The sequence below is a fragment of the Chelon labrosus genome, assembly GCF_963514085.1.
Source record: "Chelon labrosus genome assembly, chromosome: 5".
In the NCBI taxonomy this organism is placed as follows: domain Eukaryota; kingdom Metazoa; phylum Chordata; class Actinopteri; order Mugiliformes; family Mugilidae; genus Chelon; species Chelon labrosus.
In genome coordinates, this window is record NC_140341.1 from 16268815 (window position 1) to 16817917 (window position 549103).

A 549103-nucleotide genomic window follows, 5' to 3' on the forward strand; every position below is an offset into this window, starting at 1 on the left:
ACCCGACACAAAGTAATCACAGATCACAGCGTTTAATCACTGAAACAAGCACTCCAGAGGACCCCACTGTCAATATCCCACTCTCTCATTATCTGTTTGGATTGCACATCCACACTGTCAGATAAACAGAGTGGAAAATTAAGATTAAAAATATGGTAATTTCATTTCAGGCAGCAGGCTCCTCTCACTGGCCCATTATGCTATTGATTACCTCTGAATTCAATTTTTCTTTTCAATGTAAACTTTAATCTATTCGGCAGCCAACAATTCAACTCCCAAGGGGCTATTTGAGAGTAAGTAACCATTTAATATGACGCTGGCTGAAGATTCATTGGCTTTAATGAATTGTGTAAATCACTCAGCTTTTAAAGGAACTGATGTCCCGCAGTTCACGACCCAAATTGGGGCCCGGTTAAATACTGCCTTTTAGACCAGGCTAAGTGTTTACTGACAAGAATCTCTGAATGTGTAATCACCGGCTCTGCCCTCATCTGCATGGAGCCAAATTAAACAGCTATTCTCTTATTGAGCTGGTGATGACAAAATTACGTTTTAGGATTTAATTGTCACATATACTGACGCGTTAGAATAACAGAGGATAGTCGCACCAGTTTACCACCGAAACTGAATTTTAAAATCACCTCGACTCCCCACAATAAGCTGTTTTCTTGAACCACTTACCAATTTGTAGCATCATGTTCAAGACCAGCTGAAACCACAAACCTGAACCTAATAACTGAACACAGGATGAGCAACAGAGAGAGGACACATAAGTAAGTTGGTGTAACATTAAAGCAAAATGAAGACAGTACTGAAAAATTCAAGCAATACTCTTTATTATATGGAATTTAGTCTTTTGTGAATTATTCATGACTAAACTACTACAATGTGCAAACTTTCAATAAAACTCACGTTGTGTTATGAACCATACAAATAAATAGAACTCGGAGTGAGAATAAACACTGAGCTATAAATAGTCATATTAAATTCTTCCAGTATTATCACCACAGTAAAGTGCTACATTTTCAAAGCAACAACGGCACGTTTAGCAGAAGTGTAAAGACAGGAAGGTAATATTACACTTCAGAGGCATTAAAGGTCTGTCCCACGTTCCTTGGTGTCGCATTGTCACATTTAAACTTTGGTGTTCTTTGCTGACAAGAGCTGAGGTAGACATAAAACCACTAAACTCAACGTGGAGGAAGACCATGCAATTAAAACAGTGCAATTACTAAGAATCAATAGTCTGATCAAGGCACAATAATTACTGAAAACAGTGGTGTCTCTCCTTGTCTTGTCATGCACTTTCCAAATAATGAAAAGTCCTTAGTCCTACAAAACAATGTTCACCTAAAAAGAAGGATTTAAGCCGCAAATAATTTATTGCACCAGAATAATTACATCCAATACCTGCACTCTTCTGAGCACCAGTGCAAAATTGAAGACACCCAGGAGGCCCAAACACGCATACATTAACATCGTAGTGTGTAATCAATAAACAGCCATGCAGTAATACACCGATCAGGCATAACATTATGACCACCTTCCTAATATTGTGTAGGTCTCTCTTGTGCCTCCAAAACAGTTGTGACTCATCAGAGAATGGACATGGTCCTTCAGAGGGTGTCCTGTGGTGTCTGGGAGCAGAATGTTGTTAGTGGGGGACTTTGGGTTCTAAGGGTTGAGGGGAGGGGCCTCTGTGATTCAGGCTTGTTCCAGTGCATCCCACAGATACTTGATCAGTTTGGGATCCAGTGAACTTGGAGGCCGGGTCAACACCTTGTGCTGTTTTGACTGTTTTTTTTTTTTAGTTGTTCCTAAACCGTTTTTGTGTGTGTGTCTGTTTCAGGCTGCATCCTGCTGGGGATGGCTGCTGCCATCAAGGAGTGTCATTGCTATGGGGTGGGGGTGCCTGGTCTGGTCTAGGTGGGTGCTACATGTCTAAGTAACATTCACACAAATGCCAGGTCTAAAGGTTTCCCAGCAGAACATTGTATAGTCACAAGATGGTCAATGTTATTTACTTCTCCTGTCAGTGGTTTTTAATGTTGTGCCTGATCGGTGCATGCCGTCAATGAAAGGCACAGCCTGCCTCAGATACTTGCATCTTTTCTGTTCCAGACCAAAGGTCTCTGCCAATCAAATGCAGCACACACACTACACTAGGCCTTCTAGGAGAAGATTTGGTCATTGACGACTAACACAAGGACCACAGCAACTCTCCGACCTGTCAAAGAGACGTCTCAAAGATGACGTGGATGTCCTTGGCACGGCACACGTCAGTCACCCGCTTTTTGCTCATGTAAACCTGAAAGCGGATCAGGGAAGCGGTGTCACAGAATACAAGCACACTGTCCAATCTAAGCTACGATCTGTTAAGGTGTGATTTATGACAGATCCAGTCAGAGCACAGCGAGGGGATTTAGCATCCGCCGAAGCATGCAAAAGTGGCTTATTTAGCCTAATAAACAACTGTGAAATCCAAGGCAGAAAATGTCGGAGATAATCACGGGAATTATTTGTGGAGTTAATTTTCTCTAACAGTGGCTTCTAAGCTGCACAGTGAGCCACCATTTGAAAAACAGGATTGCAGTGCTTGCGCAAAGAGTCTGTAAAATGATTTCTTTATACAAAGAGGCTCTGACAGACGAACAATTTAAATAAAGAAAGTTTGTGAAAAAGAGCCAAAAGAGGTGAAAGCTTGGCCACGGCTTGAGATATACTGTCTACGCCGGGATTCCCTTTAAACACGGACAAAGGAGCTAGAGGTTGATATCAGATTATTGAATTTAAACTTTGACTGACAACTATAGAAACTTGACACACAACATGTGGACCATCTCAGTATTTAATAAGTGGTGCTAGACAGTTATGGATGCTGCAGTAATCTGATCTAAGGAGAGCACCCTACAATAAAGAAAGGGAAACGTAAGGGCTTGAACAATGTCACTCCCAATCCGCCACTGTGCAGGGTAAGACGATACCAAATAATACCACAGTGTGCTGAGTCTTTGAAATCAGTATTTTACTCATTTCACTCCTCTGGCTGAAAAGATACAGTTCCGCTGATAAATTTGTGCGAGGGACAGAGAGAAAATGAAATGATGCCTACTTTTTCTTATTTCACAAAGACCTGTTTGAAGTTGCAATATGGTATCTGTAGTCCCAGACAGATGCACATAAAATGGAATTGAACAATGAATAGCCGGCCCTTATCTGCTCGGTGTCTGAAGGGGAAATACATCACAAATGAATTTCACAGGGAAAAAAATATGGACATTCTCTATTACTGTAATCCCCATAGAAAGTTTATCCCAAATCGCGATGAAGTTAAACCCAATATTTCAAAAATAGATATAGCGCAAAGAAAGCTGCTTTTCTAGAATCATCGCTAAAATGATCTCGAAATTACATTATGAGGAAAAAAAGATTATACGGAGAGTTTCTCCGATAATATCAGAGGATGTAAATCTACAAAGGGACAATTTTTTCTCCTGAAATTAATGTTATGGTGTCGCGATGCTCCAAGTAGACACTTTAAATTAAAATGGTAATCAAGTGTCTTTGCATTGTCAGGGTTATGCACGTCTTCTGTATTATTTTGGAGGTGCGCAATGAAGTCTGGCGTTAAAGGGAGACTCTGGGATTAGTGTGCCACGGCTGAACTCTTATTTAGTGATAGCTCTGTCCTGGGACAAAGGTGGATGTGGTTACCTGTTTGGCTGTATGCAGCAGTGAGACAGCCTCGGCTCTGCCTGTCTGTTGGACCATCTGGTAGAAGAGCCCATCCTGGTTCTGGAGCAGCACATATGGCTCATCATACTCCTGGATCCTGCCAGCATCCAGAACCTGCAATCACACATACAATAGTGGGTGTGTGTATATGTTTGCCATTGCCTGTATACTTTACTTTGGGGAAAACTGACATTTCAGCTGTTTCGCTGCTGAGTGATGCATGCAGACAGTGCAAGTTGAATGGGGAAACAGTAGTTCGGTGCACATAGGAACCATCCATTTTATGTGACTCATGCAACAGCAAACACAGTGCCTGGTTTTGCTCTGAAGCGGCCATGAACAATAAGAGTAACCTGTTAGCAGCGTAAAAGTCAAGTACGCTGACTCTGACAAACAGGAGATCAGTGATTTAACCATGTATTTATCCTGGCATCGCAGTGGCCAGGGGTGGTCCTCAGTCAAATCCAACAATCACACCTTTAAGACACTCTGGAAAATTACCATCATTTCTATCCCATCACATGCCATGTAAACCACACAAAGAATAGTGCCAGTTCAAGCAGTTTGGAAAAGACTACAATTATATCACAGACAAATTTTAACAAACTCGATCCCCTTACAGCAGTAATGAGCAGTTAGTCTTCAGTAAAGTCCAGTTCCAGGCAGTGTTTAGTATGAAAGGGAGACCTCTGCAGCTGATGTCATTATCAAAAGTTTAAGAGCAGGTAGCCAGGAGATGGAGTTTGTATTTTGGAAAATATGGCACAGCTCAAGATGTGGACAAGGCAATACACGGGGGTCCCGATTTAGCATTCCTGACGTGTGTGGCAGTCTGGGGGCATTTAACACAAGTGGAGGTGTGAAACAGTCCCCACTGTGCGATATTTGGCTTTTCTCAGCAGCCCTCTCAGTGACCGGGCAGCCACCAGGTCGCGCCCTGTCCTCCATAGACGCTTAACAAATGCTGCCACAAATGGCACTAATTGGCACCTCTGCAGGCAGTAGCAGGGAAGGGCCAAAGATCAAGTGGCACGAGTGAGGGTTCAATGAAAGGGAATGCTGTGAGTGAGGAATCAGGCCAGCTGCTGCGAAATAACGCAAGCGAATTAAATCTGGAGACTGTGAAGTAGTACCATCAGACTAAAGAAAATACGTGTTTGCGAGCGCTGAATGTCACAAGTGTTTGACAGACAATGGGAATGACAGTAGTGTGAGTGAATGAGGTGCATGTTTTTCACATTGCACTACAATGTCTGAACACAATGAGGGCTCCATTTATTGCAGTTGATGATAGTAGACAGGTTTGTCAACGTTTGAGATGGGGGAAAAAGTCTAATATGTCTTAAATGTTTATACCATGTCAGAGCCAAAAGCACTGGAATTATTTTTTTTGTAACTGCTGTCATCTGTTATTGTTTTCCAATGAGAAGAGTCTCATTTTAAATGTAGGACAATGGAAATGTACTGCATCCTTACTTACCAGTATTCTGTCAGAGTCAATGATAGTGTTGAGCCTGTGAGCAATGGTGAGGACTGTGCACGCTTGAAACTTGTCCCGAATAGTCTGCTGGATGAGGCTGTCAGTTCTAAAGAGGAAGGGAACACAACACCTGAGAACAAAAATCTCTCTTCCTACAGAGCCTTGGGCAGGGATTTTACGCAACACAGAACAATGGTTCATCAGGAGCGAAATATGCGCAGTGGAGGACGTACAAAATAAGGGATATCAGGGCCTAGGTTTATATAACTTTACAAAGATAGGCTTATTTTATGTTGAGGCATATTTTTCTCTCAGTACTGTAACTATATTTTGATTTAATTACACATTTTCTCATGCCAATAGCATTAACCACTGATCAACCTCCTACCTGAATGAACAATTCTCCAACCTGCCTATGATTCCTCTTACATTTCCAAACTGTCATGTAACACCATCAGTTTGTATCATAAGATTCCACATGTACACTTTAGTCAGATATGTGTCTCTATGACAGATGTATGTTTATCTTGCTGTTCTCTTCTCTCTTTCTTCTGTCTGTACCCGGCTGGCCTTAGGCAGATGGGTCCCTCCATATGAGCTGGGTTCTGCTTAAGGTTTCTTCCTGTTAAAAGGGAGTTTTTCCCTTGCCACCGTCGCCTTCAGGCTTGCTCAGGGGGTTTCAGGCCGGGTTTTTGTAAAGCATCTTGAGACGATTTGTATTGTTATTGACGCTATATAAATAAAATTGAATTGAACTGAATCAATCTGTCCCTGAAAAGTAGATGATCTGATCAGAAGACTGACATTGGACTGCTCTGATAATCCAAATACATGATGTTGGAAGCTTATGTCTTTAATCACAAATGTAATTTGTGGTACATTTGATACATTTCTGCATTTTGTTCCAAAGTGTTTCCAAGGATTTATTTCACTTTTCTTGTGTTACTGAAATATTTGCACGCTTAAATGCAAGTGCTATTTTGAGAATAGTTTCTGACTTACTCTTACTCTCAGCCCTTTCTCTAATTCAGCTCAAATTACCCACGCTGAGAAGCACTAGTTTACAGTAAACAAGCTGCATGTGGAATAGACTGTTCCCGCATTGATGTAAAATAATTTGAAGGGTGTGAAGTGTCCCCTGACCTTGGGTCCACATTGGCTGTGGCTTCATCAATAATGAGGATGCGGTTCTTCCGGAGGATGGCCCTGGCGAGACACACCAGCTGCCTCTGGCCCATACTGAAGTTAGAGCCCGACTCGGTCAGCACCGTCTCCAGCTTACTGGGCAGCTCTTCCACCACAGCCTTCATCTGCACCTGCGGAGAGGGAGAGCACAGCCCCAACCCTTCATTACTCCTTCATAAAGGCGTCCTGTGGGGATGTCTTTAAAGAGCCATCCAAACACACCCATTAACTGGCTGGCACAATGCAGGGCCAGGTCCACTGATGACCTTGGCCAGTGCTCTCTTGTGGCCAGCCTCTAGCTTTAATCCAGGCCACCAAACCCATTCAGAGGCAGGACCAGGAGCTGAAGCCCTTCGCTGTGGGGGGAGCCTTCATCCTGGTTGGCCTGACTGCCCAAACACATCTCCCCCAGCACTTTCAATGCTTCCCAGTTACAAGCCGCACATTGAGCTGGGCCCCATGGCCCTAATGGGATTTCCCCCCATGACTTGTGGCGAGCAGGGAGGCTGAATGGCTGCATTGTACAGGGGGACAGAGGGATCCCCCCCTGGGCCGGCGAGGGGGAATCATTCAGAGCCACGCTGGAGTACCTCTTGGAGTGCATTCCACAGGTCCTCATCTGTGTGCTGCCTGAAAGGGTCCAGATTCTTCCTCATGGTGCCCGAGAAGAGAACTGGGTCCTGTGGATAGATGGATATAGAAAGAGAAGGCCGTGGCCAGTTAAGATAATGACAAGGGGGAAGATGTATGAAAGGGTTAAGACAGGCTTTATAGAGGACCGCCAGGCAATGTGTGAGGGGAAGATGTTCACAAAGGGCTTGCTCCACTCAGGAGCTCTATTCAATGCTGTAGCCAACTATGCTTCAATAAGTTGATCTTTTTACTTGGAAAACCAGAGCTTGTGCACTGGTGCTGGCGGAGAATAGCTGTGCAAGGTTGTCCAAATATATGACACAGAAGTGCCACCAGGTCAACAGGAGACTGGAAAAAAAATGTACCTGTAGTAGAACAATAATATCAAATGTCAGCCAAAATGAGCAAACATCTCTTGCAAACACTTATGAAAGGACAGCTTCAGATCTGAGACAGCAAGGATGTCAACGGTATGCATTTATGGTAAGCCACGCACCTGTATCAAGGTACAGTCACACAGCCGTATTTAAGAGAGCAAATAAAGCTCTTTATTACAGAGTAAAGAAAAAAGCCCACAAGTTCACAGGGTCTGTCCCAACACGCTACTTGGTTTGTGGTAAACTTGATAAACAGGAGCAACCTTGATGCCAGTTTAGATACGTATTCATAAATCCTGCTCTGTCACTTTAGTGATTGACTGAACAATTACTAGAGGACTCTCCCTAGTTGGCATTAAATGACCCTCTTACCTCTCGTGGTACACAGCTGCGCTAGATAAGATGTTTGTATGGCATCCTACCCGCAATATTTTATCAGTGAACAAACACAGCTGGGATTTCCTATGAAACATAACACTGAATTTATGACACTTAAGTGGCTCTAATGACCATTTGAAAAACACTTTAATGAGATGTGACTGTCACAGTAATAGAGATGAAGCAGAGCAGCCAACTATCCGTAACCAAATCTGATGCTTCCACTGTATCCACATCACGGTGAAGGCAACGTGATAACTCCAGCTTACTCAAGATATGGATCTGACCTCAGATCAAGATATGCCATGTTCACCTGGCAACTGGGAGATTAGACCGGGAGCAAAAGTAAAGTACACAATGGGCCTAAAGGGCTGAGTGTCCTGCATTAATGTTACAAAAGTACTAGTCTAAATGTGAGTCATTGTCCACACCTTCATGTACAACAGGTTATAATCAGGACAATACTGAAACAACACAGCATGCACTTACACGTGGGAGTACACAGACTTAAGAGTGTAAAGCACTTCCAATATAAAAATCACGTGTCGACAAACCATCATGTCCTAGAAGACTCAGAACCAACTGCTCATTTTTCCATCCAGGACTTCATCCCTTGCGCACACGCCTTGCAAAATGTTCCACCTTTTTACTTCCAATTAGCTTTTCCCTCCGTCACAAAAATACCACCTTGTCATTAAGCCAGCTGAAGTCCCAATTCAAACTAGTTTTGTGACACAATTTAATTGAGGATTCAATGTAAGTTCAGAAAAAAAAACTGCTTTGAAGCACAGCTTTCCATGGACCGATTATGTGCTCCACCAATTCTAAGCCCTCTGTTTGCCACAGAAATCATATATTTTTTTTACCCGGTCATTCCTGAGGATTCAATAGAAACTGAAACGGATCCTTTTTTTAATGCCGTATGCTAATACAAGCTTATCGTAATCAGATCTGTAGGTGGCAAATAATGAAACTCCTCACTGGCAATGTACAGTACACATATCGCACTCACAACGCCACGTGAAAAATAAGGCAACCTAGAAATTTATATCAAGACTTTTTTTCCTCGCGTGAAAGGTTGCCTGAATATCACCTCATCTCTAGCAGATAAAAAAAAAGCTTTCATGTGGATTTGTGTAAATCCAAGAGACCTCTTTCCATATATAAGTTTGTAAAACTAAGAGCAGAGTACAGAGAAACTCTCCTCTTCAGATCGCTGCCTACATAATGAAACTGCCATCCAGTATGTGATTCAGATGGGCGTGCAGTTAAAAGTTCTGACTCCTAACCTGCCACTTCGTACAAGTCTCTCCCTCTAGGAGAGACAGGAGGAGTAAACAAAATCACATCAAACATGCATCATATCTATCTCAAAGTAGTTTAGACTAGGAAACAGAACTTTATCTCAAGTGGTAGCAATGCCAGGAACCTATCAAATCCACAGAAAAGCATTAATGTAACTGTTTTTGGGCATCTTGGCTGCAGCCTGGAAATGTTTGAGACTTGGGCTAAGTGACGGTGTACAAGGGGACTCTGACTGTGAGGATGGGGGAGACTTCTTCTAAGCTGCTTTCCCATGTTTGGGGGGTAGAGGACTAATCCTCTGTCAGGGATGGGGAACTGCTCTCTTCACAGTACAGGCCGTGGGAGTCTTCTCCCCTCCCTCCACTCTGCTGACACTCACCCGCAGGCTGGCATTTTCTTAATGCCGTATCAGTTTCAACAAGCGGAAATAAAGTTAAACTGTCTCAAGGCATCCGTTTGTCTCACTTTCAGAAATCCCCTAAGTGACGACTGTTAATTCTCCTCACTTGTTTTAGCTTTTTAAAAGCCAGGCGTACATATATATATATAAAAAAAGGACCAAAGCATGAAGGTTTCTGTTACCTTCGTTCATCTGACATTTCTCAATCATGAGGACTCACAGAACCTTTACAGACGCTTTCAAAGCAAAGGTTAAGCAGGTTTAGAAAAGGAAAGAGAAATAAAGCTGAATGTAATTTCATATATAATATCCTATTTTAAGGAAATACCATTCAAATGTAGCCACTGGTTACTGTATGTAGTTTACAAAAGATAAAACAGCAATTTAAAAAAAGGCACCTGTGGGATGATCGACATTTTCTGGCGCAGCGTGTGCAGACCAATCTCAGAGGTCAGAAATCCGTCAATCAATATTCTTCCCTCAGGTTCTGCCAGCCGGAACAAGGCAGAGATCAGGGAGCTTTTACCAGCACCGGTGCGTCCAACGATGCCAACCTACAGAGGAGGAAAACTACTGTTATGTCTGCACATATCATTGTTGTGCACCTTCAGATTATTAATCACAGCAGTGCTCATTGTGTTGTATCGCAGCATTACAACCCAGCCGCTTTCTATGCTACAGCACTTCTGCAGATAACGGAGAAAATAAGCCTGCGCTAAACATTGATCACATTTCAGAACTATGAATATTGTTGTGTCTTGCTTATTTGTATATCAATATGCTCATTTACTTAAGCTTAACTTCTCAATATTTAACCTGTATCATTTCTGTTTGGCATGGTTGTGTCTCACTGTAGCCATTTTTAAGTATGGCATAGTTCATAACACAGCTTATCTCAGCTTGCCTACAGTTTCACACGTGCCAATGCCAGTAGGTCAAAAAAGTGTAGTTACTAATTATAAGTCAAGTAAAAGGTGAAGCCATAAACCAAGGCTCTATAATCTTTGCAGGTTTAACCACATATCTTTATTTTTATATAAGTGGATTTAAAATTAGGATGTTCTGTAAGTCACCCCATTAGGTCAATATATGCATGCCATGTAACTATAACAGGCGAGTGCCAAAGCTGGTCTTTACTCAGTTTTTATTATGTGCTGAAATCAAACCTGATACTAATTTGTTGTGAATGATCCAATCACAAGTATCTAAGTATGAGTTCACATTCACCATTCAAAATAGTGGCCAATGTGGCCAGGATGCATTGTGTGTTTGCGCCAAATGTGCACCACCTCCAAATGCGGTCTATGTGATCCCATCTCAAATGGTTCCTCAATGCATCTTGGGCGTCTTCACACCTGTACTTTAAGCTGGACACTTGCAACTGCATAACTCGGGACACATGTTAATACCAGGTCTGAACAGGAACGTCATCACCTGCAGGTGTAGCCACTACCTGTCACTGTGTCACTTTTGGGAACCCAAATCTATCTGCTAATGGTGTGTATGCTTTTCACAAAAATGAGCAAAGGCCATAAAATAATGCACTATGCAGAACACATGCTCCACTGAACTGTGCTGACGATGCCCTAATTTGAGCTGACGGGGCCCCCTTTGTTTACACAGGGGTTCACTGCAGAGTTACAACACTGGTCTATGTCAGACGTTTTTCCTAACTGGCTAACTCTGGCATCTTAGTGTGTGTGGATACAGAAAGAACAATGGTTAGACGGACAGATATTACAAAAGCCTAATTATACTCTGTGAGCTTGTGTAAATAATAATGTTAGACACATACCCACAATGCCACTTTTCAAAGGACACGCCAAACTCCAATTAGCAAAGCATATTGTGAAATTAATAAAATACAGGACTAATGACTGTGTGTTGATTTTGGTTCTAAAATGTAAACCCTACCCTTTCTGATCCATTTCTCGATGTTATTTGTGGTGTGTTTCTTTACGATTATGTACAGTATATGAATATAATGTGGCACAGAGTGAAAGGGTCTTACAGTAGGTGGTAGATGCAGGTGAAAGAGTGTCAAGGGAATCTTTCAGGATGCACAAAGCCTTTTACCCCCATGGCATGCAGCAGAGATCCCTCCCATGGGCTGTCAGAGTCAGGGCCCCTACACTTATCAACCCATCCATTGTGAAATCAGCCGCCCTGGCCAACCATAGCCATGCAAAATACACCCCCTGCATTAAACACAATTTCAATCATCCTCAACCATCTCCCTGCCTTCCCCTCTCTCTTCCTTTGCCCCTCTCCCTTTGCCTCTCCTCTCTCTTATAGTGAATAAACAGTTGTCACCGTCAGGTAGCTCAAAATGCAAATTGGAGACAAATGGATCCACTTGAACAGTCTTAATTACATGATATGTATTCCATGAATCACAAATGGTATAGTGCTGAAGATTCAGCAGCACAATACGGTGTCCCTTTAATAATTGATTTGAATATAATGCCACATAAAAAAGAATCACACCACACCTTCTACACTAGCTGCATATCAACCCAGGTCATGGGGCTGTGCACACCAGTAAGCATGCGCAAGTGGCAATAAAGACAAGAACCTTTTCTCTGGGTGTGAAGACAACAGTCAGGTCCTTCAGGACCAAAGGCCCACTGGCACTGTAAGAGAAGTTGACTCTGTCAAAGGTGATGGAGCCTGTACTGGGCCAGTCACTCGGAAGCTCTTTGTCCATGTCCCAAGGAGCTTCACTCTCCAGATCTGCATATTCAACTACTCTTTCCACCGATGTCATCTATCAAAAAAAAAAGGAAAAGAAATGAATAGACACATTTTTTATTTTTTATTTTTTCAAGGAATTTTCATGGAATGTTTTGTGCTTTTAACATTTTTAAAATAAATGAAAAGTTCAAACCCCCAGCTTTAGTTTACTTTACCTAATTAAGTTATTATTGCTAAATAAACAATGATCTATCTCTCCAACAGAATCATATTATCAGGTTGAATAATTCACCACAGACCGATTTGAATAGCAATATAAAAAAGCTGAATAAATGTTCTGACTTGTATTCTTGTATATGGCCCAAGTAATGCAGTTATTCTGTTACAAATGATTGATTGCCCATTTAGTTAGCCATCAATAACACCGATGTAGGGCTGCAAAGACACGTCAACGTAACCAATTGTGATAATTATGTAGATTTGCATGGAATACTTGGATACGTCGTAGTGTTTATGTTCATGCCCAATTGCAGCATCTCCTGATGCCAAGCATGCTGAAAAAAGCCCAAACTCATTTGTAGAAAATGTGTGGGAATTCTTTAAATAGAAATACATAAGTTGCACGCTTCATAAAAATTAAACTGCATACAAACGCTATGTGCAAACCTCTCAACAGAGAAGACCTGCATGCTCTCCGAGTGTCAAGTGACATACAGTGAGTTTTGTCTGCTTCCCGGTATGTCGCCAGCGTCTGGGAGTCGTTGATGTGTCCTCGTTAGTTGTTTTTCAGACCAGAGGTCAACAAAGAATCTCTAGGCTAGAGCAAACGCTAAAGGCTAGTATGGCATTGCAGATTTATACACCCATAAAACTAAGTATATTTCCTTTAATGTTATGTTCTAAGTGGTTGTATGCAAATATTTATGCTGGTATGTCGCCAGCATACAATAATTAGTTATTATGAGAAACCATTTAAGTAAAAGGTTGAAAGATTAATGGTAGAAGTCATCTTTTTAATTTGGTGATAAGTTGATGCCAAATGATTAATTGGCTAGAAAATCAAATCATCAATAGACTGAAAAAATTAATTGTTTGGAGCAGCCCTACACCATCAATTTGGAGTTACATGTATTTTTTGTTTTTTTTCCACCCACCACATAACTGATGTCAAACTACAGTAAAGTGTTCAAATGTAAATGTTCTCACCATGTTCTCGATCTCAGCACTCTGTCGGACGCCCCACTGGAACATGCCTGTGAGTGTGATAGCATATGACAGAGCCAGACCCACTGCACCTGGTTCCAGTCCTGTAATCAGACAGAGAGACAGTAAAACATGAAGTCAGACGTTCATGATTTCTTTAAGAACGTCTCAAAGGTCAATAATGTTCTGCAAGTGTTGCGTTTTAAACAAATCTCATACGGTACCATCCCTGAAGTAAAGGCAGCCAAAAGTAGTAACGGTGACAAAAACTGAACAGATTCCATCGAGGCGCACGGCGAACCAGCGGGAGGTAGTCAGGAACAAGAACCAGGCCTCTGTTAACAAATATAAACACACAGATTAGATCTTCTAATAATAATAATACAAGTCTTACATTTGTACGGAAATATTTTTATTCTCACCCGAGTGAAGATCTTGACACTCATCAAACATCTGTTGAAACCTCTGCTGAACCCTGAAAGCCCGGATGGTGCTCAAGCCTTGGAGAGAGGACGAAAGGTGGGAGAAGACAGGACTTCGAGCTACAAGAAACATAAACAAACCATTGTTAGGAAGTGGGGGAAAAAGCAACTGAAAAGCACCTTTAGTGAGAAGTTAATTCAATAAGCTTTTTAATCTAATGTCCTAATTTACTCTTCGGAAATTTTTGACCATACATTTTAATTATGGATGTGGCTTAAAAACATATTTGGTTCCATGTTGTAGTGCATTCAATTTCAGTAATGATCCGATGAGTTTTGAGGAGTTGTATTTAATATATTGTATATTAGAAAACAGAAATTGGTCATAAAGAAACTTGATTCCTAACTGTTCTGATTTAGTGAAAGGCTGCAATTCAGTGGTCTTTTGTTTCCATTAAATAGACTCAAAGTCGCTGACAAAACCTAAAATGTTTCCTTTGAGCCATTTAACAGAACCTTTGTTATGATGAAACCTGTTGGTCAATGCACATTTCGGGCTCTAAGCTCAGAATAAAATAGATGAACTGAAGCCTGCTACGGCCTAGTCATGCCCACTTGGCATTTTTCTTATTGTATGTGATGTCACGAACTCCCATCTCTTGAGGAAACTGCGTGTGGCCGAGCCATAGGCCACCGCCACCTTTAGCCTTTATGCTAATGACCGTGGCGTTCTTCAATGGTTTATTAGCATTCCTGTGGTCTGCTTTTGTCTCCTGCCACGAATGGACATGCCTACCCCCACCCAAAAGGAAAAATAAATAAATACTGGTAGACTCCAGGCGCTTGATGTCCCTGGAGGTTCGCAGGAAGTAGCATCGCAGAAACAGGAAGACAACAAGAAGAGGAACAACGGGAATCAGAATCCATGGGATGACGAGGGCAGCTACCGCAATCACTCCAACCACTTGGAGAAACACCTGGGAGAGAAGGAAGGAGAGGTGTGAGCACAAATTAACAGTAAAAGACTCAAAAGCTCTGCTATTCCTGTGTGGGCTACCACCGGCCAGGTCCATTTCATTTCTTGAAGTTGAACAAGAGAAAATCTTTCAGCTACATTTGTGAGAGGCCATCGCAGGTGTACAGTAAGGTAACAGCAGGTTGTGGGACTGAGCTTATGTGACTCACAGTGTGAAAGGAAAGCGATCGCAGCGCTAATTCTCACTTAGTAGCAGGTGAGAATTTACCACTTGGCCACTGCAGCTCGTATCCCTCGCTCTCTTGGGCTTTCCCTTCAACACTTCTGGCCTGTAAGCCGCCCTGGCAGAGCAGCCGGCCAACAGGCATGGCCACAGTGACTGGCAGAGAGCTCTGGGAACCACACTGTGGGTGTCTGATACATCACACACTCAAACCACACAGGCCTCAACAACACATGACTCATCACCCGTGTTAATGGCCCTGTGACACATCTATACCAGGATAACAGAGCTGCCTTAACAGGAGCGGACACAGTGACACACTCTGTTTAGAAAACGATACAAGCGTCTGATAAACTATCATTGTGACTTTTAATATTGAAGATAAAACGCTTTTAGTTTGGCCTATCTGTTGTGGTAGTTATCAGCTACTCAATTACATTAAAGTAAGTAAGGGTTTGAGGTAATTTAGTATTTCCACAGTAAAATTGTACACAGAAAGCTGCTGAATATATGACATAATAACTGCTTTAACTTTAACATACTTTAAGTATTAATATTGTAAGTTTTATTTTATATTTGCAAATTACACTTAGATTGGATACAAGAATAGTAGCTGCATTAAAATGAATAAAAGGTAAAAATAAAGGTGTAGCTGTTAAAATAATTGAAGCCACTTCAGTCAAGTCATGTACTGATATATCAGAACTGTACTACAATTACAACACACTTTGAGCATTTCCACTATATTTTCGATGGAAATATTGTGTTTTAAATATCTACTACTGTACATTTATCTTGACAACTGTGGTTAAGTGTGGCTATTCTCCAAAAAATTAAAAAGTTATATTTCATATTTGATTGATGTATGAATTTATAAAACATGATATACTGCTAAAGATTTAAAGTAGGGATGCACCGAATATTCGGCCACTGAAGATTTTCGGCCGAAAGACTTTTCTCACCGAAACAACACGGCCGAAACAGGATGTTGTAATGACGTGAGCAAAAAACCGCGGCCAGCATGGGCTTGCCTGGAAGGGCCAACATGTCTGCGGTGTGGACGTATTTCAATATATCTGAGAAAGACTCACGGATGGCGATTTTCAAAATGTGTAATGCTGACATTTCAAGAGGGGGTGCATCTGCAAAGAATTTCTCCATGTCGGGTTTAATTTATCACCTGAAATCCAAACATCCAGATCGTGGATTTTCAAGAGCAGCACAGGTGGCTCAACTAGGTGCACATGAACTGTACGTAGAAGAAGATAACTTCTTCTTCGGCATTAAATATTTCATCTCACGCGCCCCCTAGAGGCAGCTCGCACACCCCCACCACACTTGGGGAATCCCTGCCTGTTGTAGAAGATGTGGGACTTCGTTGGTGTAATAATTTCTTTCTGTGTTTCGGCACTGGTTTCCTCATTTTCGGTTCCGGCCAAAATTTTTCATTTCAGTGCATCCCTAATTTAAAGCACACAAAAATCTTTTCTGGTTTGTGACCACTTGCAAAAACAGTGTCTAATTATGTCATATTTTAATGGTCTGTAAGTTGTAAAGAGGTAGATAAACCCTCTCTCAACTTCTCAATTGACTTCATTTAAATTTCAGTTTGAGCAGTTTTGTTGCTTTAAATAATTTTTTTCTAACACTTCTTGAATGATGATGCATGTTTTTTTTATTTGAATGCATGTGTGGTATTCATACTCTTCCATTTTTTAATACTTCTTCCACCTCTGAACTTGTGTGAGACCATGTCTTCTTAACTGAAAGGTGTACCATGTTACTTTTTTTTTTTATATATATATTCGATTGATACACGATAAAAGTGAAACCTCACACCCTGAAATTAGATGCATCCTAAGACACGAATGCTAAAACGTGGAGATTAGGATCGTGCCGCTACCTTCAGTGGTCTCACACTAGCCCACAGAGATGAAAATTTAATTTAGAACCTTAATTACGGATGTTATCTGCCACTTAAGCACACATTTAAGCATGATCACTTTCAGTGTAGCTTTATGATGAAAAGCCACTCAATTCCATTTGCAGTTCAGATAAGAGGGAATTACTAGTCTAACCATTGCTGTAGTGGAGCCCACACAATCAAACAGTGAGTCGAAAGCTACTGAGCACAACTGATCCCAAGCATTTCACAGTACATAAGTTTCAATCTTAGCCCTGATGGAAGGCTACCAGACTGCAAAGTAAGATGATGGCACACAGGCCATTACTGCGTGTTATCCAGCCTTCCCTTGAGGGGATCAAATATGAACTGAACAAATGTCTTATCGTGTATACCGTTTTTCTTTCACTCCCCAGCTGACGACTGGTGACACCGACACTGCTCAGTCACGTTTGCTTAATTTGAATTCTAATTGGGCCCATTTCAGCGGCGGCCACGAAGGTCTGAGTCAGGTCGCCTTATCTGACAGTGGGGTCATCTGAGGGGACAGAGGAGGAACAGGAACCGTTAGATAGAAGTCTTGCCTCCTCCTGCTCCCCAGGGCCCGTTGTCGCCAAGGCCCTGTTTGATGTGATCCATTTGCGTGGTTGGCCGCTTATCGTGTCAGCATCGGGTACACCGTGGCCCCCACCCACACTACACACAGATGACTCCGATAAGTGAGCCTACAAGCGTATACACCTCACCCCCTCAGACCACATCCATATCTGCTATGAAACCACACAGGAACAGAAAACTCCCAAAGCCACATCCCGCTGCACATAAAAGTGGATAAAAGGATGAAAGGTTTTGTATACAAACAGTTTAAATAAAGAATTACTGCTAATAGCTCTTTAGCAAGAAAAGAAAGCTACCGCACGCATGCGATTCAGTCATTCAAGCAGACTGGGCACGCTGCTGTGTCCAAAGACCATTCAGATCTCTGCTGACCCTAATTGCTTTATTTTCTCAATGATTCTATCAGCTCTTTGATGTCCACATAAATGTAGAAAATTGAAGTTAATTGCTATATTTGTGTTCAGCAATGATAGCGACTGTTGTTCCACAGCACAAAATAAACACTTTGCTTTAATTAAACATCCCTCCGGACACAAGGAATCATTATGCTTTTTACAACCTCTTTTTCATCCTCCCTTTATTTACTGACAGTGTGCGATATTTGCTACTGGGAAAAAAAAGTGCAAACAAAACAGGAAATGAGGGGAGAGCACGGTAAAGGAACAATTCTCAAAAGAAGTCCTCTGTCGTTGCTGGAATCTTTTTTTTTTTTTTTTTTACCCCACACTTTCCGTGACAGAGCGGCACAATAAGTTGCAAGGGTCAGTGGTACTGAAACAAAACAGGGCTGTTCCACTTGGGCTCAGGAACAATGGAAGTGACCCGGTCCATTCTACTCTATGTTTGGGCTTTATTTTTGCATTAAATGCCCAGATGCTGCGGCTTTTCTTTGGGAGAAATGACTGTGGACACCTCCTTCACATTTTCCCTTTCTGGGCTATTTTCACTTCATAAAGCTGCAGTCAATGTGTTTTGTGTGCGGTGAGGAGGGTCTGACACATACTGTGGTGGTCTCAGTCGCTGTCTACATTGGTGGCTCAAGTAGTCCTAGGATTAGGCCTTTGTGTGCTGTGAAAAGGTAAAAGAAAGTCACTTATTTGGGCTCAGTCAAGCTGCTGATTTCCAACCCCATTTTGGAAATAAGAGAAAGGCTTTGAAATGCGGTCTCTCACTCTCTCGCCCTCTACTATAAATCACTAGTGTCCGGCAAATTCATTCATTCAGCGACTGCTTCTCTCTCTCTCGCGCTCTCTCTGAAACAAAACATTTTCAAATGCACACAAAAAAAAAACAATTCACACACACAAAAGTCACATTATCTTCATCATACTGACATGAGAAGAGATTCTAGATTAGTTTAAGACTTTGTTATGTAAGTTCCCATACTGAAAGGACCCTGGCCTGTATGTGTGAGTCAGAGCAACTGAGGTGCTCGACCGCAGCATCGCGGGAGACCACACATACACACACTGGAAGCTTTTGCTGGCCAGTGCTCGCCATCAAATGACCATGTGTGGTATTGCTGAGTGGCCAGTTAAGTACACCCATGAGCATGGCCACATAATGATGTTTTCTTGTGTTCTGGTTTATTTTTACACCGATTCATCAAGCGAGTGAATGAAACAAACAGGACAGTTCATCTTGGGGCTTCTCAAATTTCCGTGTCACTTCTATTTTTCACCTTGTGCAAGAAGACAATGGCGCTGTCATAAAACAATGCTCAACGAGGATGTATGGGGCAGCCTATATATTTCCACGCGGGGCCATCTTCTGCGTTTCTCAGGATAACCTTTGTGATGCCTGGAGCCAGTGCATTCTTCGCTTCTTCTGTCACCGGCGTGGTAAAGAAGCAGAGAAAGCCGGTGAAATCCCATCCTGCAGCACTCACGGTTACGTCAGCAGTTCTCATATCCCACAAAGCCACTGAAGAGGCCTGACACACAATGTGCCACAATATACAGACTCACACAACGATCCACCCGCCAGTGTTTTTAAACAATAGCCAACTTCGCTCCGTGTTTGTGTGCAACTTCACTCCTTCTGTGCTGGGTATGCATCAGTTTTTCTTACCCATTATCTCTCTCTAATGACTGTAGGATTTATTGCTGTAATTTATCAATTCTGAGGTGACATTTGTGAATCTTAATACCCCAATAACTTTGGTGGAAGCAGTTAAATGAAGGCAATTGTCATAAATATACTGACAAATTGAATTTGTGAGGACAAGAAGGGCTATATATGCAGTGCAGGACCCCACAGTTAGTGGTGTGACTTGGTCAAGAGCCTTCGCGCAAAATCCACTGAAAGACCCCTGTACTCACCCCTTATTGTTTTGCTGTCCTCCTCTGCCCCCTCTGTGAAAACAGAGGCAACCCAGGATTTAAAGGTCAAGTCCACACAAAGGCCGACAGCCCCCAAAGCTTGAGGTGTTTTTAATTGACATTTCTGCCTTTGTGTCCTGACCATAAAGAGGGAGGAGAAAGAGCCTTTTCCCCAATATACTAAATTACTACTAAATGAGACCTGTGAAAAAATAGGGCTCTGGGGTGGATCCAGGTTAGCCCGGCTTGAGGGAATCCCCTTGTTAGGCGGGTAGGGGGGCAGTGCTGAAGGGCTGTGAAGTGCTTACTCCACCATAAAGGGGGAGGCTCAGGCACAAATCCCAGCACAGAGACGGCCTCTCTCCATAGAAAGAGATAAACCAGTTAGGGCATTGTTTATGAAGTTTCACTTTATTCCCCCATGACAACCATTTAGACAATGACTATGGGGAAGTGTCCCTCTGCGAATGAGCAACAATAGTGAAGATCAGCAGCTTTTCTGAGCAGCTAATACTCTGATAAAAAAAAAAAAAAAAGAGTGAAAACTTCTTCCTGAAAGCATTAAAGACTGCTCCATGAAAGACACCTGCCAACGAGAGCAGAAAGCAGCACAAACGAAAGTGCTTTGTCCAGAGGATGCCACCTTTGTCTGCTATCACAATCACCTCTAGTTTCTGCTGCAGCTGAACACCGCCTGAAACAATGTGCACATTACAAATCTAGTGTTATTTTGACACAGTCTGCTCTTCGTTTATTAAGCGCCACTATTTACTGCAGTGATGTACCGGTGAACGGTGTTGTTTAGACAGATAAGTTACAAAAGTAAAGCTATACTTTACTTTATATACATGTGTTTTCAGTCATGACGCAGTTTACTTTCACTGTTTTCACTTGGACCTATGGGCCCTCGACAAAGTTATTTTTTTACTTTAACCATTATTCACCTTATTATCAAAATGAGGGGAACTATAGCAGACAAAAAGCTTTTGTGCGTATGATCTTTTGTGCTTTCAGCATTTAAGATGGCTTTTGTCTACTGTGAGATGGGTATCTGCCACAAACATCACTCAGGCATTGTGGAGGGGGGATTCATTTTCAGCGCGTCTTTGTTCTATTCTTTGGCCCGAACCAAGGAGCCACGCCTGCTCCTCTACCTCGAATTGTGCAGCTAACATTCCCTTCTTTGTGGCGCTAGGTGCATGAGCTGGCTCATCTCCGCAGGCTTTCGTGGGAGATGGCTGTCACGGTGGCAGGGTGGCATTCGGTAACCTTACCTGGTTATGCACCAGGGTGGCCCTTGGCTACCAGGCCAATAAGACAGTAGAGCATTAGGTGAATTCTGGTGAAAAGAGAAAAGTCCTGCTCTGAATGTGTTCCAACTGACCTGTGCCCTTCCCCCACTTCCAAGTCCACCGCTGCAAACACATCATATGCCTGCACTTTTTCTTTTTTTGCCAGTCAACATCCTTGTTACACACCTCCCGGCTGCCCCACTGTCTTCCCCCCCAACATCTGACCCATTATCAGGTGGCTTTCTTTCCTCTTTGGTGCCTTTCTCTCTCCCAATCACTTGCTTAGCCTTCGTACACATTCTCTGAAGATGCCTCTTCTGTTGTGTCACACTCTGTGCCACGCCCTCAGCCTATGTGCACACTTTTATTAAATCTGTGCAGGCGCTGGGCCGCGCTGGCGGGTAATCCTACAGTAATTGTTTCCAGATTAGGGGACCCGGACCACAAAGCAGGTTTAGCCAGGCATGAAATGGCCTCCCCATGCTGCAGAGCCAGCGACCAAACCTGCCGAGGTGAGACTCACCTGGATAAAGTCCACAAACGTCCATGGAAGCAGGGAGTCCAGGTAACCAATGTCCTTTGAAAACCTGTTGAGGATTCTTCCTGAGAAACAACACAAAAGAAAAACAGATTAGACAAGACCAGAGTAAATATCTTTATAATAGAATAACAGAATTTTCATATATTGGTTATGAAGATGTGCATTCGAAATTAATGCACTCAAGTGGGCTGAAAAATACTTTGTGTATTTATCAAGTAATGTAATTTACAGTTAAACTAATCCTGTATGACATGTGGAACAATGACTCCAAGTCAAATACAGATATACTTTATCCATTAGCTTCTCTGCACCCATAAAAACCAATATTTTGTTTCAATTTCCATCAGTCACACTACACTATTGAGCAACGGTTACCAAAGTCCCGTCCAGTTTCACAAAACGGAGCTTATACATCGAGTGCGATATCAGATAGAAAACACAGGCCTATCTAGATTAAACAATGAGTCATTATTTGTCTAGCGTTTCATAAAGACTGCCCTACTCTTGGCTGAATACGTGAGGGAACCTTTTGTTTGGAAACAAAAGGGCAACAGAAGCTGCGTACCTGCCTTTATCCTCTGACTGGCAGTGTCAGTGACGTTAATTGAGTTGCCTCCAATCTGCTCAGGTGTTCATTATTTTGGCTGGTGCTCTGCAGGTGCTGTGGCAGCCCTTTATTGTCACTCCCTCAGTAACTTTGCTCCCCTATTCTGATCCCACAGAACATAAGATTACACTCCAGCTGCTTTCACACACTGTTTACTGCAGGGTCAGTGATAGCCAACCCCCACAGTACACTTCCTAAAGGCAAGCAAGACAGAAAGGCTTTTTTACTATCTCTGTCCCTGAAGGAAGTCCTCTCAGAGGCAGAAAACAAATACCAGAGCAGTGCCAGCATCGCCGCACAAGAACTGGGCTTACATTGAGTGACACAAACAAGTTGTGAACGTGCGCTGCCTGTTGTCAAGTGTGTATTTTCCCTGTCAAATGTAATGTTTCAAAATGAGACATTGCTGAGCAAACAATAAAATCTGTCTGAGGAGAATGTAAATAAAACAGTACACGGTAATTTAGAGCCAAAGTCTTGATAAAGGGAAACTAACCATATGAGAATGCAGATGGGTTTATCTAGGCTTTCAGAATGGGGCATGAAACGGGGTGGGACAGAAAGAGGAACAGCTAAGCGGCATATTGGCAGAATGCGGTGGTATGGAGCTCTTCAGGCGAGTTGGAGCCGTGGCACCGCTGACCTAAAAGTTGCCTCCCAGCCTCAGAGTCAGTGCTACAGAGGTGGGCCCTGTAATCACCTCTCTCCACGGCCGTAAGCAGCTTACAGCTTTATCCAAAATGCCGCACCCGCCTAAAAACATGCATGCAGACGAGGCCGGGCTCCCCATAACAGCCATTGCATAAACCCAGCCAGAGCATTATTCCCCGCAACAACCCAGCAATGCTCCAAATCAGCACTGATTCAAAGTCAAGTGGCGTAAGCATGTTGTACACTTGGAGGCAGACTAATCTTATTCACAGTGTGAGTGCCCCTTTAGCATACAGACATCCCGAGGGGAGGGTTCAAGCAAAAGGGTAGAGCTGCAACTATACCACTGTAAAATACCGGCGCTTTAGACTGAGAATGGGGGGGGGCTGGCACTTGTCAAACTGTGTTTGTGAAAGATTCAATAATATTTTATGTAATTTTACTGTCTAAGCCATAGATGACCCAAATTCATGCATATCTGACAAACAATGCTGGTAAGAAAAGGATAGGTTTCTGCGGGTTACATCATACCATGGTTGGAGGGTGTTAGAGCAGGGAACATCACTCAGCTATCAGCTGTTTGACAAGCGGCTCAGTTAACAGTTTCAGAGGGAATGAAGTAAAGACCCTTCTCCATCCTGCACAGACTATAGAGGGGATACATTACAGTGATGCAGTTACACAAAGACATTCACTGCATGGAAATGCCTATGAGGTAAGATCGGCATGGGACAATGGCTTCAATCACTCTGGGTGGTTGTCAACAATATCACCTATTGTGTACAGAGGGGTATAGACGTTTCAGGATATCAGCAGCATTAGTATCAAACAATTTCTCATGCTTTAAGACTCCAGGGGTGATTTGCACCACTTTTCAGGCTCAGGAAATATCAAGCCCTCCCAACTCAGATGGCCTCTTAGGTGGAGATATTAGGTGAGCAGGGCCCCCAATAACTCTTAAAGAAGTGGAACAGTGGGGTCCGACTAGAGCAGGGCGTGTGGCAAATCGCTGTTCCCTGTAAACATCAAGATAAGGGGACGACTCAGAGCCGCTCCATGTGTGGGCCCCAGTGCAGTTGGAAGAGCCTTTCAGTGAGGCAAGTGCGATAATGAAGGAATACTGGGGAGGGGGCTGCCAAGGCTGGAGGTGGCACAGCTCACCTGCACTTCCATGAAGGGCCCAGAGGCCTGGGGCAGCCTCCCACCGCCGGCGCCTTGCTGCCAATACTAATACATTCTAAATCCATTCTCTTCGCTCACACCGCCAGGCTCCTGCAATCTCCTCTCCTTCCCTTTCATGCAATTAAATAGTGGAAGTGCCGAGCGAGGGGGAGCCCTATCAGCCATACTGCACACACACACTAGGCTCCATCTCCACATTCAATTTACACACTTCGATATCATCATCCTCTCTGCAGTACTTCGTTCCCTTCACTCTTAACACTCTTGCATTCCAGCCCTGAAATACAGACATTAAAAACATTGCCTCTGTAGACACAATTAGAATCTCACATCAGTGACTACAGAAGATCTAATGTTCCCTGCGTCAACGTAAACTGAGTGGCACCTAGCTCTGAGATGGCCCACTATGCTGATGTGAAAAGAGGACGGTAGATGGGTGTGTGTGTGGCTGAGTGTGTGTGTGTGTGTGTGTGTGTGTGTGCGCGTGTGTTGACTGAAACTCCACTCCTTGACTGTGCTGATGAGCTGAAGCCCTGGCCTGCAGTCTCTGAGGGGATTAGCCCACTCAATGACACTAAATTACAGGGATCAACATCAGCTCAACACATCCACCGCTGTCTCTGCTGCTCTAACTGGATCACATTTGGATGAACAGCTGTTAAATGTCTACACACATTATCAAAATCGTGCAACATGAATATTTAAAGCTAAATAAATTTATATAAGAAATAGCTCCTCACATTTTTTTTTTTTTTTTTTTAATCAGCTTCATCGGGCTATCGCAAAACATATCAAACAGCATTGTTACAATATGTAAAGGTTTTAATCACCAAAAGCGACAACTTGGAAATCATCTATCTCCACACGGCGCAACAGATAACACAGATTCAAATAGCGCAGAGGCATTCAGTGGCAGATACAGGAGAGCTTCAATACCTCTCCATCAATCATAATTCACCACAGCTGTACTCTATTGTTATAAACCACATTCACAGCATAACAAATAAGACCTTTGTGCAGTGACGCTTGAAATGGTAACCTTTAGCTCTGAGGACGGCTATCAAACACTGGGCCTGTTCAACAGCAGTGGCACACCTATCACTTACACATGTAAACAGTTGTCAAATCCTTAACAGCACACGGGCACACGGTTACAAATTACTCACACTAATGGCAAGACAGCAGCGGATGCGGAAGCTGTGATGGAAGTGGCTGTTGTTGTGTAAAGGGAAAAAAAATGTTTAGACAGAAGAAAAGCTTTAAAGACGGTGGTGATGAGAACTGACAACAGATGCCTTTGTGCCGTTGTTTTCTATTAGACTTTACTCAAAGGGATGAATGGATTGAGAAATACGGAACAGAAGAATAAGAAAAGAAAAAACAATGAAAATGTGTGAAATTTATTTATAGATTATATGGTCCTATTCATGCTTAATCTACCGGTGAATGCACAAATGTCAAAAGAAACACGGACTCTGGGACAGTTGTCTATAAATCCAGTCAAACACAACGCTGTTTGCCAGCTCGGAGGCCAAGCTGTAATGACTGGACTGGTCACACAATGGTTACCGATAGCAGCACAACAGCAATCAGATAGCAGTGTCTGTTAAGCCTCTCCTTTGCTGCACTATTAAACAGATTATTACATTATTCAAAGTGTTTGTTCTCCTCCTGAGCATAGATTACCAAGCACGGCACACCCAGATAAGCTGCCAGGTAGTCCCAGTGCATAACACAGCGGCAGCAGTAAAAACAAAAGTCAAAGATTAAGACATGTGGTGTTTGCTCCAAACACAGCTTTGCAAAGGAAAGCTTTATCGCTACACCCACTTCTAATGCCAGCAGAAACCGCAAGCTCCTGAACACCCTCAAATCATATTTAGACTTGTGTTACCAGCTTATTATGACTCATTATACTGATACAAGTTTCCTTCTTGTTGAGAATTCCCACCCGAGCTGATTGTGTTGTACACGCATGTCACTATGAAGAGATTAGGCTGAGTAATTATCTGCTGACAGGTGAACAATGCTCCAGAAAAATTTAAGTTATCAAAGTGGGGCACTTGACAGTTGACTTTGGATATGAATGACAGATTGTAGCGACATTATTTCACCTAATTAAAAAAGGTGTTTAATTAATACAAGAAAATTGTAGGGATTAGATATTAAGAAGAGGAAAAAACACGTCTGGCAATAAATTAAATCTTGCTCCTTCTTCTCCCAGATTTATTGGTTTCTGTTTTAAACGGCGAGGTAAGCGTATGCCGCAGAAAAGAAAAAAAACAAACAAAACAGCAGCACTCCCCGAGTAAAGTCAGACGTATCTGAAGTGTTTGCTCACTTTTAAAATCATGTCCATCTGCTCACTCCATTGACCCAGCAGCTACAGCCTACACAGCTAATGAAATAATCGGAATTTCTGATACAGCGCGCAAGACAAATATGTCTGTATTTACACAGCTCTATAGTCCAAACACAACATTGTCCAAGATCTACTGCAAACAGTACTTATTCAATCTGACTGTTTGCTTCTTCTTTTTTGAATGGGCTTATAGCAAAAAAATAAATAAATAAAAATGTCTCTTTGCTCATTTTAAATGCATTGTGGCAAAATATTAAGTCACATTACAAGCTGTTTTACCGAACTGGTATCTTGGTTGCAGTGAATTTATTTACCAGTGTTGACTTTAATGATGTCAGTTGATTCACTGTCAAATTTTAAACCCAATAAACTTAATTTCTTCATTATTATAGATTTTAGATTCATGGATTCGTATCAGTTATGATTTACTCTCAATGAAGGGACATTTCAATATTTAAAAGCAGGGCAGAAGTAAAATATCTTTATATATTTTTTATTTTAAATGTAAATTAATTTATCACGTTAAACTCGATAGCCATGACAAGCTAAGGGGAAAGCATTTGGATGTTTGTGAGGGGGATCAAAACATGTCACGAAGTAAGTAACAGTCTGCTCTCTAGTGGTGACACAATAACTCCTGCAGCAACTCCTTCACCTGGATGTTAACGTCTCATATTCATTTCATCATTCTCGTATAACATGATATGAATACGTTCTTAGTTATTTAAACTAGAGCTTGATAAGCTCGTGAGCCTCTTACCAATCGGGTTGACATCGAAGAAGTGTATGGAGGTCCGGAGGATGGCGTTAAACATGTTGTTGTGCAGCGTTTGGGCCGAGCTCACCAGGACGTTGAAGAAGACCAAGCTGCGGATGAAGCCAAATACAACTGAAGAGGCTGTTAAACCTGACAAAAACACAGAAAAGCATGACCGTGAACAACGCTATGCTTGTACCTTTTACAAATGGTGAGATTATTATGTATATTGTGTGACAAAACAGCAGATCTAGTCCACTTTATTTTTTCCTCTTGGGTGCTGATTTATTACTGCGAATACAAAGAGTGAAAGAGTGGAGAGGCTAAGAGTCACAAGGAGACTCAGTAGAGAACAAGAAAGGCACTACTATCTCCCTGTACAGCTGAGGCCCATGTACACATACACTGGGCCTTGAAGGCCTTGGGCCACAGCCAAAGAACTGTGGATCTGTTCATTGAATGGCTGCCGTATTCAGAGCCTCAACAGTACACAAGATGCAATGCGCGCTCAGTGAGCTTCACCTGCGTAAACACCTAGGTACAGGTCAAGGTCCAGCTGCCCAGGGAAGCTGCCATTGAGGTGCTCTGTCACACTGATGTGCTTCTGTTCAGAGGCCCTGCAAGTCAGTCACAAAAGACACAAAAATCCACAAGGACAAATAAACACAACGAACAAAGGAAGCTGCAACGTGATGGCACAATACAATACACCTTCCTCCTATCCTGAAGTACAAGGTCAATTTCAACAAGTGACAGATAATGTCAAGAAAAACAGTTTGATTCACTCGTCTTGTATGAAATCATCAACCATTTTCAGTCTGAGAAAATATGCCAGTTTGGCTCACAAAAACTATTACTTGATTTATTTTATATTTTCTTTTTGCAAGGATTCCTGTTTTTCGCAGGGAGAAAGAAAACCAAATCTCACCAACACGCAAGCCACCAGTCCTGAAGAACATATGTGACCTAAACAAGACACACAAATATTATTTGTAAAATCAAACATTAACGTAAGGGAAAAAAAACTGACTAGGTCATTTAATTTTACACTAATTGCACATGGTTTTATGCCAAGAAATCACACACCATATGAATTGAAAAGAATTAACTCACATGTGCGAGTATATTGAGTAAAAGGAGGACCGAGAGCACCAGGAAGTTAGCGCCTGCCAAGAAATATTTCACGTATATACGCAGGCCGACGTTTCCTTCTAAGCGGCTTTCCTCCTCTGTTGGTTGCACTACCTACAGACAGACACTCGTGTCAATGCCAGTCATCAAATCAGGCTGTGATGAACAGCAGGGAAAAAGGTGAGTATCTTCTGCTCTCTAGTGGTTGAAAGGCAGCACAACGAACATTTATCACCAGACATTTTATACTCATTTTTTTACAAATTAATTAAATAATCTGCTTTTAGCAATTATATTTAAGTTTTTACAAATAATAATTGAAACATACCTCTGCATGTGGCTGATTTCCCTCGATCAAAGAGTATCGAGAGGAGGCAAGGGAGGACATGGAGGACATTGTGGATACAGTGCCAGGGATGGGGGTAGTGGTATGCCTCTCCTCTTCCTGGTCGTCGTCCTCCTTAAGCAGGGTAGTGAAGTCTAGTCCGGAGTCCTGCAACTCACTGTAGGTCCCCCGTGTCACCATCTGGCCCTGACAAAGAGAAGGACATATAATAGTCAGCATCTGCAGGTGACATACTGCTTAAACAATGTAACATAAGTTATAGTCTCTGCATTTGTTTTCTCTACACAAGTACAATTCTAACTAATACAGAAAGTCAAATCCTGATGTTCAGCAAAGAACAGGAAGCTAAGGCTACACTAAACACAGGCCTACTCAAAAATGAACAATAGGAGATTAGGAAGAACTAGCTGTCTGGTCTATTTCTGCACCGACACTCCCTTTTATTAACGTTTTCTCCTTGGGATGTTGGTATTATCAGTATTATGAGTTAACTCTACTCAAACAGCCTCCACAGTCACCACATCTCTCAATCGTATATAGAGCTTTTGGGATATGGAGACACGGGAGACTCGAATCATAAAGGTGCTGACAGGATGCCAGGAATTATTCCAGCACCTTGGAGAATCAATGCCACAAAGGATTAACGCAGTTTCGAAGGGTCTGCTGCCGGATACTAATAAACTGTACCTAATAATGTGGACAGTAGGTCTGTGTTGTACGCTTATGCCCAGCAACAAATGAGAAAAGTTAGTGACAAGCAGGTGCAAGTGATAAGGTGAGGATTCAAGCTAACTATGGCAGCTAACGACGAACCTTAACTGTCGACACCAAGTCTCAAAAGGGAGGGGGAGTGTTTTGTTTTTTTGATAAAAACAATTGCTGGGACATCTTGAACCGAGAAATATAAGGGAACCGGACGTAAGAGATGCATGAAAATCTTTTTTTTCTCACCACATTTATTATACTATGACTACCAAACACACATCCACTTACCTCCTTTAAGACAATAATCTGATCTGCAGCCTTGAGATACTGTAGTTGATGAGTCACCAGGATGCGAGGCTTCTTCTTCAGCAGTCCACAAATGCACCTGGTGAGAAATTATATTTGTGTAGAAAAACTACTACTAATAATAATAAATGACATGCTTGTAACATGACTTACTCTTCAAAGAGGTGCCGGCCCACCTCAGCATCCACAGCACTGAGTGGGTCATCCAGCAAGTAGATATCTGCATCGTGGTACACTGCTCTAAAAATACACATATGTTAAGGTTTTCTCGGTCTCTGGTTACAAAGGAGAAGGTGCATTACTGAATTATTATTCACACGCACCTCGCTAAGCTGACCCTCGCCTTCTGTCCTCCACTGAGATTCGCCCCTCTGTCTCCAACCATCGCCAAGTCACCACCCGGCAACAAATCCAAGTCCTGGGCAGCATCCAAATAAAACTTTACGAGATATTCACATTTACACTGGAATCACCAGATGAGCTAACAACTCAACTACACAGAAGGAAAAGCTGGCACATGATAAATATTCAAATTCTCACTCTCTTAAGGGCGCAGGCTCTCAGAACTCGATCATACTTCTTTGGGTTGAGCTCTTTGCCAAAAAGGATGTTGCTTCGAATTGTCCCATGCAATATCCAGGGCTGCTGAGTTGTGTATGTCAGCTCTCCTTTGACTTTGACCACGCCGCTTTCGTGACTCAGCTCTCCCAGTATGGCACTGAGGAGAGAGGACTGACACAGACAAACAAAACTATACAGTACTGTGCAAAAGTTTTAGGCAGGTGTGAAAAAATGCTGTAAACTAAGAATGCTTTCAAAAACATAAATAGTGATTGTTTATTTTTATCAATTTACACAATGCAAAGTGAGCGAACAAAGGAAAAACCTAAATCACATCAATATTTGGTGTGACCACCCTTTGCCTTCAAGACAGCATCAATTCTTCTAGGTACACTTGCACACAGTTTTTGAAGGAACTCAGCTGGTAGGTTGTTCCAAACATCTTGGAGAACTAACCACAGATCTTCTGTGGATGTAGGCTTCCTCACATCCTTCTGTCTCTTCATGTAATCCCAGACACACTCAATGATGTTGAGATCAGGGCTCTGTGGGGGCCATGCCATCACTTCCAGGACTTCTTGTTCTTCTTTACGCTGAAGATAGTTCTTAATGACCCTGGCTGTATGTTTGGGGTCGTTGTCCTGCTGCAGAATAAATTTGGGGCCAATCATACGCCTCCCTGATGGTATTGCATGATGGATAAGTATCTGCCTGTATTTCTCAGCATTGAGGGTACCATTAATCCTCACCAAATCTCCAACTCCATTTGCAGAAATGCAGCCCCAAACTTGCAAGGAACCTCCACCATGCTTCACTGTTGCATGCAGACACTCATTAATGTACCGCTCTCCAGCCCTTCGGCGAACAAACTGCCTTCTGCTACAGCCAAATATTTCAAATTTTGACTCATCAGTCCAGAGCACCTGTTGCCATTTTTCTGCACCCCAGTTCCTATGTTTTTTTGCATAGTTGAGTCGCTTGGCCTTGTTACCATGTCGGAGGTATGGCTTTTTGGCTGCAACTCTTCCATGAAGACCACTTCTGGCCAGACTTCTCCGGACAGTAGATGGGTGTACCTGGGTCCCACTGGTTCCTGCCAGTTCTGAGCTGATGCCACTGCTGGACATCTTCCGATTTCGAAGGGAAATAAGCTTGATGTGTTTTTCATCTGCTGCACTAAGTTTCCTTGGCCGGCCACTGCGTCTACGATCCTCAACGTTGCCCGTATCTTTGTGCTTCTTCAAAAGAGCTTGAACAGCACATCTGGAAACACCTGTCTGCTTTGAAATATTTGTCTGGTAGAGGCCTTGCTGATGCAGTATAACTACCTTGTGTCTCATTGCTGTGCTCAGTCTTGCCATAGTGTATGACCTGTGACATTAAACTGTCTTCCACAACCACACCTTGGTAGCAGAATTTGGCTGTTCCTCACCCAGTTCTGAGCCTCCTACACAGCTGTTTCTATTTCGGTTAATGACTGTGTTTCAATCTACATGTGACATTGATGAGCATTAGCACCTGTCTGGTATAATTGGTTGATCATACACCGACTACAATCCTACAAAATCCCTGACTTTTTTCAAGTGTACCTATAAGAATTGATGCTGGTTTGAAGGGAAAGGGTAGTAACACCAAATATTGATGTAATTTAGGTTTTTCCTTTGTTCGCTCACTTTGCATTGTGTAAATTGATAAGAATAAACAATCACTATTTATATTTTTGAAAGCATTCTTAGTTTACAGCATTTTTTCACACCTGCCTAAAACTTTTGCACAGTACTGTATATATATATAAACGACCACTTTGACTTGTTGATCATCAAAACCACTGAAGGCATTTAGCTTAGCACAAGCATGGCGGCTATATAAAACCTCACGCCCAGTATAAATCACAAACTATCATCTGTGTTTCTGTCCAAAGTAAGCTTCAGAGGGGGAGACTGGCAAGCTACTTTGAAACTGGTGTTAAATACAATTAATGTTCAGTATGCAGAGTACTTAAAGTGCGTGACTAAACCTGAGACTAGAGAACAGACCTGACCTTTCCAGCTCCAACAGGTCCAATTACTGCCAGGAGCTGCTCAGGTCCCACTGTGAAAGACACGTTCTGTAAAGTTGGAACTTCAAAACGCTGTAAGACAAAGTAAATTAACTGGAACACAGTCATGTAAACACGTATGTACTTCAACCTCACAGAATTGTCCCAGAGCCTTCACAGACCCTCCAGCATAGGGGTACAAAGATTGACGCATATTTAAGAAAATATGATAAATACAAATATGTTGAAGTTTTCTCAGTTTTGTTTCTCACCTTATCCCAGTAGCATATTAAATCCTGAACTTTCACTATACAGTCCTTCTTCTCTGCCACAGGAAGTCCAAGATGATGAGGAGCAACTTCATCCAGCAGAAGAAATTTCTGAGAGTAGAACACATGTAAAGTTCTTTGTATATAACTCAACACACACATATTTACGGTAAATAAAGCCTCAGTCTGGCATAATAACCTTTATCCTTCGGATGCTGATGAGGCCCTCTGATATCTTCTCTATGGCATAAGGAAAAAAGAGCGTGATGGTGAGTCTGACCGCCCTGTAGAGGGAAACGGCCACGAACACTCTGCTGGCAGACAGCTCGTTTCCCGTCAGTACGTAAACGCAGATGGTTATGAAGATGATGATCTTGCTGGCCATGAAAAACGACGCCATGTTGAGGCCACGCAGGTAAGAACTTTTCATGATCTTGGAGATTTCCATTCTGTACAAAACAAAACATCTAGTTTTACATTTATAATAATCAAATTCTATTTTTGACTGATTACAGCAACATTTTGGCAGAAAGGAAGACTTGAGTTTGAGCAATGAGCAATGTTTTTCTAGTTTCTTACTGTCCTTTATTAAAAAAAAAAAATGCTGCATCTATGCAAAACTACATCTACCTACCTTCTGACCTCATCCACCAGCGCACCGAAAGGCTTCTCCCACCCGTACATCTTTATAACTCGGATCCCAGATATGACTTCATTCATTGTGCGAATTCTCTCGTCTGTTAAAACTGCTGTTTGATCCCTACAACAGAAGACCCAAAATGCAGCAACTGGAGCAAGGCCAACAAATACGGGAAACAATACTGTAACATCCACATTTGATGAAGCAGACAGAAGACGACGAACCTGAGACTTGAGAACAAGCGTCCAAACATGGTCTGCACTGGCATCAGGATGAAGAAGACAGCCATCCCAGCGAGACATGACGGGCCGATCGCGTACATCAACAATAATGTGACAGATACTGCTTGGAGAGGGCCGACCCACAAAAAGTGCAAGTATAAGGTTACCTGTCAGAAAATGATGCAGAAAAATATTGTACAGGTGACGTATGTGTGATATTACAGAATATATGTTTAAGTCAATCATAAATCATTTTTACAATGAGAGGGTTTGCAGTTTAGTAGGTACACCTGGTTGTAAAATAATAATGCAGTCTTGTGCAATAAATCCTGCCCGTATTCCCAGGGGTTATAAATGTTGTTTCTTGTTTCACATCACTGCTTTAAAAATGATCATGAAATCACCTCATCAAATTTGTTGACATCATTGGATAAGAGGTTCACAATCTGCCCTGTGGTCGTTTTGGCCAGCGCTGCGTTGTTAAGACAGAGAGCCTTTGCAGACCAACATAAAGTTAACATGTTAAAGAATGACATACTTAACACAGGACTGTGACAGATGATGACATTTCAGCATGGATGCATCATAATAACCGACCTTCTGGTAGATCATGTGGCACATGGCCACGCGAATCTTCATGCCTGCTCGTTGGACAAGGTAGAAATAGAGGTGATGAAGAATAGACAGGCTGACGGTGGACAGCGCGATGCCTACAGCGTAGCCGTAAGCCTCATTAACCGAGGCTGCGTTATCGGTGTCCTGACTCTCAAAGTACTCAATCAGCTTCCCAACCAGCACAGGCTGAACGACTTTGATAATTTCCTAACAGAAAAGGGAACGTAAAGCAGATTTGAACTTTTTTATATGTGACATTGCTCGCTGTAGATGTGTAGGTTTATTTGTGTGACTCTACCTGTATAAAGATGTATATCCCTATCAGTGAGTATGATTTCCAATAGCACTGGATGAGGGCTCTGGTAAGCTTGGGTGGCCGCAGATCTTTGGCTGCCTGTTGAACTTCTTGATTCCAGTACCTTTGATAGAAAGCATAAAGAACAAAAAGACTAAAAAACTATCAATGTCAGGAAGTTTTCGGTAACTAATGTGTCTTACAGTAATGCACTGTTGATTGTTCCAACATAACAAAGGAATAAAAACTTTTTTGGATACCAAGTGTTATCCTACTGGATATTTGTGTGCACTTTTGTCATAATGAGAATATGAATTCCTGAGTTGTGACCAAAAACATGTTTAGTGAGTTCACAGTGATGTTTAACCTCTCAAAGTATGAATGAGTGAGGGCCACTTCTGTCACCGACACAGAGGCATAAATCTTCAGCTCTACATGTTGTATTATAAGCAGAATGGTCCATTATAGTAAAACATAGTTTATATGGACGTCAACCAACTAGTTAGGAGTTGTACAGTTACAAAATTGAATAGGTTGTCATCACTATACAATTTCCTCCACAACAGAGTTGCTGAGTTAGTCCACCGTTTCATAATGAGATAATTATAGACTCTCTTTGGACTGCAGTGCATATTCATTCCCTGCCCATGAAAATTACAAAGCTGGAGTGGACTTAAGAGTTATCAGCAAGGAAGGGCAAGCTAGCAGTTTAGTCAAGTGCTCAGTCTGAACAAGCTTGCCTTTATGCCAAGCCAAGCTTTCAAGTCAAATGGCTCCTGAGGGGACGCTACTACAAGAGTTAGTGTTAGGGAGAAGCCTGCTCTCATGTGAGAGTTTGAACGTCTAAATATAGATGGGCACACCTCCAAGGATAATGTCAACTCTGATGCCAAACTCCCTCGAAGGAAGGAGCCTCTCCCAAAAATAGGAGATGTTGACGCTGAAAGGTGCCTGGCAGTGGTTAACTACACACTTGGATTCCCTCCCAGTGGAGAAGAGGGTCATTTCAACATGACTGTGGCTAGCTGTGAGAGTGAAGCTCTGGCTACAGTATATTGTAGTTTAAGGTGAAGTGGTGAGTGGAAGCTTGAATTCAGGGGTACACCAAAGCTCGACCTGGCAATGACTTTACACCCTGATGTGGCATGGATTGTCAAGAATGAAAGAACAGCATCTGAGACACATGGTGTTAGTCAATATTTCTGCTGGTCATGCACTGAGAACATACACTGATCAGGCATAACATTATGACCAGGAAACTTTTGGACCTGGCATTCATGTGGATGTTACTTAGACACCACCTACCTAGACCAGACCAGGCACCCCCGATCCCGTAACCCCCATTTATATTTTTGTGAACTGAACGCATCGTTTTTCACGTTTTATGACAGCTGTCAGCCAACGTGCGATTTACAGCATACAGCATGGCTGGTGCAGCTGAAAGAGAAGCTGCCTCCAGCACCACAGAAGCAATTGATCCACACAAACATTTGAGGTATTTCCTAGTATATACAGTCAATGGTTATTCAGAAAAGCAGCAAAGATCCTGGCGTAAATAATATCACGGGCTGGGGATGGATGGGCAGGTCAGTCAGAGATTCTACCGAACAAGAATAGCTCAAAGACGCTCATTTAAAAAAATAAAAAAAAGCGGAAAAAATTAACGCAAACTGTTCATTTTGGAGTCTCTGAACTGATTTCAAAAATAAAAAATGTGAACTATGAACTTGGACTAGTTCTTGTTTAGTATGAACTTGCACAAAACTGGCAATAACACTTCTTGATGGCAGCAGCCATCTCCAGCAGGATGCAGCCTGACACAGACACATGCACACAAAAACGGTTTAAGAACAACTACAAAGCATGAAAATAAAAATAAAAAACAGCACAAGGCGTTGACCTGGCCTCCAAATTAGCTAGATCCCAAACTGAACAAGTATCTGTGGGATACAAAGGCCCCTCCCTTCAACCCATAGGACCCAAAGGCCCCCACTAACAACATTCTGGTGCCAGACTCCACAGGACACCCTCAGAAGGACTATTTCCATTCTCTGATGAGTCACAACTGTTTTGGAGGCACAAGGGAGACCTACACAATATTAGGTGGTCATAATGTTACGCCTGATTGGTGTATGGTTAGCAACTAAGAGGTGTCATTTCAAAGTGGGCAGTTTTCCAAAACCATTATCATGGAAGAAGATTCCAAGAATGGCCAGAACGTGGTTCGCATTTGTTCTCTTGAAAACATCTGAAATGAAAGTGAACAACAGCGGGGAAGTAAGCCTGTCAAGGTAAAGAGGATTTAAGGGTCTGGTTGGCAAAGACAGGCTGCATTCGCAACTTCTGCAAAACCCACCAAGTGTGAGTTCAGAGAGGACAAGCATAGCAGAGCAAGCTTTTGTGCATAAAACATGAAGAGACACAATGACGGTGAATAAACACCCAGTTGTGGTGAATGTGAATCTGAGCTGCACTGTACTGTGCGAGACACTGCTGCTCAGACTGAAGGCTGAATGTCTGTAAAAGAATAAAAAGATTAATATAGTGTATCTATTCAGTCAATACTTTGTGAACATTGGTGGAAATCACTGTAAAGGAACAAAGTTACAAAACTGGAGATACGGGCAGCCGTGGCCTACTGGTTAGCGCTTTGGGCTTGTGACCGGAGGGTTGCCAGTTCGAACCCCCGACCGGTAGAAAGCGGCTGAAGTGCCCTTGAGCAAGGCACCTAACCCCTCACTGCTCCCCGAGCGCCGCTGTAGCATGGCAGCTCACTGCTCCAGGTTAGTGTGTGCTTCACCTCACTGTGTGCTTTGTGTGTTCACTAATTCACGGATGGGATAAATGCAGAGACCAAATTCCTTGTATACACAAGTATACTTGGCCGAGAGACCTTAATCTTAGAGAAACTGGTAGTTTGATTTATCTTTAAAAAAACTGAATGAAAAGCCTCACCACTGTAGTTCCTCTCCAAGTCTGTCAGATGCATCCTCCGGGAGAACTTTGTACATGTCATCTTCTTCCAACTTCCTCTTGTACCCAACTCGAAACAAGGGGTTCAGCCAACTAGAGATAACAGTGGTTACTGAAACAAACCTACTCTTAGAAAGATATAAGTAACAAAGTACATTCATTCATTCTTCTTCTGTAACAGCTTATTCCTGTGAAGGGTCGCGGTGTCTGCTGGAGTCTATCCCAGCTGTCACTGGGCGAGAGGCGGGGTACACCCTGGACAGGTCTCCAGTCTATCGCAGGGCTAACACAGACAGACAGACAACCATTCACACTCACATGCACACCTACGGCCAATTTAGAATCACCAATTAACCTAACAAGCATGTCTTTGGACGGTGGGAGGAAGCCGGAGTACCCAGAGAGAACCCACGCAGACACAGGGAGAACATGCAAACTCCACACAGAAAGGCCCAGTCGGCCCATGGATTTGAACCCGGGACCTTCTCGCTGTGAGGCATCAGTGCTAACCACCTCTCCACTGTTCCGCCCACAAAGTACATTTACTAATGTATATATATGTTGTTTAAATACTGCAGTATAGAGGTACTTTAACTCCATTACGTTATATAATTTACACCACAATGATCTGAGGTCTTGTAGTTAACAGAAACATGTGCACTAAAATGTCCGTGATAATTAAATGTTTAACAGAAACAAGCATGTCCGCAGCAATCTGTGATAATATATATAAAATATTTTAATGTGATAATCTGAAATCATAAAAATCAGACATCATCCAATGTATGTAAATGGTAGCCTACTTTTTAAATGTTAAATGTATTGGACACGTACTTATACTTTATTTTACAAAATTAAGAAGTATATTTACTCTCTGCTTATTGCCAACTTTACTTTTCTGCACTACACATCTAAAATAATGACTTTTTTTTATTATTATAATATCAAACTACTGTGAATTTATTCCAAAGAGCCTGTGGTTTCTCCTTCATGTGGCAGCAGTGAGTGTCTGGTCGGACGCTCAGCAGCTACCTGCCATCACACCCAGGGACAGGCCCTCTCTGAGTGGACAAACTGTCACACAGGAGAGCTCTCCATTCAGTTAATGTCACACAAAGCTGTCAGTGTGAGGCCGCTTTCCTTACCAGAAGAAAATCTTGGAGAGCAGATTAGCCGAAGCCGACGGATTATCCTTCGCCTCCTTCCGCAGAGGTTCCATGCCCCCCCAGCAGCTAAAGAGAGACCTGCCGAGTTTCTTTGCTTGGCTGTGTGGGATATCGATAAACTCTCAGGGGAGGACAGCAGAGAGGGGGAACAGCTGCTGTGAACTCTCGGCGTCTGTCAATATTACACCTACCGTCATCCAGCGCAGGATTACCACGGGGGAGATATCAACCGGCTTGGCTGTAAAGTGAGCGCCGTGCTGCGTAACCCCGCCCACCGCGGAGGGATTGGCTGACACAAGTCTCCATGACACCCCAAACTTCTTCATGTGCTTTTAAGTGGCGTCCATCCAGGCACAGGGTTGCGTAGTCGGACAGTGTATATTATAAGGTTTAATGTTCTGCTGAATTATTTTCAACAGTATACAAGATTTAAATAATAATGCGCGAAATGAAGAGCATTCATAATCATTTAAATAATCCATAATGCCCAACTGTTCCCAAAATCATATTTAAAGTAATTCTTTGTACAGTTCTGCCAGTTTATAAGGCATGTCCACTACATTTTAGATGAGAAAAAAATAAATTCACATTTAAATTAAATTCCAAAACAAATTTCCAATCACCCAAGTTCAGAGAAAGTAAATAAATGAAGTGGGACACGGTGCCAGAAGGATGGCTTAATAGATTGTTATGAGTTTCATTTAAACGGCTGTATCAATATTCAAAATGAAAACCAATGATTAGGCAAAGCATTTAAAATATTCATACATTTGAGCAAGTCTTGTCTTTTTTTTTTTTTTTTTTTGAACACCCCATCTGATAATTTCACAAACTCAGATTTACAGGACGACCACTGAAGGCGTCATCCTCCCCATAGGTATTGGTATTTGCCACCTGTAGGCCTACAAGTTGGTGCAACTTTAAAGTATAGACTAAATATTTAAACAAGCACCAACCCAAATCAGTGCAGAATCTCTGATGCACATATATAAAGTCTTTTAGGTGTACTTGTCAGCATACCATTAGGAATACAAGTAGGACAGGTTTCTTCCAAAACCAGAAAACCATTTCAAGAACTGGGTTTTTAGAGGGGGAAACGTGCTTCATCCAGAATATAAATTAAATTATTTTAAAATAAACGAGCTTATTCTAGAAACTTCGGCTTCTATTTAAATTTTAAACAGAATATTCCACTTGGTGGCACATCTTGGTACTGGCACACACAAAACTTCGTTAGATTAGGATTTGTTTTGCGTGTGCCGGAGCACAGGAAAGAGGACCCAAACGCAACACGCACAAAGCAGGTAATAGTTAAAAACGTTCAAACTTTTTACTTGAAAGCCCGGTGGTCGCACACAAGAAGTCAGGTCGGCGTATCAAACTGCCCAGGTGAGGCACAAACAGAAGGAAAACACGAGGAGCGCACAATCACAACCAGGTGAGGAGACAATCTATCAACCAAACGGACGGCAATAGGTTTACAGCGAATAAATACGCGAAGGACTGATTGGATAATGAGGCACAGGTGGTACAGGAAACTGGCGGGAAAAGAAGAAGAAAAAAATACAGAAACAGGAAGTAAAACTACACAAGGATACATGAAAAAATGGATTTCAAAATAAAACAGGAAATTACTAACAAATATTATAATTATATAGAAACAACAAAACCAAAACAGCAAAATAACGAGTAAATCTGCCTGTAAATGTATCAGAGTAACACTTTCTGTAATAGAAATGCTTTAGTAAAACACTACAATTACCATTCCTATCTAATCTTAATTTATAACAAGAAAATATGTTTTGTATAACACTGGTTTCTGTTGCAATGAAAGCACACAACTATTTTCTTTTAAAATGTAACTCAGTTCACAGCTCACAGTCCCTTTCCTCCAAATTTTGTCATGATGATATCAATGTGTAACGGCTGTAACCGACACAGCAGAGAAACAATCTTGGCGACGATAAAGGCTTTAACTTGTTGATAACGCGGATAATAAAGCTTGTACCCGCTCTGGATTTGATTTCCTCGAGACAATCCTGTTTAATTTTATCATGAAACCTCTTCCTTCGGTCGTCTAGTTTAAATGTCACTTGTTACACAGACGCTTGTTAATATTCAACCGAATTAAGGTCACAGAAGAAAGGGTAATATGTGTCTGTTTTATTTTTAAAAAGAGAGAACAGACAGGCTAAAGTATAGGGATTTAAAAATTCTGCACAGTTTCTATTCCTATTTTGAAATTACGATTAAATATTACAACCTGTTCCAGCCTCGTTGGTGTAAAATATACAGAAACCCACTTCTGCTGATTTACCAGTCACAATGTTACTGTTTAAATCCACATAAAAAATCATCCACAAGAGTCTTTCTGTGTTACCTGGTTGTTTATTACTATTCTGCAGTTTTAAAAATTACTTTAAGAAGAATACAAAAAGGTCAACACTTGCATTCAGTCCCGCAGGCCAATGTTTGATGGGGTTTCACACTGATGAGGTTATAGTTTCTGAAATGACTCCACATATATACCATAACTTTGAAAAAAGATGGGGGATTAAAACTGATAAAGGGTGATCAGTAGATAAAACTGTGTGATAAACACTCCTATATCTCTCCTCGCTTCACAGAGGAGAGATCAGGGAGCATGAAAAACAACATACATGTTCACATATGAGCTGGCAATCATTAGTCATTGAGTTGCGTTCAGAAATAGATGAACCAGTAACTGGACTTTGTCACATTGTCTCCTGTTTTTAGGATTACTGATTACTTCTTTATTATTTTTATGTTAATGTGATACCTGTCATTATTTTTGGACTAAAACGTGAACACACAAAACGAGCACTTCCCCTGCTCCCTTTCAGAAACTAATACCTAACTGCCAGCTCATGCTTCCTTCACTAGTTCACATTCAGACCCCTGTGTCCATCCCTCGCCACTAGATACGGGGGCAAGATGTCTCGTCTGTTAATCATCTCAGTGAAACACATGTCCACAGTGTAATTCGCCTGCCCGAGGACATTTTATTTCTTTTCATTTCTTCAATTTGCCAAAAGACTGTAAACTTAAACCGCCAAATGTCAGGCTTGCAGATTCTGGCGTTTGTCAGTGGTCTGGCCGGGCTGGGGGCCACGATCGGCGCCACAGTGTCCAATGAATGGAGGGCCACCAGCCGGGCATCCTCAGTCATCACAGCGACCTGGGTGCTCCAGGGTCTGTGGAACAACTGTGCTGGAAATGCCATTGGAGCTCTGCACTGCAGACCACATCACACTATCTTTCAGCTGGAAGGTAAGCTGCCACACGCAGAATCTCTAAAAGGTCACTCGTCTACATGGTGCGCATGCATATTTATATTTTAATACTGACTAAATTGTCTTTGTAACACATTAAATATACTTAAAATTTAAGGGATGGTAGGTAAGGTGCTTTATGAAATGCTGTAATATTAACTGCAACGGAATCAAATGCATCACCTTGGTCTCAGCACTAATGAGTTGTTGCTCAATTTCTTTCAAAAGTCAAGCTTCTGCAAGGGAAATTTAGTTCAACGGTGGTCCAATAATTGGAGGTTATTGGAAACGAATTGTTACAAAATAAGCTATTTTAATTGATGCAAAGAATATTATAGGACATGACGCGCGACAGCACATTTTCAGAATAAAAGATTTTCTTTGCTTTTAAAAATGTGCACGATTGGTCATCTTATCAAGTGTTATATCTTTAAGCTTTTTGTCGCTCTTACTTGGTGTGCATCTACTTTTATCTATTTAACTTATGAGTAAAATTATAATTGGATAGCAGTCATTTTTTCAGGTTATATTGTTATAGGTTATGGCTGATGTGTTAACTGTGGCAAATGTGTAATCTTTTGTTGGAAATCTCCAACTGAGATCGTTTCTATGGCGTTCAGGTAGACAGCACGTTAGACGTGTGTGCAGTGTGTTTCAATACCGATAGAATATGGTTACTATTGTCAGTAATAATACCATAACAATTCCCTTTTGCTGAAAGCACTACAGCTCAATGAGGTGTTAAATTACAACGAGAGGATAAAAGACACATGCAGTAAATTATGCTTAAAATTGATCGCTCTCTCTAAATTTACAGCTCACTTTCAATCTTCTCAGCGAAACAGATGTTAACGTGGCAGTTGCATGCAAAACTTTGATGGAACCAATTCCTCCCCCATTTCATGCAGTATCCTTAGCACAGGCTGCCACATGACCTACAGCAGCATATTTCCACACTCGTGCTTGGCATATTGGCCGTATTGGTTCCATCGTAGTCGTAAGTTTCACAAAACTTACATCATCAGTCAAAGTTTGGACTAAGCTACTAATTCAGGAAGACTACTACTAAGCTAACACATTGGCAAATATGTGTGGAAAACTTCCATCAAGGCAAGAGGTGAATCCCACATGTTCTATTTCATGTTTTTTTTTTTTTTTTTTTTTTTGGTATTTGATTAGTTCTACTGTGGAAATAAATAAAAGCCATGGAATAGGCGAGTCTTAACCACGGACTGATATTGCACCTTTGGTCATTTTGATTTCAGTAACTTAATCTGTCTGCAATAGTAATTTCCAAAATACTCTCCATATGCTGCTTTGCATTCTTTAACCACCCTTGTATCAGCTACTCTAAACCTCCTTGCAGATCCTTTCCGCTCATACAGTGGCTTTGCTTTTCTTTTATTACCTAGCAGACGTGCAGGTTAATCTGAAGGTTGCCTTGGTCTTTCAAATCTCTGTAAAATACTATTTTTTAATGAAATTTTGGATGTTGGAAATTGAGAGCTGGGAGCACTCTGATAACACTTTATAGCGTTCTCCCTGTTTTGTCAGAATCACTTAGGTTCATTTTCAGATCCTCGGGCAGTTCTCAGAGGAGCCCATCATCGTTGAGATTTTCAGTTTCTATCTGCGATCATATATTATATATTTCACAGTCTGTTTGTACATAAAAAATCAACAGAAGGGTTAATTGTTGCACATACTATTGTCCTAAATATTCAAACAGCTGGGTGTCAGTGCTTTTCAAATTCTTGTAAGCTGTACCTTCAGCTTGCGGCCACCAGGTGGGGCTCTAATTCACAATATAAACTTCAGTTAACTCGTCAGTGGGAGTGAATTCCCTCTGTTTTGCCTCTGACAGTTACATCCTGACCATGTTTTTATTCAGCCTTCTCTAAACACAGTTCCCTAGACCGAAAGTCGGCTTCTCCTGGTCGGTCAGTGACGAGAGCAGGTTGTTAATAAGTCATCTGGACGCTGTTATTTTAAGCCCATGAGGAAGTTGAAGCCCTTCTGTTGTGTATTAATCATAGGTGCCGGCACAAGGTGACGGATAGAAGGTGACATTTATACTCAAATGGCTGTATTGTGGCAGGACTCCACAGAAAGGATTTAAACAGGAATATGAATATGAAAGTGCCATGGCTACGTTTAGTGAAATTTGTCAGATCAAGTTTTAACTCATAGCAGGCCCATACCCCCAGAAAATACCACATTACAAATTGTTAGTTTAGCAACAAAGTCTCACATATGTTTGAATGAGTGCCAAAATCCTGCTTTTACTCATAAATTAAAAAGGCCGCCCTTCTTTTTACTAATTTACAAAATCATTTCAACACTGGACCCATCACAGTCCATATAAAACACCCACACACAGCTACTCATACACAGTCTGTGTGTGTACTTGCTAAGCGTTAATTTTAAACGTCTTCAGTGACATAAAGACCTACAGTCCACTCTGTCCCCATCACAGTGACGTGTATGACGTGACGGGCTGGAAAAACGCCATAATACACGGCTGCCCAAACTCCTCCCTACAGAATATAACAGTCCACAACACATTAACTATCAATCACAGCCTATCCATTGAACCTACTTGTGCAGAGCTTGGCTACGTTTTTAAAAAGCCGCACCGGCCGGGGAACCGTTAATCAATTTCAGGTGCCACCGATTTAATTACCAGCGTGGAGGAGTCCTTCCCTGCAGTATGAGCGGCATGTTTCAGGAGATTTTGGCCTTCGTTTTAACTACCTCGGGGTGGGTGCTGGTGTCTTCCACCTTGCCGACGGACTATTGGAAGGTGTCCTCACTTGATGGGACAGTCATTACCACAGCTACCTACTGGTCCAATCTGTGGAAAACCTGTGTCACTGATTCAACGGGGGTCTCCAACTGCAAGGACTTTCCCTCGATGCTGGCTCTGGATGGTCAGCCTCTTTTTGTCAAGTGCTCTGAATTTGTCTTTGAAGCTCTTGTTCAATCTTGTTTGCTTGATTTGTGTCTGTGTGTGTGCGTTCAATTCCCTGTCTATTAGTATATGAACATGTGAAAGGGAAGTAAATGTTCTTTTAACCCACTTTTCTATTGATTCACCTTCACTATCCTGGTGTCTCAAGGCATTTCAATCACAGCTCCTTTTTAAATTCAAGTGGAAGCTCATGGCTACTTAAGACTAATAAATATCTTTAAGTCTAATGCAAGTCTCCAAGAAACAACTCATTTACCTCCAACTTTAGTCAATGTTTAGCCTCAGCTCTCGGAGCTTGAAAGCTATAAAGGAGATTTACTGGGAACCTCGGGCGGTTTTGGCCATGGCTGACTAGTTCCTGGGGTTAACTTCCAAGGTAATATTTGCCTCAAAAATCACATCTCAATGGCACGACACCGGCGCAGTCACCACTCTACCACGAAGTGCCCAAAAGCAATTACGGTCTCTCGTGACAAATTGTATTTCGTGCTTTTTGGTGTAAATTGGCCACAAGGTCAGTAAGTCATTGACCTTGCGGTGTGCAGATGAGAAGCGAAACAGAGGGAAAGGGGAGAGAAACACAGGAAAACGCCTCTCTTTGCATGAACCTGTGTTTTATGTTTGCAGGTTACATCCAAGCTTGCAGAGGATTGATGATAGCGGCCGTCTGTCTGGGATTCATCGGTTCTGTGTTTGCCCTCGTGGGAATGAAATGCACCAAAATTGGAGGAAGTGACAAAAACAAAGCCAGGATTGCCTGCTTTGCTGGCATAGATTTCATCCTTAGTGGTAAGTATGGATGAGCAATCTGCATGAAAAACATTTTACTGGTTTAATTAATTGCTTCATTCTTGTTTTTCCTCAGGCCTCTGCTCACTTTCATCATGCTCCCTGTATGCACACCGGATAACATCAGAGTTTTTTGACCCAATGTTTGTGGCACAAAAGTGAGGAACTTTTTTTTTTTATGTACCTAAACCTGAATTTAAACACACTATCTTTAAGTATTGTTATTTGTCTCTAGGTACGAGCTGGGAGCTGCTCTCTTTATCGGCTGGGCTGGTTCTATTCTTTGTATTCTGGGAGGCAGCATGCTCTGCTGCTCAATTGCGGATTCTTTAACCAAAAGGTTAGCGTGAGTAACACATGCAGGCCATTTTAAAGGCCAACCCTCTGAGTGAATCACTTCTGCTGATTCACATATGTGTTGGACCAACAAAGATGAACCTGTGTTCTTTCTCCTTGCAGCAGCAATCAGGTAAACTATATCTACAAAGGTGCTGCCTCACAGTCTCATATCTCCTCCCACCCGAGAGGCCAGGCGAAGTCTGTGAACCAGAGGCCACCTCCAGACTACAGCAACTCCTCCAGGATTCAGCACTTTGATAAGAATGTGTATGTGTGAGGGATGTGAACATGAAACGCTATTAGTCAAAGCCACTGGTGAGTCTTAAAAGATACACAGAGCTGTATAGTGAGGGGATTTCTGTCTAACAACTGCAGCATTTGCTAATATTGGTTTGTAGCTCGACAGGAATTAGACCATAATATTTACATGTCTCTTCCTGGAGTACGAATTTAAATATTTCTGGTGTGGTTTACTCTCTGAACTTGTATGGGCAGACAATTTCTGATTTAATTACTCTGCATTGAATCTTCAAAAATGCTCTCTTCTAATCATATGTTTGCATTGTTTTCTATTTTTTTGTCGCCATACACACATACAATAGAGCATGTTATATTTTGTAGGACGTTGGTTTTGTCGGTTGTATGTTTAACTGTATGTAACCGGAGCATGTTGTTAATCTGTTATGACAATATTTAAAACTGTGTCAGACACCCGTTTTATGTTGTTTAACATGACATAACCATTAACTACTTTTGTAATGTGCAAACTTGAAGAAGGAAAAAAAAAAAATGTGTAGTAGGTGACGAGCAGCCTTGGTTTAACAATGTTGACGGAGTTAAAACTGTAATAAACACTGTAGATGAATAAAGTGAAGCTGGAGCAGATCCTGTTTGGTGTTTTCTTGTTTTATCAGGCGATGATGGTGCACCGATCAGGCGTAACATTATGAACACCTTCCTAATATTGTGTAGGTCTCCCTTGTGCCTCCAAAACAGTTTAGAGAATGGACATGGGCCTTCTGAGGGTGTCCTGTGGTGTCTGGCAACAGGATGTTGTTAGTGGGGGGGGGGGGGGGGCTTTGGGTCCTGTGGGTTGAGGGGAGGGGCCTCTGTGGATCATCCCACAGATACTTGATCAGTTTGGAATCTAGTGAATTTGGAGGCCAGGTCAACACCTTGTGCTGTTTTTCATGTTTTTTTGAGTTGTTCCTAAACTGTTTTTGTGTTGCCATTAAAGGGGTGTCATTGCTATCGGGTGGGGGTACCTGGTCTGGTCTCGGTGGGTGGTACATGTCAAAGTAACATCCACATGAATCCCTGGTCCAAAAGTTTCCCAGCAGAACACTGAGTTGTCACAAGATGGTCAATGTTATTTACTCCACCTGTCAGTGGTCCAGCAGATCAGCAGAGGGCAGCATTTTTACAATTTGTACTATGTTCCTTTAAGAAGACAAGTGAAAGTTGTCCTTTGCACATTATTGACCTTTTATTCTGATAATAAAAGGTCAATAGGGTGTAATAATAATAAGTAATAATAAGTTCTCATAGTTGAGAAAAAAAATAAAAAGAGACGTTCCTGTCTGTGTTCGCCTTGGATTCTGGCCCTTCTTATTTGTTTTCCACATATTGATCCCCTTCTTTTCACAAAACTTCGTTACACTAAATACATACTGAATGTGTTATATAAGAGAGGCAGCAACCTGAGAAAGTAGCGAGAAGCAGTGCGACATGTCCAAAGCGGGAGGCACACTGCAGAGAGTTTACAGTAAACACCTCACACAATGGTACACATCCCTGATCAACACTGCCGGCACAGACACACTGTCACTCTGGTCACCACTAAGTAGAGGTTGAGCTGAAGAGTGAATCTTGAACTCGGCTGACGCTACATTAGCCAGACTTCTCGAATCCTGGCAATGAGGAAACGCCTGATCCAAATATTCGGCTTCTTGATCTCGTCGCTGGGATGGCTGTTTGTGCTGTGCACCATGGCGATGGACTATTGGAGGATCACCCAGCTAGGAGGACAAGGAGGCTCCTTCATCATCAGGGTGGCCTGGTACTGGTCCAACCTGTGGAAGGACTGTTTCACCGATTCCACCGCTGTCACCAACTGCAGGGACTTCCCAGTGCTCTGGGCTGTCACTCGTACGTCGTACACGCCTCAGAATATAACACGCTTTAAACAATACTAATAGTACTTCAGTTAGTCTTTCAGCCTGGAAGAAAGGTTTGCATTTCTGTTTCTGTTTAGTCAGACCTCTGCTTAATCTGAGTGACAGTCCTTTTTGCCTTGGAAATTAACAAGTTTAATGTACAAGCTGTAAAACTCACATGCTGCTTGTTTCAGTGTTCTCAAGGCTTTTGCAGCAATGGCTTCACTTGGCCTGGTGTGACCATTAGCTTGTGGTTGCTAACTTTTGGATTTATGTTTCTATGTAAATAACAACTACATCAGTCAGCTGACTTTATTAATTTGTTTTAGCATTTAACATTACCCAGTTATTGCCACTTGCTGCTACTGTGGCCAGTGCACTGAAAGCAGACACACTTTAACATCACCTTATTATTGTGTCTCAACCAGAAGGCTGTCATTTATCTTACGTTGTTAGATAAATATGGAGTATGTACCCTGGTATTCAAGGAAACCTTCAGTTATTCAACCTCGTCACTATATTTAAAGCAGTGCATCTATTATGTTGTCATCCAAGCAGCAAAAATTACAATACTGCTGGATAAAAACATTGCAAAGATTCAGTGCCTGGCTGTTTAATACGACTGATTTGGTTGTAAATAGAAATAAATTCAACAATGTTCTGGAAAATTAAATTTTTTTGTTGACTCATTTCTCAATTTCTCACTCCTGAACTCCTTCTGTCTCTTCCAGGTTACGTCCAGGGGGTGAGGGGCCTGCTGATGTGCGGGCTGACCCTCGGATTCTTCGGCGTAGTGCTTGCCTTTGTCGGGATGGAGTGCACTTACATCGGTGGAGCCGACAGAACCAAGGACAAGCTGCTCTTTAGCGGAGCGGTGTTTCACTTCGCTGGTGGTGAGTTCAGAACCCGAGCCGTGTTTGTGTCTGTAAATGACAGAAATGTTTTGCCCTCATTTATATCTCGGTTTCAACGAAACCTCTGCACACAGGTGTGTCAGATATTTCTGCCTACTGCTTATACATCAACAGGATTGCCAGAACAGCCTTTGATCAGAATGTGGGGCCAGGAGTCTTACGGTACAGTTAGATTAATTATTGAATTTCACTGTAAAATCCAGAACAAACCATTTCTGTTTACTGTATTTACACTCGTTAATGATTTTTTTTTCTTTTGCTCCAGGTATGACTTAGGCCCTCCCATATTTCTAGGATTGGTGGGAAGCTTTCTCATCATGTTGGGAGCTCTGCTTTATGCTGTGACAGTCTTCCGAGTAGTGTGGCCTGAAAGGTATTTAAATCAATCATCTTTACCCTTTTTATCTTTGTTTTGTTGAGGTCACGCTGCAAAACTAACACTGTCAATGTTTTGGCCTTACAGTAAAGTGGTGGAAGTCTATGGAGGAGGCACGTACAGGGCCCCCGCCTCCAGAACCCTTTACACCGGATACTACAGACCCTCCAGGGTGTACGGCTCTTATTTTTCAGGACGATCCAGCAGCTCCAAGATCTCAAAGCTCTCCCAGACAACGCCGACAAAGATCTCAGAAAGAGACGCGTTTGTGTAGAACCTCAAACCTCTTTTCTTTGTAATATTTTAACACAGCCGGAAATAATGTATCATAATCTGAACAATCAGCATAGCTCACACAGTAGATGTAATGAAAATGGAAGAAAATTTTTGTTTTTTTGTTGCCTTTGTCATGTTTTTGTTTTTTTCTTTTGTACAACATGTTACACTTTGTCTTGTGTTTACTCCTAATACATGTATGTTGCGTGATTTAACCGAAGCATGTGTCGCTGGAATATCTATGATAATGACTTGTAAATTCATAAATAATTAAAAGAAAAACTTTTTACCTTTCAATGTGAATTGTGTATTTGTCAGCACTTCAGTGAATCCAGAGACTGTAGTACCAGTACACATCTTTAAACACAAATACATAGGTCTTACTTTTGTCGATATCATAATTGTGTAAAGTGTGAGTGCCACATCACACCTGACTTCAGCACCCTGTGTAAATAGTACACAAAACTGAATCCACTCTGGCTCGTGGCGCCTCCACCGACAACAAACAACCAGAGTGAACTTTACAAAACACAGGAAACGCAGCCCGAGGCAAAACATGTGATGATGTACACAAACCTGCTTTGTCCTCGTGTCGAAGTTTGGTTTTTCCACCTGTATGCAGCACCTGAGGACGGAGTTCAGAGCGGACAGCGTTGGGCACACTCCCTTCGCATTTAGGAGCTCAGATTTGTCCTCTTGTGTATTTGCGGCGGGCCCCCGAGGCAATCATGGGTTACAGGACTGTGGTGATGTACATGGAGATCGGCTGCTTTGTGGTCTGCGTGTCTGGATGGATCCTCGTCTGTTCCACGATGCCAACAGAGATCTGGACCTGGTCTGAAGTCGACAGCATAGTCCTGACGACGTCAAACTACTTCTCCAACCTGTGGAAAGATTGTATATCTGATTCAACGGGAGTCTCTGACTGCAAGGGAATTCCATCAATGCTTGCACTGAACTGTAAGTTACATTCATATCGGTACAGGGCATGCTATAACGGTTAAAACCCAGTGAATTAATTCCTTTACCTATATCTTTTAGTGATTCTTTTGTGTTTTACTGCTTTTGGACAGGGGACATTCACATGTGCCGGGCTCTCATCATCATCGCTATCATCCTTTCTTTCTTTGGATCGATTCTGGTCTTAGTGGGAATGAAGTGCACTAAGATTGGGGGGTCTGAGATTGCTAATGCGAGAGTGACTTTTGCTGGAGGGATGAACTACCTTATAGGAGGTAAGGATTTGTTTGAAAAAAAAAATCCAAATTGCATTACGATTAATCTTTAAATATATGTATACGCGTGTGTTCTTTCAGGCATGTGTGCTATGGTTGCTTTCTCCTATTATGGAAACAAAATCAGAGCAGAATTTCAAGACCCTAACTTCAGAGCTCAGAAGTACGTACAGTGAACGTGTGTTTTTTTTTTAAACGCATAAATGTTTATCTCATTATTCTGTGAACAAAGAACTGCACTTTGATGAATTATTCTTCTATTTGTTGGCAGGTTTGAAATAGGCGTTGGTGTCTTTATCGGCTGGGGAGGCTCCACCTTACTGGTGGTTGGAGGCCTTATTTACAGTATCTTTGCAGGGAGGGAGGGCTGCCACTCAAGGTAAAATGCTGCAGCTGTATCGTTGACTTTTTCAGTGATTTAACCGGCGGCCAACGACAGAAAAAAAAAATAACTGTCTCGATTTGAAAATCCTCACAGCTCAAAGAAGCGCTATCCCCGCCGGTTCCCCGATGCCTACACGGTTGTTCCAACACAGCGGAGCGTTGCGTCTTTGGCTCGCACAGAGATCAGCGGGAGCGGAAAATCGAGGGCCTCCAGTGGCAGCCAAGCCAGCAGCATCTCTGCCATCACCAGCACCACCAAGACGACAGCCAGTAAAGGATACGTGTGACTCATCTTCAGAGCTGGAAAAGAGTTGTTTTCTGTGTTTGAGCATTTTTATCATAATCAAGTCCATACTGGAGTTTTAAATCTGTCTTTACAAAGACTTTCTGACTTGTTGTGGCATGTGCTGCAGCGCTTATCAATGTAACAATATCATGGAGCAAATAGGCAAAGTGCAATTCACAAAAATTCTACTTCAAACTACTTCTGAGAGTTGAGTGACACGTTGAAACGTCCTTAACATGCCTTTTTTCCAATGTATGTGCAGACTTATGTGGATTTATTTCTCTTCGTGGTATAGAAATTAAAATACATTACGCTTTAATTATGACATGATAATAACAATGTCTATGATTTGTCCATCAAATTAGATTTCTTAACTGTCTACAGCGGTAATTGTGCAGCAATGTTACCTGAACGTACAGTCGTTTTAAATGCTACCACGTAGATTGTGCAAAACATAGTGTTCAAATGTTCCATGAGATGGAAATTAACTCACGAGCTCATTTGAGATGAAAATGTGATATCAATCCTTAAGAATATCAACGTTTTATGCCGTCAGAAAATGAGTCCAGCTACCTGGAAGCCAGTAACTTTGTGTACTGAAACTTTACAGCCTGTTCTTGTCTTTGAGACCTATCTCTAAAGTTAGTTTGACCAAGGAGGCTTCTTCCATTCAGGATGCTGCTAAACTTTCTCTTCATGTTCAGCTTATTAAATAATTCTGGGTTATTTTTTTTTCAACCAAAACCCTGAGTTGTGTCTTTAGCGGTCATTTTTCTGGGTTCTTTCCATTTCAGTAACCCAGCTGCTGGGTCAAGGCCCTGGGTCAGACCTACTGACAGCTGACACATCACCTCCCCCCACTGATCACTTGCCTACCCAGCCGCTGGGGACACAGTTGTGCATTTAAGGAAAAATACGGTGAAACACAATGTCTGTAGACACATTTGCTCTTACTTAAGTCACACTGGACTGAAAATGATCGCAGCCTATAGAAGGTTTAACTACATTACTGTAATACTCAAAATTATAGGTGTAGCTAGCAAAAGAAAAACTAATAAAGGAACTGTTAAAATGTCTGAGCATTATAGTTTATTGAAACCTAGTTAAAAACAATGCATATCAGTATGTTATAATGAAAGCAGTGCTGGTTGATTTTAACCTGATGGGACAATGGCATTATTATTAGATTACTGTATTTTTGCTTTGGCTATTAGGTGCTTAAGTTTCATTTTTACCTGCTTTTGTGTTTTTGAAAAATGAACTTTTTTTTTTCTCAGTAGTGGGCTGTTTATTTCAGACATGGCTTGCAAAATTTGGATGCTTTTGTCATAGACCAATATATCAAAGTAACTGTGGTAACTGTGGTAAGTAGCTTTTACATATTTACTATGAAGTATCATGAAAACAGTGACGTAGAATTTAGCCCACATTTCAGTTAAGATAATAAATAAATAAAACCAATTCATGGCGTAGAATTAAATAAACAACTAATTTCGCTGGGCCAGAATGACCCAGCAAGTAGTTGGTCCAATATATTTTTTTGTGTGTGACATTCATATCAGAAAGCAGAGATGCATCTTTTATAATAAAATCTCAGACCTGAAAATAACAAAAAAGATCATTTTTTGATATGCCATATTTTCCCATAACTTGACTGAAAGTCATGAGGGTAGGGTCCTCAAAAAGATCATCTAGGGAAGAGATTAGTTTAGCTGTCCAGCATTTAAAAGCCAAGGTTCCAGGGTTATCAACGATTGGGGTGAAAACCTACGTAAGCCCTGATCCGCCTTCCATATGCTGTGTGACCCTCCATGCTCTAACAGTATTAATTATAACTGGGTTGTTGCAAAGCTTTTTAATACATTTAAAGTTGTGTAAAAAGTAGATTTTTTTAGAGGACAATTGGATAAGGACTTCTCGATATCAAGCCAGACTGAGGAAGCATCATCTTTAATCCAGTCAGCTATACTGGCTGCCTCATCTCGTGCTTTTTCAGTGCGGTTTAATGTCAGATCAGCAAGACTAAATATGTTACACTCATACATGAAATACATTAACTATGGAAAATTAGGACACATGATAAAAATGTGCACAACCAGTATATTGATGACATACAGAGACAAGCACGCGCCAGGACACGAGCCTAACTCAGTCTGTGAGACATTGCGCAACTCGAGGTGAGGTGAGGCTCTCTGCTGCCTCAGCTCGCGTCGATCTCCACACGCATTTACAGAAGTCACGTGTAAGAACACATCCAATGGAGAGGCCAAATATTTACAGATGACAAATTTACAGATTTGTCTACGCATACAGATCGATGTACGCATTTGCGGATTTTTTTTTTTTACACATTTGCAAATCTAGTTACACACACACGGATTGAAATACACATTTTCAATTTGTTTTTTCTTTTTAAGAATCAGAAAATACTTTATTGCCAAGCATGTTTGTGCATACAAGGAATTTGCTTTGGTGTTGGTACGCATAAAATAAAATATAGAAACTATATATAAAATACAATACAATGTTATTTTTCTGTTATGTTTATGTTGCTATGGTGACACCTGGTGCTAGAATTCGGTACTACCACATGTATCCCTTTGTAACATAGCCGTTGCCTGTCAGTTACTCGTCAGTTTGATGAGATGCGTGGAACAGTAAATACGTCTGTAAGTGTTACTATGAAAAAGTTACATGTTACAGCGTAACATTTCTAAGATAATAAGTAACAAAATGTTTGTTTTAATGTATGAATACTTGTGTGTTGGCATGACATGTCTGGCCATTCTGTATATTGCTACCTAGTAACCTAGCAACCAAATAGCCAGGCCAGCAGAAAAAAAAACGCCGGTCACCTAGCATAAGCAGTAGCCCTAATGTTTAACTAGCCTGGAAAAACGACCCCTACGACATAACGTCGCCTATTTTAGGTTCCTCTATATCATTTATTCAAAATGAATAAACAAGTGTAACAGCAAAACATTGCAGTCCATCCTTTCCTGAACCGCATTTTAGGCTAACGCTAACCGTTAGCCACATAGCTAAACGTCAGCGCCCCTTGTTAACATTCAGGCTAGACTCTAGACAGGAATTGTCTTTGTATGCCAACTGCCAAAGCATTGTCTCAAAAACAAACGTTATCGTAAACATAAAACTGATGCGATTCACTCACCACATCTTTATTGTCGGTCTCACCGGAGTGCATGGGCACCAATCAGCGCTTCATAGAGTGGGGAACGAATGTACATCGGTAAAGCAGGATCAACACCCCCACCTACTGGAATATGTTTTGGGTGGCGGGGTGGACTCTTGCATGGGTTCAGACCTTTGCGTATTGATCGGATTGGAAAAAGGCAAAAGGAATGTCTCAAAATTACGCAAGCGGAAGCAGGGATGAATGTGCGTGTTGGATGATCTGCAAATGCAGATTCAACACCACGTAAGAGTCGCAAAAGAAATTTCAAGACAGATGCACATGCGAGAAGTGATATATTTTTACAAATGGATATAATTTAATTTGTAAGTTTCCAAACGTTTGAATAAATCATTACACCTTTGTGCAAATACCAATTTACAAGTCACAAATTTTGACTCTGCGTTTGCAAATTATATCATACGCGTGGATTGCGGTGTTTATACGAATAATATTGAGACATATCTACAGCGTATCCTCACATAGACCTCAAGTGTAGTGCTGCAAGCTGTAGCGACCGCACAAATGTCACTACAGCTTGCAGTGTTCTCTACAAAAGTCCATTGTTGTCATGAGGAAAAACATTTTTGTAAAATTCTGCAATACGCTGATGGAAATGTGGAAAATTAACTGAAAAACGGTTGAAACTCTTTATTTTATACTAAATAAATGATGGAACCTCTGTAGTTTGATTGATTGTTTAGGGCCACAGGATGGACAGGTCCATGTTACCATGGTAACAGTAAGAGTCCAGTTGTGACGTCAGAGATGTGTGACCTCACTGGTGAGGTCAAACTCTCATCTCATAAGCCCCGCCCACAAGATCAAAGACACGCTGCCTTTGATCTCAGATAGTTTAAATAGGACCAGATTCATCAGAGATTCACTTGATCTTCGCTGAACTGACGACATTCAGGTAATTTGACAGGTTAGATTTTATCTTTACGACACAGATTCATCAAAGATTCACTTGATCTTCGCTGAACCGACGACATTCAGGTAGTTGATAGACTAAACCAACGCATCCAAAGTAATGTATCGCAACACATCACCAACAACAGTTCCAATGGACAGAAGGAGTCCTTCCCAGACAGAGGAGGTCCCACAGATCACAGCGGACATGGTTCGTCCACTGATCGAATCCTTTGTTAACACGATCACACCGGACCAGTGGGCATGTTTGAGTTCCGGTAAACCAGACGATGATACCAAATCTTCGCTGGCACAGCTGATCAGAGACTTGATAGTGCTCATTTCTAAATCCCTCCTGGAGAAAATCAAACAGGCACGTCTTATTTCTCAGGAGGTTGTCTTGTCCAGCATGGGCAACACACTTTCTCAAAGCTTTGCTCAAGTCCTGGACGTTGAAGAAGTGGTCTGCTCTGAGAGCTCAGATGTGTTGACCAGCTTAATTGCCCTAGACGTGGTTGAGAGTGTCAACTCTGTCCTCTCTGCTGGCGAGGACACTTCAGAGCCTGAAGTTAAAGAGCACGTCCCTCCCCAAAAAAGAATTAAAGCTATGGTCCGTTATATCAGCGAGATGCTGAAAGAATTCCTTGGGAAGATGAAGTGCAAACCTCGGACACGTAGGAGGAAAAAACGCGTGGTCACCCCCCCGGAAGACGTAGACGCTGACAAAACGTCAGAAGATGCGGTGTCTACAAAAACTGAAAGCTGCATTCAGTCGTTAGACACAGACACCCGGGAAACAGCCTCCACAGGAAGCAGGGAGAGCTGTAAGACTACCAAAACAGAAGCTGACACAGAGAGAGAGGAGATCCAAGAACAAGCAACCCCAAAGTCCTCCTCTCTCAAGAATAAAGTAGTTGAGGATGACGCTGCTAAGTCTGAAGATGAGGAGGACAAGAGCCCTGAGTGCAGGACGTGCAAACTGTCCCTGAAGAGAATGGGAGGCATGATTAAAGGGTTCTTTGTGAAACCTTCATTCAAAGAGCCTCCTGCTGGAGACACAGTGTCATCAACACAGTCAACAGACGTCCCACGGGTGACCACTGTGGAGGTCATTGTACCTGAGCAGCAGTTTCCAGATATTGCTGCTGTGGTGCTCATTGTACCTGAGCAGCAGTTTCAGGCAGGCAACTCTGTGGAGGTGGTTGTACCTGAGCATCACTTACCAGGCGACAAACCAGCCCAAGACTCTGAGCAGATGGAAGCCTCCTCTCTGGAGATCATAGTAGTGGAGGATGAAAGTGCTCAGTCTGACAAAGAGACCAAGAGCTTGGCAGAGAGCAAGGCTTCAATTGTTCGCCCAAAGTCCAAGAAGAAACTGTCTCTGAAAATCAAAACTAAGGGCTTTTTTGCTAAAAGGATTTTCAAGGTGCAACCTGCTGTAGTCAGATCAGCATCAATAAAGTCATCAGAAGTTGGTGCTACAGAGAGCATTGGGCCTCAGCAGCAGGTCACTACTTTGCTGGTCACTGTTCCTGATGAGCAATTTCCAGAGCCCACCGCTGTGGTGCTCATAGACCCGGAAGACAAACCAGCCCAAGACTTGGAAACCTTCTCTCTGGACAGCACTGCTCAGCGTGAGGTTGAAGAAGTCCAGGGTCTGGAAGAAAGACCTGCTCCAGTCACACGTCCAAAGTCTAAGAAGAAATTGGCTCTGAAAGGAGTAAGTACTGCATTTGGTGGCTTCTTTGGGAAACCACCTGCAGTTACCCCTGCCCGCATCTCACCAGAGGCTACCAACATGGAGATCCTTGTGCCTCAGCACCAGTTACCAGAAGACAAACCAGTCCAAGACTCTGAGGAGCTTGAACAGACAGAGGAGATCCCACAGATCACAGTGGACACGGTTCGTCCACTGATCAAATCCTTTGTTAGCACGATCTCACCGGACCAGTGGGCATGTTTGAGTTCCGGTAAACCAGACGATGATACCAAATCTTCGCTGGCACAGCTGATCAGAGACTTGATAGAGCGCATTTCCAAATCCCTCCTGGGGAAAATCAAACAGAGACGTCTTATTTCTCAGGAGGTTGTCTTGTCCAGCATGGGCGACACACTTTCGCAAAGCTTTGCTCAAGTCCTGGACGTTGAAGAAGTGGTCTGCTCTGAGAGCTCAGAGGTGTTGACCAGCTTAATTGCCCTAGACGTGGTTGAGAGTGTCAACTCTGTCCTCTCTGCTGGCGAGGACACTTCAGAGCCTGAAGTTAAAGAGCACGTCCCTCCCCAAAAAAGAATTAAAGCTATGGTCCGTTATATCAGCGAGATGCTGAAAGAATTCATTGGGAAGATGAAGTGCAAACCTCGGACACATAGGAGGAAAAAACGCGTGGTCACCCCCCCGGAAGACGTAGACGCTGACAAAACATCAGAAGATGCGGTGTCTACAACAGCTGAAAGCTACATTCAGTCGTTAGACACAGACACCCGGGAAACAGCCTCCATAGGAAGCAGGGAGAGCTGTAAGACTACCAAAACAGAAGCTGACACAGAGAGAGAGGAGATCCAAGAACAAGCAACCCCAAAGTCCTCCTCTCTCAAGGATAAAGTAGTTGAGGATGACACTGCTAAATCTGAAGATGAAGAGGACAAGAGCCCTGAGTGCAGGACGTGCAAACTGTCCCTGAAGAGAATGGGAGGCATGATTAAAGGGTTCTTTGTGAAACCTTCATTCAAAGAGCCTCCTGCTGGAGACACAGTGTCATCAACACAGTCAACAGACGTCCCACGGGTGACCACTGTGGAGGTCATTGTACCTGAGCAGCAGTTTCCAGATGTTGCTGCTGTGGTGCTCATTGTACCTGAGCAGCAGTTTCAGGCAGGCAACTCTGTGGAGGTGGTTGTACCTGAGCATCACTTACCAGGCGACAAACCAGCCCAAGACTCTGAGCAGATGGAAGCCTCCTCTCTGGAGATCATAGTAGTGGAGGATGAAAGTGCTCAGTCTGACAAAGAGACCAAGAGCTTGGCAGAGAGCAAGGCTTCAATTGTTCGCCCAAAGTCCAAGAAGAAACTGTCTCTGAAAATCAAAACTAAGGGCTTTTTTGCTAAAAGGATTTTCAAGGTGCAACCTGCTGTAGTCAGATCAGCATCAATAAAGTCATCAGAAGTTGGTGCTACAGAGAGCATTGGGCCTCAGCAGCAGGTCACTACTTTGCTGGTCACTGTTCCTGATGAGCAATTTCCAGAGCCCACCGCTGTGGTGCTCATAGACCCTGAAGACAAACCAGCCCAAGACTTGGAAACCTTCTCCCTGGACAGCACTGCTCAGCGTGAGGTTGAAGAAGTCCAGGGTCTGGAAGAAAGACCTGCTCCAGTCACACGTCCAAAGTCTAAGAAGAAATTGGCTCTGAAAGGAGTAAGTACTGCATTTGGTGGCTTCTTTGGGAAACCACCTGCAGTTACCCCTGCCCGCATCTCACCAGAGGCTACCACCATGGAGATCCTTGTGCCTCAGCACCAGTTATCAGAAGACAAACCAGTCCAAGACTCTGAGGAGCTTGAACAGACAGAGGAGATCCCACAGATCACAGTGGACACGGTTCGTCCACTGATCAAATCCTTTGTTAGCACGATCTCACCGGACCAGTGGGCATGTTTGAGTTCCGGTAAACCAGACGATGATACCAAATCTTCGCTGGCACAGCTGATCAGAGACTTGATAGCGGTCATTTCCAAATCCTTCCTGGACAATACCAAACAGAGATGTCTTATCTCTCAGGAGGTTGTCTTGTCCAGCATGGGTGACACACTTTCTCAAACCTTTGCTCAAGTCCTGGACGTTGAAGAAGTGGTCTGCTCTGAGAGCTCAGAGGTGTTGACCAGCTTAATTGCCCTAGATGTGGCTGAGAGCATCAACTCTGTCCTCTCTACTGGCGAGGACGATTCAGACAGTGAATTTGAAGAGCACGTCCCTCCCAAAAAAAGAATTAAAGCTATGGTCCGTTATATCAGCGAGATGCTGAAAGAATTCATTGGGAAGATGAAGTGCAAACCTCGGACACATAGGAGGAAAAAACGCGTGGTCACCCCCCTGGACGATGTAGACGCTGACAGAACGTCTGTTACCCCTGTCCACATCTCACCAGAGGTCACCCCCGTGGAGATCCTTGTGCCTCAACACCAGTTACAAGAAGACAAACCAGCCCAAGACTTTGAGCAGATGGAAGGCTCCTCTCTGGACAGAGTAGTTGAGGACAGCACTGCTCAGTGTGAGGTTGAAGAAGTCCTGGATCTGGAGGAGACACCTGCTCCTCGAAAGAGATTTTCGTTTCTGAAAAGATTGAGGGACGCATTTAGAGGCTTGTTTAGGAAACGATGCGTTGGAGTGGCATCAACTCAATCACCAGACGTTACCCCTGCCCGTATCTCACCAGAGACCTCTTCCGTGGATGTCACTGAACGTCACCAGTCATCCAACGACAAACCAGCCCGAGGCATTGAGCAGGTGGAAGCGTCCTCTCTGGAGATTTTGGTAGTGGAGGATGAAAATCTGAGTCTGACAAGAAGTGGAGAAGAAGAAAAACTTGATGAGGCCTCAAAAGATGATCAAGAAAGGTGCAAACTGTGTGTCAGCGTTTTTGTTGAGAGCCTAATTTCACGGGCCTACGCAAAAGCAAAGATAACATACGATATGGAGGAGTTTGAGGCCATCCGCTACAGGCTGTTCATCAAAATCTGGGATGAATTCAAGCGAGACAATGTTAACATACCCCCAGAAAGGTTCTGGAACCTCCACAAGGCTGTCTTCAAGGACCTCTGCAAAAAGTGGAAATCTGAAGACAATGTCGTGTTTTTCATGGATCTTGACCGACCAGTGATTGACAGAGTGATCGTGGCTTCTTTCAAAGAACATCTGATGAAATCTACATGCAAACCCACCAGGAATTTCTTCCGCCGTTCAGTTAAGGTCGGTCCCATGTAAATCATGGGGATACCTTCTGCTCTAGCGGTTTCTGCAAGACACAGACCAGTGGAGCAGGGGTTCCCCTAATGTAGGTAAGTATTAGAGTTCTAAAACTCATCTCATGGACAGTAGTACAACCTGACAGCTACAAGACAAAGGTCTGATTCCCTGTCCTCAGCTTTTGTCAGCTTGTGCTGCTGTCTACTTTTCATTTTATTTCCTTTTATTCTGTTTTATTTCCTTTTATTCCGTTAAAAAAACAACATCACAAAAATAACATTTGAATTCCTCCTCAAGGAGGAACTCAAATGTTATTTATGTGCTGCTGTCTACTTTGGTGCGGAGGGTTTTCTCCGGGTGATCCGGTTTGTTCCCTCATTTTTCATTTTATTTCCTTTTATTCCGTTAAAAAAACAACATCACAAAAATAGCATTTGAATTCCTCCTCAAGGAGGAACTCAAATGTTATTTATGTGCTGCTGTCTACTTTGGTGCGGAGGGTTTTCTCCGGGTGATCCGGTTTGTTCCCTCATTTTTCATTTTATTTCCTTTTATTCCGTTAAAAAAACAACATCACAAAAATAGCATTTGAATTCCTCCTCAAGGAGGAACTCAAATGTTATTTATGTGCTGCTGTCTACTTTGGTGCGGAGGGTTTTCTCCGGGTGATCCGGTTTGTTCCCTCATTTTTCATTGTATTTCCTTTAATTCAATTTAGAAATAAAACATAAAAATAAAAAAAAAATAACATTTGAGTTCCTCCTTGTCTCTCCTTTTTTTTTTTTTTTTTTGTCAAATCAACAGTTCAACTAAATTTCTACTTTTTCTGGTAGACTGTGTTGTTTTTGGGGTTTAGTTTAGTTTTTCTTTCTATCAAATTAAAAATCTTTGCACAGACACTAAAAATGGTTGCATGGCTCAGTTGTATTACACAATATGCTCTTTTATGTCCTACGTCACGGCTACGTCACGGTGGTTAGCTGGAGGCATGAACCATAGAACCACAGAGCAGAATATGAGGCTACAGTTATCAACATGTCATCTTGATGTGTTGTCAGGAGCCAGAATCAGAGGAGTAAGGTTAATAGCTCCAAACTGAATTTTATTTTATACCAGCGGCCGGTCCGAGTCAAGAAGAGAAACCTGTGGTTAAATATAATAAAACCAAAGGATTGGACCGAGGCCTTTGTCAAGAATGCTCATGTGTGCAGTGACAATAAATAAAGTTTTGTCTTTTGTAGGTTTGTTTTTTCCTCTAAAGATAGGTCATTAGATTAGATAACTTCTAGTTGTATGTCTGCGTTCACTAAATAGCATTAGCTAGCTCCCCTGGGTAAGTCCAGAATTCACTGGAGGGATTGACTGGCCTGTGACCCCTCATGAGGAAGTAGAGTTTGTGGCTCGGGACAAACACGTCTGGAATACCACGCTAAGGCTGTTGCCACTGCAGCTCAACTTCATATCAGTGGATGTAAATGTTTAGATGTTGTTTAGAGACGTTTAGATTTATTAACAGGTTTTATCAGTGGTCCAATATCAATAATGTCACAGCCACTAAAATTCATCAGGTCAAATCTGGTCCAGTTTGAGCTCATTCAGCAGAACTCATGGTTGAATATCGTGGGAGTAGAGAGTAGCCATGGCGACGAATATAAAGAAAGATATTTTAGCAGTAAAAAGCATCAACAATAATCTAAAAATAATTCTGGGTCAAAATTAAAATAAAGTATTTGTAAAGTAAATCAGTGCTGGGTCTGTTTTTAACTCTGTGGGGTTTAGTGTGTAATCTCATTTTAAAAAACAAGTCTGTGATGACTAGACAGCTGGGTCAGAAGAAGAACCAGAGACAGGGTCATGGATCATTGATGCAGGTGTGGTGCTAAGGCTGGCCAGTGTGGTGTGAAGAAGAACAGCCGGTGGAGTCAGTGTGATGTTTGGTCCATGTTCTGCTGGGAGACCTTGGGTTCTTTCATTCATGTTCCTTTGACTCTCGCTGCAGACCATGTCCACCCTTTCATGGAGACAGGATTCCCTGATGGCCTCTTTCAGCAGGATTATGCTCCCTGCTTCAGGAATGAGTTCAAGGTATTGACTCCAGATTCAACCAGATCTCAATTCAGTCTGGCATCTGTGGGACATCCTGGACAAACTAGTCTGACCCATGGAGTAAGACTTAAAGGATTTGGAACACCTTCAGAGGTCTAGAGAAGTCAGGACATAATGTTATGGCAGAAATGTGACAGCTACTAGATCAAGGGTGGATCTTTAAATCAAGACAGATATAAAACACATCCGATAGAAACAAGATATCACTCTCTTTAACAGGAGCCTCCAGGATGAAGAGGGAAACCTCCACTCTCTCCTCTTCCTCACGGAGTCTCCTCTTCTTCCTCCTGCAAACAACACCGACCGATATATTCGACACTTCAAATAATTATTTCCAGTTCATGATTAGTGCAAAACTAACTATAATATTTCTATTTCTCTGTAAAGATGATGAATCTTGATTCTGCATTTGCAGATCATCCAACACACACATTCATCCCTGCTTCCGCTTGTGCAATTTTGAGACATTCCTTTCGCCTTTTTGCAATTCGATCCATACTCGAAGGTCTCAACCCATGCAAGAGTCCACCCCGCCCCCAAACAATATTCTAGTAGGTGGCGGTGTTGATCCTGCTTTACCGATGTACATTAATTCCCCACTCTGAAATCCAACAAGAACGAAATATGGAAGCTGAAATAATTGCTAGCAAGCTGCAAATGATCTATTTTCACCAATTTCCATTGATTCTCATGCCAAGACCTATGCTATCGGTCATTCCCCCATAGCAAAACTGGTCTGGCCCAATGGTGGGCCACACAACCCACTTGCACTTGGCCCACATGCATGAATGAATTGCAGCCCTTATGTGGCCCACATCCGGCATCCAACATGTGTGCCACCATGAAGATTGAATTGACTGCACTTTATAAAATAATATGTTCATTGTTAATAAAGTATTTCAAGCTTTAAGTATTACTAATTGCTTTCTTGATCATCCCTTTACTAAAAACACCAGCGCAAAATAAAACATACCACTGTTTGCGGGCGCCCTACCCCACAGGAGTCGGGTCTGTAGTGGTCATGGCCCGGAGGAGCCGTGGTGGGCATCCCTTATTTTTATTTCTGAAAGGTGGCAACCCTAGTCGTGACACTAATTAGCTAACTGGGGACTAGCGGAGAGACCAAAGCTAGCAGCTACCGCCAAGTGGCCGCGCCCATACGTCACCTGTCACTCAAGGCGGGGACGCCCTCAATTATGCATAATTTTAAACCTTAATAAAAAATAAACGAACGCGTTAGAAAAAAATTCACCCCCCCGTACAGTTGTCATGAATAGTGATTGAGACTAAAACCATTTTTTGTACCAGGCTGTAAACATGTTTAATATTGCTGTAAAGTTGAGCATTTTAACATGGGGGTCTATGGGGATATGCTCCCTTTTGGAGCCAGCCTCAAGCGGTCACTCGATGAACTGCAGTTTTTTGCACTTCCACATTGGCTTCAATTTTCAGACCTGGAGGTTGCCGCCTGGTCGCTCCCTATGGTGGCTCATTGTATTTACACAGGACATACGTAAATTCAGCGACTTTGACTATAAAAATGATCAAAATGACGGGAATCGTACAGAAATTGCATTTATGTCACAGACCAATGAATGGACAAACAGTATGATTTATTTTATCAACAGTATAATTTAATTTTATCGTCATTTCTTTACATGATGCCAGTGAGGCACTGCCTCACCTGCCTCCCCTGACTGCACATCCCTGATATATACCTATATGAAACCTGCAGAGGAGCACTTGAATGGGAAAGGATTGGTTGGTCCAATATTTATGCAGGACCTGGGTGAAAAACCCAAATTGCTTTTTTTTTTTTTTAGAGAGAGAGTATGGTTCCAAATCTGCTTCTCTACTTTAATCACTAGGCCACATCTAATTACCCCCCCCCCCCCCCCCAAAGTAATTAGCAGAGGATCGTTCATTCAATCTCTGGGTTGTCTGGTTGGTAACAAAAAACGTCCAAAGGCATGTGGACTTTACTTGTACACATGGGCGTGGTAGTGGGGGGAAAAGAGGACCTGACTACCCAGGTCCCGAGTAGGGAGAGGGCCCATGAAAATCCTGATTTTTTATTTTTTTTTTGGAATGAATTGGGCCCTCCAATTAATTGGAGCTTTAGCAAGGCTTTATTTCTTTTTCTACAAGCTGAAGAACAATTTTATTGAAAAATGAGATAGTTTATTTGATTTGATTCTCTGTGTAGAGTTGTTGGCTCCTGTTCAAGAATAAATGTTTTTAAATCAAAATGTATCATGGATCAAAACATTAGTACACAAACCAGATGTAGCCTAATGTTTATAGGTGTTTTTTAGCACAAGTAGGCCAAATGCATCAATTCAGGTGGTGAATGAAAGAACCAGTCATCAGTATAATCTGATCTGATTTTAGCTTAAAACCCTATTTATGCTTGTTTATTTATAAATAAATACCCCAATTTTTTTTTACTTGCGCGCTTCGTGCACTGGCATAGATAGGGGCCCACTGACATTAAGAGTGTACAGGGCCCAGAATTTGGTGCTACGCCCCTGCTTGTACATTCAATTGTACAATGCTGTACATGGAAGCAGAACTACTAATGCTGGCGATTCATGTTGACTTTACCCATAGTTATAAATAGAATGTGTCGTAGGCTATATAAAGCACCTCCTTCTCAAGCAGCTGCAACATTATGGCCTAGACACCTAAAACTCTCTGCTTTTAATCAAGGTAAAAGGGCCTTTACTTGAATATAAAGTTCTGGCTCTTCTTCCACCAGTGCTGGGATGTCCGCTCCATACATAGCACCCATTTCCAGTTTCAGTTTTCACGATTAACACAGCAGGGAATTGCTCCTTGTCTCCAAATGTGAGGTGACAGTTTCATGCGTCCACTGGAGAAGCGCCACATGTTCGCGCGCACAGACACAGACACAGACACGCGCGCACACTAAAACTCCTGTTGTGCTGCCGTGGCTGCTCTCCGTTGAACCAGTGGATGTGGGCGGGGCTTTCCACACGATCCGGCCAATCGCGGTCACCCACGACCGGTTCGGGGGTTTCGTGGCGCTGCTCCGCTGTGGCCGTGAAAAGAGAGAAGCGATATGCGGGACTTGTGTCAACACACGGGACAGTCGAAAATTAAGGGGGACATCATTTAAAACGGCCTCAGCTGACGCGCGTGGGACACAGCGAGAGAAGACTTGTGAGACTGAAATTCAACCATGGTGTCAACTGAGCATGTAGCTCACAAAATACTGACTTACATCCCGTATGTCCTTGTTTTGATTGACATGAAATATGAAGGTAAGAAGCTGGCTAGCTGTACTTTACTCTTTAAGCAAACCGTAGTAACTTCTGTAGTTTCTTACCGTTGTCACAACTCGGACTTTGATCTAACTGACGTATCCAGGGGAAACGTTAGCTTGCTAAATCGCTAACGGTTCGTGCTAACGTTAAGCTAGCTGAACAGTTCGAAAGAGGCGAACTTTTATTAGTTTTACTTAATATCTAAAGCGAGTTAGCCACTTTGTTTGAGCCTACAGTCGGGTAAAAACTGAACGGAACTGCTTTGGTGACATTAGCTGGTCAACGTTTCCAGCTAACATAACTTGGGACAGACGTTTATTAGCTACTTGTCAGTCTCCTAATCGCTGGAGCCAGTTACCTGCTACTCGGTTGCTTGGTTACCGTTGAATAAGTTAACGTGAACTCTCTGTTGTACTGTCATGGGTTGTATTGTGCAGGAATATGTCAGTGCTGTGTGTGTTTTGCAGGAGTGAAATGTGGAAAAGATGGGAGTGTGGACAATCACATGGAGATGGGGAAGAAGCTGCTAGCTGCTGGTCAGCTAGCCGATGCCCTCTCTCATTTTCATGCTGCTGTAGGTGAGTAACATAAACAAGGGAAGAAAAAAAAACTGTTAACTGGGTGTTAACACCATAATGTGCAATTCAAAATAGGTTTGGTCATGTTTCCTTTGTCGTTCTCTCAGATGGGGATCCCAAGAACTACATGGCATACTACAGGAGAGCCACAGTGTTTCTGGCCATGGGAAAGTCAAAGTCTGCTCTGCCAGACCTGAGCAGAGTCATTGAACTCAAACCAGACTTCACATCCGTGAGTTGTAGTTTTTTATGGTTGGCGTAAAATCACATGGTGTCACAGATCGGCGAGCAGATTTGGTTGAATTGTGAGACGCAACTACACACAAATAACTGGAATAAGCTGCTGTGTGCGAGTACACCAAAAACACTAGGTGCACCAGTGAAATGCGTTCTCATATAACATTCCTGCGCTGAAACTGAAACCCTCATTGTGACTGTCATGCTGTTCAGTTTATGTCGAAACACCGTGAGAAAGGAGGTAATTTAACTGGTTTGTGGTGCCGTGAAATTGTATTGAATTAAACTCTAAAGTGTTTCTGTTTAGCTTAGCCTAATGACTAAAACAGGATGGTCAAAATAATAGAAACAACATGCACTGGTACAACGCAATGCAATTCTATTGCACTACAAACTGTGCCCTACCAGACAAAAACACAGTTGAATCAACAACTCTTCCAGTTAATTCAAACACATGCTGAATATGCATAACCTTTACGAGGCTAAGTTTTATTACAGAGCTGTTTGAATGCATTTGTTTTCACTCGTCTACCTAATGAACTAGGCAGGTCAGTGTGTATGCATGGCGTACAGTTTGTCTCAGCTGCACAACTGTTCCTCTCTGTCAACAGGCACGTCTGCAGAGAGGAAATCTCCTTCTAAAGCAGGGGAAGCTGGATGAAGCCGAGAGCGACTTCAAGAAGGTGGTAAGTATATTTCAGCAATCACAGATTTATACCCTTGTTGACGCTGGGAGCTGAGTTCACCAGGAGGTGTCAGTGTTGATCTGTGGTCTGGTGTTTCGGTGAAACTAAATAAGAAGTAAGAGAGCAAGGCCTTTATTTCATATGATTTTAAAATGAAGACAATCATTTAAGTTAACAGCTTAATTGTTTCATTATATCATAATAAAACTATATATTATTAAATTGTTAATTTCTTTTTATTAAATGTTCAATCTCGATCTATTTTATCATCGGGGAGGAAGGATGTTGCAAGTGTGTTTTGAGAGATTTCTGTCACTGAATGAAACTGTATCCTCTTTCGCAAACTGTGATCCAATAGAAACATACAAGAGAGGGCTATTTGTGTTTTCTATAGGACTGCAATTATACTGTAAGATTAATGAGAGGTTTAAAAAAAAATAAAAATGCAAGGAAATTAAAGCCATATACCAAAAAAGCTCCATAAGACCTTAGAGAACAACAAAACACACGCATCTATAAGCCATCTTATAAGATGTAGATGACAACTGAGGCATTCAGGCATCATTTTTAGGCGCTTCTTAAGGATTAGCACCGGAACTCGCTAATGCGTTTTCCATTAGAATTGCCGTTTTTACACTCTAGTTTTCCACCGCCCTCAGAAGACATAAACGCCCTTGTCGTATCTACAAATAGATCTTAGATGATGGGGACTGGATGCACGTCACATGGTGTCATTGCACTGAGAGCATGTGCCTGGCTCACGGCTCATAGATCTGTTTTGATCATGCGTTATTAAACACCCAGAAAATGGTAAACTTTAGATTTTATTCTGCCTAGATAGATGCCCCGTGATTAGGCCTGTATTCCTGTTTGGCAGCCTGTAATGGTGAAACTGCAGGTGGCTAATCTCCAAGAGGGTAATGTGCTATAGGACGCTAACGTGTTTAGAGCTTTTAAATACAGGTTAAGGACCCACTATTTGTGACTGTGTAAGGCACTAAAAAAAAGTCTTTAAGTAACTGAGATGTGGTCTCCTTCAAGAGGACAAGGAACCACTTTCCCTCTAGAGGCCAGTAGGCATCTGGACTTGTGCAGTTTTATGTGGCCAACATTTTACCGGTATAATGTCAAGGGATCCGGCCAGGGGTACACGCTGTCCTGCTGCTTCAGCAGTCCAACAACTTTGGTCTAGAGAGTAATGCATCACATTTATTCCCTAAGCTGAGCTAGCAGGAACCACTTTAAGGGTAGCCGGGTCTGTTCGTAAAGGACATGTCATTAGCTGAGATTGCTCTTGTGAATATGATGACCTCTATGATTAGGATGATTATAATGTAATGGGTTTAGGGGATAGCGAGCGCTGCTGTGATAGGTACTGCTTCCAGGAGGCAGAAGTTGGCACAGAAATCTCGTCACATATATAAGAGATCATATTGGAATACGCGCATATATCCGCACAGTATCACATTTCCTTTAGCTCGCCGAGATCCTGGACTACCAGCTGCTGTATATATCCTATTTCATATTATATTCAATCTTTTTCAAGCTTTCCCCCAGGTAGGCTGATTTAATGCAAACTGTAAGTACTTGCCTTGAATTTTCCCAGCTGAAGTCCAAACCCAGCGAGAAAGAAGAGAAGGAAGCCCACGGTCAGCTGACAAAGTCTGATGAAATTCAGCGGCTGGTGGCTCAGTCACGTAGCAGCTTCAGCAGGAAGGATTATTTGACAGCTGCCGCACTGCTTGACACGATCATTGAGGTAAGAGATATACATTGTCAGCAGTGCCTAATTTTCCTGCAAGGAATGACATTGTTCACGTTATCACCGCTGCACACTGCATTTGTATAATGGCTGTCCACCTGTTGCAGACTTGCATTTGGGATGTGTCCTCCCGCGAGATGAGGGCGGAGTGTTTCATTCAAATGGGGGAGATGGGGAAGGCCATCAGCGACCTCAAAGCTGCATCCAAGTTAAAGAGTGACAATACCCAGGCCTTCTACAAGCTCAGCACCATCTACTATAATCTTGGAGACCACGAGATGTCCCTCAAGTAAGATCCACAGACTCCTTTCTTTCAGAAAAGTCAAATTACTTTTCTAATTTGACTTTACCAATCTAAGTAAATATATATGACACTCTGCTTCTTATCACTCATTTCCAGAGTGTAGTTTTGTGACGTTTAGTTTTAGATACGAGGGGACAAAATGTGTAGGTCACGACGAAGACGTTTCTACCCTCCAAATTATAAAGACTTGCAGTAAGATGTATTGTTTGCTAGTGGAGTCTAGCCTTCCCTTTTTCTCTCTGTAGGTTTTTTGCTGCCTTTAAATGGCACCTATTAAAATAATACTTTTCCAGATATGAACACTACTAGTTAAAAATGTAATGCACAATAATATCTGGAGGAAAAGCACATTTGGAACAATGATCACAGGTAGACCGTTGACTCATAACACGATGTTTGTTTACAAGAATACAAACCACAGCTTCAGACGTGGCCACGGAGTCGAACTAAATAGCTTGCACTTAATGAAATGTGCTTTTATACTGCGGCTCTGCCTTGTGTTTTTCAAAGTGTTCTTGTTTTCGTCTATTTTCACGTTAGCCCCGGAGGCTAACGTGAAAACCCACCAGTAGAGAAGCATCATTTTCACCTTTACCGTCTCCCTCCTCTCCCTGTGGTCTGCAGCGAGGTGCGTGAGTGCCTGAAGCTGGATCCTGATCACAAGCAGTGTTACAGCCATTACAAGCAGGTCAAGAAGCTTAACAAACAGATCCAGTCTGCGGAGGAACTCATCCAAAAGCAGAGGTGTGTGTGTGTGTGTGTGTGTGTACATGTATGGCTGTCTGTGTGAAGACTGTGTTGAGATTTAAACCCTGGGAAAGTGAGTCCTTGCTCACTGAACCACCTTCAGAGGGCTTTGTGAGAGTTAAGACTAAGGGTTGGGGTTGAGCTCAGGCAGTTGGCTGTTAGGGAAAGGTATCTTCACAAAGATAGAAGTACAAACGTGTGTATGTGTTCAGGCAATTTTATATCCCCATAGATGTAAAATAATATCTACCAGGGGTTACATCAGCGGAAGAAGGACCGTGGTCTTATCCTCAAGGCCTCCCACTTCCTGGATTTACAAATAGGCACGCCAGCCTTAGTGTGAATGCATGTCACATCGTATTTGACATACATAAGGTGTCATATTCACAGGACTGAAGGGAGAAAATAAAAGAGTGGCGTGATGTCGGTGGGTGCACTGATCCACGTCTCATTCCGCTCTTTCATTATCACTGATACCCCGTCCTCCTTCCTGCTCTTTTAGCTACGAAGAAGCTGTGAGCAAATACGAGGCGGTGATGAAGACCGAGCCCAACGTGCACCACTTCTCGCTGCTTGCCAAGGAGCGCATCTGCCACGCGCTAACACAGGTAAGACCCTTTACTGCTGCCACATTAAATCACGCTGAGCTTTTATTTAAAAAAAAATACATCTGACTGTTACGTTTCTGCGACCAGAGCCAGCAGGCGAGAAGAGCTATCTCGGTGTGCAGCGAAGTCCTCCAGTCCCAGCCGGAAAACTTGAACGTGCTGAAGGACAGAGCGGAGGCCTACCTCCAAGAGGAAGAGTATGAGGAAGGTAAGTCTGTCGGATGATGATCTGAAACTTAGAATTGGAGAATCTCAAAATACAATCGATCAGCCTTCACTTGGAGCTCGTTCATCGCAGCTGAGAAAGTCTTTTTGTGGAAAACGGAGTAATTTAGAAACTAGATGTACTGCTGTATCTCACATATTTTTTTAAGTAGCTCTGCTGTTTGCTTTAACCTTTCTCATTTTGCCTGTTTTACTGGGATATATAAGATTTACGCAGCAGTCTTAATCATTAGTTTTAAAACTTTCCCCGATTCAGTCCAGCCAGCGTAACAGAGTCTGAACTTAGTGGTGAATTTATACCAAGTGGTATTTTTAATCATTTTCTCTCTTTTATATTTATAAATGTTTTGGGGAAAACCATTTGTCTCGGCTCTTAATATAATTCTGTTCAACCTCACTGCAAACTATAACGTCATTAATAAAAATAAAGATAAATGACTACATTAAAAAAAAAAAAGAACATAATTAAGTTTATGTAGAATTTAATGTAGGGTTGTTTTCTTTTATTAGATTAAATTTTCAAGTGGTTTTCTAATAAAACAGTCTCCGAGTCGTTCACTTGCCCGAACCTTTAACTATTAACTTGGTGTCATGGCAGGAGTCAAACACTAGGGGTCCTTGTAGCACTTCACCAGAATAAATACAGAAATAAAAGTTGTGATTTTGATCTCCAAGAAATATATTTATTTTTTTATTTTTTTAGGAAGAGAGGTGCTTAAATCCAATTCAGTTCTGCCTTTTCTGTTCAGTGTGGTTATTAATTTAAATAAGCATGGCTTAATTTGATTAAAGCATAAAAACTAGCACATCTTAAACCAAAATAAGAGCGCGCGTGATGGCACATATCTCGTATAGTATCATTAGAATTAGACAAGGAGCAGAGTGTGTTAGAGGTAAATATAGCCCGGCGAGATGCTGGCTGAGCAAGTATGCAGAATTTGTTGTTTCTTCAAATATGAAACCATTCATTCTTCGATGGCTGTGCCAAAACTTACACACACACATATATGTACGTGCTATCTTCTCAAAGCCTTTGCTGGCAGAGGGGTGGGGGGTGGGGATTAGGCTGAAACAACGATCTCCACTATCTGTTGTCAAATTGCAGAAATGATGGCAGATGGTGAAATCCCCAGGAATAGTCTGTCTCCCACTCATCACTGTACCTGTCACCTGGTGTTCTGCTACCACGGTGCAAACAGCCAATGGATATTTTTGTCCAAATCCCTGCCTACATTTTATGTTTATCTGTCAATTAAGTTTGAAATATAATGTAAACCATCCCACCCGTGCTGGCGCGTTTGTGCACAGATTACCGATGCAGGATCCAAAACCGCGGCTTCTAAAGAAACGGTTTCACTCCAGCTGCTCGGCGTATTACAATTTGAAACTTATCAGTAGCGGGTTACAAAAAAATAAATAAAAAATACCGCAAAGCACGCCTGTGAAGTCTGAACCACCGTTTACTACTGCGAAATTTAAATAATACTAGAAGAAGCGTCATGCAGAGGGAGTCGTGAACAAAATAAGAAAAAAACACTTTCTCTACACACTGGCTTTAAGAAAAGAAAGGCGTACATGATGACTGTCAATATTATGAGAACAAGGAGCGTCTGAGTTTCCCAATATTCATGAAACTATGAACCATTTCATGTAAATGAGTCAGGCTCTGTGTGTCCTAGTAATTTGCATTGCACTCACAATAAAGTAATGACAAACTAAAGTCCTATACACAAGAGCAGAGATTTCTGCTGCTTTCCAAAGCTTTAACTTCTGATTGTTATTAAGAGCTAGGAGGACGGACTCGTAGAGCGTAGGTCAGCTGTTGTGGATGAAAATTCTGTTAAATGTTTGTTCTGGAGAAATTTGAACCACTGACGATGACGATTAATTGCAGGAATTACAAGTTCTGCTGCTGTAATGAAAGTGAAACAGACACAGAAAACTTGAATTAAATTGGTTTGTTTGTTGACAAAATGGAGAACACGGAGGAGCTGGTGTAACATGTAAAATGTGGTTGATGTGCTGCTGGATTGCCAGTGACACTTCTATTTTATTTATTTATTTATTTATTTTTTCACAAAAATACGAAGTTAAGAAGCTTCAGAAAAAGAAGCCACATCACTAGGACGGCAACAAGTCATCAAACGCAGACCCAATGTCAAATGTATTTGTTTTTTCAAGACGCATCAAATTGAAGTTTAAGAACTACTGGCAGGAGGAAGACAGGAAATAAGTCTCCATACCAGCAGGTGGCAGTAGTCTGCATTCGTTGACCAAAAGGGGAAATGGGAAGTGCGCTACAGATCTGGCCTCTCATAAATCACGCTGTTCACTCTAGATGATCATGTCGTTATAACAAAAAAAAATATTTGCGTATTTGAATATTTAGATTAAATAAATATGTAAAACGTGACAGTTAATCTCTTCCTGATCTCGTGCACTGGCTTACTGAACTGAACAGCCAATCAGAGCTCTGCCCTCTCACCGACACGTTCTGCGGTAGATTGAACTTGCTGAATCATCTGAAAATCCAGCAAGAGGGTCCGACTGGTGCTAACTCTGGCCACAGAGGCTCTTTGACAATCCGACGCCGTCAGCTTGGTGTGTCACATATATAAATGTCAACACGCATAAAGAAAATAGCAGCTGTAGGGAAAAAGAAAAGGAAGAAAAGCTTCACGCTAATTATTTTTCAGTCCAGATCAGAAGAAAAGGAACAATCTGATACACTAGCAGAATATTTTTTACAATGATTAACTCATATCTAACCTCTTATTAGTTGCGTATGAAAAAAAAAAAAAACATAATAAACACCAGTATCAGTCCAGACAGGTCGTCCCCAGTAGTGATAACATTCCTCACTAAGATGCCATCAGCTCTGCCGCTGCGGTTACACGCTGGCCGAGCCCGGTCTGTGTATGCTGTCATTAACATGGCATGAACACACCGGCAGGTGGGGACGGCAGACGTCGTGTGGGCTTTTAAACTGTCAGAAGACATGGGTGTTAAATTCACCTCAGTGCACCTCACAGGGTAAACAAGCCTCAAAGCACCCAAACAGCCTGGAGCTGCTGCTGCTGCTGCTGCTGCTGCTGCCGCCGCCGTATGATCTGAAGGTGATGGGAATCACTAAATAAGTGGTTTACCACAGGAGCAAAGCTTCAGATCGGGAATCTTCACAGATAAAATTAGGACGCCAGTGAAGGAAAATTATGTAGGTTGTAATTTTTGTTGTGGTGACGGAGATGTGAAAACATCAATAGGAAACAAATTCTGTCTTTAATGGGGATGCTGATTTTTCATGTGTGAATTTTAAACATCACATCCTGTACTTTACTACGAATTATGTTTCCTACAGTCTCATAGGCGGTTTAGGCTTCTGCGTCAATTTGATGGTATATCTACGAGCTTATCTAGTGCCGTAGCTCATGTGCATCTCCCCAGAAATCTAACAATGCGCCTCAGCGTCGTAGAACATAAGAGCTGTGAATGGTCCACTTGGTAGTAGCCTGATTCCGCTTTAGTTTTTCCGGCTGCTTCTCCATCTCTGCGATTTTTGAATTGATTGTTTTGGATCAATTAAGACAGAACACATCGAGGAAAGGTTTACTGATGAGGTTCGGGGATACAAACATTTGTTTGACGCAGTCAGCGAAAGTTGATTGACACAGCATGGACTAGTGTTTGGGTGGCGTATTTACAGAGCGAGCCAGACTGACAAGTGCACAAGTATAAATGACTTACACCAGCGTCGGCTACGTGTGTAGGGTACGGGGTCAACGTCCTGCAGGACCTTAAAATGAGCCTTCAGAAAGCCCCCAACAGTGGATTCAAATTCCATACTCCTTTTCTAGTACAGTTATTTATCTTTAGAGTCATGTGACGTTTCAGACATAGTAGCCTAATTCTAGTTTTAGCTAAGCATGCAGCATTGGTGATCACATATAAATTTTAAACGCTGCACCCTTCGTGACAACGAAGCGGCCCACCACAAAAGCACAAACTCTTTGAGCAGGCAGCTCAACACAAGGCCTCCAACCTCAAAACAACAAGACAACAAGGTTGTCTGATTTTCCGTCGGTGCTCAGTGTCCTCCTCTCTTGTGTCCCAGACAAGAACTCAACAAAGACTCTCTCCAGCAGATGCCAAACAACCTTTTACAGACGATTTCCATTTACATTCAGCACAAAGTTTGTACTTAACTGAAGGTTTCAGAATAAACCAAAAATATATTAAATAGTAATAAATTCAATGGATATGTTTACAGCCTTAACTTTGCTCGTGTGTTTTAATTTGCCAAATGCAAAACTAATAGCTGCTAAACATCAGCATGTTGCGACTTTGTTATCATCCAGTTGCGGCCACTGTGCAGTGGAATTGCACATGAAGGTTAATTCAAATAAAGCAGCATAAAGTAAGCCTTTTTTCCTGAATGTATCTCCACCTTGGTGCTGAAAATAGACGCCTTGGAACCAAAACTCCTTTCAGGCACGGAGTCGTTTTACCATCTTCGCTGCCACTAGAATGAACTTAAACTATAACCATTTTAATTAATCACTTCCCAGGCGGCGTATGCATTTAAATCAGCGCCTTCATGCCACTCTGCTCCGTCCAGGCTGTAATACAATTTCCCAGAGAAGCCCATTTCCATTTGCAGGGCTGCCGTCGTCATGCATCACTGTGATTGGCAGAGTGATGAGACCAGCGACGTGACCAGCGGAGAGCCGGGTTTATTAATCAGACCCCGCTGCACTTATGCGATGGTCAGGACGGAGCCCTGAGGCTTTCACACAGCAGCAGATCTCCTGCATCGAGGTCACTTAAGACAAAACAAGAAATCAGGCTTTGATTGAGTCGTCAGAATATTTCAGCGTTAAGTCGAAGTCATTATCTCGATGCCGGCATCCAGAATCATTTGCATAATAATCCAAACTCGGCCTCAAACTTCGGCAAACACTTCCTTATTTATTTCTTTCTTCCCCCCCCCCCCCCCCCCCCCCCAATGACTGATCGCATTAGTGAAGATGGAGGGCGGTGGAGACTCGGGAAGCTGGAAACAGACCTTTCCCACAACAATGCCGGTGTCACAGCGGCTAAATTGAGGCTATTACGGCACAGATTGAAAAATAATGCAATTATTGTTAGCGGATTGCTCGGTTTTATCATCCGAGTGGAGGCTTTGATGCATAACATGACCCTGTGACAAAGAAGGGCTCGGTGCCTTGCTCTGAGACACTTGCTCGTCACAACGGGGTCTTTAAAAACCTTAAGTGCCGCTACTTTCGCTACTGTACTTCACTTCCCATTATCAGCTTTCAGCCATTAAGCAATACCGACTCTGTCCTGCTTTCTTGTTTTCCAGCTATTAAGGACTACGAGACTGCTGCGAAACACAGCGAGAACGACCGGCAGATCAAAGAAGGCCTGGAAAGAGCACAGCGACTCCTCAAACAGTCTCAGAAGAGGGATTATTATAAGATCTTGGGAGTGAAGAGGTGAGGACTGATCACCGGATTTTTAGAAAGGCAGCAAATTTCCTACATTGTCTGAGAGAAATTGGGGAGAACTGGGATATTTTATTATTGGGTTGCTCTTAAAGTGCATCTCTTTTAAGCATTTCTGAGTTAAAAATCACTTCTGATAATGTATTTACGACACGAGCAGCAGACTTCTTAACCCCGACGCTTAAACAAGTATTTGTAGTTTCCGGCTTATGTCGAAATAAGGAGAAAGCAGCTGTTCTTATCTCCAACGAATGCGCTGATGGTGCTCTCCCCATGGTCACAGAACTGCCCAGAAAAAGGAGATTATCAAAGCCTACAGGAAGCTGGCACAACAGTGGCACCCGGACAACTTCCAAGATCCAGAGGAAAAGAAGAAGGCGGAGAAGAAGTTCATCGACATCGCTCAGGCTAAAGAGGTTCTCACTGATCCAGGTGAAGTGTGTGTGTGTGTGTGTGTGTGTGTGTGTTCTGTGGAAAGGGCTTCGCAGTAAATGTTGTGTTCTGAGGAGCTGCTGTACGCGGCTCGCTGCTTATTCTCTTCAAGTCAGAATTATTTTGTCGCCTATTATTTCAGAACCAATTTTCCTAGTTATGACTTTACTGTTAAAGACGGGCCAGGCAGAACAGGTTGTACGTTTTATAATCCCCACACTTCTCGTCTTAACCTAATTGGTTTCAGCTACTGTTGAAACGGTCTCCCTAAACCATCCTATTTCTGCTTTTTTTTTTAATATGATATCCATAATAACATAAAGAAAACTAAGACAAATCAGCCCGACATAGCTAGACTCAAAAAATCCCTCTGCATGTTAACTGGATAGTTCTACAACCAACCAACTCAAAGGCTCTCAGATGACGTGTTTCACGACATCACCGACTGCGTTTACATGGTCTTTAGTATCCCGATTTTGATCGGGTTTTTGAAGTATCCCGTTTTTGTGTTTGTCCATGTAAACACCATACACCGATTTCAAGAAACCCGGCTTTGCTACCTGGAGTACTCCGATAGAAGCCGGGATACTGCAGCATGTATACGCCTTATCCCGATCTCTGACGGCTGCCCACTGTCTGCGCAGGCGCGAGTGACGCCAAGTGACGCACTAGCTGTACAAACAACATGGCGGCAACGAGAACTTCTCACTTTTGCAGCGACGAAGAGACAGAATTTTCCCTTAAAGTAATGAAAGAACTGAACATAACGACGTGTTTAGACGGCAGAAAACACCGACATACTGATGTATTCAAATCTGTTGCGGAAAAGCTACGTGACGCTGGTTTTCCACCTCGCTCCGTTGAACAAGTTAGTGTTCAACGTTGGAAAACATTGAAAAAGACGTAAAACACGCATGCGCAGATAGGATGCACGGATCGGAAAACGGGATACTGTTATTTATCATGTATACGGGGATATGAATAACCGGGTTTCTCTGTGTTCCATGTAAACACCATATCCCGGATATGCTCAAAGCCGGGATAAGCCTCAAAATCGGGATACTAAAGACCATGTAAACGCAGTCAATGTTACTCTTCAAGTTCCGACTGACTTCCAGGCTAAATATAAATGAAAGTTCCTTGTGAAGTTGTTCTTCACCCACATTAATCTGGATATTTATTATTATTTTTTTCTCCTAGAGATGAGAACCAAGTTTGACCACGGAGAAGACCCCTTAGACCCAGAGAGCCAGCAGGGCCACCATCATCACAACTTCCACGGAGGGTTCCACGGCTTCCAGGGCTTCAACCGTTCGGCTCTGGGCCCTTTAACTTTAAGTTCAACTTCAACTGAGGAGGCTTATTCTCCAGCACACCTGGAGTGGAGTTTTTCTACTTTCCTCCCTATTTAAGAGGGAGATCAGTTCACAAAACAAAAATCCGACTTTAATTCAGTGACTTTAACTAAAGATGCATCCTTGTTGTTGAATAAAACAACTTTGAATTCCGACTGGGGAAAATCTGTTGCTATGCTAACAAATACCTGCCTTGTGTGAAGCAGCTTTTATCTGTCAAATGTTAAGTTGTTCATTCCGACACTCTTTCCTTGTATTGAACACTCTGCAAGTCACGTCCATTCGTAAGATTCAGTTTGTACAGAGGTACATTACTATTTTTGTATGAATGGAGTTTTTTTTTTTTTTTTTAAGTGTAAATAAAGAGTTATTTATGTACATTAAATTAAACGGGGAGTTTTAATGTATAGATGTGTGAAATTGTTTATGGTGAAAAACGAATGACAATCCCTTTAAATGCTTCAGAGCCTGTAATCAATCACCCAATGACTTTTTTTTTTTTGTTATGACAGTTTTGTAGCAAAGATTTATTTTTCCCACCAAATGGTAATATAAACATTTCTATTTGACATGACACAGTGAAAGATGGGTGCCCTGAGAGCAGCCTCCCAGCAGCACCCATGTTTTGTTTTTTTTTTCTTTTTAATTGACTTTTAAGACAGAATAAAACTACTGTTCAGTTGAGCAGCAACGCCATCTTATTCCTGAGACAAAAACACCGGTTCATTGAGGAATTAATTCAAACGGAAAAATGAAGCTGAATGCAAATACAATAAAATGTAAACATAATAAATAAAAATCATATATACCATCCATAAACCATGAACGGCGCAACTGAGGATTTTTAATCCGTGGTAGTAAAGTGTAGCCCGGCCTGCTGACTGGCTCTCATAGTAACACCTTGGAAGAACAGATGACCATTTGTCAAGCCCCGCCCCTTAGGTATGGCTGTTTGACCTGTTAAGCTTTCTGAATGTACACAGATGCACAATTTTATTCAAAAACATTCTTGACCATTGAATGATAAAGATCTTTGACACGTTCCAAGTCGTGGCCGTTGACGTGTTTTAAATAAAACCTTTTTAATTTATCCGTGATCCGTGATGTCACTAGTTTGTGCCATTTCCTGCGACTTGGAACTTGATCTAAGATCCTAAAGAATGTCCTAATTTCTAAGATGGACGGATGAACACGTGTATCCTTATGAACTGGATTAGGCTGCATAAATTGTCATGGACGACGGTATCCTCATTCAGCAGAAATTTATAAAATCCAGCTTCAGGCTCTAACAAATGGACGGACAGATTATGCAGCTGTGCCACAGGCCATGTTTAAATGACATCACTTTAAAGTGGAAGCTCCGGAGCAACAACAACAATGTGTGGTTTTGTTAAATGCCTGTTGCCTGGGCTGCTACGCCGCTTCCTCGCTTCCTCGCCTCCTCCACTTGCATCTCAAGTTTCGGGACAAGGAGGCGAGGAAAGGAATATGGGACGAAAGAGTGAGAAAAAGAGAAGAAGAGCAACTTGGAAAACTAATAAAAACACCTTTACTGGCCCACTACCAATTTAGCAGACTGTGAAATAAAGAGTTTGTGTATTGCACGGTAAAGTAATTTAGATTATTGTAACAAAATGTCCAAATTATGTAAAGAAGGTAACGAGCAAAGCTATGACCCCTACCTTTAGTGACTTAATGACTTAGTTAGCTGAGAGTGCTAATGTTAAAGTGGAAATCTAAATGATTTTTATTTAGTCACTATCTACTTCTCAGTGGCCCACAGATTAAGGTATTACAGTATTTATCTATTTGCATTATGGCGAACTGAGTGTACCTTTGTGCTCAGACTGGACAATCATCATTTAGCGGCGGGGTTCAGCAAATGGTCAACTGTCTTATGTGCCTTACAGCTGATCTGGATGTAACAATTTCGAAGCGTTTTGTGAAAATTAAAAAATAAAAAAGTAAATTGTCAGTCACAACTTTGGTTTGGCATTTCAGTCAGAGGCATCGAACTCTTCATGTCGTTTCTAACGTCAAATTAAGAACCTAAACGTGTCAGCATTTTGATAGAGTTCTTAGAAATGTGCCGTCTCCTTTGCATTACATTATCAGTGCAACATATGCCAACTACTCATCCTAATAGAGTGCTTTGACCGATCTCTCGTTTTTTTTTTTTTTTTATTATTATTCTCTTTTGGTGTTTACTTCATTTTCCAGTAACTTTATACTGTACTTACCAAGATCAGGCTCTAGAGCTCAAAGCACACCACGAGTTCACAGTCGGCCGTTAACAATTACATCACGTGCTGATTTTTGTTAAGATCTGAAAATATCACATCCTCCGCCGGCTGGGGATGTAACACTCCACGGCTATGTTTAGATGGAATCGTCTGTCTTCAAGCTTCACAGGTGGCCCGCGCACAAAAGGTGCTGCCTCCTTCCTCTTCAGCGTGGTGCTGGCAGACACTAAAGTTCATCTCGCCGGTTGTCTGCTGTGCGGGGGGGGGAGGGAGGAGGGAGGGAGGAGGGGGGGGTGTTGGAAAGAATGATGAATACGAGCACGGCGGTAAGACAGAAAGCAATTTGGCCAAAACAAAAGGTTAATCATGCAGAAGAACAGATGCTGTTCCCTAAAACATTGCAGACGGAGAATAAATTGTTTTTTCTTTGTTAACCTTTTTCATGTTGTGAGGGGGCCTGTTTTTTTCGCGGCGTCGTTTCTTCCTGCTCCTGGACCCGTCTCAGCAGCTGTTTTATCTCATTGTCATATTCGACCCACTCGGGCACGATCCTCGCCGCGGCCGTTAGCTTGGGCTCCTTGGTCTTCGGGTTGTTGCACTGCAGGAGAAAAAAACAGACGAAACGCATCACTCGCGCCACCAGTGACACTTTCTCCTAACAAGTCTGATCATCATTCCCAGCACTGTCTGTGATGGGCATCTGAACCTAATTTGATTTCCAATTCTGTTAAAAGGACATTAGGCCATGTCTTGTGTCTGAATTACCAAGTGGTGACCTATACCACAATGAGACAATACTTCCTATTGCAGTCCACTGGAGCCCGTCCAGTAATACTCTAAATTAGTTTAGGACACTAAAGGATTGCTCCTCAGTTGTCTCCTAAATGCCAAGTGCCTCGTGGACATTAAAGGCTGGAAATATGCTCTTGTGTTTTACTCTACAGCAGCTGCAGTTCATTGTAACAACCAATAACACTAGAATAATGTTTTTTTTCCAATTATCAACACACAAACTGATTAACATTAATAAAACACAGGTGGTTTATGGATTCAAATATCTAAATAAAATGAATGCATTCATCTGATGCTGAATTATTTATCAGTTCACAGGTATTCCAATTAGCGTCCCGTGTTACTAATTACCATTACACAGTCAAGTCTAACCGCTCCGCGACTCACCAGGTCTATAGTCTTAGCTGTGACTTTGGAGGTGTCATCACACCACGTTTCACACCACAGCCACTCCTGAGGGAGAGACTTGATGGCCACCTGGTGAATCATGTTGTTAGGCAGGTCCTAAAAAATATCACAAAACAAAATATTTGTATTAATTCCATTACACCGCATATATTAAATAGTATATAACACAGTGGCGGGATGTCTGAGCTGTGTACCTGGTCCAGGTTAGACAGACTGTTTGGGTCTTGGCTCAGGGCTTGGTACTGGCCTCGTAATCTGTCCCCGGCTGCAATCTTACGGAACTTCTTTAAATCTACTACATACAGAGCGCTGGGTGAAATATGAGAAAAGAGAGAGGAGATGGAAAAAGCAGGTGTGAGTAAATCATTTCCCCAAAAATGAAAAGCTCATAGGAACGGCTTTATAAAAATAAAAAATAATAGCTCCTCGAAGATAAAAAAAAACCCCAGGCACATTCACTTAATTGTACCCAACATGGCATGTTAATAAACCCAAAGGTGGAGACTGTGTCGTTTCGCTTATCACTTATTAGATTTAATGTAACCCTCCCAGAGGATGTTCACTGCCTTATGTTTTCCCTGGTCTCGCCGATGCAGATCATCTCTTTTGTCCTGCTCCGCGGCGCTAAGCAGCATCCTGGAATCCAATCAAATCACTCCGACTTGTGTTTTTCATCAGGCAGCGGTGGAGTGGATAGTTCTGCTCTCGTCCACTGACTGCCAGCTGATTAGCCTTCACGTTGAACTTAATGCCACATGGAGCCCAGAAGGGGGGATGAACACTTCATTTATGATGGTATTAATGAGTATCATAGCTTAGCATTTAGCCAGACTCAGTTCTTATCAGAATAGGAGCCTGGTAACACGCCATTTGGATTTCATTATGGGCCGTGTTTCAGTCGATACGGAGAAAAAGACTCTTCACGCATTTGGATAGTACTACAATCACACAGAGATGTTTTGTTGAAAACAAATTCAACTCCACGGCACTCAGATGACTTGTGGGCAGGGAAAGTTTGGGCTGGATTTCAGGCTATGAGTATCAAGGCTGAATACAAATATCAGATACTAAAAGTCCACCTATATAATGCCTTGAAAATTCATGATGTAACAAAATGATGTATAATGTAAAGATCTGAATGCCCTACGACATAAGTAAAATATCAGACATTAAAGTATTAGCGCTGCTATAATCCATTTAGTAGCTTTCAAGGAGGTATACCTGATGTGATACTTCCTGTGAGCAAGATGTGAGGCCCAGTATCCGGTCTTCCAGAAGCGATAGCCTTCCATCTCCCTGCGGCTATCACAAAACGGCGTGTAGCCATAAGGAGCACCCTCCAAGTCTAAATCCCTCAATTCTTTCAAATCAGCCCGAACTATCTGCGAGAGGGAACAAAGACTTTGGTTAAGCACAGAAAGGATTGATGGCACTTCAGCGGGGTTTCAAAATCACATTCAATCTTCACACCGGCACGGACAAGCCTGATTTGATCAGTCTCACGCTGCCATGAAGCTCTTTCCCGTGTCACTACAGGACGATCCTTTACCTGGTCGGCATCGACGAAGATGATCTTATCCACGGCTAAGGGGAACAGAACATCCAGGAAGAGGATCTTGTACCCCCAGATAATCCGCTGCTTCTCAGTCTGCTGGTGGAGCCAGCGAGGCCACTTGTACTGCACCAATTCATACTGAAAGCCGTACGACTCTGCCATGTAAGAGATGGTCTCCTGCACCAGAAATAAGCAGCAAATGTTAAATAAATCAAACAAAAGAACACATTTTTTTTTAACAGCAAAACATCTATATAATGTGTTGATCATTTACCTTGAAAGAAGGAGACAGGTAATTCTTGAGGAACCAGAACTTGACAGGAGTTTTCGTATGCCGAAGGACAGACAGCATCATTATTCTGCAACATGGACAGAAGACAGAGACAGGGCTAAGTTTCTGGATTAGGGGATGAAAGGAATGCAACGTGCCGGTGTGTTTTGTGAAAGTGACTGACCTCAGAAAACGCTCGTACAGATGGCCGGAGGCGACGGAAAATATGTTTAGAACATCTTCTTTTTTCTTCTCGCCGCTATCCTTCTTTGAGCCGCCGCCTGTGATGCTGTAAATGAGACCGTAACGCATGAGTCTGCTGCGCTCTGATTGATGCATGCTTTTGTTCCATGTAGTGACAATAAATCAAAAAAAAAACCAAGGCAGTAGCCACCATGCTTTGGTAAAGCCAGGGGGGAGCAGCAGTTATAATAGTCAGCTGAAAACATTTTCAAACAAACCATGCAACACTGTGTTTTATTTCAATAAAATGGGAATGAGAATGGAAATGCTGTGAATATCAACAAATGTAACGTGGTTTTGACAGTTCAGCTCCTGCTGGCACTGAAATAAAATATCAGAACAGACACAGAAAAAATGTAAACAGCTCCTTGAGTTTATATTTTCGCATATAGAGTCCATAAGATAAGATATGCACAGAGTTGGATCCATTTTTGGTAAATATTAGAAATGACATAAATACATCAAGCAGCTTTTTGTGAATGAAGCTGCAGAGCACTAAGCAGAGTCAGGAGCACTATTCACAGTGTGCATTTTGTGCAGCTGGGCGCGCTGGCCACACCAGGAGAAAATGGAATATAAGCTGCACAAGTGCATTATCATACATTACAGCTAATTGTGTTAGGGGCTGGTAAAAAAATCACGGCAATCACGTCGGCTCCTCTCATCCTCTTTAAAAGCAGGGCTCTCCTCACCACGGCGTACTGTCAGTTCGGTAATGGCGCAGATCAGAAAGTCCGGAACAGCTTCTCCCGAGGAGAGACTAATATTCTCCTTTGAGACACGCACAGAGGTAAATGTGCAGCGGCCCATTCCTTTTTAATTCTTATTCAGTACTGCTGTCTTGGGGGGTCACCATGTTTTAAGCATATTTCACTGGATTGCTGCCAAATTATTTTGGAATTAAGTCCTCCCACCACTAGCTACTTACAATACAATACAAATACTACTAGAAAAAATAAAGGTTCAAATAAAAACGCAGTACAGGAAATCACTGCATGGTTAAGCCATGTGTTGGCTGCACAATTTATTTATTTTTAAAGTGCTATTTAGCCAGACCTTTAGAGAAGAATTAGACAGACATGGCTGTTGCCCTGGTAACCTGGTGTGGCTGGATGAGGATACAGAAAAAGAAGTGGAGAGAAAAGCTGGCCCTGAAGGAGTTAAGTGATTAAGTCATTTTTTTGACAAGAGAAATTGTGTCATTGTTGGGAAACTAAATGAACTGTGTACGAGTCCAATACTGCGACGGGCGACCAACTACATACATACAGTAGCTGTTCATCAGAAAACGTTTCAACAATTATTATAATGAAATGTTTGAATAATTTATTGCGCAACACTTGACTACCTGCAGTTTCTCAAATGTGAAGACTGACTGAGAGCAGAATGCTTTTGGAGAGTAATATGGGTTTGACGTCACTTGTTACAGCAAGTGGAAATAGTAGAGAAAATGGTTTCTGAAATGTGATCAGTCACAAAGCCTCAGCTCCCACTGTGGGGTACACTGAGCAAAATAAATTCAAGGAAAGAAATAAGACTCCCTGGGACTTCAGAAAAAAAATAAAAATGGCACAAAACCACACTTTATCGTGTCCCATTAAGAAAGTGCACATCAGCTCGCTTCATTACCTTACAGACTGACTTAACCCATTAATAAGTTAAAAGCTTAAAAACTAGTTAACAAACTGATTAGCTCAAATGTTCACATGTTGAGATGACAGCATTAATGAAAGAAAAATCCAAAGGACACTCTCTGTACTTGTGAACGCATCAACATACCCTAGTTGCCATCATAGCGCAGTGGCTCATGATGCAAGGCACATTTAGTGGACAGAAATCAGGACTTGCTCCGGGGTAGATGTGTCTGCAGTCAAACTGCGTGTCCTTGTCCGTAACAGACTGCTGATGAGGGAAGGAGTGCCTCTCCCACACTCAATCACAACCACAGCCTCGGCCTCGAGGCTCCAGGAAGACACTAGTGTGTGAGAGGGAGGTGTGAAGGGAGGGGAGGGAGAATACTGTTCGTCTCCGAATGTCCTCCAAAGCCAACTCTCTGACACACACAAAGAGTCTAACTAGTAAGTCACATCACATCCACACAACACAAACTCAACGATGACTCAATTTTGTAGTTTTTGAAAGTGTTAAGGGTGTGTTTCTACTTTTAACAATGAATGATGCCTCCCTGTATTTCAGCAGTTGGCTTCTGCGTAGTCACCACACGGCGGTGGGGTCTGGGGATGCCGACTGCTTGCCATGACTAAGCCAGCCATTATGAAGGGCCTCCAGCACGACAATGGGGTCCCCCAGATAAGCAGCTTTACAGGGTCAGGTGAGAGTCCGTTTGGCTGACTCACCCTAGATAATCTGGACCTCTGGAAGGGTTCACAGAGCTCTGGATAAATCCAGATGACACCGGCTGGACCAAACTCTGCTTCTGTTCGCCCTCCAACTCAGCAGATTGAGCAGGATCATTCTCTAATATTCATTCATTCATTTATCCGTACACTATAACTACCAAAAAACACTCGAAAACAACTTACTACACTCTGCCATACAGAACATCTTCTGTGCTATGTGGTTGGTAACAACACTGATAGCACAGCATGTATACAGATGACTTTAATCACTGGACGAATCTCAGTAGGTATATAACAAATACTTAATGTAAAGCTGTTCTCCAAACTTAAACACACAAACAATGACGGGCAAGGTCCAATCCAAGACTCTGGTTCCCTCCACTTAACAAAGTTTCGGATTCCAGCGTCTATTCATTCATTCAGAAAACAAAGATAAGAGAAAGCATAGAAATAAAGAAATTACAAAACAAAAAAGAGCATGTAGGAAAGAAAAAACAGGTAAAGAATTCTATTGTTCCAAGTTGTCTTTAAACATTAGCTAAGGTGTAACAACTCTGTCACATTGACTTAGCGATGCTTGCCGACGCATTCAGCCGCCTCGCTAATTCTTCCGAAGTGTTAATTAAAGACAGTCCTGATCTTTAAATTGAATCCCTTAAAGCAATCTGACGATACAGATGAAGTAATGAGTTTAAGGTCACCTTTACTTTTACACCAGTGTTGTTCTGTAAGATCCTAGTTAAGATCTCTAGTGAGGATCTGTCATTGCTGAGATATTCAGACCCTGTACTTCTCCAATTCTTATGCTATTATTGTGCTTACTTAATATCATCAATTATTCAGACTAAATTGTATTTGGTAGATGTCTTTTAATTAATTAAGCTGAGACCCACTGCCTTCACTGGAAGGAAATAGAACTGAGTGGGATACTATGTTTAAACTCTACAGAGCACCTTTCTGGTTGAGAAGATGCTGGACCACATTCTCAACCAGAATATTTAAGTACTGCATACATGATTCAATTTTATTTTATTTTTATTTTTTTGCTGAACGTGACGAAAGGGAAAGCACTCTTCCAGTTAAAAGCAGCTGAATTTAGGTTAAATTTATAAGGAGCAATTATGACTACTGAAATCTTACATCACCTTTTTGGTAATGTTGAATATTATTAGTATTTTATTACTCAAGTGCAATCATACCATGGGAAATTAAAGGCAAGCACACAACGGGAAATAGCCTTAAGATTCCATACAGTTGCTAATCTTTCAGTTTATCTGGTCCTGGTGAAGGAGAAGCAGGCAATAAAGGCTCGGTAGCCCGATATTTGTTCTTATTCTAGAGCTACTAACAGAAAATACAAAGACCAGGAGGCATGTGGGATCTCTTCGGCACTTCAATTAGCTCCTTTTGAGGCAGTGAACCCACCGAAGAAAGGCTTTATCTGTATCCAGGGATAAAAACCACAGCTCAGACTGCAGACTCACAAATTCCCTAAACCCACCGCAAAGAACCTCCACGATTTCTCGCAATGGGTTTAGCCCAAGACCGGTCCAAGACGGAGACTGCATCGCTCTGACTGAACGCAAGAAGCTGCTGATCTGCTTGTCACTTCATTGCAGTAAATATAGTAGGTGTTGTTAACTTCACTAAAAAATAAATAATCCATCCTTGGTCCATTGATACCAGTGGTTATGTCTAATGGCTAATGCCGAGCTTAAAAGCACAAAAACAAAACAACACTTCGGGTCACACCGGGCAGCAGCCTGTCTGGTGCTCCCAATCATGTCCTGATGGAGGTCCCCCAGCAGAACATTAGTCCTTAGATGGCACACTCACTGTGGCTCTAACCAAATACTCGAAGGTCAAGTACTCTAAACTGCTGTTGGCAATTTGCTAAACTGCTAATTGGCACTACTCTTCCTTTGACCCCACCACATAAGACAGGTGACAATCCATATTCCAAGGACCAGGTTGTGTATCCAGGGAAATCACAGTAAGTCCCCAACTTTCCTTTACGTTACCGTCTGATCAGAATTCACATTAGAGATTAAAACACAGCATGTGCATGATTATGTGAGTATACACTGTGTTTGTGAGCATGTATGCATGAACACAAACACACGGGCAGATCACAACACCACCTGTGATAACCACAACAATGTTAAATTTAATAAAACTATTATCATATTCAAACACCTCTCTACTGTATTGCCATTAATGTTAGAAAATAATACAGAGTCTAATTTTCATTCATTGCAATACTTAAGAGAGTAGCGCAACAACGGAAAGCAACCAATAAACACTGCATGCTAATGAGTATGACAAAGAAGTTTCAGGTGTTAAATGGGTTCCAGCAAAACTGCCTACCTTTTCTCAAAAGTGCTCCAAACACTTCACACAGCAAGCATTAAGTGAGGAGACAGGGTCACACGGTTAGGAAGCGTTGGGGTAAACACACAAATGCACACACATACCTACAGAAGCACATATTTTTTGCAAGACTAGATCTTACAGCATAATATTGCAGCCTGGATCCAGGGGAGGAGTAAGATCTCCTGAAACCGCAAGGTATAATTGACAAACGGAAGGCACATCAACACAACCATCAATCAGTGAGCTCACAGTTGTAGCCGCTTGTCAGCTGGAGAAGGGCTTTAAACCTGCTAAAGACAACAAAAGTTTTTATTTGAGAAAGGAATACACACCTTGCTATGGAGTCCCATATGCCTTTGCTTTCACTATTTTCACTTAAAAGATCTTCATTGATCTTCTCTGCCTTTTTCTGCACCTACAATGATAAAGCAGACAGAAAACAGTTATGTCCAAACTGATTGTATTATGGGCCGTGTGAAAATGTTTTAAACCCAACTGTGAATGCCAAGGATATTGTAGAAAACTGCAGAAGACCATTTTACTCACCGTTCAATAATGCTCAGCACCAGAAAGCATTTAATATTCAGTACATACAGTATGACTGAAAAACACACTCACCCTGACTTTGATGATTTTACTGTGGAAACTGTTCAGCACAACAATGACATCACCGGCATCAGCAGGAGATTCGGTTCCATCGTGCCTGAGGACGTGGGCAAAGAGTGAGAAAATAATTACCATCACTCAGAGAACAGATCAAGGGACCGATTAATACACCGAGACATATTCATCAATCGTCCAAATTCTGTTAAATGTACATTTAATGTATAAAATAACACATTGTGTTGAATGATTAATTATTTTCATTCCCAAATTTCATTATTCATGACCTTTTTAACATGCTAGAAAAATATTACTGTCAAGACAAAAGGATTATTCAACCTTAAATAGTATACAGCCCATCTTTATATTTGGCTTTGAAGTTACAGACGTTTTCATTTCTAGTTGACCTTTGCAGATATTTTAATTGGCAATCTAATAGAAATAACTAGAATAACACACTTTTTACATTTCTACAACACTTTTAATTATATTTTATATTCTATTTTATACTTATACTTTATTTTAACTTAGTTTAACTTACTTAATTACTTATTATTGTACTGTATTATACTGTGTCCAAGCTGTTTCGTCTCGTTTTGTTTTGTTTTGTCTTCTGTTTTTTAAGTGCCACCAAAATTTCGTTGTAGAAATACAATGACAATAAAAATCTTGAATCTTGAATAATAATAATAATAATAAAATTGTTTATTAAGTTGGCCGTACAGCTATATGTCACAAAACTTTACTGCTTACTGTAATAAAACCGCAAACTTTACTCCTTGTTAAAATATCCTGTCACTTGCCAGTTTATTGGGTGCACTAGTGAAAACAGTCTGGCACTAAAACGAAGTTGTCAAAATAATAGGAACATTTTAGTATAACACAATACGAACCAGAACCTCCAAAATGAGAACACAATTGAATCAGCAGCACTCTCAGTTGTTTTAAATAATTTCATGAAACTAAGAATTGGAAAATGAGTGTAGAAATATACACGGAAATATATAAAATGCCTTCATATAAAACCTCTACAAACAATTCAAGGACTACTCAACCAATCAGCCTGACCAAGACTTACTTTTAATACTACCCTTGAACTGAAGCATTTAACTGAAACAGATTTTTTGATGGTTGATTCACGTGCTCTACGCTTGGCCAGAAATATATACTGTACTAGGGGGCTCCACTAATGAAGGAGTGAAACTGCCACTAATGGACAGAGCACTGACAAACAGTTGAGAGCACACACTTAAAAGTGGATACTGGGACTGCTGCCAGGGTCACACTCCGACCATATTCATTACCCTCCATCATCATTAAGAATCACCTTACCATTATTTTACCCATCGCTACTTCCCAGCCATGCTGTATATACTGGTAGATTTAATGAGAAAGTCTGTACAGTATTGATTGCGTAACACAGCCTTTCAGTGTAATTGTTTTATACTGATTTGCCCGGTGCAGAATGTGTTTTGGCAGGCAAGGTCTGCAGGGTCTGATGGTGAAACACCAAAGAGCTAACTTCAGACTGAGATGAGCAATAGGCTTTGATGCACAGCAAGCCATTACAACCCCAATGCTTAGTAAAGGCAAAACTCTAACCTTATCACTATGATAAATGCCCCTTCCTCGCTGGACCCAGACCACACTCCCCTTATTATGCTCAAGTGCTGCTTGTGTTTTGCCCCCTCCGCTGTCACCGGTGCAAATCAGTCTTTAGGGCTCGTGTTAGAAAGCAGCAGAGATCAATCTGTATCCCTGCTCTGAGGAGAGGGGAGCTGGCCATCTCATTCATCGCTGTCAGGCCAAGGCGCTGTGGCAGCACAGGGAGCAAGAGGAAAATGCACAGTCTGGGACCGGAGAGCACAGACACTCCCACTAAGCGCTGATCGGCCACCTAACCAGAGCAGAGTGCCGCTAACCACAAGAATAATGACACTGCCAAGGTGAAAAATGACATCACCTCTTAGCTTCACCTGGAGGATTGGGGGATAAATCTTGGTTGTCTGATATGATTCCAGAAGAACCGAGGGCTGTATGTGTCCTAAATCTTATGTGAGGACGGCCAGAGAGGACAGTGTATGTGATTGGGGGGACGCCTCGTATGGTGCACAACAGCAGTCTCACACCCATGGTTGTGATTATCACCACTTGAGGCACAATAAGCGACACACACACTTGAAAAACTCACATTTTTGAAAGTTATAAAAGTGACAACTACATTTTAATTGAAGTAAAAATGCAGAAAAGTAAAGTTGTATTCTTCTGGAAAAGTATGAAACCAACCAAAGCTATTTATCCAGAGAAATCAGACAGCGCCAGCACAGCTCAATCTAGTATGTACCGCATATGCAGCCTTTGACACCTACGCCATGCTAACTAAACCACATTCTGCTGGTGATATTCTACAGTCTGAGGTGGATGGCATGGCAGGTGACCAGTTGAATCATCGCTCCACTCTGTCTTCTCTTTAATAGCAACCCTCACCTCCTACCCGTCTCTCTCCCCTCTACGCCGAGCAGAACTCCCTGCACTCATCAAAACCTTGCGTTGCCACAGTGTCAGCAGCTCTCCATGTTACCATAGTGATGGGTTTCATTGCCACCGGTATGGACAGGTAGCTGAAAACAACCTTGATGCTGAACTCTGGATGAAACTGCCTAATTAGTGTCGCTTTTGTTTCGAAATGTGCTAATAGCTATAGGGGATAAGATCAGAAAGACAACAATACTCACGTAAGAATTTGATAGATTTCTTCTGATCTGCCTTTACGTAATCTCAGGATCCAAGCGCCAGGGTTGGCTTTCAGCTGGAAATATCCCTGTTGTGATGGAAACGGTGAAAGTCTGAGTAATTGCAATAGGAATACAATTCACACTTTTTTTCTCCAAGTCTAGGAATTTGTAGTTTCAGTTTCAAACCTACTCATGTGGTTACCGACGATGATTTCTATACCATCTATGCAACACAATGCAAAATAACAGTAACTCTAGGACTGAATAAAAAAATGAAAGCTGCTGACCAGGTTAGCCATGACAATAGTGTCATACATGAGCAGATCCTGACTCATGCCCAAGGTAAACTGCAGTCCTCGAGGAGGTTGACCGGTGGACAGATCAAAGCAGTGACCTTCCAGCAAGAGGTGCTCCAGTTCAAATTCTGCTGCCACAACCCCGTTCACCTGGAGAGAAATTACAGAGAAAACCAGCGGGGAGGGGGTTAAGCACTTATGGCAATACTTAAGTGTGAGAATGATAGGAATGCTGATTAGTAATGACTACACTATACCTCCTGCAAGTGGATGTTATCCAAGTCATGGGGGCTGCGCACTGCCTGCACCATCCAGCTCTCTGGTGTGATCATATTAAGGGTGAGGAGTGGAGATTCTGGGAGCTCCATGAAACGGGCAACTGGCCCTGGAGACACCGTCTCGTTGGCCAAGAAAGTTACATCAGACTCCAAGACAAAGCGGTAAAAACTGTGAAGACAGCCAAACACTTGATGAAGAATTACTGTAAGTGTTGCCAATTAAGAGCAAGTCACTGTAACATAGTATTTCGTAGCAGAGGAGAGAATTTAAACGGTGAACAGAGACTACTCTGCCCTTTTTGTCACTGGACCGAGACAACAATTACACCCAAGAAACGCATCGTCTTCTTCAGCAAGCACTGAAATGATGACATGTTGTGCAACGGTCTTCTTTCTGGGACAGGAGAGATGGGCTCTGTTGTGACAGATGGTTATATACAATTTCTTTAAAGTGAGGAATCTAATACCATTACTGCCAGTGTTCCTGCTCAGCTACTAACAGGAACACATGCAGCAGTCTGTGCACTAGAAGAGTGCCCTTCCTCTGATATTACAGTTGTCGCGAATGCTAGCTGGGGGCTAATCTTTATGCTAATTGCTTTTCGTCACCGCGCCCTCTGACACGGAGGAGTCATAATGAGCGTAGATAACGTGGCAGATGATAAACATTGCCAGCGCTAATTCTTTTAATTCAGAATGCCTTCTCACCCTCAAAGGTATGGCAACACATTTCTTATTCTCAGGGAGATTTCACAAAAGTTAATTCCCTCCCCACTAGCAGAATGAGGCAGGAGCTAATACCACAGCGCATGAAGGTGTTGAAGAGAGGGTTGTACAAAACAGTACAAGCAGTACAGGCAGTACACCACTGGAAACACACTGCCTTCGTTTGATTGGTCCCAATTTGTGAGATGACCGATTGTCCCGGAGAATAAAAGAGAGGGAGAGAAAAGATGAGCCACCCTGCGGTCTTTGCTGCGGCCTTACAACAATGAGAAGTATAGCAGTGAATGAAATGAACCCACTGACGCAGAACAGGACTCAAGACAGTGTTCACTGACAGCAGCATTTCCTGTGGCGCGCTATAAAGATTACCAGGGTTGTGAAGCAGGATGGATGCAACTTTGTAAAATTAACTCCTAAATCCTGAAAATAAAACACTGTATCTCTCAACAAATAGCGGATTGTTGATCATTTTTCTGTCTTTTAGGAGTCTGTCCTCCACCCATGAGCTCACACAGTGTATTACTTAAAGAAAGCAACAAAGAACTACCAAAACATTTATAACAAAGGCTAATAATAAATGAATGAACCGCCGGACTGGACTGCTTTAGGATTGTATAATAGACTACTGGGGGATTTCTGCTGCAGCTCCATTGGAGACGAGCAGCTTATTTATCTCACACAACTGTAGCCATTTGTGTCAATTACAGGCAGATGTCACTCGGGGGGACAGAAAGTGGGTGACTTTGGGAGGGTGGAAGTGTGAGTGATTTACGGGGAAAGACATGTCAAAACAGGTCATTGTAAACTGTCCTTCTAAAGTGAGGGTACGCTTCCCGGAGGATTTGAGCCTTTTAGCAATGAGAACATGTACTATATAGGTTTAGGTATACAGTGATCTGATCAGGCATAACATTATGACAACCTTCCTAATATTGTGTAGGTCTCCCTTGTGCTTCCAAAAACAGTTGTGACTCATCAGAGAATGGACATGGGCCTTCTGAGGGTGTCCTGTGGTGTCTGGCAACAGAATGTTGTTAGTGGGGGTCTTTGGGTCCTATGGGTTGAGGGGAGGGGCCTCTGTGGATCAGCCCTGTTCCAGTGCATCCCAGAGATACTTGATCAGTTTTGGGATCTAGTGAATTTGGAGGCCAGGTCAACACGTTCTCTGAGTCGTTCCTATGTCAGGTTGCATCCTGCTGGGCATCACAGGTGCCATAAAGGAGCGTCATTGCTCTGTGCTGGGGGGGGGGGGGCTGGTTTGTATACAGACATTACAACTGGCACGCCGGCCCATCACGGAACAAATTAAAAAGAAAACTAATTAAGTAATAGACAACGTTCACCCAACCTTTCATTCGCTACAGTTTTTTCATCGCTGTTGTTATTACTGTTTTTACTGCATGACTTGAACTGCAGCAGTGAAAGTTGTAAGCAATTTGCCCAGAGATGCAAGTGGAGGCCCAGAGCAATAAAGGGGGTGTTATTAAGCAGATTGCATCTGTGCTGTATAATCTTACAAAGGGACGGAGCAAGGCAGAGATGCGTAGTCCGCAGCAGTAAGAGGATACACAAACAAGCCAAACAGGAAAATTTAATTACTGTTGGAGCTAGAGCTTACCTCTTCAGGGGCATCTCGGACAACTTGGCCCTGCAATTCATAAACACCTGCAATCTCACATTGACCACTTGACTGAGCACCTGCAAGATTCACAAAAAAAAACAGAGGCTCGGTTAGAAATTAGGAGAAAAGTAGAGCTTTTTGCTGAACAAAAGGCCAAGCTTTAGTTTATGCCTCCTCACTTAATCATAGCACAGAAGGTCCCCAGACGACAAAGCACGGATGCCTTTACATAACATCTTTCATGACGTAACTGTCAAGAATAATTCATCATTCCCCAAGACAAATTCTTCACCAATATATTTATAATATGTGGAAATATTTCAAACAACGAATGCTTTTATCGGCCTCTGAAGAATGTCATACTTGCAATGGATAAGTACATTTTACTGACTCAAAACTCTGAAGATAAGAAGGACACATTTTTCAGAAAAAACAAAACTCCATAAAAACTATAAAGATAAGCTTGGATTAGTGCGCGTCTCCATCTTTCCCTTCAGTGATTTTACAGCCTTTGCTATTATAAGGAACTGATGGAGAAGATAAGTGAATAATAGGGGAGAAGAATCCATTTTTTTACAACTTACAATCAGCAGGGGGGAAATCTTCTGTGCCTCTCTAGTGAGGGGGTCAACGATGGCCACGACATCATAGAACACCTCGTTCTCACGTGGAGAGAGACGGAGCACACTGAGGAGGAGAACAGCACACCAAAGCGAATTCAACAACACAAGGGTGAACAGTCCTTATTCAGCAGAACTGCAAATCAAAAGACTCGCATTTCTGCACGGCTTGAAATGATGGCATAGCAATTTTCAGATCCATTATAACAAAAGTAGAGCCAATATTGCCCTGTGAGACTGCACGGCCGATAGGAGAGTAAACATTAAAAAAAGCCAACCTGTGACTGTCCTTGATAAAGTGGACATCCCTTCTGATCTCTCCTTTAGGAGCTGCAGTTAGGAGGGCATCAACTTTCATGACTAAGTCACTGGCACTAAAGGGAAAAGAGGTGAGTTTATCAGTTCTTAAGGAAATGTCAACGAGTTTAGAGATAGAAACACAAAGGAAAAAGGTTAAAACGATGCGCGAATCCCAGACATTAAAAGGCAAAAGCAAGCCACATTTTGTTTCAGATACAAACATACTGCTTTGGTTTCATCCCCATCTCTTTAACTTTGGCTTTGACTTTCTCTGCAGAGCCACTCAGTGTAATCTTCTCCAGCAAGTGGAAATCCTCCACAGTGAATTCCTCCTGCTCCTCAAATGGGCCAAGGACCTAGAGTGAAGAAAATAAAGCAGTCAGAACATGACTTTTCCAGTTCTTATCTTAGGATGTATTATTTACCACTTGCCCAGGGGACATTAAATGTAATGTGATTGTGACACAGAGTTTTATCCACTTAAAGCCGTGGTATTCAGTGATGCTGTCTGGTTCTCACTGCTTTCTATTTCGGGAACAGGGCACTACCACCGCCGCAGAGGAATGTAAGATAATATTAATTGTTGCTGCCATCTCGGAGGCTGGCCCCTTCATCCGTCGCTGTCAGCACCGCCGCTGCTGAGACATCAGTCATCAGTTCTGTACACACATACACACTCACCCGCAGCGCCGTGTGGGCCACCTGTGACCTTTGAGAAGCAGACGTCATGCTGATTTGACAGTGCTAAGAAAGCACTCTGAAAAGCACTGGAGGGAAAAATGTTCCAAAAGTGCAGCCGCATAGAGGATCCTACTGCACCGTAGCAAACGATACCAGCAACATTTAACCAATACTTTGTCTTGCTGACAGTGTGTGGTCTATTCAATAGAGGTAGCTGTTGCAGAGATGGAAAAGAGTTGTTGTTTTGCAAGTTGCAAGTAAGTATGAAGTATGAACTTTTAAGTCCCAAGTTAAATCGTGAGTCCCAAACAAGTCATAAGGCACCACTCACCAAATTACTGCCATTTTGTATTTTAAAAAAGGCAACAATAACAGAAATGTAGAAAAATTTGGAACCAACTAATGCTTTTTTAATTTAAATTTTGATGAATTACATTCAAATTACAAATGCAATTGTCAGGTTTTAATTGCGTGACCAAGATTGGGCTTTTATACCATTTTAAAATATCTGGTTGTCACCAACAATAACAATTTATTGTTGTTGGTGCGCAGCTCAAAACTGAAATTAAAAGATTTAACTGAGATCTCTCCCAAGAAAATACATAAATAGATACATATAAAAACATGTATTTGACACAAAACAACCTAAACATAAGCTACAGATCCAAGTATTAATTTACAGTATAATTAAATAGGGTTCACATACGTTTACCGACCGCATTTAAAGGCAAAATATTAACATGGAAAGCTGCAACCTTTCTCTGACACTGATGTTAGGAGATCTCTAATGGGACTTGTAAGCTTTCACAGTACTCCGTAGCAGTCCAAAACCTTCCTAAACTTTTACAAAGAGCCTTTAAGGGTATATCTGATTTTCTCAACTTTAAGAAAGTGCATAGTGTCTCCAATCTATCTTGTAAAGCCAGGGGGTGTTTGGTCCTACCAGGAGAGAAGAATGAGATGTCTGGCAACTAAATGAGATTTGCCTTTTAGAGTCCAAGTTTCAGGGGCGTAGCCAACTAAGAGACATATGGGACAGGGATTTTTTTTTTTTAACCCTTTAGTATAGACACTAAAGATACCAGCCTAAAAAACACCAGTTTGCAGCAGGACCAGAACGTGTATAATAGTCTATTTTCTGGTTGGTATTTCCCATTGTTATACATATTAGTAAATTGCTTCTGCCCTCGCCTCACCTGTGCACTAAGTGCAGAGACACTTCCAGGTACAGCTGTGTTTCGGCATAATACAAAACCTCACTAATGTTTTAGCAGTTGGAGATTTTTCAGCCATCTGGTGAGGTTTTCGCAGTTTTGAATGAGGTGCTGATTACGTTTAGACACCGGCTGTGCTTTTAGTTGTTATCTGTTTTTCTCCCAACAAGGCAAGGCGAAACTGCTGTTAGTCTTTGAATTTATTTTTCGATTTACAGTTTTTTTTTCTTCCTCATCCATCACTCTTGATGATGGAGGGGGTGTTTTATCTGCAAGGAGAGATCTGGAGACTTTACGGCCATGTCCAGACTGCAAGCAAATGTGTCTCTTAAATAAGATTTTTTAGGATAGACTGTCTGCGTTATTTTCAAGTGATCAAATCAGATTTTACCAGCCTATCTATATGGGTTGCTGCGGGAACAAAGTAGCCATGAGTAACTATGCAGCTAGCTTTAAATTGTGTTGCTTTGATAGTTTCCTTCCAGCTTTGCCTGCACAGAAACTTCCCAAAATGGAGTAAGACAATTTATTTCAGCATTTGCCCAAGTAATGTTGTTCACCGAGTTCTCTATAGTGCTCGGCTAGTTTCAGTGTTGATTCTTCCCGGCACTTCCCTCAGTTTTGATCTGACTTTGTTGTTTTGTGTCATGTTGTGAGTTACACAAGAGACATTCCCTACTGCGGTTTGGATCCTGTTTGCAATTTCATGTTTTTATTTGTTCAAGACTTTCTTAAATAAGTCTGGATATGCCAAAAACAGATTTGAGCTAGCTGTCTGAACTAGCTTATGGACCCACTGTGTTTCCATTCATAGGTTACGTGTTTGCATTTTGATTGTGCTGGATGTGTTGGTTCAGACAGGATAGGTTTAAATATATGGTCTGTGTGTGTCTCACCCTGAGGGAAAGAAATGAGAGAGGCTTTGAGTAAAAATGTATCTTGACTGACTCGGAGTTTCTGTGCGGGCAGTTGTACCTTTATAATTTACTTTTATGATTAGTAGATGTAGTTGTTTGTGTCCAGACAATAAAACATTATTATACCTAAGTCGTAATTCAATGTTTTCCCTGAAAGCTGGGACTGAGAGGCCCAGTCAAGGCTGGGTGCATGAGTTCTTGTTCTCTGCTTTCTTTAAGGATGATGTTACCAACCACCTGAGAAGTATCTCATTCAGACTGGCAAAAGTTTTCTTCTGTTTACCTGGATGTCTTAATGCACCAGTGCAACATTCACTGTATCCACTGTCAGTTGATTCGTTCCTCACTTTTTATAACAAGGGCACAGGGAGGAAGTCATGAGTCACTGGTGTCCAAACAGAGTTTTTTTTTGTGATTTAATCAACTTAAAATGTCATCAAATTAGATCCCAAGTCATGTCACTTCAGTCCACACCTCCAGCTTTTGATACAGACTTGTTGAACTCACCCTGCCATTGCTGATCACTGCCTGTTGTCCAGCACCGAGGTTCAGCACGTCTCGACAGAACTGCTGCTGACTGCGGATAAAATCCACTTCCAGCGTGTTGAATTTTTTCTCAAACGCATCAACATCCATGCCCTAGAGCAGAAAAACAAAAGTTTGTTTAGGACATTAGATAAACTGATTGCACTGTTGGCTCACACGTTTGTGAATTTGTGATGTGATTAATGATTTAGTGATTAACTGAAAAATCCAATAGAGTAGCTGAAGGATATTTTTCCACTCCAGTCTGTCCAAAATGTAAAATACAAAAAAAAAACGGAGTGATGCATTGGCGTAAGGAATGATGTATGTGAGGCAAACAATTATTCACAATATCATTGATGCCTTGCGTCAGCGCTATTCACTGCAGTATTCAAACATAAAATATTTCAGCCAGGCCTGTCAGAAATGCACATGAGTCAAATTGAGATTAATCAATTTGTAATTAATATAACAAACTCTTAATTAAACCCCAGTCATTTTTGTCTATAGCAAATTAGGTGTGGGAGTGTGAAGGCTTTGTGGAGTCAGGTTATTAGTTTTCCCAACAATTCTCTCCTCAGGAGAACAGGTGAAATACCAATAATGTCAGCACAATCCAGTCAGCAAGTCTGTCTGGCAGCCAATAATAAACTCATATCCCTTGGCTTTGGGTCTCAAGTCACATAGCTACCTATCTTTGCATTGCTATTTCCAGGCCATTCTCTCCCTATTGTTTATTGGTGGTATAATTGAAGGGCAGTTTGTTATGGTAAGTCCCAAATGGAACATGTACTTTACGACTTACTCCTGATGGGAGACAGGAGCTCTCCTGCTGATTGCTGATTAGTGACTGAGAATTTGTTTGCTTATGCACAATTCTCTGTGGATAGATACTGCACACACACACAGAGCATGGAGAACGCCGGTGGTTGTGGCTTACAGCAGCACAGCGATAGTCAGAGTTGGCTGACCACATGTGGCAAACACAACCATGAGCAGAGAGCTTGCCGATCGGCTATTCATCAGCTCCAGGAGACCAGGTACACAACGGCACTTTTTAGTTAAAGATACGTCGCGTGGAGCCCACCTCGTGATGGCCCCTGTGACTCTTCAAGAGGAACTGACAGTGAGCACGCTGCATGCCTTGGCATCCGCAGCCTGTGGAGCATCATGTGTGCTCTAAATGTATTCTGAAGAACGAGAAGATGGGCTCATCAATCACCATTTTCTCTGACTGTGCACTTAAATGATGAAGGCAGGGTCCCACTGCACATGGTTAAACCCAACCTTTTGCTTTCCTGGTTTTAACTGTTGTGCTCAACAACCCTGCGTAAATGAAATCAAATCAAATACTTTTTAATTATATCATCGCAGACGTAACGTTCCTCCCATGTCACGGTAACACACGTTCCACTGACACAATAATAATAGTCTAGCACTATAACCTTCGTGTCATTCAGGGTTGAGCATAAGATTTCAATCTATCAGCTGTCGGAGCTTTTTACAGTATTTATACCTAGGTATGAATAATAATCTCCAGTAGTTTTGGCTGAATTAGGTCCCAACAGACCTTGTTGCAAAACAATGAGCTGGCCTGTTATTTGGCAGTATTGAATTTCAAGCATTTTCTGTCAAAGGAATGAAGTTGATTTGGTTGGCTTGTCAGCTACTACATACACTAGAGTAGCCTAAAATAAAAACATCCCCTTGTTTTTACTTTATATATGAACTGCATATCAGATAAACCGTAACAGATTATAGATCGGTTACTCATGACATATGCCAAGACAGAAGATTTAACCCATATCGCATAGCCATAGCATACTATATACACATAACTGAGAGGGTTCTTTTCTCTTTTTATTATTTTGCGCTTCACACAAACAATACTTTCTTTGTTCTGGTGCATCCTTGTTTACTTTTCTGGCTGTGGATCAAAGGTAGTCACGTTTTAAAAACAGCAGACAATACATTTAAACATTCCTAATCAGCTCCAACTGCTGGCATCAGATTATTTCTGTGTTTACTGCTCGTGTTGACACACTTCACCAACTTGAGAACAGGAGGTATCCAATTCTCACATATCTCACTTGTAATGATATTCATGAAAATCGTTATTTTCTTTCTGTCAGGAGGCAGATCACACACGCTAGGAAACAAATGTAACATGAATGTAATATATTGGCTGCAGCGTTACGAAATTATATGGTAGTTTCAGTACCAATACCAAAGCAACAACAAGTAAAGCTCTCAAATATTAAATACTGTCAAAAAACAAACAGCGATATGAGAACTTTGCATTAGAATTAACTGATCATATCAAGATTACGCATGCAGACCGAAAATCAATTCATTATTTGTTTTTTTTCTTGACTCTTTTAATATTCTGAGCTGTGGACACAAGCAAAAATGTGCGGCATGACAACAACAAGACTGTATTCTTTAACTCGTTCTTTACCTGCATCAGTAAGTCCTTCATCTTGGTCCCCTGCTGTAGGAGCAGGCTGCTCTCCTCTTTCAGGAGCTTCTGCACAAACTCTGCTGCAGCCTTATTCTTCTGGGTGAGAAGAGCGGCCCATATAGCCCTGTACACCACGGTGTTATCTTCTGAGGGCTTTTTGCTGGGATTATCTATCACCCCCACGCGCACTCCACGACTCGCCTTCTGCTTGCACACAAACATGACAGTGACACAATTCATGCTAATATCACACATTCTCATGTATTCATGAGAACATAGATATCATTGAGGAAAGAGTACCAGTAACAGGGTGTGATTGCTTAAACATATCAGTAAAGGTTCCTACCCTATTCATCTTTTTTTTTTCATGACAAACAGAATGCCAGGTGTCTAACGTATAATTTATCTGTGTATCAGCAGGAAATAGATCATTTTAAAAGCATTTGTATTCATGTTTTTGTTGAGAATCTCTTTCAGTGGGCTATTTGCTTCTACTTTTTGGTCACTGATATTCAGTAGCCAAACCACCTCAGTCATATTCATCTCTTCCACTTGTATGTTAAGTACTGCTTTTCAGCACTCAGGTGTTGTAGCTGCTTTTGTGTCAGCATAATGCTTTCGAAAATTGCCACTGACTGAACGTTCCTTTTTTAAAGCTAGAGATATGTTACAGTCGTAGTGGTGGATCTGGAGATTGCATCTTCCGAGATGTATCCTTACACAACCTAAAAGAAATGGGAGTAAACAAGAGAGCGTTGCACTCACCAAATGCTTCATAGCATTGAGCAGTAGCTTTCTTCCTGAAACCTTCTCAAAATCTCCTGCTATCCACATGGTCACGGCACTGATCCCGTCGTCATCTAGGATAAAAGACCAATACGTCTTTAGGATTCTAAATAATAGTGCATCTATATTGCATCCAATCATGTTATATTTAATTTTAAATAGTGAGAGGAAGAATAAATAGTTATAGTGAACAGCCACACACTCTTGTCCCGAAACAGACTATTTTTTTGTGTCATGGATTCAATACATTCCTGAGAGATTTTTCTATTTTAAATTCGGTGCTTATCCCATTCCATCAGATCTCAAAAGTGTTGCATTAGTTTTATGTGTGTAACGCACTATATATTAGAATGAGATCTAGTGGGTGGAGGCCATAGAGAGCCGAAGTCCCGCCCCCTCTACTTCCGGGCCATGGGACCTATCTTTCGAAAAAATATGAACGGCAGTCTATGGCGAAAGATAAATTATTTTCTGGTCCCGATCGACTTGTGCCTTGGATTAAACATATGTTGTTTTTCAGAATAAAAAATGATTTTACATGTCAAGAATGTCACAGTTTGTCGCAAGATAGTTAAGTAAAACACTATGGAAAATACGTAATTAAACGAACTACAAGTCCAAGTCGCTTACCTTACGTCACCACATTTTCCTTCCACTCTTCGGTTATGTCTGCCCTTCTGTTAAGTACAGTAAAAGATACAGCTAACGATGCCGGTGTGTTTTGTGCCGGCATGGGAAGACGACGGTAAAGCTCAACAAGGAGACAGCCATAGTTCTCTAGTGACGTACATTGTTCGAGACGAGAGATGTAGTTCACTAAGCGATCTCATACAAAACCTAATGTTGTTCAGCTTATTTACGTCAAATAATTTATCTCTTGACGTGAAAAATTATCTTTTAAATTCACACACATCATATGTGAAATTCATGCCACAATTCGAGCGGGACCAAAAAATAATTATGATCTCTCCATAGACTGCCGTTCATATTTTTTCGAAAGATAGGTCCCATGACCCGGAAGTAGAAGGGCGGGACTTCGGCTCTCTATTGGTATCGCTGTCATGTTAATGGGACCAGCCCAAAATGGCATGCTCTGTGACACGGTGCACCCTCCTGGTAGCGGTTATTAGAATTGGCCATAAAAGGCTGCACACAGTTCACTGTGCTGCCACAGTTGGCTGCATTAATTAGACGGTGTACAGGTGTGCCTAATAAGTTGGCCACCAACTATATGTTTAAAGAACAAGAGGTGGACGATGCTATTTTTGAGCAACTCTGTTTCTTAATGTCACCCTTTGAAGAGTCTCATTCTGTTTATACACTGAAAATCTGATGAAAGTGAGAAGGAAATATGAGTCAATACAGTGAATCTGCAGAGGTGACGGAGACTGACACATTTGGGAGAGCTGAGCATACGACGGAGAACACAGTTACATTCCCCAGTCAGTCAGAAAAGAAGGCAGTCGGCCGGTCAGCTGGTCCACAGAGGGAAGATGGCAATCAGCCTCCTCAGACTCACTGCAGCTACACTCTCAGCCTGAGCAGCCAAACGCAGCTCTAATGGCCATTTAGACTGTTGGCTGACAGCCAAACAGAAGAACCAGCGATGATCTTGCTGGAGGCACAGCCTGTCTGCCTTAGCAAAGGTCAATTTCAAATTTTCATAGATCAGTAAAGCACCATAAGTTTCATTTTTAGATACTGCTTGTTTAACAGATAGTCAACCAATAAATGTAAAACAGTTGTTTCACTTTGAATGACAAGCAAATGCTCGTGTGAGTTATTCATAGTGTTGCAAGTCACCGTGTTTCTGAAAAGAAGACGGTGTGAAATTGTGTTTTGTGTGAAAGCTAAAAAAAAATGATAAAAGATCACTTCTTACTACTATTTGTGAAGTACTTTAGTCTCTTAGCCATCACTGCTGTTTTGTCTCTGGAGTCCAAGTATGAAAACATAGTTGTGTCCTCCCAGTCATCCACAACTGCAATGCAAGAAAGTATAACATGAGAGGAATATAGACAGTAAATCAATACTGGACGGTGTAAAATGAGTTGCACTGGTCACCTGGGGTGGCTGTGAAGTCCAGGTACTTTCGTTCAGTGCCTAAAATCAGAGGGTTCATCCTGGGAACCACGTTGGCCTGTTCCATTAGATAGTCCACAACATCTGAGCCTTCAGATAACTGACCCTGTTATCAAAAAGTATGAGTGAAAAGCTCAATCCATACATATAGAGTGGATCTGGTCTACGCCCTACATCTGAACTGCTTACATGCACAGAAATACAATAATGTGGAGGAATATCACTGAAACTACAGTGTTCTGCGATGTAGTAAAACTAGTATAAAATAATCTAGATAGTGATCATTTAGTTATGTTTGTAATTATTTAACTCACTATTAATGTTAATACATTGCACATTATTCAGGTTGAATACCAACCCCAAGCTAGTAAACAAAATATTTCTTGTAAACATATGAACTAACCACAGTTGGGGCTGTTCCCCCTTGTTGGTTTATTTCAGTTCACTCACATTAATCTATAATTCTTCTTCATACTACAAAAATGAGATAGGTTTGGTAGGTTGAATGGACGGACTGAGTCTCTTCCAATGCAGATGTGTCATACCATAAAGACTGCCCTCTGAAAGGCATTGGTTGTGTCCATTATGCGCTGCAGGATGACGGTCTCCAGCTCCTCAGGGTCCATCTCATCTGGACTCAAAGGGACTCCATTAAATAAAGCCAGAGGCAGAGCACCCAGGCCACTCTTTTTGTAGAAGAGAGCACCGTCCTGGAGAAAACAAAACGTGCATTGAATAGTAAGATGTTGCAGTCCATCAATAATTGATCAAGTAATTATCCTTACACCCAATTAAGTTAAAGAATGAAGTGTGAATTGTTTCATCTTACCTTCCTTTTATCGTCATATTCAGATTCTAATCCTAAAATCCTTTCGGAATTGGCTTTCGGGAATTTTCTCTTCAGGTAAGCAGAGACTTTATCAGCAGACAGCATCTCCCCCACATCTACTGTGTTGTACAACTGCAAGAGAGTGGCACAGTAGTTCAGACTACGCTGTCTTCTGTTCTCTGCCACTGTCAATAATTTCCAACTCTGTTTGAAAAAGCTGATGGGAGAGACAACACCCCACTAACTCATCTAGTGTCGAACTGTAGGATAATCCAAGACGCAATATAGCAACTGACTTCTGAGGCACGAAGAGATATGAGCTGGCAAGAAACACTTGCTAAAACAACCAAGATTTATATATGTGATACTTACCGAGACCATAGACAACAGAGCCTGGGATAAATCGTACTCGTCTGCAATGTAATTCAGCAGTCGGTAAAATCCAACCCCTGCATCTGAGAAGCCATCAATCTCATCTTTGGTGTTGACAACAAACACAAATCCAATTCTATAGAAACGGGACCAAACAAGTATTCAATTTGCAGTTGAAATGAGAATCACTACTTGGTAAAGATTATAAATGCCAACGGTGGACCACATAAATAGCTGCGGAGGAGTGAGAAATGACAGGACAAACCTCAGGGGGATCTTGTGCTTGTAGAAAAGCTCTGCAAGTTTCACCAGCTCGACGCTTTCTTCCTGCAGTGGGTCTAGGAACAGCACCTAAAAACATGCGCATCATTATTAATCCTGTCTCATAAAGCTTTGGCTGACGAAATACACAGAAACCTGAGTGCAAGGCAATGTTAAGTATAATTTTATTTCTTTTTGAGCATTACGTTAACTGAAATGTTCTTAAACACACAAAATCTGACAAAACCTATTCAACTGGAATGATATTTTTAGGATTTTTTTTGCCTATATTTGGATATTGTATTAAATATGGAGAAAGAGAGGAACAGCGTGACAGGCAGCATCCCCTGCTGGGAAGTACTCAGCTGCTGAGGGTATTTTGGCCCATGTGGTACGAGCCCCCAAGCAGCCGTACAGCAGACCAACCCTCATTTCAGCTGTTCTGATAAACTCACCAGGTTAAAGAAATTGCGTCTGATCTGCCGGATGACTCCAGGAAAGGTGGCTCTGAGGAGTTCCTGTACCCCTGTTGGCCAGCTGCGGTACATGGGGTCATTTTCAATGTCATTCATCCACTGAAACATACGTGACAGAAAGAAGGCTCGTGAGACAGATATTCACTAGTTAACTATTAGCAACCAGAGCAACCACCCTGGAACAGATATTATTACTGTAAGTGCTTTACACAAGGACAATTCAGACTTGTAGACTCTTATTCTACCTTATATTCTAATTATAATCCTTAAGTGGTTTTGGTAGTTATACTGCTATGAAATAAATTCCAAATCTTTGTTGGGTTTAGTTATTTTTTTAGAGAAGTATACTGTCTACTGTGGTTTTGTTTTGGTACATTATGAGACAAGCACTTCCACCCATACGACTCTTTTGAAATGTGTATTTTTCTGGTTTTTGTCTTTTTACACAATGCATCTGTAAGTCTTGACATTTCACAGATGTTAAATATCCATCCAATTCTGGCATCACGGAAATCCTGGTTTGGATGGTAACTACACATCCTATGTCACATTATCAATAACAGGAACAATTTCAGAACCGCTTGGCAGAGTCTCTCTCTCTCTCTCTCTCTGTCTGTCTCTCTGTCTCTCTCTCTCCTCTGAAGAAACATGCAGTCACTACAAGGGGAAATGCAAGTTGAAATGACAAAACAATTCGGGGATGGGGGCAGGCGTAATATCTTCACATCTCTGGCATTTTTATAGTATTTAAATTATTAAAATGACCAGAGGCGCCAAAATGAAAACTTTTTAATTTGATAACTTTTCTTGGCAAACTTCCCAGTTAATAATTGAGCTTTCCGGCGGGCTTGAGATTGTTGCAATAGTCTGATGACCGATCTACTAATTCCTAGGCTTCCTTGTGTGAGTACAGTACACAAAGACAAAAAGCATGTGCAGTGTGATCTGGGCCAAGATAATAATGCTTCTGGACAGGACTCACCATTATAGCTGGATGTCTGATATCTAAGGCGTAGCTGTCACCCACAGCGTTAACAGGTAACCTCAGCAGTTTTCCCTGATGTTCTCCTTTTATGCCTAGGTTATGAAGCCCCTCCAAGACCCTGGCCTCTTCTCTGAGGATGTCTAGAATGCTGCAAGTACAAAACCGCTGGTTAGTTATTTTTTACGTTACCAGTTGTGTGGCAGTGGATTTGCATCGCAGCAAACACTGATCTTGCTGCAACTGGATTACTGAGCTGAAACATAGGTCTGTGGCTTCCTGGGGAGACAACAGACAGACCACTGCGTCCTCCTGCTGGGCTCCTACCTGAAAGGGTTGTGAATGTCCAGATCAATGTGCAGCCCGTTGATAAAGAGCTCCCCGTCTCCTGGTTGAACACCAATGGTCTCGCTGAGATGCTGAAAGAACGAGATTGAAGAGTTAGTTGACTGCCAAAACCCCTAAATGAGTGATTCTACGATTAAAGTGAGAAGTGTTGACGGAGATTAGGAGAAAAATAAGAACAAAATGTAAAATCTTATGTTGTTAAGGAAGTCAGATCAGATACAGATTAGAAACTCATACTCATACAAAATAAAACTTGCACAATGGCTCCAGATGTTATCAGAGATACCCCACAGACTATCATGCAGGAACGCTGCTCGTGATATCTCACCTTTTGGTTCTCTTCAATTTCTTTTCTCATTTCCTGCTTTACAGCCACTCTTGTCAGTGATCTGTGGGAACAGTAAAACATGTACAGTCACCATCAGCTTTTACCACATCCCCAGCCGGCAGTAAAATGCCAGTTTTAATCTCCAAAAACCTGTGGGCCCTCAAGATGGTGTGTTTGCAGTCAATTCCCTGTAAACAACCAACTCTTACTCAGCACTTTTTGATGTTATTACAATCTGCCTGAGCCAAAGCAAGCAAACATCAAAGAAGCTGATTAGATCTCTGTATAACAGACTTATACTGATATATATTCATTGTGCAGGTGCTGTGAGTCACGAGAAGGAGTAATAACGCTCAAATAAAAGGAATATTTCATGTGCACTTTGATTTCAACAACATCTGTTGTGCCTAGATTCACACATTGTAGCATGGAGTAGGACTCTGATATGGGTTTTGGAACCGTATCAAATGCGTTAGGCAGGCAATCAGAAAGAGAAAATGAGATAAATTTCCTTACCTGGCTTTGCTTGGAAAGTCTTGACTGAGGTCTCGCATGAGCTTCAAAGCATCAAACTTTGGCACGGACATAATTCTGGCAGCTGCCTGGAAACTCAGATCTGTAAAGATCACATAATGAAATCATCAACATTTTCACGTTTGTTAATACACATTATTTTAGAATAATTAAATCCTTGCTAAGAAAACTAATACGAGTTTACATTACATAATATAATCCATATTATTAAATGATTAACTTGATCAGTCATCCTCACTCACCAGTATATCACACTAGTGAAAGCAGTACATTTTAATATAGCTTCAAGACTTTTATAATCATCTGTTTATGTTGAAATATCATAAGAAATGTGGCAATTCAACTGTATGATCATTAAGATCTAGTTTAAACTGAATTGAATTAAACAAATGCTGAATACTATAACCTCCATGAAGCTAAGATTTAGTGCAGAATGCCTCCGTTGTACATCTGTGAAGGTTCTCAGTTTTACACACGGTCTAATCAGATATTGTATTTACTATAGTCCCTTCATGTCATCATGTCTGTTTACTCACCATGTTTGGTGTGGCTTTCACATAACTTTGGTGTTAAGTTGAAAATTATGTTTTCAAGTTAGTTTTAAACTGTTAAAGTTTATCTAATAAGATAATAATTTTTTGTGGGAATTTTTATCATTAATAAAAACGTAGCTCTGTAAAATATGTTCATTCATCATTTTAGTTAATTCTCTGGTATCAGAAAATCTTTTCAGATTAATGCATTAGTTCAATAGGTCATGAGTATGTTAATAATTACTAAAAATGAATAGCATGTATTGTGTGAACTATCATGTACAGTCACACCCTGCTGTTGTAATCTATTGTTACGCATTTATCTCTACTAGTGATCGTACAAAGCACACACCTTACTGTAGGTTCCTAACTAGCTAAAAAAAAATGTATCAAGTGTGGGATTAGTTGTAATAAACGCATCCTTCTACCTTGCATTTCCCACACTTTGAGAGGGGCCATGTCATTATTACTGTCCAGAAGATGTTTGCGAAGTTCAACAAGTTGCTCCTGGAGTTCGGGGTGAGATTTCCTTAAGAGGAGTGAAAGGAAAAGAAGGATTTATTTTTATAAGTTAGGTAAAACACAAGTGCCCATCAGCAATAACCGGAAATACTAGAGACTTCTCATGACAGTTAATGTTTTAAAGTTCAGCTACTTACTTTAAAGTTCCAAAAAAGAATCCTTGGACTTCGTCATTATCATCATCCTCAGCGTTTATAACAGTCTTTGAATCTACAAAGAAAAAAGATTTCCATTTAATTGCCCGGACACAGCAAGGTTTAACACACAATGTGTTATAATTCTCCAACTGACCTTTTACTTTGGTGTCATCCACGGCTTTATATTCTGTGCTTTTGATAGCCAACTCAACACCATACCCAGATAAAAGCATCTTTCGCGGCTTCGAATCCTGCAGCAATTAGAAGCAGAGTAATGACTTAATGTAAATGCAGAACTACGCGTATGCACATTACTGTTAAAAGTCCCAGTTTAATAAATTTTAGTATTGTATAGGTTATAGGACACTACATTGCACTATATGTGACTTGTATGTAGGTTTCTGACCCAACAAATTGTTTGGGCGGGCTTAACACGGTGATGGACAGAAGAGCATGACTCATTGTGCATTCATAGGCATGTACTAAACAAAACAACGTAGTGGATCAGCCACACCCAAGTGTCTAAAAGTCCAGTGGATATTCAGTTTATAGGAACACGTATCTAAAACAGAATGGGACATACTCCAGCACTTGGTGGCTTTCAACTGGGGACTGCCACAGGATGCCATCTTTGCAATAAATCAGATTTCTTCCCAGGTCGGCTGTAACTGCTTTTATGAAGTTGAAATGCCTAGAAGCAACATCAGCAACAAAGAAAACCTCATTTGGACTCTGGCAGCGTGATGAAGAACTCTGAGGACGGTGGATGTCAGGAGAACTATGCCTAATTAAATGCAAAGTGCAAGTGTACTTTTTGGCAAAGAAAAGTCTTTCACTGCTTCAGCTAGGCTATTCATCCCCTACCCCCCTTTTAATCGCTTTGGCTATTTGAAGCCACATCTTTAAGTCCAAATATATCTGCACTCCTTTAACCAGTGTGTGACGATCTGTACAGCTCCCTGCGTATGATCTGTAAAAGTAAGCTGTCTCTTAGCAGAAGGGATTCTTCCAATACTACTGTCAGTGAAAGTTAAAAACTATAAAATGTTTCACCAGTGGGACCAAAAGCCATAGGTACTGCCACGTACAGCAGCAGCAGCATTCAGTGACATTCAACCTTGACACGAATCTCACTCAGATTCAAAGCACTGCTTCAGTCTTATGCAAGCACAATCAGAAGACTTTCACACCCACACTCTGCCTTTCTTCAGCATGTCTTAAAGAAAACCACCTTTCGTGCTTTCAAAGATATCGGTGTCTCAGGTACATCTTCTCTCTCACTGGTCAGTAATTCCTTCTCCGCAGCAGTTTGAGTTTCGTCAATACAAACTATGACAAAAACTAAACTTTATCTAAATTGAAAGTAAAATTTCAAGAACTACTACGAAATGTTTGACATTTTTTGTCCACTGTCATCAGTAACATCATCAGGTATAATGTCACTGGTTTGAACTAATCTCATCTACAAATTACAATCAGAAGAAGTGGAAAGGTAAGACAAACTATAAACTAATATGGCTAATGCAACATGACGGAGCATGTAACGTTACTTTGGATCTGATATCTTTCCAAGGGCCCGTCCACACGGAGACGCTTTTTGGTCTAAACGTAGATGTTTTGCATCGTTTTGGCCGAGCGTCCACACGTATCCTGTAAACGCATTGCCCTAAAACGCACTTTTCTGAAACCTGGTCCCATATGGAATGAATTTACTATCATAATGCAAGAGCATTTTAAATTGATTCGAGGGCAGAATTTATCGATTTCATTCTCAGATTTTGTGATATTATCTCTCAAAACTCTGCTCTCGCTCTCAAATTTGCTCTGCGCTCTCAAATTTGCTCTGCGCGTGCTCAAACTGTGTCCACGCACTCGGTTACGATGCTGCTCGCGCAGATTTCCTGCGCTCAATCTCCAGCTCTCTCTCTTGCTCTCACGGAACATGTGCGCTCACGGATCTCTGCTCTGCTCACGGATCTTTGGTGTATCAACGCTGTCAACCAATAGAAGGCCGGCTGGTAGTGACCAATCAGATGATCCCTGTTTGTATACGGTGCGTTGGCTGTTTTTCGAGGAGCGTCGCATACGGGCGGGCACTCTTTTAACAGGTTTTATCCACTCCCTACCCCCGGGGCAGTAATAAATGTGATTTCTTGTATTTGTTGGACCACTGTTCGAATAAAATATCATTCAACACATACAAGAGCGTCCGAGCTTCTCATTAAAATGGCTATATTGTATAATAACAGCCGCATCGAACACTGCTCTTTGCGGTGTGCTGGTGCAGAAAACAATATTCACCATCCTGAAGCTAGCGGGACGGGCGAAATGGAGCGGCAACGCCAAAGTGCTCAGGCAAGTTATTTTTAGACTCATTTTAATGTCACGAGCTCGTGGTAACTTTCGTGAACGCTTTAAAATCAAGGTAAAATGTTTACGATGAGGCATTTTTATGGCCTGCTAACATTAGGAAGAAAAATAATAACCACCAATGTCCCATGTAAATATTTGTTGCACATCTAGAATATAGCTCATTAGCTAGGTCTGGAACAGAGACCAAGAGCCTCAGCAGCTCACTGCCTCATCGTAAACATTTTACCTTGATTTTAAAGCGTTCACGAAAGTTACCACGAGCGCGTGACATTAAAATGAGTCTAAAAATAACTTGCCTGAGCACTTTGGCTTTGCCGCCGATCCATTTTGTCCGTCCCGCTAGCTTCAGGATGGTGACATTGTTTTCTGCACCAGCACACCGCAAAGAGCAGTGTTCGATGCGGCTGTTATTATACAATATAGCCATTTTAATGAGAAGCTCGGACGCTCTTGTATGTGTTGAATGATATTTTATTCGAACAGTGGTCCAACAAATACAAGAAATCACATTTATTACTGCCCCGGGGGTAGGGAGTGGATAAAACCTGTTGAAAGAGTGCCCGCCCGTATGCGACGCTCCTCGAAAAACAGCCAACGCACCGTAGGCCTATACAAACAGGGATCATCTGATTGGTCACTACCAGCCGGCCTTCTATTGGTTGACAGCGTTGATACACCAAAGATCCGTGAGCAGAGCAGAGATCCGTGAGCGCACATGTTCCGTGAGAGCAAGAGAGAGAGCTGGAGATTGAGCGCAGGAAATCTGCGCGAGCAGCATCGTAACCGAGTGCGTGGACACAGTTTGAGCACGCGCAGAGCAAATTTGAGAGCGCAGAGCAAATTTGAGAGCGAGAGCAGAGTTTTGAGAGATAATATCACAAAATCTGAGAATGAAATCGATAAATTCTGCCCTCGAATCAATTTAAAATGCTCTTGCATTATGATAGTAAATTCATTCCATAGTCCCAGGGTGGAAAAATTCGCAAACGCAGCTCTTGCGTTTTCGTGTTGACGGGGAAAAACGCATACGTGCATTTCGATGATGTCATCGCCACACCCCTCGAGCTTAGCCTTCCACCTCTTATGAGACGTCTCATAACATCATCAACAACAACGGCGGACTACATGCTAGTTTTCCTGCTGGAGAAGATATTGAGCCTATTAGGGTTACCAGGGCAAAATATCATTTCTCCTTGAGTTTGGTTTCTTCTAAAGCCGATTTGTAAACAGCGCTCAAGCTTTATGCGCATGCTCCGCCTCTTCCTCTCTGTTTTTGGTGAATTTATGAAACTGAAACAGCGCCACCTATAGGCCTGGAATATGAAGTAGCGTTTTCAGTCGCGTTGAAACGGATCCGTGTGGACGCAGATATTCTTGAAACGATGCCAGGGAACACGGAGGGGGAAAAGATCGTTTTGGTACGTGTGGATGTAGCCTAAGTTCCAAGATGACACTTCGTCTGTATTTATTTAGAAGCCATCTTCTAAACACTTGCAAAGGAATTAGCTGTTAGAAAAATGCATTAATGTTGGCAAACTAGTTAGCATTGGTTAACTATCCAGTAGCATTTAGAGGTGGTACATTCTCTGTATCAGTTGAAAGACGCCTCATAATGAAATTCCAATTGCATGTTACCAGACACATATTCAGATAAGAATGAGTCTAGCTATAGCGGGCTAACTCTTTATATACAAAAGACTAAACCTCAAATAAATATATAACAGATCTTTAAAATTACCATCACTTTGATGTTTACATTTTTGTTAATATTTCACTTTAAAGAACGATTGGTGAAGCCATATTAAACAGCAAAGGTCTATGCCACAGAGGAATTTAAGCTATATTAGAAAATGGTTTCACTTGCAATACTAGAAAGTTATGTAAACTCAAAAGACGGAAAAGCAAAAGATATGAGCAGCAGTTTGATTAAAAAAAGACTGCTTATCAACCGAGAGGTACAGCACGACACATGATTCAATAAAGTCAGAGGGGAGGGTGGACGCACAACTGCTGCTACTCACCGCTACAAAATGACGCAGCACATACGTCAGTGTTCCCTCTCTGGCCTTCTCCGACAGCACCTTATGGAAAGAGGTGAACTTCTTGGTTCCGATCTCGGCGTACAGGATCACAACTGGCACGTCTGTTCTATTCACCCCAGGATATGTGTGGTCGTTCTTGTATAAATACGGTTTCGGCCTGCAAACATTTGCAAATGTTGGTGGGGAAAGTTCCTGAACTAAAATGTGGAAGCAAAATAATCAATATTTCATCACAAATAACTTTTCATTCTGTTCTACTCTAACGCATTCACTTTATCCGCAGAGGGGAAATATGATGCCATTCCATGTTACCTGCCTGCAGCTGCCTTCAGGAGCTTCTTGATGTCCTTGGTACTGCAGGTCTGTTGACCATGGACGGAGACAAAGGCAGGGCAAGCCTCAGGCGGAGGCTCATCACTGGCTATCTGTTAAGAATAGAAGAGAGAAAGTTCATTAGCACACTGGCTGCAACAGCCCTCGTAATACCGGCCTGATCTGCCGGTTTTGTCCCCACATGGATTACTCACATTAAAATGGATCACAGCAATATGATGCAATTTTGTTCAAAGAAATCTGCATGTCAAGTGTATAATTACTAAGTCCAGCATCGCCCTCCGTACACTTCAACACAGACATGCTTCATTTGATTAGTTTGTTCTCAATAGCTTCCAGACTCCAGTTGACGTTTCTAATACTATTTGAGCATATTTTTTTTGTAACGCATAGTCTCACACCGCAAGTCTAAAAGCCAAGCTTAATCACCACACCAATTTACACTGTGTGGCACAGCGCTTAATTTCGCCTGCAAAAGGCCATTACTCACTCAACTGTTTAACACTTTCTTAAATGAGAGCAATTCATCAACCAGTGCATCACCGTCATGAAACTGAAATTTCTCCTTATAACTGCAGAAATCGAGACAATCTAAAAGCTAAGGACTCACTGAGGTTTCTTTTTTTTTTTTTATTACTCTGACTTGCATACAATAATACAATTGCCTAAGGGTAAAGTTGGTTCTTTTAAAAAGCACAACAGAAAAAAACACTATGAACTTAAGAAAAATACATAAAGCCTCTCAAAGTGTCCTTTTAATGTTAGCCCCCTATTTACAATCCAAAATGTAACTTGTCATAGCGTTGTACAATAAGACAATCTGTGTAAAATAGTAAATATAATGAAAAATAACTCCACAGTACACACACAAACATTAACTCAATTCAGGCCAGAGCGCTGAACTCTAAATCTAAATGGTAATATATTGCCACATTTATTGCAGGTCTTATGCCATAAACAAACTTTGTGCCAAAAAGTACACTGCGGTATAAATGTGTATAAAAAAAAAAAATCATACTTTGTGAGTTGTGCCTGTAATCTACTGTACATTTCACAACACGTGTGGTAAAATTACGATCCGATGATTCATCTTTTGTTCAACTTTTCTGGCATTATGACAATGGCCTGATTTAAGATTTATTTATTAACATTTTAGTCAAATTTTGATTGCCATCATGAACTCTGTATATCCGTAAATGAAGAAAAGTGGAGAAACAGCTACAAGTGCAGAAAAGTTATTTGAGAATTGCTATAATTTGAACACTGTGCCAAAGCAACTGATGCAGAGTTTCCTGTGATTAGATTAAAGACACAAAATAAGTTCAAACAAGAAAAAAAAATCTTGCTTGTTGGCTGAGAGAGTTCAACAAACAGCAACTTAATAAAACATACAACAACAGCAAATTAAGAAACACAATGCGAGTACTGCAAACAGCAATGAAAATAGAATTTTTCCAGGGAGAACCATAAAGAGTGATGAAAAAGGTTACTTAATAATGATTAAAAGGCTTCTAAGGAAATGTTTATAATGTTAAATTAGAATGTTATATTTGATCACAACTTACCTGCTGTGATGCATGAACAGCTGGTGAGTAGGAGCGCAGGGACAGAGCAAATTTGAGGAGATTAACTTGGAGATCTGTGAGGAACTGGCCAGCCTTCTTAATAACCAAGTTGTAGTACGAACGCACCGACTCTGAAAGATCAACATTAGTAATAAAGAGGTTTATAAAAGTCAAGTTGAACAATTCAAAAATATGTTGGCTACAGCAATGGCTTGGTTTAAAAAAAAAAAAACATACCTCCTTGCTTATACACAGTAAGTTCTTTCACAGTGTCAACAAACTGCCAGAATTTCTCATTTCCATCTTCTCCTATAAACTCGCTGCACATGAGGAAACAACAACATAAGTCAGCATTAGTCAGCAACCACAATAAGCAACCATCTGACAGTACAACAGTTAGAGCTACAAACTACATAATGACATTAGGTTTTCTGTAAATAATTGTCCCAAACTTTTCTCAATAATGGAAAAACTGGAAAAAAAAAAATGATATAGCCACACACAGAGCTTATGAGCATGCAGTAAGTTGTAACAACAATCAAAAATACAGACATATTAGGTTCTTAGTGGTGTTGTAATTGAAAAAAAACAGCATTTTGCATTTTAGCTGTTGTGTACTTAAAGTCCATTGTGGACTTGGGGGCATTTACTTACCAAATCATTGGCTCTTTTTGAATTCTTTTACGTGTTGAAAGTCAATGTAAGACTAATTTTTCAAAGTGGATGTACAATTTTACAAAGTCAGATCCTTCCCATCCAATAAAATATATCATTATGAGAAGTGCCAAGAAAAAAACAAACTAACTAAGCGGGTTATTCCTATATTCATTAACTGCCAGGACTATAGATCAGAGGGTAGAGGACACTGAAGTCATGTCCTGTGCTATTTGTTGGATGTTTGAACGTTTTAGGGAGCATTATAGATTCTTTTAGACTCAATGTATTCAGAAGAAACCAAAAAAAAGTATTGATTTGGTATCCTGGCAGTGTTCATAGAAATGTCCAACAAGATCTGAAAATGATTTAGACTTTTACGCTGTGAAATAACATTCGGAGAGAACACAACTGAAAAAAATAAAACTAGTGATTGATTATTTTCATTATAAATAAGTCTACAGACAATATTTGTGTTGGATCTTTTTGTCTACACAAGACCAGAAACTGATGAAAACAGTCCAAAATAATATTTCTACTGTCCAACTCTAGTTTAATTTCGTAGACTACAGTTTATTGTACTATTGAATTGTACCGTTTTTTTTTTTTTACATGTTTCTATTATTTTGAAGGTCACATTTTTGACAATGGGCTAGGGTAAATAACAAACAGTTTTGTGTTTAATTCAGTACAGTTTAACTGCACCATAAACAGCAGCCTCCAACATGATCACACAACTGAATTGCCACCTTTCTCAAGCTGTTTCAACATGAACTGAACATTATAACAGTCACGGAGGAGGAGTTAGTGCAGGTATGTTATGTTAGGACATATTAGTTTTTACTAGTGTACCTGATTAGCTGGCAAGTGAGTGCAAATACAGTCTGTTGTTGCGAGTGCCCTGTACTTTGCTGTGGTTTGTTGGGGGAGCAACACCAGCAAAAAGGACATAAGCAGGATCGACAAATTGATCCGAAAGGCTGGTCATGTGATTGGCAGTAAGTTGGAGACGTTTGTCTCAGCGAGGGACAGGAGGACACTGGACAAACTGCTCTCCATGATGGACAATCCGTCACATCCACTACACCAGACTATAGAGGGGCAGCGGAGCTCATTCTCCAACAGGCTGATCCAGCTCCGCTCCCACACTGAACGCTACAGGACTACTTTCATACCATTCTCTGTCCAGCTGTACAACAACTCACCTTTCTGTGACAGATAACTCAATGTTATTAATGTTAATGGACACTACTGCACCTTACACCTTACCCTGTGTATATAATATATATTCTTCCTTCTCTATTTCTTGTACATTTGTTCATATGCTAATACTAGATTTTATTCTACTCATTTTTTATTTCTATTTTATTTAATCTTTTCTTTTTATCTGAGGTTCTTAAGAGTGTGTTTTTTTATGTACAACTAAGCTACTGTGACCAAGCAATTTCCCTTGTGGATCAATAAAGTTTATCTAAGTCTAAGTCTAATCAGAATTATTATTAGGCGATTAATTGGCCAACAAACATAATCAGCAGCATCTAGTTTGACATACAATGATTTGCTTTAATTAGTTAAAAAAAAAAAAAAGTATATCTTTGGGGGTTGGACTTATGGCTAATCGAAATAAAGTCAGCAGGTGATGCAGATATTAGCAGCCTTCTTAGATGTTGCATTTGAGTGCATGGACTCATGACCTCAACCAGCCTTAAGGCCCTACACTGCGGATTCACTTGAACGCAACACACGCACCCCCCCCAGAGAGAGTACTACTATACCTTGTCTCCAGGAGAAAAGGCGTCATGTCCCACTTAGCTTTGAGACTGGCAGTGACGCCTTTGGGTGCTGATATAACGTGATGTATGTTCAGCAGCAGCAGTGACAGCACAATAACCTTCCTCATGGTAGCGACGGAACATCAACCTGCAGTGGCAAAAGAGCAAACACTGCTCCGTCACTCCAGCTCCTTGTTTGCCTTATGAGAGGTGCAAGTCAGTGCCACGTAGTAACTGTAAGTTATTATCTCAACCGCGCACACACATACATAAGCACGCGCGCACACACACACACACACACACACGTTTACAAAACTTTGGCAAAGTCTGGGTTAAGAAAGATGCTAGCAACCTGAGAGCCGCCTGTTAGCTAGCTAGACCTACAAATAAAACTAACGGCTGTTCGAACGGGTCAGTTAACTTAACCGTAGACTTAAAGTCAACCGCCGCACTGTGAACTATAACTGTACAAGCAGCGTGATTTAACTTCAAGAGGCTTCAAAAGCAGTTTGCCACAGACATATAACCGTAGACTTTATAATTGCGTAACTCCTGTTAAATGTGTCACCACTGATATAGCCCTCACCCCGTTGATGATGCTGACCGCTTCCATACAAAGCAAAAAAGGCTTCAGGTAGGTATTTTGGGCAGCTAGCAAGCAGCACGTACGGCTAGCAAGTTACCGGGGTTGCGGCGTCCTGAGGGGTGGCTCTGGTGGACCGTTATTCGCGTATGAAACAACCGTAAATGAAAAAAAATAATAAAATCATACCTAATTATTTTAACCACTGTTATCTCATTATTTACACAGACAGGCCAATGTACGGTTGAAGTAAATGTATATAAAACGCTGACAATTTGGGAATATTATTCTGGCACAGCGGCAGGCAGCTAAAGGGGGCAGAAGCTTTTAGCCTAAACACTTTCCCACCAAACACTAGTGCATGCTGTTGCTGTACCAGTGTGTAGTGAGTGATTGTGTCTACGTGTAAAAACGGTGTGTAGCTAAAAACGTCCTGCCAATGCTGCTCCGTGCCAAAAAAAAAAAACATTAAAACTAATTCCAATGTTCCAAATTATTATTATTATTATTGTCATTTTGTTTTTAATTTATATTATATTATGTTTACAATACTTTGGTCAATCACCACAAAATTAAAAGGGCAGTAATTAGACTTCCATAAAGCTATATATTGAAAAAGTCTGGTTCAATGCAGCAGATCCTCACTTCCTTATAATATATATATATATATACTTCAAAATAAATAAACAAATAAATAAATCAAAAGCCAACCTCGTGGTATCTCACACAATGCTCACACTATTTTGTAGTTCAGACTTTACCAAAATTACTCTGAAATGCTATATCATGAGAGTCATGTTATTGATTTTTCACTTTTTGTCCACATTTTAACCTATTTCGGACATATACCTTATTTTATGGCGTTTTTTTGTTTGTTTTTATGGATGGAGTGCCACCACTAATCCTTTTCACTTTAATTTTGGTGTCACTTTACAAAGCTGTCGCAATTTAATGTCAGTTTAACTTGGATACATAGATAGATGGGGTTAAAACTTCATGTTGTTACTGTCCGGTGTTCTGGTTTTGCACTGTGTTAAACAAGATTATGGGATGGACGAGATGGGATGTAGAGCTCTCCCAGCCCAACCACGGCGAGAGCATAACGCACAGGCTATTTGTCGGCTCGGATGCAGCAGCATCCCCTCAGAAGCACAGCTTCAGCTCACTCAGTCAGACTCCCTCAGACCGATCGGGATGCTCTAGCACGCCGTCGGGGGATCACGCAGTCCGAGCCGTGCGAAATTCCTCCTGAAATAATAAATCTGCCAACGAAATCAACAGCAACATGATTTAGACTGCGCGGGAGCAAAGCCTGGCATAAAGACGGAGTTAAAAAAAAAAAACTGCAAACTCTCTTCGATTCAACTTGAAACCGGGGCATGGGAGACGTCTGCACGGATGCAGCTCCGCACCGGCTTCAGAAGTTGGACAGCCAGAGATTTAAAGGGCATGACTCTTGAATTTGGACACGCTTTCCAACGCTGTGCAGACGTCGCGCAATATTTTAGAAGCCCGAAGGCGGACCTGACCTGTTGTCCATGGTATGTGTCTTTGGAGGGTGTTATGTGATCAACATGTGGCGCTTGAATGTCAGTCACATTTAATTTGTCTGAGGCATGGAGGAATATTGATCTCCAAAGAGCCCGTGGGTGCTACTTATTATTCACGGTAATGGAATGAAGACACTATCCTGAGATGATGGATGAAAGATCCAGTAAGCTCATTTTGGTTCCTATTTTAGCTGTCCTTTTTGTTATGATAGGTTACCAGTACATATGTCCTGCAGGCAGCAATTCGTGCCACTTTAAGACTGAGGAGAAATTGAGCCTAATTTCAGCTCCGTACCAGGACAGCGATGATTTCTACCTGGAGGATGACAGCCCTCCGAAGCTGCCCTCCAAATTCAACTTCACCGAGAGAGACCTCGACAGACACGTGGAGTTCAACATGAAAGGGGACGACGTGATAGTGTTTCTGCACATCCAGAAGACCGGAGGAACCACTTTCGGGAGGCACTTGGTGAGGAATATTCGCTTGGAGCAGCCGTGCGACTGCAAGCCGGGACAGAAGAAATGCACATGCCACCGACCGGGGAAAGAGGAGTCCTGGCTCTTCTCCCGGTTCTCTACTGGCTGGAGCTGCGGACTGCATGCGGACTGGACCGAGCTAACGAACTGTGTTCCTGTCATCATGGATAAGAAGGAGGCCCAGAGGAATAAAAGGTGAGCCATGTGTCTCTTTACAGAAATATGCTCCAGACCCAAGAAGGCTGCAGAGGTAAAATAATGTTCAAATAAACTTGCAGAATCCCTTTGTGGCCCTAAAATCTCTGGGGACTCTTGATGTATTCATAATGCAACTTGTCTTTATACACATTTGCATAGCCCGCTGTCTTGAATAAGAAAGTGAGCAGTGATGGAATGGACCCAGGATATGTGGGTGTACTCACTATCTACCCCCTGGGTCAGTCGTTCCTGCAACCACCCTCTACAAAACCATATGACACTGATTGTTAAAAGGCAAATAATTGCAACCAATCACCCGCTCAGTCTGTGGTAGGTGTACATGTTGAGAGAGTTATAACAACATGTTAAATAGGCTCTTACTCTGCTTGACCTTCTGGCGTTTAAATTGCCTGCTATTGTATCTTGTGTTCACATCAGCCCTTCACAATGAACTTGTTCCCATCCAGCTGTGCCATTAACCAATTGTACTGAGCCGTTTGCAGAGCTCCCTTTTCACGGCAGAAACGATGTCGTTTGTAAGCGCAGAATCCAAACTTTTGAATGCACTGCTGTGATTGCGCTGGATCAAAGATATAAAGATATACTCTGAATCCGTAAAGACTAATTAAAAGGTTAGTGACCACTTTTCGTAGCTGAATTTCCACCCTTGGGATGTCAATAGAGATGTGAAATCTGTGTGCAACGTACTCAAACGCAACCTAATCTCCAGTACACATATTTCTCTTTCTCCACATCCTTGGCCTTTGAGTCTTGGTTTGATGTGTCTGAGTCCCTTTGAGGTGTCTTCGCTGGCCTGTAGAAGCATTTCACTCCTTCCGTACCACACACAAAAAAAAAAAAATCCTCACAACAAATTATCCCATGAAGTTTGGTTCATGGTGCTGTCTGACAGGAAAAGCAAAAGAAGAAGAGGTGCTTAATTTGACATGCATTATCTCTCAGTTTTTCTGTGGTAACTGCAGTGAAAAAGACATTGGTAATAGCTTGTACTAAAGCTGTGCTGTAACTAAAGGGGGCGCAGTGCAAAAAACTATTACGTGTTTTCATGCAGCAAAGCAGAGTCACTGACTTTTTTTTATTTTTTAAATGCAGGCCGTTCATTAAAACACGCCCATTACAGTATTTGCCCTCAAATTGCACAAGTACACATCAGTTAAGAAGAGCGCCGGCCAAATATCCGGTCACATAAACTGGATTTCTGAACTGCGGACGATTTCCTTCTGTGGTTTGAAAAATGCAATCATACACAGAAGTACACGAGCGCATGATTTATTTCTGCTGTGCCAAGTGTTTTCTTTACTCAGGGAAGTGCTCGCTGGATGCGACAGCTCTTCATTTCACAGCTGCAGCATCTATTCTGCACTTACAGTCCTCTCATCCCTTGTTCTTCAGTGTGCTCCCGCAGCATCTATTCTGAGATTATTCTGCCTTGACTGAGACTGTTGGCAGACACATTATGCTGGACCCCCTCTCTAACCAGCCACTGCACAAGGCGCATTTGCTAAAGTGCGATGACTAATAGCATTATGTAAATTTCATCCTCATAATCATTTTGTGTGTGAGCAATGCCTTAATTAAAGTATCTTAAATGGTATAGGGTTAAAGTAAAAAAGCTCCCTTGCGCAGCAAACCACGTCATTTGTAATAAAGATGCAATAATCCACTTTGGTAGTGTGCATTGGGGGAATACCGATAGATCACTGCCAAATTCAGATGGCATGCCCTTGTTTAGTGGACGAGAGCCTTTCAGACTGAGTGGCTGTCTGTCTCCAGTCCCATGCACATAACTTGCCAGCTCTTGGGTTGGCAGCGAGGGGAGGCTGAGGAGGGCTGTGGCCTGCATGGCACTGCGTGGCCTTTTCAACCAGGCAGGGCGTGCTGCACGGTGAGCCAGGCGTGCGGGCCAGGAAAGGTCAGGCGTGTCAGACTGGATCAGTGTGCGTGTCCCGCGGTGTGGCTCCTCCGGAGTGGGCTGTCAGTCAGAGGAGAAGTGGAGCAGGCAGGCCGGCTCTCTTAGGGGGGGCTTTTTGGGCAAACATACCTCTAAGTGCTATCCTCTTAAGTTGCTTTGTGGAGAGCATCATGGTATTTCCTTGTCTGCTGCATGGAGACGGCTTGCTGAGCAGGTTGTTTTCCTCCCGGGCGATTTCAGAGTCCTGGGCTGTTGGAATTATTTCTGATTGTTACGTGTTCATTACTTACTCGTGTAGATATATTCAGCGTGACACTAGGGCACAAAACAAGGAGCTTATTTTCAAAATGTACTTTATACCGATGCACGAAGCAAAGTGTTTAGAAGCTTGTTTAGTAAGAGTTGCGGGTTAGTGTCAGAGGAATATTTGATATTGCTCTCCATTTAAACTCTAAACAAGCTTATTCAATTTCTCGCTGCTTTATTTCTCAATCAGTTTCCATCCTTGTGCAGTCAAACAGCTGTCTCTGGAATAAATAAACAATAACAGCGCCTCGCTTTATTGTTGGTCTGAGGTGAGGAAATTTGATGATCAAACATACAGCCTGCAGTCCGTACAGTGAAACGTACAGTCTATGAATATATCCACGTGTCAGCCAGGGTTGCACAATTATTAATGTATAAATGTATGTCCTCATCTTGTCAGTTGCGGATTCAAAGAATTGCAGATGAGCTGCAAACCGCCTCCCATCTGATAAGACACATTTACCATATTACTTTACGTGCTTGTCATTAATAACAGAGCAGAAGAGCCGCGTCAGAGAAAAGTGAGAAGAAGCATCCTCCACGGGAGACGAGGCTTGTAAGTCCAAGGTCGCTCAGGCAGAACAACCACGAATGCACATGACACAAAGAAGAGAGAGAGAGAGAGAGAGTTCTCCCACAGTTCAGGTTAAATTTTTATCAGAGAAATAAAATGTGGGGGTGGTAGCTTCTTAATTATTCACAGCTCATTTACAGCTGTTATATAATGGCAAATATGAACGCCTATATTTCACAGGTGATGCACAAGAACACTGAAATAAAAAACAGATGTTTGTTTTGATATATATATAAAGGAACATAATTAATCAGGCGCATCCATCTCGTTGCCTGACGCGATGCTGCTGTTGACAGCGTCAGCCTCTCTCGCAGTGTCTGTCCACACAGGAGACGAGCCTTGTCAGCTGGATTAGGAGTTTGTTTTGGCGCATGTGGTATCTTTGTGACATTTGGTGGTCAGACTCTGAATTATCGCTGAACTAATTCGAACTCTGGTCCTATTGCTCCTTGTCCTTTCGTTGCAGCAAAGCAATGTATCACATTTGCGATGCTGGGCTTTGATGAGTCCAAGCACGGCCCGCGGCCAACTCATTAATCTTGAATTAGTGTTTGTTACAGAGATTCATATTTAGTTTTACTGCCATGGAGGTGAGTTTTTTTTTTATTTCTCCCCACTTTCTGTTTGGACAAGTTTCGGTTCAGAAAAGGCTAACATAGTGCTTCTGTTGTTATTCTTTAATTTATTTCATCATCAGTTAAATTTAGTTTGCCTCCACCAGTATCATGATGGCTGAAATATTTGACAATACCATAACCGCATATAATTTCTAATTCTATCCAATCTGTGTTAAATATGCAGTTTATTTGAATGCAAAGCTAAATCAGTAAAACTTTACATGCGATTGATGAGCTGATAATTATAATATTACAGTAAACCAATCTAAAACTTTTTGAAAAGTGTATGTGTATGTGTCTTTTTAAAGACACATAGAACCAATGAAATATCGTTATTGTACCATTTTATTTTCTTAGTTTTGACAATTTTATTACTCCAACCTACGTACATGCAAGTGTCTCCACTGTTTAGCTCAATATATCTTTAATACTTTAATACCTAGATTTCAATGTACTGCTGAATTACGTCTGAAGGGAACCTCCTTTCCACAAACTGCAATTACTACTCCAAATTGAGGCCCAAATCCTCTAGAACTCACTACCTGCCCCGTTTAAAGCGGATTTTCTCAGCAACAACTAAGTCCTTGTTGAAGTGTGGCCAGAACCACACACATAACATCAGGTAGTCATTGCTTACATATACTATACATTAAATATGCTTTCTATTATTTGTTCCTTTGTTTGCTGCAGGCGGCTGTCATTGCTTTTATTGTACATACGCAGCATTGACTCTAAATAGTTATACGCATTTTGATGAGTGTTTGCTGATGCCCATCATGGACTGATGCTGGAAATTAGCTTTGGCTATATGCACGTATACAGTACATCAAGAATTGTTTCTGCTGCTGTCAGTGTTTTTCCGTAGTTGTCAACATCTTTTTCTTTCTCTTGTTTACTTGATAGTTACCGTTATCATTCCTAGCATGAAGATTTTCTCCAAAATCTGACTGTCTGTATTATTAACTATTCTATATTCCTCTGGCAAAGCCATCACATCCTGAAAATGTCCAACTGTGAGTCCAACTTGGGTCCCTGTATCGTATCGACAACCTGCCGGTACCCCACAGAAACATAAGAAATATTCTAGAGATCGGAAAACAAATGTAGTGAACACTGTGCTCCATTTTTTTTTTTTTTTAGTTGCAAACAAGTAAATCAGTTTTGAGTCCGTGCCCACAGCTGCAGTCACAAACAGACCTTATGTGTTGTTAGAAATATAAGTTAGATTTGAAAGTGCGAGCAAAAGAGGCTTAAATGAATGTAGCTGAGGCAATCAACACCCAGTCTACAGTGTCTTTTTCTTGTCTCTTCCTTTTTCTAGATGTTGCAGATATATGATTTTATAACTGTAATGTTTCTAAAGGCCATAAACATCCACATGTAGATGTAACATCCACAGAAATTAAGTAAAAACGAACTAGCTTTAAGCATCAGCCATCTTCGGACAGTGTCTACAGATTTTCCCCCCTGCTTCCTTTTTTTTTTTTTTTTAACGTTCCTTCCCTTTTAACTGTGGCCTCATGATATTTTTATGCATATGCTGATGCTGCAGTTTCTTTTTTTTTTTTTTTTAGCAATTATACAATCTTCATTAGCAGCTTTCTTGTTGCTTATGCATAATGAATACTCAGTCCAGAAGTACAAAGAGACCATCATGCAGCACAGACCCTCTGTGATGTGTCTATATATACGTATGTGTCCTCTGTTGTGATTCTGGAAATGGACATTTAGGATCAGAGTGTCCTCGAAGTTTTTATTTTGTCTAGACTACATGCAAAGTTGTGTATGCTGTGTGTCGGCATAACAAGAAAGAAGAAGTGGTCACTGTAGTATAATACAAATGATTTTAGTTTGCTTTATTTTTCTTAATGATATTGAGGTTTAGTGGCTTGGTGACTGTAGCTGACAGCCAGTCTTCTGGAAGGGGAAGGAAAAAGTCCTATGTGTTATGAGGTCGCTGGTATTACTATTAATGATTACTCTAGCTTGGAGTTTGAATAGCAGCCAATGAATGATGGGTAGCACTACTTTATGGGAATTATCTGCTTGGCTGGAATCATTCTTTATTCATTCGTTACTTCATGCAAACTTATTAGCAGGTATAGCTTTATAGGTATTTCACTTGCTAATTCAGGGCAAACCTATTCCTGCCTACAATCTTTGTTTTTTTGTCCCACTAGCCCTTAAAATAACGTATTCACATTCCCTTCATTTCTGAAACAATCCGTCAGGAGCTGTAATAGACTGCCCCAATCCTTGGCTGAATAACACCCCACATCATATTTTATTCATAATAAGTGATGCAGAGAGGGCTGCAATTACTGCGTTGTCGTTACCACTTACAGCTCTGATCAGTGAACCGTGCACGCCTGACTCCGTCTACTACCTGCGCATGTACCAGTGTTGGGCATCTTCCTGAATCAGCATGTGGGAGGGATTCATTAACAGCCTGACCCAAATGAATTTGAATGCAGGGAGATGTTGTAGTTTACATCTCTCTGACAATGATCTGCATTCTTGTTTGTTTTTTTTTTTTTTGCATATGCAAAAATATCTCGGCAGCTGGATTTCATGCAGTTCATACTTGGGCCAAAGTTCATTCTTGACATTGGAAACTGAAAGCTGAGAAGGCACATTGCTCTTCTGTTGTATGATTGCGTGATTGTCATCAGAGGGAGTTTGCCCAATTGTTACACTTCTGCTTCTGAAATCTGTAATTAAATGCGGTCATACCAAGCCTAGCGCAGACGAGTAGAGAGTCTGGTAACACACCCTTTGGATTTCAGAAATAATACCACTGCACGGAATTGGATGGGCTTACAACCAATCAGAACACAACAAAGTGTGCACACTGCCTTTAGTTATTTTGCTAAACATCTTGCCTCTTCAACAGCAGCTATTTTGCTGTGAACAAAATAAACTCAGTGGTGCTGTGTATGACTACGCCGCTGTTAGTCTTCTGTCCATCACCACATAAAGCCTGTCCAAATGATTTGATTTATGTGGCATACCTTCTCTGGGTCATAATAAATCCGAATGAAGTGACTCCGGACCAAAGAAACCGCTAAAATGTTGTGGCTAGATTGAACTTCGGGCTGGCTTCCAGGTTAAGTCATACCAACAAATGGATTTAGCTATGTACTCTTGCTGGGTGAAGGAATGAAAGTGCAGGACCTCAACGAGACATCATTGAGCAGGGTAGTGGCTGCCCACCGCACACAGATGATCCTGAATGAGAAAAGTTGAGCAGATTTACAGCTCAGGTTGTATCTTAAGACGCAGGGGTGGAAAAGCGGTCATCAAAATGATGGGATGTTTGTAATGTGCCGAGCTGTGGGCGCCCTTGCAGGCCTTGGACTTCCACTGAGCGGAGATCGCTTTTTTATGTGTCATTAATTCAAGTCGTCATTGCTGGCAGGCCTGAGCAGTAATGCGGTTGGTTGATAATTAAGTGTTACCTCCACAGAGAGTGCAGCGGCATATGTCAAGTACTTGTTCACCGTCATGAAAACTAAAATTCAAATAAAATGGTATGGAAGGAAATGTGGAGTATTGTGTTTCAGAAGATGAAATACACACAAAATTATGCATTTTTAATTGTAATCATTGCATTTTTGAACAATTAATATTATCTGTATAAGATCTAAAATCTGAAATAAGGACACGACAGTCAATAGATCACACCTTCATGAAAGTTGTAGTAGATTCGAGATTCAAGTTGTGTTTATTGTCACTTCCACAGTATGTTAATGAAAACATACAGAGGTGTGAAATACTGTTTCTCCTTGTCCCAATGTGCTACATACATGCTGACAAGACGCAGACAATAATAATTGCTACTACTGCAACTACTGCCGCACCACTTACTTACTCAAACTACTTTGACTACAATATATATTACAACAGAGAAAAGGAGTATATAGACAGAAGGTATTCAGGTGGAATCTACAAGTGGAACCATGAGCATACAGTGAATGTACACTGTTATTGATATCTGCCGCTACACAGGAGAACTTTAAGTACAAAAGCTAAATATAGACAATTGCATGGGCTAACTGTAGTTAGTCAGGTGTGGATACTGTATATGTTATTATAATATATTATTATATATGATAGCTGCTGAAGACGTCACTAATAAAAACACAGTAGAACGTAATGCTTTGCAACAATAAAATCTAAATTCTTGACCTGAATACTTAAGCTAAGAACAGACAGCTCATGTGCTACACACTGTGTGCTGCAGATATGTATAGCCTGTATAAAAACAGACTGCAACTCAGCAACATCAATTACATTTGACAGTACTCCACAGTGTGTTGTAAGATGGGATAGTGTAGCCGTTGAAAGCATTGATTTGCAGCCTCCTTCCCTCTGTTACCGCAGGACATTTGGTGAAGTCGTTAAAGCTGTTAGCATTAGCAGATGCCTTTTCAGATGAGTCTGCAGTCAGGACTGACTTACATATTTTGCATATCACAGTAGAATGGGCTTCATCTTTAGTGAAGTATTTCCATACGTGCTGCTTCTCACCTGTACTTTCGGAGGCGTCCGTGTTGTTATTGTCACGTGATCAATGATTAGTCAACATGATGCTTAAAGCGTCTTGGCGCACCGACGCCACGTCGACAAACCGACTTTTGAAGTGGCTTCCAAAACCTTATCACTTTTAACGGGTTCATGCTATCGATGAAAGCCTTAAACCCACCACTTGCTCAGCCCCAAAATGGCAGCCGAGTGAACAGTTAACTGGGTAACACAAAAGAACAGCTAAAGAGAGGATGTTTACTGGTAATTCAACAGGTGACCAGAAACATGACTCCGTATTAATTATGATGTTATTACTGCATATATAAATATAAATGTGCTTTTTGATGATGCTCTATCAGCATTGCACTGGCCAAACCCAACTGGTCGTACATTTAGAAGAAGAAGCTACATTTTTAGGATTTATTTGGTCTGAAAAAGATTAAGATTATGTTACGTGACAAATCTTCGTCAACTAGAAATCCACGAGTCTCCTCTGTGATTCTGTCTTTGGAGAACGTGTACCCAGTTTTCAGAAGCGTTTAATCACTTTTAGGGAGATTATATATTTTTTGCTCTGTGTGAGGTTTCTTCCGTTGCAAAGGAGATTAGTGTCATAGTTCTATGCGGAAATATGTTGCGTGATACATTATCCACTAAACATAGAAGCTTGACTTGTCCACACATCTTATTGTTCAGTGCACACTGATCGAAGAACAATGGCCCTTGTGGACCTTTGCAGTATTTGCATTTGGGAAGAATGTTATGGATATTTGTCATTGTCCATTTGGCTGAACGTTCGAGATATGGCTTAATGTCTTCCTCTAAAAGCCACTCTAGGTAATGAAAGCTGTGCAGCTTGCCAGAGTGGGCTTGCAGATTTCCTGGTGCTGCTGTCAAATACTTGCTGGTCTGGCAAATATGAATGTCCAATTGTCTGATTCAGCTCTTACAGTGTTATTAAAATGCGGCATTTGGTCAAGGGGCTGGATAGGGCCCTCTTGTTCTAGTCACAGTCTCCTGAAATCCGGTTTGAAAGACTTGGATTGATTTAGATCCTTGTGTGGTACAAAACTGCCCTGTTGTACGAGCTGCTGCAATGTAGCACGGTTGCTTTATTTTAATACCGAGCTTTCATGACCTGATACGCCAGATGTTTTGTTTTAGAACCATCGGAGAAGATGTTCCGGAAGTAGTATGAGGAGCTTCTGGTTACAACATGGGAATGTCGAAAAGTATGAGGCTCGGAATACCATTGTAGACTCATGTCTCATTATGTACTCCTCTTAGTATACTTCGATATTGTGCACTGTGTACTTACTTTTGTTGTGTGTTCATTTTGACTAGGTAGTGTTGTTGGTAACGTTGGAGTACTGAATCATAACAGACTAAATTAACCCAATAAAAATACAAATGGTTTCTATCTGACAACATTAATGTTTAGTGACTAGTGAATAAACTCGTCGAGTAGCCGTTCTTAACTTGTATGTTGCGGTGTTAAGTTCAAACTACAACACCTTCTTCCTCGATGCCATTTTCACAAGTTTGAAAGTGAATTGGAGGATTTCTATCCCTTAGCAAAGATGGTGACCCTTGAGCATTTCACACTCAACATCCAGACGAATTCGACATCCAGGTACATCCAGTGCAATATGTGTTGACGTGTCATTTTGAACCTACTGAAACACTCACAATAGCAAGTGTAAGAACAACACAGAGTAAACCTATGTAGCTGGCCAATCGGTAAAGAATTCTTGCCATTCTTTTATTCCCTCGCGGGACTGGTCCACACCACTGTGGATCAGCCTCAAGTGCATAGCTGAAAGCAAAATAGATTGCTGTGAGATCTTGTGATCTTATACATCCCATTAGAATCCAGCTGCCTCACGAGGTAAACATTTCAACAGATGCCTCGCTGAAAGATCCTGTGAAGATTCAGCGCTTTCCCTAATTTGATCCACGCCGTCACATCTGATAAATAATCTGCTCTCAAGTTTGTGCCATTACGAACTCTCACATCCAGACATGCTGTCACGCAGCTGAATTGCCAATCCCCAGTCAGGTTGCGATCAGAGCCAGATCACCTGCTGCCGGACGGAAGTATAAAGAAGAGAAGCGAAGCACCTCATACGGATCTGGTTAAATGTAGTCATCAGTGTGATGAGGATGAGTCAGCTGGTGCGGTGATTCAGAGATCCTGTGTTTAATGTCCCCACGAGGCCTATTTCAAGGCTGAGCCGCTCAAACGCTTCTATTATCAGAGGGGCAATTAACTTTGGCTCTGTTTTCCCTCTAATTGAGAAAAGAACATTCTAGTTCTGTACTATAAACACATAAAAAAAACGTAATTGTGCAAAAGTTGAAGATTTTTGCCATAAATTCTTTAGTATTTGCTGATCGGGAACAGCCTGATCAGCAAGTTCATGAATATTGCTTTGAAGACACTGGTTGTTACTTTACGCCACTGCCACGGCTTTTTGTGCCGTCTTGCAGAAATATCTGGCTTTAGACAGTTAAACCACTTGGAATAAAGTGTCACCGGTTTTTAAGTGCAAACCCCAGTTTAACTGAGTGTATGAAGATATTTGCCTTACGTTATAAATAAAGCTTTTTTTATTTATATACCTATCCAGTAGCAACAGCCTGGCCGTGGGCATTACATTTTTGTTGGTTGACACATGTGTCCGTTCCTCCTTCGGGTTACAGCTCAGGGCCGCCTTGAGATAATTTATTCAGATTTGTCACAACTAACAACTAGATTTTGGTGGTCAAAGGTCAATGTCACCTCACAAAACAAACATGTTTTTGGCCCCAACTTGAGAACTTTTTTGCACTAATTATGAAAGACTTTCACCCAAATGTCTGATAGGAACCAAACCTTCTTCCTCTCCCTGCATGATAACCAGGACAGCGTGCCTTCTGTTTCTCTGGTAGTCCACCAGAAGCTCATTGGTTTTGCTGATACTGAGCACTGCACCATGTGCTCTCTCTACCAGCTCTCCCCTTTGCTCCTCTGTATAAATACTCTCCAGGTCACTTATAAATCATTTACTGGAATCAAACAAGTCACTATATAGATAGCTTCCCTTTCACTACATGTGTCACCCGAGTTTGGATTGACATAGCTGCAGACTGCAACTTGAGTAGTTGGTGGAAGTATACAACTACGAGGTTGTAATTCTAGTTCATTACATGGAAACAGAAAGAGAGCAAAGAGAATCCTTTACAATCGTCTAAGCCTGGTTTCCTTTGCTTTATGTGTGTAGGTTGTCCATGCTTATGTTGTTACTTGACAGAGTGACATATCAGACAGTGACATGGAAAATGCCGACAGAGGTGCCTGCCTGCGCTACTTCTCAATTGATACCTGTACGCCCTGATGGGAAGTCTGTGCCAGGAATAACCGCCTCTGGAGTTGATTTATTATAACAACCTGGAGAAAGGTCATCTGTCCTTATCTGGGGCGAGCTGGTGACAGGTAAGTTATACTGTGGGGAGGCTAGCTAAAGCAGGCTGCCTCGCGCAGCTCCCCAATTTGGATTCAGAGGCTGACGGAGCACCTGGCACACTTAAAGTGTAAGTGCAGGTGGAGTCACCTTCACAGACTAATCTCCGAGAGCGCGCCACCCACTAGCATGATAGCGTTCTCGATGTTTTGATGCTGTAATAGCTTGTGCCGGCTGGCGATGAGGTGAAAATGAGCAAAACCTGCGAGCACGGCACTTCAGAGGGGCTTCACAACGGGGCGAAGGTAAGTCGAGGCGCTCTTATAAGAGGTGCTGTGGCGAAAATCAGACGCGCCGCGCTTGCATGTAATGAAACGGCAATCCATAAAATGTGTTCAATCAACAAACTCTTTACTGCCGGTCCCCTCTGCATCGTCCTCATCAGTTATGAGAGACATCTGAATAATCTCACAGAACAGATTGCAGTCCAGACTGCCTCTTAAATTCGTGCATTTATAAATAGGCCTGCTCCTGTTTTATTCTGCATCATAGACACTTGATCAGCAGCGCATAGAATGACATATAGACTCTTAAAACGTTTTCATAAAAGGAACCTCCGTATTCATACGCAAGAGAACCATACTCAAAAAATGTCGAGCAGATATTTTTTATGGGTATAAAGGCAGGAATCGTATGAGTTGATGGTCTTTTGTTGTATGTCACGTTGACTGAACAATAGTTTATTTCCCACCGGAAAAGAATTTCCTCCTTTAGATCAATTTCTATTCACGCCCACCCACAATATTGCAGTATAAATTGGTTCCCAGGCCACAGTGTAATAAGTATGCATTGAAAATCTGTCCTAACAACAGCGCAGAACCAGAGAGTGGAGTAACATCTTGCAGCATCGCAGAGTGCTGGAGTGGAACAAATAGCATTATGTCTCAGCACGTGTTGTGATACAGCACATCAACCTCATCATAGGAATCCGATGTCCCCCAGTTTGAGTCGGTCCTCCTCGAGGTGCCAGACGAATGGCTACAAAACAGAGCCTTAAATCCCACCCACAAATCCCGGGATCAGTTAACTTCTCATCAATCCCCGTTCTGCAGCGGAGAGTGGACTTCTCTTCATTCATCATGCCGCGTGTGAGCCTCCCCTCTCGTGTTTGGAATCTGAGCTGTGAATTTGTTTACCTCGAGTGTGGTGAGAGGAAACTGTTCTAACACTGGTGGCATTTGCTTCTCTTGTAATAGCAGACATGTCTGTGAATCATAAGGAGTTGCGGAGGGAGCGGCAGTATCGAGTGTCTTTGAGTGCCTCCTTTTGAACACATGAATTATCCGTAAATGGCTTTTTCCTCTCAGTGTCGTCAAGAAGCACATTATGCCTTTGTTAATATTTCAAGACTGGATATAAACCCATATATATTACCGCCATGCTGCAGAAATTAGAATTCAGTTTTCACTTACCGGTTAAAGCCAGTATATTGAAAAAGCCAATTCGGAGATCTGGAGAGCTTTCAGCGACGGCGTTCAGTGCAGTTGCAGGGTCGTTTCAGGCCTGGCAATGCAGTGCAGGGTGCCAACATGACTAATGGGCCTAACCTGGATCCTCTATCGACTTGCACAAAAATACTCAGGGATTGATCTGACTGCTTACACCACAGCCATAATCTCCCCTCCAATGATATGGTTTCACGGCTATTTGTAAAAGTGCTGCTGCAGCCTTTTTTTTTAATTTTTTTTTTAATGTCACTCGTAATATCAAATCAGATGATGAGCTCTGCTCGGTGCGGAGCCATATGTCGAGTCTTTTAAATCCATTTTAGCTCGTAACCTCTGCATAACAAGAATGGACAGAGGAGTTCATCCTGTGGGTGATGTGCGTGCGTGTGTGTGCGTTCAAGAATTTAACTGTTAAAAAGTAACTTGCATTTAAAACATATATTGATTTGAGATTTGAGAGTGAAGCACACAAATAGAATTTGGAGACAGGAATAAATATCACAGCCAAAGAAAAATAGGCATGCACTTTCCTAAGCTGACCAACATCCTCTGTGACATATCAGATAGGACTTTTTGACCAACAAACAAGTGGTTTGGTTCATGCACCACTTTTGTTCAAGAGCCACAGAGCCAGCCATCCTGTGGTGAACATTTTCACAGCAGCAGTTCCACATTCCAGTCTGGTTAAGTAGCAAAACCCCAGCTAAACATGGCATTTACCAACTCTACAGCAAGTTCTGCATACACCTTTTCCCAGTAGAGTTTCTCGCATTTTTTGAATCTCTGGAAAATGTCTATATTATGATTGTATTCACAGGTTTTGTACTTGCTTACAGATGACGACGCTGTCATCATGATTCCCGTTCAGACCCAACTTGCATCGGCTCTCAGTGGGAACCAGTATTTTGTTCATAATGCATTGACAAACCACAAAGACCAAACTGGTTCTCTTTAGGCCGAATATCAAGCGCTTGTCTTGGGTAGTGTAGGTATAGGCGAATTATGTGCTTATAACATGACACCACTTAGCTACACACGTTTTTTTGTGATTGTCGTGGACTATGTCGATTGAACTACTCTTGCAGACCCGGCTCGTATTTAATGTGCCTCAGAATGATTCCCAAGCCCATCTCTGCTCTACTAAAAGAAAAAGAAAAAAAGGAGCGAGCTGAGCTCTAGGCGCAAGACTGTGGCCTTTCCATGTAGATGATTGATTCAGGTACAGCAAGGGGGGAGAGGAGGGATCAGGCTTTGGGCTGTGTCCGTTAATCACACTGTATTACCACACAGGAGGCATTTATCACCAAACACCAAAGGCTTTAGTCCGTGGGGAACACTGAAACCAATCTCAGCGCTTACATGCGATCCATCCAGGTCCATAAAAAGCAGCATTGCTGAGTGCTACCACATCCATTTTTCCTGGAAGAGGGGAATATTCCCGAGAAAAAAGTACGGGGCAAAGAACAGAAAGGAAAATAGGGGTTTCTTGAGAGATCTTTCTCTATTTTTTACCTCTTACAGTGTCACAGCTTGGTGGTGTTGTCACTGCAGGATGTGAGTACAGAACAAAAGTGGCTACAGTGGTATTGAGGTGTTGAGATGATTAAATGTGACTCTGGAAAGTTTTATCTTTTGTCACGATGATCACTCGTTAAATGCAATCATTTTTTTAAACCAGGAACTAACGGTGCTGCGCATTAAGACGTGTATTGATTGACCAGGCGATGTTGTTGCAAAAAAACTGAACCTTCCACAAACTACAGTCTTGAATTTTAACGATGGCACAGAGAGAGGCTTTTTTTTTTATTATTATTTCCTTGGTGCTGATGTTTGTCTAAACCTTGAGTGAATGGGACCCATGGGTGTCACAGCCCAAGCATAGTCTTATCCCACTGGCCACCGGTCAAAATGTGCCCTTTCAGCTCATTTTAGATTCCCAAGATCAACAAAATATAGCAGTGCTGGTAGTCCTGTTTCTCTGTGGCTGCATCATAGATGTGCAAGTGTAGCAACTACTTCGTGACAGAGGACACAGAGCTATCTGCGTTTTCCCTCAACTCTCTCTGTCAGCTCTGTTATCATTAAGTGCTTCGGTTTGCAGATGCATTCAACAATGTTAGAGTAGAAAAAAAATGAATATGATTGAGCGGAGTAAGAAAAGTACACTGGCTGGTTTTTGGTCCAAACAAATGAGTGTGCAATTTATCCCATAATGTAAATAAATCATCGTTTACGACTGGCAGGACTGTCAGGATAAACCTTAATCTATAGTTTCTGGTAAACAGACTCTTAAATGTTGTTATCCGTGGATGATATAAAAAAGAAATGATTTAATTAGAAATGAAGCGATCAAATGAGTTTGCTCCTGCAGTGACTGGGTAATTACCCATGTTTCTAGCAGAGTAACTGAAGTATTTTTCTTTGTGTTTTTTTTATCCGGATGTAGCAGTGTTTTATTGTATTAAAACAGAAAACTAGTGAGGTTTTAATCCTATCTGAGGGTCCCAAAAGCAGTAGATGCTGCTAAAGTGTTGGTTGGAAACCTTGAAACAGAACGATGGTTACAGATTGTAACTCTAGATCTATGAGCCTCTAACCGCTCACTCTCTCAGTCGCTTATTTAGTGTTCACCAGGTTAGAGTACAGTGGTTATTGATTGGTATCCCTCTGTCCTGCTTGGCTGAACCAGTGCATGTGTGCACAACTGTGAAGGGAACTCCAGGCGTTTTTGAAAAGCTTTGTTGTCATCCTGGTGAAAGCGTTCTGCTCCGGTATTTATTCACACACTCAGTTTGGCCAAATATTGTGGAACAAAAATGAAACCGTGGCTTGAACCGCCACAGTGCAAGATGATATTCTCCTTAATCTGCAGGCCTGCAGGATCCTCATGCACAGGCTGCACTCACACTCTGTAACATCTAACATAAGCCATGTTCGTGACATAATGTGTGTCTGTACAACAGGACTCTCCCGCTGTCCTGAGTGGAACCTAAAGTAAAAGCTCAACATACACTAAAGACTATAATTACTTACGAGACGTTAAGCTTTCATTTGAGACATTGTCAGTGTTTGTTACACTCTCTTCTGAGCCTTTTGCACCTGTACAGATTGATTCTAACTTACCGTGCAGCTTCAGCTTCTGACCAGACATTTGCATGATTTAGGCTGCCGGTTCCTCTGAGATACAAGAAGTTTAATATATTTTCTCCATAACCTGTCACCTTGTCGTGCAATCTGTTGCTGCTGTTGCATGTGCTATTGCAATCATCTGAAGATGCTCTATGGAAATGAAATCCAAGGGGAGACTTGCCACGAAGATGTCAGTGTGACATTTATGTTAAAAGTGACTAAGTGAGGTTTGACTTTGGATGTAATTATTCAGAAGCAACATGCCCACATTCCCTGAGGACCTTTGCACCAGCGCTTAATAGTTTAGAGCAAACAGGCGGGTGTTTATACACACCTTTGATGAGCAGCTGCGTTCTACCACGTTAAGAAGACAAACAAAGTCGAAGTGAGGGCAGCCATGCTGTTTTTAATTAACTCACCGTGCTTGCAATCACAGCAATAGATTTGTCTGCTGTGTTGTCTGGTGAAAGCAGATCAAAGTCAAAAGTGTGTCAGCGGCGTGCGTTTGAGGTGAGGTATTTGCTGTTTTTCTTTTTTTTTTTTTATGTGAGAGCTAAACAGTGCAGCCTTTTAATGTCATCCAACGATGGCTGCAGCTCATTGGAACGGTAGAACAATCAAATTCACATCATCTTTACAAGAGTGACAGATCTTTCAGAAATTTATATTCATGGCTGGAAAAGGAGATGGAAAAACCTAGAGGGGCGTCCTGCTGTGCCAACGCCAGTCACTGATGTGCACTGGAGGAGAGAGAGTGACATTTAACAGTGTCAGGATGAGGAGATTCTGACTTGCAGCAGATGCCCTGGTACATATAGAAACGGTGCATCTGGTCTTTTAAAGTGAACCAAGAAGGGGAGCTGAGAGGAATGAGCTACAGAGCTGAGGGAGTTATTTCATCCAGCTTCCACCTTGCCGCAGTCAAGGGAGACAAACAGGAAAATCAATACTCCCACTCAGGACAGTTCACTACAAGGGCCTCCCTCAGCACGCCTGTCTGTCAGAATCAGTCCCTCAGGCAGGGCAGGATGGGAACTGCTGACAAGGTGGGTGTCAGAGCACACTGATCACACTGTTAGAGCACGACTGAAGTCTTGTTCAGCACCGCGGACAGCTCCAGCAAGACAGTGACAAACTCCTGCAAAGCGGTCACACGCTCATCTGCTCTGGTTCCTCACACTTCCAAGAGATTCTCATAAAAATTCCAGGAGCATAAAATTAATGAGTCTACAGCAGGCCCTTTCTTATATTAAAATCCCAGATAAAAAAAAATAAACTGTCAGTTTTTATAGCCCTGTTTTTTTTACACGTCGTCTTTGCGGCACAAATGCTGCACGTTCTCAAGCAGTCAGAACCACAAGGTTCCTGTACATTTGAAAAGTACTCATCCCAGATCAGAGACCCTTTTGTGGGTGAAATAACTTCATTTGGATCCTGTTTCTTATGGAGGAAAACACACTATGTACCTCCAAAGGTTCCGAGTCCTTTGGGGAATTTTTGCACCCGTGGTTTCTTGGTTCCTGGAACAAAAATTTCTCAATTTGTTAGTTTTGTTGAAATGCACTTTTAGCCTGTAGGCTCATGTTTTGCTAGAGCGACACCAAAGCTTAAGTAATTCAGACTCGACCAAACTAAATACTGCTGTTGCAACCAAACACAGAACCAGCACAGTAGCTAGCTTAACTAAAACAAAACTAGCTTTTATTTAGCAAAAGCTAGCTGGTTTAATAGTCTTGATTCTAAGGGTGTTCCTCTGTGACACGCCCAAAGACGGATCACTCTTGCCGACAGAGGCTAGCTAACAATGCGGCTATAAAATTAGCTCTTTACATTGATGCTAAAGTGGGAACACTAGCCTAGCTAGTTAGCTAGCTAGTTAGCAGGTTCATTTATTGCCTAATGCAAATGTTACCACTTGGTTCTCAATAATTCTTCCCTTTTCTGTTTAATAAATGTTGAATACTTTGGGATGTAATTTTGGTAAATAATTATTTGGTAATTTGTGCCCTGGTGGTCAGTAGGATTATAATTAGAGTGAGTCTTTCTCACCAGAGTTCATTGGGGGAAGCCAACCTTTTAAATCCATTTACTTGCAACTGCCTAATTCCAGTGTTTTAAGCTTTATTTTTATCCATGTTTACTTATTAACAGTCTTCTCAGCCTTTGCGAGAACATTGCAGCACAATTTACCTGTTTATTGACTCAACAGAGTAAATCTACTGTCACCGCAAGCTCACACATTGCATGCACACTGCTTGTGCATGAGACAAACAAAATGAGATTCCCACTCATAAAAGAGAGGCTCTTTAACACTACTAAAGGTCAAACGCTCCACGGGGAACATTTATGCTCCAGACGATAAACCAGAATCTTTCGAGTCATTTCCTGCCATCTCACAATAGTCAGCTAAAATATAAAAGACACGTAATAATACCCCAAAACATAAGAGAAGCACAATTGCGGTTAAAAACTTTGAGCCAATATGAAATGCGGCCATTGGCAGCAGAAGAAACTTGATGGATCTAATCCCTTTCATAATTTGCCGGGCACACTTTTTTTGATACCCTCATCCATTCCGGTAATAGTCCTGTAAATGGGGAGTGGGGGCGGGACACAGACCAACAGTCACGTTTATCCTCGGTATTTGCTGTGTGTGTGTGTTTGAGAACGAGTGGGGCCATCAGCGAGCGCTGCCAATGGTAATGAAGCCACCACTATAAATGGGCCAGTCATTCATGATTAACTGGTGTGTCATGCCTGAAGTAATTGCCTTAATTAGCTATTGAACAGGTTTCAGGGTTAATGGGACAACAGGTTGGCAGTGAACCTGATTTACCGCTGAAAGTTAATGATTTTACTCTCATCTTCCCCTCATTCCCTGAAATGATTTGATTAACAGTATGGGAGAACCTGATCCCCTTGTTTGTTAATACAAAATCAATTTCATGGCTGGCTGAGCTATCTCTGACGGTGTTTTTGTTGGGCGAGCAAGGTCTTCAGTCAGCCACTGGAGACAGGACAAACACAGACAGGCCCGTAGACGAGCGCAGACAGTAAATCTGAGTGCAGTACTGTCCTGGTGGCTGGGAGCTGGCAGCTTTCCCACCCTGCCCACAAATTTACCTCCACTAAGCTTTTCTGTCGTGACAAGCAGCCAATCCAGTGGGTTTTCCCCGAGACTGTGTCAGAGGAATAAGACTGTGCGAGTAATTGGGAAGCAGGTACCGTAAAGTCTCCCCAGCGAGGCGAGATCAATGTGTTTAGACACGCGTTTTGTGTGAAATGCCAGAGAGGGGACCGTAAAAAGATATTGTCCCCCAATCCTCATATGCCATACCCACTTAATTGGCAAAAAGCTGGACAGGGGTCAGAATATCACAGCCTTTTTACCATTAACCCCCATTTTTCTCACCGAAAACAGCTTAGACAAACAATTTGGCTCCGCTTCTTCGTGGCATATTATGCCTACAGCAGGGCTTGAGCTCGAAAAAAACGTTTTCAGAGACGTTTCACCATCAGTTTAGAATTATTACGGCGATTGATTTTTTATTTTTTTTCCTTTTCCCCCCGTTTCCTTTCTCTCTCGCACATTGCTTTCTTTTATAAATGCCCATGATTGGAATAGGCTGGTAGCTGTAGTATGCATCCCAGACATCTGTGTCTAGACATTGAGGTAGCATCACTTTGGCTCAACATTATAAAGTTCCCAGTGAAAAAACATAAAGTACATAGAAAAACAGCTGTTTGTGGCAGCTGTGCTGTATACCTCGTCTTCTGCGGGCTGTTAAATTATGACTACTATTAGTTTTTCATCTTTTTGTGCTACATCTAATGATATTTTCTTATTAAGAGCTGCAAGGATTAGTTGATAAACAAATTAGTCAATCAGCAGAGAAATACCTTCTCAGATCTTGATTTGTTGCCTTTCTTTGAGAGACTATTCAAAGACTAATAGGTTAATCAGTTAACAGAGAAAATATTTAAATTGGATTTGAATAACTTGATGTGGTAAATAAACTAAACTGATATCCTCATGCTGAGCCAGCTGATGCAGGTGCTGGTACCTATAGATTAAAGACGTATAGCAGAGCTGTAAAATGCTGCTGTGAAGCAAAAATCAACTTTGTCCTACCCCATAGGAGTCATAAAGGGGCAGACACAGTGGAGTAAATGAAGTGTGAGTGTATTCCACAGCTTTACTTTGGATGGAAGCTGAGGTTAAATCGACCTTTGAAATAAACTTGTCTCTATAGGAGAGATAAACAAGGGAGGAATGTGGAGGATGCTGACTTTTCATTCTCAAAGCAACTCGGCCACAGAGCCAATTCTGTGATCCGCAGTGCCATGAGAAGAGCAACAAAGATTATTTCAGGCCCCTTTCACCTTTTTATATGTATCAGCCCGCCTGTCGGTTCAGCACTCTCCGAATGTTATGACGAGTCTGCGAGCAGCAGAGTAGTTTTCGCTTCACAACAACTGAAGGAGCAGTTTGTACAGGTGAACTGTGCAGTATCATCGAGGCAGCAGTATGACGGAAAGGCCCGGTTATCCTCACGGGGGAACACATACAACCAGACTGTCAGCGTTCCTCTTGGAGCTGCTACGAAGATGCCAAGTCCTGCGCTACTTATGACGAGCGCAGTGACGAAGTTTCATCATCTGCAGAGCGGCAGTGAGTGGATCAAAGGAAAGTAAGCAACAAAGATGTTATACTGACATGCCGGTCCCCTTCTTTCTGTGTTTCCTTCTCTCTGTGTCTTTTCCTGTGTTTTTCTTCTCCCCTCAGCCCCCTGATCAGCCTGTCAGCTCCGCAGACGCCTTTGTTCATTGAGCAAGTCGTTCTGCTCACATTGTCAATGAAACTTTGTGTCTGTGAGCCAACTATAACACTCAAAGTCCCACTCATCTGTCAGGTACAGCAGTTACGCTCTGCCTTCTGATAATAGCATAGCTGAAGGGGATCCTCTATTGCGGCGGTCTTCTCAACTATTCAGGTGTAATTCACTGGGAAATATCTGATGTGCGCTGAGGAGCAGGTCTGAACCGCAATAGAAGCAGCCGTGTTGATAATATATGCTCACAAATCAAACTGAACCTTGTTCAATACTTGGGTTATTGAACAGTGGATGTGGCGGGAGGTTTTGTTATGAACTGATATTGATGTAGCTGGCAGGAAGATATATTAAATTGCACACCTTTGGGAACATGCAATAGTGAGACACAATTTAATGATCTGAGTGTAGGTGTTCTCAAATCCTGAAACCAAAGCAGCAAAATACTCTAAAGGTTTTATGTTCTGTATAGCTGTATTTAATAATTGATATGTGTAATGCTTTGTTAATAATCGTTTAGTGTGCTTGTGGCTTTTATATGGGACACAATAGCAACGGTTGATGACATTTTTGGTTGAGCTTACACCTTTGGTTACAACAGAAACTCACCATATACTAAACTGGTTGACATTCATGATTCCCAGAGGACCTCTCATATCAACTGGTTCCTTGCCTTTTCCTGTAGCATCACCATGAGGTTGTAATTTGTGCTTTAGAGTGAATTCCAAATTTAAAAAGGAAACTTTGGCTCCCTTTAATTTTCTTCTAGCCCCGTCATCCAGTCAAAGTTTTTAAATGCTCATTAATGTGGTTTAAGACATTCCCTTAAACCTCAGCTGACGCTACATAGTGATGTTTATGAGCGAAAAAAGGTGGACGACACAGTAGACATCGTGCGACATGCAGGATGTAACAAAGTGTTCGATTATTAGTGCTTTTTGCTCAGACATATTTTAATATGAGCTATAGGTTGCTGATGTCACCCTGCACCGGCAATCACAACACCGCCATATTGGCAGGAAAGCGCGCTTTTCAAACTACTATTCGGTTGACGACTACGAGCAACTAACTAACTTGTCCTTTTACCGGTTACATCCAAAAATGGTCGACAGCTGTTGTGCCCCATGATGCCAGAATAGTCGGGGACAAGCAAAGGGGAACTCGTTTTATAGGATTTCCAAAGATCCCGCAAGACGGCAGATGTGGATTACTGCAATAAAACGAGCAAGAAGCAGGTACGAGAAAACGGAGTGGTGGGATCCCTCGAGAAACGGATTTGGCTTGTGTAGCAATTGTTTATTTAGCATGTTTTTAACATGATGTCCAACAGATTTCTTTTCATAAAGGCAAGTTAGGCTAATGTTTATAACATGGACTAAAACTAGAAAGAAATTTGGGATTAAACAGTTATTTGTTGTTGTAGTTACGTTAGTGTCACGAACCTCCTCAGAAAAATTAAGTTAATGAGGTAGTTATATGTATATATATCTGGATACTGCAAGTCAGGAACATTGTCCGCGCCGGCTGTTTCAGTGCTCGAAAAAAAGCAACTGGGACACCAGTTTTGCCTTGTACTGGTCAAATTCTATCTGTTTAAAGTGCGTAGTAAACTCTGACGCCCTGAAATCAGCGCTGGCTCCATTCATTTTTCCTGCCAATATGGCGCTGTCAACAAAAAAAAATGTCACGTGATGCCCGGAGCTCTATTGAGGTTCCCCTACACCCAAAAAGCCGGGTCTCATCTGATTGGTCAGCTCCAGTAGCCTGAGCAGACTCTCCCCTATCGTAACGAGAGCCAAAACCTGCAGTGCGTCTGGAAAATGAGAGAGCCAGGGGGGAGAGAGGGGGATGCAAATTTGAGAAAGCGTTGGACGCTACAAAACACCTTTTTGTCATTGTTGATATAGATACTGTTGTATGGGGGGTGTATTTAATGTAAGACCTATCATATAAAAACACTTAAATGTGGATTTAATGAGGATTTTAAGACACTATAAGTAAGAGAATGTTTTTATTCATCTATACCACACACCAGCTTACTGGCCCCTTTTATAAACTTTAAATAATTATTGACAGTTTTCCTTTTTGTTTGCGTGGTGCAACGGTTCAGTCAGAAAACAAAAAGAAAAGAAAAGAGAATAAGTGCCAACTCATGGCCCCTCTATGCTCTCCTACTTTTTGACGGTTAAGTTTCGTATCTGGCGTGCTCTTTGATGCTCATCCTGTATTCTGAGCTGATCGGGTTGCAACAAAAAGCCAAAGGAGCAGTGGGGCTGTCAGCTCTGAGCCCTGCTGCTGTCTCCCACCGGACTATATTATAACAGCACGACACGAAGAGGATGAATCATGGATTTTTATCAGGTTAAGAACCGAGGCCACACTGGCGCTCCTTTGCTCTGTAGGTGATCAGGGAAGTTCAAACAATTCTGCTCTTAAGAGATGACCCCGGCTGATAGCAGTAAATGCTACAGAGAGCCCGGCAAAAGGAGCTATCAAATTCCGCAACGCGAGACTAAGCCCCGGCTACATTTGTCCGATAATGACGGTCAGAAAATCCAATCTCTCCAGTCATTCTTAGCGGATGCCAACTGTCCGCATCAGAGCAGGAGGCAGGAGGGGGATCTGACACCAGCATCACTCCAAATAGTGAGAGCTGCGTGAGAGAGAGAGAGATTCGCCTGACCCTGTCGGAGGCCCCCCGACATACTCCACAGATCCACCACACTAACAAGCATCTGAAGCATAGCCCTCAAAACAAAATGGGATCCATTTGTGGCCGTTGGGGGCTGGGCATGAGTTCCCAGACATCTGCTGAGCATCACAGCACACTCGGTCTCTTTCGTTTTTATTGTTCGTCATATGTGGGATGAGCGTGGATCTGTGATTTACAGGCAAATAAAAATCTAATTTGGGGATTTGGACCAGGAGATCCGATAGACTGAGGCATGACGTGCTGGCTGCCGACTGAGCCGATGGTCTAATAGAACGTGGCTGTGTCCATCTGTGTGTCCATCTGGTGTGACGAGAAGGGAAAGTGGAGCTAAGAGCAGCCTTCTAATTGAGGACGCGGCACCCAAAAATGAAGATTATTCACGCACCATTTCCTAACATGAGATGGCAGAGAAAAGAATGGCCAAGATTGGAAAAAAAAAAATGCTGAGACGCAAATAATTTCAGGGCAGTTGAGAAAGTTAGTCTCTGTGAAATGAACAAAAGGAAGGACTGCATTTGTCTTTGCGATCGTGCAGGCTTCGGATTTGTTTCTGGGTGTTTTCTTATGTGTATTCCCATTTGTCCAGGCAAAGGTTAAATTTCCGGCTAACTAGCTGCAGGACAGAAACCCCAAATTTCCCAACTCAGATACAATGCCAGTATTGATTGCACGGTTGAGGAGCGGCCCCACTGTTTGTGAGGTCTAACCTTTCTTATAGCGCTGCATGATGAGATCGATTATAGCGATGCACATTATATTCGTAAAGCACAGGGTTTATTTTCCTCCTTCGGTATTGATCTTGTATCAGAGTAGTGAAATCAACCAGTATCAGGATTTTTATCTGCGAGACATTGCATGGATCAATAAGGAATAGCTTACAATATTATATTTCATTTGAGCCAGACATTTTAGAATACATTTTTTTTTTTTTCTTGGGGTGGGGGCAACCTATCAGCGCAAAAGAGTTGTGTTTGCTTCAGTTAATAACAATAAAAACTGCCAATTAGAAGAGTCCCTGTTAGTCCCGGGAAAAGGTCATTTTGACAGTCTCATATTTTCACTGAATGCCCTTCGCACGGTGCGGAGCGCACGCTGGAGACCGGGTCTTCTCACAGCAAGGGCAAAACATAATGAAATACGAGCTCAGTCCGAAGCCACGAACTGATGGTTGTCAGTGTCGGCCGACCTGCGGTGGTAACAGCACGGGCTGTTATCGGCGGCAGATTATGTCCGTCAGATTTGTGGGGACGCGCACCAAATGAACAATGTTGCTGAAGGTTAGTTCACTACTGACACAGACACAACATCATAACAAGACGACGGGCGCGCACGGAGCTGTGGATAATGAGACTTCATTGCGCCAGGAAATGAACTCTAGTTTCTGCATCTTTCACAGTGAATAAAGTAGGGATATTGATATGCAACTCTGTCATAGTTATACAATAAACAAGCAAGAAATTACCTGTGCAGAAATATCCCAGATGCCGTTTGTCTCATATATATTTCAAGTGTTGCACAAGATGTGTACCTCAGTATGCAGACATAGCCACGGCCATGGGTATTATGTTTTAGGGTTGTTTCTGTATACCTACTGTACGTTGCATTCTTGTTAATATATCTCTGATGTTTACTTCAGGAAAAAAACTGATTAGAATTTGTTGGTCAAAGGTCGGGCGACACAGTGGCGAGGTGGTTAGCACTGATGCCTCACAGCAAGAAGGTCCCAGGTTGAATCCTTGGGCCGACTGGGCCTTTCTGTGTGGAGTTTGTATGTTCTCCCTGTGCCTGCGTGGGTTCTCTCCGGGTACTCCGGCTTCCTCCCACCGTCCAAAGACATGCTGGTTAGGTTAATTGGTGATTCTAAATTGGCCGTAGGTGTGTATATGAGTGTGAATGGTTGTCTGTCTCTCTGTGTTAGCCCTGCGATAGACTGGCGACCTGTCCAGGGTGTACCCCACCTTTCGCCTGATGACAGCTGGGATAGGCTCCAGTACCCCCCGCAACCCTTCACAGGAACAAGCGGTTACAGAAGATGAATGAATGAATGGTCAAAGGTCAAGGGTTGTCATTATTGTATTCAACCCCAGAAGTTTGTAATAATTGTGGCTTTCATCAGTCTTAATTCCAAAAGCAAATTACCTATCACATTTCTCCAAACAGTATTTATAATATTCCCACGCTAATCCTTTGAAATTAACCCTACATTGTAGCAAAAAAAAAAAATCACACGAATGTTTGATAGGATAAAAAAATCCATTGATATTTAACAGCTTCACTGTGGCATCTTGTGATCTGCAAATTCATACAGTGCATGAGTCTGGATGGACACGGATGTAAGCTGCAGCTTGGCTGTTTATTAGAGGCATACAACCACAAGGCTGTAACTGGAGCTATATATTTTTTTACCAATATAAAGTTTTGTATTTTTTTTTTTTAACCCCTGTTCATTATAAGTATTATCGCTTTTCCACCGTGCAGTATTATACGGGCTGTATTTCATAACACTGCTGTCCAGCAAAGGCCGTAAAATGGAGATAAACTGGAGGATTTAGTGTTTCCTTATAGCCTGAGAAATGTCTGCATTTAAAACTGCCGGTTTCTCCGAACAATGCATTCTCACACAAAAATATGGTTGATGAAGATGCATTTCGGACAAACGTGAATTTCACAGGACAGCAGCAGCAATATGTACTTTATATTGAGAACAATATGCCTGAATGTACAGGAGTAAGGAGACTTCTTTGTGCACGAAAGCTGAGCCTCTCTGTCTGAACGGTGACGGCAGGAACCCTGTTCACATGTGTACAATCAACCACACAGTGCCACTAGGAAATGATTTTTTCTATTCATCAGTGTGTTTCATTTAGCCTATTCTATCACATTTCATTTTCTCCCCTTTGTGTTTTTTATTAAGCCTTTCATTCATTGAACTCGTGGAGGAAAAATATCGAATTTGCATAGAGGGAAAAAAAAAGGCAGATAGTTCAAAGTGATTTCGCACCAAATCAAAAGCTTCATAAATAAAAGAGAGTCCAGCCCGTTATTGGCCAGTCACAAAGTAATTTATGCTCCTGACTGGGCACTGAAACATCGACTCGCACCTAAAATCACACAAAATTCAGATGTGTCACAATACTCCTGCAACACGTATTACCTTTGGTTCAAAGTATATTCAAGCTGAACTGGCTTTAATTGGAGAAGCAGAATCCGTGAAGACGTTTAGAGGCATCCAGTGAGTAGATAATGATAGAGCTGAAAATCAATTATTGAGCAAGGCACAAAGAATAAACATAGCACTTTTGATTAAGTCTGTATCTCTTCTGTCTTCATAATATGATATTTTATCACATGAATCATAAACATGGTTAGACTTTATATAGTTAAGTACCCCAGTTTCCCATAAGTCTACTCATTTAACATATAAAGTCAAAAGGATTTATATAAGTAATTGTGCTTTGTGTTTTGTGCTAATATAATGAACTTCCTTGCCGTAGCACATTCAGCGCAGCTCAGTGATTCCCTTTAGTGAAGTATCCAGTGAACGCAATGTAGCGCTCAGACAAAGCACCATTACAGTTTGTTCTCCCCACCTTTAAAATCCCTCAGAGGGCACGGCACAGGAAGACCGAGCAACTCTGCCCTGTTGGAAGAAAGTCTCTAATTAACTGAGTGGGAATATCCGCCTCAGCAAGAGCCAGACACAACATATTAGCTTCTGTAACGGCGCTACGTAATGCCAAGAACAACCGCGCTTATGTAAGGGCCGCAGCGATTAATTCCATTTGTAAAAGGTCAGAAAATAGTGAAAAATGCGTGTTGCGTTTTCCCAGAGCGCAAGTTTACATCATATTGCTTGTTTTGTCCATACGGCCGTCCAAACCCCAGAGGTACTTAAATTCTATTGCATTATGCAGAGAATGTAAGAAAAGCAGCAAATATTCAATGACAAACGAGAAGCTGGCACCAAAGAGGATTTCTCAAAAGTAACTTAATGTAAAAATATAAATTAGTTGCAATTAACCTCTGATTAAATGTTGTTTCAGCTCATAAAGCATCACCTCACACAGGGCTTGTAAAGCACAGTATTATGATCATATTGGTAAAATCTTACGGGTGCGCTTTACAGCAGCATAAAACATTATAGGGACTCATACTCTGTTAGTGTTTCATTAAAAACATTTTGGGGTTTCAGAAAAAAGTGTAAATGTCCAACACTTACTAACAGAAACAATTAAAATCCACTGTCGTTTAAATCTTGTGGTTTATGAATCCTTTGGGGACCGTATAAAACTGATTAAGTCAAAACAGAAAGGCACTCTCCAGGTTCTTAAAAATATTTCCTTTGAACAATCCTCCTGCTTTAGGTTAAACGTGGGTTCTACACCCCCTCCCCCACAGAGTGACAGCGTTTAAATAATGCAACTTGTTTAAAGTAGATGAAATCCATAATTTGTCATCAGCAAACTGCAGCTGTTTAAACCCGACTCATGGGAAAGTTGTTTTTTAAGCATCGATTGATGTAGATTTTATTATATAATTGCCTGGATTGAAAAGATAAAAATATAAATTCAAATAAAATTCTAAATATACATTATAATATTATATATGAGTCAAGAGAACCATTCCAGTAGCTTCCCTATTTTCAAGTCCCAAAAATGTTTCCATTCAAATAATGAGCCCTCTAGTGGCCTAATCGATTATTACAGGAGCAAATATACAGTGATAAAGAGGGAGGAGGTTGGGGCAGATGGATGGGTCCACATAACGTTGGACTTCAACCAGGGAGACAGCTGTGTGCTTCCTGTTTTTATTCACGTATTTGGTTCTAATCCAACACAATGACTGTCGGTTATACACGTGTTTAGTACTGTCGCCGTGATGTCACTGTCTTTATTACTGCCAGCATGTTGACTAAAGACGCCCACACAGAGCAAACTAAGTAAGTAATTTAAAACCAAAATGTCATCTTTAAAGGGAAACTACTGTTTTTTACAACCTGAACCTTATTTCTGGCATTAAATACAATCGTTTACATCCGCGTATATCCATATAGTGGGAGTGACTCCGGACTCAACAGGGAATAGAACTAGCATATCATAACAAAATATTGGTGAAATTAACAAGTTTCGCGGCAGATAGGTTGCGTTTCGGTGCCCCAGTCACTCCAACTATATAGATATACGCGGATGTAAATATTGTCCAAATGACAAAAAATGACACCAACGTTATATGGGTGAGTAAACGATCGTATTTTATGCCAGAAATAAAGTCCAGGTTGTAAAAGTAGTTCCCCTTTAAATCTGCTTTCATGTGTCAGCTTAATTGAATCTTAACCATAGTGTTGTCCCATGCTAAAATACATTTTTTTCCAGTAATGATGTGTAAAGGTTTCCTTCGACCCCCACAAACCAAACACACAGTTTACAGTGTTTGATGAGAAGCTGCCCACAGACATGCCTGTGGTTCTGGAAAAAGATCAATCCCGTGTAGAAATTATTGAGTCATAAAATACAAACGCAAATATGGGCACAAATCTCCAGCGCTGCGATTATCCTGGCCATTAATCTGCCTTTTGTTTGCATTGTATTTTTGTGCTTAGTTTGCGCCGCGGTTCGCTCTGTTCCCATGCAGAGCGCATTGAGCTTTGCAGCGGGACCAGCGGACCACATCCAGCCCGTCGAACACAGACGGGGGTTATTTTCCTGCAACAAGCTCAGCTCCGTCCCAGCAAGCTGTGAAAGGGCCCGTGCAGGTCAAAAGAAACCAAAACTCGTTTTTTTTTTTTTTTCTCATTTTCACAAACAGGGAGCCAACAAACCAGGACGTTTTGGGTTAGCTCTGTCAATAAATAATCATAATGCAAGAGATTAGAAATAGTGAACTGGCAGAGAAGCGGGACGTTCAGCTATAACACACAATGATCTCTTTGTGCTGAATTTAGTGAATATATTTCATTTTGTTCAGAGTCCTGACTCTAAAGCCCGGTCTTTTACTATACTGCGTTGTAAAGCTTGTCGGCCAAGCTGGTGAAATCCTCTACACAGAGCTCCCAATCGGCACAGATCTCCTCCGCAGGGGAGGGGGTTCATGGCAGTAGCATATCAGCGATGGGCATTTGATATTGCCACTGCAGAACAGGGTCCCATAATCCAGTTTGTGGCCAAAAAAAGAATAAAAAATGTTAATTCAACAGCGGCCAAATAATCCCCTGAAATAACAAGCTTAAAAGCTAAAACCCCTCCATAATTTTATCTGGAATCTTCCATACACTGACACCACAATGACATCAAAGCAGGACAGGAAATGCATGGCTAACAAATCAATAGACAGAAGAGTCGTATTAAGGCTTAATTCGTGGCAAAGTGGAGCTTTAGGAAAGCTGGTGGGGTTCAGATGATGCGGGGAGAGACTGAAATCAGAGATATCCAGCCTGCTGTGCCTCTCGTCCCATTGTGGCGCGGGGCTTGAGGCTGTGCGTCACGGGCAGAACTACTTTGACACTTCTTTCCTGTCACGCAGCAGTTGTTAGGATTTGAACAGTATATTTAACAACAACAAAAAAAATGTGCAGATGATTGGGTGATTTCTTCCAGTGATTGTACAGTGGTACCAGTACTGTATTTATTTATTTTTGTCTTGGCACATTGTGAGAAGCTGCTTGACGTGAATATCACACAAACTGCCTGTGAGCTGGTGGGAGCTACAAAAGAACTCTGGTTATGTTTTGGAAATTCTGTTTATTCCCTTTCTTGCCAAGAGTTAGATGAGAAGATTATTACTACGTTCTTATCTGCTCACAGCCAGCAGCCACTTAGTTTAGCTTAGCATGCAGACTGAAAATAGAACAGAGGGGGAAAAAAGAGAGGAAGTGTGTACATTTTAAGTTTTATTAAATCTGTAGAGAGCCAGGCTAACTGGTCGTCCTTTCGGTCTTTAGGTTAAGCTAAGTAAACAAGCTGCTTGCTGTAGCCTTATATTTACTGAACAGATATATATATATTTGTATCTATCCTTTGGCAATATGGTTCTGTACATAACCCAAACTGGCCAGTCTGGTCTGTGTTTCCACATCATGGTTGTATTTATTGTCCAAAATTGCACTTAAAATGACTTTGCACATAAACCTTCCTGGAACGTGCTAGATTTTTCTGTGCTTTTTTTTTTTTTTTGCGTCCAACCTTTTTGACCACCATAGGTGCAAGCGTCGTCAGCCTCCAAAATGTCAAACCGTGAGCGCCGCTACGTGTGCTAAGTGTAGCAAACTAGACCGCCGGCATCCTGTCATACTGTAGATCTGGAACAAATCAGGTTAACTTGCAGCTCTATTAAATTTTCCTTGCTCTCGTTGTCTTCTCAGGATTGGATGGATACAATTATCGTCTTTTCCTTTTATAATTTTATAAAAGTGAGTGTATTATTCGTGTGACTTGGATGACGTAATTTTCACAACAAACGGAGCAACAAATCGTACTGGACCCAGCGTGCACTGTTTCTGTGCAAAACATATTTTCCCATTCCCCTAGTTTTCCCGCTTATTATAATAGAGAAATAGCCTTATTTATTTAGTATTTAGTGTTGAATTTTTAATGAACATATGAGTGTTAAACTATATGCATATAATTTGGTCATAAGACTTCACTGCTGAAATGAAAATGGACGCTGTCAGTTTCACCTATATGACTCGTTTCGCAGGTCTTTCTGATGATAGCGGTATTTTTACCTTTTTATCGTGTCAGTGCTCGTGTTGAGATCCCAGCACTTTGCAGAGAGAGGTGTCAAACAGAGCCGCGTGGTCTCAATGTGGTAATTAGATATGGAGGGCTGTAACCCTGACTGACTCAAGGACACCGCGCTGACAGTGCAGCCTCCTCTCCACCTTTACAAACGCCTCCATTGCTCTCCCTGAATATTGCCTAGGGGACGTTTTTATGAAACTGAGCCGCATTCTTAGATTTTTTTATCAGTAGTGATACATTACAGTAGGTCATTTCATCCTGCTTAACAATCCTTCCTCTGGTCTCATTATGCTGCTTTAAGCACATATTCAAAGCACACGCTAAAACTGATTAAGAAGCTGGGAATAGGAAAAAAACAGAGCAAGATAGTATGAGATTAATGTGAGGAAATGCATTGTCATGAATCCACTGACAACTGCTCCCTCCAGAGAAGATGCGGTGAGATACAGCGTGCAGCACATACATCAGAAGGAGATCCATCTGAATTTGTCTCATTTTGCATCACTCCTGAACGCCTCTAATAGGAGCACGCATTCATCTCTCTGAGCTCCGTGTAGTCTGAGGAGAAGATGAGGCACGAGGAGATGGATTAGCCGGGTGTAGTTACACAAGAAAGCCTTGTCATCCTGCTGCTGAGCCGCAGCGGGCAGGGACCTCACATCCTCCCAGAGACTGCAGTGGTGCACAGTACAAGGAGTAATTGGCTGAGGAGCCCAGATGCTGGATGGCAAAGCGAGGTGAAAAGAGAGAAGCTCCCTGTAATAAGTCAAAGCTATTATTCCACTCTCATTAATCCCTTACCTCCAGTCCTGTGGAGTCATCGTGTGCAAAGAGTCAAACTGAGTGTCAACAGCGTTATGGTGAAAAATAGAAATACTCCCGACTGGAAATGGCACACTGTTTATTTAAAAATAGCTTTGCTCAGCACGCATTGAATTTTTTTGCAGAGCTTTTCTTTTTAAACTGGAATATATTTTGTCAAAGAAAGAAAGAAAAATATTCTCTGACAAAAGTTGAGAGTTGAACTAAACTGAGAAACACAAGACCCAGTGCGACTAACACCTCTCTCACCAAATTTTGGGTCATACCTTCAAATATTTAGAAGGTTTGAAAGAGAAAGCTTGTGAGATTAGATCATTTTGTCAAAAAGTGAAACTTTCACTCAACTTTTACTGCAACTATTAAAAAAAAAGTACAAACGAAGGGAGGGAGCGCAGATTCCTTCTTCTCCTCGCAATCGACTCCTTCTCGTTCCTAATGAAGAGAAATACACCCACTGGCCGTGTGAGCACATGCAGAGGGACAAAACCCTTGACTCGATAATGAGGTTGAAGTCACATGTGGGCAAAAACAACGGGCTGCTCACTTGCATTATCAGAAAGAGAAAATGCAGCTTTGAATCTTTGACCGTGTGCAACGTTTTAAGCTTTGCTACGGCCTATGTTGAACTCTTATTTCAGAAAATATGAGGTTTCGTCATAATATCTACTGTCCAGAATCCTCCATTTATATATTGGTGAAAACAATAGCAAATCATAGCACACTGTTGTTCGTTTTTTCAGATCTGCCATTTACTAATGTATTGTCAATTCCGGCACGACGCTGTTCAGTAACACTCTCCTGCTATTGTTCAGACTCGGAATAGCTTTTTTTTTCACGGAAGACATTTTGACTCGTTGCAGCTCAGAGTACGTTTCTTCACACCTGCCGTCAGAACGTGTCTCCACATGCGTCTCGGGCGAACGCTGCTGCCAATGGCCCGCTGTGACATCGTGAAAAAGAATGATCTCAGTAACCAAAAAAAAAACTCAACAGTTGCCATTAGATCATCTAATGTCAAACCTGTTACCATGTTGGGGATAATAACAATAGATCCTGCTGGAAGTAGGCTTCAGCCATTCATGAGTCTCGTTAAGCTGACCAGATGCAGACTCTGTAGTCATCGCAGTAACATTGTATTTTTATATATTTTGATTTGCAATAGTGGAAAATTGCGGGGATGTGCACAACATCACGTCTAAGTCACTGATAGGATGTGACAGAAGAAAGAGGCAGCTGGTGGAGTTGGGAAGTGTACGGGGTTATGCTGTCTGCATGCGTTCTAACGAGCATGCATTTCACCTGATGAAGACAAAAGGCGGAAAGACCCGCAAGCAAACAACAACTGAAGACAGCTGCAGTAAAGGCCTGACAAAGCATCACAAAGGAGGGGGCCCATTCTTTGGTTGATGTCTGTGTGCTGCAGACTTCAAGCAGTTGTTGTCTGTAAAGGATCCTCGACAAAGGATATCAACATGTGAGCTCCTGAAAAATGGGAAACTGTGCGTAAAAATGTCTGTAATTACTTTTTCTCCATTCCCGAATGTGAATACGCTCAAATTAAAGCCCGAACTTTAAGCCCATGTTCATTATATAACTGCATGCTTCGGTAAACAGCTGCAGAACTAAAGTTGTAAAATTGTCCAAACATATATAAACCTGGTCCAAACAACTTTCATATGTGTTCTACTCGATCTGATCTCAGTGTTTTGGGTTCGTTCACACCTGCCCCACAAGCTATGTTATCAGACCGCCCATGCCCGTTAATGCCAGGCAAGAACATGGTCTTAATTACGCCTGCATTCCAGATATGGAAGATCCCGCGCAGCCGACAGGGGCACTTAATGGAACTGAGCCTTCATTAAAAGGGGAATTACCGTTTTTTACAACCTGGACCTTATTTCTCACATAAAATACGATAGTTTACTCACCCATATAACTTTGGTGTCATTTGGAGTCGTTCGGAAGAAATTTAGATCCAGCGTGTATCCATATCTTTGGAGTGACTGGGGCACCGAAACGCAGCCTCCAATAACGCATTATCTGCCGCAAAACTCTTTCAAAACCCTGGATGATGATAACAGGTAGCTCCGGACTCAATGGGGAATAGCACTAGCGTATCATAACAAAATATTGGTGAAATTAACGTGTTTCGCGGTAGATAATGCGTTATTTAGAGGCTGCGTTTCGGTGCCCCAGTCACTCCCACTATATGGATATACGCGGCGCTCTGCTGGATCTAAATATCTTTCGAATGACTCCAAATGACACCAAAGTCATATGGGTGAGTAAACGATCGTGTTTTATGCCAGAAATAAGGTCCAGGTTGTAAAAAACGGTAATTCCCCTCTAACAGACCTGTGCCTTCCCAGCTGTGACAAAATGTCCAAATGCCAGCTTATTAATTAAAACATCCTTAAAGCATTTTCCAAAGTCATCCATCGCACCACTGCGGTTTATGCCTTCGTAGGTGATTTAAGGACCTCAAACAATGTGACCTGGACGTGAGATTTGTGTTTCTAAATTTAACAGCAGCACTTTTTTATTTATTTTTTTAATAGTATGAAAAAGATAAATCTCTGTTAGTCTGAACCCGCAGCACTACTGTACTATATGATGTAACATCACATTGTAATGCAGCTGGGTGGGTTGTTGCCTTCATAGATTATCCCACTTCACACACCTTTATATCACAGCTGCAAACATTTTGTGCCTCTGCATATTTTCAGACAGGGACCGAGCTGACACAGCAGGCACGGAGCAGGAACCGGGGGTATTGTCTGAAAACGGCTCCATTTAAAGAATTTAATTCAGTGTCTGCACTCGCGTTAAATGCTCTGCAGACTCCACGACTTACTTTGTGGTACAGCAGTTTTGTTTAAAAGCAGAGAGTGAAGTGTGAAAATGATCAGAGGCTCGGTGAGTCATTCTCAAGTCCCGATCACTTCGTTAATGCATGTGCAGTTTAAGGTTCGCACTATCTTGGCTGAAGTGCATCACATATATGGAGATTTGCATGAAACACTTTCCTCCTTGTACGGCACGCAGAGATATTCAGTCATTCAGTCAGTCGCCCTGAAGTAACTTTCTTAATGGTTTGGCCTCCATCATGTCTAAATAATCTACTCTCTAGTAAATAAGTACACAGCTGGATTAGAGCCTCCTGCTGTGAGTTTGAGGATTAAGCCAGCCGCGATGTGTGAGCCACCAAACTAGTGCTGGTTAATTTACAGTAGCTGAACTCTACATACTGCCAACTGGAGGAGAACACTGGTGCCCTGAAATAACTTTCTATTTCCTGGAGCAATCATCACAACTGAGAAGCTGTTTGTTTTGTTGTATTTATTCAATAACAACTTAGCAGAGGGAACAATTCAAACCCTGTCTCGTTGAAATTACATTTATATATTATTAAACTGGCTTCATAATTATGTTACGGTGGCGAACACAACTGTTGTCTGGATTGTGTTCAGAGGTAAAGACAGTTTTACAACGAGTGGGGCTACAACAGGATTTCTGGGAGGTGGTCAGGGTAGATGCTGTGTGTACGAGACCACCCACCACGTACATGTGTAATCCACAAGTGTAAGGCCATACTTCAGTTGTCAGATCCTGAGTTCTCTAGTTCATCAGTCACAGTTCGGAAGGGATTACGGTTTTCCTGAAGTGGCAGTCTCAAAGATTTCCATCTAAATAAATGTTTGTTCTATAAATATCTATCACCGAATGAGGTAACTCAGTGGTGACTGAGCCTGTGGCCCACTGATTAAATCTGATGAAATACTGAAATGAAAGTACTGCAGTATTTTACAGTGTGGTTTCCTGGAAAAGCTCCTACTTACTAATAATGTAACCTCTGTAAACAGATATGTGCATATACACATATACAGTGAAAAGTTTGGACACACCCTCTCATTTAATGGTTTTTCTTTATTTTCATGATTGTTTACATTGTAGATTCTCACTGTAGACATCAACAGTATGAATGAACACACATGGAATAATGTAGTAAACAAAGAAAGTGTGAAATAACTTTCAAATATGACTAATAATTTGGAGTCCTCAAAGTGGCCACCCTTTGCTTTGTGGACGGCGCTGTAAACCCTTGGACTTCTCTCAAGGAGGTTCATGATGTAGTCACCTGAAATGGTTTTCACTTCACAGGTGTGCCTTGTCAGGGTTCATTTGTGGAATTTCTTGCCTTCTTAATGGGGTTGGGACCATCAGTTGTGTTGTGCAGAAACCAGGTTGGTACACAGCCGACAGCCCTATTTGACAGCTGTTAGGTTCTTGCCATAATGTGAATTCTATCAGCTACGTAAAGAAAAACGACAGTCCATCATTACTTTAAGAACAGAAGGTCAGTCAGTCTGGATGTGTTTTGCCAATGAACTTTGCAATGGTTAGGGTTAGTTTGCAGTGACAGTGAGCTGTTACATGAAGAGCTGCCAAGTGACTGGTGCAGACCACAGACTGTATAAATATGGACAACGTGTCTCCACTTCCTTGCACTGGCCAAACTGACGCTATTTTCCCGGGGATATGGGCAGTGCCATCTTGCGCGTTCTCACACTCACGGGATCGCTTTACGGAGCCGTTGGCAAGGCAACTGGTGATCATCATTATGTCACATCCTGTTTCTCTAGCGTCAAATAACTAACTAAAGCGAAACTTATCCAAAAAAAAAAAACAGTTGAATATTAATCAACGTTAGATTTACCTAAAATGACAGAAAACATCCTTGAAAAAAATGTATTTGATATCTACTTTAGTGTTTTAGTTTGGCCCAAGTCCCATCCACTAACATGGAGGAGGCGGAGCTCATGACCTATACTGCAGCCAGTCACCAGGGGGAGCTCTACTTGCTTTGGCTTCACTTTTGAGGAGCAGTTCTGTCGTCCACCTTTATACGGTACACACCTCTAACTTCTCTGCGAAATAACCACCACTCCCTGCGTGTCAGGTTCATGTCATTTGCAGTATAAAATCAAATCACAGATGCTCACAGAATGATGAAAAATAGCTGGTCATTCACTTCTTTATTAAAGTAGTTTGCTTTGCTGCCCCCATAATTCTGTAACCTTTGGTATTAAACCGGATTTGGGGTTCAGTTCTGCCTTTGCCAAAACCAAAACAAAAGTTCAGTGACGCTGTTGAATCAATAAGAAGATATTGTTTTATATTTTAGTGGCAATAAATGGAAATATGCTGGTAAGAATTGCATCCATCTGCCATTACAGCACACATTGAAAATAAGTTGCATATAGACGCAGCTTCTGGGAGACAGTGTGGCCTTGAACACAGCGTAAGAGCTATAAAAGAAAGCGTTATATTCCTGCATTAAATATGTATTCTGTCATTCATCCCAGATCATCAGTCTCACTGCAGCGCAATAAAGACAGAACAATCTTCATTTCACCATGATGAGCCTGAATAATTGAAACAGCGGTTATTTGTAGCTATCTGGCCTCCACTTTCTGATTTCAAGCCAAGGCAATGTGCTGTGACAGATAGCTCACATCTCTTGTTAACTGACAGGACGGCAGAGCTACATTTCGGCGTCAATAACACAGGTCTTCAAAGCCTCATTGGACTCATTAACTCTGATATTGGAATGTAATGGAAAATCTTGTAGCTAGTTCGCTCTCTCGTTCTTGTTTTTCAGTTCCTGATGTAATACAGTTGGATGGTGTGAAAGTTTCTACAGTTACAAAGTTGTCTTGTTTGTACATTTTATTTAGACGATGGTTGTAGTCGCTGTGTTGTAGTTGTTTAATCATGAAGCAGCTCAGCATGTCTTTATGGACTGCAGCCAACACCTAATAGTTTTTGTGAGTGCTTCCACCCGGACATATAGCACACTATATATAAGACCAGTAGGTTCAATACACTGCCGAAGCAGTCTGATGGGATTTCCACCCCTGCGGCATTCGACCAGGCCGTGGCCATGTCTTCCTGTACCCCGACCTGAGCTGACAGCCCAGAAACAACAAGCAACAGCAGGACCAAGAGGTCGTAACTTTGCCTTGAGTTTGTTGTTGTGACACCCCTAGGAGATCGACCTGATGCCTGGTCTACTGCACTGGTTTAATAGACGGAAAACAACCACAATAAAATATGGGAATGCTTTGTAACAGAGCAACTAAAAAACAATGATTTGATCAAACTGTATAAGTTGTTCCTGCATAACTCAGAATAAAGAGATAGAGTAGAGTAGAGAGGGAACACACTATGGTATTCAATCATTCAATATTCAGTAATGGTTTGTTCAGAACTATGAGAAACATTGATTAATATTTAAACATATGGCAGCTAATCCCTCATCGCTAAATTATTTTCATTATATGACAATTACTTATCTCTCAAGCAATGTAAAGCATTATGATATGAAACAAATACTGAGCAATTTACTGTTAGTTTTTCTACAATAATCACACTAATCAAGGCACATTAATATTCACCTCCATATGTTACGTAGACATAGACTGGATGCTAAGCTAGCTGATGATGTTCAATTGTTATGCATTTTTTATTTAAGAAGACTTCATGAACATTTGATAAGGCTTATTTTCCCCCATGGACACGATAGATAAGATTCGAGGCGTTATTTAGTTCACATAGCCACATAGTATATTAATGAGCGTGGCAGTTGGTTAGCCAGCATCTACTGAATAAACTGATCACAGGAGTAAATGCGTCAGCATTTGCATGGCCAAGCAAAGTCCCTGAGGAAAACCCCTTTGAGATTCGGTTTCTGATGTTTTGCAGTTTTTATGACAAATAACGACATTAATGGGAACACTGAAGATGATTTTTTAGATTATTATTTTTTCGTCGGTTTTGATATTTTTTGGTCAAAACAAAACAATGCACATTTTATTTGAGTATATAGTAGACACCAATGACAAACAATGGAATTTCATAGCTGAGGCTGTTTTATTCATTTATTATAAATTACCACTTCAGAAACTCTTACATACACCAAACTTTACAATGTTATTTCTGGTTATTTCCTTTTTTTACACAGGAGGTTGTTCATATATCATTCATATCCTGAATTATGTTATTTTTTATTCCTAAGAAACAAATATGAAATATTATTTTTCTATTTTCTGAAATATAATTTTTCTGCAATAAAAACAGATGTCCTCTTTAAAACAGAAACACTGACTTTCAGAGTTCAACAAACAAACAAGAATTCTGGCCGTAACTTTATCAAAGATAATGAAAATGTAAATTAGTACATTTAAAAAAAAAAAAGATATTACACAATTTCCATACTATATGTGTGTATATATATATACTCATTCATCTTCTGTAACCGCTTGTTCCTGTTAAGGGTCGCGGGGTCTGCTGGAGCCTATCCCAGCTGTCATCTGGCGAGAGGCGGGGTACACCCTGGTCAGGTCGCCAGTCTATCGCAGGGCTAACACAGAGAGACAGACAACCATTCACATTCACACTCACACCTACGGCCAATTTAGAATCACCAATGAACCTAACAAGCATGTCTTTGGACTGTGGGAGGAAGCCGGAGTGTGTGTATATATATATATATATATATATATATCAAAAAAATTATTTTCTTAATGTAAGAAATAAACTGGGGAATCTTCAGATGTATTCCTTTGCCTCATAGGTTGTGCATCTTACCAACCTATATATGCACATAAATATATATATATATATATATATATGGAAAAACTAAGCAATTTTAATGAAAGAAACAATTGTCGATTAGTCGACTTCAGGAGTCACCATGGCAACTGGAAGCCACAGCCGTGCTCATCACATTTTTCTGCCTTTTTAATTTGACAGTCGTCAGTGGAGAGAGACGGGAAGTAATGGGGTGAGACAGAGGGGAGGTCCAGCAGTGAACCTCTCTGCTAGGGTCATGGCTGTTTGTGCTACTTGCAGCGGCTTTGGTGTTGTTTCCTGTGTCTTGTAGCCTTTTCTGTTTAAGCAGCTTGTTTCTGTATTTTCACTTTCTGCACCTTTTTGCTAGTGTTTAGTCTGTTTGCCTACATTTTCTAAAGCTTTGGTACGTTCAGCATGTCTTTGCACCGGCAAAATACTTTTTTTTTTAATGATTAAAACTTCCAATTTGTGGTGAGAAATCACATTTTAAAAGTGGAGAGGAACTTTCTGGACTGCGTTTGGCTTCACTAATGTGACAGACTGATATTAATTCCTCTCATTTCCCCTCATATTCAAAGAGATCTTCTGTGTTAATCACGACATTTAGTTGAACACAGCTACAATGTGCTGCTGGGCTATTTGTTGATGGAGGCATTTTCCCGCTATTGGCTCCTAATAACGCCCAGGCTCTCTTGATGATAATGAGTAAAAATTGACTTTGGCACGTATTGATTTTAGAGGCTTCATTTCACAATTGCAGAGTGTTGAGGACAAGCTGCGGGAGTGAGAAACAGATAGAGAAGCCTTTTGTGCCCTGCTAGGCGTTTCTTGAAATCAATTGAATTCCATTTTACAAAACAAGAGATCGGTGGGGCCGATCTCATCATGAAAATAATCACGACAAATTTTTCCCGTGTGGGGAAAACACCTCAAAAAGATTATATGAGCTTTATTAATAGGGATGTATGGCTATAATCCCCCCCAAAAATTAAGTTCTTCAGTCAGTTTTGCAAGTTAGAACAGTCACAGGTGCACCTTTATTCCTTTAATATTATTAAATCCCAAAACCAGTAAGCAGAAGGCAGGTGGAATACAGATTAACCATCTAAATCCTTAAACATTAGTGTGTGGAACAAAGTCACAAATTACTTCTAGCAGGGAACTAAAGCCGTTATTTATGCAAGAGACGTTTTAAGTGTCTAAAACTGGTCTTTTTTTCTGTCCTAATGATACACTCTTCCCAACATAAATGAACCAAGCAGTGCTGCGGGGGACGAGGTTCATTAAATATGCAGTAAAGTCCCCAAGCTAAACTATTTCTCTCTTTGCTTGGGCTTTAAGACGAGCGCAAACCCACATTATAATTACTAGAAAAGACAGTGTCTATGAAAAGTATGTTGATATACTGTTCATTTTGCCCAAACAGAAAATACCCATACTAACCCTTAAACAAAAATCGAATCAAACGCTCCATCGCTCTTCTTCTGAAAGATACATATTTGAAGTTTATGATCGGTTTGTGAGAACTGGTCTCAGAGTTACTGAGCCAAACTTACAGAAGCACAAATAGTGATGTTTATTTCACGTTCACAACATACTGCAGTGCTTTGAGCTCAAAGCTAATGCTAATGCTCACAACGCTGCTCGAGTATCTTCACAAATCTTCACTCGTGTGGGGTTTTGTGGTTATAAAGCAGAGCATCGCACAAATGAAAAAATTTGACCCGACAGTGGAAAAGTCAAAGCATCACCAAAGCCATTACAATTCATCCTGGGGGCGAACAAATTTCACAGGAATCCAATCATTGTTGAGACATTTCACTTAAAACCACAAATGTCAACCTCAGAGTGGCGATAGAGGGGAAGTCAGGAGATCGCCACATTCATCAGGATTCATCCTCCAGGCGCCTGCTCTGAATTTCATGACAGTCCATGTAAGAGTTGTTGAGATATTTCAGTGTGGACAGAATAACAGTGGATTCCCTAGCGCCATGTCTATCTCTTGTTATATTTGTTACAAAATCATCAACTTGTTTTTGCTAGAAAAATAACATTTTGTGACCATTCTGTTTTTGTCCTCTTAAAAAGAAATCTGTAAAAGTTTTCTATATTGGATGTGATATTTAGCTCTTAAAGTGGCAAATGCGACGATTCAGGTCCTGGTTGATTTGATTGCATGTGGTAAAAGGAAACGTGATTTACTACTACACATCACAGAATTCAGAGGTAAGCATAATAAAGTTTTGTTTTAAAAAAGACATCAGGAGTTTAGTGGTATTTGTCTGTCATTCTGTGAGCAATTATGAGCTGATTTTATGCTGTACGGGGCGAGTCTCCAGACAGCTGGTTGGTTACCTGGCTAATAAGCTGGAGGTGAGCTGAGCCAGTCGCCTGCAGCTCTTCATCTAACAGATCACTATGGCTGCTCGTTCTTTTTATATGACCTCCTACAATATTACACACTGATCTACTAACGAAAACAACGAAAAATTAAAATGATCCTGTTTCTAAGCAACTACAGTAGCTACACCCATTGCATTGCTTGTGACTATAGTAGCAGTCAGCTCGTGTTTTGCCTGTTAAAGGGGAACTACTGTTTTTTACAACCTGGATCTTATTTCTGGCATAAAATACGGTCGTTTACTTACCCATATAACTTTTGTGTAATTCGTAGTCCTTCGGGAGATATTTAGATCAGCGTATATCCATGCAGTGGGAGTGACTGGGGCACCAAAGCGCAGCCTCTAAATAACGCATTATCTGCTGCGAAACTTGTTCATTTCACCAATATTTTGTTATCGTACACTAGTGCTATTCCCCCTTGAGTCCGGAGTTACCTGTTATCATCATCATGATGTCTTCTAACCTGGATGATGTCGTCTCTGAGCGCCGACGGTCGGCTTGTTGACCTGTAATTTGCTACTGCTAGATTTTTTGCAACACGGCTGGTCAGAAGACATCATCCAGGGTCTGTAGGTCAATCTACGGACCCCAGATGATGATAACAGCTAACTCCAGACACAACAGGGAATAGCACTAGCGTACGATAACAAAATATTGGTGAAATGAACGAGTTTTGCGGCAGATAATGCGTTATTTAGAGGCTGCGTTTTGGTGCCCCAGTCACTCGGCTGCGTTTCTGTGCCCCAGTCACTCCCACTACATGGATATACACTGATCTAAATCTCTCCCGAAGGAATACGAATTACACAAAAGTTATATGGGTGAGTAAACGACCGTATTTTATGCAAGAAATAAGGTCCAGGTTGTAAAAAACAGTAGTTCCCTTTAAGTGCTTTATGTTGCAGCAGTAGGTTTGCATTAGCAGCAATCACTCAACCCATCGGCTATTGTCCGACAATTCCCTGATTTAGCATTCAGCATTTATATCAGATATCTGCTTTTAGAGATTACATTATCAATTATGTACTGCAGAATTTTTGGGTAGTGTGATATGTAAATACTAGTACACTTTCATCAGTGGGTCATAGCCTCTGTTACCATTGTTTTACCACTCCAGATTTCAAATAACGTAGCTATTGTGTGTAAAAATTGAGAGGATTCAACAGGATTTTATTCAAGCCGATGCTTATTAAGTGCTTTTTAATTTATCTTAGCATTAAAACATGTAGGCTATGTGTTTTTTTTTTATTTTTCATGTATGTGTACATCTATATTAGACAGTGACTAACATCCAGAAGCTCCACCAACTCATCACTCCCCCCCCCCCCCCCCCCCCCCCGTCTCAACCTGATCCATCTACTGCACAATTTTCTCAGTGACAGACGGCGAGCTGTTCGGGTAGGCACAACAACATCCACTGTGCTCACCATGAACACATGACTGCACCAGCCTCTCGCCCACCACTGCTTACCTCAAATATCCTAACGGCGCTGCCGTTCTCGCTCTTCTCACGGATTAACCACTCTGTTCTGGACTATCACTACACCATCGCGCTTTTCACCCAGTGCTGTAAGTGTAACCACCCTCATCTCAATGTCAGGAAAACAAAAGAAATAGTAATAGATACCTTGTCACCCAAGCGCCACATTCTCATCAATAAATAAACAGCTGAAATGGATGACTGCTTCAGATTGCTCGGACTCACGCTGGACAATAAACTTATCTTCCGCCGGTATTCATGCTGCCAAGATAATAGGTTTCCCCCTCACTGAACCCCTCAGAGCTCAGTTATAAGGCCGTCACTCGCGTTCAAAAGAGAATTACACAGGACATCACTCACCCTCACTGTACTGATCAATGGGTGCAACAACAGGACCCCGAGGTGTTTGAGGACTTGCTTTGGCACTAAACAGGCTGACATGTTGAGGCAACAATACAATTTGATCACATGCCGTTCTGTCTGTCACTGTTGTGTGCAACTGTGTTGTACATAAGTTTTTTTTATTTGTCATTCTGTGTATGTTTAAAGGTACCTGTGGATCAGTTTTACCATATTTGCATGCACAAAGAATTCGAACTTTATCAAAAAAGATATATTTCTACCAAGCATTGCTAATGAATATGAATATTCCCCATATATTCCCATTTACATGTACCTGTGAACACTAATTCAGCCGTCTGCCGGAAAAGGTTTGGCTTCGCAATATCTGTGCATATCCTTAAAATTGTTTAAATCCAGGCCTGTCGTAAAATTGAAATACTGCTGTGTTTCTCCTTCCGACCAAAAAATGTGGTCAGTTTTCCAGATTTTTGGGCTAGTTGGTTTGTGGATAACGCACAGAGCTGACTTTAAACAAGAGAAAGGCCGCAAGCATAGACTGTATATAAATATGGACAATGCATCCGCACTTCCTTGCACTGGCCAAACTGACGCTAGTTTCGCGGGGATATAGGCAGAGCCATCTTGCGTGCTTGGACTATGGTTTGGAGCCAGAGTCTGTGCAGTACTGCTCATCATGATGTCAAATCCTGTTTCTCTAGTGTCAAATAACTAACTAAAAACAAAACCTAAATCAGAAAAAACACTTGAACATGCATCACCATTATATTAACTACTTAAAATGACACAAATGATTGTTGAAAAAAATGAAATTTGATGTGTATTTTAGTGTTTTATATTGGCCCGAGTCCCATCCACTAACATGGAGGGGGCAAAGCTTATGACCTATACTGCAGCCAGCCACCAGGGGGCACTCTACTCGCTTTGGCGTCACTTTTGAGGAGCTGTTTCGTCGTCTAACTTTATGTACAGTCTATGGTCGCAAGGTATTGTAAAAACCTCAACTGAGGACACAGATCCAATAGTAGAAAATTTGTGTGCATGAAGGACTATTATAATAATTTCAATAATGATTTCTTCAAATGGAAAAGCTACATTCGTCCCAACAGTCTCCCAGATGACACAGTACACAGTACATCGAAGCATTAGAGTTCTATAAGTGGAGCATTACTCTGCATGTTATCTGGAGGACTGACAGTAAGGTGGGCTGTGAACTTATGCACAGCTATGGTCCACTGAACCTCAGAGCTTTTTTGGTTGATGGAGTCAGTGGAGCAAAGAGGAGCTTTGAGGCTGCCGGGCGGCCGTCAGCCTGACACACAGCACATCAAAGGCAGTATGAATAATTGCCTAATGTTGGAGAACCCCACTCCTGACAGACAAACACGCTGTCTTCCAGACAAGATCAAGTGTTTTCTGACTTCACTTCATAATGAACAAATCGTATGACAAGGAAAAGGAAAAAGAATCCACCTGCTTCATTCACAGCTTTAAAGAGTGGGTTTTCTCTTTGGATAATGCTGATATGGTGATTTATTTTAGTAAACCTTTATGGATTTAACTGAATATTTCATTAGATGACAGACCAGCATTGAGATCCTCGTTCATTGTGTTCATTACTTTGCATATACTAAGGGTCAGGCAGTCTTCTCGGTTCTTCTCTAGTTTTATTGCTGTCTAACAATAGGCTGTTATAAAGGTTCAAGAAATCTTCAGATTGTAATTTGGTTATGACTGAAAAAGGAAGGTATTCATCATTGAGAGTTACCTTGTCTATTTTTTTAATCATTGGGCTTTTTAATCATTGGGCTTGAGCGTGGTACAAAACATGAAAGACCAAGTGAATATTAAAATTGCCCGATTCTGCCCCAAAACATGTCTAGCTGTAGAGACACACGGGAACTTATAGGCAGGCCTCAATCCCCTTCACTGGCAACCCTCTTCAAAAAGTCTGTCGCAGTTGTGAATAATTTATTCTTTTCTATGGCAGGTCCAAATAACTGTCTGTCGTTTGATTAACCCGCTGATCTGATGGACTGAAGAGTAGTTCTCTGGCTGCTGTGTGTAAATACAGCCCGCGGGTCGCAGCATGGGAGTCTCAGCTTTGCACATCCGGCTCGAACGGTGCCAGAAACAACTCAGAGGGCAGCTGGGCGCGATGCCACAGCAAAGCTTTTGTAGAGTTTATGTTTTCTTCTTCTAAGCCTGTTTCCTATTCAGATGATTGTATTATTAACACCATGCTGTTTCAATTAATTCGTGAGTAGCATTAAGAAAAAGCTAAAAAAATAAAAAATAAAAATAAAACGCCTTCAGCACAGAGACTTTGTAACATGGATTTGGCAAAACTATGAAGTTGCTGAAATCCAGAATTTTAATCAGAAATATATTTGATAATTCATAGGAACTAATCTTGTAGACTACATCTGGGTAGTAATGCACTACTTAGTAACACACTGCTGTAATGTAATTGCTTTTTATTTAAAATGTATAGTATAAGGAATTACATTTTTAATTGAGTAAGCATGTTACAGTTACTAATCCCAGTAGCCTTTGACATTATGAGGTACAAGATGTGATTTATTGATTTATTCAAGTATTGTCTTGAATACAGTTCTGAATATCTTTATAAACTCAGCTTTATTATTTATGTAGACATTGTAGGAATTAATTCATTCATCTTCTGTAACCACTTGTTCCTGTTAAGGGTTGCGGGGTCTGCTGGAGCCTATCCCAGCTGTCATCGGGCGAGAGACGGGGTACACCCTGGACAGGTCGCCAGTCTATCGCAGGGCTAACACAGAGAGATAGGCATCCATTCACACTCTCACTCACACCTACAGCCAATTTAGAATCACCAATTAACCTAACAAGCGTGTCTTTGGATGGTGGGAGGAAGCCAGAGTACCCGGAGAGAACCCACGCAGACACAGGGAGAACATGCAAACTCCACACAGAAAGGCCCAGTCGGCCCATGGATTGGAAACCCCATTGTAGGAACCCCATTGTAGGAATTGGTTCTCTGAATTTAAACCATCCATTTGTACATGCAAGGAGTAGTGAGCACACCTGAGGCGTTTAAGTGCTCAAGGCACCTCAGCCATTGATAAGACGGAGATTCAAACCAGTGACCTTATGGTTCCATAGCTGCTTCTCTCACCTGAACTACTTTCTACACTTCCACATACAGTATATTTGACATATGTAGTTAATTTAGATTTCAGATTAGGACTCTGATTGCATGATTGCATTCTTATATTGTAAACTAAACCACTTCATGATATATAAAGCACATGCATTCCACCTCAACCAGCTACAATATTTCAAGGCTGTTTGCCCTTTAAAGCATCAATAATAAAAAACTAGAACACAGATGTAATAAATACTTTTATTTCTACACTTTAAGTACATTTGGTTCACAATACAATGTAAAACGTATGCCTGTAATTAAGAAATGTAATTTATAGGCAAAGATCTGGGTGCTTCTTTCACCGTACATCAGCATTTGAGGGAAGAGGTAAGCTAGCTCGTAGCCTCATTCAGGACCCTCCTGGTGTGAGAAGCCTGCAGCTTCTCTGTGATGATGGTTACTCCTGAAAAGCTCTGTGCAGTTGCAGCTAAGCTAATTAGAGATGGTCAGTTGAAGCCTGCACATTTTACTGTGGGTTGGCTGCGCACTAAATGTGTTACTGGAAGCTGTGTTAATAAGTGGTAAGCATAATATAGCAGTGCAATGTTTACTACAATTTATCTTCTTTAACAAGCATTTTTTGCACCTTCCACCTCCTTGAGTGTGTTGTTAGGGATGCTCCACCGTGAAAGATGTGTTTTGCACTGATTTCACCTCCATGCAAAGCGGAGGAGGACCTGCACACTTCCAACAGTTCATTGCGAAAGCCATCTCATTACTGTTTCCAGTTTTTATGCCACACAAGGATCAGGCTTTGTATGGAACAAATGTGTTTACATGAGTGGGCTTTGATCCTTCGTCATGGACAGGCTTTTACGAGGACGGCTCACAGAAACCATCGCTCTCTGATCAAAGCCGGTTCCTTAAACATGAGAGCAGCGATCCCTTTATGAATAATTTACTCCGTAGTTATCATATCAGTAATAAAAGCCAACCGAGATATGAACCATAAAGCGAAACCCTGAGAGTCTGCGTTCGAATTGCAGCGTTATAGTGGCGAGTATGCAGCTGAGAAGTTTGTAATAGCCCCACTATATCATCACACATGGTGCTCATTAGACTAATAAGTAGCTGTATTGATGTGTGCTGAGGAAGGCAGGCAAAACTGGCTTGATGCTCCACTTACAGACCTCAACCATTCACTTTTTCTTTTTCTTTTTTTTGGCACTGTCCAGGCATCCATCCATATATTTATCCATCCATCCATTCATCCAGTGATACAACTGCTGATTAGTGTTATCGCTGATTGATCGGTAGCACTTCATGTATTAATTAAGGCATTAATAACATATTGCATGTTGTAAACCGATTACTAAATGTATATATACTCTTATGAATGCTGAATATAGAGATTTTAAGAAAAGGTTTGTTTTTTAAGCTAGTGTTTAGAACAGTTGTTTGGTCTATAAATTTGAGAAAACTGTGGAAAAAGAGGCGACGTGTCCAAATAATAGTCTAAAGCTTCAAAAAATATCACAGTCTTAAAAACAGTCTCAAGGTTATTATTATAGACAAAGAAAATGGCACATTTGTAAAGTTGGATTGAAAGAATTGTTTTTATGTATTACCCCTTTGGGTCTTTCGCAGCAGCTACACTCAATATATTTCTAATAACGGTGCATTCAATGACAAACTGAAAACAATGTGACATTGTAAAAGGGGTCACTCACAGCGCTGAAAGTATAAAGGATTATAAACTGAAGCAGCCCGACTCAGCTTTATAGCTGCGGCTCATTGTTCATCTGTAAAGTCAGCAACTTTATTGTTTGCATTCACTCTGTTATTGAATTGTTTTCAGCAAAAACTCCACTGTGCGCTTTGTGTTTAGGGCAACAACCAGAAACCCGACTGAAGTTAAAGTCTGTGTTAATGAAGTGAGAGGCCAGAAACAAGTTAGTTCAGGTTTAAAGGTCCAGTTAACTGGCGCTGAAGCTGAGTATGAACCTCTGTGGACGGGGTCAGCAGAAAAACATATTTATATTTAACACCTTGTGCTGTTTTTCATGTTTTTTTACTACTGCTGGGGATGGCTGGTAACATAAAGGAGTGTCATTGCTATGGCGTGAGGGATCCCTGGTCTGGTCTAGGTGGGTGGTGCAGGTCTAAGTAACATCCACATGAATGCCAGGTCCAAAAGTTTCCCAGCAGAACATTGTTACAAGATGGTCAATGTTATTCACTTCTCCTGTCCCTGGTTGGTGTATATATATCAATATTGCAGTCAGAGAGCCTTTTTTTGAAAGCCATCCGAAACCCTTCGATCTCAATTTGAGCTCTCTTCAGTGCCACCAGACTCCATTGACAAACACAGTAATTTTACCTGGAAGAACATTGGAGCTGCTGGTCTCCCACCAACACGGTCAGTTAGTTTGTTTGTTGTTCTTGTGACTTCTAAATCATACAGCGGTAGACCAGCAGCTCTCCTGCGGGAGATAAAATTACTGTTTTTCTTGGTGGAGTTTGGTGACTTTGAAGAGAGTGATATAAGGGTTTCATTTCCCTGTTAGAAAAGGCTGCGTGACGGCGATGGAAAGCGGTGATTTTATTCAAAAATATAGCGCACAATTGAAATGACTCCACAATATATCTTTTATTGCCGACCCTGTGCTCTTGCTCTTTACTGATTGGCTCTGGTGCAGTTATTCATATCTGCTTCTTACAACCTGAGGAGTGCTGACAACAAAACAACAATTTAAAATCGCAGTTGTATATTGCACTGCTGCCTACTTCATGATTTTTCCTATCAAATGAAATTGCAGATGGCATTTAATTTTTAATCTAACTAATTAATTAATTATCCACTGGTTTCAGTTCTATAGCTAGTTATGTTGAACTGAACTAGAAGTATTTACTGCATTTCTCATCACCTATTATCTTTGCCTTCTTGTTTTCCTCTCAAACAGCCTTCCCTCTCTAGCCCTACCCTTTCCTCAGTCCTGCATCAACACACTCCTTTACACTTCTGCTGACTCTCAGCAGGGCAGGGATTAGAGCCACGGTTAAAGCCTTTCCAGTGCTGCTGGCTTGATCCTCTGTGCCAGGCGGAGACTAAAATGAGCTTCAGAAACTTAGATAATCGGCCTCATCTACACGACCCGCTCTCAGCACCACTAATATTTAAGAGGAACTGACTTCATAACGCTGTAAAACCGCCGGTCCCACCTGGCTGGATGTCTCTATGGAGACCTAATTTCCAGTTCAGACACTGAAAAGCAGCATTTATAAGTAAAACCTATTGGGATCTTTAAATATCTACTGCAGCAGAGCTCGGAAGAAGAACCAAGGAAGAATTGAGCCAATAAAGTATTAGGCCTCTTAGTGCTGGAAAATGTTTTCAATTTTCCATCAGTCTGCTCAGCGTGGCCATCAGCTAAATTGATGGAAGAGTCTGTCCATTAGAAATGTACATTAAAGGACATAAAACCATTTACGTATCATTGTTTCAGCCACTGTACAATTTGGAAGAGCTAGCTAACATTAATTATTGAAAGGACAGCTTTTATTTTACATAAAATAATAGCATTTGCAAGAAAAACATAAAAATAGGTCGTATCAGTGTCAGGTACACATGGATAGACCCAAAGTTTCTGTATTAAATGAATAAAATTACTGACGGGATAATGGCCTCTGTGAAAAGAGCAACGCATGACTCAAATGTCCATTTGTTCTGCACTTAAAGACAATTTATTTAATAGTTGCTGAGTGGCTAAAAACTAAAAACAAAGGAGCAGTCACTCTATGTATTATCTCAACGTTGCTGAAACCATTAATAATTTCCCATTCCTCCATTTTTCACACACCTCCCAGAGGAAGATTAATTCGTTAGCATTTACTGTGCTGCTTCAACACTAATGATGATGATGATGATGATGATGGTTACAGTCATGGTCATGAAGATGAAGCATTAAACAATGGATAAAAACTATTACTTGTGTCAGTGCATGTAGGTGCATACAGAGAGGAACCGTAACAGAAAGTAATATTGAAGTAGTGTGTGTGTCGCTCAACATTGCAAGTCCCCTCTTTGCTTATTCTTCAAAAAAGATTAATAAGCACATTTGAAGTAATAATATGGTAAAAGGCCTTTAAAGTAAATTTTCTATGCTATTGTTTTTATTCAAAAATGACCAGAAACCCAAGGCCCCTGTTAGTCAATAAAGTATGATAGTCCACTGTTAGCCTGGTTCACGTGTATGTGTGTGTGTGTGTGTGTGTGTGAAAGCGAAGAGACCCTCATGTAGAGACTCGTGTAAGGCTCATGGCAGCATGCGAAGCTCGAACTGTCTTCAGTTGCGTGTTATGTGATGTGACACGTACTGTGGTCTCCACTGCCAGCCTGTGTACATGCATCCCTCCCCTGGCTGTATTATTAATTCAGAAACCATGTGAGTACACGCCTTGTCTCCTCCTCCGCTGTCTCTTGGAAAGATCTTTCAAAGGAGGAAGATTAAACGCAGAGAGCGTAATTAGACGGGAGGATTTCCACTATCGCGGTAATTGAGGCTGTGCTGTCATATTACAATGTCTAATTGGTCTCAAATTACATGAGAACCGTTGGATCAGCGGGGAGTTGCTTGCCAATGTAAAGGGACATTCGGACTGCCTGTCCGATCTATACTTTTCATCTCAGCCAGATATTGTATTGTTGCATGGGTGTGAATTGTCGCCCCATAGAACCACTTATATGTAAACACCCCACATACTACAGCATATGGGATTTTTAATTGTTATACAGTTGTGCAGCCGCTTAAACAACAATTAACTGCCACTTGAATCTCTGTTTTCAGCTGCCTGACAAACAGAGGAGGTCAAACGGAGGCTGGAATGAGATGACAGATCTCATTAAAGTGGTACAGCCATTCAAAGGGAATAGTGCCATACCTGAGCTTGTTGAAGCTTGTATTTTAGGTCTTGCACCATGGTAAAGATTTTCCTATACCGCTGCTTATTGAGCCAAGGTTACATTTTGTGTTTGTGAATCAGGCACTTTTATGTCAGACGGTGGGGTGCAAGAACATCACATAAAGTATGGAGTGCACAGGAGGCCTCTGATGACCCAGCTCGTGCTGTACTTCATATTCAATAGCGTGTGCTGATTACACCTTTCAGTGATATTAAATTTTCTTAAAGATGAGACTTCACTCCAGGGTCATTGTGTTCAGGTATTGCAAGGCTCTGCCCACGTATCACTGCCATCCATGAAGTGGTTTCTTCTGTGTCAGCTGACTGAGATTGTTCTGTGAGCAAACATGTACATGAATGGATGGTGAATGAGTGCTCCACTGATACAGCCAAGTGTTTTAATGGAATTTTTTATTTTTATTTTGCTGAAGTCAGAGTGTTATGTCAGTGGCAGACTCGACTGTCACATTCTCAAAATAAATCCAGTTCAACTAAATCATGCAAACAATTTGTTCTAATTTATTTGAATGCATTCCGTGTAGTGCAACGAAAGATAATAAGCTGTACAGCTAATATTGCTCCATTTGATTATTTTGATTGTTATAGTCAGATTGTAAAGTGTTCCTTTTATTTATAGTCCAGAAACCGCCTTATTCTTTTTTTTTTTTTATCATGTTATTTTCACCTCCTGCGCCATTCAACTCCAACTCTTTCTTTCTCTCAGATGGTTCATTGTGGTGATTATCTGATCAGCTCCGGTTCTCCTCCATTAGCATTTACTAACTTCGTTTACAGATAATTTTCATGGCACATGCACTGTTTGAATTTAAATGGATTCAAATGATCTGATGAATTTATAGTATGTAAATTTTTGAGGTTCAAATATTTAACTTTCTGCCACTTTCAAATTAAAGTTTTGAATTCACCGATCAGGCATAACATTATGACCTGCCTAATATTGTGTAGATCTCCCTGGTGCCTCCAAAACAGTTGTGACTCGTTAGAGAATGCACATGGGCCTTAGTTGGGGCCTATGGGTTGAGGGGAGTGGCCTCTGTGGATCAGGCTTGTTCCAGTGCATCCCACAGACACTTGATCAGTTTGGGATCTAGTGAATTTGGAGGCCACGTCAACACCTTGTGCTGTTTTTCATGTTTTTCTGAGTTGTTCCTAAACCGTTTTTGTTTGTGTGCCTGTGTCAGGCTGCATCTTGCTGGGGATGGCTCCTATGATCAAGGAGTGTGTTGCTATCCGGTTGGGGTGCTTGGTCTGGTCTAGGTGGGTGGTACATGTCTAAGTAACATCCACACAAATACCAGGTCCAAAAGTTTCCCAGGAGAACATTGTATTATCACTAAATGGTCAATGTTATTTACTTCTCCATGCTGCGACTGATTGGTGTATTCGGCTGACATATGACATTGATGCTTACCACAAAGAAACACTGTCCACATCTTTGGTTCCTACCACCAAATTGTGTATGGTGGACCTGAAGCGTGGGGTGAATCCATATTGAGCTGATACATATATTACGGCATTGCGGAGTAGTGACGGCAAGAAGAGCTATTTCTGGTGATCCATAATGCACGGTTTTATTATAAATAACAGAAGAAAACTGCACTAAGTGGGTGAATTAAATGAGCTGTAGGCTAGTGCAGTCCTTATACCAGCAATATTTGTATTTTCTGCTTGTTTCACTTAGAAACATTTGAAGTGGGGGAAAAAAATATAAGCTGGTAACCAAGGCAACCAGAGCTGGGAATGTCAAATGGTGACCAACCGTCACAAGGAGATGAGCGACAAGCGAATCTCATTATATGCGGCGCGAAGCAGAAGAGGTCTAATTCATTTCCTTCTGACACGAGACCTCCAGATTTCTTAACTAGTAAACAATTAGTTTATTACCAAACTTGGAGCTACTGAAGTCTTTTTATTCAACTTTTTTCCCCCATATGTAATAGTATTCCCCAAGACCTATAAACAGACTTTGATGTGTAAGATCACAGCAGTTCCCCTTAAAATAAGGGTCTTCCATGATTATTGGTGTCAAATGTTTACATGAGTCTTCCCTCAGACATGTGACGTTTTCCTTTTATCATTCGTCGGCATACTATAAAAGAAAGGATGCAGTGTTTTTCTACTGAAGGACACTTTTCCCCTCGTCGTATCTGCCACTCCTCGTACAAGCACTCACTGCATGCACGCCGTGTCAAGTGCGAGCAGTGCCAGCTTCCTGACAACTAAATGAAAGGTCCCATCGTTCTTCTTGTTTCTTCCCAGGTGACACCCAGTGTCCCCATTCCGTCACCATCAAAAAGCTGAACAAGATGCAGAGATCCTCAAAAACGGTCCATTATGGGCCGCCGTGGGGAGCGCAGACACCATTAAGGAACGGTATCGGTTACAAATAATGCATGTCCCCAGTCTTCATTCTCATCGTGTGTGAGAGAAACGGGACAGAATAGAGATGTACAGATGCACTGCCGAGACCTTGCATGCTGAATAACGCCCTCACTCTTACAGACCAAGGACATCTGCTCACCAGAGAGATGGTAAAGGCGAGAGCTTGACATATAATCCCACTCCGGTGCCATTAAACAACTGTACGAACAACTGAAACATGACTACAGCATTGAAGCTGGGAGCACAACACATTTGTGTGCTCCTTCTTATTATACCATACTGTGACTGTTCTCTATCATAGAGGGCATACGTAATATCACAGTTCATAAAGTGGAGTGATATGAGGGAGACCTCATCAGTCGGCGTCACCTTACCGCCTGTAATATCAAACCTTTCATGGCTGCTGAAAGCCATTACCTAAAGAAGTAATTTCCTTTTAAGCATCTGTGCTCGCTCTGTTCACTGCAGCTCACTGGGTTTTTCTCACAAGGTTAAGCACATAACACAGTCACATCTCTGAAAGATGGACTAATCAAGATGAATTATAATCAGATTCATGTGTTAACGCTTCTTGTGCACGGTGAAAACCCGGCGTGACCACAGAATTCAATCCACAAAGCCTGCCCCTGCACCACATTATCTTCCTCTAATAGATCTGATAGGGGGTGGTGCAGATAACAAAACGTAACATGCTGGTTTGTTGTTAATTAAGATCACAATCACTGATGGGTTAACCTCTTAGTTCTCATTGCTCTCTCTATAGAAACTATTGTTGAAACAAACTTCTTGCGCGTGTCCTGTGATATAAGCGCAGATAATACAAACATGCCGCTATTAAAATAATGAACAAAGTCTGAGCGACTCAGAACTTCACAGATAAATGTCTGGATGACAGCATATTTGCACCGTTGACCATTTTCATTCGAACTGTGATGAAAGTCAACACTGAGCCAAAGCCAGCCCTTGCAGTTTCTATGCGCGTGACAATCTCAAGACGTAATCTCAAAACTATAAAGCCTCACTCTTTTAATGTGAGATGCCATTAAGTTCTGAGGCGTTTATGTCTTTTTAATGAGCGAGCTAAATTGACTTCATACGCAGTGATTTTTGTGCAAATGAAAGCCTTGCAGACTATGAATGTCAAGTAGACTACTAAATGTTCCTTGGCACATTCTCGGGCCACGGGCTGTAGCATTAAGATTCACGCTGATGACCATGTGATGAGGCCGAGCGGTACTCTCTACTGGAAAATGTTTAAAATGTAATGAACAAAATGCAAATGTATACCGGCAACAAAACGGCACCATTACTGTACGAGCCACAAAAACACAATTAGCTTCAGCGCAATGGGAATGTCCTCGCTGCTATATCCGTTTGATCAAAAGAGTCTAGACATTCATATCCTGCGGAAGATTGTTCCTATGGTGCAAGCAATATTGGAAACATCACAGCCAGGATTGTGACAGTTACAGCACAGGATATCAGTTATTTAACACTGGCTAACTCGTTTCTAGGAGCAAATATTCCCAAATCACCTCCTTCCGGCTGACAGCTACATCAGTACTGAGATTAGAAACATCTATATTCATCAGATAGCACAAAATGTTCCTACCTTGTGGTGGGTAATAGCGATAATCTGGGCAAAAGTGTCTATTAATCTTGATTCACTTACCAATAGTGACTGTGTATGTGTTGAAGCTATGTGACATGATAACATGGGGTTGCACGGAGGGAACTCGGACTGTACTGACCGCTAAAATGTGGACAAAACATCCTGGACGTCACCTATAGGTAGCTCAGTATGACGGCTCAAGCCATCTTGCATCTTGTTTGACTCCACCTAACTCCTGGCAGTTTCAAAAACAGGCAAAAATGTGTAGCACGAATCGAACTTAGCTAGCTGACACTTACGCAGATAGCTAGCAACATGTTGTGGCAGCCACCCGTCACTTGAAGCGGCCGCGCACTTAATCAGGCATAACTTTAGGACTAATTAGAATTTGAACTGATGAGATATTTAAAAATATCTCCGCCATTACGCTAGTCATAAATGTAAAAGTCATAAAAGTTTCAGGACAGGGTGCTACGGGGTTTAACCAGCTTTTGGAGCCAGCCTCAATTTGAGCCATTTTAGGAACGGAACATTCTGGCACTTCGGCTTCATTTTTCAGCGCCCTGCTTCAGAGAGGTACCTGTCTTAGGATATGAATGTCCTCTTAGATCTTTCTCTGGCTGTCCACTGACTTCGGGTGGATGACATTTGGCCAGTTTGCCGTCAGATACAAAGCGATGGGTTTTGGTCAGGTGTTGTCTGTTTCCGATTCCACCCGTCATTCAACTGGAAGCTCTGGGGAAAAAACAGAAAGTGGTTCTTAAACAAAACTGATGTTTCTAACTAATTGAAATGACCTTCTGCTAATATGGTTTAAATTATACGTTTTAAATGTGGGGGAAAAAAACAAACAGTGTGAATGTTGCTAGACCTCCAGTTGTGGATTATAATAGGATTTCATTAGCCTTGCTGTGTTGCTGCACATCAGGATCATCCTCAAGCATCCCCAACAATGTAAGCAGCACAACATTTTAATTGGTTTGAGGATATTCAATCTTATTCATTCACGAGGCGTCATGAGACGGTGTGTGACTCTTCTCAGCTCAATGCAGAATGAAAAGCAGCACAATTTAAATGTAGTTTTTGATTTCAATTGTAATTCATGATCTCCAGCCCAGGCATCTTGTTTCCTTTCTTCCTTTGCTGAGACCCTTTTTGTGATGTCTTCCCAGCCAGTACGCGCATGATTTATCACCTCCATCACGAGTTCAAAAATTCTTGTCGAGTCAGTCTGAATTCATAACTGAATGTGTCATCACACACAGCGAACCTAACCCACACCTCGCATATGCACTCGGCCCGTTTTACTCTTGCTAATGCTTCTTTACTTACTGATCCCACACAACCCATGGGAGCGCTGTCTTTATACAAACGGTTTTATCCATGGACGTGTTGATGGTCTGAACTGATTTCAGATCAACTTAAGCCAATCTTCACACTCATATAAGAGAGCATAGGAGAAGAGATCTTCAGACACTTTCCCCTTTCCGCACAAAAGAAAGGCTTCATAATTTAAAAAGGCTTTGAATTGTTTTTCTTTGGATTGTATGTGTAATATCAATGAGGTGCTCCTGTCAGTGTCGATGAAAGTGTCAGTTTGCTGTTGCTCTTTGTCAGAGCTCGCAATTACCATTAGGTGTCTTTTATTTATTTACATGATAAATTATATGTAGTGCAGTAAAAATAAATGTCTTGCTTAGTTTACTGTGGTCTAGTTTAGTTTGCGTGCAGGTGCAGGTGAGCTCCAAGGGAAGGTTTTGTTTTTTTTGTTTTTTTTACACATTCCCCAAAGAAAAAAAAAGATAAGCATCGAAGTCTGACATAATTTGTCCTTGGTACTACTTTCGACAGGCTGATAAAGAACATACTATAAGGAGTTGCAGCTTCTGGTGGGTAACAGATTACTATAAAGGTTCTTTCTTTTTTTTTCTTCCTTCTAGAGACTGTAAATTCAAACATCTTCTCTGAGAGCTATGATTTGATTGTTTTCTTTAGTCTGACACAGTACCAAGAGTACACTGAATCTGGAAATTTAGGGGTGGGCATGCAAGATTTTGGAAAGTTTTTCTGTGGTTTCATGTCAGAGTTGATGAAAAGTGTCAAAACCACTAGTTGTGTCAAAAATATTGTTACCAGTAGTATTGCACAGTTTCCTGTCCTGAAGAGAAAAGTATATATTATCTGCTCTGTACTCATCTCAAAACTATACCATAAGATCTTATCCTTCAGTACTCAGGAGACTTCTTGCAGAGAAGCAAAGCTCCACCACCGCGTTCTCAATCTTTTCCAGGTATTATGTTCTTGTATCATCGAGCTCTACTGTGGAGCAAATTTCTCCCTCGTGATTCAACCTGTGTTTAAGACTAAAACAGTTTGTCTTTGTGCTTAAAGCACCTCTGCTTGAAGTCAAGCCTTCGACAACTTCTCAGCGCAGTTACTGTAATTTAATACCTGCTGAATAAAGGGTGCTCACAGTATATATATCTGTGTGTGTGAGTACTGGGGTCAGCTCACTGAGAGACAAAGTGGTTTAGCTGAGGGCAGTGCCACTGGCATATAAATATTCTCATTGAGCTGGCTGCTGACTACTGAGAGCTGACATGGCCTTTGATCAAATGTACGTCTCAGAGGCCAGTAACCAGCTGTCCCTTTGGACTAGCCACGTTAGACGCAGATTCTTGAGAATTATGCGCCTGTCTCTATATGGATCACAAGAAAAGTTTCAGTTTAAAAAAAAAGAAAAGAAAAAGAAATCCGTCAGAAATCAGTGAATTAAACCTTTTTGTACTAAACCAGATCGGGGAAGGTTCCCACAAATATAGACTCTGACACTGGCTTAGATGTAGCTAATAGTTTAGTTAAACCTATAAAAGTATGTTTTGTAGAAGCAATGAACTCTGGGTAAATTGAGGCAGAATTCAACAACAACAAAAAAAAATGGCTGACCAAATTGGCTGACTCTAGCAACTAATGTCTGCTTGAAGAATTTCACCATAACCAGGATATTTTAGTGAAGAATCTATTTTCATCCACTGACTCTACCAAACCCCTTACAGGCAAGTCTTTCCCCTCGGCAGCCATCTTGAAAATGCTACCTGGAAGTTATTGTGGGTAAACAGTTTTCAGTTTCCTATAGAAATGAATGGGGGTGGAGCCACACTGGCAATTCCAGTTGTAACCGGGACGACACCAGTCAAATCTAATTCACTTGAAAGTTTTAATTTCTATTACAAAAACAAAATAAACAGTGACAGCATGGACAACATAATATTTCTGTGACCTCAGTTACAGTGTTTTGTAATGCTCTCCATTGTCACCATGGTTTTTATTAAAACCTGATAATCTCAGCAGCAGCTTCCAATATGCTCCACTCTTTGAAAACAAAAACAGAAACGATATCAGCCTGAAATTGTTTGTTGAGACAGAATCTGGCTATGACAACGCTGCCTTCAACTCTCATCAACTTTTATCATTACCTCAATGAGGAGTCTCCTGGAAAAGGCTATAAAATAAAGGAAACAGGGTGATGGTTGTTTGTATGCAGCGCTTCAAGTGGCGGGCAGCCAAGTGAGACAATGCACGGCATAACGAGAGACAAACACCAGAGATACGGGGGGAGATTGACAAATGAAATCAGCAGCGTGATTAATGTGACAACCTTTAAGAAAAGGTTATGGATCCGTAGGGAACACTAATGTCTGTAGGACATGGAGGAGAAGCAGAGTAGAGAAAAGGGCAGGAGTCAAGTGAGGTGCAAAATTACAGGAACACTCCATTCATGCAGTGTACTGTATGTCTTCGACAGACTACTCCTAGAAACATTCACCTAGAAACACATGGTATATTGTGCCTTTTGAGTGACAATGCTAAATGTTGAGGGAGTTTTACACACTTCTTCCATGCTATACGAACTACTATAATCAATACTACAATACTAATACTATAATATACTACAATCGTAGCAGCAACTAGTATGATAGTGGAGAAGCAAGAGTTACTAATGTAACCTGGTGTCTATGAATTCATCATCTCTACACAAACACCATTTCCGTGGCTTTTCCTTGTTGAAGAGTGCTGAAAGAAAGGTAGACACTAACGGGCCGTAGACTGTAGGCATACATCATACAACACTGTTTGTGTAATGATGGTCTCTACCAGCAGGGGGAGATAAAATTAAGCACTGCAGCTTTAATTTATTTCAAATTGCAAAATATGAACAGCAAAGATGGGTGTCCCCATTATTATGCTGTCTATAAAGTGCTGCTTGTTAGACAGTTTTGCTGGTTTGTTACGTCACAACACCTTTTTACAACTGAACAATGCTCGCTTTGAAGTGTTATTGAGATGAGCGCAGACAACGCAGCACCAATCTTTTGTGAAATGACCCCAACTGTCCTAACTTTAGCTGAAAATAGTATGTTAATGTAGGATCCCACCTTTATACTGAATGACTAGTAGGATCTGTGGTTGTCATTATAACCTAGTGGCCTCCCATGTAACCACAACCATCCTGATTTGAGGAACCTTGGGAACTTCTGATCGGGCATTTTATCAACTCTATCACTCTTTCTCTGTGCCCACAATGCTGAGAGCCTCAAAAGGCCACCAGGGATATAAGCAACATAGAGAGCATAGTAGGGAAAGCAGCAATAAATACAGAATTAATCTAAAAAATTACAAAACAATTATGCACTTGTTAGTAGGGGACAAACTTGTTTATACATATAAAACTTCCCAAGAGTGATCATGTGTACACAAGCCATGTGTTAATTTTAATTATACCTCAAAAACCCCATCCACACGTTAACCATACACAACCATACATGATTATAATTATGGTCGTAATTAATATCAACACACTGAAACACAACATCAGTGTCTGCTGGAATCATGACTCCAGTTATTTTGTTGCAGATCGTGTTTGCTATCAAAGTCTTGATTCCTTCTGCTGACTGCTGTGTGAAGGGGGGGAAAAAAGGAAACACTGGCAAAAAGATCTTTTAAAATGTTTTTCTTAATGCTCCCGGACCACAGAGGAGTAATGGCGAGATAGATCAAGGCTGTTACATTGTGAGGATAATTTCAACAGACAGTAAACAGGCAGAGGTTTGCTTCAGACGCCACATACACACACACACACCGTCTACCTCCCAACATTAGTCAGTCCCATTGTTGTACTGGGACCTTGTCTGTCTTTACTTATTTACTTCTCACTATGTTAGCCTTTGCTCTGAACAACTTTTTGCCCAGCTCACCCAGATATATGGTTTTGCTTTTTCCCTGTTGTGTAGCCTACCCTCAAGCACCTGCAACAATATTCAACTCCCACACACACAAATGTCTTGGGTGAGTTTAGTCTATCCACTTCCAAACGCCATGAGCTGGGGCTTCAAGTACAATGTCCCTTTTAGCAGCCTGCAATCAGGGAGCGAGCTGAAATCATGTCATTGAGGGTAATTACAGGCAATTAAAAGCCGGTTGTCTGTTGCGGCAAGATTGGCCGAGGATAAAATGTCCTCTGTTCTTTCATGTTGGGTTTTGGAGGTGTTTTAAAGGCAAAAAATCAAAGGTAGCTGGCATTTTTTAAATCTGGTTTTATACAGACATTCCTTCAACATCAGTGCAGATGACTTGATTCCCCAAATTTTCTGTTGCCACTATGAGGTTATCACTTTTGGTTTGTTGGAAAACATCGTATCTCAGGTTAACTTTTGTACGAATTGCCTGCAGCATCGGTTCACGCACATTCAGTTCCCTCTCAAAACTCTCCACCTTGTTTGTGGAACACCATCATCATACCATTTCTTAGGTTTCTCAACACATACCTGCAAAACTAACCCACTAGTCTGTATTTTGTGTTTAATGCAACCTGACAAGTTTTAGCACACTAACATGCCAAACTAAGATGCTGAAAATGGTTTATGTTATACCTAATTAGCAGAATGTGTGCATGCTATTGAGGTGACGTTAGCATAAGGGTCACAGTTCTGGACTACATTAACAAACATTACATATTACATACTGTAACTTCATTATTAAGTATAGTATATATACATGTAAGAGCTTTACTGTGCACAGTTTCTGTCATCAGTATCGTGGCTGTCAACGTACTAAACTGCTCAGCGAACTCGCTCAACTTATGTCACCAAAACTTGCTGGAACAAGAGGAAAAGTATCAAAAGAGGTGTACGTCATTACTCTCTATCTATTATACTATTTATCTGGCTCTTCAGTGGCTGTGGGGAGCTTCTGTTGAGTGAAAGCTGTGATGACACTTTTTTTTTTTTTTTGGGTTGTGTAGTCTTTCTAATTATGTGCCCTCACAGCCCTGTACACTCGGGGTGTGATTTACAACAAAATGTGAAATTACTGACTTATCTGACGTATGTGCGATTCATGGCACAATATATTCCCACCTTTGCCTAATGCACATATGTACATTCATTTCATTTTATCATGATTTTTCTTGCGGGGTATTTATAAAACTGCTTTTTATTATCATTCACATTTCATCCTGATGTGTTCCAATCAAACAGCTTAAATTTACATTTAGTGTTACTCATCTGTGAGACCTCAACGACGCACAACGGACACACAAAAAATTATATTTTTTGATTTGATATGTTGTGTGTTTTTAATTCAGCATTATTGTTTATATCCTTGCTTAACTTGGTGCATTACTGCCACCTGTTGACCGGTAGGATTGTAGACCTACTACGAACCTTTAATTATTTTAACTCCAGCAGGGTTAACAGCAGTCTTTTTCATCTCTCTCTCTCTCTCTTTATATATATATATATATATATTATTAGTTTTTTGTGTGTTACTGCTACTTCATCACTGGAACAGATCAGCAGAATAGTGCCATGTTATTAACTGTGTGTCACCTCACTTTCTCAAAGCACTAAAAAACTCTGCCGGGCCCCTTTAACGTTTTTTATTTTAGTATTCATAAGGCCCATTTTGAGTATACATTTTTTAACATGAATGGACCTGCTTAGAATTAATAATGGATGACGGATACAGACGATGTTGCATTTTCCTAATGCTCAACTATCCCTTTAATAATTTGTAAAGAGCACGGAGCTCATAATCAAAAGAAAAAAAAAAAAACTTGACGGTTTAAATGCTCATCAGATCCTTTCTCAGCAGTTGTCAAATGTACGTCAGTCAAACATACTGTTCATGCGTGTATTTAGCAGACCCTTCCCACATCCATTAAACACATCGATTTAAATTACACTGAGCTTTAGTATTCCTGTCAGCGGCTGCTTCTCCCTCAGCTCCACTCTTCGTTCCCTGCTTCAGTTTCCATTTTTATCCATTCTCTCAAATGCCTCTTCCTTCTCTGTGTAATGGCCCCTGTTTAGTTTGTTTTCCGGTGAAGTCATGCTGCTGGTGCTGCGGCTTTAAAGAGGAGTACTCTGGGGCAGAATAAGGTGCAGTATGCCTCCTATCCATTATTGATCCATGATTAACTGGAGTTCAGATGAGGCTCTCGACTTCAACACGTTAAAGTAGGCTGGGAAGTCTTGGCAAAATGATGCGGCTTTGCCACAACACTGCCAAAAGTGCTTTTGATAGTGAAATGACTGAAGGGGTGGTATTGATGATAACACAGGCCAGAGGTAAGTGAATCCTGTCAGTGTCACCCCCTCCCCGCTCCCTTCGACAGCCATCTGTATCACTCAGGGAAAGCCTCCTGGAGACAGCTCTGCAGACCCGCTGATCCTGATGTATTTTGACACTGATGGTGCACACAAGTGACCTTTGGGCTGTCGAGTGCACTCAAACAACACTTGCTGCATGTGTTTATGTCCCCTGTCTAATGAGGATGTTCCTGCTGCATCCAGCTCCAGCAGCAAGTGCCAGGATGCAGCTGCCGCTACCGGGGCTGTAATCACAGCTTCTTGCCTGACTCATGTTGGGTAACATTTTTATTTGGCATCGCTGTGGCACTGTTGAAAGAAATCTTCGGCACATATATTTGGCCGTCTTGTGATTTATTCAGGTAAAAAAAAAAAAAAAAAACGCATTACCTGTATGTGTGTATCAAAACCATGTTTACTAGATATCATAGAAAGTATTTGATTCATACCATTCTTATACGTGACCAAACTGGTGGAGTTGATCATGGTTAAACAACAAAAACCAAAACGCTCAGGGCTGAAAACAGGTTTACTGAAATGTAAAAAGTAAAAGTACTTTCCCGTCGATAGTCCACACTGAATCCAACCTTGAACAACAAGCACAGGAGTTGTTTGTGTAACTTCTTTTTTTTAAATTTCCACTCCCGGGTGAGTCTGTGTGAATGCTGCGCTGGGCTGAAAGAACTGAAGCGGCACTGAGAGCAGCTTTGGACCCGGGGTGAAATCTCAGCGCAGCACTCCACTCACCGCTCCCTAGGGAGGCTTGCATCATCAAATATTCACCTGACACTCACTGGACATCATCTTAGGAGAGGCTTACCTGGCCAACACCTGTTGAGTCTTTGTTTTTCCATCAGAATGTGCTTTGACATACCCCCAGTTCAGCAGAGTAGACCTCCTTGGAGGTCAACACTGGTATGAAGGGCGGCGTTAACTTTGTCTGTGTGATTTGTCATTCCAAACCAAAACATCAATATGTAGTTATATTTGAACTCAACATTTATGTATGTACGTTTTTTATAATGCTGCTATTCATTTTAGTATAGAAACACAGTCTTTTCTTTTTGTATTTTTCTTTGTTGACACTGAAGAATGTCATACTTCCTTGTTTCTTTTCCATCGCCTGAAACTATGGTGCTCGATGTGTGTGTTGAGGGGGTGTTTACCAGTTGCTCACCACCAAAAAGCCGAACATGTGTGTATTGCCCCATAAAGCCTGCAGTGGTGACAGTGTGCACAGTTAAAAGTGCTACAGAAGCTGAAACCTCATTATTCCTGGTACAATGACATGTTTGGGACTCAGCTACTTTCTGTATGTCTGTGGGTTACCACCATGTCTTGATTGCCAATTATCCACTGTGCTGGCGGGTGGTGGTAATACATGGAATGGAAACAGGTCTAGCTCAATTTTGTAAATATGTTGCTCTGGCGCAAAGGCTCAATTTCCAAGGGTAATATATAGAAAGTAGCTGTAATAATGTCATTAGTGAGACTTTCTGTTTTCCAGTTAGCGTTCAACCTTGAAGTTTCATGCACAGATAAAAGTCACCATCTGTCAGCACAATGCAGGGCAGCCCTCTGTGATGGCGATGCGCTCACAGCTTTCTAACTGTGTTTGTTTTGGCTGCAGGAACTTCTACTACATCACCATGCTGCGCGACCCAGTCTCCCGCTACCTGAGCGAGTGGAAACACGTCCAGAGAGGAGCCACATGGAAGACTGCCCTCCACATGTGTGATGGACGCTCGCCCACCCAGGACGAGCTGCCCACCTGCTACAGCGGGGATGACTGGTCCGGTGTCACCCTGACAGAGTTCATGAACTGCCCGTCAAACCTTGCCAACAACCGCCAGGTCCGCATGCTGTCTGACCTGAGTCTGGTGGGCTGCTACAACCTGTCGTCTATGAACGAGAGCCAGCGTAACCACATCCTTCTGAGCAGCGCCATGAGCAACTTGAAGAACATGGCGTTCTACGGCCTGACTGAGTTTCAACGCAAGACGCAGTACCTCTTTGAGCGGACGTTCAGCCTGCGCTTCATCTCCGCTTTCACGCAGCTCAACAGCACGAGAGCCGCCAACGTGGACCTGAGCGAGCTTGTGCGCAGGCGGATCGAGGAGCTCAACTTCTTGGATGTGCAGCTGTATGAGTACGCGAAGGACCTGTTCCTCCAGCGCTTCCAGTTCACTCGGCAGAGGGAGCACCAGGAGGTGCGCTTGAAGAGGCGCGAGGAGCGGCGTTGGCTACGAGAGCAAAGGGAACAGGGAAGGCCCTGGTCGCCCAGACACAGAGGGGGCGGGAACGTGGACGGGAGTGGGGGAGGAGGTTTGGAGAAGCAAACTGACAATGACTTCCCCACCACCACTGAGGACTACACAAGCCAAGTGGCTCGCTGGTGAAGCTTTGGTCCCATTAAGAGAGCTGAGCGAGAGAGAGCCGTTGATGGAGATTCCTCACGGACTAGTTCAAACTCTTCATGTGACTCTCTCCTGTCTTTAATCCGTCTCCTGCATCCACCTGTTTCGTCAGCTTCAGTGTGATCCGAGTGCTCCGCTATTTCTTTACAAAAAACTGCCAAGTCTGTGAGCTTCACAGCAGCTCCGTCTCGGAGCTCCCTTTGGTGTCTTAATTCTTTAAATGCTGTTTATATATTTTCTGTCATTTAATTATGGCCTTGGTTATTTAGGATTTGTTGAATAAGAAAAAGAAACTGCTATAGGCTACTTTGATTTAATGTGACATTCACTGCAAAAAGGAATGAATGTCAGTGAAGTCTATATGTTGCAGTAGATAGAAAACATATTGCATCTGAAAGTTGCAGCAGCAGAACTGATGGTTGCATGTCACACATCTTATACTTACAATTGGGAAGAGTGAATTCCAAAAGACGCAAAGTTAAAGTGAATAGTGAAGACAATGTTTTATTTGAATCAAAAGCCAATGAAACCCTGTCTTAAAACCACATCGTATGCATGCAGTAACCATCTTTTAAATCAAATTATAAGACTCAAAAGACTCTTTCTGATGCTAACATTATTATTTGATTTTTTTTTTACTGTGCAATATATTTTATTTAAGTGCAATAACTATCCAAAAAAATCAACACAGTGGTGGTGCGATGGCATCCAGCCGAACAAAACAACTCCAGTCGTTCCCTGCACTTTTGGTAGACCGTTATGTTTGTGGTTGTGGGGGAATAAAGCATATCTCTTGTGAGAAATTCCTTTTTGAAGAGGCGAGTTAAAAGTTGGTAAATAGTACAGGTGATGAAACGTGTCAGTGTGGCTGGTATGTGGCTTGACTGTGAATGAGATGATCAGCATTCAGCTCTCACGGCCCTCCCCGTCACACTGGCTGCTTTTACATATTTGTAGAGCTGGCGGAAACTGCACTGTGGGCAGCGAGAGCCAGCAGAGTGCCAGGACACAAAGAGGAGCCTCAAAAGCAGATAGAAGGGACATAAAACATCCCTGTCATTCCCTCTTCCTGATAGTTCCCACACCCTCCAAACCAGCTTGTTTTTATCTGCTTAAATAGGCTTCACTCCACCGTGATGCTTTTTCATGTCTCTTATCTCATTTTCACTCACGAGCCTTGCTTATCAAGTTCCCACTAAATGTCAACACTGCTGCTGCTATTGTAACAGTGATTTCTCATGTTTCCTCTCTGATTGCAGTTAAAATACCTCATGTGGCACAGTCTCGCTTCGTTTTGTTCCGTCTTGTTTGGGTGATTCATCCAGCTGCTGCAGTGAATGGGGCTGAATGAATGCCGGTTTTGAGCTGCTGCTGCTGCTGCTGACGCTGGAAGGTGTACGGCTGCACCTGTCTGTATGTCCGTTCAGTCGGCGAGTTCAGTCAGTGTTGGCACGGACGTGGCAGAAGAAAGAAATGCGAGGTGTGCGGCACATTGATAACTCGCAGCGAGTGTTTCAAGTGTAGCTAGCCGCGTTACAGCTCTGAATATTGAAATGTTCCGTGTATAATTTTAAAATGGTGCCGTTTGTGGTGCAGCAGAGGGATAATACGATATGAACGAGCCCTTTCGTGTCAAATGATTGATAATGGCCAATCCAGGATGCTTTGCTATACTCACTCATAATGGTATACGCGAACTGTTAAAGGCCCCCCTCTCAAACATATTAGTATTTCCATTTAAATTAACATAAAAGGAACATTTTCATTTTACATTTGTGAGGTACTTAGGTACAAAAACAAAACAAAACAGTTTCAACTTCAGTGGAATATTGTGTGTTCATTTAGAGCGGAATATTTGCCTTTTTTTCACAGACATCTTGACAAATGGAAAGCACATGTCTAAATAATAAGAGTAATTATAGCTGTATTCCATTTAGCTGCTTTGGTAATGTCATTAGCAAAACCTGTGATTTTTCTTGCTATGACAGTGGAAAAATGTCTGCTGCTGCTGCAAAAAAAAAAAAAAAAAAAAAAGCCTACTGCAATATTGCTCTCTTGAGGAGTTCCTCTTCAAACCGCGAGTAAAGTGAATGCATTTAGAGCTAATACTATTGCTACTGGACCGCGAGAAGATTCCTATTTAAAACAGCCACTGCCAGACAGACGTATTATTTCTTTGCTAACACTGCAATTTACGCGCCGCTGTGATTGTACAGTACAAATACAAATACAGCGGGAGCAAATAAGACAGTGGGGGAAGAAGGGAACATTTATAGGGCGTCTTTTAATAAAATGAAATGCTGCGCTCCTCTATGACAGCAGAATTACAGTGTTCCCCAGTGACAGATGGCATGAGCTGTAGAAATGCCACGTAGCTATTAATGAAACACTAATGAAACACTTGGAAATGTGCTGCTGGCCCAAGTTTTACATACATATATGTGTGTGTGAGTGTGTGTGTGTGTATGTTCTCATTGTATTAATGTGTATTCAGTAGCATATATGAACTGTGCATTCATTTCCTTGGCGTAATCAGCAAAGTATAGATAATTCTGACTTTTAAAGGTTGAGTTCTCATCAGTTCATGAACAAATATTTTACAGAGTTAAGGTTTGCACCGTCTATACCACCATGAAAACGTGAAATTTAGGCTCCTCCTTATCTCTGTGGTTTCTATTTATATGCTTCACTGAACTGAACCTTGTCCTGCAGGACTTTCCACCAGTACAAGAGGTCTCAGGCTGCGGTGTAAATAAAAAAAAAAAAAAAGCAAACACAGATGTTCACCCTAAATTATACTGCCATTCCCAGAAATGTGTGACATGCCACTTTGTAAAAGGAGAAGTTTGATGAACTTGCGCCGCCACTGGGTGAAGAGGTGTCTGAGGAGGTGATTTATCTGTTTATCTGTTTAAACAAGAATTGCTTCGCCTGATGGCAATCAGTCGTATCGGAAGAGAGCTTTCTTGGTGTAAAAATTTCGGTGTACATAGTCGAAGTCTTGTGATGAAAAGAACAATCTAAAAGCCTTTTGGCCTGTTATATATTTAATCTGCCAGTTTTCTTGTCAGACCTTAAAAAAAAGAAAAAAGAAAAAAGAGTGAGTTCTGCTTAACACATCAGAAATAAATGCATCGAATGGCCATGACATTATTGTGTGGGTTGTTTTTATATTAATGACTTTGGTGACAACACTGATTAATATGATCTGTCCATAAACTGATGCATCCACCTGCTACATCAACTTATTAGCGACAAGAGGCTGTCATTTGTTCCATCATACAGCGGGGAAGTATGGAGGATAAAAAGAGGACATCAGCATATACAAGCATATTAATAAATAGAGGGTAAGAACATATGCTTTGGTGCAAGAGAAGGTCGTAATTAATCAGCGTGTTGAATATAATGCTACCTTTTCCTATATCAATAATTCACAATCAATCAATTTATTGATTTATTGCATTTATTTATTTATTGAATTCTATATGTATTCAGTTAAACATCTATTTATTTATTCATTATCCCCCATAAGAAAGGGCCACAGAAAGACAACAATATGTCATTAAACCTGATATAATGCACACACAGATTTAATCGTTGCTCCTTGATGTCTGCTGTAACTTAAATCACTTTGCATCTGTCTACAAATTAAAAGAAAGAAACTGAAGTTGCCGTCTTACAGTTAGTTGGCAGAACTATCTGAAACTGATACTTTTTCATCTTGCGAAATGTCAGCAAGGAATTACACAGAGCAAATGTTCAGACTCAGAAATAGACAGAGCAACGCAGTTCATCTGAATATGTCAGTGTTTTTTTCTCTTTCTCACAAAGAACAAACAAGGTCAGCTTATATCTGGATCTTCTGAAGGTCCTAATGAGAGATAAACACGTCCTGTGTTTGTCTCATCACACTGTCTCGATAAGTTTTATTTTAAGTAATGTCAACTAGATCAATCAAGCAGAAGACATTCACTCCTAATAAGCCATATAACAACTTATTAGTTATGGCGGCAGATACAACTCAACTGATTGTTTTCTGCTTTTTACTGATTTAATGCTAATTGCTGCAATATTTCCCAAAGCCTACATTTACTAACTTTCACATTAAAACCAAAGCACATCTGTTCTTAGACTGAGTGGTGTAATCTGAGACACGTTGCACATTACAGCTCTGTCTCTGCTAACATGAACAAACTTCTGCTTCCCCTCAGGTCGTACAGTATAGATGGCTAACTCCGCATTTCAGTCAGAGGCTGCAGCACGTCATTTCCACCCAGATGGTATGATTGTATTATCTTCAGTGTTTAACCGTAGGAAGTGTGTAATGACTTGTAATGTTGCTTTGCTTCCTGAGCTTTTATGGTCAGCAGAAAATCTGTTGCCTGATGGCAAACACCAGTGCACAGAAAGCAAACGAGCATCATTATAAACAGTGTTTACATATGTTTAACACCTATAATTTATTTAGATGGACAAGAATTCTCTGCGTTTTAAACCCTCCGATCAAATGAGAAAAGAAAATGAAACGTGTAAGAATAAATACATCCAGTATTCCTCTGAGATTGGTGCTGTAAAACATCCATTGAGTCAGAGAGGTTGGAAAACAAAGACATTTTTGGAAAAATAAATAAAAATTAACGACAGTAATAGTTTTTAGTTTGGTCCAAGTTCACTGAAAAATAAGTGGTGCCCCTGAATTAAGCTGAGCAACTCCAATTAAAATAGTTTTCCATTCATTTCCATAACTGGCATATATTGATCTGAATATTATCATGCAGGGCACTGATTTACTCACTGACTCACTAAGTGACAACACTGTGATACAGCTCACCTCTTAAAGTTGTTAGAAATTATATTTTAGAGAAGACTGACATCTACTGGTCACACTATGTAATTGCTACTTAATCCTGTCTCCCTTGACTGTTAACATGTTAACTTCTGTCAGACACATCAGACACACAACAGTGGGCTGCTCTTCAAGTACATGAGCAAAAACACAAGTATTGAAATAATTGAAAGATGTGCAGTTAATGTCAATGTGCAATGTCTTAATTAAAGTTGAGAAATGTTAATGTGCAAGTGGCTGCAGAAAGCTTCAGCCCCACATCTTATTTGATTTAGAAAGAGACGACCTTTGAGACTGACGTGAGAATCTGAGAAATTTGTTTTATTTGTATTAGTACTGGACACTTAAGGTTATTGTTTTTTTCTGTACTTGTGTCATGACAACAAGCTCAAAAAACAAAATAACTCAAAACTCAAAGCACAGTTTTCACCTATAAAACCCCTTTAGACAATAACTTTAGTATTTTACCAAGCAAATACCTTTTCAAATGAATCAGGTTGATTGAGTGACGTACTGTCACAAAGTATGCGCTTAATAATTAACAGTCCTCTGCTACATTTGAGTAAATATTCTAGGAAGGGCATGTCACATCTAAACTTAAAATGTGACACCGTTAAAGGCCACAATAAGGAAGCAATGCCATCTTATACTAAATGGAATGTAAATGACCAAACCTATGAACAACCGATAGTGTTAAGGTCAAATGATTGAAAGTACCGGCTGCTGCATAGTCTTTGTTTTTATGTCTGATTCCCTTTGACAGTGACATTTCCCCCAAAGAGAGCAATATGGTGACCTTTCCTCGTGGCACTCAGTGCCACATCCTCAGCCTGAGATCTGTCAGTGCAGATCAGATAAAGCTTTGAGAAGCTCGGAGAAACAGAAAAAGGGGGAAATCAATCAATTTGTCATGGCCGTTTCATTTCTTTACGAGTAATGAAAGGAATCAGAGGCTGCACCAGACACCGAGTAGGCGCCAGAGTTTTGTATTTCTAAAAGTGAATTACTGTTATATACTATTTGGATTTTATGCTGACTGCTGTGAAATCCAAAGGTCACAAAATCTTTATTATTATTATTATTATTATTTGATCTTAAAAATTGCTAATACATTCATTATTTGTTCCAGAAGAAGTTTCACAGCATTGGCACGTGAACTCAGATTTTTCTAGTAAAAAGCAAGACAGAGGTGCACACAGAGATTGTGGCGTGCAGTATTTGTGTTATTTGAGGGCATGAAAAGATGCAGATCTATTTATATGTACTGGTGTGATTATTCTATGCCACTTTTTGTGGTGTTTCCAATAAATAAATACCTTTGTTTTACAGAAAATAAATGACAGGCAGAAAACATCTATGGCACGAACTATAGCATAAACCAGAATGTAAGGGGTTTTAATAGAAATGTATTTTTATCTTTAAAGGAGAAGTGTGTCGTTAAACTTCATGGCAAAATATTGGTCCCTTTTTCTTTCTTCCTGCATTTCCTCCCTGTCCGATGGTATCTGGGTTAGCATCTATCTGATGTGACCTTGAGCAGACCTATGCTGCTGCTAGAGCATCTGCTTCATATTCTGATTATACAATTCAAAGGTTTGTCATCACAACTCTTACAAAGACCGCAATTTCAATAATTTCTTACACAAATTGATGGACACAGGTGTCTCTTGTTACACTTATATACTTGTAATAGAAATTATTTGGCAGAATTTCCACTTGACGGATTTTTTGTCGGATTTATATTGAAATACTATGTCATTAACAATTTATGTGCTTGAAAGCATGCTCTCATAAAACTAATCGAAAATAAAAAATAAAAAAAAATAGTGGTTTTATTGCTGTTCCCTTGGTAACAAGCAAACCCCTTGCCCTTTTAGCCTACTGGTATTCGTGTGGATCATACCACTTTGCCTTTGTAGGGGAGGGTGTTAGGAAATAGAAGTGCTAGAATTACCCAATTTTACGAATAAGTGACCATTTTAAAATAAACGTAAAGTATATAATATTGTCACAACACATAACGATTGCGTGTCGTGTTTTTAAACGTTGCATATGCAATTGTTGAATATCTCAAGGCTTCGCAGCGCACCCCGCAGTGGCTCTTCATCACATTAAACTGGCGATCGCACAGTAAGCTGTCAAAAGCTTGTTGCTTAAATCTGTGCACTGCTACAAAGTAAAGAAGAAATGAGGTCGGCAACGCTTTGATTCTTCGAACAGAGCGAGAATAAAAACGGGTCGCTACGCGGGCATTTCGGCAACACTTGACATCTTGTTTTCGTTAGTTCAGTTGCCGTGTCGTCTTGTCCTAGCTGGTGCGTGATTGCCGTATCCTCTGGGAAGCTGTTCCTTCGTGATGATGAGGTAAGCAGGACCTCTCCTCAGCTAACAGTGCGGCTAAGCTAATAACGTTAACGGTGATGCACTGCATACTGTTAGCGCGTGACAGCGCTGCCTTTAGCCTAGCTAGCTAAGTGTCTGTGATTAGCTAGTAGGAGTAGCTCAGGATGAGTATACAAATCAGTGCTAACCTCCAAGTGTTTAACTGTGCTGGTAAGACGGTTTAGGGCGACATAGTGTCAGGTACTCGACTGTCATTTTGCTGGGAAACAAATTAAAGTGTTTTATAGCAACTTTGAACAAAATTAGTATCACATAAGATGCTTTAGCTATGTATATATGTGTGAATATTCACCTACATGTTCATCTAACCTGACTACAGCTTGTCAGACATACAAATCCACCTATATAATAAACAAATGATCACCACAATTAAACTTAAGCTCTGTAATAAGTAAGAGTAGTTTATTTGCTCCTTTCACAGATACTAAATCAAGATGTGCTTTACATCAGTAGGAAATACATGATAAAAAAAATAATAAAGATAAATTAACATCAGTATTTAAAAATAGGTCAGATAAGTTGGGGTACAACAATTCAACACATTAGACAAGTTTAATACCAAGTACTGTCATCATTAACATGAGAAAATGCAGATGTGTAAAATAAAATCCAGCCAAGTTTAATACCGATTATTAAGAGGTTGTAATAGCACACATTTTTAATATTAATATGCTGAGACATTTGAAACTATTATAATCAAGTACAAGCAAGATTATGACATTTAAAATAGCTGTCTGTACAACTGGGCCAGAAGCTTCCTGGAGACATGGATCAAATGTTGAATACAATCTTCTCCAAATAATCAAATTGTATTCATAGATCACTGGTCAACAGGAAGCTTTCACATGGTGCATGTGCTCCTGGCTTCCTATTGGCTAGATTCTGACTGGGAGGGTGTTCCCAGAGGCCAGCGGCCAGACAGGAAGGGGGTGGCTGGAAATGTTTTAGTCAGAGCCTGGCAGACAGTCTGTTTTTACTGTTGTGAAGAAAAAAACCTTCGGCCACTGAATCCATGGGACAGAAAGAGCGGTAAGACCCTTTTCTCAGTGTCACTATCTGTACAAGGAAGCTACTCAAACGCCTCTAGCCTAGATTCCAGAGACACACAGAAGTTCCCTAGTGTCGTATGAAGTGAGAGAGATTGGTTTCCTTGCTCCGTTTCCTGACTTGCGCCTAAAGGAATTTGCTGCAGTATGCTGTGTGGTAGCATGGGCTGTAAAAGAAGAACACCTTAGTTTATCTTAAATCTTAAAGCCTTTTGAGTCTTTCACTTATAGAACATAATACTTGCTCTCAGTGGGGAAAAAAACCCAAAAACTTTTCAACAGATTTATTCAGCTCACCTTTTCTGTGTGCTCAGCAACTTCCTGTGTAGCTGCAGGTCTAGCATACAGGTCTGTCACACTTTGTCCCGTGTGTGTGTGTGTGTGTTTTTTTTTGGTTTGTGCTCTGGGTGGCCTAAAGTTAGCATAACTTAACATAACTATTAAGCATGTTATGTTTATGACTTTCTCGTAACATATAACGTATTTAAAATAGACTACAAAAAAAGTATGATTAGCTTTAGATAGAATTTAGTTTGTGGATACTGAAAAACAAAACAAACAACAATCTTTGGAACCAGTGTACCACAACCTACTTCTTACAGTTTTATGGTTTTGATCTTGTTCCTATACTGTTATTGATTAATCGATTTCCATTATGCCACCCAGCTATACATCCCAAACAGCACAACAGCCGTGGCTCTGTGTACATCATGTTTGTAACACGTTAATGTTTTACAGAGGAATCAGGGTCTGGAGAAACTTGTGAGAAATGTTAGGATTTTAATAATGAAATGAAGAAATATATATAAAACTGACTCTTTCTGATTGGTCTGTTGACCACCAACAACAGGGATCCTGCATCTTTGTAGAGACAAATAATAGCAATGTGTGCGCACGTACATTCCCACAGAAAAACCATGAAAATCTGAAGTTAGCATCAAAACTCACAATTGTGATTCTTCAAAAACACAAAAAACATACAGTCAACAAGTGTGGGTACGGCCGTGGACATGACCATACGTGAAAACTGAAAACTGGTGAAAAGACAAATATTGTTTTCAATGTCTGCCAACGTTACTACGGTCGTTAGTTGTCTTGCCTCCATGTTACCTCCAGACTATTATCAGAGGTTTTTTAAAGATCCCCTGTGGAAATGGAACCCCACATTGCTATTGTTTGTTTAACCTAGCAACAGCAACACGGTCGGGACTTGACAATTGCTAGGAGCACTCTGGTTGGTGGTCAGCAGACCAATCAGAAGGTCAACAAAGGTTCAGTTATGGCTTCTGTAATGAGATGTGTTTATTTGTATGTATGAGCCATACAGCCATAGTTTTGTCAGTTTTACTGCATTGTGACATCTACTGTTTCAGTCAAATTCAGAAAATACAGAAGGGGATACACTAATATTGTGATTATTATATGATATTAGTAAGAAACCATGAACGTTTAAACTGACTATGTATAAGGAGGTGAGTGGTTTACAAAAAAGAACTGAGTTTCTTTTTCCTGTTCCCCTGCAGCTAGATTTTGTCCACATAATATACCAAGCAGGAATCTAACATTATGAATTGTCTACATTATCTTCAGGGCAGCACTGTGGCCCAGTGGTTAGCACTGCCCCCTCACAGCAAGGTTCCACAATTGACAATGCCTTGCATGTTGTCCCTGCTCATGCGTGGGTTTTCTCTGGAGACTCTGACTGTCTCCCACCATGCAGAAATGCAGTTAGTGACGATACATAGGGATGAATTGTTGTCTTGTGATTGACTGGCAGCCCATGTTGCTGAGAGAGACTCCACCTCAACCAACCCCACCCTGTGTGACCACTACAGGATAAGTGGTCACAGATAGCCGATTGTGTAATCTGCCACTAAGTATAACCAAAAGTACTAAACCTCGGTCGATTTTAGTTTAGAATGGCATTAGAAAAAAAAAAAAAAGCAAAAGCAGCAAATCGGCCCATTTTAGAGGCCGCAACTAGAAAATGAAAGTGGGTTTCTAATTCAAAAATTACTTTAGCTATTCGTTTAAGTTGTGTATTAATATTCTGTCAACTCTTTTTTGCATCTCTGATCTAATGTGCTCCCATTGTTGTGGATTTGTTTTGGCCACTTTCAACAAGGGACTGGGATTGTCTCTTTAGGAATCCGACACAACTATATGTACCTCGACTAACTACTTTAGTTTGGCCCAATCAGCTTTGGGCTGTAAACCGTTAAAAAATTGTTGATGAATGAATGGTTTACAGAGAACAGCAGAAATTACACAAGAATAGCTTAAGTCGCTCTAAATATGCCAACTGGAGACTAGTGATGCCGTCATTGTAATAAAGTTTAACTGGATACAATTTCACTAATACTCATGTTTTTTCTTCTTTCAGATCATCAACAGAAAGTGCCTTTGAGAAGATATCCCCGACCTGAAGTTGCACATGGTTGGCCTATGCTTTCTTTAAGGTCACACTTAACACCAACACAGGATACCTCAGCTGCAAGCCATTTGCCACCAGTTTGCACAACGTCAGCGCCTAAAAGAATGCTAAATTCAAGCCATAAGAGAAGAGGATAAGAGGACGGAGAAAAATAAGAATGTATGACTGAAGTGCAGGGTTTGAGGAATATACACTCGAACGTGTTGCAGAAAAGAAAAACACATCTGCAGTTGTGTTTTTGTTTGTTGTTTTAATGAAAGTTTTCTCAGTGATTGACTGGCCTTTCGATTTTTATGCTCCAGCCGATGTGGGAGTCGTCAGTTTGTTTTAAAAGCGGACAGGAGAGTGCTTACAACTGAACGCTTTGATTGAAATACAGATTTTGGTGTATGAGCCTTTTAGATAGTAAGATTGAATTTTAAAACCCGTTGTCCGATCCAAACCTTTGGAGATGGCGTTAAATATGTCCTCAATGAGAGACACGAAATGGCTAACTCTGGAAGTGTGCCGCCAGTTTCAGAGAGGAAACTGTTCACGTAGCGATGAGGAATGCAAATTCGCTCATCCTCCGAAGAGCTGCCAAATTGAGAATGGGAGAGTGATTGCCTGCTTCGACTCACTGAAGGTAAGACATGTTATTCCCGTTGCTATATATCAGGAAGTATTGCTTGATTGTAACATTGAAACCATTTGGCAAATGGTTTCTTTATTGTGTTGTGTAGAGCAGTTCTGCAGTCAAGTAATCGATTGCAACTGTACATGACGCATGTTTTGTAACTTATAATAGTAAAGAAATCTCTTGGGGTTTTCAGTGTCAAGTATATTGTTGACAATTTGGGCTCTTGGCAACTATTATCTGAATTATTCACTATTTTATAACATTTTATGAACTAAAGCTAAGCAAGTTGAAATCTCAAAAATTGATTACGGTAATGAAAATAATTGTCAGTTCCTGCTCTAGTATTATGTCAAATGTATTTTATATTTGTATAGTAGATTTCGCAACCCTTTTCCTCTTTTTAAAAAGTTTTTTTTAAATTTTGATAATTATTTCAACATCTTTTAGGTAGGCTGGCTCTCTGCAATAGCATATAATAGTATGGTTTAATACATTTTAGCTATCCGGTAGCTGCGGATTTTCCGAGCTACCTTGCAGTAGTAGCAGACTGATAATGTGCTGGTGTTAGCTTGGCATTGCATGTGTCCTCTGGAAGTCTCACCCTGCATTAAGCTGCCTCAGCATCCAGTATCATGCCGACACATGTTAAGCAACTGAGCAAAACTGCAGTCTCAAAGCTTTACGTTCAATTATATATACAGCCCTGTGAAATCCTAGGTAATACCACCATTTACCCAAAATAGAAAAAAAATATTTGTCAAATGCTGCTCCGTCTAAAACAGACAAAAAAAAAAGAAAAAAACAATCTGGCAACCATCTGGATTGCAGCCAGTTTATACTCTTGCTTGCTCAGATGCCCTGCATGAGGCCAGGGCTGCCTTAATCCACTCTCACACATTCACTATCGCACCACAATACAGCTTAGCCCCCGGGATTATACTCATGGTGAGTCATCGTCTTATCTCCTCACTGTAGGTTTTATGCACAGCCAGTCTGTGCCCTAGTGGTCAAGAGCCCGAGAGCATTAGCACAAAATAGCTACTTTATTCCATTATCTTAAAGCAACAGTTATTGTTCAATTTAAACAATGTTAAATAGGTTGTCATGGAGCGGCACTTCAGTTCATGATCCACTAGTCGGCTGCAGTTGTTATAACTAGTTTAGATAGAGGTAGATAAAGCTCTAGTTTGTTCTTTTGAGATACTGCATCTATCCTGTTGCTAATGCTAATGTCAAGGACCTTGAGGACTGATGTACAGGCATTATTAGTTCATCCATTTGCATTGTGTTTCCACTTACAGGTACTTTCTTGCACTTTTAGTTTTAAAACTGAGAAAAAAAACAGATCATTAATGTGAAAGTGATCATCTTGATTAATCAGTTACTCGTTCTGTCGATACAAGGCCAGAAGATGGTGAAAATGTATCACTTGCAATGTCTTTTGCTTGCTTGTTTTATTTATTTGTAAGAGTTTATTACAATATTAAAAATGCAGAATTTACTGACACATGAGACAAAGGAAAGGTTTACGCTAAAATTGACCTAAAATTATGAATCGGTTATAAAAAAATACCGATAGTAATGATTCTTTGTCAATTAATCGTGTTTTGAGGAACTGTGATCAGAATTACGATCTGCTGCGAGAATGGAAATAAGAGATCAGCCAGGGAATGCAGTCATGTAATTATGTCACAGCTCTTCTTTATGAATAGACGTTTGTCTTGAGTTAATGAATGTTTCTGACTCAGTCACTCTTGCTCGTCCCCTGCATTTATTTGTTAGACTCGAATAGAGCTAGCCATCTTAATATTTCTACTCTACAACATGTTTTTCTCAGTTTTGGCCTGTCCACTGATGATCACCATCATGTGAGCTGGTAAATTGGGGTTAGTGCAGATCAAAACAATTGCTGTCCAAGTTCCCATTCACCAATTACTTTATTGTGCTGAAGAATGTGCACATGCTTCAGTATTGTAACTGGTATCTCATGACTTCCACTAAAGCAGCTCAGAGTCTTTGTGATGCACAGACAAGTACATTTAACCATTTGTCTTGGTGTTCGGTGTATAACAGTAGCAGTAAACATAGTAATAGAAAATAAGTAAAAGCAAGTGCTGAAGCATAAATATGAAATAGAAACATTCTGATAACGAAAGAAACAAATGGTTAACTATATAAAGCATCTGTTAGATGTCTGGTTTTAAATTAGGGAGCTGTACAGTGCAAGGATGTGTAAAATTCAATATAGATTATGGGATGTGCTCTGGTCTCGGTATGTAAATATAAGAAAATGTATAATGCTAATCTCAGAGATAGGAAATTGCAAATGAATCACTGTTTAACCTTAATCAGGAAACACACAGAAGATAAAATAAGTCTCTGGGGAGAAATGCAGATGACTGAAACTAGTTAACTTGATTGCAGAATTTTAATATGTAGGAGAAAGGAAGTTGACCGCCAATAAAAATGATTGACAGAAACAACTTTGGTTGGCTCATTTTAAAGTCTAAAAGGAGGAGTAGTGCTCAAGATTAAAGGTCTGTTGTATAGGAGGTCTGTTGGCTGTAAATAATTTCCATTATTATGTTTCCATTAGTTTATAATCACCTGAAACAGTTGTGTTTTCGTCCCTTAGTATAAACCCGTTGGTGCACTTCCTGTACTCTGCCATGTTGTGCTGCCACATTTGCTTAGTAGCACATAAACAAACCCAACACCGACTCTGCAGATGGCTTTTTGCACTTCCTGTGTGTCAGCAGCAATTGCTAAGGCATATTAATTTGGTCACTGTCTGCAACCTCACCAGTAGATGTCCCTAAACCCTGCTCAGTGAATCTTTAACGATTAAAGAGCTAAAATATAGAGCAAGTCTGGACTGGATTCTCACAAGTGGCGAGCTCAGGAACGTCTCCTGAAAATCATTCAAAGCTGTTGTTCAAAGCAAATGCAGTAAATGGTGTGTCTTTATGGAGCAAAGTGAGTTGGAGCACAGTTGTGTAGGAGGTATTGTAGGTAAGGTCAGGTAGGATAGATAGTTGTATTTTCAAATCAAGCTTCATGGGAATTCTCTTTTATTTATTTTTTTTTTACCTCATTTAACATTTCTTACCTCCAACTGTGACTGAGGGATACTGTAAATGAAGGGTTTAAGGCAACCTTACCGTAACTGGCTGTCACATCATGCATATTAACACCCTGACAATGTAGATAGGTAGCCTGAGTGGGAGAGTAATGAAGAGAAGAGACCATGATGGCTTTGTTGAGCCTCGTAGCTTTTAGAGTGAAAAACGATTGCCCATTATTTGTTCTCATAATAACATTCTTTTGAACAGTGTGGTAGGATTTTGCTAAAACTAGCTTTACTACAGTTTTTGTGTTTTAAGGAGAAGTAAAATGTTACGATAAGGAACAGAGTCATGTAAGGATCATCAACCTGCCATTTTCATTTTCTCCGAATGCAGGGCAGATGCTCAAGAGAAAACTGCAAGTATCTCCATCCACCTTCACACTTAAAAACCCAGTTAGAGATAAATGGGCGCAACAATCTCATCCATCAGAAGACGGCAGCGGCTGTGATCGCCCAGCAGATGCAGCTCATGATCCCTGGACACGGCCTGCAGCATGTGGTAAGGTTCTCAAAGTGACTTCTCTTGTGTTTTTTTTGCTCGTGCTTGCCTTGTAATATGTACCCTCTTCTCTCATAGCCAACCTTTCCTGTTACGCAGGGGCTTGGCACAAACACTGGTCTCGGCTATGGCTCATACATGACACCACTGAGCCATGGAATGAGCCTCATTCCTTCAGAAATCCTCCAAAGCTCTCCTGTTCTCGTTCCTGGGAGCTCACCTGTCACAGTCCAGTGCTCCTCCTCTTCTTCTTCTTCTTCATCCTCCTCATCTCCATCACAGAAGCTGCAGCGCACTGACAAACTAGAGGTGTGCATGTGATTTAACATACACTAACACGGTTCCGTTGTTTTGACATAATCTGGCCGCACGCTAAAAGCTGAGCTCCTCTCACTGTCTCTGTAATTGCTGCTCTCAGGTGTGCCGCGAGTTTCAGCGGGGAAACTGTGCGAGAGGGGAGACAGATTGCCGCTTTGCTCACCCCAGTGACAGCCCGATGATTGACACCACCGACAACACCGTCACTGTTTGCATGGACTACATCAAGAGCCGCTGTTCCAGAGAGAAGTGCAAGTATTTTCACCCGCCTGCGCACTTGCAGGCCAAAATCAAATCCAGTCAGCAGCAAGTCAATCAGACAGCTGTGGCAGCCCAGGCTACAGCTGCAGCCATGGTAAGACACTCTACTAGTTTTATCCACCACACTGTCCTGACAGTAATGTGGTGGTGTCCTTGTGTTTGCCGTGATATTTCCAATATATTCGCCCTTGAAATTATACGACTTGTAACGAGTTCAACAGAGCAAGTCAGCAATTAGATTAATAATTTTAATCCCTCTTTGTACACTCATTGTCACAGATTCATTGAGATATAGCACAGCATGCTCTGCAGGTTTAATGCAAGGCCTTTTTGTTTTTACATTTAGGCAAATAATATTTAAAAGACATGTCAGTCACATAGAGAGCAGGTTTCAATCTTGAATTTAGTGGTTTTGTATTAGAACTGTGCTGTGGAACAATATCAGTTTCCTAATTTGGCACTTGCACCAGAACCATCACATATATATTACGGAGACTATATTGCAGTTGACTGGGAAGTGTTATGCATAAACCGTTTTATTCTGTGCTACACAGTATAAAACATCGTAATGGGTATGTTTCATGACGAGGGACAAGGACAGGGAAGTGATCTATCGTGTAGTCTGAGCCAACTTAACCTTTTCCTTTCATAAATTGTCCCATTTCTTTGTCAAGTCATCTGAAGTGTTTCTATTGCATCATTGGCTCACTTTAAGCTACATTTAACATAACTCAAGTTTCACTTCCCACAATTTTTAAATATGCCGTAAAATGTTTTAACTCTGCTGTAATAACATAGTACAGCCATGTTGCTCCATTCTGCAGACAGACCATCGCAACACTTTGCATGTACATCATCTTTTACGGTTACTTACAGTTGCATTATATCTTTGCTGCGTGAGGTTTACGTTGTATATAAAACTCAAAAAAGCAATCATATTTTAATGTACAGCGCAAGCTGAGGAGACATCTGTCATCCCCACCAAAAGCTTTAGTGTGAATGCAGTAAATGTAGCTCCTCATTCTGTGCTTTATGACATTGTTTGCATGGTTGATTTGCGATATTGCTTTTGGCTAGCTCTCATTCAACCAAACCATCTCTCATTTTACAGTTAAAATCATCAGTGCTTGCTGTGCATTACATTAATATCCCTTCCTTATAGCCGTAAAATCAGTGTATGCATTCTACAATCATATTGTGTATAAACAGTGGTCGCACTGGTTGCATTGTGGTAATGTTAGTGTTTTGATTATAATTAACCCACTCTATTCTCATCTGAAGTAATATTATACACAATTTAAGGGTGTACAGGTTCGTACCTTGTCATTGTAAATCTGTGTTGCCAAAACTATTGATTAACTGTACTACTAATTAAGGAGGCTTAGTGTGTCCTTTAATCAGTTATTTTGGTTACTGTGCATGTATATTGTGTTTTATGTGGTATACTACATTCAGATTCTTTTGTTTTGTTTTCCCCTTCTCACCTATCCACAATGCTGTCCCCCATGATGCACCTCTGCTTGCTGTTACCTGTATGTTAATACGCTTGAATCCCATTGGCCCACTGCCATCATGTGCTCGCTGCCTGCTATTAAAAGACTCAGTCGACTGCCAAAGCAATGAAGCGACCCCTCGAGGCAACTGTAGACCTGGTATTTTCACCTTTTGCTTTGCATGTAGCTATTAATTGTATTGTAATAACTTTTTAATTTTGGCCATTGTGGTTTACAGCTTCTCCAAGTCTCATATAGTCCATGTGTACACAGTCACAAATTGTCAAATATGTTGTAGATTTTATTTATTACATTTTTCCAGTCATTTGTATCCAACAACCTTTGTTGTTTAGTCATGTCTGCCATTTTTTTAGAATAAATACTAACATATTTAAGAGTGTGCTAATTGTATTTGAACGCAGACGCAGAAATCTTGGAAGTTTCATATCTCCTCTGGTCACTTTTCAGGGCTTTCCCCACAGCATCTTGCAACCCCTACCAAAGAGACAAGCTCTTGAGAAGAGCACTTGGGCCAGCTCTCTGCTCAGCCCCAGTTTATTGCACTACCAACAGGCTCTGGCCAACACACAACTGCAACAGCCCACTACAGCATTTTATCCCACAGGTAAGCCTCTTAAAATTAACCTTTTTTTAGGACATTTTGACTTGCAAGAAAACCAAGAGCACATTTAATACCACTGACAATGGCTGTATACCACCAATTGCAAAGCTGTTTTAATTGCAGATGTCGTATTAGGACAGGCACAGGTGTTATGAATAACATTAACAATGGCTCTGTTCTAGTCAGGTGTACCAGTTAACTTAACACTTGATGCATTTACATTGACAACAGTATTCTATTAATAATTAGGATAATAGCCCAATCAGAATGAAAATGCCTTTCAGTTGGGAGAGACTCAAATCGGATTGAGACGAGTGGCATGAACCTTTTGAATATCTGTTTAGTAGGAAAATGTTACCGCCTAATAACCTTTTTTATTAAAAAAATAAATAAATACATTCATTGTGTGCATGTTTGCCCCACATGGGATGTGATGAGTTTCTGGGAGGTAGAGAACCATGGTGATAGCAAAAGATGGAGATGAACAAAGCCAAAATTGACGTGGGCGGCACTGTTGAAAACGTGGGTCTGTCTTGGCTATCATCTTTGATTGAATTCAGTGTTGACAGTAAATGTGGGGGAAAGAAAAAAAATAAAAATCTTTCCTGCAGATTTGATACTCCATAGCAGGCGTAACCGCTTTACTGATTGATGTTTCAAGGCAAGTAAACACATATATTGTATTAGATCATTTTAATTAGCATCCATGTAAAAAGTCTCTTAAACTGAATTCAAGAAACACTCTCCATGTAAATGTAGTCAGTCTCAAGCAGCGGTCGTATATCTCACTATTGACACACTGCACCTTTAAACACACCTGCGCTTTACCTGGTATTGCAACTGTACATGTCTTCTATGAAATGGTCTATTGGCGTACTGAAATATTCGACAAATTAAAGTAATCAGTTAAATTGTTACGTCCTGTTGCTTCTGTGATTAAATGTATTGTGTATTTTTAGCCCTTAAGCCACACTTTGCTCCTCTGAGCACAGCAGACGTAGTGCATTAACTGTATCCATCAGAAAACTGTACTATCTAAATGTTAGTGTTTTTTTTTGTGCCACTCTAAAATACCCTCTCTCTTTTCATTTCATAATCACAGGTTCTATCTTCTGCATGACTCCCACTAACAGCGTCGGTAGGTCTCACATGTTTGGTTTGTATTCCACAGAGTAAGAATAGGATAGCGTATTCTTGTTATTCCATCTTAGGAAAACACCACTTTGAAACAGGAAACCAAATTAAAACCACATCTTAAAATGATCAGTCAGGATCATTTTACTTTTTGTCTGCTTTCCTGGTCACAAAGCCTTTTGTTTATATTTGCTTGTAGCTTTTATTCCAAATAGTCGAAAGCATAGTGTAGATATGTAAGCATTTTGGGTGGATCATGTTTTTGTAGATTTGCTGTGCACCATTAGGAAGGATTAGGAAATTTGATCAGCATCCCCTTGATTCGCCTCATTGCTTTTCTAAATATTTTACATAATTAAAACTCTATAAACACTTTGATCACGTCTGGTGGCGTTGCTGTGCATGCCATCTCTTGTGGGATGTCAAATCATGGACAGATTTCCTAATTTGATCTCTTATCAGCCCTCCTTTTATGTTCTCCCCTGCTGTCTCGCTTTGCTGTGTGATCACATGCCATCTGCTGGTCTAACCCAATGATGGCTTGCTGCTAATGTCATTTTATATTTGCCTGGCAAGAGAGAGAGAGAGAAAGAGAGAGAGAAAGAGAGAAACATTGCTATGGTTACCATAATGCTCCACCTCCCTTTTCATTGCTTTCATGGTTCCCTTCCTGAAAAAGTCCCCATGATGTACAGTGCTACGCCTGCTACTGTCTCTGCAGCAACTACTCCCGCCACAAGTGTCCCCTACGCAGCAACAGCACCAACCAATCAGGTTTGCTCCTTTTTAAAGCTTTCTGTCATAAATCCTTGAGCTCTGAATGAGTGCTTCATCTTTAAATCAGGGGAGCTGCTTCGTCAGCGTAGAGGTGCCCTGCTTGCATTGCTGTCATTAAGCTTCATCTACCTGTAGACCTTCAGCAGAACCACTAGGCTGAGTTTCATCCCTTTCCCTTATGACAGAGAGCACTTATACGTAGAGGTCTTCCATCTGCAAAAAGTGGTGTTGCATATGTCCTTTACTGCATGTTTTATGCTTTGTTCGATGTCACTGTCTTTTTCAAACACCATTAGCTTAGCATCCCACCATATAGGTCATGTAATATTGATGATACAATAATATCGTGCCTGTGTGGGTGTGTGTTTGTATATGTGTGTCACATTTTACTGATTTGTCTTATTTATATTTCAATTTCTCCTACTAAAACATTTGATAATTCGATGTGTGGAATCAATATGAAAAATATTTTAAATATTCAAATTTTTATTTTGCAAATGTGCAGTCGGCTCCATGTGTGTTTGGACACAATTTCTGTTATTTTAGCTGCAAAACGTATTAAAGCTATATATTATGAATACAGCCTTAAACTGCAGACTTTCAGCTTTAATTTGAGGGGATTCAAATCAAAATAATTTTTATAACCATCCCCCTAATTTCAATGGCTCAAAATCATTCGCACATATTCATCAATAAAGTTTTGATTTCAATTCTTGTAATGACTGCATGAAAGAATGGGATTCCCCCTTTGTAGTGTTTTGCCAGGTCTTTACTGCAGCTGTTGTTTTTCCCATGGGTCTTTCTGTCTTTAGTTGTGTCATCAGATGCTTGAAAAATTAGCTGAGTCTGCTCTTCACATATTCATTATATAACTGTAATTTGATTCTGTTTAGATAAACAGCTAAAATAACGTGTCAGCGTCCAAACATACATGGACCATGAACTGTACGCCATGCAGCTGAGCGTTATTTAAGAGTTTAAATTGCAGAGGACATGTTTTTTTAAAGAATAGTAGTGTATATTTGAGACAAAAAGAAAAGGAAAATAATGATAATAGTGGCATTAGTGTTTAACTATGAAAAATCTGGGAATGTATTAGTTTTTCTTTTTATTTAAAGGTACTTAAAATTGAAATTAATGCCAAGAGTTCATTTAATCTTCTGATTTTCTAATCCGTTATGACAGTTAATCCTGATACGTACGTCTGTTGTGTGAAACTACTCAGTGATTGTCTTTTGCCTCCGAAACAGATCATCCTCAAGTAACCTCCAGAAACAGAAGTCAGTGCCATGTTGCTGCTGTTAACGGCCCCCAGCAGCCTCTGTGTAAATATCCTGTTAACGCCACACACAACCTACAACAAGCTGCATGCTGATAACATGACTGGTTTAAGAGAAACAGACCATGTAGACGTTTATTTGATCTATGATGATAAATCACTACGATTAAACTGTGTTAGATAGGTGTGACAGATGATTGTTGTATGTGCACGCCTTTGCACCTTGCATTAACGTGCATCCTCAGTAACGTGTGTAATATGTTGGGTTTCTTTCGATGTTGTGAGGGGCGCACTCAGCCTCTTGTCACATCTTAACATAAACAAGCCTCATGTATGGTAGGGCACTTCTGAATACATTCAACCAGGACACAAGTGGAAATCAGATACAGTAGAAACTGGTGAATAATACATCAGACGCTAAACATTTTAACTAATGTAAATATTGTCTAATCTGAAATCGGTTTTCAGCGTGTAGACAGTACATGTTAATGCACCTATATATAACGACAAACATTTTTCTTTCCTTCTTGAATGTGTTATTTAAGAAAGTTTTTTTTTTGTTTTTGTTTCACGTTAATGATTGTTCATTGAGTGCATTGTTCATTGAATATTTTAACCAAACGGTCGAAAAGCACTTATTTGAACTCCTCGTTGTGAAAGTGTAATTTGATAGCAGGATTATGACGTCCCTTTAAAACGCTCTGAGAGGAGTCCGTCTCTGTACTTTGCCCTGTTATCCCCTGAGAACTGGATCAGTGCTCCACCTCCTGGTGTGCCTTTGCATTGCATAAACCGGCTGTTTGCTGAGAGAAAATACTGTAATCCACAACATGCAGATGTCTTTTGTTTTTCTTTTTTTAGTTATTGAAAAAAAATGTTTGGATTATTGGTCATGATAATAGCTTCTAGGAGCCTCCACGGCCATATGAGTCAACAAAAGGATGTGGACTTACTACTACTGCTCATATTCAACCTAACTCTCTCGTGATCCCGTAAGGGTTGCGTGTCGTGTGAACTGTTAGTTATAATGTCACAGTCACTTGACAGTACTGTATATTTGAATGTTACAAGTGCCTAAAGACTTGTGCATGCAACAACATCTAAGCATATTTGTTTTTGAGAAAAAAAAAAAATAAATCACTTGATTAAATCTAATATACAGGAGTCACAGACATTAGAATTTAATGTACATGTTTTGCAATGCCACGTCAGTGCATTAGTATGTTGTTATTCAGATTTAGTCTTAAGAGTTTCACTGATGCTCAAATGTGTGTACTGTTTGTACTGCAACGTGTGTGACGGTTAATATTCCGTTTCTTTTTTTTTTTTTTTTAAGTTTAATTTTTGAAACTATAAAGTAGTTTACAGAAAGTACTTTTTGTAGTAAAGTAGAATTTAAGGAGGTAGACATCCTGGTGAGGTGCAGTTCTGTATGATTGATGCCACATTATGCAATTACCCGTCTTTGTTTGAAACTCACAGTAGGCAGAGTGGGCATTGTGTCTGGCTAAGAGAATAGCTGTCTCGCATATACTGTATGTTATATTAAAGCTCTTTTGTTTGAATTTATTATTTTTCAAACAGCGCGTGCAAATATAAACCCTCATCGCTTTCAGTGAGTTTTCAAGAGATTTGTTCACTTTTTATGTATTTTCCTCGTAAAACATGTTATAAATAGAATATACAAGTACAGTTGCATATTTTACTAGTTTAACATTAGTTAAGAACACTTTTAAAATGTATTCTCCTCTGTATATGATGAATGTAATTTATTAAACTGACTTTAGCTCTGCTGGATGTTCCTCTAAGGATCTGTTGCATTAGCCTACGAAAAGCCGTTTTGTGTCCAGGGATTGAATGCCGGAGAAAAGAGAAGCTTAAAGCATTTCAACCTTGTCGCTGCCTTGTCACCTGTAAGGGACAACAAAACATTTGTACGAGCAAGGCCATAGAATTGTGTACAAAAGTGCATTGTACAGGCCACATTTTAAGAAAAAAAAAAAAAAGTCTTTTTCTTTTTATGATTGTTTGATTTGTTGCTGAGGCAATCTGAAGTTGCAGTGATCAAAAACTGTATTTTTGTGTGATGATGTCTCTACTCACATTACAGTTGGATACTTTATTATGCTATGGTGAAACACTTTAGGTGATACAGTGCATAAAAAAAAATAATAATTTTTTTGAAATGTTATTTTTGTGTTTTATATGGTTTCCACTGCATGTTAACACGGTGCAGCATAAATATCTAGCCTGTTAATCAACTAACTCAGACGGTCGGCTGTTAAAAAAAAAAATATATATTAATTTGATTGTTTTAAAAGTTTAGATATTCCTCTATTTATTTTACCTGCAAAGTAAAGGCATATTTCTGAATGTTTGTGTTACCTTTTTTTGGCAAAAAGCTTGAATGCCGCAGAGGTTGTTGGAGATTTCTGATCACCCAGTCAATAAGATGTAGACAGTAAGAATGTTTGGTCTGACTGACTGATAGAAACATTTCTCTTAAGCACTTTCTCAACAGTCGGACGACAGAGAAGACATGCTTTGTGTGAACTTTGCCTTATCTCTGATGTATCCCCAAGTTTGTACTCATTCAGTGATTATTGTCGACTAAATAAAACCCCAAAAAAAACAAAACCTAACTTCACTGAGCTCTTAAATTATACCGCTACATCAGTTTTCAGTTTGAGGCCGTGATTGGGGATTATGAAACGCACCATACCCTGACGGGCTCGATGTCATTGTATGTGATTGAATTTGGTTCCGTTCTGGCCTGAATACAAACTTTTCCCCACTTCTTTTAAATATTTGTGAGAATTATTTGTGCATAAATAAACATTTCATGTGCATAGTTTTGTTCCTGTAAAATTCTAAATTGTGTAAAATCTGATATTGCAAATAAAGAATTAAATGTCACGTAAATACTGTCCTGTGAACTTTGTTTTTAATTTCGTAATGTTTGAATTTTTAAAGTGAGCACACCCGACTCCAAACTCAGTGTGGTTCATCAGTTCACAATTAAAATATTAGTTTTTTTGTTTTGTTTTTTTAGTGAAGAAAGATAGATGCCGTTTTATATTTAGTATTGCCCATAAATTATTAACTGTGAGTAAATTCGGTAATTTCCCATAATCAATATATGGCCTGCTTTCTATTTATTGGTAGCTGAATAACTGAGATTATCGTGTTCATAGGGTTAAGCAGCTTCAAAAATTTGGACAGCGGCAACAAAATGCAGCGTTACCATAGCAACAGCATCCGGTGCATTTTTTTATTTATTTTTTTCCTCCTCTTGGATACACATCCTCGAGCCGCCCCTGCGATTGGACGAGCTCTCTTTGGATGTCACTGGGGCAACCGAATGATGGGAATTTTAACACATGAACGGAAATGTCAGCGCTGAATTTCACTGGCTCCCTCCGTGCGGCTCCCATTCAAGGAACGAGTGAGGTTTACAGAGAGCGCAGGCAGCCATTGGCCCGTCCGCACATCCGTCTGAGGAAAGGGGGCGGGAGGATACGCTTTTTTTTTTTTTTTTTTTTTTTTTTTTTCCTCTTTTGCCTCGGTACGGGAGCCGAGCGGGGACCGGCTGGTTACGCAGCGGCCGTGGGTCTCCACCCGAGAGTATGGCGGCTGGAATCGCGCAGGAGAGCGGGGGAGAAGCGGAGACGTGCCAGAGATGGTGAAAAAGAAACAAAGAGGCGCAACTTCTGCAACTGAGTGTCGACATAGTTTTAGTTTGTGTTGTTTTTTCCCGAGGCGACCCGCAGCTTAAAACAAATTTGCGGCTGCAGTTCATTCCTGGGTTAAGCCAGCGTTTTTCCACTGTCCTCGATGGAGCAAGTTTGTGTGTTTTTTTTTTGATGATGCACAGAGACGGGTGAGCTAAGCAGATGAAAACCCGCACGGTCCACATCGCCGGCCGATATTTCCTCCCTCCCTGTGCACGTTTTGGACATTTGCGGTCCTCGGATGCTCGTGTAGCTGTCAGTGTCTGGCCTGCACGGGGGGGAACATTTCTACAATGAAATCCATCTTGGGGCACCGAGTCTTCTTTGTGCTCTGCCATAGCTGAGCAGCGGCGAGCAAGACCGTGTTATTGACAGCCCGTTCAAAAATGGGACACGAGTGGTGAATGTGATTTCGTGCGGGAGCGCTTTTTTGAGTTCATGTCAATGACGCGCGGGGACTTGACTTACCTTACGACTTGATTTAATCCACGATGCGCGAGTATAAAGTGGTGGTCCTGGGCAGCGGCGGGGTCGGGAAATCCGCCCTCACTGTGCAGTTTGTCACCGGGACGTTCATTGAGAAGTACGACCCCACCATAGAGGATTTTTACCGCAAAGAGATCGAGGTGGACTCCTCGCCCTCGGTGCTGGAGATCCTTGACACCGCCGGTACCGAGCAGTTCGCCTCCATGCGGGACCTGTACATCAAAAACGGCCAAGGGTTCATACTGGTCTACAGCCTTGTCAACCAGCAAAGCTTCCAGGACATAAAGCCGATGAGGGATCAGATCATTAGAGTGAAAAGGTTGGTGAAAATGTGGAGTGTGGATGTTGGAGATTATTTTTCACACATTGTGTGTTAATATGGGCTTCAGGACGGGCCTAGGCAGGTCTGAGGACTGTGCTTGAGTGGAGATGCTGGGCATCTTCAGAGCAGACTACAGCACATGTCTATTGTAGTTTGATGTACCAGGTCTCAACCAAATAGTTGAGTCAGGATTGCAAATTCCCTCACTGCTGTCAACACATCTAAAAGTATCTACAGACTTTTCAATGTTTCACTTCAGAGTCCAACAGTGCTGATCCGTCCTGTCATCAGTCAGTCTCCCAGTCATAGCATATACTGTCTGTGATCTGCCAAGCCAAAAAAAAATCTGTGGCTCTGAACGTCCACCGTTGCCGGATGCTGCAACCTCTGCGAAACACCCAGCCGGGAATACCCAGGATTCAGTGCAACACAGGCTCTGCAGAGAGCTTCAAGGAAGCACCGCTCAGAATACTGTAGGGCTCGGGGGGGGAGAGCACACTAACGTGAGCTCAGTCCTGCAGAGGAGAGACCGTGTTTTTAATTAACGGGCTGCACGAGCTCATCAGGAAGTTTTCCTGATGATCCAGATATGAGGTCACCGGAGCTGTGAGCCGCTGATTGATACAACGGGAGAGGTTAGCTGAGGCTGCGTGGCGTGTTATTGGCTTTGCTCTAGGGCGAATGCACTGTGCGGACATGCCGAGCTGCATGATCATGCCAACGAGAGCTCCGATGTGCAATGTCATAGGTGGCAGCTGCTTAAATAATCGTTGCCGACTGTCCCCCTTGTTTGGGAGCTCAGTCCCTGCGTGCGGGAAGCGTGCATCGAGCTGCGAGGGTTCATCAGTCAGTGTAGCAGTCTGCGGATGTGTTACAGTCAGTTGAGGGAGTCCAATAGGCTCCAGAGAGAGAAGGCTGTCTAATGAAGAAGCAAATTAAAATCAGCTTACAGCTCTTACTGTTTACTGATATAGCTAATTACTTTAGATAATGCCCAGCATAAGGGGAGTGCAGTCATATATTACATAGTTGCGTTTTAATCTTTAATGTGACTTTGACAATTTCTGTTCCATGTTGATTTTTTTATTGTTTTTTTAATTGGATTTAGACAAATTCCCCTTTCTAAGGAGTGGTATAAATACGTGACTCCGGATGAAAGAATGAGGTCAACATGTTTCCCCCTGTATGAGTTGAGAATGGTAAGAGGTATGTTCAGTCTGCAGCGTGTGCGTGAGGGTTTCTATGTAAATGTGCACGCTCACACGGCAGACGAAGCCAGGCCGTTACGTGATTTCCTACCTAACGCTGAGTCTGGTGCCATCTCCTAATATTGCAGCGGAATTTATTTTCTGTTGCAGAAACATCGCACTCCCACACAATGGTTAATTTCAGATTCGCGCACTTCACGAGGACGCGGTCAAAACTTTCCTTCAAAAAATGTCCGGTCATGATGTCCCTATAATTAAGTTATTAAGCCGTGACCCTTATTCCGTATGCGGTCCTTCTTTAACAGAGTTTGCGACAGAGTTGAGAATTTGCAAGTTAGAGACTTTGACATCTTGACATAAACACAGCTGACCTGGCCATGTAGCACAAATGTTTCAGTGAAGGTTTTTATTTAAGATTTGCACTCGAACACACCACAAAGACTACAGCCAACGTCCAGCTGGCAACCTAGAAGAGCTACTATTAGCTGGGAGGATAGGAAGCTAGGAAAAGCTACAAGCCTCCACATAGAACTGGCCTCCTGAATCATGATGCTGATTGGATGGTCTACAGTCTCGTCGAATGTTCATATGAGATGAAATCACTCTGTGTGGTTTCCTTCTGGTTCTTCAAACCGATCCGCCAATCAAAGTGATCTTTCTCACTGAGTCATTCCGCCGCTGATCCAACTTGCTGAATTAGCGATAGCGCTCCAACTAAAGCCAGTGGCGCGACACACCGGAAAAACTAGTTCGACAGATGCTCGCCAGAACATGATACGAGTGTCGTATCATGTTCCTTAAGATGTGAAAAGAAGCGCCTTTGAAAAAGGTAACAAAAAGTGAAAGACCGTTATCAGCACAACACACTCCACATTCAATTCTGTGTTCCTCCACAGGAAGCACATTTGTATTTCTAAACACATCTGACAACCCTGAACTGTGAGGCGGTCACAGTTTCTTTGTCGCTAAATGCAAGAAACCGATACGTAAATCAGTGTATCTTGTGATTATATTTCTGAAATTTAAGATTTAGTTTGCTTTTAATACTGCCATGGTAGAGCTGGGCCTCTCAGTTCTGTTTGAGTTCCAACAGAGTTAAATCCACTAGTATTGTAGCAATAACTGCAAAGTAGACACTAAATCTTTGATCACAATCTTTGATATTAGCCGATTCAAATCCTCATTTTGACATGTATACAGTATTTTAAAGACCGTGATCGATGGTTGCTGGTGAAGTCATTGTTGGTACATTTCAGAAGTCTGTTCAAATCATGCACAGGCAAATTTCAGCTTGTAACCTTCTTGAGAACTGCTCATCAAGACATCCATACATGATGAGCTACATTCATTGAGCAGCGTCTTTCTGAGAAAGTTCTCTACTTCCTAAAAATAGTCCAGTACCCCGTGAATTGAGTTGATTGCAGCTTTATTTGAGGAAATTCGTCAGTGCCGTTGATGACGAAGGCCGGAGTTAAAGCTTGAGAGATAACACATTTTTTAGCCAAAAATGTAGTGACCGCTCACACTCCCATCGATACACCTCTCAAATGTGATCAGATGAATGCTCAGGAATAAATGGAACAGAAAAAAAGAGATTCCGTTCTTTATGAAAACGATTCCTGCATACATGGCCATTTATGCAGGACTTGTGGACTTTTTGACCACTGTTTGCCTCGGAGCGATTTTTAAATGTCCTCATTATGTTTGCCCTCGTAGGTGCACACGAGAGAGTGCACATGCATGCGGGTGAAGCTATACGCACTGCAGCCAATGCTCTGTTCAAATGACATTCAGATATCAGCAACATAACAAGAAACACAACTGCTCGAAAAAAGGACCACCAGCTAGTATGTGAAAAGAGCGTAGGTTTCAAACTTTAATGCATTAATAATTCTTGTTAGACCGTAACACCCACAGCGTATCCTGGTGAGTAACAGCGAGTGTAAACAGAATCTTCCTGTTTCCACAGCCCACACTATAAACACTTTTACATCTGCATCGGTGCTAATATTGTTTAAATGATGCCCAAACCCAGAATCATGTTACGTTCTGGATCCTCGGTTATTTGTGAGGGTAGAACACAGAGAACTCTAAATGATTCACTAATTTGCAGAACAATTACACTGTGAGAAATCCTTGATAGAAGGCGAAGGGTCGGCCGCTTGTGTACAGACAGTTGCTCATAATGTGAAGCAGTGTCGAGGATGTTTATCTTTTGCTAGCAGCTTTCTTTCTTCCCAGTCTGTAAGGAGAAAGGCTGTTGCTGTCACTCTCTGAAGACCCACAACTGAAAGGCAACATGTCCAGGCATGTTCTGTTGGCTGGTTGAAGGCCATTGTAGGGAAATTGAAAAGACTACCTGTAATAGGATAAGACAAAAAAGAAGAAAAAGCATCAAAAAGACTAACAACAACTGGGGCAACATTAGAAAAAAGGGTGGAATGTTCCTTTGACAGCCCTGAGAAAGAGACAGATGTAATCGCTACAGGTGTCTGTGTCACATATTGGTCGGCATCTATATGAGAAGTGATTTTGCGTTGGCCTCAGCTGTCAGATTGTCCCTGTGGTTTTGCCTCTGTGTCCCTCCTCGCTGCCAAAACAGAGATGACCCGTCACGGCCGTATTGGCATTCGCTCAGGTCAGAGGCTCTGCTGTGCGTTGTGCTCACCCTGAACCCTGTCAGCATCTATCAGTGGCCGCTGATAGCGGCGCAGACAGGTTTTAGCATGGAGGCCGTGGGTGCACACGATTACGCCCCGGCCCGCCTGTGTCGACTGGGAACCTCATCGCTCCTCGCTTCAGCTGCAGTTAACTGTACACCAGGGCTGTGTTGTGATTTGTCCCTTCGCAGAGCATTTAAATAGAAGGAGAGTGAAGAAGAAGGAGGTGGATCAGACCATAATGACGCTGCTAGCACTGCTGCCCTGCAGTTATGTTGTTGTTGCTGCTACATCGGCACATTTCAGTCAAAGAAAAACCCTAGCTCTGATCCATATGCTTGACATTATAAATTTTTGTGCATGAGTATTTACTCACCTGAACGTTGCGTTAAAGGGGAACTACTGTTTTTTACAACCTGGACCTTATTTCTGAAATAAAATACGATCGTACTCACCCATATAACTTTTGTGTCATTTGTAGTCCTTCGGGAGATATTTAGATCTGCATATATCCATATAGTGGGAGTGACTGGGGCACCAAAACGCAGCCTCTAAATAACAAATTATCTGCCGCGAAAGTCGTTCATTTCACCAATATTTTGTTATGATACGCTAGTGCTATTCCCCGTTGAGTCCCGGAGTTACCTGTTATCATCATCCGGGGTCTGTAGGTCAATCTACAGACCTGGATGATGTCATTACTGAGCACCATGCGCATCCGCGACGGTTGGCTTGTTTACCTGTAAGTTGCTACTGCTATTTTTTTTGCATCATGGCTGAATATTTTTCCGATTCTGAGGTTGTGGACAAACCATAGCAGTAGCAAATCACAGGTATAATGCGTTATTTAGAGGCTGTGTTTCAGTGCCCCAGTCACTCCCACTATATGAATATACGCAGATCTAAATATCTCCCGAAGGACTACAAATTACACAAAAGTTATATGGGTGAGCAAACGATCGTATTTTATGCCAGAAATAAGGTCCAGGCTGTAAAAAACAGTAGTTCCCCTTTAAGGCTTACAGAGTGTAAAATGATCATTTCAAGACTTCATGTGCCAACCAGTTAAAAGGCTACGGCGGGCTCCCCTCTGACATCAGTGTCTTTATCTATTGTGAAAACTGAACTGGGCTTAAAGTCACTGAGGATTACTTAACAGTTTACTCAACATTCAGAATTATGTGTCAAAGGTTCTACGCAGAGGGCTGTTTTTATGACAGACCAACAAGTTGTTTCTGCACCTTTTTGAGAGTCACAGCTTGAAGTTAGTGACATGTTAACTTTCCCCAAAAAGGTCTTGGTATGACGGTGTCAGTCACTTGATTGATCAATCCACTGGTTCATTCTGGACTGAAATGTGTCAACAACTATTGGATGGTTGGTTTTAAGAACTGGTCCAGACATTCATGGTTTCCAGATAATGTATTCTACTGATGACTTTTTCTTTAGTGCAATGAAGGAGGTTTACATTTTCTGTGGCGATTCTCTCGAAAATTGGACGTCCACTTCCCTGTCTGGACGGATGGTAACCACTTTGGCAATCCACTGACTTTTTCATCCGGCTCCATACTTTGGTAAAATTTCTCATTATTTTTAACAAAACACCAACCATACACCTGCAAAATAGCCAGATGTCTCCACTGCCTTTCTGAGCAAGTTGCCACGATAGCTTTCGCATTGCGTTGGAAGCACCATTGTACCTACCAAGGTTAGGGTTAAGGTTGCTTTGCACATATTGTCAAGGAATCAACGAAAGGAACTTAAAATAGTGTTACTAGTACGATGTCCAAATGCATATATTTCATTTTTGACATGGTATTAGTTTATTGAGGTTGGTGAATTGAGATGCACAAATAAGACAGCTGGGGAGTGAGTTTATCATCCAGTTGCACACAATTGAGCCATCCCCAGTAAACACATCAAAGACCTTTTTGATAAAGAACTCCCTCAGCTGCCACAGAAGCTTCAACGCGGCAGGAGATGAACAGCCAGGACGGCAGCTCAGCTGGCAGGTTCTCCAGCGCTGCTGACTGTACGTATTATATTATACAGTTTACACTTACATTACAGCTCGAGCCTCCACCTCCACCACATGGTCTCGGCAGCTTCAAAGGAGAATACGAACCTCTAGGGAGCCATGATGTTTCTCTGTGCTTTATGAACAGTTATGCATTTCAACACTTAAGCCATTTCTGAGTAAAACAATAGTGGAACTAATGTAGCAACTATAGGGTTCATTGTATTAGGTTGGTGTTTGCAAGCTTTTCCAGCAGTTTATTACACTTTAGCCCTGGTAAGCCCCCCCCCCCCCCCCCTTTAAACATGGAACTCTATGCCATTGAAGTGTATCTTTACATGTACAAAGCGTATGCATTCTGTGACTTGTACCATTTCTAGACCCTCATTAATGTTACATCCGCATGAAGTGAAGTCCAGTACTGTGGCACAATGCCACTCACAAGGGTCAAGCATGACTGCACTGCAGTTAAGTAACAACAAACATGTCAGCGAACTACTCTTATAGAAACCCATTATGAACTGAAGTGGACTTTTAAGCTGTTGCCACGGATAATGACAAGCAAGAAGAAAACAACAAGCAATTAAGAAAAAGACCAGCCGACAAGATGTCTAAGCATAAACGGTTGATAGCTGGTTTCTTAAAGTCAGTGCTAATGTTAAAAAAATACTCAGTATTGTTGTGTACGGTGGTCCAGTGAGATTTTCAAAGCTACACCATTAATAGTTTCAGTGCTGGAATATCTATTTAACACAAGGTAAGGTCAGAGGATGAGGTGATTGTGCCACTTACTGTAGATCATGTTCAATGGTTATAATACTTCTGTCTGTGAAGCCACTACCACTCAATCAATCTGAACACATTTCCAGTAAGATGGTACTTTGCGTATCCGATTTTTGCTCCCGTCCTTCGCAAGAGGAGGAATCTGTGTCAGACAGCATAATTACCCCCAAGGAGATAGTACATCAAACTCAAGGATGACTGTACACTCTGTCAAGTTCAGTTCTCATTTATCTGCTCCATTTTGACATTTCTTGGCCAGTCCCTCCATCACATGGCTAGCACCAGATTTTAAAAGAAATGTCAAGCACAGACTTTCATTATATCAGGGAATTCCGAAGAGATTATATTTTCCCCTCTAAACTGAAGTCCCCGTTTCCTTCCTCATCCTCACGGCGTTGGCCAGAGTCAAATACAGAAGCTCTCTGGCCGCCGGGTTCCACCGTCCGTTAGCCAGGCCTGTGCAAGTTGATCTGCATCATGCATTATTGATAAGATGTGTCTGGCCGAGCTTGAATGGATGTTTGCAGTCAGAGTGTTCCATTGCCTTTGGCGTTGGGCTCACAAGCTGATGGCTAAAACGTGACACATTGTTTGCGCTGTTTGTGACGCAACAGAAACTGGACTCAGTTGTCTTTTGGTGCTTGCGTGTTTTGCGTGTCGGACGAGAATCGCTTGCCGCCATGCGCCACTCGCTGTTCGGTCCAGACGCAGAGTGGCCGACACCCTTTATGCTGAGGCCCTGAGAGCGTTGGTATCCGTGGCAGCCGCCGTCTCACACCTCCTGGGACTGACGATTTTCTCCTCTGTTATTATCACTATATATAGACCCCCTCCTTTGCTTCCAGATGTCTTTGTGCTGTTATGAGCTACATAACTTGCATACATCTGACCAAACCTCCAGGGTTTAGTACGACTTCAAAGTTTACTCGGATTCTTCCTGGGATTCAGGACATCCATGATAATTATAGTTTTTCTCTTTCTTTTTATGTGATGTTTTATATGCAGGCAGCTCTGACACGTGCGCAGGGAAGATTTCTGTGGACTAGGCATCTGTATCCATTGAATCAGCTGAATGGTCTTGTAAAGAACAACTCATCATTTGTTTAATTGGTTAGTCAATAGAAAATGAATCAGCATCATTGGTTCCAGCCTCTCAAACATTTTCCGGTTTTATTCTGTTACATTGAACTGAGTATGTTTGGACCATGACTAGAGTTCTTCTATAGTTGCACCCCTTGTATATTATTATTGTTATTATCATTTTAAATAATGTTTCTAAGCTATAAAGCTATAAAAGCAAAGGTTCTGCCTTTCAATCGCATCTATGTTTAGGGTATTTTTCAGTAAAGGTTGGTAGGTAAAGGGAATTTTAGGTGGAAGACAAAAATAACCTGACTCTATGTGGTTCAGAGAACTTATCCGGAAAATCACCACCTTGCTGTTTTTATTGACACCAGGACCGCAGTGAATGAGAGCCGAGCGCTGTAATGTTGGGATGCACAAGTTGTAGTTTTTCATTGAAGTTGCCTCCGAGCTCAAAGAGGAACGCTATCATACTTTTGGTCACACACCCACCGACCTCTAAGATCTCTTAAATTCTGGTAGTTCCTCTCGGCTGGTGAGCTGATACTGTGAACAGAACAGGATGGCTGAGATTAAAGTTCACCGGATAATGTATTCATGAAGAGATCAAAGCCGGCAAGTTTAAGCTCATTTAACGCCGAAACCTGCAGCCTGTAACCTCTAGAGACGCTCAGGCTGCTCAACCTGGGAATGTACGACAGCTGCTGCTTCCGCAGTCTCCCCCAGTTTTAGCCATTCCCCTATTTACCAGTTACTATAGCAAACGAGGATGAGGATATTTTATGTGTGTTAATAATTTAGCAGCATGTATATTTCATCGAGCGAGGGCATCATTTGAAAAACCCTAATGGTGTTTGCGGGTGCCCGGGTTAGATTTGACAATGATGCTCGGTGTCGTGAACACAGACATTTAAACTCAGTTCAAACGACGGGTCCAACAGATGGAAAGTGCTGCCGCGCTTAGCTTCGCATGCAGATAAGGATGAAAGAAATAACAACCTGTTGTTTGAAGGATGTGAATACGCATGGTCCGCTGAGTCTCTGATGTTTCTGAACTTTATCTCCTCTGATGTGTACGAACCGCCTCAGACGCCCACCCTTTTCCCCAATATCAAAACTGATGTAGTGATTATATTGATGAAACTCTGCCTCAGCTGCTCCTTTTAATAACTGTAGTGCAGCAAGGCTGTTTAATTTGACTGAGCGTCTCCTCTGGCTGTCCTCAAAGTAGTCCAGTTCCTTAGTGACTTGTTGTGCTTCAGCAGCATGGCAGGGCGTTCAGAGCTCAAAGGATTATGGCCACTTCCTACCCTCAGGGGTCACAGCTCTAGTACCCATTTCCTGTCCTCTACTGGGTCAGGCTTTAGAGTCGGTGCTTAGGCTGGGTGGGCGGCGTGGAAGTTCAGTGGTTAGCACTTCACAGCAAGAGGATGCCGTCCTGGTCCTCGATGTGAAAGCTTCCTCCCGCAGTCAAAGACCAAGTGTACACTAAAGTAGAAGCACTTTCAAGAACGCATCATTTTCTTTCCACTTTGGGCATGCTGAGCTTGTTTAAAATACTCACAGTGTGCATGGTTTTGGGGAAAAAAAAGGCCAGGCTTATATTGACGTTCAGATGGCAAAACTACTTGTACATGATTTTTATGTTCAAACTTTGCAGAGGATGTTAAGAAACCAAGTCATTTGAAATCTGCTCTTTGCTTTTTTCCGTTTTGATTCCTGGATTCTTTTAAGGAAACCTTTACTGTCTAGATCATGTTCTGTCCTGCTGCAAAAAGCAGTAATGGTAACAGTCAACCAAGTTATATTAAATGCTTGTATTTTCATCCAGATTGCAGGTTATAAAGTGGTTATATAGGGTTGGCTATTTCGTGTGACTATTCACAGTCCCCAGGGGATGAATGCTAATCGCGGTGGTGATCCTCATCGTGGTCATTTGTCTTTGCACCACAATGAGCCCGACATTTTCTGATTTTGTCGGCAAAACTTTTGAATGGATTGCAGTAACATTTATAAATGCGTTTACCTCAGTTCGAACCTGACCACACCAACCTGAGATGGTGATCATTGTAAGCGTTATACCCGCCGTAAATAAGCTTCTTGCCATAGTCACTTTGAGCTTGTTAGCGCGCTGCCATCAGCGTTTAGCTCAAAGCACTGCTGTGTAAGTACAGCATCACTTAGCTGCTGAAATGCTAACTTGGCGATGGACCCTTTGGCTTGCTAATCTGATAGCTCGAAATTTTAAGCAGTCGATTTTAAGCGGTGCGATGACGGAATGGTGCCTTGAGCTGTAAATATATGTGCCACTTAATGATGATGCCAGCCTTTTCATTCTGCTACACTCTTTACCAGGTTTTGGATTTAATGCACCGTTCTGATTGTCAAAAGTGTCATGTCATGTCATGTCATGTCATGTCAAAAGTTCTTTTCAGTGGTTCAGTTTCCAGCTGAAGTACGTGCTAATGCATAAAGTTCTGTTTCTCAAAACGTATTGCTTTGATACACAAGGCCTGACGTGGATCTGTGTGTGTGTCCTTAGGTACGAGAAGGTTCCCGTGATCCTGGTGGGGAACAAGGTGGACCTGGAAAGCGAGCGGGAGGTATCGTCCAGCGAAGGCCAAGCCCTGGCCGAGGAGTGGGGCTGCCCGTTCATGGAGACCTCGGCCAAGAGCAAAACAATGGTAGACGAACTGTTCGCTGAGATCGTTCGGCAGATGGACTACGCCGCCCAGCCAGACAAGGATGACCCCTGCTGCTCCTCTTGCAATATACAATAGCCCCGGGGGCCTCCGAGAACAGGCCAGGGGGAAAAAAAAGTCCGCTCAGAGGACGGCCCCGTCGACTCGCAGCAGACACACTTAGACACACACATGCACATGCCAATTAAAACGGACGATAGATTTGTGGTTGGACGTGATGGATTTTAACTCTGTGGAGCATTTACAGTGACATGATTATTAATAATGACATGTGAGTAATGCGTACGTTTTGAATGAGGAATTTGCCGCAAGAGAATTTGACAGAAAGGACCATGCCCTCGCCTTATGTTACTTTCTTTTGTTGTTTGTTTTTATCACAAGAAAAACAGTGAATCATCAGCAAAGAATCACAGATCGGGATCTTTACTCTTTAGGTTGTTACACAATCTGCTATAAGGGAGTAAAAAAAAAACAGAAATACGTTCTCTTCTGATTTCGTTTGTATTACTGTTTTCGCACAGAACACCGAGATGCATTTCTTGTTACCATGACTCAGTTGCAAGTAGCTACTGTGCACAAACCTAATGACAGATTTCTGGTATCCAGTTGTTTTAAGGAGTATTTGATTTAGGGTATGTACAATTTTTAGTTTGTGTAGTTGTTGGTGGGAGGTTTTTCTACTCATCACAGGGCTGAACCAAAGAGGTGACCTTAAAGCACCTCCATATTCTTATTTTTTTTTTTTTTCCGTCTTTCAAAAAGGAATGCAGAGGAAACGGATAAGTCAGTGTCCTTCTTGAAACATTGGTGCAGTCACCTCTTTCCTATTTTCTCACTTTGAGATATAATAGTAAGCATAGCAGAGCCTCTCGCATATCGTGTGATGTTTTGTTTTCCTCTCTGGGAGACTCTGACAGCAGATTGCTGAGTAGTAATATAACTAACTGCTTCGCCCTGACGGGACAAAGAGTGTTTTCTGTGTTTGAATATCTCCACAGACGATCTCTCCAAATCTCTTTTCAGGAATGGGTGACATTTAAAGTGAAGATGCCAACATTTTGTCATACTCTTTGTTTTTTTCTCCTCCTCCGGTGTCAATATGGAAATGTGGCGCCCAGCATCCTGATGCCATTCTTTATGTGCTCAGAGTATTCAAATTCATAGTAACAAATAGTAACGACGAAGGCAATGACGATAATAATAATAAGAATTATAAACGGTAGTGTAAATATTTTGTATTCAAAGTGCCAGCTCCTATGAAGACACTGACTCAACACGTGGAATTGTCAACTGTATGCATGGCTAGTAAACAAACAAACAAAAAAAAAGAGGACTCTTATCGTTTGAGACGAATATAGGCTGTGGAAAAAAAAAAAAAAATGCAAATCAAACACAAACACATCTGGATCTGGACACTGTCTCAGCTGTACATCTATGTTGCCACGGGAACCAGACTTTTTCCCCCCGTGTGACCATTTTCATTGTTGATTTTATATTTTTTTATGTGACCATTTACTCTTTATCCCTCTCTGAATGGTGACACTGTTACATTTGACACCTAAACAATAAAAGTGCGTTCAACACTAGACTTCAGTGAAACGAAGTGATTGGGGAGATCAAAGAAACGCTGTTTTGTTTGCAGCGACTAACATGGGTTTATATTTCATCACTATTTCAAGTCAAGGGGTTTTCAGAGTCTCCGTCAGACACGACTCCTTTGCCTTGATCATGTCATTAGAAAAATGATATACCATGTCTTACACTAATTTGGAAGGTAACAATGGTCTGCATATATATATATATGGCTACCTTAGCGGTACTCAAAATGCTTTATGGTATCCACATGCCAGTGGTGGAAGCTACCATGCCATTGGGAGCAACTTTGGGTTCTCCTTGGCCCGTTGACATTTTATTTGGCCGAGGAGTGAACCGCCAACCCCGCAATTAGTGGACAGCCCCTCAATTTTGTAGTCTTGAACTACAACTTCACATAATTTTGGTGTATTTTGCGACGTAAACAGTGAGTAAGATGTTGCCATGAAGCCAGTCAGTTATATTCATGTACATTTTTGTAAATAAATCTGTCCCCATTCCCTAGTCACACTGATGCACAGTTAGTCATCACTGAATTAGTAGCAGTTTCCTATAATTTGTAAGGAGGATATCTGGACCTTTACTCATGCTAGACATCAGAAATAATGATATCCTTGGGGAGCGTTGTCCTTTTAAATTTAAACAATTTGAAATTGTTAATCTGCCTGGTGTAAATGTTCCCCAAACACTATGACACGCATTCGAGTAACCTGAAGAACAACACGCTATTGAGAGAACGGCTGCTGCATACAAGGATGACCTTGCATTCACCTACTTCTGCTTAATGCTTGTGTCGCATCCATTCTGTTTAATCTGCTTGGGAGCCCAGCATGCTGCTGCAGGTGCTCAAGCCTGAAGGGTGTTTCTTACAATTTTTAGTATGTTTTTTTTTTTTTTTTGTGCAGGAAGTTTTGCATTATTTCAAATTTAAAATTGCATAAGTTCCCCTTTTGCTGTCCTTGTTTCAACCTTTCAGCCACTTAATTCAAAAAAAGGCATGGTGTTGTGCCAATTGCTGGCCGATTCCCCCGGTGGTTTGACCAATCACAGCTTTGTAGGCAAGGGATGGAGGGATTAATGATGCCGACGACTGCTGTCCCTGAAATTGGTCTCTCTCTCACTCGTTCAGCACTCCACACTGTGAGTTGGTGCAGTAGCGAGAGAGTAGTAAATTAAGATTTTGGACACTAATCATTATTTTGAGTCATGCTGATGTATAACGAAGCGGTAAAGCGTAAAAAAGAGAAAGCACAACCATCGCGGATGCAAAGTAACCATAACCATAAAGAAAACCGCCACGTAGACTGAGATAAACAAACACAAAGGCATGTTAACTGCTACAAATACGGTCATAACATGTTGAAATACTATTAAAATGGCTACCCACAACTATTATAAAGGGATGTGTAACTGCCGCAAAGAGATCCAAATGGTTGCAAAGTGACCCAAGACACCACAAAGAAAGAGCAAAAACCACTTAGAAATGATGAAAGGCTCTTATGTATGAGAAGCGAAGTCTTTTAAATGTCTGTCCAAGGGCCAAATGTCTCTCTTTCTCTCTCTTGCTTTCTCTCCCCCTGCGTTGAATCAGGGAGACTGTAAGGAGAAGCCATTTGGCTTCACAGAGAGTATCGGGACTGTCGTGTCATGCTGCTCAAATGGGGTTTCTGTTCTTGAAGATAACTGAGAAGGGCTACCTCTTGAGCCAGGTCGCCCAGCAGCTTCTTCCCAGCTGGCTCTGTAACTGACAGACAGTCTTTTTGTGGCATTCAGGGAAGTCAGAGCAAACACACAGTCACTGCTGCCGCCGCCGCTGCTGCTGCTTGTGCATTTCTCCTGCTAGGCTTAGCATACTGTTTTTTTTTTTTTTTTGTTTTCACTGAGTCAGCCGGGGTTTCTTAAGGGCCTAGCCTGTTCTGAATATGTCACTGCGTTACATGGTTACGCACAGTGCCGACGACCTTCTTGCCCTTTTTGTTCTCTTCCTTTATACTTTGACAAGGAAAATTACACACTTTGTGCTCTCAACATCCACTACACGGCACATATTTGGGTTTTGCACATTTTTAATTTGCTCTTGTATTGGTTTTATTCTGTTGTTTTTCTCCAGCATCTCACCCAGAGGGTTTCAATGATCTGTTGGTAAAGCGTGTACTAAAGATAGATCAGTAATTCTGTTAGCGTCCGGCGAGCTCGCCTCTACTTTGACTCGTGGGAGATTTAACAGTGGTTTTATTTCCATTAAAATGACAATCTGCCGAAACTGCACTCCTCACTACAGCAGCAGATAGTGATTTAGCTTAGAGTACAGATAAAGCCCGGGCTCATTTCTTCAGAACGAGGAGAGAAATTGAGAAAAGAAATTGAAGGGCAGAGGCGAGAGAAACAGATGGCAGCAAAGGGTGGAAAAGGGTGATAGGACAACTTTGACACAGTAGCTTGGCATTAATATGAATTGCATCAGCCTTGCAGTGTCAGTTGTTTATACACCAATCAACCACAACATTAAAACCACCAATAGGAGAAGTAAATAACTTTGACCATCTTGTGACAATTCAGTGTTCTGCTGGGAAACTTTTATTTGACCTGGGATTCATGTGGATGTTACTTAGACATGTACCAACCACCTAGACCAGACCAGGCACTCCATAGTAATGACACTCCTTGATGGCAGCAGCGATCCCCAGCAGGATGCAGCCTGACACAGACACACACACAAAAACGGTTTAGGAACAACTCAAAAAAACATGAAGAACAGCACAAGGTGTTGACCTGGCCTCCAAATTCACTAGCTCTCAACCTGATCAAGTATCTGTCTGTCTATTTACATCCAGGAGACCCTCTTTGCTAATCAGAAACGCTTGAAGACTGTGAAGATAGACAATATTATTTGGTAAGTGGAAGTGCTTACTTAAATCATGTGAATGATTTTGTGCGAGAGTGTTTCAATGATCTACAATCTTTTTAAAATTCAGACGTCCTTGCTACAGCAGTGTAATGTAGGCGAAGAGTTTTCTGAGAGTGGAGTGAAAAATCCCAGCTGCAAATAACTCATATGAACCCAGAGAGTATATAACTTTAGTATTTATGAAGTATAGCTGTAAAATGTGTTTCCAAATAAATCCTTCAGTTTTGGGTAAGATGGATTTGGAGTTAATCCTGCATGTCAGAGGGCAACGAACCAAAAATTGAATTTGGAGATAAAATGGTTTTGGGAGATTATTTAAAAAAAATAATCTCAGCTCTTTTTCTCCTTAGTTTGCCTTTACGAACAATTTTGTTTTGAATCAATGGTGCAGGGTGGAAATGGCAGCGGGGGAAACACTAGTTAATAGGTCGGGGAAAGCGCGCGCCGGCTTTTCCTCTTGAGACGCTTGTCGACATCCACCTTCAGCCACCTGATGTAAGGGAGCCAGGAAAGAGCACGTCTGCTTGGTCTGTTTGTGCCGTCTCTGAGCTGAGGTGCTTTATCCACCCTGATGAGACAGGGGCCGAGGACTGAAGGACCTGATGGTGAGAGGTCTCTGTGGGGTTCATTAGGGAGCAGAATCCCTCTGGCATCACTCACACCTCAGCAGCATTGTTTGTGTTAGTGGAAACATATAGTCAAATTGAACAATATCCTTGCTGTCCAGTGCGGGAGGTTTAATGAGAATGGATTGCCAAATGACTCCCAGCACCCAGCCTAATAGGGGCTGTGCACCTCTATCACTTGGAACTGGTGTTTTTAACCGTGATCACTTTTGCCCTGCAGTCTGTTTCCTCAAGCAACAGCAAAGTTGAAGCAAGAATGACTTTCAAGAAATGTGAGGCGGCTTTATGAGAAGCTGAATTCTCAGTGGGGGAGCAGACTGGAAAATAAAAATAAAATCAGCTTGAAAACAACCCCCTGAGTTTCACAGAGTAGGTGTACGAATTAAATAGGCGCTGACTCACTGTTACCTGTTGTCAGCTCTGTAAGCCAGAAGCTCAGAGACACGGGCGTTGCAGCTGTGACGCAGCACACCGCGTTTGTTCCAGCTGAGATCCTCTGCATCAGTATGTCAAATGTCAAGACGAAGCGGGGGGGTGCTGCATGAGTCACCACGCCGCCGCCAACTCCCTCCCCCCAAGCTGCTGCGCAGTCCCTGGGATATCTGCGTGGGATGCGGCATGCAGACCATGACCAGACTGCCCCCGTCCTCTTTGACTCCAGGGCATGCAAGTTCAAGAGGCTGTTATTCTGAGGAGTGGAGGAACACCCTGCCAGCTCAGCAGTTTTGAGGATAAAGGAAATTCCAATGCACAGACCAAACAAAAGAGCCTTTAAATTGCTTTAATCCCCTCATTGATCAGTGGAGCATTAAAGTCTCAATGTAGTTCAGGCAGGGCTGAAGTGGTTGGAAATGAGGCTTTTGTGCCTGTGCAGCACGGAGGAATTGCAAAAATCAATAGGTGCTGATGTAAAAAGAAGAAATTATACATTTAGAGGTTGTTTTTTGAGTCTTGTTGCACAACTGCACACCATATGCCCTCGTGTTATGTATCCTCCTCTGCCTGCTTTGTTTCCTAGGACCTTGGACCGCGCTCATGACTGAACATGCTTGTACTGCACCTTAGCTGCAAGTCACCACCGCCAAACAGAGCCAAGCTGTTATCAACCCACACATTCGAGCTCCCCCTCCTCCGATGTTGCGTGCTTTTTTATACTGAAAACAATGCAGATGTGCAGGAGGGGGAAGATGGAACAAACAAGCCCGGGTAGGACTGTCAGAAGGCCTAATAAGTAGGTGTCATGGCAACCGGATGGCGACACGAGTTGTCAATTTCACAGTCTAATTTGCTGCTGTAACAGAGGAGTGTGGGGCGATCGGTGCAAACCAGGAAGAGTCCCTGTACTTCATGTTTAATGTACATAATCCACACAGTTCTTTGTGTGCTTTTGTCATCAGGTATTTCTGATCTCTCACTCACAGCTGCAGAAGTTAAATAGTCAAGCCTAGAGTGTTTTTACTTTACAAAATATTCCTAATTACTTTGTGCCCTGTCTCCACTACTAATTAGGAAAAAAAAATGGTCGGCACAGTGATGTGGTGGTTAACACTGATACCTCACAGCGAGAAGGTTCTAGGTGCACCCCGCCTCTCGCCCAGCAACAGCTGGGATAGGCGCCAGCCCCTCCGGAGGACAAGCGGTTACAGAAAATGAATGAATGAGTCTGGCTGTATTGGCGTACATTGCTATCTGCAATTATGAATGACTCTTGAACTCCCCATTATTGTGTAACATTATGACCACCTTCCTAATATTATGTAGGTTTCCCTTGTGCCTCCGAAACAGTTGTGACTCATCAGAGAATGGACATGGGCCTTCTGAGGGTGTCCTGTGGTGTCTGGAAACATGATGCTGTTAGTGGGGGCCTTTGGGTTGAGGGGAGGAGCCGCTGTGGATCAGGCTCGACCCAGTGCATCCCGCAGATTCTTGATCTGGAGGCCAGGTAAACACCTTGTGCTGTTTTTCATGTTTGTTTTAGTTGTTTCTAAACCGTTTTTGTGTGTGCCTGTGTGGCTGCTGCCATCAAGTAGTGTCATTGCTATGGGGTGGAGGTGTGAACGCCAGGACCAAAAGTTTCCCAGCAGAACATTGTGTTGTCACAAGATGGTATATTGGTATTTACTTCTCCTGTCAGTGGTTTTAATCTTGTGGCTGATCGGTATATATAGATATATATATATAATATAAAGTCAGATAAACACTTCATTCATAGCTATTTGTTGTGTCATTTTCAAAACTAGCTCCAAAGGCAGCGGTCCCTCGAGTGACTGATTCGGTAACATCAAACCAGGTCTTCTGTAATGCCCCTTTTGTAACCTTTGAGCTTTTTCTGTAATTTTACAGAGTCAAAGCTATTCCCTCGGAGTTACTGCAACAAAGCTGCCTACTCGATTTTCCCCCCATCTCTGGATCCGCTTGCATTTTAAAGGAAATCCTTCAGGGATGGAGAAAAGCTCACAGTTTCATGGAAAATGTCTCTGATGCACTTTTCTGTTTGCTGAACTTATCTCTTGACAGTCATGGTGAAAATTGTTCTCTCCGACTCCAAAGCCCAAATCTATGCCATCTGTCGCTATTACATGTCTGAAGTTATACGTTTAAATTCTCATTACAAGGATTTTACAGAAGGATTTTGTGTGCTGGTTATGTGACAAGACAAAATGCTCCCAAATGGATGCTTTCCTTTCAACACAACCACAGAAAAAAATGACAACTTGATGAGGCAATGCGGCTCCACCTATGATGAGATGTAAATACAATCAAACGAAAGCTAAACACCACCATATATAGCGTGTAAATCTGACAAGATCCTTTTAGGGGCATGTGTTTTAGTCAGGTGCTAAATCTCAAGTGTTTATTTCCAAGCAGGAAATCATTTCGAGCCTGATTTACTCAAACAGAAATGTAGCAGTAATGAAATCGGTGTAATCCTGCTGCTCTTGCACATTCAGTGGCGACAGGGGAGAGCTGTTTGTCTTTTTCTATTCTCCGTTATAGCGCATGTGATGAGGCTCCCCCCTGCCGGTCGTCTGCTCTTGTGTGGAGGTTGAGGGCCCCACAGGAGCGTCACAATGCTCACGTCGAGGGGAAGGGGGCCTCATTCCTCGGCCTCGGATAGTCAGAACAGCTCGCTGCTGTTGCCAAAAACTGTCAAGTACCTTTTCTGGAACGACACCAGCATGTGAAATGTCTCACGATAGTCATTATTACTGCACCTGCTGACAGAAATCCACAATCTGAAATCTCATAAAAATTATGCTCTAGGTAGGAAGTAAATGTCTCAGATGAAGATCCGTTGTTTAGGAGGAAATTACACAGAATGACAAATTATAAAAGCGACTGTACTATGCAAGTCAGTTTCGTTTTTATGAGACTAAAGAACAAAATAAATGTAACACTCTGTGCTGCTGTTTTGGGGATTGAGTGTTTTGATGCATTACTCTCATTTAAGACTTTTAAATTCTGCAACTATCTTTCCTCTTCTTCTTTTGCGAAGTGCGAAGGGAAATTGGGCTTATGGGAGCTGCAGAGGCCAAATGAGTTGCTCTTCTATCGTCGAATATTAAAGAATAATCAGGGATAATTCAGCCCACAATAAAGTTACCGCAAATGTTGCTGATTTGTGAAGCTTCCTGCCGTAATGGTGATATATGCGGAAATAATTGTTTCCCATTTTACCAAAGCAGAAATAAAATATAAGCAACTGAGACGTTTGCTGAAGTTCGTGCCAAGCAGAGCCTTACTTTAAGCAATTAGAGTGCAGTTAGTGCACTACACACAGCGCCGCGTGTGTGTGTGTGTGTGTCTGCGCGGATACATCCAGACTGACTGGAACAGTGGGGACTGGAGAAAATGTGAAAGTGTAGCTCCAGCTCTAATGACCTGGTATTCAAAGTTGGTGGGAAACGGTGACAGGGCAGGAGACGCTGCAGCTGAGACTAAAATAGAAACGGAATCTCATTTCCATCCTCCATCGTTTCTTAAGGAAGGTGAAAACTTCAGGGAAGGATATTTTCTGGAAAATAAATAAATAAAGAATTCAGGAGGCTGGGCTGGATCTCAACTTCTCAAAGTTAATCAAAATGTTTATTGTACATTACTTTCCAATAGGTAAGTTTATTCTTAACACTGACAGCAATAGTCAACAAAGGTGCTCAAAAAACACAAATTTTAAGGTCACTAATTTAAAATGATGTTCCCAAAATGTGCCGCGGATGAAATTATAACAGCTTCTGAGCTTCTGAGCAGAAAGACACTCAAACAGAGGATCATTTCGTAAAAGGTCATGGTATTCAGCATTTGTTTAAAATAACTGAGATAGCTGTGGATTCAGCTGTTTTCATTTCGGAGGCTGTGGTTTGTCGTGCTAGTGAATTATATTGACAACATCGTTTCAGTCAGTGGGCTAGGCGAAATAACAGAATGATCATTCAGTTCATTTACCACCTCTCTTGCACTGTTTCAACATCCATCAAACCACACAAACATAAGTGTACCTAATGTTTTGGCCAGATTATGTGAAAAGCTGAATATCATATATAGTTGAGCTATTCTTGTCAAACAGAGTTTCCTGTCTGCAAAGTGACACTTAGCTGCTGCTTCTGTCAGACGCCTGTTGCCGGTGTAGTTTACTGCAGGGCCTATGTTGCATGCACGCCGCGCTGCACCGCCTTTTAATATAAAGCTAATAGTCAATGATCGTGTGCTGAGGAATCTGCTGAGACCAAACGGCGGGTTTTAAATAATTTATTTCAGACGGCGCCTGCTGGTTTGGACTTTGTTGTGAAGATTGTTGAGGATGTTGAAGGTGTTTCAGATGTGTGTGTAACAGTGGGTGGGAGGCTGCATGCGGTGAAGTTTTATTTGGTGGATATTTATATCCAAACGACCTCCAAGGAACTCCAGAGGCCCCGGGAGCTCTAGGATTACTTTGTGTTGAAGGGTTTTACCGGCTGAAATCTTCTGTTTGGAGAATGTGCATGCAGCAGTAAATATGCATTATCTCCCATAGTCAGGGCCTTGAGGTGAGCTAAGCACCTGATTTGTTTTTTGTTTGTTTGTTTGAAGATTTAAGTTGCATCATTTGGTGTTTAAAGGGCCTCATGAGCTCATTTTTGCTGTCTAACATAATCAGTATAGTTTATGCGAGCACAAAACACATGGAATTAAATACAACACACTCTTAAGATGGACTCTTTCACTACCTCTGCACGTTTCAAGACGATAACTTCACATCATGTCATCTCAGTGTGCCCTTTTTTACATTTCTCTGTGTCTCAAAGTCATTGCAAATGAGGGAAGCCACAGAAATCTAAAAGTAAGCCGAATGAAAGTCCTCTCAAAAAGATATACTGCTACTATAAATGAACAGTGGCTACTCTTTGGATTTAATTAGTGTCCCCCAACCCTCCCCCGTGGCAGTCATCAGTGTGAGGTTGACACGATGATTTAATTCGCCGTTACATAACTGGATAAAAGATCACCAAGAACATGGCGCCAAATCTTGAATGCTTACATAACTAATCCAAAGCAGCATTGTCTCTGGTCTGTTTTCTCATTCTCTGTGCAGCTCTCACTCATTTTCACGCTCTTGCTGAAGTGTTCATCTTTGCCTCAGTTCCAACACAGAGCCTCCAGAGGGCCTCTGACGCTGCCAAGACGCCGAGCGTGATTTCTCTGTCTTCAGTCCCACACCGCTAAAGCGTAGGAGACTTCCCTTCCTGCCAGTGAGAAGGTGGGCGAAAGGCAGACATGAAACAGAGACCAAGAAAAAAGAACCCTCTTTTGGTCTTCTAATGCACTGCTTGTCTTTTATCCATGTCCCTGCACGCAGCCGAGTACACGCAGGAGTGGGCGATGTGGAGGCACCGGTCCAAGTCCAAGCCCCAGGCCACACTTCATGAAAAAAAAGGAGAGGAGAAGCTGGGAATACAAAGCACTGAACACTTAGCAATGATTGCATAATCTAAATAATCAGCTGTTCACAAATTGATTTATTAATCCGGAAACTCCCAGGAATCTAACCGGCCCCTCTTGGTGCCTCACTATCAGGGAAAAATTATTATGGCTGGAAACTTTCACTCTTTGATAAGACTGGGTATCAGCTGAGGGAACCCATGACCAGAACTACTGTATGAAGTCACTGAAAAACCAACACGAGGAAAAGCAAAAGTCCCACTAAGCTACGGAAAGAGCCCATAAAAGAGACCAGACATTTTATAAAGGGAATGCAAAATTACTGAAAAGGAACAAAATAAAGACAATGATCAAAAAGAGATGCAAAGTGACTACAAACTGACGGACAACAAACTCAAAGCTTTGAACGATAGTTACAAAGAAATGCAAAACTATCATGGAGCTACACAAAGAAAAAAAACAAACAAAAAAAGAAAACAAAGAGGTTCCACAAAGGGATGCAAAACTACTGCAGAGAATCAAAAACAGAGATGCAAAATAATCACAAAGAAGTGCCCGGGGTGCCCCGCATTAGCTCACATGGTCGAGTAGGTGCATCATGAATGGAAGCTACAGTCCTCAAAAAATAAATAAATAAAAAAGGTATTTGTGTTCAAACCGGACTAGTTTATTCACAATACGTGTCTCCAATTATTTGGAGTCACAAACTATGGCTGTAGTTATTGGTCTTTTTGAACTTATTTAGTGCTCATTTATCACACTGACCAAACAGTCTGACTATTATTACAGTATGGGTTATTAGTCCCGGAAACAGAGTTTTAAATATGAATCCTGACACATTTCTACTCATTTTACAAATGTGCGGCCCTTTTTCAAAGCCCTGTTCCAGTCTGGTGCTCTGGGATGTTGATACAGTGTGGTTTCAAACAGCCTGAGGCTAAGATGTGCCTTCAGTTCTGATTAGCACTACAGATACTGAATAAATTCAGCACCTGGACACTGTGTGTCTTTTGAACACTGGATTCAGAGCATTAATGTCACCAGCTCAACTTTGGCTGGTGACAAGACTGCAGCTTTAACTTTTTTCTTTAGCTTTTTATAGTTAGTTTTTTTTTGTAGAGTCCTGTTGTTTAGCAAGACATAAAGGGTTTTCACAGCAGAGCGTAACACACGTTTGAACTTCTCAAGGCCCGCAGAGTTTGTGATGCTGCTGCCTGTCACCTATGATTCATGGCAAACCAAAGCACCCTCCAGTGGTCCCTGTTTAAAGTGCAAGGTCTCCGGTAGCACTGCTTTATTTAGCGAGCAAAGCGCTGGGTGTCTTTCAGAAGCATCCTCGAGCAAAACAAAGAATCTCCAGAGCAACTCCAGAGGACGGTGTCCCTTCTTGGTGGATCAGTCCCTGCTCTGTTTACTAAAATAATGTGAATGCTGAAATTCTTTTTACAGTACTTCAGTGGAACAGACCACACACATGGCGCGCACAGCCAGGAGGGAACAGAGTGCAGGACACTCACCACTCCCTCTCCTTAATATAAATAAAGGAATATCTGCTCCAGACATTTGTTTAATACATTCCTGTTTTTACTTGGCATGGCTGTTTAGCTCTACTTCTGTTTATACATATAGGGAAGAGACACGTGGCTAGCCTGTATGTTAAACCACACCATGGGCCCTGTCACTGTCACACTGATGTGGAACAGAGACAACTAAAGGAAAAGCTGCAGAAAAACAACTAAATTACAACAAGAAATGGATGGAACACGATCAGAAGGAGATGCAAAGGGACACAAAACAGCATTCAAAGTGTCCCCAAAATGTACGAATAACAACCACAAAGAGATTCAAGACTATCATAAGAAAGCGTATATACTCCCTGACTCACAGATGACTAAAGAAATTAAAAGCCAAAAATATATCCATATAAATAGGTATAAATTGCTCCATTATATTTTCAAATTGGTTTCATTTGTGAAATATTGGACGCTCTTCTTCATTCTGAGGAACCTTGAGCAGGTTAGAGAAGCTTATTTTGCTGTTGGTTGTATATTAATGTGGCTTTCTCATTCCTAAGTTATTGCTTTTTATGGATTTACGGCAGAAAAATAATTAAAACCCTTATTTTTCTCTCGTCCTTCCAGTCTAGCTTGCTTATCTAATATATTTTCAGACTGCATTTTACCCTTCATTCTCTCTAAGTATTGATTTCTGTCTGTATTTACTCTTTTAGTAGACAGTTTCATCACTTGCCCTTCACTTTGCTGCATTGTGTAAAGTTGGCATTATTGGAAAGACTTGATGCTCCTCAAATCTTCACAAAACCACCCAATTTAAACAATTTGAAATGTTTAAACGTCTAATAACCCACACCTATTGTGTTATGCGGGGTTATAATAAGACAAGTCTTACATTTTAATGAGGCATAAACTTTCAAAACAAGTATTTAGTTTGTGAATGGTGTTGCTCCCGATGTCGCCACTAGGTGGTGCTGTTGCTCCTCGGTGTTCCACCGCTGCTAAGAAGGTGGAGGTGCTGCACCTCCTTCATTGTCTGTGTAAAGGCACCGGGAGTGGATACGCCGCTCGCCTCACTGTAATCCCGTCTCTCCAAGGCTCACTCGCTCAGTCGTCCGCCATGGCGACCGCAGGAAGCCTCCTCTCCGGTGCGAGCCGCATCTGAAACTCAAGCGGGGATTCATTTTGTTCCACTGCGGCTGGACGTGGATGTAAAGAAATCTCCCCCTTCAGCTGGGAAATACTTGCGTGTGGACAAGCCCGCATTTCGAGAGAAGGGGGTAAGAATCGTGCAAGTCCGCTCTCACTGTGCTCTTAAGGGGAAGTGATTCAACTTGTTAGAGGAGATTAGGGTTAAGTCTTGGGAGTATCTTTCCCGTGTTGTTTTGTGATCCTGTGGATTTCCAGGGAAAGGGGATGACTAACACTTCTCGTGAAAATGCTCATATGCGGCCAGTGAGTGTGTCCTGTGTGTCCTGCAGTGTGGCTTGCGTTGCACAGATATACCTTAGGTGTATGGATGTGTGCAGACGCCGCAGTCTCTGAGGTTTTCGCAGCTGCAAAAAGATCCGTGCATCTCTGTGACATTTAAAGGATCAATAATGTCGACAGGAAGAGAGCATGTAATATCTGCCACTTAGTTTCCACAGCGTGTCCAGGTGAGTCCAGGCATGTCACATATACAGTACTGGCTGATAATGTCCTGAGGATTACAGCAGCCTGCTCTATTAACCTACATTACATTTGTGTGTGCTGCCAAACGTGTGAGGTGAGTCTTACATGCAGGGAAAGACCTCAGCCAGTGCAGGATTTCACCATTTTCTGCTTTATCTTTTCAGTCATTCAGAGGATCTGGTTGCAGCACGCCTGCACCCTGTTGGTTGTCATTCCTTTCACTTTATGAACACATGTCACGTTGCCAATAATACAGTGGGAACTCGGTGTGGTTCACGCAATGCCAGCCACACCCAGGTATCGGTGTCTGTTGCAGAACACATAGGAAATCGAGCTCCTCTCAGGTAGACAGCTGGCTTTATCGGCCACAGCCTCCGGCCATTCAGCTGTCGCTAAAGGATTCCAGCTGTGCAGTGGTGGACTCCAATGAGGGGCCCCTGTGTGTGCCCCCGCGCACAGAGGAGCCACTGTTACAACCCTGGAGACTCTGTAAGCCAGCAGTCACCGCTCCACATTACACACTTGTGGGGAATTTCAAGCAAACAAGTTCAAAAGCAGAGTGGTTTACCCTGAGAAACAGCCAGGAGTCTGTAAACGTCCTGCTGGCATTGTATACAAGGCGACTGTGCTTTATGTCACACTCTGGCCTTAGGAACAAGATGCCATCTGTACAACCGGTGGCTGTTTTGTGTGTTTGACTAGGCCCGGGTTACCTATTCAGAGGAACACGCAGACCTACACTCAGGACTCATTGATTCATCATTCAGGGGAGGGTATGCGTTGGCTGAAATAATCACTGTCTACTCTTTCACTGGCCTCTGTGTCACTGCTGCTTTGTTTGAGGAGTGTCTGGTTACGTGGCATGCAAGTGTGGGTCACGCAATCCATGAATTTACAGACTCGACGTGAGACACTTGCCAATAATCAAGGCAAGGGAGCCACCGAGTGATGACGGTATGAGATCAAATGTCAAAAGCGACTGGGCTTTAGTTGAAAAGTATGTTTATTTCCATTTGCGACCCCAGTGACAGCATTAGGTCTGGTTTTCATCAGCCCGGGGGAGTGTTAGTCCGCACTTCAGCTGGAAAACACCAACATCTCTCAGCCACGGCTCTGTGGGGATGGTGTAAAGACAGGCGCTAATGATACATGCTCTGATACATGATACTTACTAGCGTTTTATAGTTTGAGCATGATCACTTTCTTTTTGTAAGTCTGATCTTCAACTATAGAACACATGTCCTAATTGGCTGAATTACTAATTGCTCTTTATTTTTGTTAGCCTTTGAAACATGAAACATTTGGAAAGGATAAAACTAAATTCAAAATGAAACCAGCTGTTGAGCTGAAGAATTTCTGCTTTGGGCTCTTGGCACTTTAATGGTTGATTGATTAATCAATCAACTATCGATCATTAGTCTCCACACTATAGCTTGGATTGGAAACTTTTTATATGCCTGTCTGCAGCATCAGGCAGACCGTCATCAGACAGAATTTAGTGCATCCTCCGTCCTTGGCCTATTTTCCTCCACATACTCTGCTGGATTACATTATCCACTCCTTTTAAAATGCCTTATTCAGCTTTCAGTTTAAACTTGGCAGCAGTCATTCACCTCTGCGGCGGCTGAACCACTGCCCACTGGCCTCAGTACTCTGCCGAACCACTTGGTGAGGTCTCAGGATGACATCAGCCTACTGGAATGTGCAATGAAGAGAGAATTAAGCAGGACAGCAGGCCCTTGGGGGATCTGGCTGTGGAGCCATTGAGGGGGGTGGGTAGTGGCCTGCCCACGTACCAACCCAAAATGAATGAGTCCACGACTTTATCCAAACACCGTCCTCCACCTGGGAGTAGTACAGACTGAGTGACACCGCAGATTATTCCAGATTTTGCTACTTGAATTTGAATATCACATGACCCTCCATACATGGGACGTGGCAGGGCAGTGGTTCCCAACATTTTTTGTCAGCTATACCCTTACAGCTCTGTCGGATGAACTCGCTGACACTGGCAGTTATTTTACTCCCTTTATCCATTACTTCAAACCAAGTAGTAGTTTTATCTACCATTTATTGGTTGGGCTATGCTAGTTAGTTTGTGCTAACTGTTTAACCCATCTATCTATACCTTATCTGTATGCATTACTTTTTCACCACTTTATCCATCTCTTTTAACTACTATTACATTACAGTTCAAATTAATTGCTTATAATACTTTTATAGCTAGCTAACCATTTCTCCATTATGCAGTGTTTAGCATTAGCATTTCAAGAACTGTCTCAGCGGTTTATCTTTTACTTAAGGGATTTTAAATATTATGTTTAGTTAACTCTTTCATTATAATTTATGAATGACCCTTTTCAGCTTCTTTTCCAGTTTCTTTTCACGGTCTATTTATTACTTTATCACTTAATGAATCACCTAAATTATAATAATAATATAATTTAATAGTTTATCCATAGCCATTTGAACTGTTTATCCATTTAGTTATACCAGTGGCTTACTATTATATCACCATTTGTTCACTACTATTTGCTGTATTTATATATTTCAGGCTAGCTAAATAATTTATGTAATGTCTTGGCTGTCTAGCTAGCTCCATTGTGTTTAGCTAACAGTGTTTTAGCTGTCCTTTTAAACCATTTATCACTTACCGTCACACTTAGCAGCTATTTTAGCAGTTTATCCACTACATTTAGCTGTTTATTTCAACTTCACCGTTTGTTTGCAAAGGATTTGTTTTGGATATTTGTATCTTTTGAAGATATTTGTATACTAAGAGAGCTACCAAGCTGGGAATGTAATTATTTATTAGCCGTAATGTTTAGCTATCTAAAATTCAGCTAACTGTTTAATTACGTTGCTTTTAGCTAACTAATGTCAATGTGACCTTCTGTTATTCAACATCGGCTGTAAAAGATGGACACAGCTCCCAACTCTGACTTGATAAGTGAAGCCTTCTACAAAACCGCTAAAAAACTGGAGTTAATATGTTTGGATATCTTTAGCTACATCTACTTCTTCTGTATCTCATCAGTATGTTTGGTGTCATACCTGACTTGATTGACAAGCCACCCTCAGGTTCACTGTCAGATTTCCCCCTTGCTAATCCCCAGCTCCTCCCTCTTGCCAGAAAATGGCAGAAGAAGAAGATGAAGACGGCAACGACAGTATACTCTTTACTCTTGCATGATATTCACAGTACACTGAGTTCCCATCTCCTGCAGCGTCTATATGTTTGCCTTGCTGCCCTTGAGGCCAATTTAAGTCCAAGTATGCGTACGCCTCTGTGTCTTAGGCCATAATGTTTTGCTTTTTACGACTACCCCAATCAATTGTCATTGTTGTGGCTCTTTGATTTTAAACTCTAGCCTCGTGATTCATTTGTCAAATCAAATTAGGGCTGCCTGATTTGTTCTTTGAAATCAAGAACATGCTTGGATCTTTTTGTTCTTTTTTTTAACACTAATTTGGTCTCCCACAGGCAACAATTATCAGCCATTAGCAGCGAGTGCAAATAATGCATTTGCAATTACTCTGTTAGTGTCACATGGAAGGTTGTGCAGCCTGTCCTCTGGGCCCTGATGCAGTCATTGTACTGTATCGTACGGGCACCTGATGCTGTCTGTGAGGAGATTTAACTGCTGCATATTTTGGGTTTGTGTTAGAGTTAATGATTGTGTGAATGTGATTTTCTGTCCCTGACTTGTCTGTCTTGTCTCTGGTTCAGGTTAGGCAGTGAGCAGTGCAGCGCACCATGGCAGAGCCAGATCTAGAACCAATGTCCTCTGGAGCAGGGCAACGCCTTGGAGCCCCAGAGACTCTTGGCATCAGTACGTTGGACCCCGGGCACAAACCCCCAGCTATGCCCCCTGGCCGACATGTCACCGTCAGGGTTCGTATGTTGGACAACACAGAGGAGCTCTTTGACATCTCGGTGAGTCGCTGTTGCTGCCTTATCCAGTTTCTTGCGTTTCTTGGTGGGAATGCTAATATCGGAATGGGACTCTTCATACTGCACAGTAGCCAAGAAGCATTTCCCGTTTTCATCATAGCAGCAGCAGTCTGGTAACAGGTTGGCATGGCAACTGCATGTTGAATGCATGGATGAAACTGGAGGGATCTTTTTTAGTAATGTCAGTGTTCCTCCATTTTATTGTGGTGGTGTTTAATTCCTGTTCACCGCTTTCTAATCTCCCAAACTGTCACAAATCTGCTCTGCCGCTGTCGCCTATTACAGCACAAATATTCTAACGCTGTGACCTCCTGACTACCTCACAGATATTCTTTAGAAAACGTACATACTGAAATACGTTACAGCTGTTTTCCTACATTAGCGTGAGGATGACGTGCAGGAACAACTGGTTCTATTTAATGTAGGCTAGAATATGTTTTTTTTTGTTTTTAAATATTTGAATGAAAAGAGCTGCCATTTGAATTCCATTCATGATTTCAGGATTTAAAGGATTAGCATTCTCATCACACAGATCCAAATTTGGACTCTGCGGGCTAAGCTGTTTGTCCAGATTACGTGAAAGGGGAGCTAAAATTAGATACTGATACTCAATTACGTCTTTTTATATGCCCAGAATACTTACAGCATCTTGCATTAAAACATGTATTCATCACTTTATTATGATGAACACGAAGTGTGTAGTTAATTTCAAGTCAGTCACACATAGACTACTTCCTATAAACTGTGTTCAACCAGTTAATCTGCAGTTAAAAATAGTTACTAGCAAATCTACTGATTACTCATGTTTAAATATTTGCATAAGTGTAACATAAACATTTATGCAAATGTCAATCAATTGCATCAAATTTCAGAAAATGCATTTTTAAGATTGTGACAAAAATTTCCATCTTCTTTAGGAATGAATAGGCTTGGAAATAATGCCATAGAGGAGGTAAAATGAAAGAGTGACGGACTAATGCTTTGTTGGATTTTGTGTCTTCTTTGGGATTCACTGACTGGTGGACTGTATAGTGTATAGAATATCACCAACCACATACTTTATTAGACCATAGAATGACTTCCCTTAACGTAACTGGTGTTGTGTAAAGGTTTTCTCAGACCTTGATTTTATTTGCAGAAACATAGGGTAGCTACATAAAATGAAAAGATGAAGAGGAAGTCATTTGTCTTGGGATTGAATAGAAGAACTAGCTATGGTATTTTCTGCGACCAGAATCTTCCCTGCATCACCAAGTGGAAAGTGATGGAGGGAAACAGATACAGCAGTAGCCACAGAGGACCTGCTTAATGTGTATGAATGGGGCTCGGCTCGGTTGCTGAGCTTTACTGACATTTGGAGAGTATGCAGTGCAGCTTGGATGTGTCCTTGTGGCAGTTTCCCAAGGCAGTATGAGTATTCCTTAAGCGGGTCGTCTCTCCTTGTGCATGAATTCAAATTTTTCTGGTGGTATCATGTGTTGTACTTAAGGCACAATAGATACTCAAAATGCAAAAGGCTTCTGCTCCATATCTTCATTTGGCTTTGTCTTTTTCCACATCGAAACAGTCTGTGGCCCTGTTCAGACCTGGTATTAACATGCATCCCGACTGATCAGATCACAAGTGGCCACCTTAAAGAACAGGTGTGACCAAACCCCAAGATGCAACGATGATTCATTTGATAACTCCGACCACATTTGGAGGTTGTCTGGGCGGCTTGGGAGCATATTCCCTTAATAGTGTGGTCACGTTGATGGAGCGCCTACTCAACTGACATCTTCTAGCAAGATGTGTGGTGAAGTGACATATTTCCCCAATAAAGACCTTTGTCTTTATTTATTATTACAGGAAATGTTCTGCAAACAGCACAGTAGTGACATTACTGTGCATATGGGCGCTTCGAGGGTGCAAATTATAATCTGAACTTTATGCAGGTCTCTAAAATAACTAACATCAGGGCACAGATAAATAATAACTTAACATTCATGCTTTCAGTGAGCAAGAGGCTTCAAAGCTCATTACGTTCCATAATGTGAACCCTATCACCATGCTGGGACATTTGTGCTTCTCAAATGGCGGCATGTAGTGATCTCTAAGAGGCAGCAGCTGTGTGCGCAATATTCTGCCGAGCCCCAAATGATGTAGGTGTTTACTGTCATACGAAGCACGAAATTGAGATCATATCTCATGTGGTGGCTCGAGACACACGTGGAGATACATTTTAAAGCTAGGTGTGATGTACTTAAAGCTGGTCAGTTGTGAACGGATCATCAAGGGCTCATGGTAATACCAGGTCTGAACAGGGCCTGTTTGCCTTTTCTGGCATTTCGAAAATTGAATATTGTCCATCCAATGATGCCTGCATCTGATATGAGGTAGAGCTGGAGAGGAAATGATTTTATTCAGCCTGCTTCTGTAAAAACCTGCAGTGCAGCCCTGCTCTCTGCAGGTTATGGCTCTCTAAGGTGATATCACCCTCAGAGTTTAGTCAGCACACATTAAGTTTTACTGTCCCCAGAGTAGCGTTTAACATTGTTCTGCTCTCCAGGGTACACAAACACTGACACTTTTCCTGTTACAGGAAAAATCTGAATCAGAATGTTTTTATTGTCCTTGCATGTAGTACAACGAGGGTTTAAAGTCATCTCCTGTGTGGTTTTGTGTAAGAGCAAAGGCAGACACTATTAAAAAAAAACCCACTATGAAATAAAACTGTTTAAAAATACAATGAGGTGCAGATAAGAGAACACATTATATATTAAAAAAAACATTCAACAACAACTTGACAGTAATAAATAGGTCAAAGCAGCAGGAATAAATATATATGAGTAAGTAGAGTAGATTTATTTTTATGGACATATATTCCACAGTACTTGACTCTACTGTGTCAAGTATTTTATCAGATATTGCACACTGAAATTGCACCGTGGGATGCACAGTATATGTCACATTAAATGGCTGCTTTGCTTGAGTACCAGTCTGATTTGTCTTCCTGTTCCCACTTCTGCTAGCGGGATGCACATATCGAGGTTACAAAACACCAATACTGTCCCTGGGTCAGAGAGGTGCCACAGTGAGATATTGCGCTGTGTGCTTGAACTAATAGCTGGAGTCATGCATACACAATCTGGCTCTTTCAGCCTCCGTGAGGACCTAGGATTGCCATTATGGTGAAGCTGAGTGGTGGCGATGATGAGATGGAAACACCTCTATTCGCCAGGCAGGTTGGGCTGAAACGAGCAGAAGATGCGGCTCGGGAGAGGGTAACAAAAGGCCCCCTCTAACGGAAAGCTTCATTCATGCTCAATTTAACACACATTATGTCCTCTATCTCAAGTCAGCACTTGAGATAAAAATCTCACTGGGCTTGGTATTGTTTTTGCCCGCCGGTGTCACAGGAGTACATTTTCCTCAGCCGTTGGCTCACGTTTGGAGTGGAAAGATCTTAAAAACAATCTCGTTCAGTGTCACAAGTACCGTTTTATGTTTTAGGTGCTCCAAGTTTGTAAAGATTAAAGGGGTTATATTAGCTTCTTGGCTTAAAAAGCTGATTAAGTTAAATCCTTTTTGAAGGTTTAAAGGTGGTGCTATAGGAAAGTTATAGCTATAATTTGAATCAGCCAGTCCCTTCCTAAAAATCTTTCTTGGCCGAGCCTACACGTAAGATACAGAAGACATACGCCAACTTAGTTCGCATCCTGCTGATGTTAATCTCTTCCCCTCAGCAGTGATGTGAGATAACTGCATGGTCCACAAAACACGTTTGTCAAGCAATTACCCAGTTTTGTATTTCACAACGGGAACATGCAGTATTGTTCAAGAAGTGGCAGCTCGGATGATTTTATAGTCAAAGCGACTGGAGGCAGGGCATTTTTATGCATCTCTTTAAGAAAACATAAAACGGCTAACCTCACCCTGTTACTGATACCGTAGGCTTCAGTTCCTTTTTCTGAGTTCGAGAGGGGTAAGTTTCCACCTCAGCGGGCAGAGTATCAGATGGTTGAGAAACAAAAAGGGGCCATGGAGCCATCTCGTGGGTCACATGCCATGCTGTGGCCTACTTAGCACTCTGGCTGTGAACACACTTTATTTGATGCAGATGATGTCTGCCTGCAAAAAACCTGGACAAAGGTAGACTGATGCTGATCAGAAAATACATGACTCAAAATAATATTCATTTTTATGGAACCGGTTTCGAGTCGGTTCGCTTCTTTGTGACACAGAGATCAGTAGAGCAGGAAATCCAGACGGCAGCCCTCCGTCTGTCCTATGTTCCTCAGGCTAAGACACTCTAACAGTGTCTGTGCTGATGTTTTGATGCCTATGTTTGGTGATAGCTGGTGGAAGGTCCGCAGAAGTTCTGTGTGAAGAGAGAGATTGCAGCAAGCATTTAGGGGTTAGGAGGTGGGGGATGGGATCATGACGGCAGAGTGGAGGGAGGAGAGTCATTTTCATTCCTGTGAATGAATGAAACAGTCATGCTCCATTAGCCAAACCTCACTGCTAGAAAGCTATCAGGTACAATCTGACATTTAAATTTCATTTTAATACCAACTCTAGCAACTCAGACTTTCACCATTAGAAATAGAAAGACACATTCTCTCTTTCTCTCTCATATTGCTGTACTACTTCTTCCTCCCCTTAAACTACCACCTATTCACTAAGGATAGCAGTCTGTCCTCTCCATCCATTCACTTTGTCCATTACAGTCATGGTGCAGCCCGTTTTTGAAAAGGGCCACCATGCAGAGAAAAATCCTGAATTAATTAATTACAAACCCCCTTCAGCTCTTAGCGTTTCCATTTGCTGTACAGATGAGCTTTTTAGCCGGCGCAGTCTCATTAGATCACAATATATTACCTTTTGTTTCCTAATTACTTTCCAAACTCAAATTTAAATCACAGTTTTTTTCGCCACATTCAGTTGTTCCAATACTTCCAAACTAAAATCTCAACGGCTACTGAAAAGATTGCCATGACACCTTTTAACATTCATGATCCCCAGAGGATGAATTCCTTTGAGGTTTGGTGATGCCTTTCTATTCCTGAAGCACCACTTACAGTGTAAAAATTTCTCTTATCCGTTTATATATCTGAGCATTTACTATATTGGTTGGTATTTCTACAGACATCCATGATCCCCAGTGGATGAATCCTATTAATCTTGGGTTCTCCCTCTGGGTTTTCCTCAATCACCAACAACAGTTAAAAGGTTAACTTATCCAGTGAAATATCTCAGCCTCAACTGTGTGTACTGGCATCATAGTTTGTACTGAAATTCATTGTCCCCACTGGTTGAATTCCTGTAAGTTGAGTGATACCCCAACATCTTCTGAAACACCGCATCCAGCTTCCATTTTTCTCTTATCCAGTGAAATATCTTGGCATCACCTAGATGGATTAACATTATAATGCAAAGGTACTCACGGTCCCCAGAGGATGAATCTTACTATTTTTGCGATTGAGTTTTCCTTCACTAACAGCAGTTCGAAATGTTCACTTTTCCACTAAAAGCTCAACATCAGCTGTGTGGAAGGTTTTGAACTTGCTCATTTAGTTCCTGTGCTTGGGCTCAACCTCAGAGAGACACCAGTGTGGCTGTAGAGTCTGCGTCTTGTTTCAGATTCTCTGCAAAGCCACGAGCTAACATATATTATCAACAAAGAGTGTAAAGCTGTGTTTTCTTTGTTGTTTTCTGAACACAGTGTATAGGAGGCGGGGAGCTTCGGAGCTTCAACCTGGGGGCGTTGATGTTCTCGGCGTTGGCTTTTGATCAGTCAGGCCAGATTATAAATTAGTGGATAAAGATAAATATGTTGCTGAGCACCCTTTCTAGCTGTTGATGTTACAGTCTGATTACAACTCTGATTTGTCTAAAGGTACAAGAACATTTCTCAGTTGGTGCTTCTTGAATACATGCAGTATATGCAGCATAAAACTCTCCTCATCTTGACACAAAGTGTGTCAGAGGTTAAACCATTGAGTCACACTGATATTAGCTACAGAGTTCATGTGACAGGCTGTAATTAATCTCTTACCCAGAAGCTTACTTGATCCAGTGGGTATCGTCATTTCATATAAGTTTAAATCACCAATAATCTGCCTAGATTTTAGTTTTCCTGTGCATGTACCCATCTGTATTTTACCTATTCTGGGACCCATCTGGCGCTTGAAGTGATTTTTTTTTCTCCTCCATTCCCATAACTAAAGCATGTTTACAGCGCAGAAAAACCAGGGCAGCAGGGGCCACCCGGGCTAAAGGGGCTCTCTGTCACAAAAGGAAGGACCTTAGAGCAAGACTCTCACACCAGTCCAGAGGGCTTACTATCATCCCTCCACTCATCACTCTTTTCCCCATATGCTGTCACCCATTCATTGTGATGGGAAGCAATTAGAGCAGCTCCAGTGTGCCTTGTTGTCATCTGAATGGCAATGAGGTCCTGACTTAATGAGTAGAAACACGATGAAGGGCTTCTTTCAGCTGTGTCTTCAACAGCTTCACTGTGGTAGTTCAATGACTGACTGACCGACCAGCCAGCAGTGAGTTTCAATCTGTTGATCAAAGCTTAGACGCATATGGCGAGTAAGGTGTTAGAGGTGCATAGGAGGCTAGATTTTATTTCAGATTCAGTTGGAATAAGATGGGTTTGGATTGGAGTAATACGAAACTGATCATAAAATTAAAGGATTGTCTTAAGTACTGATCAGTGTACTTACCAAATGTAGCTTCTATACCGTTCTCCTAATACATGAACCTTTAGTTAAGTGGTTTAATGTACATTATTTGAAATTATGTATTTTCATGCCTCTAAATGTTAATCTAACTTTTTTTGACATGTGCAAAGGGGTTGGAATATCAGGGATTTATACCATTAGTCTTACTCTGATTGAGAAGTTCTTCTGTTCAGATTGAACTGGTTACATGAGGCGTTTTTATTCACATTTGGCTATTATTCTGATTATCAGTGAAGCACTACTGTCCATGTAAACTCATCGGTCGAGGTAATTTAAATAGACATAATTTGACACAAAATAGCTCTAAAAGCCAGTAATGATTTGAAACAAAATTCATGCACAACTGTAAATGTTAAATCAATCATTTAGGTCATAAATATACAAAAACGTATGTAATTATAGCATCCTAATTGTGAGAATTTAAGCTGGTAAAACATGCCTGGTTAAGCTTTACTTCAGGACATTGGTACTGGTGATGGTCACTGTTTTTTTGACACTTTATTGACTAAATGACTCATGAATCAGTGAAATGAGAACAGCAGTGACACATTAGTCAATAATGGAAATAATTGTTTATGGGTACCCTTTTGGTGCAATGCTAAATATGAGAACATCAGGCCTACAAGTATTTCTACTCATATTTTGGTAGATTCACATCTGAACCACGTGCTTTAGTCTTCTTGTTTGTTAAATTAACACTGACTGTAGCTTTTTGGATATTTTTGCTGACTGTTTGATTACAAAGCAGGAGGATAACCCTCATGATTAGCATGCATTTCCGTTCCGATGCGTTTTTGCATCTATTAGGGAAATATTAATCCTGTAATAATATGCATAAATAGTGACTGGCAGCAAACCAATCTGCATAGTATATGTAGAAACTCTCAAGAGGAAATTCATCTTCTGTAACACAGAGTCTGTGCAAAAGAGGCCGACATAATTGAAATTCCACCTGCATATTATTCGCGCACATTACAGACCACAGAAAGTATCTCATGTTTCAGTTTGTGCTTTTTCAAATATAACATGTCGGCTGTAAAGGCAGGCAGAGCTCAGAAGGAGGAAGGCAGTCTAGTCTAGAAGCAGTGCGCTGAATCCTGTTAAACTCAGAGCTGTTGTGGGGACACGGTCTGCTTCCCCCAGCCTCATAGCGCTTTAGGGGAAAAACTGACAGAGGAGAGGTGGTGGTTTCATGATTTGGGCACAGAGGGTGAGTTGGCACCAATATTTCTCGATGGCCGAATAGTGAATACAAATGGGATTTGATTGGCTGTCGGGGCATTCAGGAGAATGGGGCAGCAGCCATGCTACCTTTTACACCATGTCAATGAGTTTTCTAAACCCATTACTGTCACTCTCCTTTCATGAATACGAGTCATGCATGAGCAAGAGGAGATCTAGTTAGATTAATGTGCTGTGCAGTGACTGTAGCATTTCTTAATATGCATGGTCATTTTTAGGTTTCTACAGTGTTCCCCCCGCTGCGGAGAGTGAATTTTAGAAGGAGCCCGTGGTGAAAACTGCTAGAGAGATGGATGGTGGCCATAGCAATCAATCCCTCCCCCGTTAGAGGAAGCTCTTCTTAAGAGTTGTGAATAGAAGGATTGTTAGAGACAGCGTACACATAAATAGAACCGCTCTGATTTTACCTTCCATGTCACTAGAGAAAATGTTTGCAGCCTGGCTGGGGCTGGCAATCAGACAGAGGCCTTGATGCAGCAAAGGGACTGGGGATTACAAGCATCCAGGCATCTGATATTTGTCACTGCTGTCTGTTCTGCTAACATATTACATTTGTTCACTTTCGGGAGGCCTTAAAATAGAAACATTTCTCGTTCTTGTTCCTAAACTCTGCTGTCCCAATCGCATTGCTACAGCCAGCTTTAATTTATTCGCTCTTAGAAAACACATGCAGCTTCTCCGTGCGGCCACCTGCCATGGAAAGGAATTATTTGTCGTTTATCATCTCTCCCTCTGCTGCTAAAAAGCATCTTGTTGACACGACTGCAGCGACCTTTGAGCTGCAGGATGTGCCTCCTCTGAGGCGGTTGGTTTGGCTCCTAGGCTCCGTTTGTGAACGCACACCGTTATGAATTTCAACGCTATACGAGGTCTCCTTCGAAAAGGCCACATGTAATCGCACTGGTCTGTGAGTGTGGGTTGCCATGGCTACGCATAGGGGTGGATGAGGAGCGTCTGAGCTTGTTGCCGTGGCGCAGAGTTCTGTCTTCCGCTGATATCTGCCGGGGAGGAGCGGAGGGTGGGAGGCGGTGGGGGAGTCTCCATGCGGAGCATTAATGTGAGTGTGGTGCGTTAGCATGGGGATACGCTTCTGCACATCATTTATGACTAACATATTCAGGAGACACATCCTCCGCGCTATGTGCTGGGAGTGCATGTGCAACTTCCTTTTTTTTCCATTCTATTCAAATCCCTTGACTTAACATATGACTCGCAATAAGTTTTAGGGCATTATTAGCTCTTCTTGGTTTCACTGCTGATTGACCCAGTTTCCCTGAAAGATGGCATTGTGTTTGGGGTGGCAAGGATTTGAGGGGGAGGGGGGTCATATGCTTAGTGTCACTATAAAAACAGACATGGAAGACGTGTGTGCCGAGACGGCGCTGCGTTGAACGGCTCAGACTTGCAGTACGAAGATGAAAGCCTCTTTGAGGATTTCCACTTGCGAATGATACGCACCGAAGCTGGAAAATATTAAAAGTGTACCGTAACGTTAACACGACGTTCACGTGCCTTGCATCATCCCTCCTTAGACTGACCGTCTCCTGCCAGGAAACATTCTCATATTTTTCCTCACATGAACTCTGAACCCTCGGTTGCCTTTTTCTCATGGCATGAAATTGAAATCCCACAGCGGGATGTGGTGGGGGGCGGAGGGTACGGTGTGGGGGGTGGTGGGGTTGTTTTCCCACATACAGCCATCTTCCTCCCTCACATCCTGAAATGTAATTGGGTCGTGAAGGATGAGAGCCACTGGAGAAGAGCAACAGTGGGAATTATATGGCAACTGATGGCTAAGAATACTAACATGTTAGAGCCACACACTTCCATGGGATCACTATAAGGAGTACGTGGAAAGATTGTGGAGAAGCTGAGCTAATTAAAGTGACAGCGGGTTTTAACTTATCAAATTCTGACTGCACAGTGTAATAGGAAATATCTCGGTAAAAGAAGGCTCGAATCATGTGTATCTATCCGTAGCTTTACCTAGAAAGATGGAACAAATTCTACTTTTGACTTTGTTGGCACCAGAGACGGCTTAATATGCAATATTTTCTGTACACTGATTTTCATATGAAAGAGAATCCCCTGTCACTGTTTCTGCTGCACAGTTTGTTCCATTTTGTTAAAACTTCACTTTTCTCAACGCATACTAAAGATTTAAGTCAGCTCACCCCTATAGACGCCAACACCTGCTGTGGTTCAATGGTTTACTCTGTTACTGTGTTAATGCTCCATTTAAAATGATGACAGTTCCAATGAACCTGCTTCTTTCTGCTTGATTGTGTTGTGTCTTGTGTCGTTTGTAGGCTTAGAGGACAACTCAAAGCAGTGTTTTCGCCAGAGCATCACAAACAGTACCACTTGAAAACTGTGATAATATGATCTAGTATAAAATATAGTCATATTTGTTTATAGGGACAGTACCTTTCACTTTCTTTAATTATTAAGGAACTTAATCTGCACGTTGCCTTCAGCAATGAAAATAGTAATTCTCTCAGAAATGTTTGATATTCTCCTTGTAAGACACACCGCAACTGAAAGAAAATCCTGTTTTTGCCGAGAGCACAAGAGATTTCTGGCGTATTACTCAGAGCCTTCGACTGTTGTTTGAATGGCAAATATTTTCATCATACACTATGTCACCTCTCCACTTTCCATAAAGCGCAAGCAAACATGCACAGCTGTGGGGGTACAATTCATTTACCCTTCATCATTCGCACCATTTCCTGGAAGGACAGAGTGAAACAGCACAGGGCTGCTGAAGGAGGCTGTCAGTAATGCTGCCAGTAATACTGCCATGTTATGTCTGACAGCATTATGCTGCACCGCTGTCTATACTGTGCACAGGTGCTTTGGGAAAACTGATGCCTTTATAATAAGTCTTGTTCCTATGGTAACCAAGATGGATGTCTCTTTGTGGGAGACCCTCGCGTTTGTTCGGTTCAGACAGCAGTGAAGTCGACTCGATGTGACCGCTTGCGTGTTGTCGGTCTATAAAAAAAGAATGAGGCGAATGCAAACATAACCTGTGGTTTCTTTCATTTCGTGAAACCTATGAAGGTGAATTCTCTGACTTGCCCATGCCCATGCTCTTTTTCATTGAACGCTGTCCTTTGATGACAGCTTTCTGATCCTTTCATTAAGGTCTTGGTGCTGTATCCCACTGTCTGAGCAGCAGCAGTATAGGTAGACATCATAGCACGTAATGGGTGTGGTGGCTGTGCTGCTCATAGCTAGCCTGCTCTTTCTCTGTGATGTCCTCCTGGTCTCAAATAAAGGGTGAAACCCTCAAGGGAGTTGGTTTGCCTCAGCTGCACAGCAGCTTCACAGCAGCACTGCCCCTCTTCAATGAATTATGAATTTCACATTGAGATTCAGGGGGCTAATTAACATGTCGGAACCGACTAGCAGTGTGATATCATGGGATTATCCTTATCCTACCGTGCCTCATTTTACCCTGAGTGCTCTGGCTTCACCTTTGCTGCTCTCCTCTCCTGAAATGTTCTTATCAGTTGGAAAGGCTTGCTGCTGCTGCACCGCATAAGCTGCTTCTTTCCCCATGTTATTTTCTGTCATGCTTGATGGGCAATTAAAACAGGAATCGGTGCATTTCGCCGCGGCTCTGTATTCGGTCAGCGCTGCAGCTTTGCCTACATCGTTCCCATGACGCGTTTGGCTGACATGTTGTGTATCAGAATTCCTTTCAGCTGTACCTGTGCAGCTGAGTCTGCCTCCCACTGCACACTGGCAGTAATTGAATTTGGGGTCTCTTGGGCAGATAGAGAGGAGATGTGTGGGAGGGAGAGTCGAGGTGAATGAAGCAGAGATTGAGGGAGGGTCATCAGAGCGTGTGTGTGCGAGAGATAGAGGAAGAGAGTAAAAGCTCAGACTGGCATCCCTGGCTGTTCGTATGCCTGCCGGAGAGGTACCGACTTGACAGCAATGCCCTCCTCTACCCCTCGTTATTAAAGTGGAAACTGTTGCATAATCTACCGTGGAGAATAGCAAACCAGAAGACTTCCTCTGTCCTGAAGCAACAGCAGAGCCAAACTCACATAGCTCCACTCTATTTTTGTTTTCTCTTCTTTTTAAGAGTGTTTGAACTTTAGTCCACTCATCCCTACTGCTGAGTTTTCCTGTGGCTGTGTCTATTGATATGTGATGAGCGGAAGTCCAGTGTAAAAAGTATCCAAGCTTCATCAATGGTGGCCAGTGAAGAAATGCCCCTCTATGGATATCAAAGGATTTGTCCCAGGGGACGTCTGCTTTCAGGCAACCAGTGGGGGTTGGTCTGTTCAGGGAATTCAAGGTCTGCGTTTCAACAACAGCAAGCGACCGCTTCAGGTCGCCTGTCATGGCAAAGGCTCTCAGAATAACTATTTCAATCAGACTGATGTCCAATCATGCAGAATCCAAAAATCTGAGAGGGTTGATGATGTGCTGATACATGCTTAATTCACCTTACACCTTGCATTTCTTCTTTATGGGATGCATAGTCTGCAGATCACCTATAGTTAAACTGAATTGTGCATTGATTGGCTAATCTTGTTGCTTACGTTTCTGCTGAAGACACAGGTCTTGTAGTTTTGTTGTGACTCCCTTGCCTTATCTCATTTAAAGCCATTACATAGTAATGTTGTGTGGATGCTCACTCACATAGGCTCAGTTGACCTCCTTTAAACATAGAGGCAGCATGGAAGCATTTAACCTAATATAGATATATTCGGTTAGTGAAATTACGCTTAAATGGCCGTGATGTAAGTGAAGTGATTACACTGCACACCCAAATGCAAACCATGAGGTTTGAATAAGGCCAGTATTAGTATAAAATTTAAGTGTGATGCCGAGTAAAGTCATCTTCTTTTACTGGGTTTTTGTTGATGATTACAAGTATGGTGCTTCGGTGGGCACCATTCACTAGATGTTTATGATTGAAAACAACACTGATTCATAAAATGGATCTGTTTGAAGTGGGAAAATGGATCATTACAGCAGCAAAATGCTGATACACAAAAAAAAACTGCTGGTTTGCCAAGTTATGGAACTGTTTTCCTTTTCATTTAACCAGTCAAAATATTTGTTTCGCCTTTGTCTGCAGAGAGCTACATTTGCTTTTGTGTTATCACAAGCAACTGTTGATGAGCAGAATATGCTCAAACCACCATTAAGTTTGTGTTTCACTACATTCCTATGTGTGTGCATATGGATCCCCGGGCATGTTCATACTAAATGGTAAATGGTAAAGGGTCTTGCTTTTATATAGTGCTTTTCTACCTATTGGTACTCAAAGCACACACACATTCACACACCAGTGCCACGCACTGGAAGCAACTAGGGGTTCGGTGTCTTGCTCAAGACATTTCGTGGCACATTCCGGGGATCGAACCGCTAACCCTCTGGTTTGTGGACAACCCGCTTTACCTACTCTACTCTAAGGAATGTTCAATAACACTGAGTGTATATAAAGACGGATAAACCCTTTGTGACATCAGCAGTAGGATTCCTAGGGCCGCTTTTGAAGCGCCGTATAGGTATCTAAGTATCCCCATCTTGGCCAAGCCAGAATCTGTCAAACTCCCGGGTAAGGGTTAAAACCTGCAAAGAGGTGGAGCGTGAGTGGAGCTCAGGGGCATGATTGATGCCAAGGCAATGAGTTGAGAAAACGCCAAGACTTTTGTATTGGCCATCCAGTAGTGGCTGTATTATATCTGCCCCGGAGGTTGATGTTTGCTCACTGGTGCAACAGTTGATTCATAGGCGAGGTCAAGAACTCCACACAATATGTTGTAAAATTTGATCAAACTGTGCCAAGAACACAGTCAAAGAGGCCTATAACGGCCAACAAACAAATGATTATTTGTCAAATCATGTTGGTCCGTCACAGCACACGTTCCATGTTCTCAAATCTGTTCTCAATCCAAAGGGAGAATTTCTGTCGTCTTAAATGTGGAGGCAGTGCTTTCATCCCTGTCAGGTTCCTAGAAGAATAATTTCACCAAAGGTTAAAGCATTTTTGAGCCTCCCCCAGATCAGGGTAGCCATGCTTGCATGCATGAGGTTACCATGGTGATCTTCCCCGGGTTAAAGAAGTCAGCCAGCGCTGTGTGCCTGGAAATCTTGGTTGCGTCCAGCGTTGGCTTGCTAACCTCTCTTGAAAGAGACAAATCCCAGGCTTGCATTTAAGCCTAACACGGCAAAAAGAGTTTGCGTTTCAAACCTCTTACTCACAGAAACACTCACGCTAACCTCTCATCTATTGTTTATGAATAGCTAAATTAGTCAGAGTTGGTTGTTTCAGTCTCTGAAAACCATTAAACTCCAGCACTCTAAAGCATGAGCACATTTCCAGTGTGTGTGTGTGTAGTCAAAGCACCAGTTGTTTTAAGCCACAGTAACTGCACAGCAAATGGTTTTTGGATGTGCTTGAAAAGCCATGAACAGGGTGTGGTGTTTCCCCCCCATGCATTTTAATGTCCAAAAACCTCGGTTATGGTCACAGTAATTATAACATTATCACATGGAGAATTAAAACTCAACCATGCCTCTAAAAGTAGAGCACACATTACGCCATAGGAAGATTAACATGTTATCATTTTATGTGAAGGTAATTAGTGTTTAACCTTAACCATATACTTCCCTTCAGATGTGTGTTTTTTCTCGGATTATAGGAATTAAGATTTTCTTACCATGGTTACTGGTGTGGTCTGTCTTCCAGTGTAGAGATGGATTAGTATTCTGAAGTCCCAGAGGCTAAAATTCCTGTTGGACCCAGTGGCGTGCAGACACACAGCAACAGCTGCCTTCACTGAGGCTTGTGTGTGTCTGCTCTCATATTTGTTCTCTGGCTTGTGTTTGTGCCTTGTCTTTCTCCACGGACAACCTTAAATGTGAGATTTCACCTTAGGGCAGCGTCCGCATTTGTCACACCGTGGAGATTGAGTGCCAATGCCCTCGCCGCTGGTTGGTGCGCAACGGAGCGCTTGAGGTTTACACTGTGCTGCATTAAAACTGGGCTTTGTAATGCAGCAGCGAATGCCATGTGTCAAAATAAGATGAACTGGTCCAGGTTAGTGCCACAGAATGTTTCTGAATCTAATGCAGACACGTGCATTGTCAGTTCTTCCATCCCTGTCAGTCAAACCCAAACAGGGGGGAAAGACACTACAGCAACACATGCAGTGAAACATTGTTTATCCCACCAGCAGTGTGTAACTAATTTAGCAGCTGCTGGGTTTGTCTGGTAGGTTTCTGACAGAATATAAAGGGAGGCCCTCCGAAGGAACACCGACCAACAATGATGCCGTGTCCCCCCCTCTCCATGCTGCATACAAAATGGATTTGAGTCTTTGTTTCTCTGAAACATACAAGAAGGATCTCCACCATTATCTGGGACCATTCAGAGATAATGGTCCCAGATTATGAATTCTAAAGATATTGGTGGTCCCTTGACATTTCTCCTATCACCACCATGAAGCTGACATTTGCGTCTTTGAGGGAAAGTTGGAATTGAGTCAGGACATGAGTGGAACGTCGATACCTGCTTATCATCATTATCATGTTGGCACCGTTATCATGCCAATGGGTCTGTCATGTAGATAAAAGACACTGCTTTAAAATCAGTTTCTGTCTCATGTAACTACCACTGAGACATGACCACACGCTTTATATTCAATAGACATCTTACCGTGCTCTGGTTGTACCTGCGACATCATCAGTGATTCTTCAAACTGAGAGTGATTCCTCGGCCGCTGACCTTAATCCTTGTCTGCAGGAAGCGCAGCCCTGGACTGAGGCTCTCGTCTCTACACCTTCGTGTCCTAAGGTCAACTATATTCTGACAAGGGAAATCCCAGCTGACTAGCCAAGTGATAATAAGAGATTTAATGTGAATGTTAAAATGCTTAGATATGATCTTTGACTTATTGATTGTGGTGGGACTCTGGGCAGTCTTGTTTTTTTTGCAGTAATTGACTAAATCATTCCGCATATGTTTAGTTGATTTAGTTGCTTCTAGTTTATTATATTGTACAAAATGAAACTGTTAATTGATCCTGGGGTATCAGCAAATCAAATCCACAGAGTGGTTGGATAAAGCAGCTGAAGGAACCGTCTGAAGTTACTCCATTTTTTTAGTGTCCAGAAATTCTGCCTTTTTTACGGCAAAGTTTGGGATATCAGGTCGCAGCGGCTATCATCAATACCCTTACCTGACTGCATCACAAGGCAGAGGACCTCTGGATTTGCTGGGCTGAGGGCTAAGTAGTTTAAGGCTAATCTGCAGAAGGCCAATTGATTGGCCTCGCCAGTAAAGCGGCATGTGCAGCTGTCGTTATTTATTACTGGTGGAGATTATAGGTAAAGGCAGGAGCATGCAGCAGGACAGTACCAACAAATTCCCCAGAGACCTGCCTCCTCCAGCCGTGGAAAGAATCTCTTAAACACCTCCCAAGTCTCATCTTCCTCACAGTGTGTCCCACTCCCAAAAAATCAGCGGTGGTCCGGATTGAGGTGGCGAGGCAGAAAGCTGCCATCTCACCCTTTGATTCAAAGTCAGTTGCCGCCACACTCCACGTAGCAGTTTGCTCCTACAGTGTGGAGTCATGAGCAGCATGATGTTCTCTGTCTGTTAAAGGCTTTTTTTGTGGCACTGTGGCATTCTCTTCTCTACACATTTAGTCTCGTTTTACATCGGCAATTGTGCCTGATTGATTTGAGAAAATTAAATTCTGGAAAAATCAATAGAGAAAGAGTTTAAGGTTAAAATAACCAGTCAGGATTGCCTTTATTTGGCTCATTTAGTCTCCTTAATAGGCACAGTTCCCTTCTGATGGACACCTTTACAGTTGTCAGTGTAAAAGGTCATTTCAAAAGTGACGAAAGTGAAAGTTTGTTGTAAAAGTACAGCTTATTTTTTTGTCTATCCAGTATGTGGAACTACACCTCGTGTCTCGCACAGTATTGGTCGCAAATGGCTGCCACCTTGACACATTTCACAGAGAAAAAGGGTCAAGTTTAAAAAGAGGTGAAAATCCATATCCATCCAACCACCCATCCACAATTTCTTTTTCTTTCTTTTTTTTTTCAGTCTGGAGTCGCTCCGTTTTGCGTTCATTACGACGACCAATCAAACTGTTTGGGTGGGTTTTATCTGGGCATGGACACAGTTACAGTTATACACGTCATCTAAGCTGCTCTGAGTTGAATTAGTTTTCATCTGATTGGCTCTGGTTGGTTGTTAGAGTATCCAGTCGCTTGGAGAGGTATATTTTTGTACAAGTTGAAACACGCCCCTTAATTAAATCCCAATGGCGTGTTTCCTGACTCATATTGCGGTAACACTGACACTTATGTGAATTTTCACATTTCAACAGTTTCACAACAAACTTTCTTGACGTGTAAAACGTCTTTAAAATTGTGTATTGCGTGGCACAATTCAAATAGGAAGGAAAAATGATTTACCTTATGCCACTGACTACCATATTTTCCGAGTTAAGGTCCCATGATGATCCCCTGGAAGGTCCGGGACTTCTTTTACAACCTGAAGTTGATCATAAAAATCCTACATTATCATGCATCTTTCCTGGTCATTAACCCTTTATCACCTAAGCCTCAAAATGTCCACCTGGGCTTTTTATTACTTATGTTGACTATGAAAAGGTCAGCAAATGTCCTGTGAGTAAGAATACCTGGAACTTTGAATATCTGGCAGTTAATTACAATTTACTGCATGTTATAAAAGCGTATTAACCATCTGGTGGAGGTGCAAGTAAACTCTGCTTTCATAAACCCTTGGAATTTTTCCAATAGCGCAAACCGGGATGTAATTATAGTAATCCAAAGTGCAAACGTGCCGCCGGGTTATTTTGCAGCAATCCTCACAATGGCCCAGCCAAAGTAAAAGCATTTGCATGTGTTTCATTAATGTTTTTGCGTTTGTCAAACTATTTCCTACTCTTAGTTGTGTTCCTTATGCACCTTGCATCGCACATTATTGCTTTGCTCTTTTCTCCTTAATCTCTCCAACACGTACAGTGCTGAAATGCCTAAATTATGTAGATCAGTGTGTCTGCTCCAGTATTAGCAAGCTGCTGTTTATACCGGCAGTGTGGCACATTTACTTTTAATAATTTAACATAGCCTGGATATGCATTTTTTCCGTAAGAATGTGTCCCATCTGTGAGGCATCGTAAAGTATACCTGGCCCGTCTCTGATCCGTCTGATCCAGTGCCCATGTCGCTAAGTCAGCAGCTGTTTGTTCGCCTTAATTTAAGATTTCTGGTGCTGTTTTATTGTCCCAGCAGGGCCCGTGCTTAAGCTAAATATTGAAACAGTTGGTTTAGACACATGAATCCAATACGCTCAGTTACAGACGTGCACATTTCTGCTGATTGTCCCACAACTCATGTAAAATTTAGATCTGAAGGGAAGTGTCCCAGTCAGTGTAAATGATCCTGGTGTGTAGTGGTTGAGTTAACGGGGAATTGGTGCATGAAACTAGATGGTAAACCCCTGCTTTTGGTTCACGCCTGGTAGACTGTGGCAGATTATGGATGTGATATGACTTTCTGTTGGGGTTCCAGTTGTTCCAGTTATTTTCTTGGATTTGTGCCTCAAACATTTTCTGTTTCAGACTCATTTAGACCGTCGTTCTCTTTTATTTATAGAGACTCATTTCTGATCTCTTGACACACTTCTAGCTCTCCAAAGCATCTCAGGTAATCACATTCAGCCCAGTATACTGTCATATCTGATATTACCTTAAGCTCTCTAGTTCACTAAATAATCTCTTCCCTCAGCTCTCTGGTGTCTTCTATAATAAGACCACCTGACGTAAAGGTCAGGCAAGACACAGAAGGAGCCAAATCATTAAGAATTACCTCTTTGACATGTTTTTGTATTGAGATTATACATAAAAAGACTTGTCTCTTTCCCGGCCTGACCTCGCGGGAGCTGTCTCTCACAGTTACACTTAATTAATCTTCTAATTAACCTATTGATTGACTGTGCACACCTAGAGCGCTCTACAGTGTTCACAGCAACGCGAGAGATCTCTCCGCCTCCTAATTGTGTAGGTGGTGATAATTACTTTTGCACAAAAACGACACGTGGATGAAAACGGTAGTTACAGCAGCTTGCTTCGCCTCTAAGATAATAGATATTAAAGCTGCAGCTAAAGATTTTTATGGTTAAGCGATGGGATGAAATATTCAAAATCCAGAGAGATAACAAAAAATGTAACAATAATATAATATGTGACCACAAAAAATAACCAGACAAATTCTAATTAATGAAGCTGGATCGCGTAAGTGTTTTCCATGTTAACTTAAATTAATTATTCAGCAAAATTGATTATTTTTCTCTGATGAACTGCCTCATCATTTCAGCTCTAATGCAATTAAATTTAGTTTTTTTTTTCTACATGCAGATGATAAAGTTGGTACCTGAAAATATGGACAACTTAAAATAACTAATATTTCTGTCACTGCAAACATTTTTATCTGAAACAGAAGTCGTCATTCTTGAATATTTGTTGTGGTAATAATGAAACGGCAGTTAAAAAATGCATTATTCAGTTCTTCATTCTGCCTTTATCTTGCTTAGCTAAATGTGGAGTTTCTGCCTAAATGTGAAGTGACGCATCCTCCCCCTGAGTGACAGTAATCCTCGGCTCTGCGAAGAGGTGGTAGCGGAGAATAACCAGCATGTGTCCAGAATTTGAAGGCACTCTGAAAGAGATTTAAGCAGATGAAGAAGAAAAAAAGAGGCCAATCTTTTTGGTAATTCCAGCTGCCTTAACCCCCTCCCCTGCACTCTTGCTTATTTTAATGATGCTCCGCGTTAAGCGCTGAGACTTGACAGAATTTCGTGCTGCGTTTGCGTCAGTGTGTGTTTAACATATTAGCGCCGCTTTGTATTTGCAAACATAGCAAAGCGCGCTGGCATGCTCGGTTGAGTCTCTGCTGCTGCTTGTTTACCGTCTCCGCTAACGATGCACACCCACAACTGTTAGATCTGTCCTCTGATTTATGGAGCTCTGACTAGCAGTGGGAGGTCTTTGCACAAATGCATGGGGCTCTGCGCTGTCAGATATTCAGTGGTGCAGCGGTCACAACAAGACACTTAATTATTCTTTATGCAAAATCAATATGTTTCTAGCCGCCGCGACTCCTTGGAGGGCAGGCAGGGAAAGTAATGGGTGGGGTGTCCGTGAAAGAAGAAGAAGTAGGAGGAGGAGGAGGAGGAGGAGATGGTGGTGGCTGTTGAGGGTTGCCTCCCCCCTCTCAACCTCAACCTCTATTGAAGCCGGGGGACATTATTTTCATGGTTGTCCTCTCTGGGCCCGGAGGCCGGTGTGCTCTGACAGAATGGATCTGACAGCTGTGGCAGCCCAATCATCATTTTTCTTTTCATTTTTGTTGATATTTTTACTCTGAAGCTCTTTGGAAATAAAAAGAAAAACCAAAGGAGGGTAAAAACAGGACGGTATCTTCACACTTAAATAATTTTATGATTGAATATTTCCTGTTACTGCGACGCGGCCGTTAGAAGTTGCGTCACGTTTCAGTTTAGATATAATGAGATTAAAACTGTTCTAGCTCTGAGCACACTCCGCTTCAAACATATGCACGGTCACACATCTGTGCAGGTAATTTGACAGGATTATCAGTAGGTTTGCCTCCCTCCCCTCGTCCCTCTTTGTCAGTCTCCCGCCGTAGTCGAGTCACCCTGGGAACCTCCGCAGTGCATGACCTGAATCTCAATGAGCTTCAACAGCCGCTGACCTCTCCGTCCTACGCTTCCTTTACGGTGCATATACCTGCTCATGCGCGCGCACACACACGCGTGCATGGACGCCCGTTTAAAGCACTTCAGATAGCTGTGTTTTTGCTTCGTTGCGACAGAACCCATGGGAATATGGGATGGGCAGTTTAGCGGAGTCTTCACATATGTTTTTAATAACAGCACAAGAGGGATTCAGTGTGGGAATGTGTCTTCCTGCTACTGTAAACAGCTCTGTAATCTGAGCCCTGCTCTTTGCAGCGTTATCAGAAGAGGCACGGATCATTTAAAGGCACCCAACATACTTCCAGGGGTTTTCCACAGTCATGTCTGTGACGTGACTAGTAAAGTCAGTTTTTACTCCCAAAAGTATGCAAGTCAAGAATGTTTTCGGTGTCACTTAAAAAATCACAACCTTTAGATTTTCCTAAGCCCATATGCTGCCTTAACAGATGAGCACTGCGGACAGTTTGATTCCCAGAAACTTTCTATGTACTTATTCGCTCCTTTGAATCACGCAGTCGCTTTCATCTGTGACCTCAATCAGCTTCCTGCGATGTCGCTGAATGTCACAGTTGAAAACCTCCTGCTCCATTATCTATAACTGAACCAGCAGGGGTTACAGCACCAGCAGCAAGAAAAGGGAAAATAAAAATCCCTCCCCAGGAATGACTGGCCCCTTTGCTCTAATGGCAGCACCACCTCCTCCGGTGCACCTCAACCTAAATATTCAGCCAGACGCAATTCCCTTTGTTCTTTTCATCAAATCTGGAGCCTAAAGGCATTGGCAGTCTGTTTACCACTCATGGCACCCACCCCCACACAACCCCCTAGAGAAGTTTGGCGACCACTCCCTGGCCTGGCTTATTGTGGGTGAAGTGGACCATACCAGCAACTCCTTGAGGGGAGCATTTCAGAGCATACAAAGCTGCTTTACACCTGACCTTTATGTTTTTTTCTGCTGACAGGAGCTTACTAACTAGGGGTGGGGGGTGGGCGGGGGGGTTCTTTGGTCCACCCTGAAGTGGAAACCCAAGCGGACGTGTGTGCACACATCGCTGTCATCTTTATTTAGCCTTCTTCTGTCAGCCGGAGCATGTGGAGGTCAGTGTAGCGATGCAGGCATGCTAGCGCTCATACACATGTAAACAGTAGTAGCATCCTATGAGCCCGTTTCCCAGCCTAATGAGGCCAGACAGACTCTCCCTGCACGTCTGGCCTGGGACTGAGACCGCTGATTCAGGACGCACCGTCTCACCCTGGAATTGACTGCTCCTATGTAAACTAGCTCTGGTGCTTTTATAGATAGAGGTCATAAAAAGAGAGATTTGTGGTATTTGGCATAGCAGACGATAAAAGAAATGCCAGCTGCTGAGCGTGATGTTTCCCTAAGACCTTTCTGCTGGTGCAGAGGCTGCGCGACGTGTTTGGAGAGTGTTGTGTCAGCTGCATGCGAGAGGAGAGAAGTCACGGCTCCTCCTTTGTGTGACTGTCACGCTCTCGGTCATCATCTTTCTACGGTATCAGCATTTCTGCAGTTTTCCATGGAGACTATTTCATTAAAAAAAATAAAAAGTTCAAATTTATCATATGGGTGTATTTTACAGTCTAGATGAAGAGAGGAGATAAAAATGAAAGACAGGCTTGCTGCAAGTGCACTTATATTAAGTGAAAATGAATGGTTCAGTAAATTCTAATTAACACATTAAATTATGTTTAGCCCTTACAGCTTGAATGATCTAAAACAATTTCAATTGCTAATCGGTCACGGTGGCAGCTTTGTTCTTAGGGATGGCGGTGTTGCCCGATTCAGACTCTATTCCAGGGCAGAAATATCTCCACAACTAATTACTGGATTAGTATGACATTCACAAGAAACATACAGGAAGACAAATCCTCAGAAAGCAGACATTGCCTTCTTTTCTTCATCTATTGCTACAACATGGTGAGTGAAGATGTGATGGATTCCCATGCAATCCTGGTACAGACATTCCTCTCCCAATTATTTTTTGCCTAGTGCCATCATCTAGGCAAAATTTCAGTTTATCCAGTCTTTTATTCCCTCAGCTGTATGTAGTGTCATTATATGCTACTTTAACATGCTAATTACGACGGACCACGGCAATCATTGTAGCTGCCGCCGAATGTGTTAGCATGCCGTCATTAGCGTGCATCTGAGGTTTTGTGTTTGACACCATTTGGCAGTCATGTTTGGCACTCATTACCAGCTATGAATAAAGCGTGATGTTGTTGTTATAGGTTAACACTCGACTGAAGGCGCAAACATTGTGAGTACATAGCTAACTGCCAAGTTTCTCAATGGTATGCCCCAGTGCACAGAGCCAGGTTCGTGAAGAACTGGTTTCCTCAGTTTGGTGTCAAAGAATTGGCCGACCACCACAGAACCCCGTCCTCCCCGTCCAAGACCTACTCCCGGATCAATCATAAAACTAAATTTGAGCCACGTCTTACTGTTTAACATTAGTGCCAAACATAATTCTTGTGTGACTGAATGAGAGCAAATCACTGTTGACACGTTCCAGAATCAGAAAAATGGAAGGTGTACACAGATCAGGCATAACATTATGACCACTTGCCTAATATTGTGTAGGTCTCCCTTGTGCCTCCAGAACAGTTGTGCATCATCAATGGACATGGGCCTTCTGAGGGTGTCCTGTGGTGTCTGGCAACAGAATGTTGTTAGTGGGGACCTTTGTGGATCAGGCTTGTTCAGGCTCCCACAGATTATTGATGGCCAGGTGAACACCTTGTGCTGTTTTCCTAAACCGTTTTTGTGTGTGTGTGCCTGTGTCAGGCTGCATCCTGCTGGGGATGGCTGCTGCCATCAAGGAGTGTCATTGCTATGTTGTGGTGGCGCCTGGTCTGGTCTAGGTGGGTGGTATAAGTAACATCCACATGAATGCCGGGTCCAAAAGTTTCCCAGCAGAACATTGGATTGTCACAAGATGGTCAGTGTTATTTACTTCTCCTGTCAGTGGTTTTAATGTTGTGGCTGATTGGTGTATAGCTGCAGAGTATTAACTGTGTTTTTGAAGGGGGATGTTTAACGACCACATAATGGTCCAGTGTCCGCAAACTTTCTTTGGGAGGTCATATACTTTTTTCCATTGTAAAGTGCCAAACTGTCATTAGGTACCTGTAGCTAAAGGCCTGCACTTCATTTTGGAGGATACTGTTTGCGGTGCAAGGGCTGCAAATATTGGAAAGTCCTTTTAGTATAACAAATTATAGTTACTATAGTAACAATACCACAAACATCAGTGTCCAAACTTATCGTGGATTAGGGATAGAATTCATGTTCAGTTCATGTTCATTCAAGTTGAATGGATCTCCTCTCTAATACAAAAACCGAACATTACAACCTATTAGTCCCTATCGCATTGCAGAGCCTTCGTATTCAATTCGACTTTAAAGACTTTAGGATAAAGACTGCACTACCAAGTGTCCATTGAGTGCCTGCACCATGACAACCGTCAATCTTAGTGACTTGTGCACCATTAACGACTGTCGTCTTATTGTGCCGGCTGCAGCGACGTCAAATGGCAGCACCATAACTCCGGTCTGCAACAGCAGACATTTAATCAGGCGCTGCCCGGCTGTAATCAGCCTCTGCCTTACCCATCTCTGCTTGGCTCGTGGTCATTTCATCCGTGACAGCAGATTTATAAGGCTGGATATGAGAGTGCTCCGGCAAGAACACTCCTCAGCCTTCACTGTGTCCTGCTCGTTTTTTTCTCTGCTGCTTTGCCTCAACAGAGCGCGCATTTGTTCGGAAAACATGACACAGAATTCATTCAGGGGTTTATATGCTTGCTGCAAATCAGGAAGTAATGTGTGTGTGCGTCTCTGTGTGTGTGAAAACAGCTGATGGGTTCTTCCCTCCAGCCTCCCTCCTCAGCTCTGTCACCATATTGAAACAGCTGGTCCTCATTGGTAGGACGCCCTCTGCACTGCATGAAAACAGCCTGCAGAGAGATAGTAGTGCTACACATGACAGACACACACACACAGGGAAGGAGCGGTTGGTGCATGCTTGCTTGATTTGAATTTGTTTGTGGACGTACAAACTCGTTTCACTAATCTGGCAGAGCTTAAGTTTTCTATTCTTTAACCATCAATAGTAACACAGCGTCTTTCTTTGCCTGTGAAACATTAGACAGATTTAAAGGCGGGCAAACCCCTTTCACGAAGGGAATTCTTGTAGTAGCTTGTGTCCCAGCAATACACAGTCCTTTTGTGTAAAAGTAAAAGGGAAAATGCTTCCTTGAAACAGTCTCTGACACAGCCCTTACTCATTATCCAAGCCAGAGGGGGAACTGCTGCCACAGACGCTCATATTCGCAGCTGTGGGACGCTTTGCACTGGTGCAAAGCAATCACGAGTATTCAGGCAGAAATTTGCCCGTTGTGTTCCTGACAGAGCTCCGTCTTCTCAGTAACAGAAACGTTCCTGCGGAAACCCCCGACATTTATTTGACCTTACATGGGAACGTTTCTCCCTCTCCAAAGATGTGGTGGATTTTTGAGGTTTTGTGTGTTGCCAGTGTATGTCAGAACGAGGCCGGTTAAGTCTTCAAAGTGTTGGTGTGTGCTGCACGTAGGGCATGTGAGGACAGAGAGGGGCCAGGGAGAGTCTTTATCCCATCCTGATACTGTATCAACCTCAAAGGCTAGCTGGGCCGTCATCGGTGACGGCGATGACACTGGAGGCACAGATCAGAGATGGGGTCCACCCCCTCCCAGCTCCAGCAGGGAGTATGGGGGCTTCTCAGTGGCGAGCTGATCCTTTGAATGTCAGGGTGGAAGGGGGAAGGCTAGCAGAGGTATTTAGACAGAGACCATGTATCTGGGTAACGTTTACTCCCATGGGCTTTGACAGGTCCACAAAGCAGGCCTCTTAAGTGCCTGTCTACTCTTTCGTCTGTCATTGGGTTGTCCTGAAGTGAGTGTCATTTGACTGGAACACCGAGAGCAGATTAAAAATAGAAATGGTTTCTGTTACAGTCTTGTGTTAACCACATTTCTTCTTGCTTTTCTTTCTCGCCCTTTGTTCACAGCAAAAAGCCTCCGGCAAGGTGCTGTTTGACCTGGTGTGCTCCCACATGAACCTCATCGAGGGCGACTACTTCGGTTTGGAGTTTCAGAACCATCAAAAGATGATGGTGAGGAAAATAACACTAAAATGGAGCCCCCACAGTTTAGTTTCACTTTAAAAACAGCCCTTCCCTGATGTTTTCTTTTTCCTCACAGGTTTGGTTAGACCATATCAAGCCCATTATCAAGCAACTCAGACGTAAGTGTTTCAAAATGTTTTTCCCTTCTTTTAAGGAGTCTCTTTCTTGGATGTTTCAGTGGTTCATCTGAAGAAAATATCCATGATATCATATAAGAACAGCATCTACACTGTGATCCATGTGAATCCCACTTCAAATAGCAAATGCTATATGTATTAAAGCACAACTGGAGATGCTTTGTGTGTGTTCTTTTTGCTAAACTCCATCTATCCCACGCAGGGCCGAAACACACAACCTTGAGGTTTACTGTGAAGTTCTTTCCCCCAGACCATGCTCAGCTGCTGGAGGAGCTGACGAGGTGAGCTCCTTTCCGGACGCTTCCTTTTATCTCTACGCCATGCTTATCTCCTTTTTGAAATGTGCATCTGCATGTAACGTGCCACCGTGAATAACTGAGAGCGATTGTAGGAGCGCGAATGAAACATGTGCCCCGGTTCCCAGAAGATTTATGCTGCTCAGCTATGCAGTTCACATGTCATGGCTGCCATGTTTCTGATTTAGCCCCGCCGGAGATTAGCGTGGAGCTAATGATTTTCTGGTTTCTTGCTCTGGAGCTGGCTCACGGTTCGCATGTTTGGAGTGGAGTAATATGTCAGTAATAATAATAAAAATATCAGCGAACATAAAATATAGAGACCTCACATACTGTGTACATTTTTCAAAGGTGGTTAAAGGTGTTTTGTTTACAGTAATAAGATGGTCTTTACATTCATATATATATAGTACAATGATAATAAAATAATAAAATAAAATAAAAATAATACATTTTTGAATATGTGCATTATCCAGCAGACATCAGATAGAAATTCTTATTGTCCCAGGTCTCCCTTGTGCCTCCAAAACAGTTGTGACTGAATGGACATGGGCCTTCTGAGGGTGTCCTGTGGTGACTAAATGTTGTTAGTGGGGGCCTTTGGGTCCTATGGGTTGAGAGGAGGGGCCTCTGTTGATCAGTCTTGTTCCAGTGCATCCCACAGATACTAGTGAATTTGGTGCTAGCTGGGGCTGGGGATGGCTGCTGCCATCAAGGAGTGTCATTGCTATGGGGTGGGGGTGCCTGGTCTGGTCTTGGTGGGTGGTACATGTCTAAGTAACATCCACATGAATGCCAGGTCCAAAAGTTTCTCAGCAGAACATTGAATTGTCACAAGATGGTCAACATTATTTACTTCTCCTGTCAGTGGTTTTAATTGTGTATATAGTTATGCACAAAACACACAAGGAGCATGAGGTTTCAGTTGCAGCTGAAATAAATAATCAATCAACAGGAATTTTTTGATTGTAGAGTCAGTTCTAGTTTAAGTTGCTTATTAATCAAAAGCTCTAAATATTAACTGGTTCCTGCTTCTTTGATGTAAATGATTTGCAGCATTTCTCTTTTCTTTGTCATCATAAAGTGAACATACTTCAAGAGCAAACTATCAGGAAAAAAACAAAACTCTGAAGATGTCGTCTCTGGTTCTGGAGAACTGTGAAAGGCGTTCTTCATAGTTTTCTGACTTTTTAGAGACTAAAGCTTGGTTTGTACTCCTGCAAGCAATCTATGCAGAGTCTACACCTTAGCAGGCTATGCCGGTGTAAGCAGTTACACTAGCACGACTGTGTTTCTGCATCGTTCTGTAATTATATATATATATTCTTCAGTGTTGTTTTAGTTAGGTCTGACACAAGGGACAAATAGTGGCAGTGCACTAATATGAAGTCACATAGCAGAACTAATCATCTGGCATCAAAGTGCCATTAATAAAATTCTCAGCGTTTCTCATCCTAAGGCCTCAAATGTCTCAGTGAGCACTGGGCCATTGATATTTTAAACTATAATTCATTTTTTATTAATCAATCTAATTATTATAACTTAAAGACTGTGTTTGTCAGGCAGCCAGGAGAAGCAGCACCGTAAGACACTCAGTAAATCTTCTGTAAATAACTTCGGTCAGCTTTTTAATTTATTAATCCGAAATGTGCAGTTAGGCCAGCTGATTTCGCTTCAATTGCAGTCTTGTGTAAAATAAGAATTTTAGTTATCCTCTTAGAGGTTGTCTTTAAATCGGAGGTAGAGTTGGTTTTAAGTGGACCCAGAGGTCCAGTGCTGGAAAGCAACCTCCACAACTACCCTGGTTATTATAATGTGAAGGCTGTTTGTGTTTCTGGCCAGGTACCTGTTCGCCCTGCAGGTCAAACAGGATCTTTCCTGCGGACGTCTGACCTGCAACGACAGCAGTGCCGCGCTGATGGTCTCCCACATTATCCAGTGTAAGTCTAACACGGCCGTTTCCTCATTTAGCTCCGAGCGCTGACAGATCAGATAAGGGTCTTTTAAAACACATTTTTCACACTGAGCTTATCATCAAACATTGTCATGTAGCACACTGCACACCATTGCAAATTGATTATCTGTGCGTTGCCATGGATACCTTTCAGTTGGATGCTTGAGCGTAATCTTGCCAAGCTGCTTCAGAGCAACGATGCGTCATAGTGCCATGCCAGGAAACATGAGCTTTTTCATTAACAGATATTTCTGAACCTCTGTGATCAAAGTGTATTTTTGTATCAGTAAAACACCAAAAGAGGAAATAATGAGCTCGGAGGCTTCTCTGCCGAGTAGCATTTCTTTTGTAGACCTACTATTTTAATGTTACATATCCTTATTTTGTTTAACGTGAGCTCTTTTTCTTCTCACTTCTAAGCTGAGATTGGGGACTTCGAGGAGAGCCAGTGCCGGTCACACCTCCTCAACAACAACTACATCCCAGATCAGATGCCCCTGATTGACAAGATCATGGACTTTCACTCAAAGAACATGTGAGTTTCTGGGTTGGAGATGTAGAACTCCTGATTAAAAGGCCGCGTGGCTTCGAGTTTAAAAAATAAGTTTCTGTTTAGAAAAGGTCTCTGGATGAAGTCATGGTTGAACCCAAATGATTCTACTCAGCTGTGAACAGGAAATGTTGTTTCAGACCTTGTGCATGTCCCACTGGGATGTTTTATCATACAGGTGACACATTCAGGAAGGCGGCCACTGAATGAATGGGCTCTTTCTCATAGGGCTGTGTGCAGTTTTTTTTATTTTTTTATCATACATCGACTTCGAGAAAAGTCTTTGTTAAGTTGTTTCACAGCTTCTGGCCAGAAATTGAAATGTGTTTGTCTTTTACTTCACTAACAAGAGGCTACTTTGCTACAAACAGAGATCTGCAATCCTCATTCAACCCCACACTAGCTGTTGCCAGCTGAGTTAGTGGGTCAAAAACCCAAATTGTCGGCCTTTCCTCAAATATTTAATGCAAGAGTTTGTAAGAAGATTGTGTTTTACCTAGTGCTTTCCCTTGTATGTGCCTTTAGTGTGAGAGTGGTATTCCATTATAAATGAATTACTTAACCTTCCAGATCTGCTCATATCGTCGTGCTTTAAAATGCTCTCATCAATACGTTTAAATATTAGCCAAGTCTCCTTTACTGTGTGTCACAGACATACAGTGGGCGGCAGCTGCAACATTACAGAAGCGCTATTATATTCTCCGCTCTCTTTGACTTTTTTCCCACACCAAGTCCTTCTTCGCTGATAGCTGCAGCTCTTCTGGCAGGGTGCCATGTTGAGTTAAATCTCTTATTAGGAACCACACACAGGAAACAGGAAGGCTTATCAACTGATAAGAATTAGGAAAGTTAGTTAATGTTTGCAGCCACTCCCCAACCTCCCACCGCTGCTCCAGAGACTCAGATAAACAGGAGCAACGTGGATCCACTCTGTCCTGGTCTTTCACCTCAATTAGCGAGACACGAAGCAGGATGATAAACCAGGTTTATCTGTCTGAAAGATAAGTTGAAAATAGAGAATGGATGCCACAGTTTGCTCTTGTTAAGTGAAAGTGTGCCCTTTGAATTTGTCTTAATTTACCATCCCTAAAATATCTTTTCTACAATACTACCGTGAGAGTAAAAGCACATTGGACAAAAAAAACAAATCAGTGTGATGTTTTAAAACAGAATTTGGTTCTGACCATTTTCAGTCTGTGATTAAATCTTGTCCGAGAGTCTGGCGACAGCCTGAATAACAGGATGGAGGATCAAAAACAAACAGGTCCCTTCATTGAATGAATACCGATGATACTGTATTTGTATCAACATGCCCCAAAACATCTTCTGACATGTGCGAAGTGGTTCTGCCGGAATTACAGCAGAAGGTCTTTCCCCAACCCTCACTGACAACACTGAATTCAATCAATAAAAAACACGGAACCACATATTCGACAGCGCTGCTCACACTGATTCTGGCTTCATTCATCTCTCCAAACGAGTTGTTCAAACATGTGCCATTGTTTTGTCACCGTGTTTCTGCCCCTCTCACCATGTCATGGTCAGAAAGAATGAATTCATTCAACCCAGAGAGAAACAAATCAGATTTTTTTATATTTAACCAATTATAAAGGTTTACACTATCCTTCTCGATGTGACTGAAGATTCCCTTAGATTGGGCCAGTCATGAGGCATTAATCTGATTATTAGTGGAATAGCAGTGTTCCCGGTTTCAGTTGTTCTTAGACAACAGTGGAGGTTGATAGTTAAGAGAGAAATATATCACTAGGATCATGTAAATAATGTAACTTTTAATGTGTGACTGTCTGTTTTGCGTTGCAGGGGTCAAACACCAGCAGAATCAGACTATCAGCTGCTAGAAGTGGCTCGCAGGCTGGAGATGTACGGGATCCGGCTCCACCCTGCCAAGGACCGCGAGGGCACGAGGCTAAGCCTGGCTGTGGCGCACACAGGTGTCCTGGTCTTCCAGGTAGGTCGTAAACCAGACAAAGGACGACAACGTGAAAAGCCTTTTGTCTTTTCCTGGTTCACTTCAGCGGATGCGTTTGGGTGATGAAGGTTTTTCATCTCCTCAGGGAAACACGAAGATCAACGCCTTCAACTGGTCTAAAGTCCGTAAGCTGAGCTTCAAGAGAAAACGTTTCCTCATTAAGCTGAGGCCAGATCTAAATGTGAGTCACATTGCTGTATCTGTAAAACCCCTTCAACTCAGCTGGTGGTTGGTGTTGTAAGCTGTACCTTCATCTATCCCCCAGAATTCATATCAGGACACCCTGGAGTTTCTAATGGCCAGCAGGGACTGCTGTAAAGTCTTCTGGAAGATCTGTGTTGAATATCACGCCTTCTTCCGCCTCTTCGAAGAACCCAAACCCAAGCCGAAGCCTGTGCTTTTCACACGGGGCTCCTCCTTCAGATTCAGGTAGAGAAGAGAGCTCTCCTCCATTTATCAGGACTGCAGGCACACAGCTGTTTCTACCCATCACTTAACAGCCTACTAGCAAAATTGCTCATTATTATCTCCCCTTGTACTTATCTCTGCAGCGGTCGCACACAGAAGCAGGTGATGGATTATGTGAGGGAGTCTGAATTTAAAAAGATCCCGTTTGAAAGGTAAAGGCTGCAGACATGTGTGTGTGTGTGTGTGTGACATATTTGGTAAAAGCGAGGGTGCTCAGAGTGAATAGCTCTGACCTTCTACATCCTGTCTGCCAGGAAACACAGTCGGGTCCAGTATAGCAGTCGGGTCCAACACAACAGTCGCCTGTCGCCATTGCCTTCCCCACGTCACCATGAAGTGCCAACAGAAGTGAGTCTTTTCAGTGGTACCTTAACTGCATTTGGCCTGTGTCACATCAGGAGTTTTATTATAGTCTTTCATTTGCATTTCTCATTACGAATGCTTCATTGAGTCAAATCTTTCAGGAGAACAATATAGGCCTTTTATGTTTCTCGTGCGTAGCAGGGAAATTTAGCCAAAGTAGAGGAGCATTCAACACCTCTGAGTGGGATGTAAAAATTATTCATTGTGAAATGTTTCGAGGCAGGTACACACTCTACAGCCTCTGTTGTCCAGGGCTAGGTCATATCCTGCCAATGGGCAATGCATACAAATGCATGTGTTAAGTCACCTTTCAACCCTGGTATACCTTTGTGCACGTCTAGTTTACATCCATATTTATATTGGCTAGCGTCTTTCTTCTTTCCTTTTGATAACCACCGCTAACTGTCGATTACCAAAAATGTGTGTGGTGCCAAGATACAAACCTGCTTATTAAAACCGAGCCACAGGGTTCTCTAAAGTTCTCCAAAACCTTCGCAGTGTAACATCCAGCGGGGCAGAATTCATTTAAAATCCCAGCTTTGAGTTATTATTAATGATGCATAAAACGTACTCTCTGAATTTTTTAAAGTTCTGCATTTGTCTCCTGCTGTCAGAGTGGTGTTCCCACGGCCAGAGTCGACTCTCCTCCTCGGCGTCACTGGAAGGAGTCGGTGCTGGTGAGCGCAGAGGACCCGTCAGCTTCGCGGACAGCGAGGGCGAGCCCTTCCCACTACAGAAATGGCCATGATGACAGAACGGGGTCCAGGACGGAAGAGACGAGGGGCTCCCCGCGGCAGACCCACCCAGAACATCTGAGTACAGGTCCAGCATCTCGGTCTGCTAAAGTCGGCAGCTCCTGCATCCCCTATATTGACTGCAGTGATATATATAGGGAATATAACATGGGCTGGGATCATGCTAGTAGGTCGCATTACATCTTAAGTGAGCAGGCCTTGCTCCACAGGGGGTCTGGCTCAGGGGGGATGAATGGGGCACTGCAGCCCCAACAGGAGCACGTTCTTGGTAAGCTGCGGTACAGGGAGTCCCCTTCCTCTTCTAGAGCCTCCCCAAGCATGAGCCATGTGTTAGACCAGTCACCCAGGCGGTCACGTCATAAGGCTGACAAAAGTCCTGTTCTTGACACTATGGGGGACAACAGAGAGAGGCAGAGCGGCAGCCCCCTCACAGTGCAACATACGTATGGTTTAAAGAGTGTCGTCGCCAGCCCTGTCATTGACTCCCTCCGCCAAGCTCCATCCTTCAGTCATGCTGAGCAAAACGGCTACGGCCCCACTCCTCCCCACTTTAATGATGGTAGGTGCTCCCCAATGCCGAGCCGATCTCCTCACCTACAGAAACTCCACAAAGTGCATCACCGCTCTGACGCAGACTCAAACCAGGGAACCCCCTCGCCGGGGCAAGAACCGCACCCTGTCCTGTCTCGCGCTGAACGCATGGCTGCGCTTGAGCGCCGCATGATGGCCAATGGCCTCACTGCACCAGGCAGGTCCCGTTCCAGCCTGGGACGGAGACGATTAAGACAGAGTAGCTCCACTCATGTGGGAGCAGTTCAGATGAACGAAGGCTCCACCACGAGTGGTTCGGAGTCCAGTGAATCTGAGGTGGAAAGCCACAGGGGCAACTGCAACAGCCCGTTGGTGTCTACTAATCCAGTGGAGGCTAATTCCCCTATACCCAGGAACAAGTTTTCCTTTGGCAGCCTCCAGCTAGGTGAGGAGACGGATGAGGATGGTTGCCATGCCTTCAGTGATGAGGAAGGGGGACAGGTTTTCAGCTGTTAGTGCGAAGAAAGCTTCAAACCGTCTCTGGGAAAGAGTTTGAAGGGTTTGGTGTGGGTCCAGATGGTATAATGGCAGCGGTGTCCACTGGGTGACAGATTGTTTCTGTCAGGAGACTACTCAAATCTCCATACTCCATTTCCCCAGTCCTCTTCTCAGGCACAGCATCACCACCAACTAGAAGCACTTTTTGAGCACTAAATAAGCTTTCTTGTTTGTTGCATGGAGGCACTTTGACGTTCATCCTCCCTGTTCTATAATTATGTTGATATGTCTGTGCAGACATGCATGGGTGCCTTGTTAGGAGTCCACACAGAATAGCTGCTAATTAAAAACTACAGAGAAGCTGTGGCTCTCTTTATGTCAGTTTGAAACTTGAGCAAACGTCGTAGGCTTTAGAGTTGTGCCCGGTTCAGGTTCTTTATCTCAGATGCCTTATGACTTCCTTTAGGGAATATTATTCTGTAATTGTTCATCAGATTCTGTCTTGTTGATGTATAATTCTGAAAATAATTGTTAAGTTTCTAGGCATTTATCGACCTTGTTGTCGTGTTGGGTTATTAATGCTGCATCTGGTGTGTGAGAAGTTCTGTCTGCAGTGTTTTATGAAAGTTAGTTTTTATGGAAACTAATCCATATTCTGCAAATAGCAATATTAGAGTCTCTTTGCTGATTCATTAACGTACTGTATACGTTTACCCTAACCTCCATTCTTTACGAACTTGAAGCAAACTTTACAATTAAACATATCTTGTTTAAAGGAGTATTATCTAACAGCAGTGTCTTGGTCAGAGTGGGGTAAAGGTATATGTGTGCTGCAGTGGTAGTTCAGTTACTTACGTCCACTATTGACATACCCCATCTGCACTTGACTTATGCTCGACTTTCCTGGCGGCAGTTTGCTATCACAGAGCTAAGTCCTCCACCAGCTATGTCCTCCTCAAAGATTATGTTTTACAGAACGGCACTGCACTTTGATTCCCAGTCTCCTTTTCACTTTTCTTTTGCACGTCTGTCTTCATTTTTGTTCTTTCTGTTTAAGAAATTGTCGATCCCTGTGATGCTTTTCTGTTCTTTCTTTTTCTCTGTCCAATGTTTGCATGAAACTGTCACGTCTGTTTTTCCTCCCAGCTGCGACTGCATGTACTGTAAACCTTTTCCTGACAGTCACTGTATGTGTGGTGGGAGGAGAGAAATCAAGACTTACCAGCTTGTGGCTTCGCCTCTCTGCAAGGATCCAGCTAGCTGTTAATTATTCCAGAGCAGAGAGAACATCCCGTTATGGGTGACGGGATCTTGGGAATGTGCAGGAAAAATAGTCAGTATCTGTACTCGTGAAAGGCAGTTTAAGGGCAACACCTCAAAGCACCGTGTCTCGTGGCTCCTCTATCATAGCTTTGTCAGCGCTCCAAGAAATTTTTAGTGTTGACATCAGGAAGCATATCCAAAATGTCACACAGGGGTTTTATTTGTACGTGTAAGTCAGACACGTTGATCAATATCTATTTAAGTCTACCTGTTTATGGTAAATCTGCAAGGCTAAAGTCACATGAATTAGCCAACATCAGCACTATTACATTTAGAGTTAGGATCAGGTTACTTTTTAGTGCGATTTGCTGGATCACTGCAGAATCAGGGAGCCCCCTCTGGTGCACAAAGCTCTCTGGCAGACTTGGGATAATTGTCAAGCATAGCAAAATAAAAAACTAGCACCCATCTAATCTAAAACTCTGTTGTAGCAACTCAAAATCCCAAGCCTGTTGGAAAGACTTTGGTGTTTTTCTCAACCACCGCGTGTCCTTCAGGGTCTGTTTCCAATGCATGTGCAATGCTTTCCTGCTGTCTGCATGTACTCTATGTGCTCTATGTACTGTAACACACAGGCGTGCACAGATTGTTAAAGTAGATTGTAAGCCTAGGAAATATATGTGTGTTTGAAAATACGGTATTTTTTATAATTTAGCCTATCACTAAGAATATTCAATATGAAATTAATTTGTATTAATTTATTGAATAATAATGTATATGTCCTAATTAAAAATGTGTCATTATGACATTTTTAATGTCAGTAATAACAGAATTGGAACAAAAATCTATTTTTATATAATAATAATAATTATACTGGGCTTAGAAGATAAGTGACACTAATTTTCTTTCCTTCTTTTGTTCTGTCTCATTCATTCACTCACTAACTCACAGTGCTCCTTCTTGTTATGCTGCTTTTATCCTGATTTATAACCATTTAACACTGTATATATGTACACTAGTGTCAATAAAGACAGTAATATTAATAACATTTTCCAAATCTTGTTTCTGAGACCTCTGCGGTGAGTCTCATTGCAGAATTTCCCCTCACGCATCCTCCATAGTTTTGTGTTTGCATGTGTAGTTTTTACCACACTCATTCGTAGCGCCCCTGCATGTTTTTGTGTCACCCCTTCCCTCGGTAGTGTTCAGACTAAACCTCGTGCCGGTGATTGCAACCACTTGCCGCGCCGTTGTGTTTGTGCAAAGCGCGCCGGGAGACGGAGCGAGGTGAGCTCGTTGCAGCTAAAGCCCAGTAAGTAAGTCGAGCGAACGTTGTCGGCGTAGATGACACTAAGTGAGCTGCTCCTCTTGATCACGCTGCAGCATGTGTCTCGGCTTGTGTATTGATTGACGTGGTTCAAAGGCTGTCAGAGCTGTCTGGACTGTAGAGTGAGTCACTGCCGTCTTTTCACTTTCTGCGGGCGGGCAGATCCCCCGGCTACACCTCAGCGGGTTTTATTGTGTGGCAGAAAAAGACTGTGTGGGTCGATCTGCTTCTGGAAAGGATTGAATTAGTTTGGTATAGCTTGGATATTTTGGATGTTTGTTATGTTAGATTATGAACCAAAATGTCACTACATCGTGTTTGAAATTTGGCCGCAAACAGTGATTATTTTTCTGAACAGATTCTGCCATATCAGCTATTTACTGATTAAATGTTTATTCTACAAATTTCAGAAGATAGATGACATCATATTTTAAGGTGTCTCAATCAGCAGCATGACAGCAGGAGACAAAATCCAACAGAGATTATGCAAAACTTAACCTAGACAGTAATTTGATTATAAAGCTGTTTGTATACTCTCATTTATATTCTCATATATCCTGAATTTTGAAGTAGATCAATGCTGAGAACCTTCTCCCCCAATCTGACACTTCTTCTTCTCTCGTTGCGCTCCCCTACGTGACTCCGTGCAGAAGTGGTTTCCACCAGCCCTCGCGCGTCGGCCTCCCCTGGACACAGGATGGTCAACGGCCAGAAGTCCCTGGATCTGTGCAGCCACAGTCCCGACGGCCAGCAACCTTCCCCGCTCACCAGCCCGCTGCTCAACGACGCCTGCAGCGTTCGCACGGACGATGAAGACGAGGTCCGGAGGAAGGTTTGTCGCTCCGTGGTGTCAGTTGTTGAATAACTTTTTTTCTGGAGTTGTGCTCCAAAGCCGCTGTCACATACTGGAAATATCACCAGACCTAGATTACTTGTCCTAAATGAATCTCTGCCGGGACCAAAGTTGAGTATTTTAATGGGTTAGATGCTGAATACAGCAGATGAGACACTAACCACTATTGGGCTTTTTCTCCTGTTTCTCATATGATTCATTTGGCAGAGGTTTCCAACAGACCGAGCCTACTTCATCGCCAAGGAGCTGCTGACCACGGAGAGGACGTATCTGAAGGACCTGGAGGTGGTGACTGTGGTAAGACGAGCCATGTCACTTGCCAACACGCTGCTCCACAGTTTGTTCTCTGCCGTGCCTGTCCTCTGGGGAGAAAACATTGATTATTCCGGTTAGCTGCTCCGTTGCAGAGAAGCTAAACACAGAGCCGTGCGGTGAGACAGGACTATTTTGGCAGATGCAATTTCATTTTTTATTCATTCCCCAAGCTCGTGCCCCGAAATGCATTCATCTCTCTCATTCAAGGCCGTGAATACTAAACTGTGTTTGTGTTTAAAGAGATAGATGGATTTAGCTGCATGTTCTCTCTCTCTCTGCACGTCACTCCCTGTTTCAGTCTCCTCCTTTATATTTCGCTGGCTGGGTGCAAGAACAGGGACACAATTTCTTCTGATAATATCTCAAAGCTAATGCAGGAGAAAACAGGATATTAAATGTGCGCAAATAAGGAGGATGTCCTTAAGAGGCCGGACTGAAGCCGTGCGCGTGGAGAAAATGCATCACTCCTTTTCCCTGGCAGCTTTTAAAGGCGCAGCTTTTCTCTACTCGCAAATTTCAGAGAGGCCTTTCACACATCTCATAAATATTTGGGTTGGCTTGTGTCCTTGTTCTTTTTTTTTTTTTTTTTTCAGCTGTGCGTGCTCCCTCTCTCTTCTTCCCATGTGCTGGTTGGTGCTTCTGCTGCTGTCGAGAGTGAAGTCATCTGAACACCAGCTGCTGCTTCATCTCGAGCCCTTCTAGAAACGCTCGCTTTTTACTAAAAACCCTCTTCCCTTTCCCGTTGCGTCGGCTGAATAAAGCCGTTTTCTGTCGTCGGAGCGTAAACGCACAACGCGCGACGTTCGGCGTTCGGCTCTAATCTGACTTAATGAAACAATGGTGTTAAGAACGACCGACTATTGATTCCTCTATTCATCCTCAGCCGGTTAAGGGATTTATGAGACGTTACAAGGCTGCAACAGCAGAAACACGGATGAGGGGATTCTGGGAAAATGTACTCTAACACAAGATCTTGTGATCTTGAACAGGCCAGTCTGTGTTTTGTGAGAAAGAATAACTTTTCGCTTATGAACTTTTCAAGACTGAGACCATAAAATCTGAACTTGGCCCGAAAACACAACATCTCTCCCTCCCAGTTCTCCAGCAGACTACCAGATATAAACACCCACCCCAATAAAATAGAGTTATCAGGCGATAATCGAGATAACAGTTGTGCAGTCGAGTACTCAATGTCAAGTTTATATGCCTGTCATGTCTATATGACGCTGCTCCTAATTCACACATTGCAGATTCGCCTTGAGGAAGTTAAAAATCTGCACAGCATGTGACAGCCTCGTTCCATGTATCCAGATAAGAACAGTTTTATCAAGTACTTGACATATGATCATGGATTATATGTCCTTGTTAAAACGTCTGAGATTTACGACCTTGTGCCTTGTGTCTCAGTCTTTCCAGAGTGCTGTGGGACAAGATGAGGCGACTCCAGACTCCCTGAAGAACACCATCCTCTCCACCTTCGAGCCTCTGCACAAGTTCCACACAGGATTTCTCAGGGAGGTGGAGCAGAGGCTGGCTCTGTGGTGAGTTCCACTTTCCGACTTCATCCAGATATTCCCTACAGGCTTAAGCCAACTGATGGTGTTGCTTTGGTTTTATCACAACTTCTGCCTAGTTTTTTTTTTTTTTTAAAAAAAGGGTTTTATTGGCATGTAGCCCGAGAGGGCAACCCGGTCTCTTCAGATGACCCAGGGAGCTAAGCATCTCCATGGCAACAGTCATGCTGCACCACGGCCGTCGTCTTCTTGCCTGTGGGTTTCTGCTGTCTGATCTCCTTAATGATGTTGTGCCTTATCTACAACACACTGAATCTCTCTCTCTTTCTCATTCGCGCACACACAAACAGGGAGACGGTGACGCATGAAACCCGTCAAGCTGTTAAAATTTACGGCCATTAACTGCAGACAGTTATTTTTATTTCCAAGTCTATGGCGGATGGTCACAGTCTCTGAAAATTAAAACCGAAAGCAATATTGTACTTTACTGTGCTGATAAGAACAACATTCAAATGTGCATGGAAATGATCCAGCGCAACGTGGTCCCTTTTTTGTGGCTTTGCATACTCAAATGTTATGATAGATATCGACCTTTTTATTGTAAATATGATCAGAAGGCTGTCTTTAAGGGATGAGGCAGGAGGTGTTTTACAGACTGAGACGTGTTCCCCTAAAGCTGCTGCTAAAAGATTACACCAAATTAATAAATATTCTGAATAAGTCCAGTAATGGCAGCTCATCACTCACTGCACACAGTGTGGCTATGCCATGCTCGAGGGAGACACCTGCTGGTGGGTCCCTTTAGTAAAGTTTAAAGCCTCCTTTCCAACTTCATTGGAATTTTTCCTGGCTCACAGTTAAAGTCCTCTGAATAATCAATGATCTTAAAGTGCTTTTGTGTAGCTTAGTAGATTAATTCACTGTCCACATTGATAAGAAATAACGTCTATTTATGCAGCTCGAAGCACGGGGGAAGATTACAAAGTGCTTTACAGGCACAGCATTTAAAATACAGCATGTTACATGTGCGGTTTAAAAGTAAGCCGTACAGACAAATATATGCACATTTTTCACTGAAAATGCATTATCTGAATAAATATGAAAAATAAAATTTACAAGATTTTTTTTTTATTTAAGATAAAAATGTGTTTACAGAAGTGATTTTAATGTCGAGCAAGTTGTTCCAAAGCAAGGGAAAAATAACATTTCAGAGATAAAAATTGCTCATAATTCTCTCTCTTTTTGTTTTTAGGGAAGGACGCTCCAATGCACACATTAAAGGAGACTACCAGCGCATTGGAGATGTCATGTTGAAGAACCTTCAAGGTCTTAAGGTGAGGTATAAAACGCCTTTATACGCCTTTGATTACAGCAATGTATGGCTGCTCACGTTTAACAACTCCGTGTGTAGCCCCTGACAGTAAACCTGAACAAGCAGTCGGAGGTTCTGCTGGAGCTGGAGAAGGCGTGCAAGGGGTCCCGCAGGTTGGAGAGTCTGTGCAGGGACTTCGAGCTGCAGAAGGTCTGCTACATCCCCCTCAACGTCTTCATTCTGCGCCCTCTGCACCGCCTCATCCACTACAAGCAGATACTGGAGCGCCTGTGCAAACACTACCCAGCCACTCATGTGGACTTCAGGGACTGCAGAGGTGCGACGCTCGGGCCACCAGTTCACAGAAGGACAATAAGATTTTCTGGTGCAGCAGAATAATCAGCTAATGATGTCCTACCTGTTGTCGCTCTGCAGCCGCTCTAGCGGATGTGTCCGAGGTGGTGGACCAGCTCCAGGGAAGCCTAATCAAGATGGAGAACTTCCAGAAGCTTCTGGAGCTTAAGAAGGATTTGATTGGCGTCGACAATCTTGTTGTTCCTGGTCGGGTGAGTCTGAGATAGACAAGGAAACCATTCTGAAACCTACTTTATATTACATGTTAAGTCAAACGGGCGCCCTGCACAGTTCAGCGTCTAAACAAATGTTTTTTCTTTTCTTCTCTTCTCAGGAGTTCATCAGGTTAGGCTGCCTCAGCAAACTTTCCGGAAAGGGTCTGCAGCAGCGAATGTTTTTCTTGGTAACAGCCCACGTTCCTCAATTCTTGTCGCTAATCTAATTATTTAGTGATCTCAGCAGAGAAAATAACCATCGCGCTTTGATCCGTTCCAGCTATGCGTTACTCACATGGTGTCGAAAGATGTAGCGCAACTGGAAAAGTTCTTGTAGGGAAAAATAACACATTAATTTGCTTTAAACTCTGATGTGTTTAAAATGCATGTTTAGCTTAACTGATGTTATAAATGTGGCAATAAAGACAGAAGTATGTATATGCGGGGGAGCATTGTGTAAAAGAATATTTTACGTCAGTGTTGATGTCTTTGTGTGATGTATTTCTGCAAATAATTTACCAGGGTTACGGTTACCTCCTTGGAACTATTTATTACATTATATACACTGGGTTTTTAATTATAAACAACAACCGGACTCGCTGTCATCCGTCACGAGGGTTGTTCATTTACATTTTCTCTCCCCGCGACAGTTTAACGACGTGATTTTGTACACGAGTCGAGGGATGACGGCGACCAATCAGTTCAAAGTGCACGGGCAGCTGCCGCTCCATGGCATGACAGTAAGTGCTGTGTCTCTCTGATGAGCACAAAGTGTTCAGGCGGCTGTCACCAGTTTGTCATTACTGGAAATAAGCTGCTTCAAACAGCTGAACTGCAGCCCTTTCAACATCTGCTCCCACACACACACACACACGCGCTCACACTCGCACACATTTTCAGGACAGCTACACATATCTTTCTCTCTCGCTTCCTTTTCGCTCCCTCCTTCTCTCCCTTTCTGTCTATTTTGGTCCTTTCTGGCCTAGATAGCTGCTCTCTAATGTCTTTTCTGTGTCTCTGTGTTCTTCATCCAGATCAGAGAGAGTGAGGATGAGTGGGGGGTGCCTCACGCCTTCACGCTGGTTGGGCAGCGGCAGTCGGTGGTGGTAGCAGCAAGGTAAAAACCTATCGATGTGGTGCAAAGTTTTCATCCGTTCGAGCAGCAGCTGAGATATCATGGCTGAAGGCAGAAGTATTTACAACGTTGGCAAAGTCTTAACTTTGATGGAGGGGTTACTTCTCCCTCACTCTTACGGTTTCAGTTCAAGTACTCATTAAAATATCTGGAAGCAAAGTTGTTTTGCCCAGTTGTCACTCTCCAGTGGAGAGAAAAGAGTTGTTTAAAGTGATTAAATGCTCATCTATGTCACAGCGATTAAGCTGTATGGGCAGAGTTTCTTCATTTTGGACTTTTTGCCCTGGACTTTGCCTCATAGGCAGCACTGAGTCAACTGCCGTACTCTACTGGAGGTTATTCTGAAGCAGTTCTGCAAAATGTTCTGCACACTTTGGGGGAGTTATCTTTATTTACAGCCAAAAAAGATGCTACCACTGAAGGACAGCTCGGAGGAGATGCAATATTATCAGCTATGAAATATGCACCGATCAGCTGGATTAAACCACTGACAAGAGAAGTAAATAACATTCATCATCTTGTGACAATCACAATCTGCTGGGAAACTTTTAGACCTGGCATTCATGTGGATGTTAACTTAGACATGTAGCACCCACCTAGACCAGACCAGGCACCCCCACCCCATAGCAATGACACTCCTTGATGACACAAAAACAGTTTAGGAACAACTCAAAAAACATGAAGAACAGCACAAGGTGTTGACCTGTCCTCCAAATTCACTAGATCCCAAACTGATCAAGTGTCTGTGGGATGATCCACAGAGGCCCTTCCCCTCTACCTATAGGACCCAAAGGCCCCCACTAACAACATCCGGTTACCAGACACCACAGGACACCCTCAGAAGGCCCATGTCCATTCTCTGATGAGTCACAACTGTTTTGGAGGCACAAGGGAGACCTGCACAATATTAGGAAGGTGGTCTTAATGTTATGCCTGATCGGAGTCAGCAAGGATTAATGCAGTTTTAAACAGTCTCCTGCATGTTCTGCCTTTGCCGATTCCATCAATGAGCAGATGGTGGCTATTTAAAGGAAATTTGGCAGGACACCTGGACTAACCAAGATCAGACTTGTGATATTCTTGTTAGCGGGACTATTTCTGACAATGAGGCCACCCTGCTGTGACTTGTGCCTGTTTAGCTCGGCACTTTTAACTGTTTGTGTGCTTTTCGCTCCAGTTCTTTGACAGAGATGGAGAAGTGGATGGATGATATAAAGATGGCGATAGAAATGGCAAAAACCAGCAACGGGCCTTCGTGTGACCTGCTGACCAGCATCCTCACAGACAATAGTAAGTTACTACATAAACACGGAGCTGGATGCGAAAGGTTTACTCATGTTTGTCCAGCAAAATGTGAAAAAAGAAACAGCGGATAAACGGTAACTGTCAGAAAATACATGAGTAAAAACCCCATCTGACTGAAATCCCAGATACACGTTGATTTGTGAGTGATCTGACACTGTCTGTGTTTTAGCGCCTTTCTCCCCTCACCAACCCGCTCGTTGTCTAGCAGTAACAACCTCCTGACTTTCCCAGAATGCCCGGAGGACTCCTCGGTGGAGGCGGAGTCCGAGGACGACCTGACAGCTTCGCACACCTCGCTGGAGAGGCCCGCCCCTCACCGTGGTAACACCATGGTGCACGTGTGCTGGCACAGGAACACCAGTGTGTCCATGGTGGACTTTAGCATAGCCGTGGAGGTATCATCAGCCAAACCTCAGATCTGCCCTCCCCTCCTGCCTCGCTGTTTTCTCTGTTTCCGAGTGTGTGCTGTTTCTGAATTTGACGATCTCTCAGTGGGAACAGTATCCTCGTGCTGGTTTGAATCCTTAACAAGGGATTAATTAGTATTTAACAGCTGATACTTTTGAAAATTAAAAGGCCCACCCTTTAATTATTCATTTTTCAAAATTAGAATAGAAAATCTGCATGTTTTTAAAACAATTATTTTATGTTTATAGTGATTTGAAGCCTTGGATAAAATCTGTTTAAGGTGCACTGTGAAGTTTTCTTCTAAACAGACAAAATTACATCCACATTTGTCTCATTAGTTACTCATTAAAATGCATTGTGTGTTCTTTAAACTTCACAAATACAACAAATGAACGTGCTTTCGTCCACGTAAAAGATGTGCAAAGTCGAATCTGCTTTTAAAACCTGCAATATATTTTTGGCCACTGTGGGGCAGCAGAAACAAGAACACGCCAGACTTCCATTAAGCTGATGCAGCAAACCTGTCAGCTAACAGTTACTTATTTACACATCAGGCAACAACATCATTATTCGTTTGGATCAGGGGTGTCAAACTCATTTTTGTTCAGGGGCCACATGCAGCCCAATTTGATCTCAAGCGGGCCGGACCAGTAAGATAACACCATAATAACCTATAAGTAATGACAACTCCAGATTTTGTCCATTTGTTTTAGTGCAAAAAAGAACAAGTAAATTATTAGAATGTTTTTATTTCATAAATTATCCTTGAAAAAAATTAAATTAAAACAAAAGTAAGTGAAATTTGAGTACATTGCTGTCTGCTGTTTAGACCTGGGTCTCAGTGTTAGTGTTCTGTCCACTTCTCTTACTAAAACAGTGGACAAATTAGGGATATCAGATATTTTCATTGAAAAATTACAGTCTGTGTGATATTTGCACTTTGCAAATTCATGCTGCGGCCCAGATTAGACCCTCTGACGGCTCGGTTTTGGCCCGCGGGCCATATGTTTGACACCTGTGGTTTGGATTCATGTTTGTGTCTACTTGATGAAAGTGCAGTAGTCACTCCTATTTTAGCAATACTTTTGTTTCTACCTGAGAAATGCCTTTAATGCTAAATGCTAAACTTTGTGCACCAGCACAGCAGTCTTGGCGTTGAGCAGGTAGTGTGCAGTGCTTTTTGTTTTGTTTTTTTGGCAGAATTATTTACAAAAAAAAAACGTTGCGAATGATAAAATCGCAGCTTAGCAATTAGCTAAACCCACCATGAAGCACCCTCAAGCCGAGGGGAGCTCGTTTCATCAGTGTAAGGAAGTTTAATTTAATTCATTGCTATCTTGATCGAAGGCACTTTACATTTCTAAGTTGTACATGTTTACATTCATGTTTACTAGCTAGCATTTTTCCACACTGGCTTTGTTGGTCCGTTGCTAAGTTGGTGCCACTGACTTTGGATCAGTGGAGTAGCGTGAATCAAATCACAGGTTGTGACGCTACCTATGTAAATCTGATTTCCCATGCGTGAGAACATGCAGTAAAGTTTGTGAAAAAGGCATAAGGCATAGTAAAAACATGGCAAAATCTTCGCAGGGTACATTTAAATGGATGTTTTCCTTTAACAAAATACAGTTTTTCATTGAAAAAAAACAACCTTCAAAAAAAAAAATGAAAATGGGCATTTGGAAATATGCCCCATTTTTTATATATATGTATAGTTTACTGCCTCAGTGAGGTTACTGTTCCCACCCTTCCCTCTTTTGGCTGACAGTCGCCACCGTGATGTCCTAACCTGAACTCAAACCTGTGGCTTTCCTGTGTGGTTCTGTCCTTTCTCTCCCTTCCTGGCACTTCAACTCGTCTATAAATAGAGAGAGAGAGCAGTACGTAGATGTGCTAAACGTCCTCAGCTCGCATTAACACAACGGATCCTGTTTTGGGATGTAGCCTCCGTAGGACCCGGCTGTGTCCTGATCTAGTCCTGCTCTTCCTCTGTAGCTGTAACAATGTCCTCTTCACAGCCTTGCCTGGACACACTGCCAGCCTTAACCCCTTTCACTGCATGCCTGTGTTTCACCTACTCAGTCTCTGTGTTTCTGTCCCTCCTTCCCTCCCTGTCTGTTTTTTTCTCTCCCTGTCTCTCTCTCTCTTTTCCCCATACGTCTGTGCATTCCTCCGTGGTAGAGGAGCCTAGTCCAGTCAGTGAGAATAAGGCCCCCATGGTGGGGCAACCGAGTGGCCAGGGACCAGTGCCTCTGTCTGTTATCTGCTGGTACCGTGTTCAGAGCTTCTCCTTTAGTGAATCCTGCAGGAGTCTAGAGGTAAAGGAGCCAGGGAGACAGGAGAGGCCCCCCTATATGTGTTTATTTAAACTGCACCACAAGAAGCACATTTTATAGAAAAAAGAAATGGAACTGAAGTCGCCTCATCCTGACATGTTGATTGGTTTTATACTGACTGACTGTCAGTTGAAGTTCTTAAATTAACTTTATGGCACTGCAATAATTTAAAATAATGTAGCACAGGAGGGCCATAAACTGTTTCAAGTTGTCAGTTCAGCCTCATAATTATTCTTTTAATCATCAATCCGAGGTTGTAAAGTAGCTTTAAAAAATAACAATTATTAAAAATATATACTCACAAATTTGTGCTGAGGCGAAAGTATACATGCAAATACACCTTTAATGCATTATATTTATTTTCAAAATGGCCAACCAACTAAAAGTCAGTTGCAGCATTTCAGCGTTGCATTCAGTGTCGGAGCATCCAGCAGTGTTTAAAATTCAGATGCTTAAAAAAAAGACACTGCACTTACATATTAACAATTATTGCTTTGTCTTTAACTAGCTCCACTCATATCCAGGTGCACACAAAATCAAAAGTTGAATTGTTTTAGGCTTCTCTAATCATTCCTCCTGTTCATACTACATGCTGTGATTTTAAAGTACTGAATGCACAGCTCTCAGTCTGTGCAAAAACATCTTCCAGAGTTCAGGTGAAGCTAAAAAAATATTTATTTTTGGTAGACGCCCACTTAATTTGAGTATGTCAGTGTGTTAAAGTCTCATATAAGTGTCACATAAACTTGGAAATTCATTTTTGCACTGAATCCTGACACAGGATTTTTGTCCTCCATCATTTAAGGATCAGATCTCTTAATGTCCAACATGAACTGGAGGAATGATTACAGCAGGCTAAACGTGTTCGGATGTTAATTTTAATCTGTTTTAAGATGGCTAGAAAAAAGAAACTGCCCGTCCTTTAAATGGATATAATAAATTCAAGTGAACACATTTGAACAGGATAAATATGTCGGACAAATAAAGTTTTGAAATTGTAGAAAATAAAACATAACCAGAAAGGACCAATGATTAGCAACAGTAGAGTTACTTCTTATTTTAAAAGTACAAAATAAGCTATAAATACTATAGTTATAGTTCAATGTGCATGATTTTGTGCAGTTTCAGAGTCAAACTTTTTTTTTGTTTTTTTCTTTGCAGAATCAGCTCTCAGGAAACCTACTGAGGAAGTTCAAGAACAGCAACGGCTGGCAGAAGCTCTGGGTGGTCTTCACCAACTTCAGCCTGTTTTTCTACAAGTCTCATCAGGTGATGAATAAACGCTCTCACACACCTGTTGTTTGTCCAGCGAACACATACCGCCTCCCTCGCGCAGCGCCAGCCTAAAGTGTTTATTTTCCTCCTCGGAGCTTGAAAGCATCACATCTCGGTGCGGAATATCAAATCCGCGTGCTATATTAAAGGCAGACACACTTTCCCATGCTGTATTTCGTCTCGCTTCCTACCCAGCGAAATGCTTGTTAGCTGCGTTTTACATTTTAATATGAAAATTTAAAGAATCGTAAACATATAAATGTCAAACTTTGCGCTCCCACCATAAATTAGATGCTTTTAAGTTAAGCACAAGTCATGTGTGAAGTCAAATAACTTTTTAAATTATCCCCTTAATATACAGTATGCCAAGGGAAACGGATATTCATCCAGTTAAACACACTTTCAATTAAGATAAAGATGGGATGCGGTAAACATGACTTAGATCCAAAAGTATCGGTAGGTTATTTCAGACATATGAAAATCTGATTCTCAAAAGACTTATGACAATAAACTGGACATTATTAAAGAATAAACGGTGAACACAGAACAAACTAAACCCATTGCAAACCTCCCTGCAGTACACAGCTCTACAAAATATCCAAGTACGTGCAGAAAAGTTACAAAGAAAGATTTGAATTATCACAGCTATCAGTGCAAGGCCTAAGTCAGTCACATGCACAGGGCCATAATACACTCTCAACATGTAAGAGAACCAGGTTACAGACTTTTACATATTCAGTTGTTATGCTTTTCAAATTGCATCACATTTAATTGAAAATATTATTTTTAATTACGTTTTAATTTATGATATTTCATCAACAGGCCGCAGACCAGTAAAATAGGACTCAGACCAGTAAGCTTCTATGCACTAAAACAAGCATTGAGTTGGTGGAAACTGGGTACAGTGATCAACGGTCTCTCAGTGGATCATTATTATAATCTGTTTTTTGTATTTTTCTTCATTTCTCATGCAGCTAAGCATCTAATTGGCCTTTTTATATTTAGTCCATGAATATAAGGCAATGAAACAGGCTCACAAAAAGCCGTCTCAGTGAAGCATTAAGTGACCAAGCACCAGCACCTTCTCCATCTCTTGGAGTAGACTACACAAGCCTGAGGAGCACCAGGTTTTGACTCTGCATCTAGTCTTGGCAGGTTGTCCTAAAGTCAGTAGGCAGGAATTGGTCAATGAGCCAAAGTATTGGATTAAAAAAATACATTTATTTAATAAATTTTTTTAACTTTTGTTGTCATGTGGGAAAGAGCCAAAAGGAACTTGATTAGTGTAAGTGAATTATGTTAAAAGCATCTGTATAGGAACGGTTCTGTCTCAATATTTTTGATGTATGCACTATATGAGCGGTTGATCACTGCATTACGCCAGGCCAAGATGGACTCAATGCCAAGTTTTATGAAGGTTTTCTAGACAATTTGGCACGGCCTCTATGTGAAAAGATTCTATTTAAAGCTATTACAGCTCCCTCCGTCCTTCCTTTAGCCCAGTATTTCCTTAGTTTTACCGGAAGAGTGACCCCCGGGGGGATTACACGTGGGCATTAATATGGAAAGAAACGGGAGTAGTGTCATATTTTTTTTTCTTCTGGTGCTAATTGATTATTTTTCTATTCTTTCCTCAGGATGATTATCCACTGGCTAGCCTTCCACTGCTGGGTTACTCAGTCACCGTCCCCTCCGAGTCTGAAAACATCCACAAGGACTACGTCTTCAAACTGCATTTCAAATCCCACATCTATTATTTCCGATCAGAGAGCGAATACACGTTTGAAAGGTACGGCTTCACCTTTGAACCCATTTTGTTCGCTTCTCAGATTGTCAGTTCGGGGTCTAATAAAAAAACACTTCTCTTCCAACAGGTGGATGGAGGTCATCCGCAGCGCTACGGTGCCCTTAAGTCGCGCTCGCGTCCTCAACAGCAAAGAGACCCATCCTCACTGATTCGACTCACCTTGTTCCCACACGCTGTCTCCTCCGGGTGGCATCCGCCCGTCCTGTCCCCCCTCCTGGACTCTTTGCTTTTATTTTCTACGCATATCTGGGACATTTGTACATGTGTCCATGCACATTTGGTGCTTTTTAATGCTTTAATGGTGACATGTCCGCTGGTTTAGACTGCATCAGAGACTGCATTTTTGGCATTTTTACTCTCAACTCGGAAACCTCTTTTTAAGGATGTCATTTTATACTGTTTTTCTAACGGTCTGAACCACTTCCTATCTTTCTGATTTTACATTTTGTCATTGGTTGTTTTTACAGCAGAAAACATGTTGATATAGATACCCAGCATCCTTTCTTAGATGGTTAAACTGTCACATGCATTGTCATAAACTTTTTTGTCTACGTTTTACTGAAAACAGCTGCTTTGAAAATGTCCTGCAATTTCAGTGCCAAACTGGTTTATATCGACATTGTGGACTTTTTAAAATGCTATTTTTATCATAAAAAAAAATTAAATCATCTGAAACAGGCCACCCTTTAACGTCAATACTCCAGCCCAGCACAAAATGTCCCCGTTAAAAAAGAAGGAGGTGAAAATATGAAATTATTTTGTTGTATTATCGACATAATCCTTGGATGGATCACAGCGTGGCCAGGGGTAGCTGTCATCACCACTAATGCCATTTCAAGTAAATATCTTATTAGCTGATGTTTGTTATATGAATACTCTCAGAGAGTTTTTTTTTTTTTTTAAATTAACTCTGAAGTTCCTGTGCAGTTGTGTGAGAAAATGTGTTCATAATCACTGTATTATGACAGTAAGTGTTATTGAAAGCTTTAAAGATAACGTGTGAAACAGAAACTTTCAGTTCCAAACGCCGTTGCCCTCACTGATCTAGGCTGCCTCCCGTATACAGATCGTTTTTTGTTATTTTTTCTGGGGTCTGAATGAGTGGAAATATGCATTTGACAGGGTTTTTGCAGTGAAGTATATGAGATGGGAAAACCTCAGTTCTGATGAGAATTGCAGTGCTTTTTTTCCAGACAACAGAGAGCTCTTTGGAAATGAAAGCAATAAAAAAACTTCCTCAGTCTTTGACTTTGGCTTGATGTGTTTTTGTTGCAGCCAAGAAGGCCAGGGTGATTTTTTTTTTTTTTTTCAAGGCAGCTCTGGCTGTGACCTACAGGTGGCATCATTGATCTAGAAAGTTGGTTCAGTCAAACCATAACTAGTGTGGATTACCAACGAAAAAAACAATGTTCAAAAGCTTAGATTTCTGCCTCATCTCGCCAAGATGTTAATTGCATTTAATATTTATTATTATGCAGGACTGGTGGCTGTAAAGCAGCATTCAAAATCTAATATTTAAAATAATGATGTCAGCTTAAAAAGTGATTGCATTAAGGAACTGTCAGCACCAATCTGCACACTTTTATATCTCTCTCTTTGATTTAGAAAGACTGAAAGTCATTTATCCTCATCTAAAGGATGACAAGTGAGAAAAATAAAGAGAAATGTGAAATGATTGTGGGCTTAACCACAACTTTAAACTACTTGCTGCTCACTGCTACTTAAGACAGGCTTCATGATGTTTTACCAAAGTAAAGGAAACCATTATAAGTCATTATTGCAGTTAAAGTCACGAGATTATCCTAACAATATCATGGTGAATCTGCCTGACAACATTTTCTGTGATTTCTATTTAAAAATGTGCTCCAGTGTGAGTTTCAAACTGTTTGATTTCTCATATTTCAGAAGGGAGAACACGTGTGTCACTCCTGAGGCTTGTTCTCCAGAACTGTGATATGTGTGCTAGCGGGACACACTGATTCAGTCATTCATAGTGAAACCGCTTTCAGTCCAAAGTCCAGGCCACAGCAGCTCACACACACACTTCCAGCCAGTGGGCAGGCCTTTAAGCCGGTGAGGGGCGGAGTGCGCAGAGGAGAAAACAGATTATACACCTCCTGTCTGGCGCTGGACGGCCAATGAAACACTACTCAAGAGGACACTTTATTGTGACAACAATACACCCGATGGGAAAACGCAGAGGGCTTCGGGATCATGCCGCACACGCTGGTTTTTAAAAGCGAAAGCGGACTGGAGGTGAATCAGCGGCCACTCAGCGCGGCATGACACAACTTCAAACTCGTGGTGCGCACTAGCGGGGATCGGAGACGCGGGTAAAAACCCATGATGGTTTTCCTCTGAACTTCCTTCATATAACGCGTGGATTGGTTATAGAAGTGGCGCGCAATGATGGTCACTCCACTGCATCCGGAGACCAGGAAATTTACGCGGAGCCTGGGGAAACCCGGCACCGCGGCTGAACTCAGGCAAAGTGTCTCAGAGGTGGTGAGGACGTCCGTGCTGATTGTAAGTACACACCTTAACTCCCCCTCCTCCTCTTTCCCCCCTCCTTACAACTCCTCTTCTCGGTTTAAATCTTTGTTGGAGCAGAGAGCCACCTGCTTCTTTACGCACGGTCCCAGCTGACTTGAGATTAGCTGCTCCAAGTGTCCTTTCAGGGTGAAAGCTGTTATTATGAGTGCGTGACCCCGACCTGAAAATGTGTGTGAGAGTAGTAGAGCAAGGTGACTTGGATGAATGAATGGAGGGAGAAGAGTGTGTGTGAGTTTAGGGTAAATTGCTGCATATGGCACAATAATTGCTGTTTATACAGAAAGCATTTTGTCTTCTTGAAATCCTTCACTTTCATTCTCAGCTGATGTGCAAAGACGCAGAATCATTTTCAGTGAATAGAGGTGTGTGTAACAGAAAAATCTTTTGCATGTAGTTTATGCAAAACAGTTATGAACTTTGGGCATTGTTGACATACCACAGCATCCTAGACTTTAAGGCTAATGATCAATATGCTGACTGCCTTATTTCCTAGAGAGTCTCTAAAGAATCAGTGCTCGCTCAAAGTCAAGGAGAGCATCACTTTTCACGGGGATGCACTGAGATGACATAATACCTCATCACAAACGAAAGCAAGAAGCTTCAGTTTCACGCTTCAGACACATGCAAAGTATCCAGTGACAACGACATAATGCCGAATTTGACCGTCCACTTTGGTCGACAACATCTGGGTGACGAGGACCTGTAGGGCCGCTCGGTGTCAGTTTTCCTCAGAGCTCGGAGAGGGGGCAGCCCTTTTGTTGCGTCCGAGTGTGCTGGGTGTTCGGTGCTCCGTCTGATTGTTCCTGCTTTCCTGGAAAATGTTGCCAGGCAACAGAAACGGACACCGTCCAGGCCCTCTGTCAGGGAAATGGAATCCTGAGTCAGGATCCCAGACATCCAACCACACCTTCATATTATTTATTCATTCTTACTCTGGTGAACTGCCAGAACCGCCGGAGGGAGGAGAGCAGAAGTGGATACAAGTATGCATGTTGGGAAATCAACAAGAGGGATGAAGAAACTTGTAGAATATCTGGATGGGTATTTGTTTTGCTGCAGCCTGAGAAGGCATCCTGGAGCTCGTTTATTGATAAGCGTATGTGCAGATACTCCCTGAATGGGAGGGTGAATGCATTTGTATAATCAGTAAAGATGTTTTGAGACATGCATTTAAAGCCCTGGTGCTTAGATTACTTATTCACACCAAAAAAGCAACTATAAATACTCTATGTCAATAGATTGCCTCCAACCGGCCCTCAGGCAACATCCTCTTAAATGTGAGCTGAAGTAGTGGATGTATAGCTGGAAAACTGAGTTCAAGTGTTTGCTGAAGCCTCTCAGTGGGACAAAGAATGTGCCTGCACACAAGACTGCTGTCCACGCAGCTTGTAATTAATTCCTCCATGAAACATGTAAATACCACAGCAGGAATAGAGGGATCTGTTCCAGGGACATAAAGGAGAGATTGTGGCTGTTGTCACCCGTTGTGGCTCAAACCGTGACCGTGGTGAAACACAAATGTTGTTGTACTTTTAAACACCTGGCGATACATTACTTAATCTAGGTTATAATTTACAGTGTGGCACTCGCGTAGCCAGTGGTTACGCAGCGATTCCTCAACTGTTTTTAGGAGTCAAGTGCGCTGTGCTGCTGCTGCCTTCTAACAATTTGTGCATTTTCGTGAAGGCGCGCTCCGCTTACAGCCTCTTTGTTTATTGTTTGAGTGGAGAGCACAGAGGCTTGTAATAGGCCGGAGCCCTCAGCTGAGCCATCCCTCTGTCTCTTCACACTTCAGGCATGCTGAGAACACTATTAGCTCCGTGACGGCTTGTCATCAGCTTTGAGTTTGTTTTCCTGGTGATGCCCATCGATGCTGCGTGGATACTGCCTCTCCACTTCTTTTTTTCGGAATTAGAGCAGAAATTTCCCAGAGTTGCTCGTGAGCTCTTTAAGTGTCTGCACCTTAAATGTCATTAATGTATCGGCTGATGGGTATATAACAAATCAATGGCAATTGGAAATGTTTAGTTACTGTATGGAGCGTATGAACCTGCTGGGGGACGGTTGTGTAACTGTGATCAATAGTCCTAACGGCCTGCCACCTAATGGTGATACACTCATATCCACTGTGTTTCAGCTATGTGCCTGACCCGAGGGAGCTGTACAACAGATGGGTGTCATTATGTGGGAGTGATGCCATTAGCTGCGCATGGCCACTATATACACAACTCCCTGTGTCTGCATCCGCAGGGGAAAGTGGGGCTTTTACCTTAAGTAAAAGTAGCAGTGCTGTGCAACTGAAAAGTCAGCAGTTTAGCTCTTAATCCGTTTGGCAGGTGGACATCTTCCCTGTTTTGTGTGGCTCATGCGTTACCACAAGTGAAACACTGTCAATAGTGAGACATTGCTGCAATGCAAAGATGATGCATGAGCAAAAATCTTAGCCTGTCCTCCTCAGTGTAATGCTCTACTGAGAACTGTACGTCAGCCCTCTTAATCAAAACAGTCACGCCTGCACACCTCTGCTGTTTTGTTTTTCCTAGATACGTATGTTTTATCGAGACGTGGGAATTCCAGCAATGCCTTAGGTGGGTGTGTTGTCTTTTCAAATATTGCAAGCCTGTCAGGGAAGTCGTGTTCTCTCATGCAGTGAGGTCAGATTTGTTGGTTGAGCCGCTCACCAAAAGCATGTGCTACTTTCACCTCGCAGACCCGTGGACTGGTTAGACGAGTCGGGTTAAAGGATAAAGCTTGATGAGCATGAGTCATTTATCTACAAAATTCCAAGAAAACAAGGCAATCCCTACGCTGCTTCTCTCGTGTTCGGAGCAGACGCTGGTTGTCACAGAGGCCACAGGACTGAGCCGGTCATAAGATTACAGGCCTGTCGGTGTTGTGCGAGGCCTAAGGAGATTGACCTCTGTGTTCTGTGTGTGTCTCTATAAAACCTGCTGGTATCAGAGTAAATGTATGCATAAGCTGGCTTTGTTACTCTGAAGGTAAAAAGTACTCTGCTAAAAACAAAACCGGGGGGGGGGGGGGGGGGGGGGGTGTAGAGGCAGGAGAGCAGAGGGGTCAATAATACATGAGCCTGCGTTAGTAACTAGTGCACCCATTAAGAGACTCACTCTCTCCTCTTTGGATTCCACAAGCGGGATACCATGATACCGTTTGGTCAACAATCCCCATCCAACTTTCCAACACGTCAGTTTATATTTCGCGTGTGTTAACCAGAACATAGTGACGCAAAATGCCAAGGTGATATCAATGCAGCAGCAAAGCATGACTGTTAAAATAAGGGTTATGAGGTTCTGTTTGTGTTCAAACCGTTTCAGATGTTTTTGATTCAACCGGTCAGTTTGGAGGTCAATTTGTGACGTTGGGTGAATTGTGCTGAACAATGCTGACAGGTTGATTTGCCCACACACATTGTTGTATATTAATGAGACACGGCTGAATAACAGTCAGTCGTTTTCTGTTCCGTAACTCGGCGCCTTCACAGAGAAGAACCAAAATATTTAGTCGATAAATCACTCTGAAAAAGTGTTTAACTGGAAAAACCCGAAGCTTCAATTGTTCGGCTTCTCCAAATAAATTTGCATCTATTCGATCAAATTAGTTGCTTTCATTTAAAACATTTGATGGCTCCTTATTCTTTTTTATTATTTGAGCACAGCAAATACACTTTGTTCTCTTTTTTTTTTTTAGATGAAAATTGTTGGCAATTTTTGCTGTTGTACTTTCTTCTTCTCATTTCCTTATCTTCGGTCCCGCCTCCTTCTTTTTTTCGTCCCTCCACACAGCCAGCCTCAACCTCCACATAAGCTGAGTTAGTCCTGTTAAAAGGAAGTCATTCTTTTGCCACCATCACCTTAGTGCTTGCACTGCTGGTTTTTAGGCTCTGCGTCCTGTGCATGTGCATTGTAAGTGACGCTATATAAAGAAAATTGAATTGTTATCATGCTATTGTGTGACTTGGCTCACTCTACCGCGCATCTAAAGAGACAGGAAAACCAAGCAGAAATGATTCTCCACCTGTCTGCTGTTATATAGTTTAAGCTGAGATGCTCTATTGTCTCACATCCTCAAGCAAATGGTCTGAATGAGTGCAAATTCAATTTACTGTACTGGAGTGGAAAGAAAACCCCACAAGACCCAGATATAAGCAGTGATACATGGCTGTGGAATGAAGGCTTCAAGGAAAGTGAGAATTAAAACACACCCATCAAACTCACTATAAAATTTGTCTGCTCGGGTTTGGGCATGCCTCTTGGCAGCTGTGGTTAAAATGCAAACCAGATTTGCCACTCAGGGCTTTTGGAGTTAAGAGTGGGAAGCTTGAAAATTCCTCAACTCAACGCAAGAGTTCTGTTGTAATATAAAGCACATAGTCAAAAAACTGAAAGGATTTCCTCCATCCAGCCCGCAGGGATCCCGGGTTACTTGACAGAAATACTGCAGTAGCAAAGCCAACTCAAATCATCCACTCGCCAGACAGACAGATTTTGTTCCTGTCCAAATGAAAACTGATTAAATGTTACAGACGTGACTTGAGAGTTTGTTTTAACCACATGTCAAAATAAGTGTTAGATATTAACTTTGAGCCAGAAATGAATCCCAGGATATGCGTTATGGTCAGATCATGAGATTATTTAATAATTTCTTGAGTCAATGTGGGAAATGAGGAAAAATGTAACTACATTTAAATATCCATGTACTACATATGCACTCAGTAATCTACAGATTTTTCCTCCAGTGGTCGCACATACACCGACCAGGCATAACTTTATGACCACTGACAGGAGAAGTAAATAACATTGACCATCTTGTGACAATTCAGCGTTTTGCTGGGAAACTTTTGGGCGTGGCATTCATGTGGATGTTACTTAGACATGTAGCAACCACCTAGACCAGACCAGACACCCCCACCCCATAACAATGACACTCCTTGATGGCAGCAGCCATCTCCAGCAGGATGCAGCACACACATCCAAATGGTTTAGGAACAACTAAAAAAAAAAAAATAACATGGAAAACAGCACAAGGTGTTGACCTGGCCTCTAAATTCACTAGATCCCAAACTGATCAAGTATCTGAGGGATGATCCACAGAGGATCCTCCCCTCAACCAGACACCCCAGGACACCCTCAGAAGGCCCATGTCCATTCTCTGATGAGTCAGAACTGTTCTAGAGGCACAAGGGAAACAATATTAGGAAGGTGGTCATAATGTTATGCCTGATTAGTGTATGCAGCTGCAGATCAGACTTGATTTGATTGTTTTCTCACAAAACGGAATAACAATCGTTGCCACCGTGCGCTCCAAAATGGTTCTATCCTGCCTGAACAGGAAGTGCCCGTGACTTCCTGTCCTTCATCTTCTTGTGGGAGAGCAGAGCCTGTCTTTTCCTAGATAGAGCAAACTTCCTGTGTCAGTATTTGCCCCGACGGAAGTGTTGGGCAGGCCTCGGCTTTAAACCACCCACTCCATGGTAGTGTTCTGCCTGATAGAGCAGAGATATTTTGGAGCACATAAAGAGGTCACCAAAACAGAGAGAGCCTGCCGAGGAGAAAAATACTCCTCACTTGGCAGGACTTTACTTGCCTCTTTACCCCCTGTTCCAGTTTTCCTAATGCATGAGGAAGTGATGAAGATGTTTCTGCTCTGTAGTTACTTGTCTTGAACATTTGTCCAGTCAAGGCTTGTTGCAGATGTGGGGTATGTATTCATGAAGACTGGAATCCTAACTCAGTGACAGTTTGTTTAATTTTAGCTCTCTTTTCTTTTTCCAAATGGAGATTAGTGTTGATGAATAGAGCTGCTGGGTGGTCGCTGTTATAGAAGCCTGTGGCATTTATCTAAATGCTGCCTTTATGCGTACATTTACAGCACATATGAATCAAACTTCCTCTCACATCCCGCTGTTGAGACATACTTCCTGCTTTGGAGCCACGATTGTTGCACATCATCATCACCAGCTTAGCAATCGAGCTGAGTACGGCTTCGATTCCATCCTCCAGGCCATTAAGGATGCTATTTTTGAGTCAGCAGTGCACACACCTTAGAGCAGCTGGTGGAGACGGACTGAGTCACGGCCCCTCTGGTTTTTTTCCTCAGTGATTATTTTGTGGCTAATCCAGTTTGCCTTCCTGTGTAAACTGATAACAGCTCTTGCACCATCGTCTATGATCTAATAGGGAACATTTGAAAGGGTGGAACAGAGGTTGCAGTTTATGTGTCATACAAACATACAAAGACTGTTTTTTATCCCATGTAAATACATATGAAAACAAGTTTTTGCTATGATGTGCTCCAATTACAGCCACTGTGCCCTTAGTCTGTTGGTCAGTCAGCTGCTTTGGTCCGTCCTGAAATTTCTCAAACTGTCAGGTAGATTTTCATTTCGATTTTATGATCTTGACATTTCTCCTAGGGCCTTCATGACGTGACATTTGTCACGCTCCCCTTTCTTTGGAAAACAGTCCCTTGTAGTGCACAGATGGGAGAGAGACTGAGAGAGGGAGGGAGGGAGTATGCACTTTAAACAAACCAGTTTAAATTATTAATCCTTTGCTGAAAAGTTTCTGTGTAGATGGTTGCATCAATGGTAAATCCACAAATGCTGACCCTTCGTCTTTGGACACAGTTGGGATGGAATTATTGACAGGAAGGCAGAGAGCAGCACACTAATGACAGGTCTTTTTGCCACTGAGGTGCCACTGCTGCAGTGTCGCTCATTTGCCAGCATGAGAAACAAGTCGTGTAACATCACTCTATAAGCAGAATTTAACTTATAGGACAAACCATCTTTACTTCCACAAATATGGATTTAAAGTATTTATTATTTTATTATAAAAAAATTCACAGGCTATAAAGAATAGGTTGGACTGGGGCCCTGGGGTTCTTTGTAGGATACTAACACTGTACTTGCTGGGTTTCTGGATAGACTGACAAGGCTAATGTAGAGGCTATAGCCTACGTTACCTAGGTCGGAGAGCAGTGCCGTTGCTCGCTAGCGTGTTGTTTGTAGTAGCATGCTAGCTAACACTGCGACTGAAAATTAGAATATTTTACTGGTAAATTGTTTACTTGGAAACTAAAAACAAACTTTGGGTAGGACACCTCAGGTCATAGAGCGGGCTTCTCGTACTAGCTTGGTGCTAGGAGACTGAAAGGCCAAGCTTAATTCTGTTTGTTTTGTTTTTCTTCAAGTCCGTGGCTGCTGTCATTGGGTTTCCCTTCAAAATCGGATGCTGTGTTGCTAGCCCAAGTTCCCTTATGTGCCGGTCTGATGTGTTCTACCATATCCAGTTTCAATTTGTCTATTAATTACCAAATATTATACTCATGAGTTAGCATGCTCTGATGCTAAACGTCCAAACTTTAGCATATTGATGTTTTCTTGTAGTATATCATGTTTGGCTGCATAACCTCAACTGTCTTGCAAATATCTTCTTTTGAGAATAGCCTTTGATTTCCAGGCACGGTTTAATGGTCTAATGGCACATGCTTTGTCTGGTTGTTTAGTATCCCCTCCACTAAGAGCCTTGCAAGGGAGTGCAAGGGAGTCACCATTAGCCTCCAGTCTTTTTAACAGGCAAATGAATGGCGCCACTACAAGCTGGTCTTTATGTGCCCCAGCCCACACGAGAGTAAGTGAATGAGAGAAATATATCTAGTGTAGGTGGATGCTGCTATGCCTACTACCACTGATTCATTAGTTTTGTGAGAGGCCAGCCAGAGTATCAGCCAAGAGGTGAAACTGGTCAAGCCCAAAGCCCCTAAGCCTAAATTGGGGCCCTGCACACGTGCACAGGCCTGCAGATTAAGCTCATCAGATTAAGCCCTGAAAAACACAAGAACCCATGACTGGAGACTGAACAAGACATCCAAGTGGGTTGATGAAGAAAAGTTTAGCAGGCTAATCACTAGCACATTTTCCTTTTAAGACCCTGTGTGTTTTTGTGAGGTGCATTTACTCTCGCAGCCTCCTTGATTTGTCTATAAAAGTAATGTTCCTCCCATCCTTCACTGCAACTGACCATTAACTTGTAATTGTGGGAACGCGGCTGTTACCGTGACAGAAGAGATTGGAGGGTACCCTGTAAGCTAACACTCCTAACCTTGTCATTATGTTTTCCACCCTATGGATGCTATATTCTGTGTTTTTGAATCACTGCCAACTGACATAGAGGTTGATTTAGTTTTTTTAATGTATACTAGGTCTTTGAACCTTTCCATCTCAACCTTGACAAATGTAAGGTCTATATAAGCTCGTAGTATTTTTAGCAGTGCTTGCTGTGTAATCTGGATGGGAAAATGTTTCTTGGTCTGACGGCCTATCCTTTTCTAGACTGTGTTGACAATAACTAATGGATGCTATGAAATTGTATAAAGACATTAATAACTTCCCCCTCTTTTCCTCATTTAACATTTGGGTTTTTTTCACAAAAAGTCACAGCCCCTATTGGATAAATTGTAATCATCCATAGTTCTTAAGTTTGTGTGTAGTATCTCAAATCAAGATGTATAACAGGGTAAACATGATACCCTTTGTTAGCAACATGTTAGCATGCTGGTGTTAGCATACGGCGGCATACTTAGCTTATTTATACTTGCAACAGTAATGATAGTTCCTTCTTCCTCCCTTGACCAATTGTATTTTTTTTAATTGTTGTGTCGTGGGGGCTGCAGAAACATCTTGTGACACTCCATGAACTGAATTGCACTTAAAGTGAGCATTTGTTTGGAGACATGTCTGTGTCTACCTGGTGAACGCTGAGTTAAAAATTCGATGTGTTTTGGCTCCATTTTTGTTCTCCACCAACTTCTGAGGGAAGCATCTGGCCCTTTGGCTGCTAAATGCGCCGCTATGTTCCCCAGTCAGTTGCTAACTGTCTGCCATTTAGGCCTAGCAGGCACTACACAGTTGTTTACTTACACATCCAGCAATTAAAACACATTATGCCTCCACCTGGTGAATGACAAGCCCAATATTTGGTGTGTTTTGGCTCAGTTGTTAGTCTCTACCACGCTTGAGAAAAGTGTCTGGGTCTTTAGCTGTTAAAGGCTCCATTAAATTCACTAGCTAGTAGAGAGTGAGTTTTTAGTGTGTTTCTGTGGCTGAAAAAAATATGGGAGCTGTCAGAATGAACCCAAACTGTAAAATTGTGGGCTAGATGGTTAAACAAAAAGCTCGCTACGAAGCTCTGTGCCTTCGTTTTCACATTGTCATTTGATACACTGTTATTATAAAGAACTGTCATACACTGTATGCTCTTTAGAGTATAATTACACATACAGTAATTATAACAGAAACACTGACTAACTGCTTTCATTTTGCACCTGTTTTATATCCCTCAATCTTCTGTGTGACTTTAGTGTCAAGCCAACAGCACACACTCAGCAGAGTAATCTTCTCTGAACACCGTATCTTTCCCACCGGCCCCTCTAACATTGGTGGTTAGAGGAGCTGACCTGCCATTCACACTTGTTCAAACCAGGATCAGCTGCTGTCGGATGAGGCGTATTACCAAACGATGGATTAGCAGACAATTAGCCAATACAAAAGCCAGTTTCCTGTATTGACATGTAGAGCTTTAACCCATATATAGAATTTACAAACAGAGAATAGGTTCAACATTTACAATTTAAGCACCTCTTGAGTCAGAGTCAGGGCGCGTCTGGAAAAATATGATGTGCTTTTCACTGGAAATGATCGTCAAGCATTTGTTTGTTCTGGGTGGAGGATGGATGTGGCTGTGAAGTGTGTGGGGAACTACTTAACATTCCTGCTCTGCGCTGCTGTCTGACTGCTATCAGGCTGCAGAGATGAAAGTGAAACTTGCAAGTGATGTTGTTATCGTTCATCTGGGATTTCCCTGGAAGTTTTCTGGCACTTATATGAAAGACACCCAAAGCACCATAAAGCACTTGTGGGTAAAAGCATCATTACTTAGGTAAATAGATAAAACTCAGGGGCTGCTCCATGTGAGGGTAACCCTTACCGATGACGTTGCCCTCTTTCCCACAGTTCATGCTGTCAGCTTAATTAAATCGGGTCTAAAATCTCTGCACCTCTCAGCCTTCAATCTAACGCTGTGTGGATGGGACCTGCCACAGCCAGAGGGGATAAACTATAATGACTTTTCACCAAGCTAGCTGCATAGCCGGCATTCCTCACTCTGACACACTGTAGGCCAGAGAGTGGAGCAGGGGGAGGGGCTGAGGACAGTGTGGTGTCAGGGCTGGGTTTGCGTCTAACCTTTGGATTTTTAAACGAATTTGAGAAAAGACAGACACTAAAGACTTACAAGACTTTAGAAAATGGATTAAATTTCCTGTAGAATGCAGAGATGCAAAAGGGTAGCACTTCCCGAACCCCTACTTCAAAACTACATTATCTATTACCACTTGTCCTGTTGAGGCTTGTGAGGGTCTGGAGCCTTCCCCAGCTGGCATTTGACTATAGACAGGTTACACCCTGGTCAAGTCACATCCACACGCATGGACAGTTTATAATGTAGCGAGGTGCTGGAGAAAACCTATACAAGCACAGAGAAATCATGCAACTTCTATACAGAGGCCCGAACCCAGAACCTTCTTGCTGCAGGCATAGTTTGCTCTACATTATCATACATTACGTTGTTGGTTTGTTTATATTGATACATTAATGTGTCAGTGTCAGCATTTGGGTTTAAGTGAAGACTATTTGTAATGTTTTATATTCAGTCTTCTGTCCAGTGGTTCCCAGCCGAGGGATTTGGCCCCCACTGGTAGGTCACAAGATAAATCTGCGGGGTCAAGAAGTGATTAATGAGGCAGTAAGAAAAAAACAAGGCTTTGCTGTATAAATTTGTTTTCTCTACTCTTTGCCTTATTTGCTAAAATAAACCCCTCTTTGAACCGGAATCAGTCATTTAAGTAAAAAGGGTTTTGAGAAGTTTACAAGGTCACAAATAGACGCAACTGAGTCAATATACAGTGGCACTTATTCTACCCAAAGATAAACACTTTGAGTACAAAGTTTTGTCAAGCTGTCAGACGCAAAATGAATTTTAATGAGTGTCTGCCCATTCAAGAAAATCCACATGAAACAGTGAGCTCTTTTTTTTCCTTTTAAAGCTGAATCAAGCTCATTGTGAGGACCCCTGCCCACAATAAGCACATGAGTTCTGTTTTAAGTGAGAAATTCACTGACATTTGGTTCCATTCCTAAAAATCAGCTGACCTTCAGGAAAGTGAGAGGGAGGAAAACACATTAGTGTGAAGGCATAAATGCACGTCTCCCGCAGGAGGAAATCATGTGACCCCGGTAATCGTTTGGTTTTTCTTGTCAAAGCTTGTGCATACAGTAGAGACGGGGCTCTCCTTGAGGCTTTGTTTTTGTTTGCTCCCTGTTTGTTGTGCAGGGTCTTAGCAGCGTGCAGCGCCGTGTCCCTCGCCTGGATGGATAAATAAAGTTAGCTGGGTGGTGTTTATGGAGGAGCAGCGGTGTGGCTGTGTGCCTGAAGGCCTGCTCCTAATCACACTTGTTTGTGATGGAGGGGTACAAAGTGATCTTGGACCCTGGTCACTGCTCTGTTGACATTGAGACAAGTGTAACGCTGTGTGATGTGAATTAAAACAGACATCGTACGCGGTGAGAATCATGAACATGCAGCATCACATCCCCGTTCTTCACTGTAAACACCGCTGTGCAGATAAACAGCTCAGGGTCCCTGACTCGACTTTAATCTCACGTTAAGAGTTTCCGCTCAGTCTTTTAAAGGCAAGCGAGCCCCACACTCATAGCGGTGCGTTAAATTTTCCACACCCGTCTGTGTTTCTCAAAATAAGTCTTACACGACTTTAACAAAGCTCCGCTTGGATGACGAGCTCCGGTTTAATCGTAGCTCGCAGCAATTATCCATTTTTCCATTTCTCGACGAACGCTTTCTTTCCCAAGTGAATTGCTTGAGACTCGCAAAAATGTCAAATCCATCTTAGTTGCCATAGCAGCCAAACTGCTCATTGTGCTATTAACCTGATCCACGAGGGAGGTTAAATCTCACAAAATGCTAATAGCGGAGAAATAACCAGGAGCAAATAATGAGGTTTTTCCTTTCATGAGAGCGTCCTGCTGCGCTGTGTGGGTTACCATGTGATGAGAGACTGAGGGGGTAGTAGACTGTAGAGAGTGGCCTATTCAAGAAGCACATACAGGCCTTGAGACAAAGCGCATGGCAGTGTTGGCTGTCCCAGTCCAGCCATTGTAAAGCAGGCGTGTATCCCATAACATGTGTTTCCTCTTTCAGGAAGGGTGGGGGCCTCTGAGTGGGAGTGTCGGGGCAAAGCTTGGCTCAGGTGGCACCAGCAAACTGTGGATACGACGGGAAAAAGGCAGCGTGCCATTCCTGGGTTTTCAAAATCATTTCCAAGCTAAATGTGTGAAACAGTCTGATATAACCACGTGGCTGATAACGCAGTGATTGCACATATTTACGCTTTTCGTGGCTTGCATTAGTTGCAAAGACAGAGTTGAACTAAATGACCTTTCTGCCATGTTTGTGTAGGTCATAGTTGCTAAAGCAAGAATAAAATACACAGATTTAATCTTTTATTTCCTAATTTTATACTCCGATATCACTGTATCGGGAAGATTAAATAACCTCACTAGAGAACTACTACGGGCACGCCTTTGATTGTTGACCCCCTGTGGCATACATATCTAAGTTTGACGCAGTTTGGATAGATAATATTTTCCCTTAACTGCAGATAAGTTATCTTCCAGCCGTGCAGCCGTCATGTGCCAGCTTCTTGGAGCAGCTGCTTGTGGCTTCCCCCCAGGGAGTTGTGGGCTACAGTATTACTGCTAAATCCACTGCCACTTTAGTGGTGCAGGTGCACGGACATGCATTCATCTCCTCCTCCTCCATCCTCCGTTTCCCTTGATTGTCAGCAGCGCTCATTGAACCAGGCTCAAGAGGATTTCCACTGATTACAAACAAAGAGCCAACCGAGATTAGCTGATCCTTAAAGGTTCCCAAAACTCCCTCATTATCCCAGCCGCATCTCCCCGCAGCACGCCGTCCTCGAGGCGTTACCAGACCAGATTTTCTCGAAGTGGCATATATTGGAGGCTCTGTTCATCTTCTGTTTACATGACCGGTAGTGTGCTCTTTATTGTGCTCCTGTCATGCTCCATGTTGCCTGTCTTTGATTCCACTTTCACATTGAATCCTGCCTCCTGCTGTCTTGCAGCCTTAAGGCTCTAAAGATTAACCAGACACCTCGCTGCATTTTTCAGGCTGTTTTACACCTCTCTCCGATAATACAATGTGTTTATCTCACCTGAGACCTTCTGCAGACTGAACTGCATGTCCACGTAGTATCATGCTTGCAGTATGTGTGGTTAACCCACTGCTAAAAGAGAGCAAGCTGCTATTTAATCTGCTCAGTCTAACTGGCTTTCATTGTGGGATATTTCAGTAAATCTTGCTACGGACCATCTGTTGGACAACGAGACTTTTTCACTGAAGGTTGTGTGAGAATGTTATCCATTAGCCGGTCCAAGCAAAAAGCACAGCAAATGGATTAATGATTAATTGTGGTTTGTTGCCATTTTTTTCATTAATATCACACCATACTTAATGTGTAAACCACCTGTTAATGAATATAACCAGGATAATATAAGATGAGATACGATAAGATAAGAAAAAAATATTCTCACAAGTGTATAAATCAAATATCCTTAATACAACTGTGTGTATATATGGATGTTTTATGATGATCCGAATACTTTAAGACATGCATGAAGCGTATCTCATTCATTCATTCATCTTCTGTAACCGCTTGTTCCTGTCTGCTGGAGCCTATCCCAGCTGTCATCGGGCGGGAGGCAGGGTACGCCCTGGACAGGTCTCCAGTCTATCGCAGGGCTAACACAGAGAGACAGACAACCATTCACACTCACACTCACACCTACGGCCAATTTAGAATCCAAGCTTATGTCACTAACTCGAATTAAATAGTGTTACATGATCTCTCAAAGTTTAAAATATTCTTATGTTAATGCAAGAACATTTTGTCTTCGTGTCATTATATGTCTTTAAGGTGACTGAAAAACAGTGTGACTCACTGACAGAATTTTAATCTGAGCTTTTACCCCTAAACGATGCCAAATTCATCAAGTTTTGCTTCAGTAAAATGGTCGGTATGTGATCAGACACTGAATGCGGTCTAGTTACAAGTTTCAAACAGTACCGGACCAGCAGTTGAGGCAGAGCGTAGCTGTTTCTTCTAGTGATGGCCTCAGGTCAGGCCAGTAGAGGCTTGTTTCGTGATCAGTCAGCGCTCAGCTTCCAACCTTCATGTCAGAGCCTGTAATGACAGCACTCCCTGCTACATTTTACTTCACCTGGGCCTGGGCACTGACCTGGAGACGGGTGTTTAGTCTAAATCATAGTCACTACATACATTTCAAGAATTCACAGCTACGTCAAAGTAATGTTTTTTAGTTGTACAAAACATAATACCTGGTTTCCTACCTTGCACTGAATGAAGTGCTATCACTAAGCCTCCAGTTGTCCCGCCTCATGTTTCCCCTAACTCTTCTTCTATACAAGCAGTCACTTCTGTCACCTCTTCTTCCTGTGCAGAAACTCTAGTGTTGGAAAAGATTGTTTTCACACTGAGCTGCTGGAAATGACACTCGTGTAGCAAACAATGGCTTCATTATAGTGGTGCTCAGTCTGAGTGCATGCTGTTTCCACAAAGCACTGCATAACACTGCAGCACCATAAAAGCTCTGCTTCTTCAATGAATGTTGGTTTTGTCATTACTCATAAATAACCCAGTCAGTGTCATTAAGTTGTATGACATACTTTATGGCATGCAATAAATGTGGTAGATATTATTGTTGTATTTTTAAGTGCATTGTAATCTTTTGCCTGTAGGGGGCAGTAACATCATTCATACTCTGATATTTTTTTGTTCCAGTCCTTCCAATCCTCCATGGGTGAGCATTTTTATTGGCTACTTCCTGCCTTCAGTGGAAATTTAATACAAAGTTTAAAAAAAAAAAAAAATCCTCTTTAATTGACCTATGACTGTTTTCTTGTATGCTGTGCAGTTGTTCATGAGTCACGTTGCTGTAAAAACAAAAATACACTGAAGGCAGCAGCATTCCTTTTCACCACAGGTAATTTTAAATATGCAATGTGATCAGTTTTGTGGCGCGCTGATAGCATGAGTAGCAAGTATTTGTAATGAGATAAATCAATGTTGTATTTTCCGAAGCCAGAAGCCACAGAGGGGTGAGCGCAGGCCCTGCAGGGCTTGGCACTGCTTCAGACCGTCTCCACTGGTGCTGCAGCAAAGCATGTGGAGAGGCACTGCTTGATTAGAAGCACGTATTAATGACAAACTGAACCAACTGCAGCAGTCTCACTGCAGGCCGAACAGAGCTGCATGGCACTTAGGAACATAGATGAATGGTGTGTGTGTGGTTGCAACATATACTTATTCTGCGCCTGGTAGCTCCACTACAAAGCAGAGGAAGCGGTACCCCTCAGGAAAAATGGGTCATTTTCTTCTCCAGGGATAAATAAACCATCCCAAAATACCAAGAGGAAGGGGATGTGGCCCCGTTGTATTTGTCTTGTACCATTTTAAGTGGGTGAAGGTAGCCTGGATGTCAGCTGCAGGTCAAAGAGAGACCTCAGTCGTAGTTACATGAAAATAGTTCTTCTAATTACTGGAAGGAACACATGCGATACACTATCCAGACAATGAGCTGAGTCTGCTGTGTCAAGTATTTTGGGGGCTGTAATGTAAACTTGGCATCTAAAATGTGAAGCATTTGTGTTATTGAAATTCCAGGCCTATCTTTGTAGCCCACCCACATGTGTAACTGTAGGGGAGTATCCAAACCCTTGAGAAACTGATTCTTTTTTTTTTTTTTAATAAATATATTCAAGGGTTAATGGCACTCTTGACTTTGTGTTCCTTCCATAAAATTTTATATCTTCCATTTGTTGTTGAACATTCGAAGAGGTCAACATCACGTCGTCAAACATTTCCACCAAACGCGCAGTGTTCGGGAGTTTTGATTGAGTTTGAAGGACAAGCGAGCAGCGAGAGGCGTCTTTGTTATGACAGGGTTTACACACACACACATCAGCAGGAAACAGCCACTTCCTTTTTGGAGTCCCCGGAGGATTCCAGCTGGGAGCCACTCTGCTTTATCTGCCCTGTCCTGCTGGATGCGTAGGTGATGTCACCATAGTCCACCACACTGTGACCCCTCTCTCTGGGCAAGCGCACGCACTTCTCCCCACCGAGCCCCCACGGCAGACCCAGGCCATGGAAACACGACCAACTGTGGACTTGACCTTCACCCTGGAGAGGCTCCTTAGATGAGATGCCAGCTCCTCTTGAACTCCCATCTACTTCTCAGAGCCATGCAGGGACATCTCTGTCTTTGTTGTGTGTCGGATTGTCCACTCTTTAGTGTGAAAGGGGAAACTTAACTTGACCCTTCTCTGTCCACATGTGCTGGCTTTGAAGTTTTGGATTGGGCTCCACCCAGCACTTGCTGCTAACAGCTTGAAATTGCTGTATTAGTACAAGTGGTGTTATTTTGGGGGGTTACAGCAGGCCAGTCGTAGTGCTCATGCAGCAGATGTTGCGATGGTGGTTGCTAAATGCAGCTGGAGAAGAGAAGCAGTCTCTTAATTTGTTGTCAGAGAAGTGTCGACTGAAACACTGGAGATGAAATCAAACCACGGCAACAGATGTTCCCTAAAGATGCCACCTTGGGTTTTGGATAACCTTTAGTTAAAAGTCAGTATGATTTAAGCACATTTACGGTTATCGCACATTTGCAAAGACTTTGAGCATTAGTAACTCTTTAACCACAAAATAACAGATTTATGGAAAATAATAATCATTTTCTGACATCCAGTAAACATTCTGCTGAATTATCATTATCCGTCATGTTGTAGTCATAAGGCCGGGCCAAGTTGTAACGACAGCAGCAGTAATCCACGGAGCTCTTATCTCCTCTGCAGCTGCTGCAGATTTGTGCAGGCCATGGTTGCAGAGCCTTGTGGATGTTCACATTTGAACATACACAGATAGTACCGCACTCTAAACCCCCACCGAGCCGCCTCGCTGGAACGCCAACTCATGATTTAGTATGGCTGACACAGTCCAACTGTGTACTGCTGGAGGCTATAGCACCACACCATTTGTCAGCTGCAGACATACACACCGTAGATGTCATAAAACCGTGAAGGGACTCTGAAATGTACTGCAAGCCAGGCAGTAATGCGTGTTAAAGTATTGATCATTCTGAGGCAGCGTAGGTGTGTGTGTGTCACGTTCAACTGTTTCTGAATTGAGGATACTTTTACTTTCCGTGCAGCGTTTGTTTGTGAGGACTGTTGCGGTCTGATCTACTTGACACAAGGGCTCTAGAAAGAAACACCTAATGACTCAGCAATCCCCTCTCTGACCTTAATAATTCATCACCCCTTAGAGTGCATCGTAAATCTGTTGCAAAATGTGACATGTGCATCTATCTAATCAAACTTTCTATTGGCGCTGACGATACCCATTATTCTTTAGTTTTTTTTTTAATGAAGATCAAGGGTAAACAAGGGGCACCACTGCTAGATTCACACCTAAGACTTGCTGATTACATGTTTTTTTTCCCAGCGCCGCAGTGCTGCTCCTGCCACTGCATAATTTCATTAGCAGCCAGCCCCACACTCTTGACGACTTTTAATCCCGCCCTCGCGATTGACTAATGAATAGGCATCCCCATAATGCAAATAACCTCGCGGATATTCCTTTGACATATATCGTGCCGGTTTAATTCATAAGTCTCGAAGCCGTGAGTTGCAACTTTGCTGTGGTGGCATTAATTGTTTTGGATTAACAGGAACAAACACTTGAGCTCAGTGTGAATCTAGCTTGTGTTCATCTGATCTGGTTCTTTCTTCAAAGCATTTATAAAATAATGCATATATTTAGTCCCTCTAAACTGGAATGCATGTACATAGGAAGTCACTGGTTTGCTTGCAGGCCTTGTGGTTGGGTGCCTATCAGCGTCATTTGATTCCGGCTGCTTGTCTCTCTCTCCATATTTCAAATATTTCTTTTGCGTGGTGTCATGGAAGCATTGTGAGCAACTCGATATATTGTTGCGGACATGTTCTTACATGCACAAGAAGAATCTGTGTCCTCAGGGCCAAAGATTTACAACGACCAGCTGTGAGACTTCAAACATCGACCGCTTGTTGCTTGAGCAATGTCTTACTCATATTTATGTTGGTGCTCAGCAGTCAGTGGTGCCCAGTAATAACTGGCAGCAATAACCGACACATTAATAAACATCATTAAGTTAAAAAAAAATCCCCCCCCAAAAAAGCTGCTCGCCTGCAGAAATTCAAAAAAAGGAGCTTTGTGACTTTGCAGTTTTGCCAGTTTTACACCAGATTGCTTCTTGTTAGTCTATACAGTAAGCCTAAAATCCCTCCTTACAGCGACAGGATGACGGAGGCTGGATGAGAAGTGTGAGAAAGGGGATAAACCGCAAGAGGAGATGTGTTTCCCAACAGATAAATGGGCATAATGAAACTCTCCTCCCTCTTTCCCTCTCTTTGGTATCTCAACCTCTTTTTCTGTCTGAATCCCCTCGTCTACGGGCTCAGCTGCTTTCCTCAGCAGCGCGTCTTGTTCTGCCCTCGAATGTAGTTCAGTGTGTCAAGCACTACTGAAATATTAACACAGCACGAAGCAGGAATGCTTGCGAGCGTTTATGTCTTAGTGCACCATCATGATGTAAGGGAACACTTCACTTTCTCCAGACTTTCATGTTGGTGATAATTTCTTTGTGTGGGGGTGAACTTAATCAACGGTGTATCTAAAGAGATGCCACCATGTTTTATTTAATATAAAACAAAGCATTAACAATGTAGTGTAACTGTTGCCAGGCAGACTTCCCGTATTCCAGTAGTGCTGCGTGCCACACTGACAACTGTGATTGTTTTTGACAAATGTCACTGAGGTCTTAAGGGGTCTTTGAGTGTGTGACTTGCAGCTGCAGGAAGGGAACAGACGGGGACAAATAAACCAAGATGAACACTGCCCTGCTTCATTGTCTTCCGCCCTGTTCCTTATAATCAGGATGTGAAACGCGGGCAACCACAGGAGACTGACACCATGTGTTTCTCTGGGTTTGACCATTTGTCCTAACAGGGAGGCAGCAATGCTTTAACAATAACCTCCAGAAACCCAGAAAGTGATATTTCAGCTGTTATATTCACTGCCTTTCCGCGTTTATCTTCTATCTTCTGAATCACAGTCCGGAGACACTTTAATCAAAGGGCGCTCTAGCGGGTGAATCATTCCCTGGCATTTCAAAAAGCCTGTGTATGATCAAATTTTTGGTCGTTCCACTCCCAGTATATCTGTGTACTTGGCAGAGAGGGCAGCTTGTGATCAAGTGCAGCTAATCTTTTGTAGAAAAACTCTCCCTACTTGATGTCTTGGCCTAAAAGGTTGAAATCCTCCCATGTCCAAGTCTGTTGTATAAACAGAGATTTCTCTAAGGCTTGAGTCAGGTCACTGAGTTGTTTTTTTTGTTTGTTTGTTTTTTAACCAGAACTAGACATTTCTTAGTTTTTTCTTCAGTGAATGTATTTAATAATTTAATGGGCTTTATTTCTACTCATATTTTTATTCACATTGTATTTTTCTATGCAGCATCAGCTGCCGGCTGCTGCATATAACATGCCACACATTCACTGTGATTCTTACACTCGTTTTACCGATGGCTTGAGCTGTTCAGCTGAACTAAATAAGCATTCAGCCATATTGCTGTTTGCCTGACCGTGGAATCAGACTCTCCCCCTGGATATGAGGGATTGCAGTGTAGTGTTCACAATTACTCATCTGACTACCTAAAGGAGTCCCATTTTATGTAGTAAACATGTTGGCAATAAAGAAATAGGTTAAAACATTTTATGATGCAAATATAGAAATGAAAATAATCGAGACAAGAATGTGGAAATTCACAGTGGCTCAGAGGTGAGCAGGCAAGTGACTGAGTAAGTGAGACAGATGCACATACGAGCCTGCGTTGCGCCGAAGCTCAGCATTGGCTGAAGCTGCAGCACAGCATCCTTCATCCCCCCCCATCCCTCGTCCTCTGCTCTACCTCACTCACTCACTGTATCTCGTCTGCTGACTGAGGTTTTCCTACATCAGACTGGAGCAGCTTGGAATTACAGTGGGACTCCTATTCTGCGCGTGCATAAATTCCTCCTCCTCTCTGGATCTATTTGCCTGGACGCTGTCTCTGACACTTTCCCTGTGGCTTTGCGGGTCAGAGTAAGATCATGGACATGGGAAGAGCAGGGGACAATCAAGAAAACTGGGTCACTTGCAGGCTCTCCTGACTGATGCCTGTGTGGACCTGGAGGAATGGGGTGCACCACCAGCACTGTTGTGTTTGACGGGCTGCGTACTGTCTTAGAGAGGAACTGTAGTGGCTACATCTGTAAGGAGGCAGCTGAGCCCACTGGGCCATCTGAGGCTGAGCGAGCGCTGAGTCGGAGAGAGTCGCGTGTATTGCCAACACCAAGAGTACTTAAGGTGTGTGTGTGTGTGTGTGTGTGTGTGTGTGTGTGCAGCCAAATTGATAAAACTATGTATGATTAATGAATGATTAATCTGGGCTTTTTGTTTTGACTTTAAAATATCAAGTAAAGCTCACAATACCATCTTCATACTTTATTTATCTTTCTGTATATCAGCCTAAAATGAAAAGATGTTAAGCTTACTTTGGTATCAGACAGAAAATGTCAGCACATCATCTTATTTTGAAAACTGACTTGAACAAACCTCTATAATAGCAATATTGTGCAGATTGTGGCCAATGTGACCGAAGACTCCTTAAAAAGTAGTTTTTCTGCTCAGTCAGACAATTCATTATGCTCCGGTTAGTGATGAAATGTATTAGTAGCGAATTGCAAATAATATTAAGCCAAGAATCGCAGTAAATTCTCACATTTGGGAAACAAATGATTGCCATTTTTGCTTCATAAATGAGCTACAATACATTATTCCTCTGACGGACGCTGCAATCCTTCTCTCATTTGTTCTTTCAAGATTGCAAAATGCAGGGCACGAATCTGATAAATGATTTAGATTGTAGTAGTATTAGAATATGTGTGTGCAGCTTCCCCGAGTGCAGCATCTTCCTCTGTTAATGAATCATCCCCATATTGACATATAGTACAACTGCTGGTCTGAATACAACAGCAGTTACCATCATTGCTGTTTCAGCCATGTGAACATGACCGTTAGCTTTAACAGTATAAAAAGTAGGGCAGCAGGAGGGCTGGATGTTGCCTCTTGCTAAGCGCTGCACGGGTTAAAGCCTCTGAGCGTGGGGATGGGGGTGAGGAGGGTAAGGGGGGACAGTAAGCTCTGTGTCTGCTGGAAATCAATCACCGCTCTTCATCTGTGAACCAGCGGGCTTGGCAGGGCTTCTGCTGCTCCGTACCAGCTTGTCTTCCCCTTCTTGTTTGTGTTTACTTACTGCAGCGAGTGTGATGTCTCCTTCCCATCACTGGTTCATCAGCTTCTCGGCAGAGAGCTGAGTGACAGTGGCCTGGCTAAGAGCGGGGAATTAGGTCAAGGGCACGGTTGCATCCCTTGGCTTGGGGATGGTCTTATCATGCAGACGGGGTCACTTAATCATCTGTCAGCGTTTATGGTTTTATAAAGCAGTTTCACTAATTGTGTCAGAGGCCAATGGAAGTTTGATAACTTGCTGGCTAAAATGCTTCACCGAGTTGTTTTAGTTTTATTTATTGTTATTGTTTGTTTCTTTGTGTTCTAGTCTGAAGCTATTAACAGAGCCAAGGGCTAGCTAGCTTAACTAGCAGCTAAAACACATTGAACTAACTATCTAGTTACCTACATGAAGCTAATTTTATAAAACTATATCAGCCAGTACAGAAATGTTAGCTACACTTGCAATGAAGCTACACTTATTATCACTATAATTAACAGTTAACAGTAGGGGAAGTATTTTGGCTGTTAAGATGCTAAAAATACGTTTCTGACTCTTAACCTCATGGCTAATGCATGCTAAAGACTTGAAACATAAAATAAGCCACTGAAAGATCAATAGAATAATCTTTGACTTTGTTTTACATGTGCATTTGATACATTGGGAGAAAATTGAGAGCTTGTCTACCTAGAAAACAACCTTTTATTTGAATGGTTTACATTATCATACATTCAGTTACTTTAAAGGGCCTGTGCGTAGGATTTAGTCGAATCTAGATGTGAGGTTACAGATTGCAAACGACTGACTACTTCCATTTCTAAAAGCCTGTGGTGACTATAATTTCACTGTCAAACTGCAAAAGGCCCCATCTAGAGGCTGTGATTTCTTTGTCCACTGTGCGCTACTGTACATCTGGGCTACTCTGGAAACATGTCAGGCTCCATGGACGATGACTTGCTCCTCATGTTAATATGAAGAATTTATTCTAAGCTAACACAGGCACGGTGATTCATAGTTGCAGGTGATTATACGCAAAACCACAATTATGAATGAATGCTATATTCACTTTCTGCTGATAGATCCTGGCCCTTTATCTACTAATGTTTCACATCCTCTGTAATTCTTCATCTTTCATCACCAACCCCATCTTTGTTCAAATATGTCTGAACTGAGTAGGATGTGTGCTGCTTTGGGCACTGTTTGCACCTGTTTAATCCATTAAGCTTGGTTATAAAAAGACACAAGCCATTATGTTTGCCCTTTTAAATCCATCTGATTGCAGGAGTTATTTATTTCTGGGAATTTAAAACAGAGATGACGGGGGTTAAGCCAGTCAGACAATCACAGTAGATGGGTATTAAATTACTATGCTCACTTATTCCCCGTACTTTTCCTTTCTCGTAAAGACTTGCACTTGACTTTAAAAATACAAGTCACTGATTCAGGTTAACGCACCATTGTTTGCTTTGGATATTCAGTAATGCCACTTTTCATTGTTGTGAGAAAACCTACTTCAAGTCGGTGTCGCCGTGCTTGGCTTTCCTTCCTTTATTTCCATGAACAGTTGCGTATTACTGTAGCAGAAGTGCCTGACTGTTGGTTTTATCAGAGGAATGTTGTTGCGAGGAAAGAAAGAAAAAGTGGTGATGTCAGCTTGGGGAAAGATGAAAGCACTTTTGTCCAATTATGCTTTGGGAGTACAGGTCTAACTTAGACCTGTGATGGTTAGTTTCCAATGAACCGTTCCAAATGAGTATAAGTTTATACGTTCCTCATGTGGTGTGGGGGTGGGGTTGATGAAATACAGAGCCTGCATGACATCAACCAGAAATTATTTACAGATTAAATCCTTTTTAAAGACCCAGTAACAGTATTTGACTAATGCCATCCTGTCCTCACTGACAATTGATTTAAGCATGTGTGTTTCAATGTGGGACATGACAGACAACATGAAGAGCAGTCTTACAGTCTTAGACTTATCCTTATTGCTGTATCTATTTATGTACAATTGTTTCTTGTATACGGTAGTCCATATCGCTACGTAAACAATTAGTCTTCTATGTTGATGTTCTCTCTGTGGTTTGACCTATCTCATCTGGACACTAGACAGCCAATAACATCAGGCTCCGTGTAGCTCCCATGTTTGCCCTAATCCATGTTACAGCAAAACAACAGCATACTTTCCAGGTCTGTTTTTGTTGGTGATTGCTTCCTACTTTTGAGTCGGGTGTTTGGACGTCACAACACTGCGAGACTATGTCTGTGTTTATGTCGTTCACTTGCTCACTGATACACGGGGACATTATCTGCAGCACTCAGGCTCTTGTAGTTAAAAGACATTCTGGCAACAGCAGTTTGATTTTCCCACAGGTCTGTGAGCGGCGTTCAATACGTTTAGTTACATTCAAGGCTCGCCGATCAATAAAGACGTCTTGAAATTTTGCTCTTTGCTTATGAAAGCCTTAAATATTGTAACAATGATACGGCTTATTATTACTGATCACTTTATAGCGAGTCGAGAGTTTTTTATTGTCTAGCTCTGCTGCGTGAGATGACCGCCGTTGCTTCATGATTGCATCCTGTTATTTTTGATCCCATTGTGCTCTGCATCCTACTACACTGATGTTATTAACAGAGAGTGGTGCTGCGCCTTTATTACCTCCATGGTCGAATCTCATTCTAAGTACAGAGTTCAGTACTTTTTTGGAGGATGGACTGAAAGCAAAGCGCAGGATGGTGGGTCCCGGAGCTGCCTCTGCGGTGGGGCGGTGTGTTTTGTTACATTCCAGGCTACACCCTGTTTTGCTTTGGCTGATGCAGTGGTTGCATCAATCCCTTGTTATGTAACTGAGAAGCCCAGTCATAGCTGTGTCCAGGCTGCTGGATCACAACTTGATATATGGGTAATTAAATATGTTTTAAGTTATATTTCTGTTGAGCAAGCATAGCTATTGACTTCACAGTCATGTGTTGGTCATTTCCTGTGATTTGTTTTCAATATACCCAGAATGAGATAAAAACTGCAATAAAATTAAGGCAAATTAAGCAAGAGAAAAAAAAAGGAAAGAAATCCACCCAAAGCTGCCACCCCTATGGTGAGTCAGGCCATGCAAATACGCTGAAATAAAGCATAATTTATATCCTGTATGATCATATATAAATGGATTCTGTCATCTGACTCTTGTGCAAGATGATGTGGCATAGTGAATTTAATTTCTTTCTTAGTCTCTCCTCCCAGTTCTGTCATAAAATGGTGCAGCGATGACGCAAAACCAAAGCCAGCGAAATTCCTAAATGGCTCCAGAGGACAAGAGCAAAACCTTTTAATGAATTATATCTAAAAAGAAAAATAAATACATTTCGACTCGTTGTTTTTCAGCCACTTCCAGACGTCTGAATCACTGCCTGCATCTCTGATTCGTTTAGCATTTCGTACGAATGAGGTGAAATGGCAGTCCAGTCCGACTCTCGAGTTACATCATCAGTTTTTATCTGCGTGTGTTCATTTTCCTAGGCACAGGCACAAGGATACAACTGTTATTCATACATATGTGCTTTCAATTCATTTGCGTTGAGTGGAGAGGTTAGTAGAAGTGCATTTGGTCTGAGTATAGTTTATCCAAAACACCCTGCCCATCTGCTTCTGGCAACTTGAGTGTTTGTTTCTACCACTAAAAAGAGCTCAGCGGGCCTTCCTGCTCAGACCTGAGTGCCAGCTAGTCTCAAAAGAAATATGCTTGTATTCACTTCCATGGAATTTGATTGAAGCCAAAAAAAATGTGAGTTCTGTGCCACATGCCTTCACTATGTTACCTCTCATTGCTGCGGCTATGAGATGCAGAAGGACTCAATGTCAGTATCAATGTCAGGCACTTAATACTTGTAACATGGCATAAGGCTGTGCACAGCTTCTCTGCTACTCCTACTATTCCTGTAGTGTGGATGGTCACAGTGCAAAATGACTCAGTGGATTGAATTGTGTATGAGCCTAGCTGTAGATAAACTTAGCATAAATCAGAGAGTGCGATAAAGTAAACAAGCTCATCTGATAAACCTGGCCTTGAGATTGCGGTTAGAGGAAGCAGAGGAGTGCACCGCGCTATCTCCGTCGAGCATCTAAATTGGACCTCTGGTTACGATAAACACCCAATGAAACATAGTTCAGGGAAAAGCTGTAATAACAAATGCAAACCCTTCATGTTTAATTCCAGGCGGTTTTCTGGAAAGTACCTGCCACCTATGCACAATATTTACTTTTTAAACAATACTGCTCGACGGGGATGTGTGCACTAGTGAAGTGAGTCGGTAGGCCGCAGCTATCTGAGACAGGAAGCGCGTGATGATTCACCCTGCTGCTCTTCAAACCCCTCCCCTTCAGCCGAGCTGATATGGCCCCTAGATGAGACCTGTAACACCTGCTTTCACGTGATGCTGAGATTAGCTAATACCCCTTTAGACACAGACAGGCAGTTCCGGCACGCATCGGGGTATGCTGATCTGGCCGCATGCCAGACGGCAGCAAGTCTTACACTATCAACTGATAATGCCGCCCAAATATGTCATGGGTGAAAGGTGGAGAGCAAAACAGGTGCGATAATGTCAAAGTAGGTTTTACCCTTATAAGTGTTAGACCATAGAGCTGCCCTCAGTGTTTGAGGTAAAAGTCTTTCCTTTTTAGATGTGCCGGTGGCACCATTGTTTGCTTTGGATATTTACTTTTCTTTTTAAATGTACACACCAACACATGTTATCGTTCCATTTTTCATGTTTTACCTTCTTATTGCTCCTTATGTCACCATTGATTATTCATTTATTCACAAACAGCTTCACTTTTCCTGCATTAAGTACTATAAGTAATAATTTCTAGAGGCAGGAGGAGCGTTACCTAAACTAACAATTTCTTGGAAGCTGTTTTAACTAACTTTAACTTTAACTAAGTCTTCCAGCCAAGCTATGCAAGGCTGATGTTAAAAACATACTGGACTAGTCAGCTATTGATCATTTGATCTATTTCAAATGTTCTCCGCCCACTTTATTAGGTACACCTTGCTAGTGCCAGGATAGACCTGCTTTTGCCTTAAGAGTTGAACTTCATGGCATAGATTCAGAGAGGTTCTGGAAACATTCCTTAGATATATTGGTCAATATTGACATTATATCATAGCACAGTTGCTGTGTATTCATATGCACCACCTTTATGATGCGAATCTCCTGTTTGGACTGTGACCTGATGACTGTGGAGGCCATTTGAATACTTAGATAGACTTAGATAAACTTTATTGATCCACAGGGGAAATTGCTACAGTGAACTCATTGTCATAGTGTTACATCTTACTGTATTCTGTTGATTCTGACAGCTCATATGAGGAAAAATGATAGACTCCTGATATTAATTTTGATCATATTACCAGTCTTTGTGTTTGACCTGTATGGGCATGTGACCATGGGTGGGGAGCAGCTGCCCTCCCCCTCTCCTTAAGCTGAGACACAGGCGTGAAAAGATAACATCCTCCCCTGCGGTGGCCCACCAGAGGAATCTGTAGGTCGGGCCCGCTGCTAGGTGGTTTGAGTTGGGGGGCTGCGTTGTGTTGGAATGCCCCTCCAGCAGTTGCATCAACACGGAGCAAGACGGAAACTGGACCTAATCTCAGCGATACAGCTACTATCACTGAGGCTAGCAATAAAATCTTCAGTGACTGAAAGGATTGCGTGTCGCACTTTACGATGACTATGTTGAATAATGTGCTCGTTACGCCTTTAGCTATTAATATGGGTCCAGATTTTTGTGCATACAGTATGTGTTCCTCTTATGTGGTTTCTTTGAATATAGCTGCATACATGCCCCATTGTTGTCTCCTCAAGCTTGTTCCCCTTGATACATTTTAAACCGGCTCTTATTTCAGCTGTCCCACACAAGGCGTGGACAGTCCCTGACCAGACTGTAATACTTGAGGAATGTGTACCTTTTGTTTTCTTTTGTCAACCCTGTGTCACTGTGCAGGTGGATTGTGTGGGGTCAGATAGCCTCATTGTGTGTGTGTGTGTGTGTGTGTGTGTGGGTGAGAGGCTGTTTAACTCCCCCAGGCAGCACAGCTGAGCGTAGGAGGGGCCATCTCTCCTCAGCCTGGGTGTGAGTCCGCTGCTTTCAGTCAGAGCAGTCTGAGCTCGAGTCTGAGAGAGAGAGAAATACAAACTTTTTCCAGCTCAAGGATTTTTTATTTATTTTCAATTTTTTTTTTGCCTGATATGTTGGCTGCCTGCTTCTTTTTGGGATCTAGCTCGGAGATATCGCAACACAGATTTTGACAATGCAAGGAAGGGCTAGTAAAGCTCCAAAGAAGGAGTTGGTAATTGAGAGTCCACAGCAATACAAGAAGTTGGCTGCAGCTGAGGCTGAGGTAGATTCAGTGCCACAGGTGGTGGTAAGTCATTCAAGGACTTCATATAGAGACTTGTAGTTCTATGTTTAAAAAAATTAATAAATCAGTTTTGACATGTCAGAAATGTTCTGATCTATAAGAACATCTCATAGTAAAGGTTAACTACAATCATAAACTCCTGAGGCAGGTGTCATGTGAGCTGCGCTGGTTCACTTTTCTCATCTCTTTCATAAAGTACAATGCTGCCAACTCATATTAAAATATGCAGCGTAAGCACCAGATCAGAGGAATGCTGAATTTTACCATCACTGTACTACCTGGACCAATATAGCACTCGGTCGCTTCAGGTTAACTCTTGCAGATTACCTTGGTAGCATTGTAAAACATTTTATTTGGTTCAAAAGTCGACGCTGAGGATCAGCTCCTGTCCTGCTACTAAGCAGTCCAGTGGCTGGGTCCCGACAGAGTCATCTGAACAGTCAGTGGCAAAAGATTGAATGTATCGGTTAGCAGAGTAGGCACTACACAGCACCATTGTTTCAGGCTGAGTGAGGGTGCAGTGAAGGGAGGAGTGGGAGCTGCAGCATAACAGCTGCTAGATCACTGTAGAGAGGGAGTGGAATGGATGGTTTCACAAGTTTGCTTTATGCTCTCTACAGTGATGGCTGTCTGCTTGATGACTTATGTATACAGATGTTAAACCTGCAGCCTTGTGGTCTGGTGTCAAACCATTCAAACTCAACAGAAACATTGTTTGAAGAAATTTATAATATTTTCTGCTTGACAATGGAATTGGACTAGCAAGACAACATAAGCTTTGGCCCAGGTCCATGGACTCGGGTCAGCACATTGGTTTGAGAGGATGACGGAGCTCTTGCTTACAGTACGACGGTTCACTTTCTTACTCAGCGCTGAGTGCACTGTGTGGTTGACCACTTTGAGCCACTAGCAAAGCCAGGGTTCACACAGGGGTTTGGAGAGAAACAAATCAAAACTGAGCAGGAATCCATCACTGGTGAGAAAAGGGCACCGCCATAGAAATGGGGTCAGATCTTTCAGCAGATTCTTTTGTTTAAATAACCAGTACTGTAAAGTAAATAATTGTTTGGTTTTGGGTTCTGCAGCTTGTATTTTAATGTGCTGAGGTTGTTAAACACCCCCCAGTGTATCTGTTGCTATAGGTGTTTGGTAATTCTCCTGGTTTAGTCACTTCTGAGTCATTGGCAGAGTTTTTCTTTCCTGGGCATTGCTTAATGATGACCTTATACCTGCGTGTACCGGATGCTCTTAAAGCCTCAGTGTCTGGTACAGACTGTCTGATGGAGATTTTAAGTATCGCTGTATACACACACGCATCTTATCAAGAGGTCTTCATGAATTCCTTCCAGGCTTACCTGTCCTACGTGCAGAAATCTCGTCATCCATCTTTTTACCTTTTCCCTCATGTGGGTGAACATTGTGTCGAGGCATGACCGTGACTGCTGTTGTCACAACCTCCTTTAGGTGGCAGACATGGTGGCACCAACTCTGCTCTGCTATCCCCTTCATGTCCTTGAAACTGATACAAGGTCCTGCCCCCCCATAATCCGTCCTCAGTGTGCTCTACTATTAACAAAGGTTGCTAACAACATGCATTTAAGCAGGTCAACATCCACGGCTCTCCCCCTCTGAGATCATGCTATTATCAGTCCCAGATGTGGAGTGAGCTGCGCTGTCACTCAGCCCAGAGGTTTGGTGATGTTTAACTGTCCATTTCTCATTCTGCTGTCTCCTTAGCTGTTAGATTTATCCTCCCATCCCATCCCATCAGCTACAAGTGTTGACAGCTTAGCTTCCATCAGATGGCCACTGTATCTTTTGCAGCTTACAAACGTCCTCCACTCTCGGCCACGGGTCAGTGGGTCAGTACTTTAACATTGTGCAGATGATGCACCATAAATCCATAATCACTTTCTAATGTGACGTGGCCACATCTGCTCTGAAGAGTTGGGTATGAAGAAAACACACACATTTTTATCTTGTACACTCAGGTTCAGTGTACAGTAGTGGAGTGGAGAAGAGTGTGATTCCTGGCAGGCTTGTTATGCATATTTGCTCTCACATAGGTATTAGCTCATCAAGACCCTCCCACAGCTGAAGCAGATGTGTTTTCTTTGGGCAGATGGAGCGCAGAGTTGTTGCAGTGTATCTAACTGCATCTGCTGTATCTGTAGTGTATCTAACAGATAACAGCATGTCTTGATATAGCCAATGTGACAGCACAGCTGGATTAATCAGAGTCACTGTAGAGTCGGTGCGGTTCGCCGTATGATCTTTTCTCCCGCGGATGGTTATATATAGTACTTCAGTATTCGTTGTGGCTTGTCAGTTTTGTGGGCTTGCGGGCAAAAATATAGACACAACACTGTCCTGGTTCTTCAGTCCTTAATAGTCAGAAAGATCATTATGTGATAAGAGTTTATGCTTCATTAGACAGGTAGACTAAAGAGACCACACAGCACATTGACAGTATTTAGAAGTCTTCTTCTTTGCTTTCATTAAATGTAGAATTTGACATTCATGCTAGTCTTAGTCACTTCTGATAAAGGCTTTTTCTCTTAAATCAGCTCTAATTACACTTTCCTAATGTGAAGGTTATGTAATGAATGTCTGAAATCTGAAAGACGGAAAGATTAAGTAGTAATCTTTCAATACTACTAACTCCCTACCAAAGGTCCATTGGATCTACTAAAGGGATAAAATGCTAATGATATATACTTCATAAACTTGTGTCTTTACCTGCTTAGAATCTGAGCTAACAGTACTGTTTGTGTTCTCTAGGTGAAACCGAAGGTGATCGAGCCGCTGGACTATGAAACTGTGCTGGTGCAGAGGAAGACACAGATCCTTAGTGATGTCCTCAGAGACATGCTGCAGTTTCCCCATGAGGACTTTGAGGTGAGTTTCATACCATATTTTTGGGAGGAGTGGGGGTACAGTCACATCCACACTTGGAAGGAGTCAGCCGCCGGTCATGGGGTCGTATTGGTGATGAGTAAAATCCTAACTATGAGCGTGATCCATGAGTAGCTTGGGGAGCAGCCATAGCACTGACAGCTTTGGGCTTTATCTCGTTAATGAATGTGTGTTAAAGTTACACAAAGAAATCACACTGCTCAGCTGTGTGCACTTCAAGTCAAGTTTTTTTTTTTTTTTCTGAGAATGTGCTCCATTAACCATACGGTCAAACCATAGTGTTATCTATCCAATATCATTATTTCCTCACGTACTCACCGCGTGTTTTCTCTAATGTGTTTGTTTGGGTTTTGCAGTCTTTCCCTTTGGCCCAGGCGTGGCCGCTGTTGTGAGTCCTGGGCGGGGTTGTTCACTGCGGCTTTCCTTTTGTTTATATCGTTCTGTGCCTTAGCGAGAGAGGGGTCAGGGGGCCGTCGGTTTAATTGGCTCGTTCCTCGTCCTATGTTGTGACAGAGCAAGTGTTATCTCCAGCCACACTATCCAGGGCGTACGCTCCCTCATAATTTCCACGCTGCGTGTGGAAAATGGAAAATGGAAATCTGGCCCAGTGCTGGTACTTCGGGAAATGGAACTGCTTTGAGGGGCGTCCTTACCGAGAGAAGCAATACAGTACAGGCTCGAATCTGACCGTAGCTCTCTGTCTCACAGTGCATTCAGAATTTTATAGAGTCTGGGCTTTTATTGTTGTTGCACTCTTTCCAGTGAGACAAGTCTTTATTTGATAATGACTTTAGCAGCTTTTGTCTGAACGTCTGAGAGTGACATGGCACTAACAAAAGTGGTTCAGACGATGTGGTATAACATCATTTGGGGGTGTGATGGTAATCAGTCAGAACTATTCAGGATCTGAGCATCCTGTCATCCGAGAAATTACAGTCAGAAGTCTATTTATGTCTACGTACTCGCATGTCATTTTTTTGGCATTGCAGTAGTCCATCCACTGCAACAAGGTAGAAGGCTTAATATATTTTTTTTCTTGTTGACAGTATGCCAGCATCTGTGTGCTTTCAAGTGGCAGTCTCAAATATATCAGTCCAATGAGGACAGCAAAACAAACTATTGTCATTTCAATCAAAAAGTCAAGCAATGCTTTTCTGTCATTCTGTGAGCAGCCACGATCAGATTTTCTATCGCACGCTGCATGAGTCCACGAGAAGCCGGACGCGGTAGATTTTTCACTGATAGCTGTAAGCGCCAAGGAAACGCATTGCATTTCCTGTGACTGCTTTATAACAAAAATTCAGCTTGTGTGTTTCCAGTGACAAGCGTTTAATGTGAAGCCGCAGCAGTCCAAAATGTCTGGTTTGGATGTGCGGCAACACCGTCTTCGTCTGATGATGATTTGTCTGTTTGGAGAGATTAGATTAGCAGTCACTTGAAACGTGTACACATGTAAATGGAAATACTGCAGTATGTATGTAAAAGTTCTCGGCTTCTTGCTTTTTGGGAAATACTTCAGTACTTTCATCCGCGAGCCATGGGCTCAGTTACTGTTTCCTACTTTGGTGGTAGAAAACATTAATTAATTATTAATTTATTTAAGTTAAATCTTGGAGTTTGCTGCTGTAAACTGTTGCGGTTAGACATACAGCTAATGAGATTCTGTTCTGAAGTGTTTTTATTCTTTGTTTATCTATCTATCTATCTGAGACCTATAAAGATGTAGCTGTCTACTTTCATCTTTCAGCTTTGGTCACTAAAATGTTCCTGGAATGACATTGGCAAATGGTAATACACTTTTATTTTAAACTAAAAACACTGCCATCATACTCAGGGATTGGAGGGAAACACCTTTGTGGTCCACCAACACTTTAACTTGGCACAAACGCTCTCTCTTCAAGGAAATGTAAAATCCCCATCTTACCCACAACGCTAACACTGGCAGAGCTGCTGGTTTTATGTGTAACTGGGAACTTGGTTTATTTAAAGAAAATTATCTTTAGAGAATTCCCTGTCACTCCACGGTACTGAGACGAACAGACTTGCTAAGTGTTTCTAACTTCAGGTTTGGGCTCGAATAAAGTGGTGGTTGTTGCCGTTTGAAAGGCCTGGCAGCTGGGTGCCCAGTGACAGCAGGGCAGCCTTGACTTTGTCTTCTCTTGTATCATGCTGCTATGAACACTACATACCAGCTTTACACACAAACAGTACGTTGTCAGGGGCTGACAGGTGATTCTGACCGAGGAGAAAAAACACTCACAAAAGGCACAGTGATTGAACTTAACATCTGTTTCTGCCTCCACTGACTCAGGCAAGGTTGTAATCAGTTTTTAGTGTTTTAGTGAGAGGAGGTAAAGACGGTGTGTGTTCACGCTGAGACCTAAATATGCATATGGACGCTGCTAAATATTTGGAGGCAGGTGATGAGTCAAGGCCACGACAGGCAGAAAAAGCTCCTCTGTCTGAAAGTTATTTTTGTAAAAATAATTTTTCCTAGTGTAAGAAACTTTTGTCAGGTTTCTACCTTATCTTATCCCCTCTGGCTCATCACAGTCTTGTGCTTTTTGTGAGCCAGTGTTTAGATAATTTCCATCTGCTTTGTATCTGGTGCTGTTGGCATTGTGGACTTGATTTCTGTGTAAAAGGTTTCTGAACCTTGCCTCAGTTACTCTACATTACCAGGGGTGTGGGCCTTCCTTCTTCTTCCCTTCAATTTGAGATCCAGTCTATCTGCATTTCTTAGTATCCATTCTTGTCTGCACTTGAGTTCTTGGGTAGTTCACTAGGTAACTAATGTGAACCAGGTATCCAGGTATCCCAGAATGCATTTTTCGGGCGTCATCAAGTAGTCAGCTGTTCAAAAATTACCAGATGACAGCCCTCTGCTCTGTCCTGTCCTCCTGTACCCCAGAATCTGTGCTTCAGAGTCGAACTTGTCAAGTTTGAACTACGAAGTAGGCAAGTTTGCATACTTGGTGTTGAGGAACGCCTTACGTTTACTTGTGAAGACCACTGATGAGAGCATTATTCTTTCTTCATTATCCTTTACTTTAAGCACTTAACAGTTCCCAAAACATTTTGTTAACACCAAAATCATACATTATTTCACTGTCTCAATAGATAGTCATCTTCCCTGGTTCTGACTCAAGTACTCTATATAAACGGCTCCCATCGACTTTATATATAGAGATGGACAAACCCTCTGTGACGTCACACTTTGTTGAAGGGTGGTTCTCGAGCTCGGTGTGGCGTGCCCGGCCGTAGATGCCATCACCGTTTTGGCAAAGCTGAGGCAGGCGGGTGACATCTGTGCAGACAGCTAGTGACCTGTGAAGGCCCCTACCTGTCACTCAAAGCAGCCACGCCCATAGTTAGGGCAAAACTTTTATATAAGTAAATAATGAATTTGTTGTAATGAATGGGGATATTAGACAAAACTAGTTTTCGTACTAGGCTGTAAACAGGATTATTTGGGCATTTTAACATTGAGGTCTATGCAGATTGCCTTGATTTTGGAGTCAGCTACAAGCGGCCATTAGAAGAACTAGCAGTTCCACGATGGCTTCGTCTTTTAGCCCCAGAGAAAGGTGCATGGTAATCCTCTGACGTTATCTTACATTATTACATTAAGATAAACATTAACATTCTTCAAATTCTTTGGTTTATGGCGTGTAGTTCTCTTCAGCCTTGGCTGTATTTTGAATTTAGATCTAAGTAGGAAGTGTTAGCATGCTAACATGCTCAACTAAGGTCATCAACTTGGTAAATATTGCACCTTCCAAACATCAGCAGCTCGTATTAGTCCTTGGCCTGTCTACAGTCCCTCGGAGCTGCTCGCACGGCGATCGACTCCTTGTCTCCAAAGGCCACGAAACACTCAGCTTTACTCTTGCGAAGGGAGAACGATATTCTTAATGAAATGTTGACGCGGGCCTGCTGAGCGCCGCCGTCACAACCCGTGCTCGAGCTGAGGCTCGTTAAACCGACAGAATCCTAAAGTTCTCAGTGGCGACTTGTAGCCCAATTAAATGCTTCCTGCTGCCCTCTTCCTGGCTCCCTCTTACCTCCATGCCTGTTTATTTCTGCTGCTTGGATTGTAAAGATGATAATCTCCCCCTGCAGGAAACCTGACTGGGAGACAGGAAGGGGAGGTTTAAGCTTGGTATGGAATTTGTTGTAGTTGACACAGCCAGTGCTCATTCTAACACCAAGTGCACAATTAGTGGCGGCAAGAAGGTGGCAAAGACAAAGACTGCAATTTTGCGTGTTTGTCTTTCTGGATATCAAGAAAGTCACACTAAAGTCACGTTATTTAAACAAACAGCAAGATGATGCATAGTCAGCAGTTGTTAAACAGAAGAACCACTTATTTGAACTGAAATTACAATGTAATGACAATCACTTGTACAAAATGTGCTGTGGTGAAATGAAACATTTTATTTACTACACGTCCATATTATGGTTGTATTTTAGAATAAACACATTTGGCTTGATTCTTTAATATTTACACATATTATGTGGCCAAAATAGTTTTTGTTGGACCGCAAAACATATTTCTGCCCGAAGCACTTTTTATACCAGTGAAAGAAAAGAGGTATTTTCTGCATCCCTAACACTCACAGCTGATGAGCATTTGACTTGAACGAAGCCAGAATTCACTTATTTCCTTTTAACCAAGTCAGCTGAACTGCTCTCTCAATGGTTGTATTTGTGTTTCCCTCTTGCTCCCAGGCGATAGAATGCGCTTTATTTTTACAGTCAGGATGAATCGTCCTGACCTCGTAGTGCCGTTGTAGTAGTTTACTGAGGGAAAGTTCAAATTGATCTGCAGCTTTAACAATGCTGATATGATCCGTTCAGCTGTCTTAAAAAGCTTTTCCATTTTCATTTTCTTCGCTCGAAGTTGACAAGATAACACAACGCCGCCTGCTTCGGTCTCACAGGAGGAGTGCTGGTGGAGGGAATGTGAAGTTTGTGAACTGTAGCAGTTATTCTTGCGGTTGATGTTAACTGTTTAGAGTTTCGCTATCATGTGCGACCTCAGTCTAAATGACGTGTTTATATTGTACAAATATCAGCCGGTTACATAATTGCTCAAAGTGTTAGGATGTTCTCACAGTGTTACGTTGTCAAGGAAAACAAAACTAAAGGAGTACTTGTGTATATCCTGACTGGATTTACACAGTACTTCTGTGAAGTAGTATTCACTTTATGACCAATGAACTTCTTCTCATTCTGAAAAGCTGAGATATACACGAATCGGGCATAACATTATGACCACTTTCCTAATATTGTGTAGGTCTCCCTCGTGCCTCCAAAAAAGTTGTGACTCATCAGAGAATGGACATGGGCCTTCTGAGGGTGTCCTGTGGTGTCTGGTAACAGAATGTTGTTAGTGGGGGCCTTTTGGTCCTATGGGTTGAGGGGAGGGGCCTCTGTGGATCATCCCATAGAGACTTGATCAGTTTGGGATCTAGTGAATTTGGAGGCCAGGTCAACACCTTGTGCTGTTCTTCATGTTTTTTGAGTTGTTCCTAAACCGTTTTTGTGTGTGTGCCTGTGTCAGGCTGCATCCTGCTGGGGATGGCTGCTGCCATCAAGGAGTGTCATTGCTATGGGGTGGGGGTGCCTGCTCTGGTCTAGGTGGGTGGTACAAGTAACATCCACATGAATGCCAGGTCCAAAAGTTTCCCTGCAGAACATTGAATCGTCACAAGAATGTTATTCACTTCCCCTATCAGTGGTCATAATGTTGTGGTTGACCTGTGTATATCTAACACTTGCTAATAAGGAAGGCCTTTGATGTAATTAAACGTACATTTAATGAACATGTGGTCTTGAGATGTCAGGGGAACGTCTCCGGCTTTAACACATTTGCGGGTTCTGAAGCTGAACAGTATGGACAAGCATCCTTCCTCCATCTCATGCTGCTTTCTCCCTCATCATGCTTTGAACCCTGCGATAGACAAACATAGAATAATATTTAAAAGAACACCCAGAGCCACTGTGTCCAGCTGAGACCACACGTCGCAACGCGAGGAAATGAGGTGTCCCCCTTGAGAAACGTCTCCCACACTCTGTTTCGATTTCAGTTTTACTACGCTGGTTGTGTTTTGCGGTGAGCTGTAATTCCCCTATTATGTTTCTTTCGCTGAAAAAAAAAATAAATCTCTGCTTTGTTTCACAGATTTCAACTCTGAGGCGTCAAGGGAGAACTCTGTACCCCACAGTGCCTGAAAATGCTGAGAGGGAGGCCCAGAGTCTGTTTGTCCAAGAGGTAGGCTGATTATAAATGCCCTGAAAACACATTGTCTCAATCAGGCTGTTAGTATGAGCATAAAATGACACGCATGAATGAATACAGGATCTAGCGTTACAACTGATTTAAAAATGTAGGCTGTCTACTTAATTAAAACAAGTTGCGGAAACTCTGATACAAGAGATTAGGAAGTAATGATCAACCTGCTCATAAATCACACAAACGAACTGCTGCACTACGGTGACACTAATTTGAGACATTACCCAGTTTATGATCTAATATTAGCAGTAGTGCCCATAGAACATCAGGAAACCTCTTTATTTCCTGCATCCATCTAAACGGTCCAGCTCCATCTATATTTGTGTAGACAATAGGAATGATACCATTAGAGATCATTGCTGGAGGTATAAGGACTGCGTTTTCTCAGAAAATATCTAAAATATGTATGTGTGCCAGAAAGTTCAGTTCATTTCCACATGATTATCAAACTTCTGGCTATTTTCTGTCAGTGTTGGTTTATATCCTCTATCAAATGGTACAGCTGTAGTTTTTCTCAACAGCTATTTAGTGATGATGTGTGAATCAATTCCAGTTGAAAAACTTGAGACTTATCCAGCCCAGGCACACTGCCTTTACTGTCTCTTTAAGCCAGACACCAGCTGCCTGCTTGCAGTTTACCTTCCAGGTCAGAGGTCAGCGTTTAGAGCGCTTTGTCTGAAGTCTGAAGTCATAAAGATACCAAGGCGCCCGGTCAAGTGGTGTGTGACATCAACAGGACAGCTGTGGAGATCAACCCCGCGAGAGGCGCTCTGTTTCCGATTCACCTCCCGATCGGGTTGCGCCTCCCTACAGGAGCGATTCTTGTAAACGGAATATATTTCTGTAGAACAGATACCAGTGAGATGCTCCTATCACTTACTCTAACAATGAACAGATGTCTCCTTTCCAAGTAAAGGAGGAAAGCGATACACTCCCTTCTGAGCGGCGCCGGTGGACGGTCAGGCCAGGGTGGAGTCACCACGCGCTCGATTTTTTTATTTTTTTTTCTCAAGAGTGTGGAGGCTTTAATTGTTGCTAAAAAAAAAAAAAAAAGCAAACTCATTGTGGTTCAGAAATGCAGGACAATCTTTTGGCAGCCCGCGGTATCTTATTCATCACACGAAAACACCACAATCTTCAATGAGGTTTATTTTTCGGACAATCGGCTGCGTGCTAACATTTCAAGACTGTATATGTGAGGGAGGTTACACTAGAAAAGGTCAGGTACTGTTTACGTCCCCTAATCCAACACTGATGTTTGACCATCTCACAAGCAGTTCTGAGAAAGCATACTGGTAGCTTTAAGTAAGACTGCCCCAAGCTGGGCTCAGACTATAGGAGTTCCAGACCAATTTATTATGATGTTCAAGATTTAAAATCTGGATGATTACGACAAAACCTCCACAGTAACCACTCGGAGATATAAGTCTACAGAGACATTGAGCAGCTGAGGGGTTGTTGGGTAAACATTCTTGCCCTTCAGGCTAATGTTATCTAGATAAAATATCACCTTTGGTTCCAAATGAAGAAAAGATATCCCTGTAGACTGAATCTCACAGATCATTTTCTCCATTTTTTTACTCAAGTCGTTGCGCCACAATGTCAGTGTTTCCATTTCCAACCATTATACGTGGAGCATCCAAAGCTCTCTGATCTGAAATGGTGTGATCTAAATAATACCCTGCAGTGTAGTGTGAAAATGATTATTTTCTAATTCTGAAGCATGGGCAAGTTTCCGATTAGAGGGATCATCAGTGAAGTGTGTGATGCAACCTGATTTCAAAGTCGGGCATTTTAAAAACCTCCTAGTCCGAGCTCAGCATTAGAGGATAGAACTCTCTATTAGATTTGCCTGTGTGTCTTTAACTGACAATTCAACATATCCAAAAAGGGTTAAAAAAAAGGCAACTGAGTTTTTCGAGAAGACGTTTCACCACGCATCCGAGTAGCTTCTTCAGTTCTAAGGGACTGGTGGGAAGTTTGAGGTTTAAATCTGAGTATGAGGTTTAAATAGGAACTCCTACTGTCAACCGTTAATAGAAATTAGCTGCACCGGTTTCTGGTTGTTAATACAACAAGCAAGTTTCAGTAGGATGTTCCGATTTAAACCTCAGACTTCCCACCAGTCCCCTAGAACTGAAGAAGCTACTCGGAGGAGTGGTGAAACATCTTCTCAAAAAAACTCTACAAGTCCAGTTGCCTTTTTTGAACCCTGGATGACTGAGAAGAACCTTCACAGACATACTGACAATTCAACAGTTATACCCAATTTAAGCATCAGTGGCCCTCGTGTGTAGAGGTGAAAAAATTAAATTTAAGGTCATTCTGATTAACCCTGATTTTTGTGTGTGCACGTAAGAACAAAATGGCAACTGCAACACGGAAAGCTTCTCTGGAAATTTAAGCCATTAGTTCATTTCAGTCATACTGACACTTTAACTCTGCTGCTGTACCGTGACGACTCAACGTCACAGTGGTCTGTAATCTACTTCCATTGTCTCCTCAGTGCATTAAGACGTACAAGTCCGACTGGCATGTCGTCAACTACAAATACGAGGACTACTCCGGTGATTTTCGACAGCTTCCAAAGTAAGTCTATAGTTAAAACCCTCAGCTCTGCCGCACACTGTATTCACAGAGGTGATTTGGTAGCGTGCCAACACATTGTTATGATGTACCAGTAACAACAGCTGTTTTGTATAATACAAGGATTCAAGAGATTACATACTAATGCACACTACACACAGGTCATACAGGTTTTTTTTGTTTTCAGGTCAGACAAGCTGTCACCTGTTTTGTTTCCCGCTTCCGACACATACTTGCCATGACTTAAGTCACACAAATAATTTTCGTTTCCGCGTAAAAGAGCATTTCCTTCTTTATGGTGAGCTGGATAATTCCCGAATGCGACCAGTGTGGAAACCACCGCTCATTGTCCAGAGATTGTGTCATCAGCTCCAAACTCTTCCCCGAAGAATATCTGCCCCACCGCCAAAGTGTTAGAATATGAGCTGACAGTGACCTTGGCGGTGCTACCGCTGCCAAGTGTTCTGCCACGATCTGGGGGAAGTTAAAACAATGCAGCGTGACGCGGATCGCCTGTTAAAGGCTTCACACTGCTTTCACTTAAAGGATTTCTCACCTTTGGCGCATGGTCATTTTCCAGCAGGCTGTATTCACCTTAACACGTTTTCATGAGTGCGGAAAGTGAAGAAACTTTTCATCACTTGACTGGAAATTGCGTTTGCCATGTATTTTTTTTTTCTGGCTCTCTGGGGGAGGCTGCAGAATGCAAAATTACTTATAAGAAAAGGTCAAAAACATAAGGAAAAAATCACATGATCTCACTCAAACTACTTCGAGACACATGTGCTAGAATGATCTGCAAACTGAACTCAGATGAAGGCAAATAAGCAAAAAGTATCATGGAAGATCTGAACAGAGAGTGGTGATTACTGTGAATAAAATATGCTAAAGAATGAAATTTAAATATATTTATTGATATTGTGTTGTTAGTAGCATGAGCTGGGAGAAAATACATTTCTTTTCAAATGTAATGGATAAAAACGATAAAACATCTGAGAAATACGGATACTGAAGCAAAGTTACATATCTCAAGCAAAGTTACCTCAACTCATTTAAATGCTGCAATGCTACGCTGTGATGTTAGCAGTCGTTTTATATCTCTTAATGTGCTCTGTTTACAGTAAAGTGTCCAGGCCTGATAAACTGGCTGTCCATGTATTTGAAGTGGATGAAGATGTCGACAAAGATGAGGTCAGTTCACGTCCTACTTCTGTGTCGAATGACTTTTTTCAAATCGCATCAGCTTCACCCACAGAACACTACGTGCTGTGTAGTGTTTCTTATTCCAGTCCTCACTTTTTTCCCCTCTTTCACTGCAGCAGTTAAGGAGATAAAAGGCATTTTTTGTGTCAAATAGCTGCTTTTAATGAAAATAATTAAGTGTGATTAGACTTTTGCTGGCGCGCCGTATCTTGAAAGATCTGTTTTTTTTATTTTTTTTTCCGCAAGGCTCCAGTGCAACATTTGGATCTTTTCATCCTCTGCTAATTCATGCGTGACGGAGTGGGTGTGTGTGGACTTGCGCAGATTAAATGAGTATTTTGTTGTCTTTGGAATGGCTCGTAGGAGTGCACAACAAGGAGGCTCATAAGTCACATTCGATGGGAGGCTTCAAAGCGGCGAAGATACCGCAGGGCTGTTGCTGACACAAACGTTATCTGAAGCACCACGAGGTCGCGCCGGCGATGGCGTTCCCTCCACGCATCATGTGTCAAATTGCACCCCCTATAGACAAAGTAGCTGCTCAACATACGTGGGTTGGTTGATGGAGCCGTGATGCATGGAGGTGTATTCCTTGGAGTGTGAAGCTATGCATGCTAGGTCTTCACGGGTCGCCGTCTGTCATGGTCTACCTCTGACTGAACAGAAAGAGAAAGAGAGAGAGGCAGAACTTTAACACAGCCGATGACACGATCCAAATCCCCTCCGTTCAACTCCCTCAACAACAGGATTTTTTTAAATCAGGGAGGTTTCCTATTCAAATCCCCAGTATGAATCTTTTTATGTCTTTGTCGTTGCTATAATTGTGCATTTTGGATGACGTTCAAGGTTGGTTATGTGACTTCTTAGACTAGTTTTCTTTTTCTTTGTCTGTCCTTGACAAAGTTTTCTATAGTCCAGAGATACCCGACTGAACCCAGTGGCTTTTCGGCCTCTCTGGAAAACGGTGAATGTTGTCTAGACACTGACTAGTATAAATGGGCTCTGAACCTTTCCAGGTGCTTTTCAGCTCGCTCCACAATCCTCCACATTGAAAATATTATAATTCCTGCCAGCGCTTTTAAAATTTCCCCTTTATTAGGCTGAGAGAAGAAGAAGAAGAAGTAATGCTGGAATGGGATGAGGACATCTTGAAAGCCCATTCGCTCTTCACTTTCCCACTGCAGTCCTTCATAGCTGAGAAATCTAACTGTAAATGACACGCCTTCTGTTCATGCAGCGCTGATCCAAACCAGGGCCGGGCGGCAGAGTTTGTCCCGGTGTCCTCTTCCTTCATTGTTCCCCTAATTGGTTTATTTTTACAGATCACAAGAGCGAGTGGTAGCGTTGTGTTTGCTCATGTGTGAGGGTCCGGATCTCATGCTATCCCACCTCAGGAGTGTGAGATAACCAGGACCGTGTGTCATGGATCTGCCGCGAGGGTGGAGATGTTTATTTGGTTTCACAGTCGTAGTTTGTTTTATGTTCTTCTGCCTGCTTGTTTTGACTGAGGCGGCCCTGCATAGCGTCGGGCTCTGTGTTATCTCAAACTGCGACATCAAAAGGCTTTTGCGCGGCAAGGCGAGGCTTCGTGTAGGGTGTGACATGACTTTACTATATGACGCTCCGCTGCAAAAATGTCCAAATGAAGTTGAGTCTTCCTTAAACAAAATATCTGTAATGCCTTTGAATATATTCATCAGTCAGGCAACCTATTATGACCATTGTTTAGTTGTTCATAAACCATTTTTGTGTGTGTGCCTGTGTCAGGCTGGGGATGGCTGCTGCCATCAAGGAGTGTCATTGCTATGGTGTGGGGGTGCCTGGTCTGGTCTAGGTGGGTGCTACATGTCTAAGTAACACCCATATGAATGCCAAGTCCAAGTTTCCCAGCAGGACATTGAATTGTCATAAGTTGGTCAATGGTTTTAATGTTGTGGCTGATCGGTGTATATGTGGTTGTTGCGTGCCCATATCTGTGACTATATCTTAGAAACAAGAGACAAGTTTTTCTGATATGTGGAGCTGTTTTGCCACTTTTTAAATCTTGCAACTTGTTTCAGCTTGAACAATATGACATAATAGGTACATTTGTGAATACAGCACGTTCTGTGATAATACAAAAAAAACACCCTTTTGCCGAGATGTATCCTTCCCCCTTGCAGTGTGTATTGGATTGTCTGACCTTGTCTGTTTGTCTCCTGCAGGACACGGCCTCCTTAGGGTCTCAGAAAGGCGGGATCACCAAGCATGGCTGGCTGTACAAAGGCAACATGAACAGTGCCATCAGCGTCACCATGAGGGTGAATATCCATTTAATGGATTATTCTCCAAACGTGTGCTGGTTTCAGTTTCTTAAAACATCTAAATTAGCTACTTTTATTTATCTCCTATGATAACAAAAAACTAACTATATTAAGTGATGAATCATAAAACCAGCAACATTTTGTTAATCCAAATCCAAATAAACAAAACTAAATAATATAGTAGTAGAGCATATATTGTATACTGTGTTGCAATGATTAAGTTAGTCTGTTGTCCAGTATGAAACACACATGTCTATTTTGTCCTTAATGCTAATACAGATCAAAACACAATAGCATCTTTACTGCTTGCTTCTCTTCCCTGGAAATGTTCCCACATGTTGTGGCAATGCAGGCTGCAACAGCTGTGATAGGTTCATTTCCTCCTTCAAGTCTCCTGAAATACTATATATCTACTCTGATGTCTTTTCTCATTTATTAGCTCCAAATCCAAGAACAAGTGTCTGGTTCCACTAGCCATTGTTTCAACATAAAAGACTAGTCACGGACTAGAGTTTTAGCACCATATCTACAGAACAATGCCGTCACACTAGCGCACAAGAAATCTGCGTAGATTCGTTGCAGAAGTATAAATTAAGCCTTAGTCTTCACTGAAAGCCAGTTTTTCCGTTTCATATTATCCCCTTACTACAACCAAGTTCAATTCAAATCTTCGAAAGTTCAGTTTCATGTCTTGTTATTATAGGCAGGATTCATATGACTAGAGACTAATTTTATACTGTAAAACAAAAAGAGTGTGGGCACCGTACTACTTAATTACTACTTTTTACTTGACTGAAACTTGAATGTCATTTCTCGTCATCGTTTCAGTCGTTCAAGAGGAGGTATTTCCACCTAACTCAGCTCGGGGACGGCTCCTACAATTTAAACTTCTACAAGGATGAGAAGATCTCCAAAGAGCCAAAAGGAACCATCTTCTTGGACTCCTGTATGGGTGTGGTTCAGGTAAAAAAAAAAAAAAATGACTCAAGTCTTCTTTGTTTTTCAAAACCAGTGACTGTCAGTCCTTGTTGACCCTGGATGACACTGCTTTACCAAACGGGATATCCCTTCTGGCGTCGCGTCGGCACATGGCGGCCCCAGATGGGAATTGAAATGCAATTTACCAAGAATAAACTCACGATACGGATATAGCAACTTCCTCCTAACAGTTCTGACCTCTGTAAAAAATATTAGGGGGTAAAAGGTGACCTGTGACAGACCAAATTTCCACAGAATTCGCCTTAACAATGATGGTTGCTGCTGAAAAGTATCCGCAAGACCCTCTCTTCTCCGTTTCCGTGAAACCTGAGCTCTCTCCTCCCCAAGGTCGGGCTTTTCTGCTGACTGTCAGCTGGCGAAACAAGGTGAATGCTGAGGCCTCACTTCCGAGCACTTTCCTCCGGCCCCTCAATCAATTCCACGTGCTCACATCTGAATGTAGGCCAGCGCTCACCGGGCGCATTATCGTCCGTCTATCATCTCGGTACATGGAAAGAACCTGGTTTCGCCTAAGAGGCATCCAGCTGGCATTAATCAGGAAGATTAGGATGCTATCATGTGCAGGAGGGGAGGGGTGGACTTGATATTCGAGCGCTTTAAGATGTTTGAAAGGTTTGTCGGTGCAGGTTAGGACGTCTGTGCCTTTTACTGAAGTTTGCTTAACCTCCAAATCACCCAGTTTCAACCGCAGACCTCGTCTGCCCATTCCTCAGAATTTAAACAAGAACGCAGCTCCTGGTTCGGTTCAGTCAGATTAAAGACGAGCAGATTACACCGCCTGCCTTCTTTGCCCGAATAAACATTTTTAGTTCTTCTCTTCCTTGCATCGACAAGCCATTATTCATCATTTTTTTTGCGCATAATATTCAGTTTTCTTAAAGCTGGCGTAGGCAGCTTTCTTTTCCCCCCATCCATCCCAAGCCTGTCCCATCCAGTGAGCACAGACTTATGCACAAGTTTAATACCCTATCATCCACATTGTGACTGTAAACCTGGTGCTATTATATAGTGCCAATATGAGAATTACTGTACTGTACAAGCAGAATTACTCTACTGTGCGAGTGTACAAACATTACTGTGCTTGCACACTCATGGGTCTACCAGCCAGACCTAACCGCCACGACAGCACATTTAGACATGACAGGAAAGGAATACGCCAAGTTTGGAATTCAACCCGAGGCTCTTGGACTTGAGTTTTCTCTCTCTCTCTCTCTGTAAACGCCTCATCAGTACTGGCAAGTTAAACTCTGTTGGACTATAATTTTTCATAATTCAGTCCTCTTTGTTTCGGGTGTCTTTGCATTGTTTGCCAGTGCTGGAATATCAACTTTTCCATCAGTATGTTTTCTCGCTGAATCAGGCTTTTTTAACAACAATTATAAACGATGTCCACAGAGATGTGTAATTGTACGACGGCCAATAATAGGAAAACCGTCCCTCCAAAAAAGGACTATTGATTCGCTCAAAATCTGTCATCGTGGCCTAGATATTCTCAAGCTTAAAAACAGAACTGAGAGGACGACCAAAACTGTAGTTTTCTCTCCAACCACCTGAATTAGTTTGCAGAAAGGTCTTAAGGACATTTTTGCTCAGTGACGCTGACGTCAAAAAAGGATCTGCTTCTGCAGCTTTAAATGACAAAAGACAAGGTGTATTTACCAAATGGAAAAGAAAGAAAAGGAAATTTAATGCGAGAAGCACCTATTGTGAAAATTGTTCTACAGCTAGAGACTGAAACTGTTCTCCTTAGAACTGGGACCAAGTTAGGACTTAGTCAACTATACATTAATGACACAAAACTTTTACTTTTGGAAATAACCCTTTGTGTATTTGCGATAAGACTGCTCACTGGGGTTAAAGTCATTCCACAGAGGTGCACAGCCCCTCACCCCCTTTGTAACTGTTTTGTTTTTTTTCCCCCTGTGACTTAATCTCCGCCAGAAGGAACTGCTCTATGAGTAGATCTGCAGATGTTTAAGGCTGCAGCTGGGATGGCACGTGGAGTGACGTCATACAGAGCCCCGGGCTGCTCCTCCACTTTGTTAAGATGCCAGCATGTGCTCATAGTCACAAGGCATTTATCGCATGAGGAATAAGGGACCAGCAGCAGACCCTGGAGATTAACGAAGGGCCTAAAAATGTAAATTGTTCTATGATCCAATCTCCCAGAGGTTTTCACTCTTTATACGTATACAGTGTTGTAAAAACAATTAGAATGGTTGCCTGTTTAGTTTCCCCGAGGATGTGTGTCGTCTAGAAAACTGAGACATGTCCTCCCACCTATCACAACAGTGATGATTAAGTTTATTTATCAAGACTCCCGTTTTATTTCTGTCCTAAACACCCCTCTCCGTGTTTACTTAGCCAGCCTGCAGATACCGACTCTCCCCTCCCAGTCACTCCCACTCTGCTCTTTCTACAGTGCAGGTTACAGAGATAACCAGTGCACAACAATCCACGGACAATGCTGACATTGTACTGCACTATGCCCTGAAAAAAGAAATACAGCTTGAATCATACAATGCAAAAATAAGCATCACAACGCAGCAGAGTTGCTGTGTCATAAACCCAATGCAGCTGAATCATCCCTGATTGTTTCTGATTAGACTGTGATAGAGCAACACGAGAGCCCAAACCGGGGAAGTGACGTCACTCCTCGCGGTTGTAGAGTTCAGCCCCGCAGATGCAGCTCATTTTCTGGTGACTGCTGAAGTCCTGGCGAGGAGACGGAGGTTAGATACACAGATGGAAATATGTTTTTACTCCCCTTCTCGCTTTGTTTCCATTTTCTCCGTGTTAATAAATTCGGCCTTTGTGTTTTCAGGCTTAAAAAACAGTAGAAAACGGTGAAGCCAGGAATCAAAAGGTGGAATCAAAATGAAGCGAGCCGCGATTTAAATCATAACTAAATATCGACTGCCTTCTGGTGAGAGGGCATTGGTTCAGTGTTAGCTTTGGAGAGAGGGATAAAACATTCCTTCGGCCCTGCCATGTTCACAGTTGGAGAGTTGATTTTAAATGTGAAAAACTAAACCTAATCAATAAATCTTTCAGTACCAGACGCCAACAAATTCTTTCTTTTCAGTAACAGAAAGTCTTTGTTCTTACTTCTTCTTTTTTTTTTGTACCGTTAAATTATTGTTATTGTTTTATCTGCACTGTCTGTCCCATTTCAGACAGCTCTTTCTGATCCTTTCTCTTGTGCTACCAACTCAGAACACCAAGGTTCGGAGGTTCGCTTTCGAGCTGAAGATGCAGGACAAGAGCACCTACCTGCTGGCGGCAGAATGCGAAGGGGAGATGGAGGACTGGATCAACACGCTCAACAAGATCCTGCACAGCAGCTTTGAGCTCGCCATGCAGGAAAAGAGAAATGGAGACGTTCATGATGGTGTGTGTCCGTCCGTCCGCAATCTCCCGTATGAAAAGAGAGTACTATTTTGTGTCGGTCCTCTCAAAACATTATCCAGAGTCAGGAAAAGAAATAATATTTCTTCTTCAAACATTCACCGGCTTTGATTGTGTGTATCACACAGGCCAAAGTATGTGAATAATGGATGTTTTTTTGGCTTTGACAGTTAATCAGTTGTCAATTCATATTTCCAATTTATAATTTTGAGATATTTTTTAAGAAAGAAGTGGTCGGGTTTGTAATGGTCGGGCAAAAGAGTATTTTTTTTTTTCATTCTTGTGCAGCATTACATAGACCAAATGATGAATTGCGTAATAGCTGGCAGATATTCACTTAATTGCATCCCTAAAGATTGTATAAACCTTTAATAAACCAGTAAATTACTTTAAGTTTACTATCCGTGACACTTGTATGAATCTAGTTGATCACAGAAACTACAATGGTGCTTTTATATAAGCAAAGTTCTGAAGATGAATAATGCGCCTACTCATAGTTGTATATCCTGTAAATCCACTTATTATTACCAGTTTATTTACTTTTAAATGAGACTTTGCTCATTCACACCGTCATTCGCTCATCCTGGCTCACATCCCCTCCTCTTCTTCTTCCTCCTGGCTGTGCACACGTAGTCCGTGGAGAAGTGATAGCCGACCACCCAGGCTTTTAATACTCACCTCCTGTCTCATGGGGGGCTTAGCCGTGGAGGAGCGAGGCTGAATGCCTCTGCTGTAAACGCTCCGCTAATCTTACAGCTTTTATTAATCATCCTGCGCATGAGTATTGAGGGAAAAAAGAGTGTTTTGCTTTAGAAGATCTCTGAGCTTTCTTGAAATATGCCACTGAGATCTGCAGCACCTCCATCTCAGTCCTGACTGGTTCCAGCACGATTACTGTTTACTGAGCTTTTGTATGTCAGCGAGTGATTAAGGAGGTTTTACAGCATCCATTGTGTCTCTTTATTCTTTCATAGATGATGATCTTGGAAAGTCAGACAGTTCCTCTGGCAGTATGGACAGCTTTCAGGTAGGTCCTGCTTCCTCAGTTGGATGCACAGACATTCAGTGCATCATCACATGGCGGTAAACCTCCGCTCCTTGTTGAATTATGGAGGAAGAACGCCTCTTTTGCCACAAACGAGATCTGATCTGACATTAAACACAGACCTCTTGCTCATCTCAGATATAATCTGGGATTATATCTGAGATGTCTTTTCCTTTGAGTGTGTCATTTGAGATTCACCCAAAAGCCAACATTTGAAATCAAACACCGGGTCTATAAACGTGCAGCCACCAATGTGCAACATAAGATATACATTTGTGGGAAAAGCTGACAGTTCAACTTAATGTCGTTAAAGATTTTTTGAGGATAAAATCATCAAGTGATTTACTGGCTCCTGACGTGCAGATTGCAAAAGTATTTCCAGTGTTGATATTTAGTGTTTTATCACGCTGTTATTGCACAGACTGGTGTGTGGAAATGAAGTACATGTGTGTGCACGGAAACTGGTGGTAACAGTTGGGTGGACAAGAGTTTGACGAGTTACAGAGTGCTCCACAGAAATGTATACTGGTACCACCTGATTTTCACCGCTGCGCCTGTCTGTCCAACACATCACTTCCAGATGTGAATGACAAAAATAAAAATGACAAAGCCAGCTGACTGCAGATCTCTCAGGCTGTGCTCCAGTGTTTCCGACCCTTTTGTGGTTGAGCTTAGGAAATGCCTTTCTTCTCTTCAGAGCACGAGAGATATAGAGTCGAGGATGAGGAACGAAACCAGATTGAAGCTGTTCACCTTGGACCCGGACACGCAGGTAAAATAAACATAAAGCACAAAGGAGCGCTTGTATTCCCACGTCGTAAAAAGATCCAAGCTAACACTTAGTGATGAAATGTAACACCTACCATTGTTCTGTCTTCAGAAACTAGATTTCTCAGGAATTGAACCGGACGTGAAGCAGTTCGAGGAGAAGTTTGGCAAGCGCATTCTGGTGAACTGCAATGACCTCTCATTTAATCTGCAAAGCTGTGTGGCAGAGAACGAGGAAGGACCAACGACAAACGTGAGGCTAATCTTCTCCTGGCCACAATAGGTCTTAAATAACAGAAATATCATTATCCGCCCGGCTAAAGACGGACGAGATGGTTTGTTAAAAGCAGCCGGATGGACTCCTCTCATTATGTGAGCTGCTGAACGACTACTGTTGGCATAGCAACCAGGCTACAGACTCTGGAATTGCAAAGAGTCTTGTGTAATGAAGTCTGATGTCCTGCCGTCCCTCCCAGCAGAAAACGTCTATTAAAGACAACAGGCTCCGTCTCCAGATAGACGCAGAGCAGATAATTCAAAGTGTGTTCACCCGGCTCCCTCCGATGAAATTTTACGGGAATAGCTACTAGCTTGGCATCAGATATGCATCCACCGGTGCAGCTTTCTCTCTGCTGATGGCGATCCTGACACCTCAGCAGTGTACCTCACTGTGTGGAAATCACATGGCTCGAGCATTGCCAACATTATGATTATAATCATTATTTATACTGTAAGATGTAAGATTTCACTTTTTATTCTACATTTGATCTACATTTTATTTAGATGGTGGGTACATGAAACTGCGCACATGGTCTGTAGTGGTAACATGCTGTCAGAGGAGTTAAAGTAGAAGTATAGTCCGAGTAAATATCAGGGTAATCTGTCTAACACAGAGCTGCTCTTTCTCCAGGTGGAGCCATTCTACATCACCCTGTCGCTTTTCGATATCCAGAATGGCAGAAAAATCTCCTCTGATTTCCTCGTCGACTTAAACCACCCGTCTGTCAGGGGCATGGTGCCCAGTAACAACAGTCAGTACATGAACGGGGGAGGTGACGCCCGTCCCGAGGGGCAGCGGTTGATCCATGGCGTTCCAGAGGCATCCATGCAGTATCCCAAGCAGGTGAATAAGTAATAGAAACAATATTATTTTTTTTTTTTTTCTAAAATCAAAAACTGCATAAATATGGCTGTTGAAATCTACTGATACATATTTTAATCGGTTGCAACATTTCGATTGTATCTGCAGGGAGTGTTTTCCGTGACCTGCCCCCACCCAGATATCTTCCTGGTGGCTCGCATTGAAAAGGTGCTTCAGGGGGGAATCAACCACTGTGCAGAGCCATACATGAAGAGTTCAGACTCCACCAAGGTACTGAAAGATCCCTCATTACCAGCCTCCTCACGAAGGCAGCGTGTTCCCCGAAGCTCAGCAGGTTCATCCAGATTATTCCACATTATGCACAGATAATAACCCCTGTTTGCAATTGCTGGCCCGTTGCACGGACCCTGGACGCGAGCGTTGACTTTGGCCGCACAAATGCGGCCGTGCACCCTGAAGGGAGCGTTGTGGGTAGTAATGCGATTCACTAGTGGAAGGGTGTGTGTGTTGAGACTGGCAGCGGGCTGAATACTGTTAATAATGTGATGAGGCATTGGTTGTTTGTGCTGAAGCTCAAATCACAATGTGTATGTTTTCCACTAGGTGGCACAGAAGGTCCTGAAAAATGCCAAGCTGGCATGCAGCCGATTAGGCCAGTACAGGATGCCTTTTGCCTGGGCAGCGAGGTACTTTAAATCTTGTTTACGACGACTGTGTTTTGTCTGTATACAACCAGGTGCAGTTATGTACAATTAAACTGACAAGGAGAGAATGAACAGCGACTGAAGCAATCTTTATGTTCCATATAGAAATTACAGTTTTCATTATGCCTTTCTGCTTCTTTTAAAATGTCTATATTATTACTTGATTATAATACATGAACCCGTATTAGAATACATTAGTCCCCATGTTTTAATTTGTGCATCAACCATCAACACAAAAAACTTTGGGAAAATGTGACACGTGCTTTTCTTTTGGGTTTCTTGCAGACCTTTGTTCAGAGATGCTTCAGGGACGCTTGACAAAAGTGCTCGATTCTCGGCTCTGTACAGACAGGACAGCAACAAACTGTCCAATGACGACATGCTCAAACTGCTGGCTGATTTCAGAAAGTTAGTAACCTTTTATTGAGTTCTCTCTGTTACGCACAGTCTGAGTAGTCTTGCAGATGTTCTGGATGTTGCACTCTGGAAAAGTCTCTGCTGGTCAGTTTGAGACAATGTGTTTGCCCACATGTGTGAATGTGATCATATACCGTTTGTCTCCAGCTGCCAGCCTGTTTTTTTTCTTATTTTGCAGATAATAGACAAGGCTTAATTTAGTTTATTTTCCTTTCCTCAGACCAGAGAAGATGGCCAAGCTTCCTGTTATCCTCGGAAACCTTGATGTTACCATTGACAGTGTAGCACCTGACTTGATAAGTAAGCCCTCCATGAAGCCAACATCCGTCAGACCAGACTATTGCTTTGTCCGCAGGCTGCTAATTTGCTCTTCCTCTCTCTCTTCCGTATATATAGATTGTGTTACCTCATCCTACATTCCTGTGAAGCAGTTTGACGTTAGCGAGAAGGCCAGCATCTTCTTTGAAGTGGAGGAGTTTGTGCCAGGCATTGCCAAATGTTCTCAGCCTTTCACCATCTACAACAATCACCTCTACGTCTACCCGAAGCACTTGAAATACGACAGCCAGAAGTCGTTTGCAAAGGTGCCACCGAGTTATTTAGCTGAAAAATTTCTTTCACCCGAGACGCTACAGAACTTTTCTCTCGTAGTGTTGCTAACTGGGTCATCTCTGCTCACTGTGTTTGTCCTCAGGCTAGAAACATAGCCGTCTGCATTGAGTTCAAGGACTCAGATGAGGAGGACGCTGTTTCACTTAAGGTAAGCTTAAATAAGCTCTGGACGTGCCTAGGAAATCCTTAAAGGTTAGGATCTCCAGTCACAGGAACTAATTAGCTATTGTTGTCATTCCCCAGTGCATCTATGGCCGACCCGGAGGACCCTTGTTTACCAAATATGCCTTTGCCTCAGTATTACATCACCAGCACAACCCTGAATTCTACGATGAGGTACGGCACCCTTAGCCTGACCTTTAAAAAATGTCACGGCTGTCATACGTGTAAGGCTGTATCATCAGTATCAGTTCACGATGATGAAAGATTGTTTATTTGTGCCCTTAGTTTAAGATTGAGTTGCCAACCCAGCTTCACGAGAAACATCACCTGCTCTTCACCTTCTACCACGTCAGCTGTGAGAGCAACAGCAAGGGCAGCACCAAAAAGAGAGACCAGGTTGAGATGCAAGGTGAAACACGGCAAAAATTCAAATTCATATCAGTAAAAAAGGATCAGAGCTCCTGTCTGGACTGCACACTTTAATTCTCTTACTGTGGTTACCGGCATGTAGTGCAGGAATGACTCTGTGTCACCTCTGTCTCCGCTGTCAGTGGGTTACGCCTGGCTGCCGTTGCTGAAGGACGGACGAGTGGTCATGAATGAGAGTCAGATCCCTGTGGCTGCCAACCTACCCGCTGGATACCTAAGCTGTCAGGAGGGTGCCAGCAAGGTACAATAAAGGGCATCTTCAAGTTGTGAAGTCGCGACTGTTTGGTCTCGTCTACTCAGACTTCAAGTGCTGCCTTTCTTTCATTGTTGGAGAACTGCTTGAGATTATATTCGTCAATATGTTTAGGAGGTGAATTGAGGTAATACACCAAACTGCATGTCGGATAGTCACATCATTCAACATTTGCACTCACTCCATGTCGTCATTGGACATCTGTCTAGGGCTGCAAAATGAGTGAGGCATTATACTTGTGTGCGACCCTGCTTTACTCATTTATTTGCAGCACTTTTAAACTCAATGCAACACTATTCTGCATCTCCCTAGAGAGATTCACTGAAAATGTACTGTTATATCTTTGATTGATTGTTCATGGTCCGGCAGCACGTTTTAAAAACTATCTTTGACGGATGAGAGATAATAGGACAGGGAAATGTGCATGTATGCTGAGATAATGGCATGAATGTGAGGTATTGAGCAGACATTTGTTGCTTGTCATTTTACAGCATTTGAATCCTGAAGTCAAATGGGTGGATGGCGGGAAGCCTTTATTCAAGGTGTCCACACACCTTGTGTCCACTGTCTACACTCAGGTTAGTTGTAGAAGGCCGTCAACCATTAATATTGCTGTTTCATCTGCATGCTATCAGTCCTTTTTCTAATCTTGATGCGTTTGTGGAATAAACCCATGGGCCTCTTTCTCTTTCAGGATCAACATTTACATAATTTCTTTCATCACTGTCAGAGCGCTGCATCAGCTGGACAGGCGTCGGGAGGAGAACTGGTGAAATACCTGAAGGTAAAGACATCAGTGAAAGATATGTATGTAGCGTAGCGCTGGTTCAGGCAGGCCACTGAGTCAAGCTCAGCTCACAGGCCCGTCTGCATCAGCTGGTAGTTAATCTGCAAACCAGCCCCTATCAGCTGACTGCTCAGCTGAAGCATCCATTGGCAAATCTCATTTAAGGCGCTTATTTAAAGATACTTTAGCCTGCCTTACCTTCCTGTTTCCCAGCAAGCCACTTTGCAACCCACTTCCACCCTGACTCCTCCTTTTATGCTGTGTCTCTCTATTAATGTCAGTAGTTCTGTGTTACTGAGGCTTGCTCTGCTCTGTATATTTGCTGCTTCTGCTGCTCTCCCTGCCTTAGACGTTCCATGTAGGTGCATGAAGGTCCCGTAGCAAAGGCATACTGCCAAAAATAATTTACCAAAAATGCAATACATTTCTCAAACCTGAACTAAGGAACCGGGGGTTAAGACCATCAACTAGAATTCTTTATTATGTTGTGATTTTCTGTGATCATTCATGAATGGTTCGTCTTATTAATGCAATGTATGGCCGTGGCTTTGCTACAGACTTGCTGCTCTCCTGAAGGTTAATCAATAGTCTAGCAATAACAGTGCACATAGGATCATCTTTAAAGAGGCTGTTAATGCTACACTGAGTCATATTTAAACCACAATCCACTAACAATGCTGACGTGCAGGCTGCGCTTCAGTGCGTGCATACATTGTGTAACCGAGTCTACGTGCCTGGCAAGGATGCGTGAAATGTGGACCGGGAATTATATCCCTCAAGACTTGTCACATAACTACAGAGAACGATCAAGCATACCTTCGAACTTGCGTCACTTGTTTATTAAATTGGAAGCTAACTGTAGCTCATTTTCACCTTGAAACCACATGAAGCCGTCTCACTTCGCTGGTGGTGAATCACACAGACGTAAAAGTTTTGCCAACAGCGCAGTCTCCTGGACTGTTTGCGCAGAGCATTTATGCAGAATTTATTTACCTGCAGAGGTTGGACTGATCCCAGTTAATTTGTCAGAGGAATCAGCTGGCATGAGGTAGCTTGGTTGTCACGTTTTCCATCCACCCCTCGCTCTCGGTCCGTGAGAATCTCAGTTTACCGTTCCCTGGTGAACACTGACACGGCGAGCAACATTTGGTCCGATGCATCTCTCGGGTTCTAATGTAAACACAGCGGTGAACATGAACAATAGCCAGAGGGTCAAACAGCAGGTCAGCCGTGCTGACTGGCTGCTCGCCAAATGACTTGGCAGGCTTGTGGTAGTTTCCTGTACACAGGCACTGATGCACCAGTATCTCTGTCTGCGTTGTTCCAGGCACTGGAGCATACAGTGTGGGTGATTAGCAGCACTGTTCACTCATGTCCTCCTGTTGTTCTTATTAGATTAGGCCCCTGGGCATTTTCTGCCTTTATTCTTGTCCTTTTAAATGAACGGTTGTGTGATTGAACTCTTTATTAACATACAGTGTTTCTGGGATGTTTTAGAGTCTGCATGCCATGGAGAGTCATGTGATGATCAAGTTCCTGCCCACCACCCTCAATCAGCTGTTCAGGGTCCTAACCAGTGCCACACAAGAAGACGTGGCAGTCAACGTCACCAGGCAAGCATCACTCAAATGTTCCCTAACATTACAACATCGTCAAGTAATCCCATGTCACTTACACGAAAAAAACTATATCCTGCTCCCATTGTTTCCTATTAGAGTTATGATTCACATTGTAGCCCAGTGCCACGAGGAAGGGTTGGAGCACTACCTTAGGTCTTATGTGAAGGTAAATTTGACATGCCACGTATCACATTTTATATTGTAATTTTAACCATATTTTTACAGTCTATTGTGCACGTCTGTCTTTTCCATGTGTCTTGATACAGTTTGTGTTCAAGACTGAGCCGTACACGTCCTCCACCACCCGCACGGTGCACGAGGAGCTGGCCAAAGCCATGACTGCAATCCTGAAACCGTCCACCGACTTCCTCACGAGCAACAAGCTGCTCAAGGTAACGTGTTTGTACAGATATAAAGGTTTACATAGTGTGCGATTACATCTGACATGAGTTTTCTCTTTATTGTCTGCCCTGCAGTACTCCTGGTATTTCTTTGAAGCCTTAGTCAAGTCCATGGCTCAGTACTTGATAGAGAGCTCTAAAGTGAGGGTAAGTTTGCCACAGCGTGTGTGTGTGTTTGACTCAGAGGTGTCTCTTATGTCTTCTTTTTAGAGTTTAGGTTCTTCACTGTAGTTTACAGCGTGCCTTGCGGTCAGCAACTGCACCACAGTCGAGTGATTATGCGTCCAGAGTCTGCTGTGCAGTTTAACTGGCAGCGACCACATCCCTGTGTTTAACCTCCTCTTGAACAATGCGGAGGCCAGAGTGGAAGCAAGTAAATGCTCAACAAGAGAAATTCATAAAAGACTGGTGTCTGTGAAAACAAATTACTTAAAGCATGGGGCAGGCAGTGTTCTGTGTGTTTGTTATAGTGGAAAATGCAATAAAATGTGTGACATTTCAATCCTACTGAAAACAAACACAGGAGTTACAAATATATGTTCTAATTTTCAAAAAATACAAAATAATTTTACTCCAATAGCTGGGTTCTGTACCAGCATATACCAATCAGCCACAACATTAAAACCACTGACAGGAGAAATAAATAACATTCACCATCTTGTGACAATTCAATGTTCTGCTGGGAAACTTTTGGACCTGGCATTCATGTGGCTGTTACTTAGACATGCACCACCCACCTAGACCAGACCAGGCACCCCCACCCCATAGCAATGACACTCCTTGATGGCAGCAGCCATCCCCAGCAGGATGCAGCCTGACACAGGAACACACAAAAATCCTTAAGGAACAACTCAAAAAAACATGAATTAACAGCACAAGGTGTTGACCTGGCCTCCAAATTTACTAGATCCCAAACTGATCAAGTATCTGTGGGATGCACTGGAACAAGCCTGACCTAAAGCCCCCCTCAGACACCACAGGACACCCTCACAAGGCCCATGTCTATTCTCTGATGAGTCACAACCATTTTGGAGGCACAAGGGAGACCAACACATGATTCGGCAGGTGGTCATAATGTTATGCCTGGTTGGTGTATATCAGGACTTGACTGCAGAAACAGTGTTATTAGAAGGATCATGACATGGCAGATTTTTTTTCAACAGTATGAAAATCATCACCAAACATATCTTTTATACTAGTGTGTATTATATTTGTACTAATATCTGTCCTGTATCTTTCAGCTGTCCAGGAACCAGCGCTTCTCAGCGTCCTTCCATCACACTGTGGAGACTCTGGTCAACATGATGATGCCGCACATCACTCAGAAATACAAGGACAACCTGGATGCTGCACGGAACGCCAACCACAGCCTGGCGGTCTTCATTAAGGTCAAGATCCACAGTTAATTTGAAAGCGGCATGTGTTTAGTAAATACTAGCCGATACTCATTTAGTACTTTTTTGGCAATAAATAATGACTGAACGTCTTTTTCTCTTCATTCTGTAGCGCTGTTTCAACCTGATGGACAGAGGCTTTGTGTTGAAGCAGATCAACCACTACATCAACTGTTTTATGCCAGGAGACCCAAAGGTACGCCGACGATACAAACAAATTCAATGACGGCTTGTAGGTAGAAATGGGATTTACAAAGACTTGTGATCAGTTATCTCAAAGATTAAAAGACATCAAGGTGTTTATGTTTTATTAAGGTTATCTTTCCGGTTTCTGTCGTTTCTAAATGCAGACGCTGTTTGAGTTCAAGTTTGAGTTCCTGCGTGTCGTGTGCAACCACGAGCACTATGTCCCCTTAAACCTGCCCATGCCTTTTGGGAAGGGGAGGATAACGAGATTTCAAGGTGAGAAGAGCATTATTTAATGTGTCTTTCATATGTTTGAGAAGAATAATGAAGTCAAATAAATGTCTTTATTGGGAAATCCCATTTGTGCCAATTTAATGAATGTCCATTGTGCTCTGTTAGTATTACAGATCTTTTTTCACAGAGTCCACATTCTTTCTTTTTTTGTTTTGTTTTTCCCAATTAGCTTTTTTATCTCCTTCTGAAACAGAGGAGTTATATGATGTAGGTAGGTGCAAGGTGTGCCGCTTTCGTCGCCAAAAACAGCAGATTTCAATCTGACTGGTGTCCGTAAAATTCCCTCCAAAATCTTTCAGCTTTGCTACGAACTTGTTTATGCGGGTAATGTGCAGTATTTATCCGCTTTCGGATATCATACTGTCACATTATACTGCTTATCACGTGTGATCAGAAATCTGTACAAGCCGCCTCTTTGTGCAGGTGTGAATGGTAAAGTGTGGCAGTAGCCTCTTCCTGTCTTGAAGTGGTTTGGGGTTCATGGCTAGTGATGATAGAGGCACTTGATTTTCTGCCATTCCTAAGGAACCAGGTGTCTTTTTACCACTTGCATAATTGAAATTGAGGTGCAAGTTTTAAAAAGATAAACTTGCGGGTTTGATTGCAGCTGTTTTGGGGATTTGTGTGTGTGATTTGGGATTGCTTTATTTGCCTTGGAAATCACCTGTGAACAGCTGCTGATGTTCAGCCACCAGTTTTAAATCTGTTTGCCTTTTCACAACAATCACGGTCGATGCAGAACAGTGTGAATGTGTCAAAAATGGCAGTCTTGGTTTGTCTGAATCTGGTTTTGCATTTAGAATATTTTATGATTTAGATTTTGATGTCAGCTTCTTTCTCTATACTGTTATATTTTCTTATTTACTCTCGTCGTTTGGGGCTGTTTGGGGCTTCACCTCCTTTCTCATGACTCGTTTAGTTACTCTCGTCGGTTGGTCTTAATCTCCTCACTGTCCTCTAACTCCCATCCAGACCTCCAGCTGGATTACTCCCTGACCGACGACTTCTGTAAGAACCACTTCCTGGTCGGGCTGCTGCTTAGGGAGGTCAGTGCAGCTCTGCAGGAGTTCAGGGAGGTCCGACAGTTTTCCATCCAGGTGCTGAAGAACCTCATGATGAAGCACACATTCGACGACCGCTACACCTCCAAAGTAAGCGGCGCCTTCACACACCCCGTCTCTTTAATGTTCACTCGTGTGCATTGTAAGATTTTTAGACTCTCTTTTGAGTGATTGATTTGTTTTTCAGAGCCAGCAGGCCAGGTTGGCCACCCTCTACTTGCCCTTGTTTGGTCTGCTCCAAGAGAACGTCAACAGGCTGAACGTGAAGGAGGTGTCCCCCTTCACTGCCAACCACTCCAACAATGTAAGGGAGACACCTAGTGGCTTCTTTGGAGCACATGACACGAAGCTCTGCAAGCCAACATTATACTCAGACCCACAATTACAACAACAGAAAAACAGTAGTTATTCCAAAAGACAGGTATTTTTCGTGCTGCAGCAGTCTTAAATATGGTATAAAATTAGTTAGTTTCAATTCATAGCTTGATTTAACACGTGCATTTATTGCCTTGTCTGTGAAATATCCCAACAGAAGAAATTTATATAACATAATTCTGTGGATAAACATGGCCTCACACGTCCAGGGAGAAATTGGGATCAGTGAGCAATAATAGATGTTTACGGCATCCAGGAAAAATATAATATACACCTATATAGAGATACATTTGGTGCGGCAGACTAACCTAAAATAACACATTTCCCCTAATTGGGCATTGTGATGTGTACAGTTTACACAACATCCCGTATCCTCTATAATATAGAAAAGGGAAAAACAACTTAAGAAGAACAATAATGAAGCGGAGCAGGGGTGACTCTTCCAGGATGGATGATATGTAACACACAAAAACTAACTAAATTGTAAATTTACACAGTAGAAGAATAAGATGGGTTTGTGGGTTTGTTTCCATTCAAGTGTTCCTCTGTTTATCTAGCAGAACGGAAGAGAAGAGACACTCCTCACCAACGCTTTGATGACCCCGCCCAGGTCCAGCACCTTTCTGGACACCAGTTTGCACAAAGATGTTTTTGGAGCCATCTCTGGCACCGGTGAGTTGAAGATGCGCTGAAGCAGACATTTTATCCTTACAATAATATATAACTACTTTTTTTCTGTTTTTTTTTTTTTTACAGCTACGCCTCACGCAGCGTCCACCCCCAACATTAACTCCGTGCGCCATGCTGACTCCCGTGGCTCACTCATCAGCACTGACTCTGCTAACAGCCTGCTGGACAGGAGCAATGACAAGGGCAATTCTCTCGACAAGGTATACGTCAGAAGGAGCGGCGTGATTTCTGCACAGTGATTCCATATGGCATTAATTAGAAATCTAATTTAGGCTTTCTGTGACGTTCGTATTTAGCATCCATTTCACTGTGGTGCTCCAGGCACATCACAGGTCCCCTGATTGTGACAAAAGTGCCACCAGAAAGTCCCTCTTTGTTAACTTGTACCATTGACTCCCCGCCCCTCGGTGTACTGCTGGCCGTGGCAGACGGAGAAGTTCGTACGGAGACAGTCCGTCAATGTCCTGCGCTTCTTTGCGGAGGCCGAGGAGCCCGTGCCCTCCGTGCGCACCAAGCGTGTCACAGTGGACTTCTCCCTGCTCACTGTCCCCTGTGTGCCAGAGAGTCCAGCCACCCTCCAGTCCAGCATTTCACTTCAAGTACAAAACACCTACTTCCTTCACACAGCCCCGCCTAAGAGTGTCCCATCTGGGAATGATTGTGTGAGAGAGAGTGTCCTAGCACCCTAAACTCTGAGCCTTTTCTTTGCCAGACGATTCCCAGGCTTTGTCGTGTTTGTTCTCTGGTGCTGTAAACCAGACCTGTAGTGCCCTAAGGGCCTCACAGGTTTTATCTCTGCTCTTTTTCTAGATGTTGATAAGCCTGCACGATATAATGGATTTCACACTTTTAAGTTCCTATCGTGTGTGCTGTGTGATTTCTTCCCTCAGTCTGATAAACAAGCGAGAAGAGGTCATTGAACACACAAACTAGATTTAAACGTATCTGTTGTTGGAGCTGTTTTTTTGTTTGTGATGTGTGACAGCTTCTATAAAATTGTGAAATTGTGTACCAATATAAGGGGACAAGAGGACACCAAAGTTGTAGGAACTCTGCATTAATATGAATAAGCTAAAACTCTTAGTAAAAAGTAATTGCACCATAGCTCCAAGGTTTTTATCCACATCCACAGGAAATCTAATTTTAGCCTAAAAGTTCTCCTCCCTTAAAAAAAAAAAGAAAAAAGAAAAGCAGTTGCCTCATGTTTTCCATGAAGTCACCCACAGCCAGTTTCATGGTCTAGACTAACTGCTGGCAAAGGAACGTGCTTGGTACATTTCCAAACCTCTCGCTGTGGTAGAGCCGCTGCTCCACTGCTTTGGCGCTTTTCTCCCGGCCCTCTGATTCAGCTGGGAGGAAAATGGTGTTTGTTGTTCAGTGTCACATTTTCCAGCACGCATAGAGCCGAGTGAATGACTCCACTAGCGTAGCTTGACTGCTGTATCGAAAAACTCATGTTAACTATATCATAAGTACAGCACGATGTCCACTTTATGTCCGCAAAACTTGCAATGTCACTACTGTGGTAAATTCTCTTTTTGGTTCAAAAATAAACCGACCGTACTCTGGTTTATCTTAAAATAAGCAGAGCCGTGGTGGGATTTGATGTGTTTGTCTGTCTGTGCTTGACCGACATGTTTATCCCTCAGAACCAGCCCGCCTCGGCCCTGGGAAGTACCCTGCTGCGTTGTGATAAACTGGACCAGGCAGAGATCAAGAGCCTCCTCATGTGTTTCTTGCATGTGCTCAAAAGCATGTCTGAAGGTAAAACCCCATCTTTCTCCCTCGCCTGTTATTTCTGCCCAATATTAAAACCCTTCCAAAGTCCACCTATGTATATATATATATATATATATATATATATACTATATCTCCAAAAATCTACTTTCTTCTCTTTTTTGTGTGCCTCCTCCAGATGCTCTATTCACATACTGGAGCAAGGCTTCATCTACTGAACTGATGGACTTCTTCACTTTAGTCGAGTGAGATTCCTCCCACAGAACACCCTCACGTCACGAGTACTGTCATAAAAAGCTATGGTAACTGACTTCTCTGTGGCTTTTTTTCAGAGTGTGCCTCCATCAGTTCAGATACATGGGGAAGAGATACATCGCCAGGTAATGTTGTTGGCATTGATCCAGACATATAATGAGTAGACAAAATGTTTTTGCTGCACATTAATTGCACTGTACGGTTTATAAGAATGGTGCAGCTACTTAATGTTGAAATTTCAAGGCATCCGGGGTAAAATTTGCTAATGCTTATAACTTCTTGAAGGTGTGACTGTGCCGTATGTTCAAATTTCTCAAAAAACACGCACATACTGTACTCTCACGACTGTTTTGGAGTTCTGGCCTCGACTCCCAGAGGGCTGAGTGTTCACTCTCTCTAACCTCCCACCACTGTTTCTATCTCTGTTCACTCAAATGCTGGCAAGTTTAACATAATGAAATAAAACCTGGCTCCTGCCCTCTCCTGCCTGGGTAAGCCTATAGGTGGAACCAACTTTTCTAACAGACTAATTGCATGAGAGATCTTTTCACCTCAGAAAACCTGCAGTGCTGTGACGCTTCTCTCAATTCACTGCCTCTCTCAGTCTTTCATGCATGGCTTTGACTCCTTAACACTGACAATACTGCTCTGATAATTATCACCTTTAACTGCGTGCCTGTCATGCACTCACACCCAGACATTTTTCTTCAACGTCTCATAAGCTAATCTCTGCATTTCCTTCGGCTCTGAGGACCTTTGAGTGCTAGTTGCTTCATTCTGGCATCATTCACCCTAACCTGCTTCACTAACTCTGGCTCTGCTGGTCATCAGCAGCAGTCTGACATTGTCCTGTTTCCTCATCAGGAACCAGGATGGGGCAGGACCCGTAGCACATGAGCGGAAGTCTCAGACTCTGCCTGTGTCCCGTAACAGGGCGGGAATGATGCATGCCCGCTTACAGCAGCTCAGCAGCCTGGATAACTCATACACTTTTAACCACAGTAAGTGCCCCATACTCTACCCTTCATCACACATGCTCTACCACAGGACCCTTGCCCTCCTCCGCCTCACTCTGTGCTAGTCTGACTCCTCATACTTTTCAACATCATCATCATCATCTTCCTCATCCTCTGTTTAAACCCAGCCGGCCCTCCCCGAAGCAGAGAATGCTCCAGAAATCATCAGAGAAATAAATAAAATTGAGGCCTGGAAGCTTGTTTGTTAAACTAGGTGGTCCTTTGGTCAAATGGCATCATTCAACGAAGTTTCTTTGTGTTTCAGTGTAAGAAAGATTTCAAGTATTCTTGGAATATCTGTAGACCATGGTAAGAGTGTATCAGGTTGCGGCAGGAAGATTTTTAACGGCTCTGTTCCTTTGGTTCATTTAAGAGCATGCTCATTTTAACTTTTTAAAACCGTCTCCTCCCTCTGCACAGCTCACTTCTTTTTTTTTTCTTTTTTTTTACATCTCACTCTGTGAAAGCAATCCATGGAAAATATAAACACGAAGAGTTTCATTCCAAAACTCCGTCTGTGACTACGTTAGGAATATAAAATAATTGACAGTCTGTAAACTAAATTTGTACCTCACCATTTATTTGGTTAAACTGTAAAACTTTTGGCCTCTGTTTGGAATGAAACGTCATCTTTTTCATCATCATAAAGTTTTCCATCTTTCAAGCTGCGACTTTGCTCTTAACGCTAAGATCTCCCATTTTGACATTAAATTATTAAACTGTCACGTTACAGGGAGCTTTCACGCTCTGCTGGGTGTAGTTGTAGTAGAGGTGAAAGAGCTACAGCTTTGTCTTGTGTCTTTCTAGCCTACAGCCACTCGGATGCAGATGTGTTAAATCAGTCCCTGCTAGAGGCCAACATTGCCACTGAAGTGTGCCTGACAGTCCTGGACACGCTCAGTATCTTCATCATGAGTTTCAAGGTACGAGACATAACTGCTGCTCGTCGGATGTTAGCTGATCTAGTTAATTCTCTGTCGGAGCCACGATTTATGATTTTGTCTTTCTCCACAGACACAGCTGTGCTCGGACCACGGTCACAGTCCACTCATGAAGAAGGTGTTTGATGTCCACCTCTGCTTCCTGCGCATCAACCAGTCAGAAACAGCCCTCAAGCAGGTCTTTACTTCGCTGCGCACATTCATCTACAAGGTATGGAGGATTTTTATTTGCCACGACCTGATCTGACCGCAGGACCAGCTGATGACCAGTCCTGTCTCACTTCACTCTCTAGTTCCCTTGCACGTTTTTCGAAGGGCGGGCAGACATGTGCGCTTCGTTCTGCTACGAGATCTTGAAGTGCTGCAACTCCAAGCTGAGCTCCATTCGCAGCGACGCAGCCCATCTGTTGTATTTCCTCATGAAGAGTAACTTCGACTACACAGGTCGCAAGTCCTTTGTCAGGACACACCTACAGGTGAGATATGTAGTTTACAACAGACAGTTGTCAGGTTGTCTTTTAACAGCTCAAATCTTTGTTTTATTAGCTTAATAATTAGTACTTGAGATTATTTGCGACATAAATATGATTAGCACATGGGATAAAATATGCATTAAGATTGTATACACTATATACATATATGTGTAAAATGATTTATATATTTGTTCCATTGATTTTTTTCTATTTTTCTTTTATTTATTTATATTTTATTTATTTTTTTGTTTTTGTTTTTCTTTTTACTAGTTGTTTTCAAGAGTGTTTTTTATGTGCAACTGTGCTACTGTGACCAAGCAATTTCCCTTATGGATCAATGAAGTCTCTCTAAATCTAAGTCTAAGTAATACCTCCCAAAAATGGGGATGTAAAGTTGGTGTTAACAAAAAACACAAGGCTTAAACTGTTGATCTTTTCATTCCTTTAGGTCGTGATTGCGGTCAGTCAGTTAATAGCTGATGTAATTGGTATCGGAAGTACCCGCTTCCAGCAGTCTTTGTCAATAATCAACAACTGTGCCAACAGTGATAAAACTATCAAGGTGAGGAATTAATTTATGTTATGATCCCACTTATGTAAACTGTGTTAAAAAATAAATCGTAATAATAATAAAAAGCGCTTTAGCTAAACTAGAAGTAACGCAGCTGATAACTTCATCCTCCTCAACAGAACACAGCTTTCCCGTCAGATGTGAAGGACCTGACCAAACGCATCAGAACAGTGTTGATGGCCACGGCTCAGATGAAGGAGCACGAGAGAGACCCGGAGATGCTGGTGGACCTGCAGTACAGCCTCGCCAAGTCTTACGCCAGCACGCCTGAGCTACGCAAGACCTGGCTGGACAGCATGGCCCGGATCCATGTGAAGAACGGAGACCTGTCAGAGGTCTGTGATAAAACCGGACTATGACATGAACAATAAATTAAATACATCATACTGACATTCTTCCAGTGAATCCTACTGTCTTGAACCCTGTGTCTTCTGTCAGTGTTGTCCTCTGACCTGAGTTGTTCCTGTTGTTCACAGGCGGCCATGTGCTACGTGCACGTTGCAGCACTTGTTGCAGAGTACCTGCGGAGAAAAGGTGCTTCAGTAATCTCAGATCAAAATCTGTTCTTATAATTCTGTAGCCACCAGACAGCAGCTGTGGTTTTATTTCTGACAGCTGAAATAAAGTCTCATCTCTCTCTGTGTGCAGGCATGATCAAGCAGGGCTGCTCAGCGTTCCGCGTCGTGACGCCAAACATCGATGAAGAAGGAGCAATGATGGAGGACGTCGGGATGCAGGACGTCCATTTCAATGAAGTACTTACATCATTTATACACTTATCCAGAACCAAAACACAACATCACTGTTTACGATTCAAATTTTAGTCGGTTTTTGGACAAATGTATCATCATCTTAAGTCCCCATGTGAAATCAAATGAGATCTTTATATGATGTGCACTACACGTCTGGTCCAGTAATGACAAAAAAGTCACCTTGTTGGTTTCTTCTTTATGATATTTTAGTTTGTAATTTGGTGGAAAACTGTTTAAAACTGTCTCATCCTGCAGTACGGGGCGTGTGCTAATTTCGAGTCCAATTAAATGTATTCTCAAATTTTCCTGCCCCCACCTTCCTCTTCTTCTCTCTACTTCACTCATACACACATGCACGGTGCCTGCTCAGGCTGTTGGAGCCGGCCGGTGTGGCTGGTTACGCAGGAAACACGTACAATATGTGGAATCAAATCGCTCTCTGTTAGCTGATACTGTACATGGGGACTTTCTGACAGCCGACTTCCAATATATCAAATCAAATGTGCAGTTCACATGAGCATAAAATGCGTTTTTTGTATCATTAATGCGTATCTTTTGAAGTAATAATCCTTTTCAGAGGGGCAGCATGAAAAATTTAGTTGTGTATGAGTATATAATTCTCTATGTCCTTATATTCAGCACATCTTGGCCGTGATAAAAGGAGCGAAAACACTTTTAAGTGTCGGCTATATTTCTTATGTAATGCCCATCAACAGTTTCCCCCCTTTCTGTTTCTCCCTCAGGACGTCTTAATGGAGCTTTTGGAGGAGTGTGCAGGTGGACTGTGGAAAGCCGAGCGTTACGAGCTCATCTCTGACATCTACAAGCTCATAATCCCTATTTATGAGAAGCGCAGGGACTTTGAGGTATCAACCCAGACAACAATCCCCACTAATTGGAGGTAGTTCATGATCCTTTAAAGCATTAAAATTCTAATTCACATGCATTGCTTTGCACAGAAACTGGCCCACCTGTATGACACACTGCATCGCGCATACAGCAAAGTGACAGAAGTCATGCATTCAGGCAAGAGACTGCTGGGCACCTACTTCAGAGTGGCTTTCTTCGGCCAGGTGAGTTCATCTCTCAAACAGTGGCCTTTTCCATTCAACGGAGTAGTTTCCCATTTTCCAAACTGATATCAAAGCTTGGTTTCACAAAAGAGCACAAGTAACATGGAGCATGGGAGTTGCCGGGAGGTTTTTTGAATTGTTTGTAAGAGCATGAGGTGGCATTTTCTGACCCACTCTAATACACTTTTCTGCTCTCTCGTCCTCTGCGAAGGCAGCGGTAAGTTGCGCAGTAGACCCTGCTAGCCTGTTGTTCAGCAGCCTGAGTCTTTGTGTGGTGTTGGTGCTGCCGTAATCCATTGCACTTCTCAGTCACTCGTTGCTGCTTCAAGTTACAGTAACAGTCAACACTGCTGCTTTCTGTTTTGGAGACTGTGTTGCATGGCTGCTCACTCATTTCAGTGTTTCTGTGTTACAGATGTAGTGTGTGAGGTTTTAGTGCTGAGACTCAAATTTTGTAAAGTATCCCTTGGGTGTGGTTGCATCTAACTGTTATATTTAATAGCTAATATATGCTGTCTGTCTGCAGATCCATGTTTACTGAAAAGTTTGAGTTCTTACATTTGTTCATAGTATTTAGGTAGTTATGGAATAATGATGACTTTATTTCTTGTGTTGTCCACACCCCTGTAGCAGTACCAGTTTACTGACTCAGAGGCTGAGGTAAATCCATACAAAGGCCAACGTTTCAGTTGGGAGTGCAGTGATGTTTTAGGCTGTGTTGTGCTCCTTCTCTAATGCAGTAGGTGCTATGTCACTTGCATTGCTTATCTTTTAGCCCTTTAACTCCTCCTCTACTACAGTGTTGTGCTAATAGCAGTAGGAAAACATTGAAGGGGAAACAGCAGGATTAATTTCTCAATAGATAAATGCATGTCTTCAGCCATTAATTCATGGGATTTATTTATTTTTTTTTACCCATTTACATACAAGATAAATGACTAATCTAAATGCTCCCACTGATAGTGTGAAGCCTGTGTGTCCACCTCTGTCCTTTACTCACATCAGTGAACTAACACTATTTTCGTGAGTTTGGACATAGTTAGAGGGTTGTGAATCGTGTAGTCAGCAAATCGGTTCAGCTCGAAGCTGAGTCTTTAAAAACAAACACGGATCAGGCATAACATTATGACCACCTTCCTAATATTGTGTAGGTTCTTCCTTGTGCCTCCAAAACAGTTGTGACTCATCAAAGAATGGACATGATGGCCTTCTGAAGGTGTCTGTGGTGTCTGGCTACAGAATGTTTTTAGTGGGGGCCTTTGGGTCCTCTGGGTTGAAGGGAGGGGATCAGGCTTGTTCCACTGCATCCCACAGATATTTGATCAGTTTGGGATCTAGTGAATTTGGAGGCCAGGTCAACACCTTGTGCTGTTTGTGTATGTGCCTGTGTCAGGCTGCATCCTGCTGGGGATGGCTGCTGTCATCAAGGAGTGTCATTGCTCTGGGGTGGGGGTGCCTGGTCTGGTCTAGGTGGGTGGTACATGTCTAAGTAACATCCACATGAATGCCAGGTCTAAAAGTTTCCCAGCAGAGCATTGTATTGTCACAAGACAGTCAATGTTATTGACTTCTCCTGTCAGTGGTCATAATGTTTTGACTGATCTGTGCATTTTATTTTATTATTAGGAATGACTCCCACTCACAACTCCTGTGTGGTTTGATGTGGATTTGTTTGGTTCTTGGTGTCCTACTAGATGATGTCTTTCATATTTATTCCAACCCTTGAGACTATTTTATCTTCTTTAGGGCTTCTTTGAAGATGAAGATGGTAAGGAGTACATCTACAAAGAACCCAAGTTCACCCCCCTGTCAGAGATATCTCAGAGGCTCCTTAAGCTGTACTCTGACAAGTTCGGCCAAGAGAACGTGAAGATGATTCAGGACTCAGGACGGGTGAGATTTTTTAAAATCTTTTTAATTGGTGTGTGGTTTCTGTTATTTTTTCCCCCCTAGAAACATGGTTCTTGATGTCTCATTTGCATTGTCTGCAGATCAACCCCAAAGACCTGGACTCTAAGTACGCGTACATCCAAGTGACACACGTGACTCCATACCTGGATGAGAAGGAGCTGGCCGACAGGAAGACGGACTTTGAAAAGAGCCACAACATCCGTCGATTTGTGTTTGAGATGCCTTTCACCATATCAGGAAAGAAGCAAGGCGGTGTGGAGGAGCAGTGCAAACGCAAGACTATATTAACCAGTAAATATATTAACCCTATTTTTACTATACATTTAGGTAGTGGTCTCAGATAAGATAAACTAAGGGAGTCTATTGGGTGTGCTGTAAGGCCCTACTCGTCTTTTAAACATCTTTCAAGCTCTAAACACCTGAGACATATCTGTTGCCAAATATCTTGCCCTTATCTGTTTCCGTGAAAGATATTATGCAACACATAATATATTATTTGTTTTCCACATGGCTAATCAGCAGATATGGAATAAGTGTGGTTTCTCTTTGAAGTACTGCCGTGTAATAAAACCTAGCTGTACATAAAAACACGTTTTATCCTCTCATCCCTGCTGCCTCTTCCTAATGTCACCTTCTCCTAAGATGAGATCAGTCTTGAGCTACGCACTAAGAAGAAGACTGTCACATTAGATGTTTGCTTGTTACATTGCTCAGCACAAAGCTTCTGTGAACAAATGTCAGATCTTGATTAGATTTCGAACATGTCAGCTGTTTGTCAGGGTCCTTTCCTTGTCCTAATCATAGTTATATTGTTTTACAGTGCGAGAGATCCAAACGTTTGATTTTATCTTTATTATATGGGGGCTTTTACAGGATGTGCTGTCCACATACGATTGTCTCCGGAGCTGCAAAACTGCAAAAAAGCGCATGTGTTCATCTCTGTCTTTGTTGTGCTTGTCTCCCCTCAGCTACGCATTGTTTTCCCTACGTAAAGAAGCGCATTGCGGTGATGTATCAGCACCACACTGATCTGAGCCCCATCGAAGTGGCCATCGATGAGATGAGCAAGAAGGTGGCAGAGATCAAACAGCTCTGCTCCTCCAGCGAGGTGGACATGATCCGCCTGCAGCTCAAACTCCAGGGCAGCATCAGTGTCCAGGTGCCTGCTTTAGATTTCATATATATATAGTATATATAAACACACATCTGCACACACCTGATAGTAACATTACAATGTCAAAAATGACCTCCTCCTTCAGGTTAACGCAGGACCACTTGCATATGCCCGAGCTTTTCTAGACGATGCGTGCGCCAAGAAGTACCCGGATAACAAGGTCAAACAGCTGAAGGAGGTCTTCAGGTGAGGATACGAGATGTCGGCTTGGTCGGACTTTACTACTTTAACCGTTTAACACGTCTGAAAACTGTTTTTCGTGACAGGCTTTTTGTGGAGGCGTGTGGCCACGGCTTAGGCATCAATGAGCGGCTGATAAAGGAGGATCAACAGGAGTACCACGACGAGATGAAAGCCAACTATAGAGACTTAGCCAGAGAGCTGTCCATCATCATGCACGAGCAAGTGAGTACATTATTGCCGCGACTGCTGTTACTCAATCAGTGTAATTGCTTTCAGGATAACTAATTTTACACCTGTAATCTCCCTCAGGTTGTGGCAAGTGAACTGAGTGCTGTTCATTATATGATTGATAACGTGATAATGCACTCTGTGATAACACGATTCTCTGTTTTTCCTTTGTGCTGACATGAGCAGATTTGATGGTAATGCAATAAGCACCAGCACACAATAAAGACAGACCTGTTAATTGTTGGTCCAGCCGGACAGACTCGTCTGTAAGGCTGTAAGAAGGTTCCTCGTCAGACAGTTAGAAATCCTGATGTTGCTGTAACTCTTGATCCGTGTTTATCTTGTGATTGACACACAGAGGACGTTTTACTGTAATGATAAGGTCCATCCTTTGTCCTTAAAAACACAGAGCAAAGATTAGCAAATGTATCAGATCAGATCAGATCACAGACTGGCCTATCTTTACATCCCTGCAATAAATAAGAGATCAGCTGCACATAAAAGATTGTCACTCGTGAAACACATGTCCACTATCCTTCAGAATAATCTTCCAGATTTGTTTTAAAAAGTACCGGTTGTTTTCAGTTTTGATTAATCTGCTAATTCAATTAATAGTTGTTTTTTTTCAGCCACTGGACAATAGAGAAAAAACAAAAAAAACATATTATCATATTAATCAATTATCAAAACAGTTACCAATTTATTCCTCAACTATGATTTCAACTCCCATACAGCTCTTTCCAAATTCAGAACTCAAAGCCCACCTAGTCTGCCCCAACTAAAAACACAGCTGGCTAGACCAACACTTGCTGCTTTGTCTCTTTCGGCTTGCCGACATGTTTATTTTTGCATGTGTAAACAGAATGTATATATGCATGTACGTATACAGTATTTACATATGCATTTGTATATGTATGAATGGTATGTACATGCATCTGAATGTGTGTGCTTTCTGTTGCTGTTATGTGGATTGGTTGTTTTGGCTGACCTTGTTTTCTGTTTTATTCATGTTAGTTTTCCTGAAGTACGGCAGACATTGCATTTTGAAGAAATGCATCCTGGGAAATATTCTACCTTGCTGAGAAAAATCTGTAATGTTCATGTACAGTAAATATATAGCTACAACATGCCAGAAGCCGGTTAGCTTAGCTTAGCTTAGCACAGAGACTAGCAGCTGGGGAAAAACAGTAAGGCCGGGTCGGTCCAAATGTAAAATCGCGCCTCTAAGGTGAATTTCACAGCACTATTTCTAGGCCAAGAGCAATTTACTGATCTCATCAAACTAATGGTCTGACACATAATCAATGTTAATCATCTATAGAGGTGCTGGTCAGCAGACTTCGTTACCTTTGGACAAAGCTGTTTACCCCTGTTCTTAATCTTTATACCAAGCTTCTGGCTGTAGCGTCATATTTAAGGTACTAACACAAGAGTGGTATCAATCTCCTCATCTCAGCAAAAAAGTTAAATAGTGTGCTTTTAGTAATTAACGTCTGAAATACTGCCCTGACTTTCTCCCTTGCACTCTCTTCCCTCCAGATCAGTCCCGTGGAAGATGGCATGAAGAGCGCTCTTCCGGACTCAATTCACATTTTTAACGCCATTAGCGGCACACCGACCAGTGCCACCATCCAGGGCATCCCCAGCTCATCCTCCGTGGTATGATGCACGATGCTAACCTGGGTTAGCCCTGACCTCAGAGCCAGCTGTACTCCCCAGCCGGGCACGCCAGCGATACCACCACTGCGACAAACCTAAACCTAAACCTAATCCCGCATCTCGTCAGTCGGCTTAAAGGGAAACAAATGGAAGCACAGACAACTCTCAACTTCTGTTTGCTGACTGCCCCCCCGCACAGATGACCGTGAGCAAGGCACTGGACCTATTAAATATACACGCAGGACTGTGTTGGGGTGGCCAGTTTAATTATTTATGACAGCACTGGGGAGAGGAGCAGGAGAGGGAAAACGTGCAGCGGAGACACAGACTTTGTCCCGGCTTCAGCGAGAGACATAATGTTTGTCTGTTTTTACCTGATAAGACTGAGCAGTGTTTTACATGGAGACCTTCCTGTTGGGACTTTTAATATGCATGTCACCACATTACACACAACACCCTCCCAACAGCTCCTTTTTCTTTATTTTGATAAAGTTTCACGTTGTGTTTTTTTTATGTACAGTATTCCACTTTTATAAGCCACTGTATGTTGATGTCTTGATGAACAATATATGCTGCGTACATTGACGCTCATCTCCCTGTACATGAAGTTATATTTCTACTTTTTTGCAAAAGGGCCTCCCATGACTTTACATTCAACCTTAAATCACTACAATGTCTTAGAACAAGGGGGGGTGGGTGAGTTTTTAACTATTTAAAGCCATTGCATACAAAAAGTATATTCCAAGTTGTTTATTAATGTATATAAAAAAAGGAGTGTGTGCAATATTTGCAAAGTATCTTGCTGTGTGGGGCTCATACACTGTAAAGATTATGTTCACCTTTTTTGCCAAAGCGATGAGGTGTGGAAAACGACACTACGCCTACTGTGGAAGTCACATGAAGCTTTTACCATTTTGTGTTCATTGAAATGTTCAATATTGAAATTGTCTTATATTCAGGCAGCAATGTGTTTTTTTTTTTTTATCTTTATTTAACACAAAAGTCACTGTTCTGCTGTAAACAGAGATGTTCCCTAATGCTTATCTTTTAAATAAAATACACTCATTCCTCTGCAGTTCTGTGTTTTTCTCATTCAGAGTTTGCACTTTTTTTTTTTTACTTTTTTCAGTCAGGGACTGAGCATACCTGACTCCCTATCTCCTATATCTCGTGGCTCCGCCCGTCATAAAGAGGCGCACAGTCAGCATTGTCAAAGGCTGATCAAGTGCTAATAAGAAGCAATATTACGCGAAACATTCCCACTCTCACTTGTGAACAGACAAGGATATATTATCAACTGCTCCCTGTGGGATACTCAAAGAAATATCAGACTACAGTAGAAGGCAGGCAGCAGCTTCAGTAGGACATCATGACAGGTGAGTCTTGTTTTGGGTGCATTCATTCAAAGTTACAGAAATTAAATAAGATGCGGGCACCTATTGAAGAAGTAAAGATAAACAAAAGCTAGATAGTTATTAGATAGTAGCTTCAGGTTTTGTCTCTCTCTCTGTTTTGTGGACTCATTTAAATGAGTTTAATCTTGCATGCAGATAACGAGGATCCCAAAAAGAAGAAGGAGAGCAGAGGAACGGTAAAGAATCAGCTTTTCTTTTTAATTGCAAAGTCGATTATAAGCGACAAATCTCAATATACCATTCTATCGCTCTATATATGTATATGTATATTTATAGTAAACCTACATGTTGTACTTTTAATGCCTTTAAATGTTACTTTATACCTAAATTCAATTATATTGCAATGGGAAATATTCTACTTTTCCCCCCACTACAATTATTGTACAGGTAGTTAACATTAAAATTGAATTCTAAACACAAAAAATCTGATAATTTAATAGAATATGATAGATAATGCATAAAAACAGTGATATTAATCAATAATATTCATGCATTTGATAAAATTATTAACATAAGTAGTTTTTTCTTTGTATTTATTTAGTAAAAAAAAAAAAAATGTGCAAGTCTTTAACCTTATATTAAATGTTGAAACCCTTATCACCACCACATGAAGACCACATGTTGCTGTTTTATCTCCAGAGCAAAGAGGTGTGCGGCTACCCGCTCAGCATTTTCTTCATTGTTGTGAATGAGTTCTGCGAGAGGTTCTCCTACTATGGAATGCGAGGTGAGAACAGTCGAGCAGCATGGCGATGAACGAAAGTCGGCATTTAGCTCATCTGTGAACTTCATTCATTCAAGTCTTTCTTTTTTCTGCCAAACCAAACTATTTATGTTTCTTGTTTGATTTGGACGGCAGTGTTGCTTAAAGCACAGAATCCAAATCCAAAACGTCACTTAAAACCACTAATAGGTTAGAGTCACATCTGTTGGTGGTGGAGTCCGTGTGGAATAAGAAGTTGTTCTCTACCTGTCCACAGCTGTGCTGGTTCTGTACTTCAAGTACTTCTTACGCTGGGATGATGACTTGGCCACCTCCATCTACCACACCTTTGTGGCTCTCTGCTACCTGACCCCCATCCTCGGGGCCATTGTGGCTGACTCCTGGCTTGGAAAGTTTAAGTAAGTTTCTTCTTCAAGTTTAACTGATTATATGCATGGATTATTTTGTTATTTAATTTTAGATGTTACCGCTTCACTAGCATTTACTGTACGCCGTTCATCACTACCATGTCTTCTAATCTTTCTCCCTCAGGACCATCATCTACTTGTCCATTGTCTATGCGGTTGGCCAGGTTGCCATGGCAGTCAGTGCGATCCATGACATCACTGACTCGGACAGAGACGGGTCGCCAAACGACATGACCTTTCATGTGTAGGTTTCCGTTCTGCCGCCGAAATAAAAACTAGAGCCACGATTCAGGATGCTGCAGTCAGAGTCACATATTCATTCTCGTTCACTTTGTTCCTCCTCACATTCAGTGTCTTATCCATGGTGGGTCTCTTCCTCATCGCTCTGGGAACCGGCGGCATCAAACCATGTGTGGCTGCCTTTGGTGGAGACCAGTTTAGTGACCACCAGGTTAGGAAAATTACCTCTCTCCTCCTCCTGTCTTGGCTCCTATCTTGAGCCTAATCTTCTCTTCTAATGTTTGACGGTAGACTGAACACGCATCTGTCAGATCCATAGTTCAAGTAGTTTTATTGCACGTGATATCTTGCATTCAGAGCGACTGTACTTAGACACAACAGTCTATTGAGGTAAATGCTGATGTCGACAATGTCTGATGCTGAACGGTTGTAATGTCAAATATCTTCACAAGCTGTGTCAGCATGCTAATACTTTTCCTGAAGGGACTGTCATTAGCTTCACAGGTGTTTTATCATGACTCATAGTACTAGCTTAAGTAAAAGCTAGGGTTTTAGGGTTGTATTGCTGCATCTCTGAAACAAAACTGTATAAAGCCTCCAGGAAGATTTGCAATTTCTGATAAATCATTGTGGACTAGGCCTAAAAACACAATCAGCATAAAACGCACAAATCTTTGAATCACTGTTAGTTGCATTATGGGTAATACAGGAGGCACATATCTTTTTATTGCTTGAGAACTAGCTTTTGAGTAGGAGCAGGAGTGCAAATCCAAACTGGAGGCCATAAATGTGTGCGCAAATTTCACGACAATTCTTCCAGTTGCTGTCGAGACATTTCCCTCAAGCATGAGAGTCTGAAGGGACTAGAGGAAATTTCAGAGGATCACCTCAATCATTGAGATTCATCCTCTGAGAATCATGAATGTCAGTTCATCCACTAGTTATTGTTTCACTCTGGACCAAAATGGTGGGCTGACCAGTTGCTGGCTTGTCTTTCTGTGCAGGAAAAGCAAAGGAGAACTTTCTTCTCCGTATTCTACCTATGTATCAATGGGGGGAGTCTCCTGTCTACTATAATCACACCAGTCCTCAGAGGTACTTATGGCCTAAATATTTATGATGAACAAAAACATGTAATAATAATCATTCATGACAGCCCTTGAGTTTTAAATTTAAATAGCAGCTAAATGAAATGTTTGTTTCTATCTACAGCTCAGGAGTGTGGCATTTACAGTAAGCAGAAGTGTTATTCTCTGGCCTTCGGCGTCCCTGCAGCGCTAATGGTGGTTGCACTCGGTAAGTCCAAACAATTCAGAGACTTAGTCTATAGATGCTGCAGAAATGTAAAGGTCTGGTACATAAACTTTGTACTGAAACTATGATGTTTCCTAACAGTGGTGTTTATCGTTGGGAGTGGTATGTACTACAAAGCTGAACCACAGGGCAACATCATGCTGGATGTGTGTAAATGTATTGGGGTAAGTCATTCATATCAGCTTCTTCCTTATTAATGTGCACCAAATATCAACCATGAGGTACCAGTAGTGACTAAACTTGAAATCTAATTTTCTTTTTTGTTTTACTCTAGTTTGCGATCAAAAACCGCTACAGGCACAAAAGCAAACAGTACCCAAAGAGGCAACACTGGATGGACTGGGCAGAGGAAAAATACGACGTGAGTTTTACTTTATTTGAATGTCTCATTTAAGTCTAAATAACATGATATCTCCTCTGTGGATTAACACCTGTTTGTGCTCTGTCTGCCCGTGCTGTAGAAACTCCTCATTGCTCAAATCAAAATGGTGCTGAAGGTCCTGTTTTTGTACATCCCGTTGCCGATGTTCTGGACTCTATTTGACCAAAAGGTGCCTAAAAGTTAGTCTCACATTTAAAAGGCAGCATCACCTGCAAGTGGAAATTATGCTAAATTGTGCTTTTCCATCAAAGGGTTCGAGATGGACTCTGCAAGCCACCAAAATGGATGGAAACTTTGTAGGTTTGGTGATAAAACCAACTGTAAATATGTTTTAAATCACCAAAGCAGTATGTTAAGGTTTTAATTATTTATTTATTTTTATGTCTACAGGGCCTTCTTGTTATACAGCCTGATCAGATGCAAGTAAGTTAAAAAAATCTTTATTACATTAGCTTGAACTGATGCACTGCAGTTTATTTGAAGGATTTACATGAGTGTATATATTTTTTTTTTTTTTGACAGACTGTCAACCCTATCCTGATCCTGACTCTGGTGCCTATCATGGACAGCGTTATATACCCTCTGATCAAAAAATGCGGCCTGAATTTCACGTAAGTGAGACGTCCACGAGGCTCATATAGTAACTAGCAGTGCTTTATATGGCTAATGAATAACTTAATAGGGCTATTTGGAGACTTTTACAGTTGTTGATTTAACACTTTCAGAGTTGAACATTACAGATAAATACGGTTTAGCTGTAAAACAGAATGCCTGTTCCATTTCAGTTAAATATAACATAACACATCTGTTTATTTAATCCTTACAAAAACCAAAATTGCATAAGGTTTTAAAGAACTACATTATTTCTTGTTATAAAAACCGAGTGAATGAAAAAACAAGTCACATATCCAGTTCAATGGCTTTCTTAATATGTAAAGCCTCCATATATTCAAAATGTATAACACAGAGAAGAGTAAGAGAACTTTTGACAGGACCTGTCTCTTTCGTGAAGATAGTAGGTAAATTATTTTTAGCATCAGAAATCAACTTTCAGCAAGAAAGAAAACAGCATCATAAGAAAAGTCTCCTTTAAAGGCTTTTTTTCTCAAGATAAAATTCTCCAAAGGAAGACCTCAAACTTGCTGACCCCAGCAGAGAACCTGTATATTTCCACACAGTCTGAATCATAACAGCTACGTTACGGTTAAAAATGCTGATTTGATTGTGATATAAAAAGCTATTTTATTAATTATATATAAACCAGTAACAGAACTTGATGTCAATTCAACAGACCACTGAAAAGAATGACGGTGGGGATGCTTCTAGCGGCCATAGCCTTCGTCTGTGCTGCTTTGGTCCAGATTCAAATTGATGTAAGTAGAAAAAAAATAATGTTTTTATCTCCATGTATATACTGAAATACTAAAAAGTTCAGAAATTCGTGTATTTTAAACTTACAATTAAAAACAAACTACATATGCTCAGAGAAGTAAAGAAAATACCCTTGGAGTAAAAACAAACAATGACTCATTTCTACTTTCAATTCATTTTCAGAATACATTGCCCGTCTTCCCATCCGCCTCCCAGAGTCAGTTGAAACTGCTTAACATGGGCAACAGTGCAGTTACAGTTAAGCTGCCTGACAATGAGCCACTGAGTCTTCCTGAAGCTCAGGTATGTCATCTCCTATCACTTTTGAGCAAGACTGGCTTTAAAATTATTTGCAAATCAATCCAACACCAGACTCTGTTGTACAGTAGTATATGTACTAAACTCAGTGTTTGCTCTTTGCTTTACAGGCCAGTAATGAATTCTTCACATTTGAAGCAGAACAAATCCAAGTCACAATAGGCACACCTGGAGAGACAAGATCTATTTTGTTGACAAAGGGAAAGCGACATACGCTTCTTATTCCCTCACCCATCCAGGGCAATTGGTTGCTGGTGAGTTAGATGCACAAAATAAAAATAAGGATTGACAATAAGACAGGAATATGTTTAATGGTTAAATTACTGAACATCCGTTGTCTTATTTTCTCAGACTGATGATTTGATTTCCAAACCACAAGAAGGGAAGAATGCAATCCGGTAAGCTGAATTACAAGTGGTTAAACTATAACTGCAACAACTAATCAATGCACCGTCATAAAATCAACTATTTTCAAGTAAAAATTACTAAATATTACACAGTTGATGCCATAATCTCTATGTGCAGAGGAAATTGCTGAATATAAAGTCATTATGTACACTGGTTTAACTGTTCATTTTCTTAATGTTTTTTCTCAACATGTAACAGATTTGTGAATGGAATGAATGCAGCAGTGAATGTTTCCATTCATGGAGCTGAAAGTTCACTAATTGAGCCGTTTTATTATTCCAACTACTCCGAGATAACACATGGAAAGTAAGGATTGTTTTTCATCTCGACTAATGCACTGTTTGTTTGTTTTTTAACTAAAATAAATAATATTGTTTCTTAACAAGATTTTTTTTCTCTCTTAACCAGGGCCATATTCACCCTGCAGAGTGGCTCACAGTTGTGCGAATACAGCAGGGACTTTGGCTTCGGAAGTTCGTACACTTTCTTCATCCCCAGCACTTTAACCTTTGGACCCAATGTAAGTTTCACGTGTGATTGCTCATGTCATCAATTTTGATCTGTGCAATATTTGATCTTATAAATCACTTTCTGTATGATCTGGTTGAGTGATTCTCATCACATCATTGTTTATTCTTTGTCTTATTTCAGTGTCATGAGGATATCACCTCAGCAGAAGACATAAAGCCCAACTCGGTTCACATGGCCCTCCAGATCCCGCAGTATTTCTTCATAACTGCTGGGGAAGTGATGTTTTCTGTTACTGGCCTGGAGTTCTCTTACTCACAGGTAAATCTGTCAGAATAATCTCCACGCTGAATAGTGAACTAGCTCTTAATCAACCCCGGCAGAGTCTGGATTATGTCATAGCTCTGTATGATGTTATTCCTCTGTGCTTTTGTTCATTTTGCTCCCTGCATTTGTTTCTTCCAGGCACCTAGTAATATGAAAGCAGTTCTGCAGGCAGGCTGGCTGTTTACAGTTGCTATAGGCAACTTTATCGTCCTGATTGTCGCCGAGCTCGCAAAGCTCCCCAAACAGGTAACAAAAAGTCAAACGTGCTCCTATTCCACGCAAAAATCATGACGGTAAAAACAAAACGTATCGAAATATTAATGTTTGTCCCTGTGTCTCCCTCCCCTGTTCTAAAAGTGGGCAGAGTATGTCCTCTTCGCCTCTCTCTTGGTCGCGGTGTGCTTCATCTTCTCCATTATGGCACATTTCTACACCTACATCGACCCAGCCGAAATCGAGGCCCAGTTCAGGAAGAAGGTTGATGACGAAGACGAGGATGATAAAAGGAAGCATCAGTTGACGGACGTTGAGATGGTCAAGAGAGCTTCATTTGGAAGTCATGATGAAGACAATAAATCCCTACAAACCAGAATATGAACAGTATTTAAAAAAAAAAAAAACGCAAAGTAGATATGCGTAATGCACTTCCATCCAAAGTTTGTCCAACTGAGAATGTACAAGGATGAATGTGTGTGTGTGTTTTTGTGTGCACGCATGTGTGTGTGTTAGATGATATGTATATGCATATGATATGTGTTAGATTAATGACAAAATGACTAATGTTATATTGAATTTAACAAATGAAGATAATGTTACCAATTGTATTGTAAGGAATCCTCTCGCTTTCTCACGTTTGTATATCACCGGATGTAATTGCTCTTTTATATTTATGTATAAGTTATGTTCAAATGTGCAATAAAAAAAATAAAAAATAAAATCCTTTCTGTTTTTCTCATTCTTCATTCTTGTCTTGTGATCTTGTACCCAAAATCACTGAGCAATAGTGGAGGAAGTATTCTGATCTTTTAGCCATGAACACATTCATCAAAATACAACATTAATGTGCAACACTATTAAGAAGCTGGTTGAGAAAGAAGACTAATTATTATATTACGTTATAGATTATCTGCTCAATATGTTTTTTAATTGACTGACCAGTTGATTGAAAACAAGAGCCAACATTAGTGGCAACCAATATCGGGACATATAACCATATAATCTGAAATTATTCTGAATGCTTATGGTGGATAAAAACAATAAATCCTCACATTTGCCATACAGGAACCATTAAATATCACAAGACTGTCAACATATGCAGTTCCTAGTTAAGTTCCTTCACTAAACTAATAAATTATTGAATATTGTTGTATGATGTTGTATGTTGAGAAGATGTGGTGGCTAATGATATACACTACTCATGGATGGTTCTGTGTATTATGCAGTTGTTCCCACTCAAACTGACAGATATAAATGTTCACATGTTCCATGTAAAACTATTAGCTTAACTGGCATGTAACTGCTTCAGTTTATTAATATTATTATCGTCATTGTGTGTCAAGAAACACTCCCTGAAGAAGTACAAAAATGAAGAAATATTATACATAAAATCATAATAGCAAGTACTGACGTAGAAATAACTCCAAACTTTGCAGTACTGCTGTAAGTGAAAACCACAAATGTGCAAACATCATTCCTTTAATCCTTATTTAAGCTTCATTCCATTTTATTCAATAAGATGCACATATTACAACGTCAGCATCACATACAAACACATACAACACAATATATTACCCTATAGCAACAAAAACTAGCATATGAATATTATTATAAAAAGTGTTCAAAACAAAGTGTTTTTTCTTAAAAGAAAAAATAAATAAATGAAATAATAAATTAGAATTGAGGGTAATTATATAACCCTGTTGCTGTTTATTGCTTAAAAGAGCAGCAGAATAAAGCATCGAGTTAAATCAATTTAAAAAATAATAATAAAAACTCCTGTTAAAGAATAAAGAAATTTCCTCGAAAAATTACAAAATATTTTACTTGTTACTTCCTCTTCTGACGTTGTTTGCTTACGAATGACGGCGTGCGCGCTTGTCTTCTCTTCCTCGCCCTGATTGGTCCACCAGGAAATGAAAATGACATTAACCAAGATGGCGCCGGGCGACGGAGAAAAGTGATGAGAGAATAGAACAACAAGCGACACAACTACACAACAGTGTGCATTTATCTACGCCGTGCGGTTGCTTCGAAACAGACTTTTATCTTATCGCTGGTAAACTGCCAAGCACTTGCCGACCGACCCCCGGGATAGAATTATTCAGCTAATTGTTTGCTACCTAGCCGCTAAAGTAGCTAGCGTAGCTAACGTTAGCTAGCGTTAACTACTGCGGAAGGCGAGTGAGGAGAAAGCGGACTGGCAGCACGAAGTAGAAGCCGACAAGTGAAGCGGTTTTTTTTTTCTTTTAAGCATCAAGCTACATCTTCGTTGGTACTTCTGCGGAGTTTCTAGCACCATCGACCACAGCAAGGCTCTGACGGGAAAGTAACGTTATACCGCTGATAAGGGAAGCTGAAAAGACGAGGAAAGGCGTCATCTTTGCTGATCTGACGCCATGGCTCACTCTCCTATTCAGAGTGGACTGCCGGGGATTCAGGTAAAGGAAACACATTGATGTATTATCAGCCAACTTTCAGTGGCAAGTGCATGTGCTTTCAGAGTCGTTCGACATTTTACTTCGTTTCCTCTTATCTTCTAGTCGGAAGTTTGCTTGATGACTACATAACTTTTTTTTTTTTTTTTTTTTTTTCTGCACCAGTGTTACATCGTGCACTGTAACCTTTGCTTTCTAATGATACATACACCTATCTGTCAAAGTCCAGTGATGTGAGGTACGATAGTTGATATCAACGTTTAACTTTTTGTTACTGTCCTCGTCAAATCATTAACATTCACTTACCAAAATATATAAAGTACTCTAGTGAAAATGAACGTGATATAAGAATCCTGCACAATCTTAGCGTCATGTTCAGCTTATGTTGAAATAGTAATAAGAAATGTGGTAATTCAGCTTAAGGATCATCTTGGAGGACCACTTATATTTGATATGCATTCATCTTTCACTAGTTTACCTAATGAACTGGCAAGTGAGTGTGTATGATATTTATTCTGGCTGAACTCGCTCTTAAATATACAGCATTTGTTGTAGCCTTAATTTCCAACACTAATTAGAGAACTAACTCATCCATGCTCCTGTTTTGTTTGTTTGACCATAATATGTTAAGACAAGCTAAAGCAGACGCTGTTCAAGTTAAGAAAAACTGGAAACGTCAGATATTTGTTGGATTTCGCCTTAAAAAACAGTTTATTAGTGCAGTAGAGTGCCATTTCTAAGAGTCCAATTGGGGTTTATTTGGGCTTGATTTTATTATGAAATGGTATATGTTTAATTAAATGAATCACGCCCAAGGTTGTGTTGTTTTCAGGTTATTTAATATGGCAGTTCTATAGGTCTGTATATTTTAGAAAACTGAAAAATGCCAATCAAATACTTCACTTAACCTACGGTCCCAATATCAGGTTGTTCATTTTAACCAGCCAACGATCCAAACCCAAAGATAATTCATTTCAAATACACATAGATTATAAAAGCTGGAACGGGATAATGACTGGACTCCTGTCAAGACAGAAAATAAGATAATTCATTTATGAAAATAACTGTCCTTGTCTCAACAGTAATGACATCCTATCCAGTTTCCTCGATTTAACACTTAAGAAGAAGTGGTCTTCAGTTTCCAGGAATCACAAGACAATACTTGATACTGTAATCAATTAATTGATTAATCGTTGGAACTGTAGTTTTTCACATCACATTCGTTTTGACATTTGACAATTCAAGAATGTTTCTAGTAGTGCAATGCTATTTTTAAATTTGGCAATCAATCATTTTCGATTGGTATTATTTTGGACCAACCACTGCCTGACTTTCACTCTATGTCCCGGTTAAACAATTGGCATAAAAGAGGCGACAATACAGTACATGTAAAAGTGACTATCTCCAGGAGGGACATACTAATTCTACACAAAATACTGCACAGTCCCTTGACTTGTGCACAGGTTTAGAAAGGAAGCAGCAGGTCTTTGCTCAAAGGTTACTACGCAGAGAGGTGCTAGAGGTTGGAGTGCTGGCAGTAAGCCTTTTGACCCTGAGGGTGTGGTGTTGTGGTGTGTGGATGACACTAGACTACACAGTATGGTGCAGATGGGAGACCATCAAGCACATGCTTTTAGAGCGCGGTTCAGGCAGCTTTAGTAGTCGCGCTAAACCTGCTGACTGTGGATATGGCAAGTACATTCCCATCATGTGTAGTCTGTGGTGGCAGTGCTCCTGTTGTTTTTCCCTTTGTTTTTACAGAGGTCAGCCTCATCATTATAATTTTCACCTGGATGACTGACCACACCAGTGTTATGACAGTATTTTGGTGTGTTGTTTCTACTCCGCTTTGTTCTGCACTGCGCTGTCTTTTTGTCTTTGTTGAAAAGATCCTTTGCTATCAAATTCAGCAGCCCCCTCTTTGCCAGTTTTTCAAAGTGCAGCTGCTCATCTCCCCTTCCATATAGGTTTGACCACCATGCATTAGCACTTTTACGGGAAACTATTCCCTAAAGGGAAACACTATAATGTGTGAGCCAATTGATCATCATATGCTAGGTTACCTGGTGAAATAAGCATCAAGCTTAATTGCTTGGGTTCTCTTTTAATAAAGCTAAAGCAAATATATAATTTCTTGCGCTTTTAAATGGTTATACTTTAGTGGATTTTCCCATATTTTGAAATGGTTTTGAAGGCACTTCAAGCACTACTCAGGCCTTTTGGGTTAATGATTGCCGTGCATGGAGGGAAATTGAACTGGCCAACTTGAAGACCATTATTCCCTCCCTGGTTCTCCACTGGGAAATAAACCATTACGTTCAGTCAATAATTTAGGGTGTAGTGCTTCAGATTCAGTTTAGCCTTTGTGGTGGAGGTCATTAAGCCTCAGTCAGGTCTGTGTTATTCTGTATTATGAGCGAAGGGTGAAGCCATAAATTCAACCTGAAAAGTTTATAAGGTTGCTCTGCAAGCAGAGATGAAGACTGAAGTCGTAAATTGTAGATGGCCTTTTGATTGTCATGATTATTTGATCATTGGTTTGGACTAAGTTCTGATCTATCATACATGCTCCGTTATTATTTTCTCTTTTAATTCAAAAAACGACTTCCTGTATGTAACCCGTTTTATCACGATCAAATGGGTTACGTGGAGTCCCAATGTTGAAGCTCAAGGTTTTCTTTTAAGAGTATGAATGGATGGATAGATAGTGGTCAAGATTTACAAGATCATTCCTCACATCTCATATCACATCTTATATATACTGTGTTTAAGTACCTGCCACTTTACTCCATGTTCTATTATTTTAAACAAGCAAGTTTGTATGAGATGTTTGTCTGCTCATCAGACTAAGTGATGCTTGCCAGTTTCCTGTGGTTACACGTTACTTAAAATGCACTCTTTTCTCTCTGTCACTCAGAATTTCAAAGCTGATCCAGAGGAGCTATTCACCAAGCAGGAGAGGATAGGGAAGGGCTCTTTTGGTGAAGTCTTTAAAGGCATCGACAATCGGACTCAGAAAGTAGTGGCCATTAAAATTATCGATCTGGAGGAGGCAGAGGATGATATCGAAGACATTCAGCAGGAAATCACAGTTCTCAGCCAGTGTGACAGTCCCTTTATCACTAAGTACTATGGATCCTACCTCAAGGTAAGCTTTAAACTCAGTGAGTATCTTTTAGTGAATTTGTAATAGTCTGTGCTTGACATAATGGCTGTGTTAATATGTGTGTTCCTGCAAGCAAGTGTAGGAAATGTAGGTCAATAAATAATGCAAATGAGCCTGAGTATTGTCCGTGTAATATGGTATGTATTAGTGTCGAACAACCAGACGTAGACTGCCATTGCAGTATTGTATACCCTGCAGGCTGTTAACAGTGCAGTTTGTAAATACTTGGACAGAGCCATGCGTTGTGTTCTTTTAGCTCTGTTCAGCAACAGAATAACTTTGAGGCCAGGTGGAAGAAATTGTCTGTCCCCCCCCCCCCCCCCCCTTCCTCTTTAAACAGTTTTCCATCTGGGCCAATTCTAACAGTTCTCTAATATGGGTGGGTTTGATGTGATCACAAGCGGCTTTGAGGCACTTTTGTAAGACTTTTGGCATCCTAGCCCATGATATTCAATATGTTATAAAACACAACTGCACTGATGAAGACAAAAATACACTAAATGATGGGATGTGATGGCAGCAATGATATAAACATGTCTGACTCACCATGCCTAAAAAGGATATCACAAAAGGTGAGTTTCACTTTCTCTTTCACCACAACACCCGCAATATTGTTTAAGTTTTTTGAGACTACAAATCGAACTGAAAGGTTCCACGCTGACCTGGGCTTGAGAGAATAGTTATCATGGCTGCGTGTTTACTTTAAGCTTCAGTATCAAGTTGTTCACACCCATACTGAGTCAACATTGCAGGAATTATGACTCTTTTGTTGGCAGAAAGGTGCAGCACTGGTATGAGATGACCAAACTGTGTGACATCCGTCTGATTTTAGTTTAAAAATTCTACTAAATACCCTTGAATGTTGTAGTCTGCTCATCACATTTGCTGTTTAATTTCGAATTCAGTCTGCTAGGATACAGAGCCATATCATCTGTCCAAGTCTGGGACAAATATAGAGGAAATAAAAAGCAAAAATCTCACATTTGTTCAAAATCTGTAAAGGCTTTAAAGACATCCTTTGCAAACAATACTTTATTTTCTAACTATAATCAGATCGCTCAGAGTGCTTCTCACAGCTTTTACTGTGGTACTTAAAAGCAAAAAAGGAGAGAAGTGATCCATTAGTCCAAGCAATGCTGCTGGCCCCAGGAGAGAAAATAGACTTTAGTGTGTGTCTAGCATGTACGTTTGGTATTTGTTCTGTCAACAGTGTGTTTCTAAGAAGCGTCAATGTTACGACAGATGTACTCCTTGCTAAAAGAGTTTCAGCCACATTTTTACATCTTCTGTCGTACCCGCGTCTATTTTAATCATTCCAGGTGACTACACAAGCGGGACAGCAGCTCATGTTCTACTCATGCCATATGTCATTAAACACAACTTGAACCATGTTTTAACACCAGGTCTATTTCTATCTATAACTATAGCAAAGCTACAGAGATTATGCATTGTGACCTAAAGCTAAATACTCTGCATAGACACAGATTGCGGGTGGAGTTGTTGCTGCTGCTCTGGTTATGTGCTGCTCTATCTATTGTTCCAGACAAACTGGTGCAGCACCTGCTGGAACTGTAGAAAATGTACGAAGTGCCTACCAAAGCTTCTTCCTGCTGAAAGGGAGGTTTTCCTTGCCGTTGTTTCTTTTATGCTAGGGGTTTGAGACTCTGGGTTTTGTAAAACGTCTCGAGACTATTGGTTGTTATTGGAGCTATATAAAGATAGCAGTATTAAAATAAGTTGAAAAGCTACTGCAAAAAGTGCAGGTGCATGTTGATGTTCTAAGTTGTAAGTGAAAGTTGGTTGTCGCAGTGTTTCCCCATAGGATTTCGTGAGACCAATACGTTATGAGACCACGGCGGAGTAAATTAGACTCTGGCGGGCCGCCATAGAATTAACATTGTATGGGAAACCCTGCTGTCGTCTTTTGTTCTGCTGATTTATCCAGATTACCAACACAGTCAGCCTTTGAGCAGCAGCAGCAGTGTTTGTGACACACAGCCCATGGACACGCATGAGATGCTTTAGCGCCTTATACGCCTTAGCGCCTGATTGCTGCAGTTTCCTTTTAAAAAAGAAGCAAAAAAAAAAAAACGTACTCCCATAACTGCGTCAACACCCTTTCACTGTTACTTACACTTCCTGAGGTATCATCCCTGTTCACTTCACAAGCTTCCGCAACATTACAGACACGAACAAGATTTGTCATATTTTTCCAAATTGTAAACACATAATAATAATAATGGTTGTAACCCTCACCTAAAACTCTTCTGTATTTTGTGACTGGCAGCGCAGAATAAAATGTAGAATAAGGAAGTTAGAGAAGAGAAGCCATGTTAGTGGTTGTAGGTTGATGTCTGTGGGAGCAGCAGCAGTGAAGACTGTTAAAAAAAAAAAAAGAGAATCTGATGTAGACTGTGTGCACGTCAAAATATAAGTACACAACAAGCTGAAAGGATGTTGTAGCTTAAGTGACATCTTGTGTTTCATTTAATCGTATAAAATTCTTTCAGTTGCTTCAAATGTTTCTGACAGCTGGGTAGTACTTTCTGTAGTAATGTTGATGTACCAAGGATGTGAGTTGTTTTTTTAAAGTTGTTGCAACTCTGAACACTGTTTGACTGAATTGCTTGTGCACTTTCCAGGGTACGAAACTATGGATTATTATGGAATACTTGGGTGGAGGATCAGCCCTTGATTTGGTAAGTTTTTCTCAAAACTAAATTTCCAAATTGAAGATGATCTGACCTTAAACGGTTTAGTTTGCGGCTCATTATGACAGCTTTGGAATCTGACACCTGAACGTAAAATCACGAAAGGCTGTAGTTAAGAATTTATTCGTTCTTGTAGTTGGAGCCGGGTGCCCTGGATGAAACACAGATTGCCACAATCCTGAGGGAAATCCTAAAAGGGCTCGAGTATCTGCACTCCGAGAAGAAAATACACAGAGATATCAAAGGTAAGACTGGTACATCTGGCGTCGTCTGGGCAACACGTTTTCCACCGCCTTGTTAATAATGCTGAAGTCATGCTTTATTGTGGCTTGGCATCTGTGTTTACAAGAAAGAAGGAACTGATACAGCCTCCGTGACGTGTAATTATTTATTTTCAGTTCAAAGTCTGAGATCAGATCCGAACACAAGTCACGTCATTTTAATTAGTCCTCATTTCATACTTACATACAAAATCTGTTCAAAGCTTCCTCAGTATCATAAAAAACTCTTTGCATTGAAATAATGATAGAGCAATACCATTTGACATTTATAGTAGGTGGAAGCAGTGACGGGGGAACTTTACGCAGCTGTATCTTTCTGTAACCCTTCACAGTTTCTGCAGGGTCTACTTATCTGACTTCTTAAATGAATGTTAATGATTATTTAAGCACTTGAAGTTTTAAAGACTGGTATATCATTGCATTTTTTTCCCCACTGCTATTTTCAGCTGCCAATGTGTTGCTGTCAGAGCAAGGTGATGTGAAGCTTGCAGACTTCGGAGTGGCGGGCCAATTGACAGACACGCAAATAAAAAGGAACACGTTTGTTGGAACTCCTTTCTGGATGGCACCTGAAGTCATAAAGCAGTCGGCCTATGATTCAAAGGTCAGCACTAACCTATCACAATCACTCTTGGTGTTGAAATGCAGCCGCGCCTTCTGCCACGCTCTCCTGAAAATGTGTGGTTTTGTCGAAATTGCTTTAATTACCAGTAGTCGGTGACTGATTGCTATCAATTTTAAAGCGTATTGGCGGTTTTTAGCTGCACCGCTAGTTGGAGTGAACCACCTGTCATTTTGAACTGAAAGCCCAATTAAACCTTTCTGCTGATGTTCCGTTGCTAGCGACAAATTCAGTGAGGCTGAATGCTTATTATGATACAGGCAAAAGAAATGTATCCCATTAAGCTCGCTTGTTTTGTATGTATTGATCCATTGCAGGTTGAATGCGAGTCATGTCACCTGTGTCATGTCTGCTAATCCTGTGTTATAGGGAACATATGCAAATACACGTTGCCGTTACAAATCATTGCGAGTCTCTACTATGACTCAACAATATGTTAGACCGTCCCGTTGTTTCTGTCCTTTCTCCATGTATCAAGAAAAGTCAAGGACAAGCTGCTTCAATGCATCTATATAATCAACGGCGCTTGCAATAAAATTTGAAATAGTTTCTTAATTTATAGATTTCATGTGGTGTCGTTGTTCGAAAATTTAACTAAGGGATTAATGACATACCCAAAGAAATCAACCTTAGATCAGTGGACTTATCGAAAAAATAATCAGATTAAACAGCTGAAAAAAATAATTGGGTCCCTGTTTTGTAGCCTCGTTAGTGGACGGGCGGTTGAACTGGCATGTTTTCCTTACAAGCCATATTAGTTTACCTTCTTACTTTCACTTGGGCATCGATGGCAGAAAAGAGACAATCGTCTTGTGGAAAGAGGCGTGGGAAGCAGCAGCTCATTTGCATTCAAAGCTACAGACACAGAAATTGCCCATTTGGAACAGAGTTAAAACCAGATGTACACAGATGTGATAGAATGAACAGTCTGTGCTGTGCTTTGTAAAGACACATTCTGGGACCATGTGATACTAACTTGTATCATATGGGAGCTTAATGAGTCTTACTGACTCCAGACCATCATGAGATATTTTTTTTTTAATGCATGTTGAAGCATAAACTCATGACTGCAGGCATCACAAGCTTGGTCGTAGACCTTTGTGTGTTTGTTTTTTTTTTTCAGGAACATTTAAGCGTCTTTTAAAATGAGTGTTCTAGGCTAGAAGTAAGCCACTACATATTTTTGGAATAACCACAACATGAGTCAGTGTGGGTTGTCAACACAGTCACCGTCGCTCTTTGCAGGGCTTCCTCAAATACACCCATGCTGCTGTAGTCAGCCAGTTTAAATGCCATTTCACACTCGCATTGTGTCCAATTGTTTTTGTGTTTGACATTCTGCTCTTTCTCACGAGGGGATCTTTTGTCTTTTCTTATTTTTAGGCAGACATCTGGTCATTAGGAATAACGGCAATAGAAATGGCTAAAGGAGAGCCGCCCCACTCTGAGCTTCATCCCATGAAGGTCTTATTCCTCATCCCAAAGAACAATCCACCTACACTGGAAGGAAGCTACAGCAAACCACTTAAAGAATTTGTTGAAGCCTGTTTAAATAAGGAGCCTAGCTTTGTAAGTTTAAAGGAATATTTACGGCTTCGCTCCATAAAAAGAAAAGCTATTTTAGTATTCACTGTAAAGTTTGTTTTGTGTGTTTTCTATAGAGGCCAACTGCCAAAGAGTTGTTAAAACACAAGTACATCGTAAGGCATGCCAAAAAGACGACCTATCTGACAGAGCTGATTGACAGATACAAGAGGTGGAAATCAGAGCAGTCTCAGGATCGGTCGAGCTCTGATGAGTCTGATGAGTAAGTCACCTGCACCTTCATCATCCATTTCACAAGGGACAGAGGTGGAGAACCTTTTCCTAAAGTGCTGTTTCACTGTAGGGATCAGGACGACCAGGCATCTGGAGGTGGCGACGCTGGTAACGATGATTGGATCTTCAACACCATCAGGGAAAAGGACGTGAAAAAGTTTCAGAATGGGGCAGCACAACCTGCTGAGATAGAAAGGCAAGAGGTAAAGAAGACATACTTCACTTCACCTCTTGCTTGCCACAGAAGTCTATGTGTACAAGTAGACCTCATCTTTTTTTACCTTTAAAATATATATATATATTTTTTTTTTCAGGTTGAGGAAAGTCCAAAGAGGCCTATGTCTCAAAGCTTGTCAACAATCTTTTCTCCGCTCTTTTCTGAGGTAATAACATCACAAAATTACAAAAAATATAATGGTTATCGTCACTGAATAGATGTTTTGAAGAAGGAAAAACTACTGGAATAAATTCCAGTAATTACTCAGCCGGTCTACCAGAATAAAATCAATGTTTGGATTAAATATTCACTGTGATATATGAGCCATTAAAAGCCGCCATTGTTACAGTTGAAAGAAAAGGGCAAGATAAGCAATGGCAAGCCAGAAGCTGCAGAGGAGCTGCGGGAGGCCATTTTCCAGGCAGAAGAGACACACCCAGGGATCTGTGACGCATTGGTGGCTGAACTAATGCAGAGACTTCAGGGGTGAGTGACGTTCATAACATTACTTTTATTAGACACATTTTTTATTTTTTTATTTCAGAACCTCAACTGCCACGCTTATTACAGTCTCCAAAGTCAATAGTGGTTGTCATCTGGGAAAGATAGAAGAATATTTGAACAAAGTTTTGTAGTTATCCATCTAATAGCTGTTAATCTTGTTCAGTCTGAACCAGAGTAGAGGGCTGACAGGCTGATGGACTAACATGTCATTCCTGGTGGCATGTTGCCAGCGTTGATAAAAACACAAATATTGTGGTACACAAATTCTATTAATAGTCTGTAGTTTCGCCATATGAACGCCACCATCATTTCAAAATTTCCTCAAAAAGTTCCTCAATTCATGACAGTCTACCTCAAGTATCTCGATACCATTACCATAATACACTGCCTGGCCAGGCCAAAAAGAAAGGTCACACACTCTAATAGTTCATTGGACCGCCTTTAACTTTGATTACAGCACTCATTCTCTGTGGCATTGTTTCAATAAGCTTCTGCAATGTCACAAGGTTTATTTCCATCCACTGCTGCATTAATTTTTCACCAAGATCTTGTATTGATGATGGGAGAGTCTGACCACTGTGCAAAGCCTTCTCCAGCACATCCCAAAGATTCTCAATGGGGTTAAGGTCTGGACTCTGTGATGGCCAATCATGAAAATGATGTCTCATGCTCCCTGAACCACTCTTTCACAATCTGAGCCCCATGAATCCTGGCATTGTCATCTTGGAATATGCCCATGCCATCAGGGAAGAAAAAATCCGTTGATGGAATAACCTGGTCATTCAGTATATTCAGGTAGTCAGCTGACCTCATTCTTTGGACACATAATGTTGCTGAACCTAGACCTGAGCAACTGCAGCAACCCCAGATCATAGCACTGCCCCCACAGGCTTGTACAGTAGACACTAGGCATGATGGGTGCATCACTTCATCTGCCTCTCTTCTTACCCTGACGCCCCCATCACTCTGGAACAGGGTAAATCTGGACTCGTCAGACCACATGACCTTCTTCCATTGCTCCAGAGTCCGATCTTTATTCTCCCTAGCAAACTGAAGCCCTTTTTCCCGGTTAGCCTCACTGATTAGTGGTTTTCTTAAAGCTACACAGCTGTTCAGCCCCAATCCTTTGAGTCCCCTTCACATTGTACCTGTTGGACAGTCCATAACCCAATTTTAGTAGTTTCTACAATCTCTTTAGATGTTTTCTCTGCTTGATGCATGCCAATGATTTGACCCTTCTCAAACAGACTAACACCTTTTCGACCGCGACCACAGGATGTGTCTTTCGACATGGTTGTTTAAGAAATGAGAAGCTACTCATTGCATCAGCTGGGGTTAAATAACTTGTTGCTAGCTGAAAGATAATTGCCCATGCAGCAGTTGTCCAATAGGAGGCTCGTACCTATTTGCTTAGTTAAATCCAGGAAGCGACTATTTTTTTTGGGCCAAGCAGTGTATGATGGGTTGTTAACTCCAGGCATGTCAGCATAGTAATGTTGGTAAAATTGCAGCAAAGGCTAGTAAGGGAACCCCACCTGATTTAAGATGCATTATGGGCAAATCTTCTGTAGCCTCTGTGTCAGTAGTGACTCCTGCACAGAGACTACCGATGAAGATTAGCTTTTATGTATATCTGGTACAATACATGTATCATGCAGTCTCCCTGCTAATTGCTAATAATAAACAAATAAATAAACCTGTTATGCTAAAGCAATAGCACGTTGTCCGTTTTTTATTTAGTGTAATACACACTGCAGTACATAGTCAGTATTTCGTCTACAGGTCTTTAGTCTTGTCTTAACCTGTAAGTATTAACTTGTTTCTCTTGTGTTTGACAGGTTTACTGTGCCACAGGCAGCCGCCACTCAATGAGAGGAGCCACCTTCAGCTCTGCTCTACTTTTCCACCCTGGTGGCAACAGTCAGATCCTCTCCTCTGACCTCCACAGCTGGGATGAAGTCTCCCAGGAAGGTCTCCATCACTCACTTGCCTGAAGCAAATCCTGGCCTACTTAATGTCTGTTTATATGCTAGCACAGCACCAGAGGGTCCTATTCAGGACAGTCAGTGGCCATTCAGTCAGCTGCCACCTGCTGTAAGATGTCCCTTCTCAATACCTCCTTCTCAACTGTTTCATTTCAAGAGCTAGCTGTCTTTCTGGATGGACTCTTCTTTAGTTTTTGGTTTTGGTGATTTTGTGGCTTTTTTTTCACAAAGGTTTACACTCGGCATCCTTTTGGGGAAAAATACCTTGCTTAATTAATCGTGTGCATGTGTGTGTGGCTGCGCGAGATATCCTGTGAAACGTGCGGTGAAGAGTGGCGAGTGGGTTGAAGCATTCTATTGAAATCTCAGGTATCCTGCTTTAAGTGGATTGGATCCTCTGGGAGATGGAAAGAGCTCTATAGGGTGGCTGTACAGACTTGTAAATAAGCTAATTTCTACAGATTCATGAAAAAATAATGCTGCGTTTGGGTCCACTGTGTACAAATGGCCAAATGCAAACAGTGTAGATAATGGTTTTGAGGTAAATATTTGAGAGACTAAAGTGGCCACAAATGAGATTGCCTTGCCTTTGTACTTGTTCTTTTGTATATCAGTCTTTGATTTCTCTCTCCTGTTGTAAACATTTTAAGTACTCATCCAGTGAAAGAAAAGTGGCTGCCCTCTATCATGTTTTACTCTTTGATTTATTCCATATTTCTGATTGATCTTTTTGATTTCACACTCTTTGCTGTGACTGGAATAGTGTTGGAGGATGTAGAAGAAAAAATGGCTGGTTCATTGAAGCCCCACCAGTTTTTAACACTGGACTCTCCGTTTCCAGCCCCTGGTTCCACAAGGCCTCAAGTTTAATTGGCCTCATTTCCCTTTTTTTTTTTTTTTTTGCCGTGCATTTGATTGATCAGATAAACTGAGGTTTCGTCCATTCATTCCATTAACAGGGCAGTGCCATCGTTTAGTTCATAAATCAGCAGACTCTGTCGGTCTTCCTTGGAGCTGCAGTGGTACAACCATCTCCTCAGTGTACCTGCAGCTTTAATTGCACTTCAAGTATAAATGCCTTTGACTATAAACAAAGTAGCCATAAAACAGTAGCATGAGACTACAGTATTTTTGCAGGTATGCATCACACAATCTGCAACAAACCTGAATTCTCACAGCTTGGGCTCTGGGGTCGGTCATGCAGTATAATATTTTGCCTTGCTGTATTTTTTCCCCCATTCATGAGAGGTTTTCAAGCGATATGGCGAATGCACACACACTGCTCCCAGATGTGCTTATTAACACAAAGCCAAGAGGTGTTAAGAGACCAGCGGCACTGCTACTTCTTCTGACTGTAGTTTAAAAGGAATGTGCATGATAGTATTAACAGTATAAAGCCTTTTTGGTTGGCCTGAGCGGTATGTGTTGTAGCATACTTCTGCGGGACTGAAGGAATGTCGAGTCCTGAACAGAGCTGAATCAGCCTTATAGTAATTTGTGATGAATGGGATGAATAGTATCAGCTTTAAAAAAAAAAAAATGTTAGATCAAATGTTTCTGTTGTGATTCCTCCTTTTTTTATTTTTATTTTTTCCCCCCTCGTCCTTTCTGGCATGAAAACGCATATGCAGCGATACTTTAAAAAGACAAATGATTTTACTTGCGCATGAACAAATGGTGTTATCTAAAAGCTGTCATTGTTGCGTTGAGAAGAGAGTTTTCATACGTCTAAGGTGTCAGTGTTGTTGTTGTTTTTTGCTAGGGGGCGATGTACGGTACACAATGAACAGGGCAGGCTAAAAGAAAAGTCCCACTCGTTTTTGAATTGACGCCACTCAAACCTTCGCTTAGTGTCCAGTTTATTAGGAACACCTGAACAATCTGATGCAATCTGATGGATTTTTTTTTTTTTTTTTTTTTTTTTTTTAAACTAAAGCCTTTTTCTATAATATCTATAACATAAAGAGATTTTTGGCAATAGATTTTGTTTTCACGTATACAGTATGTCATAGTCAGTGATGGTAAAATATTCTGCTCCACTTCTGTGTGTAAATAGAAGAAAGAAAAATTAGAAACACCTCTCGATATATTACAGTCCAAGCCTGGTGTAGCCAGACTTGGTTATCAGAATATGAGTCTGGTAACACGACATTTGACTATGAGGCTTGTTTCAATTGATACAGAGAAAAAAAAACCAAACAGCCGTTGTTATAAACAAACTCCACTCCACGGCGCTTAGATGGCCACGGCCGAAACGATTCGATTGGCCCGACACATCGAGGCATAATCTGTCCACAACAGCTGGTTTCCTGGCAACTGCGCAGAGCCCAGGAATAATCTAGTGTTATACAGGATACAGTGATCCCCTTAGACAGGAATATGACTCCTGCTACATCCCCCCTTAATAAACGTTTTATTACACAATATAACCCTTGCAATAAGCCGTATTGTCAGTACTACTAGCTGGATTTTTATTACCTTTGGACAGAGCTAGCAGTTTAATCATTTAGGCACTTAGTGCTAAATATAGCTAACTGTCGGTTTAGATTAGAGATGAGAGAAGTATTAAATCATTTCCCAAACTGCTAAATTATTCTCTTGGTTTGTGGAGTTAAACAGCCTGACCTATGAAAGAAAATAGAAACTGGTTAACTAAAACATTTTCCCTGCTCTCCTGTGGAAAACGGACCCTTCATTCAAACTTCTCATGTGAAATGTGCCACGGAAGCCCTCCGCCCCAATCTGAGACAAATGCAATACAATGTGCACCTTTTCCACGGTCTAATATGACTTTATCTTTTTATGTGTTGCACTTTGTACATTTTCTTTTGTTGTTTTCTTTTTCTTAAAAAAAATAAATAAAGGTACTTAAAGCTACAATATTACGTTGCAGTTACATAAGTTTCCTCCCCCCCTTTGTGTGTTGTATGGCAATAAAGCAGTGTGATCGCCAGAAGTCTTAGCACAAGTAGGCATATATTCTATGAAACTATTTTTATAACCCCAAAGAGCAGTATTATGTAATAGAGGGTGTAAAGTTTGGTTCTGTGACGTGTTCAAGTTTCAGTTAACACTGGATAGCAATCATTTAAAATGTGTATTTCATTTTGTGTGACTTTGCTGACAGTTTATGGTCCAGTATACATGTTTGCTAATTCAGGACAGTGCTGTTTGAGTTATTGGGAGTTGTCAAATGATTAAGGAACAAACACAATAAAAATTCAGTACAAATTTGAACAGCTTTGACATTTACTTGCCTGTGACTTTTTCTTTTCCCTATGATTCAGAGTGAAGCTTCTCTTGGAGACATCGTCCCCTTTCTGTCCAAGTGATAATTCAGAATACAGTTTAAGCTCTGTTGCATTTTGGACATATTGAATGACCCAAGTTATCTAAACTGCTTGAGTATTAAACATAAAAAAAATATAACGTTTTTAGCATTAGAACAGAAAAAAACAGTCAAATGCATTTCAGTATTTCTTAACACTAGTTGGATTAATATATATAATATGTTATTTCTGTCCAAGCTCTTAATATGAATTCACACTGCTTTTAAAACGGTGTGACCTAAAGCAATGTGACCTGTTAAAGGGTCTACTTCTGCTGGCTTTCATGTGAAAACGACACATCACAGTATTCTTTGTGAAGCATTTAATTCAATTTAGAATGTGGATCATGGGCCTCTAATGGAAGCAGCTGTTGAACTGGGATAAACTTTTGCCAACCATAAAAGCTTAAAATAGCTGAAATGTTGACGATTCCTGAAGATGCTGCTCAGTGTTTGCATTTAAATATCACTGGGAGTTTTGTCCTCTGTGGTTTAAATTCTTTAAATCTACAAATTAGAGCCTGGAAACAGAAGTTCCCCTTCTGATGTCGTATCCCATGGTCTTCATTTGCTGAAGATCTTGAATTCAGGCTAAAGCCAAGCTAACGAGAAGGTACAAATCCAGGCTAAAGCGAAAGCAACTGGACTTTTTTGAGTGGGTTCAGTTCTAAATGACTGGTGGCGCACACCTGAAACTCACCTGACTAGGGTCTGATAACGATCAGATACCTCGTCTTCAGTTCTTTGACGTTCTTCTTCATGATAAAAGCTACAATTCTAGAAGAACTAGGTAAAGCCCATCAACTCGTGAAGTTCACATAATACGATCGGCTACTAATTCTGTAATTAATTTTTTGTTCTTTGCTTTCACACATATAGATTCAAGAGTCACGTCCCTGTTTGTAGGACTTCCTCCTACACTTGGGTCACGTGACTGCCAGGAGGTAAGGACAGATGCCCGACCAGTATGTTCCAAGTTTGAACTTTTGCAGACTTCAAACTGTCTTCTTTTTTACTAGAATTTCTGTTTCCCATCAGGACCAGGTGGATTAGTTCTACTTGAATGTAGCTTTATTTCATTCAAATTGAACCAATCTGTTGAGAAGGCACACGTGACATGACCAAAAACTTCAGAGCTGCCACTGAGTGGATAGTTTTGCTAAATCATCGCACAATTTACTAGATTTCAAGGCAGACAAACTTAAACCAAATTCATCCAGGGAGAAAAAGTGAAATCTTCTAGATAGCTAGACTTTCACATTAAACATTTGTCCATTTAAGCCAGTCTGTAGAGAAAGCCCATGAGAAATAATGATTCGTTCTTTAAAGACTGATTTAACTTTATGGTGAAATACTCTAAAATCTTGGATCTTACCTTAACGGAAATTTTAAAAGTGTCCGCCTCAGACTGCTTTCATCCAGAAAAACAATCTAAATTGTTATACTTCAACTACCTGGCCATAAACACGACATAGTCAGTCCTTTAATTTAACAACAGAATATTATACAGTCCTCATTTTGCATTTGACACTTGAAACTTTGAACCAAGGCTTTGGTAAAATGCGACCTGCTTAAAAACCCCACGGAACTCCGTCAGCAAATACCTCACAGCAAGTTTTTATTTATACATCCAAAAACAAAAGATCAAATTTCTCACACTATATACAGATATTACATACAGTGTTTGTACACATATTACATAATTTGTACACAAGAAAAATATACATAAAAATGTAAACCTTTGTATACAAAAAATACCTTAGACAAATTAAACAAGGACCGATAACAAAAGGTGACTAGATTAGCTCATCCTATCTTTAAAAACAGTAATACAGTACATTCAATGAGTATAGGAATTTGTCAGCCATCTCTGAATTCAAGCAGTTACATGTGCCTACGAGCCCTGTAAAATTTTGTTCTACGTGGTTGTTGGGAGAGTAAACTGGTGCAGCGACTAATCTCATGCTATGTGGATACAGCAGTATTGCCTTGCTTATTCCAAACTGACATTTTCACCCAACCTTTCACCCATTTTTTTTTTTTCTTTTTCCTTCTTCTCGTTTTTTTTTTTTTTTTAGGGGGCACTGTGACGGCCCAATCGTCTCTGGTGTAGCTACAGGTTTTCACACTTCAGACTGTGTTTTCTCTTTGGAAGGGAGAGACAGAACTGGGCCTTCTCACAGCTGGAAATAAGAGGAGGAGGAGGAGGGTGGGTCTGGTGCAGGCTCAAAGCTGGTAGTGATGGCAGCTGTTTGAGTAATGAGCAGACAAGCAACAAGAAAAAAAAAAAAAAAAAAGGCAAGACATAACAAGGAACACGTGAAACACCACCCGCCTCATTCACTCCTGTGCAAATCGATGTCGGAACTGAATATGTTTTTTTTTTTTGTTTTGTTTTTTTCTTCTCCACAAAACGATGCATATAATCCGATGTTTCACCAAGAATCAAGCCATTATCTACCATTATTATGCCGTCACACAAACGGGTGCCACCTCATGCAATCTCAAGACTTCTTCCTGGAGTTTAATAGCTATCAAAAAAAAAAAAACAACAACTCCTCCTCTCCATCAGGATATTATTAAAGACAAGAAGACAGCATACAAACGTACATTGATCCCTCCAACAAAGAGAACTCCCGCCCGTTTTGATAGCCATTAAAAAACTCTACAAGACACAGGTTCCACTGAACACATCGCAAATAACAATTTCAGTCCATTGCTACTCAATAATTCACCAACCAAGATAGAGACTGATATTCTAAAATACCTAATACTCAACAATGTCTGACGAGCTGTCAAATGTCTAATACATGATCTATCAAAAAAGCCATGGTTGTACTGCTGCGTGAGACGTTAACAGACAGGGTGGACAAGTCCTCGTTTTCTAAAAACTATAACCAGACCCCAGGTTTGCATCGTTTAGCTTAAAATCACTTTAATAACTGACAGTGCTTTACTTCAGACGTGCAAAAATACACCAGTTTATACCATTGTGTAAAATTTCCAAAACCAATTTACCTCCTCAGCCTTCTCTGGGTAGTCCTGAAATGGAACTTTGTTTTTTCGTGAGACATGCAAGCCACTAAAGACCATTGTATATGTGGACCAGAGAGCACCTTTGACAGTAGACACTTAAAAGTCCCTGGATTATGCCTTCATCATCATCATCATCATCACACTGAAGCTAATTTATTAGCCTCAAAGATCCACTCAAGAGAGAAGACGTTGACCTGATCAGTGAGCGAAACTGTTGTATAACCAAAAGTTTACAAGTCATAGAGGCCAAAATATATTCCTGATCGAGCCTGGATTCAGCAGGTGAAGCTACATGTAATGAGACCGATAAAATACCTTGCAATGCTAAGAGTTATGTTAATGTGTTTATTGCTTTAAGAAACTAGATTTACCTTCAAGTGTCTACTAGGCCGCTCAGAGTCCCACAACCAATGGCGAGGTCAGAGATTTTGACGTCTGAGCAAACCGATAAATGAGCACATATACAATATACACAATATAAAAACAGCTGTTTAAAAGCATTTTGGTAAATTTATATGACTGTGAAATCTGACTCAGCAAGATTCTATATCATGATAACAGTTAAATAGCTTGAAACATAATGGATCACGTAAATGTCACAATCTCTACTCTTGTCTTTCAGAGGGGTGACAGAAGCAGTGTATGAAACAGGTGGGCACATAAAAAAAAAAAATATGCAATGGCCATCTGAGCAAGGCAGGGTACAGTTGATCATTTTAAGACAGGACTAAAACTGGCAAAGCAAACGAAACTGACCACTTATTGAGGCTTCAATGGATTCCGAGCACGGTGACACAGATAATCTCTGCCGAGGTCCTTCCGCCAATTTTCACCCGCAACTCCCTGCTGTCAAAACCACAAGGCATCAAACCGGTGGACTCACACTGACTTCAAATCTCAGACAGCGTCTGGCTACAGAAGGTAAAAACAAAACTAGAAAATATTGAGGAAAATCTGAGGTTGTGCAAATTCATTATCAAATAGTGCACTATTACCACATTGCACACATGTAGCAGATGAACAGGTGTGGTTAATCAGAAGCCAGTCAGCTGGGGGTTTTAAAGTGACTGTGAGTCCACTGACCATCGTGCAGCCGCTACACGCCCTCATTTACTTTGCGTGAAAGGTGGCGTGGCGCTGTTGGCACTTGCAGCGGTGGCACTAACTATGGAAAAGCCAGCAGGAGGCGCTGTGGAGCTGTGGCTGGGCTGCACATCTTTCGGGATGCCGCTGTGGGAGGCCAATTGATGGCCAAAGGCCGCGCTGAACTGAGGGAGCTGTTGCTTGGGCTGTGCTGAGTTCAACAGATCGTGTGAGGAAGCTGGCAGGGAGGATGAAGGCGCAGGAGTCGTTAAACCAGTCAAACCGCTCTGAGGCATTGCTGAGAGAGCAGCCATGGGCTGCAGCGTCACAGAGTGGGTGGTGGCAGGAGGAGTGGACAGGGACGTGGATATGAGATGACTTTCTGATCCTATGAGATTGCCGAACTGCGTGGGGTCAGTAAGGGGGAGAGGGAGGTTGTTCCATGTCGTGCGTGGGGTTCCTGGTACCCCGCTGAGAGGGACTTCCAGCAGCAGAGGGGTGTCTGTCTGGAAGGAGCTGGCATGGGGAGAAGATATGTGGTCGCTGTATGGGGATGGCACATGCTCACTGCTGTAGTGGCTGCCTTGGGGGGACGATGTGGGCGCGTCAGACTTGGCCAGGACGTGGGATGTGTGTGTCCGTGAAAACGTTCTGTCCGCTATGGAGGTCTGAGTGAGAAGGGAGGTGGTGGCGGGGGCTACTGCAGAAGACGACGAGGTTAGGCTGGATGCCGGGGGCTGGTTAGCGGGCTGAGAGGGCGGCGAGGGAGGAAAGTGATCCCCAGTGGACTGCAGTAGGTTGTCCTCCAGCTCGAGGCTGGTGAAGTTCTCTGTAGGGATGCGGGTGTTGAGCAGGTCTCCCATGCCTCCCGGCTGTACCGGACCAGGAAACACGGTCAAGGCTCTGTGGTCCACTCCTTCATTAGGGGCCAGGTCTCCGATGGAGGTCAGGCACACCAAAGAGTCTGGGTAAGACCCCATAGCTTGCAGTGCACGTACCAACTCCTCAGCCTCCTCCGTGGTGGGCAGCAGATCCCCGTTCTTTCCTGCACAAGCATTTATCACACTTGTTATTATAAAACGACAGACAGAGGACACACAAAAGGCATAGTGGTTCACAAGCACGAGCTGGAAGACAACCTTCAAACAAGTCAAAGTCCTGCAGGTCGTCGGGTAGTCTGGGTAACACATCGGAGAAATCCTCCTGGTTTAGCTCAAGGTCATTTGGAATGTCTGCCATGTCATTGGTGATATCGTCAGGAAGCTCGTCTGTACTCAGGTCTGGAGTTGAAGGGCTCCTGCCACAAAGATAAGATAAAGAAAAGGGTCAGAGAAGAAACATGCCAGTGAAGTAGCTGTTGAGACGTGCGACATCAGAGCCCGTGAATGCGTGTTCTCCTGACACCGGATCCCCCTCACACTAAATTTTTAACTCAACAGTGTGGACACAAGTGTGGCAAACCTGATGCTGGGCGAGGGCATTGCTAGGCTCGTAGAAGGCATCCCCAGGTTCCCCTGTGGCAACGCTGGAGGAATTGGTTTCTGGGGCCTCCGCGGCCCTCTCCTCCTCTTCTTCTTGTGTTTTTTGGTGAGTGCCGGCGGTTTGGTCTTTTTACGTGGCTTTCGCTGTTGCTGCTGCTGGTGCTGCACTCGTCGGTTTCCGTCCCCGCGCAGGAAGTTATCCTGAAACCACACAGATGATTCACAATCCACACGACACGACACTTTTTGCACAGACACTTTGCACAGACACAAAGAAGTCTGTGCAAATACTGCACCACTCCTTTACTGATAACAGCTGGCTAACTAAGCTTAGCAAACAAATGGAACAGCGGGCCACGACTCATTCAAAGACAACGGAATCCACCTTTCACTAATTTCATTGGTAGCATTGGAAGGTAGATTTTATTACTTTTGGCTTTCCCCCCCAAATTTTCAGTCTTTATGCTGAGCTTAGCTAACAGAAGCTAACATACGGACATGAAAGTTCTACCGATGTCCTCATCCATCTCTCTGCGGACAACAAGTAAGATTATATCCTAGGACTTTTCAAGCTTCCCTTTAAACCCGGAACTCACCATCTTTTTGGCATGCTCTTCACAGAGTGGTGTCTGGTGCGTGATATCAAACACAGGGATGGAGCACTGCTGACCATCTGCAAATTTGGCTGTGCAACTAGCAAAGAGCTGCTGGGAACGATTCAACAGAATGTCTATAGAGAACAATAAAGGAAAAACCACAATGTGCCGCACAGAGGGCATGTGATCACAATACTCGATGACAAAGGTATTATGTACATCACAGTATGCAATAAAACAAAAAAAACATTAGATCATAGCTATTGTGGTTTTGGTGCAAAGGATACGCTGAAAGCAGTGTCGAGTGAAGGGCAACGCTCTGTTGCTGCAGGCCTGACCCTTTGTGCTGCCAGTGCAGGTCCCCATATCTGTGCTCTGCGGCCTTGTTGGAGTCACGCTGCAGAAGCAAACGGATCCAGGACTGAGCAAATGGTAACAACACTAAAAGCCCTAAACACTTGCTATTATGTGCTTATTTGAAATGCAAGCAGAACACAATTCTGGTCACGCCGACAAAAACATCAAACCTGTACAGAGAATCGCATGCTTTAACTTCCTAACTTACAGGTGGTGACGGAAGGTTAGCGACTCGCTTAACCAGACCTACTAATTACAACGTATTCATGTATGGCCTGACAGGTAAACGAAGCTGACAGATATATTAGCCGTGAGAATACCCTGAGGAGCTGCGAGAGGCACCACTCAACTCCTGGATCAACTGCCCCGCACAGTCGGGGTTGTTGCTGGCGGCGTGCAGCAAGGCTTTGCGGAAGGCATAGCGGTATCTCTTCTGGCGGATACTCGCCCTCTCCTGCCTGCACATGTGCTTGTATTTTTCCTGGAGGTATGAACAAAGCCTAAGCAGCCGTGTCCTCCGAGTCGAACCGCTGTCGTCTTCCAACCTGTTCGGAAACACAGGACAGTCATCGTGACAAAGAGTTAAATGTTATACCGTGGGTTTACGTGTGGGTTTACATGTTAGGACACCCACCCATTCTGTGGCCGCCAAGAGCTCTGAAAAGGAGCTAATCGCTCTGCCTCCTCTTCTTCTTCATCGTCGTCATCATCATCAGCGCTGTCCTCTGACCAGTCAAGTCCTGGAAAAATAGCTTGTTAGAGCAGCTCGTTGAATTCATAAATTAAAGCTGGCGTTAAATACGTTCAAATCAGTCACCTAGATGAGGAAAGAGGTCTCCATGCTCCCGTTGTCTCTTTGCACAGAGCTGCACCAGATGTTGCAATCTGGCCAGGCAGCTGGCAGAAGGTGAGAAGGCAGTGGGACGCATGACGACCACATGCCGCTGATTGTTACTGCCACTGTCCTTGCAACTGATCGGCAAGTTAGTAGCAGTGAAAGGCATTTTCCTGCTGAGCGATGGCCCAGACTGTTGTACTGGACTGGGTGCTGCGTTAGCGGGCATCCCTGGAGGCAGAAAGTTGACCGTCTGAGGTGGTGGTGGATTGCATAATAAACCCTGCTGCTGTCCTGGGAAGATGAAGGAAGTCGTGCTGGAGTGTTGGGGAGGGTGAAGAAGACCTGGATGCTGCCGCGGGAGATGAGTGTTGAGCGGAGAGGAGGGGTGGACACGCGAGACAGGTGAGGGAGTAAAGTGCTCAGGAGGTGGCTGGAAGAGGTCTGTGTCATGGCAGAGTTTCTGGTTGAGCACCAGCCGACTCTGTAGTTTCTTCTTGATGGCGTTGCCCTTCCGAGGAGTACCCACCTCCTCCCCATCGGTGTCATCCTCATAAAAGGCAAAAGGGTCCAGGAGTTCTCCGTCGGGGAGGGGTAACAGGCGTGTACAGGGAGGAGATGGCGGAAGTTCATCTAGACCATTGGGAGCTTTCAGAGCTAGTGAGGGCACAGTTATATTGAGAGCCACTGACTCCAGGTGAGCCCGTGAGCGCATTTCCTCCAAAGCGTCATGCTTCTTTTTCCGTTCCTTCTTGGGGATAAAGCCGAGAACCTGCAGGTGGCTGTTACAGTATCTGAAAAACGAGAACACATCCTCAGCATGCTGTGCAAATCCATGACTGGTATATATATTCTATACAACAAAGTGGAATTTGCCACGCATTCAAGCCATCATACACACCTGCGGTCCTCAGACTTGGGGATGGGGTTGGTACATCGCTGGCTGTTGTACTTGGCCACATACTCACACTGCTTGAAGGGGGCCGTCTTATCCTCCAGAACGTGCCGGATACAGAAAGCATAGCCATTTAGTCTGCGCTGCTTGCACAGCTTTGGGCTGTACGAGCACAACGGCTTATTGTCCACCTCTGAGAAGTGTATGTGTTTGCCTTCATACATCACGTGACTCTTGTCCTTGACAACATCAGCTGATGGGATAAAAGAAAGGAAAACCAAGAATGACATCACTTCTCAATGAAGAGGTAGCCATGCACACATATGCAGCGCTAAGAGGCATGGCATCAGTCCCTGCTTCTGTAACAGGTGATTATTAACTCAATCCTTCCCTGATATTAGAAGGTATGTGAATATGCTATTTGCTGTGTAAATATTTTTTTTGTGCCACATCAACAACTGAAAAACTTTCTTAAACTTGATCGCTCATTAAATTACAGTGATTGTGTGTGTTGTGAATAATACACAAATTAAAAAACTTGACAATAGAAAGTAAACAATTGCCTTTGGACAACAGTTGTTTGCATGCTCTTTAGCTTTCTGTGAACTGTAATTATGTGATTTTATTCCATAGTCCATGCAGTTGTCCTTCTATGCGACACACAATAATGTGATGGAGGTAAAACACAATGTACTGCCAAACAGAAGTCTGCCTGACCAACTTAACTGCTTGCAAACATAGGGATAGGATCACACAAGACAACTCAACAACTTAACAAACAATACGTAGATTATTTTGTACACAGTGGAGTTAATGCTTCATAACAAGCATACAATTTGAGAGCCACAGCTATGCCAAGACATACTGTAATGATAATTGTAGCTTAGATGCTACCTTAAACTCTGTCTTTTCAAGTTGGTGTTAACGACGCCCTGTCAGCTGAAGAGCACACTGGACAAACAATGGCAGGTTGGATAAGTGTTCTTAATATGAGTATGAGTAACCAACTTTAGTAAGGCAGACAGAGTCTGATAGGCAGCAAACGGTGACTAATGTTAGCAAGCGTAACGACTACTGAAATCCGTGGAGCTAGCTTGCCACATTAGCTTTGATACGATAGACTGCCGTGAAACGTAATATTATAAAACTGTAAACATGTTTAAGTGTATCAGTGACCCGTGCCCTGAACCAAAAGATACAAATGTATCCCTCCTCAGTCAAAAATAATTATTATCAGCACAGGTTAAGCACGAAAAGTCAAATTTGCTAGTTAGCTAACAAAGCTAAAAACACAAATTAGTAGGCGGTAGCTAACCAGGAAACGGAAACATCAGCAAATGGTAACACTATAAAGGTCTATTTCCAGTTTACTTTTATTTAGAAAAATGCACACATAATCAAAAAATAACAATGAGAATTGATCGAAACTTTCTTAGGATTTTACTGGAAACAAACACGATATATTTATGGTTAAATACTTTCAAACAAAGGGTATCCATACGAGGCTCAAGGCCTGTTACCAAAGGCCTCCGTAATAATCGATATGAATTATAGCCGCCATCGCTATATAATGTGTCATTAGCAGGCTACTCGACTTAAAACTATAAACTTTGCACGATTCTCTACATACACGTAAGGTGCCGATACATTTAGTCAGAACAGAAGTTGTAAAATAAATTTGTCTCAAATAATAGGCCTCCTAGCTACGCTAGGACACCGGTCTTTAGTAGAACGCCTGTCCGACTGAGATCACTGCAAAACGGTACGCCTAGAAATCGAGGTCGAGGCTGAATCCGATTTGGCTTACCTTGAATTGGTATGGGCTGTGTAAGGTATTCGCTCCAGATAGGCGGCCGAAATGTCTATTAGAATCAGCTAGGCTATTTGTGCATCGATATTCGAGATAGGATGGTAACGGCGATCTTCATAGAGCTCGGTATATCTTGAAGTAAGGATGCATGTAAATATAGGCTATCCAGAGCAAATTACAAGCAGTAGGTAGGCTGCTGAGGATTTTTGTTGGATCCACAGCAGACTCCTCACAGCACCACTACAGGCACTGCGGGGACATGACAACAATCCGTTCAACAACAACAACCTCTCCTACCATATTGGAAATTCAACTTTGTTAAAAGCCCCTACAGTGTTTCAGTATCATGTTAATCTCTGTTTGACACAAATTGCAGCTTGCGTGAAGGACAGTACTGTTTACATGTTCCACATTTAATGCAGCTGAATTAAAACGAAGACACTGAGAGGTCCTGCAAAGTGTTAGTGTAAAATCCACCTGGACTACGACTATCATCCTCCATATGAATGAGTTATCAGCACTGCTGCCACTCTGTTACCGGCTGTTCGCTAATGATGGAACACGTGCCTGTCAGAGATGGAGCTCCAGACTGGAAAAGTTAAGTATCATTTGAAACAGTTAAGTGTCATTCATGCACATTATTTTGATACTTTCTTTCGTTCTTTCTTTTTTTTCCCTTTTATTTTTTTTTGAAAAAGTATACAAATTTAAAGGGGGCGTTTGCAAAAATAAATAAATAAATAAAAATCATTGGGGTTTCTACAGAAAACTGATTTATTACTTTATTGTCACATTTACAAATAGCTGCAAGACTATAAACTCCACATAATAAAATATATTATTAATCATTATAAATCTGGTAATTTTAAAGGAAGACAAAATTTACCTTCTGAGGTTAAATATTTTAAATCTTTGGTCACGCCGACTAAAATGTAAATATTAATAACAAGTATCAATTTTGGATTTGGCAAATCTAAGATGACATCTTCACCCTGCAAGTAGAACTTTCACATGTTTCTTCAGGTATGTTAGTTTCATAATGTGTATAGATGATGAGAGCTCTACTATAGTAAAACACATACTATGGTAAAACACAAGTGCAAGTAAGCATGTTTCTAGGAATGTGCAAATATAGGAGTTGTGCGTATCATTTTTAAAGGATGACTATCCATTGTGCTTTAGCATATGGCAGGCTCGTCCACAGCCTGTGCTCCCTCAGTGACGGCTTTCACACATTTAGCCATGGTCTGCGAGGCTCTGCTTATCGGATCTGTGGGTAAAAGTTGAGAGCAGCTTTAAAATGTACACACTTACAACTACAATGAAGCACAACAAGTGTGTCTTACTTAAAAATTCCAGTGTCTATTTCTCGAACCATTGCATATTATTACAGTTATATTTGTTCTTAAAACAAAACCCAAAATATATTAGCTTTAAACCAAGGATCATTTTATTCATGCAATTCCTGTAAATATTTTACTTATTAGCACTGAGGCAAACACGACACCTTTAAGATTTGCCTAGCTTCTTCTGATCACACAACATCTGAAATGATTACCTTATACAGGGATAGTGATGACATTCTGGTAGGAAATATTGTTTAAATTTCAGTGTCCATTGAGAATGGACTGGAAATTAGTTTTGGCTGTCTGCTATAATTTCGGGGGGATTAGCATCACTGTACATACAATTAATTCATTCATTTTACACAAAGAGACAAACAACCATTCACACTCACATGCACACCTACAGCCAATTTAGAATCACCAATTACGAGCATGTCTTTGGACTGTGGGAAGAAGGCAGAGTACCAGGAGAAAACCCACGCAGACACAGGGAGAACATGCAAACTCCGAATACTGCTGACCCACCTGTCATGTAAAAGTCCCTCACAGTGAGCTGGGGAGGGACTAAAGGTTCAGTTAGAAGAGTCTGGTTCACTCCCTGAAAGAGATAAGTCAGATACAACCACCATCATTTACTGTAGATAGTAAATTAACTGTACAGGCCAATATTTAAATCAAACTTTTTTTGTGCTTTTCTCTAACTAAACTCGTGGTGGAGGAAGATAACTGCTGACCTTAGAGAGTTCATTAGCCTGCTTAAAGTAGTTGGCATCTTCAACGTCATCATATCGCACCAGATTTGGGGAAACCTCTGCCAGTCTATTGCGCACTTCATCAAGGGTGTCGTATGGCAGAGTCACTCCAGCAAGCTTAAAGAGGAATGGAAAAATAAATGTAATACCTTTAGTCTTTTCATGTGAAGCATAGCATGTTTATTGTGTACTATGGACCACCTCAGAAATGGCTCTGATGATCTTCCAGTCCTCCCTGGCTATGCCTGGAGTAGTTACAGCCACCTTGGTCTGCTGGGCACGGCCTTCAGTGTTCACATAGGTGCTACATTTCTCAGTGTATGCAGCTCCAGGAAGTATGATATCAGCCATTGGTGCACCCACATCACCATGGTGACCTGGTTAGAAAACAGAGCACCAAAACTAAGCAATAATTGTGCACAGGAGGAATAACCATCCATTCCTAGATGATTTCCTTATTTGAGATTTTGATGCTGGAGACGCTCAGTCCAAAATCTCTGATAAGAGTGCCTTTAGCTTTATGACTGTGACGCATGATGCATATGTCTCACATCCTATCTACACTCATAAAAGTTATTCAGTGATCCCTTGTGCACCATATGGAAGCATCCGCATTCATGCGAGTTCTTTACTCTGTCCTTTGTAAACTTTCTGTTCATTCAAAAGATTATTTGTCTGGAATTACACTGCCTCTCTCAGATGCCATTAATTAATCTTATAAATGAGCTTCTGTTGTGGTGAAGTAAGAAAGCTGACCTTGATAAATTATCAGACTGTCCTTCGGGAGGTCTTGGCGAGTAATGCAGCCAGCATCAGCCCCAACTAGGAACAGAACTTTAGGTGGGTTCTTCCTGATAGCCTCCACTCCTGGCTTGTACCCGAGGTCAAGTGCAGCCACTTGACTGGCAACCCTGATAGAACAGGAAAACAGCACTTTTATTATAATCCATCCTGAACACTGTATTGTTACCAAAAGCTTTCCCTCTAATTTAATTTTTCTTTTTATAACCATCACCTGTGAAGCACATTGAGAACCTTCCATGTTTCCTGCACTCCACTGCTGATACGAGCGTTCCGAGCAATAGTTGACAGAGTGGCCATTATCGCGGCCCCATCCTCTCTCTGCAGGCAGCTGCTGCCGACTACAACAACAGGATGCTTTGCTTTAGCCCAAACCTGCAAGACGGGATAAAAGACATGAAATTAGGAAACAACATTTCAGTTGGCCGCTAAAATTCACCAGTGATTGTTCCTAGAGTGTCACCTGGGAGAACGGATGTGTTCCAGAAGCTATTTCTTGAAGGATCTTGGCAGACTCTCCAAGATGGTCATATGTGTAACTTAAGTCCATTTCCTTTCCCACCAGAGCCACACGCAACTCATTGTGGAGCCAGCTGAGGAAGAGACACCAATGTCGTATTGAAGAGCAGGCCTGAAGATCATCCCTCAGATTTGCTAGTCACCACCACTAAACAGGTATAGATACGGTATTTAGAGCAACTACCTTACCTTTTTCTGATCCGTGCATTGAACAGAGGAGCCTCATATCGTGGGTTAGTGCCAACCAGAAGCAGCAGGTCAGCTTCTTCAATGCCAGCAATGCCAGTGTTAAGAAGATAGTTTGAACGCAGGTCTGATCTAGAGAAGGCAAGGTTAAATAAGGAACCAAATCATCAGTGCTAGTCCAACTAGATTTGTGTCACCTTGTTTCTGTCTTCGTGTATTCTTACCCAGCTCCAGCCATGGGGAATATCTCCTCGGTGCACAGGTTGTCACTATTTAAACGGTTCAGCAAGTCTTTCAGGGCAATGAGAGCCTCTGCATCTACCAAACCTCCAACAACAGCAGCAACATCGTTACCTTCAACTCCTTGCAACTGTCAGATAAAACAAATGGTGTTTAGTTAGGCTACATCAAAACCACACGTTCTAAATTAATATCATCCACTGTTTTGATATCAAATTATAACTGATGCCTAGTCAGTCATTTATTACATACTGCTCCAGCAGTTCGAGTCAGCACGTCTTCCCAGGAAGTGGGAACTAACTCCCCAGACTCATTTTTCACCAGCGGCTGAGTAAGCCTCTGTCTCTTAAGCCCATCATAAGCAAACCTGTCAGAATGGAAGCAAGAAAGATTTCAGAAATAGGGTCAACATCATACACAAATCTGTGTTTGTGACATTAACTGGCATGCGTTATGAGAAATGAACCTGGTCTTGTCTGATATCCACTCCTCATTAATATCTTCATTAAGACGTGGCAGAATTCTCATCACCTCACCACCACGAGTGCTCACCACAATGTTACTGCCCACAGCATCCAAAACATCAATGGACTCAGTCTTCCTGCATAAACCCAAAGAGAATGCATGAGTGTAGGTACACATTTTGACCCCCTAATAATTTAAGAAAGACGTATCGTGCAATCAAAAAACCTGGTCTCCCAAGGGCGGGCGGTGAAAGCATATGGTTTGGAAGTCAGGGCTCCCACGGGGCATATATCAATAACATTCCCAGATAACTCCGACATGAACATCTTCTCCACGTAAGTCCCAATCTGCAGGTCGTTGCCTCTGCCGGTCGTGCCCAGGTCTTCCACGCCCGCAATCTCACTGGCAAAACTATAGAAGCAAAACATGTACTTATTGATGTCCCAAATTCATACAGCAAGTCAGTTTCCTCTGAGTGTGACTCACCGCACACAGCGAGTGCACTGGATACAGCGAGTCATGATGGTTTTGATGAGGGGCCCGATATTCTTGTCTTCCACAGCTCTTTTGCCCTCTGTGAAGCGGCTCCTATCGCTGCCAAACTGCATAGACTGGTCCTTCATGCACAAATTTAATCAAGCTTATTAGTCAACCCTTTTATAATATTTAAAATTTAAACAAGACTGTGAAGACCGTATTATCTCTGATTTACCTGTAGATCACATTCACCCCCTTGATCACAAATTGGACAATCTAACGGGTGATTGGCCAGTAGGAACTCCATCACACCCTCTCTGTGTAAAATTAGAAAAAACAGATTTAAGGAAAATATTGTTACCTTCATACAAGGGGATCTTAACTGAAAGAAAGCTAAACTACCGCTAAAAAGTGACCCAAAAATCTCCACAACATAGCGCTGAAATGCAATTATGTATAAGTGCAGAGGAATTTTAACTCCACAAAGAAAACAAAGACTTCAGTTGTTTACTTTAACTTGTACGGTTGATCCTACCTGGCCTTCCTGGTTTTGTCAGAATCAGTTAAAATGTTCCACCCTTTCATGACAGGCATAGCACAAGCTGCCACAGGCTAGAAGGTAAATGAAAAGCAATTACTGCTTATTTTAAGTAGCCATTGCAAGTCTCTGTAAGATTAAGCAAAAGGAACACAAGACTAACAGACACGCAAGGCTTTCTAGAGAAGAAATAACACCTAAAAATACCTTAGGAACTTTCTCTATTTCCACAAGACACATGCGACAGTTTCCAGCAACTGACAAGCGCTCATGGTAGCAGAAGCGGGGAATCTGCATGCCTGCCTTCTCACATGCCTGTGACAGAATACAATCACGGTATTGTATTGGATGCTGTGGCTGAAGATCTATGGAAATGTGCAAGTCTTATTGAGGTGTATGCATTTTACCTGCAACACAGTAGTGCCTGGCTCTACCGTGATAGGCTTCCCGTCCACAAACACCTCCAGGAGGTCGCTGGCGGCTGCTGTTGCTGTAGATGCAGTGCGTGCTTCAGGCACAGACAGAAAACGATTTAATGCAAAGCCTCCCCTTTCAAGGACTTTTGTGTTATTTATACAAAATAACGCTTATAACTATCTCACACCTATTTTTCTTATTTACGAGTGTTTTTTATGTGCAACTGAGCTGCTGTGACCAAGCAATTTTACTTGTGGATCTAAGTCTAAATCCAAATGGATTACAATTTATCATTTAAATCGCCACATATTACAATAAATTCATGGTAATCTACAGCAATGGCAAATTAGTTACACACTCTGTCATTGGTTAAACTGAGCCAACAACAGCTTGGCACCCAATGCGGGTAATCCTGCCTATAATCCACCAGTGGGGCAAAGTAACAAGAATATTTAGTCCTTGGACGCAATAATGGCTATTGTACAGAAATGCAAAACACATCTTAAATGCAGAATCATCCAGACATTGAATCATTAAGTCATATTATGTCGTTACCATTTTGAGTTGCAGCCGCGCCTCCTTTAATAATAGCTGATGGAAAGAGACTGCGACTCGCAACAGGCAAACGTAACATGCTGGAAGAGAGGCAGGAGGATAATATTAAAGTCTACCGTTAGCTCTTCTTATTGACAGAGTTTCCCCTCGAAATGGCTTTAAAAAGTAGGTGTATGATAGCTAAATTAGCCTCCATGAGGAGACCAAAACAAAAACAGAAGTAAGCTAGCTCCATCGGGGCCGTTACGTAGGGCAGCCAAATGTACAGCGACGTATTGGAATATTAATAAAAAAATAAAAAACACATGTCAACATTTACCGTACACGTATAATTAATTAGTTCGTGTTTTGAAACCCAGAAAAACGCTTGAAAGTTTACGAAATGCCACACAAACTGCCAAGTAGCTGACCAAATATTCCAAGCTGTTCATAGCACGCGACATTGTCGTCATATTGTAACGTTACTCCGTGATATAAAAAAAAAACAACTGCCATCGCGTGAAGCTGTATTTTTACGTTTGTAACGTTACGTTAATTCCATCTCAACGTGTTACATTCGATCCAATCTAGGACAGCTCACTGCAGACACGCTGGCGTAATAAACTCAATCCGTCAGAGTAACTTTACCACAAAATATACATGTAATGAATCTTCTCTAATGTTCGGCGCGTTATAGTTGCTTAGTTTGCGGTGACTTACCTCGCCGGTGTTTGTCCTCGTGAGACTGCGAGCGATGCAGATTGCGCACCGTTTTGTTATTGTGCTGCGTCACGGATTAAATAATCCTGTAGGCATAATCCAAATAGGAGGTCTACTTTTCTGCAAGTCATGACTAATCTACCACTACAGGTAACACCAAATAGATGAAGTGATGTAAACCTTTCCCCGCAGATACTCATCTAGTTTGTTATAGTATGCTATGATGTGGCACAGTAACAGCCTTCAGCTTCAGTCTTTGCTTATGGATACACACTTGGATTGTTATCAGCCCAGTTGAAAGAGCACATTTGTCTACAGAAACAATCTGGTGGGTCAAATATCCTCCAGAGTCTATAAAGTGCCAGACAGACATCCTTACATGTGGAAGAAGATTAAAATGTTTACTTCCTTGTCCATATTGTCGCAAAGATACAGCTCACAATCCCTCCACTCACAGGATGATACTCTATCTCAGTGACGTAATCCTTACAAGTCAGAGTTCACCCCACTGAAAAACAGGAGATGACAGAAATTGCAAACAGACCCAGGGGAAACAGAAAGGAAATGCAGGTCCGGATTTAAATCAGACTCGTGCATACTTTCTTGGCTGTGTAATTCCTTCAGGAAATCTAGCATGTGTGAGCGTAAAACATCAAAGCCCAGTTTTTATACTGAAAAAAGGATGCTCAAACCATGTGCAGTGTTGTTCAGAAGAACACATTTATTTTATATTATTTACTGAAAATATATTCACTCAGACCACACTTGGAGGCAGTCTGGGTTACAGAATTTGCATCATATACCCATATCTGGATGCACACGCAACAAACAGCTACTGCACCTTTAATGATGTTGCATCTATTTGCACACAAAACTCAAAACTGTGCATCTGGAGACACATTTCAAACACACATACTTAGAGCTGGATATTTGTTTTCACTCAAGATGCGTGTTAATACCAGGTCTGAACAGAGCCATAGAATTTACTCAAAGAATACAAATAAATCAGCAAATTCTAACAACTAAAAAAGATAAAATCAAAGACTTTATTTAACATGTAGTTTTAATGATTATTTTATTATGAAAATAACTGATCAAATAAATGAGTTGCTTGGCTTGGCTTATGCAAAATAAAAATGGTTGCAATCATACAGTTGATGACTCCGGAGGCTCTTCTTGGGTAGCGTCCTGATGAACTCCTGGCACAGACTCTATCTCAGTGGCAGAGACTGACTGGCTGATCTCTCTCAGTGAAGCCTTAGTTAAGTCCAGACATGCCTGCTTTAGGATCCGACGCACCTTTTTGCCCATGAGCATGTACAGCAGGGGGTTAATGCAACTGTTGAAAAAGCCTAAACTGGTGGCGAGAGGAAAGCCAGTTCTCAGTACATTGTTGAGGTAAAATGAGGAGTGCATGGATAACTCCATCAAGCTAAAGGCATGAAAAGGCGCCCAGCAGAAAAAGAAGGCCAGAATTACTGCAGTGACTGTTTTGGAGAATCTAGACAATCGAAAGGAACCCCTAGATCGATTTACTTTGATTGTCAAAAGTATACCTGTCACACTTATAGCGGTGAATGGCAGAAGGAAGCCCATAGTGGTACGGATGACCACTATTGTAATATGTCTCATGGCCGCTATGTGTCTGTCATGTGAATGGAAGTTGTTGAAGCACACCACCTTGTCCTGCAAGCGCATGGTGTCACGAAAGATCAGAGTGGGAAAGCTCATGACAGCAGCTAGCATCCACATGCAACCACACGTAACCCAGGCTCTGTCTCGTGTGCGATACTTTCGAGACCAGTCGAGATGGACCAGAGAGACATACCGGTCTATACTGAGAATCATGAGAAATAGCACGCTGGCGTACATGTTCAACACAGATACAAATGAGTTGATTTTACACATGGGGTTTCCAAAGCCCCAGTGGAAGTCCCGCAAGATGTAGTCAATGTAGAAGGGAAGAAAAAGCACAAAAACAAAGTCCGCCATGGCCAGATTGAGCAGCCACACACTGGTGACGGTCTTTTTGCTTCTAAATGCTGTCACCCAAATGACTGTTCCATTTCCAATCACACCAACCACGAAGCATATAATGTAGATTACCACTGAGATAATGTGCGTCGGTTCCATCTGACTGTGGTCTTCCTTTATGTCGCCATTTTCCGGGTCATACTCATAGGAGTAGTTGCCATAGTCTTCGTAGTCCGCCATCGTTGCAGGGATGTGACCTCTGTCCTGAAGCTATCTGCGGGAAGGAAAATGTCATGAAGTTGCATTCCTTTAAGGTGATCTGTAAACACAACAACAGTGTATGCATCCTAAAACACATCCTCAAACCTTATGCTGGTCGTGTGTTCGTCGGGTTGTTCTCCAGAAAAGATACAGCTATCTATCTGTCTTTCTGTCCTTGTCGTTCCTCTTTCCGGTCACTCGGTTCCTTTGTTGACGTTAGAGCTGGGTGTATCCTGAGAAACTGTGGAACATTGTGTCAACATTTTGGAGAGCGTGAGATGTTTCACTGATGAGGCAAAGAGAGCCATCACAGCATGGTACATTTAGCCTGGAGGCGCTGACACATTCTTACAAAATTTATACAAGATTTTGGTATCGGGATGAAAAATAAACACACTCCGTACATTCGTCATCTTTATCAAAAGCACACATGCAGCCAGCTATCAGGACGAAGGTCAGAATAGGGCTGATGGATGCTACAGTTTTTACTCAAGTCATATTAGAAAACACACCTACCACAACTCAGTGGTCTGGTGTGAATGTTGGGCAAGGAAACATTTCAGACATGTTTTTCATGGGCTATTTCTAGTCTCGATTACATAATACAATGTACTCACACAATGGCTCTCAATACACAACAACAACAGTTAAAGGAGGAAACGGGAATTTGAGCCCTCAATAATAACATCATCAGTCTAAACAATTACATTAAGAAAACAAGATAAAGGCTTAATGAAACAAGATGCTGTGTTGAGCATGAAGAAATAAAAAGCCAAAACTGGACGTCGATGATAACGTCTCCGTGAACGACAGAGGAATTATAAATAATAAAAACAAACATCAAGCAAACCAATTAAAAACTTAAAAGAACAGGACTCTGCTAAAAAAAGAAAAGAAAAGAGAAAATACGTGGACAAAATGCTGAAAGCGGAATCAGTGCCATTCGAAAAGCAGAAGTTTCTATAGAAATACGTAAATCCCAGGGAAAACTGGAATTACATAGTTTCTAAGAACTATAAACAAAGTGAAGAGTCTCTGCCACATACACACTGACATATTAATAAGACCTTTTTCTTTCGGACTTTGGATGCAGCGCTTACCTAAAAGTGCAGCGCTCTCTTCGGATGGTATCTGGATAAAAACACCAGCAGCTCCCGGTAGAAAGCGGCGGCTATTTTAGCCTTTTAGCTCAGTTTCTCTTGGCCCCGTCCTCCTTAACTTCGCAGTCGGCTGCAGAGACTCTCCATCGGCGGCATGAGTAGTCTTTCCGTGAGTCCATCCAAACTAAACTCCGTTAACTTTGTCAGGCGGAGGGACTGAGATGTGCAGAGGGTGCGCCTGCAAAGGGTGACGCGTCAAACGTCGACCACAGGGAGAAGAAAAGTTATTGGTCAGCCGCATGGAATGAAGAATGCTTTTATTCAGCGGGGCTGTGGCCGCTTCTCAAAACTGCAAAGTAAACCATCAACGCATGCCTCCCTCCCCCGGGATTTTCACGGAAAAGTTTTCGAAGTTGCAGATTTTCATTTCTCGGCCAAAGACTAAATACTGTAGGCTACAGTCTGTGGCCTGTCCTCCTTCTTCTGCTTGACTTGGCGTTACCATTAGCATAAGTGTATACACTTCTATGCTATAAATAAAATTGAATGTTTATAACATTATAAAACTGAATAATATTTACAAAACCCCAAATCCCAGATTTTGATCTGTGCCCTTTTAAAATATTATTTAAGCTTTTTTTCATTATGTAAGTCAGGATGGCTGTCACTCATCTGATGCATCTGACTCATCTGTTATTAGGGTTAACCCTGACTCTGATGTTGATCAGCCAATATATGAAAACTTGACACCATGACACTCTTAATTATTTTTGATTACGGCAGTTTAGGTTCTACTTAAGATAGAGAAGACACTTTGGAGACACTAAACTGAGCCAATGGCCACCCCTAACACATGCAATCTGTGCATCTGTGCCTAAATCGCACACCCCATTAATTTATCACTGCACTACTGCACCACTGCTTGTCAAGTTCCACGGCTGCTACATACATACATCATAAATTCATTATGCAGCTCTTTAATGTCTCCTTGCCTGGTACACACCCACAGCTTTGAAGCTCCATGTGCAGCGCACAGTCTCCAAACTATGCACGCACAAGCTGCGATAACTCTGATGAGGGGTTATTTTCTGATTGAAGCTCCTCCAGAGACTCACAACAGACATTATGCAACAGATTTCAGACTGCCAGTTCCTGATTTATGTGGTAAATACGTGACTCTCAACAGACGGCAGAAGTGCAGTTAAACAATTACTATTATTTGTCCAGGCCATTTCATTCTTTATTTCATTCTTTAACTAGCACCTCCCATAATTCAACACAATAACTTCATTTGTTGGCACAGTGGTGTGGTGGTTAGCACTGATGCCTCACAGCAAGAAGGTTCTGGGTTTGAATCCGGCTGGGGCCTTTCTGTGTGGAGTTAGCATGTTTTCCCTGTGCCTGCCCGGGTTCTGTCAGGGTACTTCGGCTTCCTCCCCTTGCAAACACCAGTGTAGCGCCATGTACATCCACCTCTCCAACCTTCATAACTTTATTTTCTGCACTGCTATACACAGTCTTTCACTGTCGGCAGCAGAAGTAAAGATGTTCTGCAAAAATGTCCAATATGAAGGTAATTACAAGGGGAAACTGGCTTTCACATACAAAAAATATTGTACATTTCTGTAAAAATCACAACTCTTTGAGAAAAATACAGACACATGCCTGCACACACAGCCTGTCATCAGTGCAAACATGTTGCCCTTCTGTCCACACCTCAGTCAGCGATGGCACGGCAGGTTCTCAAGAGCAAAACACCTGATGGTCCCATCGCTCACAGAGTGGGTCTTTCGTGTCCTGTGTGATTTATTGTCAGTTTAATTCCTTACATCATGTATTTTCTTTATCGCATGTTCTTTGATAGTGTGTTTTTGTAACTGTGCATCGGCATAGTGATATGTGTTAGCAAGAGGCTCAGTGTGCTAGGAGATAAGTAGATGATAAAATGTTTGTCGCAGCGACCAGTATGTAAAAACATCGACTCTTCTTGCACACTGGGCTCATTTGTGCTGAGTCAATCTGCAAATGCTGAATTAAAATAAGTATAGCACACTAAAAATCCATATAATTACATTTAACAGGTACTAGAAGGAACCTAGCAGTACAAAAAGACTGGCCCTTGTAGAATAAATTGGTCAAATTCATGTAAACACTGCTGCTTATTTGTCCTTTTTGTGTTTGTCAGACAGCCAGACCATCTTGTCTCAGTCTCCAGCAACACAAAATGACCATCTCATTCCTCTGTGGACCATTCAGCCCTGAGGGAGGAGCTGTCCCATCCCTCAGCAGCTCTCTGTGTGTGTGTGTGTATGTGCGCTCAGAAAGGAAAGAGGCAAACTCGCTTGGAGGACCAACACTGCCTATATACATAAATGTATATAGTAATACTGTATGCCAGTGAAAGCACCAAAATTATATTAAGAATAAATGTATGATTAATACAATTTCTGTTTTCCCTTTTTATTTATAATTTACTATTTTGTTTGTGTATTTGTCAAAAGTTTCATTTCCATTTCTATGTTTTTCTGTTATTTTCCCCTTTGCCTTATTTATGTCCCCATACTTATTTATCCTTATGCATTTCTTCTTCATTATAGAAAAGAGGGCGATTCATCTCATGATTCCCTGAGTGCACTGTAAATGCAAACATTGTCCTGACTTATGATGAATTAGTGCATTTAAGTTAATTCATACTAGTTTTTTTAAGTTTACTGTCTCTCACCGAGTTTTCTGCACTTTTTAACAGTTACAGAGCTGTGCAGCCCTGTGCGCATCTACCGCCAGCGCCAATTCCGCCAAACTCATTCAAACGCAAGAGGTCAAAGCCGTGCACCTGGACCCAGTGCTCTCACCGAAGGCTGGCTCTAACGTTGATTTCTTTAAGTTTAAAGCTTTTGTTTGTAATCTTGTCAATATAATTTAATGTTTGGAATGAGAGTTGTTCGAAGAAAGCTGACATCTCTGACTTTCCGACTTTCTGTTGGCATATTAGCTTGTGTGTGTCTGTGCGTGTTCACAGACGTTAGCAGCAGTTCAACATTAGCGAATCCGATTAAAAGTGCTTTGACTCTGTCTGGATGAACCCCAGTGTAGTGTTAATATTTAACATGTCTACGCCGGTTCCTGTCTGTTAGCTGCTGGATTCCGACGCGCTGCTAATTTAGCTGTATGACTTAACCAGTTAGCTTAACAGGCTATGGGCGGGATGCTTGTGCTGGGACGTAAACATTAGCTAAGGTCAGTCCAGACGGTGTGTGTTTATTCGTTACAGTTTGTAGACACAACATTCAAACTGAGCGCTTCTTCTCGGGCTCAGTACACCCCCGCTGCTCCAGACAGAAGTCATAACTGACCCAGTAGAGAAAGGTAAATAAAGTCCGAGTGAAGCGCTGGAGCAGCGGGCCAGTCCACGCGGTAAGCACGGAAGTACGCTACCGTCGTACTTTTCTAAAATGTCATGTTATCATAGCCGCCACAACCGTACATTACACTCAATAATGTGTATAATGTGTACACTTATTTATAACTACAGTATTTTGATAAATGTTGTCACCTGGCACAGATTAGTGACTTTACCCAGTTTGGTTTATTTCATGCAGGTGGTATGACCCTAAATACTAAAACCAACAAACCAACCCAGAAGAAAGGAAACAGGTGGGTACTGCTTTCATTTAGACATTCAGAAATGCAGGTCAGATTAATTAGTGATTTTGCCTGAATAAGGAGTTTCTCATAGACACTGCAGTCTGTTTTAATACACTAATCTGGAAACATTGTTGAAACAATATTAATAAGTTCATCATTTAATCTTGCTTAGATATGAAGGACATGAGGATGTGGTAACACATGAGTGTTAAAATTGTACTGATTTAATACATTTCTATGTTATTTTTTTTTTTTCATATAGCCTACCTTAGGTGGTGTCTGTGGCAGTGAAGTTGGTGGCAGTTAGAAGAGAGGTACCCTCGGTCACCAAGACTGTATTGGCCACCAGGGTGCCAGATAACTAGTTATCTGGCACCGCAGCTTTTCGTCCCACTACACCTCCTGCCTCACTGCTGCTTCGTTGATAAGAAGCTTTCTAAGAACTCTTAGTAATTTTTATTTCATGTTTATTTTTGTGTCTTAGTTTGATTCACCATTGCAAAATTATTACATTAAAAACCTTTAAAAAATGATGATAAATGTGACAAATGTTTTTTGGTATTGTCTTATAGAATATAGACAACTGTTTGGTGTTTCCAAAACAGATTCGACTGTACAAAAAGATTTAAAGACTGTACAATATAGGTGACTAAACAGTCTTAATATAATACATTTTACACTTTTATTTCTATCACTGGATTTAAATATAAAATATAATGACGAATAATAACAATGATAAATAATTAGTAACATCTCAATGGGCAGGTTTCTAATCCCAAATACTTCAACATTAGACATTACAATAGGTGGCCACGGTCTCTTTTAGTCTAATTTATTGTTCTCCTGTATTTTTTTGTGTCTACTGGAAGAGGGATGCAGTGGACGTGTAAGTTCTGCACTTTTGTCTCTCCAAAACGAGGCCAGCTATTAAAGCATCATAGCAACGTGGCTTCACAAGAACCTCCCCAATACCATGTCTTCATCAGCAGTGTATTTGCACATTCAACTTTGGTAAACCCCATTTAAAAACTAAGTATATGTGGTGCTAAAGAGATATTCTGACCTTTTATTTACCCCCCCCCCCCCAGTTTGCAAATGAACAGCATGTTGATTATTATTGTTGTTGTTTACAGATACTGAAATAAAAAAAACATGTTTGTAATGCCATTTTGTGAATTCTTCTTAGCTAAACTAAGGTATGTTAAGTGCACTTAAGGTATGTTAAGTGCATTTATTTAAAATTAAGTACTGCTCTCTTACTTTGGCACAGTATATTAAGTTAATGTGGCTTACCTTTATTGAGTTTCGGTCAAGTTGAGTTTACTTAAAGAAATTTAGGAAATTTTTTACTTAGGCTGTGTTCAGATCCATGAATCCTTCTGTTTCGATTAATGTTTACTTGCAACGGCCATGACACACCAAGCTGAAGGTCGGCTATTTTCCGTTGTCAGGCCTTCAGCAAGTGTCTGTAGTCCTAGTTTTTCCAACGTGACCTGCGCCTTGAGCACTTTTCAGCTGCTCTAACTCTTCCTCACGGACCGTATATACCTCCTAAGCTCTTAATAGCTTGCTAGCATCCCAGCTTACAGTAGCTCTTACCCTTTCAAATGACAAATACAGACTGCTGCCACTAGCTCGTATGAAGAGTTGTAGCAGCATGTCTGTGAAGTTTCTCAGTTGTTCAGTTCATGGTATAGCCAAAGAAATCACCACTGACTGTAGCCCCCGAGGTGTGTTCAAGTGCAACTTTTTGGCCCAGACACAGCAGACCTGAGGTGACATCACAGTCGGTGGCTGTTCCTTTAGACAGATTTTCAGACGATGTTGTCTACTCATTTTGTCATCTATAAATCTCTTTCTCGATCATCCATCAGGAGAGCTTGAAAATGCAGACCCTCACTTTTTTTACAAAATAAGAAGAAAATAACAATTTGTTTGTTCAATCGCCCCAAATATTCAGCTTACTATATACTTTCATGACTATGACAGACAATGGATTAGCAGCTCACCACTTGCTGTTGTTGTCACAGTGATGGGAGAAACTCTGGCTTGGAGTGGTCCATGAATTCAGAATTAATTCAGAATGAATGTATAATTATTTTACCTAAGTTTATCTAAGTAATTTATTATCAGTCACACACAAACACACTGGTAAATTGAATGTGAAAATGCTTACATAGGATATGTGCTGCGTGTGTGCTGCTGATCTCTAACATCAACATTTGCCTGATAAATGGGCCTTTCTTAAGGGACAATAAATATGCAAAATTGCAGATTCCATTTAGCTGCTTCAGCGTCAGAGTCATGCCGGTTCACTGCCACACAGATAATATTATTGTAATGCATTCTGATATTTTCCACAAAAAATACCTATTATTGATGACTGGATGTAATCGACTAATGCCCATCAACGGTACAACACCTGGACAAGAGCTGCAGTGAAATATAAGTGTATATCATCTTTAGTACGGTCAGTTATAAGAAGTCTTTTGTATGATAAAAGTGTGTATTTTATTCTTGTTTTGATAGCCTTTGCTCTGTTGTTAATCCAGCATTGTTAGCATAGTTGAGTATATTTTCATAATGTGGGCTTGCCGAGAGATTTCAACACTTTTTTTTTCCACCGGTGATGAACAGCACTAACAGCTAGACATTGTCTTTAATCAGTGAACAATAGGCATAAAAAAAATAGTAGCTTTATCCTTATATCCTGTTATTGTCTACCAGGGCGGCCAAAGCATTAAATATAACTACAGGGGACCACAGTCTGATTTAATGTTTCACTTTGGTGCATAGTAATTATAATGTAACCAGCATGTGTTGTTTATTATTTATGACATATCCTGGTGAAGGATGCTGTGTCAGTGGTAACTTCCTATCTCTCTCTGGCTGTTGTGCAACCGGGCTCTAGTGGTCCTGAGGGGAGGAAGAAGGACATCTTTGAGCTCATCTAGGAGGAGCCTGCCGGGTTGACTTCCAGTAGCTGCCTGGCCACCGCCTTCTTTCAGCTCCCCCCCTCTCCTCCCCTCCCTTCCTCCTCCTCCACCTCCTCCTCCTCATCCGCTACTGCAGCATCAGAGCCCGGTGTCTCCTGCATCCATGAAGAAAGCCCCCCTGCACGGCACCTCCCCCGCCACGATGGGCCGCGAGCTATTAACTGCGTGGATGTGTTGATATCGAGATATTTCAGTTATCAAATATGAATCATGCATTTGATATTTCTGGCCACTTTGCTCGTCAGCGTCCTTTCGCCTTGGCTTCGTCCATCACTAGCTTCATCCGGTACGTATTGCAAATAGCCCGCTGGCTTTTTCACTTTTCATCTAATTGGGTGCACCCTTCACTTTCTGTGTCTGGGTGACATAGCGTCCTGTGATGTGCTGTGGGCATGTATGGACGCGTTTGCCTCCAAAAACAACAGGAAATTAATTATTATATTTAATATGCGGCGTCTCCGGCGTGATGGTGCATGAGGGCAGACAGCAGCATCTCAGCATCTTTTGTTCATCTTGTAAAATATAGTGCTTCTTAGTGTGTGTGTGTGTGATTATAACATTTGCAGCAATTGGGTGTCTTTTTTTTTGCTCAAGTGTCATTTTAGATGCTGCTGGATTAAGTGAACATTGCTGGTGCAGCTCTCACTTTGGCAATGAGCACATCAAAAGTATCTTTTCATGTAAATGAAGCCATCTCTATTCTGTTTTCTAAATCGAGGTAACTGCCATATTTAGTTGTCAGAGGTACAGCACGTAACCGCTGAACCATGTCGTGAAGAATTGCATTAAAGCCGCGGCCACTTGCCTCTGTAGTATCAATGTGTTTCATGAATAAAGGATGACAGATGGCTCTGTGCATGAGCGTGTGTGCACCGACCAGTCAGGTTGTTCATATGTGTGCGCTGGAAATTCCCTTGCAGTTTCTCAAGGTGTAGAGGACAAGGTTGAGGGGGACGCAGCGCTGCCAGTGCTGCTGAAGCAACAGGCAACTGCAGCACCTGCTACAGACAACACAACACACCATGCAGGAGAGCATGTGATCACCTACCCCTCGCGGTTGATCTACTACCTGAACGAGGACTCGGAGAGCACCTACCATGACCTGAACACCCGGGTGAAGAACCAAGCCTCAGAGGACCCGGTAAGCGAGCACTGAGGAAGGGTGGATGAGGGGAGCTTCATGCTGGGGTGTTGTGAAAAGTTACCAACTTGTTATGTGTTAAACCTTAACCTTGTCTTTAATGTCTGTTTTCTGCACAATGCCCGACAAATTAAAAGACAGGCGATTTAACAGAATATGTGTTTCTTTAAGAACTGGAACGATGCCAAAGCAGCCATGCTGAAGAAAACGTTCTCCCAGTAAACCCACTGTGCATTACCATCTGTGATTCTCTACAACACATCTGTTATTTGTGGTGTAGATGATGTTCAAGGTGGACTCAGGGGGGATTTTTACCATAGTCTTTGCATCTGCTGTGACTACTCTTCTCTCCTCTACAGGCAGTGCACCTTGCCCAAGCCAGTTTCCAGTTAGAGGCATTTGGCACCAGATTTGTTCTGGATCTTACACTGAACAAGTAAGTCCTCCTCGTCTCATCCTACCACGGTAATTAATTTGAGCTAAACTGATTGAATTTAGGCCCTGCGATGGACTGGCGACCTGTCCAGGGTGTACCCCTACCTCTCGCCCGATGACAGCTGGGATAGGCTCCAGCAGACCCCCGTGACCCTTAACAGGACTAAAACGGGTATAGAAGATGAATGAATGAATGAATGATTGAATTTATACCTGCATCGAATCCTCTATGATCTGAAATGTACAATTCTGGATGCTTATCCCCTGTGCGGTTCTGCGTTCACTTCACGGTCAGATTCAAAGATGAGCTCTTGGTATTAATGTAAAAAAAATTGTTGACTCATAGTTGCCAAGATTGTGTTGATTGAAGAGTCAGAAAGTCAGTGTCTTTGATTATTCCAGTATTCTTGCCACAACGCGCTCTCTTCACTCCACAGTTATAATGCGAAATATTATCTGTAGAATGTTATGAAGATTGTGAAAGGAGAGCTGTGATGCAGATTAGACTATATACCGTACTACTATATACTACAACTAAGGTTAATGGTGCAGGAAAGCATCAAGGGGATGTTGAGGGCAAATAAGAGGCAATTGTGGTAAGGAATTTAAAGCCTAAGCGCCATATGACTCAACCAACTCATACTGAAGTGCACTCAAATAAGACCCTTGACTCACTTTTTGATGACACGATACAACGCACAGGTTTGTTGAAAGTGATAAAAGACCGACTTTGGTGTCCTGATGTCCGGAAATAGTGTTGCATGCAAGAAACCGCAGTGTGTGTCATAGCTGAAGCAAATATAGCATCATTCCCAGTGTAGTAGCTGACTATTGTTTGTAAATGATAGCTACTCTTACTGTGTATGTCAGATCAGTGATTAATGCAGCATCAGATAGAGTTAATGTAATCTCGCCGACTGTAATTGAATAGGTCAGCACGCTGGTTTCTAAAAGCGCTCTTAGTCCAGCTGCCAGACTACAGACGATTTCTTTAAGGGAAAAATTTTGGACAACTGAAGTCTCTGCCTTGTCTAAGCCTTAAGAGGCTTGCATCAAAATGTGCAGAGACAGTTACTCTGCGGCCTGCTATCACTGTCCCATTCAGAGCACTCCGGACACTCAATGATATTGATTTGCTCCCTACAAAAAGTAGCCAATGTACATATGTGAAGGCTTAATGTACACGGGCTTAAAAATGCTGATTGGATTTCAGTTGCATTAAAAACTGGATTCTGTAATAAGGTTTTGTAGATTTTTGTCTCATACTGAGGTTGTATAATTCAGTCTGACAGAGACAGAATATCTCAGAAGTGTTGCTTTTTTAGGACTGTTGCCACACAGCAATGAAGTGGCTGCTACAAGTCTAACAACAGCTGACAAAGTGCAGATTTCAGCAGCTATTTGGAACAAATAGTGCGCGTCTTATCGGGAAGTGCTACAACTTCAGAAATCTTCTCAAGACCTTTTGTCTGTTGGTTGGAGATTACACAACATATCAGGAGGGCCAGCGGTAGACTCGGGATCTTTCGCCACTTAGTTTTAAAATGAAAACATTTGGAGTTGAAATGGTGGAGCTGAAATAAAAAATGCATTGATTCATTCTGTCACACTTCTTAGGTGCATGTCCATATACACTTATTTTTCGTGCAGCGTTTGTTAATCACCTGAGGGAAAGCTTTCTCTTGTCGGTCCCATCCTAACGCATACCCTGGCCCGCGCAGTGCATCACGTTGAACAACTGGTTGTTTCTCACAGCAGCGAAGAGGTTTGACCTTGGTTCCCAGCTGTTTGCTTGCAGGTTATCTGTGAGTTGCCTTTTTTTTTCGCGTGTGAGAGAACAGGGGTTTAAATTCTGCTTAGTATTGTAGCTGCGACAGTACAGATCTAAATATAGATAGGCCTGCAACCTGCCAATGGGTGCTGCTTTATCTGCTCGCTTCCTGCTGTACCTGGGACTGTGCAAGCCGCTGGAAAGATGATTTAAGCAAGTTAATTTAACGGTAGTGGGTTTAGCGTCACTGCTTTTCAAAATGGACTGTTGTTTCTTGTTGTTTTTCTGCGGTTTTCTGCGAACACCTTAGTGCTGCTGATCACTCTTTAGAAGATCTCCATTTATTAAGGCTCAGAGTAGATTATTTATCGTATCGTATGAGCAGCTTGACAGCGTCGTGTGGTGCTACAGGATTTGAGTGCTGCATTTGATCCGGTGCCAGACGTAAAAACCCTCCTGCAGTTTTTTTGGTCGCCTCTCTCTGCCTCACCTCTTCCTTGTTTTCGTGTGCTACTGCTGCTGCTGCTGCTGCTTCTGCTTCTGCTGCTTCTGCTGCTGCATTGTGGCACAGAGAGACCTCGGGGCAGGACTCCCTCCTCTTAGATCTCCGCACACAATCGCGGCTCTCGCAGACGTTCAGTCACACACCTCAAGGTGCTCAGGTTTCCCGCACTCTGACGGCCATCAACACGCTCTGGTGTGGCCCACTCTTCTCTCCCTGCCTCATCGGTCAAGCTATAAATAGCCCCTCACTTAGGAATCTCTCAGAGATGCTGCTCATGCCTCAGCGATAATGGTGCACTTCCTGCTCACATGCCGCTAAGCATCAGTCAAAAATGTCACACTGCTGGTGTCTCGAGATAGGTTCCTCACTTCCATCCTTTTTCGCTTTTTTCTTTCATTTTTTTTTTTCCGTGCTGCGACACCGCCACGTGTCAACGTATAGGAGGATGTTTTTGATTTGCAAGGTTACTCGGGGAAAAAGCGCCATTGTGGCAGAAATCGCAGTCTCTTGAAGTCAGCTAACAGATTGAGTGTGTGCGATGGTGAGGGACGCTGACTCAGACAGCAGGAACTGCCGGGAGGACCGTTGTGTTCAAGGTGAAGCCGAGGCCTCGCAATCATTTATCGAGTTAGGCCTCATTGGCAGCTTTCACGTTCGGTTACGTGTTTCTGTTTCTCAATCAGTGCGTCTCATGGAAAAATAAGATGATTGTGTCAGGTTTATAACAGCAGCCTCTTGCCGGGTTAATTAATTATCCTAAGCATGCATCATTGCCTAAGGGCAGGCAACATTTAAGGTGTATACCACGCACTTCTGAGATGCCAAAGGGAGTGTTGGTGCAAGCTAATCCGAGCTCAGTGGTGATGAGTGTTCTTGTTTAAACGCCAACCAAAGCAGTACTCACCCCCAGTTCAAAGCCACAATGTGAGTCAGAGAGAGAAAAAACATACCGACAGATGTGTTTTTATTGCCTCTGCATCACTTCCCGCCACCTTAACTAAACCCAATCTCTGTTTTTATCAGTGACTTGCTGTCTTCAGATTATGTCGAGATCCACTATGAAGGGGGGAAACCTGTTCTGTCAAAGGTAACGTGCACATCTTCTTTCTTCTTTTAGTGGCGTCTGCTCCTGCATGTGGATCCTTAGCTTGCTGGTTTTTTTTTTGTTTTTTTTTTTTAAATCTTGCACAGTCACAAAAGTGCTTTGTCTAAACTTGAGGGAGGCTGTAAAACAAAACAGGTCAACAAATACCAGCGCTGTGCTGGTGGTGTTGGATTTCTTGTAAATTGTTTTGCTTGTTGTCCAGCATTCAGCAAATTTGTCAGAAAGAAATACAGTTAGATCAGGGTAAGGAAAAGAACAAAATGTACTGAAAGAAGAGTGACATAGATAGATAGATAGATAGATAGATAGATAGATAGACAGACAGACAGACAGACAGACAGACAGACAGACGGATAGATAGATGTTTTTGTGGAGGACAGGAAAGAGGAGCTACAGAGCGACAGTGATGAGTGCTAGTTCCTGCTGCTGCTGATTCAGGCAGAGAGCTGGGCTGGGCTGGGCACACTGACTGTAGCTGAATCAGCAGGGTTTTGCTCCCCTGCAGCCTCCTGCTGGAGCTCTGGTCACGTGACCAGGGAGAGAAAACACTCTGCAGTACCAGCGCAGGGTGGGATGAGTGAAATGTGTGTGTGAGAGAGAGAGAGAAAGAGAGAGAGAGAGATGGAGGATGTGTGCATGCATGGTTGTCCTCTCCTCACCCCGGGTCTCACAGCTGAGTCACTTGTGCCAGGACCCACTTTGAAATGTATTAACTTCATCTTAACAAGCATGGATTGATTAAAATTGAACCCCCACCCCCCTCACACACACACACACACACACACACACACACCCACACACAGGGTTTCACAGCAAATAAGACACACAGACATCTGTGACACAAGCTGTTACAATTACAGAACTGCTTGAAAATTCAAACACATGAATATTAAGTCGAGACCTGGCATTTTTCACCATGTGATGACAAATCTGAGAGATGCGTTGGTTTATGCATAGTTCTGTGTGTTTTGCCACGAGCAATGCCGCTTTGCTGCGTTGGTGCATTAGTACTGTGTCCTCTTCCCTCAGGGCGGTGAGCACTGTTACTACCACGGCCAGGTGAGAGGGAACGATAACTCCCACGCGGCCTTATCTACCTGCAACGGGTTGCAGTAAGTGAACAGCAGATTGCAGCATTCAGAATATGTCTGGATATACTCATATCTGCTCCTTAGGTCCTGTTGACTCAGTCGACTGGCTTCTTTCCCTTTTCTCCCCCTCTCTGCCTGGCAGCGGGATGTTTGACGATGGAGTCCATGTGTATCTAATTGAGCCCTTACAACAGACCCATTCAATTGTAAGTTTTTCCTGTCTCCGAGAACCAAAACACGTATCACACGTAATCACACGCACACACGCCTACTCGCTGCTGTCAATTTATCATGTTTTCAGCTGAGGATATCCTGATTCTTTCCTAGGATCCTCCTGTTTTTGAAGGAAGTTGATGAAATAATGATGTGTGTCTGGCAAAGCTGAATTCCAGGTTGTGATAAAAAAACATGAGCTTACGTTGTAGTATGTCAGTTATAGTACTTACAGTCGGCATCTTCACTCTGTATTAACCAACAGAAAATACCATTTATTAAGCTGTGTGGCCATGGTTTTTATCTTTTATAGTACTTTTATTAGTAATGGGGCTGAGAAGCTGAAATACAGGACATGTGTGAGAATATTTTCAGATCGCAGTTTGCGTCACAAAAACAAAACAACAAACACAATTTCTAATCTCTTCTATTGTTCTTCTCGTCAGCGTCCCCTGTTTGGACCTCAAACATTCGTCATACATCATGTGATTCTTGTTTGTGCTCTTACCAAGACTTAGATGAGAAGACCGACACAGTGCTCATGTCTGTATGATGAATATGAAATAGCAGCCAGTTAGTTTAGATTAGCATATATAAAATGTGGAGCCGTGGAAGTACTGGAGCTCTCTCTACCTTTTTGTAATTTTGTTTTCTCAGAGATTAAACTAATAAGAGCCTGTTTTGTATTTATACTTACTAATGCCACATAAGCGTTAGGGGTTCTGGTAGGTAAAGACAGGCTTGCCCTTTGGTCCTGTCTCCTGTCTTTGTGCTCAACCAAGCTAGCTAAACTAAGCTAAGCTAAGCTAAACTTCTGATGAACGTAGCTTCTCTACAAGAGAGCCTCTTGCTCAAAATGGTTCATTTAAAAAATATTCATCCCTAACCATGTCAAGGATAAAAAAAAAAATAACTGGTTCATAGATAAATAACAAAGACATCCTGGTAAAGAAAATGACATAACATTTCTGCTCACCAAATTTCCTTCAGACGATTACTATATTTCTGCTTTACTTTTTTATTATCAGTATTTTTACTTGTCTCTGCGTTAAATAGTTGGTGGGACTAAGCTCAGTCTAAAGCAGGAAACATCAACTGAGGAAATGATTAAACACAAGCTAGCTATGCTAACCTTCTTGGAACTATACACAGTGGCTATGAGTTAGCTTAAGATCCATCTTTTTGGCAGGCATACACAGAAATATATGCATAAATAAATAAACAAATAAAGAAACATATGAATAAAGTATAAGTTGCCTGAATAAAAGCTGATGGATGAAAATGTAGAAATATTTATGCATTTGGTAATTCTGTAATTTATCATCTTTCATACAGTTTAGAGTTGGAAGATTATTCACTAATATTTTGACATTTTGAGAAGATAAATTTGAGCTGCAGCTTAGCTTAGCTTATGTTTTCATCTCATGTCCACATACAACGATATTACAATCTTCTTAGAAAAGAGAACAGAGACAGTAACAATAACATAGAGTTCCTCCCGGCCTCCTTTCCCCGAACCCATATATAAATAAATTCCACATTAACACACCCTTACACTCCCTGCCTCATCAGTGCACACACCCACTTATTATAAATATAAAGTGCTATGACATTTAGTCTGAAGTGAAACTGAAGTTAATGACGTAGGTTGGGATGGGAAGAGGGGAAACAGAGTTCAGTGCAAAGATAGCTGTTGGATAAAAACTTAAGTGACTTATGCCAGCAGAGTGAACAAGTGATGGAAAGGATGTGTAATGCCTTGATGTGTAATGTTACAGGTCCCGCTGCAGCATGTGGACTGTTAAACATCCTCCAGAGGTGGCAGTGGGATACCAGTGATGCCCACTTTTTATTACTTGTCAGGCGCTGAACAGTTTCCAAACCAGACAGTTATGCACTATGTTAAAATGCTTTCTATCGAGCAGAGAGAAGCTGTTATGAGCACAGCAGTGAGTTAGATTGTGCACCTCATCTCTCTATAGGCGACCTCGTTCCCTTTTCAGATGAGCCCCACCACTGTTGTGTCTTCTGCAAATCTGGTGATTGTGTTTGCGGGGTGCAGGGACATACAGTCAGGAATAAGCAACAATTCAAGGTCAAGGTGTCTTTATTTGTCTCCCTTGGGAGACATTTGTCTTGGGCAGAGGGGTCTGCTGCACAGACAACACACTAAACACATTCACCCATGCATCCAGGATCAGTAAAAAGAAACACACAAATAATATATAATAAATAAAAATACATAGTCAACGGGAAGCGGGATCAGGTAAAAAGTGCATCCCAGCAAATTCGGCATCACCTAAGCTCAGACTCTCTTTTGTGTCCATCCTGAACAATCTGCTCATTAATGACCTTCACTGACAGTGGGATGAACGAGTGTTTGTATCTGTTGTGTTTACAAAGAGGAACTCTGTACCTCCTTCCTGAGTTGAGTAAAACACATTCAGAATGCAGTACGTGAGACATATCAGATATCAGAATATTTTCTGCAAGTCCAAGGGTTGTTTGTTCAAACAGGGTTTCTGCCGTTTTTATCAGATTTAGTATTTCAGGTTAAGTTGCCGAACCAACTGGTAATGCCGTACCGTTGCACAGACTCAGTCGTCGCTCTGTAGAAAATCAACATAATATTCCTGCACACGCCAAACACTCGACGGAGAAAATGCATACGTTGGTGGATTCGGGCCCGGACACTTCCGACTTGCGTGTGTCAGCTTCAGCTGTTATCAGTGTGAACCCATTGTTAAATTCTCCATAGATCTGAAGTGTTTTTCGCATGAACCTTTCACCTTAGATTCCACTGTTCTATGTCAACACGGTTTCTCTACCAGCAACACTTCCTCTGTAATCCTTTCACACTTCTTTGTCCCACCCTACAGGAAACAGCAGCAAGACCTCATAAACTAAGAAGAACAGCCTCCATTCCATGGAGCAACGAGTCAGAGGAGATGGGTAAGATTTGCTTTTCTGCCCTTCATCATCTAGCATAACCTTTTCCATCAATCATCAGCCTCCCACCAGCACCACACCCCTCATGACCCTGACCTTGTTTTCCTCATGTAGGGTCAACCCAAGGCACGCAGCTATCGTCACCAGTGGTCAAAAAAAAGCACTGAGCGATTGCAATAGAGTTTACTATTTCTACTTACATGAAGCCTGAGAGCTTGTGTTGCTCCCATTTATACCGTTTTGTCAAGCCTCTACTCTTTTCCAGAATACTTCATAGAAAATTTAGGGAAGCAATTTGGCAATTACTGGGAAAACACGATATACAAAACCTCATTGTTGTCAGCTTGAATACATGAAACGAGCCCACACAGCTGTAAATACTTAATAAGTGTTGAACTGTTTCTTGGCGTGTATTCATTTGCAGAGGAGGAGCAGCTCTTCTCGGAGCTGGATGAATTATCCTGGCTGAAGCGCAGGAAAAAGCGAGCAGTAAGTGTCTGGTCTCGCCCGTCAAGTCACGTATAAACATTAGTTCACCCACCCTCAATTCACTTACAATGAGTAAACAACCATTACCTTACTGCAGTGAGTGATACTACAGCTCTTAATTATATGTTTTGGACCGACTCGTCATTGCTGTTTTGTTTTACAGATGCCTCGCAGTGTATTTGAAGAGATGAAGTATTTAGAAGTCATGATTGTCAGTGACCACAATATGGTATGTGATTTCCCCAAACTAGAAATCCCCGGTTGTATTTCTTTTTTACTGTTTCTCATATATATCAGAAGACTCCCACAAGAGGGAGCAGTGTAATGTCTGCAAGTGGTACATCACGCGGCATCGACTCACTGCGGCTTATTCATCTTCCCTCTCGTTCTTTTCTCTTTCTGGGTGCAGTTTAAACGACACAAGAACAAGCAGCACACAAAGAATTTTGCCAAGTCAATAGTGAATCTTGTGGATGGTGTGAGTAAGCTTTTTAGTTATCTCTTGACAAATGTTTGGTGTCTGTCTCATGTAAACCACTTAAAGAATGTAAATACAAGAAGTTAATACGTAGGAAGAATAGCTGCAGTTCTGCTGCAGCTAATGGGGATCCAAATAAACAATAAACAATTTATGGGTTATCGTTCAGTAACATCTCCTGTTTTGTGAGAATAAAGTAATTTGGTGGGGCTCTGGCATTTTTATCAAGTGCCATAAAGTAGGTAAAAATTGAATTAGCCTGTGATGTTGGCTTGGAAGCCAGGCTGGAACTGCTCCGCTGTGTAGTGATTATTCTCCGGCAAAGATCTGTTAGGCCAATCAAATCGTTTGGACGGGCTTTATTTGGTAATGGACAGAAGAAAACTGCCATACGAGCACCGTGGAGTTAGATTTGTTTAGAACAAAATGGCTCTGATTGGTTGTAGAACTATCCAGTTGTGTGCAAAGGTAATCATTCAATAATAATTTGACATTTTGAGAAAATAAAATGCATCCCATATTGAAATCCCAATGGCTTGTTATGCCAGGTTAGTGTGATGTAACCCTAGGCTGGAGGCCAAACGAATTTCCCTGTAAAACTGTTTTTGTGGCGGAAAGTTGGTCTGGAACGTTTAGATTCTACAGTTTAATCTGTTGGAAAAGATGTTGACAGCGAAATAACTTTAAAGAATTAGCAATTAACAGCAAGGCAGTTGTCAAGAGTGCCCTAATTGCTTAATGTAAGAGTAGCACTATCTAATTGCGCACAGCGGCATGAACTCTAATATGTGACTTTTCCTCCAGCATCACAAGCAGAATAAGATTCAGTTTTGTCCCATGCTTGATTATTGATTTATGACCAAATTACTTACAGAACTAATGCCATTCTCATCATATTGCTGTACTTTGCACTTACTGGTAATTAAAAAATCTACTAAACATGCCTGCTGATCAGCATGATAGCATTGAGCCACAAAGACTCACAGAGCTCCAAGCTTAATTTAGTTTGTGCAGTTTGATGCCTAAGCTCAGCAGAATATAACAACTTACTCATCAGTGGCGGTGTATTTGTTACAATAATATAAAACACAGAGACTTAAAGGTAAAGATAGATTCAGAATATATCCTTGTTTGCAATGTGTTCTCGTCATGTGTGTTAATACTCCCCTTGTGTCTCCCTGCTCCCGGTGTGCTACATCCCCTCGTCTGCCCTCCTCAAACAGTTCAGGTTCATATTTACACCCGGTGTCGCTCTCCTCTCCTTGTGCTGTGTTTTTCTCTCTCTCTCTCTCTCTCTCTGTCGTTCTTTATCGCTCCCATTCACTGCGCGCTTCAATGGCAGATCTTCAAAGAGCAACTACACACCCGTGTGGTGCTTGTTGCTGTGGAGATCTGGACGGACAAGGATCACATCCCCATCAGCGTGATGCCGCTGGAACTGCTGCGAGATTTCTCCAAGTACCGGCAGCAGAGCATCAAGCACCACGCCGATTCCGTGCAGCTCCTCTCGTGAGTTCTTCATGTGAACATTTTTTACATCAGCAATTAATGCGGCTTTATGCAGTCTTGTTTTCAATTTTTTTATATGAACTGGTGTTGAAAGCATCTTTCTGGATGGTCTCCATGTGTCTGTTGTTTGAAAAGCACTGCAAAAATAATGAGTAAATTGGAAATGCACTTGTCAAAATATCGTTCCAGATTTAACTGTAATTTCTCCGCAGCTTTTTTGTTTAAATATTTTATATGATATATATTTTTCATGATATTCTCTTTGCAAGTTCATGTGATTTTGCGCGTGGCTTGCAACTGTAACTGCCTGTACTCGAAACAGTGCTGCGTCTGTGGCATATTCGGTTACTTTTTGACTGACCCGAACCTCTGTGATGTGCCTGCCTCTCATGTTTTGCTCGTGTACCTCTTTGTCCTCCATTATTCTGGCAGAAATATGACCTTCCACTACCGCAGAAGCAGCACTGCATACTTTGGAGGCATGTGCTCCGTGAGCCGTGGAGTAGGGGTCAATGAGGTGAGATTTAGTGACAAGCATCCAGTATCGCTTTGTGCATTTATCACAGCTTTGCTGCAGACGGGAAAAATCTCTCATCTTTGTTGTGCACACAGTATGGCGGCACCTGGGCCATGGCAGGGTCTCTCACTCAGAGCCTGGCGCAGAACCTGGGCATCCAGTGGGACCCGGCATCCAAGAGAAGTATACATCAAAGACATTTTGTTAGCGCACACTTAGAGTAGAGAGGCAGCGGTGGCAGGCCATTCAGGGCCAAACTCACTCAAGATTCATGGCACATAAATAACAAATGAAAACATCAGTGATAGTTTTTTGGCTCCTCTCTGTCATCGCACAGCAAAAAGTACAATTAACTCCTCATTGAAGTCAGGATGGCAAAAGCCAATACTTGCAATTTTGTTTCATTCCTAAAAATAAACCAAGCTATAAACTCGCTTCGCTTAATATATTTTTAGTTGTTCCTGAAAAAGAGATGTGCTTTTTGATGATCTAGGTTTAAATGCACTTCTGTTGTTCTGTTATTCTTACCCAGTTAAAAATAAAAAAGTTTCCTACTAAAATTGTACGGGAAGCTGCTTCTAGTTTGACCTGATTAATCTGCAACACAGTTGTTTCAACGGTAGTCCTTTTTTTAAAAAATAAATTTAAATTCAGTCTCCTCTGCCTCTGACATGACGACAAGTAGTCTAACCAAAATAGCCTGCATAGCTTGACAGAGCTCTGGGGAGTAAGTAGAATAACATGTTTTGTTGCCCTCTGTGGACAGCTCCGGTTAACTACCACCTCTGAGCAAACCCTAAACACAATGTGTGTGATTGTGCAGGAATATGTGTCGGAGGTTCAGCTATTGTAAATTGAATTAAATGTGTTGAAAGCCCAGAGTTTAGGAGGATCTGTTGGCAGAAATGGAATGTAGCCCTAATTTAATTTAGAGCAGAATGAGAATTTCCACAGATCCTCTTCTGCGTAGCCCCAAACACTTTTCGAGACAGAAATGTTTGGAAAAAAGCGGTGAAGGAGGTGTACGTCCTACCAATGCTCCTACAGACTTCACATGAATTCTATATTCACGTAATATGTAGTGAAGAAGTGACGTATAAAATGTGATCATTTTATAATTTTATCTTGTTTTTTTTTACATTTCTAAGATAATCTGAAAGTATGATTTGTTGAGCCAAAAGCTATTTGTAAGGCCACGGTAACCGTGACCTTTGACCTTTAATCACCAAATTCTAATAATTTCATCTTTGAGTTCAAGTGAACGTTTGGGCTGAATTTTAAGATATTCCCTTGAGGTGTTCCTGAGATATCACGACAAGACGGTGAATATGCATCCAGACAAACCTGCAAATATAAAGCTTCCGGTAACAGCTGGCAGAGGTGTAATCACATCTCAAGTCTTCAAATCTCAGTGTGACATAGACATTTAAAACATTAAAACAGCAGAGGGCACCATTTTTTATTTTTTTTTTATTTTTTTTTTAACTGAGCAAAACTGTCTCTTTACAAAGCCACTGCCTGGAGTGACAAACGGAGAGCTGAACTGATTGTCTAGGAAACAATGGTCCAAAAGTACACAGTGCTGAGGACGACTCAGGAAGGATTCATGCAGATTTAAGATCGCCGTGCTTAATAAAGCCGAGTCAACAAACAGCTGCCAGGTTAGAAAATGCAAGCGAGAAAAAAAATGCAGACCATCAGCAAAATTCTTTTTACGGTCCCAAAACTGTCCGAGCGTGAAGATGTGAAAAATAGGGTGAAGGAATTCTTCTTGATTCAGCAGAAAGCTTTGGATATCAGGTGCTACATGCGCCGCTTCCTCTCTGAAACAGCAAATTAGAAATGTAAGCCTGTTCATAATATTTGATTGAAATACTAATTACATTTTATTTTGATCCAATATGTGATGGTCTGTTTAACCTCCATGTCTCTATCTGTGTTTTTTTTCTTCTTTCTCTCTCTGTCTTGTTTGCAGAGGAATGTGGCTGCGCTAACGTGTGGGGGGGTTGCATAATGGAGGACACAGGGTAATGTCTAAAATACCTTTGAGACACACGCATACACTCAAAGAAAAGAGGGGGTAGTTTAAATCTACAAATGAGGGAACCCATTCACACTTGGTTTATACAGCTGCATGTTAAAGGTACAAAGTGAAGGCTTTATCAAAACTGTCCTAGTACAGCTCTTGCATTTTTATTTGTATTATCACCACTGTAACAATGCCAGGAATGTGGTAGTTTTGTCTATTTTGCTCTAAGGCGGAGATTGCAGTGGTACTTTCCACTAAAACCAGTACTTCTGCAGAGGTACATAGAAAGATTAGGTTAACTAATGTATTTAATCCCATAGTACTATTTAATAAAAAAAAAAAGGTTTTATAAGACAAGATACCAAACGATTGAAACAGACCGTGGGAAGTGATGAATAGCTGAAGGTAATGCATTAAACCGGGGTGTCAAACATACAGCCCGTGGACCAAAACTGGCCATCTAGACTCTAGAGCAGGGGTCGGCAACCTATGGCTTGCTAGCCAGATGTGGCTCTTTTGATGATAAATCTTAGCTGACATTTCTTAACACGTTAAGTAATGAATAATTCCGCTGACATTTTAAAACTGCGGTCAAGTGAACCGTCGTTCGCAGAAAGCGAGTCAAGCCAGCCGTGGTCGGATTTTGCTTGCACCTCTATTTGTTTACATACACAGGCCAAAATGCGAAATGCAAAAAAAACAAAAAACTTTATTCGGTGGATTCTGATTCAAACAATAAAACTCCGGTTTTCATCCCTCTTTATTATTGTACAACATTTCAAGTGATTTTTCTATATAACTGTGAAGAAAAACACAAAATCCGACCGTGGCTGGCTTGACTCGCTTTCTGCGAACGACGGCTCACTTGACCGCTGTATTTTAAAGTAAAAAGCCCTCAGCAAAACCAAGCAGCACCAGAAGTCGCATTAATGGTAAGAATTATTACCAAAGTCAAGAAAAAATGTATTTATTATTGGTTAGTTTCAATATAACAACGTTTTTAAAAAGAATAAATTCAGAGACTTATACTCTAAAATTGTTGGTCGAAAGAAACACGCATTCAGTTGTATTCAGTGTTAAAAAATATTATATGGCTCTCGCGGAAATTTATTTTAAAATATATGGCTTTCATGGCTCTCTCAGCCAAAAAGGTTGCCGACCCCTGCTCTAGAGGGTCTAATCTAGTGCAACAAAAAGTGCAAAAACTACATAGAAGACTTTACCTGCAATTCTATTAAACTAACTGCTATTCCTAATTTGTCCACTGTTTGGTGACTGTTTAGTAACATTAATTGTAATGCTGAAAGTTATGGTAAACTGCTCAGATAGTTATAGATAATAGATATTCAACAAAAATAGTTGAAATAGTGAGTTAATATGATGAGGAACATTTGGGAAGTATCTATAGGTTATCGAAAAACTTTGGAAGTTTACTATACTGACCATTCAGGTGTATGAATTGCAACAAAAATGGTTTAAAATCAAATATCTCAATTTGATTTAATTTGAGTTGAAAAGGATTCGAATTATTATTTATTTTTTTCATAATATTCCCTATATACAGGTCTTAAAAACATTGAGAAATGTTGCAGTTACTAGAGTATTTAGTACAGAAAAGGCCCTGAAAGATCTTGTTTTGTTGTTGCCAGCACGGACGTAAACCGGCAAGTACAATTGTTTTCTGTGCATCCAAAACTGGTTTTGGGTCATCGTTGTATGGCTTTGAGCGTCACACACTGGAGGGTGAAGCAGCTCATCTCCACATATTTAACCAAGCCTCCATCGACATGCGTCATACTTCTGATACAGATGAAATATCAGTATTAAAAGTGTAATAATATCCGTATCAGTAATAGTGTGATGTTCTGTCCCTCTGCAGAGTCCAACACCCACAGAGATTCTCCAAATGCAGCATCACAGACTACAAGGAGTTCCTCTTGAAAGGCGGAGGCTCGTGTCTGTTTAACAGGCCAACCAAGGTCAGTCACCCTGCCCTCCTCTCTTTGCTCGTCCGGACTGTAATAACCCACACATGCTCACTTTACGCCGTCTTCTTTTGGCAGCTGTTTGAGGTGGCAGAGTGCGGGAATGGATTTGTTGAAGTAGGAGAGGAGTGTGACTGCGGAGGGAGATCGGTAAGTGTCCTTTCACCTCAGCATGTCACGGTTTGTTTGTTGGCGGCTGTTTGTTCAGGTGGGTGAAGCCAGTTTCCTCTTCTTTTTTTTTTTTTTCTTCAGGACTGCTACAGGGAATGCTGCAAAAAGTGTTCGCTCGCCAATGGGGCGCACTGCAGTGACGGACCGTGCTGCAATAACACATGTCTGGTACGAGCTTGCCGTTTACCCGAAGTGCTACATCACGAGGTGTTAAACTGTCTTAAACTCGGATTCTTCTCTTCTTACCAGTTCTTTCCACGAGGTTACAGCTGCCGCTACGCTGTGAACGACTGTGACATCTCAGAGACGTGCTCTGGAGACTCTGGACAGGTGTTTATATGTTGCACCGTGAATCTGTTTTCATTTCAGTCGGCCAATTCTTTGCACGTTGCACTCAGAGTGGACGGTTAAGAAGATGCGTTCTGTTTGTGACTTTGCAGTGCCCCCCCAACCTCCATAAACAAGATGGTTACCTCTGCCAGGTGAACCAGGTACGCAGTGGCAATATGAGAACAGTCATACACCATGATAGTGAAACTTAGCATGCACCTAAATTGACTCTTTCTCTGTTTGAAGGGTCGCTGCTACAGCGGAGAGTGCAAGACCAGAGAGAACCAGTGTAAATACATCTGGGGGCCAAGTAAGACTAATACTGCTTTGGTTCACAGTGGTTGGTGTTGTTTGAGCGTCACATACTGTACGAAAAGAGACTTTAGCAGTGAATGTCTCTGCTATTAACCCCTCCTCTCTTCGTTTCAGAGGCTGGAGGCTCGGAGAAGTTCTGCTACGAGAAGCTGAACACGGAGGGCACAGAGAAGGGCAACTGTGGAAAGGACGGAGAGAAATGGATCCAGTGTAGCAAACAGTGAGTCTCAAATAAAGACACGGCAGGAAATTGAATTAACTCTTCCTCTGTACGTGTGAGAATGGAAGTAGTTTGTGTTTCTGCACGGTGTCTGGAGTTCAAGGCGGCAAACTGAGCGCATGCTGGACAGCTTTTTGTTACACTTCCAAGCTGGCAATACAGCATTTTTCTCCACATTTTAATCAGGCCACACAACAGAGGGCTACTTAAACATTAAGCCCGTTCGTTCCAGTAAACTATTCTCTCCCTGCACAAACACACCTCCTTACCCGTGTACGAAGTTCCCTTATGCCCCAGACCACTCATGCATTCTTTTAATCTGTCAATCTGTTTCACGCGCATCGAAATAAATTCCCTTGGTATTATGTTTTTAAAAACAGCAAAACTTTTTATGGACACATCAGCAGATTTTATTTAATTGCAGTCTATAGTCTAATGTAGTCTATAAACTCTTATAATGCAAAATCAGACTAATACAATATACAAAAAGAATAGTAAGAAGGAAAAGTTTCTCTTGAACAACTGAACAGATCAGCTGATGAATCAGGTGAGAATGAGGTGTTTTCCCATCATGCCCGCAGGTCTGAGGCCAGTGTTGTCTGTGTTTGCGTGACAGAAATCCCCCCTGGCATGCATTGTGGTTGCACAGATCTGGCTTTTATCGAACTAATGAAGGAAATAGTCCAAGTGTTTTAGATTTAAATTCACTGATTCATAGTTTTAGTTTATCCGCCCTTTATACGAGGTGTCGGGACGTCAGTAGATGTTAAGAATTTAAACGTGATAATGCAAAGGTCCAACCTCACCAGTCAAGTGCCTGAACACATTTCTCCGTGCTTGTCTTTTACAGTGACGTGTTCTGCGGTTACCTCCTGTGCACCAACGTCGGACGTAGCCCACGCATCGGAACGATGAAAGGGGACGTCACCCCCACCTCCTTCAATCACCAGGGCAACGTGATACAGTGCACGTAAACACGTTTACTTTCTTATGACACCTGTTTGTGCTTTAAATTCTCTCGTGACGTTTGATTAAGTCCTCCTCGCCCTTACTCCCCCTTCTCTCAGTGGTGCCCACGTCCTTTTGGATGACGACACCGATTTAGGCTACGTGGAGGATGGGACTCCCTGTGGGCCGTCGATGATGTGCCTTGACCACAAGTGTCTGCCCATCCAGTCACTCAACATGAGCACCTGCCCCAGTGGACCTAACGGACAGGTGTGCTCTGCCCATGGGGTGAGTCCTGCTGCACACTTAGTTTGAAGCCTCTATAGACATGAAACAACCTCAGCGATTAGACATCTGTGCAGAGGGGAGAAATGCACCATAGTTTGAACTTTTCTATCAACCTCCTTCAGGCTTTTCCCCCACATTTAACCTAGTAGTTCAACCTGAATTAGATTTTAAGAGGAAAAGCTGCAGAGTAAACCTTGTTTTAGAAAGTTGTGCACAAGCTCGGTAAAGTCTGACAGCCTTGTGATGCACTACACACATGTCAGTTCACTGGTTTGCACAAAATGCAAAGCTTCTGACATAAACTTCCGCGTGTGTCATAGACATCAAGCCTGTCTGATTGCTAATAACCTCTTTTACTATTTGCCCGCATAGACATTAACAGCGGTTTTCTCTTTGCACAATATTAGCATCCTGGCGTCACAACACATCAATAAAATCTCTACTAATGTATCTCTATGTTCGTGGCAAACAATAAATCATGCACACACATTTCAGACATTAAACTCAACTCCGGGTGATGTCAGTTTTACGAAACATTTAAAATATCTTGACAGTTAAGCTAATAAATAATGGCAGAACAGATTGTTCAAGGTATTTCACTGACCTCTGCAGTGGCACAGTTGTCTCATTAAGTGTGCCAGTGAGCCAGCAAGCACCAGTTTACCTAAATGCAGCTGTGTTTAATGATTTATATGTGCTTTTAATGTTATGATGCTTAAAATGTCTCCTGTGGGGAAAGAAAAATAACTAAAAATCTCTTGCGGACGCGGCTTCACAGTCATGGTTTCAGCAGAGCAATTAAATACACCAGAGAGTTTGTTTATGCTATCAGCGCCGTCCGCACTTTTCCTGCTATGACGACTTCAACCAAATGAAGTTCTGCTTTCGATGTTAATATATAATCACATTTGTTTAAGCTGACCTGCCTAAAAATGTCAAAAAACATGGCACAGGCATGTGGATGAATAATAACCCTCTATGAATGCTATAAAGAACAGTCCCGCTGGGTGTTTCCAAAAATAAATCTCATACTGTATGTCAGCATCTTTATTTAAGGCTCTCGCGCTCTTCTCATTACTCTCCCGTTTCTGTCTGATCCGCACAGGTGTGCAACAATGAAGCCACATGCACCTGTGACACCACCTGGGCGGGGACAGACTGTAGCATGCCTGATCCGCCAAAAGAGCCCGAGGTCACTCCGGATGAAGAACCCAAGGGTCGGTTTCCACCTCTTTCAACCTCCGCCAGAAATGAATAACACGCATTTTAGCCACTGATCATGTGTTTACTGTGTATGTGCAATATTATGTGAAATGTCATTCTCAAATCACGCTGCTAGATTGAAGGCCGGAGGCGAGTATGAAAAAAAGCAGATTTGTTTACTTTGATTCTGCAGATGAAAGTTCACCTGATGCTTTGACCACAGGGGGACGGGGGAGGTGCTTAAGGGGGTCAGGAAGCGTCTCACTTCATCCATGACTCTGAAGCAGAAGCCTGCTAACTGTTTTTGACAGGGTGGTAATAATGCTCCTTTTCCCTCTGCACAGTGAGCGTGGCCACTAACAGGCTGATAGGGGCAGTAGCAGGGACCATTCTGGCCCTGGGGGTGATTTTTGGAGGCACTGGGTGGGGAATAGAGTAAGCATCTTTAACCCTTTCACAGCTCTTCCTCTCATAGTGGTGCCTCAGTGTGCGGGCGGTCTCGTGAGCCGGCCTGAGCCCGTGTGTGCGTCCCGGTGGCTTTGTGTCTTCTTGTGTGTTGGTGATGACCATATAATTGTCATGTGATTGGATGTTTTCAGTGTTGTGTGATTGATTGATGGATTTCCCTTACTCCTCCTCCTCTTCCTCCTCTTCCTTCTCCTGCCACTTCCTGTTGTTCCCCATTACGACGAGCCTCTCTCTTCATCCTCCCTCTTCCTCCTCTTGTCCCCTTTTCTTGCTCTTACTCTTAGTCGTTATGTGGTTGCTCCTGTGATCCTCTCCTTTCTGGGGCATGTGGGGCATTTAGATGAAAACAGTCCCGTGAAGTGTCCAGTCAGTGACCTGGCTTGTCAGTCAGTGGTAGGCTGTGTGGTGACTGCGACCCCTAAAAACATTTTGTGCTGCTCGTACTGCAGGTCACATATATACATATATCACCTGTCGACCTCTGTTTAATTTACGCTGTTGCAGTGATGGATACCCAGGGTCTAGTCTCCTGCACAACCTCAACCGACAAACCACTGATAATCATCATTACATCAACTGACACCAGATAAATATTCCCAGGGCGTTTGCTTGATTACATTAAAAATTAAAGGGGGTGGGCTGAAAAGCATGCAAAACACATTCTCAGATTCAATCATTTAACTGTAATAGTACACTTATGGTATGTTTTCTGTTCCATGTGAAATCGTCATTGTATAGTTACGTGTTATTGATACAGTAAGTGGGCATAGAAACTCATGTCTTTTTCCCCATAACCCTTTACAGGTCCTAGTGCCACCAATCTAATAATAGGCTCCATCGCCGGAGCCATCCTTGTGGCTGCCATAGTGCTGGGGGGGACTGGATGGGGCTTTAAGTAAGCAACACGCCGCATGCCTCTACTGCTCTAACTCTAGCATCCCTGCTGCTTCTAGACACCAGGGTTTGAGCTCCTGCTACAGAATACGGACCCCCCCACACGTGTGAACGACACACACGAAAACAAAAAAATTAAAATCAGGCTACACGCGAGATGAAAAGAACGCACGCTCAGCACAGATCTGAGATGCAGTCCTGGCTGTTTTATAGAAGGAGGCTGCGGGTGATGTTTAGGAGTACATGTGTTAAGCGGTAAAGGTGACACCGGGTTGCGTCTGTGCATCTGTAGCAGGACTTCAAACTGATTGGACGGGCAGAGCTCAGTGCTTGATATGCATGTTCAACGAAGGACCCGATAAAGGAGAATCGCACCATGCAGCGAAAGTATACCAATAAAATGTAAATGGTTAAAGAAAAATATGCTTGTATTGTTAAAGCCTTATCCACTCTGAATTCTAAAGATAGGATATGTAACATGTGTAGCTACAAACTGTTTTTTTTTTATTATTGTGCAATAGATTATGTAAATAAGTTCCAATCTACCGCTGATTAGCCTGCTGTCTTGAGCAACAGGGGTGTTACACATCTTAATCTAAGCAGACCTAAGGGCTAAATGACAAATACAATCCTGCAGCCACCAAAGCATGCCAGATAGCGAAGCATCATGGTTGTCGCCAAAAATAAACTAAGGAAAGAAGCCAGAATAAGACACATTTCTGCATGTTGACTTGTTGATTTGGAGGAGGACAGTTCATTGCACAAAGGCTGAGCCAAACCCAGTGAGTGATTTGATCCAGGGTTGTCGTGCTCTCATCACGTCCATGATCTTTCTTCTCAATCCGAGACTTTAAATGGAGTGGTGAGAGAGACAGAGACAGAGAGCAGCCAGGACCTTTTTGTTGTCTGCAGCCTTTGTGCCATGGCTGGCCACACCCACCTGGATGGCCAGGCTCCGCCCTAGAGCAGAGCAGGACTCTCGGACCCGCCCACACCGGCTGCCATTGCTGCCTGCTACACAAAAACCTGGTACAGACACGGCGCATTGCACTGCATGAACCACGCACAGCAATAGTGCCATCTCCAACTGGCCTACTATTGGAACAGGTGCATGACAGAGTGATAGAAGCCCCACAACAAGCCACAGTACGGGGAGGTTATGCATCACTCCTGTTGTCGTATTCGTTGTTGTCCCACTGTTGTGGTGGTAGTTATTGTTGCTGCTGCTGCTGCTGTGGTTGTTGTTTATGTGGTTGTCTCCTCTTTCCCTCTTCTATAGAGTATATTTTATGTTAGCTCTTTCCTCCCAGATGGTTATGTTTTGAGTGGAACTTATGTCTTTTCCCATCAAAACTGGTAATGAGAGTTCACCTTGTACACTGATGTTGCACGCACAAGCCAGTCAGCACTTGTCTGCAAAAAGGCATCCGAGAAATGTATATTCATAATCCTTCAAAATTATATTTATTAGCTTGAAATTGATTATGCAATTACGATGATACTTAAAAAAATATATAATCCCTGATCTCTAGGCTTCGGTATCGTCTTGAAATGATATCAGACTTGTGCATTAAGACCCAAAGGTTTGTGATTATAAATAACTCTGAGTGTCTCTTTGCATTCAAGGCTGAACTGGCCAACATGGACCAGCCTTTCCTCACCTCGGTGTCTTCATCTTTTCAGTGTTGAAGTCCTCAAAATTGGGAACGTTTTCATTTCTTGAAAACCACAATAGTAGTAAGAGCAATTTACATGAGAGCTTTACTGTAAACCGGAGAGATGAGTGTGGTTGCTTGTCCAGGTTGCTCTAGGTGTGTTGCAGGTGTGACCACATCAGACACTGACTACTGTTTCTTATCCCCCTTCATAAGAAATGTGAAGAAACGTCGATACGACCCCAACGCCTCAGCCATTTAACCCAAGGAGAGATGGCAATCACCGACGGGCTCCTCCAAGGCTTCCTTAGTTGGCTACCTGACAGCTGGACTGCACTTATTGCTGCTGATTTTTGGCATTAGATTTACTTGAAAAAGACATAGTGGACATTTTAACAAATTCCATAGTAGTGACATTATAAATGCAGCCTTTTCAACTCCACCTCACCCATGTAACAACCCTAACCCCCCCACACACCTTTCCACCCTGATCTCCAGAGAGACCGAGCTCCTCCTCTTCCATCCTTTAGTGCCAGTGCACAGGCGTTCAGGCGGAATCCACACCACTCTCTCACCTGGCATGAATATCCACACAAAAAAAACGTGCTGCTTGCTGGCCTCCTGGCATGAAGATCCCTCTCCGCAGGGCTCTGCATGGCTACCAAAGCTACGAATATACCGCAACAAAAAGAAAAAAGAAAAAAAAAAAAAAAAGGAATTATCCAGTGCAGGAGAAAGCCTTGTTAAAAAACCAAACCGGGTGGGAAGCAGGTTCCTGCAGTTCATGTTTAGGTGTTGCAGAAGATTAAGGAGGCTGCATGTGAGGCCCCCGTTAGGGCAGTGCAGGCCACGTAGTGAACGCACACACACAAATCTGTACATAAATAAGGAGTTCAGGTTTGGAATCAACAGCATATTCTACAAGGACATCAGTTGCTTTTGATTTTTAATCCTAGCATGTTGTATAGCGGGTGTTTTTGGCAATGTTATTGGAAGAAAAGAACAAATCTGCAGTTATGATTTGGGCCAAAACAGTTGGGGCATTTCAGGGCAGCAGACAGAGCAGCTGGGGTGTCGAGGAGAAGCACGCCAGCTCTAGAGAGAGAGATTCAGGCTTGTGATGGCGTACCGATTAACGTCACAAGAAGTACCCCCCCCGCCTCTCCCCCGAAGTATCTCCAACAGCGACTCAGAAGCCAAAGAACCAATCACCTGAACATATGGATGTTGTTGCACGCAGAGCACTTTCCCCTCTGTCTGCAGCCAGTGGTGCCTCTCGTACTGCTGAGGCCATGGAGTCTGCCCACGCAGGCTCACCCGTCCGGCCAGGTCTCACTTAACAGTCCTCATCAACACCCACTATACTGGCTTAGCCTTTTGCTCTCATAAACTCTTAGTAGAAATCAAGTTCAGCTCTACCGGCAACGCTGCATGCAATCACTATAGTGGGCTTATAATTCTATACGGGAGTCCCCAAGATCCGCAAGAAAAATACGCTACAAAAGATAGGTGCATGTCAACGAAAAAAAAAAAACAACATTTAACTTTTATTTACTATGCAAAGAGAGATATTGCACAAAAGTATGGGTAACGGTGACATCAATGTAGACATGGAATTACAAAAACCTCTGCTATTTTTTTGTATTCGGCCACTCCCATGTCTCCTTCCATTTCGCTTCGACATACTCAAACTGTGGATGGACAAGTAAATTCATAAAAAAGAAAATAATAATAACTGAACTGAATAAATATTTTCTGGTGTGAGAACAAAAAAAAGTGAGAGAGCACCCCTTTACATTTGTGGAACTGAAAAATAAAAAAATCATTTTTTTGTGTGTTTTTCATCTGATATTTTTAATCACACAAACACACACACATTTACACACACACACACACTCTCTGTGGTCCCTGCGCATATTGAGGCCTGAACGGCTTCCTCGTGCAGGGCTACCATGTCCAGTCCAGCTGATGGTTGGTGTGCTCCAGGTGCTGCCATAGCACTGGCATCGTTGTAATCCTCCATGTTACTCATCGTCTGGTGTCCCTCTCTCACTGCATCATGTACAGTCGGACTGATTAATAAAACTACTGACAAATTTTATCCGAGCGTCCCGTCTTTTTTCTTTGAGCTGATTCAGACTCCTGGTGCATTTAAGACGTCAACTTAACGGAGACGACTTTTTTGTGGGAAGGCCAAACTTCAGTATTGATCTGGTCTAAGCCTTTTATCCTTTTACAACAATTCATTTCTCACAAATAGAAGAGGTTTTTTTTTATTGATCACATTTAAATGTATACGAGCCAGTTCTTGGAGGGTGGTTGCACTACTTAAAGGAACTGTTTCACATTTTCTCAAATTTACTTTGAGCTGCATAAAAAGATTGATGCGCTGTCATATTTAGGACAGTAAATGAGCTACAGTAAGGCAAGCCGCGACTAGTTATTGCTCCTGTACAGTTTAAGATTAAGCTTAACACGTAACCTACTATAAATCTTGCAAGATCGCAGTCATGCTATAGCTGTTCAGTCAATATGCTAATAATCAAGTAATGATGTTCTCAGTCAAAAAATCAACTTACCAAAATGCTGCCTTGTGCTTGAAGAAGTCTGACGCCAATGTTGGCTAAAGCTGAGCAGAGAAAAAGGTACATGCCATTCCACTGCAAGGTTTCTTGAGGTTTCTTGAAGAGGTTTCAGCACCAAGGGGTTTCCTTTGGTTCTGGTGGGGAACATCTGCTGGTGGTGGTGCCCACTTGAAACTCAAATGACCAGGGTTTGTTAACGACACAATACTCGACTGCAGTCAGAGGGTGGTGTTACATTTGCCGTTGTTATCAATCGGAATTGTACCCTTTATCAAAATTTGTCGACTGTGCTGCACAAATGCAATGTTTCGCTTTTGTTTTTTGTTTTTTTCAGTGTGGTAGCTTTAATACATACAAGATTAGTCTATCCTTTCCATTGAGGATGACTCATTTAAGGCTGCAGGCTCTTACGGTTAAATGCGTTTGGATCCATATTGATCTGATTAACACATTTCAAGCTTAAAATCAAGAGTTAAACTGCAGAAATTATCTTTTGCAGGTTAAGGATTTTATGGCAACATGCACCTTTGTATCCTTCTTTTATATTATAAAATGTAAAGCATGCACGCTATTGTGGATTTAGTTTTTTAAACCGGAGGAGATTCGTGCTCTAGAGAACGTACTAAACACAATCATTTTAACTTTAAAATGAAAGATAAAAACAACTAAAGATGAAAAGAGGCAGTCTGATTCAGCAGCACCTCAACGTATGAGGATAGCACGACGATGAGTACACATCATTTTTTTTTTCTCTTTAATGTTTGACATTTATCATCAGGACGGTACAATATCAGTGACTCATGTGGAACTAGGCTCCTGCAGGCTAATAATGACAAGAACACTATAAAAAAAAAAACGTTTCACATTAAACGTGTCGCATTTGAATTTAATCAAACCAAGATAAATGCATAAAAATACCGGAAAAAGGAAAAATAAAATCATGACAAACAGGGACTTCCAAACTTGAAGTCATTAAAGTGTGTTCGTGTTTATGTGTTAAAGAGAATAAAAATCCTTAAAGCACCATAAAACCAATATTTTGGTGTGACTCTGTAGCTTTTGAGCTTTTCTGATTCAAGTCACTGTTCTCGTGAGCAGAGGCGGTCCTGGCTAGATTTACGCCCTGGGCGAACCATCCATATGAAATACAGTATATAAACACCAATGTAAGTTGCACAAATCCTTCATCACAGGATCTAATAACCATGCTTGAAAAATCCCTGAAGAAAGCTAAAAAAATAAATAAATAAATAAAAAACTACATAAAAAAGGTTCCTGCACTAATACAACTATTTCGTATTTTACATACGAGTTTTGTTTTGTATCATCCTAATACCATCTGAACAGTTCCAGTTATGATAACACACCAGTTTTGTACATAGAGAAACAGCAGATAATTAACATAATCTGAATTCACTGCTCAGACTGTAGCAGATTTTTCAACCTGGGTTTTTCACCCTGTTTACAACTGGCATTAACATTAACAACAGGTGTGAAGTGCAATTGCCTCAATTCTAATAGTTGCTAGTTCAGCAAAACTAAAAACCAAATACAGTCGTCTTCTGTGGCTAATAGCAACATATTAGCAAGAGGCTAATAAATAGCCTACAGCCAGAGAATGTCTAATATGGAGAGAAGTTCCACTCTCAGTGAACTTCCGGCTTCTGAATTGTTCGTTACAATGGGACTTAATAGAGAGTGGCGAGGCTCTCCGTAGACGGGCTCTGCTATAGCCTACTGTCACTCGCGTCACTCATAGAAATCTGCATACCTTTATCTTTTGCCCGTTTCTCCTCTTCTTCTTTTCTTCTTTTTCTGAACTGGGCAACTGATGGCTTCTTTGGTCTTTTACTTTGATCCATGATGAAGATGAAGACTCGACATCATTAACTTTTGCAACACCGTCCGTTCGCCCGTCAATCAACCGGAGTCACCGGAGTCACGTAGATGACTGCACAGATTTATTTATTTATTTATTTATTTTTTTGTCATTTTACATAAACCCAATTAATTACATGTAGGTATGGGTCTATGGGTCTATGTTAATTTTAGGAATGAAATACAATTTATTTGGAAGCAGTTTGTGTTGTGTGGCCTGGGATCAGTCTATCCCTCGCCCCCCTCCTCCTTGCCTCTTCTGACACACACACAACCCGTATGACTCTCAGCAGCAAGTTGACGTGACAATGAGGGCGCTCCAGCGCCCACTCCACTAACTTGACATGGAAATGAGCGGTAGTCTAGAAAACTGGCGAATTTTGTTTCCATTTTTTATTTTTTTTTAGGGCGCTCGTGCGCCCTCACATGGATTGCGCCCTGGGCGGTCGCCCACATTGCCCATAGCAAAAAACGGCCCTGCTCGTAAGTGACCTTCACATCTGCTGTTACTGGAAAAACAATGAACTATTGTTGCTGGCTTCATTTTACAGCCTTGGAGGTTGCTGTTGGTTGTGGTAAGCCTGGCACCAAGCAGCAGACAAAGTCAGTAACAATAGCTGGTGGCCGTTATTTAGCATTTAAAGAAACATATAATTCCCTGAGGAGTTGGTGGAGACCAAAAACAGAGCTAAAAAAAAAAAAAAGAAGCAAATGTTGGATTTAGGTCACGTGAACAATACTGCTAATAATAGTATTTTACTACTAGTGCTAATGTGGCTCTATGATAGTTAACTATATTTGCAAAATTTACAACCATAACTTTTACTAACTGGTCCAACAGCATATGTTAAGTTTTGAAACTACTTATCCATTAAAAGCATATTAACTATAGATTTCAATATCAGATTTTACACCTGGCTCAGTGTGCATTTAGATATTTATGTATCTTTTAATCAAATCGTCAAGTCTCTCGTGTTAATTGAGCTCCCCTGGCAGCTGCAGAAGTAACCTCTGGGGGGAATCACTGCTGATGAGTCTGATCTATGTTCACTCTCTGCAGACCTGCCTTAGAAATGTTTTTCCTCCTCATAATTTCCTAGTTAATCATAATAATTTGTACTCTCCCGCCTCTCTTCCTGTTTCGAAGCACCCTAACATTACATTTCATGTTTCAGTACGAATAAGAAAATGGTACTCATTCAAAAGTTATAATTTAGCCGCGGCATCGGAAACAGTCGTAGAGTCTGCTTCTTTGCATCATCAGAAAGACGAATGACTGAGTAAGAAGCAACCCACCGAGTACATTTAGTGTTGGCCTCTCACTGTGAAAGTAATTATGTTTGAGATCAGGTATGCATGTGACATTTCAGTAAAAGCATAGAAACGTACCACGCTCACCGCTCTCTGGAACACTCGTCACTAAGTTTGTTTTTACAGATGGCACAACCAGCCAGGTTTCTGAGGTTAGACTGTGTATGTTTTCTGCTGGCTTTTTATCTTGAACCGAATACTCGCGTCCTGGCAGTAGGTTAAAACAGGCTCTATGTGCTGCAGTGTGTCGGCTGTCGAAGAGTAGCTGCTGGAGATGTGTAATCTTTACATAAACAAATGACAGTGTGGTCACAGAATTTACATTTATTCTTTGCTTTTCTTACTGCAACCCATACCTGTTTATGTCCCTGTCCAAATTAATTATTCATTGTGTTCTTGATGCTTCTGTCTTCAGTCTTGTACAACCGGACAATAAAGTGTCTCACATCTTCAGAACAAAGGCTGTGTGCACAGAGGAGTTCCTCACATATTCATAGATTTATTCACCTTACAAACTCCTCTTTGACTGTTCTTAGACCTAAATACCAACATGTTTAAGTTTAAATCAAGCTCTGGTTATTTGATTTACCAATAATTTGCAAGAATCTTGATTCTCTTGATTCTTGATTCCTGACCTTTAATTAATCAGCTCTGTAACATGGTTAGTCTGCCTCTGCACCACAAAAAGCAGCTGGACATTCAGTAAAACAGACCACAGATGCTCTTTGTTGCAATCCCAATCCGGGAGGGACTATCCTTTAAAATACTTTTACTGAAAGTTTCTTATTTTAGGAAATTGTAGTGGCACAGGAGCTCCCATAGGGGACTGGAGGAGCTGGTGATCATTTCCTCCAGCTCTTTAGAAATGTATTTTACCCCACAGAAATGCTTCATTAAAATAATTTTATTTATTTACGTTTCAGTTCAGCAGATAATATCATACCTTATGCATATGCACAGGAATACAAATGACTTGTAAAATAATCAGAACATCTTCAAACAAAAATAATCCAGTAAAGAAAATCCAGAAGATAAACGGTTGAAAGAGAAATTTGCACGCTTCCCTAAAAATGGTCAAATAAAGACAATAAAAAAGACTGTTAATTGCAATTGCATTTTTGAGCACAGACAAAACTACATATTCAAATAATATTAGTAATAATAATAATAAACGTGACAAACAGTAGACTACCACTGCTTGCAAAGGAGGGAGGCACTGACGTCAGTCTAACAGATATTTACCAAACCCTCATCCACAACATAGTCCTCTTAGTCCACCCAGCTTCAATGGTAAGTACAAATATTTTTGACACACCACCATAAATGCTTTCTTGTTACAATAGTTATTGAGATTTATTCATTTTATAACCAATAATTTAGCTTTCTGGGCCCTGGTTGTGGATTTGAATAGATGGTGAAAAGCTTGACAGCAGATTAGTTTGGCTTCAGATCAATAGTCAGTTTCAGTTTTTCGTGTGCAAATGTTCAGAGTTAGGCTGAATATTTGCACACGTGTCCTTTCAAAATGCATCCAGCTTATGCATCGTCAATCTACCATATTTTATGCAAAATACGCACAGTCTCAAAAGTTCTATTCATCAGTGATTGATGTGATTTTATACAAATGTGTTTTGATTTATTGTTACAAAACTTGCCATTCCTTCATCTGTGTTTGGTCTTGTGCAGATGGTCCCAGTGCTCATCAACATAGCCGTGGCCACAGTGTTTGTGCTGAGCTGCATGTGCGCCGTGCCGCTGCAGGGCCAGAAGCCGGGTCAGGTGGACCCCCTGACGGCGCACCGGGCCAACCCGCAGTGCTGGGACTCCTCGTCTGCTCTGCTGCTGGAGATGCGCTCTCCGAGGATCGCCGACACGGTGCCCGCCTTCTGGGACCTGATGGAGACCCTGAGGTCCTCCGACAACAGCAAACACACGGCGCTGTTCTGGGACCTGGCCCAGGTCTTCTGGGACATCTATCTGGACTGCGTCCTGTCCAGGAGTCACGGCCTGGGGCGGAGACACATCACCGCGGTGCACTCCCTTATCACGGACAGTAAGTGCTCAAACTCACGCATCAGTTTTAAATTGGTTTAAAAGCAAGTAATAATAGTAGTAAAGAGGCACAGCTTCCAGTTTTCTTGAAAAACTTACTTTGGAAATTTATTGCAGTGTGCATGAAGTTAATACATTACATAAAAATATTTATTTATGAAGCATGACCACTTGCAGGTGCCTAACAGATTTGCTAAATATTCTAACCTATAAATACATATGCAGTTTTGGATTAAAGCTCCAAATAATGTCACAAAAACAGAGAAATCTGGACAATTTATTTTACTAATGTTTCTTATGTTCTCTAATAAATGATGGTGGACATATAACTCTTAAATACAGTGAGCTGCTACAAGGTGAACACTACATTTGTTTCACAGCTACAAAGGTTAGGAATTATAAACACACAACTGAGTTCATAAATGCAAGATAAGCTGCCAAACAGTATTTAAAGTGTAGGAGGTAGAACTAACTAACCACCGACAGGCACAACATAAATGCCTTTAAAATGTAATAATAACAACACATTCATACAGTATCAAACGAGATGTTTCATACAGTATATATCAGGAAGTGTTTTTCTGCACAAGAATAGTTTTATTTTTTAATCCTTTAAGTACGTTCCTCTGATAAATTCCCTCGTGTTAATCTAAGTAAAGATGCTTTTTTTAAATCACTGATACAGAGAGTATTGGTGGTTTCAATGAGTAGTGGCTCCATCGACAGCAAAATAATAAGTCTTCAAGTGAGATTAGCCTTTTAAATAAAATGTTCTCTTCTCTCAAGGTAAGGATTGTGCTTTCCTTAGTGCAGTGATTATTTACAAATTACAAATAACAAATCTGAGAGCATCCACAAGCTTTTTTGGCCCGTTAGACCCGTATTTACCCTTCCACCCTCAACACATGCAACTGTGACCTTTGCTTTGTTGTCAGTGTCAGTGGTCATAGATGAGGGATGCAGAGTGAAGAGTTCCCAGTTGACAAATAAGCTTGAGAGTATGGAGGATGTCTAAGGTCACACACACACACACACACAAAGAAACCCAATCTCTGAAACTCCTGAAGACATGTTGTATGGCTTAACAATTAAGTTAACTTTTTTTGCAAAATTAATAAAAGTAAAATCAGGGGAATCAGGGATACCAAACTGCATCGAAGAGATCTCGAAGAGAGGATGCAGTGGGCTCCACTTTACATCCCTTAACTACCGTACAGCTCATCGGTCTGCAGCAGGACTAACACTAACCTGGACTCCGTTCTTTGGGGACTTCAACAAGTACATGTGTGTTTGAGTTTAAATGAGAGCGGAGGACATGATATCAGATTGTGGCACCGCTGTGTTGTAGGATATGAGTGATGGGAGGGTGGAGTCACCTCAAACTGTTTGACCACTGCACTTTAGAAGATGCTTTCTCTTATTAAGTCACGATATAAAGCTCAGTAGCCTGCTGATTCCTTGATTATAAAGTCAGGAGGATTCGTCTCTTTCTCCAGGCACTCATGCACCTCTCTTCTTGTTGCAGCTCATTGTATTTGCCATAAGACCTCTGCAGCTAACCCTTAGCGCTGTGTTACCTTCAAAAGCCTAACCCTAACCCTAACCACACTATCGCTCAGTGGCTCCTTGTTGGGCCCATATTAAAACCCTCGTTTGACATTTATAGGGCCTCCTCTGTACCTCCAAGCTATGGTCCATCCCTGCACACTGGCCTAACCACTGCATTTCTGGATGTTTAGTTCTGTCACTCTTCAGTACCATTCATGTTGCAACATGCTCATCCTTTTTTCTGTGTGTGTGTGTGTGTGTGTGTGTGTCATTTGTCATAGAGTCCTTCAGGTTCAACAGCTCAGGAGCGAATTCCCGGGCGTGGCTCAGCGTCAGAGTCAGGCGCAGAGGACACATCAAGACACTGAAGACCAAGCCGAAATAAAAAAACAAACACTCGCCACTACTGCTGACCTTTGTCAATATTTTCTTGCCCACTGAAAAACTATATTTTACTACAATACGTGAACAGGTGCTTAAAGGCTATCTGTGGTTGCCCGTAGTGAGATTTGCTAACCTTTGTTATGTAATGTATAATACAATGTCCCGATAACTGGAAACACCAGACAGGAATGACGTCTCATTGTTATTTTTACATAAGGACACCGTGTACTTCAATATCTTTATCAAGATGACATACCAAGATTACTATGGTTACAGTTTTAGCATCAAAATGAATTAGAACTGCATTGATTTTGGGTTAAAGTCGTACCATATTTTTCTTTCTATTCGGAGTAGTGTTTTTATGTATGTATATGGACAAATATCAGTAAATTACCAGTCTGTTTATTTGTTTGTTAAGCACAATAAATGCATGTACTGTTGCTGCAAATCCCTCGTCCTTGACTGTACACAGGCTCACATTATTCTTTAACTAACACAGGACAGCCTGTAATAGTTTGTAATGATTTTATAATAATTTTGTGATCATTTTGCTGCATATTTTTACTTGAAATAACATGGTGCTGATCACTTTTTAAGCACAGACACAGAATATTTAGAAGACTTTAATGACTGTGTAAGTATTTAATTTAAAGCACAGTATGAAAGAATACAGGCAGCATACAAGTTAACGTTAATCAACAGTAATAATCCCTTAAGAAATTATGACATATGCCTGAGTGGTGCAGGTTATAGAGGGAAAGCTCTATACCGTCCTAAATGCCTGATACACAAGGACATTTTTCTTCTGCATTTAACCCACTGGGTGCCTTGGTCTCTCTCAATCCCTCCACTCTGATGTATTTCTTCCTGTCAGTCCTGGGATTTCAGCCTCCATTCCCTCCACTCCCAGGCCCGCCTCTCAAACCATTAGGCCCCAGCTGCACCCCATAAAGTTTATTCTAGAAATCAACAGCTGCTCGTAAACAAAGAACATCTATCTCATCCTTTTCTCTGTGCACAGCCCTCTTCAGACCTTATATTAAGTTCTGGTCTCAATTATTTGCTTCAAAATGGGTTTGAATGACAATTTATTACGTTGTGTGCGAAAGTGTCACATCATCTCTTTACTCATGGTATCAATTAGAGAATGTTAAATCAGGCGTTACATTATAACCACCTTCCTAGTATTGTGTGCGTCTCCCTTGTGCCTCCAAAACAGTTGTGACTGGACATGGGTCTTCTGAGGGTGTCCTGTGGTGTCTGGCAACAGCATGTTGTTAGTTGGGGCGTTCGGGTCCTATAGGTTGAGGGGAGGGGCCTCTGATACTTGATCAGTTTGGGATCTAGTGAATCTGGAGGCCAGGGCCCGTATTCCTAAAGATTCTTAGCGTAAAGAGTTGCTCCTAGTGGCCAAATTCTAAGAAAATTCTTGGAATCATGACTTTTTCTGAGAATTTCCCCTCAAAGTTAAGAGTATATCCTAGTAAAGATAAAAGGTATTACTAAAGAATCTGAGCTCTTAAGAGTGCTCCTAAGGAGAGATCTGTTAATAGCAGGGAGGAGGACTTTTAGGAGCCTTAGGAGTTTCTTAAGCAAAGGAGAAAATGGCAGAAAGAAGAGGCAGGAGAGATATTCTCCAAACACTGAATGACAACCAAGCTTTTTACAATCGCAATATCACCGGAAATGAGTCATCACAACACTGAGGTGTTTGGCAACAGGAAATAATGCAAAAATGCAACAATACAGCTGTGATGACTTGGGGCCAAATCTCAAAACATTTTTATTCTCATTGAGCAGTTGAGCCAGAAGCAAACACTATTCCTCTGTCCAGTTGGGTTTCCTACTTCTTCTCCATTACTGTTCCGTTTGTGGAATATTTGAACACCAACCAACACTGCTTCTTCTAGGCCGGTTAGCAATCACAGAAATTGATGGAAGCTGAGCCATTTTATCCTCGTTAATACCAAATGGATGAAAAATAACCAGCATGGTAAATGAATGGAGGCAAATAAATAGAACTATCACTATACAAGTGGGGGGTTTCATACATTTTGTAGGATAATTTTTAAAGTATAGCTTACTATTTATTTATTTTTATGTAAAATATTATTTAGAATTACACAGTCTTCATAGCGATTAGATTCTATTACTAAGTCTATTGATTTGACGATCCATTCTAGGCCCATTATCACCAAAAGTGTATTTTTATATAGCTTTTAGGATCAACAAAACTGTTGAAATAATGACTCATACCTAGCAACGGGATCAACCACACCTCCTCACTAAGATAAGAGTTTCTGTCCATTCCTTGCTCAGAGTTCTCTGAGAATTTTCTGGAATCAGATAAGACTCCTAGCTAGGAATTTTTAGGCTAAGTTGGGAGCTCTCTGAGAGGATTCTCAGGATCTTTACGAATACGGGCCCTGGTCAACACCATGTGATGTTTATCATATTTTTTGAGTTGTTCCTAAATCATTTTTGTGCTTGCGTCATGCTGCATCCTGCTGGGGATGGCTGCTGTCATCAAGGAGTGTCATTGCTATGGGGTGGGGGTGCCTGGTCTGGTCTAGGTGGTTGGTGCATATCTAAGTAACATCCACATGAAAACCAGGTCCAAATGTTTCCCAGCAGAACATTATATTGTCACAAGATGGTCAATGTTATTTACTTCTCCTGTCAGTGGTTTTAATGTTGTGGCTGATCGGTGTATGAGCACATCCATCAATCTGATTTTTATTGACATTGCTCTTATAAAGAGCGTCACAGTTTTATTCACAGATGTGAGAGCTGATCTCTTCTTTCTACATTGCCGCCACAGTCCAACCTAGATTAGTCATGAGGCCACTTACCTGTGTCCCGTCATCTCAGGTGATTTCCAAACAGGTAGAGATGCCCAAATAACGACAAAGTACGTCATGACGCATAGGTGACAACATCCTCCAATAGGCGTTGACTAAGGGGAAAAAAGGCGGACTCATGCCTCTTTCTCTCTCTCTCTCTCTCTCTCTCTCTCTCTCTCTCTTTTACTTTCGTTTCCTACTTCCCTCTACCGAGGACTTGTTTTGACATATCCCGCGAGGGAGGCAGCCGCGACGTTTGTAAAAAGTCGGTGTGGGAGACTGAAAACATCGCATCGCGAGCAGTTATTCAGAAGTTATGCTGAAGTGAACGGCCAACACCCTTTTCAGTGAAGCCAGCTGAAAGCCCCGCCATCAAAAAAGGTATGGTTGCGCAACGTGACTTTTACGCAGAAACTGTAGTTAGCTCATGGAAACTTTAACATAACTTTTTGAGGACATACACTCGATAATGAAGGGGAGGCAGCTGTAGGCTACGTTTCGTAGTGATTTCATGGTGGTGTGCCAGCCTGACAGTGCCACATATACTCCACTTCTGTGAGTAGGCCTATGCTATAGCTACAATGGTGATCTCTGCATTTATGTATCCTGTCATCTGTCATGAGATCTGTCTCACTGTTTGGCTTTAGAAGTGGTTGTTCGATCATTTTAAGGCTTCCTCTTTCTGTCACGCACATAGAATTACGGGAATAAACAATTGCATCTTGCAGACATGTTGGACAAGCGCCAGAGCAAAGTCACATAACCTTCTCCACAGCCTCGGTTTCTTTACGTCATGTATATAAATTAGGAGGGAGCAGTTCCAGTTAATAAAACAGGTCTATCTACTTCACCGTTGACATTTGAGTGTTTTTTGTTTGTTTGTTTCTGCTACAGGAAATGGACTTCCAAAAGCTGCTGCTGGACATAGGCAAGGCCCTGGATAGAGACGAGGTCAAAGCGTTGACCTTCCTTTGCACTGACCTCCTGAGCCGAAACCCGAACTTGTTGGAGTCAGCCAGTGACCTCTTCTCCCGCCTGATTGATCAAGACCGCCTATCTGCTGAGCGACCACAGCTGCTGACGGAGCTCCTCCTCACCATCGAACGTCCTCGGCTGGCCCGTGAACTCGGACTCGCCGGTCTAAGCTGCTCTATCATCCCTCCCTACAGGTGGGCCGTCTGTATTGGGATTTAATCCTGATAAAATGTAGTTAACAGAGAAACGGCTGAAACAAACACTCAAATGTGACAAACTAGTGGATTCTGATGCCGTACAGTAAAGAACTGGACCAGGAAATTAGCGAGGAAGAAGGGTGCAGACTTATTGTTAATGCACAATATGTAGTAGTTTATCCATTGACGAGTTTATTTTAAACTTGGTTTTAAACAGGTTGTTTCTAATTCTCGGTTGCATAATGTAAGGGATCTCCAACAAAACTGTATTGCTGAGAAAAACATTGGGGATAATATATAGTTACGAGCCTGACTTCCTTGGCCTTAAGCAGAATCTTGGTTAGTTGGTTGCCTGGCAACAGCTTCCAGCTAAGGCACACATGAATATTGTGAAACCATGAGGAGTCATCTTCACAATCTGGCTCATGCACAGGTTGACGCCCAATCTGAGCTTGCATATTTGTGATCTTTAAAGGTGCTGGCATAAGGGTGAGATAAGAGTTGGCTGTTGTAACTTTAGGTATTTATCAAAATGTGAAAAAAAAGAAAAAAAAATGACTTTAAATGTAGTCATCAGCTGTAATGATACTTACCACGCTACGGTGACACTGACAGTGTTTGCTCATCTGTAATTCCAGGAAGCTGCTATACAACCTGTCGGAGGAGATTACCGCCGATAACCTGAGAGACATAAAGTTCTTGTTGAACAAAGATCTCTCGCGAAGAAAACTTGAGGACAATGTTGTGAGTGCTCTGCACCCATATTTGAATCTGACCAGCGTGATGCATGCATAATGTCACCTTATAAAGTCAATATTCTTGACTTTTCAGACTACACTTGAAGTCTTCCTGGAGATGGAGCACAAGGACCTCATTAGTGAAACTAACCTAAACCAGCTGGAGACCATATTTAAGTCTGTGTGTCCCATGCTGAATGAAAGGATCAGCAGCTATAAAGCGAAGCTTGGTAAGCTACTTGTATTGACAAATTTAGGAATGAGGACATGTGTGAGACTGAAGGTTTATTGAGTGTTGCAGGAGGCAGGCAGGTTGAAGCACGCAGAATAGTTTCTCTGCTTACATTACATTGATTTCCTGTAGGCTTCAGCTAAAACGTGACCATTGAATGCCAAACCCCGGCTCTTATTTTCATAAACGTAAATCTTTTACAGTGTGGGAAATTTGCAAACAGATTTTTGTCTACGCAGCAGGCACACGCATGCTCGTGCACGTATAGACTAAGTAGGAGAGAGAGCAGGAACTGAGGCAGAAGATGCAATAGATCATTATAGTGTAAAATATATCTAGTGTTCCTCTTATCATCTTGCTGCAAATGATAAATATTTCTATATTGTTTTAATATTTGCTGGATAATATGTGTGTGTGTGTTTTTTTCTTACTACAGAACCTAGTCGCGGGATTATAGCTCAAGAAGAGGGCAGAGGAAGGTCTCTGTCTTATTCTTTTACGCCAACTCAGGTACTCACTGCTTTGAATTAACAATTCCTGCTTTGAATCATTTTTACTACAAACTTAAGTCTGTTTGTTTTGCTTCTATTTCCCATCAGCCCTCCCAGTCTTTATTGAGGACCGGCTCGCTTGACACGCCAGGTAAACTGACATATAATGACAGATATGTGTTTCTCACTTTCATTCATAAATCAGTTGCAGCTGATGTTTGCATAATTGTTCTCACGCTAAATGTGTGTCCCAATGCCAACCTTTATACTTCTCAGAGGAACTGCCCCCATCCATGGCCAGGGTAAGAAACTGTCAGTCATTAAGATTTAGTTATATGACCTGAATATTTATGTATGTCCTTAATTGACATTTTTTAACTTGTATTCTACAGTCTCCCTTGAACTCTTCCAACACCTCTATTGGTGAGTTTTGTGTCAGATTAATACTATTACTTTCTATTTAAAATGAAAATTTTAAATGCAGTATGGATTAATTTATTCATAATCTCTTTTTGTTTTCTGGGTGTCCCTCATGGTGAAGATGTTGGCATGGCGCTGGTGAACCAGCTGGACAACTTGTGCACCGAAAGACGTAGAAATGCCTCAAGTAAAGGTCCTTAAGTGTCTTCTGTGTTTAAGTTAGAGGAAAAATGACACGTCAGACCTTTTTTTATATTCAAATACAGTCATTTTCTCTTCATTCTCTCTTAAATCATTTCCCTTCATGTCTGCGATTGTCTGTGCCGTAGTGAGAAGCGATGCTTCGGAGCCGTTGTCATCTGAGGTGCCCATTGTCGCCCCTGTCAAGCAGCCAGCTCTGACTACAAATACAAATAATGAGGTGTGTGATTTTTTTTTAAATACACTAAAACGTATGCTAGATTATTGCAAAGACATCCCACTCCTAGCATTTGACCCAGGGGCCACTAGCAGGTCCAACTAGGTTGTATGACTGGATATAACATGTAGCCTGTTTTGTTTTTTTCTTCCTTAAGTATTAACTGGGTTGTGGATTTTTCTTTGTAGGGTTTGGGAACATATCCAATGACTGGAGCAAAGAGAGGTGTCTGTTTGATAATTAACAACTACAACTTCACGAAATCCATAGTGAAGCTCAATAAGCGAGAGGGAACCATGTTTGATGAAAGTAAGATAAGGTTTAAATCATTGAGAGAATCTGAAATGAAAACACGTGCATGCTTCTATGCAGTTCCTCGTTCTGCGTGTGTGTGGACAAACTGTTTGAATGCATTACTGTCCATCTGTTTTTCTTCCAGAGAGTCTGAAGGTTGTGTTTGAATGGCTGGGCTTTGAGGTACAAATACACAAAGACTGTGACAAGCAGAGGATGGTGTCCGCGCTTTGGGAGCTGGGCATGGCCGATCACAGTCAGATGGACTGCGTCGTATGCTGCGTTCTCAGCCATGGCCTGGAGGGAGGCGTGTACGGTGTGGACGGCAACGAAGTCAAGATCAGCGACCTGACGGATCCTTTTGATGGAACAAATTGCCGCTCTTTGATCGAAAAGCCCAAGCTGTTTTTTATCCAGGCCTGTCAGGGCACCAGAACACAAGAAGCTGTCCAGATCGAGGCTGATAGCCGCACATTCGACCAGCCTCGCAGGGGTTCTACAACTTCTAAAGTGTCCGTTCCATCTGGTGCAGATTACCTGGTGGGAATGGCCACTGTTCCTTCCTATGTATCCTTCAGACAGAGGGATAAAGGCACGTGGTATATTCAGTCATTGTGCCAAAACCTCATTGAGATGGTGCCCAGGTTAGTGAAACAAAATAACTGATAACGTAAGATGATGTGCACTTTTTAAGTTTTGTAAATGGACTACTTTCATTTACAGAAATACTGTATCAATACTATTTACCCACTACTTACATTGCTTTTAACGCACTCCATTTTTAAAGAAACTTGATTAGCAATTTTTATGCCTGAGTACCTACCTAACAGTAGTATTTTGAATATTTTCAGTTTTTTTCTCATTTAGTTACTTCTGTGATCATTTCAAATACATTTTTAAACCAAAAATTGTTTTTTAGGCCACTATGTCACTTGTATGTTCTGTTTTTCCCAGGGGAGAGGACCTTGTGACAATCCTGACCAAAGTGAATGCAGATGTGAGCCAGAAGTCTGATCCCTACGGGGAGAAAAAGCAAATGCCTCAACCAGCCTTCTCACTCAGGAAGAAAGTTGTCTTTCCGATCCCCACAACCCCTCCTCCCAGTCTGTTGCACTGAAGACAACATTTATTCGGTCCGTTTGATACTGTCTCTTGTCTTACGCTGGGCACACACTACAGGAGTTTTGGGCCGACATATCTCCCTGTGCTCAGATTGATAGTTACAGGGGAGAAATCTAGTCCAGACATTGTTCGCCACTGGGTTACAGACCCATGTGATCCAGTAATATCTTTTAAAACTCCCAAACAACTTGCAGACCCATCAGGGCTATATCAAAGATTTTTACTGTTGCACTTCCCTGTGAGTTTACATGAGATCACTTGGGATGGTGCATTCAATGCTCACTGATTTGGATTCATTATGTAAATAATGTCCTCTAGTTTGTTATTTCCAATCTTGTATGCAACTTTGAGAAGAATGTCTGAAGTTTGTCTTTAAGTGCGACTGACTAAACTGATTTCAAAATCAGGTAGGATTTTAAAACTCCTGTCATACGAGCCCAACTTAAGATTCACTGTTTACAGATTTAAATCTTTTCTTTACGTGATTTTAAAGATTTGATTTGAGTTTTAAGAATGTTTTTATAATATCACCAGAGAACTTGCTAATGAAGACCCTGGGATGAAAAGAGATATTTCCGAGATCTTCCGTAATTCCATTCCATCATTCCATAATAAAAAAAATATTGTATTAAATTTTTACTTTTAGCCAGTGCAGTGCAATAAAATGTAATAAAAAATACTGTAGGTGGATGTATTTTCCTCAGTGTGATGGCATAACTGTTACCACTGGCACAAATTAATGTGGGTCGCAATCACACACAGATGTCATTCATCCTATCAAATGTATTAATTTTATATCAACCAAAGAATAGATTTTTATGTATCCGATTATTAGAATAATTTGTTTATTTGGATCTCTGTGTATTTTATTTTCATACATTTATTAAAAAAAAAAAAAAAGAAAACAACTGCGTTCATGACATTTGAGTCTTTAATGCTACTTTTCTAAGTCAGCACTGTGATATGATCATGCCATCATGCCTCTCCAATTAAAAAGCACACATTTGATAACAATATTGAAGATTTCCTGAAAGTAAAGGGTATGATTGTCGTTTCCTCTAGTTTTTAGATCTAGGCCTCTTTTTTGGTCTTTCTCTTCTTGAGGTTTATGAGGCTGCTGTATCTGTGCTTGCGACGTCTATTCTTTATGTCTGGCCACTAGCTAGCTAGCTAGTTCCTGTTTCTCATGGTTGACGGCATCGGTGATAAGAAAGTTTATCCTTTACTTGACCTGCGTTGGACAACTTCCATCAAGAGTAGTTGATGTTGTGTCAGCGCCACCAACAATCACATTAATAACTAATACGGTATGTATTAGTTTTCGTTGTGGAAGTGAATTAAAGATTTCTGCATTTGAAAATCAAAGTTATTTTACCTGTTTGCAAACATTTAAATTGTCAAATTGTGACACAGGTTGGTATCAGTTTTGACAAACTCCTGGATAAACTCTAGATCATCATATGTCATATGTCAGCATTCATATCTAATGCTATAGCTCATGGAGCACTGCAGAGTTCATAGGGTCCTATCAAAAACTTCACCTGCCACAAAATAAATAATTACTATTATCTAATTTCCACCCAAAGTGTTGTAAAAATATTTTTTCTTTTAATTTTTTATCTAATTTTAATAAAGTACTGACAGTGACTGTGGGCACCAGAGTCTTGTTTAGTGTAAAATCCTCAAAAAGCATGAGAACATTTTCTCAATATATTCCCAAAGGACTTTGTAAAGTTTTGAAGACAAACTATGGGTAGGAAATAATTTGATTGCAGTTTCCAGTTCCAACATTTTAATCTCAAGGTCACACATCTCTATAAAATCCGTACTGATTACTGTAATGTGAGGTTTTATATCGTCTTAAAGAAAGCAGCAGTCTCCTCTTTAGTCCATGCTGTACAAATCAGATTTAGATACGAATATGAACAAAAAACATATTTGGTTTGTGTTTTTTATTATTGGCATTAAAAATGGAATTAGCATTAAAGAAAAATAAATTTCTCTTTACATCTAAAAATAAGAAAATAAGCGTGTTGTAGTTGAATAGGGCAGTGAACCACCCACCGTCGCCGCCAGGGGGCGGTAATCATTTTCTTGACCAGTTCCTCTTCCGTTGACCCGGATGTTGATAACAGATGATTTCTCCCGGTCGTGCTACAATGAAGACATGTTAGCCTTCACATACCGCTTCTTATTCTGCATTAAAAACGTATCTAGATGCTCAGAAAACTATCCCAGTGGCATTTAATCCCTTTTTTATTTTGCTCAGAGCAGTGAACCGCAGACATGTCTCAAGAAGGATATCAATCACCAGCAGTGAAAACAACCGCAGACACGAGGTTAGTGTTTTTATTATCACTAGCTTGATTATTAACGTTTAATATCATTATTAACATATTATGATATGTGTTTAAATATACAAGTTACACGTATAGTTATGACTGTAGAGTCATACGGGTCAACATGAGTCTCATTAAGTTATATCGCTAATATTGCAGACACAGAAATGGACTGAATCACAATTTGTGACACAACTTAAAGTTTTACAAGAGATAAGTGTTGTTTATGTCAAATTATTATACCCTGCGGTTAAGCAGAACAACACAACTGTGCAGTATTTGTGTCGGCTAGCTGCATTTGAAGTAGTCGACGATCATTTTCCTCATATTTATTCGATGTCTTCTCGGTTAATCGGTTGGTGTAATGTCTGTTCGAATGTCCCACTGTCCCAAATAGATGCATTCACTTGTCTTCTCTTGTCCGGTATTTATTTAGATGACTCACATCTGACAAATATTCAATTCACCTTAAAGTTAATGTGCAACTGTTTTGATTTTCATAATTTTTTTTATAAAACATTCACTGGTAAAAATTGTGCCTGTGGGAAATTGTGATTTTTTTAATTTTTTTTTATTTGTCTAATAGTAAATAGCAAAGAGTATGAATATCACACCATTATTTCCACTCTCCAAACTCTCCTCCCTTTGTCACCATGCTATTTATTTTTAATAGTGCACTTATTGTGATCCCGTTTCAGTGTTTATGTGTGCTGTTTGAACACACACAGGTTGGATACGCATGAATTGCAGAGGGCCAGTCCTGGGAAGACGCCGATACAAATCCTGCATGAATATGGCACCAAAAGTGGCAGCCTCCCGGTGTATCTGATGGAGAGCGCCGAAGGAGAGGCTCACCAGCCCAGCTTCATCTTCAGGGTGACGATCGGAGATGTTTGCTGCACAGGTACGCCGCGCTGCCACCCACGCTGTGATGATGGCACCAAAGCCGTTTATTTGAGTTTAAAAATCACAAACCGGTAAATCAGAGCGACTACTCCAGCCTGCGACGTATTTATTTATTTGTAACTTCTGCTCTGTTGCAGTTTGTGTCTGCAGTATACCTTGAATTATATCCTTTGTATGCCTTGTTTTTTCAACCAAAGGATTTCACTTCAGGCATAGAACAGTGCAGGTCCAGAGAATAGGATGAGCAGCATTTGCAAAGCTCTCAGTGTTGAGGTGAAGAGAAATAACCATCTGTATTGAACATCTTACAGCAACAGTAAGTTCTAGTAAAAGGCCTTTGGGCAAAAAATGAATAAATAAGTAGATTGTTTCTGCGACTCCTTGCCAGTAATCTTTAACATTTTGTTTCTGGAGTACCTGCTAACTTGTGGGCTTACAGACATTCAAAGCAGACGTAAAAATGTAGTCTTTTCTTTATAGCAGTTATTGCTTAGAGACTTGACCTATTGTGCTCTTCTTTAGCTGCAGAATTAAAGTTTTATATAACACATGTCTGATGTTTGTTTATACAGGTCAAGGTCCCAGTAAAAAGGCGGCTAAACACCAGGCTGCAGAGGCTGCCCTGAATATTCTGAACGTAGACGCTGGAATAGTGTGAGTAGAGCTGAAACAATAAGATATAACTAGTTGACTCATGTTAAAAATGGACTGAATCTACCACGTACAGGGCAGATATTGTAATTAGCGGATTAATCAGGCAGGAAAATCGTTGTCAGTTGCAGCTCACAGTTGAGGTCTGATTTGAGCAATTAGTCAGTCTGCAACTGATCAAAGCATACCAATATAATCATTAGAAATTCCTTCATAATTTCGTTATAAGCGCAGAGTACAATGGTCTTCTGACAGCCTGTAGTTATTGTTCCATTTATCTATTTCAGTTTCAGTGCTTTGACATGTGTTGATGTGTCAACAGGAATGTTCCTGTGAACACTGACAGTAACGGTGTGGCAGCGGAAACAAACAACCCTCCCAACCCCGTGGGCATTCTGCAGGTATGCCATTCATGGCTGTGCTTTTACTGTGTGCTTTCATTTGTTGTCTTTGCATATGTTGTGTCTGTGTTCACATATGAAAGAACGATTTGGGTGTAATTGAAGAGTTTCTGTCTCAGACTTCTGTGTGAAAACATCTTACTAAACTGTAAATATAAACGGCATTCAGCGATAGACTACATCCTGTGTGATTCCTATTAAGATGAGATCCTAAAACTGTTATTGCTTGTCCTCATTATTTTGTCTTCTGTGTCTTTCATTTCTAGGAGCTAGCATTGCAGAGAGGATGGCGTCTTCCTGAATACTCGGTTTTAATGGAGGCTGGTCCGCCACACAAGAGAGAGTTCACCGTTACATGTCGAATGGAGTCACTAGCGGAAAAGGGTGAGAATATTTTTGACATTTTGATTTAAGTTTTCTACAATTGTGCGTCGTCCATCCTGTTTCTAATCTTTGCTTCGTGTTTTGACAGCTGTAGGGAATTCAAAAAAAGCAGCAAAAAAGGCAGCGGCAGAAAAAATGGTGGCGAAGCTTCGGAGCCTGTCGGGGAGTGCTGAAATCACATGGGTGCGTCGATTATTTCTTCAGAGGCGGCATTTCTGAGGTGCAGCTGTAACTCAGAAACCTCTTTCAGTAAAGTTGAGTCTTTCCTTATTGATTTGTATTTTTCAGACTCCTAAACCAAGCGTCCGGTTTGAAAACTTGAGGAACTCCTCAGCAGAGAAGATATCTTTACTGAGAAGAAACCCGCTGAGCATTCCCAACACAGATTACATTCAGATGATGTTGGATCTTTCCAAAGAGCAAGGCTTTGAGGTCACATACTTCGATATCGGTAGGTCAACACGACATCTGTGTTTCTTTCTCAGAGGTACTGGCTGCTTTCCATTCAGCCTACAGCTCCCAGCTTTATTTATCAGTTTACGACAATAGTGTCTCGTGGCGACACTTGTTCTTCTGCGTGTTTCTTCTATATTATTCATCTTCCGTACCTTTTTTCGATTTCAAACTCGCCCCGCAATTTTGGGGAGACACCGACAAAAATTACATCAAAACGTGCGCCTTTATCGGGATCGGTGTGCTCTTACTTTTATAAGGAATCCACGAATTTTTCGCGAATTTATTCGCGAAAAACTGCGAAAATCGTCCCATTGAAATGAATGGGAAACTGCGAAAAAACGAAAAAAAAAGGAAAAACTGACACTTTTGAGGGGCATTTTCAAAAGCTAACTCCTCCCGCAAAATTTCACCTAGAGACTTCATTTAAACTTTAAAATGTAGGTAAATTTGTCCAAATACCATTCAGATTTTTGATATCTTTTATACTTTTCGATCAATCACTCGTCAATCATCGTGATCAATCATGTGAAATTTCTGAGTTTATAATGGGTGTGTATTGCGTGGAATGTTCGGCCTAGAGTGGGGGACCTCACAGGCTAGAGTGAGAGAGGCTGTCTGAAATTCACTGAAATATTTCTCTTTCCACGCTGCTCCTGGGCACATCTTACATCGTAGACATTAGATTTTTTCCACTTTTGTAGAGGAACTTGTCCTGATTCGTACAATGTGCTCGCCTAAGACGAGACATTTTCTGAATTTGAATGGCGTGCCCCAGAGTGAGGAGTGTCCCGCTCCAACTGCCAATTAACTCCCATTCAAAATTTGAAGCTAATTTTCGAGGAAAGCTGAATCCACCCTCTTCTTATACTCGCCACAGTTTCCACAATATTTACTCCAGAGACACCATCAGTTACATCAGTGTGTTCGGGAACTTCTCCTGCCAATCACTGTCTGTTTTTTTTTCTGATGTGAGCTTTGGTTTTGCCTCAGTGAGCCCAAATGCGAGGACTGTCAGAGGGCAAAAAATCTAAATTTCTTCCTTCTCCTCTCCTGTGTCTGTGAGTAGTCATGGCAACCAGCAAAGTCACCATGGCAGCCTCAGGCCAGGGCCACAGCTGCAGCCATTTTTGTAGTCCTTGGCAGTTAATTTCAGTTTATTTAAGTAAATAACAAAGAAAGAGACAGAGAGAGGGTAAAAGACAGACAGGCAGTAACAGAGAGGTAAAGCAAGACACTTTTTGAGGTGACTGTCACTCTGCTTGCTCTGTGTGTACATCTGAGCTGAATGTTTTCTATTGTGTGTGTGTGTGACTGTGCTAATCTCTAGCCTTAGCCTAGTTTAGTGCGTCAGCGCCGCGCGTTAGCGTGGCAAATGGTAATGCCAACATTAGTAATGGTAATGCTGACATCTTTTTCCTTTTCTTTTTTTAATAACCCCGGCAGCAGCCCTCGAGTCACTCTCAAAATTTCCTGCGGGAATTTTCTAGTTGTTTTTATAAATTGAATTAATGTCAGTATTATTTGACTGGAATTTACAAGAAAGAAAAATCTAGTAATATAGTGATATTAATTCATTAAAAATACAGAATGTAAAGTATGTGATTATTATTATTATAGTTACTCCTGTTCTCTGCAATACAAACTTCGAATTTTGAATGAAAATGAGCCTGACTCAAGTCTTCTGTTCATTCACACCGCAAAAAATTAAATAAAAAATTAAAAATAACTGTCAGGGATGGTGGCTCCCAGGCTAAATAAAAATACAATGCATAAACATAAGTACTACCAAAAACAGGGTTGAGCTGTAGGATTATTTGACGGGAACATCGTCTGTGATGGCAGACGGAGAAGTGATGACGGGGCGGTGTATAATCAACCCACTGCTGCAAAATGTGTGTCCGCACTGTGCCGAGTTGTTGTCAAGTGTGTGTGACTGTTTGACAGATGAGCTGACGGTGAACGGCCAGTACCAGTGCCTGGCAGAGCTGTCCACCTGTCCCGTCACCGTGTGCCACGGCACCGGCATCTCCTGTAGCAACGCTCACAACGACGCGGCACACAGCGCCCTCCAGTACGTCAAGATCATGGCCTCCATCAAATAAGCACCACCAGCAGTCGCTTCACTCACGCAGTGTCACGTTAGATCAGCCGACGCCCAATCACTATGAGGTCTTCCTGTGGTAGGAACTCCAGGTATATTTTTGTAGTTGTACACATCGCGAAGCAGAAGCGCCACAGTAACTGGAGGCGCATCGGCTTGAATCATGCAACTTTATCTGTGTTTGTGAGGAAATGCCTGTAAAATGAAAAATTCTGTCAGAATTATATTTTGTAAACGTGGACATGAAGTAGGAGGGGTTACTATAAAACACTAATGTATTTTTTTTTTATCATTTTTATTCTTTTTATTTGCTTTTAATGTGTTTTTATGGTGTTGCTTTAGTTTAAAGTTAAGATGCAGAAGGTTTTATTGTTCGTTTGGCTTATTTTTATAAGTGTATTTATTTTTAATATTCCTCATACACTCACGGGCCACTTCATTAGGTACACTTGTGAGAATGAATGCACTCTAATAAAGCAGCCCTGCAGTAAATCTCTAATCATGACTGTTGTAATGTTCAGTTTATGTTGAAACGGTGTGGGAAAGGTGGTGATTCAACTGTACGATCATTTTAGAGGATGTAGTTTGTGGTGCTGTTAAACTGTATTAAACACAAACGTGTTTAGGTTATTTAGCCTAGCCTGCTGACTGACACTGCATTTACATTCTCTGGTGTACCTAATGAATAGACCAGTGAGTGTTCATGCTCTCTGGACTGATCTATTGAGACAGAGGTCGGCATTTTAATCCAGAACAAAATGTATTTTTCTCCATTTGCACGCTTGAATCAGTCCGTATCCATCTGTCTTCATCCGGCTGACTGGCCTGATCTGTTCCCACGCTCCTTTTTGCAGCGTGCCTCTAGAACTAAAACCTGTGATATACGTAATAAAGATAACTGACCAGTGTCCTCTGCTGCATGAACTGAACCCTGGTGGAGAACACTAGCAGCAGCAACATCTGTATGAATTCAGACAATAAAAAAAAACTGAATGCTGACGTGTGTCCTTGTGTCTCAGATTGTGGTGAGAGAGGCGGTTGCAGCCTTTCTGAATGTCTCGTGGGAGCTGACCGCCTGACAGCCGTCAATTTATGGGGCATCCTGCAGTATTAGTAGAAAGCCAATTACACCAGAGCCGTCGCGGCATTGATTTGTGAGCTTTAATAATGAAGAGACAACGAAGGAGACGCTAATCTGCAATTTATTGTTTTTAATTTGAACCAAATTGTTGTTTTTTACTTATTGAGATGAAATTAAGGAAATTTGCACATTTCTGACTGATTTTCTAAAACAATATATATTTTTTTGTTGTTGTTGAACAAACAGGATCTGATAAATAATGCAGATTGTTGTGAATGAGGTCTCTCCGGTTCAACATTTGGCAGGTTTGAAATAAAAAAAGTTGCTCTTCCTGCATTTATGGAGCACTACAAATAGTTTCAGTTCATTCTTCAGCTTGCCAGTAAATTTACTGCTCTGGTTCAGTCTCAGTGCACTCGTAGTGCTGTTTTCAGCTAAAAATCTCATTAAAAAAAAAAAAAAAATCACTTTGCAGTACCTGCTCATCTCCAAACAGACACTCGGAGAACGTAGTGGGCGCAATTAGCTGCTTTAATTAGCAGAGCGAATATTGGACTTTGAATCAGGAGGTGGTCAGGAACAGTTATCGCAAATTAAACTGCTGGACTCCAGATGGCTCCAACTTTAACCGTTTGTGCGCTGGAGGTTTTACTTGTATAAGATGCGTACCGGACCATGATTGGCTGCAAACTTGAAACATCACAAGGTGGTGCTCACATGTGCACATCTTAAACTCTGAAGCCCAAAGAACATGCAGTCATGGCATCACAGTTGTTCTAAATAATTGCAGACAGATTTTCTCAGCTGAATATTTTTACAGATGTCACCTGGACTCTTCGACATTTCACGGCATTTTATCAATTTATAAATCACAGTCCTCGTAGGTTGAGTTTTGCAGTTTTATTAGAACAAGCACTATGTAGCAGCAGTGTACAGTGTTCATGGAAAGATATGTACTTTGTTAAAATTGCACTTTAGAAGGTACCCATTAGGAAATAGATCTGAACGAAACCGAGCCGACATAGTGCTTCATGATACATGTCAGTCCAAAACAAAACCAAAAAAATAAAATAAATAAAATAAAGGTGTCTAATTGAGAAAACAAAAACCTTCCTTATAAGGCATCTGCAACATTCATTGGCAAGCTAAGTTGTCTAGACATGCAGGTAGAACGATGGATGATTTTCATTTTTTACTATCATTTTTTTTTTGTTTGTTTTTCCCACTACATTCTGACTCTATGACACCAAACACTACGCAAAGAAATCGAAATCAGCTTTTGCCGTAGTGCCCCCTTCGTCTAAATGTGCTGTATTTATAGTGATCGCCGAGATGTAATGCTGGAGGAGCGGAGCAGCGCAGGACGTCTTTAAACCCTGCAAGCGTTTTACAGTCAGATAAAACTCCCTCTACTCGAGTTAAAGCCAAAAGAAATCTCCTTTAAAATTATTCAGCTAAATCCTGTCTACTCGATCCTCTGTAGGCAGGCGGAGGATGTGTGGACTGTGTTAGTGGCATACCTTCTTCTTGGCATGGGAGTCTCATCAGTCATGTGTTTGTGAGGCATTAATAAATGCATTAAGGCACAGCAAGTGAAACCGACAAGTTGTAGCGTTTAGTTTGTGACTGGGGAGGGGGAGTCTATTAAAACGGGATGCAAAGCAGTACTACCTTTTTGGTTTGTAATCTACAGTACCATGTGAACGGCGCACACGCACAAATGATGCCTCACACAGTTTCCACTCTTTATATTCGCCCTTGCAGTCCTGAATGAAGGGAATCAACTTAAATGTGCTCTCTGGACAAGTGTGTGACTATGTGTGTGTGTGTGTTGGGGTTGATTTCAAAAGGCCCCATTTATATTTTCTTATTCTGGAAGAAAAGAAATGTAAAATAAAATAGGGACACTGGTTAAAACGTTAAAGCTAATCTGCTTTGCAATAAATATACAAACTTTAAATAAGTAACAGGTGCTTTGCAGAAGCCCACGACACAGCAGTAAATTCTCTGGGGAATCAGCTTAAATACTTGTACAGCAGAACTGTTTGCCTCAAACCTCTAAACAAAAATAAAAAAAAAAAGAGCAAAGCGTCTCTTTGTGTTCCTGCACGTTTACAGGACGACCTGTAGGTGTCTCTGGTGTTTCATGAAGGACTCATTGCTGAGGATGATGGTGGAGTCATGGAGAGCTGAAATCATTGTTAATGAATTATTTAGAAGACAAAGCAATTTGATGATTCGTTAATAATGCAGGTGATTCATCAAGAAGAATACCAAACATTTGCTGGTACTAGTTACGACTTTTTTTTTTTTGTTGTTGTTTTACAGCGTTGGAGATGACAATCTTGCACATTTGAGCGTTTTTTCTTTCGGTAAACTGTGATGGGGCTTCGTCACTATTATTCGACATAAAAGGACACTTTTTTTTATTCAATATTTTTTAATTCATCGACATGCTCTAGCTCTGTAGTCGTGGAGGGATGTGATGGACATATGTGACTTTTGTTTTTGTTGTTTTTTTGAAATAAAGTCTTTTCAACCTGTACAACCCGCTGCACCATCTTGAATCGGATGAGACGTTTCAGAGTCTGTTACGTCACTTAAACCGACATCTGCAAGACTGAACATATGCTCGCTCTACACGGAGGGGAGCCGTGTGTGTATTTATGTAACCGTGTGTTTTCCGAGGAGTTGGCTTTCACGTTTAAATTTAGACGGTGGGGCCGGGGGAGGGGCCGGCTGGGGGTCGAGGTCGTCCCTCTATTTACACCACGCAAATCCGCGCTGACGGTCCACGCGTCCAAAAACAGGACTGAAATCTTACTCCAGCTTCCCACCACGTGTTCAGCCTCGTTGAAAGTGTCTCATTAAAAATGCCATCTACGGACCCTGCGCTGCGGTCCGGATTCATTTTAAATGAGCTGTTTCCCAGGAGAGAGTACTGCTAGCTCACAGATTCAACAGTATTAAAAGGCAAAAATAAATAAAATCTGCCACTTCTCATTATTCTTTCCAAGTCCAAGATATTTTATAAAAATACCTTTTTTTTTTTTCTTTTTTTTTGTCTCTACAATAATTGATGATATAGTAAATACGGCTTTATGCCAGTGAAAGCTGCTCTCTAAACATGCACATAGGTAATCAAAACGTCTACTCCATAGACTAGTCTAACCAAACTGCTGTTGGAAATTAAATGGCTTCAACTAAAAGGCGCCTAACCGTGAGACTCGTACGGGTGTCTTTTTAAGGCAAGGACCAACTCTGAAGTCAAAAGAGCTGAGGAGAGATCTACATAGGAGTGGTGTTAAGATTGTTGCCCTGACAACCCAGCTTCGACAAGCACAATGAAGGTGATCCTACATGGATGGATGACTGCCGCGGTGGTGGTGGCGCCGCCGCAGAACCTCGACGAGGGAGGGGAGCGGGGGGTCGGGGGCGGGGTGGTCACTGGGCGCGGGGCCAGTCCTCAGCTCTGCAGTTGTTCACATCCACGCGCGCGGACGTTTTTAATCGCAGACATGTTTCTCTCGACACCTTATTGTGCATAGGTAACGGCCGTCTCGTCCGCGGCGATGGACGCAGGCGTCCGTGTGCTACCACAGGCTGGCGGTGGGTTCCATGTTGATGAATCCGGGGTTTTTGCGGAGCTCCCAGTAGGTGTTGTTGGAGACCCATCTCTCCCTGTGATTGGCATCAACCACTTTCCTGCAAGAAAGGACAAACAGTGGTCAGACTCTCCCATCATCAATACAAGACCTTGAATGCAACACTGGACGGAAATAAATCTTGTGACGTTGCAGAAGCTTATCGAAACAATGCCACAGCGAATGTAATCAAAGCTAAAGGCTGTCCAACGAAATATTGCACGAGTGGCGGCTTTATTTTTTTTTTTTCCGGCCATGCAGAGTAAATGAAGTATTGCCCACACATTAACTGACATCTGGAGCGAGAAAGTTAGAGACGACAGAGAGTCCTTCTCTCCCACACAGATCCTGACCTTACAATCTGTACAGCAGCTTTTTTTTACTACTTCAGCTGTCATTTAAATATTTATTCACTCCGGAAAACGCGGTTCGTTTTGTCCTTCTCAAGAGCAAAAATGCGTTTAGTTTAAACAGCCACATACTCTCTCCACCACGCTGGAAATGGCGTTATTGCTGCTGGCACCTTCAGGTCGTCAAAATACATTTTTGTTTTTATTTTCTTCGTTAATCTTTTATGTGATCTGAGTAAAGCGCTTTGAGTCGCCTTGTGGTGAAAGGCGCTATACAAATAAACATTTTTTGCATACGTGGCGACACGATGGTCTGTGTACTTTATTGTCTTTGTGCTTTTTTTTTTTTTTAAAACTGCATTATTTCTTGTGTTGCTATGAGCAACAGTTATTTCTCTGTTTGCTGAGTATTGTATATGTAGAGAATGAAGACAGCTGGACCTTTTATTTATACAGTAAAAGCTGTTGATGATGAAGAGGAAGTTGAAGTATATTATATAATATATATATTATAAATTGTGTTTGATTAGGTATCGTGGTGAGATCACTTTGTATCTCTTCCTTTGTCTCCTTTTCTACATCATATATACACTGATCAGGCGTAACATTATGACCACTGACAGGAGACGTAAATACCATTGACCATCTTGTGACAATTCAATGTTCTGCTGGGAAACTTTTAGACCTGGCATTTGTGTGGATGTTACTTAGACATGTACCACCCAACTAGACCAGACCAGACCAGACCAGGCACCCCCACCCCATACCAATGACACTCCTTGATGGCAGCAGCCATCCCCAGCAGGATGCAGCCTGACAAAAACGAAAAACAGCACAAGGTGTTGACCTGGCCTCCAAATACACTGGATCACAAACTGATCCAAGTATCTGTGGGATGCAGTGGAACAAGCCTGATCCACAGAGGCCCCTCCTCTCAACTCATAGGACCCAAAGGCCCCCACTAACAACATCCTGTTACCAGACACCACAGGACACCCTCAGAAGGCCCATGTTCATTCTCTGATGAGTCACAACTGTTTTGGAGGCACAAGGGTGACCTACAGAATATTAGGAAGCTGCTCTGGTTTTGTTGGAGACGCTTGTTAATGTGATTAAATCAGTAAAGTGGCACAAATTCTTTGCTGTTCTATTCACTAAATGTCAAGGGTTGGGATGATACGGAAATGCTGATGTGCAAACGAAAGAGTTAGAGAACCTGATACAGATTCATAGTGATACAAAGTGACCATTAGATTTCTAAAGCACTCTAATCTGGATGTAGGGCCTTTTAAGCATATTTCTGTCTTTATGCAAACACACAGTTTTAGTCATTAATCTACAGTTTTTTACCTTATGTCCTCCAGCAACCAAGATATTTACTACCTCTACATTTTATAATATAACCTCCAACCTCCAGTTGCCTGGGGTGAAAGAAAAGCAGTCAGACAATCCTCAAGTGACATTTACATGGCAGCTCTAATTAGATCAGTTCTCCCACAGAGAGCTAGTGTAGCCGTACTAGTTATGATGGTCATGGTGATTGCTGTTGTCCTGTAAATTTAAACTCAAGCTTCAGTTACACGATCTGAAACGATCACGATCCCTTTAAATAAAGTACTACCAATAAAAAAAACAACACAAACAATACTGTTCCAATTTACAAATGACATTGTTTCCAATTATGATTTTAAATTAGCTCAGCCTAGGGTTGCAAAATTCCGGGAATTTTCAAAGTTGGAAACTTTCCATGGGAATTAACGGGAATATATGGGAATAAACAGGAATAAATAAGAAATTTACAAAATTGAAGGTTGGCCCTTAACAGGGAACTTAAATATAGTTGGGGGGAATATATTGTAGCATAGTCTTGGCCAAAACAACCAGATTTAATGCAAGTACACTCCTCAATCACATGCACACAGCACACTGCTTACTGCAGGGCTATTGAGGCCACGCCCCCTACATGCACTGTGCATTCCTCCATCACATGCACAGGTGATTTCTTGAAGCCTGGAGGCCACACTTTTGAGCTCAAAGCACAAGACTATTGAAGCCACACATTTGAGCCCGCGGACTATATAAAGTCAAGTAAGTTTTGATAATATCATGGGGTAAATATATTTGATCTATAACGTTATTAATGTTTAACTTGCAAATATTAAATAAAAATGTATTAATACAGTAGCTAACTGTCTGGTAAGTTAGGTGCTAAATGAAAGCTATTTTTCTGAAGCTGAAGAGGAGTCATTGGAGTCGGATGTTGAGGAGGTGAACACGGAGGATGAAATGTTGAAATGTCATGTTTTTGTATTATTTTGCATGGATGTCTGCTTATGACAAAAAATATTTACATTTATGTTTGGATATGATACAGTTTGTTTAAATTACCCCCAATTTCCAGTTAATTCCCATAAATTCCCAATAATTCCCATAATTCCCATAATTCCCATGGAAAGTTTCTAACTTGGAATATTTCCAAAATTCCCCAGTTTAACTTCCCATGGAAAGTTTCTGGAAATTTACCGGAAATTTACCGGAAATTTTCCACCCCTTTGCAACCCTAGCTCAGCCCAAGTTAGAATATGTTTAAGAGTCACAGTGGAGACTCGTTTCATTTGTGAAACTATTACACCGTGATCTGGGTTTAATATTATGGAGCAAGATCATTATTTAAACTTATATTATGAATAGAATATACAGTTTAGAGTTATTAGATGTGTTTAATTCACATTTCTGCATCAATATTCACATATAAACCCACTCCCAGACCAGAGGAATCATCTGGTTCCCTTACTTGAAGAAGCGAGGCTCCTGTTTGATGTTGTTCTCCTCGTTCCACTTCCTCCTGGCCCTCTGCATGTCCTCGATGCGCTGCTTCTCTGAGGACGCCATGTCCAAGTTCCCTTCTTCCAGATGCCTGCATGAGCAGAACAATACATCTCAGTTAAGACAGGAAGTCAGACAACGAGCAGCAACAGCACAAAACATTCTGAGAATTAATCAGATCATCTCAACTAAAACAATATTATTATTATAAGCAGAGCGACTTCACTGAAACTGGACCTAATTTGTGAGAAATCGGCAACTGTATACTCTCAGGATGTGATGCTGTTACCTTTGATCGGGCCTGAATCGGGCGTCTGTACGCGGCAAGACGTCTTTGAGCTCAGGGCAGAGCTCATTCAGTTCAATGGCGAACCTGGTGAAGCCGTAGTAGAGCTCATAGTCTGTGGGCATGGAGCCTGACAAGAACAAAAAGGTCAGTTATTAGCTTGAAAAGTCCAGCTGTGAGAACGGATAAATAGCTGACGTGTACAGTACCTGGCCTCCAGACGCATTTAGCAGAAGGTGGGATGCCGCAGTAAAGGCCTTCGTGCCATTTTCCAAAAAGTCTGTGGATCACTTTGCCCTCTTGATCCATAACAAACCCTTGAACCTCGTTGACATTCGAACTCCAGTAGTTTCCCTGAAAGACACACAAACTGCACCGTCAGCTTAAATGTGTCGAGCATTCGTTTAAATCACACGGAGACACAGTTAGCATAAACCACTTTACTTTGACAAAGGTAAGTTTGCAGAGGCAGGCGCTGCTCTTTGTGTTTCTGATGGTGATCTCCCCGTAGTGTTCGATCCACCGTCGACCGCTGAGGATGTTGTGAACGCAGGTGGTGACTTTATTCCATTCATAGTGATCTCCAAACCTGGAGAGGGAAAGTAACAGCGGGTCAGCTTGATGTACTGGAACTTTTCTGTCTTTTTCTGTGACTGACAATAAAGATCTAGTTTGATCAGGCAGAATCGTCTTCATAGATTCCCCCGGGAACAGAATACAGAAGTTCAGCAGATATCAAATGTGCTTTATTTATAATACCATATTTCTTAATAAACCAACTGAGAAGCACTAATATTCCTGTAAGGCATCAAGAAAATATTTTATAACATAAAATAACATCCATTAAATTTTGGTGTATTTATCGCAAATAATCTATTAGTTTTTGTTGATTTAATGGCCACTTAGTGTACGTGTTTTTCAAATAAAGACATTTTCAGGTCATTATTATAATTGCATCTTGACGTGCATGCAATTAAAATGGGTGAGAAGGTAATTATGATAACCCCAGTGGCATGAATGCAGCGTCGGGACCACTCAGCAACCGAGAGGATTTAATGGCTTGACTGGCGCAATGAAATCAGAGTCTAAAAAGCCATCAGCAGCAGGGTGAGCGTTACCTGGGGAGCATGAGATTCACGGTTCCGATCGGTAAAATCTCCATCGATTTTCCCCAGAACTTGTTTTTCCATCTCACATCTGAAAAACAAAGAAAGTTTGCATTTTTATTTCGTTTCATCTTAAATTAAAAGCAAATACAGTCTGTGTTTACACTAAGAGGCTAACTGAGTCCTACCGCCTCATGTCTGCCTCTCCCGTGAGGAAAAGCTCTCACTAATTAGCCAGGTAACCTACCTTGCCAGAAGGTGAAGTTCTTAGACTCACAGTGGCAGGCGGAGACGGGAGGGTGGTGGCTCACCTTTGAGAAAACATCACATTAAAAACAGCTGTTGTTTTTCAGATGACACATGTGATAATTGATAAGTTGCTGTGCAGATTTGGTTGGTTGGGTCATATGTCTATGCAAACAGAAACGGTTTTGGAGGAATTTGAGGGGATGTGTAAGAAATCCACGTTACAAGCTTTAAGCTTCATGAGGTGATCCATATATTTTTAAGCTTTCCGTCCATCCAGTAAATTTCCTTGATAAATGTATCAAAACTCAGCTAAAACAGAGACAACTGTAGATTTTATCTTCTATAATTGAAAAAGCCACTTGGATGAGTCTTCAAGAAATCCCAAACAGGTCCAGTTATCTTTGTTCTAGCTTTTATTTACATATACTATGACCTAGTTGACTGATCAGAGAATGGACATGGGTCTTCTGAGGGTGTCCTGTGGTGTCTGGCAACACAATGTTGTTAGTGGGGGTCTTTGGGTCCTATGGGTTGAGGGGAGAGGCCTCTGTAGATCAGGCTTGTTCCACTTGGGATCACTTTGGGATCTAGTGAATTTGGAGGCCAGGTCAACACCTTGTCCTGTTTTTCATGTTTTTTAAGTTGTTCCTAAACCGTTTTTATGTGTGTGTCTGTGTCAGACTAAATCCTGCTATGGGGTGGGGGTGCCTGGTCTGGTCTAGTTGGGTGGTACATGTCTAAGTAACATCAACACGAATGCCAGGTCCAAATGTTTCCCAGCAGAACATTGAATTGTCACAAGATGGTCAATGTTATTTACTTCTCCTGTCAATGGTTTTAATGTTGTGGCTGATCGGTGTATGTATTATGCAAGACAACACTGAGGATTTACCTGCTCTGAGAAAAAACAGAAGCCCTTGTCTTCTCGAATACATTCGTAAGTCTCTCCAAGCAGCGGGTTGAATGGCTTACTTCCTGCTCTATAATATGTGGACGAGTAGCCTGAGACAGCAAAAGCAGCGACGAGAACCTGCCAGACATAAAAAAAGAGGGGATTAGGTGGCTCATAAGAACAGTCACGAATAATCCAACATTAGTATGCATCGAACACTATCAGAGGGACAGCAGACAGATAAAAATAGAAGGATCCGAGGTACACAGCAGCACTGATGCGTACTACCACTTCACAGACACGCCTTCCAGTGACAGACCATTAGCTTTTGCTTGTGACTTTGCAGTGTGACCTCACACATGGACAAAAAGAAGTTAAATATAGCTGGAATTTAACCTGTCTGTCTGAGATCCAACTCCTCTACTTTACAGAAGAAAAAGATGTTCAGTGAAGGGTCACCACGTCCAGAACTGATTAACATTTAATACGACATGGTGTCTGTAACTAGAAGCTGCGTTACCATTCGCTCAAACGGATCCTCGGTCTCGGCGGCCTTATCCAGCAGCTCGCTGTACTCCAGCTCTTCACACATACGCTGCAGGGTGTTGAGGGGCTCGTTGAGCTCCACGGGCATGGACACTTTGGACAGGTCCTTGCCGATGTTGTTCCTCAAGATGTTCCAGAGGTTGATGTTGCTGGTGTCTGGACAGGGCGCCGGCAGGCAGGTGCGCCGCCCGTTACGGAAGGCGCTGCCGGCAAAGTCTCCATTGGCCACTGTAAAAAACAAAAATAAAAAAAATTATTCATACGCTCATTTGGTCTAATATTGTATCTTGTATCATAATTATAATCTTCCGTAACAGATTAAAAAGAAGTTTAAATCAACAAATTTACTACAAATCTAATCGAGTGGGCAACAGCAGGGAAGCTTCAACAATGACTAGATTAACAGAAAATTATCTGAGACCTACGTAAAATAATTGTTTGATCATTATTTCAGCAAATTCCTTCTGCAAAAGTAAACTGAAGAGACTAAATACTGTATAAACATGTTGATTCACACATTAAGACACAATCTAATGCAGCAAACAGTACACATGTATATCTCTTCAGACTGGGTGCAGCTTCTCGCATTACAGCAGCATGCGACATTGTTCTACATGGTGTCATTTTCAGATTTTTATTAAAAATTATTTATCTTTTTTAATGGAGGCCACCTTGGGTCTTAAAGAGTTAAACATGATGTCTGATTTAAGTCTCTTTGGAGTTTTTTGTGAGTGGCCAGACAAAGGAATCATTGATAATTCCATTAACTGGATGAGAGTAAAATATCAAAAGCCAACAATAAAAAGTAACATCAATAAAAGATACAGTGACGATTAAAGCCACATCAAGTAGGAACAGACTTATATGCAGTGCATGATGAAAATGTCAAGAGCATAGTGCAGAGCCAGGTCAAGAAGAGTCTAAAAAGGAATCAATAAGTCGTCATGCTGTGAGTGTAAGGAGACTGAAATAAAGGTGTGATGTGGAAATGCATTTCAGAAAACTGACCTACATGGATTTATTGAAGTGTTTCTTGACAGATTGTGTCTTGTCTGTCCGTTTGTGTAACGTCTGCTGGTGCTGGCTTGACCAATACAGCTGCCAATTAACTGAGACACATCACTGTGTTGTTGTAGTAATTGTACTGGGCAAATATATGTACGTTTTAATACGGTCTTTCATTTATATTCATTTATCAGTCACCAGTTGCAGCTCTTGCTGAAACTTTCAGACTAGAGGAGTATTTTCATCTTCATGATATACTACATAGTCTACTCTCTCCGTTTCTGTGTGTAGTGTTTGACAAAGATGGAGGAGGGAGTTCCCATCCTGCCTTACACAGATAGCTTTCATAAAGGCTGAGAAAAGCCCTTGGCACGGAGCAACACTGCAAAGTCAACTGCCTTGGCAACACTGATAAACGAGTTTGCCGGTACAAGTGTGTGTCTTTGTGTGTGTGTGTGTCGTTGTAGAGGAAGCGCAGCTGATGCATTGAGAGGAATCTGCTCTGCTTTATTAATTTCTCCCTTTCTTTTTTATAACCCAACAGAGACTACAGACGCTTGTGATGGTGCAGGATTGGACCTACTTTGTCTTGAGACGTTATCAGTCACACTGGCGTTGTCCTCGGAAATGTTATCACTCACATCACTGACATATGACTCATCGTCTGAGCCCTGCGAGGGGAACAGGTACAGAGAGGAGTGAGTCAGTGCGGCAGAGTACAACGCAAACTGATCAGAACAGCAGAGGGACTTAGCACACACAAACGCGCAGTCACTGCAGTTCGCCAGTGGCTAACAAACTGCAGCAGTCGCCGGCTATCTGTCCCACTGGCTGCAGTAATCACGAGACACTGCAGCATTTTCATTCTTTATATATAGCGAAAGCAATGAGGCCACCGATGCCATCAGAGGAGCATTTTGTCGCCACTTTCTGTAAAGGCCTCTGGCAGCTGGTAAGGGTTTGGTCAGCAATGGTATGAACGGACGTGACACTGGAGCTACAGGACGGGGGGTAGATGTATTTCCTTGATGAGTAATCCTTCAACATGGATCAATGCAAGTCTTGGGAACTACAATGGTTAAAAGCTCTTTAGAGACCTTACACAGTACATTTGGAGCAAGGTGTTTGCAGGAGTTAAACTGGTTGTTTCAAGCGACAAATTACCTTTTTTTTTTTTTTTTTTAAAAGAAAGAAAAAGCTAGAAGCTACAAAGCGGTTCAGAAAAAAGCGGAATATTATGTTTCTGCCCTCATTAATTGCTTATGAACTCCAGCTCCACACGCTTCTATAACAGTGATGTTTTTCTCTGGCTTTCCAGCAGCAGCAGCACTACTTTGACCCCCTTCTTGATCCATTATAACCCGCCCCTCGTAGCCCAAACAGCCGACCTTCAGCTGCCCCGTTATACCTCATTCTCTGACGAGCTGGCTGACAGAAGCACTTCCTGGGCATCAAAGAACTCAGAGACAGACTCTGACATGGAGAGTCGGCTCTCATTAGATGCCTGCTGAGTCAGAGGGATCCCCATCTGTTCCCCGGCCTGCAGGCAAACACAAGCACAGGCAAGAGATGTTCACTGTTTCTTGCTATGATGACGGGTTTAGGACGCAAAATACACCCGAACAAACACAAACACCAACAGAAGACAGCAGAGACTTCATTTTGCAGCATGTGTATCCTTGCCAAAGGGCAAGCTCCCATCCGTTCCTAATTAGTAATTTTTTTCCATTAACCTTGATGTCAGGTTCTGCATAGAATAATGATGCTTTAAACTCACCTGCCAGGCCGTACAGGAAAAACCATCAATCTATAAGGACTGGAATCAATAATTCAACTGACAAACGTAGGAAGCACACGCCACGACGACCCGGCCAGCCTTGGAAGCTGCTGCTTCATCAATATCATCAGAATGAGAAATTTGATCCAACGGTGACAGACTGACAGCAGCGACTCACCTCATCGGGTGTGGAGATGATGTTCACACTGACGACTTGTTCATTAAGGACCGATTCAGAGTGGATGCGGTTGAGTCGAGTTCGAAGTTCTGCGTTTTGGGACAGGGCCTGAAAAAGAAAACAAGAAAAGGTTTTCAAATGAAGCTGCACAGTGTTTTCACATCCAAAGACAATCATCTACACAACTGGAGATGAACTGAAACTTGAACTTGACCCTGTCCTCCCCACTACACTGGATCAAGACAGAAAGATAAAGGCAGGGACCTGGATCTGACATAATAATGATAATGACAGAAATGTTACTGACTATACTGTGATCTTAAAGCGAAAATAAGTTAAGTCTATTTATTACAAAAGGCATTTTAATAGTTTTGAATAATTAACATAGGGAAAAATGGGAAGTAATGTGAATAAATGTGTTGCAGGTCAATTTAAACTGTGCTCCTAAAAGGGTCCACAGCGCTCCGAGTAAAAGAAGTTAGTCTGGAGCCCTGAAAAGTTTCACTACTTAGAGGTAACCTTGAACGCTGAAAAACTAGGCCAACGCATGCCTCCAAAAGCAAGTCATTCCCCAGTTAATATGTCCAACTTAAAACAAACATACACATGTGTACAGCCTGGCATAATTACATAAAGTTGCACATAATATATGACAAGGGCGAGCTGTCACAAGCTGCTAGCTGTCTGCTTTGCCGTCATCCATCTGCCTCATCTCCTCGCACGCTCCACCTCTTTGACTATTTATGAATTAGCCGGGAGTTATCAGTCTCTGCAAAGATGACGACAGCCAGAGCCATCGCACAGAGCTTCAAAACTGCTCTTTAGAAGACCCATCTCCGTCATTACATGCACTCGTTAGTCACTACTGGTGAACACAAAGAGAATCACTGGATTCTGTGGATCTTCTCAGCCTTACGGAGCAGTTTAGTATCTTAACCTCACTGCTTTGGTTGTCTCTCATTACTCTAATCAGCTTCTGTACCCTACGTTTTAACAAATTAGAAGATAAACTCCCTAAACTGGGGTTAGGATTAGTGAAAACGTACAGAGTTTGTTTTCCGTATCAGCGTTACAAGGATGCAACAGCAGCTACCATAAGCTGTAAGTTTAACTACGTGCATACTTAAAGTTAAAAAAATAAATAAAATAAAGAAAGTTACTGTATATCTCCCTGTGATGTCCTGCTGGGATTAAACGGTTGACATCAGCATCTGTCGCTATAGCAACCGCAACTCCCGATTATCAACCTCCTGCAGAGCTTTGTGACAAAAACCTGACCTCCAGCCCGTGCCAAGCGTGTCACACGAGCATCCAATTAGGAAGAGAACGGAGATAAAGCGGCGAGTGAAACATTTCATTGAAACAATGTCAACTGTTAGCAGAGGAACGGTCCAATTAAATCACTGTGCAGAGAGACGGCCCTAAGGAGAGGAGTTAATGAACTGCACTGCACATTTCTCCCGCTCACCAATTAATATGGGAAAAGACTTTCACGACTCACTTGCCTCTGCTCTCATCTCCACACATCATCTTTTTTAACTGTGATTACTGTGACTGTGTGGGATAAACTGTAGCTTGTGTGTTTTATGTAACAGCCAGTCAACATGAACGTATCTTGTAACGTGACAGCTACTAAATCAGCTTAGGTTTAAAGACACATGGGTGAAATTACAGCAGCAATATGCCCAATCAGTGCTGATTATGATATGTTAAAATAGCATCATGATTAGCCTTTACAATATGAGGTAGACACTGTCTGACGAACAGTTTAACTAAAAGGAGGGGGAAAGGGGCGTTATGTGTAGTGGTGAAACCAGCTCATTACCTGTGACAGAGACTTCCTGAGAGAGTTGATCTGGGCGGACTGGTCTGTCTGTTCCTGGTCAGACAGAATCTGTTTGATCTTTTCTTTCTCTATGGCCACGGTGTTGAAGGCCGACTTCAGCAGAGAGTGCACTGTAGGGCGGTATAAAGAACAGAGACTTTTACCCATCTGCGCACCACTTCAAAATCTAAAAAACTCTTATTTAAAAAACTGCCACGACAATTAAGAATTTCTCTAGCCATGTTTGTGTATTCATCATCATGAAAAGCCAGACGACCACTGTAACTCTTCAATTATGCCAAGAGGGGAGTCATGTCACAGCATGACAGTATATAATAGTATACAGTAGGATGAAGGGAGTTTAACTGTAGTTCTTACACATGGTGCCAGAAAAGGGACGACAGCATACTAAAGAAGTGAAAAGTAGGACAGGATCATTTTCTTTGCTCACTCTAAAGGTGACTGTGACGTGCTGGTTGATGACCTAAATGCTTTAAATGAGTGATGGCCTGCTAGAGGCCAAACAAAACACCACACTGTACAAATTATTTAACTTATTGTTTTGAGAACTATAACTTAAGCTGCAGCTTTTGCTTTTCATTATTTTTCAGACTGACCGATTGTTTAGTCAAAGAAACTCTTTAAATAATGAAAAACACTTCGTCCATCACAACGCTGTTTGTTTTGTTCAACTGACAGGACAAAACCTCAAGATTCAATTTACAAGGAAATTAAAAAAAGAATAGTCTGCCAATCTCCAAATTTAAGAAACTGATACTGATTGATTATAAATATTCTGGCAGTCAAATATTATTTTTTCAGACCTAATTGTGGCAGTGTTTCACAAAGTGTTCTTGAGCAATTCAGTTTAAAGTTTTTGGTAGGCAGCTACTTTATTTGGAGATTAAACTGATAGTACTAGGGGGTAGGTTAAAACTGACTCTTAAATTGTGGGGAAGAGAAGTGAGCATATGTTTTGAAATTCCTCATCTTTATTTCCTCTTCAACCTGCGCTTTAGTATGAAACCTGTGAGTTCCTACTGTGACCATTTACTGAGAATAAGATGAAGGGGATGATAAACCACAATTATCTTTTCAACTCAGTCAAATGTGATTCCTGATTACCTTTCTGGGCAATGGTGCAAAATTCCTCCTGAAGTTTAATGTAGTCGCTGGCACACTCTACACTGTCCGTCAAGCGGGAAACCGGGGGCTGAAAGTCCGCCAGCTCCGCACACAGGTTGGGGTTGGACGAGTGGAGGCGGACAGGCGACATGCTGGCAGAAAGAGGGACCTGGAGAGAGATTACAACCACAGAAGACCACTGTCAATCACCTCTGAGGCACGGCAGCGCTGATGTGTGGTGTGTGTGACAGCCAGCACCATTACTGAGGTGCAGGAACGTCAGTCCAGCAAGACACACAGAAGTTAGCTCTGAATTTACATCATAACTGTACCGTTCACACTGTTGGAAGAATTGAGAGAGTCGAGACATGTCACACCGAGAAGCAGCAGCACGTTTTTGTATTAGTTCCCTGGAAATAATAACTGTCTGTATTTGCATGCACTCGCTGCTGATAACCTCTCTCTGAGAAAAACTCCCTTAATAAGTAAAAATAAAAATAAAACAGACATTTCAATGGGATAGTAAATCAATAGGGGAAATAATACAAATGTAAATAAATGCAGAAAAAAGAAATATCTGTTTATTTCTTATTGTTTAAATTGCCTTCATCTATTTTATTTTCCCCGGCTTTAATGACACAAAAACATATTTTCATTCTGTTCGGTCCCCCATGCTGATGGTTTTGTCTGGCTTTTATGGAAATGTTACAGAAAGGAAGACCATTAATTCCATCAATAAACTGGTACATAAAAGTTCAGGGGTAGATTAATTAAGTGTATAAAGGTACATGGAAGCACAGTCAGTTATTTCAGCAGGATTAATACAATATGCAAAATAAGGGTCAATTAGCAAGCCATGACACACAACACTAATGAGTGCCAGCTGCAGACTAAAGAGCAAAAAAGAAAAATGAACCAAGAAGAAGAGGAATAACTAATTTGTTCTGGTTGTGTAAGTGTATTGTCACAAAACCCCCTCTTAAAATCTTTAGGAGCGTATTTTACATTTCACTCTTGTCCTTGGACTAGATATTCACAAATCAAAACACGGTCTTTGAAACCGCTAACAAAGGCTGCTTATCACTTCTAGATGCAAATGTTGCTCTGCTCAACACGAACAACATAAAATTAAGTACTAATTACTCAGAATAGCAAATCATGTATGTGAATATCCAGACCCTGACTGTGTGTGTGTGCGTGTGTGTGTGTGTGTTTGTGTCTGTGAGAGCTCTGAAGAGAAGTATGTACCTGAAGCTGGTATTTTGCATCTTTGCCGACACTTTTTGTTCTCCATCTTCTGTTCAAGCGCTTTTCTTTCTTTGACAACTCTACACAATTGGTCTTTGCGGCACACGTGGGTCAGAATATGCAAAGTGCGGTTAATAGGACAAACACAACACACAAAAAGCAAACACAGATAGCAGTGAAATGACCAAAAAAAAAAAAGACATCATTCCCACAAATGGGTTGCAAACAAAAATGGATTGTGTGGTGTTAAAAGTGTGTTTCAGCCAAAAATGATAATGCAAACTAAAAAAATAAATCAATAGGTTCTGATCAGTTAGAAAAGCAGCAGGTGTTCAGCGTGTGTATGTTCATGTCATGCATATCTATGTGTGTGTGTGTGTGTGTGTGTGTTTTACCTGCATATCTATGAAGTTGGGCGCTGACTGCGTCCTTTGTAAAATCTCCAGACTCTGCAATAGGCGGCTAAGCTCGGTCAGGTTGGACTGGCAGCGTGCGAGCTCTGAAAATAAAATTCACACCCACGTGCTCACAAACACATTCAGCTTTATGTGTCATGAAACAGTCACTGATCCACCTCTGGAGGATTTATTGTGAGGCCGGAGGCCTGATTTAATCCACTCCTTTGTAAAATCAGATTTGTTCCCAGCATCAGGAGAAAAACTGCACTTACCCTCTGCACACTTGTCCATCTCCTCTGACTCCTGCAGCCAAGCAACCACCTTGCTCTGTCCGTTACTGTAGGAAGCAGGGAGGCTGTTGTTGCTGCTGTTGCTGGGTGCTGGCGGCTGCCATGGCAAGCTACTTGGCTTGGCCTGCTGTAGTAAAGAGCAGATAGCGTGTGATATTAGTTGTTTTGTAATGACTTCATGTCAGAATCTATTGACCTTATTAGGAGTGGTACAGCAGATATTGATGATACTACAGTTTTTTAATGTGGTACATTTGTTTTTTTAGCATAACTGAAACTCATTACCAAAGCTAAATATTATAAATGCATTGCTATTCGAGTTAAAATTACAAATCATGTAGGCAAATTTTATTTAACCACCCTAAATAAGCCATTGCTACTGTTGTAAAAATATTGAAATGATAAAATACAGAGAAAAAAAAAGAAAAAAGATTTGGTTTATAAATACCGTCATCAGAATTAATTACTATCCTGTTTCAAAAACCATCATGGGTACTTGAATGGTTTCCTTATGCCTCATAGATCTTTAGTGTCCTTGACCCGAGTCACTTGACCCACCTGCAGTGCATCTGTTCAGCAGCTAAAAACAGAGCTCTCGTCAGCTCTGAGCCAACTCTTTGAATGAGCTTCACTAGAATATACTTTGAGGTACTTTCTTATGACATAGAGAATTAAATGACAGGGATGATGTGTTGTGTTGTCTGCTGTTTGCAATGTGTACACACTTTGCCCTGCTTTTGTATTTGCAGGAAACCCTTAGACATCTCCTTGCTAAGTCTTTGATACAGTAGTTAACTCTGACTGTAGCGGTGGAGTTTTTCATTTGATGCTGTTCTTCTGGGAGAGCTCATCAAACTTCAGCCAGATGCTGTGAATCCAAATCCTACTGATCACCTCTAATGGCCTCCACGTGGCATGGAGCACCATTCCCAGGGGGAGCTGCTCTGGCTCCATCCTCACATTTGCACACACTTCAAACACACAGACAGGGACAGGGACACCCTACACTGGAGGCAGTCAAGACAAACAAGCCTTCTTGTTATCCTAATGGTCTGGATACAATTACCTGTCCAATCAGTTTTACTGCATTAGGCAGATATCTGTCTACAATCCACATCCATTAGTCTAGCAATTAGCCACACAATGCAGGGGACACATCTATGGCCGTGGGGAACACTGCAAAGTGGAACCAGTTTTTCATACCACATTAAAGAGTGATACGGAAAGGTGTGTTTGATGACAGCAGCACAGTCGGGCACAATCACGTCTGTCCATAAAGTCTGTTATTATTGTTAACGTTGTGTGGATTTTACATCGACTCCTCTGGATGATATTCTGGCTCACTATCCTCGTTTCCAATAAAAACAGAACGAAGCAACCTCTCATTACCCATGAGATACTGTTCTTGAATAAATAATGGCAGACTGCTGAGAGCACAAGGAGGAAATCTGACTGTAAAGACGGAACAAGCCTGGCTCTGTCTGAATGTTACGAAGTCTAACTACTGGAGATCCTTATTTAACAAGTTACATCTTATTAGTTTAAAATGTACATAATCAATGTGTAAAAAAACAACAACAAGAAAATGTATAAGAAATTGTCCAAGGGGTGGTGGTATCCTGCTGGGGATGGCTGCTGCCACCAAGGAGGGGGTGCCTGGTCCGGTCTAGGTGGATAGTAAATGTCTTAATAACATCCACATGAATGCCAGATCCAAAGGTTTCCCAGCAGAACAATGTATTTTCACAAGATGGTCAATGTTATTTACTTCTCCTGTCAGTAGTTTTAATGTTGCGGCTCATCAGTATAAATAACTATTGGCAACTGTTTGCGGAACCAGGTTGTAAAAATGGCTATTTCAGCCCTTGCACTTCTGCCGTAGGCCCCGTAGGCTGTAGTCTGACCTGTCTCCAGTAATTCTGATAACCTAAGGTAATGTCAATTTTAATTATGTCATCCTAGGCGAGCCCACCTTGGCTTCAAGGACCACGCTTGGGGCGGGTTGGGGGGACTCTATGGCAGCTGTGGGAGGAAACGTCCGCATGGTGGCCTCCCGGGGAGATCGCACAATCTCGTTCTGTCGATAAAGCCGGTGATGACGCAACTTTGACACCCAGGCATCAAAGATCTCTTGAGATTTGACCTAAAGGCAGAGAGGACAAAGAGCTTTCACCTCGGCTGACCTCGTACTTATCCACGCAGAAACACTAACCCACCATCAGTGTTACCTTTAGGTGATAGATATGCTCCTCAGTGTCCAGGTCAATGCGACGGGCTCTCTTTTTGATGGACATGACAGAGAGGCCTACATCGATGCTGCCATGAAGTTTTCCTTTCTGGATCTGAGGAAAATGATAATTTACATAAATGATGGAAGTCTAATTACTGAAACATTCAGCGTGTAACACACGAATCCGAGAATTCGTGTGTGACAGTACATTTCCATTTTGTCAGTAAAGTTTTAGCTTTGTCAAGAAGTGACATGTCGTGCCGAAACACTCTGAACAACATGACCCAGGCTGCAGATGTTTCTGCTGACTCATTGCCAAGCCAAGCTGATGTCAGGCCAGGCTGCTCTGTTTCTGCCCGTGGGTTATAGTCAGGGTTACTTACATCAATAGGGGACTTGGAGTACTTCAGGATACCATTGTCCAGAACAAAAAAACGCTGCCGGAGAGAATAAACACAAAAATAATGCGTCGGTTAAATAATAACAAGGACAGACATTGAATATAAATCATAATGGCTCTATCAGTATTAGAAATTTTATATAAATGCAAAGTCATCTGCAGCTGATTCTCTCAGGACACCAGCTCTATGTATTCTGCAGCACTGTGAGTTCAAAAAAATCTCTTTAGAGCCTCTAAAGAGAAAAGCAACACTCAAGCTGAAGATAAAAATACTGAACATGCAGTAAACATCCAGCATGCTCACAGAGGAGGCAAGACAGGGTGAAGCAAGGTGCACCAAAAGGGGTATTTCCTTCAAACAACAACACTTTATTAAAGAGCAAACTGTTTGACATTCGGGAAGCGACTGCACATGAAAGTATTTTTTTTTATGTAACAAATCCGTCTGTACTTCCCTTTGCCCGTGGATCTTACCTTGTGCCAGCCTTTCAGGGGCCATTTCCGCTTCTTCAGCATAAAACCCTCGTGTTTGTCAGGCCTTTGGACGTTGCTCTGACCGATTTTCAGCCCCTCAATTATTTCCCAGCTGTCTGCCTCCTAGAAAGGAGAAAAACACACAGGCCTGTCAGGACTATTTTCACTCACCACTTCAGAATAAGAACAAAAAATGGAGACACACTTGATGAAATAAAAAGAAAAGATGCACCTGCCATGTGACTGTTTTCATAAAGAAAAACATGTAGCACTTCTTTTCTTTTTCTTTTCCTTTGCCCCGTACAACACATTTTTTTTTTAAAAATAGTGCCCCATTGAAATTCCTGCTGCTCTCTCAGCGTTTCCACTCCATTAGCTTTCTACTGACTATGCTCTTTCTGCTCCCAGTTGGTTTGTAAATCAAAGTGACGCTTCTGGAGTAGAGGGACGGCAGGGTCACGCAGGGACAGGTGAGACGTTACACCTTTGCCACTTTAGAGGAGACACTAGGAAGCAGGGGGTCACGGTTTTGATGTCAGAAAAATGTCAAAGATCAGAGTAACAGACATGATCTATTCACTGCCTTTCAAAAGTTATTTTTTACTGACATAGCCACATTAGCCACATTAGCAGAGCTGTAGTACTACAATCAGTCAGTTGACTATGTGATTGCTAGGTTTCAAGCTGTCAAAACCACTTCTCTGTGTTCTCCAAGACAATCAAGCCCATGTCACTCTTCATTGTGCAGCCCTCCTCCTCATCTCAACTGAAGTCTCCATCAGCCCATCTGCTCCATCACCAGAGTCTGCATATGATAACATTTGTGACACTGCTTGCCTTCGAAGATGGCCAGGCCGCTGTCAAGAGCAGCCCATCAAACTTTACCCACACAGTTAATGCTCATGTGTAAACCTCATTTAAAAAAGAGCAATTTTCCGTGTTTTGCCAAACTTTAACCTTGTTGCTTTTTTAATCAAGAATTCAAAAGAAGTCCCAATAGAGGCCTGCACTTGCATTGAGCTGTGATAAAGTAGTCACAGAGAGTAATGTAAATGTCAAGACAGAGAGGAACTATACACAAATCCACACTCATACACTGTGTTAACAAGTGTTAACACCATCTATATTCTGTAGAAATATCACAAAATGTTATGTAGCATACTACTTTTTGTCAGTTACGTAACGTACTTCACACATTTAATGTGCTATCATCAAAGTAGGTCACATTTTTAATTTCATACTTGAATCAGTAGCAACAGAGCCTTTAAGGCAAAACACACAACTTAAAATGCACAAGTGTCTTTGGCCAACCAAATGCTATCCCGCGGCTCTTCCTTGTACGATGTCATGCAGCAACCTTCAAGACAGAGCTCCTTGGGTGTGTGTGACGACACCTGACCTTGCTTTGCGGGACATTTAACAAAAGGAGACGACAGCTTGTTTAATCTAATGACCAGGCGAACAGGCCTGTCTGGTAATGAGGTCATGTATCTCCACTGATGGCAGCCCCTCCTTTGAGTGGCCCTGCAAAAATGGGGAAGTGTAAGAGCTCAACTTCATTAGCTACACATACCTCGCCGTTCAAGGCAATCATATCATAAAAGGTGGCAGTCTACTCATTATACAGCCAAGCGATTAGATCTTCATCAGCTGAACAACTCGGCTGTAAGTTATTACCTGTGAAATGACCAATGACGCTTTATATATATATATATATACATATATACATACACATATATGTTATATGTACACAAAGAGCACTCTCCCTAACAGACGACAACAAGCAGCAGCAGCCTGTGAGAAAAGCTTCAGACCAACTTCCTGTGTGATATCTGCAGCCTAACAGACATTCAACTAGCCACAAACTGATAGATCAATAGGAGACTAAATAAAGAATTGTTTGTGCTGCAGATATTGTAATTCATTGCACTTTCCTGGGCATCATTTTAAAATCTGAACCCCCAACAACATGAATCAACAAATTCCTTACAAAGAACAGTGCTTCTGGCTCCACCTAAGCACTGAAATATACGCTGACCACTGGCTTATAGGGAAATTACCTTGAGAGAAATAGCTTTTGATATTTAACCCCAGCTGAACTGAACAATATTAAACCAAAGTGATTTCCTGTACTCTGCTTACTCTCATTGATTCCACTGCAGAATAATTTACAGCTGAATGAGCTGGTTCCTCTTGCCGAGTTTACTCCTTTAATGAAGGATCTTGTGGCAGACCCAGTGAGAGGCTGCCAGCTTTTCTCTGAGATTTTAAAAGGTTTGGTCAATGAGCCTCACTCTTTGGAAAGTGAATAACTTTCAGTGTCTCTCTTGAAAGCAAGACTGTTCATATCAGCGGAAAGACATGGTTAGATGTTAAAAGAACATCTATAAGTGGTCACTGACTTAAGTCAATCTAACAGTGTAGATTCAGTCTTCTGGGATCTCCCACCTGCACTAACACTCGGCACTGTGGCCTTTTTATTGCAGCAATGAATCAAACTATTACAGTTAAGGTCTCTCTGAGCAGGAGAAAGGACAAACACTCCTCGGGGAAACCTTAGGCTAAATCAGCACTATAAATACCACTACAACAACCAACTTGTGATGACCACTTCCTCTTGCACCCCTTACGCTTGTAAAGATAATGACGCACACGTGGAGTCATTCTCTCAGCTTTGACAGTGAGAGAATGTAAAATACAGTGCATGCAAGCCACAAGAAAACATCAACAACATGAGCAATAAAGTTAGGAAACTGGCAAAACCTTTTAGTCTTTTATGGGAGCTGTGTACTCAAGGGCTAACCTGATTATAGATCTACCAAAAAAAAAAGAAAATCTAATTGTTTCACTGAACGATATTTAGTCAAAGTCGGGAGAGAACCCAGTAGAGCCAGACAAATTTATTTTATCCTGTTGTCTTGAGATAAATAAATTTATGTTAACAAATTAATTATCTTCAGTTTTCTCACAAGATTACAAGATAAATATTAAAATTTTTCAAAAAGATAATGAGTTCATTCTCCTAAATAAACTGAGAAAATGGACTGTTGTCTCTTCAAAGTCAATATCTCGTCATCAGAAAAGCTGGAGCAATGAGTCAATTAAACGATGAGTGCACTGACAGAAAATCCCTCGACAGCATAATGACTTTTGACTGTTTTGTTCTCCGATTTATGTTGTCATCAGTTGATATATTTTGGTTTTAAACAGTCCAGGCAAAACAAGATGCCTTTACACCTGCAGTGATCAGGGAAAGTGATTGAACTGAACTGAATTATTGTATCTATGTTCGCCGTTCTTAGATACCATAACTGGCTGAGTCTATATTTATATCTGTCTCATACTGTATCTACACTAGGGTTGGGCAACTGGATGAATATATTAGTTGTTGTGATTGGCTGATCCCATCGCTAGTTTGATTAGGTTGATTTTTATCATTTTATTTTGCCAATTTAAGGGATTGCTTACTTGAGAATTGAACTCAAGTAGTTTTTAATCCGTATGGTGTGTGCTAACTAGCAGTCGGAGTCGGGCTATATTATATTATTAGATCTTGTTGCACTGAAATCCATTTTTAGTGGGGGTTGCTGTTCGATCTATTGGCGCTAAAAAGCAACAGATATTCATTAAAAATGCCAAAAGAATATTCAGACTGATTACGACCGATTTCAGAGGTTACACGAAGGCAGATTCTTTGGAATAGAATAAATGTTTGGTCTACAAAAATCACATGTGTCGGCAATGGCTGGTTGTTGGACATTTTTAAAATCAAATCAGCTCCGGGTGCTTAAAGCAGCAACTACCCTTGACGAGAGGGTAGAACAGCATCCAAGCATGATCGATTTTATCCAAACTAAAGTGTGATACAGCTCAAGTAGACCAATTCAAGAGGTTACGGGTGGAGTCATCTGAGCTTAATTCAATCTTAAAAGCTGTGCTCTCTCCACAAAAGCAGCATACATGTGCATATATCGCCTCCTGTGTAGGAATGCATTGTGCTACGAAACTGTAGCCGGTGAGAGAAAAACATTAAAATGTTCTCACCTCATCGACCACAATCACCACTGAAAGATGATATTTCAGGAGACGATAACCACAGAGGAATTGTTGTGGGGATGGATGTCACTGCAGTGTCTGTCTGGCTCAGCAACAGAGCTTAAGGGTAGGAGGATGGGCCGCCACACGCATGAGAAGCGAACACAGTCAGTCAGTCTCATGCAGTGTAAACACCACGGATTGGGTTACAGACTCACTGTCTACACGTGTCACCTGTTCGTTTGTTGGTGAAATAATGTGGGTCATGCTGCCGGATAACTGAGGAACTCTAGATATGTGTAGTGATGTACTGGAACATGAAAGTTCATTCATGACTGTGGTTTGACTAAATAAAACTCCTTACAAGGTGGATTTACAAGAAAAAGTATTATCAACAATATCTTTTCTAAAATGTATTCAAAAGAAAATATTAATTTAGCCATATATAGGCTTTTGTCCCATGGGCCTACACAATGTAATGACCGGGCCTGAACCTTGATTTCAGAAAAGTAATGATTCCTACAGATACAAGTGGTACTGTTTCTTAATATACACTCAGCTTTTTGATCTTAGTACATTATATCCGTGACATCCATCCTGACAAAACATCAGACAATATAAAAGTGGCCTGAGATCGTTAATGTCATGGAGTAGATTACTGCAAAACTTCAGTCAAAGACATTATTTCATTCCCATACTTATCAAATGCAATAAACACTATGATAATCTGACAACTCAAAATTAAATTTAGAGAAAGATGTGTTCACAGGAAAGAGAAGAAAATGATTTCTGGTCATTACCATAAAAACACCATCATCCGATGCTAAAGCACAGCCCTAATAGTCCCAGGGCAGGTGGGATGGAAGCATCAACCCATCAAAGGGACTTTCTTAGATATTTTCTATGATAACACTGCATAATTATATCGTTTCCTCCAACTATATCTTATCAAAAAAACAAAAACAAAAAAAAAAACTGTTTATCTAACTAACCAGGAAATAACAAGCAGCAAGACAGACGAGTAACAGGATGCAGTAACATCCTGAGTCTTGCATCTGTCTCTAGATCCATAAACAGATGCAATATGTGCATGTCAGTGTTTGTGTGAGTCTGTGCTTACTGCAGGTGGTGCCTCTAATTGCTCTCGTGAGGGTCTCCAGAGTGAACAGTAGTCGTCAGCAGAGGGGAAAGTGACATGTATTGATTTGAAAATGGGAGCAGGATCCCATTAAGGCTTTCCCCAAACAAAATGCCCCGCTCTCATTTTTCCTCAAAAACTGAGGCCAAGCCAAGCTAGCTAAGGTCTTTTTTTTAAAGTGTGTGCTGTCCGGTGGAAGATATGTTGTGCTCATTGCATTATGCAGTGCAATGAGTACAGCATAATGGCATCGTAAAGGTCAATACAAAACTAAAGTGCGGGTATAACTTTTAATAATGCCAATTAAATCCTGAGATACTTAATCAATGCACTTGCGCAAAATCAGTCACTTGCGCAATATTCAAATTCACAATGATAATTTGCAAAAGTCTTGTCATTGGGAACAGTAGCCAGTAGTAGTTCTGGAGCATCACACATCATGCGCACGTCACATGATCGTCTAGCCATCAGGAAGATTGATTGCTCCAGAAAAGCCTTTTAAGTGGTGAGACTGGATTGGTTTTGTAATTGATGTTTCACTAGTTTAGGGCTTCACAACTTAAGCCAACATGAATGAGAAATGCCTAAATGTTCAAAACAGCACAGGTCAACAGACACCATCAGCAGAGGAAGGATTTTTCGAAGAATTTCTAATTTTGTATCCATGCACTGAGAGCGCAGAAGCCTCTTGATAATATTCCAAGAAATGCTTTACTTTCTTTTCCACTCTTAAAAAACTGAAATTGTTTGGCATCTTGAACGTGAGAGTGAAAACCACATGCTTGCCAGTTCATTAAGTACACCAGTGTAAACAAATGCATTCTAATGTAACAGTCCTGCACTAAATCTTAGCTTTGAGAAGGTGATTGGTATTCAGCATTAGTTTAAAATAACTGAGAGAGCTGTTGATACAACTATGTTTTCATTTTGGAGGCTGCCTCTTGCATTACTAGTGAATTGTACTGGGTGGTACCGACACGTTCTATTATTTTGACAACCTCATTTTAACCAGCGGGCTAGTCCAAACAACAGAAACACTGTAGTGTTTAATTCAATATAGTAATATAGCAGCACAAACGACATCCTCCAAAATGATCATACAGTTGAATTACCACTTTTCTTACGCTGTTTTAACACGAGCTGAACATTATAACAGCCATGAAAGCCAAAAATGAAATGAAAATTAAATTTAGCAGAGGACTGTTATATTAAAACACGATCCTTATTGCTTGTGCATCTAATGAACTTTCAAGTGAGTGTACTTAGGGGCAACAAGCAAACCGTGACTAACTCACTCGACTGCTTGACTGTTTGTGATCTTGCCTCTCAGCTGTAAAAAGAAAAAAAAAAATTATATTTCTATATAATGATTGTGGTCTCATTTATTTATTCTGACTGGGTCTTTTTCTTTATCTAACAAAATGAGAGAGGCCAGAGTGCATGAAGGATCTGTACCATGGCATAGTTTCATTAAGCTACACCCACTTTTGACCACTGTAGTCATATCTGAAGAAGAGTCATACCTCAACCACGCCATCCACGCAAAGTTTCACTTGGACATATGTCACATGTTGGAGAACTGAAGGCACTTTCCGTTCTGTTTCACTATGACTTTAAAATGTGTGGGCCTCGTGCCAGAAAGGACCACTCTGTGGTTAGCCAAATACACTGATTTAGTTTAAAATATGATGCCTTCATTTAAAGTCATTTTGAGTTTGAATATGATCACACAATTAAGCGGAATAAAATATATATCTCATGCAAAAATGTATATTCTATTCACGGACTCGAAGCTCTGCGGCATGAAAGTCCTCTACTCTGGCTCAGTGAAGAAAACTCACTTACACACACAATAAAACTCTGTAGCATTACAAATTTGACATATGCTCTCAAAATATTCCAAAATAAGCACCTGCAAACTTTATACCAGAGTCACAGCAAACACAAAATGTATGACTTCATGGCATCACCTGTACATAACCCGCCCTCCTGACATGTGCAGGGAACGACTGCAACTCCTGAAGGGTGTGCTTTACTCCTATACCGCTGAAAAGCAAAAGCTGATACAATATTACCTTGTCACCTATACACATCAACCTTACCCAAGGCAATTCGTGAGAAATATGGCCAGGGGTGATGCACTATCTTTGAACCCAAGCGTACATAGAGAGCCGAAGTCCCGCCCCTCTACTTCCGGGTTATGGGACCTATCTTTCGAAAAAATATGAACGGCAGTCTATGGAGAGATCATAATTATTTTCTGGTCCCGATCGAATTGTAGCATGAATTTCACATATGATGTGTGTGAATTTAAAAGATAATTTTTCACGTCAAGAGATAAATTATTTGACGTAAATATGCTGAACAACATTAGGTTTTGTATGAGATCGCTTAGTGAACTACATCTCTCGTCTCGAACAATGTACGTAACTAGAGAACTATGGCTGTCTCCTTGTTGAGCTTTACCGTCTTCTTCCAGGACGAAGGCAGAAGCATCAAACGAGGTGAAAATCATTATAAATCGGGTCATGTCGAGAGCTGTAGTTACACGAAGGGAGTTTTGGTCGGTCCTGTACGCGCCAGCATGCGGGACTTGTAGTTCGTTTAATTACGTATTTTCCATAGTGTTTTACTTAACTATCTTGCGACAAACTGTGACATTCTTGACATGTAAAATCTTTTTTTATTCTGAAAAACAACATATGTATAATCCAAGGCACAAGTCGATCGGGACCAGAAAATAATTTATCTTTCGCCATGGACTGCCGTTCATATTTTTTCGAAAGATAGGTCCCATAACCCGGAAGTAGAGGGGGCGGGACTTCGGCTCTCTATTGCAGCTTTCGTGGCCTTAATTTAGCAAATCTCTCAAATCTCCTTACTGTATGTATATAATGTATATGTTATATACTATAGATGGAGTTCAACAGGCTTAAATGTCTTTGTACAGGAAAGAAAATTTGTTGACGCTAACTTACAAATAAAACTGAAGTTTTATGAGTCTGAATAGCTCACAGCTACATCATTGCATCAATTTCCATTGCTAAATTATGACAGTTGCAACTGTCAAGATTTTAATACCCAACTGACCCTTTGTTGGCCTTCTGAAAGCTCCTGTGCTTTGTTAAGTCCTGACTTCCTAGCTTACTATTGCTAGGTAAGACAAACAATAGCAATGCAGGACTTTATCACCCTAGAAAAACCTGTAAATTTTATTCTTCAAAAATGTGAAAAATGTACAGTCAAGTATGGGTACGGCGAAGGAAATAACCATACATGAAAATTGGTGAAAAGACGAGTAATTCATGCAATGTTAGCAACTACTCTCACCTCCATGCCGCATCTGGACTATTATTTTCAGGTTTTTAATGTTTTTCTGTGGGAATGGACGACCACTTTTTGTTTGCTGTTGTTTGCCTAATCTAGCAACAGTAACACAGGACTTGGTAAAAGGTTGGAGCCCTCTGGTTGGTGGTCAGCAAACCAATCAGACATTCAACACAGGGTCGATTAAAATTTTGTCATGCTACTGATTTGCTGACGATGAAAGTAATCAACTAAGTTCATTGGTTGCTACGTCATTGGCTGGTACCTGACTTCACTGAACACGTTAAAATAGTTTAATAAGAAAAGAAGCACTGAATGATAACCTTCCTTTGAGATTATGGAACATTTGGGAAATGAAAAGCTAAACCCTTTTGCCCATAAACGCCTTGTGATTGGCGACATCAAGGAAAGGAACCATGAACAGAAGGGTTTGCAACGGTTAACTGTCTGCTTCATCAAGCAGACGGCCTTCAACTGTGCTTTTCTAGCAGGCCTCATTTCTCAAACCCTTTTCTCTTCAGAGAGCCATCTCCTGCGGACACAAAGCTGGGCTCCCACATAGCATACCAGAGTATGCCACATGTTCAGTGGAGCACCGAGCCGCCGCCTGTCCCTCATGAAATATTCATCAGCCAGTGCCGACGGAAAAGCTGTGATGTCAAAGATTCCAGTTTCAGTGTCCTGTTTCTGCGTGGCCGCAGTGACACAGCAGCTCGGTGAGGTAAGGAGGGCTGGGGGCTTCAGATGGCTCACTGCGGTTAAGTTTAAACACTTGTCCTGTGAACTGTGAAATAAAGAGTGTATCTCTTTGTTTACAACGTCTCTGCTAGGTTCTTATTTACTGACCAAGGTATTAAGGCTGGTGAGTCAGCACATGGGTTAATGAGGTCTTGTAAGGTTTACAGTTGGTTTGCCATTTTTAATTAACTTTTCACAATGAATAAATTATTTATAATTAGCTGTGTATTCGAATTTATCTTCAGAAGGAAAAGAGAGAAACACTTTGACAGATTTCAATTGGTTTAGATAAACATTTGTTTGTTATGATTAGTTGATTGATCTGTCCAGTGTGAGCATAGAAGCTGCTAATACAACATAAAGGATTAATACATCTTCTCTAATCTTTAGGTTGAGAACACTTTGACATGGTTTACACTGAACATGATAACAGAAGCTGATTTTAAAAACTGACACTATATCTTAAAAGATTTGTCTCTTTTTATTTCACTTACAAAAACTGCTGAATGAATATTTCATGATTTACTATTTCCTCTGGGGCACAGTTTCCTCTCTATCTGCCTGTTTTTCTCTTGCCTAAACAGGCACACTGATGGAAGACTGCAGCAAACTAATGTTCACTCCTCCCTGTTCCATCTTTGCTCAAGTTGCATCCATTCGAAGCATTGCTATCTCTGAGACTATATGTCTAGATGGATTCCTCCCGTGGGCTGAAAATTACCTGCCGACTGTCGCGCTGGGAAGACGAAGAGGAGGAGGCGCTCTTGTGAACCGGTGTGGAGGTCTTGTTCACTGGCGTGAAGCTCCTGTCCTCAGAGCTCATGGTGCGGCCCTGGGGGCCTCGCTGGTAGTGATGGTGGTGAGACATGGTCGGCACCAGTTGGCTCTGTGGACCTCCCTCAGCACTGGGCCCCACAGCTCAAGAGCATCCTCTGACACTTCCTCACGCTCAGTGGTTGTGGTTCATCTGAAACACAGGTATCAGGAAGTTACGCTATAGCCTCCATTTCACCATCCTCATTTCACTATATTTCTGTTGCAGATTGTGCTTACTGTGACTAAATTTAACGCTGGGAACTTTAAGAACTATCTGTCGTCAACTTGAACATGTGTAACTCACAGTTGAGGCATCCAATGAGCTATTCTTTGAAGCATGACTTTTTCAGATTCCACTCATTACATGTGCATTACTGAGTAAGCCTTTCATTATGCTTGCTATGCGATCGGTGCCATTGAGGATCAACACACATGCAGCAGACAGTACACAAACGGTCGTTGCCTCCACTGCAGAAGACTGAGATCATCCCACAGGACTGTTTTTGTAACACAAATCTCTAAACATCTAATTACCACTATGATAATGATTGTATGTGCACCAAATCAATAGAGGGAAGAATCAAAACTAGCTAGAATAAAAACATCCGCTAGCTAACTTTTAAAACCATAGCCAGTACAGGCAGAGCCATATACTAAATACATACAGTATATGGGATTCAAATTGTCTGGTTAACCTTATGTTCAGACAGCAGCAGGGAGTGCTCGTTTTCATCATTAGTCATGGCACTGAGTTGCTCCATGCTGACACTCATAATACCGCCTGCAGCAGTGCTGTATAATTGTTGGAGCTCTCAGGAGGTCTCACTGTTAAAACATACAGTACATCGATAGTATAAAAAAAAAAAAGACAAACAAACCCAGCTGAGAAACTGAGATACTCAGTGAGACACTGAGAAGGTTACGGGACATTTACGGGTGCAAATATCACACTATTTGTGATCAAATATCTCTCTGGTGATAATGGGGAGTGGGGAGTTGCCATATAGACACAAAAACATATTGTGATACAGCCTTTCAAAAGAAGCAAAGGGCATGCTTAAAGAATAGATTCTTATATATATATATATATATTCTTAATAGATTTTTATATTGTATTTTGCTTTTTGAACTTGAGTGGTCTATTAACCTCGATCACACAAACGTTAATCGTTATCCCTGATGGCAGGACAGGTATTATTTCAAAATTGACAAAAAGATTAAAAACAGATTCTGTGCAGATTTATTGAATGGACAGTAAACACAACTATTTATTTCTTGCTTTCCTCTTCCTCTGTTGTTTTTATTTTGAGCAAAATGTGACACACAACGTGTAACACAGTAGTATAAACCAAGCAGCAACCTCCAGGGCAGAAAAATTGAATGTGGAATTGACCTTTGGCTAAGCCCCGCCCCCCTTAGTTACTGTTGCTACGTCCGACATTCTCTTCTGGGCTGTGGTTTTCTGGTTATCTATAAGGCTCTGGTATCAATATCAAGGAGCAACACTGTTCATGCAAAGCTGGGTACGTCTCTATTCACTTCTATAATCGTTATTACGAAGCAAACAGACTAACGTTACGCACGTATAACGTTGTATTTCTTCAGCGTGTGCTAGCGTATCAACAACTATGCAACTTAAGCTGTAACGGTGATGTTTTGGTTAGCTCCACAGGGTTTTGCGCGCACATCATTGGGCTTATCCATACCCTGGATGCTGGATATATACCGACAGTATAGCCTGCCGAGACCGAAAATATGAGACGCCTGCGTTAAAGTCAATGGAGCGCTGTGGAAAAAGTGTCGGACCCCTGTGGGAGCTCTCTTGGCTGTGATTGGTCAATCTACATTCTAGGGCGGGGCTTAGCCAAAGGTCAATTGCAGTTCTTCTTATGACCACTTGAGGCTGGCTCCAAAGCTAGCATATCCCTGTCTCAAAAACCGTTTTGGTCTCTTTAGTCAATTTCTTCATGTATCATTTTTAATTCAACTCAGTTCTTTTAGTTATATCAAGTCTTTTCATGAGACAATTATTCATAAATGAGGGCATTGCCACTTTGAGTGACACTGGTTGCTAGCTGTCCTCTTAAGAAGAGTCCCTGCTAAGATGGTGAAGGCCAGAGTCACCACACTGAGCTTCAAAACTGCTCTTGAGGAATCCTATTGGTGATGTCAAAAACCCTGTTTCTGGACTTTTTTTCATTACCTTTGGCTTTTAATCTTTGCAATTTTCTGACACTTCACGCTGTTTAATCACTGGACTGAACAATAAAGAAAATACTTGTTTATTGCAGCCCTAGTTATGGGCCCCAGTTATTAAGATATTTTTTTCACGGCGCTTTGCACTGCCTAAAACTGTAAAAAAGTGCTATACAAAAAGTACAAGTAAAGTCTGATTGATTTGAGTTTGTGCTCACGGGTGCTGCACTGTATACAACTCCAGAGCACCCAGGGGTATCAACTACAGGATGTTTCTGCTAGCCTCTTCCATGTGTGAGAGTCCACAGAGCAACTCTGAACAACACAATAGTATGCACGATTGAATTCAACCATGCAGTATGCTCACACACTATAATCTATAATTCAGATCCTCTAACAACGTCATCATCCCTGCCCTGCCCTGCCTTAAGCCAAGTAGGATGTAAGCCATGTAAGTCCATTCAAATAATGTATTCCACTTAGCCTATTTGATAGAGCCACTCTCCTTGACCTAATAAGAAAGCAGAAGTGACGAGTACCTTTACAGCAAACTTTACTGGTTTAATACACTGTTAGGTTGAGGCTGTCCAGGCTACAGTTTGTGAGCTAGAAACTGGAGTAATTTGAGCGGCATTTACTGACTTAAAAAAAACTTGCAACTAAGACTGTTAGAACTTTTTCTCTGTTGCAGAACATATAATTTCACCACCAAATATGTGAAGTCCATCATTCCATCTTACCGACTCATGCAGATGTTAACTGAATGAAAGCAGATTTTTATGTAGTTTAAACAGTGTGAAAAACATGGCTGGCAAAGTAAACTTTCAGTCCACACAAGCACATGAAAATATCAGCATCCCAAAAAGGGCAGAGCTGATGCTTGTTTAGGTGGACAGCAGAGTTGCCCCAAAGCCAGTTGGGGAACGTCCGATCAGGACTTGATTAGTCATGGGCTTATTGTTCTAAATCCAGTCACCATGATTACTGTCCTCTTAGCAGTAAGACAATGCAGGCCCTGCCTTGTGGAAGCTACAATGGCACTTCTTAAAAACACCTGGCCGGTACCTCAACAGCGTCAAACCAAATGCTATACAAATTTGTGGTTCTTAAATAATGCTCATGATGTCTGTTCAGTATGTGATTCCTTCCTAGTCTAGCCTCAGGGTTGTGTTTCCTCGTTTTCATTTGTTGTTTTTTACTGCGTGTGTATGTTACTTTTCCATTTGTACTCTGTGTAATGATGGATGAGTGCCTGCTCCTGCTGTTCTGCAACCAGCGTCTCCCATGTGGGGCAATAAAGACTGAGCAGAAGTGGGCCAAGTGGGGACCTGGATAAAAAATAGGAATATTCTTTTATGTGCACAAAAGATATACTGTATGTATGTGAGGTGAAAATCTAAAGTTTCCTTTGATTTGATAAGATGTCTTTTTTTTCCCTGGGAATTAAGTGTTCTGATCTTTTTAATTGTATGAATTAAACAGAACATAAACGTGCAGTCGCTTTGCTGCTTATTATTTCTGAATGTCGGGTTCCAAAAGCTGAACAGAGAAGTTTCAAGATCCTGCCACACAAAGAGGATCCTTTCACTTATGTAAAGCCACAATAGCACTAGTATGTTAAGAGTCTGGGGTGAGGACCCTGCTGTCGACATTTTCTGAATGCCTCATGTTGGAGTAAAATGTCACCAAACTTGAATGAACTGAGAAACATTCACTAATGAAATGATTCTCTGAATCTTTAGAGGAACTGATCCTCTACCAGCTGACACAGACATCCACACAGTTTAGGACAGATCCAATTGATTGACAATGCTCAGTTGTTACCAGTATGGAAAATTAAGCAAAACCAGTATCTAGATTATATTTTGAGGGTTATTTTTAACTGTATTCTCAGTAATTATTCACATAGCTCTGCTTCATGCTCTGCAGCATGCTATTTAGAGCAAACATTTCTTTATTTCCAAGAGATTTGAGAAGATGACTAACACTAAATTCTGACGCGAGGCAAAAACAAACAACACACAAAATTTAAAGACACATCAATACAGAATACTTGCCTTTGTATGATTTGTGTGTAGTGATAAAATAAAGGGGCGCAAATGAATTCATGCTCTGCTTTGCCATTTCTACAAATGGCATATTAATTAACAAACTTGCTTTTACAGAGAAACAATTCTTCATGTAAGCTGGACTATCCTCTGCCTATTTTTCTTGTAACCGTTTACTGATCACAGCTTTGTGTCATGTCCATGAACTGTCTAGATAAGAAAAACAACACATTCACTTCCCCTTTCCATCCCTCTTGTTCACCACAAAATGTATTATCAGGTCAGTGACACAAAATCAAGATCCGCCTTTATCATTTTATGCTTCCAGAAAGGCTACAGAATTAGGCTGGGAACAGAGGGATCAAAAGTAGTGATGATAACTGTTAGAGAGATATTTTTGTGGAGTAAACTATTTAATCCTAGATTATTGCTGTCAAGTGGTTATATACTATGAAATCCATGTCTTCAAAAATGTAAGATTCAAAATTGCTAGAAGGTTCTTTAATCTACAATATGGAAACACTTAACACAACTGTGAATAAGTGAGTATAAACTGAACACAAGGTTCAATCTGTGACTATTGTGTCTCTTGTCATATATACATATAAAACATATAACACTTTAATAAAGAGGCTCCACAGCATTAGTTCTTATAATAGGTTATATTCTGGTGAGGATTTTTACATCCTGCCAAATAAGCCGGTAAATACATTCAGATCATTTAGGATCATAATAAAATAAAATAAAAAACAAATGATAACCTACTGAACTAAACTAAAGTGACAACCACAAACTTCGGGCACCTGCACAAACAGTCTACTCCACTGACATGTCTTTGAAGAAGATGCTATTACTCCTGCAGCTGCTGAATAAGTGCTGTGACCTTAGTCGGAGTCAGCGAGTGAAAAGTCAAATTTCTCCTTCAGGGATCAATAAATAAAGAAGTGACTATCATCTATCCGGACGTGGGTCAGGCCAAGAAGAGTAATCCCACTATCTCTGTGCCCTGCTCTGTGAGATTTAAGAGGCATGAACAAAATAAACCTTCAAGCAACAAAAGATCCAAAGCTGAACATGCCAGCGCAAAATCAGAAATCATTTTGATGCTGTAAGTCTGCTGCTGCTCATGCACATTAAAGCAAGACCGACGGAAATGGCATCACAAGCGTGTACTGTAATACGATGAAGCACGATGGTAACTGTGCACTAATAGAGGTGGAAAGACATCCATGTTTACGTTGTCACCACATCGCATTATTGACAAGCACTCTACAGTAAGTGAACCAAGTTTGCTGAACCCCCCTCCTCCCCTTCCTCTGCTGCATAATTAAAGTGGGGCAACTAAAGCAGACTCATGCCCCCATATTACATTACAGGGTCTTTAAGGACAAGTATTGTCTGAATTTACAACTGGCTAATAATGCGTATCGATCAGCAGAGCGGTGTTTTGTGTGTTTACCTGTCTGTGCAGTACTAGGCGAAACGGCTGTAGCTCTTGTGTGACATCTGGAAGCAGTGAGTAACACATCTCTTTAAAGTAGGCCTCTCTTTTTCATTTTTCTTTTTTTTTTTTTTGAACAACGTCAACTGGACAGAGCCAGTTTATCCTGAGCACATTACATCATCTAGGTAGAGCTGGGCATCACACGCTGCAATACTTTTAAGGGACTGTCAGTACTCGTGCACATGCTGGAAACTGTCAAGAACTACAAGTTGGGATTGAATTGTGGTGGGTAACACAAACCGTGTTTTGTTATTTTAAAACAGTATCTTTTGTGGCAAGACAGCACAGTGTTGTTGCATTTTTCAAGGAAACGTCTTTATACTTGGCACATTAATGCACAAAAAGTGCTATTTTAGTTTATAAGGAATCGCATTCACAGCTATATCTGTATGTTATGAATGATATCGAGCAGTAGGCTTCCAGAAAGAAAAGCAAAAAATACAAAAAAAATAAGGTAAATAGAAATTATAATTACAAAGAACAGCAGAGAATCCATAAGAGACACATTGGTAATTTGTCTAAAAACAGGTGTTAAAGCAAACAACAGGGACGGCTCCATGAGTCATCCAACTTATAGGCATTTATTAGGCAGGTTTTGGATTTATAATGAACTTTGTGCTTTAATTTAATGATTAAGAAGGAGCAATTGTCGTTGTCTGTTTCATTAAATGTTAATGGCGTGGCCAAATGAATGAATTATTTTAATGAGGCTGCCCTCCGCTTCCTCCGTCCACAAAAGAATGAGGTACGCAAGCTCTGCAAAGACATCACCTAAATGGGACGGGGACACCTTCAGCAGGGCGCTCCTTCAGGCCGGGGGCAAGCAATACATCAGAGAATCAATAACCCCTGCTGATCAAAGCAGCATCTATTCAAGAAAGCATGTCACTTACACACACACAGACGCACAGGCCTTTCCAGTCTCCTCTCCTGCTCTTTAATTTATGTCATTCGGGGCTATTTTAAACAACTGCAAAGTCACAGGCTGACCTTCAGTTGGGAAAGGAGGCTGAGTGATGTTGTGGAGCTTTCCTGCAAGTGACTGAAGTTGGCTAACTTTCAATTAGTTGCCATTTCAACATTGATGAGTGGTGGGTAGAAGATTGCGAGAGGAGATTGACTTCTTGCAAAAAAAATAAAAAATTGCAAAAATGAGAGAGTAGTTTAATGGGAGTGTAGGAGAAACCAGTTAAAAAGGTGAAAATGTCAGTGACGCATTATTTCTACACCATCAGTTACGGAGTTGGCTGCTCTGTTACTCCAAGCAAGGCGTCCATGTTTTATGGCTTATGGATCATGATCGTGCCTGTGTGTGTGATGAATATGGGATGTTTGGATACATGATCGAAGGGGTTATCATCACTGACTAGCAGCTAGCTAGCTAAGTCAGCATTTGGCTAGGTGGTTATGTCTGACTGGTCCTCGGTGATTCACTCAGGCTCAGGATGCAAATACAAATGGATGAGATGCTTGAGACTGAGCAGCAAAAAAAAAAAAAAAAAAAAAAAGAAGAAGCGTCTGTGCGTCCTAATTCCACCAAGCAGTAATATAATGAAGTGGTATTCTCTATATAAGCAATACTGGCAGTGGTATTGTATTGAAAAGAAAATGAGGAAATTGTATTTCCTTACCACAGATGCGCTGTGATGACCATGTCTTTTACAGTTCTTGGCGCAGGAAACAATTGAGGGGGTCTCCTTTGGCTGGGCAGAGAATCCCCGCTTCTCAATGACAAGCGGCTCCCATAGAGGTCCACATGTAATGTATGTGTATTTCTTTTCGGCAGAGACTTGACCCGTGCGGAGGCTAGACCATTATGGAAAGTCAACAAAAAAGTGCTGTGTTTGCCCGTTTCCTTGAATGCGGGTTGTGTGATGCTCCGCTCAGCTCAACTGCACTCGGCTCGCTCCTCCCTGCAGCAAGATTGGCTTTGAGCGGGAAGAAAGCGACGGAACGGATCAAACACTGGCGGACGACGGCTGGTCACAAAACACGGCGATGGACTCGCAAGAAAATTAAGTCGGAGGAGCCGGTCACAGCCACAGGACCAGGACCAGGACCCGGACCGGGAGACAGCCCTCTTTCTGTAATACGCTAACAACGCAAACGAGTACGGAAGCCGCGAGGTCAAGCATAGAGCAATGAGCCATTGACAGTTTTTTTTATTTTTTTATTTATTTAAATTAAAATTAATTAAGCGTGAATGTTTCAGGTACCGTAAAACAAAGACGGCCATCATCCAGCTCTGAAGCTATACGCTGCTTTTACCTTGCTGTTATGAACTTCACCTAGACTGTATGGTTGCCAGGCAACGGCTCTCACCAACCCATTCGTACAGATAACGGGAAGCAAACATGACATTAGTCAGCTGCAGTAGTGGGAAGTAACTTTAGTATTTAACACAATTTCAGGCACTTCAGTGTTTCCTACAAATGCAATGTAGTACTCTCTACTCCACTGAAATGCATTGCTATCCAGATGGATATACAGTATGTACATATATAAGATACACTGATCAGCCACAACATTAAAACCACTGACAGGAGAAGTCAATAACACTGATCATCCTGCGACAATACAGTGTTCTGCTGGGAAACTTCCTGGCATTCGTGTCGATATTACTTAGAGATGTACCACCCACCTAGACCAGATCAGGCACCCCCACCCCATAGCAATGGCACTCCTTGATGGCAGCAGCCATCCCCAGCAGGATGCAGCCCGATACAGGCACACACAAAAATAGTTTACAAAAAACTAAAAAAAAAACATGAGAAAAAAAAACAAACACACACACACACACACACAAGGTTGACCTGGCCTCCAAATTCACTAGATCCCACACTGATCAAGTGTCTGTAGGATACACTGGAACAAGGGTAAAGTCCCCCACTAACAAAGTCCCCCACTTCTGTTGCCAGACACCACAGGACACCCTCAGAAGGCCCAAGTCTATTCTCTGATGAGTTGAAGTAAAAGTAGTCATGTAATGCCTGATTGGCATTTAATTCATTTAATTTATTAAGTCCAAAGAGAAACAAAAATGTAAATTGAAGGCTAAACTTCTGTACTTTCAAGTAGGTTAATGAGAGCATAAAATTAAAATAAACACACCCAGTGCCCTGAAAACAATATACTACATTAGAACAAATCAAACCTAAAGCTACTTTACAGCTGAAGGTAACATTACTTTTTCTTCATCCTAAATAATAAACTATTTGATCCATTTGTTATAGACTAAGCTATACAGCAGAGTTAATTGAATGAGCAAGACAATGACAAACTCTACAAGCATATTTATATTAATGCATCAATAATCATATTCCATATATCTAACATTTCAAATAGGGTATTCTTGATGGGGTATTCTTGATAACTACAATTTGCTGCCAAAATACATTTATGTAATGTTATTGTATATACTGAATGTAGGAGTTTTAACTGTAGACAAGTTTTTCTCGCCCCTAGGGATCTTTATCTAGTGGTTGCGTGCCAACACAACACTGTGGTATCTTAGTTGAGATAAGGCATTTAATTTTACTATCTAGTATAACTGTCACAATGTTTCGTTTAGAATATGCTCAAAATGTTTCTATAAGATAAAAAAGATACCTCTGTCAGAGAACCCGTTGCTAGTTAGCTCACAATATTGGACATAGATACTACTGAGTTAGCCTTATGGGCACACGTCCTGCTCTTACACCAAAAGAGTTTCAGTTGATTATTACTAAATAGTAGGTTATCCAACAAATAAAACAAAGAAAGTATCATCGTATCATTACTATGTGTATAATATATGCACATTTGTTCATATGCAAATACATTTTTGCTTTTTGTACTATTTTATTTTATACTACTAGGTTTTTACTTTTATTTTATTTTATTTTATTCTATTTGTAGTTCTCTGAGCTACTGACCAAACAATTTCACTTGTGAATGACTAAAGTCTGTCTAAGTCTAAGTATAAGCTAGCTAATGCTACAAATGAATTAAGGAGAAATAAACTACAATTTTAGCTAAGTTACAGTTTGCTTATAGCTGATATTTGCATAGATACAGGTAAACAAATGTAGGAGGCCATGGAGACTTGATAACAGGGAAAATGAATGCATATGGTTAATATTTAAATGTAATCTGATTACCTGTCAACCATAGGTCAAATGTCCTTCAAATATAGAAGCAGCTTCAAAACAATTAGCAGTCAGGCTTGCACTTTAGTGATGGACAAGGTGATAAGGTGACTTCAGTTAGGCCATAATATTGATTAAGGCATCACACACATATTTAGCCTGTGTTTATAAATGCAGGCAGGACAGCTTTAAGGACTATACAGTACTGTTTTAAATGCTTGAAAGGGCAGTGACCTTTTGTGTGTTATGGATTGCTCCTCATTAGCGTTTGGTGCCAGTATCTTGGAAACTGGTTTTCTCCTGTGATTTACGCACACTGCAGGGTTTAAGAAGGATGTTCTTTGTGCTAAACTAAGAGGAAAGGGCAATAAAATCTTCCTATGCTCCTATTTATCCTCTGTCGCACAACTTGTTGTCGTGAGAATGGCCTTTTTTCATCGCTGTAGGTTTTCATTAAGGTCTTCTGCTGTCAGACAATAGGGAATCGCATGAATCCTGCGTGGGAAGAAGTGTGTGGGAAGACAAATACAGTCCAATTATTGTGAGTCTATGAGGTGGCAACACCTTTTATTCACTCAGTTACAGCAGTAAGACTTTTTTTCCCTACAACAAATGTCAGCTACTGGAACTTGAATCTCATTTAAAGATATTTTCATTGATACTGCGATTAAATAATCTTCAGACACGTTGCGAGGAAAACATAGTTGGAAGAGTAGTGTATGGTGAATTCATGTAGGCCTATTCTTTCTTTACTTGATTGTGTTGCTGTCGAAAAGCTATTAATCACTTGGAGATGTGGAGGTTTTTCATTGTGCAATCGACATTGACGTCACTGGATTGATTGCAGTGAATGGCCGCGTGTCGTGACGAAGATGATGCAACAGGTCAGCTGACTGATGACGTTTCACGGGCGTAACTGCAGAAAGGAAGCACGTTTGTGAAACGGCAGCAGCTGAACCGGCGACGAAGGCAAACTCAAGGAGTTATAAGACATATTTAGCCGGCTGAGTACATATCAAGAAAAAAGGTGAGGCATTAATTATCAAAATGTCAATTTTTTTAATTGTAGACCTTAATGTATTGTTTTTATACGACTTTTATGTGTATGTCTTTGTCGCTTCTGTTCAACGTGGTCTAGACCCGGCGTTTCGGCCAAGTTTCTTTTGAATAATTTTCTGGAGAAATTACTCAGTTTTACGTGTATTTAATCCAACCTACTCTACCAAATGTTTCTATCTTATATTATTTTATATTAGCATGCTCTAACATGTTTTGTTTTATACAATAGTCGCCGTTCGTTTTAGGCAGTGATTTTCCGTATAAAAGAGGTTGTAATAGCCTAGTGTATCGCCACTGTTTAAGGTTTATTATAGAAACTAGAGGCTAATGTAGGCAAAGCAAAGTTGGTGTAAAGTTCTGTAACAATGTCAGCTACACATTAGTTGCGCAACTCAGAGGTGAACTCCCTCTTGTGGCTGAACAAGGGTATAGTTAAAAAAGTCAGAAAAATGTAGTTAGTTTTAGTAATTACTGGAAAATAACACATGAATATTAAAGTGGTTAATTTAAATAGTTCTGTGTGTGTATTTTTCATAGAAACTATGCCTGCAGACATTGAAAAAGGCAAGAAGGCGTTTGTCCAAAAGTGCGCCCAGTGCCATACTGTGGACCAGGGTGGGAAGCATAAGGTCGGACCCAATCTTTGGGGTCTGTTTGGACGTAAAACGGGCCAGGCGGAGGGCTTCTCCTATACCGATGCCAACAAAAGCAAAGGTAAAGACCGCATGCTTGTGTAGCCTACATATATATGCAGCGTTCTTACAAATAATCCAGTTCGACTTAAACATCATGCTCTGCTTTGTCTTCTCTCTTTTAATTGCAGGCATTATCTGGAATGAGGACACCCTGATGGTTTACCTGGAGAACCCCAAGAAATATATTCCAGGAACTAAGATGATCTTCGCTGGAATTAAGAAGAAGAATGAACGCGCTGACCTTATAGCGTATCTTAAGTCTGCAACTTCATAAAAAAACTCTTCAACTGCCAACTTTTATGTATTCAAAACTGCTCGAGAGACCTGGACTTTTTTTCCCCCCAAAATAAAACAGCACAGCAACTAGAAGGTGTAACATACATTGCCGTCTCTGTCACAACTGTACCTCTGTTTCTGATTGAGGTGGAGTAAAAACGTTTTAACATGTGTTAATAAATTACATAATTTATAGATTCTTAATGAATATACTGTGTGATCAGAATGCAGGGACTGAAAGCTGTTTAACAGTCATCCTTACTTTGTTCCCCACGAGTACTGTCTTGATTTATAATTGTCTTAATTTTCTGCTCCAAAAATGAATATGCCTTTTCTGCTTCAATAATACCTCAGTTGAGTTTTGTTTATTTTTTTAAATTTTATTTTGAATATGCAAGTTGAATAAATTTGCCGTAAATACTGTTTTTTGAATGTGTTGGACTTGGTATGTTCCAAGGGTTAAGAGTCAAATATGCAGTTAATATTTCTGTACACGCCAGGACAGTATTTTTTCACTTGACAATTTTAGGTTAATGGTAAATCTGTAAGACAAATTAAGAGTGCTGACTCTCATACACTATATTGCCAAAAGTATTTGCTCATCTGCCTTTACACGCATATGAACTTAAGTGGCATCCCATTGTTAATTCATAGGGTTTAATATGACGTCGGCCCACCCTTTGCAGCTATAACAGCTTCAGCTCTTCTGGGAAGGCTTTCCACAAGGTTTAGGAGTGTGTTTATTGGCATTCTGACCATTCTTCCAGAGCACATTTGTGAGGTCAGACACTGATGTTGGACGAGAAGGCCTGGTTTATAGCCTTTTCTCTAATTCATCCCAACGGTGTTCTATCGGGTTGAGGTCAGGGCTCTGTGCAGGCCAGTCAAGCTCTTCCATGTCTTCATGGACCTTGCTTTGTGCATTGGTGTGCAGTCATGCTGGAACAGGAAGGGGCCATCCCCAAACTGTTCCCACAAAGTTAGGAGCATGGAATTGTCAAAAATCTCTTGGTATGCTGAAGCATTCAGAGTTCCTTTCATTGGAACTAAGGGGCCATGGCCAGCTCCTGAAAAACAACCCTACACCATAATCCCCCCCTCCACCAAATGTCACACTTGGTGCTTTACACCACTGCATCCGTCACTTTGCATTGATGTATGGCTTGGATGCAGCTGCTCGGTCATGGAAACCCATTCCATGAAGCTCTCTACGCACTGTTCTTAAGTTAATCTGTAGGCCCCATGAAGTTTGGAGGTCTGTAGCGATTGACTTTGCAGAAAGTTGGCGACCTCTGCGCACTATGAGCCTCAGCACACGCTGACCCCGCTCTGTCATTTTACGTGGCCTGCCACTTTGTGGCTGAGTTGCTGTCGTTCCCCATGGCTTCCGCTTTGTTATAGTGGAATATTTAGGAGCGAGGAAATTTCACGACTGGACTCCTGAGAGCGACCCATCCTTTCACAAATGTTTGTAGAAGCAGTCTGAATGCCTAGGGGCTTGATTTTATACACCTGTGGCCATGGGAGTGACTGGAACACCTGAATTCAATTATTTGGATGGCTGAGTGAATACTTTTGGCAATATAGTGTATGTACCAGTGGGTGGGTAAGTCTTCTGATTTTCCAAATAGGGAATTGGGCAAATACTATTAACACTAGATCACTACATTGTGATTTCATTTGGGTCATGTAGCATATGTTTGTATCATCCTGGAGATAGAGTGCCTTATTTAAATTAAGGGATGTTGTTTTTAACCAGAGAAGGTCCCGGGTTCGAATCCATGGGCCGACTGGGTCTTTCTGTGTGGAGTTTGCATGTTCTCCTTGTGTCTGCGTGGGTTCTCTCCAGGTACTCCGGCTTCCTCCCACCATCCAAAGACATGCTCATTAGGTTAATTGGTGATTCTAAATTGGCCGTAGGTGTGAATGTGAGTGTGAATGGTTGTCTGTCTCTCTGTGTTAGCCCTGAGATAGACTGGCGACCTGTCCAGGGCGTACCCCGCCTCTCGCCCGATGACAGCTGGGATAGGCTCCAGCAGACCGCGCGACCCTTCACAGGAATAAGCGGTTATAGAAGATGAATGAATGAATGAATGTTTTTAAAATTTTGAATCACAACTGCAGTATTTATTGTTTTTTTTTGTGCTTGACCTCACTAAAAGCCGGATATATGTTGACTGAATTGTTGGATCACTGCACATACAGTATACGATGAATAATAACTTTGTGTTTTTATTTTTGTGTCATGAGTTGGTATGGTATCTAGCGGCCAAGAAAGCTATAAGAAATCACGGGTCAAGAGATTTCCGTGTTAGGTGACATGTAAGACTGACCCACAGTTATGCTGCCACCCCGGTCCAAACTGTGGAGTATAACTCCCCCTAGCGTTCAAACGGCGCACCCGCACACTTCATAAAATAACGTATAAAGGAATTTGATTTTCTGACATGCTCACTGTGCCAATAAAAGTCGCTGTTATATAACGATATGATTTAGACCACTGCAGAGTCCGCATTTATCAAAGTTTGGGGTTTGTGGAATAAAAATATTGTAGAGCTCCAGTGTTTATTACATCCCATGAAACACTTTCCCCCCACTTTGAGACAGTCAGCAAAGCATTTTATTGAATGCACAGGATCCCATTATGTATGGAACATATTAAAAATGAATCCAAGATGACTCAAACCTCTAAGAGTTATTACTGAAAGTAATGAGCATCAAAATAATCCACCATTTTATATCTTTGCTGCACAGTTTATAATGTGCATCTTAAATTATGCATGGTGATAGGTGGTTAGGTGCATTCACACGCATTCATCCTCAGCACCATCCTCCTCCTCCTCATCATCATCATCATCATCGTGCTCTCCAAAGGAGGGCAAATGGTTCAAATGGCCAGAGGGCTGGGAGCTGAAGCAACCCTGAGCTCCTGTCTGTGTGACGAAGAGAGCATCAGCGGGACCGAGCCAACCACAGCCAGCGTCATTTGCACACAAGAAGATCCACACGACGGTGATGCTCGGTAGTGGCTCTGTGGGAGATTTCCAATGCCTGCGATAAGTCTGTTTGTTTTCACATGGCTTTACATAGATTTGCTTTAATTATCTTGAATTAAATGGGCAGCGTGGAGATGGTTTGGAGGAATACGCTGGTGCGCAAAGGGAGTCTCCATCGCTCTCCTCACAGAGTGGAAACTGGATATGTAGCCAAGGCTCCAGGGGTGTTCCCAGCATAATGCATCTTGGAAGTTCTGATATTCGCATCATTCTCTACTTTAACCCTCTGTAAAGCATCATAGATGACATTTCTCTGCGCGACTTCATGGATTTGGTTCACTGAGGACCATCTGAAGAACAGACATGGCAGTGTCAAATATGGTGTTCTCTGACGTGGAAAGTTTTCTGGACTCGCATCCCGAGTTGTTCGAGGACTACCTGAACAGAAAGGGGAATTATAGCATGGTAGAGAAATGGCTCAAGAATCACCAGGCGAGCAAAAGTCCGGCGGCTGCGGCTCCCGCCGAGCCGAGAGAGGAGAAAAGCAACGCGTGCAAGGACAGCTGGGCGAGCAAATGTGACGGTCTGCAGCGGAGAGCGTCTCAGAAGGAGCTGCGTAAAACTTTCGCCAGATCAAAGGCCATCAATGTGAACAGGACATACGACGAACATGTGAATTCCAGGGCCCAGGAGCCGCTGACGAGCATGAGGAGGAGAGCTCTGCTGAGGAAAGCGAGCTCTCTGCCCCCGACCACTGCGCACATACTGAGCGCACTGCTGGAGTCCAGAGTCAACATCCCCCAGTACCCGTCCACAGCAGTGGATTTTAAATATTACCTCAAACAACACAACGAAAGAGAGTTTTTCCTGGAGCTTGTAAAAGACATATCTAACGACTTGGATCTCACAAGTCTCAGCTACAAAATCCTTGTGTTTGTTTGTATTATGGTCGATGCAGACCGGTGCTCCTTGTTTTTAGTGGAGGGGACGGGCAACAAGAAAACACTAGTGTCCAAATTCTTTGACGTGCACGCAGGTACCACAGTTTTGCCCTCAATGAATTCGGACGAAGTTCAAGTGCCGTGGGGCAAAGGGATCATTGGATATGTGGCCGAACACGGAGAGACAGTGAACATTCCTGACGCTTATCAGGTGCTTGCTCCTCCTTGTGCATGCATGCATGCATGCGCGTGTGCATTTGCATGAGTCACAGAAACACTGAGACGTGGAGACAGGCCATTTTCTGTCAGCTTGACATTTTAGCTGTCACAGTTACTTGACCATCAGTCAAGCTGTGTAAGAACAGAGAGCATGGGAACCAGCACCAATTATCAGTTGGACACCTGTCAAAACACAGGTTCACATGAATCCTTGGGAATACACAAAAGTCTTATTTTTCTTGCAGTTTATTTTCAAAAGTTAAACAGATTATATTAAAACCAGAAAGATAATCAATGGTTTAATGATGCCAACAGGCCTTTTTTTAGAAAAGTCTTCTTGGTTGACCACTATACTAGAAATCAAATAAAACCTTTAAGTCAGGTTTAAAGCAAACCTCAAACTATGTCAGGCAAACTGTAGATCTCTTTCTGTTTGTAAGCTTTATGTCCAGATGAGCTGTACACTTTAGTGCCTTGTCATCTGAAAGTAAGAGGAGCAAACTGCCTTTCTCTGACATGTGCTTACGTTGTGTCTCTGCTTTGCACTACGGATTGCAGGATCGTCGGTTCAGCGATGAAATTGACAAGCTGACTGGGTACAAAACCAAGTCGCTCCTGTGCATGCCCATTCGCAACAGCGACGGAGAGATCATTGGAGTTGCTCAGGCCATCAACAAGTCTTCGAGTGGAGAACTCTTCACTGAAGATGATGAGAAGGTAATTTCCTTCATTGCAGCCATGAGAATAAATGCTGGGTGGAGAACACAGTGCTATTATACAGCACGTTCTGTTCTGCCTGCTTGACATCTGCAGAAGGCATGTGGAGTTTAAACATGCTGTTTTTTTTTGTCTCACAACCTGTTACTATCCTCGCTGTCCTCTAGAAAAAAAAAATCTTCACCAAAACCTTCCAAGAAAATCGTTGCGTGTCTGAATCAATGAACTTTGCAGAGCACAGGAGCAGGTAGAAATAATATTTGGGGCAGTTTTAGCTCAGGCCATTTCTCATTTGTATATAAATAGAATATGTGCTTATGAGTAAAGAGACAGTAAGGCACACTGATTAGGTCATTTGTCTCAGTAATTGTACATCCTGTTTGATTTATTGGATAAATTAATGAAAAGACTCAATCACACCTTTAAACATGCTTACATTTTAGTTTTCGACAGTTTGACAAGGGGACATATTGGCTGTATTTTTATTACAAAGAAACAAATAAATGTAAAGCCATATCAGTCCATTGCAATTTGCCTGTTCGGTCACATATTTCTACCGACTTTGCAGCACTGAGTAAAGCCTTGAATCGTCAACTGGCCAGCCCCAGCTCAGTAAGATTTTGTACAGACATTCAAGCTCCCCAGAGGATGAACGGTACTGACTTTTGATCCTCGTCTATAGGCTGAAATTTATCAGGGGTTTTAGGCAAAAACAATAGTATCAAGTATGAGAGTTCCCAGACAATGTCAACTAAAAGCTTTTCATCTAAGCATTTATCTTAAAGTTCAACAACTTGTAGGCATTCTTAATTATCACCAGGACAATTTTATACATAGCACTTAATTCTGGTTTAACAAAAACACGCAAAACAAAAGGCCGTGGACAAGACATACTGTATGCTAGCACACCAAACCAAGACCGTGAACCTAGTTAACCTGCGAGCCGTCCTCATGATAACGCTGTCATTGTAACCAAGTTGTCATGATGATGATAGTGGTGCCCAGTGACATCTTAACACTGCTGCCAGCAAGACTCCCAGCTCTCAGTGTTGTCATTATTGCAGCACACTGAAGCACAGCACAGAGGAAAGAACCGCCCTGTAGTAATGCTTTATGATTCATTTGTGGCATTTCAAGGATGCTACTCAGTTTTTTTTTTGTTTGTTTTTTTTTGTCAACAAACACTGTTTTGTGGCTTTAGTGGTGCACACGCATGGCAGGGCTACAGTGATGTGAGCTGTCAGTCTTCATTATTGTCAGTCTTGCAGAGTTGCAGATGCTTTGTTTTGCTTTGTGACCTACAAGCATGGAGCATTCGTATGTTTCCGTGGCCTGGCACTCAGACTGATTGCCATTTTGTTTTTACTGTATTATTTAAAAATGGATGCTGGTGGCAACTCAGAGGCCTGGAGGGAGTTTTGAGGTTGAAATTTTCCAGTTGACTTTTTCCCCTGTACCGTTTATAATCTTTTGTTTCTTTTTAATACAGAAAAAAAAAATAGTTTGAAAGGGTTACTACCATTGTGCTTCTTCACGGTAACTAATCTAAATGAATTATATCATGTATGAAGCTTCATATTTAACAGAGGAAGAACACACGTAACCCAGCGCCATCTTCAGACCAGCTGTAATGTCTTCAGAGTTTGAGTGTAGCCTGTCTCGTTCTCCTTTATATTCAAATAGAGTGACAGGTAACGCTAATATTTGCTTGTTCTCTCCTTGTCCCTGCGTCCAAAACATAACTAATATTATTTAAAGAATTCCCCCAGTTAACCTGTTGCAAAATTACCCCAAGACTGCCTCAGTGCTTTGTTTCTAGCTCTGTCATAACTAGTGTCTTTAAAATTTTCCCGAGACGCTACGCTTGAAAAAGCCACTGTTCAGCGTCTCACACTGGTTATCGCTTCACTCAAGTGCTGAGTGGAACAGCCAGCGTGTCAGCGTTTAATTTAGTGTCACCATTTAGATTGCACCATTTCACGGGATTCTGAATGGTTGCCAAACAGTTAACGCCCACAAAGTAGGATTTGTGGCGGCTTTCAGCCAGCCGTAGCTGCTTCAGTTGACCACGGATGTTCTGTTGTGAAACAGACTTGTGATCTAAGAGGACTAAACCGGGCTCTTGGACGACTACCATTCAGTGTTTCACTCTTGTGAATCAGTGCCGCCTGTAAACACATCAGTCAAAACCGCGTTCGCAACATGCATAAAGGCGGAGATATTGGTGAATGAACATTGGAATATATAATATGTTGGAGCAGCCAGCGGGGGTGTTACATCTCGCAGTGATCCAGTCTTCTGTTTCTGAATGATCGTCTATCAAAGAGGCACGAGGAGCACGTGTTCAGTCCATCAGCATGCCTGAATAGATGTAGCAGAAAGGCGGTGACAAGCTGATACACTGACTTGCTCTCTTGTTGCATGAGCCCCAGAAGGGGGTGGGGGGTGGGGGGGGGGGGGTGCTAGCTGTGCTTTTATTTTAGAGGGTTCTCTGCAGCAAATGACAAATGTAGTCGTAAGTTTTTATCCGCTGGTGTTCCCCTGTCAAAATCTCACATCTATATTCCATCTATTGTTCACAACGGAAGCAGATTACAGAATCTTTTTTATTTATTTCCTTCGTTTTGAGTGTGTTTCACGTTGCATTACCATCACACTAATGCCTGGGATGGCTACAGCTGAATTAGTAATGAAATGCAATGCCAGCATCAGAGAACACAGTAAGCTCCCTGCACAGCACAGCTGCAGCTCTGCTTTCCTGGAAGACCTTGTAATAAGGAACTGCATCATACTTCTCAAAGAATTTAACGATGCTGCAGATGACAAAATTGTTCTCTACGTACTGAAAGCTTACAGGATTTTTAACACATTACACGGCTGCCTTTAAATCCTACGCTGCTTTAATTGCGTTCTGTTGATACTCCACAGGATAGGAGACCTTTGGGGGGGTTTGAATAATGGTTCGACCCATGTATAATTGCAATGTCTCATTATCTTCTGTGGAGGAATATAGCTACTGACTTAATTTCAGAGTATAAACAGACTCCATCCTGCTATCTCAATATCTGTCATTACTGCCTTCATCCAGCTTTTCTTTGACTTTGCACGCCTTTTAATAGGTGAGACGTGAAATGTGATATTCTAGGGTTTCATGAATTGTCTCTTATTAAGATGCAGGTTCTCACATGTTGGTTCCGTCTGCCGGCGTGGTTTAACATCTGCGTGAGTCAATTGTCAAATAGCGTTCTCCCTTCGCCGCCGTGCTCCCTCTGGCTGCCAGAGTCCCTGTCAAATTGGCTCGAAACAATACTGTAATAACCACTTTCACACAATTTCCCCAATTCGGATCCACGGCTAAGGAGCAGGGGACTCGGAGCCGCATGTTTTTAATGCGATCCTGAAGGTTATCAGATCAGATTTAAAATGTGCATCATACCAAACGTGTTCCTCACAAAGTGTGGAATATAACAGCGAAATGTCACAAAATTCCACATAAATCGAGAGAAAACTGATAAACAAATGCTATTTCCAGTATGAGGCTGGTATGGGGGGAAGGAAATTGTGATGGTGGAGTGCACTCGTGCAGCGTTGGTATATGAAACCTGTGAGGCAGCAACAGAGAAGATACTACACAGTGGCAACGCAAACAATGAAGGCTTCTCAAAGACGGGCAGATAGAAGATGAGATGATTATGGCAATGAAACTCCTTTTTTTTTTTGTTCTGCTCCTACATAAATTACATTAATTCAACTTTGTATTTTTCCCTTGGTCAGTGTCTCTGCCCCTGAGTTTGAGCAATACTGAACTGGGGTGGAATTAGAGTAATTTTAATCACTATCATCATCATCTTCTTCTTCTTCTTCTTCTTCTTTTGCACCGCTGTATGTGTTTCACTTTTTCAAGAGCTAGCGAGTGATTGTTGAAAAGTTTCATTGCTGCCTTCAGCTTTCGATGATCATGTGATACACAGGTGTGCTGTTGGTTGGTCGCCATTGGCTTCCCTTAATGTAGTATCAATAGCAGCTCATTGAGCATGTGGGTAGACCTGCGAAAAATGATCCGACAGCACAAATGTTTCAGTGGCGCTTACATTTTCCTGGCGCAACAACAAATTGTTCTGTGTTGGCCGGCTTCCATCTAAATGTGAATTTCTTCTCAAGGAGTATTTCACAATTTATTGTGGCCTCCAAGGATAATAACTATTTCAGGATCATACGCAGGCTTTGGCAGTGCTAAGAACACGTTAGGAAGGACAAAATAATAAACACTGGTCTTCACAACAGCTTCGAGCTAAACAAAAGTTGGCGGTCATTTGCACATGTTCAAGATAAAACATAATGTAGATCAGTAACACCATCACTGGGGTCTTCCATAATTCAGAGTGAGGCCCCTCTTAATTCAGCCCAGTTCACTTCATCTTTCTGCCCATTAAGACACTAACCCTAGCAAAAATGAAAAACCATAGAGATTTTGCATATCACACTACAAAGACTAACACGCAAAAATGCCCCGAAATGTCTAAAATAAGATTTACTGTCGCTGGAACTTTAAATTGATTGTGATGATTTCTTGACTTTTTTGGTTAATTATCAGTAAATCATTTTTATATATTCATTGCCATTTAACATTTTAATTTTGCATTTTTAGTTGCCCATCGCAGTCCTTCCATGTCAGGCGGCTTAATATCTGATCTTGTGTTCAGTCACAAGGGTCAAAAGGGTGAGATAATTCCCACCCTTCAGGAAGCTATAAAGATAAGAGCTAAATTATAAGAAATATATGTCTTAATTATATCTTACTTCATTCTTCATTCATACTTCATTCTCAATTTTTGGAAGTTGCTTCGTTTATTAAATTTCCAGGGTGTTCGACGTGTTAATAATCCCATAACAATCTCAATGAGCATGGCTGCACTACGCTCTACATATAATTAGTAAATGATTTCATAAAGTGATTCTCAATTATTAATGCGTCTAATGCAAGAAATTAGCGCGTGTAAACAGCCTTGTCTCTCTGGCAAGCATGGTGGCAGTACATAGCTGTTAATAGCGGACCCCTGATTCGTTCAGATTCAGTGACTTAATCAACGTATGTGAAATTCAGAGGTGATAATCCTTGCCAGAACAATAATAGCCTTACCTCGCCACATTTGTACGGTCAAGACAGTTGTTTAAGTAGGAGCTGTTATTTACATAGAGAAGTGGAGAAACACAGTGTTGGCTATGTTACGTCTCTTTACTTGCTTCATATGAAATTCCAGCAGTGGCAAAGCACCTAAGTGAGGTGAGAGGAACTGACAGTCCCCGAGGCCTTGGCCAGTTAGTTTTGTTATTAAAGCACTCTTTACTGGTCAGTCCAGAGGTCTCTAGGCAAAAACGTCTTGTTTGTAATGCAACCTTGTATAATGGGCTGCCTGACAGAATGTAATTAGAGAGAGCAGCGCTTTCCTTGGGTTCGCCTGTTAGTTCCACAGGCAGATCCATAGCCAGATCCCCAAAGTCCTGCTCGCTAATGAATCTGTTCCTGCTGGGGCTATTGATGGCCGCTGCCTTACCGGAGGATCATTATTAGAGAATTCCATAGGACAGCTGAAATAGCATTATGTATGAACTTATTGCTCAGCCCGAGCGCAGTTGCGTAAGACGCTTGATTGTGCGGAGGGACTGAATGGAGTGCGTAAACTTAATTTACTCATTAGCGTGGCAGAGCAATGTTTCACATCACATTACGATTAGGAATGGCTTCAGTTAAGTGATTTAATTTGTAATTCTGATGTGCACTTATGATGCGGATTGATTGAAGTCAGACACAATACAGTAAAGTGTGCACTTCCACTGTGCATGCACCCATTCAGAAGAAAGCTGATGTATTTATGAATGGGTTTGAGTGATCTGGTTCAAGCGGAGGATTTGTGGTGAGGGTGAACACATATGCACGCATGTTCCTACGTTCTTTTGCTTAGATGTCATTAGAGTCTCTCTTAAGTCCAAACAAAGCATTCCTGCCATGTAGCCTTACTACCGTTTAAATATAGGAATTAAAGATATGCAGCTAACCCAGGAGTCTTGCTTGATCGTGTAGGGAAATTGCAGTGATTACAGCAGAGGTCTATAATTATCAGCATTGTCATGTTGTGGCGTGAATTTACCAAGTTCCAGATTTATTTTTATATTCCAGCGTTAAATAATCAATAGTCAAGTATAAATTTCCTCCATGATCACCTCAGCATTAACTTCAGGCTGTGAACTGGGGGGAATACCAAAAAAATAAATAAATATAAATAACGAGTATAGGTCACAGGTACGGGAGTAGTTTTCCACATAACGATATAGGCCAGTGCTCTTCACATGTTCATTTGTGGCTGATGAGTAACTGATAGATTATCATTTCTGAAAGCTGAAAGAGATATCCCTGTATCAGAGGCAGCAGCTGAGTAACTTCCCATTCATGTATTGTTGTTGTGTCCCCACCCTCAGGTCAGGCTGAAGGCTGGTAAATATTAGTGGGTGTGTTGTACTGATTGTATGGTTTACACAGCAGCCAGATGCTAAAGATAGATAACCAAACAAAGGAGGCAGAGTAAGGAAACACACAACCTAAATTCTATTGATTCCCCGTTACGGGGGCTGAGTGTCTCTCAGATAAGGCTCCATTGTTGGGTAATTGTCATCATATAGAATTCAAGCTGTACGTTCACGTCGCGGTCGGCCCAGCGGCGACATCTGCAGAGTGCGCTTGCCCATTGATATTCTTTATGAATCAACCGTGGCGGGGAAGAAACTAGTAAGACATTGATTCAATTTCACAAAACATATTAACTACACTCATTAGGACACATCAAGATATTACATTATTTATGTGCAGAAAATATGAATGAAATAAGGAATTTATGTTACCGGCCCAAGGCGCAGTGAGTCGGACTCCTCAGTCAAATGGTAAAATGTCAGTTGAACTGATTTATTTGTCCTAGCAAGTAATAATGCCAATGGAAGGCCATTTCTTATTTGCTGCAATTCAAAAGCGTGGATTTCCTTGGATGAAAATGTTACTTTTGTTTTGTTTTACTCTTACAAACAGCTTTAATTTTTATTAAAGGAGTATTAAAGGAGCCCCGTGGAGTTGTGAAATTTATGATTGCATTCTCACCAAAACACATTTGCATGCACTTTTTCCAAATGTGGTTTTGCCATTTTTTTCTGAAATATTCCTACTAAGCCATGGATTGTAAAAAATTATATTCCAGTAATATTTCAATTTACATGTAGCTGTGCAGGGTCTGGTTAACACATCCTTCAGCCACGTTCTGGAAAAGGTCAGCGTTGCGATATATGTGCATTTTCAAAAAACGGTTAGATATGCAAGTCTTTTGTAATGTTGTAATGATAGTAAATCTGTTTCTTCTTGGTACCAGAAATGTGGACCTATATGTTGGATATCTGTTGGCATCTCTTCTCTAGTTTGTCAGAGTTTGGTCTGGAGGTTTTGGGTACAACTCAGACAGTTGACTGTCAACGGGCAAAACTTTGTGTGTTGCAAACTGCAGCAAAGTGCACAGCATCTCAGTAACAACAAATCCCACACGTCTTCACTGGTAAATGTTCCATTTGGAAAAAAAAGATCTGATTGAGAAATGGAAAACATTTACACAACCTGAATCAAATTTGGAATATTGACATGTTCGGAATAATAATCATTTCAATTCAGTCGTATTTAGATAGCATCAATAACAGTTCTCCCTGTGTCTGCGTGGGTTCTCTCCAGGTAGTCTGGTTTCCTCCCACCGTCCAAAGACATGCTCATTAGGTTAATTGGTGATTCTAAATTGGCCGTAGGTGTGATTGTGAGTGTGAATGGTTGTCTGTCTCTCTGTGTTAGCCTTGCGATAGACTGGAGACCTGTCCAGGTTGTACCCCGCCTCTCGCCCGATGACAGCTGGGATAGGCTCCAGCAGACCTTGCGACCCCTCACAGGAACAAGCGGTTACAATAACAGTTCAAGTTGTTTCTACGTGCTTTACAGAACCCAGATCCTGAAACCCCCCGAGCAAGCACTTACTAACAGCGCAACTGGTGGATAAAAAAAAAATCCCAAAAATGTGTACCTGTAGCTACATTAAATCTTCAAATATTTGTGTTCAATGTGTCCACAGGTGCTGCAGATGTACTTGCCCTTCTGCGGTATTGCAATCTCCAATGCCCAGCTCTTTGCCGCCTCAAGGAAGGAGTACGACAGGAGTCGGGTAAGGGCCACAGGGCCATCTGGGATAATAACCCTTCCATCCCTAGGATCAGCATTACTTCCTCCCCCCCTGATGCTGACATTGAGTCTCAGTATTGATCAGCAGCAGCCCACTTGCCACTGCAGTGGGAATCACAGAGCAGCATGCAGCCCTGCGTGGACATTTTCTCTGGATCTGTAGAGGGGGATGGGCCTGTATCCAGACAAGGGACTGGTCCATGATCTAAATCTCCAAGGGAATGTAAAGAGATGCACTAATTTATGTCACACATTGATCTGTGATGGAAGAGAACATAATGAGAACACAGTTCCAGTGAATGGAGGAGAAAAATGAGGAGAGCTCCCTTTACACCGCATGATTTTTAAGTGCTTGTGTATTAAATTGGATTGGTGCTGCCTTAGATAAAGGGCCTAATTTAGTTTTATTGGGGAAAGTAATCACGTTTTATCATGCTGCTGGTTTATGGTTTAAGGATAATAATCAGTTTCCAGCAGCGAGGCAAAACAGTGAGGCTCTTCACTATTACCTGCTGACAGATTTCTCATTTAGTAGGTTTTGCAGGAGCATGTGGTTTATATTGCTGGACTAACGTCAGTGGTGTCTTTTTCTGTCGCTGGTGTTCAGGCACTCTTGGAGGTAGTCAATGATCTGTTTGAGGAACAGACTGACTTGGAGAAGATTGTCAGGAAGATCATGCACCGTGCCCAGACGCTGCTTAAGTGCGAGCGCTGCTCTGTTCAGTTGCTGGAGGACATTGAGTCACCGGTACTGTTTTTCTCTTTGCTATCCTGCTGTGTTTGCGTGTCTGTCTGTCTGGCGGCACCTTTGCGCATGTGCCTGCCCGTTGTTTGTGTGCCACGGTTTTTGTCACTAAACACTGTTTATCTCCTCAAAATTCAGTGATTTCTTCCCTTTCTCATTGTGCAGGTGGTGAAGTTTACCAAGTCGTTTGAGCTACTGTCCCCCAAGTGTAGCGCAGACACTGAAAGCAGGTATGATTAAGTATTAACATCTGCTCTGCACATCAGTAACATCCGACTTAATGAAAAACATAGTTTTGCTTTTCACGTCCCCCTTTATCACACTAGTAACCTTCTCACTAAATACTCGCATCTCCAATTTGTTTGCTCATGGCACCATGGCACCTGTAAATTCTGCGCAAAGCCTTTCTTTGAACCTGTAAAGTGTCCATCAAGGACGTAAAATAAGTATAAAAACGGACTATTCTGTAGTGTTGTGGGAGTAGTATGCTGATTCTGAATAGGAGGCATACTGTGGGAGCCCTACTTAATTGGGTTTTGCTGTGTCTCTCTGCTAGGCATGGCTGAGTGGAGAAAGAGAGGCTTAATATTGTGTGGGATGTTTATGGATGAAAACAACGCTGAAAGGAAGACAAATTATCCCCCCGAGTCCTGCACTTGCCAAAACTGATATGGTCACTTCAAGGCAATAGTGAAAACCGAAACAGTAATTTTAAAAGATATCATAATACAAGCAATACCATTATTAATGGTTAATGGTTAATTAATTATTAATCCACGCTGTTGGATTGCATTGAACCTACTTTCTGATTTGCTGTCAAGTCTTAAATAAAGAAGCCTGTTTGTGAATTCAGCTAATAAAACTACTTCAAAGTACAGCATTTCTGAAGATGACATTAGTCTTCCTAGAGGTTCACGTCTGAATCACAAAGGCAGCTGTGCGATTTATGTGTGTAATTAAATAAATAGATTTGGTGTCAGAAGGTGAGCGTACTGTATGATTTCTAATGTGCCGACAATCCCCAGCCACTCCCTCGGGGACGATAATTTTGCTAAAAGACAGACATGAGACAGGGGAGAATTAAGAGAGAAGGAGATCAAGAAAGAAAAAGGAGGCGAGGCGCCTTGCCATCGCACCCTGGAGGTTCATTCCGGGCCGAGCCGTGCGCGCCACATCCACACGCAGCTGTATCGCTACATCAAAGGGGTTCAAAAGATCTGACATTAGTATCTCTCTGTCTTTATTCTAATCCTGAAAGACAAAATGAGCCATGCTGAGCGTTTACCTTGTTGCACTTAAAGGTAAAACCCCCCCTCTGATAAATAGGAAGTCTGAGCAGTGGTGCAAGTGCAAGAACTTTTCATTACTTCATAAGCTGCAGAAGACATTTACTGACATCTACTGCATGGAAAGCTTCATTAAAAACAAGTCAATGTAAAAGAGGCTGTTTGCAAGCTTGCATTTGAGGTATGGAAGGGGTGGATTTTCACTATCAAACACTTCCTGATTAAAGTGAACACATTTGGTTTGGGCACTCTTCTCTCTATTAGGTTCCTTTTGCCATCTTTCCAACATATTTTCTGATCCTAGCTTCAAAGACAGCATGGAGAAATCATCTTACTCAGACTGGCTCATCAACAACAGCATTGCAGAGCTGGTGGCCTCCACAGGACTCCCAGTGAACATCAGCGATGCCTACCAGGATCCTCGCTTCGATGCTGAGGTGACCACACAATATGACTAGGATCTCTAGGATTTGATAGGAGAAGAAAATGTACGAAATATGCCGGTTATGATCATAGACTGTATAAAGATGGACGGTGGGCGGAACTGCTCCTCAAAAGTCAAGCCAAAGCAAGTAGAGCTCCCCCTGGTGACTGGCTGCAGTATAGGTCATAAGCTCCACCCCCTCCATGTTAGTGGATGGGACTAAATCAAGGATGGTTTCTGTCATTTTAGGAAGTTAATATAATGTTGAGCCGTGTTCAAGTGTCATTGTTTTGGATAAGTTTCGTTATAGTTGTAGTCCACTCTCATACCGTACTGCGCAGACTCCAAAGTGGCAAGATGGCGCTGCCCGTATCCCCGGGAAAATAGCGTCAGTTTGACCAATGCAAGGAAGTGGAGACACATTGTTCATATTTATACAGTCTATGGTTATGATTCTTAGTCATCCAGGTATCATATATGAAGCTACACTTAAGACCACTAATCCAATTGGTATCTTCAGTTCCACCGGCTGGTGTGGAATCTCGTGGATTTTAAATCCCTGTGTGATGTTCCCACCTTGATGTCACACTCGAGTCAATGAAGTCACATGGGATTCATTAATGGCTTCATTAATGAATCCACCTGGGAAGTGATGTCGGGATGGTATTATACGTATGCATTTTGACAAGACAGATGGTGTGAAACAGAAATTAAGGGGCCCATCAGTGTCTCACTGCAACATCCAATCCCTGAGCTGTTTATCAGGTTATGTGGCTATCTTGACATTCAAGATGGTTTCATCACAATTTACACCTTAAGTAATTGGACCCTGAGCTCCCACAAGATTGGCATCTGACCTTAAGGACTCACATGTGACCTTATGGACTCTCCCAGGTGTGAAGAGCTGACACAGATTAAAACGGCTGCCGGTCTATAGAACGGATGCAGCCTCTTGAAAATGAAATCAAATGTGAAGCCCTTGAGTCAGTAGTTTTATAACCACCTTTTTTTTTTATTACCACCACATGGTGGTACCATTTTTCCATTTGTCAGCTGTTAATTGATCTATGTAGGATAAAGACCTTTTCAAGCTATATCGGCAGCTGCCGGTGCTGATGCTGCATGGATCTAAACAGAGTCCCATTGACTAGCACAGCAGTCTGCATCCAGCTGCAAGAAGCAAAAGTTTGACGTGGTCAACCCTAAGTAACAGTGGCAGAAAAAGTGAAAGGGTGTACGCATTTACAGCATTACTATTGCTGCTTGGCTGGGCAGAAGAGCTACCAGCAGGTTCTCACTGTAATGAATAGAAACGTCGACTTGCTGCCTGCTACCGTACATTAGATCCAGCAGTTCCTATAGATCCATGTAGCACTGCTTTTCCATTAGAGGGGAGGCATGTATACATAGTTAATACCTCAGTGGTGAATATATTATGAGAGACCTAGCTATTGTATTGTCAAACTCTTAATGTCTATAGATTAAAATGAGCAAAAGTCTTCAGTAAAAATTTGAATTTGAAGCACAACACAGTGCATGGAAATGCTTTTTTAAAAAATAAATACAGATTAATTATAAGCCTCAACTGGTGTTTTCTTTCTGATTTTTTTTGTAGGCAGACCAGTTCTCTGACTTCCATATCCGCTCTGTGCTTTGTGTTCCTATATGGAACAGCAACCACCAAATCATCGGTAAGTTAACCAATGCAGTGTAATTCTCTCCTCCTCTACCTGGTTTTAATTGCATATATCAACTATAAAACACCATTTTACAAGTGATGATGCAGCATTTAGATTTACTTTTATTGGCTCCAATGGGTGATGCAGATATATGATTTAGCACTGACACCATATAGCGCTTGAATGCACCTTTCAGCTGCACGAAGCAGACATTAGAGGAGACTGCATGTGTGCGATTGTGTCCATGCTACACCATCACTTGGGGGCGGAGTTCCCTTCTGCTGGCAGCGTGCTTTGTGTTTGTGAATCAGCCCCGGGCTAACGCCACACTGACACTCTGATAAATCATTGATCTCTCAACTGGTTTTAGTGCTGGATATTGCAGGGAGGAGCCGCGATAGCTGCTCAGCACGGTCCGCCGAGATCTGACGCAGGAAGTCATTAGTTTTATTTGAGTGCAAAGTGATCAGCATATCTGCCGCAGATGGTTGGTTAAGACCTGCTTCGCGTAGGTGTAAGTGCATTGGTTGGGGAGGGGAGAGGGGGAGAGGAAGAAGAACAGAAAGAGTGAGGGGAGAAAGAAATGCGGTGTGTGGGTGGCACCTGAGGATGTGGAGTGAACAACCATTACACAAACAAAGCAGCAGGAGATGAAATTCTCAAGGATACATTCGGTTGGAAAATGAATGTCCTTGTGTAATCTGCTAAGGTTATGGCCAGCCCATTCAGAAAGAGAGAACACAAGAACAAGGAATCCTGCCATGTAATTACAAGGTGTAATGTCAATTTTCAAATGAACAAAGTCAATATTATCACTTTATGCAACAACATGCCAAAATTCATGCTAATACAGCTAGCCGCATGATTCTGGGGGTCATTTTAAAATATTTTTTTTCAAATTTAATGGAGGAGGCTTTTCTAGCTCGATAATCAGAATATTAATTTTCTTTGTGGATCTATTTTAACTGCTAAAACAATGGGGACTTTCATGAATCACTGTTATAATACAAGCAAGTTTAAAATAAGCAAAACAAGACTCAAATGAACTGCCTCAAGTAAGCAACATGCTAATAAAGCTCAATTATAACCGTAGTAAAAGCTGATTTTCATTTGTGGTCTTGCAGTTCGTGGGGTCAGAATTCAGAGCGCTCGCCCACATGAATATATTTAGCATTTAAGAAATTTTGATCGATTCAAATATTGTACGGCAGCTCTAAATCATTGAGATATGTCTTTTCTTGGGGGGGCAGATGTCTACAAGGTGATTTAAAATGAGCTACAGATAAAAGGGACATCTTGACATGAGTATTTGCCGTCTCCAAGTCTTTATTTAGTAGGTGCCCCCTGTACGACTCTGTGCGACTGGGGGGTTTTCACATCTGGATATTCTTCTTTTGAATGTGGATCGTGATCGACTAGCCTCTGTTCAGCTTGAAGAAGACACTAGGTTTTAAAATACAGTAACTCCTCATGGGTTCACGCAGTGCTGAGCTGGCTGCAGCTCAAGCACGGCCCAGAGGGTTTGTGAAGCCCTAAGCAAAATTTGACACCCCCTCCACCGGTCGCCTCCAGTGAATAAACTGAACCGTACGGTCACACAACACATAACTCATTGATGAAAAAACGGAGCTAGAGCTGCATTACTGTGATGCTATCATTTTTAATAACTTAAACATTTGTTTTGTGCTGTAGAGTAAGATAATGCCGTGGCCGCAGGGCTCCAAGTGGCCGTTTAGTCCGCGTATGCCCAGGGCCACCCAGGCTGTAACTCATCACAAATTACAAGCTCGTTACAAAGAAAGCAACGGTAGATTGGAAGAAAACATCAGGCCCGTATTTTAAATTTAATGGCACAGCAGTGAAAGCTGTCCTTAGCAGCGGTGCTAATCCATTCCCAGCTATACGTTGAAATTAAAACGTCACATCGGCAGGTTTGTCTGACTTCCAAGAGATAAATGCAAACGTTGTTGTGTAATTACTTTTTAGCATAATTCCTCAGAGTTGCTCTCTATCAGTTAAATGTTTATGCTTTATTATCTGAGCCTTTTCTGTTTTTATTTACATGATGAGGGAAGCCATCTAAACAGGGACGACTTCTGTCAAATAAAAAGGTTTTGGTCCCAGCTCTTGTTGCATCTCCTCTTACAATAATATATAATGAGAAGCAGCGCGTTGGTTTGATTACCTTTCAGCTGCAGGCAGGTCGCGTGCACTATAGAGTCTTATTACCGGTATCATTTTGTCTAACAGGTGTCGCGCAAGTGCTGAACAGGCTCGATGGGAAACCCTTCGATGATGCAGACCAGCGTCTCTTTGAGGTATTACTCTTGCTTTTAGTCTCGTTTCTACACAGAGTACCCCGCGTCTGTTTTGGGCACCGTTCTGCATTTGGTTCCTTCTCCTCAGGCGTTCGTGATCTTTTGCGGACTGGGCATCAACAACACCATCATGTACGACCAGGTGAAGAAGTCTTGGGCCAAGCAGTCCGTGGCTTTGGATGTAAGGACTCTATCTCATTTAGTCTCCCGCTTTACGTGTCGCAAACACGAAATGAATGAAAATGTGGATCTTCATCTTCATCTCATTTCTGTTCACTTCAGATGATTTTAACCTGTGCTCCCTGTCTACTTATTCCTCTGCTCCATTTGTTATAACGGTATCTCTACTTTCCAATCAACATATGCTCGGGGGTGACACATTTACCCAGAAGTCACAGCAAACAACAGCTGCTACATGGAAAATATAAAGCCTCTTCCTCTTTATTCTCTCTCAGGGGTTTTTGCACTTGGCTCTTTTTTTTTGTCTCTTATTTTCAGAAGAATGTACGCATGAAAAAAGTGCTGATCTCTCTTTGTAGATAACCTTCTCACAAAGGTTTTATTGAAAATTAATGAGAGGCTGTGAAAAGCAATCCCTCATCTGCCCTGCAGAATGTAGCCATTCAGCACTAGTCAGCCTTTACAGTATGTACTTAGATTACAATGGGGAGCTTTCAGGTGCATTATAGTAGTTAGCACTGCTGTTTCCAGATAGGAGAAAGGGGGGAACAGATAGAGACAGATAGAGCTTTTAAAACAGGCGACACAGAATGAACTAATATGTAGATGCGCTGCGTCTGGCAACGTTGAATAAACATGAGCGTTTATGATCAAATAAGCCGCTGCAGGTCTGCGCGAGGTATTTCTCTCAGGGAATGAGAGGAACATGGCGATGGAATCAGGGCTGACATCGCTGCAGCTCTTGTAGTCTGCTCCAGATACCGAGTGTTAACTTCCTCATGCAATAAAATGTATTGATACCAACATTTTTTTTTTTTTCATTATAATGGTTTGAAGAACTCGCAGCTCAGACACTGTGTCATTATTTCGCAGGTTCTTTCATACCACGCCACTTGCTCCAAGACTGAAGTGGACAAATTCAAGGTAACGGATATTCACCGTTGTCATCATTACACTTGTTCCAGCAGACCCCATTTCTGTCTCTCTCAGTTGCTACAGTTGTGGGAGGTTTTGTTTCCGAGCTCGGCGCAGATATTAAAGTCACAACTCAAGACCTTGCCTGTTTTTAATGTCTTATCCTTTTTAGCAGCGGCAAACACTGCTGGGAACAAATGCCTTGAGAAAGACCCCTGTCTCTGTCATAGACTGGGTGACATATTAGATCTTTGCAAATATGAGCACTATGGTTTACTTTGCGTCTATTGCACATGCACCGCCCAGCTGACAGAAGTAGTAAACAGGGGACAGAATGTGTGTTAAAGGTGGCACGCATGTACGAATGTTTAAGTATGATCGATAGTTGTGCAAATGTGCTGCAGCAGTGGACTTTAAAATCACCTTTGCAAAAAAAGGAATTGTATTAAACACCTTAAAGGCACATGCCAAGTTTTCATTTTGGGTCAAATGTAAATTTAATGATGGTCGGTCGTGAACTTTTAAGGCTTGGGATGGGTTTAAACCGGTGTCATCTGGGTCAAAAATCGCATGATCACGTAAACTCCGTTGGTGTGTCCACAGAAGATGCTGATTAAATTTAAGACGTCACCCTTTCCTGACACTGCTGCTCTGGTTAGGCTGCAGTTCAGCGGAAACTCTGATCGTTTTGGGCGCTCAGATTTAGTTTATTTGGTTTGTTTCTTGATTGTTTACAAGGAAACTCCACTCTAGGACGCCTTTAATACGTAGCTGAAAATAGACCCCATTCATTCATTCATTCTTCTGTTCCGCTTGTCCTGTGAAGGGTCGTGGGGGGGCTGGAGTTTAAACAAGAAGTCAGATAGTAGGGTTAACAAGGCCTGGTGCTGAGGGCTGCAGACAAGGTAAGTATTTAAGGAAGTTTTGAGCGACGGACTAAAGCATTGTTGGGTTTGATCTTTGAAATTATGTTTTCTCTGCAGTCTTTCACCGGTTTACACACTCTCGGTGTGGCTTACACTTTTTGATTATCAGGTTTGCTCTGGTGGTGTAGATAATTGCCATAATATAATTTCATTCTTCCCCTAGATTTAATCCCTGACGTCTAGGTTTTATAGTCAATCCAATTAAGATATATTAAAGAAAATAGCATCATTAAACGCTTGTTATGAATCTGCCACCTTATGATGATAAAAATTTAGATCCAGCGTAGAGTAAAAATTTCTCTGATACTTAAAATGTGACTGTTCTTCTGGGTATTTAGCTCACGTCGTATTTGGTTCGAATTGCACGCCCTTTGAATAAGTTTTAACTTACTAAATAGCAATTTCTTGTTAACTTTAATGGGAAATGAAAGAAAAAAACGCCAACCGAAAGAGGTTATTGGCAGCCTGTCGTCGAGACTTAATTTTGTAGTTCCCCCAAAGAACCGCGGCAGGACGCGAGCACAAATGTGGGCCGAGAATTCCCCAGCGAAAATAAACTAATTGTGGCATTTGAAATGGATTACTCCAATCAATAGGCAATCATTACCGATGCATTATTTATAAAGATGAAGACATTGAAAATATCTACATTTTTAATTGGCATGACATTTCTGAAATATAGAAATGACCTATTTTCCCGCACTTTCATGTGTAGGATTTTCCCCTGTGGCCATAGTAGGATCCCCGCTCTCTAGTGTGCCTGTGTGATCTTTCAGCCCCCTCATCCAGCACCGCGCTCTGCCTCCTGCATCCCTCCCCTCCTCGCCCCCTTCCCCCCTACTTTCTTTCATAACTGCTCTACATATGGAGACTTATTGAGTTCACTTGCCTGGGATTCCACCGGTGTGTGCAAATGGCAGCGACAAACAAAACCTGGCTGACATTTTGTAACCCGCGGCTGTGAGTTAAGAAGAGGAGAATACCTGCTGACCTGACAGGCAAATGTTGTCGTGAGGGGGGAACCTTGGGTTTATTAGAGAGAGCAGAGGAACACAGCTGCACGGCTGAAACTGTGACACAGATAAGAGGCTAGAAAGCTTGAAATGGTCATATTATAAATGCTGACGGTATCCTGCCCAGACAGTCATTGTGCTCATTAGATCACATTAAAAATAGAAGACATGCTTCAATGTGAATATAGTTAATTGGAATCTTGTACTTGTTTTTATATGAATAACAATGAAAAAAAATAAAAAAGACTACGCTGGCTACATTTGTCAATGAGCTCTGAAAGTAAACAACTGTGAAATCCTTCAGTAACGCTCCCTCATTAATCTTAACCCTCTCCAAATGAGGCCTCAGAGTCTTAATTAGCATGTCTCCATATTTCCATGCATCATCTGAAAATGGCACAGCATGCTCTGACCTCTCCATCTTCTTCTTGCTCTGTGAACTCTCCTTCCTCCTCAACGTTTTTTTTCGGCGGCCATGATGAAACAGGCCGCTAACATCCCCCTGGTCTGCGAGCTGGGCATTGACAAGCTCTCCTTTGATGATTTCTCCCTGGACGTGGACGCCATGATCACGGCCGCTCTGAGAATGTTCATGGAGTTAGGAATGGTGCAGAAATTCAAGATCGACTACGAGGTGAGGCCGCCGACTTCGTCCGCACCGCTTTCCTTTGACCGCTTGTTTGAGTCTGTCCCGACCGCTGACCCACGTGCTCATCCCTCTGCCTGTCCTCTCCCTCCAGACACTGTGCAGATGGCTGCTGACTGTCAGGAAAAACTACAGAATGGTCCTCTACCACAACTGGAGGCACGCGTTCAACGTCTGCCAGTGCATGTTCGCCATGCTGACGGTAAATAATCCAGATTACTATACATACATCACAAATTACACTCTCAATTTATCTGAGCAGCACTGAGGATTCCTGTCTTTAATTACACACACTATACATGCCCATTAGGTTTTAGTTAGATCACCGGTACAAAAAGTCTTGTTCATTAGGAGGATGTTAATACAAGTTCTGTGTTTAGGTATAGGGTGGAGGAACAGCAAGTTTAATGCAACATTGTTTACATATTAAATTCACTTTTTAGATAAAATCCTGCATAAATATTGGCACACTCACGCAGGTGTCAGTAGACAACAATGTACCCAACAGGAAGACATTCAAACAAGTGGTTTGTTGCCTTTTGTTGCCTGCTGCTGCAACTGAAACCTGAAAAACAAAATGGAAAAAAATAACTCCACTAAGTCTAAAATGAATAAGCTGACATGTGGCTTCTGACTGGACATAAACCCCAGCCACCACCCAGGTGAAAGTCTTGTGTTTGGCCCGTTCTTCAACCCCAACCTCCTGCAAATGTATTAGACTTCATCTAACCTAAAGCCTTTCTGCTCAGCGTGATGGGGGTGTAAATAGCCGAGTGCAAAAAGCCTACTAGTGGCTTCTACATTTAACGAGTCTTTTTTGCACCTATTAATAACATTCCTATTTCGTTCACTCTTAATCACAATGATACTTGAATGAAGGATTTTTTTATGCTTTGATTTAAATAAATAACCTCAGTCATTCTGTGACTGAAGGTAGCTACAGCAAATTGATTCTGAGTAAAACTCAGTAAAAGTGTCAGGCAGGTACAGTGGCCTCCTTGTTCACCTGCGTGGACATCACCACGGACATCACCAGTCAGCTGGTATCTGATGAGTTCACAGAAATTCTGCTTTTATTTCAGGAAAGGGATTACAATTCAGTTTGACCCATGTTCGCCTGAGTCAGATTTAAATCACGACTCGCCGTGTTACCAACTGCGCAAACAGCTAGTTGTGTTTGTTTGAACAGAGACCCCCAAGAGACTCGCCTCACGCAGGTCCTTTACTTCTGCGGGGTCCTTGGGGAAACACGCGGGCTTACGTGCGCACACACACACAAAGACGTGCAGACCAGCTCTTATGTAAACACCGCTGTAGTTCATTTAATCAAGCGCAGCATAAATGCGCCGCGTCCCATCTGAATTGATTATTGGCAGGGGGATATGAAATAGTAGTGTGTAAGCTGTTCTGGGCCCCTCCACTCTTCTGCCATTTGCTTTAATGAGAGGGCTGAGGGCCTTGCTATCTTTGCCGCTATGCCTACAATGACCTATAGTGACTCACTCAGCACATGGCCTCCAGAGCTCATTCATCCAAGCTGTGTGCCTGTGTTACTGCAGTCCCAGTGGCATTTTAGGAAGATGCTGTTTTTTTTTTTTTAGGATGATGCTGCTGCCGTTGTGTGTGTGTTTTTCCATTTTTATTCAATGTGCTCCTCACAGCTTCGTAGAATAATAAGAGAGCGAGAGATCCGGCCCTAGCGCTAACAGTGTCCTTTCTCATTTCCCTCCTCTGTGCCAATCAGACGGCAGGTTTCCAAGAGACTCTGACAGAGGTGGAGATCTTAGCGCTCATTGTGGGCTGCGTGTGCCACGACTTGGACCACAGAGGCACCAACAACGCCTTTCAGGCAAAGTAAGTGCTCCCGCTTTGTCTTTCCGTCGCCGGCGAACGTAAACACGCAGCCTCCTACACACTGTTTATGGTGCGTTTTTCCCATCTGCAGCAGTCTGCAGTAGTCCGGCCCCCGATCAGCAAGAGTAAAGTGGGAAGTTGTTTAAGGCTTATGTAAGAATCTGCTTAACGAAGAGACTGTAAACGCCGCTGACTCTGAGCGCGCTTAGTTCACAAGGTAAAACTGCGATTAAATTACTTACAGGCAAAAATTTTCTCCCCTCACCGCGGTTAGTGTAACAAATTGAATCCAAACGCAACGATGAAGCAAGGAGACACAGAGATGTAACCACCACCATCCTAGAAAAAGAATATAGCATGCTAAATTGTTTTGTGGTTTTATTTACAGGCTAAAAGAAATCTTGATTTTCTTTTAGCAAATTTTTGTTGAATGATAAATGCAACTGTGACTGACCTGTTTGACCCCCTTTGAGCAGCAATGTAGCACAGCAGCATTGCCAGCTATTGGTTTGGAAATTTAAACGACTGTTCCTTTGGCTAGTGCTAAAATGGTTGAGGGTACGAAAAAGAGAACAAAACTCACAAAACTGTTGTGCACATAAAGGCAGATTTGCCCAATGAGCACGAACTCTAGCGTCAATGGCAAAGCATCTTACAGCACATCTTCACTGGAGGGTGTACTGTGTCTGTAGCTTAGGATATACGTATATAGGGAGAAATGATCATTTTAAAACAATGCAAATGTCTGTCTTGATCGTTAAATGATGACGTTCCGTCCTGTAGATATCATTTTCAGCTGCAGTTTGTGACTCTCCAGCTGCTTTTCTTATTAAAGGAATAGGTTGCTGACATATCAGAGTGACCAGCAACAGACTCAGTTAAACATTCCTCATTATCCATCATCACGCTATCCCTCGCCCCTTTTCTCACATGTGTGTCTTCGTGTGTGGCAGGACGGGTTCGGCCCTCGCTCTGCTTTATGGGACCTCTGCTACGCTGGAGCACCACCACTTCAACCACGCTGTGATGATCCTGCAGAGCGAGGTGCGCTGTGTTTAATATCTGCTGCAATGCAGTTATCATACACCTTCTGTTTATACCACTGCGCATTGTTTTTTTTTTTGTTTTTTTTCGTGCAATACCTTTCGTATTAGGTGGTTACAACAAACTTCTTCTCAAAGATTTAACAGCCTTCTCTCTGGGAGAAGTTTATGTTCTTTACTCTGACGTGAGCTGTACTGTTTTAAGATTTTTACAAACACATGACCAAAAAAGATGAAAATTCAATTAAGAATAGATGGTATAGCTTGCCAAAATACCCTTAGCATTATGCGGCGATATACACCAATCAACCATAACATTAGGACCACCTGGTCATAAACTTTGGTCAACTGAATAACACGGATTATATTGTTATCATGGTACCAGTGAGTGGGTGGGATATATTAGGCAGCAAGTGGACATTTTGTCCTCAGAGTTGATTTGTTAGAAGCAGCACAAGTAGGCATTCAAGGGACGGACAAGGGCCAAAGTTTGAATTCTAGACGACAGATCGTCTCAATAAAGGCAGCTCTTGATGGGCGTTCCTGGTCTGCATCGGTAGTCAGTACCTATTAAAAGAGGTTCAAGGAAGGAAAAGCGGTGAACCAGCAACAAGGTCATGGGTGGTCAAGACTGGCCAGTGTGGTCCGATTCAACAGACGAGCCGCTGTAGCTCAAACTGCAGAAAAATCTAATGCTTATTCTGATAGATTGTTGGACGGCTGGGTGCATGTGTGGGGAACATATGGCACAAGGATGCAAGGAATTCCCCTTTGCAGTGTTCAGGTGGTCACATCCACACAAATACTAGGACCCAGGTTTCCTAGAACATTCACCAGTTGGTGGTTTTAAAAGTTGTGTCGCAATGTTTTCATTGTGTAATATTCTGTTTCTGTTCTGTCATTTAGCCTTCCATCATACATGAAAATCACAAGGGCAAAACACCTGAAGCACCTCTCAGCAACAACAACACAAACACAGCCTCCGAAATGACAATTGCACATCTCTTCAGCTGTAGCAGACCGTGTGTAACCTTCATGAAGGTTTAAGTAGGGTTTATTATAGGACTGATGCATAAGAACACCTTAGTTTCGGCTAAGTGTATCCAAGAGTGCATTACATGGCGCATTACATTGAATGTCACAGCAGGGAATGCACCGGCAGTTTTATTGATGACAGTTCAAGTGTCATAGTAGGCTGTGCTACTGAAGCGCCTGGTTCTACACTAGTGGTTCCCAAACTGGGGGGCGCGCCCTGTGGAACTTAAAGGGGAATTATGTTTTTTTTACAACCTGGACCTTATTTCTGGCATAAAATACGATCGTTTACTCACCGATATAACTTTGGTGTCATTTGGAGTTGTTTGGATGATATTTGGATCCAGTGGAGCGCTGCGTATGTCCATATAGTGGGAGTGATTGGGGCACTGAAACACAGCCTCTAAATAACGCATTATCTGCCGCGAAACTCGTTCATTTCACCAATATTTTTTTATGATACGCTAGTGCTTTTCCCCGTTGAGTCCGGAGTTACCTCTTATCTATTCGCGGTTTGTTGTTCTTTGGCCAGCAGTTCCTCTCTCTGCCTGTGCATCCTCCTTTCAACGAGCTCCTCATCCATATACTCTAGCTCAAAACGGTAAGGATGTCCATCATAAACAAAGTCGTCGTACACAACCTCAGAATCGGAAAAATATTCAGCCATGTTGCAAAAAACTAGCAGTAGCAAATTACAGGTAAACAAGCCGACCGTCGCAGGGAGCACGCGGCCCTCAGAGATGACATCATCCAGGTCAGAGGTTAGTAGGTCAATCTACAGACCTCGGATGATGATAACAGCTAACTCCGGACTCAACGGGGAATAGCACTAGCGTATCATAACAAAATATTGGTGAGATGAACGAGTTTTGCGGCAGACAATGCGTTATTTAGAGGCTGCGCCAGTGCCCCAGTCACTTCCACAATATGGATATACGCGGCACTCCACTGGAGCTAAATACCGTCCGAACGAGTCCAAATGACACCAAAGCTATATGGGTGAGTAAACGATTGTATTTTATGCCAGAAATAAGGTCTTCTTTACCAACCCACACACACAGGCACACGAGCAAAACGATATAAAATAAAATTATAACAACTACAATTGCAAACAAGTTGTAAAGATAGGGCTCAATATGATATGGCTGCACCAAAGAAAAATTAAATAAAAAGAAATCAAGTGGCGCTGATGTGACATGCACAGGAGGGTGGTTACACTTGTCAATAGTTCAAGAAAGACAAAAAAACTTACATTTACTTTGGCTCATATCATAAAAATACACTTATGTGATTAGGGACCTAGCCTTCCTCAGAGCGTTGAAGGTACACAGGCTGAATTCAGTGAAGTACACAAGGGCAGAGTTAATCGGGTACAGTTGAGGGTTGTACCCAATTATTTGGGAACACCTGTCCTGTGTCACTCTAGTTACACGTATCAATCAGGTCAAAAAGCAAAAACTTGCTTCCATTAACCTACCAACACCTCTACAACCCACACTAGTGCTGCACAATTATTTGTCTCAAGTCATAGCCGCCTCCTTGTATCTTGTCATAGTTATTGCAGCCAGCCAGCAGAGACTCCAGGACAAAGACATCTGTTTACAGAGTTGTGCTGCTGAAGATAGATTCATATTTAACAGAGAATGAACAAACAAGCGTACATTAGTTCCCCAGATGTATTGCTTTAAAGTCACAAGACTTGCATTGTACTGTGTTAATACACTTGAGTTGACGGGTAAAAGGGATCACAGTTGCTCAGCTGTGCGCCCCTGTTGTGGAGAAAGTTTATACTCCTGTGTACCTTTATCTGTGACTTTACAATCTAGCCGTCTAAATGAATAAAAAATGCTAAAAGCCTGTGTCCTTTAAAAAAAGAAGGGAGTTTGCGCTCACGGCGTTTGTAGGCAGCCATGTGGAGCCTCGGAGTGTGCTACATTTGAGCGAGTATACAAATAGCTCACGCTGCCCTCAAATCAATGTAATTACAGAGACGATAGATTCGCTGGTAATTGGTTGAGAGAGACGTTTTACCAGGTGACTGGGCTTCGTGAAGTTGTAATTGAAGGCGTTTTTGAGGGAGCAGCTGAGACGAGGCTTAGTTGTAGGTTCCCGCGGCTTCATTATCGCGGCGCTGACAACACAGTGAGCTGACAAATGTTTGCTTGGAATATCATAATGGTGCCTGTTGATGCCAGGCTTGAACTGCTGTTGTCCTCGGTTAATTAGCATATAAATGAATAGCGCGGCTAATTCTAGAGAAAGCTCAGGATTCAATCCGCCAGCCAGCACGAACCATTAATAAAACTTTCAAACATCACTCACTTCCATTGTTTCTCTCAGTTTCCTCTAGTCGTTCCCTATCTTACCCGCCTCACTCCTTCATCTGCTCCAGTTGTCACGCGACGTGAGGGACGTGTTTCTGCTGCTTTAATATTTCATGGTAACTCCTGGGCTGGCGGAGGGAGTCAGGGGCATGTCGACACGGTTTTTAGTGCTTAAAGGGAAATTAGTGGTTATTTTAATTTACAAATCATCCTTTAGACGAGAGGGCCCTAAGTGATGAATGGATGTATAATACATGTTGGGGAGAGGCCTGCTTTAATGATGAAGGGAGATATGTTGCTTATTTATCCAGAGCCGCAGGGGAGCTGCAGCTTCCCACCTCCCCTGCACAGATCGAATCAGATCATTATAACAAGTCATTATTTTAATGTGCAAATGTGCGAAGTCTGTGCTCTCATTCATTACTCCCTATAAAACAGAAACTCATTGCTGACTTGTTGTGCGGATGTACTCGTGAACTGATTTAGCATGGCGTATGTGGCTTATGTCCTCAGACTTGTGATGGAAAGTTTTAAAAAGGATCAAGCCTGATGCAGTGAGCTCCTGATATTCAGATATTCGGATTAATTCGGTTAATGTAGCTATGAACGCTAACCTCAAACTCATAAGGAGGCAGGGCTGGTAAATACACTTCCTTCTAAAGTCACATCCACAGATTATCAAATTCCCGTTTTAATTAGCTCCAATCAACACAAACTCAATTACATCGGTCACAAAAGTCACTATACAGCTTTGACTGACCGGACCAGGCACCTCCACCCCACAGCCACAGCCGTCCCCAGGAGGATCCAGCCTGACACAGGCACACACACAAAAACAGTTCAGGAGCAACTCAAAAAAACATGAAAAACAGCACAAGGTGTTGGCCTGGCCTCAAAATTCACTAGATCCCAAACTGATCAAGCATCTGTGGGATGCACTGGGACAAGACTGATCCACAAGCCTGATTGCTGCTGATGTTACCACTGAAGCTTGTAGGTGTGCTGCTATGACGAGTGCTGAGTAAAATGCCTGCAAACTAAAACTTGAGCTGACTTTTGTGATGCCTCGTGTTATTGAGAAGAAGTGGGAGCCAGTTAATCAGATTAACCTCAACCTAGACACAAAGCTCCTTAGTGTTGTGGGATTTAATTTGCATTGAATCACATTGAAAAAAAAAATTTTTTTTCACTTGTTTGTGATACATCTGTTCTCGTTTTAATCTCTTTAGCTCCAACTAAACGTAATCTATTAGGCCAAACTTTGTGCTGAAGGCTAGTTATGTATTTGGATGAGTTGGATTCTTTGGAGATAATAAAAAAAATATATATAAAATATTGTTTTGCATAATACCAATTAAACTAAATTCCACTGACAGAACATTGTAAGGTTAAATCATTATTTTGTTTTAAGAGATTCTACACCAACTTGTTGCTTCAGTTAATTATCTTAAATAAAACAGTGTGCTCAGTGTAATCAATAACTCATCCAGGAAGCGTAGTCTTTTACATCTGTCTCTTTGTGTGCAGTTTGAAAAGGGGCATTATGTTAATCATGTTATCTCCGTATGTGTCTCCGCAGGGCCACAATATCTTCTCCAACCTGTCGTCCACGGAGTACAGCGACCTCATGCAGCTGCTGAAACAGTCGATCCTGGCCACGGACCTCACGCTTTACTTCGAGTACGTTCTGCTAAATACACTCCTTATTAAACTGTTAAGCCCAGAGCGCTGGCACATTTACAGTGAAGCACAGTGACAGCCACCCGGGCCCTGTCTCTGGACACTGTTCACTACCTTCTTTTAGGTAACACCGCCCCCTTGTGGATTTCATGTAATTTACAGCTGCATAAAAAGATTTATTTCCCCTCTCCCTCAGGAATAGAAACATGTTCTTTGAGCTGGTCAGCAAAGGAGAGTACAACTGGAATGTGAAGAGTCACAGAGACATGTGCAGGTAGTGTGCATCGTCTTTATTCTCCCTGTGAATAGATTCAAATTTAATTTAAATTTCATGTCAAATACATCTTTCTTCTTCTCAGATCCATGATGATGACGGCGTGCGACCTTGGCGCCGTCACTAAACCCTGGGAAATATCACGGAAGGTGACAAACCTCAATGTCTATAGAAGCAGGGTGTGGACGTATTTCCAAACTGTTGATCTTGAGCGGAAACAAACCGCTAATCAGTCATCAGCAGTTGATTAATCTATAATTAGTTGATTATTTAGGCCATTCTCAAGCAAAAGGCCAACACTTCCAAGCTACAGGGATTTAGGGAGTTCACACATATTTCATAACAACCAATATATCGGTTAAGATAATTAAAGAATGAGGTAATATCTATGAATGTGAGCCTGGTCCTTCCTCTCTTTTCAGGTGGCGGAGTTGGTGACGAGCGAGTTCTTCGAGCAGGGCGACAGAGAGAGACTGGAGCTGAAGCTCACGCCCTCTGTGAGTAAATCAAATCGTCTCCGGTTTTGTGCCTTTTGCAGTTTTTCCCTCACCCCTGCGACCTCCGAGAGCTGATGATGCTGAAGATATATTTTTCTCCTCCGCAGTTTCCAAAAAAACCCACTGACTGCTGGGGGGAAACATGAGAGCTCGTGTCTCATAGTGTGAGGAAAAAGTGTGTGGTCAGCTTGAACGCTCGCTGCTCCGCAAAAGAGCAAACTGTGAGCCGGGGGGAAGCAGTCATTCTTAAAAAAAAAACACTGACCTTTCTGTTCATTCAGCTGTAAGCACTCAGAGCGTTTTGGTGCACTGGCACTTTATTAGTTTTGACTTACTCATTTAGGTGTAAAAAGAAAATAGCGTATTAATAATAACCTCAAGGAAAGACTTTATGAAATCTTCATTCAGAACCTATTTCTACTGACCTCAAAGCCAACAGAAGAGCACTGACTGTTTGATTGAGGTGTTTTTGAGGCTTAGCCGTGTTGCAAGTCCTTTGAAAGAGGAAAACCAACAGCTTTCTGTGTGCAATTAATGGCTGGTGAGTAATCGAGCCAGGCCACATTGCCTCCCCACTGAAATAACTAATTTAGTAGCCTCAGGTCTGCAGCGTGTGTCAAACCTTTACCGCTCTGTGTGTGGGTGTTGGAAATTAAATATTAACTTCTAAGTCGTAGCCCAGTAACTATCTCTGAAGCGCAGCCGCCGTGGAGCCTCTTAAGTCCGGGCTGCAGAAGAATGAGGGAGAATAGAAAATATAGGTGAAATGAAGGAGAATTTCCATTCAGCAAAGCGGGAGCAGCTGCACTTTAGGGACTCTGCGCTTGTAGCCCTTGTGTCTTCACCGTGAGCACAAATGTAGATGTAAATAAATTGTCTTTTGTGTTGCAGGCCATCTTTGACCGAAACAGGAAAGACGAGTTGCCAGGGCTCCAGCTGGAGTGGATTGATGGAATTTGTGCGCCGCTGTATGAGGTAACGCTTGCAGACTTGCCGCTCTCAGGCCTTCATTGTGCCACGCTTGTCACACATCCGCCTCAGACATCAGTAGTCGGCGTCCTTCCTCGGCTACTGCACCCCCCCCCCCCACCCCCCCCCCCCCCCCCCACCCCGCTGACGCAGGCAATGAAACTGTCACTAAGAACCATTCGACTTTCTTTGCAGACGCAGATTTCTCGCTGAAAGAGAAATGCTTTTTATTGAAAGCGCTGGAACAGCTTCAAGGTTGCATCCTGTTCTTTTGAGAACAGCAGAGTGAGTGTGCACTTTCTGAGAAAAGGCTGTGAGGTAGTCGAGTGTGTGAATGGAGCTGTGATGTAAGTCGGGTTAAATCCGCGTCAGTAAGACAGTGCACTTTGGGCTTCGCTGCGCAGTAATGAAATTAGCAAGGACTGACTCCTGGCTGCACGCTTTTCTTCAGGCATGAGGAAAAAAAAAGATGGATTTTAAAGAAGAATCCCAGCTCAGCATATATTAGGATCAGGCTTAGAACCAGTGGTTATCTTTCAGGGAATTAACTGAAATCTACACTGTGTCCTCGCTGGTATATATAGGAATATATATATTTTCAAACGACATTAACAGAGGCTCACCTGCCTCTCCCACTGCCGGCAGCGGCGGCTGAGTGGGAGGAAAAGGAACCCTGACTTAGTGAGGAGATCAGGCCTGTTAAGAGGAGAGGCATGTTGGAGTTAAATTCATGAAAGTCAGACAGAAGAAGAGTTGTGAAAGGAGTCAAGGATTAAATAAATCATTCATCCTTAAGGCACTGGCTGATTCTCTCTGCTTTTGTACTGTGAAATTACGCACCAAGGCCCTTCTCTGTTTTACCATCATATCGAACACGCTACCCTTAGTCATCAAGAGCAGAAAACAAATCACAGATTATATTCGCGCCTGCTGAATTATCCGAGGATCAGTGTCAAAAGTTAGAGCGGACTAATCTTTGCAGGGCTCTGGCTTCTCCATTGTTTGCTGCCTGTGTAGCTCAGATAAAAAAAAAAAAGGCATCAAAGCGGTGTGTGTTGTCTGCGTGGGGGGTTTGACTCCACGCCGCCTCGTGTAAAAGACTGATGTTTGGAGAATGCAGATACGGAGCTCACGATCATGTTGCTGCCAATTAAACTTGCAAGGGGGAGAACAGAGGAAGTTCAGAGGCGGCAGGGTTTTTTGTCCGTGGGCGGGAGAGATCTCGTTCTTGATCTCGCTGATCTCCTTCTCCTGGTGGTGGCTCACTACTTTGTGGAATATTAATCCTCCATTATATAACCTTCCATCTTTACACCCCACCATATGACAGTCTCTCTCTCTCTCTCTCTCGCTCTCTCTCTTCTTCGTCTTCTGAGTCTACCCCACTGGAATAAGGAGTCTTTGCAAACCAACATCCTAGAGAGGGTGTTTACTGTGGAGAAGTAGTTCTCCCGTTTAGAAAACCCGCAGACAAAACAAATCTTGGTTCTGATTCCATTTTGAAAATTTCAGCTGTATGTAGACTTCGTGCAATTGAAGATTTAATGATTTAATAGTACACATTTATACTGATCAGCCACAACATTATGACAGGACACACACAAAAAAGGAACAACTCAAAAAAACATGAAGAACAGCACAAGGTGTTGACCTGCCCTCCAAATTCATTAGATCCCAAACTGATCAAATATCTGTGGGATGCACTGGAACAATCCTGATCCACAGAGGCCCCTCCCCTCAACCCATAGGACCCAAAGGCCCCTACTAACAACATCCTGTTGCCAGACACCACAGGACACCCTCAGAAGGACCATGTCTATTCTCTGCTGAGTCACAACTGTTTTGGAGGCACAAGGGAGACCTACACAATATTAGGAAGGTGATCATAAAGTTATGCCTGATCGGCATATAAAAGGGCTGCAACTAACAGTTGTATTCAGAAGTGATTAAACAATTAACTGTTTGGTCTATGAAATACTGTATACACATCAACTCTCTGCTTAACACTGAACATCTCGTTATCATGGTTCTTGTCAGTAGGTGGAATACATTCGCTACTAAGTGAACATTATGTCCTAACCGTATATATGTCAGAAGTGGAAGGACTTGAGCAACTTTGACAATTTTAACGGCTAGGCGTGGGGGTCAGAGCATCTTCAAGACTGTATAACTCTTATATTCCTGGTCTGCTGCGATCAGTACCTATCAAAACTTGTCCAAAGTAGAAAAAGCAGTAAACCAGCGAAAGGGTCATGGGCAGCCAAGATACCACAGTACACCTTACCTTCATAGGTCCAGTGGAGTCCAGTCTTCGACAGGTCAGGGCTGTTTTGGGGGGCAAAAGGAGACCTACACAGTATTAGGTCCTAATGTTATGACTTATCGGTGTATAAATAACTACTGAGATTATCTCTTTTACATCACTGCTACATGCATATAATTAATTCTTGTGAGATGAGTTAAAAGGTCTAATTTGTGCATGATTGTTCTACGATAAGAAATTAAGTAAAAATGTCAAGAGGCAAGAAATGCACAAATCTACCATAATGAATATTAGACTGCAGGGCAAATATCAGCTTGTTTTCAACAGTCCAAAGCACGCGTCAACGCATGATCACAGGACAAAAAAATTATCAGCATTATCACTTTCAAGAAGCTGGAACCAGTAAATGTTTAGCTGTCTTGCTTGAAGAATTGCTTTTCACATTTATTTTCTTTTAACTAATTATTCAGCTCTATATTATATCACTGTATAATATGGCACAACAACACCACGTGAGAGCAGAAAGACAGAAAATAGGAGCTCAACTAAAGCAGTCTGTGCACGGAGATGTACATTGACTTTTCTCAAATCATGAGAACGGAAATCCATGTCACGCTCTAATGTTCCTCTGCATCACAGGTAAACTGCTTCATAATTAGCTGCGCACACATTCCAGCAAATCAAATATTAAGAAATATCGAGTCGCATGTTAGACTATATATATTATGCATTACTCCTGATCAAAAATGAGCATGTTATTTTTTTTTTTTAATAACAGCCTCGATGTATGAACCTGGCCACTATATAGAGCTGTGTTCCAGGCTGCCTCCTCCACGCGTGTTTTAATTGTTCATATAATGAACACACCCTCTGAATGTTAATGCTTCTCACATCGGCACGCCTGCATTTAAGGCTCAGTTAATTTCCAGGCGTGATTAGTGTTGTTTTTCCAAAGTGTTACAAAAGATTTGATTTCCTTTTCATGCGTACAATACACAATCCCCAGTGTAGGTGGACAAAGCGTACATACATATTCATTCAGCTCATTATTAAAAGTGGCTTCCCTACAATATATGTGTAAAAGTTTCCTGTTGTTTCGTGGGTTGGACACCCACATGTTATAATTCCATATCAGGCAGGGTTAATGAAACAATAACTAATTACACAGACTTCCCTAGAAATCCAGCGCACGCATTAGACAATGTAAGAGCGAACAGAAGGAACAAAATCCTCCTGTCTCGCTGGTAATTTATTAAATTGGTGGAAGACAGGTTTGACTACGCTGCCACTTACTGCTCAACACAGAGGAATGACAAAGGCAACTAATCTCAGTCATACATGTGCTCCTAATCTTTAGAGAGCAGCCATTTAATGGACTGCGGCAATCAACCGGCTGTATGTTGCCATTGTTGTAGCCGGCTTTTCCTTCTTTCTAGTTTCATTCATTTCACCCGTATAGAGCATTTGATGAATAATGTGCTTCTTCTCTAGCCCCCACTCTGAGCCTTTCATGTAATATCGTTAAATTCAAGTCACATAACGGAGCGTACGATTTTTAAAAAAATGAGCAATGTTTGAAAAAAAACATTGTCTCAAAATCCTTAAAAAGACGCTTTAAACCATAATAATGGAGGCTAAAAAGGTAGTAGTAGAAGTATAAAATGTTATAAAACATTTAGGGTGATTATTTACACTGCAACTAAATTTAAAATCTTATAAAGGGGCACCTCCCTCGTGCCACACAAGCACACACAACATGTAAACACCAGCGACAATTTGTCATATCACTATGGTTGCTTAGCATGCTGTACATTAGCGCACTAGCAAAGAATGCAAGGTAGCTAGCTAGCACTAAGCTAATATTGCTACCAATTAGCCTGCCTTATTTTGGTAAAATGTCTGCTGGTCATCTAGTGAGCCTTTCAGACTGATAACTAAATTTCTTTACGTTGTTAAGCTATTAAATTAATTCGTGTAAGATACCTTGTCAAAAACCTATCATTAACCAGGCTAGACAACTAACCTCACACCAGCTAACGGCTAATTATGTTTTGTCATCTTTCTTTGGAGTATTAAATCCAATATGGGGAAATCTTTCATTTTATTTATTTGTATTATTTTACAGTAAACCAAATATTTTGTTCATCCAAATACCTGGACATGTCTTTCTAGAAATAGAAGGAAGCATAGTTAAACAGGTCTTTTAGCCAGACATGAATCTGTGTATAGTATAACAGTCTAAAGCCCAGTCCACATGTAAAGTGATTCTCTCATTGCCCATTACTTTGTTGCTGGCTTTTGGTCACTCGTGATCTTTGCAGGTATGTGTACCTAGGTTAACCCCTTCCCACCCCAAATATTTCTGAGTCAAGCAAACTGAACATAAAACTATTACTATTGTATAAACTGAACTAGCTCTTTGCCACAGTCACTTCATCTGGGTTCCCCCGATGCTCCAGACCCCCCACCAGTATTGTAACTTGGTGATAGGAACCAAAGTCGGTGACTGATGGTGACTAACATTTCATTCTATAGCTATATACTAGGTTCATGCTTTGGGCTAACATGCTACCGACTGATGGTGACTAACATTTCATTCTGTAGCTATATACTGGGTTCATGCTTTGGGCTAACATGCTACACTACGGAGCTCATGTGGAAAACAGTAACAGCTTCTTAATACCATGATACCATGTTGATGAATCAAGCCTAACATGGCCGCCAAAATAGCGATAAGCTACAGCATATCCTCTTCCACAGAGGGCCCCCCATGTTTATACGTGGAGAGGGGCATTCCTATACTACTGGAAAGGGAGAGGTATTCAGCTGGTTGCAATCTGCCACTTCACCACTAGGTGAAACGAAATCCTACGTAGGCTACTGGTACTTTAATAAATAGTTTGAGCACTGTATTGCACATGTACTTCAGGCGTTCTCATCTTTCTCCCTCTTCCTCTCGTTTTTTTCTCTAGACTCTGGTCAAGTTGAATCCTAAACTTCAGCCGATGCTTGACACGGTCAAAGCTAACAGGTCCAAATGGGAGGAACTGAACAAGAAGAGGCAACGCGGCCAGAGTTTTTCTGCACCTGCGAGCCCCTGCAGTGGTGACAGTACAGAAACCAGTGGCTGCCCTGTGGCCAAGATTGGAAGCACACCCTGCTGCAGCGGAGATGCTGAAGGCGCCCCATCTAGAGCGGCTAGTTAGCTTCTGCTGCCAAGCTGCTGAGCTGATCTCTTAGGCTTTTCTCCTTCTAAATGCAGCCTGCAACAGAGGCAGTGCAGTGCATGCAGAGGTTCTTCGGCTCTGCTCCTCTTCGCTTTTGCTACTAGAGATGAGCTTTAGACTTGAGTGTGGTGCTAACGTAAAGGTTTTTCTGCTCCCTTCAGTTTCCTCATGCTGAAGGCTGACAGAGCTGTGTTTGGCAAGCTTGTCAGAGCAGCTACAAATCAGCTGATGACACCATGTCAGAAAGGAAACTCAAACCACTGTGTCAACATGTCAACCAGTCAGCTAACACTAACTATTCTGGGCATTGCACAGATTTTTGGCACAAGGCATGGAGAATACTGGAGAGCAATGTTGTCTCTGCTGTGGTTTGTTTTGCTCTCAGTACCTCCTTGATGCTTGCATTTTGTCCGGGGTGACAGAGATATTTTTTTGTAAATCTGTAAATAGGCTATGGAGTTATTTACAAGTGCTGTTTAAAAAAAAAAAAAAAAAATACTGTTAAGGATTGGATTGTAATGTGGCCGTAGAGTTCCTGAAGGATGAAGGGGACAATGCTTGCAATGCAAATTGAATTCCCCGCTCCCGCCCTTCCTGTGCCTTGTTTTAAGATCCTAACGAAACATGCATGGCCTCATCGCTGAGGTTCTTAGATAGTATGGAGATCCATGTCAAACCATGCTGTATTTTTGCCATAATTTGTAAAAACCAATGACTGCAGTTATGTCTTGACCCCATGTTAGCCACCAAACATTACACATTTTAGACACATGGAAATATATTTTGCCCAATTTTATAAGTGCAGGGTCTCAACTTGTCACACGAACACACACAATGTGCCTTGATGAAGTTATTCTGCTATGATATTCATTTCTGCAGGAAAAGTCCTCTCATTTACTGATTTGACGCCAACAGCTGTATCCTAAAACAAAATGATATTACAGTCAATATCAAATGCAGCGGTTATACATTTTAAGAACTACAGGTTTTTGCTTACGGCAAACAAAAGCCACAGTCAGCGGCTAGCCTAGCTCCGTCCACAGGAAACAAACCGTTCTACTAACAAGTGTAATGCTCACTGATTAACACTTGAAATTGTGTTGGCTGAATCAATACAGAAAGCTTGGTGTAAAATCAACAATGTGCAGTTATGTGCTGGGTTGATTTTTGGCTACAACCAGCACTTTCCCGGTCTGTTTCAGTGAGACACATAAGTTACAGCACTTATTTTTTTTTCCACACTACAAATGTGTTTGTGTTAGTGAACTTTAAAGGTTTTAGAGGAGGGTGGATTTGTTACCTGTGGACGGAGTCAGTGTTGCCGTTTCTGACTGTTTCCAGGTTTTATGCTAAGCTAAGCTAAGCTAAGCTCTCCTCAACTTCCTATCGGCGGTTAGGTGTGTTTCCTAAAATGTCAAACTGTTGCATTATTCAAATTTCTGGCCTTTTCTCAAAGCTCACAAATGCTACAAATCTCCAGAGCAGTACTGAAGTGCCCATGTAGTCACAAGCTTTTATTTTGATATTATTATTATTATTATTATTATGACTATTATTCTAAGTATTATTTTTGGGTGGGTGTTTGCCTTATGAATTGTGTTGTAGCTTTGTTAATTGGAGTTTAAAACGTGACTGTGCACATCGTGTGGCATGGATCTGTGTACTCTACTGTATTTTAGTTTAAGAGTTCGACTCAAGTCAACCTTGTATTTGTTTGTTTATTTATTTATTTATTTATTTTTAATCGCATGTTTTATGCAGTATTAAACTCAACCACTTGTTAAGGATGTAGCAAACAAGTGAGCCAACAAATACCTCGTACTTTCATCAGTAAACACCTTATCTCATCGGAAATGCATGACTTAAATTCTATTGCATCATGTTAACGTGAATTATGTATGAATATCGCTGTTCTATTTTTCTATTAGGTCTCCGGATGTGGCCAACTTCTACTCGTCTTTTTTGCAATGTAAACGTGCTTCTTGTGTTTCTTCTTTCCTCTCCCAAGTTTGGACTCTGGATTTATTCACGGCGGGCTAAACTGAAAGAAACCTAAGGCATGAAAAGGCAAATGTGCAATGTTTTTTTTGTTCAGAGTTTAAATAAAAATAAGCTGCTACCTGTGCCCTGGTTTGCCCTGACATGAAAGTCTGACATTTTTGGCCCCAAAGTATTCATGTACAAATTTTAATTTTAAGTTTACGGCATTTTCATTTTATACTAATTTATACTTTTAGATTGCTACAGTTTTGAGGAAACCACTGCACACTTTACAGCTCCATGATAGACTAATATAAACTACCCAGCATGATGCATCAGTAATAACACAAAAGTAAAACATTCCCATGGGCCTATTTTCTGCATTAAGAGCTTTAACTTTAAACGCTTGATGCATATTTTTTACATCTTTAAATGATTTTACTGATATTAATTTTAATTTCAATGCCGTATTTTTATATTTCACGAGTATTACTGTTACTTCAGGCTCGAACCTCTTCCTCCATACTTCTTCAGTGCAGTGCTGACCTCTTGTGGACAGATTTGTCATTGCACACAAACTATCAATGAAATACTGC

At 41.8% G+C, this 549103-nt stretch overlaps 23 protein-coding genes across 38 annotated transcripts; 17 read left to right on the forward strand and 6 right to left on the reverse strand.

Moving 5' to 3' along the window:
* Positions 1 to 447: 447 nt before the first annotated feature.
* Positions 448 to 38564, reverse strand: LOC311487911 (ATP-binding cassette sub-family C member 4-like; the record flags this gene model as incomplete). Its single annotated transcript, XM_084544336.1, has 31 exons — positions 448 to 2308; positions 3715 to 3849; positions 5216 to 5321; positions 6359 to 6531; positions 6991 to 7080; positions 9892 to 10047; positions 12069 to 12260; positions 13394 to 13494; positions 13615 to 13725; positions 13813 to 13932; positions 14639 to 14789; positions 21669 to 21748; positions 27249 to 27395; positions 27768 to 27862; positions 28174 to 28211; positions 28359 to 28490; positions 28705 to 28908; positions 29716 to 29812; positions 29887 to 29973; positions 30057 to 30151; positions 30274 to 30465; positions 32336 to 32425; positions 32605 to 32712; positions 32801 to 33050; positions 33236 to 33361; positions 33466 to 33629; positions 33867 to 33956; positions 34060 to 34284; positions 34376 to 34496; positions 37328 to 37438; positions 38491 to 38564. The coding sequence occupies 31 exons, from the start codon at positions 38562 to 38564 to the stop codon at positions 2231 to 2233; spliced, it is 3939 nt and encodes a 1312-aa protein (XP_084400462.1). The 3' UTR covers positions 448 to 2230.
* Positions 38565 to 41504: 2940 nt separating this feature from the next.
* LOC311487737 (claudin-10-like) lies at positions 41505 to 46502 on the forward strand. The gene is made up of 6 exons (XM_084544100.1): positions 41505 to 41802; positions 44564 to 44734; positions 45403 to 45564; positions 45641 to 45722; positions 45800 to 45904; positions 46024 to 46502. Exons 1-6 carry the CDS (start codon positions 41589 to 41591, stop codon positions 46178 to 46180), a joined length of 891 nt encoding a protein of 296 aa, XP_084400226.1. The 5' UTR covers positions 41505 to 41588; the 3' UTR covers positions 46181 to 46502.
* A 1317-nt stretch (positions 46503 to 47819) lies between these two features.
* On the forward strand, positions 47820 to 49623 carry LOC311487837 (claudin-10-like; the record flags this gene model as incomplete). Its single annotated transcript, XM_084544231.1, has 5 exons — positions 47820 to 48051; positions 48791 to 48952; positions 49048 to 49135; positions 49239 to 49346; positions 49437 to 49623. 5 exons carry the CDS (start codon positions 47820 to 47822, stop codon positions 49621 to 49623), a joined length of 777 nt encoding a protein of 258 aa, XP_084400357.1.
* Positions 49624 to 50265: 642 nt separating this feature from the next.
* On the forward strand, positions 50266 to 51531 carry LOC311488547 (claudin-10-like; the record flags this gene model as incomplete). Its single annotated transcript, XM_084545316.1, has 5 exons — positions 50266 to 50585; positions 50699 to 50860; positions 50942 to 51023; positions 51132 to 51239; positions 51339 to 51531. The coding sequence occupies exons 1-5, from the start codon at positions 50354 to 50356 to the stop codon at positions 51529 to 51531; spliced, it is 777 nt and encodes a 258-aa protein (XP_084401442.1). The 5' UTR covers positions 50266 to 50353.
* Positions 51532 to 65520: 13989 nt separating this feature from the next.
* dnajc3a (DnaJ (Hsp40) homolog, subfamily C, member 3a) lies at positions 65521 to 78833 on the forward strand. Its single transcript, XM_084545495.1, is given in 13 exon segments — positions 65521 to 65985; positions 66456 to 66566; positions 66674 to 66798; positions 67415 to 67489; positions 69096 to 69248; positions 69359 to 69540; positions 70180 to 70299; positions 70805 to 70910; positions 70998 to 71118; positions 76498 to 76630; positions 76923 to 77071; positions 78272 to 78375; positions 78381 to 78833. Coding segments are annotated over 13 exon segments (1506 nt in total). The 5' UTR covers positions 65521 to 65903; the 3' UTR covers positions 78426 to 78833.
* Positions 78834 to 79407: 574 nt separating this feature from the next.
* uggt2 (UDP-glucose glycoprotein glucosyltransferase 2) lies at positions 79408 to 119271 on the reverse strand. Of its 2 annotated transcripts, none has more exons than XM_084545494.1 (40): positions 119164 to 119271; positions 118581 to 118725; positions 116389 to 116471; positions 116152 to 116282; positions 114566 to 114678; positions 114233 to 114410; positions 109993 to 110089; positions 109839 to 109911; positions 109608 to 109708; positions 108629 to 108728; positions 108113 to 108173; positions 107764 to 107855; positions 107437 to 107587; positions 106434 to 106553; positions 105983 to 106068; positions 105718 to 105853; positions 105346 to 105477; positions 105062 to 105226; positions 104499 to 104622; positions 104317 to 104415; positions 102414 to 102508; positions 101646 to 101852; positions 99170 to 99301; positions 96076 to 96206; positions 95829 to 95924; positions 95515 to 95617; positions 94928 to 95007; positions 92563 to 92752; positions 92297 to 92455; positions 92010 to 92095; positions 89290 to 89374; positions 89004 to 89086; positions 83880 to 83984; positions 83699 to 83783; positions 83419 to 83601; positions 83091 to 83251; positions 82064 to 82178; positions 81849 to 81965; positions 81105 to 81267; positions 79408 to 80918 (listed from the first exon to the last, which is right to left on the reverse strand). In XM_084545494.1, exons 2-40 carry the CDS (start codon positions 118703 to 118705, stop codon positions 80896 to 80898), a joined length of 4566 nt encoding a protein of 1521 aa, XP_084401620.1. In that variant the 5' UTR covers positions 118706 to 118725; positions 119164 to 119271; the 3' UTR covers positions 79408 to 80895. The 2 variants fall into 2 exon arrangements, with proteins under 2 accessions (XP_084401620.1, XP_084401619.1); XM_084545493.1 differs by having other exon boundaries at positions 79408 to 80921.
* A 1182-nt stretch (positions 119272 to 120453) lies between these two features.
* hs6st3b (heparan sulfate 6-O-sulfotransferase 3b) lies at positions 120454 to 187572 on the forward strand. Its single transcript, XM_084544152.1, has 2 exons — positions 120454 to 121382; positions 186790 to 187572. The coding sequence occupies exons 1-2, from the start codon at positions 120856 to 120858 to the stop codon at positions 187556 to 187558; spliced, it is 1296 nt and encodes a 431-aa protein (XP_084400278.1). The 5' UTR covers positions 120454 to 120855; the 3' UTR covers positions 187559 to 187572.
* An 8175-nt stretch (positions 187573 to 195747) lies between these two features.
* On the forward strand, positions 195748 to 210532 carry LOC311488668 (muscleblind-like protein 2a). 3 transcript variants are annotated; one of them, XM_084545496.1, is made up of 9 exons: positions 195748 to 195854; positions 198255 to 198930; positions 202386 to 202550; positions 202629 to 202859; positions 202969 to 203223; positions 204728 to 204781; positions 205091 to 205247; positions 206347 to 206382; positions 208406 to 210532. In XM_084545496.1, exons 2-9 carry the CDS (start codon positions 198757 to 198759, stop codon positions 208528 to 208530), a joined length of 1197 nt encoding a protein of 398 aa, XP_084401622.1. In that variant the 5' UTR covers positions 195748 to 195854; positions 198255 to 198756; the 3' UTR covers positions 208531 to 210532. The 3 variants fall into 3 exon arrangements, with proteins under 3 accessions (XP_084401622.1, XP_084401624.1, XP_084401623.1); XM_084545498.1 differs by lacking the exon at positions 206347 to 206382 and adding an exon at positions 207058 to 207152; XM_084545497.1 differs by lacking the exon at positions 204728 to 204781.
* Positions 210533 to 211975: 1443 nt separating this feature from the next.
* On the forward strand, positions 211976 to 225855 carry rap2aa (RAP2A, member of RAS oncogene family a). The gene is made up of 2 exons (XM_084544048.1): positions 211976 to 212970; positions 223267 to 225855. Exons 1-2 carry the CDS (start codon positions 212657 to 212659, stop codon positions 223502 to 223504), a joined length of 552 nt encoding a protein of 183 aa, XP_084400174.1. The 5' UTR covers positions 211976 to 212656; the 3' UTR covers positions 223505 to 225855.
* A 10856-nt stretch (positions 225856 to 236711) lies between these two features.
* LOC311488350 (FERM, ARHGEF and pleckstrin domain-containing protein 1) lies at positions 236712 to 292443 on the forward strand. 2 transcript variants are annotated; one of them, XM_084544990.1, is made up of 27 exons: positions 236712 to 237263; positions 241388 to 241594; positions 267450 to 267554; positions 267643 to 267685; positions 267906 to 267984; positions 269842 to 269939; positions 270374 to 270488; positions 272325 to 272472; positions 272579 to 272674; positions 272759 to 272922; positions 273045 to 273113; positions 273216 to 273309; positions 273939 to 274146; positions 278349 to 278530; positions 278759 to 278848; positions 280274 to 280407; positions 281633 to 281714; positions 281792 to 282029; positions 282128 to 282258; positions 282381 to 282449; positions 282912 to 283001; positions 283296 to 283378; positions 284574 to 284686; positions 284933 to 285096; positions 288607 to 288714; positions 290358 to 290509; positions 290595 to 292443. In XM_084544990.1, exons 2-27 carry the CDS (start codon positions 241415 to 241417, stop codon positions 290674 to 290676), a joined length of 3117 nt encoding a protein of 1038 aa, XP_084401116.1. In that variant the 5' UTR covers positions 236712 to 237263; positions 241388 to 241414; the 3' UTR covers positions 290677 to 292443. The 2 variants fall into 2 exon arrangements, with proteins under 2 accessions (XP_084401116.1, XP_084401117.1); XM_084544991.1 differs by having other exon boundaries at positions 273939 to 274140.
* A 184-nt stretch (positions 292444 to 292627) lies between these two features.
* LOC311488433 (dedicator of cytokinesis protein 9) lies at positions 292628 to 366222 on the forward strand. 4 transcript variants are annotated; one of them, XM_084545141.1, is made up of 53 exons: positions 292628 to 293053; positions 323849 to 323965; positions 330171 to 330260; positions 332788 to 332870; positions 333989 to 334058; positions 336275 to 336370; positions 337202 to 337336; positions 340589 to 340763; positions 341755 to 341807; positions 342523 to 342597; positions 342706 to 342846; positions 343504 to 343716; positions 343843 to 343965; positions 344299 to 344381; positions 344685 to 344807; positions 345037 to 345116; positions 345213 to 345400; positions 345511 to 345576; positions 345672 to 345764; positions 345876 to 345999; positions 346142 to 346260; positions 346764 to 346850; positions 346967 to 347056; positions 348557 to 348672; positions 348775 to 348844; positions 348945 to 349070; positions 349155 to 349226; positions 350321 to 350467; positions 350586 to 350669; positions 350824 to 350935; positions 351926 to 352104; positions 352202 to 352318; positions 352950 to 353061; positions 353146 to 353279; positions 354729 to 354843; positions 354995 to 355061; positions 355149 to 355196; positions 355936 to 356072; positions 356895 to 357010; positions 357102 to 357239; positions 357322 to 357504; positions 357950 to 358063; positions 358192 to 358407; positions 358549 to 358606; positions 358721 to 358827; positions 359568 to 359690; positions 359784 to 359897; positions 361644 to 361790; positions 361889 to 362099; positions 362777 to 362967; positions 363068 to 363168; positions 363249 to 363387; positions 364933 to 366222. In XM_084545141.1, the coding sequence occupies exons 1-53, from the start codon at positions 292934 to 292936 to the stop codon at positions 365056 to 365058; spliced, it is 6264 nt and encodes a 2087-aa protein (XP_084401267.1). In that variant the 5' UTR covers positions 292628 to 292933; the 3' UTR covers positions 365059 to 366222. The 4 variants fall into 4 exon arrangements, with proteins under 4 accessions (XP_084401267.1, XP_084401265.1, XP_084401266.1 ...); XM_084545142.1 differs by lacking the exon at positions 292628 to 293053 and adding an exon at positions 320747 to 321070 and having other exon boundaries at positions 352947 to 353061; XM_084545139.1 differs by having other exon boundaries at positions 345037 to 345400; positions 352947 to 353061.
* A 199-nt stretch (positions 366223 to 366421) lies between these two features.
* slc15a1a (solute carrier family 15 member 1a) lies at positions 366422 to 373262 on the forward strand (the record flags this gene model as incomplete). The annotated part of the gene is made up of 23 exons (XM_084544525.1): positions 366422 to 366428; positions 366603 to 366643; positions 367107 to 367194; positions 367448 to 367589; positions 367723 to 367842; positions 367950 to 368049; positions 368843 to 368933; positions 369051 to 369134; positions 369234 to 369316; positions 369427 to 369513; positions 369614 to 369703; positions 369786 to 369830; positions 369925 to 369957; positions 370057 to 370145; positions 370826 to 370907; positions 371089 to 371208; positions 371334 to 371477; positions 371575 to 371621; positions 371830 to 371937; positions 372040 to 372151; positions 372283 to 372420; positions 372565 to 372672; positions 372784 to 373262. The coding sequence occupies 23 exons, from the start codon at positions 366422 to 366424 to the stop codon at positions 373021 to 373023; spliced, it is 2199 nt and encodes a 732-aa protein (XP_084400651.1). The 3' UTR covers positions 373024 to 373262.
* A 1195-nt stretch (positions 373263 to 374457) lies between these two features.
* stk24a (serine/threonine kinase 24a) lies at positions 374458 to 389675 on the forward strand. The gene is made up of 11 exons (XM_084544626.1): positions 374458 to 375083; positions 377998 to 378228; positions 380889 to 380945; positions 381094 to 381202; positions 381685 to 381842; positions 383244 to 383429; positions 383522 to 383667; positions 383749 to 383881; positions 383993 to 384061; positions 384245 to 384381; positions 386238 to 389675. Exons 1-11 carry the CDS (start codon positions 375042 to 375044, stop codon positions 386269 to 386271), a joined length of 1302 nt encoding a protein of 433 aa, XP_084400752.1. The 5' UTR covers positions 374458 to 375041; the 3' UTR covers positions 386272 to 389675.
* Positions 389676 to 391313: 1638 nt separating this feature from the next.
* ino80da (INO80 complex subunit Da) lies at positions 391314 to 398370 on the reverse strand. Its single transcript, XM_084545245.1, has 9 exons — positions 398002 to 398370; positions 397083 to 397894; positions 396900 to 397005; positions 396586 to 396810; positions 396196 to 396305; positions 395909 to 396042; positions 395293 to 395513; positions 394971 to 395128; positions 391314 to 394876 (listed from the first exon to the last, which is right to left on the reverse strand). Exons 1-9 carry the CDS (start codon positions 398283 to 398285, stop codon positions 393855 to 393857), a joined length of 3072 nt encoding a protein of 1023 aa, XP_084401371.1. The 5' UTR covers positions 398286 to 398370; the 3' UTR covers positions 391314 to 393854.
* A 756-nt stretch (positions 398371 to 399126) lies between these two features.
* LOC311488504 (NADH-ubiquinone oxidoreductase 75 kDa subunit, mitochondrial) lies at positions 399127 to 407438 on the reverse strand. 4 transcript variants are annotated; one of them, XM_084545246.1, is made up of 19 exons: positions 406801 to 407438; positions 406102 to 406181; positions 405537 to 405637; positions 405337 to 405444; positions 405127 to 405203; positions 404827 to 404908; positions 404601 to 404731; positions 404340 to 404525; positions 404116 to 404250; positions 403902 to 404016; positions 403634 to 403779; positions 403413 to 403541; positions 403168 to 403297; positions 402919 to 403079; positions 402660 to 402814; positions 402105 to 402280; positions 401886 to 402020; positions 401677 to 401749; positions 399127 to 401075 (listed from the first exon to the last, which is right to left on the reverse strand). In XM_084545246.1, the coding sequence occupies exons 2-19, from the start codon at positions 406178 to 406180 to the stop codon at positions 400984 to 400986; spliced, it is 2211 nt and encodes a 736-aa protein (XP_084401372.1). In that variant the 5' UTR covers position 406181; positions 406801 to 407438; the 3' UTR covers positions 399127 to 400983. The 4 variants fall into 4 exon arrangements, with proteins under 4 accessions (XP_084401372.1, XP_084401373.1, XP_084401375.1 ...); XM_084545247.1 differs by having other exon boundaries at positions 407206 to 407257; XM_084545249.1 differs by lacking the exon at positions 406102 to 406181 and having other exon boundaries at positions 406801 to 406835.
* A 60-nt stretch (positions 407439 to 407498) lies between these two features.
* On the reverse strand, positions 407499 to 414402 carry cmklr2 (chemerin chemokine-like receptor 2). Of its 2 annotated transcripts, none has more exons than XM_084545252.1 (4): positions 414048 to 414402; positions 410136 to 410373; positions 409141 to 409276; positions 407499 to 409048 (listed from the first exon to the last, which is right to left on the reverse strand). In XM_084545252.1, the coding sequence occupies exon 4, from the start codon at positions 409012 to 409014 to the stop codon at positions 407947 to 407949; it is 1068 nt and encodes a 355-aa protein (XP_084401378.1). In that variant the 5' UTR covers positions 409015 to 409048; positions 409141 to 409276; positions 410136 to 410373; positions 414048 to 414402; the 3' UTR covers positions 407499 to 407946. The 2 variants fall into 2 exon arrangements, with proteins under 2 accessions (XP_084401378.1, XP_084401379.1); XM_084545253.1 differs by lacking the exon at positions 414048 to 414402 and adding an exon at positions 411852 to 411869.
* Positions 414403 to 416872: 2470 nt separating this feature from the next.
* adam23b (ADAM metallopeptidase domain 23b) lies at positions 416873 to 442919 on the forward strand. Of its 4 annotated transcripts, XM_084545370.1 has the most exons (26): positions 416873 to 417062; positions 417697 to 417917; positions 418277 to 418353; positions 421652 to 421715; positions 422763 to 422845; positions 422967 to 423030; positions 425917 to 425989; positions 426411 to 426475; positions 426639 to 426704; positions 426885 to 426953; positions 428296 to 428462; positions 428895 to 428979; positions 429075 to 429162; positions 430955 to 431006; positions 432888 to 432987; positions 433072 to 433143; positions 433246 to 433332; positions 433414 to 433494; positions 433605 to 433655; positions 433741 to 433804; positions 433924 to 434029; positions 434880 to 434999; positions 435097 to 435265; positions 436371 to 436482; positions 437741 to 437831; positions 439702 to 442919. In XM_084545370.1, the coding sequence occupies exons 1-26, from the start codon at positions 416987 to 416989 to the stop codon at positions 439745 to 439747; spliced, it is 2349 nt and encodes a 782-aa protein (XP_084401496.1). In that variant the 5' UTR covers positions 416873 to 416986; the 3' UTR covers positions 439748 to 442919. The 4 variants fall into 4 exon arrangements, with proteins under 4 accessions (XP_084401496.1, XP_084401495.1, XP_084401494.1 ...); XM_084545369.1 differs by lacking the exon at positions 416873 to 417062 and having other exon boundaries at positions 417533 to 417917; XM_084545368.1 differs by lacking the exon at positions 416873 to 417062 and having other exon boundaries at positions 417533 to 417917; positions 432888 to 433143.
* Positions 442920 to 446023: 3104 nt separating this feature from the next.
* Positions 446024 to 447480, forward strand: LOC311488578 (protein FAM237A-like). The gene has a single exon (XM_084545372.1). It carries the CDS (start codon positions 446946 to 446948, stop codon positions 447351 to 447353), a length of 408 nt encoding a protein of 135 aa, XP_084401498.1. The 5' UTR covers positions 446024 to 446945; the 3' UTR covers positions 447354 to 447480.
* A 4808-nt stretch (positions 447481 to 452288) lies between these two features.
* Positions 452289 to 458146, forward strand: casp10 (caspase 10, apoptosis-related cysteine peptidase). 2 transcript variants are annotated; one of them, XM_084544004.1, is made up of 13 exons: positions 452289 to 452467; positions 452981 to 453255; positions 453897 to 454002; positions 454090 to 454225; positions 454664 to 454737; positions 454827 to 454869; positions 454995 to 455020; positions 455111 to 455141; positions 455260 to 455331; positions 455468 to 455559; positions 455745 to 455865; positions 455996 to 456494; positions 456805 to 458146. In XM_084544004.1, exons 2-13 carry the CDS (start codon positions 452984 to 452986, stop codon positions 456965 to 456967), a joined length of 1635 nt encoding a protein of 544 aa, XP_084400130.1. In that variant the 5' UTR covers positions 452289 to 452467; positions 452981 to 452983; the 3' UTR covers positions 456968 to 458146. The 2 variants fall into 2 exon arrangements, with proteins under 2 accessions (XP_084400130.1, XP_084400131.1); XM_084544005.1 differs by having other exon boundaries at positions 455260 to 455325.
* A 973-nt stretch (positions 458147 to 459119) lies between these two features.
* Positions 459120 to 465647, forward strand: prkra (protein kinase, interferon-inducible double stranded RNA dependent activator). The gene is made up of 8 exons (XM_084544205.1): positions 459120 to 459311; positions 460040 to 460215; positions 460790 to 460871; positions 461191 to 461269; positions 461536 to 461653; positions 461742 to 461836; positions 461942 to 462104; positions 464054 to 465647. Exons 1-8 carry the CDS (start codon positions 459259 to 459261, stop codon positions 464209 to 464211), a joined length of 924 nt encoding a protein of 307 aa, XP_084400331.1. The 5' UTR covers positions 459120 to 459258; the 3' UTR covers positions 464212 to 465647.
* Positions 465648 to 468085: 2438 nt separating this feature from the next.
* On the reverse strand, positions 468086 to 503785 carry osbpl6 (oxysterol binding protein-like 6). Its single transcript, XM_084544463.1, has 23 exons — positions 503574 to 503785; positions 496100 to 496345; positions 486141 to 486263; positions 485650 to 485703; positions 485265 to 485378; positions 485009 to 485179; positions 483019 to 483163; positions 482744 to 482847; positions 482349 to 482441; positions 481101 to 481269; positions 479976 to 480106; positions 478151 to 478258; positions 477604 to 477735; positions 476779 to 476866; positions 475165 to 475418; positions 474645 to 474782; positions 473751 to 473814; positions 473516 to 473594; positions 472842 to 472986; positions 472607 to 472751; positions 472401 to 472527; positions 472080 to 472202; positions 468086 to 468996 (listed from the first exon to the last, which is right to left on the reverse strand). Exons 2-23 carry the CDS (start codon positions 496244 to 496246, stop codon positions 468885 to 468887), a joined length of 2766 nt encoding a protein of 921 aa, XP_084400589.1. The 5' UTR covers positions 496247 to 496345; positions 503574 to 503785; the 3' UTR covers positions 468086 to 468884.
* Positions 503786 to 506960: 3175 nt separating this feature from the next.
* On the forward strand, positions 506961 to 508522 carry LOC311487756 (cytochrome c-b). The gene is made up of 3 exons (XM_084544120.1): positions 506961 to 507096; positions 507666 to 507842; positions 507952 to 508522. Exons 2-3 carry the CDS (start codon positions 507671 to 507673, stop codon positions 508095 to 508097), a joined length of 318 nt encoding a protein of 105 aa, XP_084400246.1. The 5' UTR covers positions 506961 to 507096; positions 507666 to 507670; the 3' UTR covers positions 508098 to 508522.
* Positions 508523 to 511297: 2775 nt separating this feature from the next.
* pde11a (phosphodiesterase 11a) lies at positions 511298 to 546938 on the forward strand. Its single transcript, XM_084544232.1, has 20 exons — positions 511298 to 512247; positions 512814 to 512972; positions 521123 to 521212; positions 521837 to 521977; positions 522140 to 522204; positions 523565 to 523697; positions 525300 to 525375; positions 527614 to 527681; positions 527770 to 527862; positions 528735 to 528785; positions 531203 to 531349; positions 531456 to 531563; positions 533106 to 533215; positions 534169 to 534259; positions 539197 to 539297; positions 539494 to 539571; positions 539657 to 539720; positions 539994 to 540068; positions 540960 to 541043; positions 546273 to 546938. Exons 1-20 carry the CDS (start codon positions 511459 to 511461, stop codon positions 546504 to 546506), a joined length of 2757 nt encoding a protein of 918 aa, XP_084400358.1. The 5' UTR covers positions 511298 to 511458; the 3' UTR covers positions 546507 to 546938.
* The last annotated feature ends 2165 nt before the right edge of the window (positions 546939 to 549103 follow it).

Coding starts and splice junctions, on each gene's coding strand:
- cmklr2 (XM_084545252.1), bottom strand. CDS start 409,014: ATGGCGGACTACGAAGACTATGGCAACTACTCCTATGAGTATGACCCG.
- pde11a (XM_084544232.1), top strand. CDS start 511,459: ATGGCAGTGTCAAATATGGTGTTCTCTGACGTGGAAAGTTTTCTGGAC. Junction 527,682..527,769: donor CAGACCAGCGTCTCTTTGAG/GTATTACTCTTG, acceptor CCTTCTCCTCAG/GCGTTCGTGATCTTTTGCGG. Junction 534,260..539,196: donor TGATGATCCTGCAGAGCGAG/GTGCGCTGTGTT, acceptor GTGTCTCCGCAG/GGCCACAATATCTTCTCCAA.
- LOC311487737 (XM_084544100.1), top strand. CDS start 41,589: ATGTCAGGCTTGCAGATTCTGGCGTTTGTCAGTGGTCTGGCCGGGCTG. Junction 44,735..45,402: donor CTCGATGCTGGCTCTGGATG/GTCAGCCTCTTT, acceptor TTATGTTTGCAG/GTTACATCCAAGCTTGCAGA. Junction 45,723..45,799: donor CCAATGTTTGTGGCACAAAA/GTGAGGAACTTT, acceptor ATTTGTCTCTAG/GTACGAGCTGGGAGCTGCTC.
- stk24a (XM_084544626.1), top strand. CDS start 375,042: ATGGCTCACTCTCCTATTCAGAGTGGACTGCCGGGGATTCAG. Junction 381,203..381,684: donor AATACACAGAGATATCAAAG/GTAAGACTGGTA, acceptor TGCTATTTTCAG/CTGCCAATGTGTTGCTGTCA. Junction 381,843..383,243: donor AGTCGGCCTATGATTCAAAG/GTCAGCACTAAC, acceptor TCTTATTTTTAG/GCAGACATCTGGTCATTAGG.
- LOC311488668 (XM_084545496.1), top strand. CDS start 198,757: ATGGCGTTAAATATGTCCTCAATGAGAGACACGAAATGGCTAACTCTG. Junction 198,931..202,385: donor CCTGCTTCGACTCACTGAAG/GTAAGACATGTT, acceptor CTCCGAATGCAG/GGCAGATGCTCAAGAGAAAA. Junction 206,383..208,405: donor GACTCCCACTAACAGCGTCG/GTAGGTCTCACA, acceptor CCTCCGAAACAG/ATCATCCTCAAGTAACCTCC.
- rap2aa (XM_084544048.1), top strand. CDS start 212,657: ATGCGCGAGTATAAAGTGGTGGTCCTGGGCAGCGGCGGGGTCGGGAAA. Junction 212,971..223,266: donor CAGATCATTAGAGTGAAAAG/GTTGGTGAAAAT, acceptor GTGTGTCCTTAG/GTACGAGAAGGTTCCCGTGA.
- ino80da (XM_084545245.1), bottom strand. CDS start 398,285: ATGTCATTCTTGGTTTTCCTTTCTTTTATCCCATCAGCTGATGTTGTC. Junction 396,811..396,899: donor TCTTGGCGGCCACAGAATGG/GTGGGTGTCCTA, acceptor GTTTCCGAACAG/GTTGGAAGACGACAGCGGTT. Junction 395,129..395,292: donor ATGCCCTCGCCCAGCATCAG/GTTTGCCACACT, acceptor TCTTTGTGGCAG/GAGCCCTTCAACTCCAGACC.
- LOC311488578 (XM_084545372.1), top strand. CDS start 446,946: ATGGTCCCAGTGCTCATCAACATAGCCGTGGCCACAGTGTTTGTGCTG.
- LOC311488433 (XM_084545139.1), top strand. CDS start 292,934: ATGATGGTCACTCCACTGCATCCGGAGACCAGGAAATTTACGCGGAGC. Junction 344,382..344,684: donor CCTTTTGCCTGGGCAGCGAG/GTACTTTAAATC, acceptor GGTTTCTTGCAG/ACCTTTGTTCAGAGATGCTT. Junction 346,000..346,141: donor AGACCAGGTTGAGATGCAAG/GTGAAACACGGC, acceptor CTCCGCTGTCAG/TGGGTTACGCCTGGCTGCCG.
- prkra (XM_084544205.1), top strand. CDS start 459,259: ATGTCTCAAGAAGGATATCAATCACCAGCAGTGAAAACAACCGCAGAC. Junction 460,216..460,789: donor CGGAGATGTTTGCTGCACAG/GTACGCCGCGCT, acceptor TTGTTTATACAG/GTCAAGGTCCCAGTAAAAAG. Junction 461,270..461,535: donor ACCCCGTGGGCATTCTGCAG/GTATGCCATTCA, acceptor TTTCATTTCTAG/GAGCTAGCATTGCAGAGAGG.
- uggt2 (XM_084545493.1), bottom strand. CDS start 118,705: ATGAGGAAGGTTATTGTGCTGTCACTGCTGCTGCTGAACATACATCAC. Junction 106,554..107,436: donor TCAGACATCCAGCTATAATG/GTGAGTCCTGTC, acceptor CGTATGTTTCAG/TGGATGAATGACATTGAAAA. Junction 105,854..105,982: donor AAGCACAAGATCCCCCTGAG/GTTTGTCCTGTC, acceptor CCGTTTCTATAG/AATTGGATTTGTGTTTGTTG.
- casp10 (XM_084544004.1), top strand. CDS start 452,984: ATGGACTTCCAAAAGCTGCTGCTGGACATAGGCAAGGCCCTGGATAGA. Junction 453,256..453,896: donor TCTATCATCCCTCCCTACAG/GTGGGCCGTCTG, acceptor CTGTAATTCCAG/GAAGCTGCTATACAACCTGT. Junction 455,021..455,110: donor TGCCCCCATCCATGGCCAGG/GTAAGAAACTGT, acceptor TGTATTCTACAG/TCTCCCTTGAACTCTTCCAA.
- LOC311487756 (XM_084544120.1), top strand. CDS start 507,671: ATGCCTGCAGACATTGAAAAAGGCAAGAAGGCGTTTGTCCAAAAGTGC. Junction 507,843..507,951: donor CGATGCCAACAAAAGCAAAG/GTAAAGACCGCA, acceptor TTTTAATTGCAG/GCATTATCTGGAATGAGGAC.
- hs6st3b (XM_084544152.1), top strand. CDS start 120,856: ATGATGGATGAAAGATCCAGTAAGCTCATTTTGGTTCCTATTTTAGCT. Junction 121,383..186,789: donor GAGGCCCAGAGGAATAAAAG/GTGAGCCATGTG, acceptor TTTTGGCTGCAG/GAACTTCTACTACATCACCA.
- LOC311488504 (XM_084545246.1), bottom strand. CDS start 406,180: ATGTTACGTTTGCCTGTTGCGAGTCGCAGTCTCTTTCCATCAGCTATT. Junction 404,251..404,339: donor GCCCGCCCTTGGGAGACCAG/GTTTTTTGATTG, acceptor GGGTTTATGCAG/GAAGACTGAGTCCATTGATG. Junction 403,298..403,412: donor AATGCACGGATCAGAAAAAG/GTAAGGTAGTTG, acceptor TCTCTTCCTCAG/CTGGCTCCACAATGAGTTGC.
- adam23b (XM_084545368.1), top strand. CDS start 417,615: ATGACAGATGGCTCTGTGCATGAGCGTGTGTGCACCGACCAGTCAGGT. Junction 428,980..429,074: donor GTGGAGTAGGGGTCAATGAG/GTGAGATTTAGT, acceptor TTGTGCACACAG/TATGGCGGCACCTGGGCCAT. Junction 429,163..430,954: donor GGACCCGGCATCCAAGAGAA/GTATACATCAAA, acceptor TCTTGTTTGCAG/AGGAATGTGGCTGCGCTAAC.
- LOC311488350 (XM_084544990.1), top strand. CDS start 241,415: ATGGCAGAGCCAGATCTAGAACCAATGTCCTCTGGAGCAGGGCAACGC. Junction 281,715..281,791: donor AGAACCTTCAAGGTCTTAAG/GTGAGGTATAAA, acceptor CTCCGTGTGTAG/CCCCTGACAGTAAACCTGAA. Junction 284,687..284,932: donor CAGCATCCTCACAGACAATA/GTAAGTTACTAC, acceptor TGACTTTCCCAG/AATGCCCGGAGGACTCCTCG.
- osbpl6 (XM_084544463.1), bottom strand. CDS start 496,246: ATGTCTCACCACCATCACTACCAGCGAGGCCCCCAGGGCCGCACCATG. Junction 482,848..483,018: donor GATGGACAAGTGTGCAGAGG/GTAAGTGCAGTT, acceptor TTTTATTTTCAG/AGCTCGCACGCTGCCAGTCC. Junction 478,259..479,975: donor TCAGGAAGTCTCTGTCACAG/GTAATGAGCTGG, acceptor TTTCTTTTTCAG/GCCCTGTCCCAAAACGCAGA.